The sequence below is a fragment of the Antennarius striatus genome, chromosome 12 (assembly GCF_040054535.1).
Source record: "Antennarius striatus isolate MH-2024 chromosome 12, ASM4005453v1, whole genome shotgun sequence".
NCBI classification, from domain to species: Eukaryota; Metazoa; Chordata; class Actinopteri; order Lophiiformes; family Antennariidae; genus Antennarius; species Antennarius striatus.
The window spans coordinates 8,739,016-9,315,731 of record NC_090787.1 but is presented as its reverse complement, the minus strand read 5'-3'; the positions used below and the strand labels follow the sequence as shown (position 1 = coordinate 9,315,731).

The 576,716-nt window shown below is 38.3% G+C and overlaps 15 protein-coding genes and 1 pseudogene across 23 annotated transcripts; 4 read left to right on the top strand and 12 right to left on the bottom strand.

The window, feature by feature from the left end:
- Positions 1 to 136,837: 136,837 nt before the first annotated feature.
- vwc2l (von Willebrand factor C domain containing 2 like) lies at positions 136,838 to 154,755 on the top strand. Of its 3 annotated transcripts, none has more exons than XM_068330089.1 (4): positions 136,838 to 137,298; positions 141,247 to 141,345; positions 146,661 to 146,790; positions 154,470 to 154,755. In XM_068330089.1, the coding sequence occupies exons 1-4, from the start codon at positions 136,885 to 136,887 to the stop codon at positions 154,619 to 154,621; spliced, it is 795 nt and encodes a 264-aa protein (XP_068186190.1). In that variant the 5' UTR covers positions 136,838 to 136,884; the 3' UTR covers positions 154,622 to 154,755. The 3 variants fall into 3 exon arrangements, with proteins under 3 accessions (XP_068186190.1, XP_068186189.1, XP_068186191.1); XM_068330088.1 differs by having other exon boundaries at positions 141,232 to 141,345; XM_068330090.1 differs by lacking the exon at positions 141,247 to 141,345.
- Positions 154,756 to 159,587: 4,832 nt separating this feature from the next.
- Positions 159,588 to 178,163, bottom strand: bard1 (BRCA1 associated RING domain 1). 3 transcript variants are annotated; one of them, XM_068329180.1, is made up of 11 exons: positions 177,987 to 178,163; positions 177,482 to 177,538; positions 176,639 to 176,787; positions 175,207 to 176,261; positions 174,342 to 174,422; positions 173,069 to 173,241; positions 167,851 to 167,995; positions 167,632 to 167,764; positions 165,437 to 165,529; positions 161,524 to 161,621; positions 159,588 to 160,049 (listed from the first exon to the last, which is right to left on the bottom strand). In XM_068329180.1, the coding sequence occupies exons 1-11, from the start codon at positions 178,073 to 178,075 to the stop codon at positions 159,714 to 159,716; spliced, it is 2,409 nt and encodes an 802-aa protein (XP_068185281.1). In that variant the 5' UTR covers positions 178,076 to 178,163; the 3' UTR covers positions 159,588 to 159,713. The 3 variants fall into 3 exon arrangements, with proteins under 3 accessions (XP_068185281.1, XP_068185282.1, XP_068185283.1); XM_068329181.1 differs by having other exon boundaries at positions 167,869 to 167,995; XM_068329182.1 differs by lacking the exon at positions 177,482 to 177,538.
- Positions 178,164 to 180,244: 2,081 nt separating this feature from the next.
- Positions 180,245 to 233,821, bottom strand: abca12 (ATP-binding cassette, sub-family A (ABC1), member 12). Its single transcript, XM_068329335.1, has 53 exons — positions 232,403 to 233,821; positions 231,970 to 232,076; positions 231,670 to 231,737; positions 231,199 to 231,236; positions 230,939 to 231,069; positions 230,529 to 230,671; positions 228,513 to 228,680; positions 228,127 to 228,344; positions 226,273 to 227,187; positions 225,979 to 226,085; positions 224,765 to 224,871; positions 223,862 to 224,061; positions 222,272 to 222,348; positions 219,209 to 219,339; positions 217,477 to 217,647; positions 216,096 to 216,257; positions 214,421 to 214,613; positions 213,463 to 213,602; positions 213,078 to 213,197; positions 212,826 to 212,916; positions 212,256 to 212,435; positions 210,272 to 210,590; positions 209,161 to 209,275; positions 208,576 to 208,905; positions 207,963 to 208,032; positions 207,731 to 207,865; positions 206,422 to 206,583; positions 206,144 to 206,327; positions 205,380 to 205,598; positions 203,986 to 204,182; positions 203,050 to 203,207; positions 201,373 to 201,606; positions 201,021 to 201,168; positions 200,295 to 200,541; positions 198,569 to 198,658; positions 197,541 to 197,628; positions 197,235 to 197,362; positions 196,669 to 196,756; positions 196,321 to 196,429; positions 194,435 to 194,489; positions 190,777 to 190,954; positions 190,470 to 190,585; positions 188,184 to 188,343; positions 187,683 to 187,936; positions 187,148 to 187,352; positions 186,702 to 186,811; positions 185,780 to 185,930; positions 183,861 to 183,995; positions 183,218 to 183,321; positions 182,809 to 182,901; positions 182,498 to 182,603; positions 181,500 to 181,637; positions 180,245 to 181,032 (listed from the first exon to the last, which is right to left on the bottom strand). The coding sequence occupies exons 1-53, from the start codon at positions 233,725 to 233,727 to the stop codon at positions 180,922 to 180,924; spliced, it is 9,729 nt and encodes a 3,242-aa protein (XP_068185436.1). The 5' UTR covers positions 233,728 to 233,821; the 3' UTR covers positions 180,245 to 180,921.
- A 45-nt stretch (positions 233,822 to 233,866) lies between these two features.
- Positions 233,867 to 247,037, bottom strand: LOC137604553 (uncharacterized). The gene is made up of 20 exons (XM_068328377.1): positions 246,916 to 247,037; positions 246,603 to 246,680; positions 246,222 to 246,315; positions 244,361 to 244,490; positions 241,837 to 241,934; positions 241,394 to 241,455; positions 240,814 to 240,984; positions 240,511 to 240,704; positions 240,191 to 240,309; positions 239,863 to 239,951; positions 239,625 to 239,780; positions 238,634 to 238,788; positions 238,246 to 238,379; positions 237,624 to 237,754; positions 236,951 to 237,112; positions 236,492 to 236,667; positions 235,700 to 235,833; positions 235,401 to 235,512; positions 234,140 to 234,952; positions 233,867 to 233,870 (listed from the first exon to the last, which is right to left on the bottom strand). Exons 2-20 carry the CDS (start codon positions 246,666 to 246,668, stop codon positions 233,867 to 233,869), a joined length of 3,000 nt encoding a protein of 999 aa, XP_068184478.1. The 5' UTR covers positions 246,669 to 246,680; positions 246,916 to 247,037.
- A 2,529-nt stretch (positions 247,038 to 249,566) lies between these two features.
- Positions 249,567 to 254,812, bottom strand: pofut2 (protein O-fucosyltransferase 2). The gene is made up of 9 exons (XM_068329053.1): positions 254,626 to 254,812; positions 253,233 to 253,486; positions 252,979 to 253,123; positions 252,694 to 252,804; positions 251,727 to 251,793; positions 251,465 to 251,590; positions 250,861 to 251,041; positions 250,558 to 250,681; positions 249,567 to 250,282 (listed from the first exon to the last, which is right to left on the bottom strand). Exons 1-9 carry the CDS (start codon positions 254,799 to 254,801, stop codon positions 250,129 to 250,131), a joined length of 1,338 nt encoding a protein of 445 aa, XP_068185154.1. The 5' UTR covers positions 254,802 to 254,812; the 3' UTR covers positions 249,567 to 250,128.
- Positions 254,813 to 262,600: 7,788 nt separating this feature from the next.
- LOC137604552 (olfactory receptor 4P4-like) lies at positions 262,601 to 263,542 on the top strand. Its single transcript, XM_068328376.1, has one exon. The coding sequence runs from the start codon at positions 262,601 to 262,603 to the stop codon at positions 263,540 to 263,542; it is 942 nt and encodes a 313-aa protein (XP_068184477.1).
- A 3,959-nt stretch (positions 263,543 to 267,501) lies between these two features.
- Positions 267,502 to 282,422, bottom strand: agpat3 (1-acylglycerol-3-phosphate O-acyltransferase 3). Of its 4 annotated transcripts, none has more exons than XM_068329848.1 (10): positions 282,210 to 282,422; positions 276,277 to 276,333; positions 275,862 to 276,092; positions 275,561 to 275,730; positions 275,246 to 275,407; positions 273,172 to 273,325; positions 272,911 to 273,013; positions 272,141 to 272,216; positions 271,543 to 271,741; positions 267,502 to 271,413 (listed from the first exon to the last, which is right to left on the bottom strand). In XM_068329848.1, exons 3-10 carry the CDS (start codon positions 276,037 to 276,039, stop codon positions 271,322 to 271,324), a joined length of 1,134 nt encoding a protein of 377 aa, XP_068185949.1. In that variant the 5' UTR covers positions 276,040 to 276,092; positions 276,277 to 276,333; positions 282,210 to 282,422; the 3' UTR covers positions 267,502 to 271,321. The 4 variants fall into 4 exon arrangements, with proteins under 4 accessions (XP_068185949.1, XP_068185953.1, XP_068185952.1 ...); XM_068329852.1 differs by lacking the exon at positions 282,210 to 282,422 and adding an exon at positions 282,122 to 282,146; XM_068329851.1 differs by lacking the exon at positions 282,210 to 282,422 and adding an exon at positions 281,359 to 281,460.
- Positions 282,423 to 286,048: 3,626 nt separating this feature from the next.
- LOC137604955 (pyridoxal kinase-like) lies at positions 286,049 to 294,525 on the bottom strand. Its single transcript, XM_068329227.1, has 11 exons — positions 294,315 to 294,525; positions 293,619 to 293,673; positions 292,190 to 292,294; positions 291,941 to 292,024; positions 291,542 to 291,576; positions 291,280 to 291,365; positions 291,052 to 291,097; positions 290,863 to 290,974; positions 290,582 to 290,718; positions 287,883 to 287,949; positions 286,049 to 287,437 (listed from the first exon to the last, which is right to left on the bottom strand). Exons 1-11 carry the CDS (start codon positions 294,393 to 294,395, stop codon positions 287,325 to 287,327), a joined length of 921 nt encoding a protein of 306 aa, XP_068185328.1. The 5' UTR covers positions 294,396 to 294,525; the 3' UTR covers positions 286,049 to 287,324.
- A 2,969-nt stretch (positions 294,526 to 297,494) lies between these two features.
- chpfa (chondroitin polymerizing factor a) lies at positions 297,495 to 306,188 on the top strand. Its single transcript, XM_068330011.1, has 4 exons — positions 297,495 to 298,273; positions 299,764 to 300,328; positions 302,329 to 302,511; positions 302,699 to 306,188. Exons 1-4 carry the CDS (start codon positions 297,990 to 297,992, stop codon positions 303,959 to 303,961), a joined length of 2,295 nt encoding a protein of 764 aa, XP_068186112.1. The 5' UTR covers positions 297,495 to 297,989; the 3' UTR covers positions 303,962 to 306,188.
- An 869-nt stretch (positions 306,189 to 307,057) lies between these two features.
- asic4a (acid-sensing (proton-gated) ion channel family member 4a) lies at positions 307,058 to 385,037 on the bottom strand. The gene is made up of 10 exons (XM_068330234.1): positions 384,153 to 385,037; positions 320,760 to 320,904; positions 320,342 to 320,469; positions 320,088 to 320,241; positions 316,948 to 317,001; positions 314,738 to 314,891; positions 313,650 to 313,741; positions 313,406 to 313,485; positions 312,710 to 312,817; positions 307,058 to 310,808 (listed from the first exon to the last, which is right to left on the bottom strand). Exons 1-10 carry the CDS (start codon positions 384,726 to 384,728, stop codon positions 310,671 to 310,673), a joined length of 1,629 nt encoding a protein of 542 aa, XP_068186335.1. The 5' UTR covers positions 384,729 to 385,037; the 3' UTR covers positions 307,058 to 310,670.
- A 24,357-nt stretch (positions 385,038 to 409,394) lies between these two features.
- LOC137605548 (U6 spliceosomal RNA) lies at positions 409,395 to 409,494 on the bottom strand (annotated as a pseudogene).
- A 72,633-nt stretch (positions 409,495 to 482,127) lies between these two features.
- On the bottom strand, positions 482,128 to 490,109 carry gmppaa (GDP-mannose pyrophosphorylase Aa). Of its 2 annotated transcripts, XM_068329119.1 has the most exons (13): positions 489,978 to 490,109; positions 489,377 to 489,474; positions 488,975 to 489,078; positions 488,539 to 488,731; positions 488,310 to 488,369; positions 488,087 to 488,217; positions 487,924 to 487,938; positions 485,917 to 486,051; positions 484,601 to 484,698; positions 484,475 to 484,521; positions 484,208 to 484,300; positions 483,856 to 484,024; positions 482,128 to 482,635 (listed from the first exon to the last, which is right to left on the bottom strand). In XM_068329119.1, the coding sequence occupies exons 1-13, from the start codon at positions 490,015 to 490,017 to the stop codon at positions 482,535 to 482,537; spliced, it is 1,284 nt and encodes a 427-aa protein (XP_068185220.1). In that variant the 5' UTR covers positions 490,018 to 490,109; the 3' UTR covers positions 482,128 to 482,534. The 2 variants fall into 2 exon arrangements, with proteins under 2 accessions (XP_068185220.1, XP_068185221.1); XM_068329120.1 differs by lacking the exon at positions 487,924 to 487,938.
- Positions 490,110 to 491,368: 1,259 nt separating this feature from the next.
- pnkd (PNKD metallo-beta-lactamase domain containing) lies at positions 491,369 to 497,304 on the bottom strand. The gene is made up of 9 exons (XM_068329318.1): positions 497,147 to 497,304; positions 496,648 to 496,763; positions 496,002 to 496,114; positions 495,691 to 495,749; positions 495,167 to 495,259; positions 494,436 to 494,599; positions 493,732 to 493,818; positions 493,514 to 493,629; positions 491,369 to 492,761 (listed from the first exon to the last, which is right to left on the bottom strand). Exons 1-9 carry the CDS (start codon positions 497,302 to 497,304, stop codon positions 492,588 to 492,590), a joined length of 1,080 nt encoding a protein of 359 aa, XP_068185419.1. The 3' UTR covers positions 491,369 to 492,587.
- Positions 497,305 to 500,239: 2,935 nt separating this feature from the next.
- On the top strand, positions 500,240 to 503,569 carry LOC137604928 (protein lifeguard 3-like). The gene is made up of 11 exons (XM_068329174.1): positions 500,240 to 501,039; positions 501,143 to 501,210; positions 501,378 to 501,442; positions 501,557 to 501,610; positions 501,760 to 501,810; positions 501,947 to 501,986; positions 502,121 to 502,158; positions 502,265 to 502,352; positions 502,664 to 502,759; positions 502,889 to 502,942; positions 503,239 to 503,569. The coding sequence occupies exons 1-11, from the start codon at positions 500,745 to 500,747 to the stop codon at positions 503,380 to 503,382; spliced, it is 993 nt and encodes a 330-aa protein (XP_068185275.1). The 5' UTR covers positions 500,240 to 500,744; the 3' UTR covers positions 503,383 to 503,569.
- A 137-nt stretch (positions 503,570 to 503,706) lies between these two features.
- On the bottom strand, positions 503,707 to 527,644 carry dars1 (aspartyl-tRNA synthetase 1). The gene is made up of 18 exons (XM_068329173.1): positions 527,504 to 527,644; positions 524,855 to 524,957; positions 523,145 to 523,174; positions 522,783 to 522,840; positions 521,294 to 521,386; positions 520,074 to 520,176; positions 516,341 to 516,443; positions 515,656 to 515,736; positions 513,462 to 513,521; positions 510,369 to 510,480; positions 508,943 to 509,077; positions 507,231 to 507,378; positions 506,032 to 506,178; positions 505,677 to 505,719; positions 505,224 to 505,304; positions 504,558 to 504,669; positions 504,316 to 504,387; positions 503,707 to 504,218 (listed from the first exon to the last, which is right to left on the bottom strand). The coding sequence occupies exons 1-18, from the start codon at positions 527,524 to 527,526 to the stop codon at positions 504,127 to 504,129; spliced, it is 1,596 nt and encodes a 531-aa protein (XP_068185274.1). The 5' UTR covers positions 527,527 to 527,644; the 3' UTR covers positions 503,707 to 504,126.
- Positions 527,645 to 531,009: 3,365 nt separating this feature from the next.
- LOC137604921 (C-X-C chemokine receptor type 4-like) lies at positions 531,010 to 532,941 on the bottom strand. The gene is made up of 2 exons (XM_068329165.1): positions 532,825 to 532,941; positions 531,010 to 532,620 (listed from the first exon to the last, which is right to left on the bottom strand). Exons 1-2 carry the CDS (start codon positions 532,828 to 532,830, stop codon positions 531,508 to 531,510), a joined length of 1,119 nt encoding a protein of 372 aa, XP_068185266.1. The 5' UTR covers positions 532,831 to 532,941; the 3' UTR covers positions 531,010 to 531,507.
- Between the last annotated feature and the right edge of the window lie 43,775 nt (positions 532,942 to 576,716).

Here is a 576,716-nt window from a genome sequence, read left to right as displayed (position 1 = left end):
TATTTAGATAATGTTTCTGTGAACTCCCTGTGATTACCATTGCTGGATAATTCACTTCTCACATCATGCCCCCTAAATAATAGCTCCTGCTGGACAAGCAAGAAAGTCACATCAAAAAAGTGGTTTAGGAAGGCATTATTCCATTATGTATTGCCACTTGAAAAAGGAGCACCTTAATTGATTGCATTCTAAGACATATCCCCAAAATCCAATTTGGAACAGACAACACATTTGTGTTCACCAAGAGACAACAGTACACTTTCTTTGCCACAGCAGTTCCAGTTTGGTTTATCACTGACATACATATTAAACAAGGCCGTCAGAGACTGCAACATCACGCAACACCCCTGAATTCAAAATTTTACCCCGACCTTCTTTCATAACGGTCACAGCAATGAATTCTATATTGTACTATCGAGTATGAAATTGACTTAGTTTTCCAAACGGGAAAGTTATCATCACATTTTAGTGCCTCTGGCTTCCTGAAAATGTTGCTTTTTGTTTTTTGATTATATCTCATCACGTTTCAGAGATTTGTACCTAAAAAAAAGGTATACAAGTGAAAATTCGACCTTGACCTAGTTTTTCAAGGTCAATGTCGTGATGTAGTTTTCATCCCCTTGCCTCCCTGTATATATCGCCATTTGTTTTGTCTTTCTATCTTAGCATGTTCTTGAGATATATGCAAAAAATGTACAAAAGTTTAAATTTCACCTTGACCTAGTTTTCTCAGGGTCAAGGTCATCATGTTATTTTCATCCTCTTTGTCACTCGAGTAATGTGCTTTTTCTTTCATCTCTCCATCTGCAACCGTCGTAAAGAAATTTGGTGGATGGACGGACAGACAAATACACAGTGACAATCACAATACATGCTTTGCGGGATGTAATGTGCATACATAAATGTGACACTAGTGAGTACAGATTCATTTCACACTATCGTACACAGCTTTCTTTTGAAAAGATGGACTTCATAAGTACTTTACCTTTCGTATGAAATTCTTACAGTAAATGCTCTAAATATTCCGTTATACCGTAGAACTAGCGGGAACCTGTGAAAATCCCACGATAAAACAATAATATCAGACTTCATACAAAACATATGAGAAGAACAAATAGCTACCTTGTTCTATGGAGCTAACGCTATACAGCTAACATGGGGAGCTTCAGCTAAACAATAGCCACCTGATGCTAGCCGAGCTTTTGCTGAAACATAACATGAGAAACTGTGATGTCATGTATGCTAGTGCATATTCCTTCTAGATTATTTTACTACCTGAACAGTGATTTCTATATTTTATAAAAGTTCTGATGATGTAGCTTTCCAGAGTTGGAAACATCCTGTTGCGAGCGTTGGACACCAGGAACCAAAACCAGTCGGACGTTCATTACAGTGCAGACGACATCCTGACCTCCGTTGAGTCTGTAATCTGGTGGAGAGACTTTCAAAGTCATCCGTACAGAATGAGATCACAGCAGGGATTCAACAGAGTCAATAGTAGAAACACAACTGGACGGTCTTGTTTCCTTGTTGCTTTGGCCATAGATTGGTTGTTGATTGAGTACATGAGCAAGGCTGGAAGGCAACAATTTTCTGATGACGGTACGACATCATTTAGAAAAGTTTTCACCCCATTCTGTTCGCAAACGGACGGACGTCGCAAATATAGGAGTTTCCTTTTTGGCCAAAGCAGTCATTGTGTGAACGGTCATACATTTTGTATACCCCACATTCATTGCCTCTGGCTAAGTAGCACTTCTCTTTTTGTGACACAACCTCTCTTTCATTCGAACTTTCAAGTGAGCTTATTCAAATATATAGGTGAAGAGAATGTCTGTGGAATCAACAGTGAAAAAGGGAAAACAATCATAATCAGGGCTGCAATAATGTCACACTACAACATCAATGATGCTCCAGATACATAAAAAATGACATAAAACTACATGCTCATCAATCACCTTCATCTCCTTTTTCAGTTGCTAGCTTGGTGCGTGTTTCATCTGATCAATAACAGCTCTATTTTCCATGATAGACAGATGTGCAATGCATATTCTCAGTACCTGTAGGTACCTCCGGGAGAGTAGCATGCCAAAAGGTGCCATGGAGCAGACAGCTGTCAGACTCAAGCAATGCATCCCTAGTAACCTCTCTGTCAAAGAGGAGGACATTGAAGAAGGCTGTGTTGACCTGTCAATACTGCTGTCTGATGTGCCAGAAATGAAAACAGTTCCCCTGTGCATTCATATACATCATGCAATCAGGATATGTAAATACTGTGTATTTCAACACTGATAACTCATTTTATCTATCGTAAAAGGGAATGCTATCCAACAGTTTAGAAAGATAAACAGTTTATATAGGCTTTGTTTCAATTACAAGTAATACACAAAAAAAAGTGTAAATAAAGGATTTTTCACCATTAATATTTATGGTTTTTAAGTTAGTAAATAAAATCAGGACAATTTTCATAGTAAATGAGTCCCATTAAAGACACTAGACTAGTAAGAGCAGGAGCAGAAAGGCTGCTAGGACTGTGTTAAAACAGCAGGTGCAGAGGGAAAATGATACAACAAACCTTTAGTGTGTAGGGCGGGTGTGTTCCCTTACATGTTTATCACAAAACATGATCTAATGAGTCTCCAAAGAGTCTTAGGTTGAATTCATTACTTTTTTCCCCTTTTTGTTTTCTTTTAATCATTGAAAAATGGTCCTATGGACATAAATATCAAAAGAATTAACATGATGTAATTTTCTTCACATTCAATTTTTTTTTTTTATCTAGGACGAAACATTTTATATTCCATGATGAAAGATGAGAAAACTATCAGGTCAAAGAATGCATAGTTAATCTATGGCTGATTTTTGTGCTGCTTTTCCAATAGAAGCTATATCATGCAGGCTGTAATATACAAGAAGTCAATACAAATCATTTGCACAACAGCTTAGTTTCTGAATAAATCAAAAGTCAGCAGTGAGGGAACCCACAGGCAGGCTTTATTGCTGCTGAAAATGCTTGAGGCAACACTGATGCTGATGGGCTAGAGATGAAAAAGAGGTTTCCACTCATCATCCCTTCATCACTATAGCACGAAAGGATGCAGAGAGAGGCAGAGAATTATGACGAGGGAGAGGCACAGTAAATCTTGAAAACTGGTTCTCTCTCATGCTTCCAGGCTTGACCAATAATTTAAATCACCCCAGGAGGGAGGAGTTTTTGCACATCTGTGTATACGCCACTAGGACTGGAATTACAGTGGCAATGTACTATTTAAAATGTTGAATGTGTTGTGATGATGAAGATGGATAAACAACCATTACATATTACAGGTTAATACATATATAGCAAACTGCACACTTTTCTATCATCTGACAAATCTGTTCAATATTAAATGGCTGGAAATACATTTTTTCAGGATTTGTCAGTTTTTGGCATGGCATACAACATCACTGCATCTCATTAGTGGTAGCAATGGTATTGAAGTAGATTCCTGAGTTGAAAGGTAAGAAATCACTCATGGTGTAGTTTGCTCTCTACAAGGAGGAGTGGTTGATGGATGATTTGGTCTTATGCTTATCATGTACCTCTCAAGAACATGCAAATAAAAGGGGTAACCATTTGTGATAGTTATTGATAATTTGGCAGTCATGGAGATATGTTTGTATGTGGATGTCTGCAACTCGTTGATTGATTGGCCCTATGGACTGTGACTATATAGTAATAGATTGAGGCAAAATACTATTTAAATCTTTTTTTTTTCATTTATAGTATAAGCAGAGGCAATATTGAAATGAACATATATCAACATCAGAGCTGGGTGGAGAACTGCAGATGATACATGCATGAAGAAAACAGACAACTTCCTGTGTTTTCCTCAGCATTACACTCTTGAATTTAATTGTCTAGCCCTTTCCTTTTTCCATTCTCTTGGCACCATTTGATAACAACTCAAATCCTTCAAAGATAAAGTGCATCTATTCGGCTTTATTTGACAAATACCCTTCATCATTCATCACTCTTTGAAATTCATGGGATATTATATTATGAAGACCAAACTCTTAAACTGGGAGGCTAGAACCTATCCCAGCTGACATCGGTTGAGGGGCGGCAGTGGCTCAGTTTGGTAGGGCGGGTCATCCAATGAACACAAGATGGGCAGTTCAATTCCCACTCCCACCCAGCCGCCTTGTAGTATGAGTTGACAGTGAGCAGTGTCAGCTCACCTCCCGAGCACTGCCGAGGCGCCTTTGAGCAAGGTGCCGTCCCCCTTTACAAGCTCATAAGGGCGCAACACGATGGAGCTGCCTGCCACTCTACACCCCCCCCCAATTTACTTTAATCAAAGTAAATTGGAGGCAATATACATCCTGTAAATAATAGAACGTTTAATTTGAAATTATGATTAGAAAAAGTATTAAGATTTTCACTTTTGAGAAATTGCTTGGAGATGCTGTAGCCAGCAGTCACCAAACCACATGAACGAAGGTCAAATGTGGGCCAAGAGAGTAGTTAGGAGGTATTGTTATCCAATGATATTCAATCAACCTTATCACCTATAGTAACACTGTCCACAAAAGGAAGTGTGTTGTAATATGCCTTACTAAGAGTCTGTTTTGTTTTTAGGTCTAGAAAAACATGTATCTATGGTAATGTGGATGAGGATAAATATAAATATCCAACATCAGTTTGACAATTTTAAATAGGGTTACTGTGGTTATCGTGTATATAATGCAAGTCAAACACTGCTTTTGTGTTTCAGTATTATTTGAATGTGCATCATTCCATGTAGAGGAAAATTCCTTTCACACATTCTGACTTTAGATAGATAGATAGATAGATAGATAGATAGATAGATAGATAGATAGATAGATAGATAGATAGATAGATAGATAGATAGATAGATATTTTATTAATCCCGGAGGAAATTGTATATATCCACTGCTCAGGCATTACATAACAAATAATACTGGATAAACACCAGGAGAAAAGGAAACATTGACATCACAGGACATACCACAAGACATACACTACACTAACAGACAGACACATGCAGCACTAACAGGACTTATATACTAAACTGTAACTAAAATATAAACAGTATAAAATTAAAATATAAACAGTATAAAATTTAAAAAATATTACAGTATTAAAATATAAACAGTATAAAATAAAATATAAACAGTATAAAATTGAATTAAAATTAAATTAAATTAAATCCATTCAACCCCGTGCTGACCTCGCCACCTCCCCCCCGCTCCTCCTGAGAGAGTCATTGTACCCCCTGATGGCACGGGGCACGAAGGAGGACCTCAGCCTCTCTGTGGAGGCGCTGTGTGACAGCGCATGTAAAAGTTGTCTATGTGGAATCTTTATGTATGTTTTGGAATCTAACCGTTGGGAAAACTGTCTTAGTTATCTTATAAGATAAGTAACTGTCTTAGTTGTCGTATAAGATGTCTTCATTCCATCTCCAGCTCAATCAACCACGACTACTGACTGTAGTCATCCCCTTTGGGCTGGTGAACATTGAACGGACAGTAACTGACAAAAAATTGCACAAATGTGTATATGTGTATTTGTCTGATGTCACATCTGATTTTGCATTATACAAGGAGCAAAACGAAAAAGTGTAAACAAAAGAGTAAATCGGACAATATTTACATCATTGAAAACACCTCTCAAATGACTGTCATCCATCCAGCCATTTTCTTATAGACATGACAATTACAATCATCTCATCTACAGCCACTTATTTGCTTTGCAGGTCACAGGTCTGCAGGAGCCTATCTTAGCTGACTATTGGCGAGAAGCGTCTGCACAAAGTCTGCGCAGAAAGGAGTCAAACCTTGTTGTGAGGCAACATTGCTACCCATTGTGCCACCACAATCCCAAGTCCAGTCACAGCATTTTTATGTGGACAGTTCAGTATTTTCTGCACTTCTTACTGCCCTGCCCCCATGAGATTTGCTGCCAAGAGGATTCAAAGTTTAGAGCGAGGTTATCAGTTGGCTGTTTCAAAGAAATTGCAGCTATGATACCAAACACAAAGCAAAGACAGTGAAAAAGGAAAAATGGATTTCTCAGTTCATATCCAAGTGTAGAATGCTGAATCTGATGAATGATCCACTTAAAACAAGTTCAAGAAATTCAGACACCAAAGCTAATGTGGAGTTCATCGGTGTAAAAAAAAAAAAAAAAAAAAAAAAAGCAAAAGTCAGACAAATATCAGTGGTTATATTTATAGATATTTCCCGAGTCTGAATGTCAGGCCACATAATTAATAGCGAAGTAATTGTGGCCAGGTTGTGTGGGAAGGGGGATATTGACGTTTAAAAAAGGTCCAAAAATACCGCTTCTGGAATTGCACCCCAAGAAATCCTGATTAAGGAAAACAAGGTCACACAGGTTGGTTTACGTTGCTAGGGAAAGACAGGTAATTGAAACAAAAGCAAAGTCCAAGGAAAGTAGTCACACCCCTATACATAAAAATAAGTATTTGGCATGACGTAGGGATGAGGATGGTGCTGTTGCTGTAGGAATCTCCCTCGTCTCGAGAAAACGCCTGTATTAAAAATCATCAGAAGAACTTACCTCAGAGTTCAAAAAGATGGTTTATAGTGGAGTGGTCAGAATTGAAGACAGAATACGAGAACTTGGGTTTCAGCTCCAGTCACACAAAGTCTTAACCACACAAAGTCTAAACCACACAAAGTCAAAACACAGCAGGAACCCCGAATAATAGTACAAACTAGTTTTCTAGTTCACTTTCTTTAATAACTACCCATCTGATTCCACATATGATGTCTTCCAAACTAACCAAGAATACAATTAGTTGCATAAATGTGTGCTATACGACTCATGTGAAAGTTAATAGGTGAATGCCCTCCCGGAATGCTAACGGTGGTGTGATGAACAACGCATCTGATTCCAATCGCCTGCAGCTACAACCATGCATAATAAGCTAAACATGCTGTAGCACGATTTGTACAATAAAAATCGGAACGGAGGTCCTCAAATAAATCTCCCACAGTGCACACAAATGCACTCCAAGACCACGGAAAAAGGTGATATTGAAAAAAAAAAAAAAAAAACACCAGGGGTTAAACAGCTGCTGTCAGCCCTCAGCATCTGACAAGATAGGGAGACAAGAATTATGTCAGGCGACAGGCAGGGACAACCCAACAGCATGATAGCAGAGGTGCAAGTCCAAATCCAAAGTTTTAATTGCAAAACTAGTCAAAAACTCGACAGTCACAAAATGCACCCTGACAGACACATCAGTCAGGGTGCAGGCAAACAGGCAGAATCCAAGACCTGGACAAAAATCAGAACACGGTAGGCATATGAACAGGAACGATGAAGAGTAGGACACATCACTAAACAATCTGGTAACAAACTAAGGGCTGAACAAAGTGTGTAGCGCAGTGGTTGATTGTTGAGCAGCAGGTGGCTGAGCAACACAGGTGACAGGAATGAGCCGATGGAACACAGGGGTGTGAAGAAGACTCTGGAAAAGACAGGATATGTTAATGAGAGAAAACACAAGGTGAGGATAGGATAAATGACTAAAAGCTTAGTCCTGGAACAATTTTTGACTGCCTGCAGCCAGCTGGGATAGGCTCCAGCATCACCTGTTAGCCACAAGGCAGAAAATTAGCTGAAGATGAGAAGATTACAGTTGTTTTGTGTTGAAGAAAAATCCAAAGTTAAAAAAAAAATCCAAATTTACTCCAGTGCATTGATTTATTATTGAATGCTCTCTCTTTATCACTCTATCTCGTGCTCTCTCTCTCTCTCAAAAAAATCCCTCTCTCTCTGTTTCTCTTTCTTTTAACCATATGTTTCTTTTTTAAGTGAGGATAGGAGACTATTCATCATTCATTCTAATTAATTCTAATTCTAACTAACACACCCTTATAGTGGGGTAGTGGCAGCTGGAAGGAAGACAGAAAGGAAAAGGAGATCAATTGCCATGGGAGGGATGGAAAATGGAAGCGTGGAACAGAGAAGGGGTGGAGAATGTCACAGTCACTGAGAGAAGACAGAGCAGATGTGAGAAAGCTGTTCTGGCCAAAAGTCAGCTCTCCTTCCAGATGGACTGAGGCCCCCTACCTAGATAATAAGATGGTGCCCCTCCTCAGGACACCTAACAGCCCCGTCTTAGCCCATTTCTTTAACAACATGTGGCCAGTTTTCCATTTCATTGGAGATTGATAGAAGTTGTATATCAGCAACTGCAGCTTCAGGCCATAACACAACACAAAATGCTGGAAACTGATTCAAACAAGATTTCTTGATTTCTTACTGGTTTTTGACATATAGGTTATTTTTTCTTTACATCACTTATACTACATATTGCTAATGTGCGTATGCCTTCATCACTTTTAGCTCACATGTCTGAATCACAAGTGAGCTCGGACATGTGTCTGGTTTGACAGGCCAATGGGAGTCACTATTTTCTGCAGTATAAATATCACTGTAAGTGTGTCTTGTCCTAAATGAGAAGGGGAGATGTAAGCTAATGCAAAAATTATATATATATATATATACATATATATATATATATATATATATATATATATATATATATATATATATATATGTATATATATATATATGTATATATATATATAATTATATTATTTTAAGGCGATGATCTTTAAATAGTAGCTATCTCTTTGCAAGGCTGCCATTTTAAAACATGTTCCTCTCTCTTTACCCTATATTGGAGATTGGAGGAGACAATCTTAAATTTGCTTGCCGCAACCAAGGTCTGACAAAAATCAATATTATAAATGTATTTTTGCATAATCATTCTCTAACAATCAACACTGCTGATTAGAAAATGATTATGATTATAAACTATAAGAAAAGACTCAAACAAGCATATAACATACCATAAACATCATGAATCACACTGCATACACAAATAGAGAATGTCTTTCAAAAAAAGAAGGAAAAAAGGTAGAAAAAAATCTTGCAAAAAACAAAAAAATCAGCAATATCAGGGAATGTTATTTCTTTTTGTGGTCTTGAGAATTGCACCCTCCACAACAGGAGGTGGCATTAAATGTCAGTATAAAGGAGTAGCGAGACAGGAAGCTGCTTCAACTTTCTGAATCTGTTACGTTATTTTTTGATGAAGTATATTAACACTTTGAATTGAAACCAACCATGTCATACCTTACCATATCATAAACTTTGTAATGAATTTATTTTTGTCATGTGTGTGTATATACAATTAGTGTTCTCATTTGCGTGCGTCCTTTTTTTGACAGGAATGCACAATCATCAGACAACGTGCATCCCTGTGACACAAGCTTTAAATACTTACAATTTTTAAAAAAATCAATGCTACCTTTTTCTGCGATATAAGATTGGAAAAAAATGCCCTTCCATTCAACAAAAATATTCACAATTTAATAATTTCTCCACTTAAATTTCGGACCCGGAAATCGCCATTGTTTTGATCTCGCGCGGGTTTCTTGTCACAAGACTCACTGGCACAACTCAGTCTTATTAAAATCAACCAAACGGCAGCATGACATCTGCTCGTTTTACACACTGCAGTGAGAGAGAGAGAGGAGGAGTTCCAATATTCCCTCATTACTCGCGGTGTGTTCCAGGGACACCCACAAGAAGTGAAAATCCATGATATACGACCAAATATTTATTTTAGCATTTACCTATACATAATTTAACATTTATGAACCCATACTAATAACTACTAACCCCATACTAATATTAAACCACTTTATATGTGTATTACCTTTTCCCACTCTTGTACACTGTTTAAAACAATGTTGTATACTTGCAGGAGGAATGCAGAGTCTGTCAAATAATAGCATGCTCGTACAGTCTCATTTGACTACAGCTCATAGGAGACACTTTCTCCTCAATTCTCGCTCTTTCCCTTGTTCTCCATGACACATCTCATCGAGGACAATATATAATTTATGTGTAACTTTAAAAATCCACAATGCAGTTAAGCCGACATCTTGAAGCGCGAATACGCGAGGGATTACTGTATTACACATCACCATGTCTGAAAAAGATTCAAAAGATGGAGATAAACATTTTTATAAAAATAATACGTAAGTTAAGTCCTTTTTTCTTATTATTTAAACAGTTATGATGTTGTTAGTAATTTAAATTAGCAGTTTAATTTTTATATTGTACTATTGGAAAACTCAATTCTTGCATACGGCTTCTACCGTATATTCTGTTATTACTTTTGGGTTGCATAAACATTATGTTGAGATGCACAAATGTTTGTTGCATCCCAGGGATGCACTAGTTTTAAGGTAAAATGAACTCTATACAGTATATACTGTATACTCTATACTATATATCCTCTGAGTGTGCTTTGAAACATTTTGGCCTCTTGACAAATGTTGTTCATCCAACTGTTGGCTGTTTTCAGACTTTTCAGCATATAGTCAAATGATTATTTAGTTTCAATATTACAAATACGACTTGTACATGTTCTGCATTGCTACAAATTAATGCAGGGTGACTGTAAAGCTTGAAAGCCAAAAGGAAAATATATATATTTTTTTTTTGCATAAATGCACATTCTGATCACTGTTGATTACATCCTTTTAGAGAAAATAAACCTTTTCTGACCTTTTCCCTAGATCTGGCATAATTACTCATTTTGTGGATTCAGCTTTGTTTAATTTGGTTAAATCCATTGCTCATGATAAGGACTATTAGATATTTCAACCTGAGCCACTGACCTTTATGGAACAACACAAATATCTAAACTATCAGTCTTTCCTGTAATGCATTAAAAATAAATTAGTTTATTTGACCAACAGGAGAAATTGTATGAATAAAATAATGAGCAGCAAAGAAATAACTTCCATTTCAGCAATAATTTAAACTATATTATAATGTGCAAATGTAATTATTGACATAAAAATGTGATAAAACCTCAGTTATAGCATTCACAATTGTTTTCTTTACCTCTAACTGAAAAGAGGCAGTAGTATCTAAGAAGTAAACCTCAATTTTATTTGAGTATAATTCTATGTCATTAATGGTTCCAAGGAATCTAATTTGTACATTTAAGATGGGTAATCACACTATAACTTGCTGAGCATGAGCAAAGCTTTTTTTTTTCTTTTCTTTTTTTTTTTAATGCAGGCTTGTAACATAATATCATGCATTTTATGTTATGAAAAGAGGTGTCACTGCAGGAACAACATCTTGTATTTCAAGCATTTTGAAGGACTATACTTTTATATCTATAAACTAGCGGAAACCGGTGGAAATTAAATGATAAAACAATAATATCAGACTTCATACCAAACACATGAAAACAAATGTATTGGTATTATAAACCAAGCTCGCCTATCACAAAGTTTTTCCAACCCCTGGATAGAAATGTTTTGGTTACAGCATCCACATGACAACGCAGACCCGGCGTTTTCTAAAAACTTCAATTTGGCCAGCATTTTTATCCTGGATATCTTCATTGTTGTGTGGACGAAAGGCATAACCGCAACAAAACACCTCGCTGGCCGACGCCTTGTTCACGTGATACCTTCTGGCAGATGCGTCGTGATTGGTTGGGCGGTAGTGGGTGGAGTTAAAACGTGACACCGTGAGGTTTTAAAGTGAGCTTATTCAAATATATAGGTGGGGAGATCTACTGATTCCCCAAATATACCCTCAAATGTGATCATATAGAAGATTAAGTAAATTATTATCTTTTAGTTGTATGATGACTCATAATCTTCAAATTGACATTCTCAAATGTTACACTAACGAAAAGGTAATCATGCCTGTAGCTGGACAAGTCACACAGTCAATTATTTTAATGAGTTCAACCTTTCCAGACACTACCTGTGGATTACCCTTACCACTGCTGTCATTCTCACTTGGTCGTTAAGGCTGAATGACCACCATCTAGCTACAGCTCAGACAGGATGATGAAGTGGTAGTCCAGTGATTGCCAGATATTGTCCCCGAGTGTCAGCTACCAACAGCGAAGAGGATTACTGTATCTCACCACCCAGCTCCATTAGATGAGTGCTGTTGGGACTCTGGCTGAACCACATGAAGCAGCTTTCACTTCACAGGACTCACTACTCAACTGAAACTGATGCATGAAATATAAACTGTTTCTTTGATGCTTTCTTCCTTTCTTTCTGCAAATGCTGAAAGAGCAAAATGGAATTTCTATAAGAAAGAACTGAATTTCAGAAAAATAAAGAGTTCCATCTCTGACAGGAGTGAGTCGAGTGTGAGTTTTCAAAAACAGCTCAGATTCTGTCTGTCTTGCGAGATGGACCCTACTTCTCCATTCATTGTTTTTATCTCCTGTAAATTTAGATTTTTTTTTCAGTTATTCCTCAGTCCAGTGGGGGTGGTGGCTAAGTGTTAAGGACAAAGGTTGTCATACACAGTGCAAATTGCAAATGCCACTGAGGAGCTGTCATTTGTGATCTTGTACTATACATATAACACTGACTGAACCAAAGGTTTGCAACATTGAAATGACCAGACACTCTCATACCTTTACTCAAATACTGCTAAGCAAGTTACATTCCTCTTCACTTCAGTACCCTCAGCTTTCAGCAAATAGCAGCCCATTCATCTCAGTTGTTCACTGGGTGCATATACTGAAAAGCTCTTCAGGTTTCCGCTGGCATCCTTTCCATATCCATGGATGAGGCACACTGAAGTATTCATTTTTGGCTGAGCTGATTTAGACATGTTAGAGACATTTTCTGGTTTAGTCATCTGACTGTTTATTTGCTCAATGCATATGTAAATTGCATCATTTCGGAAGCTGCACTTGCAAATGTTCCATATTTAATTGAAGAAAATCCTGATCACATGAAGAACAATTTATAACAAGTTATACAATCTCTTGTAAAATAATGTCAAAGTGGATAACTTTACAGTCAGAACAACCCTATCACAATGTATATGTCATTCCAGTGGTAATAGTAATGCAAGGCAATGAGCAGTACAAAATAAGCTGGTCCTGGAGTGATAAAAGAATGAGTGAAGAAGGAGAAATAGTGTTATGATTGAGATTTCTGCCTTCCAACCTCCTACAGAAGCATGTAACAAAATCAGTGTATTGATACTGTGAGGACAGTTGGTTGTCATGGCAGAGTGAAGCAACTTAAACAAGAGAAAAATAGTGTGACACCTGCCATAATTAACATGGCAATAGAGGCTTGAGTGCTTGAAAAGTAAGCATCACAGCTCCAAATGACTGAGTGCAATCACAACCTCATAATAAAAAGAAGCTCAATGCTCCATTGAGTGAATCAGTGAAGTCACTGTCTTGCAAGCTAGAGGGGATGCAAGTCAAAGTGGAAATGCCTGTAACAATCTGCAAACAACAAGGACACAGCAAAGTATGCTTGTATGTTTGTATGTAATTCACATCAAAATATTGTGTTAAACTAGAGCCTATAAAGTTAAGATACAGTTTTTGGTTGAGGTTGAATCATTACACTTGTAACGTGCTTCCTGAAAATAGAGCTTGGCATTTATCAGAGTGACTGACTGTGAAAATGACCTTTCTGTATTGACGTGCATTCATTTATTACCAGGCCATGGTGTAATTGTCTTGTGACTCTGAGACACCCTCTTAATACACGGATATATAATCTGCTTATATGGGGGAGTTGTGAAGCAGGGTGTGAAATTAATACTTCTCTCTACTCAGGGGTGCAATAAATAAAGCTTGTAGTTTATCAAAGGAGAGAACCTTCTTTCTTTGTTAGAGTTGAACCAACCCACAAAATTAAAATGTGCCATATGTTAGTGGGTATCAATCATCACTCTTAACTCCAAATTACAAAAAAAAAAAAAAAAAATCACTGCAATTTCTCTGTAGTTCATCAACAGTATACTGAAATGTTATAGTCTGTTTAGTTCACAAGACCATTACCATAAAATGTGAACTACTTAGGGGTAAAAATCAGTGAAAACAATGGTTGAAAAGAGACTGTTCGGTGCAACTCTGGGAAACAGCATCGAAAAAATCATACTTACCAGACATAGAAAATGTATAGATTTAGCTAATTCTGGCCATGCATAGAATCCGTTACTTAAAAAAAATAAGCATAGCTTAATGGAATTGTTGAATGTCTTGATTATTGGAAGGTCAGTGGTCCAAGCCCAAGTTCCTACAGTCTTCACACCAATGCATCCTTGACCACTTAATCCCTATTTGTTACAAGGCCAACACAAGAGCTGCCAACTGGTCATCAGAGATGGGTCACATGCGAAGAACACCTATCAAGACATTGTTTTTGATACGACTTCACTATGTATTACCGTATATGACAATACATTGTCTTCTACTTCTTCTATAAGGCTGCATTATCACTTCAAATTTAAAGTGATGCAACCACTATGAAACAGATAGTTGTATCAACTCCATAACAAGACAATAGCATAAGTAAAAGGCAAAGTTATAAACCACAATTTCTCACTCCTATCTCAGCGACAGTGTACTCATTGAGATTCAGCTTCTTTTAGTCCCATAATTTGTACATTGTGTGCCATATGTCTATATGCAATGTCAACACCATGACCACTGCTCAATTGATCAATTACTAAATAACCCCAACATCAGGTACATCTGTAACTCCATGTGTCTGACAGACAAATTCCTTAGGGACCAAATCCATTTCCTCACCAAGAAAGACTCCATCACGGTTGTATAAAATGTCAGGTAACCTAATGGTGATGAAGGCTGAGCAATGCAAAAGTAATGCTGAGCTGTGATTAAGCAGCAGTTGTTGGCAGGAGTCAAGAGGCTGCAGCTGCAATCGAGTGAGCAGGTGATAATCCATTTTATAAAAAAGAATTATGTTACCAAATGGTGGCCTATGATCACTCAAGATGTGTCACTCAACTATCAGACTAACGCTTTATTTATAGATCAGTTCAAAGTAATGAAAACAACAGAGTGAATTCACTTATTGTTCTCCCTTTACTTCAATAATGTGAGATGTATCGTATTGGCCCGAATATAAGACGACCCTGATTATAAGATGAACCCCTCTTTTTCAAGACTCAAGTTTGAAAAAAGACTTTTGAACACCAAATTTAATTTTTATACGGAGAATAATTGCAGTACATCTGAAACAAATGATAACAATATATTCGAGAGAAAAAGCATGCTATTTTGCCTCATTCAAATCATGCAAAAACTGTCTATCATATCTTAATATCTGAACATTTAAATATGTAAACTAAAGTGCAATCACATTTGTAAATGGCTTCTGGTTTACTGAAGCCATTTACTGTGATAAAACAAAAAAAATTGCAATAACTGCATTAACCATCAAAGTGAAGTCTAACTAACTAGTGTTGAAACAAATCTGAATAAGGAAAAATATTGCAATAAAATAATGCAAACTGGTTTAAACTTGAGAGTAGCTGAGATCTGTCATGTCAGAACATTACTCAGATTGTCGCTACGTTTCTTTACTTTCTTTCTCTTACCGCTATTTTTAATTTTTCTTCTTCGTGATACCGCTATTTTTATCTTCTTCTTTGTGACAGGGGTTCGCTTTGGCCTGGGGAGATCAGTTCAGCATTCGCTTTAAAGATGTCTGGCGCTATCTAATGTTGTGAATGGGTATACTGTCTAGACCCCGAATGCAAGACGACCCCCACTTTTTCAGTCTTATTTCAATGCAAAAAACACCGTCTTATATTCTGGCCAATACGGTAAATTGCCTGACAAATTGCAGTATTTCTGAACTGTAAGTGTCCTGAATAGCTGTATAATATTTAAACAGTTTCAACTTAGGTTTCTTTTTGCTTAAGGATCTAAATTTTATACGATCAGAAATGACTCCAGCAGGTGTGGTGTTTAAATCACACATGTGACAAAGGCTCAGACAGAAGACACGGTCCTCAAGGGAATCAAGATAAAGAATGAAAAAGAATAAAACACTCATTTATATATTTATATCATAGCTTTAAGTTTACATGTAGTTTGAAGTGAAGTCTATCTGCAGAGGACAACCAAAACTCTTTAACTAAGCAACATGCACAAAACACAAACACACACACACACACACACACACACACACACACACACACACACACACACACACACACACACACACACACACACACACACACACACAAAACACTTTAAAATGACCAAATTTTCCAAACAGTCAAGAGAATGAGACAAATGATTTAGATAACTAAGAAAAACTTCAGGCAATTTATGCAAACTGGTAGATAAGCTAAATGAGGTTATATTAACAAGATTGCACACCGCAACCCTTCCCTGTGGAAAGACCAGTGGGATAATACACTGAACTCTTCAAGACGCTATGATACTTAAAGGCCTCTCAGATAAAGAGAATGAACTTATGGGTCGCCATTATATTATATTGAAATTTATATGCCTGAAATAAATACATTTTATCTTGATATGTTGATATGTTGACATGACAGCTGAACTCCAGTGGTGCTCTGTAGTCACCCTGACAACGCCACGACGCCCCGTAATGTCACCAGAAACGCACAGAGATTTACTGCAATATCGTGCACTTGCAATAGACTCAATTCTAACACACTTTAATCTGGCACTCACATTGTATATAAGAATTGCTGTTCAGATACTGTATATATTTTACATATTCAATTTTTTTTTCGGATCTTATATTTATCCGACAGGCTAACTGGGACCTTCAGAGGGGTGTACCGTACTGTCTCATCTGAAAACGTGTGTCAGCATGACCAATAAAGATTCTGATTCTGATATACATGCACAGCCCGTTCACCTCAGAAGTCTTTAAAGCAGCCAGCCAACGTACCAAAAGCTTCCCATCTGGCCAACAAAATATAAATGAATTGAGAAAACGCATTTAGCAAGCACTGTTTAACATGGCAGTAAGTTACATCAGTTTGTTTTGTTTTTATTCCTCATATCAGCTATAAACGTTCAAGTCTCTTAAAATGTTTGTGAACTGAGAGAATAAACCTTGATTTGCCATCTCCTTGTGTGCCAACAATTCCATTCAATCTATCAAAATGCATTATACTTTTTTTTTTCTTTTTACATTTTGATTCAATGTCATGGAATTATAACCATCAATAACCTTCAGCCTGATTAGATAACGTACTTTGCCATTGCTGTGACAAAGTAAGCTACTATGATTTCACACATGAAGAATAGTTCAATAAAACTTTATCTGTGTAATTAATTACTTGCTTGTCCTTTGTCTTTGTCCAATCAAATAAAATTCAAGTCCATAGCCCTGCCAGCTTTTATTGTTCTGTGAGCTTCCTCACTGCCATGACATATACAGTAGTGTCCACTATATGTCATATTTGAGTTTGAGCAATAGCTGTGCTGAGATAAGCACATATTTCATTTCTTCTTCCCCTTCCCCATCCAATGTAAAGACTGAATGAAGGGGATTGAATGTTAGAAAGGGTTAGAATTGTAAACCCTGATATAAATCCTCCAGTAAGAGGTGAAATCCTGTAATAGTCAAATTAAATCAGTGCAGGGGATTGCTTTTTTGCTTGTGTTTGCTAGTTTGCCTGACCAAACAGGAATCACACCCTGAACAACCAGTATCATTTTTTGACACATTCTGTCTTTTCAGACAGAACCAAAATTTTAGGAGATATGCTCACTTGAAGAAAAATGTGTTGCATGACTGATACATTTTGTGGAGCCATATTACTGTGAGTGCAGTGCCCAAGACTTTACTGAATATTTTTTTGATTATTTTACATAAATATGCCCTTGAAAGATTTGTGTGTAAGGCCAAGTTCTGTCACTAATTTCTTTTTTTGGTGTTGCAGTCATTCTGTTCTTCATATGTGTATGATGGAATCACTAAGATTTATGACGTCTGTCACATATGGGAATGCTGCTCCATGGCCATAACAGCCCTGGCATAATATCACTGAGAATATTGCAAAGCAAGACCTGTGAATGTATCAGGTTTAATATGAACTCTGTCAATGTTCAGGAAGCTTTTTTATCATCAATGTTGGATGTAGATCATCCTCATGAGAAACTACACATCAAAGTTCATCCTGGAATTAATTCTAATCTGTTATTCCCTGGGTTATACAGTATCTACAGCCTCTTCTGTTTGTTGCATGCTGTCTCATCGGGATTCCCAGGAGAGCAGTTTATTCTACACAGTCCCCTGCCCTCCAAGATGACTCTGAGCCAACGGCAATCAGATTTTTTATTCCTTGGTGATAAAAGGAGGTGCTTCATTGTCTATAAACCAACCTCAACCTCAAAAATGCATACCCCCAGTTTCTGCCCTTTTCCCCTCATTGCTACCAAGCATATAACATCCACATTATGCACAAAATGTTGTCGAAAAAAGACCACAAGGTGCACCACATAATTTCTCCATCATTGACTGTCTCAAAGTAGGATTAAAAGCTTAGAAATATAATCAGATTGCAAGAGTCATCACAACAAAACCACACATTTACTACCTCTCCAAATGCAGTCCAAATTTAAAACCCCTGATTGAATACTTAGGGTTAGATATGGTTATCCATCAGCTTTTCTTCTTGGTTGTCATCTACTGCTATGTTTTGACATGAAAGTGTAAATTGTAAAAGCAAACCATCACATCATTGACATGAAAGTAAGACCAATGTCTTTTCTCACCCACCAGCTTTAGCTTCATCAAACTACACCTTTATTACATTTGATTTATAAATATTCTGGTTGTGCATGCTGTCCCACTCTCCAGACCCCCACTGCTTCTGTATGATTATCTGTATCCGTTTCTGTTCAACCATCTAAATTATCAGTATCCGTATCAGTACTCGGAGAGGGTAGGACTTCAACCGGAAGTGGGTGAGATTGACCGGAAATGGGTGGGGGTTCAATCTGTACATTATTTTAAGTCTGAAATTTATATGGATTGATGAGAAATTGCTGTATTTTAGAGCATGAGTGTGTGTGCGTTCTATGTTAACATATCTATACAGATATAAATTATTAACTTGAACTGAAGTGAGAAAGTGACAAACTAAGAGCAAGCAGGTAAAAAAAAAAAGACTGGACTGGAGGCAGTGACCGATACGACATGAGCTGTTTTCAGCTCTTTCTGGTCAAATGTACCGTGTAGGTGCAACAAAACATAACAAGAAACAAGTTCACAAAGTAATCTTAAAAAGACGGAAATAGAGGCAAGCTGAAGAAAACCTAAGGACAGCTATGTGAGATACAATGACGCCACGCACAGAGAGATCAGTCAATGTCTGTGTATGTGTGTGTGTGTGTGTGTGCGATAGCGGGGCAGCGACAGCTCTGCTCTGGCTGCAGTGACGTATGTCTGTAAAGAGGGGTTGGTGCTGCGTGTGTGACTGGCCAATCACAGAGTATTTATGAGGATTTTCCTTCAGCAGGAGCACGGGTGTTGATGAGTTTTACTCGTATTCTGCTTGTACTTGTCAAAAATGCTCTATTCATACCGGATACTTGTTTGAAACAAGTACCCGGCTCAACCCTAGTTTTCACATTTACTTGGGTTAAATTTGATTTTGACCAAAACACAGTTTGTGAATGTGGAAACTGTGGAAAAATGAGCAAAGGCATTTTCATTGTGTTTGATTTCCGTGTGGTCGGAATAAATCCAAAGATGCATGTTTGATGGCAGTAAAACATTGTCTTTTTTTTTCAGAGAACACAACTGGGAGCTAAATCTGTTTTAAACTACAACAACTGTGTCAGTTTCATTCACCTGCTCATCTTCTTCTTGTCTTCAGCCGCTTATCAGCATTGTAGGTCACAGATTACACCGGAGCCTATACCTGCTGACTACAGGCAAAAGGCGGATTTGCCCATGATGAGTCACCAGCAGATCACAGGGACAACTGTGTAAGATATTTTTTAAATGACTAGAGTAACAATTTTTTGCCACTGTCTTTATTCATTGTTACAATAAAAGTAAAGTAAAAGCAGCAAATTAAAACAAATTCCTAAATACAATAAAATGAGAAAGCTAGAAATGATTGAATGATGGCCCATCTTACTTTTAGAGTTGTTATAACCTGGTCAGAGCTGGCAGCCTGTTGTTGTTCAAGGGCGGAACTTGTAAAGGGTCAGTCTTATGCTCACAAAGTCTGTTTTTTACTTATACACGTGTACGCGTGCACACACACACACACACACACACACACACACACACACACACACACACACACACACACACACAAATACAAACACATACACACAAATACAAACACACACACACACACACACACACACACACACACTTTCACGTAGACACACACCCTATCTTTAGTACTAATGAATTACCTGTCACGATCTCTCAATTATTCAAAATGGCATTAGTTTCTTACACCCCAATCTAATTAAAGCTTAAGAAAATGCAATGAAATCCAATTCACCAATCTAGCTCTGAGTTCCCACACCATGTATAATGATCCATTGACTCTCCAATATGGGAAGGGAGCTGGAGGGAGGGTGAGCAAGACAATAGGCCCCATCACATCAACAGCTCTTCTATCCTCTGACGGCACACTCTTCCCAGGGCTATCAGATGAATCTCTTTTAATCAGACAAACTATTCTGTACAGAAGCAGGCGTGACACAAGCCCAACTCTTTGCCCGTCATCTGCTAATGTTTTTGATTCACTGCCTTGAGCAATCACGGAAATCATATCCCTCAATGAATTATGTGGAATCGACCCATTCTTTGCCATATTTGAAATTACGCAGGCATAATTTTGATGCAATATGGATTATCTCCAATCAGAGACCCTTTTGTCATCTTCAATAGGCATGAATCATCATAAAGTACAATTTGTGGAAAATGCAAATAGAATTGCAGTGTCAAGAACCAAATGCTTGCACACAATATCTCGAAAACATAATTTAAATATTATGGAATAAAAGACCACCAAGCAATGAAAATGCTTTTAGAATGTGGTTGCTGTTCTCTTTCCATTTTTGAGTGCTACAATCAACGTTTTATTAATATACACATTGTCAACTACTGCAGCCAGTGCTGTACTACATTCCATTTTATTGCAGCAAAGGCCTCTGATGTTTGTGTGTGTGTGTGTGTGTGTGTGTGTGTGTGTGTGTGTGTGTGTGTGTGTGTGTGTGTGTGTGTGTGTGTGTGTGTGTGTGTGTGTGTGTGTGTGTGTGTGTGTGTTTGTGTGTGTGTATGTGTGACCGATGTATGTCTTCTCTGCATTAATTACACTCTGGAACTCATGTGGTGGCAAAAGCTCAGGTGGGTGTTTATTCTGTCTCATGAAAACCCTCCGGCTACTATACTGTACGTATATGATTTAGTGATCGTAAAGTGATTTTTATACAGCCAGATGAACAAAGCAATTTCATATCCTCATTAAAAAAATAAAATACAAAATAAATGTAGCATATTTTTCCACCATTAACTGTTACCATTTTTTAAATATTGTTTTAGCTTATTAACCAAATCACATGAACTTGCAATAAAAAATACACATTAAAAACACACACACACACTTCTCAGGACTCGCCTTACTCTCTGGAGGTATTTGGTTGTGGATATAAATGGATATATACTATATACTACTATACTATATATATATATATATATATATATATATATATATATATATATATATATATATATATATATATATATATATATATATATATATATATATATATAAAGGAGAAACCACATATATCAAGACGAGAAAGCTCCTCACCATGCATCCAGTATCCTGAGGCTGTACACTAAGTGGAAAGAGGGAGGCCGAGGACTAGTGAGCATCAGGGCCACTGTCCAGGATGAGACATCAAAAATCCAAGAGTACATCAGGAAGATGGCCCCAACAGATGAACTGCTCAGTGAATGCCTTAGACAGCAGAAACCTGTCTAAGGCATTCACATTCATATATCTATATCTATATATCTATATATATTGTATATACTATATACTGTATATATACAGTATATATATATATATATACTGTATATATATATATACTGTATATATATATATATATATATATATATATATATATATATATATATATATATATATATATACTGTATATATATATATATATCCTCAAAATTTCGCTAAAGAAGTTGATGGAGCTTTAGATATCCAAGACAACAACATAACACCCTCCTAAAATGTTACCAAAGATGTTTCTTGAGCAAGGTGAGTTAATCTAATGGTCACGAATAAGGATGCATTAAGAAGATTTTCAAGTGATGTTCATGCCTGTTAAAGGGTCTCTATGATTTAAAAACATAAATTGTATACAGTAGTTTTGGTGAAAACTAGACACAGCCTCCATTTACAGTAATTATTAATAGATAAAATGATGCTGCTAGGTTAATCTAATGCTAGGCTGAGCTATCTTTTCATCAAAAACATCAGAGATAAAGGACAACTTTTTCTTGAGACATGGATACCAAAGGTGGCATACCTAAGAGAAACAAGACTGACATAGAACTGATCATGATCTCAAACTGTAAACAGAACACCGAGGTAGGGTGAAATCCCTATGTTTAGCTTGTCCCTGCTGATGGATGTGGAAACCGAGTGTGCTCTGTGACCATCGTAAGAGAATGGCTGCAATCCCATGTCACAGCAGTCTGCAGGTTCACGATAAACAAGTATTCATGCCGTCAGTCAGTGACAGCATGCCTTTTTTTTTGTGTTTTGCACTTTATTTGCCTCTCTGACTCACAAAATGTGAGTGAAAGGAGGAAAAAAGAAAAGAAGGCAGTCATAAGAACTACGAAGAAATACTACAAGCTGTAGGCATGACTCCACTTTCTAAATAATTAGAAATTAGAACCCCATCAGTCTAAATATTCTAAGAGCAGCAATTTGTATGAAAAAAAATGAAATGAAATAGGAAATAAAAATGCTGTAGTCTTAAACATTTTTTGGGTCAAAATTTTTCCCTCTCTCTCTCTCTTTTTTTTTTTTTAATTTTCTTCCTACCAGTAGGGGTTAGAAACCAGGAAGTATAATTTTCGATATTTAAAATGACAGCCAAAAAGTGGGAAAAAAGGAGGGTGACACAGTATTAATTAGTGGGTGAGTTGCAGATTATGGAGAAACTATCGTATTCACATTCAGCAGAGCAAATTACACATTAAATGCATAATTGATAAGGATGTGGGCTAGGAATATAGACACAGAATACAGGGAAACCAATTAATCTACTATTTTATTTTTCATTGTATTTATTTTTTATTTATTTATTTTATATTTGCTGTTTGAATATGATGAAATATGTAAATGACGGTGTAATGCATTTTCTGACTTCACCTAGGAAAATTAGATTTTAAAAGTTTTAGTTTTGTAAAATATCTAGAGTCTGGATCTTTCTGAAATTGCCAAATCATCCTCCCAATAGTTATAACTAAATCACATACATTCCGTGGACATTTATGGGCACTCCATCATCCATGAATTACAGAAATCAGCTCACTTCACCAAAGTTTGTCCACCTGCCATGTTGCAGGTTGTTTATTTTAATAGATGAAAATAGTTTGTTGTCTGTGTCTGAGTGCCTGCAGTTGTTTTTATGTGTGTGTGTGTGTGTGTGTGTGTGTGTGTGTGTGTGTGTGTGTGTGTGTGTGTGTGTGTGTGTGTGTGTGTGTGTGTGTGTGTGTGTGTGTGTGTGTGTGTGTGTGTGTGTGTGTGCGAGCGCATGTGGACAGAGAGATGGACAGACAGGATAGATAGATTGAGTCTCAATATACTGTTTGCATTCTATTTTTCTAGTTTCCTCAAATGCAGCAACATAGGAAGGATTGTGTATCTATAATGACTAGTGTGGTGCCTGTTCAAAACATGCCAGTTGGGAATAGCTTTCTTGGACTGTGTCATTACTGGCTGCAGCTTACTTTACGAACAACTTGCCCCCAGTAATACACCTGTCATAATATAGTTGCATTATCTAGTGACACAAGAGTCTACATGTCATGTTGGTGCAAAAGCTGACGTGAACATTTTATTGCCTCACATAATAAGTAACTATCACTTTCAGAAACAGAAAAGTAAAAAATGACCTTTGGTGTATTGCAGACTTTAAACCATGCTGACAAAGTCCTCTAGTGTTTTCACTTCAAGCACTCATGATGATCAGTTTTACTGCTGTGGAAGAACATGTTCAGTATGTACAAGTAATAGAGAACAACAACATTCTGGTTGCAATCTTTGCCTACATCTATGTTGTAGACACATTTATTTGAAATAAATGTCATTAGTCTATTACTAGCAACATGTGTTTGGTTTTGCATGATACATGTAAAATGTAAGGTTCTTAGAAAAACAAAACACTCCAAACACATATTGCAGTATGGATAGATTTGTCCTAAATACAAACATATTAGGTATACGTTTAATTCCAAAGGTTTATTTTGACTTCTATGCTGAACAATTACTCTTCAATATACTTTGAAACATAAAATAATTTTCACCGGATACATCGTCTGATTTATCGGTACAGCAGCAACCCCAGTGAGCTGCGTAAATGCTTTTATTTCATATGATTTTACAGCTTCCAGTCTAACATGCTGTGAATCATCTGAATCTAAAACATCTGAAGACATCGAAAGACATATTTTTCATGAACATCAGAGAGGAGAAATGAAAAGTGGATCATTTGAACCTATACCACCGCTGACAGCACAGTGGAATCCTGATGAGATATGAATCAAAGATGGGTGAGCAAAAATGCAGCCATGATGGTAGGATGGCCTGGGGAAGAGTCATCAAAAGATATGTATGAAGAAAAATACCAATCCAGTCCTTTTCTGATAAATTCAGGTAGGAATAAAGATCTCGAGAATTGTTATTAGTTTCTACTGGGTGGCACATCATGTGTCCAAAGTGAGATTCTGCATGCTTTGGATTAATGCTTTTTAAGAAGAGAATTTTGTCAAGATGTATATATAATACATGCAAGGCTTGTTAAATGCAACCTCTCCTTTTGATTTAACAAGACTTTGGTGGCTTTGTTGCACAGATTTTGAAGTATATCTATAAATTGAAAGCACACCCCTACATTTTGTGACCCAGTAATTTGAAAATATGCGCAAACCTAGAGATACATTCATTGGATATTAAGAAAGTGTCATCAAGCCGACATAGACAAATGATGTTATTAACAGCACAACACTTTCAGTTTGTTCTTTACAAAGTTAGTGCCTCACTGCTGATGATAGATGCAGAGTACAAACAACAATTCTAAAAGGATCCAGGTGCAAAAGCAAAGCAGGCAAGTTTCAAATAAATAAATAAATAAGGAAATCAACCCTAACTTTTCACTGAAACAACATGAACTAACAGGGAAAAAAATAAAGAGAACAGGCTGAAGAAATGTACGCACTGATGACAGAATACTGGCAAGAGGCAAGTGCACAGTAGTAAAATAAAATGAGCACATACAGATAACACAGTACATCCAGATTAAATAGCAGCAACAAAACGGAAAGCACAAGTATTAATTAAATAAGAAAAGCTACACAAACAAAGAACTAATATTAGAAGATCCAAAGTGGGAGTTAAACTATGATACATGAGGAAAAAAAGCTACAAAATAAAAGGATATGTTGCAGCACTTTATTTCTTGCATTCATGATGCTTTTAAGGAACAAAAGTGTAGCTGAAAAGAGACACACATTGTATTCACATATCTCACTACTGTTTGCAACTTTTTTCCTGATGAATTCCAGCACGATGTCATCACGTTGGGACCACTAACGCAACACTATTTACCACTGCTGTTGTCAACCTCCACTGTAAATACCAGTAGACCCACACAAATTTTAAATGCACCGTCACTGTTCCAGAGCAGTGGACAGCCACGAAAAATCTGTTTTAATAAAAAATCCAGCAAAAACACTTCAGTAGAATATCCATCATTTTTATGAAACTTGATCTGGTCATTTGCAACATTAAATATGAAGTTGCAATGCATACAATGTCATTTGTGTGTGTCAGTGACAAACATTAATAAAATCAAGTAAACCAAAAAAGAATGAATTGACTATAAATCACACAGATGTGCTGGCTATGTTTATGGTTTACATTTTTAAGAAAGGTGGCCATTATCCTCTAAACTAAACACACAAAAATATTTACATTTTGCAAAATTGCAAAACTCATTCCAGATAAGTTGCATTTTTGATATGTCACCATGACAGCCAGTGGACTTAAACAATAACAATAATAATAATAATAATAATAATAATAATAATAATAATAATAATACATTTTATTTATATTGCTATTTACATTACAAAAATCTCAAAGTGCTACAAAGACAAAGAAAGCATAAAACCTATGGTTTTGGAGTAGGCCTTTTGGTGTTCTCTGTAGGCCACCCTCTGCACGGTTAGTCCAGATGCCAGGAAGCGCCGCTCGAGGACAAGACCAGCCACCTTCATCTCCCTCAGCTCGCTGGTGAACCAGGGGGCAGAGAGCGAGAATGTGACTGTCCTGGTCTTCACATGGGACATCCAGGAGGCCACTCAGGGTTGTGTTGTAGAAACCTACTGAGTCACTAACTGTTGAGAGGGTCAGAGTGGTGAGATGTTGGAGGTCCCAGGCCAAGGCATCCTGGTTGATGTTCTTGATGTTCCTGAAACAGATCTGACGCTTAGGCTTAGAATGAGGGGAGGGGAATATTATCTCCATAGACACGGCCATGTGGGCCAACACGCCCAGATCGTACACCAGCAGCTTGGTAATGGGGGCAGCAGAGTCAGTAATGACTAGATCAAGGGTGTGCCCCCTGGAGTGTGTAGGTACATCCACATGCTGTGTTAGGTTGACACTGTCCAGCAGTTGTAGCAACTCAGATGCAGAGTGGCAGGAGGGAGTGTCCACGTGAATGTTCACGTCCCCAAGAATAACCGTGTTGGTGTATGTTGCGCAGATTGTGGTAAGGAGGTCATGCAACTCAGGGACAAAGGCTGGGTTTGGTTTGGGAGGTCAGTAAATGACCAGTATTGTCATGGAACGGGGGTTGGGGGGGGGTTGAACTTAGCGACAAGGCACTCAAATGAGGAGAATTTTTGCCGGGGGAGAGGGGTCAGTTCCAGTTCGACACGGTGTAAAATGGCCAGACAACCACCAAAGATGAGAATTACTGGCTTCGCAGAGTGCCAAAAATCTTTGAGTTCTCAGGATTTACTTTACTGATTTGTGGTCATATATCGACAAGCATATAATGAACCAAAAATATAATACTGGATATTGAAGTTAGTTTTTTATGTCAGACTGTTTGATCGTGTCTGTATTTCAAGGACTCCTGACATTATTTTGGTAAAATTGCTTTTTGAGCAAAGGATGAATTCTTTGCCGCATATCTAAAAAAAGTCCACGAGTGAAAGTTGGAATCTAGGCTGAAAGAGGCTAACAAATTCATTAATCCATCCATTAATTAATTGATTTTTTTCTTTCATTCATTCATTCATTCATTCATTCATTCATTCATTCATCTTCCTAAAGAAGCGATGATTGTAATAAGAGAAGTCCCCAGTGGAATCTAACCAAAGAACTTCGTGCTGTGACAACAATACTACCCACTGTGCCATCATGCTTCCACCAACAGATCTATGTCTAAATAATGTCTTAAAGTCAGACAATTTATTCCTTTCTTCCACACTGTTTTGCCTCCAACTGGCTATCCCTCTCTTTATATATCACTATTGCACCACAAAAGAGGATTAGTCCTCTGGTAAAATATGATTGTGAAAGTACATTCATTTATATTTCTTGACAGTACCTTCTGTAATATCCCCCAAATCACATAAATTTCATCATTCATCACAAGAGCTGACTTCTTTTAATTTAAGAGGTAGAGAGGAAATTCGATTCACTTTGACTTGTCATCTATCCATCAACAGCATACTCTGTAATCAAACTTTCATGCTAATATTTTGAGTCTATACTATGCACTGTTTAGTATTATTCTTCATTGGAAACTGTTCGTCTTTAAAGGCCAATGCAATAGAATTATTTTCAACTACAGGTGATTCATCACTTCGTGTTGCAACATGTTCATTGTGTTAAATTTCAAATAAAATCATTGTTTTTGTTCTGTAACATTGGATTTAAATAAAGAAAAGTGACACCCAACATTGAACCAGTAATATAACAAAAGCAAATGTCTGAAATGTTTCTTTTTGCGCTTTGTCGTACTCTGGTAATATTAGACTTACTTCGTTATATTTCTGTGTTTTGTTTTCATGCTGTGCCGTGGTTGGAGATGCTGTCATTGCTCTACTGAATCCATCATTATTCAGACGTTGAGAAAAAAACCATGTGTGTTTATATGTGATTAAATACTCCAGGGAAATTCATTGCTTGGAATATGTAATTCATTCTGAGGTTGCTTGATATGAAAAAAGTAAGTGATGCAAACATGTTACATGTAAACAAGGTGGTGGGAGGCAAGGTTGTGGTATTATGATGAATAAGTTATGCAACAATCGTCATATAAACTATGTGCATACGTGTATTTTAATATGAACACACGTATGTATTGCAAGTATTAACAGTTTTTGTTCTTTTTGTTAATTCCTGTTCATTACCAATATGCTAAGTGGTCAGTCACTAAACTACACTGCTGTCTAGAATTGACAGCAGTAGATGACAGATGAGAGTAGATGACAGTATATTTTCCCAGGCTGGGCCTTGCCTTTTCCTCAATGCACCAGAGGCTAGAATAGTTAGATGGCTGAATGTCTGAACTTTATGAAAATACTGTATATAATTGCTGAAGTTCATGTTTATTTGAAAATCCAAGGATATCGGTTCCATATTGGATTATCCGTTGAAAATTACTGTGGTAAAAAAAAAAAAAAAACTCTTGCAAGTGGTTTGACGCTGTAAAGTTGAATTTAATTTACATAGATATGGAACAGGAGAAAATCATAAAAAGCTTTTCACACTGTGAAGAGCACCGAGAGGCAGATCACAAACGGCAATCCCACAGGATATTCTGTCATTCTGAGCTGAGGTCACCCAGCCTTTTTGTTTTCACAACCACCCTGTTCCCTGAGTATTAATTCATTTTAATCAAATACAGACAGAAATACAGAGGTTTGGCTGCTGATGTTATGTATTTTGTCATTTAATGTAAATATAAGTAAAGTCCATAATGCCTTCAATCTATATATATATATATATATATATATATATATATATATATATATATATATATATATATATATATATATATATATAAAATATATATATATATATATAATTTACTCCTTTGAAGTTACATAATATGCATACGTATATATCACATTTTTAATGAGGTAACCAAAAATAATAACAGAATTCATAGAAAACTCTGAGAATTGCGCTTTCTCTCTTGCTGTGACTTGGAGGTATAATCATATCTAGCAAATATTTTTGCAAAAAAAAAGAAAAGCCTTTATCCAATGTAATATATTGCATTTAATTATATACATATTGCTCAGAGTCAGCATGTATATATGTAAACAAACAAAAAACAAAGATGAACTTGTAATATGAAGGTGTGAGCACAATTGGACCAGTAGAACAATGCTGCGGTTTGTTGTTGTATTGCCAAGAAAAACATAAATGTTTTACTAGGTAGCTAGGCATAACACCATGAACAGAATACATGGTTTAATCTTGTTTTACAAACTTTTTTTTTTCTCTGTACTTAGACCTGCCAACAGCTTACACTTTGAAGTTTATTGGCGCTGGAAGCCACACAGCAGAGAAAAAGATGTAAGGATATAGATCGATGAGCTTGGCGTTGCTGGCAGCATGACATGACAGACTACTATTTACACTGTCCAAGGACTTTGTGCCTTTAAGTCTACGATTTTAGCCAAATACACTGAAACCATTGGATGTTCAGGGACTGTGACAGAACCTCGAAAACAAGATCAAAATTACATTAGAGAAATATGTGCTATGTAATCCACTGTACATTGTTTTCTTTTCTAGGATTCATTATAATTTTATTCATTACACCCTATTCCTGTAGCATACATAGAACAATTTCAATTAAATATAGTACTCGTGTAAAGGATATTTAGTAAAGGATATCTTGATGATGCCTGTCTGACTGTTTCTCTAGTGTAATGATTGTTACCATGGTCATAGCAGTTGCCATGGTAATTATAACCACACAATGTTCATCTGAACCCTGTGGTCAGTCTATGGATGTGTTTCTAATAAATTCAGTTTTGCAGTATGCTGGTTACCACAAACATTACGTGTAAACTGTGAAACTGCTCTATACATAATGTGTGCAGGAATAACTCATTTTAAATGGCACATGTAACTGTTGGAGGTCATATACCTCTATGATAAGGTTATATACTGGCCAAAAGAGTTAAGCCACTACACAATTGTTTATGAATTATGTATTTCCTTCTTTCAAGAATGCTTTAGCATTGACAGCACGTGAACGTTGGATACTGAGATTATTGGATGATATTGGGTCATAGACATTGAAAATAACAATAATCAAATATGAATTTTAAGACGGGTGAAAAATGTGTCACCAACCCAGAAGCATGGCTCTTGTGAAATAAATGTTTTCAGATGACTCAGTTCATTTCATCCCTCCACTCAGTTGGCCCACTTCATGGTCCAGCAAGTTTATACAAATTCTATAGTGTGTATACTCATAGAGTTCATTTTAGGCTCTTCACCTACTGTGAATAAAACCAATGAAGCAGAAAGAGCAGCATAAATAGCCCTTCTAAAAATAAAATGAGTCAGAGGATGAAGGCACGGCAACTCGTGCTTACAGCCCCAAGATAAAAACAGTGATGTCCTGTTTCCTTTCTTTGTAAGCTGAGATAAATCTGTTCCTATCATGCTCAAGTGGCAATAACTCCCTGTTGCTGGTATTAAATATGAATGCAGCAAAGCCATGTCTATTATTTCTTCTACCTCTACTGTTATCAGTGCAGTGCATTGATTACTGTTGCATCTGAAATGATCTTTGTTGCCATCAAGTCAGCCACATGATATGACTTGTTGTGCAGTATGTTTGCCTGGCCATTACATGGCTTCATGAAATTACTGTATATCAGCGTTACAGGTTTGATGCTGCAATCGTGGTGCTGTTGTACCTTCCATTGTCACAGGTTCAGACAGAGAAGGTGATGGTGTGGAAAGGTTCCTGGCTGATGAACAAGCACACAGCTCTGATTACAGCAGTGCTGTTTCTATTGAAACCTTTGTGACACTCACAGACACAATTAGCCTTGACGAGCAAAGAGCTCTCCTGTGCCTGCCTTTTACCTGCTCCCATTCCTGTCCTCTAATTCAATTTATAAGCAGGAATTATGATTGCTGTGTGGATTCCAGACATAACTGATTCTACCTCTCCTTTGTTGTCTTCTTGTAATTGAGTCACAGATGAGTGAATTGCCTCCCCCCCTCACATGTAATGAAGATACACATGAGATGCTTGAGTGCTGTCAGCCAATCACAACACAACCACAAAATTGTGCGAGCAAAGGCTGTTGAGTTAATAATAGATGCTGATACTGCTCTATTTGAACAAGTGTACTGCGTAGATTTTCAGAGCACACATAAAAATGTATGCACATAGTGCCTGCATACTGTATACCAGAACCAGGTGCAATTACAACCTGCATCATTGACGTCATTGTTTGGTATTAATGTAAGCATGTTTGGTACCCTTTGTTGGAAAAGAATACGTAAATTAATATTTATTGATAGATTAATCACTGAAAGAGACAGACATACTACCAGGGCAACAATCTGGTTGATGCTAAACACACAAAATTGCAAGGCGGATCATGTTCCTCTGCTCCTCTCTTGTGTGGGGTCCCACAGGGCTCAGTTCTAGGCCCTCTTCTCTCTCTATCTGCTCCCGCTTGGCTCTATACTTAGGAAGCATGGGATTCATTACCACTGTTATGCGGATGACAGTGAAATTTATGTTCCGCTCAAAAAGAAGAATGAATATTCAATCACTGCATTACTTAAAGGGACAGTAAAGTTAATTTTAATTGACATACAGTATATGTTATTCATCGTTATGAAAAATAGAAGAAAAAATAAATTTTATATGTGTAGCATCATCCGTTTGGTCAAAAAGCTTAAAATCTGCTCCGCAGCAGCTTCCGCATTCAGTGGTCACGTGGGCGTCATACGTCACTGGGGCCACACATAGCTTAGCAGCCATAAGAAACAATGCAATTCTAGACGCGATTAACACCAAAAATATCATGGTTACCTTCGCGGTGAACGGTTATGTAAACAGAGAAGGCAAAAAGACGCGACTTTCAAATAAATTCACTGTGGAATTAATAACAACTAGAGTTGTTATTAATTCCACACAGTCCAATGGTAATAACTGGCGGCTAGCTCAATGCTAACATAAATTTGTTAGCATTTTTAGCGTGATACCTTCCCAGAAGGTATTCTAAAGAGCGACAGGTCCTTTTCTTTGCGTCTTTTTGCTGTTCTGTTGACACAACCGTTCACCGCGCAGGTAACCATGTATATAACGACTATATACTGTAGCACGCTACAGTAGATAATTAACTTTTTCACATGCATAAAATTACTGCAAAATGACTCGGTTTTTTTCAGATTTTGGGAGAGTTTAAAGTTTAATTTAATGTTGTAGCAGTGATAAAGCAGGGCTTACTGACACAGACAGAAGCAAATGAGTGGTTACTATTTGACATTAAAGTCAACATTGTGGTAAAATGCTAGTTTCTTACACAAAAGGTCTGAGACACTTTTCTAATTAAGGTCAGTTATGTAGAGTTAATAAACCATTATGCACAGCCTACAGGAAATTAAGGATTTTACTGTTATCAGTACTTTGGGGTAATTAGTCTGCTTTTGAGGACTCGGATTTCAAACCCTGCCTCTAATTCCATTCATCTCCCACAAAAAAAGAAAGAAGTTATTTCACATGAAGGTCATATTCCTTCACATGAAATTTTCTTCTTTTTTTTGTTTGGATTATTTTTTTTTAATTTCTTATTAGTCACAAGACTGCAGTATGTATTTTTTCGTTTTAAAAATTGCGGGAGAATTAATACATAAATGCATGTGGAATATTAACTCATACAACATATTCCCCTTGTGTTCGGAGCAAACTCATTACAAAGCTTTGACACCAAGCCAATGTCACCTCTCAAAAAACAGCAGGGACTCATGGATTTGCTAGCATGTCAAGCAAGATTTAGATTATTTTAAAATGCAATTACTGCAGGCTCGTGGAGCTCTATGCACACAATAAAATGACGCAACTTGATCAGGATTATGATGCCCTGCCCTAAATTTCCATAAATCTGCCATCACCACTGCAGGAGGCACGAATGACTGATTAAAATTGAAACAAATTTGACCCGATTAACAAATCTGCCAGGTCAAAGTGGCAATCAAAATCTAGTCACACCGCAGGCTCATTACTTCTAGTTTCCAACAACTTTAGATGTAGATGACATTATTGATGGCATTTTTTGTAGTTACTTTGCTAGCAGTAGGTGCACTTTATCATCTCTCTCCAAGGACTGTTCTAGTTCCAAAGTAGTGTCACACAATGGGGTGGAGAACATGATCAGTCATAATCAGGATGCCTGTGACACTGACAGGTAGTATTAACCTTGCATTGAACAAGGTGATGGTTGTTACAATGCAGCAGGAGTATGGGCTCTGCTGCTTCCATCCTTCCGGAGTACATGACATATTTTTTTTTATAAATGGATGAAAAGTTGGTCTCAAATGGAAACTTGACACTTGCAAAGATAGATCCAACCAGCAGCAGCACAGTTCTCCTGTGGAACTGAAGAATATGTATTCAGTGCGCCCTCGTGCATCAGCGCTCGGGACTTTACCTCATCGTAGATTTTTGGTAGGCAGTCACGTGATACCATACACACATTCTATTGGCTGACGGAATCCGGAGGTGCACCATGTTCCGTGAGTCTCAGACTTACGTGAGACACAAAAGTGCCTTTAACAGTCGATAAGAGTGGGGAAAAAGGTAATACAGATAGAATGTGGTTCAATATCAGTATGGGGAGGGTTTATAAACGTTTAAATTGTCGTAAATAATAAGATAAATTGTTTGTCGTTCTATTGCAGAATTTGTTAATCGCTTGTGCTTCCTGGAACACATTACTCACGAGGAACGAGGGCGCACTGTACACACAAACACTTTTTGTACACTGGTTACACGCAGTAATCCATTACACAGTGACTTAAGCCCTTTTTGCCACCATTTCCGTCCACAAAAATTCCACTTGATCAATATGGTATAGTTGCAATGCACTGGGGCAACTGACCCATGTGAGTTAAAGGTGGTCATCCATTTCATTGCCAAACCAAGTGCTCATATCCATCCATTTGTCAACACAAGAGCAATGTTTTCATTGGGTGGTGCCAGGGGAATTAAACATCACAATATATCAACATGAGATAGCTTCACAGTTGCTTGAATTCATTGGTGTCATACTGTATGTCTGCTCTGTTAAGAAAAGCTGTTCCAAGGCAGATCTTTTAAATCAAGTTTATAATCTTCTTAATTTGTATACACCTTTGAGATCCACCCAGATTAGCGGGAAAGGAATGTGTTGCATGATGATGTGTTTCTGACCTTGTCCGGAAATGCGAGTCAAATGTTTCTTGGTGCAACTTTAACTATCTGGCCTATTATCAAGTCAATTTTTGACACTTTACAAAATCAGTGTTGTGATGTGTTGCAATAATTTGTTGCAACATGATTTTAGTGTGAAGTCTGTGGCATTATTGTTTAGTCTTCCACAATAGTGAATTTTATTTAAGCAATATAAATTCCACCTTGTGGATAAACAAATCAGGAATATTCTTTAGATCCAGACTACAATTGATGTGTGGTAGCTCTTGTCTGAAGGTCACTGTGTTCTGACCAAGCCTAGTAGATATTGTTATGAAATTATAAGCAAACACCTTGAATATAGATCTGGATCACAACCACAGTCTAATGGGTGTTCTGTTGAATAATACTCCCCCTACAAAAATTCATTAAAATCCATTCAGAACTGTTTTATCTGCCCAACAAGCTTATGCCTGCAAATCCATGACCTCATTGGCAGACATAGGAAATGACAATGGATTGTGAAAAGAATTTAAATATAATATGGCACTGTTAGGTATTATTAGGACAGAGGACAAAATTTCTCCTTCAGTCTTTTAATAATAGATGGGGAAACAAACTGAAGATAACATGCAATAAATATTTGCTAATCGGGCAAGGATCATTTTGTGTGGTACTTGCATTTCTTATTTAGCAAGCAGCATTAAAGATGGACTTGTGACACATAGTTAGACTTGTGGATGTCTATCAGAATAATAAAAACTGTCCCGCAGTAAGAAGGAGAGGGGTGCATTAGTTTAATTTACTTACAGTACGAAATGCAAGTGGGCTGTCAATGCCAAAAGCTGTGTCACTCTACGGTTCCTGAGACAGTGGCAGAACAGCAGCAGAACAGAGCAGAAGCAGATTTGCTGTTGCAGACAGGATGTTGAATGTTTCGACTCAAAAAATTATACTGAATCATAATTTTACAGACAATGCGTCAATCACTCTCTGCCTAACACTAACATTCATGCATTCGTTCGTCTTCTATATCCGTTATTTTCTGCTGCTGCGTATCGCGGAGTGCTGAGCAGGCTGGGATTGTGGGAAAAAAATCACCTAGTTGAGTATCTGGGAAGTAAAGAAATTACCATGAAATACATTAATTCTTTTTTTTTTTTTTTTTGGGACCAACATTCCTAAAAATTATTGTCCTCTTATTGTAGAAAAATGAACAAAGTTGTTTGCATCAGAAATAAAACAAAAGATTGGATTGCGTTTAAAAAAAGTCAGCTGATATCACATACTGTATAGTCACTAGCGCATTATGAAAGGCACTGCCATATGTAGTATGTAGTATAAATGCCTTTGGCAAAAGATACAATGCCACATATTCATGCAAAGAAACAAAAAAGCACATACTTTTCACTGCCCTTCAGGACTCAATTTACCACATCACTATTATAAAAGGTATGTTTTTTGCTTTGGGCCTGCTTCTAACTGGTAAGAGAGCAGGGAAATCAACTCTGACATCCATGCATTCATTCAAAGTCCAATCACATCCTCCTTTGACAACCTTCAAGTATATTTGCAAAAAAATCACATAAAAACATTATGTACAGAAAATATTCTGATGAGCCCTAAAAATGTGTACTTCCAAGGAAGAACAGATAGTCCCTGTTCAGTTTTTTCATGTTTTTCATATCTGAGTATGAGCAAAGCTTTCATCATACCCAGGTGAAGATAGTGGCAAATGCAAGCTTATAGACATGTCATCCACACATCATCACAAGAAAACAAACTTTCATCCAAATGGAGAGGGATGAACAGAAATTTAAAGAGTGCACAATACCGTATAATTCTCAAAGACTGGAACCTCTGAGACATGATCTTTGCCTGTATTACATCATTAAACCCAAAATCCACAGATACTATACATGACAGTTCGGATGGATGGATGGATGGATGGATGGATGGATGGATGGATGAACCGATGGATAGAAGGATGGCTGGATGGAGAGATGGATGTTTGGAGGGCAAAAATTTGATTACTTATTTAATTACTTCTTCAACGCTACATGCCGCATCCTGCCATCCAGTTTCATATCAATACAAAAGTGTATGTGATCTACTAATCAGTGTTTCAATCCAAATGAGCATATGAATTTCAATTTCAACTACATCACAACAATAACAGCACATTTTCCCCTTTCCTCCAAGTGTTGGTTTAAACAGTACAGATGTAACTAACAGCAGACTTGGCTGTATAGCTTCTGTCTTAACCAGTCAGCAGAAAAGTTGACTTCAGTTTCACCTGCATAAAATATCTCTATTCTTACTGATGGTTTGTTGAGTTTTGCAGCCGTTAACCCTTCCACAGGGTTTTTACTGCTTTGTCAGCAGCTCCCCTTCCCAATTACTGCCACTACAGAAGCCCCAGCTTTGCACTCTGATTTGGCAATTAATGCCCTGTGCCAGTGCTCTGGACAGTGACCTACTCTCCTTCCCTGCCGCCTCTGCACTGCCTGCAGTCTTTTGGGTGAATCTGAGGGGGACTATGTTTGCCCTCTGAACTGGGTTGTGACAATAGCAAATGTTTTCCAGGGCAGGTTGCAATCTGGAGGGTTGTAATAATGCTCCTTCTGAACATTATACCCTCAGAAGAACACATAGTTAAAAGTTTTAAAATGGTTGCAAAGGATAAAGATCTAATTTTGTGGATTTTTTGCAGTTCAGGAATGTCGGTGCATTGTTCTTCGAACTTAAGTGCTGAAGTGTGAAACTATTGTTCAAACAGAGGTGATTGCAATGATCAAAGACCTACATATTTGCATGCAATGAGAAAGTGAACAAGAACTATTTACAGAAGGTGATATGTTGTTTATCCGACCTCTTCACACTCAGCTGAATTGGCAATGACCATGGACACTCTGTTTTATTCCAATTACTGCACAGAGGCAGCATTTAAAAATGCAGAGAACTATATTTACATCAGCATCTTCTCTGGGCATGTAGAAATTAATTTTTGATCCAAGAGCTGAATTTTTAAGTCTGCTCTCAGACAGACCTCTTTTAATACTTTGAAAAGCTTTCAAGAGAATCATCTTGTTTCATACATTTCAGGTTTTTTTTTAAGTCCCTATGTTATCCAATATTTAAAATCTCACTCCATGAAATTTAACTGTAAAAAGCCAGGTTTCATTTTGTGACCGCCTTGCTTGTGTAGGGCTTAATGACACCTACTGTGAAAAACAGAGTGGAAAATACTTGTGCAGCTCTGCAAAGATGCCTGTTGAGAACGCGGTTCACTTTATGCCATTCTACCATTTTATTTGTCAAGGTCCCCTGCAAGCACTTCCAGAGTAATTTAAAAATATAATGCTCACCAAACCCTTTGGTAACTATTGAACAAAAAATACAAAAATAAAACCCTTTTACACATACCCTATCACACCTCTCTCCCACTACTGCAGAGGGGTGTGATAGGGTGACAAGCCTAAATTCATTTTCTTTTTAAATCACAGAGATGGGTGTTCTCTAAACAAAGAGCCAAAACAGAGAGGTATACAGATACCCCATATTGCATGATCCAAGTGATGTTTTAGACAAGAACTTCAAACTATATTTTGAGTACTGCAGGGTCGCATACGAACTTCTTAATACTGTAGAAATGTGATATTGCAGATTTAAAATAGTTTAAATGATGTCTCTGATTTTCTCTTATGCTTTATGTGCTTCGTCCTATGTGAATATGTTGATTAATTTTCTTTTAAAAATGAACAATAGGCCTTGTGAATGCACATACAGCGAAGTCACTTGCAGCAGAGGAAAATGATAACAGAAATAGTTTTATTTGTTTAAGATTTTGCCTGGAAATCACATTATGAAGACGAAGGTCTAAACACAAAGCTCAATGGTTGTTTTTCTTTTCTAAAGAAGAAAATTCTTCTGTGTCAATAGAGATTTTTGTTTTCTTGTTTCTTATCAAAGCAATTGCTGCATTTGTGTGTGTGTGTGTGTGTGTGTGTGTGTGTGTGTGTGTGTGTGTGTGTGTGTGTGTGTGTGTGTGTGTGTGTGTGTGTGTGTGTGTGTGTGTGTGTGTGTGTGTGTGTGTGTGTGTGTGTTAAAAAATGTCCCTCACCCTTGTAGGGTGGTATCTGTGTGTCATCCTCAAGCTCGGGTCCTCTACCAGAGGCCTGGGAGTCTGAGGGTTCTGCGCAGTATCTTAGCTGTTCCTAGGACTGCACTCTTCTGGACTGAGGCTTCAGATGTTGTTCCAGGAATCTGCTGGAGCCACTCTTCCAGTTTGGGGGTCACTGCCCGGCCAAAAAGAAAGTCACCGTTTGGGTTTCAATAAGCAAATTGCAGTGTTATGATCAGGGGTTGCTTCGGTTGGTCAAGTCTAGGCTCAGCAATATTATTCAGCAAAAAGATTGTCAGCTGAGTATCTGAATGTACTGAATGACCAGGCAATCCCATAAATGGATTTTTTTCTCCCGGATGGCACGATCATATTCCAGGACAACAATGCCAAAATTTATCTGACTCTAATTGTGAAAGAGTGGTCCAGGGAGCGTGAGGAATCATTTTGACACATCAATTGGCCCCCACAGTCCTGAGCTTAACCCCATTCAAAGTCTATTGGATGTGCTGGAGAAGACCTTGCAGAGTGGTTTGACTCCTATCGTCAACACAAGACCTCAGCTAAAAATTAATGCAATTCTGGACAGAAATAAATGCTGTGACGTTGTACGATGTTTTTGAAACAATGTCGCGGCAAAATGTGCACCGCAATCAAAGCTACAGGCAGTCCCACGGAATATTAGAGTGTGTGACTTTTTTTTGGCCAAAAAGGTTTCTAGTTGCTTTTTTTGTGAACTGGAAAAAAAAAAAGAAACAAAAGAAATCCACAGGAAGCTTTTCTTCAGACTGTATATACATACAGCACAAGTTATATGTAACCTCAAAGTCTTGGTTTCATTAAGAAAATATATATGTCCTGTATATTTTCCAAATATATCACTGAACATGACAGGGTAGAAATTACACAGTTTTTTTGTTTGTTTGTTTTTCATTTACCAGTAACCATATTTTAGGCTTCAAGCAATCATCAAAAAAGAAGCTGACCTTGGTTGATAACCAAATACAGAATAGATTCTGGAATCAATAATTTATTCATGCTACTATTCTTAGCATGCACATCACATGCGTTAGTGTGGAAAAATACACAGTATGCACTGAGAGGATGGTGACAAGCAGGATGACTGCACTTCAAATACAGTGTGCTCTCATGGGAATGGAGCCTGGGGACTTGGCGTCCATCAGACCATAGATGAACTACTCTCATATATTCTTTAAACCATCTTGCAAACAGACCAGTACTAAATTCAATAAAGCTGTTGTGTGGAAAAGTATGTGTGAATTCAGAACATATGGGTGTCCTCAGTATGAATGAAAATCATGTGTAGGTGTGGAGTTTAGTAGCCCAACATGTGTCTCTTATGTGGTGCATGCCTGCATGTTTCTGTGTGCCGGTGTGTTCATGCAGTATACAGTGCATGCATGCCTCAGTACACTTTTGCTCATTTGATGGAAGGGGCTGTTAGAGATGCCATGTTGTTTGTCCTAACATTGATTTTCTGGATGAATCTGCCAGTCACTGTCATAGCTATAGGTAATCAAATTAATTTCTCATTCTGCAGCTTACTAATTCAGAAGGATAGTAAAAAGTTGATCACACGGTGTGTCCACCTCACATGGACATGAGGAAATAAAGGTTGTCAACCATCAGGTTGCATTGATGAGCGTAGAGCATCCTCTGATATCTATAGCCTTTGGTTCTGGAACTCAGTATTATGATGTAGCGCATGGAGTATAAACTGGTTTGTCTACATTTGTGCATGCATGGACAGATTGAGGAACATGCTAAGTATTTCACATTGAATATGCAAATCTTAATTGGATTATGAATAAAACCTTCCCTCCACAAATCTCCAGGCAGAATTCTTATGTTTTATCCAAATAACAAAAAAAAAACTTGTATTGATATAAAAAAAAGTGCACTCTCTTAATAAAGATGGTATGAACAAATATGTGCATATATATATATATATATATATATATATATATATATATATATATATATATATATATATGACTAGATAGCATTTGTTCCCACCAGGTTTCAAACCCACAACCTCCTGCAGTCAAGTCAGTTGACTTAACCACTGCACTATCAGTGTGCTACAAATGTGTGTGTGTGTGTGTGTGTGTGTGTGTGTGTGTGTGTGTGGGTGGGTGGATGGATGGATGGATGGACGGATTAATGGATGGATGGATGGATGGATGGATAGATGGATTGATAGATAGATAGATAGATAGATAGATAGATAGATAGATGGATGGATGGATGGATGGATGGATGGATGGATGGATGGATGGATGGATGGATGGATGGATGGATGGATGGATAGATAGATAGATAGATAGATAGATAGATAGATAGATAGATAGATAGATAGATAGATAGATAGATAGATAGATAGATAGATAGATATCTATCTATCTATCTATCTATCAATCTATTTATTTATTTATTTTAAGTTTAGCAATTTGTGACCTATGCCAGTGCACAGGGTCAAAGAAAAAATAAAAACATTCTTTTATATCCAGAAGAGGACACAATTTAACATTTGTTTTGGAAAGTCTGTCCTGCAGTTTTGGTAAATTTTGTTTGTCAAATAAAGATACAAAGCAACCACCAACGTTAAGTCATGACTTCCTGTTACAGGTTACAAAAGTATGAAATTATTTCACATGGGTATTATTATTTATAAGGGCAATGCTGAAAGCAGATTATTTTCTTTTTTCTTTTTTTTTAAGTTAAAAGACACATGCTGTTGTAAACTCATGTCTGCTCTTGTTGAGCACCTCGAATGACATGAATCGTACAACACATAAACAGCTGCTGATTGTTTACAGGCAGTCGGTGATCCCAGTAGGAAACATCTGTCAACACAACAGGACCCTCTGGAGGGGCACACACTAACAGTCGCGTTGGACTGTGCTCTAATCTAGAGCTATTTACCACAGGGAGGGAAGCTTAGTATACTTTTAAACTTTTAGAATTAAACAGCAGATTCATCTCACCTCTAGCTTATCATCCAGCCTGCAGTAACAAATGAAGGACACACCTCACTGTTGACTGTAGGTCAAATGTACTTGCTGTCATGAATGTATAGAGGGTGGGGGAGGAGGCAGGCAACAGGGTTCTGGGGTTTATCGAGATCAGGCTTTAAACACACACACAACAATATTTGTAAATATTTTACACTAGTGACTGGAAATTTCCATTTTCATATCTTATTTAACTGTCAGTTATGTTTCATATTTATTGAGTTAGACTTACCGTTTACTTCCAGTTCCAGAGTCAAAATCAAAGTGTTGGTCACACTTTCTTTTAGCATGACTAAGATATTATTTTATCTCAGAAAACTACTTTTCCAGTTTCTCAGAGGAATTCATGAGCATGAGCTTTCCCGGAGATTCATTCATTTTTTTTTCAACGACGCTGACTAGTCCTGGATGTATTGCGCCTAGAATGTACGAACAGAGAAAGGCAATGTCTGATTGTAACAGGATGGATACTTTTATCTATCATTGATTGGTGGAGAAGACCAATTACTGGTGAGAAATAAATCTGTCTTGTCCATGCAGCAACCATCAAATCATAATTTACAGCATGTTTAACAGGATGTGTGGAGTGTGGAAGGAGGCTTCGGTGTTTTATTTGATGGCTGTAGTTAATGACTGCAATCAAGTCACTTCTTATTCCAAAAGATCAGATGGGTTCGTGAAAAGTGACTTTAAAAAGATGGGGTAATAGCCTTCAAACCACAGGGGAATCTGCAATGATAGGCTGGAAAATTTGTTTTGAATTGTGGATTGTGAATGCTGTATATAGAGTATACATTTAGAATGTGGATGGATAATTATATGTTATATGACTACCACCCAGAATACAAATGTATGTACAACAAATTGAATGGAAAACATTCTAACAGGGATTTTTTGGAGTCCCTCCTTTTCCTGCTTTGCACCCCCTAGACGACATACTAGGAAGGTGGCCAACGTTAGTGTGATTGAAGATGTTATGTTTTAGAAAAAAAGAAAGCAGCTCATTTGGATATCTTTGATTCATGGCAGCACCTATCCCAGCTACTTCTAATTTGTTGTACAACTCAAGCTGTGATAGAAGTGCATCTCAACCAAACCACCACCAAGATGGAGTGGTGCTCATATCTCTGTGGGTCAACAACATTGAATCATCTCAATTATGTGGAACAGCAAGTTTTCACATGCCTCTAATTTTGTTGAGGATAAACAGAACAAAGAGTTTGTAACACTTTGTAAAATAGTGTGGCATAAATTTATCGCACCTTTTATTGGTTCACATTGGTGATTTTATGTTACTGTGGTAGAAATAAAGTTATGGTGTAAATCAGTGGTCCCCAACCCCCTGACCCCGGACCAGTGTCGGTCCATGGGTCATTTGGTAACAGGCTGCACAAAAAGAAAATATAATTTGCAGTACTTCTTCTTTTCCTTTCAGCTTTTCCCTTCAGTGGTCACCACAGTGAATCAGTTGCCTCCATCTAACCCTGTCTTCTGCATCCTCTTCTCTCACACCAGCTACCTTCATGTCCTCTTTCACTACATCCATAAACCTCCTCTTTGGTCTTCCTCTACTAACTATGGGTCTATAATCCTTATGCTCCTTATGAAAATATTGTCTTACATGAAACCGGTCTGTGCCACAAAAAATGTTGGGGACCGCTGGTGTAAATGATAAAGCATTAACAAGGATGTAAAACGTGCTATGAATAGACATTATTGTGTGACAGATACTGATGTACTGTAGTTCTGTGTATTGTAGAACAGCACGTATGTCATTTTATGCAAAGTAAAATACAAGCAGTATATCAATGGCTAGTGTTGTTTAGTGTTATCGTCATGTCTCTGTAATGTACCAGCATGTGGAGCTTCCTGCTCCGTTGCTTTCTGATATGTAAAAGATCCATAGATTTGTATGCACAGCCAATGCTGTAGACATGGCTATTGTGGGTTATGCAATTTAAGACAAGGGATACCATTAATTACAGATGGTAAGGACTGTGGATTTCTGTTCAATGTGTGATCTCACAAGTCAGGCACTGAGGATAAAGATTACATCAGTACAATTCATATTCAGTAGAGCAGAGTATATTTATCCCTTCTAAGCAAACGTACACTCATAGCCAAACAATAATCTTGTTCAATTTATCATTCTACGCTGGATACATTTCATGTATTACACAAGTTATTTTGAATCAAACACACACACACACACACACACACACACACACACACACACACACACACACACACACACACACACACACACACACACACACACACACACACACACACACACATACACAGCAAACATATCTAAACAATGTGTTTGTTAGTCCTGGCAAGGCCTTGGATTTTAGAATGTGTTTTTATGTGTAAAAAAGGAGTCATTAAAAACCTGGAATGCTACAGTGACAAAACAAATCCTTATAAAAAATATTTTGGTGCCAGAAAAGAACCTCCCAGCACTCACATTCCAACAGTATTGTTTGCATAAAGTTTTAACCACCAAATAGCCTCTTGTCAGGGACCAAGCAGTAACGAAATAGGACACAAGAGGTTTTTTGTCCAAAACCATGCTTTTTCTTTTAATGTCCCCAAAAATAAAGGCGATCCAACAGTGTTCACATGTTTCAGGTGTTCCTCCCAGGTAATGCTGAAAATGACAATATCATTCAAGTAGGCAGCAGCAAACTCAGAGCAATTGTACAGTACCTGGTCCAGTAATCGCTGGGAATTTGCTGGAGCCCAATGCAGCCCAAAGGGTAAGACGGTAAACTGTCCCCATGGGTTCCTGAATGCTGTGAAGTCCCTGGACCTCTCAGTGAGTGGGACCAGCCAACAACCCTTGCAAAGGTCTATTGTGGTCAAATTCTTGCTTTTTTCCCAGTCATTCAAGCACATCATCTATTCTAGGTGTTGGATACAATAGACTGTATTCAGGTAATTGAAATCAATGCAGAACCTAATACTTCCATCTTTCTTAGGTACCAAGAACACTGGGCTGCACCACTCACTTTTAGAGGCCTCAATGATCTCCAAGGACAGCACCAGGTTGATCTCAGTCTTCAGTGAAGACAGCTGACGTTCTGGGATCCTATAACTTGATCGCTTTGCAGAAGCTCCCTCCCGAACAAGAATGTCATGTTGAACAGTGCTTGTTCTCCCTGGATTTTTTTGGAACACTACAACGAACACTACTACATTTACAGAGTTCTCTCACCTGCTGCTGCTTATCATCTGGGAAGTGGCTGAGATCACAATCCAGAGAGCTGGCATGTGGTAGATATTGTTCATATATCTGGTTTTCTGGTTGCTGCACCCACTCCTTCAGGTGGCATCACTGGGAAGAAGCACAAGCACTTTTTGTCCTAGCTCGAAGGATCTCTGCCGGGCAGATTTATCATACCAAAACTTCTGGCACTGTTGGGCCTCCAAAATGTGTGACTGGGCCAACTCGCTCATCCTCTCCAATATCTCTCTCATCTGAATAACATGAGAAACAAAATTATGCAGTTCAGTCTACCCCTTGTCTCCCTCCCAAATTTCCTTCAGCAGGGAGAGAGGCCCACAAACTTCATGGCCATAAAAAAGTTCAAAATTAGAGAAGTCAGTGGAGGCTTGGGGTACCTCCCTGTATGTGAAAAGGAGATATGGCAATAACTAATCCCAGTCCGTACCATTGTGATTGACAAACTTCCTGAGCATCTGCTTCAGAGTCTGATGAAAGTGCTCCGTCAGTCCATCAGTTTGAGGATGGTATGGTGAAGTTCTCCAGATACTTTCATAGATTTTAAAGGGAACACTTCAGGGTATTCCGTGACATAATCCATTATAATAGGCATGTACATGTTTCCAGCTTTACTCCTCTCAACAGGTTCCACAATGTCCATGCAAAGGCGATAAAAAGGGGTACCAATGACAGGGAGTGGCTGCAGTGGAGCTCTAGAGGGGATTCTGGCAGATGTTATCTGGCACTGTGGGCAACTTTTACAGAATTGGGCCACATCCTTGTGTAGGCCTGGCCAATGAAAGTGGTGTTTAATGCAAGCTGTAGTCTTAAGCTTATCCAGATGGTCAGCCCAGGGAATTGAATGTCCCAAAATGAGGATATTTGGATGTCCGCAATGTAAGATGGAATATCAAACCCCAGAGGTAACACTGCCTCATTGTTACTCTGCCTTTCTACAGGTGACCGTTGGAATTTCTTCTGTCTTCTTAGTCTGCGAGTCTTCCGTGGCTTCGTTGCTGTTGTCTCTCGTTCCTCTTTAAAAAAAAAAAGGCAGGGTGCTCAGAGTCTCTTAGTGGTCACTGGTTTGTTTATCCTGTGCCCTGGTAACAGTAACATTACATGCATGGATTTGGTCAGACTTCAACAAATCAAACAGCACAGGAAGATCACACCCAAGCACAGCAGGATAAGGTAGACTGTCCACAATGCCAACATTCAAAAGATGTCTGATCCTGACCTTTAATATACATATCAGCTGTTGGATATCTTCTCTCCTCTCCATGAACACAGCAGATAGAGACAATGTCACTCATACGGATGATATTAGGTGTAACAAAATCGGTGTGCACAAGAGCCCAAGAACTCCCAGAATCAAGAAGGGCCTTGAGTTCAACTCCATTTACAGTATTTTCCACACTACAAGGTGCACTGGACTATAAGGCGCACCCTCAATAATTTATTTGTTTTATAATGTTTTTCATATATAAGGCGCACCGGATAATAAGGCGCACACAATAAAAAATAAATACAATTTATTTGATAAACTGCAGCGGCTGTAGTTGCGCAATCCGTCCACTAGATAGAGCCGCGCTGCCTTGACTTCCTGACTATACCTTTGAATGGGCCCTATTGTTATGTCAATAGGCCATTCTGAGCCTCATCAAGGAAACCTGATCACTTGATCACTTTGCCATCTTGGAAAGAAGTCAACACGCATATTAAAAACCTGACATTAAAAACTGGTTAAATTCATTACGAGTGCAGTCAGTGCGAACAGAGCGGATTATTTCCTGATCTGAAGTTTGAAGCAGATATTTAAGCTCCGACATTCGTCTTCGTTTATTAATCAAATATTATTTCGATCGATCGGTAGTCCAGTGACTGCTCTTGAAATTTCAGAAAAGGCTGGAAGTTCAGCTTTGAGGGTCTTTCATTCAGCTTCATGCCAGTTTGTCCATCACTAGATTCCAGATGACAGCACAATGGCATTTTTACGACCAATTAAGTTTAAAGTGGGTTATTTCTGACGCCAAATAGATAGGAAATACTGAGATCAGTCAGTCAGTCAAACTTTATTAATAGAATTGTTGAAAGTTCCTTATGTTTTGCTACATAGTCACCAGTGCTCCTACAGTCTGCTCTACCGTCTGAGAGCAGCTCAGTCAGAGCCGGGCAGTCGGTGACGCCCCTTGACTACCGTTGTTAGGGGGCGTGGGCCCGAGTGCCTTGTGAGGGGGCTCCTCTGGTGGCGGAGTGCGGCATGACTGGCGGCCACACTGCTGGCTTTTTTTCAGCGATCATGTTTTTAACCAATATTAATATGAATATTAATCCATATATAAGACGCACTGGATTATAAGGCGCCCTACAGGTTTATGAGAAAATTTTAGCCTTTTAGATGCGCCTTATAGTGCGGAAAATACGGTACTTCAATATGACTCATCTTAATAGAAGTATCTCGCTTCTATTCAGGTTCAACATTAACATGGGGCACAAAGCACATTTGTACCATATTTGCTGAAGCTTTGGGACACATGGGCTTTGTATGTCTAACTGATGGGTTATGCAGCATTGGAGTTTTACCAGCATTCCCGTCTGTCGGCTCAAATGTTAGTAAAAAGTGTTCAATGTCATCATCCTTAGTTAATTTTTCCAGCCTTGGTGCCATTTGTGGTGTAGGCGAAAATGTTAGTGGAATGGCTGGATTGGTAATAGTTTAACTTAGCTTGGGCCTAATGAGCAGAGGTGGAGGGGAGATTATCAGACTCCAATGGATCAGGGCTAGCAGTTGGAGTTTCCGGTCGTGATGTCTGGGCCTGAATCTATAACTTTAGAAGTTTAAACTGGTCCTGAAGGGCATTAAAACACTGTTGTCATACATTTAGTTCACCCTATTTTGCTTCTCAGGCTTCCTGTTGACCGATATGAGCATAGCCACCAGATCAGACATACTTGGCTCCTTATCCTCTCCTTCGGTGCTTTCCACCATTCCTGAGTCTCCATTTTCCTCCCTATCACCATTTTGTTGAGCAGGTCTATTTTTCCTTTCATCTTTGCCAACACGGTGCATTTTCTTTTGTCCAAAAATAATAATAATTCTGTGTCCAAAACTGGATGGACTCCACCGCTGCCACCAATTTTCAGAGACCAAGCAGTAAGGCAATATAGGACACAGGAGGTTTTTTGTACAAAATCATGCTTTTTCTTTTAATTTCCAAAAAAACAAACAGTTAAAAAAGGAGTTTAAACATAGTAAAAGAGGCCAACTAAATACAACTAAACTCCAACAGAACTCACAACTGAGGCAAATGAATGGACATAACAGAACAAAAACTGACCTGCCAAACAATCAAACAGAGGAACTTAATTACTAGTTAGGTCAAACTAAAAATTAATACAGAGGGGGACATGAAATGCCCGCTGTTACCTTAACTGGTCAAAAGTCAAATCTAAATCCCTAGAACCCCCCATGACACAGCATGCTGTGGTTCAGTCCAATAAGGCTGACAGCAGTCTACCTGAGCTGTCAACCACACCTTTTCTGCACCAGGAAATGAAACTCCAAGTAACTCAAAAGAAAAGAAACGAACGTTAATACAAACATAATTTGAGCTGTCAGTGTCCAGGGGTAATATTGAAAAATATGAAGACTGAAATATTGAGTGTATGAAATTATATGTTTAATATTGAGGTTTGTGACTGCAAAATAAAAATGTGGTGGTGAGGTGTGGATACTATCATGTGTGGCTGGCCACCACACTTCTTATGGTACATTCATTCTGTGGAACAGACAGAAATGAAATGGCATCAGTTTTTTTTTTTGTATAACCCTTAACAGCAACGAGCTGAGCAATAGCTCTAAGCTGCTTTCCATGGTGACTGACTCAGTCAGACTGTTCAGGACAGATGAACACTTATAAGGACATCAGTTTCTCAGGCTTAAGCTTCACACAATGATTTCCTTTAGCCACTTTTATCGCACTTCTCTTTGTCCGCTTAGAGACTTACAAGGGCTAAGCTATTTTCTGCCATGGTTGTGACATCTTAATCTTAAGAGCGTAGCAAATTCTGAGCACTCAAAGGTAGCATCTGTGCGTCACCTTGTGTTTATGTGATGCATTAAGATACACTGTCATGCTTAAGTGAACAGGTGTCACCCTAAAAATGTGACAACTACCCCCACAATGTTAATAAGTAGATGATGTCTCAACCACATTTTAAGATTTTAAGATTTTATATAATCACTAAAATACATTGTAAAAAAAAGAGTGATAATTGTTAACTATTGTATAATAATGACTTTATAAACAAGCATAAAGTCAAAACATCAGTCAAAACAACAAAATATCAACATCCCCAGGCATGTTGATGAAAGAATTGAAATACTTAAGATGTGTAAAACTAAAGTGTAAAACAAAATTTTAGCACAGCATAGAGCCAATAATGTTAACATAATTGTGTCTCACAGCAGTAGGTGATGCAGCAATGAGGGGCTGGATGTTCAGTCAATGAGCAAATGTTAATTCATTCATGCTGAACTAAACCAAGAGTCTTTTGTTTCCATGACTTTTAACAGTTTTGTGAGTCTCCAGACAAAAGTATGATAAAAAAAAGGCTATATGGAATCAACAATGAGAACTTCAGTGAATGACTCAATTTCATAGAGTAAGTGTTTAAACGTATTGAGCATTTTATGACACATCAGAAGATATTATTTCTTATTGTATCATTTCAAAAATCTATTTAAACCTATGTATTTCTGTGAACATGCATCATTGACACCAAACTTTGTGTGCCAGGAAACATTCTCCATTCATTAAACTAAAATCTAAAATCACCAGTGAATGAATTGTGTTAAATCTATGATGGCACCTATTGATATGGTTCATCATTTGGAATGGCTGAAGACACATCTTTAGATGTTACAGTTAAGATGCAGATCCCAGATGTTGCGACTGTGGCTCAGATATGAGTGACTGTTCAATATTTATGTTTAAATTTGAACATAGACAGGATATACTGTATGTACATGTCGGCCCAAACATACAAGAAATGTTCTAAAAGGATGACTTTATTGTAATCACAACTACAATACCCCCCCGCCATCTGACACTTCACGTACCCTTACAAACTCTATGTTATCCTCACATCAGCGGTGAGCCAGAATAAACTTTATGTCACAATTATTGTCATGAATTCTTCTTACTCTGTTTTGTCTGTATTCTGCTCCACTTATCTTTGCTTCTTATCATGCCTGATTAAAAAATTTGTGGCTGCTGAAGCCATCGTTCATGCCATTTCCCCAATAGTGTCTGTAGGAATTAACAATGGTCCACCTAACAATATATCAGGTGGATCAATTAAAAATCTGAAATAAAAAAAGGGCCTGATTTGGTGACTACAAGGAGAACTGGCTCAAATTAGATGTTGAATCTGGGGGACGGGAATTTCACAAGCTTATTGGCTTCTATCCGTCTGCCCTTTTTTTCGGATGTTGTTGTTGATGTTGTAAATATGATGAAGGTGTGAAGTCTACTATACATGTATCTAACACCAAAAAAAGAAAAGAATGTTCCAAGTGCAGACAGTATTTATACAATTAGTTTGATGGAATAAATTATGCAAGCAATAGGAAAATTAGCATGTCCATTTCATAGACAGAACGGACATGGGTAAGGTGCGGACTTACAATACCTTATCCGGTGTTGGATGAATTATAGATTTTTAAAAGGAATCTAGAAAATACTGTGATTGATGGGGAGGATAAAACTACAACAAGCAAAAAAAAAATCACATAAGGATTGTAGTGCAGGCTGTGAAAGAGGATTCTCTGAGGTGAGCCACACAATTACGCCCATTGCTCTCAACTACACACCAACAAGGTCTTAGCGCTAATGTTCAAGTCTTTGGTTGGGCCTCCATGTACCAGTGGGTTCCAGAAAAATGTGTGATGGAATTGGTGTGCTGACCAAATAACATGTCCACAATTCAAAGTCTTGCTCTATACAGTATGTCAACTGGTTTGACTTAACATACGTACATATAATTTTGGAAGTTTTATTTTTTGTTTATTAATTTCATTTTTATGAATCTATAGAAAAGATTCCAAAGTTGTATTGATTTACAGTATAATGTTTTATATTACTGATTGAAACACGATAACATCCCTGCAATTACACATCCAAACTCAGACTGTGAAATGAAAACAAATGTATACTGCTGTATAGATTGGTGTCATCATTAGACCATAACAATGAAAATTAGTTACCATTATGAACATTCCAAAATGCTGTGATGGCTGCCAGCCAGCTGGAGACACAACTGTTGTCATGTCAAGTTGTTTTACTTATGGCTCACAATCACTCACAGTCAACACAGTTAACCTACTCCACCAATTTATTCTTAGATATTTTTAATGGTAATCCAATTTATATACAAATAATGTTCGAGCAGTCAAAATGACTTCTATGGTCATTTTAGTAGTTGCAGAATTTTGGTGGACTGAGTGTTAAATCTAGTCAGTCAGTCATTTTCAGATTACCACCGCTGTATCCGCCGCAGCATAGGGCGTGAGGCAGGGGACACTCCGGGCATGAAGCCAGTGCACCGCGGAGCCAGACAAAAACATACAACCGTACAACTCATTCCTACGGGCAATTTGGGACTGGCCAATCAACCTGAAGTGCATGCTTTTGGAGGTGGGAGGAAGCCGGAGAACCCGGAGAGAACCCACGGAGACACGGGGAGAGCATGCAAACTCTGCACAGAGCGGGACTTGAACCCGCGTCCGCCGTGTTGTGAGGTGGCAGCGCCAACCACTGCACCACAGTGTCACCCTGTGTTAAATCTAGATTTATTTAATAATTCTGACATTTGGTTTCTCACAGGATTCAAACCACAGTCTCACAGGCCAAGGCAATGTATGTGAGCTACTACTGAATCCCATTTTCCACCTATTGGGACATTACGTTGGGTCAGAATTTTGCTGATTATCTCACACTGACATGAATAAGTTTTATTAAAAGCCTGCTGTGCCTCATAAGGTGGGTGCTGTCTCCATAAGTATGCGAAGCAGAGGAAAGCATTTTACACCCTTTATAATATGACAAATTGGCTTTAATAAATCTGCACAAATTTAAATGAACAATTACAAAAAGGATTTAAAAAGATACACGTGACTGATCAGATTAAATTATCCTTAGATTATCTATGACATAACACTGGACAGGCCCCTTTCATTTAATAAGAAAGTAACTTTAAACATGTATTTCTGATATTAGACATCATTGAAAAATATGTTAGGTGGCTATATTTTCAGATGTCTCATGAAGCACTAAGTACTGTTACTCACATTATTACATTGATCATTTTTCCATCCTGCTCAGTTTAATCTACGCAGTGCTCACAAGTACATTTAAAGTGAATGGGGCTCAGGCAGTATCCTTCACAAGACACTTAACTGCCACAGAATATGCATTATGAAGGCATGAAAACCAGGCAATAAATGGTGTCTGTTTTTGTCTATGACTTCCTTATGGCCACATTAAACTCTTTTCAAAGTGCACATCACAGCCCAAGCTCTTTGCCTGCTGTAATCAGCACACCACATAATGAAGGAGGAATGCCTACAAATCAAATGCAATCTGGCAGTTCTTCACCTCTCAGGGCATGCTGTAATTATAATTCAGTGTGCTCTCATTTTATCCTGTTAGAAATCAGTGAATTTCCTTTGTGACAAAATCATTTTTCTTCCTCAGTTCTCTTATCCTGACATGAAAATCAAGTCCTGTGCACAAATGATGGAAATGAAATGGCATTTATAGTACAGCTCTCACCTCAAATCAAGAGTGTGAAGGAAAATTTAATGTCAACCAAAAAGGGATCAAATCAGTCCGATATAGTCTTTCACACTGTTGAACTCCATTGCAAGCTAATTACGTCAATGAGTGGCTCTCAGAGAATCTTAACAATTGAATTATAGAAGAGAAAATAGGAGAAAAAAATAAAGAAAACAAGGGAGCCCTCCAATTGGCTTAGTTCTATGACATCAACCATAGAATCAGTTTGGTAGGTAAATACCTTTCATTTGGAGTTTATATTTGTCATTAACGTTACCTAACTTTCAATGTGTGGATAAGTATCTACTACTTTGGATTTGCTGAAATGCTGCTGGAACAAATGCTTTGCTCACCTCTTATACAATACAATCCTGTCTCCCTACCTATATATTTGAATAAGCTCAATTGAAAACCTCACACTGTTATGTTTTAACTCCACCCACTACTTGTCAATCAAGCACCCAACCAATCACTTCGCCCAACCAATCACAGTGCATCTACCAGAAAGAATCACGTGAATAATATAGTGTAAGGCGTCGGGCAGCGAGGCTTTTTGTTGCGGTTATGCCTTTCGTCCATACGACAACACAGATGTAAGAGACGAAAACACTGGCCAAAGTGAAGTTTTTTACGCGTTGTCGTAACCGAAATGTAACTGAAACGTTTTCTATCCATGTGGCGTCTCCCTGCGACGAACACCACTGTGATGTTAGTATGTGTGACCTGTGTCTACATGTACACACAGAATGGACGGAGTTAAAACCAGCTATTTTCTGATGTATAATAGCTCCACGTCGAAGATGCGTTCATAAACATGCTTGACAGTTGGATATTTGTTCGTCTGTTCCTTTCTTTATGAGTCAGAGAGTTTATATATTTATTTATTCATTCACATTCCTCACCAAAGACGCTTGGTATGAAGTTTGATATTATTGTTTTATTGTGGAATTTCCACGGGTTCCCACTAGTTGTATTGTATAAAACTGTTGACTTGACCTCATGACTTGTTGTATGGTATGCTCTAGCTCTAGAACTCATTTAGAAACACGGAGCAAGCCAGTGATCCATACAAGCTGTTAAGTGTTGCCTTGAATCCGGAACCTTTCAACAACCAAGCCTCTTGCACAGCATGCGTGGAAAGGTGATGGGTCAAAAAAGCAAGATTGTAAATCAAACTTCATCCATCCGATTGGTGTGACTCAGCAATTTATATTATACCCTATTATATATTCTGCATATTTATATGGCCCTGTCCCTATTGAATAATGTTCTTTTGCAGTTGACCAGAAGTTAAGTTCTAGTAGAAGAACTGATATAATATTCACATAGAGAAAGGTAAAAATGAGGAGGTCAGGATGGACCATTGCATGATGCTGCGCCTACACCAACATCATCTAAGTAACTTATTTGCATATCCCATTCCATGTTAAACATAAACCAAACAATTTGTTTTATTTACCTTAATAGTGACTTTTCCTAATATTTCGTCACCTAAGCAAATTTTAAAATTATTTGTCACCTGAAAGTGTTGAAATTATGTGCAAAGCAAAACTTCAATAATCAGTATTGAAGTCCATGGGCTTTATTATATCTTTTGAAAGAACTTTGAGCCTGAAGTACCATAAGTGCATAGTTGGGCAATTAAAATGAGTTGAAGAAGATTGTGATCAAACTATTAATATTTAAATACCAACTGTCAGTCTAAGACAGGAAATTAAACCAGTGCTAAAGCGAAACCAAGCCTTTGACTTCACAAGAAACAGTCGCTCAAAAATCCTCGTGCTTAATGCAAAATGGTTTCATACATTCACAGTAATGGAATTCATAGCTGAATACGTTTTTTTGTTCTATCACTTAAAATTTTGTCCAATCTTTGTCATTTATGGATATTCACAGGCATGCACATCATACTCAAAAATTCAGTGACCTTGGACAAAGAGGCTCCAACACTTCTGCCAATTTCAGGGCTAAGGAATTACCTGCTTTGGTCAAGTCATTCTGTAATAGGTTCAGGAATTCAGCATTTCATTTCTTAATATATTCAATTAAATAACTTGTCTTATGATCATACATTTCAGAACATAAATTTTAATTTTCAATTTTATTAGAAATAAGCCTACTGAGTTAGCTTTTTATCATCAATTATTGCATGTAGGGACGGTCTAGCACATACTGTATCTGTTCGTTACTGAGGACAACTTTGAGCAGTTTCGTGAACATACACACCAAGTGTTGGCCAAGCTACATTAAAGTGAGAGAATGAGACTGTAGCAGGCTTTATGATGATAAATGTGTGTGGATGCCTCACACCTTGAAACAGAATTGAACTACTGTAGCTGAAGTGATTTTTCTAACCTTTATAAAGCCTAAACCTACCCACTAGTGCCTGCAGCTTTACATTTGAACACAAAAGGGCTTGATCTCACATATTTGATTTCATTTTTACTAATAACCCACAATCATGTAGCAGCCTATAAATCATTATGACTGTTGTTATTTTATCGTTATTTCATTTGATACAGTGCACCGTCATTCCTCGCGGATAATGCTTTCCAGGAATCACACGCGATTAATGAATTCCGCGATAGACAACATTTATTTCATTATTTATGGTAATTTAAACGTTCATGAACCCTCCCCATACTGATATAAAACCATCTTTTATCTGTATTACTTTTTCCCACACTCCTATTGACTGTTTAAAGCACTTTTGTGTCTCATGCAAGTCCGAGACTCACGGAACGTAGTGCAGTTCCGGATGCCGTCTGCCAGTAGAATGCACGTAGGGTATCACATGACTGCCTACCAAAAATCCCCAATGAGGTGAAGTCATGAGCGTTGATGCACAAATGCGCGAGGGCACACTATTTCAAATGCCTTTTAAGTGTTATCTGGTGCTACTTTATTGAGTCTCCCCTTCTGTTCAGAGATCAAGTTTAATTGGCCTTCCTGACTGAGAGGCTTCTGAGGAGTCCCCCATGACTGATAGGCTGTGTAACAGGAAAAGGGCAAGAGGATAAGTTAAGTTGCCTTGGAATATAATAGAGGTTGTAAATGTAAAAGAACACTGTAATACATTTACTGTACTCCATAAAATTATGCTACTCATGGTGAAGTAGAAGCATCAGGTTTCAATAAGCAGTGTCTTAATCCAGCTGTCATATCAATGTGTCATTCATTCATTCATTGTCATATGACCACCGCTATATCCGCCGCAGCGGGTCACAGGGAGCTGGAGCCTATCCCAGTGGCATAGGGCGTGGGGCAGGGGACACTCCGGGCACTACGCCAGTGCACCGCGGAACCACACACAAAGACATACAACCAATCACACACACACTCACTCCTACGGGCAATTTGGGACCAGCCAATCAACCTGAAGCACATGCTTTTGGAGGTGGGAGGAAGCCGGAGAACCCGGAGAGAACCCACGCAGACACGGGGAGAGCGTGCGAACTCCGCACAGAGCAGGACTCGAATCCGGGTCCGCCGTGTTGTGAGGCGGCAGTGCTACCCACTGCGTCACCGTGCCACCCATATCAATGTGTATACAATTTAAATAAGCACTGAAATTACATCATAATAAATACTGAGACTTTGTCAGGCAAGGTAAAGTTCTCTAACCTTTAACGTAAACGAGCAGTCTTTCCTTCATTGTTAAACCTCTACTTAACGTATTTGCATGATTTAATAAACCAAGACAAGGTTGTGTAGTGGTAATGACAACAAACCTCTTTCAGTTACCAGTTGTTTATCATAATTAGAGTCAGTAGTCTGAACGTCTGTCTAACTATAATGAATGAGCTGTGCTAAGGGCAGGATGTTGGTCAGCAAATGAACATCCAACTTCCCTGTCCATAATGTCTGTCATTAATCATAGTCAGCATCCGCCTTAGTCAGCAGTGAAAGGTTCAATACTTTAAGGTGTTATTTCTGCAGACTCATCTCATTCTCATTCATGACTTTTTTATTATTATTATTATTATTATTATTATTATTATTATTATTGTTATTATTATTATTATTATTATTATTATTATTTTATTATTATTGTTATTATTATTATTATTATTATTTCAGAAGCTAAACAATGGAAAACATATGTAAATTATTACAGTGTGTGATAAAATTGAAATTATTCAATGCGGAAAACTGACTCATAAGAAAGATACATATGAAAGTGGCCCTTTTTAATCCATAGTGGATGCTTATGTTCCTGCACACCATCCCACCATCTGATCCCACCTGCTCTACCTAGGAATCTGATAACTTGTCAAGCATTTATGTTGATGAATTAGGAGCCATTCCTACCACTGATAAATTGTCTTACTACCTAGATGTACACACACACACACACACACACACACACACACACACACACACACACACACACACACACACACACACACACACACACACACACACACACACACATGCTCTAGTGTTGTGGCAGAAAATGAGGGATACATCCCACAGTTGTTTGTAAAGGGAGCCACGTGCAATCATGCTGCTGCCTCTCATTAGAGATCTGAGCTGTCTAATAGGTAGTCATTTGTCTTGAGATGCGTGACGGAACATTAGTGGGCACAGGATGTGAATTAATAAACAACACCCCAAGGTACACGTGCGGACAATTAATAGTTCTTAACAAGAAAGAAGAATAATGGCTGGGCAGCTGGTGATCGGCCTGAATTTAACAATTAATGTGTTTAGGGCAACTTCTCCATCCCCTGCTAAGAACAATTCATTACTTAATCAGTTTGAGGGATAAAGGAGAGACGGTTTTTAATTACGGAGAGCAGGTTTTAGGGGAGGGAGCTGATAGTAAAGTCCAAGACATTGCTTTTGCATTTATTTGCATTATGATACACAACTAAATCACTTCTTATAGTGTTGTGGTTGTCCATTGCTGCTGTTTGTTTCAGAGGTAATAGAGATCAAGAAGTGCACTAGGATTATGTGGAATTGTGTCTGTTTGATTAAAATCTAACCAATATACTTTTTGGTATGATACCGCAGCTTGCATAAAAGCTGAAAGTCTTGGTGTCTGTAGCACTGACATTTCCAACTGTATTTGAATGTCATTTGTTGCTGTGTAATGCTACAATATGACCTAAGTCTTTCAAATATCAGATCAACATCATTCCAAATCCCAATAATAATAGTGTAAATCAAGCATCTATTGCTCTCCCTCTGCGTGTGTTCAGTGTTTAGCAATTTTTATTACTTTTGTTTGCTCCAAGTGCAGTATTGAAGAAAAGTCTAAGGAGTTCTGGAGTGGAGAGGTCATTCATATTCATAGATGAAAGTGAAGCAGAAAAATTGAGCCTGTTCTGAGCTTGGTGATTCAGCATTGGGCCTGTCTTTATCAGATAAGTTGACAGACTTATATTGATGGGCCTTGTCTTTGCTCAAGCTGATACTGTACGGTGCACAGAGATGCATGGCAGAATCATTCCCCAGGGCTTCTTCCCTTGCCTTTGCAGCAGAATGACAGAAGACTATTTCAGGTGGATCTGTTAAGATGAAAAATAGAATTGATAATGAGAATCTGACCAAGTAATGTGGCCATTGCACCTGAAGCAATGAATAAGGAATACTTTTTTCCCCCCATTATTGACAAAGTACCCTTTACCCGATGAGGCCAAGGAGCCTTGCCGGAGCCTGTGATGTGTCATTGCTTGTTCTATTCAAAGCAAAATCCAATCAGACTGTGTCATTGATTTCTGAGCAGGTGCTTGCTGTTTACACAATTTATTACTTGCTTATTTAATAGGATTACAGAATTCCAAATCTTTGTGCAAATTCTGATTTTGTCTTTGTGAAAAATAAATAAATTTCTGACAGCAGAAATGTGTTTCTGCTCATCAGAAGTACGGATGTCCATTTGGTGCACTTACCAATTAAATATAGTGATAGATTTCACACGCCCAGGCTAAGTAAATTAGATAGACAGTAAAACAGGTAGAAGATACATGGATGGATGAATGAATGGATTTTGCATCATTCCTGAAAACATATTCTAAATTTGTCAATTATTAACCTATTACCATAACAAAGTGAATCTGAATTTTAAAAAAAATATTTTGATTTTGCAGCAAGTTTCATCAGCCGCTACTTTGAAGTCAATTGCTACAGGTATGTGTAACACAGAATCCATTTTATCTTCCAGTAAGTTCCACTGAAAGGTCATTAGCCCCACAATGCTCTTTCCCTTGAAACCCCTAATGAACTTCTATGTGGGACAGGTGCTTCACAAATTGCAGATTTAAAAGAGGGGCAATCCAACCACATGGAGCATGCATATTAGGAGGATGTATGCACAGATGAATGCAACAATGAGGTTTGAAGCAAATAATAAGTAGAGAAATACACTTTAATCATAAACCTGCTGTTTAATCAATATGCAAAGCATGCTGTCCCTTCATTTCAATTCACAGTTGAAGACTTGGAGAACACTTTCTTTTATACATTTCAGTTTCCTTCTGATGAACTAATTTGTGGAAGAGATAATTAAATTTGGTTACAATTATAGGGAACTGCCAGAAGGTGTGAGAGGTCAGTGTGCTGTGACTTAGGAAAACATTAGCAGAAAAAAAAAAATGCATGGGTGATAAAATCTTTGAGAGAACAAACCAAAAAAAGGCAATAATGAACTTTAAACACACAAAATAAAGTGAATTCAAAAGCTATCAATCAAATTCAATTATGTTCATTTCTTTAAGTGTGAAATCTTCCCATTCTGTATATTTCTGCATTGTAGCTACATTATGGATAGCGTTAGAGACAGATGGTTGTTGGCAAATACACTATGGGGTTTTTTTGTTGGCAAATACACTATGGTTAGGATTAGTTAGGGGGAAAAAATCATAATTCAATAAAAAGATGAAAATAATCTTTGGAGATAACTCACCACCATGAATGACAGCTTCATTGGCCTTCATTGACCTGTATTTGATCACTGTGTAACATAAAGCATTGTGAACCCAATCAGAAACTAGGCATTAGTTCTGAAATGCCTTTGTTCAGGTTTCTGTGACTGAAGGATATTACTTTAAAAAATGAATAAAATTGGAGCTGCATAGTGAAGAGGCTGGCATAAAAGTGAGCATCTCCAAAATCTGTCTGGGTTTGGGGCAAAGCTCTTAATTTAACCCTCAATCTTCAGTCTTACCTTGACATGTGTTATGAGGTCTGGTTAATGGCCAAAGGAATTCGAATACAAGTAGCTGAAAGCAAAGGAGTCTAAAGGATCCAGCTGAGGTGGTTTGGGCATCTGGTTACAATGCTTGCTAAAGACCTCTGTGAGGAGAGTTTAAATATGGGAATGTCCCCACCAGCCTGTTCAAACTCAAGAAGCCTCTTCATACCCTACACAGAAGAGCAGGTGCTTCAGCTACAGCTTTCACTGGTGCCTCCTGGGCACCTCACATTTTCCAGGCAGATGCAACTGGAGAGAGCCCAGGGTCGATGCCAAATTCAAGAGGGTTTTCATAGTTCATCTGGCCTGGGAACACCTCAGCATTCCCCAGGAATTCCTGTCGAAAAGAATGCCTGGAATTGCTTGCTTTGCCTGCTGCCACCACATCCCAGCCCCAGAGAACCAGAAATGACTGATGAAAAATATTTTGATGATTGATATTCTGATTAAATAAATTATGCAGACAAAGATTCTACTTGAAAAGAAATGGATATTTCAATTATTATTATTTTTTGTTTCTTTGTTGGTTTTAATTTATGACTCAGCAGTCCTTACGTATAGTATTCACCACAAAAGAAAGTGATAGCTAGGGCAGCATGTGCAGCTGACGTGTCACATGACAGATATTTTGTTTCAGGTAATTCAGGGGAGAATTATATTTTAATGTGTGTGTATTCAGTTCAAAGTGCAAGTCTGACAATGTGTGTTTAAGACCGTTTTCACATAAAAGAAATGTGTCTCCCTGCTCTGAAACAGAATGAGGGTAGCATTCCCCTTCAAGCTGATGACTTGCCTGTGTGTGTGTGTGTGTGTGTGTGTGTGTGTGTGTGTGTGTGTGTGTGTGTGTGTGTGTGTGTGTGTGTGTGTGTGTGTGTGTGTGTGTGTGTGTGTGTGTTACTCAGACACAGACACACCGCTAGGCAGCAATGATTAAAATTTGAAATTGGTAGGTTTTATTCTGCCAGAAGTGTTCACATCACAATGCGGCTCATTTTGAAAAAATATAGGTCTGAAAGTTGAAAATCCGGATGTGACTTTTTTGCTCCTTCTAGACACCTATATGCTTACAGTTCAGGACTGAAATTCTTTGCTGGCTAATTTACGTTTCAAAAAATAAAACAAATGATATTATCTCACGCTCCAAGACAGTTGGGATTGGCTTCAGCTCCCCGCACAAACGGATGAAGCAGTTAGTGAAAATGAATGAATGGATGAATGAATAATATTATCTCTGCACAATCTAGCAGTAATTACCTTGACCTTGTGTCATCCTGCTCACTCAGTTCTCAGCACAGGGCGAAGTAATGTCACCATTGGCCATGGTGGGATTTCAAATCACACGAAGAAAGCTGATGCATGGATTGGGTCACAGATTAAATGCTTATCTTGAACATCCAAGGGTAGCAATCAGAAATTTTAAAAAAAACAGTAAATCCTCCAATTTGTCTCAAGCCTGACCAGTAGATACCCACAATTTATGGTTATAAATTAGACATGGAGCAATGAAAGATGCAATTATGCTTGAGGGCATTCTTACCAAAGGTCAACACTCCTTATCTATTTGAATAGGGAGTAGCTGAGCTGCTGCTTTATGTTTTCTGTCACAGTTCTTTAATTTAATGATGGCATTGAAGACTCTTGGGGCATTATCTCTGCTTGATCTTGACTCTCAACACCCTTTAGGATTTAAAAACCTCTCTCACAGACCAGTCAACCATTGATTTCTCAGAAACAGCCTGATGAAATATTTGTCATTATTATTAATAAACCTTCTCATGAGGATTATTGTTATATTTGATTTACTAACTCACATTTTTTTTATGTTGACATGCATTCAATTTTGAAGAGATGACTGAATTATTCTTGTTTTTGTGTGTGTTTTTTTTCACTTTTTATGTTGGTCTACTTTGAAGGATTGGATGGAGTTAATTACACATCTCAGTGGTTCACATCTCCATCATATTGTTTCTTAATCCAAAGTGTGTGCACTATTAATTTATGAGGTAATTTGTTTATGGGACTTGATTAGTTTTATTAAAAATTCAATCTAACTAGAGGCTAATCAGCAAACCACATGTCCTGGCTGGACTGCTGTCCTCCTAATCATTTGGGATCTATTATGATTGATCAAATGTCTCTCATAAACGGGTTGGCACCACCTAAGGAAATTATCTGAGTCAAAAGTCTGCTAGTTTGACGTAAAATCAGTAGCCCATCTCTCCTACAGGTCAGTGGGCGATTAATCTGCCTTTAATAACCATAATGTCCATTGATGTTTCTGCTTCTTCTGGCAGTCAAATACTTTCACCTTCATGAACTGAGAATACTATGTGATATAATTGCCATCACAGCAGTAAGTATGCTGTTTATCCAGAGAAGTGGTCAAGATTTGTCAAAAACAGAGAAGTCAACCACTATCTAGAAATCCTTCAGAGAGCACATTTTGACAGCTAATACAGTTGCTATACAATTGTCTTTTGACATAGCATGCCTATTTTATGAGGTTTTAGAGACAACAGAGATGGAGGAGGCTTTCAAGTTCTGAGTGCTTTCAGTCCTCATTGCAATGGTGAAAAATAAGATACCCAGAATCTGGATCAGTGCTTAGATCCACTTCTTAGTAAATCAACTCTTACTTCACCAGGGCCCAACCTACATGAAGTTTTATCACAATTCAATATTTTTTTTTTAAGACAAGTGATGGACAAACATAAAAAACAAGCATGCATGGTTGATCACATAACTCTTGTTAGTCCGCATCGTAATCTTACTTTGAATAAGAGACTTACTTTGAATATTTTTTAACCAGTAACTCTTTTTGAGATTCAAATTGTTATAAACAAATCTTATTTCACTTCACATCTGTAAATATTGCCATGGCCACAGTGCTCCATAGGAAAATACTTTTTTTGCCATAAACTTGGTTTTCATTGAAAACACGACACTACACTCACACTGCCCAAGCTGGCACAGATCAGGTGCTGTTCTTAAAAATAAAATAAAAAAACCCACACCTATACCTTTGCATATGTCAATAATGACCACCAACCAATGCAGAATGTAATGATGACTGAGAAACTGTTCATTTGTAATGAATTGTTAAGACAAAGGGCACAGTTACTTTAAACAGTGCTGTTCTTATACTTGCATTAGATGTGAAGGAGAAGATAAGCCACTGGCATGTTGCAGATTGGGCAAGAATAGTGGGCACTTAAACAGTTTATAGGCTGGAGAAGCTTGACATCCATCCAGCATAGACAAAGGATCATTATAAACACACATGACAACAAAATGCAAATGTGCCTGCCAATATTACAATAACCCAGAGGACACACATACCCTTTGCCTCTTACTCCCTAAGCTACAGGTTTGAGTTGATATTATAATTTTCTGGCAGTATCTAAATATGTAGTTCAACCAACAAAACAAAACACAAAATCTGGCAGCCCTGCACATTTCCTTTGTGGCTCTACACTCCGCAGGCAACAGAAGCACCATAATGAACAGGAGAAGAATGAAATAGTAAAAAATGTAAGATAGTGACTTTTGTAGCTTTGTAAATGTTTTATAAGAATGGTTTAAGTATTTAAGATCTTTTTTGGACCACAAGGAAAAGCATAATGTGAGCATCAAATGTGTTTGTCTACAAAAAAAATCCACATGGTGCTGTTGATAATAGAAATGGAAAGAGAAACAACTTTTCCCCTGTTATTTAAAAATCTATTTTTAAATCATTTTCAAACTCTGAACATGTTTTTGCAGAGGCTTTAACTGACTGCACGTGGCAGTCTAATTCAAGTTTTGCAGAGGACTCAGGGATTATGAGCCTTTGAAGTAAAAAGTTGTGATTTTCTCACCTTTATATCCACAGTGAAAGCTAAACAGTCTTTAGTTAGGATTCAATATGCTTATCCCTCCCTAAGCACCTACAATCTGGTTCACTGTCATTTTAAACTCCTGATAGTACTTACTTAGTTGTTGGTGTTTTGTTCTTCATCTGTTTGATGTTTTATCTTTTTATGTTGTTAGATTGTTGTTTTTAAAGTATAGTATAAAACAGATGATGCATCTATACCTGGTAAAATAATACCAGTAAATTCGAAGTAGGGTAATGTAGACATATGGTCGCCTTCTGTGGCATTAAGGCCTGCTTGAATGCATTAAATAGCCCCTATTGATTTTGCAATAGAGTGGCTGGTTTATCTGAAGACAAATTGCTCCTATGGAGAGAGACAGAGAATGAGATGGGACCACAGTCTGTAGTAGCCCACAGATGTACCTGCAATGACTCCATTCATTTGTAAAGACAGGCAAACTAGTTTGAAAGAAAATAGTACCCACAGAGCTTAAATGATAATATTTCTCAGAAAGGTTTCCCATCATGTGAAACAAAAAAAAAAAAAAAAGTTCCTGACTTTTGCTATTTGAGGTGCCCTACTCTGAACCTGAAATCACAGATATACTGTATCAAACCTCCTTATGGGGTTTGAAATGTCACCCACAATAAATGATGATACTAAAGCAAGAGAGAGAGAAAGTTACCCTACTAAATTACAGTTGTGATAAATTCCAACGCTCTGGCTGAGAAGATGATTAGTATCTCTCATTTACTTTGCTCTTCACATTTGTGTTGAACAGTGAACTGGGTACAGATGGCAAGGGAGCAAAGTGTCAGGCTACAATTTCAGCCACTTATCATTCCTGCTTCTGAACTCAAGACTGTGGAGCCTCTGTGTATATTAAACTTAAATGTAGATAAACCATAGCGCAAACTATAAATGTCAATTATATACTTGTAGAGTGACAAATGTTGGTGTAAAACTTCTATACCTGACTGATGCTTGATTGGAAAAATTCACTGCATAATAATCAGCTGGAAAAGCCTAGGTTACAGAGCCTCAGACTATTACTTTGATTATTTCCTTTTTGCCATTTTATGTTTCCTTAAATTCTCAAAGGCTTACGTTTTAACGTTTTAAGGCACTATAAAACATTATTACAATTTCTTTAGGTTTGGGCCTTTTTGTTTTGGTTAGATTGAATGACTGCTGATTCACACAGGTTGTATTCATTAACTCATTAAAGTGAGTATCCATCCACATACTTGTGCTTGAGTCAGTGTCTCTGGTGATGGACCAGAAATAACAAACTTTAGAATTGGTGTCATCAGACGAGCCTTACAGACAGAAATAACTTCACTGCACGGCATCTCTGGAGAAATAGGATTTATTAGTCATATCAAACAACCAAGCAGCAGTAATGAATCAAACTAAATCAGATGAATCATTTAAATGTGAGTGGAGTTGTGGTGAACATCATCATATTTGACACAAGCTGGTTTAAGATGGTGGTGGAGTAGATAGCAGTAATAAAAGGTTCTGGGTTCAAAGCCATCTCTCACTTTTCTGGGGGTAGTTGGTATTTTTTTCTCTGCGTGAGAACGTCATCAATGTGAATGTCAGTGGTTTTTTTGTCTCTTTATGTGTCAGCCCTGTGATGAACTGGCAACTTGTTCGGTGTACCTTCCATTACAGAAATTCAATGGATAGAGGACTATTTTCATGGTCTTATGCTATTCAATACATTATGTCCTTTTTTGTTATCGCTGTAATGTGTGGCCCACCATTTGTGTTGTTTTTTTGTTTTGTTTTTTTGTTTTTAATGCATAAGAACACTCAACATGAGATAAACTATGTTCCTTTACTTGTCTTTCAAACCCAACTGTCAGGAGCTGTCATTATCTGCTGACAAATATGTCTTTTTTTTTGTCTGACTGATGGATTACTGCAAGCCAGTAGATGGAGTGAACTGGAGGTTGTGGGGAGAGTGATGACTTTTAAAGGATCATAAAAAACCTCTAGGGGCTGGTTCTGTAGGGGATTATACAAAGGCATTTTAATTTATTGGATAATTCTAGGGATAGGTTTCCCCTTATCAATGATATGGCTTCAGTCAGAATGTGAGTCCTCTGACATTTAATTTGGCTTTTATAGAGGTCCTGGTTTTAAATGACATGAGTCTAACATCACAACTCAGATAGATACAATATGAGCAATATCAAAATGTCCTCTGTGGAGACTGACATGCAAATTGCATAGCTAGCGCTGCACAAAGTTTAAAATGATACATCCATTTGCAAATATTCTAGCCAACCCTACATCACTGCACAACTATCCTGTTGATGTCAGTATTTAGATTATTTTTTAATCTCCTGTCACCTCCATTAAATAAAAAAAAAAATTAAAAAAAAGGTCCACACATTCTTTGGCAGCCTTTTCCTTCAGCCTGTAGATCAAATAGGTCTGTGTAACCATAAAATGGGATTATCAACTGTAATTAACAAGATGTGCTGATATATTTTGTTTTCTGCAGCTGTGAATTACAACAGACATAGGAAAATATATAATACACATCTGTTTCACAGGAGCTTCCCATTCAGCACCACCAAAATGCAGACCACAAATACAACACTGTCTTTTATTTTTCAAATGACAAAATAATAGCATTAAAATGATTTCCCCATAGCAGCCTCCATCCTTACATTGTGTTTTTTTTTCAGCTGGTGTGGGAGACAAGCTTTGATTTTGAAGGTAAAAACAGTGATTTTGAGGCTGTTGTAATGGTGATCCAGTTTTCCATGATGGAGAAGGAATGGATGTTGTATGTTTTGGTAAATTGTGTATCCAACTGATTGTCTTTCTGGCTGGCAGCACATGACAAATAAGTGCAAATCTCATTTCCCATTTGAATATGGCCAAGAGAGTGTGCATTTAAGTGTGAAATTAACAAAGACAAATGTCTACTCTTTGTACAACTTTTTACCAAATGCAAAAACTTGTGTTGGGAAGTCCACTATAAAATTGTCATGGTTCAGTAAGTACTTTCATCTCTTACCTTTTCTTCTTTATTCTACTTTTAAACACATATTAGGTTTATATTTAGAATGTTGCTCACGTTTCCCTTTCATGGCAGGGAAATGGTAGCACAAGTACAGAAAAGAGCTGTTGGTATTTTCTTGACTACACATTGTCTGGTTCTGACATATACATACAAAAATGGAACAAAATATGTGGTGATCAGATGTAAGACGAGTGAAGGTTAATTTTTGATGAGTATTATGTGTTTTGCATGTTAAGAGCATCCCATGCCCTTCCCCCAAATTCATGTGAGGCCATATTGCTCCTACCTTATCAATATTTTATATTCTACCTGTCAGTCGGGTGGAAAAAAGAAGCACTTTCCCTGTGATGTGTCTTTAATGTCATAAAGGCTCTCACAGTTGGTAGGCAGATGACCTTGCCAAGGCAGAGACAAGTGGAACGCCTGTCAGAATGAGAATGTCGATCACAGACCTGATGAGTAAAGGGCAGATGACAAATAAGAAAGAAGGTATTGGTGGATAAATGAACCCAGTACTTGATAGCATAGTTAGGATATAGAGTCAGGCATGAATCAACATCATTTCTGTATCTACAATGTTGCTGTCACAATTTCAGTGTGTTAAGAAACCAGGTATATAAGAATGAGATATGGTCGACGCAGACAAACCTTTGTTTGTGTCTCTATTTCTAGAACAGTTACATAACCTGTCACAAAAGTTTGAAAACAGTGCATAGCCTCCATGTACACTTGTCATAGGACTAAAGGTTTTTCAATAATATACAGTAAAGTAAGCACCAAAACATTCTTGGCTTTTTATGTGAACCTAAAGGGACTACAGCTTCGCTGTTTAGTATTTTATGATAATTAAATTTTATTTTGATTCTTGAATCTTGACCAGTTGGATTCTATACCTGTGAGCATTGTTTCATCATTATACACACCTCATCCCACCTAAAAAGGCTTGACATAGAATTCTAAATGGTTGTTAATGCTGTGCAATATTCTTCACTAAATAATCCTATAGGCTTTTTCTCCATCAGGCCTTCACTGCATTGTCTTTGTAAAGTTTCAACCCCCTAGAGCTCTCAGAGTAATGAGTGGAATCTCTCACTCCAAAGAAATCAGCATCTGCACCATAGGTAGGGACCGCCATGGGGCAGACAAGTAATACAAGCCCAAGAGTGTGTAGGATAAAAGAGCATTCTCTTTTTTAATAAGCAGGTAGCTGGCATACCAGCAAACCCTGAACTCAAACAAGGTCTATGTTTTACTTGTGCACCTCAACTCTTGCTGTTTACTAAAACAAGTCTGAGGGTAACTATGAAGGTCTACTAAGGTGAGTTGTTAACAGTCATATCCTGTAATTCAATTCAAAATCCCTCAATTAAAAGATGATAAAATGCTACTGGGCAAAAATGAAACCTATGATGTATGGTTTTTCATTATCCTAGTAAGTTGGTATGACATTTGTTCATTCTCTGATGCCAGTTCTATTGTCCTTTACATAGTGACACTGAATCTAAAAATCAAATAATGTTCAATTCCAGCCATGTGTCATCTTTCTTGGTAAATGACGAGGCTATAAATGACTGGAAACATAGACAGAAAAAAAAAATGAAGGGGGTTTGTAATTATGCTCGTGGATTCCAGAGCGCCTGAAGATAATTATGTGATTAATCCTCCATCGCTTTCAAATGAGCTTTGCTCACCTCTCTCAATCACTGTCGAATATACTTTTTGCATTCAGAAAGACATCAGCAGAGCATAAGAATGAAATGGGAACTTGTATTACTCTTCATGTACAGAGTGTCAGCTCAGATAAAGATGCAGAGACAAAGAAAAGTGTCCTAAAATAAAACAAATCCTTGCAGAACCTTTGCTGCAGTGCAAAAACATATACAGCAGCTACTGCATTGTCCAATTAATTAACTACTGCAATTGTCCACACACACACACACACACAGACACACACACACACACACGCGCGCGCCCACACACACACACACACACACACACACACACACACACACACAACTTTATAATGTTAATAGTATATTAGAAAGACAACAATTGTTTTCATTAAAATGTCAATTATACTACTGTAGTAAAACTGTTTCATATTTTTTCCTGTTTTGAGGAGTTTGATAAGCACTATCGTCTATCAGTGAATTAATCACTTACTTGCTAAAGCTATTAAGCAAGTACAGCAAGTTGAGAAGCTCCTCAGTGCAGTCTTTAGACGCTCGATACTCCATGGACGGAAATCCCAGTAACTACATGAAGTGGAGGATCATCGTCTCTGCATTGGTGGCCTTATTATACAAACATATTACCAAAACAACGATAGCAAACTGAGGTAATCCTGGAAGGCATCTTTTTTTACATGTCTACCAAAACAAAAGAGGCTAGAGACAGTTATCATAGTGTGACCCATAGGGCTGGGTTACTATACTGGTAACCCAAAAGCATGATACACAATACAAAAAGCTCTCCAAATTGGCAATATTTACTGAATTAGAAAAAAAAACATCAAATAAGCATCTTTGCAGTGGACCTGCCTTTGCAGGCCTTCAAATTACCTCCCACTCAAACTCCAGGAATGGCCTAAATGTTTTTTTATTATTATAATTTTTCCAATGGCTGAGCAAATTCAATATTTATCTTTCTCCACATATGATTGCGTGCAGGAAGGACAAGCCCATCTCTGCCCCTAGCTGCCAATGGCCTCTGTGACCCCATGTCAATTTAAGTGTTGTATACAACTCAACTCAATGCAACTCATATCATATAAAATACACATTTACACATGAACTTAGACCACCACCCGTCAAGAAGTTTCAGTCACAGTTTGGTTTTTGCTATGCTCAGGGCATATTGGCATGTGAGAGGAGAAGCAAACATTTGTTATCTTCCTGTCTGCATTTTGAACAAACAACTTCTGTAAGTAGATTTTCCAGCAGTGAGTTAGAAATCACAACAGCAGGTGGAGTTTTACTCACTCCAATGATAGTAATCACTGCTTGGAGCATTACAAACTACTTTAAAGTCTTACTGTTTGTAAAATCATAAGCATTTCATGGGAATTTCATTGGGCACTTGATTAGGAAAGAAGAGCAGGAAGAATAGCCTTGTAAAAGCAGTTAAGGTCATGATGTAAACAAATTCAATGTAAATACAACTAAAGTTTGAATAATATATTTCATAGATAAAATTACAAAATGTATTTTTACAGATTAACAAATAAGGTTTCTTTTTTAGACCTTTGAATATATAATTCCAGGTAGCTGTTGTTTTTATTCCAGGCAGAGTGGCGGTCCACTTATCAAAACTTGGGGTTGATCCCTTGTTCTTACACTTTGCATAATTGAAATGATTCAAATGTCCTTGATTAACATAGCGAATGCCAAATGCTCCCAGTGATTGTTCCTTTTGTTGGTTGGCTGTGTGTTATTACTCCTGATGAGCTGGTGGTCCCTTGCATGTTTTGACATTGTTCCATAAATGTGTAAATGGTTGGAGGCTGCAGGCTTTTAAAGATCAATCAAAATTTGAGAGTATATTTTTGCCTATTTTTCTTTTTGCTTTGAACCTCCTTTGAAATCCTGCCAGTGTCTTATTCTACTAATAATGGACATACAGTATTTTAATTATGATTTTTTTTTTCCAGTTGGATGGTTTTGCAGCAGGTAGCACTGATGACTCACCACAGATTATTCATCTTCAAGATAATGAATGGATGAATGAAATTTTTTATGAAAATTATTTTATAATTATTTTATTTTATTTTTTTATCTAGAAAAAGAAGGCTTTAGGTAATGAATTTCAAATGCCCTTTAAATTCAGATTAATAATTAATTAATTTTTGAAATCATTTATCCTAACAAAGTCATTTTGTTGTACATAAAACCTGCTATGATTTAAAAAAATAAATTTATAGCCACATAGCTTAATATTTTGACAGTGGTACACTGAATGTGGCTTTGTGCAATTGCGTCATCAAAAATCACGTGACACCCTGAGCCTAGATGTTCACTCTTAGACTGACACCAAAACACATGTACAGAAGGGAATGAAGAACAAAGATGGGAAGTGTTGTTCCAGGTCATGGGTGACTGTTAGAATGAAGAAGCCCATTAGCTGCATGTTACATTATTCATCTTTTCATGAAGAGTAAGGAAGTTACCTTCGGGTATGAGGTCTAAAAACCACTGATTAAAATTGTAGACATTTTGTGACCCAGTGCTACCTCCAGTTGGAAGACAGATTGTAATTGTTCGTATTATGAAACAACCTCTCTGTGACTCATATTTTTATTTCATTTTCAGGGTTTTTTCTGTTTTTATTTGTTTTAACCACTTCAGCCACATCTCTTCAACATTTATTGCTGCATTGGCTAGCAACAGTGTGAGTGCAGACCCGGTACAGCATGGTGCAACGTGATTTTGTGGAGAAGGAGCAAAAATAATCCATTATTCATAGGAAAGATACAATATCAGCAGGTGGAAACAGGGTGACTTCAATAATGTCAACTTAAATCATGCTGCTTTCATCCTACAGCAAACAGTTTAATGTGCTATGGAGAAAAGTCCATGCTGACCTCTGAAATGAAAAATAAAAGCAGATGGGTTGCAGTACAGAATTATAAGGTCCTGTATTAATACATAGCATCACACATACTGCATTTATTTACCGATAAGTAAATTAGTGAAATGAGTCACAAATTTCACAAAGTGCTGACTATGACGTAGGGTGTCTTGGTAGAAGGTAGACTGCACCACAGTATGTTAATAAACTAGAACACTAATGCTATCTGAGTCAAAGTAGTTCTAGAGTTTAGAATCAACCAACAGGTGCAATTCAATGCCAAAACCAGCACCACATTTGCACCACATCATCTGATTGCACAAGCTGTGTTGAACAGACATATACTGCACCAGATACACTATGCTACAATATACATTAATACAGCACAGGGGAATCTGTCTGTTATCCTCCTTAGAAATTTTCTACATTTATGAAGACCTGGCCTTGACCTTCATTAATTGCTAACATGGTTTGACTACAAGGGTCTAAAATGAGGCCCTTGATCTGCTGGTTCATATATCTGTTAATATTATATAATATCCACGAGCACATTGGTGCTTATCAGATGGAAAAGCAGCTCATATAATACGAATGAATGATTTATCATTAATCTGAATTATTAACATGAAAGTTAACACCAACAGACAAAAACTTCCCCTTACTGTACATTCAACAACAGCAGATCCTTTTCCAGGTGGCAATATTGTTAAGGGGAACCTTTATTTATTTTTATTTTCATGTGTCTTTCATCAAATAGTCATTGTGTTTAAGCCTGACTTCCAGTTGCTTGTTTTTGTTGCAATTTTCAAAAAAGAACAATATAAAAATGTGACTTGAAAAAAATAATTGGTTTTATCTTGAATGAAATTTCATTCCCTGAAAGGTTTTATTAGTTTTTTGTTTGTTTGTTTGTTTTGTTTTTGTAACAAAAGCTTGAGAGGAAAAGGAAAGGGAATAAAACAATGATAAATTACCCAATTTAAGTCCCAAATCCACAAATCAATAGAACCATTTTTTTTAAAAGTGTGTAATTATGTTGATGATAGGTTGCTTGTGCAAAATGGCCCAGGGATTATTTTGGTGTCCTTCACAATTCTCAAAGTTTTATTCACCCTTCATTGAAACTGATTGAGGGCCCAAATACAAACACAAAATTGAGGTGATTTTTCTTTTCATTTTGCACCCTTGAGATTGAAACGTAACAGAGAGTGTCTCAGTTTCTTTTACTCATTTCATACTATGATTGAAAAAACAATGCTTATTAAAAGATGGATGTTCATGAGGCCCTTGTTTTGTGCCTCATATTTATCTGACTCAAGGGAAATTATGATATATTATATAAAAACTAGCAGGAAACTGTGGAAATTCCACGATAAAACAAAAATATCAGACTTAATACCAAACATATGAACACAATGTATTGGTATTATAAACTAAGCTCATCCAACATAGTCAAAAATCAACGGGGTGATGTAACAATTTGTTGGAAAATCATGAATTGCGCTGGGCGGGCATTGTGAAGCCGTAGATGAATGTTAATAGGCTAGCCGCAGAAAGGAAGCAAACTAATAGTGAGATTGGGAAAGGAGCTAATGTTAAAGGAAAAGGCACCTGTCAAAAGAGCAAGTGGAAAATAAATTTTAGAGAAATGATAGTTCTGTTACATGAACAGAACTGTTTGTAGTTACTTAAAGAGTGTTTTTGTCAGATGTCCGAGGAGCATTTTGGATACTACATTGATTGTCCCATTCCAAACAGAAACCATAGCTGGACAGACTGTTCGTACTAGCCAGATAGTTTCACTCAGAATCCGTTGCCTTTTTCTGTGTCGTTCCTGCTGTTTGGACTCTGCGCTCAAAACATGGAAATTGTTGGAACAGTTCTGACACTCTAATATTATGTTGACTGGGAAGTCGATGTACAGTATTAGTGATGGGCTGATGAATCCCCATGAAGCATTGAAGCTTTTCATCCCAATCGGTTCACTGCGGTTCAAAGCTTCATGAGGCTTCATTTGCTCTAGTACGACATCTACTGGATGCTAAAATATCAGTTGGCATGAGTTTGAAGTGTGTGGAATTTTGCAGAAAGCCCGTGAATAACAATGTCAGTAAAATAAGGAAGTATGCAAAACATGTATATTTTAGTGATTGCAGCACATTGTGTGTACTGTGTGTGTGTGTGTGTGTGTGTGTGTGTGTGTGTGTGTGTGTGTGTGTGTGTGTGTGTGTGTGTGTGTGTGTGTGAGTGTGTGTAAAAAATCAAATAAATAATCTACTAATTTCGGTAGGGAAATTACTTTTAACTCCAAATGCTTGCACAGATATACAGTATACACACACACACACACACACACACACACACACACACACACACACACACACACACACACACACACACACACACACACACACACACACACACACACACACACACACACACACACACACAGTGGACAAAAACAACACTGTTTAAACTTTATGACCCATAAAGAAAGAAACAGATGAACAAATATCCAACTGTCAAGCATGTTTATCAACGCATCTTTGACGTGGAGCTGTTATATGTCAAAAAATAGCCGGTTTTAACTCCTTCCATTCCGTGTGTACATGTACACACGGGTCAACATACTAACGTCTCAACGGTTTTCGTAGCAGGGAGTTGCCCCCCGGATAGAAAATGTTTCAGTTACAGCGTCCACACAACAACGCAGATCAGGCGTTTTCAAAAAAGGTCACTTTGGCCAGTGTTTTCGTCCTGAATATCTGTTGTTGTGTGGATGAAAGGCGTAACTTAAACAAAAAGCCTCACTGCCTGATGCCTTACTCCATATTGTTCACGTGATTCCTTCTGGCAGATGCGCCGTGTTTGGTTGGACACTTGACTGGTTGGGCGCTTGATTGACAGGGTGCTGGAGGAGTTAAAGTGGGACAGTCGGAGGTTTTCAAGTGACCTTATTAAAATATATAGGTGGGGAGATAGGCGTCACAGTGCGGCAGTGGGTAGCGCTGTCGCTGTACAGCAAGGCGGTTCCCGGTTGGAGTCTCGCTCTATGCGGAGTTAGCATGTTCTTCCCGTGTCTGTGTGTGTTCTCTCTGTGTTCCACAGCTTTTTCCTAACTCCAAAACCATATGCCACTATGTATGTACAGGCCACTATGAAATTGTCCGTAGGTGTGAGTGTGTGAGTGTGTGTGTGTGTGTGTGTGTGTGTGTGTGTGTGTGTGTGTGTGTGTGTGTGTGTGTGTGTGTGTGTGTGTGTGTGTGTGTGTGTGTGTTTGTCTGTGTCTACGTGTGGCTCCACGGTGCACTGGCGTCATACCCAGAGTATCCCCTGCCTCACACCCCCAGTCGCAGAGATAGGCTGCACCAAACCGTGACCCATGACAGCGTACAAAAGTGGGTACAGAAAATGGATGGATGGACTGATGGATGGATGGATTATGTAAAGATAACATACATCATGACCCAACCACTATAAAATAAACTGGTTGCACATGTTTGTTTGTTTTTTTGACAATAATGAACACAGTGCATACTCTAGTTCTGCATTGCTTGCTAACTTCCAAGAATCATGTGGGCTTTACTTTATAGGTTTACATTGCATGTCAGCATGTCAGATTTCATGCATCCATGGGATTTTTGAGCTGTCGCAAAGGTCTGATGGCAATAGCCAGGGCGCGAACACACTGTTTACAATTTCACAGGTTTCTCAGATATAAATTACTTGACATTCCACACACTGACATGCTATGAAGGATTATCTGCTTTTTTTTTTAAACGAGTCGTATCCTCATTTTTTTCCTTTTGCATATCTCAAAAGGGTCTCATTCCTCACTCTGCAATGAGGGCAGTCCCTTAGCGACCACCTATTTGAGCACTTTGTGACATATCCCTAAAGGCTAGAGTCCAGCTTCATGTGAACATTTTAGAGCACATGGTAGAGTTGACTTCAACTAAAGCTGCTGACCTCAGCTCCCTAACCTTCCCTAATAGCAACCTAGATATTTCTTTGCATTTACCATGCAGGGGTAGCTTCAGGGCTGGTGCATAAATTTAGCAATGGTGGATGTTTGTTCTAATTAGATGTATGGATAGGAAATGTTTGAAGGAACGGGACAGCTCTGTTTTATTATTATACTTAGAATCAGGTCAGATGAACAGAGCAGCAATGAACTGTACTTTGATATTTTCGAGCTCTGAACAGTAACGAAGGTAGCTATCTTGCTGCAAAAAATGTGGTGTTCAATCCTTCTAAGGACAACTTTTTAAAAAAATCTAAAAAAAAACACCAAAATCAAAACATATTCATCTTATTAATGCCCAAAATATGTCACATTAAGTCCTGTGAGTCAAACTGAACTGTTTCCTCTCTCTCTCTCATATATATATATATATATATATATATATATATGTGTATAAAGTCTCCTGGAAATTATTCATTCATTCAGTTTCTCAACCCATTTCATTCGCTTGCGCAGGTCGAGGGAACTGGAGCCTATCCCAGCTTGTCTTAGGGCATGAGGTGGGGAAACTCTGGGCGTGACGCCAGCGCACCGCGGAGCTACACACAAACACAAAAACACGCACACACACACACACACTCATTCCTATGGTCGATTTGGGACAAGCCAATTAACCTTAAGCGCATGTTTTTGGATGTGGGAGGAAGCCAGAGAACCCGGAGAGTACCCACGCAGACACGGGAAGTACATCCAAACTCAGCACAGAGCGGGACTCGAACCCGAAGCCTTGCTGTGCTGCGACAGCGCTACCCACTACGGCACTGTGCCGCTCTTAATGTTTATCATTCTACAGTATTTATGCCTTTACTTATGTTGTTGGCAGTACGACAACTCTTTTTACACCATAAAAGTTTTCTATGAAATATGATATGAGCCTGTGACGGCGGATAAAGCAGAAGAAGATGAATGAATGAATGATCCGAGCTTCAAAAAATATTGGCATCTGTGACATTTTCTTATCTACTGCTCCTTTCATTCGGTAACAAGTTATTAGAGTGATCATACCTCCGGATAGGCTGTAAAAATAGTCTGTCATGCTCTGTTGCCGCTTGTGAGTCTGCAGTGAAAATAAAATAGCTATGGGAAAATGGCCAAAATGTAGTAACTTTTAGAAGCAATCCCACCCTGTCTTGTCTCTCACAATCTTATAAAGTCCTCTGCAATTACAATGAAGTTTAGAGTTAATTGCCCAAAATTTAATTCAGAATGAAGGAATGAAATGGAAGGGCATAATAGGCTCAAACGACACAATCTTATCATAACATTCATAATGAATCAATTCATGTGTTTATAGGCAGGACCACTGCAGCAATCAATCTTCACCCTGAGCCAAGCTTTACATCTAAAGAAAAGGAGATTTAGTGCACGCTACTGAATGCATGCAACTTGAATTATGCCTCCCATGGAAAGCTCATTAATGAATAATAACTACATCACAATGCAGCATTCACTTGTATATTTTTGGCTGTTGTAATAAAATAAAATAAAAAATTAAAAGACACTGTCACAAATAACAAACTATTTCAGAACTTCCAGTTCCTTAAAACATGATGAAACTTTGCTCTTGTGAAATGACTGAAATAGACTTAAAGTACCACCTGGTGAGACACAGAGGAGTAAGCTAATTTAAAAAAACACTACAGTTGAGAGTAAAAACGTGACCTCATGCAATCCTTGGCATATTAATTTACGTTCCATATGCTCTGAATTAAGGATGGGCACATTCTCATTTCTTCCCCTGCTGCTCAAAGCACAACAATCACTGTTGAACACAGTCACATAAGCATTACCAACTGCTTGCAGGAGATGAAAACAGCTGCTCTGGAATGGCAGGTGGAATCACATCATATTATGATGTTGTAGGTATCATTTAAGCTAGTAATAGTAGTCTGCCATTTTTATTTATCAGTTTTTTTGGAAACCAATGGACTATTCAATAAAGGCTCCATTTGGATAAAGCTATGAACACAGTTAAAACAACTCATAGTACCATCAAAAGAGCAAAAATCAGCCTATTCATTAGGTGTGAAATATTAGAAGTGTTAAAACCATGAAAACATCTCTTGATTTCACTAGAGATAATAACACTGATTACATTTGAGAGTAGAGTAAATATGCAGTTCTTCATCACGAGAAGGCCATTTTAAAACAAGCTACTGAAAAGGTGATTGTAACATTTATTTTCATCTGTAGATACAACTTCTTCTTTTTTTATGTTTGTTTGTTTCTTCAGTTAGCTACTTTATGTTACAATGTCTTTAAAATAACAAGGATCATGCCAGGCTTGGTCTAAATAGTAGCCCACTAAAAGGAAAATTTGCTGAAAGTCCATCCATCCATCTATTCATCCATCCATCTTCTGAACCGCTTTATCCACTGTATCGGATAATTTATTGTGAAAAAAGGACAGTCTTCATTTTTTACACAATAGTACAGTAGAAGGGTGTGGCATGGATCAAGGAAGAGCCAATTAAATGTTTGAGATAACGGACATACAAATTATTTTCACTTTTAATCAGTAGCCTTTAGTCTTGTACAGGATCCTCCACTTCAGCTTGAGAGAAAGCACAAGAGGGTATGATAGACAATAAATGAAGCAGAGGGGAAAATATCCTGCATTTGTGAAGGCTGTTATTCTAAAGCACAATTAAACATTCCCACTCCTCCACCCTCCAGGAAGGTGCCACATTGCCAGATTTTGTGTGAATTTAAACGAAGTGCACAACAAATACAAAAAGACCTACAGCTATTTATTTATCCAGGGATAGAGCAGAGGAGAGAGAGAGATGATTTAACCCAGTCACTGTGTTTTCTGTCTGACCTCACACCCTGTATTGCATATTAATGATCAGTGGGAGCAACAAGCCCGCAAACCAAACACTGTGCACAAAAATGCCGTCCACACAACAATTCTAGGACTCCTTGAAATAAATACACACATATTTTAGTTGTAATTGCAGATTTAAATACATTGAATTAAACACTGTTGGCCTTGGAGGGAATGTCATTCTATTCAGCAATAAAACAATAAATAATGAATGACCACAGCGTTGTATATAAAGACTTATGTTATTCCTGTATTATTTAATAGTTAACTGCTTGCATGCAAACCTGCCACCAATGAGGAGGTGATTGGATATATCACTGTTCTGCAACATCTTTTCTCTACAATTATGATCAAAGCAACTTAGGAAAATTTAACCTGGTGCATGGCAGGATTTTTTTTATAGTAGCGTTTGTATACCAGACTCTTTAAATATATCAAGGACTCTTGGGAAATCCCTGATGATAGCTAAAGTTTCACAAATGAAGCCATCATCTGACAACGACACTTTTAAATGCTGCGGGGAGAAATAAAGCGCAGACAGAAAATAGGCTGGACTTGTCATTTCAAGTTCCACGCTGTGGGTCAGAACCGTCAACCGCATTCACATCATTCCTCACACACACACACACACACACACACACACACACACACACACACACACACACACCTATCCTTGTCTGTATTACATCGTCATGCCACAAGAGCCGCCGGCCAATTGTGGGAACCGGCCTTTCCAGTGCACCTACAGCTCTGAAAAAAATCAGGAAACATCCTGAATGCTTCCTCAACAGAAATCTCACTTCAAATTATCAATTAGAGAAAGTAAAATTTCCAGACCTGACAAGGATCGTACCTGTGGGGACTTGTCAGGTTCTTAAACATATGTGGGGAAACATAAGCACAATATCTGGTATTTAGTCATATGTGGGGGTACGTAAGCACAGTATCCAGTTTATCTTCCTTACTGGGCACCACTTGACACACATTCAGGTTAAACTTACTCTGTTGAACCTAATATACTTACTGTGGAGGTAAGTAATGCAAAACCTTGATACATCTTGAAAAACACTGACAGAAGTCAAATAGACACAGAAGGCAAATATAGTTTTGCAATAGCATGCCATCTTGGAATGTTTCATCTAGATATTCCATAATTTATCTAAGTCAAATTACACTTTTACACCTTGTGATGTATTGTTTGCTAATGATTAGAGACTCAGGCTGTTTGGTTGAATTTTCTAGTTACAACTTTATTTTTTTGGTTTTTTTTTAATGCTTTGTAAGAACATTTAAACAAAATTTGTAACAAAACTAATAACTTAAAAGTTGCATTATACGACAAATTCTCAGAAAATACTTTAACATTAAATTAAAACTTAAAGTGCAACTAAAAATAAATAAAATTTCTGCAACTTTAGATTTCACACTTAAAAAAATATAAAAAACCTAATGGTCTCTGGAACTTCTATCAGCATACAGTGACCAAATTTAGACTTCCTTTTTCACAGCTATGATTCAGTTTTTGATGTAGAATTTTATGGCTAGCCAATTTCTGTGTTTGAGTGCTAAGTTTTCCATTTGAAGACACTTATCACAGTCATTTTTCCCTGGAGCCCGACAGGAAGTGATGAACATCATGTGCCTTTAAACTGCAAGTATCTCCTCTGTTTGCCACGGCCGTCTCTTGAAAGGATGCAGGCCTATTAAACAGTTAAACATACACACTTCTGTTACTTTAATGCCATCAGTATTCTACAATCGTAGGCTGAAAGTTGTGTGACAGAAATACTCTTAGAAACCTTACGTCCTTTCCTTTCTGGTGAGAGGCAACGGTAGCTTTGTGAAGGTGTTACAGTGTCCTGCTCCATTGCTGTATTATTATTATTGTCCTCCGCTGTTTTTGCAATATTATCGTTTACATCTGGCACTTTGGTCTCTGTCTCTCTTCTCTGGCTTGATCTGACAACTGGACATTCTGAAAACCAGACGAGATTATATTGCAAAGTAAAATTTTGATAAAGACAGAATCTGTAGGATGCTAACCTACACTAATGACACTAATGTGTCATCTTGATAAGATCTTCAGAAAAACAAAACAAAACTGAATTAGAATCTAAAATTGTCCTTAACAATGAATATTTGATGAACAATATGAATAAAGAAATATGTAGTACATGCACTATTGTTATGCTAAAGTTGTGTTCTTTACCTGTATGCTTTTTGTCCTTCTCAGCCTGGTTTTGATTGTAAAGGCAATGTTTGGAGAATGGATTCTTTGGATTTCCAGTCTGTATGGAAGTTCAAGCGAATGTTATGTAATTTTAATTCGAACCAGTGTAGCAAAAGACAAAAACAGCTTGGAAACATAAACATAGAATTATAATGCCTGAAAGCTTTGACTGACATCTTTACACCTAAGACACTACATAGTTCACAATAAAAGAATTCAATAAAAACATTTCCTATGTGGGCTGGGTGTCAGAGTCATCTGAAATCCTATAATAACAACAACAATACACTGAATGACGCATGACAAAAAAAAAAAGAATGTGGTAAATACGATCAAAATTGAATCACAAGGTAGGAAGTAAACTGATAACTGCACAACCTTACACACGCATAATGCGTGTGCTCATTAGTAAAATGAATGTATCTTGAATAGATTTTTACATCCATGTACATACTAGGCTAAACTAATGTCTTTCAACATGCAACATATTAACTGCCTCACGGAGTCCCCACAAATACCTTTTAACTGACACTTGAGTGTGCTTGGGAGTAAAATAGATGTATCCTGAATAGATTTCACCTTGATGTCAATACAATAAAAATATTAACCACTGCTATAACTTTTATTACATGAATATAGCTCACAGTTACACAGTAATGACTAATTATGGGTAACAACATGAAGTGGTCAAACATGGGCAAAGGAAACCAATCTGTATCTACAAGCTCATGTGAAAACCAGTTTTGATCTCTGGTCACCTTAACTGTCTCATGGCAAGCAAAAGATTCTTCCCACTTCACGGGCAAAAACAGTAAAACACTCTCATTAAATGTGCTTTATATCAACCACCTCACGGGGTCCCCACAAATGCCTCTCACCTGACATGTGACAGTGTGCTTGCTAGCAAATCAGCAAGAAACTGGCCCATCCCCCACCCATCAGGAACAGTTGCCACAGCCCCCTCAAATACCTCGGACCTGACATCTGAGAGTGTGCTTAACAACAACTTTAAGAATATAACTTACCTACTGCCCCTTTCATGCACAAACAGTTTGACTTTTAATAAACCAGGTAAGCCTTAAACTAACAAGTGGTACCTTGTTTGGTGAGGGTGGGCAGTCCAGTGCTTCCTCCTCAGTGTCGATGACAAGCTTAGCTTCAGAGGTTCCAGCCAAAGTTTCCTGTTCCAGTCTGAGGAAAAATTTCAACATTAACATCAGTACTTTAATCACCATAAAATTTATGTTAAGCTAAACAATTATGTGCAATATGAAAACAATATAGAATGCAAAAGGATTCTCTGAGTCCTTGGACAAAAAAGGCTAAATTAATGTCTACAACCATGCATCATATTAACTGCCTCACGGAGTCCCCACAAATACCTTTTAACTGACACTTGAGTGTGCTTGGGAGTAAAATAGATGTATCCTGAATAGATTTCACCTTGATGTCAATACAATACAAATACTAACCACTGCTATAACTTTTATTACATGAATATAGCTCACAGTTACACAGTAATGACTAATTATGGGTAACAACATGTAGTAGTCAAGCGTGGGCAAAGGAAACCAATCTGTATCTACAAGCTCATGCGAAAACCAGTTTTGATCTCTGGTCACATTAACTGTCTCATGGCAAGCAAAAGATTCTTCCCACTTCACGGGCAAAAACAGTAAAACACTCTCATTAAATGTGCTTTATATCAGCCACCTCACGGGGTCCCCACAAATACCTCTCACCTGACATGTGACAGTGTGCTTGCTAGCAAATCAGCAAGAAACTGGCCCATCCCCCACCCATCAGGAACAGTTGCCACAGCCCCCTCAAATACCTTGGACCTGACATCTGAGAGTGTGCTTAACAACAACTTTAAGAGTATAAATTACCTACTGCCCCTTTCATGCACAAACAGTTTGACTTTTAATAAACCAGGTAAGCCTTAAACTAACAAGTGGTACCTTGTTTGGTGAGGGTGGGCAGTCCAGTGCTTCCTCCTCAGTGTCGATGACAAGCTTAGCTTCAGAGGTTCCAGCCAAAGTTTCCTGTTCCAGTCTGAGGAAAAATTTCAACATTAACATCAGTACTTTAATCACCATAAAATTTATGTTAAGCTAAACAATTATGTGCAATATGAAAACAATATAGAATGCAAAAGGATTCTCTGAGTCCATGGACAAAAAAGGTTAAATTAATGTCTACAACCATGCATCATATTAACTGCCTCACGGAGTCCCCACAAATACCTTTTAACTGACACTTGAGTGTGCTTGGGAGTAAAATAGATGTATCCTGAATAGATTTCACCTTGATGTCAATACAATACAAATACTAACCACTGCTATAACTTTTATTACATGAATATAGCTCACAGTTACACAGTAATGACTAATTATGGGTAACAACATGTAGTGGTCAAGCGTGGGCAAAGGAAACCAATCTGTATCTACAAGCTCATGCGAAAACCAGTTTTGATCTCTGGTCACATTAACTGTCTCATGGCAAGCAAAAGATTCTTCCCACTTCACGGGCAAAAACAGTAAAACACTCTCATTAAATGTGCTTTATATCAGCCACCTCACGGGGTCCCCACAAATACCTCTCACCTGACATGTGACAGTGTGCTTGCTAGCAAATCAGCAAGAAACTGGCCCATCCCCCACCCATCAGGAACAGTTGCCACAGCCCCCTCAAATACCTTGGACCTGACATCTGAGAGTGTGCTTAACAACAACTTTAAGAGTATAAATTACCTACTGCCCCTTTCATGCACAAACAGTTTGACTTTTAATAAACCAGGTAAGCCTTAAACTAACAAGTGGTACCTTGTTTGGTGAGGGTGGGCAGTCCAGTGCTTCCTCCTCAGTGTCGATGACAAGCTTAGCTTCAGAGGTTCCAGCCAAAGTTTCCTGTTCCAGTCTGAGGAAAAATTTCAACATTAACATCAGTACTTTAATCACCATAAAATTTATGTTAAGCTAAACAATTATGTGCAATATGAAAACAATATAGAATGCAAAAGGATTCTCTGAGTCCATGGACAAAAAAGGTTAAATTAATGTCTACAACCATGCATCATATTAACTGCCTCACGGAGTCCCCACAAATACCTTTTAACTGACACTTGAGTGTGCTTGGGAGTAAAATAGATGTATCCTGAATAGATTTCACCTTGATGTCAATACAATACAAATACTAACCACTGCTATAACTTTTATTACATGAATATAGCTCACAGTTACACAGTAATGACTAATTATGGGTAACAACATGTAGTGGTCAAGCATGGGCAAAGGAAACCAATCTGTATCTACAAGCTCATGCGAAAACCAGTTTTGATCTCTGGTCACATTAACTGTCTCATGGCAAGCAAAAGATTCTTCCCACTTCACGGGCAAAAACAGTAAATCACTCTCATTAAATGTGCTTTATATCAACCACCTCACGGGGTCCCCACAAATACCTCTCACCTGACATGTGACAGTGTGCTTGCTAGCAAATCAGCAAGAAACTGGCCCATCCCCCACCCATCAGGAACAGTGCACACAGTCCCCTCAAATACCTCGAACCTGACATCTGAGAGTGTGCTTAACAGCAACTTTAAGAATATAACTAACCTACTGCCCTTTTCAAGCACAATTAGTTTGACATTTAATAAACCAGGTAAGCCTTAAACTAACAAGTGGTACCTTGTTTGGTGAGGGTGGGCAGTCCAGTGCTTCCTCCTCAGTGTCGATGACAAGCTTAGCTTCAGAGGTTCCAGCCAAAGTTTCCTGTTCCAGTCTGAGGAAAAATTTCAACATTAACATCAGTACTTTAATCACCATAATATTTATGTTAAGCTAAACAATTATGTGCAATATGAAAACAATATAGAATGCAAAAGGATTCTCTGAGTCCATGGACAAAAAAGGCTAAATTAATGTCTACAACCATGCATCATATTAACTGCCTCACGGAGTCCCCACAAATACCTTTTAACTGACACTTGAGTGTGCTTGGGAGTAAAATAGATGTATCCTGAATAGATTTCACCTTGATGTTAATACAATACAAATACTAACCACTGCTATAACTTTTATTACATGAATATAGCTCACAGTTACACAGTAATGACTAATTATGGGTAACAACATGTAGTGGTCAAGCATGGGCCAAGGAAACCAATCTGTATCTACAAGCTCATGTGAAAACCAGTTCTGATCTCTGGTCACATTAACTGTCTCATGGCAAGCAAAAGATTCTTCCCACTTCATGGGCAAAAACAGTAAATCACTCTCATTAAATGTGCTTTATATCAACCACCAAACGGGGTCCCCACAAATACCTCTCACCTGACATGTGACAGTGTGCTTGCTAGCAAATCAGCAAGAAACTGGCCCATCCCCCACCCATCAGGAACAGTTGCAAAGTCCCCTCAAATACCTCGGACCTGACATCTGAGAGTGTGCTTAACAGCAACTTTAAGAGTATAACTAACCTACTGCCCTTTTCAAGCACAATTAGTTTGACATTTAATAAACCAGGTAAGCCTTAAACTAACAAGTGGTACCTTGTTTGGTGAGGGTGGGCAGTCCAGTGCTTCCTCCTCAGTGTCGATGACAAGCTTAGCTTCAGAGGTTCCAGCCAAAGTTTCCTGTTCCAGTCTGAGGAAAAATTTCAACATTAACATCAGTACTTTAATCACCATAAAATTTATGTTAAGCTAAACAATTATGTGCAATATAAAAACAATATAGAATGCAAAAGGATTCTCTGAGTCCATGGACAAAAAAGGCTAAATTAATGTCTACAACCATGCATCATATTAACTGCCTCACGGAGTCCCCACAAGTACCTCTCACCTGACATGTGACAGTGTGTTTGCTAGCAAATCAGTAAATGTGCTTTATATCAACCACCTCACGGGGTCCCCACAAATACCTCTCACCTGACATGTGACAGTGTGCTTGCTATCAAATCAGCAAGAAACTGGCCCATCCCCCACCCATCAGGAACAGTTGCCACAGTCCCCTCAAATACCTCGAACCTGACATCTGAGTGTTTAAGCCTTAAACTAACAAGTGGTACCTTGTTTGGTGAGGGTGGGCAGTCCAGTGCTTCCTCCTCAGTGTCGATGACAAGCTTAACTTCAGAGGTTCCGGCCAAAGTTTCCTGTTCCATAGCCTGAGGAACCTTTACAAACCTTTACTTCCAACTCTCCAGTTTTGTAAAGCTCTTTCGCTGCATGTTCAATCGCATCTGTTTCAGGGGCCTTCCTACGGCTCATTGTTGCATGAACACTAGAGTGACATGACCATGTAGATGTTTCAAGACCCTTGAAAGAGGAGATGAAATGTCAAAATAGACATGTATAGCTTTGGTAATTTCATGGGATATATCACAAAAATAATAACATCACAACAGCAAGTCATTGTTGAAAAAAATCCATTCATTACAAGGTCTGATATATTTTTAACAGTTATAATGGGAGGTACTGAAGGGCGCTATTTGGCTCTGTTCAGACTGCAGGCAAATCAGATACCAATCAGATTTCTTTCCATACCTGATTTCTGGGCTGACTGTTTTTAGCAAGTGTCCAAATGCAATCTTGCTCTGTTCAGACTGGGCCACATTATTGGCCGATCTGACAGGTTGCTGTAGCAGCAAGTCGGGGCGGAGGCATTGTTCAGTGCGTGTAATGTGTGAGGTCATATAACTGCAACGACGGCAACAATGATGACAAGCATGGACGTTGTTTACCTTAGTGTATTGGCAGTGCCACTGTCTAGTAGAGATGGAGAAAATCTGTGACACAAGAGACATTGTCAACTTCTATATCCATTTTTTACTGCTCTGTAATGCGTCGCTCTTCCTTCTAGTGCGTTGCTCTTGCATCATGTACAGTGGCGTAATGGACTGCCATATCCGATCATTATGTTTGGAGCTCTTCAGATTGAGACGCATCTGTCCATGTCCAATACAAAACTACCTCCCGAATGCAGTTTCAATCTGTCCCGCAAAAATCAAATTTCATGTGGTATGGGACAGTTCAGACTACAAAAGAGACTTCCGATATCAATCTGGATGGGCTAAAAATCAGATATTGAGGACTGGTCTGTTGCAGATCACATGATGAACAATGCTTAAGATGTATATCGTTCAGTTCATCAAGTGTGTTTACATGTTACAGCAAAATCAGGCTTCACCACATTTCAAAGTCTTTCACAGAGAAGTTCACCATAGGGGAAAACAGTATTCATAGCTAGTGTTATTCAAGCATCAGTGATGTTTATGTCATCTTTGTATATATATGAGTTATTTGTCTAATTTACCACAAATGCTGTTCAAGCTGACAACTGAATAGTTTCCTGGTGTATTTTCTATACAAATGATTTAACAGCATCAGTTCACCATATCATTAAGAGTGTCCTTCTTAAGGAGACTATTGACTACATTATCAAACCCCTCACTCATATCCTCTCTCTGTCTCTCAAAACTGGAAATGTCCCCCAGGACTTAAAAATTGCAAAAGTTATACCCATTTTCAAGACAGGCAACTCCAAGGAATTCAGCAATTACAGGCCAATATCTATTCTACCATCCATATCCAAAATCTTGGAAAAACTAATCTATTCCAGATTATCAAATCACCTAGCAGTCAACAATATTCTACAGTATATCAACACCAATATGGTTTTCGCAAAAATCATTCCACTGAACACGCCCTTATACAACTCGTTAATTATATCTCATCAGCTCTTGATAATAAAACATTTGCCCTAGGAGTGTTCTTGGATCTGAGTAAGGCATTTGATACGGTAAGTCATGACATATTGATCGCAAAACTAAATAGATATGGAGTGGAGGATATTGCCCTGAAATGGTTCAGAAACTATCTCACAAATCGAGAACAATATGTCCATCTAGCTGGTTTTTCCTCCAAGAAATTATCAATATCGTATGGTGTTCCCCAAGAATCAATCCTGGGCCCTTTATTATTTTTAATTTATATTAACGATATGGCCATGACATGCACCAAACTCCTCCCAGTATTATTTGCAGATGATACCAACCTTGTAACTTCACACAAAGATTTCATTATTTTAATTCAAACCGTCAATCAAGAATTATCTTCTATCGCAAAATGGTTTCATTTGAACAAACTCACCCTCAATGTGAAAAAATGTAATTTCATGATCTTCTGTAATACAAACAAACATTATCCCATAGATTTAGCCAGAATAATTATTAATAATGCTGAAATAGAATTAGTTCACCGTACAAAATTTTTAGGAGTTATTATAGATAGCAGTCTCAAATGGTCTGATCATATTGACCTTGACTCAAGAAGGTCTGCAAAAATGCTCGGCATATTGAGAAAGGTCTGTCACTTAATTCACTCCACAGCTCACTTAACTTTATATTAGTTTTATGTTTCCATTCATCAATTACTGCAACATCGTCTGGGCAGCTACATATCCTACATACTTAAGAAAACTATGTGTCATACAAAAAAAATATCTTAGAATGATTCCTCACTCTAACAGATATGCACCCTCGGCACCCCTATTCAACAAATACCAGGTACTATCCATTGACAAAATAAATATTTATCAAACATGCTTATTCACACACAAATTTATATATAGGAATCAAGAACTTCCAGTCACCCTACAGAATGTATTCACCCCCACTACACATGTCCATACATATCAAACTACATATAGCAACAACAGTCTACTTTTACCATATACCGACCTTCAAAACACCAATTCAACATCACTTTTAGAGGTTCTAAGCTCTGGAGTGAATTAAGCCCAACACTGCGATCAATATCCTCCTTCTCTGTTTTTCAAAAATTGTCTAAAAAAATACTTCTGTCTTCCTGATCTTTGCATTTGTTCTTCTGACAGATGTGTTAATCCATTTTTTGTACTGATTGTGCGTGATTTGTCTTTGCTGCCTTCTTGTTTTTGGAATACGCAATTTTTTGTTGTTTTCTTCAGTTGATTGTTTGGCCTACATGTCTTAAATTTGATACAGGCAGGTGTGGAACTCTGTACAAGGCTCTGTATAAGGCTTCGTTCCCACCTTGCACAGTTTTTGTACTTGTACTGAACATGTGCTAAACAAATAAACTAAACTAAATTACAATCAATTTAGGGTAGTTCACATTTGTCCTTACTTAGCATTACCTAACAATTCATGTAAAGACGGGTACACCTTTCGGACAAAGATTAATTTACCATCTATGACACTGAGTAACTTAAACTGGTAACTTTTGCCCCATAACTCACAGACTAGGATAACGTCACTTGTGTGGCTTTACCGGCCTGAACAGAGCTCAGCACAGACGCACGTGGTAATGTTTTGATGCTCCTCATGTGGCGGACAGGCGGTACTTTACCGGTATGAATGCCGATGTACACACAGCACAGCGATGTAAAATTAAAATATATACTAACGTTCAATTTAAGGCTGCTGCTTAGCTGACAAACCCCAAATAAAACCTTGTCACACTCGAACATCCTCTCCATTCAGTTGTCGGACCATAAATACTAAGAGCGACCCCAAATATTACAGCTAAATTTACTTTATCAACTTTATTAACATGTCCTGTTAGCAGCTAACAGTTAACATTATACTAGCCAGTAGTCAAATCCGCGCACAACTTACCGCAATCACATCGATCCCAGCCGTAAACTCTTTAGTATTGGTAAAATTAAGAAACGTCATGACTCACTGCCAGAAAATATGGCTTTGTGTGTCTGGAGTTTGACTCCGTACACATTTAATCACACGTTGAACCCTTAACTGCTTCTGGGGCGCACAACAAATACATCACGAATATATGTAGTCTCTAAGGTGCTTGTCGTCACGTTATTAATAGTGCCGTAATAGTCATGTTACGTGCACAAAAGTAATCACATTCTTATATTTGTCCTTCACAATAACAAGGAAGCATGAGATCTTTACAATTGTAGCTTCATAACAAACCACAAATAAAACCGATTAAGACTCAAACATATTCTCTATTCAGATGTCGGACCATAAATACAAATATAATAATGCCAATACTATTGCCAGGGGTACTAAGCATCATGAGCACGTCCGGTTACCGGTGAACATAGGAAACATTATCCTAACCAACTCGAGTCAAACACAATCGCATCAATCTCAGCTGTAAGCCCGTTTCATCATAAAGCATCAGTAAAATATGAAACGTTATAATTCACCATTAGAAGATATGTCAGGCCTCTTGCATATAACTTTCCTGTGTTAGTGTGTTTGGGGTATAAATCCGTACACCTTTGTCTTCGCATTACTATCTCAGTCCATTCTTCGGTGCACAATAAATCGTTAATAAATACCGCCAGGCTCCAGGGTAGTGTTCCCAAACGATCTCCTTATTTACACGATTAAAATAAAAGCTGAATGATGACGCTCTCGCCTCGTGGACAGGCTTCCGGCCTACCTGTCACCGCGTCCATAATAGTCACGTTTTCGTGTCATAAAGTAATCCAACACTCAGAATCGTCTCTCAAAACAGTAAGGAAGGGTTCAATTCTTCTCGAGTGTAACAGTAGCAAGCTGCTTTAAAGTCCAACCGCTGAGCCTTCTCCTCTATTGTGGGGAACCTCACCTGAAATGCGTTCGAGTGCAGTCACGTAAATAAGAGACTTTTGCATGTAAAGCTAAAAGACGGTTAATTTCTGATCGATTTTCACTTATTATCATTTTTCACTATTATTTTCACCAAGGATAGGTATTTTCTCTTTCGTGACATAACATTTTCAGGAAAATAACTCAAATAAACACACAATTTAAATCAATATATACAACACTATAGTTCACAAAATGATGTAAATTGCACCACTTGGTTTACCGTCACCAGAGCCAAATATGTTTAAAACATTTCTTTTACTCTGTATAATGTACAGTACACAACCGTGCTTGGGCATGCTGTAGAAAGAGCAGAGGCCAGGCCTTCATGGGGTGGAGGTGGGGGTAGGTTATGGTTAGAGTTAGTCTGTTTAAGGTAGCTTAGTTTAGCTAAGGAATATGGAAAACCAATTACATAATTTTGTACAAATAAAAACCAGCACAACCAGGACAGGACTTGATAACATAAAACACATGCGTTTCCAGGCCAGTTGAGAGACATTGTCCCTCCAGCTAGTGTATTTAAGGTAGCTTAGCTGAGCTTAGCTAAAGAATATGGAGAAAATCAATTATATAATTTTGTACAAATAAATACAAGCACTACCAGGACAGGACTTGATAACATAAAACACATGCATTCCCAGGCAAGCCGTTAGACATAGTCCCTCCAGCAAATGTATTTAAGGTAGCTTAGCTTAGCTAAGGAATATGGAGAAAAACAATTATAGAATTTAACACAAATAAAAACCAGCACAACCAGGACAAGACTTGATAACATAAAACATATGCATTCCCAGGCAAGCCGAAAGATATTGTCCTTCCAACTAGTGTGTTTGAGGTAGCCTAGTTTAACGTAACTAAGGAACATGGAAAACCAATTATAGAATTTTGTACAAATAAAAACCAGCACATCAGGACAGGACTTGATAACATAAAACACAATTTTATGTTATTAATGTTTTCACAATACACAATTTTATCCAATTTGTATGTTATGTAATGACATATTTTCCTCCAGTATTAACAAAATATCTATTTGTCCATCCATCCGTCTATCTATCTATCTATCTATCTATCTATCTATCTATCTATCTATCTATCTATCTATCTATCTATCTATCTATCTATCTATCTATCTATCTATGTAACTAGCTATCTAACTAGCTATCTATCTTCAATATAGCTAACTGGCTAGCTACAGTATCTAGCTATCTCTCTAGCTATCTATCTATCTATCTATCTATCTATCTATCTATCTATCTATCTATCTATCTATCTATCTATCTATCTATCTATCTATCTATCTAGCTACTGTCTGTCTGTCTATCTGACTAGCTATCTAGCTATCTGTCTATCTAGCTATCTGTGTAACTAGCTATCTATCTTCAGTATAGCTAACTGGCTAGCTACAGTATCTAGCTATCTCTCTAGCTAGCTATCTAGCTATCTTTCTATCTACCTATCTAGCTACTGTCTGTCTGTCTGTGTGACTAGCTATCTAGCTATCTGTCTATCTAGCTATCTAGCTATCTCTCTAGCTAGTTATCTAGCTATCTTGCTATCTTTATATCTATTTATCTATCTATCTAGCTACTGTCTGTCTGTCTGTCTGACTAGCTATCTAGCTATCTGTCTATCTAGCTATCTGTCTAACTAGCTATTTTTGTTCTATATAGCTATCTCGCTAACTATCTAGCTATCTCTCTAGCTAGTTATCTAGCTATCTTGCTATCTTTATATCCTTTTATCTATCTATCTGGCTACTGTCTATCTATCCATCTAGCTATCCATCTGCCTGTCTGTCTATCTGACTAGCTATCTAGCTATCTGTCTATCTAGCTATCTGTGTAACTAGCTATCTATCTTCAGTATAGCTAACTGGCTAGGTACAGTATCTAGCTATCTGTCTATCTAGCTATCTAGCTATCTCTCTAGCTAGTTATCTAGCTATCTTGCTATCTTTATATCTATTTATCTATCTATCTAGCTACTGCCTGTCTGTCTGTCTGACTAGCTATTTATCTAGCTATCTGTCTAACTAGCTATCTATGTTCAATATAGCTATCTCGCTAACTATCTAGCTATCTCTCTAGCTAGTTATCTAGCTATCTTGCTATCTTTATATCTATTTATCTATCTATCTAGCTACTGTCTGTCTGTCTGTGTGACTAGCTATCTAGCTATCTGTCTATCTAGCTATCTGTCTAACTAGCTATCTATGTTCTATATAGCTATCTCGCTAACTATCTAGCTATCTCTCTAGCTAGTTATCTAGCTATCTTGCTATCTTTATATCTATTTATCTATCTATCTAGCTACTGTCTGTCTGTCTGTCTGTCTGACTAGCTATCTAGCTATCTGTCTATCTAGCTATCTGTCTAACTAGCTATTTTTGTTCTATATAGCTATCTCGCTAACTATCTAGCTATCTCTCTAGCTAGTTATCTAGCTATCTTGCTATCTTTATATCTATTTATCTATCTATCTGGCTACTGTCTATCTATCCATCTAGCTATCCATCTGCCTGTCTGTCTATCTGACTAGCTATCTAGCTATCTGTCTATCTAGCTATCTGTGTAACTAGCTATCTATCTTCAATATAGCTAACTGGCTAGCTACAGTATCTAGCTATCTCTCTAGCTAGCTATCTAGCTATCTTTCTATCTACCTATCTAGCTACTGTCTGTCTGTCTGTGTGACTAGCTATCTAGCTATCTGTCTATCTAGCTATCTAGCTATCTCTCTAGCTAGTTATCTAGCTATCTTGCTATCTTTATATCTATTTATCTATCTATCTAGCTACTGCCTGTCTGTCTGTCTGACTAGCTATTTATCTAGCTATCTGTCTAACTAGCTATCTATGTTCAATATAGCTATCTCACTAACTATCTAGCTATCTCTCTAGCTAGTTATCTAGCTATCTTGCTATCTTTATATCTATTTATCTATCTATCTAGCTACTGCCTGTCTGTCTGTCTGACTAGCTATTTATCTAGCTATCTGTCTAACTAGCTATCTATGTTCAATATAGCTATCTCACTAACTATCTAGCTATCTCTCTAGCTAGTTATCTAGCTATCTTGCTATCTTTATATCTATTTATCTATCTATCTAGCTACTGTCTGTCTGTCTGTCTGTCTGTCTGACTAGCTATCTAGCTATCTGTCTATCTAGCTATCTGTCTAACTAGCTATTTTTGTTCTATATAGCTATCTCGCTAACTATCTAGCTATCTCTCTAGCTAGTTATCTAGCTATCTTGCTATCTTTATATCTATTTATCTATCTATCTGGCTACTGTCTATCTATCCATCTAGCTAGTTACCTATCTAGCTCTCTACCTAGCTATCTAGCTAGCTAGCTATCTAGCTCTCTACCTAGCTATCTCTATCAAGCTAGCTAGCTAGCTAGCTAGCTATATAAAATTAATCACTCAGCAGACAAAGCACTTCAATCGACAAAGAAACCCAACAAGACACTCCTAAAACAAAAAAAATAAAATAAACTGAAAGCATGGCTTACCTCAAAGTTGGCAGGAGTTGCTCCTCCACTTAATTTATCCCAAACTCTTCTCCTTAGTGATTTAATCCATGCCATGCGGTCTGTTCATGTTGGTAGATGAAGGAGCATGTGTTTGTTACAGTCAGTAACAGTCGGTAAGGGCGGGTAATGGTGGAGAGACATCTCCACCCGCCTGAAATGTCCCTTTGTCCAATCTAACTAACCCATGCTGACGTCACATCCGGAAGTGTGCTTAAGTGTGTGTTGTGTGCAATTGTTGCTCCTGCCTACAGGGGGCGAACGAGAGTAGACCCGCTAAGCACACTTAAGCACAGAACCAGTGCTGTTGGTGAATTATGAGACTTTCTTTCAAACTTTGGCGGGTAAGTCTATATACCTATCTATAAGTGAATCTATGGTCAGAATGGTGAGGACCGGCATTTTGGTCCCCACAAAGATTTTGGTCCCCACGGCGTGATTGTGTTATCAGGTGGTGGTCCCCGCGACGTAATAATGACAAACACACACACACACACACACACACACACACACACACACACACACACACACAAACACACACACACTAATTTTGAACAGCCACTCATTTCATCATAAATGACAGAAAAGAGGTTGTTCTTTGACACATTGCTCTCTCCTTATCAGGGGTGTTTCCCTACTCCAAACCTCTCCAACACCTCCAACAGAAGTGTATGTGAATGGCTGCGAAAGACATACAAGATCTTTGCTAACTACACAGGTGTTACGCAGACACATGGTGGCATGCATGACAAACCCCGCAAGAGAATCCATCCGTCCATGCATCCATCTTCTGTTACCGCTTTATCCGCTGTCGTGGGTCACAGGGAGCTGGAGTCTATCCCAGATGGCTTAAGGAGTGAGGCGGGGGAAACTCTGGGCATGACATCAGTGTGCCAGTGAGCCACGCAGAAGAATCAACAATTCATTTTATAAAAATTTGAATTTGAATCTGAGAGTGAATGTTTGTTTGACTTTTTGTGCCCCTATGATCAGCTGGCAACTCATCCAGGGTGTCCCCTGCCTCTCGCCCATAGTCAGTGTGGTGAGAGTGTTTTGTCCAGCAAAATACCAAAATAAAAACCAAAGTACAACGAGGATGATGTTACAGCCAAAACGGGAATCATTTTTATTGATATGCAGATCATCAGTACAGATCAATCGGGAACAGCCACTGGATGCATGTCTCCTGACCCTTTTATAGTCACAGTCCTTCATTTGTGTGTACGTGAGCTTTGTACGTGTCCTATTCATGAGAAAACAGGAAACCAATTGTTCCCGGCAACTGTCCAAACCGGGTCAACCTGACAGGTTGACCCGCTTCCTGTCTTCCTGTTTTCTGGACAATCTGGTTATTCGCTGCCAAACTTGAAAATGTGTTTCCTCTGATTTTAAATGTGACCTATGCATGCATTATTTCGCTTCCACATCAGCTGAGTTAGGCTCCTGCACAAGCCACAACCGGTGTTTTAGGTAATTGACTGAAGATGAGATAATTACAATCCAATCGTCTTCAAGAAAATGAATGAGTAAATGAATGATTCTCTGTTTTGTATCTCTGGGGTCTGGCTGACAAGCTCTGTCTTAACATTACAAAACAGAGACAACCAGAATTGTTTACTTTGACATCTGGCTCGTGGGGTTCTGTGGGTTAAAAAGCATTTTTCACCATACGGCATTTAAAAAAAAAATTATATCAAAGCTCAGGTTGTTAAGTTATTTTCATCTGATCAACTGTTTATGTATTATGCAATTTGTTTATTTAGTTAGTTTTTTTCTTCCTTCCCAGAATTATTATCACAAGACTTCACCTTCATCACATTGCAACATCAACAACAACATCCAAGAAAGAAAAAAAAGGATTGATGGGTAGAGGGCCAGTTAGTTGGAAATTTGGTTATCAAATTCATACATTGAATTTCACATTCGTATTATTATACTGTATTTAGCTACATTGCTGTTTTGAACCGTCCATTCAGTCCCAATAGACCTGCGTGTTTGCACACGTCTTTATCAGTTCTTGGAGTAAATTCAGGTTTTATGGTCACAATGACATTTTCCACAGACATAGCACATTTTTGTTTACATAATAGGTGATCAAGACTTAGTCAGTATTCTTACAACTTTGTGTACATTACTATGATTGTAATAGCCATAATACATTTATTGAAATCAGTCATAATCACTCTTAATAAATTCAATGAAATTAGAAAAACACATTAAAAAAAAGAAATTAGCTAAAGAATTAAATGACCTTCTAAGTGTAACTGCAGTTGTATCTTAGATAATGTACAAAGTTTTTTCTTTACTTTAATTTGTTGCATTGAAGTAGCAATAGTTATCTATTAAATGAATAAGGATGGTATGGTGAATTACATAATAAGGCAAAGACTTTCTCATGGAAGTCGAAAGAACACATACATAATGTATACTCTTGTGGTGTATAATTAATATACTTGATTCTCTGAAATGCCACAGGGTCAGTAAGGTGAAAATGTTGGCAATAAAGTCAGCATGCTAAGAAATATTATATTCAAATTTGCTCTCAGACTGTAAGACTCAGAGGATAACATGGTCTAAAAATGACAGCTGCTGTTGTCAGATTCAGCCACAGCTATATCTGTTACAATATGCAAGGCTGCCTCAATAAAACATGTTATGCTTGTGGTTTGAAATGCAGCTACAGGCAACACCCTTGTAGCAACAGAGTCACGACCTTTTGAGTATCAGTCATTACACTGAGCACTCAGCAAGATACATCACATAGGCTATGCAGATGAACACTTTTGGAAAGACAGAAATATAACTGAATGCTAGCTAGTATCACTGTTGTGTTCCTGTAAGACAAAATGATTGGCCAGTTGTGATGTGCAGAGGCTAAAATCCTTGCCTAAATGTTCCTCTCTCCTCTTTTCTTTAAATGAACATTGATTTGAGAATGAAAACCAGCATCAATGAAAAAAGTATATGGCCTGTACTCTAACAGTGTCTCTCTCCTATGAACGACCACCTTATTGTGGTGGGGGAGTTTGCATGCCCGTATGATCAGCTATGTTGTTGGTGGCTTAATGCTCCAGGTAGGGTCTTAAATTGCAAACATGTCCTGAATGCTGGGTTACAATAAGAACATTTCAAAAACCTTGTTGTAAATAAAAATACAAACAAGAACCATAACTTTGCCCTTTATGGCACAACCAGAGCCCCACCCTGCAGGTCCAGGTGGGAGCTTATATGTGAGCATCTGGTGGTCGGACCTGCAAATCGGAGGACATCGGTCTTGTCCAGAAAAAGGTGATCTGCCCTCTCTGAGTAGGTGGGAAGTCATTGCCCCAAGTTGAAGAGTTGGGTATGGGTCTTGATCACGAATCAGGGAAGGATGGAGCATGAGATTGACAGATGGATCTGTGCAGTGGCTACAGTGAAAAGTGCCTTTCTAGTCTCTCTGACCAGTCAAAGCACTTTTCAAAACATGTACACATTCACAAAATATTGCCTACAAAGGCTCCCATACTAGCTGTTCAAGTGGAACAATAACCACTCACATAAAACTGAGGGCAATCTGATGCTTAATTTATTTCTCAAGGACACTTTAGCATGAAGACAGGTGGAATGGGATCCAGCAGCTGAACTTCCAATGAACATATGATTCCTCTACATCCTGATGTAGCCATGAGAAAAGACCCTGCATAAAAATATAAATCTGAAATAACGTGTCAAGAAAGATCCTGTGATGCGCTGGCGGTGCATCGGGGGGGTGTTGCGCGCCCCCTGTGCATTCACAGCCAGCTGAGATAGGCTCCAGCAGACCCCTGACACGCAAACCGAATAACTGCATTGAATATTGAAAATATTGAAGTGATAGTTTTGTTTCCAGGTCAATACATCCGTCAAAACAAACATCTCACTTTTCCACTTGAAAATTTGCTTCCGATATTTTTTCATTCTAAAAGTCAATGTAACTCTAGCTGTATAATGCACACATTTGATTTGACTTGACTTTTAGTTTTCAGAGGTTCAAGATGGATTTGAAAAGGGAGTAGGTAGATAGGTAGGCAGGTAAGACTTTTCTTAAAACCACATTTCTGTGCTGTGTTATAACAGAATAAATGTTTTGAATTGCTCAGTTGTCTTAACAAGCTAGTTTGGAACTTTTGGATCACATCACTGCAGATCCTTTCCCTGAAGCTGCGTGTTGCATAAACACCCCAGATACCTCGGCATGGAGGGAATGTTGCTCATAAAGTTGCTACACTTGCTGAATTTTACACACTGGAGATCTGCAGGTGCCAGAACTCATGGGCTTTGCAAGCAATTCATCTCACGCACTCTCAGCACTTCGTCTAGATCCATCCTGGTGCCCAAGTCATTTGAAGTCATGCATACAATTAAATCTAATCAGTGGGGAAACATAATTTGAAGGGACATCCATAGGGAAAAATACCCCACAGTTAATGAAATGCATTAATGTACATGATATACACACAGTATGTATGGTGTCAGATAGAGGACTTTTACAAACATGTAATGGTGATAATACTATCAGTTTGGCTTTCTTCTGTGCAGTCTGTGTCTGTTATTTTTGAAAGCTCTTTTCTATTGTTTGTATGTTTGCATTCTACCTGATGTAGGTAGCTTGCAATCTCTGCTTTGATAACAAGACTTGTTTAATGCTCCAAGACATCTCAGACCCATTCTCAAAATGAGTAGAATAAACCGTTGAATCAAATGACTGGTGCCTCTGTTGATCTTAAAGGCTGCTGCGGAAATGTCAGTGCAGTTTAAATTACGCATGATCTGATAAATGGAGCTGTGTCGTTGACATTTATAGCTTCTCTGAGTTTTGTCCACCCCCACCCCCCACCCCCCCAACAAAATGGCAAGCAGTTTTAGGTCTGGCACACACATAATAATGTTTTCAAGATAACACAGAGTTTCTTCTTCCACAAGCATATGTGAAAGCAGTCTAACAGGCCTTTATCGGCAGCCAGTTGGAATGCAACAATGATTGAATATATCTATTTCAAAATAATCCATTTCCTCTGGCACTATAGATGCATTCCTACAAAAAAATAAATAAAAATCAATAATGTCTTTTCACACTTGTCTATTGATATCATTATTCTTACATGGGGATAGATTTGATGAAGTAAAAAAGTTCAAGTATCAGGTGGGGTTTACAAAGCACTTTTGTCACTAAGCAGTGTGATGATTATCAATTATTTAAACATAAAGCTTATATCTCCAACAAAACTACAAAACAGATGATAAGTTAAAAAAGAGCACAAATCTGCTGCAAATTCTTAGTAGCATGATAACGTCAGTTTCTTTGATACCATACCACCATACTCTTGTAGGCGTTCCTTCACTACTGATATATTTTTGCAGTCACCTTTCCACGAAGTGCCAGACCTAAATCTACATATAATATGTACTACATTTCTTTTTTAGTCCATTAGTAACATTTAGCCACAAACATATCATGTAATTGCTGAAAACACTGTGACATGTGAAGACAGAACTCTTATACACGTGTTGTGTAGCATTTACCTGTGAAACATCCTCACAACCATCCACAATTTCCTATTTTATGTAATATGGAAAGAAAACATTTAAAACATTTAATTTAATGGAAAACAAAAATAGAGAAAGAAAGAAGAACCTCATCCCAGACACACATTATCACACTGCCAGTGGTGTAGAAAATATTCCATACACTGAAATCCATCCATATCAGACATTAGCAGTAACACTTCTGAATAGCCTTGAGTGTTGTCTATTTCTGTGCTTCTACAACAAGCTAGCCGTGTGGGTGAGGACAAATTGTTGTTTGCATTTAAAAATGTTGATCAGACCAGTCACACCAGCTGATGGTTGTCACTGTCATCGGTGCACTGCATTTGGTCCTAGACTTATGATATTTAGTATCAATAAAAAATACTGATAATTGTGAGCATGGTATTGACATTTGGATTTGAATGTAATTTCTAGTTATCCTAATATCAGTCAGAATGTGATTTCATAGTACTGTGCTAGAAAAAGGTGAGCAGTTTCCTGATTTACTTAGTTGCACAGACTGTCACACACCACTGTTCATTTGGACCACACAAGCATTGCACTTAATCTTTGCTATCAAAAGAACATACTGGAAATGCAAAACAGTGTTAAGTGCCAACATTTATAGTACACAAAAAGTGAATGGTGGTGTCCTGGGCTCGTGTTCTGCATGAGCAAACTCCCAGTCCATCTGAATGGATGCTCCTGGGCGGAGAATTGGTCCACAACTGCTCCCTCTGCGGCAGCGAAAACCTTGCAACTCCACACGTTGTCACCCCACTACCAACTTGATCCAAATTTAGGAACAAGCTCGGGGAAGCGTAAGCTAAACACCGCCACACTCTCAGTCATTAATCCGTACTCCTTGTTCTTAATTAATCACCAATGTCTCTCCGCGCGCTCTTCTCCTTTCCTCTCACATGTGCTTCCTGATCTTCCGGGCACCTAACCCTTTATTGTATTTATTAACTACTTATTACTATAAATTTATTAACAATTTGTGATGTTTGCCCTACTAAACACAGGGCTACATCAGTATGCTGGTAGAGCCCTTGAGCACAATTGAGATGACTTACCAGGTTTGACAACTAAATTTTGAGGGTTGATTATAAGAAAAACCCTGTTACTACTATAATTTTTACTCCTAACTATGAGTACAGTATTTCCCTCAGGACCTTAAAATGTGACATTGTTGAGTGTTTTGTCCTTTCTTGAGCGTAAAGCACCACAAAGACTGTAGTCTGTCAGCTTGTATCACGCTAATGACTTGAAGTCATTAAAGTAAACCTAAGAGGAAAACAACCTTTTGCATGGCCTTGGGTAAAACCCATAATTCTGCACTTTATGTGCAGTACCAAAGAAAGTCTAAATTTTAAAAAAAACTGAATCTGATCATTTGTTTCATTCAAAAAGAGCTCTGGTGTTTGCAGGTATGGGCACAGTTGACTTTTCCCATATCGCTACTACTATAAACTTTCAAATGACCTGAATTATTTGTTTATGACCTGTGTAATTGGCTTTTGGGGAAACAAAATATAGGGTTTCCAATATAGGGTTTCCTGCAACAAGCTGTCCACATAATATTGTCAGTATATCAGTAGTTGAAGGAAATAAACACAGTTGGCTATTGCTGTGTTGAGGAAAACACTGGTGTGACCTGGGTAGAATGTGTCCGTGAAATTAAATCCCTGCCAAAGAAGAATGGCACCATTTATGAAACTTACACTTTTGAGCACAGGCACACACATAAAAAGGGGTAATGGTTAGACTTTGCCCTCTTGTTACTCCAGAAACGGAGGCGCTAAAGACAGCGGGAGGTAACAGTTATTAATGTTAAACATCACCTCAACTCTATAAAAAGAGAATATAAATACTGAGTGCTGCATTACAGAAAATCTATTCCTGAATTTATTTGTAAATGGGTGATGATTAGGTTATTTATTAGGCTTTAACACTTCCTAAATCATCTTCTGAGTAAAGCCGTCCATTTTAATGACAACAGTCGATCTGAAGTTTATGTTTGTGTTAGAAGTTCCAAAACGCAAACTGAAAGAAAAGCTAAGACTGAACAAAGACAATGCCCCCCCCCCCCCCCTTGGGGGTTTTCTTCATCATCCCAATGGTAAATGTACATCTTCTAAATTTATATACCATAGCCATCATTCTTGGTGTCAACACGAACAGTATCCCTCATTAATCATTTAAGGTAGGCAATTTGCACAGCACCTGTCACACACAGGAGGCTATTAAGGTCTTCTCTGAAGGAGGAACCAGAAGTAAAGCTCGTTTACAAAATCTTGCTTTCTTCAGAGTACTAAATGAATGAAGTGTTTGCACACATTCAGTTGAGCCTTTGGATAATGTGTCCTCAAGAAATTAATATTTGATTAAAAAACAATGATGGATATTAATGTGTGTTTGGTTTTATTTTAAAATATATCTGGGAAAGGCCTGAAAAATCACAAAGTAATTGTATCAAGATCTGAAGTTGTCAGTGCTTTATTTACTATGTTAGATCTAGTCCTACAAGGGCCTATTCAGTATAGCGAACCTTCCAGGTACAAGGCTGAGAATTGTATCTGTATTTTCCCATCTATATTACTGCAGTCCCTCTCGTTAGCACTATGGTGTTCTGATGCCAAATCTCTGTAGACTGTAGACTGTGTTTTCAGCTGGCAAGGCTTTATACAACTCTGTCTGCAATACTGTACCACAGTGACACTCTGCATGTCCTTCACTATCTGGGGTTTAAACCTTTCAGCAGTGATAATAACAAGAGTTGTAGCAGTGCCCAAACATCCTTCAGATAACCTCTCTTGAGGATCTAGTGAGTAAATCATATAATAGGGCTCCAGTCCTGAGAGACCAAGCTCAGTCTGAAGCTTCTGCTTACTGTTAGGATGGTGGAACCCAAGCATCATTTAAAGAGTCCTGGAAGGCACACTGGAGAGCTTTGTCATTCCACGTTCCACATCCCTTTAGTAAAGTATGCAGGAGAAAAACAGTGTCTGCCACACAAAAAACAAAGTAGACGTCACACTGCATATTTGAATTGGACAGTTGAAGCAGCAACTTGAGATGGGCAAACAGCAATGTTGTTTGCTCTCATATTTATTATTCCGTTGAAAAAAGAACTTTGTCATGCTACCTTGGACATGCTAGTGAATCTTGACAAAGGAACCTGTCCTAAGACTGGGCCAGACGCAATCTCTTGATTTCATTTCTGCGTCCACCCGGTTCCTTTTTGGCCAGAACGCACTGTTAAAGCTGGGAACAAATACAAGAACAGACTATAGAGTTTGAGTAGAAGATCAATGAGGCAATTAAAAACCTTGCATGGATGACAGGAATTACTTTGCTAGGAGGCAGTGGAGTCTGGGCAGGGCATAGTGGAACCCAGATTGGAGCTTGGCCAGGTTCCAATTTAAGGGAGACAGGAGGAAGTCTGTCGAGGGAATGGAGTTTTAGAACGCAGCCAACCTGCACTCCTGATGAAGCAGGAAGGGGTCATGACAAAGGGACATCTAATTTGCCAAACATAAAGGAATGATGTCTGCTATAGTAGTTGAGTACATGGAATAATGAGCAAACTCACAAAATGTGCATTCGAGTGTTGAGGTTGAAGCCAAGAAAGGTGGGGGAGAGTTATTGCCTGCTAGGCAATGATGGAGGACCTATCAAAAACAATACCCATTATCTACTATTTATGTCGTAACTTGCATTACCCTCTTGGACACCTGCACTGATTCAGACTAGGAAAATATATCAATAATATCTTCATTTCAGTGTTTCACAAAAAGGAGATACAGATACTTAACCATTAAATGAAATAAGATTTGCATGGCCATGGCTTCCGTTTCAATTATCAAAAACTCATTATTACATGTACATATCACACAATCTGAAGGATACTGATGAAAGGCATTTGTTTTTTAATGAAGTATCAAAGACTGATGGTTTTATTGACTAAGGATTTGAAGAGAAAAGACGAGAGTGTTTTCAGAAGCAAGCCAGATGCAAGTTGTGAACGAAATTAACAGTTAAAACACAGTTCCAACTTCTGGTCTTGCCAGCCCCAAATCAAAAATTAGATATTCGTACATTACTGGGCCAAAAATATAAGTCTTCATATTTTGTGCAGTTATTCTATATTTTTATTGGACATAGAAATATATGACATAAGCAGGGAAGAGGGACGGCAGTGAAAAGAAATAAGACATCTGCATTAATCATGTTCAACTGCTGTAAGTTAATCAGGTTTTAAAATAAAACATTATTTGTTTGTTTGCTTGTTTGTTTGTTTAACGTTAGATCTATGTGCATGTACTGTGAACAAGACAAAAGTAGTTCAGGATTTCAAATTAATGAAGAAATCAAATTGTGGACTGACACTGGGCCCATGCCATGTGTTTCCATTGGTATATTCAGATGTATTACACCAGATTTGAGTCTATTTCCTTTCTTAGTGAATTTCAACAATGTGGCCTTGTCTCGGATCACATACTGCTGCAGAGTACTTACCATAAATTACAGCTGCAATAGTTGACAACAAATATCACATCACTATGAAGAAGGGGAAATGTTGACTTTTTTAATTTGACAAGCCTTAATAGTCTAATGTACTCCATGTATCAGCTGACATGTTTCTGTTGTGCTTGTAGATACGTATATGTAGCTTTTGTTTTCTGCCATTGTCATTCCTTCTTTGACAAGAATTTTCCAAACATCGAAAAATCATGGATTCACCTCCCCCTTCTTCTATATAAGGAGGGCAACCATTGAGGGTAAGGAGTGTCCATCGTCCCATGTCTTGTTTTTCGTCCAGGTAGGGTATACGAGTCAATACTCATAGTATTTTATTATACTTGGTAGTATAAACATACTCATAATAGCCATACTTGAGTATGACAATAGGTGTTTTGGGCACAGCAGACGTATGTCTTGACCCCTGATGACAAAACCTTATTCATCTCTGCTAGACACACTACGCCTGAAAAGTGGAGCAGTTGTGTTGTTTGACATACATTAAGATTTTGAATAAATCTGAGAAACAGAGGAATTGCAGTTTAATTCTGAAGGCTGCGTTGGCCATTGTTGGTGCTAAATGTCCATTTATGCAAAGCGATGCTAAAAATATTGCCTTCCAAGTCTGAACAAGTTGTGTATTGGAAAATAGAAAAACTAGGCCATTTAACCACAAAATCATGCACCAACACACATGGCAAAAATAATTTATTTTATTATGGTTTAAACAGCAATCTCTCTTAAAAAAATTTTGACCTGGTCAGTCACCAGATCTTAACCCTATGAAGGATAGCTCAAAGCCAAACTTGCAGGTGGGAAATGTGGGTGCACTGGCCACCTGTGGGGAGTAGTCATTGATGAATGAAATGGCATTGATGGAGCTCATTATAAAGGCTTTCAGACAGGTTGCCTAAACAGCTTGAAGCAAAGTCTTTTCAAAGTGTCTTTATTCTGTGGGTTCTTGTTATTGAGATAAAGTAGGAGACTTAGCCGATTGTCAGAAGTTTAAAAAGCTTATTCCTGACAACAAGTCTAATACAAATATCTGGGCTCTCCCACAGTCCCTGACTGCCGGTTCTACACTGGTCTTACATCATCAGCTGAAGAAGAGCAAATTATATCTTGGCCCGGTCAAATTTAAACAATTCAGATTAGGAATATGCATGAGGGGATGTGGTATCTTCTTGTCCAATCAGATCGTGACAGTTTTTCGGCCGCATCTTCTCGGCGTAGTTTCCGTTTCCAGTCTGTAAACAAACCTGCCTACATCCTGATCACCCCATAAGTGAGAACACTTCCATAAATGGAACTGTTACCTTGTGTGTGTGTGTGTGTGTGTGTGTGTGTGTGTGGGTGTGTGTGTGTGTGTGTGTGTGTGTGTGTGTGTGTGTGTGTGTGTGTGTGTGTGTGTGTGTGTGTGTGTGTGTGTGTGTGTGTGTGTGTGTGTGTGTGTGTGTGTGTGTGTGTGTGTGTGAGTGAGTGAGTGTGTGTGAGTGTGTGTGTGTGTGTGTGTGTGTGTCAAATTAGATGAGTTCTGGTGTGTGGAAATTTATTGAGAGAATGATAGAAAAGTTTATTGCATGATTAAAACTAAATACTTATGCAGCCGGCAAAATAATGAGTAGCATGTATTTAAATCTCTTCAAGCTGTATTCTCTCAGGAACAATAAGGAAAAAAATAATTAATTTCAAAAATATAAATACATGATATTGCATCATACATCAATTCATACTGACTTTTGCCTCTGTAAAACACCAAAAGACCTTCCTGCTACACAAACAATCTATAATAATCTATCAGTCTTCACAATAACAAAAGAGAACCAGAGTTTACAAAAGTGAGAAAGTCTAAAATTCTTCAAAGTGTCTTATTTTAGTATCTCACTTACTACAAACACGTTTTTTCCCCTTCTTTCTTAAACTTTTATACAGTCTCACAGAGCATTGTGGCCTGTCCTGTAATGGATTAATAGAGGAAGTTCTTGGTTTTGTGTAAATATTACTTGTTTTCATACCTCTTTCACACAAAATAATAATTCCAAAGTTGATCACCATGTCTAAATGCGGTTTGGTTGTACTTCATCACTTATGTTTTTAATGTACCTCTTGTACAATAGTGACTGCTTTAAGCTTGTTACATTGGAGACTTCAATCCACAATCTGTCTTTGCTATCCATTAGCAGTTAATGCAGAGATGGTGGCCTCACGATTTCTGAGATGTCCCTGTCTGCAGAGCCAGACCCATCATCTCTTTGGCAGACATAAGCTGGACAGACCCCACAGGAAGGAGAACACTAATTCACCGGTCAATTCACTGCCAAGTTGTTATTAATCCTCATGCAATGCCAGTGATTTGGTATTAAACATTTATTTCATTTGCATGCAAATCAGAATGTATAAACTAATATGAAATCCAAGACTGTGATTACAAATATTAATAATAAAAAATATAAATATCTTTAAATATCCTCATGGGGCTGGATAAAATGTTGGGAATGAGGTCAAAAGTAATTACACTGATATGCAAATTGTTTTCTTTCATAGCAATTGATTTCATAGAGTGCTGCAGATTTTACATGTTTCAGCCTTTCTCATATATAAATGTTATGTTGGTGGAAACCAAGACTCATTTAAAGTGTTCTGGAAGGTACCCTGGAGAGGTTTGTCATTCCAGCCTCTCTCAGCAGCCAGGTTCAAACACAATGCACAGTTGGCAAACTGAGGAAGCTCTGATGAAGACATGCTTGGCCACATCTTTACCGCAGACAGGTAGGACAAACACCTTCCACATCTTTTGGGTACAGTACTCTGGAGAAAAACAGTGTGTGCCACACAACAGACAAGGTACATCATGAATATATGAGTTAGACATTTGAAACAGCAACTTGATATGGAAAAGTACACTCAACAAAAATAGAAATGCAACACTTTTGTGTTTGCTCCCATTTTTCACGAGATGGACTTAAAGATCTATAATTCATTCCAGATATACAATATTACCATTTCTCTCAAACATTGTTCACAAATCTGTCTAAATGTGTGATAGTGAGCACTTCTGCTTTGCTGAGATAATCTATCCCACCTCACAGGTGTGCCACATCAAGATGCTGATCTGACATCATGAATAGTGCATATGTGTACCTTATACTGCCCACAATAAAAGGCCACCCTGAAATGTGCAGGGGTTTTTTTTGCTTTATTGGGGGTCTGGGGACTCAGAACCAGTCACTATCTGGTGTGACCACCATTTGCCTCATGCAGTGCAACACATCTTCTTTGCATAGAGTTTATCAGATTGTCAATTGTGGCCTGTGGAATGTTGGTCCACTCCTCTTCAATGGCTGTGTGAAGTTGCTGGATATTAATGGGAACTGGTACATGCTGTCGTATACACCGGTCAAGCACATCCCAAACATGCTCAATGGGTGACATGTCCGGTGAGTATGCTGGCCATGCAAAAACTGGGACATTTTCAGCTTCCAAGAATTGTGTACAGATCCTTGCAACATGGGGCTGTGCATTACCTTGCTGAAACATGAGGTGTTCATGGATGTATGGCACAACAATGGGCCTCAGGATCTCATCATGGTATCTCTATGCATTCAAAATGTCATCAATAAAATACACCCGTTGCCCACTCAAGTCTGTTACGAAGATGATCTGGAGTCAGGTTAAGACCTCGATGAGGATGACGAGCATGCAGCTGAGCTTCCCTGAGACAGTTTCTGACTGTTTGTGCAGAAATTGTTTGGTTATGCAAACCGATTGTTTCAGCAGCTGTCTGAGTGGCTGGTCTCAGACGATCTTGGAGGTGAACCTTCTGGATGTGGAGGTCCTGGCCTGGTGTGGTTACACGTGGTCTGTGGTTGTGAGGCTGGTTGGATGTACTGCCATATTCTCTAAAATGCCTTTGGAGACGGCTTATGGTAGATAAATGAACATCCAATGCATGAGCAACAGATCTGGGTGACATTCCTGCTGTCAGCATGCCAATTGCACACTCCCTCAATGCTTGTGGCATCTGTGGCATTTTGCTGTGAGACAAAACTGCATATTTCAGAGTGGCCTTTTATTGTGGGCAGTATAAGGTACACCTATGCACTAATCATGATGTCAGATCAGCATCTTGATGTGGCACACCTGTGAGGTGGGATGGATTATCTCAGCAAAGCAGAAGTGCTCACTATCACACATTTAGACAGATTTATGAACAAGTTTTGAGAGAAATGGTAATATTGTGTATCTGGAATGAATTATAGATCTTTAAGTCCATCTCATGGAAAATGGGAGCAAACACAAAAGTTTTGCATTTATATTTTTGTTGAATTGTTTGGTGTTCACCAAGGAAAAGAAGTTAAAAGAAAAAAATGGCCCAGAGAGTCTCTGATTCCAATTGTGTGTACACCAGGTTTTATTTTTTGTTGGCCAGAATGCACTGTTTAAGCTGGAAACAAACACAAGATACAGTTAGGTTCCACCCATTGCTTAGTATATGGTACCTTTTTTGCTATGCAATGGTTGAAGCAACTTATTTATAAATGCAGTGAGTTTAATTTCCCTGGGTTTGCATTCACCTGTCATGCAGCACTTCATTTTTCAACTCATGCAGATTATAACCTTGTCCCCTTTATTTTCATTTTAAACAACTAGGGGAATGATAAACAAATGACATCAACACCTCGGACAAGGTCAAGAGGTGGACTTTGGGTTCATGTTCCTGATGGGTCCCACAGGTCTCCAAAGTGTGTTCACAGCTCAGGCCATCTGAGGTCATCCCAAATGATTAGCCTGTGAACGGTTTCCTGGCTAAAGGAGATAACACTGACAAACATAGATGCTACTATGGGGGGAAATTGCATAAACAAAGAAGGGAAACATAGGGCAAATTACTTGAGGGAGCCTTATGAATTTGACACGTTGCTCTTCATAACATTACAAACCATGTTTTATGAATAGCTGAATAGGTCGATGGATTGAAAAAAAAATAGTCTCGCTTGTTGAATGTGCTTTTGGTAAAACCAACAGACTCCAGGCAAGATAAGATAATGAAATAAATACTTATATGAGACATGTATTGTATGTGACAGTTAAATAAAGACATTTCAGAGAATGTAACATAAAAAATAAGGTAAAATCTTGTATTGCTCATATTCAGCCTCTAGTGGTGAAAGAAAAAAAAAACTATTAGTGTGTATTGGTCTTTTGACTTATATTGACTGTACAGTCTCACACAAATACTGAAAACATAAATGCACTGTAATTTTTGAATAAAATTTACAAATATTTTTGATTTAGAGACTTCTAAACACAAACCCGTGTCTCAAAAGTCCAAGGCTTTAAACCTAAGCACAACACATTTGTCTCATTTAAACATATTTAACCAGGGACAATATAGAAATGTAAAAAAAACAAAATCTCTTCACCTCCATCCAAAGGGCAGCTTCCTCAGAGGAATCCTTTTGAAAGAAGACTGATTTAAAATAAAAAAAACTAATTTATTTTTAGAAAGGTCTCTTTCACATAAACAAACCCAAAAGAAGGTGAAAATAGGGTGAATACTGTTGGAGGCACTTTGCATTCATATCCTCCTTTGTATTGCGATTGCCCAGCCCATATGGCTGTTCTAAAGGATTTGCAAGGATTTTAGAATTAGGGAAAACAAAGTCCTATAGTGTCGACATAACACATGGCGAGATCATCAGCTGGCTTAGCAAGCTTTAATAGGTGAGGTGAAACTGAATACACAGGCAGAAGCCTGAATGGTACACAGCAGGCAGCACTAGGAAATCATTCATACTATACTGTGCTATACTACACTACATTATACTATACTATAATATTCTGTACTATACTATACTAGACTGTACTATACTTCTTACGGATTCCAAAGGAACCAGGCACAAGAGTCAAAGTGTCACTAAATCAGTCAGTCAGTCATCTTCAGACTACCACCGCTATATCCGCCGCAGTGGGTCACGGGGAGCCGGAGCCTATCTCAGCGGCATAGGGTGTGAGGCGGGGGACACTCCGGGCACGACGCCAGTGCACCTAGGGTGTCACTAAATCAAAAAACTTTCATCAGTTCGTAATCAAAACCAGGATAACACAGAGGTTACAGCACCAAGGACATATCCAAACTTGTAGTCAATTCCAGGCAGGGTTCAAAACCAGATGATCGGAAATAGGACAGTACAACAAGGTAGGAAAACCTTAATCTATCAGACAGGCCAAAGGTAATTAACAGGGCATCAAAAGACAAAAATCGTGGTCAAACAGGCAAAGGTCAGAATTAAAAAAACACAGACTAGGCAAGGCAAACTCGTGGTCGTACAGAAGCAGTCAAGGAGTAACAATAACGATTTGGCATATGCGATTCTCAGCTCAAACGAATACTGAACTAAACACAAAATGGCTAAAGACCAAACAAAACAATCAGGAGACACAAACCAGGTGCAGCGAATCAGGAACAGAAAACCAGAAAAGTACATGGCAGATGCAGATCATCACAAGACTATACTGTACTAGACCATACTATACTATATACTATACTGTGAAGTTATTTGTGAATAATACTCTTTTTTTTCATTAATCCATTTGTTTGTTTGTTTTACACAGAATGGACCACATTCATAGATAAAAATTCTGTCTGAGCTGAAGTAATGGCAAGTACAGTTGTTAATATCTACAGTATAATTTACACAGTTTATTTTCCTCAGTATTGATCACACATATATGATTGTTTTGCCATAATTAAACACACCTGGAATGTTTTCTGATCATATGTGCCTATTGAAAGGAAAACACCATCTGTCAATGCTTGGAACAGCTGTTGCAACCCGAATGGCTTTAGCACATATAGTACATGCCAGAGGCTAGGCAATACAGCACGTTCTACATACAGTGAACAGGACCTTCTCTGGATGTTTTTTTTCTTTAACGGTCCCATATTATACTATATTTAATTGATTTCATTAGTTAAATAATGATTAATTACAGCTGCCAGACATCTACCTACACTGCATGTGAAATGTTTTACCCCAAACTAATCCATGGCCCTGAATTGCATGGCGTAAAGCTGTTGAAATTAGCTCACCAGAGAGCAGGCTGTTTGTCTGGGCTGGCCATTAAGTGTTAGTGAGGTCCCTTTGTCAACGCCTGCTACACACCCCTGTTGATGTGGTGCACATGAGCCATTGTGCTCATGCATTTATGTATATGCTCATACTGCTGACTCTGGTGACTTTTACTTTTTTAACTTTCTCACTACTTATTTTTGTCTTATTTATCTCTTATTTTAACTGTTTGTTAATTTTTCCACGATAATCATTGAGGTACTTTCACGCTCAGTTAGCCGACCTTAACAACTGCTTGTGTACACATGAAATCAACTGATTGAACTGAAGCTGTCTGGCATTTTTTCAAGACTGACAGACATCTCAAAGTAATTGTAGAGAAATACACACCATGTTAAAGATAGGGGAAAAAAATCAGTGGAGGAGACAACAGATGAGCGATGTCTCCTGACAGTCACCATGGACACTGAGAGATTACTGGCCAACAAGATGGAGGAGCTAACAGGACTTGTCCAGAGTCAAAGAGAGTATCTGGAATGCAATATGATTTGCTTAGGTGAAACGTGGTTATGCATGGATATTCCTTATTTATTATGATGTCTTTTTAGCTCTTCACTCTTAAATTCTCCTTATTCCAAATTTTCCGAACAGACATTGTCTTTTTTGTTTCTCTGTTTTCTTTTGGAGCAGTACACCTATAACAAAAAGCAATCCCCCCCTACTGGATGAATAAAGTATGCTGATTCGGATTCTAATTGATGCATCAGCTGCTCCGTTCTACTTTTATGTAGAAGGGAGCACCTGTTGCACTAGTAGTAAAAAACTGTTTTTCATCAAAAGACCTGATTATCACAATATCACATAATGGTTTGTAGTACTATAGCCCTATTTGCAACTAAATACAGATGACTAAAAAAAGATGAATATGTAGTTTAGTTCAGCAGATCCACACTATTATCACACTATGTAAACTTTGTCACTATGCAGGATGTGATTATTCCTCTGTTAATGGAGTAATCACCTCCAGGCCAGGGTTTTTTTTCACCAAGTACATGCGTGCAAGAACACACACACACACACACACACACACACACACACACACACACACACACACACACACACACACACACCTAAGAGTGTGCTTGGCGGAGGGTGGGAGGGGGACAAAATGTTTTCTTCTTGATGGGGGGGCTTAACAGAAGACAATTGAGAAGCACTGCCTCAGCCTAAAAAAGAAGTAGGCCTGTTGATTGCTTATTTTTTCATGACTAATAAAAACATTCCCCCTTATGTGTCCTTTTTTTTTTTTTTTTTACAAATTGCACTATGACTCTATGATAGACTTTACTTCTTCTGTGTCACTTGGAGGTAAACAAACACCGTTTTGGGGCACTTACTGTCATAGGTAGGATGAGCTCTCCTAATGTACTGAAACATAGAGCCAAAAGAAAAAGAAAAAAAAAAGACACAATAAGTTATTGTCAAGGTTTTGACAAAAATGAAGACAGTGAGGGACATTAATGGACCCTTACTAAAGACTACATGTAGATAATAAATTGTCAGAGGTATTAACGAGGAACTTTAACTTTCACTAGATACAAATGATTTTCATTGCAGGTTCCAAATCATCTTGTTTTTTAAATTTTACTAAGTATATTACAATGCTAAATTATACTTGTGGCATTATTAAGCTACTACAGGCCAGTTCAAGCTTTTACACAAATATTTCCCTTAATGCATTTCAAGTAAAAATTATTCCAAAAAATGACTCAGCTGAGTCAGTTTTATTTACCAAGACATCCATATTATTCAGTCTGTCAATCTAGTCATTGTTTTCTTTAATCAATACATAATTTCAATTGCTTTCCATCTTCCATTATTCCATAATAGTATCTAAACTCTGGCCAAGAGCGATAAATATTATCTTCTGCCATCACATGCATCACACCTGTTCCCGCTGAGGTTGTGACTGGAGCATTCAATGTTGATTTTGTGCATCTACATGTGAATTCGTTTTAAATGCACAGCAGTAATCTTTACTGAACTTCTGTTTTGTGCATGTGTTTATCAAACATAATAAAATACTATATTTCATTTGTATTTTGTCAGTCACAAGAACGTTGCCCTGGAAACAGCAATAAAACACAGAAAGACCAAGAAGTGTGCTGCTTAGCTGGGTTAGCTGGACAAACACTGAGAGCAAGCAAATCATTTTAATGTGACTGCTGTATTACATTTGGGAGAGTACATTGTTTTCAAAACTGATTTTTCCACGTGACTCTGTCTGTATCATCATTAATGCTTTCAACGGGCAAAGCAGGCAGACATAAAGTGTTTTATTTCCTTTTACAGCAGTAGCAGCACATTTAATTGATCAGGTTTGTTTTTGAATTCCAATTTCTATCTGCTCAACACACTCTGTATGCTTTATAATAGAGTAAGTTGCAATACTTGCAACACAAAGGTCTTCAGTAGAAATCATGGTGGGATGACTCACTCCAACAAACAATAATGAGACTTCTAATTAGGGTTATATATCTATATGTATTTGAATAAGCTCACTTGAAAACCTCATGCTGTCACGCTTCCGACGTCTACCCGGAAATTCCGGCTGCTAGCTGAGTTAGCTCCGGTCTTCACATTTGTCCATGACCAGCTTCATTGCACACAGCGGTTTGGTTTCTTGTGACGACTAAGAAAAAAAAGAAAACAAACAAAGTCTGATATTATTTTTTTATCGTGGAATTTCCACGTTCCCGCTTGTGTGTGTGTGTGTGTGTGTGTGTGTCTGTGTGTGTGTGTGTGTGTGTGTGTGTATCACAACCATATATAGGCTGTATGGTTGTGAATGGTTTTGTTTCAATATATTTCAATGTATTCCAGCTTATTGAACCACTGGCTGCTACCTGACTTTTCGGTAGTGGAATAGCACGAGGCAGTCCTGCTGATTGAACTGTAGGAGTGCGATTGGCATCTGTTCATTTCCTCTGAACTAGGGACAAGTTAAATCAGACTCAATCACTGACCCTTTCAAACAGATACCAGGGTCTGAATGATGCAAATGATTAGCTGTCTCAGCCATTGCCTTGTTTACTTCCTGTATTTGAAAGCCAGAAAATGGTTGCTTAAAATTGCACTAAGTCATTAATCATAGCATACAAATTTCTGTCTTACTGTAACCCTTTCCCATGCACAGGCTTTCATTTCCTTTTCAATCTCTTGACAGAAATCCAATCAGCAGTGCATCATAATTTATTCACACTTGGAAAGAGAATCTACTTCAAAAATATGAAGACATTTCATTATACTAACACGCACACACGCGTGCACACACACACACACACACACACACACACACACACACACACACACACACACACACACGAAAAAAGCCCATGTTACTCTCATAGCAGAAGAAGAAAGACTGAATTTTCAATGTGATTGACAGAGAAAATGAAGAGTAGTGCTATGTAAATATAAATTACTTTTTTTTACCATTTAAAATGCATTGCTCTTTTTTCTTTGGCTTTCATTACGATATCAACATGCAGAAGCTTCATGACTGCCGGTCAATGGGGACAACAACTGCTCCTGAAATGAATACTGTCAAATGTCATTATATTTTTAATTGTAATTATGTAAAGCTTGCTGTGTAGAGTAATCTCTGGTTCTTTGTGTTCATTTTTTCCCAGCTTCAGCACACTTTGTAAAAACCAAACCAACATGCCATTGAATTTATATGTATAAGAGTGAAATATTCCACAGCATTAAGTATGTCAAAATATTTATTTTTTTATGTAACTGGTCCACAACAGGGTGGATAATAATAATTGGTAATATTAAATGAAACTTAATAGTAGGGTTAGGAACTGAACAATAAAAAGTACAATTGTGGGAAAAAACAATTTTGGTTTATTTTTGTTTTGCCTTCTGTCAGTGAAGGGGAAACCTGAACAAAAACTATTTAGCAATAGCAATAGCCTCAAGCAAACACTGAATGGATGGTCTGCCAGGTCTCCTGCCAGGCAATCAGTTGAAATAGATTGCCTCTTTAGCTATTGAACGATGCCAGCTGCATGATACAAAGCTGAATATTTCAGGGTCAGATGGTTGGTACATCCATTGTTATGTTTGTGATATTTTTCATGTCATAAAGACCCCATTTTATCCAAAAACTATTTGATATCTCCATTGATACAAACCATCATCATGACCAAAGAAACGGTTACTGTCATTATTCCTTACAGCAGATGAAATCATTCTTTTAACAAGGGTGTACCCTACTGAGCTACAAAAGCTTCTTGTTGTCAAGATGCAATGTGGTTGGCTGAGCAGCAAAAGTGGTGATTGTATACATGTAAAATGACATATTTTAGAAATACAAAGTCAACCAACCAACTATAATTTAACTTCCTCTTCCCAGTGATTATCAAGCTATGAAATGTGTAGTCATAATCACATCACTAACCCTCCATGGTTTGAGTTCCATACAAAATATAAAGATCAGAAGGTTTGACACATTCATTCACCAATAGAGTATAATGGTTTGCATCATGAACACATGCAGATTTGCTGTTATGCCGTATGGGATGGCACCATTATAACCTTCGTACAATGGGTTAAAAACTAAACCACCTGGATTGTATAATAACTGCATCATAATAGAAAATATAGTTTATTCATTCATCTTCAGCACCCGCTTCTTCTACTGCCACAGGTGGTGGGGTTGTTGGAGCCTATTCCAGTGGACTAGGGGCGTGAGGCAGGATACACTTTGAGCGTGACACCAGTGCACCACAAAGCCAAATGAAGGACAAACACGCACATATGCTCACACCTACAGATGATTTGAGACCAGCCAATTCACATAGAAGTGCATGTTTTTGGAGGTGGTAGGAAGCTGTAGAACCCGGAGATGACCCACGCAGACACGAGGAGAACATACAAACTTAAATCTACATCATAATTATTAAAGATATTATTAGTGTTTAGGGTTATGATGATAAAGAGAAATAAATGGAAATAATTGTAACAAGATCGACACATGCAGTTTTACTGTTGATATCATTTATTATGTTCTCGTTACATTCATGACTTTTAAAAATCACACCACATAAAAGTTTTCTAAAAGTTTTATCTTGCCAATTGAACCACAAAGGGGATGTGTCTCATTTCACTGCCAACAATATAAGTATATTGTGCAGTATGGGATTTATGGATTATTGTAAATCTAACATTGTCTCTCGTTGTACTGTCACGGGATTTTTAAATCAAGCTGACAGGCTTGTTATTAAGCTCCAGAAGAGAAGGTAGTGTAGCATGGAGGAGTGTACCATGCCTGATCCAGGAAGACGAAATATTACCCCACACTCCCTGGTGGTGAGAAGTTGTTGCACTGGAACTGCGTCCTCAAACAATTGCCGTGGCAGGCTCCATCAGTCATAGCAATGAAATAGCACTGGCCGAACAATAGAGAACTCTAGAGCTTCTCATGCTGTAGATCAGTCTTTCCAGCAGTATTGCTGTCTCAATTGACAGTTTGTTGTGCATGTGCAGAATTGCACCTGATTATAATTAATATGGCTCCAATTGATTCAATATAAATAGATGCAAACCATAACAGAAAAAAAAAAGTCAGTAGGTGTAACAATGGCTACCTTTCTAACTGACACAGAAAATATAAATGCGGAAAGATGTTTAGTGTGTTCTTTTTTTGCTCAATTACTTGTCACAACGTGGAAAGATATTGGTCAAAAAGACTAGTGAAGGATGAAAGAGAATAAATGTTTGCAGAGATTAATCCACTCACCATTTGTATTTTGCAGGCATAGAAAATATGAACATTCTCACATAACCTATCATATAACACTGATTCCATACATTGTAAGTGTTCTGAAGAAGAGCAGCCTAGGCTACATGCCTCATGAATAAAACTGTGGCCTTTAAAACGGCCTTCTCTCACAACTCTCTGTCCTTCCACTATGTTTTTTTATGAAGCACACTTAAAACTTCCATCACACTGAAGCAGAGGTAATATTCCTCAGCCTTTCATGCACCAAATCTACTTGACACACTATATCTCAGATTTGTCTCTGCCACCATGAAAAAGGAATATGTTTCTGTTTCGTGATCTGCCACTCAGTTTTATTAGAAGCACACAACACTCATCCACAATGTTTGATAATGATGTTTTTTTTTAATCTCCATTCTAATTTATGAAAACAGACCGAGATTAAACTGATTCAAATTGTTCAAGATTCTTTTTCTAAATCAGGAAATCCTGCTGATCAGATAAGGCAGCATAGACAGAACAACATTAAACAATGTGGACACAGTTGAAACCCCTTTTATTTTGCTCTGTCTCTTCTCAACTCTACAGATAGCATGCATGGTGACTTTCAGTTAATTCCTAAAATGTCTAATGGTTGCTACGATTTACTTTAAAATACAGAATTCTTATGGCTTGATGAGATAATATTTCTTTATTATTGCCAAGTGATATCAGGGCTCTGCTTTGACTAACTATTAGTGGATTAAAATTTACACCTGTTTATCTACAGAGGGTCAGTGTTTCATATCCTGCATGACAGGCTACAAATCTGTCAGGGAGAGATAAACAGGGTGTCTGTGTGGTTTCCTGTAAGTGGACAAACGGGCATACATATCAATCATTTGTCATGCTGATAATATCAATGAGGAGAGTCCGTCGTTTCATTTAATTGAAACATTTTAAGAGAATTTTATCCATGTTTTTGTTTAACTTGATGTATTGCAAATATTGTCTTGGTCATGTATTTCTTGTTGAATGATTGATATTACCTTCAAGCTTTTTGACTGTTCCCAAGATGTAATTTTTATAGCATTGTTGTCTTAGCATGCTATCATAACTTTAGAGATGAACTCAGTGTGTCTCAGCAACGGAATGGATTGCATGACATTTCTCACAGACATGCATAAACCCTACAGGATGAACTGAATTTGCCGTTCCCATGACCTTTCCTTTAGCGCCACCATAAGGCTGACATTTTTAGGCTTTTAGTGAAATGTCCTGAAAACCATTGGATGGCTGGCCATGGCATTTAGTGGAGACAGTTGTGTACCCTTCAGAATAGCGTTAGAGATAGCTTTAGTCATATAATTACAGCATGATTGTGTTGTCATTGCACACATATCAACACAGTGTGCAAAAGCACAGCCACATAGAGGTTCTGGTGTGGCTATTTGTCTTGACTTCCTTTACTGATACAGGTTAAGAAACACTTCACACTAATCACAATAATTCAGCATGGCATACATCTACTTAGTGCTATTTAAAAGAGCATAAATAAATACTATTATTGTGCCTATTTCAGATGAATGAATTCACAATCATTAAGAGACATTTTTTAGAAGTTAGACACTACAATATTTCACAGCTCCAATTTTAATGTGCTATTGCTCCTTCTGTAAGATTTTCACACGTGTGTTCTGCCATTCAGTACTCTGCCTTCCTGCCTTCTTGCACAAGAAATTATGTAAGAAATAGCTACCCAATTATTCAAAGGCCCTCCCTTGTGCATTAGCAATCACCCTGCCAATTTTCCCTGGGTCAGCGACATTGCTGGGGGTAGAACAGCTAAATGCTGATGGGAATAAAGCAGTGGTCGCAATCCCATTTGAGCAGTCACTGGTGCCTTGCCTTAAATGCTTTTCAATCTGCTGAAGATCACATTAGGTGACTACTTCTTATCGACTCATCTAAAGAGTTTATGTCTTCATCTAATTAAGGACAGTGCTTCCTTAATAGCTAAATGCTTAAGCTGAGTTATTTCATAAGAGTATATTTTGGCCAACAGTTCACTATGCGCTCCTCCACTATCAGTTTAAAATTATTTAAAACAACCTAGTAATACTCAGCAATAACTGTGCTTATTATCATAACAATGTGTTGCAGTAAGGAGATAATTATAATTGAATGGTAATTATAATCATTACATGCTATGACATGAGAGATTTCTTAAGAATTTGGTTTCTATTAATTGTATCCTTAGTTCTCCATTTTTAGACTCACAGTAGTGAATGCCACTCTCTTGATATATGGCATCTCCAACCTCCAACTTAGTGGATCTGACAGGATCACAGTTCAGGCAGATATGAGATGGGTCCAAGGTGTCCACTGTCAACGCCTGCCAACTCATGCTGCTCTGTGTGTTACCAGGGTGAGCCTCCCATCTAGACAGGGGAATGAAAGATGGACCTGAGATGTATTATGCATATGAGAGAGGCAGGCATCGGCACTAACAAGCCAAGTCACTTTCAAAGGGCAGCACACCTGCTTTTCCTCTCCCCTTACAAGTATAAACTCAACCATCGTGGGTAATTAAGTTCATGAATCTTCTTGATTTTAACCCTTTGTGAAAAATTGTATTATTATATTTAATGATCCAAGGAAGTTAACTTCTGAATGTTTCTGACAGCTTTTACCATCCATCCACCCATCCATCCATCTAGCTATCCATCTTCATCTGCTTGTCTGTAGTCGGGTCACGTGGGCAGCAGCTTCAACAGAGAACCCTAAACTTCAATTTCCCAGGACACATCAACCAGCTCTAACTCAGGGATCCCAAGGCGCTCCCAAGCCGATGTTGAAATATAATCCCTCCGCCTAGTCCTGGGTCTGCCTCTAGGTCTCCTCACAGCTGGACATGCCAGGAACACCTCCCTAGGGAGGTGCCTTGTTGGCATCCGTACCGGATGCCCAAATCTGCTCAACTGACTCCTTTCCACGCATAGGAACAGCAGCTCTACTCTGAGCCTCTCGCAAATAGCAAATAGGGAGACAACATTTACTCATCTTAGAAAACTTATTTTGGCCGCTTGTATCCACAATCTTGTTCTTTCGGTCATGACCCATCGCTAATGACCATAGGTGAGGGTAAGAACCAGGACTGAACGGTAGGTAGAGAGCTTTGCCTCTCGGCTTAGCTCCCTTTCTGTTGCAACAGTGCAGTAAAGCGACTGCAGTACTGCCCCAATTCTCCGGTCAATCCCACATTCCATTGTTCCCTCACTTGTGAACAAGATGGATGGATGGATGGATGGATGGATGGATGGATGGATGGATGGATGGATGGATGGATGGATGGATGGATGGATGGATGGATGGATGGATGGATGGATGGATGGATGGATGGATGGATGGATGGATGGATAGATAGATAGATAGATAGATACTTTAATGATCCCAAGGGAAATTCAGGTGACATCTGCTCGCAAGAGATACAATAAATACACATAACAATGACAGAAAGTAATAGCACAGCCAAAAGATGTTGTATAAGTTAAATTATTTACATGCTGTTTCATCATTATAACAACAGGAAACAGAAGAACCTAGAATAAAAGGAAGGAAGCATAGGGACATGAGAGAAGAAGAGAAGAAAGAGCATTGGGTGTAGATGATGTGTGATCAGTAACACGTGGATGAACCGAGCTGTAAACTGACTAAGGACCCCCACAAAGTGTCCCACAGTGCATCCACAGTGCGTCCCAGGCCCCCCCACGTCTATCCCTTCTCACCCGACCTTGATGACCCTGCGGCTTCAGACCCCCTCCTTCTGAGAGAGTGGTTGTGCCCTCTGATGGCACGAGGCACAAAGGAGACCCCAAGATACTTCAACTCCTTCACTTGGGCCGAGTGTGAAGCGGGGGGGATGAGGATCAGCACCTCAAAATCTGAGGCCAAGGTTCTTAGCAGGAAACTGGTGGACTGCCTTTTCCGAGTGGGGAGTGGGGAGTGGGGAATGACAGCTTTTACATAAAATGATGTATACAAATTTTTCATGTGAGCAAAATTCTAAAAAAAAAAAAAGTGAAATTTTAGGATAAATAAAATCAAATATCTGCTCAATTCACACCAACGACAGTAACACACCATGTATGCCTGTGCAACACAATCCACTTCTCCTTTGACACATACGCAGGAGGAGCCATGGATTGTATGATAATCAGTACGGCTTCCCAGCTGTATGACATCCCCTCATATACTGGTACCTGTTGTGTGTTTTTCTCTCCTCCTGCTAGTCTTTCTCTCTGCCACCCCTTTTTTCTCTACTGTTGCCAACAACATGATTAGTGGCCACCTGTGAAGTCTGGTCATGCTGCTCATTGGTTCTCTCTGATGGAGAGCTGGCCAAAGATCACTCTGGGCACTCAATGAAAGAAGCACAACATAGTGGTTCAGTCTTTTAGCTGCAGTGATCCTAGCCTGGCATAGCTGGTGTGTAAACAGACATGTTTTAAATACTAAAGAATATGGGTAGGAGGTCCACAAATCTAATTTCATGGATGAAATCAGTGCCAGAGGTTTTATCCATTGAAAACATGTGTCATTTACTAACTTGTCTGCACTAGCATCAAATTTTAACTTACAAACACTAATAGAATTTTTTGTTCTTGTTCTTGATTTTTAGCATTAGAAGCTCTGAAGCCACATCCTCCACAGTAAGTTAAGACAAAAAGAATAAAACTTTGCTCAGCCAGGCTAAACTTTATTTCTCATGCTATTTTGACATTAACAGCTTCCATGCATGCTCGGGCTTACTTTCCAAAATCACAGTCTGGAGACTTTTCTCTAGTCCTCCTGTGTTTGTCTGTTTTGTGAAGCCACCACCTCCCTATCATCAACCAGCCTTCTTCATTCATCAGCTTCACCAGGGCCTTGAACCACCACCACCAGTGTCTGAGGTTTATATGTTTTGATGACACTCCTTGATCTCAATCTCTGAAAAAGTCTAAGTGACAAAGCTAGCCCAGTTGGCACCAGGGTTATTCTGCTCACAGCACTGGGACCAGCAAATAGTTATGTGATGTCATACATGCTCTCAGCCGTCTGACTGGACTGGTGCAGTGTAACCAAGATTTATCTGTGAGAACAGCTGTTTCAGAATGGGCCAGACACCACTGAAGATGAGCATTTGCCCAATGAAGTTGGCTTTGGCAATGAACTATTGTCAGATTAGAGTTCAGAGTTTTTGTTGATATGTTTTGCCTATTTATACCAATTGTTAAATCAGCTGCTTGGGCAGTGGGTCTCAGATGATCATGGAGACACCAAAATGTGCCGGTCTTGGGAGTGTATGGTTATATAAGACCTGTGAGATTGGTTGTAATTCTTAGTAACACTAGAGACAGCTTATAGTTGAGAATTGAACATTCAGTCCATGGGCAGCAGCTCTGGTGGCCATCACTGCACTCAGCATGCCAACTGGATGCTCTCTTGAAACTTGTCACATTTCCAGTAAAACTGTGAAAAAAGTTTGTGGGATAATAATAATTTTACATTCATAAACAATGTTTTTTTTTTCACAATTCATATAAAAGTGTTGCATTTTTATTTTTGTTGTGCAAAAGTATATACATTTTCCTTCAAATGCCCTGCATGCACTTGCTGAGTGGCAGATGATGGTTCTTGACTAAAAACTGCTATAATGCATCTGATCTGTCAGAAAAGAAAGCAATCTTCTTCTGTTTGTCTGATGCATCCAGTCAATCTGTTCTGTGACTGAAGATAAGGTTCTGTCAATTGACACACTCATCTTGGTCAATTTAATTCATCTCAATTGTTGTGTTTCTTTCTTTTAATAGTTTCAATAGAAATATATGCTATGCCACAGACATTGCGTGGCATTATGGCTACAATATCTCGTCTTAAATCCTGATCTAGTATTCAGTACTGCAATCTTTCACCATATACACATGCAAAAAATATTTTTCAATGATTCAATTAGGGTATGTGTCATCAACCTTTTCCCCCATAATTTACTCATAAGACAGCTTACAATGTCTTTTGTAAAAAAAACAAAAAAAACAGACATTTTGCTTTTGCATTTTTACAAAAAGCAATATGAAAAGTATTAACCTTAAATCAATACCAAATGATTGGAAAATATGACAGATATTATGTAACATAGAAATGTAGTCTTTATCGCCATGTCATTTCATCCTCAGTTCATTTACTCTCCCAGGTGCACATAAATAAACAGATTTTTCAGATTTCATACTGCTTTACGCCAATGTAAATTTTGAGGACCTGCATATTCTTTTCACAGAAGTGGCACTTGTATTTATTATTACCTTTCCTGGTGTGTTTATTTCAGCTAAAACTCTGTGATCCAAGATCATTTTATTCCATTATAAATCCACAATAATACATAAACACCTAATATTTTATTAGATCTTTTTAGTCAACTTCAGCTGTTGCGTAATACGCACAGGGACAATTATATTACCAAACTAGAGTTTGAACCACACACTGTATGAATGCATCTATAATTTAGTCATGTAGCTTTTAAGTGCCATAGTGTCATTCCAGAGTTTCTCAGTTTTGACCTCTCATGAGCCTGTTACGTGACATACTGAGGTCTTACTTCATCTCTTAGTGCACATAGGTGGCACCACATTTCTTTTGCATCCTCCTTCTCAGATTGGTGTGGATGTTGCTGCTGTTGCTTGAATGAATATTACCAATGCTGCAGAGGATGGCGTTGGTGGTAGGTGTCAGAACCCTTCAAAGCTCTACCATTTTTTAACAAGTTTCTAAGACTGACACTTTTTGTGATTAAAATCCTCTTCACTGTCAGCCTGGCTTCTCTCCTCCTGATCAATATCATGGTCAATTTGAAGTCCAGATCTTCATTAGTAGTACATTTCTCGGTCAAATTTATCAAACAAATTTCAATGATTTCCATGTGTTATATGTTATAAATAAAGTTTTGGAACCTCATGACAAGCAATACAAATTTAATTTACTCTTTTTTGAGAAGAAACTTACAGAATTCAACAGGAGGGTCAGTAGCTCATTTATTCCATTGACTTATTGATGGATGCATCATATGCATTCTTCAATTTTTTCTTTTTACTGTTACTTGTTTATTACACACACACACACACACACACACACACACACACACACACACACACACACACACACACACACACACACACACACACACACACACACACACACACACACACACTCTCTCTCTGTCTCTCTCTCTCTCTGTCTCTCTCTCTCTCTCTCTCTCTCTTTCTTGTGGAATGATATTCAATTTATATTATTAATATTTTCTGAAGAGAGAAATTGATTCATTTATATTCTTACTACTTTATAGATGGAGCTCTGGGTGCTGTATTCCATTAGAGTGTTAAAGTTGTAAATAATTAAGCAGCCAGTCTGGCTCTACTGAACATGCAGGCTCATTTCAACCAGCTTCAAAATATTAGACTGGCCGTTTTCACAGACAGATTTCATATTAGAACACTGTGAATGGCTCTGAATCAAATTATTGGGAACAAATACAAGAGCTGTGGTTTGCCAAAGTATGAATTAAGAATTCATTTGCAGGAGAATTGTTATTCAAATTAAGCCAGCTGGTTACCCCAAAACTAAATCCACATTTTCTATTCATATGATGTCAGGGAAGGACTCCAAAAGCCAAAACAGATTCAGTTTACACCTAATATGGATACACCACATGTTCACTGAGACTTCATATGAGGATAATTTGGAATATCTGTGTGAGTTCTTTCAAAAGAACAGTTTCAGACTGTAAAATGTTTGTTGACTGTTACACAATCTCACAGATTTCTCTGAGCTTATTTTGAGGTAGACATTTCAATTAATATTCCTTATATGGGACAAAGTCTCCCCTCAGATGGTCTTAGTATTCATCTAATATGTGAAAGATACCGAGAGAGACAGTATTAGTAGGATTTGTACAGCCAAGTGAAAAAACTCTAGGCTATATTCACTCTATTATAAACAACATTAGGAAATGCTATCTGGTGGTAATCTAACTGGAACGCATATATTTTTATAAGTGTGTAAAGATGATTAAGAAAGGATGATGTTTAATGAAAAACAATTAGGACTCTGGAGGCAGATACCAATTTACGGTAATCCTGCGACTAAAAATCAACAAGTCACTAAACAAAAATATCAGGCTTCAGGAAGCTCCAGTGATAGATAGATAGATAGATAGATAGATAGATAGATAGATAGATAGATAGATAGATAGATAGATAGATAGATAGATAGATAGATAGATAGATAGATAGATAGATAGATAGATAGATAGATAGATAGATAGATAGATAGATAGATAGATAGATAGATAGATAGATACTTTATTAATCCCGGAGGAAATTGTATATGTATATGCTCATGTAATTTTTACATGATGCTCGTGTAAGTGGCAACAAAATACAGAGAATCTGGTTGAGTATCTTGACAATGTCCGCACGTCAAACAAAGAAACTATTACTCAGCCTTCATGCATATATGCATGCATCATGCCTGAAAATACAAATATTTCCTCTTTTATTTGCCATTTCTTGAGGCAAAGATTCATCAATGGCTGTCTTTTTAGTACAAAATAACTATTTAACCAATGGCGTCATTGATTAGAATTGATTCTCAAAAATAAAGGTGATTTGCAGATGGACAGGGCAGATGGAACCCTCCTCAGGGCTGGTTGATATTGTGCTGAATATGTGCCCGGACTATTTTTAGTTTCAAGTAAAGAAAGCAAAAAATAAAAAAATAAAAAAAAAAGAATAGCGTACAGAACTGGTTTTGAATTTCAGGTCCAGTATTTTAGTCCTCAGACAGCCAGTGAACTGGATAAATCCTCTTTAAGATAGCTGCTAAAGCAGATGTGGTACCAGTTAATTAACAAAGAAAATTACAGTACTGTTACATTCATCAATCTTAAAAAAATATATTAAGTGGGACTCACAATTTATGATCAGAGCCATGTAGAGAATGGCTGTGTTAACTGTGTTTTCCATGTTGCCTGTCATACTTAATCCCTGCTGATCAAGCAATCCATGCACATACTGTACATTTAATGTACAATCTACAAAATATGAGAGGAATTCAGAATATTTTTAGTCAGTGGTACAAAGTAGTACAATTTATTAAGTTCTTGTTGAATGGTATATCAGTGCTAACTGGAAGGCACATTTGGTCTACGTATTTGTCTCATTCATTCTTCTTTTGTACATGAAGAAAAATATCTCTAATGATTCTGACCAACTTTTCTCCATATGACTTGCAGATAAGGGGTTAATCTTGTGAAGAATTAAGTATATGAATCTACAGCAAACATCCCAATAAATAACTATAGTTCCCTGGAATCCTCCTAGACAGACAACATGTGCTATTCCACTATGTATGCAGCAGGTTTATTATATTATGTAATGGCATACAGCAGTTATGGCCAGTTCACAAATTAACTCAAGGCCTACTTGGATAATTAGAGATAAATCAGGAGACCTGTTGACCTTGTTCATTATGTAGGTAGAGTATGCTGCGCCAGGGGAAAATTCATTTGTTATAGTTTGCTCTCTGGTTCTCGTCATCGCTCTCCTTTGCTGAACAATTACTAAACAGGTTAGGAATCAGTGGGAGTGTATGTTTGGAAAGTACATTTATAAATGGGTAAGTGCATGAATATTAAAATCCTTCCAGATGCTGGGGCTTGTTGCACCACACACGCATTTAACAGTTAAATGGGCTTGCATTTCATTTGCAGGCCCATTTAAAATGCGGTGTCTCTTGTGGTGGAACACCTGGTCTTATTAGTATAGTGTACAAATCCACATTCTGCCATCTGTAGCATTGATGTCAGCACCTCAGTGGGTAACTATTCCCATGTCTACATCTCCTAGAATCAGTGTCGATAGATGGAAGAAAGAAAGCTGATGAAGAGACGGATGAGCAGAAGGAGAAATGGAGAAAAGGAAAATCCCTGCGGTGAGACGGGTTTCATTCTGCTGCTGGAAGCTGGCACTCCCTTGAGAAACAGTCTCTGAGTGTCAGAAATGGGGAGGATGGAGATAGGCCATGAGTAGTAACTCTGTTCTGTGCTTCTGGGTAATTATCAAACCAACAAGGGGACACCAGCTGTTCAAATCTACCACACAACATTAGAATAATATTATGCATTAGGATGAGAAATACTCACCCATCTAGGAGAAGAGAAGCATGCAACACCTGATGGGTAAATGACTGGATATGTCATGAAATTAGGCTTGGAGATATTATTTGATCCTAGTTTTCAAAGTGATAGTCATATAAGAGTTAGAACATTAAAATGTGTACTCACTAGCTAAATTATATTTCAAGGATATAAACTTTAATTGTACTTTTTGAGATTAGTATTTTACCAGCCTTATTATGACTGAGAATAGCAAGTGATTATTTTATCATCTCTAAATTGAATTTTTTAAATCTAAGTATTGAAAAACCATAATTTCCAGATTATCAAGTGCAAATGAAAATTTAAAAGAGAAAAAAACTTTGTATATATATATATATATATATATATATATATATATATATATATATATATATATATATATATATATATAGGTTGCACCTGTCTATAAGTCACAGGTGTTATAGTGTTATAACATTTTGAATACTTTAATAATCATCAAAGGGAAATTAGAAGCTCACTCTAGCACACAGTTAGTTAATCACACACATGCATATATAGTGTGAACAGGCCCTGTATCACACACACACAAGGGGCCTGTGGGCATGCATTGGGGGGGAGGTAGAGTGGCGGGCAGTTTCGTTGTGGTGCGTCCTTAAATGAGCAACTTGTACAGGGGACAGCACCTTGCTCAAGGGTGCCTCGGCAGTGCTCACTTTGGAGTCTGAGCTGACACCTCCCACTGTCAGCTCACACTCTGAAATGACTGGGCGGGAGCGGGAATCAAACCAGGAGTGGGAATCAAACCGATCTCTACCACTGAGCCACTGCCGCCTCGTAGAAAGAAGGTACAGAAAACTTGTTAAAATTTTTAATTACCACTTTTTTCCAAACAGTACCTGTAACTTCTCACCATCATTGATGCCAAGCTTATGTGCAGCAGCTCATTTTCCTCCTTTGACAGCCAGATCAATTCCCTTTAACTAAAAAAGTTGCATCGTATGACTTTCTCCATGTGGTTTCCACCTTAATGGGTGCGCATGATGTGCAAAATGTCTGTTCAAAACACAGTCAAACTACGCTAGCATCATCACATTACTTTTGCAACTTGTCTGCCTCACACTTGTTCTTCCGAGTAGAGCATCCCCTAGACTCTAGGGCCTAGAGGTCGTTAGCCTGTAAGAATCCATACTGCAGCGTTCAACGCGGCATGGTTCAATATGCATGAATAAAAAGTAGCGAACTATATGCCAGATTTTACGATACTTCAAATTCTCATTAGGCTTACAGGATATTAATCTTCATTTGCATTTGATTTGTAGTTCAGAATCTCTTAAGAACAACTTGCAAGTTACAGTTATGTTCACCAGTCCTATTAGGTGTTAATTAAGAAAAGGACATCTTCAAACATGCCATTAATGGAAGCACTTATCTAATTTCCTAACTACTCAACCTGTTGGGTCTTTATGTAGAACCAACGAGTTTTGTGGTCTATGTGACAGCAGCACATGCCTTTTTTAATTCAGCATTAACTGAATGAACTAAGTCCCATGCTTTTCAAATCAATGCACAAGCTTTAAACCTTAAACTGATGCATCATACTGAATTGATTTTGTATTTCCATTGCAAGAAAGCAGTCTATATATGGCTCTACAACCAACCAGCCACTAGCTGTTTGCGCTGTATTGTTCGTCTCACAGAAAAGCCTTGCTCTGTCATGTTATTAGAGGACTCACGTGGACTTACAAATTGATCGTGCATCACTTCACAGGAAGGTTGCTAAGTGTCCCATCTGGCCTGTGTTGCATTAAAGAAAACCAAAAACAAACTAGACAATGCTTCTCATCCTTCATTATTTGTATTATACATTTTTGATTAATTGCAACAATTGCAAAACTAAAGAAAAATTACGATAACACAAGACTTTCAGTGTGAGCATTAGGAAAAAAAGCACAACGTGACTAAAACACCTCATTTATTGAACTAGGTAGTTACTGTCAATATATGGTATGTTGATCAGTTTTGGTTTTTTCTATATTTTGAATGTTGCTGGCAGTAGCTTGGCATTTTCATCATGTCCTCTGGGTCAGCTTTAATGAGGGTCAGACACTTGGTGCGACATAACCATTATTATTTTTTTCCATTTCCTCTTTCTTACACAGACCTGTCCCTGTGAAGACTGTCTGTGAGCTAATGTGACAATAAGGGCAATGATGACAGAAGAAGCAGCCTCTGATCACCATCTAAGAGGATTATGGTTGTGTTCAGCATGTAAAACAAACTGTCACTTGCTAACTATCCATTATAGATGCACTGTCTTTCTTTCTTTCAGAACCCTCCTATATCACTGTATTTTTCTCAGTTTCAGAAATGTGTATATAACTTCTGCTGGATTTTCATGAATTTGTCATTACCATAGTTTCTAATCAGCTCACATCATCAGAGCCCAGTAGAATTTTCTTCCTTACCTGGAGAAACTATCACCATATGTAGTCCTATCTACTTAATTCTGGATTCATATGTACTTTCCATTCCCTGCTCCAATCTCCACAGCAACAGATTTTTCTCTATTACAATACTGACATGGGATTAGTGTGAGATTATCACTGCAACTGATTTACTGCTGCTTCTAGGCAGAGTTGTTTTAAGAAAATGCTCATGAGAAATACTTAAAATACTAAAAACTTCAGACTGAATGAAAGACTTTATAACAGTGGTGGCTAATAAAACATTGAAGTCCAATAAATTTTTTTAACTAAATATATCTTACATCATTGCTAAATTATGACATTTTTTATGATAACGACCATGATAATTCTGTCTGAGACAGCAAAGGCCACAATTTAGTGGTTCACATCCCCAGGGGTTTGTGTAATTACCATTGAATACATTACGCTCATGACTGACGCCCTTTGACAGCCATTGTGCGCAGTGACAATCAATCTAATTGGCTGCCAAATGTTGGGAAGCATTTTAACTCCCCAGTGCCTTATGGTGTGTTGTGAAATCCTGCAGCACACCATCACTGTGAAACCCACTCCAAGCACTTAATACTAGTGATCATTCTGACTTATCCCTTTGTAGTTGCGGTCAGGCTGTAAGGTAAGGAGCTATGCATGTCGCCTATGTAAATTAATATTAGTGATTGTCATGTGATTACAGTGACTCCGTGTAATTAACGTTAATATGAGTAACAGCAAAAAGTGAAACAAGGCAAAATGTGTCATTTAGTTATGTGTTACAGATAAATATTTTACATTACAGTTATTGAACAGAATGGAACTTCCTTTTTATTTTGGCAGTAAACCTAATAAATCAACGAAGACGTTGACTTTCAATAAATGTTTTGTTTTGTTATATAGGCAGATTATCCCAAATGCTTCCAACAATGCTTCAGAGAAATAGTTTTATTCATGATGATCTGGTCGCCTGTTGCAATATTGAGAGGTAGAGAGACAGAGACAGAGACAGAGAGAGAGGGAGGGAGAGAGAGAGAGAGAGAGAGAGAGAGAGAGAGAGAGAGAGAGAGAGAGAGAAAGAGAGAGAGAGAGAGAGAGAGAGAAAGAGAGGGAGAGAGAGAGAGAGAGAGAGAGAGAGAGAGAGAGAGAGAGAGAGAGAGAGATGGAAAATAAGAAACAAAGTCAGCAAATGTAAGGAATAAAATAATAGAAGACAACAACTCTCACAGTCCCACTGTACTTCATTCCAGTCTACATCTTTGGGTTTCTTTGTGTTGACTGAGAGACCCCCCCCCCCCCCCCCATTGCAGAAATTACATTGTCTGGTTTGAATTGTAATTTATGGTGCTAGCAAACATATAATAACGATAATGATTATTGTCATTGACTTTATGGCATTCCTGTACTTATGATTATGAAAAATAAGTACAAGTTACATAATATTGCTTTAAAGAAACAAATGGGTGGTTACAATCTTTTGCTGGACATGTATATCAATAGCAGTCTCAAACCTGAGTATCATATTTAAAGCTATACTTTTGTTAAGTGTTAATTATCCTAGCATGAGATATTCAAATATGATGGGCTGAATTTCCTATACACATGAACATTAGTGAGCTATAATGATGTTGGCTTTTTAAAAAAAATCTCTCCCAGTCATTATGCTAAGCTAAGGGTATTGATTTGGACTACTGTTCCAGCTGACAGAGCATTATTGATCCACTCAGTTAATGTTCAATAACTTTCAGAGAGTGCCTTCTTTTAGATTTTGTTCTAACATGACATGATAACAATAATGTAAAAAATGTGCAAGTTCTTAAAAAAAGTCAAAATCTTGATTGATTGATTGATTGATTGATTGATTGATTGATTGATTGATTGACTGATTGATTGATTGATTGATTGATTGATTGATTGATTGATTGATTGATTGGTTGATTGATTGATTGATCGATCGATCGATTCAGCCTGCATTCATTCATTCATTCATTCATTCATTCATTCATTCAATCCTCGCTTTAACTTTATCACCTACAGTATTACAGTGTAAAATCCAGTATACATAGCCTTTGGTTCATATGCAAAATTATCCCTCCAGGCGTTCTCTCTTCTTCAGTTCTATTTGCATGTCTAAAGCAGCAGAGTCATTAAGAAGCAACCAACCACAGCGACACAGTCTCTGTGTTCGGTGCCTCCCTAGAGCGGCTGAAGCATCGTCATCAGCCTTTGGAGAAGGCAAATCATAGAGCTCTACAGGTCCCCTATGGGAGGAGAACAGAGTTCTTATTCTAACTCAGTGGAAAATACCAGCACCCACAGGGGTACTGTTACACAGCTGGGATAATGAGTATTACAGGGAGACCCACGATCAACCGGCAAACTGATACAGGGCATGGATTCCTTCTCCTTTCACCATCAATGCCAAGCTGAGTGATCCCAAAAAGTCAATGAATCAGTGTCCCTCTGCTCAGGGCGATCTGAATGTTTGAATCAATGCACCATATAATACAGGAAGTGGTTTACAGGACCACAAGGAGAATGGATTGGTGGAAACACTGCAGGGCTATGAGAAGCACTCTCCGCAAGACAGACATACAGACTTATTCCACACAGACTACAAAAAGCTTCCAGTTAGAATTTATTGAACTGTTTTGCACGTTTCTTAACCCCATTAGACACAGTCTTGCTTAACACAGCTGCATGGTCATTAAACTTGATCTTATTCCTCTTTCTTTACAGCTGCTGTATTAACCCTATTGAAAAATAATCAAACCTGTGTTTTTATGTCTGGTGCATCATTTAAATCTCTCAGCAATGTTTTTAGCCTCTAAATGTGATTACAAATTTATGATTTTTCTCTATGCCGCCACAGTATGTCTACACCACACTTTGTGTACCATGTAGAATGTGGGATGTATTTGTAAAACAAACAGGATTTAATTGCCACTGCATTTGTAACAATAAGATGACAAAATTACTTCAGCAAGTCCAATAAGAATCTACAAGACATTTAAACGACCATGTGGGTCAGTGAAAGAGAAATGAATTTTGATTGTTCTTTTCACATCAGCAGAGCATTTCAGGCTCTCAAGCCAAAGATTAAATTTGCCACAGTAAAACTATACTATTTTTGTAAATTTAATGGTACAAACAGAATACTTTTCAATTGAGGGGCATAGATGTATTCTTAACTGTCAATTCCCCTGCTGGAGATGTTAGCAAAGAGCCATGGCTTTATTAACAGTAACCCATTTCCATGGAAGAAAAGAAATGTATGCTTCACTAACACAAAAGTCTGGATTTGCCTCAGGCAGACCTCATCTTCCACTATCTGTTTCTACTCTTCCTCCAGCTCTGCTTCTCTTTCACCAGTATTCAGGTTAATATGTTAGCGTGGATAGCTGAGGCTGACTATAAAACCTGTGACTTGCTAGCAGGCTTTAACCGTAGCCCTAATGTCTGAACCATTATAACATTCGGCACAGCCTCTGCAGTGGTGGATGTGGTGCTCCAGGAAAACCGAGGCGGAGGAAGGCATGAGGCTGGGTAATGAAGAGTTCCTTCTCCATTAGCTGATTGAATTGGAAGCTGGTCCTTTGGGCTAACATCAAATACAACTGACATGTAAACACATCTGTTAGTACGGTCAGGGAAAAGTGGAGAGAAAGTGTCACCTCCCACCAGTAGGACTACCTCACCATCCAACAGTGAGACAGAGACAACCTGGTAATACATACACTCTGTATAGTACATTTTTCAGGACCAGTGTTGTATTGTATCATCCACCCAATGTTTTTCATGAGCCAGAGTGAAGGCCTAATGGACCATGCCATGCTGGAGTAGACAGCACATCTCACATTTGGACTCAAGTGCAATGTCAGATTTAATAAATGATATATATACTTGCTCTGGCACCACTGCGGAGAGCAGTGTGAGAAATGGTAGGCAGATGAGAGGCTTTACAGCCTGTAAGTGTTCCTTGTCTTTGTAACCAGGTCAACCACCATGTATCTGTACAGAGAGTAGGGGAGAGGGTAGTGTTGTGGTGCATTATTAAACTCTACAGCTTCAAAAATGCATATTTTTTATCACGGACAAACACGCTTGACTTGGACAGACTGTGAAAGGCACACATTGGAGGAATGACAGGCCCTGAGGATTGTTTGGTTTCATTAACAGTTTCTTAATCTGTGACAAAATACATCTGTTTGTGGAGGAGGCATGGTTTGAAGGGAAAACAAAATCAGATGGAGAAACCAAGTCTTGTGGCATCGTGGAAAATGCAGCCCACACGCTAAACTTGATGAAGTTGAAAGCATAATTTAAATTATGAGAGCAGCAGTTGCTCTTGGATGACATAAAGAGGAATGCCAGCTAATGATATAAAAATACACTTTCCTGGTTTCTGCATTACGTCGACAGAAAAATATTAAAATGTAACCTCAATTTGCCCTCGTGTGTATGCCTGCTAAATATTTCACCTGACATAGTAATCATGCATTTTGCGTGTGTTACCTGGAGTTTGACAATCCCCTGCGTACCACGGGTTTTGTTGTGATTGTATCTTTGCCGGCATCTGCATTTCAAACACCTGCCACCTTTCAGAGACAACTAACCCCCACAAGATTCTGGCGGTGGCCCTGGCTATGCTGCCTCTCATCCTGCATCAATGCCTGAGTGTTCTGATGCTTTTTACTTACTCTAATGAGAGACATCATATAAAAATTACAATTCAAATGGTAAAAGCATTAGTTTATACATGATTAGAATAATAATCGGATGAGTGCAGCTGAAATAGTTGTGGAGTGCATTGCATTATAAAGTATGGTGTAAGTTGCCAAGGTTGAAAATCATCGTCTGAGCCTGATAGTAAATTCACTTGAAAACACAGAGCAGGAGAGCTATTCACAGCCCTGAATCATACTCAGAGGAGAAGAGGCCTGTGTCTGTGCATTAATGAGCATATACATATTATACATATTTAGGACATCTTTATGATGTTGAACTAAAGACCCCTCTTCAAAATCCATAAATTAGCCATCTTAGAGATTTAACATATCCTTAATGTGTTTGGCTTCAGTCTGTCTCCTCCTATGTCATTATATTTATTGGAATATTGGAAAAGAGGAATTACCATGAAATGATGGATCTAAGTACCACTTTCTATTTTTGCCCTACACATCTGTTGAATACATAGAGATGTATAGAGTCTGTATTACTCTCTAATTACATAAAAAATATAAATTGTCCTAGCCTGTAAATGCATTTTACTCATGAGCCTGTTCAGTTTGACTTGTGTGTGCAATTTATCTTGATTTCTCTACATGTGATTTCCAACCCTTTGGGGTCTGATGAATGTTTCAAGCCTATATAAACCTAAGGTTGCAGTTGATTGAATGCATCCCATTCCACATGGGGATAACCTGTTAAGTGAATATCTGTGGACTGAATGAATGTAGCCAGTCAGTGGCCCCTGGGGGCTACCACCTCTCAAACAAAGCTTCTGCTTCTCTGCAAAGCAGTGCTGTAGTTTTCTATTGTTAGGGCTCAGACTCCCTTTATGTGCTGCATTGTAGAATACAAATGAGTGCTTCACATAATTAGTGACTCGTAGAATCATGGCGCTGGTCATGTCTCGTGTGTGAGGACAATCGTACACTGTTACCAAGACGCATATGCACAAGAACGCTCTCACCCATGTGTGACACATCAAACCCACCTCCTCAGTTTGGTCTTGCTCTACCAGTCAGCTCTGACTCTTGATCGCTTATTTTTGCCATTTGACCTGACTTCATTCTTCGAGTCTTGCCGGACCAGTTGACGGAATGAAGTCGGATATGTGAGCGTTGTTGTGTCTGTGGGTGGCAGCAGGGGGGACGAGGGGGTGGGAGGGGGGAAGGGGGCGCTCTGCTCTGCTCTGCTCGGTTCTGCTCAGTGCAGGACGCGGGAGACAGTCGCTCTCCAAGGTGCTGAAAGTCGGAGCGCTCCGTCTTCATCCTGTCGCCCGTTTGGAGATGAATCCGACCTCTGCTGCAACGCGGAAATCAGACCATGATAGCCCGTAATCACGTTTGGTTTGATTTTTTTTTTTTTGTACTGCAACTTCTTCACTTCTGGATTTTTAAAAAAAATATTTTTCATCACAACTGCTGGATGTATACATGCGTAGGTGCAACAAGACCGATCGCTCCATTCTAATGTTCATCTGATTCACTGGGAAATATTGAATTGATTCCGGATTGCTCAGGAAACGCTACAGAGGATTCTTTCCCCCCCCCCCTCCCTTGGTTAGTCTCTCTCACCGTTTCGCATGCCTACGGACGTGAACTGGGATGTTGCCTCAAAAAGGTGAGTCCCGATGAGGATGATCACGAAGCAGACCTACTTTTATGTGGATATCATTTTCTTTGTACCGGGGGGGGGGGGCATTTCTCCTAAAGGCTTGCGTTTTAACTGCTTTGAAAAACCATCATTAACACCGAAAGGGAGGAATGTAATATCTTGTGGAGTGTACTGAATTTTCCCCAGCGGATGAAGTGAAGTTTCCAATAGACTAGTGGTCTATCTTCAATCTGCTTTAGCCCTCTATGTGCTGGGGGGGCTCTCTGGCTTCGTACTAGGTGGATATCAAGCTTTTTTTTTTTTTTTAATGCGGTGAGTTTACCCTTTATCGTTTAATATGCGTCACTGGTGTTTCAATCAATCTGTCCAGACACGCAGCACGAACAAACCAAGGGGAAACATGTATTTGCACAGAGCCTTTCTATTAATTTATGTGTATTCTGCTCTGCGGTTTTCCTTTTTCGGATCGAGTGATGCTTTTTTTTTTTTCTTCTTCTTCTTGGTTAATTTAGTGCACATAAATTCGGGACATTTGCATTTTACAAGACCGATATGGGCTAGTGAGTAATTGGAGCAATATTTTGTAGGACCTTCTGGCTTCGAAGGAATGTGCTACCTGTTGACTTTGAAAATGTGCAAATAGCCATGTTAATGTGGGATGTTAGTGAACGTGAAGAAGAATACTGTGATGAACCCACTCCACCCACTTCAGATAGGCTAATGGATCTTTTTAACCCTTTCGTTCACCTATTGCTGACATTCTGCACGAATAGAATAACATGAATCCGAATGCCTCCGCGCCACGCGAGCGCGCACAGAATAGATTCCAGGCTTTTTTTTGAGCAACAATCGTTTTTCGTTTTCTTTCAGGAATAATGGCTTTAGCCTGTTGAGTACTGCAGTAAGGACTTTAGTCTCTCTCTCTCTCTCTCTCTCTCTCTCTCTCTCTCTTGGGAATTAGATAAACTTGAGTTTAAACACAACTGATTGGGGCAATAGAACATTGTGTCTGTTCGTGTTTATGTATATATTTTAATGGAAAATGATCTGTGAGTATTTATTCATCATGTCATGCCTTACATTTTCCCATCGCAGCACACTTCTTCAAGTGATGATTATAATGACAATGACGCGCAGGATGGATCCAGAGAGGAGCCAAGGGAAGGCCGCCACACTATCTTGTTGAATGTGGATGTTGATGCCACAGCGAAGGATGGACCCTCTCCACTCGGCCGCCTTCGTCCTCGTCCTGGCCCTGAGCGCCGTGTCTCTGGCCTCGGTGGGTAACCCCGAGGATTATGGCGCGGACGAGGCGGAGCGCAGCGCCAGCGACAACATCATTTTCGATGACTACCGGGGGAAGGGCTGCGTGGACGACAGTGGCTTCGTCTACAAACTCGGGGAGCGCTTTTACCCGGGACACTCGAACTGTCCGTGCGTGTGCACTGAAGACGGGCCTGTGTGCGACCAGCCCGAGTGCCCCAGACTGCACCCGAAGTGCACCAAAGTGGAGCACAATGGATGCTGCCCTGAGTGCAAAGAGGTTAAAAACTTTTGCGAATATCGGGGGAAAACGTATAAAATACTGGAAGAATTCAAGGTAAGATTACAGCACCAACCTGAATAGTCCTTCTTATTTTAAGTTTTCATTTCCCTTTATAAGTCAATATATCACTGATAAACAGGTGGTTCAGGCACAAAAAAGAATGGTAAAATCCAAGCACCCAGCAAAGTATTCCAACAGCCTTTTTGATATGAGGTCTTTTAAGAATGATTGGGGTTTCCCCAAAAAAAGGCTTGCATTGATTTAATAACTTTGTTTTTCAGAATAATGATAAAAGTACTACAAATTGCTCTTTGGTAATGGGATTGCCCAGCTAATGCCAGGCGGATTGAGTCAGTCACTGACAGGATGTAGAGATGCCATTCAAGTAGCCATCTCCTAAGTTAGGGTTATTGTTATATCCAATAAGTCTTTACTGAACGTATTGAGTTGACCCTTGAACAATAAAGTATATTGGTGGGAAAGCAATGTTTTATGGGAAGAGAGGTCCGTCCTCATGGTCTTGAGGAATAATACATCCAACAGGCTTGTTTTGTCACTGCAACTTGTTGACAAAAGCCACCTGATATTTATTGTTTAATAGACTGCAAAAAAACAACTCAACAGTAGCGCTTTTGTTGTGGCAGCAGTGGGGGAGGTGTTGGGGTTTGGGTTAGAGAGGCTTTTGTTAGTGTGAGTATAAATTGGTTCTTGGCATGCTATAAAAGTGTCATGAAAATGTGTTTATTGTCCAAGGGCACAAAGATGGCTGCCTCCCAATTGAATATTCACCCGGCACTACTGAAGTGGCAGATGCTATGACTGTATTTTAATGCTTTGATTTGTGGACTCTGAGTCATTGCTGGCAGATTCAGTTTCCCTCTGTCTCCTGTAATGGAAGCAGTGTCTTTACCCATCAGACCAGAGTCTCGACGGCTGTTATAGAGCATGACAGTGCTGTCTGACTTAAAATGACACTATGAGAATGACAACTACAGTCTGTGTTTAAACTGCTGCTGTCCAAAAGGAGAGATCCAAATTCAGATTTGTCAGAAGTGGATTGAGGCTGTAAGTGATTGGGATATAAAATGACACAATGAAACTCAACTATAGCAACAATGCAGCTCTATTGTTAATTGTGTCATTTTTGTCTAGTGTCTGCATATATATCAGTGACCAGTTAAGATCACTGTATCTGCTGCAGCTGTGTCAAATGCTACACACCTCCAATGGAAAAACTGGATAATGTCTGAATATATGTGGTTATTTGAATGGAGTCAAGTGGAAAATCAGACCCGTTTTCCTACCTTTAATTTTTTTATTATTATTATACAAGGGAAGTCACTCTTTTCTGGCTTTATCATTCACGGCTTATTGGTTTATTTTAAAGTCAACAGATACACATCATCAAACTAGTATTACGACATCACCTATCCTCTATTTATTTTACAACTCTATTATTTCCTACAGAAGTATTTTTTCATATCTATGTATGGAATTCCTTTTCACCAAACAGCCATTAAAATATGGGAATGACAACCAAAGAACTTCTCTGTAATCAGTTCATCAGTCATCTCAGTAGTTTGTCTCCTATTAATCCTCTTTTCTGCAGTCAATTTGGAATGACGAGCAGTCAAGAACTACGTGATTCCATAATTCAAAAACGATTGTCAAGTATGAGCATTTCTGATGGCAGATCAGCAGATTGTTTGTCAGTATTAGCAACCTCTAGAGACAATCAAGCAATGAGTAAATCCACTTAAGTAAACAATAAAACAGACACACACTGATTGTTTGGTAAGAGAATATATAATACATGAGTACCAAAAATATTTTTAGAGCATTGGTAAAATCATCAGATTTTTATGGAAAGTTTATGCAAAAGTGAGAATAAATAATATAAAAATGTAAATAAAAAATGTCAACAATTCTTCAATGAATTTATTTCTGCAAGTTATTTCATATCAGTTTCCTGCGGTATTACAACACTGACATTTGATGCTTCCAGGTATATAAAGTTACAAAAGACAAAAAAATTTTGAACTATTTTGTGCTAAAATGCTTTAGAGACACAATTATGTTCAAAATTATCTTCATCATATCAGTTGCAATGTTCAAGAAGCTTACATCTTCAAAACTTTCAATGTCAAAAAAAAAAAAATAGACTGCTATAATATTCTGTACATGGAGCTCATTATGGTATAGTTTAGTCCACTGAATTAAATCATGGAGGCAATTGCTTTGGGGTTTTTTGTCCACTTGGGGGCAGTGCAACAAGGTGTGAAGACAGTATGTAATTATCAAGTGAAATCATCATGGTAATTGCATTAGACTAAAGCTGCTTTTTTACACATCCATCAGGTGTAACATCGGCATTCATTTGAACATGTGGGTGAACCTGTCTGATGAATACAAGTCACATATTCACTCTCTTTTAGCTCCATGTTGGTTTCTCTGCCAACCTCTAATTGATTATTCAGAATCCATATGAAGGTTGGGGCTACCTGTGTCTCTTTCTTGTTGGTTTGGCAGTCATATACAGTTAGTTCAGTTGAGCTTTAGAGCTAAATTGATGTCTGATGCAGCTAGGCTGAAGTTGAAAAGCAGCAGTTAAGTGAAATATTAGCATTGCAGCCTATAATTAGCTGAAAGATGCTAAAATGTTCTACAGAGCTGAAATAGATTACAAGCATGTGATATTTCTCTGCGGTTGAATCACTTTGAGCTACCCTTTCTCTTTACAGTTATTAGGTTGTTCAGCCAAAAATATATTGAAAATTAGCAAATAACGCAGGGTCAAAGTTTTGAAAACTAAACTCTGAGTTCTGCTCGTGAGTTTCACGTAAAAATGAGAAAGTTACTAAATTTATCATCAGTGCAAAGAAAAATTAATTTTTATTATATGCTTTTCTTTACCTGTCATAAAAGGCAAGTGCTTCTTTGTTGTTGTTGTTGTTGTTGTTGTTGTTGTTGTTGTCTTTATAATTGCGTCAGTCGACAAAAGTAATTAGGGACTGTTGCCAAATGATTTTGGAAAAGATCGAATCACAAATTATCAAATAAAGAACATATTCTACATTGTGAACATTGTGATGAAAATAACAATCTTGTGGTAAACAATGCCAGGGTTACATCAACCTTCTTTAAAGCCAATGTTCTTAATCTGTACTGATTGGTGTGTTTGCACGTCGGACAGCATCAGGCTCAGTCCTGCATTTGGATGCAAGACCACAGATTTTGCAAAGACTGCTGTGAGTGCATGAGAGCTCATGGTTTGATGTGAGACCAAGTTCATCAGTAGTGCAACTCACTCTCCTGCTAACCTTGGCCAAAGGGCCCAGAGAAGGAAGGACATTTCTCCGTACATGAGAACAAAAAAAATATGGATTCGTTCGTATTGATCATCTCAGTGAAATTGACACGACAGAAGAAAGGACACTGCTTAGTCTCAGACCACACATGCACCTCGAATGTTTCACTCCACATCCCATAGGAGGCTTAAATCTCTCCACTGAGGACATGAAAGCTTCGGTAACCCACAGAGTTCAAGGAAATCAAAGGTCTTTAGCGTTTGTAATACAGACCCCTGTGTAGAGATGCCGACTGGATAACCTGTGTTGTGGGCTTCATCGGCATTTCCTTTGCTGTGGTGGTGGTGGTGATGTGAGCATTCACATTTTTATTCATTAGCAATTGATGGTGAAGAAAGGCAAACAGGGCAGTTCAGCATGACTACAGGAGGGATGTAGTCATGTTAGAGCTCTTGAGATCCTTGGATGTGTAAATTGAAACAATGAATTGATCAAAGCTATTGTTTGCTGGTTGGTACCAACCAACACTTGGTTCATTATCGAGTTATCATTTCCATAAAAAACCCAACATGCAGTAAATCAGTCAAATGAGTTGCAATGCAAAGGCAGCATGTCATTTGTTAAATGCAGTTATTACTACAATGTACTGTGAGAGAGTCATGCCACTCAACCTTAGTAGGTGTTTCACCTACAGGGTTCCCCGTCAGATGAGGAAGAGACCAGCCCGCCCAGCATGGCTGCCGGCGTGCTTCTGGCCTCAGCACAGCTGCAATCAAGAACCAGGAGCTATAGGGTGAGTTCAGATCCCAGATCAACAGGCAAGGGCTGGGATGTGAACTCAAATGTGACCAATCCCATCCATTCTTCCTGCATTCCCCATTTTGAGGGAAATGCAGAGTTCAAAGAAATTAATAATCCGTCCATGATGAAAGTAATTTATTGCTAAACATGCAAACATCATATCAAGTTCTACTCTATTATATTATTCTTCTCATATTTCACTTTCACAAAGAAGGCATTCACTAATTCTGAGCATTGCAATTAACTTTGGATATGATTTAAACACATTTGCACCTATAAAATATACAAATAATGGGAATTTTGTTTCCATTTTCCTCTTTAAAAATAATTGTTAGTGTTTTCTCTTAATACAGTACAGTACATTGCATAATTTAAGCACCATAAATGTAGAGATACTGTATATGCATATTTCAGAATTTAAAAAAACATTCACGCAGAAGCAAGGAGTTACCTGCACATCACTCACACAACAGTAATTAGAGACTCTACTTTTCAGTTCTGACACCTATGAGACGAAACAGCCATAAAAGCTGTAAAAGTGATCCCTCAAATTGATTTTCCTGTACAGTTTGCCAGAGGCAATAAGGGACCTGATTAGAAGAAATTATTAGCACAAACAATTATGCCACAAAGAATTTGCAAAAAACTACTTCCTGTTTGAATGTCATAGCAATCAGAATAACCTTGTACAGTTTGGCGGACATTTTTTATAACTCATTGCCTCTCATATTTGCCATGCCACCTGTCTCCTGCTTGTATTCCCTGACCACCAGCACTGTATTGTTTCGATTTGGATTGCAGCAGTTTGTCACTCTTGTGCAACAAGAACACAAAGAACTGGACCTTGACACTTGAGTCAAGAACAGAAAAGCAGTTCAATAACAGCAAAAATCAAAAGGCAGAAACGATGGAAAGAAGTGACGCTCAATCTGGAAAAGCAGTCTGAAACAGGCAATATCTACTGGGAGCAGGACAAAAATAATAGTCTTGAACCAGGAAAACACGAGGCAGAAAGGACACGCATAATGACAGAGGGGAGCACACACGGACTAAACACACAAGAGAATGACAGCTGATAAGGGATAGGCAAAACAAATCAACAACAAAAGCAGCAAAATTACAAAGGAAGTAGGTGCAGAGCAAAACATGACACGCTAGGAAATTGCATTTCAAATTATAACAGGAAACAACTAACTAAATCCAAATGCACGACACAGCATTCATTTACACTGTCACCCCAATTCAGTCACTCTTACTATATTAACAGCATAGGGGAGGTTCCTGGGACCTTGTTGTGCCACCACAAAGTGTTTCACATTACCGCATGAACCCTGCTAGAGGTTATTTGACTATGCATCACTTCCTTGCCCCATCTACATTTCAAAATAAAGAGTGGGACCGAAAAGCATGACAGCCGATTCACTCTGACACCCAGCTAAAAAGGAGGCTACAAAAGGAGACTTTTCTTCACCGAAACATCTGTCAGTGTGTTTAAATTTGATGCCGTTGATGCATGTTCTTTTGTGAGGCAGGGCCAAAGCATGACTGATCCTCTTCGTGGTAGAGCTCACACAAAAGGATGTACTGAAGGCACCGGATGTCACTGACTGCATTGAAGGACTTCAGCTATATGTCATAAGGAAATTGAATCGCTGTCTTTTTCAAATGACATTTTTAAAATATGTGTGTGCCTACGAGGCAACTGCAATTGCAGGCTTCCGTCTGAGCTACAGTACATTTTGGCCATTTTTGCACAGAATAACTCCAAATACAAAATTGAACTCAAGTAATTCTAGTCATCCAACATAAAACCATACATAGCTAGATAGTTGCACTGGACAGTACAGCTACAAAATAGATGGAAATAGAGTAGTGCTATACGACCTTCACATTTTACAACTAAGAAGTAAATGTTTTGTAAATGTTTTGCATAACTGGTTCATCTCTACAAGTAATCTTCTACAAACATTTTAAAACATCCAGGTTCATTTTATCTAAGAAAGACATCTGATCATGTTGTGTGTAGTTACAAGATTTCCACATGCATGAGGCAGAGAGTAATTCCTTTGTGGGATTCAAGAATGGGAAGGGAGGTGAAGGACATCCTGAGTTGGATCATGACCTTCCTCTGGCCCTTATCTTAACCTGGCACAGCACATGTTTTTCACAGAGATCATCGATGAGTAAAAATATGTTCAATTAAGGCCCAATGACAATTTTTATGTCAAATTCATTGTATACAGGAAAATGTCATAGATTGTCATTTCCTATAGCCCATGACAACATGTTTTGAGTTTTTCTCAGTAATTTAGGGCTGAATGTCACCATTCTTTTTTGTCAATAGAGTATTAAGAGTGTAAACATGCCAAATTGGAATTTAATGAGTCCAGGTGGTTTTTGATGTTGAGGGAGAAAGCAGTTCTTGAAATCTGAATGTATTTTGTGCTACAGCAATGAGAACACACTGTGTGTTGTATGTTCCAAGTATTACAGCCTGGTGATGAAACTCCTTTGTATGGACTGTGTCCAGATGCCGGCTTCTTTTCACTTTGATAATAATGAAAATGAATGTGAGCCCTAAAAAACAAACATGTCGTCCTGGCCCATATTCATTTTTAGAAATTTTGATTGCATCACCTCTAACCATATTGGCAATATATTGGTAATATATACATGTTAATTTTAATTCCAATTTATTTCTACAATTCACAACCAGCTAATATTTGAGGCATGCTTTTACAAAGAAAAATAAATGAAAAGTTTAGTGGACTCAGCCCTGCATCACTGGTGTGTGCTTTGAAGAATATAATGTCTACTAATCTCCCTTTTCACCCTCATAGAGAGTCATATGTTATGTGAGTCAAAAATGGAAACCATTTCTCTGCCGTGCGGAGACCCCGGTGGGACTGCATCTGATTATTCTTGTTGTCTTGCTGTAGAGGAATGTCCTCACTCTATTTTTGGCAGCTCACCAAATATTCTCACCATCCACTTAACTAATTGTCCTGCTTTGTTGGAAAATTCATGTTTCTGCAGTGCTTTTAACAATAATTATATACTTCAAACTATCATGTAATTGACCGTCTACTCCTAAAGAAATCTCTTTTATGGAGAGGGATGTTATTTTAATTTAATCGTTAAAAAAATGAAGTAAAAATTATTGAATGGGTGTGACCCTGGTTTTGTTATAATCATTAGACGAATGGATGAATGCAGATTGATTCAATGATGAATGTTTACATCCGAGCCATTTATCATATTCAGGACATCAAATTTGCATCCAGCATTGGGAATTTGGTTTCTCAAATGATTTATTGTTTATTCTTTCAACAATATCCTGGTTTCTGATTTCTGCATCAGTGCAGCACTGTCTGACTCCCCCATATCCAGCCTCTTATTTCTGTTCCAACTGAGCTTTTTCTTTTCTTTTTTTTTTGTATTTGCAAACGAACCCATTTTTGTTTCTCTCTGCCAGGGCTCTACAGAATTCTCCTTTTAGTTTCTCAATTTTACCTGCAGTAATAAAAGATGAGTGCACCAATACAGTTTCTGATTTTAGAGTTCATTACTTGCTTTTAAGTCTCTTCAGAACTCAGTTCAGATAGCCTACAGTGAAAATGTGACCATCAGACAGGCTCAATGTTTGGCCCTGGATAATTTTTTGAGATTTATTTTCGCATTCTTCACAACATATAAATAAAATAAAGTTTGTTCAGCACCAATCAGCATTCCATGGGAGCAAAACAGGAAGGTTTACAGAATAATGAGTCATCTTCTACATTGTCAGACTTTATGAAAATACTTTAAGGTTTATTGAGTTCTTTTTTTTTAATTGTCTTTGATCCTCAAATTGAGTTCAATGCTTGACTCCACAATTTTCTTTAAGATCTCATTCTGCATACAGATTGCTTAGCTTCAGGAAGCATGGCCACAATCAGAGAATGGATTATGCATTTGTTTTCCTTAGTGACCCCAACCCCTCCCTATTTTACTGTTGATCCTATTCGATTGCTGCTGCAGTGCACCCAGACAGCTATAAATTTCCATGAAAAACAAAAAACATTTTTGCTTGATATGCATTTAGGATCTGTGATTGCACCATAAGAAAAATAATAATAATTCCAGAGCATAATGGCTTTATAATGACTAGGTTGACATTTGGGGAATAGCCAGATCATCTTCAGAGAAAGATAAAATGAGAGGAGTGACTTAGAAAAGCTTATTGACTATTGAAATGGACCAGGCTAACTCTTTTCTTTCATTGTATTATTTATACTTTGCTAACCTAACTAGTTGAAGCAAATGTCTGCTTCAACTGCATATAGTTTGCAGTGAAATCCATCTCCTCAATCATCTGTAAGTTAAAATATTCCTTTCAAGAAACATACAGTCAAGAGCCATATTATATATGGAAAATTGAAGTATATAATTTTTGGACAAGTGACTATATTTTCTCAATAATTAGGTGGTTTGGACTATAAAATATTAAGCATCCAAAAAAATGTATTGCTGCAATTTAGAAAAATTATAATAATTCTCCCACTTTATTAGGACTCATCTGAACCATTGTATTTGACTGCTGTTACTGCGTTTCAAAGATTGTTCTACTTACCTAGAAAAATCTGTATTTTATCAAATGTAAACTGGAAGACGGATATCAAATCTGAAACATGAGTTCCCACTTAGAACAGTGCAGAGTATAGAGTCACTGACAGAGCAGATCTAATGCAAGGCCCTCGAAAACTGTTTACTATGATGAGCATAAAGTAAATCTAATATGATGCACAATTGACCTTTTGCGATCTGGAAACAGTTTGTATTTTTCCACTCCATGTAATGCATTACAGTTCATTTTCTGGTCAAGAGACTTTGTGAAGATAGAGTCAACTAAGAGGCAGCAGCACAGAGAGCTGCAGAACACTAATTTACATGTTGCAGAGGTGGTAAAATAAGCCTCTGGACTGTTTCCTGAGGTAGACTGCAGAATGCACCAAAATACTAAATATGGTGCACTCTGGACTCTCATATTAGTTATTTCTTTCTACCAGCTTTGTTTGTTAAGAGACAAGCAGCCTAATAAAGCTGGGTTTGTGAATAATTAATTATACTGCTTGTTTATGAAGACAGCATGAGATGGATAGAATAAGAACATTTTAATTGGGAGAGAACAAAAAATCAAAAGAACAAAAATACCAGAGCAGGTTGGGTTCTTCAAATGACCAGCAGTAATCACGTAGAGCAGCAGAGTTGAAACCTACTAAATCATCTAATTTCAATCCTCCTTTTCTCTTTTCTCTCAATCCACAGCCGTCGCCCTGTGAATGGTGCCGCTGCGAACCAAATAATGAGGTGCACTGTGTGGTGTCTGACTGTGCCGTCCCAGAGTGTGTCAACCCTGTGTACGAGCCGGAGCAGTGCTGCCCCATCTGTAAAAACGGTAAACACTCATCTCCTCTGGAACTCTTTAGAAGACATTAAATTTTCATTAAACCAATGATGGTGAGTTTATCTGCAGTATCACTATTTGATGGCAGTGCCTTTAGAGGATAAGGATGTAATTGATGTTCTATGATTTAAAATTATTACCTTGGGCCCATTGGACACTAATGAGCAGTACTAGTTTTAATTATAAATGACACACTATGCAGGGTAAACATTAGGCCATTGATTTAAGGCATGGTGGGACGGACTAATGGTTCCTCAGAGAGCTTTTTATTTCCCAGTGCTCTGGTGCCCTTGTCACACAGACCCAATCCTTAAATTAGAATTATAGGATTTCAGTGTTTCATTGGTAATTTACAAAGCAAGGTAGGAGAGTTCCCTTTGCCAGGAACAATTCTGGGGACAGATGGAGTTCCATGACTAAAGCACAGTAAAGAGAGCGTTATCCAGACTGGGATGACTGACAGCATCATGCCCAAAGGTAACATGAAATGCAGTCATGATGGATTTTGTAACGTTTCAGTACTGAGATTGGAACAGAAGATAATATGAGAGCTCAAAGTGCTAGCAAAGAAAGTTTTTGTGATCTCAAAGGAGAACTTGATGAACAATAAAGATGTGTTCTCATGATTACATGCCTTGTTATTGCATTGCGGTCTTCTCATTATGTTGATTGTCACACCAAAAATAGAAAAAACTGTTTACTTATCGTCCCTGTATTTGAAAAGAAAATATCTTGAAATATTTCCCCCCTTTTTTTTTCAAGCAGCAGTTGACCTATAAATGTGAAGAAAGGGATTTAGTTTGAGGCGGATGCTAAATGGCTATTTCACCAAAGCTACCCACAATTCCTTTAATGCTGTCTCTCCTCCTCCTTATCCTCTTGCGTTCTTTCTTTCATTCCAGTACACACACACACACACACACACACACACACACACACACACACACACACACACACACACACACACACACACACACACACACACACACACACACACACACACACACACACACACACACACATACTAACAAGGCTGCAGAAGCTGCTAGGAGAGAGCTAATCCAGGCTGACAGGACACAGTGACACCCTTAGCATTTCAGGGTAGGCTTGTCGTTTCTAGGCTCCCCAAGGGTGCCTGGTCAGGCAAACAGATAGGTCTCTACGGGAATGAATGACTAAGAGCTGTGGTGAGAGGAAAATGAAGAATGCTATTTAGCCTTCAATTTTAGCCGAAGGGTAGGGGATTGTGAACGGAAGACATCCATTTATGTGCTCCACTCAGTCATGCAATTAGTGGAAGATAGTCAGGAATCTGTCATTTTCTTCACCTGCTGCAAGCGCTTCAAATCACAATGACCCTTTTAAAATATTAATGTTTTATGTGCACCAGCCTGTCATGACCAGGAATAGAAGACACATACATCAATGGCAGTTTTTTGGTGCAGTGAATTTTCCGTGCCAAATTACTTTACTGCTTATTTTTAATGAAAACATCATTTAACTATCCTCAGCAATGCTTGCTTTCTGAGCCAAATGTGAATATTGGACTAACATGCTCAGGATGATAATTCTCAGAGTGAATTATAATAATTTATAATTCTAGAGAGGGGGATATATAAAGTTTTACAGCTGCACATGACAAAATAAAGAAACATATAAAATAGGCATACAGAGTGTAAACCTGCTAAGGCTGCATCAAAAAAACACAAAACTGCAGGCTTTATGATATACATTGGTATCTGTATACTCATTAGCTTGCCTCATAACCCAAATAAAAATGGGTTATGGGTACACTCTGGTGGCGCAGCAAGAATGTACCCAAGTTTCTTGCTCCAAAGCCTGCTGAGATTGGCTTACAGCAACTCCTGTGACCGGCAAAGCATAAGAAGCAGTAGAAAATGAATTATAATATTTAGCTAAGTAACAAATGCACAATCAGACAGTTTGACATTGTCGAACTTCTAATTTTAAAAACAACACGAATGCTAACATGACATTTACCCAAGTATGCAGAGAGTCTTTCATAAATTCCAAAATATGGCTGCACTTTAAAAAAAAAAAAAGAAAGCTTTGATTGCAATGTATAGATTTTTATTATTGCTCATATTATAACTTCTTTGTTGCATCGTTACCAACTGCAATAGAAAAAGGATGCAATTATGATAACAATCCAAATAAATCATATCCTGACAAAAAAATTTGATGTGACCATCCAAAAAGATGTATTATATCTTCTGATTTTCTTACAGTAAACATAATGCCGTGGCTCATTAAAATGTTGCATCTGCTAACAAACTCTGCTGTGAAGAAAGTATATTTTTTCCATTTTTTTCTTTTCTTCCAGCGTAGGTCAAACACTCATTTTAAGATACAAAAAGCTTTTGAGTTCTTAAATTGTCCAAAAATTTAGAAAAATCAAGGGCCTACAAAATTGTAATGGATAATTTCTTATTGAGGTTTGCATGCTGATAATTACCTCCCATTATTCATACTTTCAGTTACTTTGTAATTAAAGTACCATTTTGTCTTCAGTTACAATTACACTAAATGAGGTTAATAGCTGAACATTTGAGAGTTCAATCTCTAAAAAACTTTTAAATTCATGATTTCTGGTATTAACCTTGATTGATACCTTTGTAGATAGAAATCACCAAATCAATACATCTTGTTACCAAGGTTTTGTTAAAGACTCCCATTATTAAAATGTTTCAGGTTGTGTCTTTCACCATGAGAGCAGCAACAGAGAGCAGAAGGCGGCACAATAGAATACTCATCCACTGGGAGGGCTTATCTCTGTGCTCCACATTCACTGAGTCTGGCTGATTCAGCTCTAATCTTCATCAGGAATATACTCTTTAAATTCATCAGGGAATACTAGTAATTATATAAATGAAGTGGGGTAAAAATGCTCAAGAGGTAGTCTGAAAATGGTCAGCGTTATGTCAGCAAGACAGGATTAAAACATATGCCGTATCTTTTCTGCCTGAAGGGTGACGTGGGTTTTTAACAGACGTATCACAGAGTAGTAGTGACATAGACATAGACAGTGATATAGCTGGCTACACAACTGTAGGTAACATATTCAGACTGACATGCTCCAAAGACAAGTTACAGTTCTTCAGCGAATACAAAGTTTTTTGGTAAGTCAGTTTTTATGGGAGCAGTCCTTACCTATTGGCAAGAACCACAATAATATATTGTAATGATTTCTAATATGGATTTACTCCTGCTGTACTCAACAAAGCATGATGGGTTGGGTCAGTTTTGACCCAGGACAATCATGTTGACTACACCCTTACTTCACTATACACTGGCCTCATGGGTGACAGTGTGTCCTTCGAACGTTGACAAGTACCCAAAACTGTGTCCTTGTGGCTCCAAATCTATCTTGCTATAAACAATCACTCTTGGCAGCAGCACCAGTCAAATGCCTCCCTCATCAACCTCTGCTGAGTTTGTCCTGTAACCTGTGCCAGCTGTCCAGAGGCAAATCAATGAAAGTTAAGACTTGGCAAGCAATGTGAATGTCTCCTCTAAGCTAAGATCAAAGAGGTTTTATCAGGTCCAAATAGACCATGGGGCTCATCCATGCAGAGGTATGGGGATAACAGGTAGCCAATAGCACTCTTTCTCAGTGCTATGAGGACTTTTATGGCCTCCTGCATGTTATTTTCACTCATTAAGACCACAAGTAATTGATCTTAGTCCCTCAGACACCTGGAGTATGTTTATGAATTATTGGGAGTTACTGGCCAATCCGATTTCCCTATCTTTAGGCTATTAAACACTTGGATAATGTTTGGAAAAAATCATGATTGTGGACAAATGAAGTTCAGCATAAGATCAACCGGAAAGATCTTCTTATTCTCATTCAGAACTTTCTCTTCCTCTGCTTCTTCTTAATTAACTGAATGGGTGTTTATTTGGTGAGCTTTTACGACAGTTTCCATCAGCCCATCATTTTGTGTTGTGAAACTTGAAATCTATTCCCCTCTCTGCTTCTGTCAGCTCTCTTTCACGCCACTCTCTGACACATTAGTCTTCAATCATCATTGTGTATCCCATCACTAAACAAACAGCATCTTCATAAAAAAAATATGATATCACAACAGGACTTAATCTCCAAAGACCCAAATTTGTATTTTTATGAACTTCACACAAAAGAGTATTTCCTGACTGAAATAATGTATTGACATTTGAATAGCTGTGACTTTTGCAATATTCAGCCAAGAAAGAATCTATTTTTAAACCTATACTCAAGGGCTTTGAGTTGTTTTACTACTTACTACTTTAAAAACACTCAAAGGCCTTTTACACTGCTAATATTCATGTTTGTCACAGCAGGAAAAGCAGAGGCAATTATGAATGACTTTGGTCTATTAAAGTGTCCCATTTACTTAGCTGGCATTTATAATAGTAGGTCTATGAAGCAGATGAAGTAAATTAAGCAATGAGTAAATTGATTATTTGTGATAATGCATCATTATTTAGTCCCATGTTTTTTCTAGCTATGTATGTCAGAATTTTTGCTATGCAAGAAAGGAAAGTTTGTGTTTTCCACAAAAATCAGCTTGTTTCTTAATGAGACAGCAGAAATTGTTGCTGTGGGTGGTGCTTTTGATAAAGCTCTGTTCTTTATGCAAATTTGCAACGATGACTGGGGTCAGCTGTGAAAACAAAGAAAATGCACAGGGCTTATTTATATACCTCTGGAAAGGCAGTTAAGATTTTAGTTAGGCTTGTTTGTCTGTTTGTGTGGAGGTTTCACGGGAAACCTACTTGCTCCATTAATATGAAACTTGGTGAAAGGGTGTAGAATAGGCAAAGGAATTGACCCATTAATTAAATTGTGGAGTGGACCCAAATGAAAATACATCTCTCTAGAAAGAATCACTGATCGAGCTAGGTAGAAAATAGAAAAATACAACATCATAACTTCAGCACTGTATCAAATAAAAATGATTGTCTAATTAGCTGGGGGCAAAAAAAACAGGTTGGTGTGCAAAAATACATTTAATGACCTACTCATGGGTTGTGAGGGAGATTTTTTTCTGGAGTTCCTCAAAGCAGACCATTCTGCAGACCTAACTTGATTCAAACACAAGCAAGGCATCTGCAGTTACCGCTCTAAATCTCTAGGGCAGTGGTTCTTAACCTGGGTTCGATCGAAACCTAGGGGTTTGGTGAGTCGGTCTCAGGGGTTCGGCGGAGACGGAGAAGTGCAGATGTTTTGTCTTAACATAATGTGTCAAAACATCTGACACGATGTGTACGTTTGACACATCGTGTCAATTCATGACACGCCCCCCTTTGCCTGCAGGTGATCACGTGACGCTACATCGATTAGCCTACCTGTGCTACATGGGATTTTGCACACTCAGTAGTCGATGTATGCCTGTCATGATGGTACGACATCTGATTGCTTTCTTAATATTTTAGTTCATAGTAACTATGTTGACCAAAAAAAGAAAATGGTCGAAGCAATATGTGCAACGTGAATTTACATGTACTGTATAACGGAACATGATGGGAGTCAGCATTCTGCATGATTTGCAATGTCAAGTTGAGCAACTCTGGTCTCGCACTGGCAAAAATAAAGGAACACTACCTTAAGCTGTATGGAAAACAAAAGAAACAGACTTTGCTGTGAAAATGGCATAAGAGTAGCACTTGCCAAGGTGAAGCCACGCATATCTGAACTGGTCTGTCAGTAACAACAGCAGAAGTCACACTGATTTGCAGGTAGGTCAATTCATGTGAGTTCATGCACTGTCTTGGTTTTGTTCTTTGAAAACGGTGCAGCACAATTCATTAAATACACCAGTAAAACATATACAGTATTTTCCACACCTAAAAGCCTTTAATTTTCTCAATTTCTTATAATCCAATGTGCCTTATAATGAAAAAAAGTTTTAAAATAGACCATTCATTGAAGATGAGTTCTCATATGCGTTTCATAATCCAGTGCGCTTTATAATCCAGTGTACCTTATGTATGATTTTTTTTTTTTAAATAGGCCATTCATTTAAGGTGCACCTTATAATCCAGTGTGCCTTATTGTATGGAAAATACTGTACTTATGTCTTAAATTTTATTTTATTTTATTATTTTTTTACTAAAGAAAGGTTCGGTGAGTGAGTCTATGAAACCGGTAGGGTTCGGTACCTCCAACAAGGTTAAGAACCAATGCTCTAGGGGATCGTAAATAATGACTGAGCAGAGATGCTGATGCTTCAGCTGTGCATATTTTGACATAACTGGAATATTTCTGGGATATGGCTTACATGAAAAAAAGCTGTGCCCAAATAGAGTAAATATGCAGCTGTCTCACAACAAATTTACCCAGTAAATGCAGGGTCCAAAAATTGACTGCATTTAGTTTCACTTTTGTGTTGTTAGGTTTTTTTTAGCCTGTTTTCAATGAAATTTGCTGGAGCCCCTAATAATTATTTATTTATTTTTTAACTGTGTTAATTCCTGATGGGAAATTAAGACTCCACTCCACACAAAGGGTAGTAGTTACAATGAGCAACTTGTAAAGGGGACGGTGCCTCGTTCGAGGGCACCTCGGCAGTGCTCCGGAGGTGAGCTGCCGCCTCCCACTGTTAGCTCACACTGCGGGTGTTTTTGGGCGGGAGTGGGAATCGAACTGCTGAACTGGGAACATTGGACGACCCGCTCTAACCCCCGTTCTAACACTGAACCACTGCCGCCCCAAATCTCATCCATTAAAACTATTGTGATTTTTAAAAGTAATGAGACATGAGTTTTTTAAGACAGATCATAGATAATCCTTGAATATAGCAAGTTTTCCAGTGCTGAAAACAATCTATAGAGTTTCTGTCACATCCACTTAAACTAGTGCAAATTTGTGACATAATCTGCCTCCCCCAGAGAAAGACGTCACCTAGACTTAGATATATTTACTTCATGTGGTACTAAATTCATTTACTGCGTTACCACAAAAGTACCTGTTTTTTTTGTTGTTGTTTTTTCAGTTCCTCCAGCAGAAATCATATTCCGGCTAATCTGTCTCTATCTGCTGAGGCAATTGAATACATAGAAATTAGATTTTCTATTTGGTACTACATCCAACATATTTTAGAAGGAACAAGTAGATCCTACAGTAGTTTAAGGATAAATCAGGAGTTAAAATGAATCACAGTTCTTTTACCGATTTAAACATCAGTATGGTGTCTATGTGTGTGCATGCGGGTTGGAGGAAACCATGTAAGGAATTACTAAGGAGTTCAATGGCCTTTTCATAGAGACCAAAGTGATTAACACCATCCTCCCTGCTGCCCCTCAAATCAGTTTTCTTTCTCTGTTCCTCCGTCTCTCTCTGTACTCCAGCCTCTCTGTACTGCCAAGCCAGAGCCTGGCACTTTTCTGCTTGCGGCGCATTAGGATGCAAAGCACTCCATGTCGAGGGAGAAGGGGAGACTAACAAAAGCGCTTTAGCGTTGCAAAAACAAGCCCATCGGTGCATGCCCGTGAAAAGATCTGTGCGTCTGCTCTGACTCTCCTAACTCCCCAAAGCTCTCTGCATCAGTCCACCACCCCTCCAAGAAAGAGAAGCTCTCGGGAGAGGCACATCCATTTCTTGTCGTTCTCATTCTTTCTCCACTGTCTTACCCCCCCCCCATTTCCTTCTCTTCCCATTGCGGCAGGTCCAAATTGCTTCGCTGGAACAACGATCATCCCAGCTGGAATTGAAGTGAAGGTGGACGACTGCACCATCTGCCGCTGCCACAACGGAGACTGGTGGAAGCCGGCACAGTGCTTGCGGCGGGAGTGTCTCAACGGCCAGTCGTTGTCATAGAGAGACTCCACGGAGGATGGTGGAAAAGCTCAGGCAAGGCCCTGCCTACTACACCATTTTGTATGATTGACAGGGCAGGAGCACAATTCCTAAACAACCTGAGACAGCGTTGTATCGACTCATGCTCTCACAAGCTTCACACAAAATACAAATTTAGCCACTGGGAAGAAGATGGACTTTGTCTCATGGCTGTTTCCATCCTACAGTTTTAATCATCTTATTTTCCAAAGTTGACTTGCTTGACTTGCTGCTCTCAAACGAAAAGTTTCTACGCTCCTTGACTCTTTTCCTAACCATTTGCAGTGTTGACTTGCTCATGTTGATTTCTGTGTACGCCGTTGGCTTGTTGCACTCATCCGCTGCACTCGCGCAGGTATTGTAAAATTCCGACAACAGGAAAAACAAACCGTAAGCACACTTAACAGCACTTTTTCTTTTCCATCACAAAGATTGACAAGAGAGAAAGCACTGCAGTGGTGTGCTTGAATTTTACAACTTCACACTGGGCTTGTTTACAAGATACACATCATGCATAAATGTCTGTGTCTTCATAAGACTTCATACTTTTTAGTCTCCGTGAAAAGAATTCACCTCTAACACTCAGACAATGCTACTGTCATTTTTTATAACCTGCTATGATTCCCCAAAACCGTGAATTTACTCATGAACATACTGTGGATTTTCATCAAGTTTCTCTGTAGTATCAGCACAAGCAGGCCAAGCTGGTGCTGTAGAATTGGATGAAAGACATTGAAGATAGTTTCCAGCAGCTACAAGGATAGATGAAAAATCCATCAATGCTGCATTAAAACAACAAATTTGGGCAGTCCTTTTCCAGCTTGTTTCTCTTTGTTTTCTCTTAGACGTTCATGTCCTCCAAAAATATCTTTTCTCCAGTATATTGAACTTCTTGTCAAAGCAATTAGTGAGCCAAGAGCAGCCTGCTTTAATTTCCCTTTATCGAGGAATATTCTCTGATAAAACATCCAGATGGATGATTGGCTCTGGTATAGCCTGCATGGTGGGAACACAAAAATATGTTTAAAAGCTTTTAAGCAGAATTCACACTTCACGTGCACATCGTCCATGAAAACATTCACAAGCTCACCATTTACCCCATAGTCTCATAAAATCACCTAAGCTCTTAAAAAAGTGTGAGGCTTGTTATGGTGAAAACCTGTTGTAGATTATGTAATACATTTAATAGCTTTTGCAGTATGATGTGGCTATAGCTAAGGCTGTAACACAGACAGGTTAATGTATCACCTTGATATTTTCCTCCGTGGTCCTCAAGTGGATCAGTTTGAACATAAAAAAAAGAACCCAACCAGGGCCCAAAATCTGATATTTTTGAAATGATAAATACTAGTCATTAATTCAAAGGTGAATTCCGTTAAGCTGATGCCATTCATCACTAGATTTTTTCTTTCCATTTCCATTAAAACCTTTTCCTGTTAACCTTTAGGACCCCATTCCTGAGCAGTGATGGATGGGCTGTTTAATAGCAGCTGCTAACATTCTGTAATGAGACAGAAATGAACATAGGATAAAGACCAATGGCTAAGGAGGACACATTTGAAGGCATTAAATGTGATGTTTGGAAGAATCTGCATGTTGTGTGGGCCTTCACTGCATCATGTGGATGCTGGAGGAATCACAAAATTGAAAGTGTGTGGGTGTCATGCGATATAAGGTGCAACAATGGAGTTCAAGTCATTTTCATCATTAAGCTGCAGTGATGTAGTGTCTTGGAGTGTGAAAAGACAGACCTCATCCATCTGGTTTGAGGTCTTCACAGTTATAAAACAAAACTGACATCAATAGTTCATCAACTGCAGGCTGACTGCTTCAAACATTTTAGGATTAATAAATGCAGCTTGATTCATTTAAATTACTTAAAAAGCAAAATATTACTCAGCCAACACTTGGATCCAAAAATACATTCAAATTTTTTCACAGGGTAGCAACAGAGAAAAAGTATGTCAGCTAATTCAAAGGCATTGCTGCCACTACTGATGCCTTATTGATACTATTCCAGATATGATTCACAAAGCATGGCCTTTGACTTCACAACCAAGTCTGCTTTATGTGTAGCTTGGGTCAATATTTTACTTTAATGGTATACCCCAAACCAGTTGTTTCACACTCCCATATTTCAGCAGGATGAATTAGAGGAAGCACAAGGACAAAGATGGTAGCTCCTAATAGAGTGTTGTATCTGACCAATGGAAATGCTTCGAGGACAAAAAGTCACACAGAACTATTGGGCAATTTGATCTTGACAGCATTCTGACATTGAAAATGAAGTGTTTAATTGCTTTCTAAGAGGTTCCTTCCCATCTTCTTAAATTTGTTAAATTAAATTGGCTTATCCACGGCTGGCAGGTACAAGTGAAGGGAGTGGTTAATGGAGAGTAAAACCTTCCACACCAAGCCCACGAGACCTGAATCATGATTTGAGCTGCTGGTGGGGAAACAAAAAAAGAAAAAAAGAAAAAAGAGACAAAGAAAAGCCAATATGCAAGTAATATATTCAGAAGAGGTTGTACAGTTAAAGAAAGCTGAGGAAGACATTTTTTTCATCCTGCAAAATGAGATGCAGGCACACAGTGAGGACCGTACTGGTGGATACACTGCTCTGCACCAGAAGTGGGCTGACTCCTTAAAAAGGGTGGTATGAATGCTACTTTTATCTTAACAGGCTGAACTGGGATCTGTGTGGATTAGCATAAAACACATTCCTGTGTGTTGTTAGAAAGAATAGGCGGCATTACAAATACTTAATGAAAACCGTATGCATGTCACACACCCACTAAACTCATCTAAGAGAGCCTCCATCCATACATTCATATTCCCTGCAGTTTCAAGGACATGTCATCTGAAACTGGAGTCTTTATATCTGTCCTGTTATGCCTATTTAAATTACCCCGTCTTTCTTTCCACCGTTCAAACCGCAGGCTTGTACTTTGGCATTTTGTAAAGTTATAACATTCATTCTTCCATGAGACACTGACTAACTGTAGCTGGAAACTACAAACTATTGTTTTGTTTACTATCCCTTTTCAGCGACAAAACTGTTACTTACGTGTGCCTGAAAACCAACAGAGTGCAAGCGAGGATACGAAGAGAAAACACTGTTATTGAATAATCAATTGTATTGGTGTTTGGGGCACCAAGGGTCTGTTCATGGTGGACTCATGTGGGATAATTTCTTCAGAATATGAAGTTCTGTTTAAAATCTTGAGCATCTTTGATTGTATATTACAAGCTCACACAGGTTCACTCTGTATATGTTTATTAAAATGTTAAAAAACCCTTGGTGCTCCCCACAATGTTCATATGTAAATACCTTCAATCGTAAAATGTTTATTCTGAAATCTGAGGTGGAGTAAAACAACAAAAAAGATATAAGATGTGTATCATTCATCAAGACAAAACCTATTTTGTTAAATAGACTTGAAGTGTTATTCTGAATGAGTGTGGATTTCTTTTTTGTTCACCTGGAAGATTTTGAAATGATAGAGGACACCAGATGACCATGAAAACAATTCAATTAACAACTATTTAAAAGTTTAAATGTTCTGTCTTTACATGGACACAGATCTTGCTGACTGCTGAATCCTTTAGGACAATTAAGCCACAATTTCTTTTATTTAAAAAATACATAATAAAAAATAGAGTGTGATCCTCAAAACTGCAGCTGACTCAGGGTGCACAAAAATTCCATTCAACCTTTCTATGAGCAAAACATTTGAGAATAAATAAAGTACGGCATTTTCCTGAACTGAGGTTTTGTGAGGGAGAAAACAAGGAGATACCAGCGCATAATGGTTTTGTCGTGCTCAGGGAGTTCAAGGGCATTACTCACAGGTTCATTCCTCCACTCCATTTCATTACAAGTCAGCTTGGGCTTCTATCTCGTCTGCACTACTAATTGCCTTCTCCCACCTCCCACCGTGGACAAGCAAAGGGAAGCAATTTTATGCAGCAAATAGCAATCAATAGCAATTAGTTGCATTCCTGACTAATCCCGTTGAAAATGGGATCTTGGGTGATGGCCAGCAGAAGACCTCTAAAAACACACACACCTGCAACCCAGTGTTGTTGGTGAATGTACACACACACACACACACACACACACACACACACACACACACACACAGTGTGGACACAGCAAGTGGCATTGTTTCAATTGAGTAAGTAATTGCTTTGTTTTTCCTTTTCTGCACTAAGAATCTCTATTGATTTCTTTATTTGGGGGGGACCCACCTCCTCAATTTATTTCAGAAAAATTTTCAATTAGATAATTATCTCCTTCTGGGTAAAACCATGCAGATTATGGAATACAATTCTACTCTAAGAGATTCTGCACCAGATAAGAGATCAAATCTGGTTCCAAAACAATTTAGACCAATAAAAGGCTAAAGGAAATAGATGTACATTCTGTATGTGCAGCACAGACAAAGATTTGTCCATCAAGAGGCTGGTGACGGGTCAGTAATGAAGCAGGGTTTGTAATGAACTATCCATCAGTGAATGCTGGGATTTTAAATCCTCCTCATGCTGTCCACCAATATACATGAAATATGATGGCTGTTTACATTGCTGTCACACCAGATACATACCTGAATTACAATCAATATGAGCAGATTGCATGCAATTGTCTGTAAAACATCTGGTCACATAAACCCACCATAATAAACTCATCCTTGGTACACAGCAGCGCAGACCTTCTGGGTTGACTTTTTCACCTGACTCATGAAGACAGCCAGTGGAGCATTGGTACACAGTTCAAAAAATGACTATGATAGCTTAGCCTAATTCTTATTTCCAAATGTCTCATTTGAATATTAAGAGATCAGAATAAAGTGAAACTATACATTTTCCAAAAAACATTTAGTAGTAGAAACAATATCAGCCCTGAGCCTCAAAAGGAAAAATGCAACAACAAATCTGACAGAAAAACTCTTTAATTGAAATATCACATTATTGTTTTATATGTTGTGAGAAATTAAACAAAGAATATGCAGTATGAGCATGCCCACAATACATGATAGTACAGAAATATGGGGGACTTTGTATAGACTAATATTTATGGCTCTGGCACTGGGAGGAGGTAAAAAGCAGTGATGCAGTTAATGAGCCAGGAGGAAGAAGCTGACCACACCTTACCCCGCCTCACCACTGCTGGCTTGTGATGGCCCTGGGGGTCATAGATGATGTACTGGGTGCAGAGGGACTGGTCGGAACCAGGCAGCGCATGGTAGGCAGCGGCATTCAGGGTCTGTGTCACGTCGCTTTCGGGCTTGGGCTGCCTCTTCAGAATTTGACCCCCTCCTTCATGGATGAGCTTGGCAAGTTTATCTTTGGAGGGTGTCTTAAATGGGCCAAGTAAGAAGAAGAAACATCCATCGAAGAGAGGAGGGAGCTAGAAAAGAACACAGTTTAATTTAACTTTTAAAAGGAGGGTCATGAAGACATCTGTTATCCTCTGCAGTAACATGTCACCCAGTGGGAGCATCGGCAAATATCCTCCTTGTGAGAACAGAAACAAATTTTGCCCTTCCTGTTTGGAAGCTAAGCACTGAATAATTTCAAGTTTAAATTTTTTCAAATAACTTTGATTTTACGAGTGTCCCATACGCATGATTGGTCTCTTTGTTTCAAAAACAGGAGACATTTTTCGTTAGCAATGTTCTTCAGCTGCTGCTTTAAACAACAACGCTAAGTCGTTCAGTAAGTTACGTCACTGGAGACTGTTCTGTTCACACCATTAGTTAACTCAACTCTAGGGTGTAAAATGGATCTCTGACAGTGGGATATGTCAGCTCACCTCTGGAGCACTGCCGAGGCGCCCTTGAGCAAGGTGCCGTCCCCTTTACAAGTTGTTCATTTGGGCGCTTCACAAAGGGGCTGCCTGTCACTCTACCTCCCGTTGCATGGTTACAGGCCCCCTTGTGTGTGGTTGTGTGTATTACAGGGGAATGCACATACAGTACTGATATCCATGCTTGTGATTGATTCATGACTAAGATACTAGAGTGCATTCTTAGTTTCCCTTCGGGAATCACAACAGAATGTAAAATTACATTTTTAAAAAAAAGGATTTTAAAAAAAAAAAGTCAAATTATGATGCATCATAAAAAATTAAAAAAAAACTTTGTAGAAATCAGATCAAATAAGGAAGATTTTGGCAATAATGTATTTGCAGAGTTTTGCTGCCAGTATTTAGTAGGACATAAAGCCCTGAATGTGTGTAGTCTCTAGATAATATATGTAACGTTTAATGTCTCCCTCTCCTTTTTCAGTTTAGTTAAATTTCAAGGGCATTGGAGCGATGTCCAGGCCCAGCCACATATTCTAGTTTAAACAGAGGCTGTGGGCCAGTTGTAGTTTTGAAGCTAGTTCTCTGTGGCTGTGGTTTTGTTTGGAGTTGTTGTGACTCCTGGAAAAATAATCCTTTCAGAAATCACAGTTCTGTCTTAGACTGCAGGATTTAACAGAGTATGACTGCACTGATTTTGCCCATTACCCTCTCAAATCTAGCAGGACCTGCAGAAACAATATACAAAATCAGCATGATCCGGGCTTTGAGGAGGCGGCGGTGTGTTTTTGGTGATGTGTCATGGTGGATAACACATAACAGTCCAAACAAAAAAAAACCTGCCTTCATTAATTGGTACTTTCCTGTTTAAAAACAGTTGGTAGCAAAATCAGATATACAAAATGTGCGGTAAAAACCTTAAAAAGAGCCCAAGCAAGTACTTTTTTTAAGGCAGTCTGTGCTGCTGAACAATAATCATGCTTTACTGCCTGGAAAAACACATTTCTCCCAAGGACAGAGGGTCTAGACAATCTATACTCCTGTATTTCATGTGCTTGTTTGTATGCTTCTCACTTACCAAGCTACATCTGTTGATTCGACTGCGTCGGGGAGCTTCTCCTGCTTCGTGCTCGTTTTCAGGCACCCGTTTGCCTGCCTGCAGACATGCCTCGACCCCTGGCATCAAAGGTGTAGAGAAATAAATTAAATGCTACAGCTAATTACGATGACTTGAGAGGCTTTGACAAGTCAAAAGCAATGGGGGGGGGGGGCAAAGCTTATGTCTGCTTCATCACAGTGTGCCCGAAGATTTCAAATATTGGCAAAGATGTCATTGCTGACGGAGAAAGATGCCCAAAGTGTAATGGCGCTAATGATGCAGCCCTCATTTCAGAAATCTGTTTAAGCAGAGGATTTGAGCATTGTCTCTTTTTCTCTCCATCCATCCCTTCAGGTTTTGCAGAGTCAAATTGTTAGTCTGACAGTCAGCATTCCGGTCTGGTAGAGGGAGTTAGAAAGGAATGTTTTTGTTCTACATCTTAAGGAAAAGCATCTCAAAAGACAAAAGTTTTGGAAGAAAGTATTGGCACACAGAGACGGGGAAAAACAATGTTATAATGACCCTTCACCCACTGAGACGAATCCCTCTGAAAATGATACAGATCACAGTATTGCTGTTCTTTTCAGTATCTTTTGGTGGTATATTAAAAAGAGAAAAAATCTACCTAGATACACTGAACCCACATTAGGCTGAAAACACTGACGCCAGTTGTAAAAAAAAAACAAAACAAAAAAAAACTAAATGGATGTCAGATGGATCTGAGTGAAAGCTTTACCCTGAATAACTGACTGGGATCATACAGAGGCTTTTCAGTTCAACACACCACATACATATTGACAGCAGACGCATCTCACTGCACCCACACTACACCAACTCACAGTTTGACGTTCCACAGTTACATGTCCCTGAGCAGCACACTCAACCACAAGTCGCTCTAAGGGTGTCTTAAGTGTTGCCCAATGGGATGCATGGATGAAAAAAAAAATTGTTTTAAGTGTGTAAGTATAAACACTCACACTCCTGCCTGTGGTCTCCAGAGCATGGGGTGGAATGTAATTATATTTCTTCAATCCCTCTAATTACAGCTATCCTTTACATGGACCCTGCTAGGACAGAGGAGACATGAGGTACTGGGGATAATCGGTCCGGACGATGGAGCTCATTGCTGATGACTCATTATCATATTCCCTAATTATGTTCACAGTGGCTGAATACAGAAAACATCTCAAACCCCTTTCCTTCCTGTGACTGAATGAGTGAACAGCCGGATGGACTCATTTATTTGATTAACAAAGAGGCCAACTGCAATCTCAATATGGTGAAGGAGAAGATGTACAATAACACCCAAACCAACCACATTCATTAAAATGGACAATGAATACAACAAGTACACAGGTGCACATATGTGGCACATATGCCATATATGCACCTACAACTGGTATCTATGGTAACAGCAGGACTTGTATGTCTAATGGAGGCAGCTGCTCAATAGCTGCACATTCTCCTTAACTGGGCTGGCAGTGGGAGGAGCGGTGACACAAGAAAGAGTCATTACAAAGTGTTAAATAAAAGGAAGTGAGATAGAAAAATAACATAAAGCAGTGTTAAATTTAAAGAAATGTGCTTGCTGGACTGAGTGAATCGATGTCTACAGGGAAATGACTCAAATTAATAACTTATATCCATTTGTTTCAGCAATATATGTAAAAAATGTAAAAATGTTACCAATTATGTGCAGCATCTCCAGCTGTGTCGGGGTTCCAGATGAAAATAGCAGGCAAGACAGTTTTTAAAACTTGATAATTTTATGGAAACCTGACAAACACTCTACATATTTACAAACATTTAGGCAAATATGTTGCAACAAGATAATAATAAGGACTTAATGTGATTCCATTTGATTCCAGCATTGAATATTTTTGATGTTTATGGTAAGCATGATTTAATTTATTCTGAGAACAATATTCATATTTTGAAAAATTCTAAAAAAAAAATAGTTGATGATGTTGTAATAAGTAAGAAATAAGAAGCACACTCAGTCTTGACTTTGCTGACAGTGAAGGCACACAAAAGGAGATGACAGAAAACTACTTGTATGCACACATACACAGAAAAGCAAGGACGGAAGCGCAGAAGATTTCACACCAACTGTCATGAAGGAGACGAGGTGTATCAGTTGCTCAGAATGCGTGGAGAAAAGAGGAGAGACTGAATGAAATGTGGCCCAAAGTCACACAAACTTTTGCATTGCAACAAAGGCACACACAAACTCAAACTTAAAAACTGGAAAGAGATACCTGCACATTGTTAAATTCTACAGGCACACATTCTCATAGTGCACAGCCATTACTGATGGATACACCTGCCAAACTAAAGTGCAAGGAATCTCTTTAAGATCAAGTTTCGTAATTACTTCCTGAAGCAGACTTCCTCTGAATATCACCTTATTGACTTGGTTCAAGGTGCCAGGAAGACAAACAGACACAGTTTTGCCGAGTATATACCTTGGCATAAATCAAGCAAGCAAGAGGTAGTTATGACGATAAAGCCTTGAGATGTGCCGATTCCTTCCCTGAGTTGTACACCCACACAGCAGCAGGTAAAATACAGGACATAAATACTATACTCATTCTACGTTTTATTAATTTCTGCTTATTTCACCTCACCTATCTTAAAATGTTACAGAGGAGAGGAAGCACAAGATTCAGATTGCTTTGGTACTGAAGAGGAAATGGAATAGGAGCCTCAGTCGGACCTTCCAGTTAGACAGGAGCCAAAAGATATGCTTACCCAACAATACAGACATGTCCTAAAGTATATTTGTCAAAGTGACAACTACGCATCTCCATTATAGCCTTTTTGAGAAGGTGAGAGACACGCTGCCTTAAACTTAACTTGTAATATGGATAAAAATACTATACACACCTGAAAGACTGAGCTAAACATAAATGTCACATTGTGGTTAGTACATAAATGTAATAATAAAACAATAATAGAAACTTCAGATCAATGCCTGGGGAGTGCACCACAACCAAGTAAAATAGTAGATGATTATTCAGATTGTGTTTTTTCTACAGACTAGCGAACGATAAACTGTCCTGAAGAAGTTTAATACTGTATTTGGAAGTTGGCTATGAAAGTGGGAATGGAGGTCTCTGTAAGATAGCAAATCTCTTTTTTGGTGTGTTTCACCTCATTTATAAACAAGCACTTCAAAACATTCAAAACCATTTCTGCTGTTACAAATTGAACACCACACAAGGTCTCACAATAGGCTAAAAAAGGTTAACGTGGGTGAAATTACACTTCCATCTTATCAACAGTCAAGTCACTGAGTCTGTTGATATATTATTCACAAATATGCCTTGTAGGCTACAATGATGTAAAAGAACACTTAAGTTTTATAGACTGAATTTATGACAGTCAGGATTGGAGCTGGTAATAATAAATACCCAAATATTATTTCATTTGACATTATAACAAATTCTAATCCATCTGTTAGAAGCATGACATAACAGTGACAATGAGGTAGATATAGTTGAGTTTTGGATCTAGATTAAATCATGTAAATTTGAAATGCAGGGTGTGTCTGTGTGTGTTATTATTATTATTGTTTTTTACAGCCTCAGCTGCCACTTGAATGGAGGCTATAACTGAAAACTGTAACCTGCAGTGATTGAGTGGCCATTTAATCTACCTCCCAATCTTTGATTGATAGAAGGGTCGGTGCAGCTTATAATAATAGAATGTACAAAGAAAGAAAGAAAGAAAAGATGAATTTAGGTCACAAATGCATTTAAAATTCAGAAACATTGGATGATCTCTGCTTCAGTACTGTGGTAGAGTTCCACAATTCCAACAGTGCGACTGTTTACCATGAATATCCTAGAATAGCATCTACAGACAAGATGATGGCTTACGCCCTACTCACAGCTGAATCTGACAATCCAGCAACCAGCCAGAAGACCCAGGAGAGTGGAGAAGGTAGTCGGCATCTGTCCTTCTGGCAGCACAACGTGGCTCACTGAAGGAAGAAAACAAACACACAAGATACAACCGAAAAGGCTACAAATGACTCGTGCAAAACACAAATAACGGCTATCTGCTCTCCTCCTCGTGGATCTGATTACCTCATTACTGTATAGTCAGGCAGCATGTCTCCCATGTATTCTACAGATGAAAAGTCAGATAGCAAAATTCCTTTCTTTTCCCATTCTAATTTTCATGTTCAGGCCTCATGAAAAACAGCAGATTGTGATCACACATGCAGGCCACAGATTTTATGTAAATGGTTCAAAACTGCATCTAGACTCAAAGAGGCTGAGGTGACGAAATGTCTGATGCAAAATGCATGACAGATACTATTTTTGTAAATCCAGCGCCTTCTAAATGTAGAGGCTTTAATTTTCTGATTAGTTGTGAAACTTGTGAAAGCTGAGAATGATCAAATTATGAGATATGAGAAAATTTTAGGCTATTTGGTCAGAACAAATATAATCTAATTCCATCTGACTTGAATGAACAGCGAAGATCTACCGTTATATAATAGCTATTTGAATAGTGAATCATGCTAAATTCAACAGACTAGAGACTATTTGGAAAATATATAAATCATAACAGCACATAATTCTACTAAATGCAGACATTGAATGATTTCATTAAACTTAGTATTTCTTGCCAGGTTACTAATTTGCTGATGTCACTGATGTTGCATCAGTGAAGACAAACATCCGTAAACCTGTCAAACAATTTGTGGCCACTCTCGATTCAACATGTGAATTTGTTACAAAAGTGAGTATGGGCAACACAGTGGTCCATTGGGTAGCACTGTTGCCTCATTTGAATCAATTACACCCGGGGCCTTTCTGTGCAGTTTATATGTTCTTCCTGTGTCTGTTTAGATTCTCTCCGAGTCCTCTCACCTCCAAAACCTTGGTTGAATTGGACACACTAAAATAGTCTGTAGGTGTGAGTGTGATCATGAGTGGGTGACTATCTTTCTGTGTGGACCTTTGATCAACTAGTGATTTTACGGTCTTGCACATAGTCAGCTACGTTAGACTCCTGCATAGCCCATGATCCAGATTTTTGATAAGTGGCTGAAGACAAGAAGATTATATCGTCTCATTTTCAAGAAAATGAATGAGAAAAAAAAATGTATTGCCTGGGGAAGATGATCTTATGCTTTACATTGACCTTGGATTTGTGTACATGGTATTACATGTAATTAAAAAATCAACAACATCTAAACATATTATTTTCTGGTTAAAAAAAAACAGAGTTGCGAGAAATATTTCTCTTTTTCATAAATGAATTAATCACCTCCAAACACTTTATGAAAAATGATTTTGATTACTTGTACTGTTTTTCTCCCAGCCATTACTATGCAACAGTGAAGGAGCTGCTGTATCACAATGATGTACAGTATACAACTCTAATAGCATTTGTTGCTGCATTTCGACCTTTGTGACTGATCGGGTCAGAGTGCTACTTTTGGCTTTTCCCTACGCAAAAGGGTCTGTGGAAGGTGGTTAAAAACTGTAAATCCTGGCTCTTGGGGAAAGGGATCATGCAGATAAAAATCCAATCTTCATGGTGGTGAAGGTTCTGTAATCTTCATAACAACAGAGCTGGAAATTCCCTTTTGTGTTCACACGCTGCTGGATTCAAAATCAGCCACTCGCATTTGTAAAACAGCCACGCTTTTGTTTAAATTGGAAAATGTGTGTGACTGAGTGTCAAAAATAATACTCAAGCATATAGATTTAGTGGATTAATATGTAAGCGCTAAAGGACAATACATACAGCTTTCCTCTCTCATACACATTGTGCACACGTGAACGCGCAAAAAGCCATGAAATGATGAAGAAGATGATACAACTGAGTGGGCAACCCTAAACACTAGGCTCATCTTCTCCAACTGGGTGGTATTCAGATGGTTTAATGCATTCATAGCTTCATGGATGAATGTACAATTTACCCATCTCTTCCATCCTTCAGCTGAACGGCTCACCTAAACAATGACTGATTAGCTATCAGAAGGTTTGACAGAGAGCAAACACAACAGCTACGCCTCGAAGCTTAACCCCCATTGAGGATTTGGTTTCTGCTCAAAACAAATGGTACCTCTGCCAGAAAAGGTGCTGGCCACCCTCCCTCCCAGCAGCTCTCCCAGTTTGGCCAGTTGATCCTCCTCTGGCTGTGACAGCTTGCTTGCAAGAAACACCACCATTTCATCCCCTCTCACACAGTCAGCCAGCTAAAAAACAACATGAGGGACATCTAATATTAGCAGTCTCTGAGGTTAACATTCCAGGGGAAATAAGAAATAAAAAGGTTATTCACATCCGCATGTAGACATACCACAGGGAGGCCGACTGTGGGGCTGAGAGATTTATTAGCATATCGGGTTCCCTCTGAGTCCTCCTGAAAAAACTTCTGCATCTCCAGACTGACTGCATAATCTGCAGGCCGCTTTCCATACAGATTACTGTGAAGAGGGAAAAAAAAGTGTGTTTTTCTCAGTATGCACATATTTGTGACAATGCACAGCATTTGTTGATACAAGAGTCATTTAGACCAATGAAAACTTATGAACTTGGCAGCCTGCTGACAAAAATATTTAAATTAGTATTTCCTTAAAAATATCAAAACAAGTTGAGTGCAACACAAAATGTGGAGCAGGAGTTGTTTAGTCGTATATGTTAATTTTCCACTCACATCTCTCAAATCAGATAAGTCGTTTTAGGTGTCAACATTTATGACTACAAATGCTAAAGCGAGTGTTCCGCTACTATGTCTCCCTACCAGCAGATCTGCCTACCATTGGGCACTCTGCCCATTTCTTCATTGTGCATGATTTTCACAAGCCTGGACGGACATATTGTGAGAGCGATAAACAAACTCGTCATGCAAAAATAGGAAAAAGATTGAAGCTGTAATGCAATTTCTCAATACTAATACATCAGATAAATGTAACAACAACAGCTGTGCTCACTGTGAATGTAGTGCTTGCTTATGTTCATTTCAATACTGTTTTTTTTTTCATACATGAGAATGAGCCATGCAGTTTTTGGATATAGTAAGTGTCTGCAAATGCGCTGCAATGTCAGGTTATAATGTGGTTCTCAGAGCAGCAGCATCAGTAAGCATGTTTACGACTGACCCAGTGACAAAAAGCACACATCCACAGTAGTGACCAGTGGCAGCTGGGCCAGGAAGACTTTTTATACTATGTTGGATTTGTGGCATGTAATGGTGGTTATGGTACTATGCTCAGTCCATCATCTCATATACTAATATTCACATATTTCATATACTTATTGAGTATAGCTTTTTAAACTCAAAATAGGACACAGCTTGTGTGAAAATCTCAAAAGCAAAATGTTTCAACGAACCTCAGAAAACTGAAACTTCTGCAGCTTCTATTGTATTCTAGGGTGCAGTATATGTACTGAAAAAAAATATTTCAAGCATGTATCTTAACTTTGAAGGAGATGCAAGAAACTCAGCAGGGGTCACCTTGGAAAGAGAGGAAAAAAAATAATGGAGCAAAAGAAAGAATTATCAGAAGGAGAAGGGCAGGAGGGCCAAGCCCAGCAGGTTGTCTCAAAAAGATTATGCGTCAGCAAAGATAACACCTGCGGGACAATTAATAGGTCCACTGGGCCATAAAATAATTCATTTGGATTCATACCTCCAACTACACGCCCTCACAAATAAAAACAAACAGAGACTGTCCATGACACCTATATATATATGCACACACAAGCTGTTTTTCAGCCACGCATGAGAGGAATATCTGGGGGAAAATAATTAAGCGTGGAAAATTCTGCAGGAGGTAAGGAAAAAAAGCTCTGCAGCCGAGTCAAACATGGTTCCTCAAGCCTTTACTTTACCTAAAAACACAAGTGGGAGGACAGTGATGGTGATTCTTCAGAATAACCACTGTAACCCTGTAACCATTATGCATTGACAAATGTTTTTTTATACCAATACGACACATACTTATGAACCACCAACTGGGGCATTTTTGCCTCCAGCTGTATTGCAATGGATATGACTGTTAAAATAAACCCCCTGCACTTCTCACTTCACAGATTTTTCTTAGTTCACTAATCATCCAGTAAATCATGGGTGGTGTGGGACAAGAATAAAAAAATAAAAATTAAAAGATCATTTAAACTTCAAACTGCTAAGGGACCATATTATCTCGTAAAAGAAACTGCAGCATAAAAATAAGATTCGTAAGCAATGTTTAGATGTCTTAGGCATGACGACAAACACAAAAGAGCGCCAGGTTTATTATTAGTAAATTGGTAATTACAAGTGCATATTACTATCAAGTTAATATTTTTTACTTTTGCTCCTGCTCTGCTATATCACTGGTCTTCATAATATGTATAATGTGTTAAGTATTTCAACATCAAGGCCGCATCTTTTAAATTGAATTGTAACTTCATATCTAATTTTTAAATTGCTTTTCACATTTTGTTATTACATTATGATCTATTATAATGAAAATATAAAAAGCTTGACTTGTGAGTTAATAAATATACGAAAATAATAATGGTCTAATGATGTATTGGAACAGCAGTTGTGTTTAGTAACATGAGGTAATAGGGTTAGCTTAGGTAATATTCCACTGCACATTTCGAAGGAAGTAATGTACTAATTAGTTCACTAAAATGATTTTCCATCTTAAGGTACTTATCTTGAAAAATCATACTATGAACATAAAACAAAATATTGTAAAAAATATTTTATTCCAAACCATATATACTTTATCACTAACCAAACAAAAAGCACATAAACTGATTGGAGAAATGCTGCTTGACAAAGTAGCCTCAATCCACAGTAACCATGAATCTACTACTATAAGTAAGGAGGACATATAAACCTTAATCAATGCTGAAAAAAAGTAGGGAATTTAACCCTAACACAACACAGACTTTTTACTCCAACATCATCCACACTTCACAACTGATAATACCATCTTCCTATTGTATAATTATTTTAAAAAGAAAATCTGCAAAAAAACATTTTCATTTATACTTCATGCATTTAGTTTTGGAAAAGAAAATCTATCTCAAATAGTTTTAAATTCAGAGGTCAATTAAAAGACTCAACCCACAGCTAAGAGGTTTCAAACACTGCCAGCACAGCAGTATCTTCTAAAATTAAGTTTAATGATAGAAACACATGGCAAGCAACTGATGAGGCAGAGGGCAAGGCCTGAATGCATTTTTAATCACAAGGTTCATTAGCTCCATTTCCTTCTTAAATAATCCACTATATTTCTCATGGTGGTTCATTCAACATCAGATGAAACAGAAAATGACCCACAAAAGGTGTGCATTTAATCTGTGGACCTACAGTGTTGTCCTTCAGATCACCCTCCCTGGCACCAAACAACATAAATCAGTGTGATTGAGGCTCCTAACAACAAATTTTTCTTAAATTATAACAACCAGAACTTCTACTGCACAGACTAATGTCTACATACTCAAACCTAGTTGTAATCTACATCCCAACTATCATCATGAAGTGAATGATACAATTATTATGAGCGTGAGAGTAGCCAGTTAATGTTTCCTTGAGTACTTACTGTGTCTTATCATTCATTCATTCATTCATGTTCTTGAAGACGAGACAATGGTGATCACTCACTGGCAATTTGGAGTGATCAATACACTTAAATCACATGTCCTTGGAAGAACTTGGGGAGAACCCACACAGACATGGAGAGAACACACAAACTCTGCAGGGTCAATGTATTATTACTTGAAAATCACCCATTTTCACTCAAACATTTGGTGGTTAACCATAATTAAATTTATATTCATGGAAGAAAAAAGAGAAAAGGTTGTTATTGTTGGCATATACTATATGCTGTTTGTATTAATTAATTCTGAAAACCTATAGTATTAGAAGGACAACCCTTAGCAGTAATTGTAAAGTGTGCACAATGTTTAAAATATACAAAATAATAACATATGCTTCCACCTTGCAGACACAATGGTTGTCCAAATGTGCTGCACTGGTAGATATTTATGCTTACAGGACTGAGACTCCACAGTGGCACAGGACCCCTCTTGTGCCGCTGTGGAGTTTCTCAGAAAATGCTTAAACCTGTTGTTTTTGAGATAAGACAGAATGGTCATTAAGATTACCAAACATTAGTATGCACTTCACAATTTCTGTCTTATGGGCTCCCTCAATTTTTCTAATAACCCACGTAAGTCAAGTATTTGAACTGGAGAGTAACTTGGACTCAAACAATGGAGGACATAATATAGTCCAATGGTTCAAACTTAACATGCACAGAGGAACAATGAAAATCTGGAAAAACTGAATTTCTGCACCCTGAGCTGTGTGCCAATTGTTCCATTAAGAATTGAATTGGCAGATGTCTTGGTCTGCCTTGAGAGAGAGAGAGAGAGAGAGAGAGAAAGAGAGAGAGAAAGGAAGAGAGAGAGTGTGTGTATGTGTGTGTGTGCAATGGGAAGTGGGGAAGGTTGGGGCAAGAATTGCATTCATCTTACAGTGTCATGATAGACAGTCCCAAAAACTTTTTTTTTTTGCATTGAAGACGAGTAACAAAGAGGAGAAAATGTAAGACCCAGCAATCGGGACCATTCAAAGCCATAAAAAAAATAAATAAAGACATGAAAACGGGAGATGGCAGATTATTGGTACAAAATTAGTTCAGTAAGAGGGCTAAGTAACTGACCCTGATCAATTCCTTTGATCTCAGTGATTACCTAGTATTCCGTTCTTCATTACGGACAACAATCAGAAATGCTGATACACCCTAGTAAGTGGGGGGTGTATGAGATTTAAAAAAAAAAAAAAAAAAAAGGAGGCAGGGGCTTATCGTCTGTTACAATGATGAGATAGGCACTCAAAGATTTATTAAAGGAGAATAAGTACCCTGCTGGTCCACCGTAGCAGAATCTCGATGATGTAATGCAATGAAATAGTCATCCATTAAATGTTAACTTGGACAAAATGTTCACTTGCTACTTCAGTTCTCAATTTTGACTGAAAAGTTGTATTTTGTCCATCTTAGATTCAAAGTAATATTCAAGAGCCATTTAACATACTTGTTTTGGATAAATAAGATGATGAAGCACCTTCAAAGTCATCTTGAAGTAATGCTTCAATGGAAAAAAGTAAGAAAAAAAAGGTTGCAGAAACTATGTATTGTTGGAAATGCTTATGTAAAAATTCAACAAAAAAAGTAGCATTACATAGGCACCAGACAAGATCACCTGCACCATTCTTCTCACTTTCAATTTATAGTTTCCGTGGAAAACACATAAAAACACATTTGAAGAAAACTCTAAGTAAAAACTACTTATGTGTATACAGTATGTATATAGTATGTGCTACATTTGGTGAAACTAGTATGAATAGCTCGCATAAACAGTTTGGCAGAAAAGCTGCTGAAGAAAAATGATTATGGACAGATGGATGGACATACTGATGACTATACAGTTACCTCCATCCTTTTTTAAAAAAGGTGTACATTTTTACTCCATGTATGAATCTTGTAACTCACAGCACATTCTGGGAGGCTCCAAGCTCCAGCAACAGTTTAACGATGGCTGTGTGTCCGTTCCTCACAGCATCGTGAAGTGGAGAGTCATTTTCATAACCCGGTGTATTCAACAGGGCTCCCCTTGAGACCAAAACCTCCACAACTGCCAGGTGGCCCAGGTTACAGGCTTCATGCTGGAAAAAAATAATCAGATTTCATTCTGCTCTACTTCAACCTGGTATTCCCTTTTATTCTCACAACAGACTCAACAATTTCATCCATTTTTAAACACTTAAATATGAATTACTTTAAAATGATATTTCAGTGGCAGCAAGCTCTTCAAAAATGTACTGTGTATCTGAAAAATTTCAATTTTTCACATAAACAGTTTTTTAAAAATTAATGGGATGATTCTAAACTAAGTATTTAGTTCTTTTTGTGTGGCATTCTGAAAAAAAAATCAACCCAGAAAATGCCAGTCGCTGTCAACAGTCACAACATTATCATTCTGAGCTACATTTCTATTTTTTTGACAGAAAAAAAAAATTTGAGGATATAGATGGGAATGAGGATGTGGCTCAAAGATAGTACAGTATTTCCTAATGTGGTGTTTACAAGATGAATATGAAGTTAATTAGATAAAATACAAGTCCACTGAAGGATTTCTTTGAGGAATGAAACTAAAATTAATTCAACTGCACTATAATTAAATACAGTTGGGATACTTTAAATATGCCACATGAGATTTTAATTTACAGAGTTTCATTTCTCTAAGCATCGCACATCATGGTTGTAAGGTGTCTTGTGTGATATACTACATATTTACTGGGAGGCAGAGTGACGGGCAGCTCCATTTTGGTGCAGCTCCATTTTGGTGCACCCCAAATGAGCAGTTAATAGGGAGGGCGGTGCCTTGCTTAAGGGCACCTCAGCAGTTTTCACAAGGTGAGCTGACATCTCCCAGTACCAGCTTACACTCCAAATATTTTGGCCCAACCGGGTCTCAAACCGGTGACCCCGGGTCCCCAGTACAAGACTTACTGGACTCAGCTACTGCTGCCCCGGTTTACTGTTTTAAAACGTTTCGGTTGTAGTTCCAGAGACCAAGAAACAATATGATATACATGGCAGAACTAAACAGCCATTCAGAAAAAAAATATTCAAAACACTGTCCTTGTTTAGTGGAGATGGTTACATATAAAATAGTAAAAGGCCAGATAAAGACTGGGTCACTCTTAAGAGTTGGCCAAAGAAGAGTGACCAAGAGGAAAAGGTTTTGTCAACCAAGCCTTACCAGAGGTGTCCACCCAGCATGATCCTTCAGGTTGGGGTCAGCCCCCTTTTCCAGCAGCTCCTTGACAGCCTCTACATCTCCCTGCAGAATCCAGGAAGAGCAACAAACCTCAGGTCAGGTCTGAGACCAGTGAATGCAATCCTTCAAACAAAGGAAGTCATCCCAGTGTGCCAACACCCTGCTGTTTATCAGTCACACCCCACAATGAGCCATTGATTACCTTGTCTGGGATCCAGACAGGGATTACGGCTATGTTTACAAGGATTACTGGAAGACAGTGTATTCTCAAAAGATGGGAGCGTAACAGTTTGATCATTGGAAAACTAATGTGCTCATCTGAAAAGGAGGAGGATGGGGAAGGGCAGAAGAAAGGGAACCCTAACCATATCAAGAGATTTATGTTGTACTTTTATGAAGACAATAAATTGTAATGCTATTGTTGTGGATATAATTTCAAAAGTGTTGTAATTATATCATCATACAGTTGTGGTTCACTGAACTATCAGCTTGTGGAGGTATTTGTAGAGTCTGGAATTTTCTCTATTTAGGTCAAAATATAGGCTAAAAACCAAGTGCCCTGTTAAGAATGCTGACTACCTCACTCCTCCGTTCCATTGGTGTCTCAGATGTACTAAGAGTTGCAGGTGTGTGCGTTTGTTATAATATATGTGCGACCTGATTTGGACCCTCTCAAAAATTTGTTCAAAGGTTCTCCCTTTTATGTCCATAATTTAAATACTTAACTTACTTACAGTGTCATGCAAGAGGGAGCAATGACTTCAGAATCTGTGGAAAACTTAATTTGCAGGCTTCAACAGAAAAATGAGAGAAGAAAATAAGGTGAATTATTCAGAATACTCTGAACCTTTATGGCAGCTACGTGGAGATGAGTCTCTCCTTTGTGATTCCTCTTCATGACTGCAGGGCTTCCTGATGTATGCCGTCCAACAGATGCAACAGACGCACTATAATTGCAAGGAGATTTTTGGCCAACAGGGGTGGAGGGGGTGTCTCCTTGCTCCTGTGCTGAGCTTTTCATACGGTTATCACCCCCTGGGCTGGATGAAGATGCAAAGTTAAAAGCAGCAGGGGACATCTGTGATTTTCTCCTCCGGCACGGAGAAGCCCTGGGCCTTTTCGGGGTGGTTTCCAATGTTGCAACCATCTCTTCCATGATAACTCTTTTGGAGGAATGACGGAGAGAAACATTATCCTGTTTTTGTGGCTTGTCAGTTGAGATGGGATCCCTAGTTGACAATCTGTCATGCTGCAAAACACTTTCTGACAGAAAAGGCTGGATTTGGTCTTTCAGTACAGTGCTGTCTCTGAAACGACACTCGCTTATCGTGCTCCTGCCAGGACTGAGTTCATTAGTGCTTTCCTGAGGCCCTTCAGCCTGATGGTCGTTAGATGCGCTAGCAGGACTGACAAAGGAAACCCTCTTACTGGACCTCCTTGGTCTTTCAGGACAAGACTGCTCCTTTTCATTTGAGGCTTCTTCGGAGAGTCCCCATTGTTGGTTAATGGCCTGCAGCCTATTCTTCTTCATCATCGGCTTGGTCTTTTTTTGTGTGGACCTGGAAGCTTGTTTCATACACACCTTTCTGCTGGCAGTATTTTTCCGAGTTGACCTCTTTGTCACATTTTCATTTTTGCATCTCCGAGTGGAAGAAGAGCTCGAGTCTTGGGAGGATGAGGTGAAACTGAATACTGACAGGTCCTGACGTTGAGCAGCACTGTTGTCTGGCAACTTTACAGCTGTTCCTCCAGAAGCTGTGGTCTCTAGCACGGTGTCTGGTGTCGATTTCTCCACCATGCAACGTACCTTGCGGCTGCGGGGGCTGAACCATATCTTGAGGTTCTTCTTGCATTTCAAGACAGAGCTCTCAGGTTGTGTTTTAATTTGAGCTTCCACGGAGTCTGCAATAATGTGTAAAAAAAAAGAAAAAAGTTGTCCAATGACAAAGAAGAAATAATCACTCAATAAATATTTTACCCAATTAGTTGTTCTCTTTGACACCACAACAATCTGAATTTTAATTCTAGGGTTTTGAAATATTCCATCTCTTGTTACAGCTGAGGTCAGCTTGCAAATCAGACACAACCGTAACTGTATTCTTGTCAGTGGTGATGGTTAAAAAGATCCACATGTACAACCATTTCATGTCAAACATTAGCTACCTGGTTAAATACATGAGATGTGGACGATCAAACTTAAGAATGAGACTCAAATTCGAAGATAACTTGATTGTTATCCTTAAGATATTAGGTAATACAGTATAATAGTTACAATTTACCTGGTTGTTCTATTGAACTGAAAAGAGACTCCAAACCAGAGAAGAGCTGGATGATGCTGTTGAGCTGCCTGTTAATTTGAATGTCCTTTACCCATGCAGGACTGTGACACACAATACAGCCATCTCCTGCCTGCGTGCCAGCACATAACCTGATTAAGAGATCCATCTTGGATTAGGCATTGAGGTTCACTTCACAGGACAGTCAGAGAAAATAAAGAAAACAGCATCATATATCTTCTATGACCACTTAGACATGAAGTGAAAAATTACATTAATACTGTAGTTAACACTGACAAATGTGAATAGATTTTCCAATGAATGTCATATGTAAGGTCACATAGGAATTCAAAGTGAATCTCATCATTCCTCTGCCAGGTTGTCAAGGTCGAAGGTTATAGTCCAGAGAGCTTGCATCTCTTATGTTTCCACAGATAGATTGTGTCCTCTATATTTAACAAAGCTATGTTTTCCATTATCAAGTATATTTATATTTTAAACTTTGGTACTTGGTAAATAAAAGGGGAAAAAAGCTCAAGGCACACAACATCAGTTAAGTCATTTTATATTAAGAACCTGCCCCAAGCCCTAGTATTAAAAAAACCACCGAACCATATATATACTGTATATATACTGTGTGTGTGTATATATATATATATATATATATATATATATATATATATATATATATATATATATATACACACACACGCACACACTGTAAATATATTTACTTAATATTATTTTTTCACATGTGTTTGAAAAACAATATTGTTACCAAAAATGACAAGTCCATTGTTAGTGACAAGCATGTCAGAGTAAAACATTGAGCCTCTGGTGTATTACCTGCATAGCATATGCTCACACATTCCAAGACACACAGGCTCCTTCATTAAATCTGAGCTGGAAGAAGAAAGGTTTGGAATCAGTGCAGTCCGACAGACAACGGAACATGTGTTACACTGACCACTGCACCCCAGGTTTGAGTACTCAGTCACGTTGTTTCAGACGTGGAAAATGTCAGGTTAAGAGTGAAGTGTTTGGAGGGAAATTGTGATTTAAATCTGTGAATTAAGGCTCTGTCAGACATACGCAAAATAACCTACGTATACCCCTCTACTGCTCAGTTCAGTTCTTGGAATCAGGTATTGTTTATTGATTACTAGTGACATTCAATCGTTTAATACAAAATATTACAGGGACCGTATTGTATTACTTCGAAATAACCTAATTGTCTTTAAATAAGCAATCGTGTGAATACTAATACTAGTAACTTGACGTGGTTAGCATTAACGTTACCAAACAGCGGGCGGCGGAATGGCAACACCAACTCACTTCCAAATCAACTTACCACTTGGAGCAAAGTAGCAATTGTCTAAATTTCGCAACCGCCCTCTTAGTATTTTTCCAATCGTTTGTCTGCACTAAATTATTATCCATTATTTTGGAATTTTGTTTTATGTCCCCGTTCTTTTGGTACAACGTAGAATCTTGTGAACCACAGCAGCGGAAAAAAGCTTCCGGAATACTTGCATCTCCCGCCAGTATTTACGGAAGTAACCTCGGAGGATTGCCAACGTGATGACGTAGAAGACGTAAGTGGCTCATTCCCAAACACGATGGGAGGGGTTTGAGTTTTCTTTAAAACATTTTTCAATTCCGTGAACTCGTTTAATGTATTTGAAATAATACAATACTAATACAAAAGTATATGATACATGATCCTTTCAGCTCTGGAAACGGATGCAATTTATTTTAAACCCAATGATCGTGGTCATGCCTTATATGAATGCATTAAGTACTGCATCATAAACACAGACATGTACTGTATCTGCAAAAATCAATTAAAGAAACAAAAAGTGTTAGTTCGCTGTTATAATATACCTTCCCCTGTAAAAAAAAAAAAATAAATAGAAAAATCCAAGATCAATTTAAAGGTCACATATTGTGTTTTTTTGACTGAATGTAATTAAGCTACCAGATGTAGCTGAATGACAAATGCTTTGACCTAAAGTGATCTGTGGTCCTAAATATCAGCTTTTCAAAATCGCTCATCTGAGCTACTCACACAACGCTTTGTTTCAGGCCTCCGGCTGAAACGTAGGGACGTTGAATGTTGGAACTATGACAGGAAAAGGTAGAGAGTTGGTTGACATGATGCGGAGGAGGAAGGTAGACATACTGTGTGTACAGGAGATCAGGTGGAAAGGTGGCAAGGCTAGAAGTATAGGAGCAGGGTTCAAGTTGTTCTATCATGGTGTAGATAGGAGGTCTGCTGGTCCACGCCTCCTTCACCTGGGTCACGCCCCTCTGAAGGAGAGCGTTAGGCTAACAGGACGATGACTGGCATTACATTTGTTATCACTATGGCGTTTTTTGAGGTCCAACGTAGCCGCAAGAGGACACAAGCCAGTGTCTTATTGTACCGGTCCCAAGCCCAGATAAATACACAGGGTTGCGTGAGGAAGGGCATCCGGTGTAAAACTTTTGCCAAATCAAACATGCAAATCAAACCTATGACTTCCATACCAGATCGGTCGAGGCCCGGTTAGTAAGTGTGAACGTTACTTAGTTGGTTTTGTGTAGCTACCGGACAATGCTCCGGTCACAAGACCGGAGCATTATCTGGTAGCTACTTTTTTTCTACTCCCGCCCCTTATCGCACATTAATAATTTCATATCTGTCTTATTATGTATTTTGCATGTTGTATATGTATGGACGTGTTGACTGCTAAAATGTTGCTTCTATAAGTGACAGTAAAGTATGATGGTGGTTCTGATAGTTATTACCATGTAGCCAATGCTAGCTTCTGCTCAAGGCAAAGTTCCTCTATTTTTCATATTGAATTGAATTTAACCCGTTACTAAGTAGCAAAATATTTGAGGCAGTCCTCTGTGAGAACATACACAGAGCTAACACTTGCCACCACTACACCAAGTTAATCGTGAATTGATGTAGCCGTATTGCACAGTGATCCTTTTATCTACTCTATTTTGAGATGTCTTCACCTTCTCTTTATTGTGCAGGTGCTCCTGTGGACACTGAACCGATGTCCACAGAAGCAGAAAATATCTGCTGTTTGGAGATACCACGGGTAGCAAGCTCAAAGCTAAAGTTATGTCTCAATAATAAATAATACATTGATAATACATTGGAAACATTTGGGCACCTAATGTATAGTATTGTTTGTTGTGATTCGGTAGTAGTTCATGAACATTTTATGTGTAGCAAACCCTTTATCTTTCTTCACATTATACATTCCTTGATTTATCCTTCTGTGTCCTCTTCACCAAGAGACTGGCTTTAAGACAATAGCAGCAAGCAGGAACAATCAAAAATAAGAGATCAACTAAAATGATTATGTTTAGATTCTCAATCACCCAAGCCTAAGTAAATTAGGAACAGCAAAAAACAATCAACTGGACTGGTGTAACTGGTCGCTTAACCAACCCTAAACAAGTCGAGTTGATTCTTTTTTGCTCTGCCTCATTCGACTAGAATGTGGTGGCCTTGGTGGAACATTGAAATATAACTAACAAATTCCTGTGTAGTGTTATAGAGTGTTCAGTACAACAAAGCATAGATAAAACACAAACAGTGGATGCATTTGGAAAAAAAAGTTTATTTTTTAAAAAAATAGATGGAACCAGTTCAAAAGTATGAAAGGGTGTATCAAATAGGGCTGCAGGCGTCTACAAGAACATGGAGGGATAGAATAGTACCAATAATAATTACTCTTGTGACATTTCATCAAGTAACCACAATTACAAGCATTTTCAATTAGAAAATAATTTAGTTATATATCTAATGCATGAAAATAAAATAAAATAATCAAACATAAAACACTGATAATGAGTAAGGTATGTCATTCTAAATAATTTCAATCAAATTACTGCAGAGATAAATCAGTTGACTATTTGATCATTTATTTTTTCATAAATCTTAATGTGTGGTTAATTAAAGACATTTTGTCCAATCAAGCAAGGTAAAATTACATTACAGTACATTTTACCTGTTCATCTATTCATATTACTAAATATACATGTGCTTTTGTGCTGCCAGTTTGGTATGGTAAGGATAGATACAAATTAGTTATCCCTCTTATGATCAGAACACAGTAAATGTAAATTCAATATATAATCCATATTTCTATATTTCTATTTTAAGATATCAATGGCTTCAATTCCTATTTTTGAACCATGCTGAGCAGATTAAAGGCAGATCTTCTACATACACACCATGTGTTTCTCTTTATATCGGACACAGACGTAGTACCAAACATCAGTTAACTCATTGCTTCAGCTTCCTTAATGGAGCCCCATCCATCTGGTTCTTCTTCACTCTGCATTGATTTGTTGTCCATGTCAAAATTGTCCCTGACAAAGTTGATGAAGACCTGTGAAATTTCAGTAACAATTTCAGTATTATCCCAAAATGAAAGACATATATTTTACTTTGAACTCAATAATCTGCGGTCAGTTTCCATACCTCCCCTGCCCCTCTCTCTAGCCTTCTTATGGTATCTTCCAAGCCCAGAGCTCCACTTGGGCAACCCGGTTCAAGAGTATTAGTACTGGCTGGACCATGTATAAAGCACATGGGCTCTCTCCTTAACTCATATTCCATTTATTTCCCCTCAGGCATACCCTCTGTCAGATTCCCTCTGCTTCTTTTAAACTTTTTTTTTTCCCAGTCACTCTTTCACTCCCACACAGCTTTCTTCTGTCCCTGCTTCCCCTTCCACTGTCTTTCATCTTCTGTTCCCATTTTTTCTGTCTCTTGTTGCCATCTTATCACCCCTACAAAACTACACAGTAGTCCCCCTCCCGAACCATCTGTTTATGCGTTGCCTCTTTTTCTCACCTCATCCAGTGTGGTCTGGCTCACAGAGAAGTGTTTGATGTGCAGCGCATTCTTGTTGGACTCCAGCTGGTTGAAGATGTCAGCCACACCTCCAGGTGCAACTGGTACATGATATTCTAACATAGCAGAGTGTTGGTCCTGTGTATTGGAAAGAAATGCACAAATGGTAAATGTTCTAAAATATAATATCCATGTGACCAAATGGTATGAAATCCACTGGACTGTAAAAATCAGTTTAGACCACAGACAGACCCACTATCAAGCTACACTCCAAAATCAGTGGGTAGAGGATTTAACATCAACATCTCATATTTCATTTTATGTGACCTCTTAAAAGCTCATAAATAAACATTAAACATGGATCCCATGAACATGGACATTATTAAAGGAGTCAATTACAGAGACAAATGCACAGACCATTTCCATCTGACTCTGCAGTTAACCCCAGTTCTGCACATTTTTTTTATTTTATTGCATGTTGTTCCTCATTACTTTGGTTTTACAGCCCACAACCGTGTTTCTTTGGTTTGCTTTGGCTGCCCTCAACAACCTTGCTTCTAGCTGCAGTAGGCAGCTATTTCCTGAAGAAGCAAAAAATTCTGCTAAACCAACTGAATGCAACACTGCTGACGCAAAATCACCATTAAACAAAAAATATTGACTAGCTTGTAAGTTTAGTGGAGAAATATCTGCTGAAGAGACAGCTATTTCCTCCAGGTGTTGGTAAAGATAAACACAGTTAGAGGAGGACTGAATATTGAACTTCTATTTGTCAGGTGAACAGAAACATTGCCAAAATTGACTAATGTTTGTTAATGAAGTGTGACAGCTTTGGCACTAAATTCATCTTAATGCAGTAAGCCGATGATTTCAAGCTGCTGGCAAAAAAATCAGTCTAATGTTGCTTAACAACAATTGTGCTATGAGTAGTAAGTAACTAACTAGTAACTAACTAACCTTTCTTTCTTCTCTATAAGCATTCTCTGAGCGAAGCTCACCTTGAGATAAGTGCTGGGGAATCTGCACTGCATGAACCCAGTGATCGTTTCTGTGTTGCCTGAGGTGTCAGTCAAGTACATCTTCACAGTGAAACCAATGCCAAACCTAAAAAAGCAGATTTTACAAACCAAGCAAAGTTATTGCAAATCTTATGAGTCCTTTGAGGCAGGAGTATATCAGTTTCACAGGAAAAAAAAGTGATTTTATTGTATTAAAGCCCATATGGAGTAACAACCCAAGGCTGTGGAAAGGCATGTGGCTTGGGGGAGGCTGTAATGGCTGGCTTCAAGGATGAGCAGCGGTCACTAACCTGTTCTTTATATGCTGCAGGGAACCCAGGCATCTAAACTGGCCTTTCACCATGATGGCAAGTCGGCCGCAAAGAGCCTCACATTCCTCCATACTGAGATCCATAGACAAAGGCAAAAAGATAAAAGGTCATCTCGGGACCATTTGAGGACATCATAATTTATAGTTCTTGTTTCATAAAAAATAAAATAAATATATTTACTACTTATACTACCCACAACAGGTTGGTGTTAAGAGAAAATCATATATATAATTTATGATATAAAGTCCTAAGACTAAATACAAAATTTAATACACACACACACACACTACACACACACACACATACACACACACACAAACACACACACAATTTTCCTTCATAAAATCCAAATTGGGTCTGTGGCAGTAGTGGGTAATCCTTTTCTGACCTGTGTGAAGTGAGAACCACAGCACATTTTCCTTTCACTTCTTCAGAGATGATTTTCCACAGGTGACGCTTGGTGTGAGGGTCCATGCCAGAGCTTGGCTCATCCTGTTGAGACAAGATTAATGACAAAAGGATAGAGGGATGTGTAATACACAAAGGGTGTGTTTGAAAACAAGACAGAACAAGCAAGAAAAACTGGGAGTTAGTCAAGGAAGGTAGTGTTTTAGAAACAGTGCGCAGTGCATACAGAAGAAGGGAAAAGTAGAGGCAGGGCATGGGAGACCCGATGTTGCAAAAAAAAGCAACAAAAAAAAACAATAGGGAGAGAGGCAGAGGGAGAGACAAGAATAAATGAATATAAAACAAGAAAAAAAATACAGAGGTTGGAAATTATGAAGCAACAGAAACATCATTGAGACATAGGGTAAAAACAAAGTTGCAAAAAAAATCGGTAGGAAGACTACCTTTAGTTAAACTCAAGAAAGCAGACTAATTAATTGACTTTATAAAAGCTGCCATGGAACCGGTATTTACTTCAATGACCCCTTCAGAAAGAACAGTAGAGTGTAGTTAGTATAATATTTGCTGTCTTGTGGCCATATGGGCATTAAAATGGGCAGATGCTCATGCAGGTGTTTCCTCACCAGGAGCAGGATTTGTGGATGCCCAATGAGAGCCAGCGCAGTGGAGAGCTTCCTGCGGGTGCCGCAACTGTAGCCGTCAGTAATGATGTTTTTATGACTGTTTAGCTCCAACCTCATCAGCAGGTACCTCACCACCTTTAAAATAAACAACACATTTGATGAAAACCACAAATTAACAACAAATCAAGATTATGGATCACAGTTTAAATGCAGTAATTAGGAGACTACACAGTTGAGCCATATTCAATCAAAATACCGATTTAGCACTACATGTTCGACCGTTTTCTTTGACAGAACTGTAACTACATTTATATGTCAAAGCAGTTCATGAATTAATGTGTTAATCTTTTCCATCACCAAGAACTCAAGTTTATCAATAACACAAGAGTGATTAACCTTCACAATATAAACACATGAAAACCAGTTGTATACAAAGCTAACTTGCAAACACATAATCTGGAGTAAGATGATCAAAATGTACATAACATAGGCTGAACCCATGGCCACAGGAAAATCATTGTAAATGACATGTGGTGGTTTTGCAGTTATAACACGGGAATCAGTAAATTTATTATTGCTGTATATAGAGGTATATGACAATTTCCTCATCATTCTGGACAATCCCAAGCCTATAGGCTGCAACTGGAAATGGCAAGAGTTTATTTTTGGTGCATATCAATCTATCTTGTGTACTAAGCCACAGTGCAAGCAAAATTAAACTTTTAAATAGCTTATAGCCATTTCAGTACAAAAAATGTCAATCATATGAAATTGTATGCTGTGAAGTTTTCCTGTTGGTGCACCTCAGACCCATGCGATGGAAGGTGTGGAAATCAGATCACACGAAGATATGGGTGATATGTGAATACATACTTTTCTATGGTATGATGTGTTTTTTCTCTGAAAGAGCTGGTTTTTACAGTTGTGAGTTCACTGATCAAAGTTAGGATATGTAAGTGCTTAGCACTGTCAACATAGCATATTTCTGAAAAAACCCCCACATTTTTTTCTTTTTCATTTTCTCACATAAAAGCCCCTTTCTATCACCTTTCATGTAACAACTCATTTTGTCTGACAAAGCCACATATATGTGAAATGACCCCATTAGGACTTATCATTATCCAAAGCTTGAGTACTGTGGGCGCCAACATATGAGAACTCTATAGGCAACCTCAAGTTTGAATTACTATGCCATTGATGCTGTGGCCATTTTGCCATTGTTGTCAGAGGAACTGTAGCAGCGATGACAATTACAGCCAAATAGATTCATTTCTGTGCTTCGCTTTTATATGTGTGTGATTGCTTCTCTCTATAATACAACCAAGATTGTCAGAAACAATCAATGATTTGTGCTTCTACATCTTGCAAAATGCTGTAAATGTAGAGAGAAATAAGTCCCTGTATATACAGATGTGACATTTCTGTTCTGGTTCTTTTGACAAAAAAAATTAAGCACTGATAAATCACATCATCCTGTTGACTGGTTGCGCTGCACATTTCTCTCATGTCAGCAGTGATGGCAGAAAAAGCAGGCTCACTTCGTAATCACCACAGAAGCAAGACTGATTAGTTATCCAAAAGATAAATGGGAAGAATGGGGCTTAAGTGACATGTCAAATGAGATCCTCTCATCATCAAAATGTCGTTTGAATGTAGATTCCTCTGCTGGGAAGCATAAGGCATCATCTTAATTCTCAAGTTTGGATTGTACAAAATGACAGCAAAAGCCTTTCCATTTTGAAACAGATAGATGCAGCTTTTAGTATACATCACTTACCATTTTAAATGCCATGATTCAGTTTGCATTGAAGCACCAATGTTAACTAGTCCTAGAATGGGAGCTCGTATGTGTATATCAGACATTATGCACTATCACAGACCAGACTTGAAAAGCTGCACAAACTCTGTTTCATTCTTACCCAATCCAGCTCCCTCTTTGAGATGCCTCGAATGCGACCGTAGAAGTACAAGTGCTCTTCTCCAGTGAGCAAATTGTCCAGTGCATCCTCTTGGGGACAGTAGCCAATGTTGATTCCCTTGCTACGGCACTCCATTATGTCTACCAACTGTCTGTGGGGGGACATAAAAAATATATTATACTAAATGTCATAAACCAGACGGACATATGTAGTGTGCTGCTACCATGGCTGTCTATACTGTGCTGCTGCTGGGCTGGGAATACCCACTGAAAAGCTTTGACAACACAGCTATTTTTAAATTTGAACACTGCCGCATGAGTGCAGTGGTGTTGGTTAATACCTAATATGAGAGTCTATAGAGAGAGGGATAGCTGCTACTTGCTAAATCCCAAACCATTTGCATTCAAATTTTGGTTGATGCAAGGTAATAACATCCTTCATTTGCAGATATTTGTATTATGCAAATGAGGTGTAGTTCAAATTCATTAGCCAGTGCAGCTTGGGTACCTGTGAAAATTAATTTGAAGCTTTGTCTTGTGATGGGTTTGCTTCTGTCATGTGCTCCATACTTATGCTCATAAATCATCTTCTGTTTGAAGGAGTATATTTTAACTATACTATTGCTCACCTGATTAATGGGGGAAGGTGTGTGTAGCATTAACAAAGTAGTGTTTTACAGTGTGACATGCATACAGAAAAAGGGAAAAGTAGGGGCAGGGCATAAAAGAACAGGCAAAAACAAAGGAGTGACTGCAAAATAGGAATGGTAATGGGAGGGAAAAAACACAAAAAAGAAAGACAGGAAGAGAGAGAGGAATAAATGAATATAAAATAAGGAAAAACAAGCATAAGCAAAAGAAGTAAAAAGTATGGTATGTATGTTATGCATTTGATGATGAAGAATTTTTTCTTAACATCTTACCCATTCCGGTCCCTAATCTGTGCTGTGCCACCAGTAGGGCTAACATCTCCAGTCAGCATCTTGAAGGTTGTAGTTTTTCCTGCTCCATTCTCTCCCAGCAGACCAAAGCACTGCATGTAAACATTCTCATTTACAATAGTGTAAAACTACAGTAGTCTCCCAAAGATTATATAGATATAAAGAACAATTTACAGCCACAGACGTTTTTTTTTTATTTAAAAATATTCACATCTTGATTTTGTAGTTGCAGCCAATTGGGCTTCTAAATCTTCAGTATTTCTATTGTCCTGTTTACTGCTCTGTAAAATGATCAATATATATAACTCAGTGGGAAGGTGAGCAACTTTGGAATTATTTGGATATTTACAGTCAGGCTCTTTGATTATCTTCAGTATCCTACTGACTTTGCAGTAGTGTTTTATGTCCTAACTATGGTAAATGCTTACCTCTCCTGCTGGGATACCCACAGACAGCATCTTGACAACACAGGTCTTCCTCTTGAGGTGTTGATAGACCTTGGTGAGCTGTTTGACCTGCAAGATGTCTGAGCTGGCTGCTCCACTGGACACCCTTATGTGTTCGCTTGCCACATCCTCATCCACGTCCTCCAAAGACACATGCTGAACTGTCTTTTTGCCACAAATAAGATTCCTGAAAGGAGGGGGGGTGGGGGGTAAGTTACAGTGAGACAAAGAGAAAATACGCTGTCACATTTTTTGATTGACAGATTGATGGATAGGCTTTCAGTTTGATAAGAAAAAAATCATGAGTTAATTTATATCTTTCATCAACATCTGTACTTATGTGGTTGTTTTCTTGGTAGAACACATACTATTTATCTCTCGAGTGATGATAAATAGAAAAATTGGATTTTGCGTAGCATTTTCTTACACGTCTTCTCAATTGCGAAGTAGGATACATGTACCACAAGAGCTCATGATCTTTCATGACTTCATCACAGAATGTCATTTTTTTCCTCACCTGACTTTGCGTAAGAGTGACTTGTTGAGCAGGAGGCGTAGGGTAAAAAAGAACAGGCCTTGGACAAAGGAAATAATAAGCATCCAGCCCAGGACATCTAGAGAGAATGGGTTCTGATAGACATCAATGTTATAGCCTTTGAGGATCTGAACCTCTATGCTCTGCCTGGCCAGTGTCATCAACCCATTCCCAAAATTAAATTGGGGAAAAATTAAGAAGGCCCGGCTCAGCTCCAGGAAGACTTTCTTGATGAACTGCAGGACAGAAGGACAGGATAGAGGATAGTGAAAAAGCAGATAGAGGGAGGTAAAATACTGAAGCTATGAAGGCAAGTCCAAGGTGACATAACACCAAAGACCACATGTCTACTTCCGATGAACTCATATAAACATCTACAATATATCACTACACCAACATGGTCTGACTGAGCATTATGCAAGAAGGTATGAAAAAACATGCATCCAAAATTACTGCATCAATAATCAAGCCATTTATACTGACCTCAGGGTGAATTGCAATTTGACTCGTGAAGAATAAAATGGAGGTGGACAAGATGGTGTTGACACTAATGAAGAGGTTGATGCACATATAGCTGATGAAGGCCATTTCTGGATCCTTGAAGACACCTGATAGTAGGTACATCCAAGGGAAAGTCGCAAACCTGATAAATGGGAAGACACTTTACAGACAGCCTCAAGTAAAAATAACCCAGCACATACTATAACTTAAATGAGACTTTCTTCAGTTCCAAAAACAGCAGACTCAAAAAGGCACTTTGCAATTCCTAAATGAAGTGGTCCAGGCCTGTAGCAGAATAAGCAGAGGAGCTGTATGCCTGACAAAAATGGATACCAAAGAATACTGAAAAGGTAAGAAGGAAAATACCACACCAATGAGGCCAAACATTCAATCATGATGCCAAATCATAGTAAGATAAATGACTTCTTCCCATATTACCCTGGTGGCAAAACATCCTTTTTTCTCCCTTTTCCTTCACACAATCTGGCTATTCATTTGCTTAAGGTGTCCTGAAGACAGAGGGGAAGAGAACAAGGAGACTGACACACACAGACATTGACAAAGCATTTGAATGCCATGCCCAAAAAAAAGGTGCTGGATAGGCAGATAGCTAGTGCCAAGCCATGGCAAAAGAACAGAAGCAATAAGGCTACAGACTAGACCACGTGGGTACAATATGACAGATGGAGGACTGATTATTCATTTCTTGAGAAGGAAACATCTTTCTGATAAATGACAGGCAAAATGTTGCTTTGGCCTCCTGAGATCTGGGGCTCAGGATGAGTCCTGTGAAAGCAACAGGAAACATATGAGACTAAGCTTCAACTACAGCGAGAGAAAGATGTCAGTAATCTCATTAATCCAAATGTGGGAACTATGACATGTCACCGGCTTAACATAATTCCAAAAACCTAGCTCTTGTTGTCAGAATGTATCTTAAAACTGTGGCATCTCAAGACAATAAGTAGCTAGACAGAGCATTGTTTTTTTAAGCCCTGTTGCAGTGTTCTCGTTTGTGTGCATCCTTGCATCTCTGGCGCACATTTTTTGACGCATGATCGTAAGACAGAGTTCGTGCACTTCCATTCAACAAAAATATTCATAATTTTTCCATTTCTCCGCTTAAATTTAGAACACGGAAAATCGTTTTGGTTTTTTTTGATCTTCCAAGAGAAACTCACCTGAGTTTCACGCCACGAGACTCACCTGCGTGACTCTGTCTTATTAAAATCATTTTACACGCTGCAGTGAGAGAGCGGCACAGATTTTTAAGCTTTTTTGACCAAACGGATGATGCTACACATATAAAATTTATTTTTTATTTTATTTTTCATAATGATAAATAACATATATGTCACTTAAAATTAACTTTACTGTCCCTTTTAAGCATTATATAAATAAAGGTTGATTGATTGAGTGATTGATTGATTATCACCATGGCTCCGAAAAAGATGCAAAAGTTGGAGATAAAGCTAATCACAATGAGTGCTTTCTTGCATAAAAAAAAACAATCAAAAGTTAATGGAAAGAAGGTTCTGTATACTGTATATGAATTAAAAGCAAGAAAATATTGAGTGAAAAGCAAAAGTGAAAGAAACAACTGTATTACATCTTTATTTCTAAAGCTGTTTTTTTTTAAGTGAAAAGGCTTTAACATAATTTTACTCCTTTTTCTTTTCAATTAAACAGTTATGTTATTAATAAAAACATTAAAATTAACAGTTTGTTTAGTTTTTATATTTTCCTATTGGCAAAACTCAATCCTTGTGTATGCTTCTACCATATATTCTATTCTTACATCCCCCTTCGAAGCGATGATGTATTGTAATTGTCAGTGTCTTGTGTTTGTCCGTTCGTCCGCTTGTTCATCTGTTAATTTGTCCACCAAATATCTTAGCAACCGTTGCAGATAGGAAGATAAAACAAAAGCTCATTACTCGGGCAGCAAAGGGGATGGAAATGAGATGATGACCTAGAGAAAACTAGGTCAAGGTCAAATTTCAACTTTTGTACACTCAGTGTGAGTAAGACCATAGATCAAAGCTAGTGCTGTGATCTACATATGCACTAGCTTTGATCTATGGTCAAATATTACAACAATTGCTCAGATGTTTCATACGCAACATCACATATAAAATTGTGTCCAATGGGGCATTAAGGTCAGGTGATTGATTGATTGATTGATTGGTTGGTTGGTTGGTTGGTTGGTTGATTGATTGATTGATTGATTGATTGATTGATTGATTGATTGATTGATTGAGTACTCACCCAAACAGCACCAGAAGCAGAGTGATGGCACCCAAATTTTGCCTATCTGTGAATGCTGGAATCTTGAAGACTGCGATGACCGCAACAGTCAAGAACACAGGGATGAGATACATGACCTGTGGAAAAAGGAAAAATAAAATGCAGCATCATTAAATTATTACTTTATGTGCATTAAGCCTGGATATATTTTTAAAAAAATAAAGCTATGTAGATTTGTTGCCTTTTAATTCACACAGAAAGGTTTGACTACATTTCCCCAGGTAAATGAGATGATGTTTGGATCTCCTGATAGGCAATAAGGATTTACCATGTCATAAAAGAAGTTCACAACCCAGTAGAGGGGCTCGCTGACGCCAGCAATGTGTTGAAGCATCTTGGAGCCACTGTGGTGTTCACTGACTTCATACATGGCGAAGCTGGCTGTTGTGATTGAATAACCCGTCAGCACACACAAGGACACTAGGATATGAAGGACTCCCTGCGTACTGTAAGGAACAAAATAACATTATTCAAATGTGTTTGACATTAATTATCACTATTGTCCATAATGAATTATCATCAGCTCATAATGATGCCCATTATATTCCTGGATGTTGTGCAGCCCTTTAATTTTAACTTATTCCTCTACAGAGTATTTGTCACAGCTTTAGATGAAAAGAAACCAACATGGAGAAATGAATCAAAAGTCTCTGGTGAGCTGAATCACTTTGGATGATGCTTTTTCCAAAAACAATGGCCCATTTAAAAGCCAAATTTTGTACCCTGCAGGAACCTGACTCACATGAATTATTGGAGAAGCTCACAATAATAAGACTTGCATTAATAGCAAACAGGCTTGTTAGAGGACATGGTTTTGTCCATCCCCTGACAATATTATGACCGCAAAAGAAACACATGGCTTCATGTGGAGAACAACTTCACACTTCTGTTGCTGTACAGTAGGTAAAGCAGTGGGACTGCTGTGAGGCTGCAGAGCCGATTATGCAGACTAAACCTTGGACAACTGCTGAGGCTTTGATTACTCGATTACTCTTCAACCCAGCATATTCTTTTAAATCTATTAAGGCCACTGCCTGCTTATCTTCCACGCTCTCTTGTCTGTTTTGCATGTCAGATGACTAGTTTTACTTCTCTCCTCTGACCATGGTAGAACACCACCAACTAAACAGAATAAGCCAAGGCAGAAAAAGTTCAGGATGACGAAGCTGGCAGAGTGACCAAGTGGGAAGGAGAGATTCACAAATGGTGACATGTGGTGGGCGTAGAAGGGCAGCAGTAAATACAGAGAATAGCCAACAGCTACAAAGCAGGCTTGTTATCAGCATGGACAAATAGCCAAAGAACTTTTCCCAAAGGCTAAAACTTCTACACTGTGAGAATTAAGACATCTGGAGTAATACGTCTACTGTATCGTAAACTGAGGAAGCAGAATATCAGAATGGAAGGAGAGCTAACTGTGCAATCACAGTCAATACAGTACCTTAGCAGCCTAACATCTATGAAAACACAATACATATAAAGATATATGGAGTAAATGGAGAAACTGAAGGTCAGTAAATACAGAAAAAGGGTCGACTCTAATAAGGCTCCGGAGGGAACAGGCCTAAAAGATGTGACTGTTTCAGCTCAACCCACTCTTAGAATGATTTATTTGATTTGATACTCTGGACTGCACACACACACATGCGCGCATACACACACACACACACGCGCGCGCGCGTACACACACACACACACACACACACAACCTCAATCCACAGTCTGAGGCTCTAAAGCAAAATGTGGAGTATTTTAAAATGAACTCATTTTGGGAAGTGGTGTGGAATCAATCCACCTCTGTGCCACCTTCAGGGTAAACACTCATTATATTGGAACTCTGATCAATAGTGCAAGCTCAGGGATATCCATCTAGAAAATCAAATATGGGTAAATACTGCTGTCATGTACCTCCCTGCCCCGAGTCCACCCAGATGTTCTGAATTCATAAAAGGAAGGCTTCCAGAATTTAGTGTTGGCTCAACTAAAAAGTAATTGCAATCTTTTCACCAATTACAATGCTAAGTGGATTCCCCTTTTTTACAAGTGCAGTTCATTTATTTTTTGAATGCCACTCTTAAACAGAAAAAAGAATGCTCAGGTTACCAAATCAACAAATCTTCTCAAAAGTTGAGGGCAATTTAATGTTTTCAATTATCTGTTGGTTTGGTCATTTTAGTGTTCCTGACAGGAATAGGCTGGGAAACATTTTTAAAAGGAGGATGATTGGTGGCCCTGACCTGAATGATCTTGGCCACGTTTTCAAAGTAAGGGCCACTCAGAAGGCAAAGGTCATCCTACAAGACCCTTAGCATCTTCTGCATGCAGAGTTCAGATGTATGCCAATGTGGGCCTTGAGGATCCAGAGGGGAGGGTCATCAGCTGGTTCTAACATCACACCTTGATAAAGAACCGATGCTGCAGGTTCTATTAGCGTGAAAGCCTGTGGAAATGTGGCGGATTCCGGTGCTGCTTACACCCATGTGGGCCAGGCCGACTCCAACACCTCCCAAGATCAGGATGATATGTTTGAATTGTTGGATCCTCAGGGATGAAGCAGCTGATACCTACTTCCGATCCAATCCCCTTGCAGTTCCAAGAGAAAACTGTTGAACTGCCTCTGTTAATATCACATCAAACTCTGGTGAATCTTCTTAGAAGAGATGCAATGATTTTTTGTACTCCAGCGGGAGTAATTGTTGATGCAAGAAAACTCGAAATGAATTTGAAATGCGATGAGGAAATGGTGTATTGGCTTGGAGGCCTGATTGGCTCTTTTATGAATCCAGCCAATGAGTGGATGAAATTTATCAAAGCTAGCGTGCCTGATGCAAAGCCACAAACTTGCTATCATTGTACTCTTCAATTTTTTAAAGATGGATCTAAAGCCAATCCAAACATCTGGGTCAATGAACAACCTGAAAGGGTGGAAATTCAGTCGGGGTACATTATATTAGGAAAACAGGGAGCTGCAATGGAGGTACATGAAAGTACATATTTGTCCAGTGAGTTTCAAATAAAAAATAGCTTTCCGCATGTAACACTGTTGGTAAATCCAGGTAGTTGTAGATCAGTACCTCCTTTGATAAAAATTGTTGTGTTTTATTACATTTCCCAGTTTGAGTCTATGGCTTAAAAGCCACGGAAGAGGGGAATGTGGTGGTTTATGTTTAATAAATGTTTAATAATGTTTAATAAAATAATCATGTGATAAAATAATAAAATAATCACGTGAAAAAATGACATAATTAAATAATAGTTATGTGGAAGGCCTAACACTCCCTTTGAGGGAGTGGCCAGTAATTTGATCTGTCTTAACGTGTAAAAAGATGGCCTTTTAAGGGATAAAGATTTGGTTTACACTGGCCGGTCAATAACCGCCCATTGACTCACAGCAGAGTATCTTGACTTATAAACCAATGAGGGAGACTTGGGGAGTGAGTGTGAGTTCAGCGTTCAGTTCAACATGTGAACCATGTAATATTAGTTAAGTATGTGTTGAAATTGTTTGCTTTTATCATCGATGATAATGTTGGATTTCTTCTCAGCCTGAATTGACAAATAAATATTTTATACTTATATACTTTTTCCAGTCTTAAGGAAACCCTGAATTCTACTTCACCATCAGGAAGGCTTATTCATGCCAGGAGGGCAAGTCAACAAATATCATTTGTCATTTGTTGCCCCAACTGCTGTGTTTATAAATTTCAATATAATAAATTATAAACATTTACATTTTTCACTATATCTAAGGATACTGTATACACACACACACACACGCACGCACGCACGCACTCACACACACACACACACACACACACACACACACACACACACACACACACACACATATATGTATGTATAAAATTCTGTTGGATACAAGTTTTCTTGGTCCTAATCCTAATCCTGAATTTAAAGTGAATCCTTACATCACATCGTCTTCTTCCAAGTGACCATAATAGGGATGACTGAAAACTGAAATGCCTGTAATAGAAAGAAAGAGAGGATAGTGTCAATGGCAGAAAAACAACAGAATGCAGTCTATTTTTCAGCTGGGATACCAAAGGAGCAATCATATTGCCTTAGCCTAGGAAACAGTTAATTGAAAAATATAGTGCAAGATGATTTCATTTGCCAGTGCACACAAAGAAAATTGAATTTTCTTTATCATTTTTCAGGGTCTTACTGATTCTCACAGACACAAACTGCTCCCTTACATGTCCCTGATTACACTCACAAGATAGGGGAAATCAACCAAAGCACAGCAGCACTGGAGCAGGATGGAGGCTCAATGCCATGCTCAAGGGCACTTCAATCATGGGTTCCACTGAAAATCCAAACCTCTTATCATGGTGAAAATTTAGATATTACCAGAAACAATCTGTATATTTTCTGATGAGAAACAACTCCATTTCCATTTGTACCTAATATTTATACTCATAAAAGACTACACAAAACACTGTCATGGGTTTTCATAGCCAAAATTCCAAATTGTTCCTAATCCAAAACCCAGAGATATAAATATGTTTTCTTAGAGAGCTGAGACAAATATTTAAAACATTTGGATTTCTATTTAAAACTGAAAAATCATAAAATACAATAAAAAAATTAGATGATATTTAAGTTTCAGGGGATGTTTTTGTTGTCAATCAATGAATATTGCACTTAACGAACTGAAGAACTGGTATATCCCATCCTCATCCACCCAAAAAATGCATCCTGATGCACTCATTCAGTTTATCTGTCACTCAGATGTGACTGACAGTGAGATGATGTGTTTCAAAAACCAATAAGCTGCTGCCATGGAGATCCAAAACAAATCAAATTGTGAAAAGCTCTCAAAACCATCATATTTGTTTAAGATATGTGAGGTAATTTTGAAGCAACCCTCCAGATATTCACTTCTCACTGAAAAAAGCCAAACTTGAATATCCCTTTCACTCCCTCAAAACAAGAAAAGTAACCATATTAAATAAATACCAAAAGGCACCATTCCTGGATATGTGGTCCATGTCTAATGTGGTAATTATGCTTCAGATAGAATGTTTGACAGACAGGTAGACAGAGTTGCATATGTGCCAGAAGGCTGGAAATATTCACAATGTCAGCCCATATTGTGTCATGCTGCACAATTACAGTTAAGTTACTGGAGGCTTTTTTTCTCTATAATGGAGCAAAAAGGGTCTCGAACCACAGTTTGCGTGTCACACAACAATGTGAGGATTAGGGCTCCGCATTTGACAGATAAATTATCACCTTGAAAAGTAATCTCTATTAATGTCCACCTTTGACTCCCTCTGCCACCGCTGTGAGTTCACAGGTAACGTTTAAATTATTTCACTACCCTTGAGCACTTTTATCATCCTGTGGGAAAGCAGGGTGCATGCACATGTACTTCTCTGTGTTACCAAATGTGTATGTTTGTTTAGTCCTGCTGGCAGGCAGATGGTCAGGGTGAAACTCAAAGCTGAAACAGTGCTGAGAAGGCGGGCCAGCCTCCTTCTCTTTAACACAACCCCCTGGTGAGCTTCACTCATCAGTATTCAACATGCATAGCAGTGTAAGTCTAAGGACACACAGCACCCCCTGGCTTCAATCCAGTGGAATGAACCATGAGCGAACACACTTTATGGTGATCCCCAATTTAAATACACATTAAATTTTGTCTAAAATTTTCTGTTTTGGTTTAGTATTTTTGCAGGTACAGAGCACTTGATTATTTAAACTTTCCTCAGACTGTGGTCTTTGGCTAATGAACTTAAATCAACATTTTACTTGTATTTTGTTTTTTTTACCAGGACACATTTCAGCTTACCATAGTCATGTGGATCCTTGTCTGCTGGAAGATTGGTGCGTAGAATGAAGTTGTTGAGGCTGTTTAAGTATGCTGGCATTGTGTGATGACCCTCAGGGTTGAACCAGACCTGAACCCATACATGCACAAAAGATGACACACATAGAAACCATCAGTCACTCTGTGACAGAGTAACTGATGGTTAATGCAAGTCTGCTACATGAGGAAATTTACACACTTGCTGCAGTAAAGCACATAAATGATAACAGCAATGTATAAATAACGTAGCACACTGATCTTGTAGCCAAAAAACTTGAATATCACGTTAAAGGAAACAGGCAGCAAAGTCGGAGAGAAATGTTACCATACCTTAGCCAGAGTACGATCTGCAGGTACAGCTGATATGTCCGTTTGCAAGTCCTTGGGTAGAGGCATACCAAAAGAAAAGCCACCATATCTGAAAGAGGTAAATATATATATATACCGATCATAACAACAGCTCCAGTTACTTCTGACGTATTTGTTGAAACAAAGTGAATTTTTTTGGTGTTTCTTTCTTTTCATCAAACAAAAATCAGACTGCAGATGAGCAGCATTCCTGGTTTGTGTCCTGGCAAATGGTTTCTGAAGTTAAGAAGTATGATGATAATGAACATGAAGGCCTAATCAATGTCTTAGGCTTAAAATAAATTATTTGTAATCAGATTTTAGAAAATTACTGCCATTCATGGAGACAAAAACTTGTTTTTCCTTTGCCAGTACTAATGATTCAAAACCTGATGTAACATTATGAAATATAATCTTTCATAGTTAAAAAAAGAGTTCATCAAATTTGAGTATTGACTAAAACAAATACTATACAAGTTATCAATGGAGCGTGGGATGAATACTTAGTGTGGCTTCATTAACTGATATTGTATACTGCTTTCATTCACCTGTTTCTGATAAAGTCGTTTGCTGTGGCTGCCAGGTAGTTCTCCACGTTGATACCACTTAGGTTGTATACGATTTGAGATGAAGGGATCCTCTTATGTGGGGGCTGGAAGTTGTCCTCTGCACAAGTCTACAATACATCAAAGACAAACTTTTGACATGTGCCCATTTTGAAACCTTCATGCACATGAGCACACACACACACACACGCGCGCGCATGCACGCACGCACACACACACACACACACACACACACACACACACACACACACACACACACACACACACTTCTCAAAAGTCCGGTCTCACCTGTTCCTTAGGTGTACATTTACAGGTAGTAAATGGTTTGAAGCTGTTCCCACTGGAATTCCACTTGTTTGTGTTTGTTGTGCAACCCCTTTAAAGAAACAGTCACGAAATTACATGGAAATGGAAATCATCAAAGTTAAAACCTACAGAGTGGCAAAAAAAGTAAAAGCACTAATACCGTAACTTTGAGTATGTATTTTTATTGAGAGTTTGAGACCCAAGAACTTTATCTAATATCCAAAAGTTTTCAAAGCTGTTAAACATGTGCTATTATGTTGCATAGTGTTCAATCTCCTTTTTTGTGTATTTTGTGCTCTGTTGACACAATGAATTTTTGGTGTTTTTTTCTTTTCATCAAACAAAAATGATCAACTCCTCCAAAGTGTTTCTGCCAAATGCTTTGAAGAACCCATTGTTCAGAACACAAAACATTTCGGAGCATTACATATGGCTTTGTAAATCGCATAGACACCTGTTACTTCAAATAAATCAACACCATTGATCATAGTCAAAGTGGCCCATCAGATTGTCTATCTTTGTCATGTAATTAAATACAATCATCAGTGAGGCATGTGCATTTTGGTCCATATTTTTTTCTCCTTTCACTCTATTTTTTTTCTTGCGGAGTATTTTAAATGCATCTGAGGTCTGTTCCACGAGTGCCAACATTGATTTGAGTGCCTCTTAGGGCAAAATCTCCCCTATAAACACAAAGTGTTTATGGAATACAAATGATCCTCTCACATCACAGTCCTGCTGCAGGCTTTCAGCTGCATGTGATGAACTGAGGGAGGGACATTGAAGAGATAAGTGAAAGAGAGGCAGAGGGAGAGGGAGAGCTGAAATTAAAAGAGACAAGGTAGTAAAATAAAATATGTTCGATGAGCTAGCATGAGAAGAAGAGTGAGTGAAATATTAAAATTTTCACTCTCTGAATAAGAGAAGAACAAAGGATCAAATCCATACAGAGTATCGGACAAAATGCAGCATTTTGGGTGGAGGTAGGCACATAAGGAGTTATAACATACATGTCATCAGACTTGTCGAGGCACGAGTTATCAAGCCCAGGGAATGATAGCATGATGTCTTCCAATTCACTTGAGTTGGGATTTTGGTTACTGTGGAGTCAGAAAACCAAAAGTCAGGTTCAAGACAATGATGATAATAATAACTTTTATGAGTCCCGAATATAGCAACAGCAGTCGGACAGGTTATATCTGAATTATTTATAATTCTCGGTGACTGGGGTTATACAAAGAGTTATGACTTAAGGTCGACCCTAACCAAGGTTTTGTTGATAGAAAAGTTAGTCAATAAAATAACCATTGGGCCTCTGTCAGAGATTCTAGTGTAACATACTACAATGTGTGATTTGAGATTTATGATTCAGATTATTTTTAGTACCCCCCACGTTGAAATGCAAACAAGGATGCCCATCTAAATGAAATAGTGATAAAACTCCTAACACGTGGAAATCTGCAATCTCCAGATGTTACAATGAAGCATTATAGATGACGGTCAGCATCAGACTAGGTCTGAGCTGATGGTTCTCTCCCAGCAAACTTGCCAATTGGCTGCAATGAAGGAGTTTTGGTAATCTTTTTCACAAGTGGATGGAAGGTTGCACAAGAGATTAGTAGCAATAGCAACACTGAAGTGTTGCACTGAATTACTACAATGAAGAGGGAGCTGAGCTGGCTGGAAAATATTTGGGTGATTCGGTGAATTTGGATTGAAACCCTAACTTCTGGTTTTGGGTAGTAACTAACGGAATTAAATGATGGTGGCAGAAAGCTTTGTCCATGTTGGAGACAGAGTGACATCTGCGGATGGATGGATGGATGGATGGATGGATGGATGGATGGATTATGGATGGATGGATGATAGATGTGTGGATATACAGACTAAAATAGATCTTTGAACATTAACTGCCAATAACTAACTGTAGTGCCTACCTAACCCTAACACTGATGTAATGAAAAATAAATGAGGGCATGTCATTTCTCACTCTGGCTTGTATATCAAGCTTAAGAGGATGGAGGACAGCGTCTTTACAGCCTTTGATAGAGATTGGCACCTCAGGATTTTCTCCCTTGTGAGACATCCCTTTGATCATACAATAGCACCTCTCATGAATGAAAGTATTCATCGCAACCTCCTGACACCTTTAATTCATCTCACTTTGATCTCGCATCACAACCACCTTCATCACAGTCTTCATCACAATCAACTTGTCCTTTGCTAAAGGTTTGTCTGTCCTTTAAAACACTAAAGCTCATGATTTATTGTAGAATATCATCTTATATGTAAGACACAATAACCCTGCAAACTTGCAGGAGCCCAGTCAAGAAACAGGTATGTGAACCCTTCACCAAGACTGCAAGGTTGTTTCACTAAACAGCTCACTGTTGATAAAGTTTTTTTTGTTTTGTTTTCATTGGAGGTCAAGCTGTTGGATTTTTGTAAATGCTAAAATATTTGTCATCTTTTGAGCTTCACCACAGGACAAGTCAGTTGCATGGAAACAATACCTGACACAACTTGAATTACTTTTTTCAGAAGCCCTGATGTTGTGAGTTGTTGTCTCTTGGGACTCACTTTTGGGTTGACTTTCTCAGTGAGTTAACATGAAACATCAATGGTCTGAACTACTCCAAACATGCTCGATATAAAAACACGCCAATTATCCCTGCTGACTAATGGGTAATCCCCTGAGTACTCCTTGGTACTTTTCTTTTTGCCATGTTGACTGACCTGAAGAATGAGTAGCTCGGTGACATGTTGTAAAGAGCAGGGCTAAGCTCCAGCTCTGGATAGTGCCATACGTCAGTCTTGAGGGAGCCAAGACCCATAGCAAAAAAGACAAACACAACAGGGAGCAGGATCTCAGAGATTAGGCCTTTCCAGTCTCGACGGCTGTGGTGGAACCTCTTGATCAAAATAGCTGTCGTTTGCTGCCAAGCCAGGGCCAAGCCAGATGTCGTGCTCAAACTATTAAATTCTACAGGAAAAAAGTTGGAGACAGGATTTGATCATTTTTTTAAGTTATAACTTTGTAATATCTTTGTCTGTACAGCTGAAGGAAATCTTAGAATTGTAGGCCGTGGAATTCATCAAGATGAGTATTTACTTGTAGATGTTATCAAACAGGGATTGTGGGGTGATTTTCAAATATGTTAGGTATTTATGTTAGGTATTAAATTCTAATTAAAGTATTAAATTGAGTATGGGGGAAAAAAACATCACAATGAGCACTACCATTGATCACATCTATAAAGTGACTGTATAAATAGGAGAGGGTTCATATGAAAGATGTCCTTTAGGCATTATTTTACTTAATATATTCAAAGTCAACTGTCCACTCCCTAGATTTTATTTGATTAATGTAAATGTTTGCAGATGACGGAGATGAGCAAAAGAGGCATGTGGATACGTAGCCTGGGGGTCAGGCTTTATGAAACAAAAACCATGGGAACTCACTCTGCTTGTCATCAAATTCAGAGGTGCTTTCACTCAAGTCTGATTGGAAGCTGTCAATGGATTCGGTGTCAAAGACTTTCTTTGAGACAGTTGGCAGGACATCATCACCCTCTGCTTCTGAGTTGTCTTGAATCAACTGGAGGAATACCTGCAGAGACAAAGGAAAGCATTAGCATCCGTGTATAACAATGAACATGTCAGTCTGTTTTTATTAGTTATTCATGGATTATGAATACACTTACAATGTGAACAAAATCATGAGTGCTAGCATGTCTAGATCTACATTGTTTTACTTGACAAATATTTACAAGTAGCTCAGCCTGCCCACTCCTGTGGGTACATATGAGCTTACCTCCTCTAGGGTAGTGTCAGAGATGCCATAGCCTCCAAGCTGCAGGGCATCCAGGTTAGAGTCCAGTGCAGTCAGAAGTGATCGGTATGAGGAGGCACTGGAAGAGCTGAAGGGTGGCAGTGAGTAGACTAGGTCACCTCCCTGGGTCTCTTTAAGTCGAGCTTCAGGCACATGAGCTTGGATGAAAGATTTCAGTTCAGCAGTGTCAATCTGATCAGATTCTGCTATTTGAGTCTGTAGAGAGAAGCAGGAATAAGTTAGGATATACATCGTTTGCACAAAAATACATCAGCAGACTGCAGTGTGCTTACAGTCATTTTAAAAAAGTAACTTTTGCTTTTGGATGTACATGCTCTTCCATTGCTTTTGTCATTCAGTTGTGATATGCTGAGTAACAGATAAGCAGTCACGTTAATGATCATTGAACCATGTTGAAAAAGCTCACAAAGCAAAAACTGCATGTTGTGTTAAAGTACACTACTAAGGATTAGTGTCAAACCCCACAGACTGCACATGACAGGAGAAAACACTTTAAGATTCAGGTTGCTTTTATAATGCATGGATCTGTGCTGGCAGCAAATTTTAAAATGGAGAATCAGCTGTTGACTCAGACTAAAAACATACAAATGAGCTGCGTGCTGTGTAGATGTGCTTAAGCATTGTTCACGTGCATTCCAAGTCATTCCACCAAACTTTTCATATATAACTCGTTATACTGGCTATAACAGTGGCTAGGCACAACATGGAGAAGGCATTTCATACAGATATAAGAAACAGTGAAAATATGCAGTTGACATACAGGATACTATATGTTAGCTGCATACCGTCTGTTCTATAAGACACTATGAGATCATTATCTATGCATTTTTTTTGTGAACGGAAAAAAAACATTGAGAGCAGGCTGTTTTTGTCAAGGCTGCTAGATTATAATATTTGCACATGGAAATAGAAAAATATAGAAATGCATTAAATACAAAAATACATGCAGTATGTAGTCCAACAAGACATCAATAACGAAAGGAAATACCGTACATCAGCATTCCCCCAAGTCAGGCAAAAGGATCCTCAATAGTACAAGAAGTAACAGCCTTTTCACTGATTCAAATTGTTCCACTCTTTGGTAATGTAATATTTAAAAGACAATTTCCTAATCTCACTATTGATAAATTGATCAAGGACAGTTAGTCTGGAGACCTACTACAGTGTGAAATTAATTTATACTTTATATAATTTCATATGTAAGATAATCAGGACATTTGGCAAAAAAATTGCAGTAAAAAATATATACAGTTCTGTTCTTATTTTACCATCGTCAACAACTGTCCAACTTTCTCATGTGATAAAGAACAATGTGATCTTAAAGAAATGATAAATCTAAGGACAGGGCTGTCAAGCAGGTTCTAGAATCGAGGGGGTAGAATCCATATAAATTATGCAGCCCAAAGTGAATACAGAGTATTCATTTATTCATTCATTCATTCATGAAAATAGCTTTACTGTGTTTGGTTTTTTTTGGGTTTTTTATCAGATAAAGTGACAGTACTGCAATTGGTATTGTGAACCAATTTGGTGTCCCATGACGTGAAATAAACCCTAAGATTTATTTACAAACCAACAGGCCTGCCTCTCAATAATAATGTCATGAGAAAGTCACTTAATTTGCATCAGGATAATTACCTTCTTGGTGAGAGTGAGTTTGTAGCCCTGGCATAGCTTGTCTTTAAGGTAGAACGGAGATCCACAGCACTTCAGGCTTCCCTTTTCCAATAGGGCGATGCGGTCACTCAAAACTTCAGCTTCGTCCAGATGGTGGGTGGACATGATAATGGTACAGTCTGAGAGCACACACACACACACACACACACACACACACACACACACACACACACACACACACACACACACACACACACACACACACACACACACACACACACACACACACACACACACACACACACACACACACAGAATTACAGTAGTTAAGATTTAAGAATTTTTTTGTCATTTTGGTAATTTCCTATCCTCAAGGTTACATTTACAACATATATCTAAATAAGCAAGCAAAAATGTTACAAAGACAAGGCTACATGCTGTGTCATGCCGGTGCACAAAGAACAAGTAAAGCAGAAAGTTTATTTTGAAAGACAACCACCTGGTACCAAAACCTAAATGGAATCTGGATTAGGGCCAATTAGTCTGGATGTTTTCCTCATCCACAAATCCTGATTTTTGTTAGTCTCCGACTTGTTAAAACAGCTATGAGCAATGACAAATAAAAAATCTTTTAGATTTGCTTCATGCTAAATTTGAAGTGAGCAGGGTATACCACAGGTTCACTGCTCTTCTTTCTTCGAGAAAATAAAGACATGTTTTTTTGAAAAATACTGGCATATACATCCACGTGACAGCTTGGCATATAGTCATATAAAATATTGATATGATTGGTGACAGTGATATGGTGGGGACACTGCTAGATATTTATTTATTAATCAAGTGCTAAGTCACAAGTTTGTGATTATACATTAATACATTTGCAATATTTACTGTCTTTTGTATGCAGACGTTAAATTAACTATTAATTAACCACGTATGTATTTTAGAGAGACTCACTTTTCTTATGCTGGATAATAATGTCCCAGATGTTGCGCCTGGAGCAGGGATCAACTCCTGTAGTGGGCTCATCCAGAACCACCAAGCGAGAGCCCCCAATGAAGGCAATGGATATTGACAGCTTGCGCTTCATGCCGCCCGAAAGGGTGCCCACTTGCTTGTGTCTGTGAGGGTACATGCCTGTCTCCAATAAGATCCTGGCAGGGAAGTCATTGAAGATGTTTATGCATGGCGTTCATGTTAAGACATTACTTTAAGCATTACAACCCAGAGTTACAACTCCATCAATTACCCAGCAGGTGTTTCTGAACAACAGGTACCAGAGAACACTTACAGCTACTTGCCTTTCGGTCCAGGTTTACTACAGCTTCTCTTATCATGCAGAAACTCTCGACAACTAGTCTAATGATGCAAATTGAAATCTCACTTCATGATATCAAAGAATGAAAAATCCCTGCTCCCATAAGCTCATTCAAGAAATAGAAAGAAAGAAAATATAAAAATATAGATTCTTTTGCACGGCGGCACGGTGGCGCAGTGGGTAGCATTGTTGCTGCACAGCAAGGCGGTACCGCGTTCAAGTTCAGCTCTGTGCGGCATTTGCATGTTCTCCCCGTGGCTGCTTGGGTTCTCTTCGGGTTCTCCGGCTTCCTCCCACCTCTAAAAACATACCCTTCAGGTGCCCATTGTAATTTGCCTCAGTGTGTGAGTGTGAGCGTTTGTGGTTGTTTGTCTCTGTGTGGCTCCGCGGTGCACTGGCGTCGTGCCTGGAGGTTCCCCCACCTCACTCCCTAAGCCAGCTGGGATAGGCTCCAGCTCCCCATGACCCGTGACAGCGGATAAAGCGGTGACACAAAATGGGTAGATGGAAATTCTTTTACAAAACACAGGCATGAAACAAGGAAAGCACTATTTTATATTTGTGTTACAACTGCATTCTCACCCATTCTCATCACTGACTATGGAAGTATCTGATATATTTCACAGCATTGGAGAATTGATTTATTCATGCAGCATTTTTTTGGTACTTAACATTGATAAAATCTCACAGCGAGGCCGGGAGTTGCATGTAAATTATGGCAGATATAGTCATAATCTAACTTGCTCATAATATTATAGTTTATACGTAAATTTATTTTGTGTAACCAGTCACTGGTGCTAAGAACTGTTTTATATTCATTGTTAAGCTCTCACAACCTCCCTCATATTTCCTTTTTATTGGTGAAACATGCCATCAAATGAGATAAAGATAGTCTTTTATTATGCCTCAGAACAAAACCAGGTGTAAAATATAGCACTGCTACATCATCCAGAACCCCTTACATCATCTGCAAGACACAACATATTATTCTTTAATGCACAACGGTCCCTGCAGTGGATGATCGGTCACTTACGTTCGGACGTGCTCTCGCAGTTCCGTGTGAGACCATTGTGGGGCTTTGAGCTGGCCATACAGCAGCAAGTGTTCCATGGTGGTCATATGATCAAACAGGACATCATACTGCATACACACCCCTAGATCTCTGCGAATGTCACCAATGTTACTCTGCATATCTCTCCCATAAATCTCAATGGAGCCAAATGATGGGCTGAAAAGTCCAGTTAGGAGAGACCTGGGTGGGGCACAACAGCATTTCTTGCATGAGTTACAACAGAATTGATAGATTTGTAAAGTTTTAATGAAAATTTAATGTGATGATTAAAGTTTCACAGAACAAATTGGCAATTGTTTGCTTTGTGTACATTTGTAACTCATGGTATAAAATGTTGAAAATGGCCTTTGTTTTCATTCTATTTAACTGTTCTAATGGAGAGAAGGACATGAAATCTTATTTTGGTTTTGGTTCTTTTTAATTTCTGTTAAATCTGTTTCTGCTCCTGCATTCATCGTGTGTTTCCCCAGATAGCAGCATCAGCAAAATTAGTCATGTTGATGAAGACCCGTTAGGGTAATCTCTACCATGCTGCATTTGCTGTGCCAGATTTGAACAAAACAATCTCTCTGTCAGCAGCAGCCCATTGAGATGATTAAAGGGATGCACAAATCAAATTAAAAGACTCTGTGTAGAGTATATATTGCCAAAATGCACTTGTATTCATTTGAGGACATGCTGATACAGTGAAAATGGAAGCATGGAAGCAACTGTGCCGCACATACATAGTGGTGGTCTTGCCGGCTCCATTGTGGCCAAGCAGTGATGTTATATGACCCTCGTAGAAGGAAACATTAAGGTTTTGAATAGCCACTCTGTCACCATAGATCTTGCCTAGACTGTGGAGAGAAACACCCACTCGGAGCTCTGATAGGTCCTCAGCAGTCTGTGAGGAAAATTTGCTTTGACCTGACAGGAACATGGATACAGAAGCAACCTGGTGGTTAGGCCTAGAAATGAGGGGCTAACTCAATTATAAAACGCGTGTCTTTTTTTTCTATACCTTTTCCCTCACTGTCCATGAAGACAGGGTGGTTGCTTTGCATGATGTTGTTGAAGAGGAGTCCTTTATACATCTTGGTGCTGGACTTGGAGCAACAGCACAGGTTAGCCCAGAATGAGACCTTGAAAGGGAAGAACCATGGGGCAGGGATGCCATATTTTCCTGAAGGATACAAAAGAGTTCAAAGATAAGATTACTAGCGGGAAGCCGTGGAAATTCCACGGTAAAACAATAATATCAGATGTCGTTTATTTTCTTTTTTTTCTTCGCCGTCACAAGAAAACAAACCGCTGTGTACAACAAAGCTGTAAAGGCTCCGTGTGTGTGGGACGGACGAATGCGAAGACGAAGTTTGCTTCGGCGTTACGATCCGGCCATCCGGGTAGACGCCGGCTTCGTGAGTTCAGTCCTGGTGAGTAAAGCATCAGGGTTCCCCAAACGACAACGTGAGGTACGTCACAATCAAAGAATATAAAACGCTATGTTTGACGAAGCCAAAACAGCTTTGTAAGTAAGAGACATTGACAAATGTGACTACTGGAGCTAATTCAATTAGTGGCCCGATCTTCTGGGTAGACGCCGGAAGCGTGACAGCCTGAGGTTTTCAAGTGAGCTTATTAAAATATATAAGTGGGGATAAAGCTATCATTAGCTGCTGCATTTGGTTCATACTATCCCAGCTGACTTATGGGCGAAAGACAGGGGAAACTCCAAATGCAACGCAAGTGCACTTTGGATCTGCATGAAAAAGACAAACAACCACTCACACCTACAGGTGATTTGGAATGATCAATTCACCTAAGCTGCATGTTTTTGGAGGTGGGTGGAAGCTGGATAACCTGGAGGGAACCCCACGCAGCCACGTAGAGAACATTCAAACACCCCAAAGAAAGTAAATGAACCAGGAACTTTCTAGCTATGAAGTGACAGGGCTACCGACTGCGCCACCATGCTGCCCTGACACCATAATATAAAATATAAAAAAACATCACTGAAGTTTTCTCTCAATAAGAAAAAAAACTCGAATTTTAGACTTATTAAAGATTTACTACTATTTTTGACAAATCTAACTTCACTGCACAAATTAAGTTTCTTTCTTAGCAATGTTAATATCATCACAATACTAACATTGTCATGCTAATGCAAATACTGCTATGAAGCTTCAACTGCGGCGGATCCAACAAAGATAAAGAGATGAAAATGACAAAGACAAAGCAAAAAAAGTAGATTTTTTGTAAATATCACGTCTAGTTGAATAAAAGTTATAAAACAAAAATTATTAAAATTATAAAATGATTTTACAGCTTACCTGGAAAGACCATGCGGATGTAAGCACCCATTAAGAAGTAGAGGATAGAGTCGATGAACAACAACCAGCAAAGCCAACCAAAAGAAGCTGTGTCTCCACTAATGGGTGAGCTGTAAGAGTTGCTCCACTGAATGCCTGAAGATGGTAAATGATTCAGGGTTTTATTGGTTTGTCATTTACTAAAGTAGATTTAATTGTAAAGGTCTTCTTTGGCACAAATACAAATACAAACCTTCTCCTAGGTTTTCATAGCGAGACACATATTGACTGGCATAACTGAAGCAGGTGGGGGAAAACAAACTCTGTGGGAAGGTGAAAGACAAATTAGACAAAGATACACTGGATGTAGATGCACAAGTGATGCTAGAATACACTAAGATCGATAGAAAAACTCTTCACTAAATAGATGTCATAAAAAAAATGTTTTCTTTAAAATAATGAGTTCTGTACCTTTTTGTATTTCCCTTAACATCACATTCAATTTTCAGTATATTCTAAAGAATTTACTACTATATACTATATTGTTTCTTAATGTAGCCACAAGAGGGCACAAGCCAGTGTCTTATTGTGCCGGTCCCAAGCCCAGATAAATACAGAGGGTTGTGTCAGGAAGGGCATCCGACCTAAAACTTTTGCCAAATCAAAAACGTATCGGTCAAGGCCCGGGTTAACAATGACCGCCATCGGTGCTGTTTTCCAACAGGGTGCCGGTGGAAATTGGACTACTATTGGTCGAAGAAGGAGAAGAAAAGTGTGTCCATAGGACACACTGATTTAATGCACATATCGCAGTCCTATCACTACATTCCTAAACATTAAAAAAAATCAAAGAGATGGTTTCTTACCAGGGCATTCTTCTGAGAAAAGGTAAGACTGGTCTCAATGGCCATGACCATGATGAAGGGGAAGAAGCAGAGAATGTAGATGAGGCTGCCACTGAGGCCAGCGATGTAGGTCTTGTCAAAGAAGGAGGCGATCAGATAACTAAAGGCCACAATGCTCAAACCATAATCGCAGAGGTATAAGAAAACGAGGAAGCTGTCACTCTTGGGCAAGATGCTTCCATACTTGAGCACCAGTGTGAGGAGCAAGATGGTCACCACAAGAAAAGCAACACACTCTAGGAACCAGGCAAAGAAGTGGCTCAGTGGGTTGACGCCCATCATTTTCATGTACTGTGGGAAAAACAAATGCAAAATTTCAGTAAAATAAATGTCTATACATTTCAGTAAAATACGGAGAATCTTTTAGTTTGCCAGTTTACAATATAAAAGAAACATAAAAAAGCTAAACAGCTACTGCTACAGAGATGCTAACTGTACTTCCAACTTTGAGTCAGAAAGGAGATACTCATCATTGCATTTTGAATATTAAAAATCCAGCGTGTAGCAGTAGGTTTTTATCATTTTTCAACTGAAAGAAAACAGTACCTCATGCAGCCTCAGCTCTCTCTCATGAACCAATTTCTTCACAAAATCAGCCACAAACAGCATCCAGGCCATCATGAGCACGAGTGGAAAGACAATAGAGATTCCAAGCAGGTACCTAGGTTATACAAGGGTGGAAACCATCATTTTTTAAGAAAACCCGATGTCAAGTCACTAGTAAACATTGGGGGGAAAAGCCAGTCATTTAGTTGATGTCATGTAAGAGACGCATTGCAGTTAAGTGATAATCATGAGTGTTGGAGGATTTTTGAGTCATGTCATGATCCTCATTTTATTTACACAAATAAATCCGTGTCTGTTTCATTTTTTTCAATTTCTGACCAAATAATATCCAGAACCTGACTCATAGGAATTTAGTGCTTGTTGTTTTTCATGCCACACAGATATGTCTTAGCTATCATGTCAAATGTAGCACTGTTGTATAATATATTGACTGAATGATGGAAATTTATCTTGAAAATAATTAATTATGTCTATTTATTGTCTGACTGTCTGCCTGTCTGTCTATCTATATATCTATTTATGCATCCATCCATCAATTCATCCATCCATCTATCTCAGAATAATAGAGATGAGAGGGTCATTAAAGCTTTCAGTTAGCCAAGCCACAGAAAGTTGCCCACTTGTACTTCCTACATGAGATTTCAGTACTGTCTTACAATGTGCTCCAGGACAAGAACAAACATAGTCAGTACATGCAAGCGTGACCTATTGAACAAAGTGTACTGCATTAACGCACAATTTAAATCCAAACCAATTTTGGAATGCATGTTTGATACAGTGTGTGGTGTTCTTTATAGCTATTAAAAGTTGCAGTGTACATTTTTAAATATGTATACTATCATACAACAACAATAATATCCACACACATTACAGCCAATTATAAAATGAACAGCTCCTGCAAATGAATATTCACTTTCGATCCCACCTGGCAAACACATGAGGAGAGAACGTATGTTGTTCAAGATTCATAAACGTGCATTTCCTACAAGAAGGCTTGCATGCCTTTCCATGTTTCTCCCTGCATCCATTGAAGGGAACCTATTAATACCGTGTGTGTATTCTTGCGCATTTGTGTATTCAGATTACTCACTCGTCAAGGATGTGGCAAGGGTAAGGGAAGGGTTGCAACTGGACAGCTGGCTCACTGACTCGATGTCCAGTCTGAGTCTCAATGATGGCCCTGTCAATGCTCTCCTGCAGGTAAATGAATCCTCGGTTGTAGCGTAATGTAACACCTGCTGAAATATGTGAGCCCCTTACAAACTGCTTGGCTCGGACTTTGTCAGTACGCATCACATTATCCATGTGCATGCGTATAGTATAGCTGACTTTTGGTGGCAAAGACGAGGAGTAGGTAGATGTCTTTGATGAAGGCAAATCTTTGTCTTTGGGAAGCTTGAAGATGACACCTTAAGAAAAGATGATACCATGTCACAATATGAAATTCTACTCATGATGAAGATCTCTATGCTTTTCATCATGAAACTTCTGACACCTTACCTAAAAGCAGAGAGCACAAATAAATTAGCATAATGAAAGGAAAAGCTGGTTGCAAAATTTAGTTAAAGCCAACTCTTACATGGAAAATTAAAGCAAATTTGAAAGACATACATGATTCAATGCTCAAGAATTGGAAAAATGACTAAAGTCAATCTCCAGTCTGGAAACAACTTGTCATGACCTGTTTGGTTTCCCTTTCGGTTACTTGATCCTGTCTCTTTCCCTCCTCAACAGGGATACAAGACCCACCTGTGGCCAATAAACTACAGCCGGCTTCCTAAGCCAGACTCAACTCTTGTCGCTAGATGATTACTTTACTTCTCACCCACAGGTTGCTCTTCAAACTCTCCTGTCTTAATTTATGAATTTCTTGAGTAGTGGTGTGTGTTGTTGTTGTTGTTGTTGTTGTTGTTTTTTTATATATCAGTTAGAGTTTAACTCCTGGGTTTTTCAGTTGACACTTTTGTGAGTATTCTCCTTTGAGGTGGTCTTCTGTTTGCAGTGGCGGGCTGTGCATTTCACACCTAGGCCTTCAGTGATGTTCTCCTTAGTCAAATGTGAATAAAATACAACCCATAATACTATCAACTGCTCCCACCACTACCACCTATGTAGTGTTCAGGACTGAGGTGTTTATAACTTCTCTCAAATGGGACAAAAATTGACATCAGCCCCAATCCTCTTATTGTCATTCCCACAGAAGAACCCCGCATGTCACAACAAAACCGACTGAAATGACCATAATTTATAACACCAAAGCTAGAGAAAAGAAATACAGACATACACTGACACACTACTATATGTTGCATCACCTCTATCAGTATAAAACGGGCTATTTTCCAGCAGGGAAACAAGTCTCTTTGTGTATTTCCACTACAATCACAAAGCTGCGCATACTCAGAGTGAGTATCCAATCAGAGGACACATACATGTCAGGTGAACATGAGGCCAGTTAGAAGGCCTTAGCGTCGCCAACTCGTGATCTGATTGGCTATCGCATCTGTCTATTAACTATATGTTCCCTTTCACTCACAGTGCAGGGAGACCTGCATTCTAGAGTCTGAAGGTCCTGGGCAGATTTCATTCAACCTGGCAATACAAGCTAGCTGAATTGTGATTGAATAAAACCTCACTTACCTACAAATACAACACTTACCCAATGTTGACCTACGTGTGTTGACCTACGTCAATGCACAATTATATATTTATAAACATATTTGAATATATTTATTTAAAGAAAATGCATTAAAATGTAATGAACTTTTATTATAAATATCATGATTTCTGGTTATGTTAGACCATCAGAGAAGGCCTTGCTGTCCCTGACCGCCCACCACTGTATGTTTGTTACTTTGCCCTTTGAGGAGATTTCTCTGTTGTTACTTTATGCATTGTCATGTTTAAACCGAAAGGTAACTCGTATTAGTTGTACTTTTTATTTGTTTTCTTTTCCGTATCTCAGTCCTGGCTTTTGTGTGACCATTGTGTAACGAAACTCCAGATATGTCAATGCATCTTGCACTGTCTAATGAATGTAGATGACAATGAGTGCATCAATCACAACATTTGCTCACTTGCGTAGAGATCACGGTTAGCAGCAAAGACTTGTGCAGCTTTATTAAGCTCGTCGGTGGAGTTGTAACCACGGTAGCGATCAAACTTGACACAGGAAGACAACTGGACCATCATTTGGGACAAAGTGGTGATCTGTTTCATTATATGTTTGTTTTCTTCCAGCATGACTGTCATGTTAGCTTTGAAGAAAAGAAAATATGAAAGTTACTGGGGGTTAAGCAAGTCAAAGTGAAATTTAGCCACTGACTGAAGCAAATCCATAGGAATTATTATTTTTTGTGTCAGCTTAATGTCAAGCCAAGAAATATAATATGCTATCTAAGAAAGAAACGTATTTTAGCGATATAAGTTCATTCAATTTAAAAACCTTCATGTAACAGTCAGACATGCATAATGCCATCAAAGAGCAATAAATATTCATGTTGAAATAAATGCAATGCTGTCTGTAAACCTGTGGCACCAACTCATTTTCTGAAAGCATGTTTCACTGGCAACAAGACAGGGAGGAAAAGAAAGGTAAGACTGCTGTCTGCAGCTCAAAAATGTAAGACCTTCAAATGCTCACTCACAGAAGTTGCTGAGCGTCTCCCTCATTTTGCCAACATCAATGTCTGTCTGCATCTCAATGAAGTTTTTCACAAAGGCATTGCCGAGGGAATTCTAAGAAAAAGGGGAGGGAGAGTGGAAAAGACAAAGCACAACAGCAAGATTCAGCTGTTGAAACTCACTGAGGACAATGACAAACTTTATCACCAAACTTTCAGACAGAGGCCAGCTAGAATAATCAGACATACAGATGAGATAGTTCTGACTTCTTTTACCTGAAGGACTGGCAGAGTTTGCTGGAGTGTTTCAACAGAGTCTAGGGTGTATTTGGAGGATTTGATCCATTCCTCGGAGTTCTTCCTGAGATTTGCAAACTCTTGCAAGGTTGCATTGGCCTGTTCAAGGATGGGACAAGGGTGAGATGACAAGCTGTATAACATCAAACCATTTTCTTGTAGATAAGACAATCACAACTGCCTCATCTATAGTGGTTTATCCACTCTGAAAGTCATGGGTCTGCTGGAGCCTGTCACAGCTTCGATACATCCAAGCTGAGATGTATCCACACACACACACACACACACACACACACACACACACACACACACACACACACACACACACACACACACACACACACACACACACACACACACACACCTTCTCCATTATGTCTCTGGTCACAGGAGTATCAGGCGTGTACAGAATGTGTCCCATCAGCATTGGTTTGAGGAAAGCCCAAGCGATTGCTCCTCCTGTAGTGTTCACCATATCCAGGTACATGTTCATGCAGAAGGGAGCTACACGAAACAGAGCAATTTGACATGTCAAAAAAGATTCACATTCATCTTGTTAACCAAATATGTGGATTAAGGGTAATTTTATGACATATCTTCAGTGGATGCCTATCTAAATAGAGAAATAAAACTGTCATTTCCAAAGTATTGCTTTTCTTTAACATTTTACACAGTAAAGTGATATCAATGTGATTCAGAATTCTAGGGTTAGGCTTCATGGTATATGTGTCATATTATGAGGATTATTGCTTTTAGGTGCAAGGAAATGGAGGCAAAATTGAGGTTCCTTGGTGGAGGTTTGAGCTATCCAAGGACTGTGATGATAACTAAAATATTTGTTTGAGTATTATTATGGGATTCACTGAAATTCAAAAAGTATAATATCACTAGCCTCATCCTTTAATCTGTATCTCTATGAAGTCTGACTAAATTAAATATCTTCATAGAGAAGCAGTGATGAAACTGTTAATGTTCAATTAGCTCCTGATTTAATTACAACAGTTGGTTCTATTGTGTGTTTCACTTTTGAGTTATGATTTTCAGTTGTCTCTGTCAGAGCCCACACTCATCGGAAATGAGGTGTGTTCATTTCCAGGAAACTTGTTTTGGAAATGAGGGATGGGCCAGAACAGGATCTACTGTATTTTGTTCCTGATCAAGGATTTAAATCAAAATATATCATAGTAACTTAATAAAACACACATTAATTTGATATTTTGCATCAAAGGTTACTGACTCTACCACCAATCCTTTTGGGAGCTAAGGAATAACATGCTACAGTAACTGTACCGATAATATAAAAAGCTGTCCGGTGAACCTACTGGCATCTTGTGGAATCTTGAACTTCTCTATCATCTCCTGTCTCCTCTGGCTGTCATGGAATTGGGGGCTTGACTCTGGAGTTAAATCCATTTCAGAGATTCCAAACAGGGCCAGCATTCCATTACTGCACAAAGCTTGAGAAAGAGTGACGAATGAAGCATGGCCAGAGTCGGTGCTCCTCTTTTTTCTTGCCTATTGGAAAACCGGGTTGGAATTTTCAATACTTGACATCTCCATGGATTTTTTCATGATTATCTACCATACTAATGAGGTCATTGTGAGAAAAAAAGTGCTTCTAAAAAAAAGTTGTCATTTTTGCCAGCTTGGGGTGTGTGAAAAGTTTCAGCTCGTCTATTTTAGCTATACTTAGGGATCAATCACCACTCAAGAGACTAGTTAATAATACAGCAAATAAAAATCAAACAATCATTCAAAATTCAAAAGCTGATAGATCTAAATAAAATCAACCAGGCTTTTCCTTCCCTTCTCAGTCATTTTCAAACAGACCACATAATATTCTCCTGTTCAGTGTGTCTTGTGCTTCCGACGTAATCAATGTCAAAACTACACGTAGATTATAACTACTTAACAACTCACTCAGAACACTGCATTGTTACACAGAATTGTGAGCTAAATCTCCCTACTAATTGACGTACCTGGAAGGCCGAACTAGGCTGATTGTTCTCATAAAAAACAGATTATCTACCATATGTAAATTCGTAATTGATTCATTCATCTTCTTGAAGAAAACAAGCTTGTAATCTTGTCATTGTCAGTTGCTCTAAAATATGTGTCATGGGTTATGCTAGAACCTAGCCAAGCTGGGTATGGGAGAGGCAGGGTAGACCCTGGACAGGTCACAGGGTCATGCATAGACAGATAAACCTGCATGCTCACACCCAGACCTATGGACAATTTAGCATGTTTAATTCAGTTAAGTTTTTGGAAGTCGAAGAACCCAAAGACAACCCATGCAAAGTCTACACGGAAAGGCTCCAGGCAGAATAAAACCTAGGACCTTCTTGCTGTGAGGCAACAGTGCTCCCCACTCCATCACTGGTCTGCCCATTCAGAATTCATTCATTCATTCATTTTCATGTACCGCCGCTGTATCCGCCGTAGTGGGTCACTGGGAGCTGGAGCCTATCCCAGCTGGCATAGAGCGTGAGGAGGGGGACACTCCGGGCACGACGCTAGTGCACCGCGTAGCCACAAGCAAAGACATACACACACGCACAAACACACTCACTCACCCCTACGGGCAATTTAGGACCAGCCAAGCAACCTGAAGCGCATGCTTGTGGAGGTGGGAAGAAGCCGGAGAACCCGGAGAGAACCCACACGGACACGGGGAGAGCATGCGAACTCCGCACAGAGCAGGACTTGAACCCGGACCCGCCTGTTGTGAGGCGACAGCACTAACCACCGCGCCACCTTGCCGCCCCCCAGTCAGAATTGTTTGAAGAAAACTAAAAATATGCCAGCTCTGACATCTTACTGTCCTTCCCATTTGTGTCTTGCAAATTTGTGTGAGACTTGAGCAAGTTTCACTAAAAAATGTGACTAGCAATGAGACATTTGCATTCCTGAGGTGTATATAGATTACACAGACATAGATATAAAGAAACATGGTAAGTATAAAGTTCTGGTAAGTAACTTGTAAAGACTACGCACGTTGTCATGGATGTTGTTCACCAGCTCAAATTCTTTGATGGAGTCTATGAAGACTTGCAGCTCATTGAGGACAGGAATAAAATTGTCTATCATTGTGGTTGTAATCTCAGCCACCTGGAGTACAACTTGAACCAAAGTCTGCACCTCTTCAGACAACACCATCTGAAATAAAGAGACGAACATTCTAAGATGGAAGTTGTCATTTTTTCATAAACCTCATTGTGACTTTACGTTATTCAATATTTGCATGTGACTTTTTTCATGGTTTCAAAGACTTTTTGTCATATATTGCTTTTTAAAGCTGGATGGGTTTTCACAGGAGACAGCACCAAAGTAATTAAGTTCACTAAGACCAGTGTGTGTGTGTGTGTGTTTGCAACATAATATGTTATTTCATAATATCATTTATATATCAAATTGTATAGTAATGAAGCATGTCAAAGAAATGTAAAAGAAAAGCAAACGCGAGAAAGAAAGAAAGAAAGAAAGAAAGAAAGAAAAAAAACACTGACGTAATCAGATTAGCCTAAGGTATGAGTTACCGTCGTCTTTACGGTACCATAACTCGTACCATATGCAATGGAATACAAATTAAGTGAAAAATAATTGAATACAGTAAACTAAAATAAAAAGCATATTACCATGAAGTTTTCTCTTGACTTTTTTCTCCTTTTCTCTTGATTGGCGGCGACACAAAGGCATTTGTTTCGCGTTTGAATTCCAAATTTTGTTCAACTTCTAAGACAAAAAAATTCCGAATTTTTTGGTCGAATTCTGATTTGTTCGATGTCTAAAGCTTTCAAAAACCAAGGTTTGCTTGTATATATATATATATATATATATATATATATATATATATATATATATATATATATATACACACAGTATATAAGACACACACATCTGGGCATATAATATACAGTGTATAAATATTTATTTCTGTCAACCTGAATGCAAATGCAATATTTACTTTACTGTTAGCTGTTATGCTGCCATTGCCAACTCCTAATGGGAAATAGCAGCCTCCTGGGCAGCTAAGTAAAAGATAGTAATGTTGTTGAGCAGGTAATGAATAGCAGCCTGAGATTTTTTTTCCTTTTTTTTTTTTTTTGTGCTGAAAACCACCCATATCTAAACTATGCAGAGAACAATCTGCCGGTTTATAGAAGAAACATTTTCTTCTATATAGGAACATTTATCTCACATTGCTTGAATACATCAATCTTGTTTTCCAGCAACATAACAGAAGGTAATTATTCTTATATTGAAGCAATACAGAATGTGCAAACTCTCACATTCCCTGGTGTTATTACATAATGAAGGAAAGAGGAGCATAGAAATAGAAAATTGGAGAAAAGACCTGGTCTCTCTTCAACCTTACCCTGTAGATAACTTTCTCAATGTTTAAATGACGCGTCACCAGGACTGAGAACATGTACCACTGTTCCTGAGATAAGGAACAGAAGCTCTTTAACAGAGCCACTTCTTGTACATTCATGTCCAAGAACTCTGAGGAGTTGCAACGATGCAAGTTGAGCAACCAGGACAGGATCTGTCTCAGAAAGATACAGAAAAGTCATATTTCCACATATCATTTTGGAATATTTCACTTTACTTTACTTTCCATTCAATGAACACAGTATGTGTTATGTTAATGAAATTGTCAATGCTTGTCAGCTATGCATTTTTCCAATTCAAGTGATTTGTGTGACTCATAAGTATCTGCTGTCTAGAGTCAGTTTTACTTGAAAAATTACAGCAAATTCCTTTTAAATGGTTTTCTGCACATTTTTTGCAACTTAAACTTAAATGTACTAGCTACACTAGCAAGCTGAGAAAAAACTATTTTCCCCAACTACGCATGTGTGCTTTAATTACTATGTGAAACTGTTTATGATTTCCATTTCAATGTACATGATACCAGAACTTTTCCACCTGCTTTGCTATGGTATTGCATGAAAGAAGTAGGATATACAAATAAAACTTCCCTTTCTTTAGCTGAAGACTACAGTCAGCCTTTAGCAAAATGGAAGCTACATTTGTATGTTGCAATGTGCAGCACCATGCCTAAGGCAAAATACAAGAAGAAAGTTCAAATAACATGTAACATCAAAATAAAAGGAATAGTCAATGGTGGAATACGATTAACAATATTTAATCAATTAACAAATACTCTTACTATACTCTGCATTCTTTGAGATTTAATTCTTTACATTTAACGGTCCTGTGAATATATTTGTGAACGTGTGTGTCCTCCTCAGTCAGTATGCAGGAACCTGCTGTTCTCACCATTAAAGACTAAAGGGACTGAATATTTGTTGTCCAGCTGTGGAGAGTCCTTCGTGAGGAACTCAAGCTTGCTAAATCAAGATCTACTTATTCTTCTTTCTGGGTTACGCTGTACTTTATTTTTGATGCTACGCTTGTCTTTCTGGAGCGTTATTCTGAAAGACTCATTTTTTTGAAACACCGTATCATCTTTTTCTGTTTATGGTTTTATAAATATCAGGGATTTTAAGTTTTACTTTGGTTTAATTACATATGCCAACTTTTTTTTAACTGGTATTTGTGTTCATTTTGATTTATAGCTCTGTTCAACTATAGTTTGCCATATTTTATAATATTTGACTATTTTATTTAGCATATTCAGAATAATGACAAAACATAAAAATCACTTTTAATTAATGATATTTTGAATATTGAATGAGATATAAAATGTAGTCTTTTCCCGAAAAATAAGTTCTATATGGACTACAATTGGCAAAAATGTTCATGTTTCAATGTTTCAATACCCAATAGAAGTGTGTAGTAGTGTGTACTGTTTCTGTTTCTGCTGTGTCTTTACAGATACAAAGACTCTTTGCACTTTTTTTTCCAGTTATTTCCTTTTGTGGTATTAGTGGTTATGGAGGAACAAGTTGGTTGTTGAGCTTCATTCCTAGGTTAAGTAAAACCACTGAGAAATAGTTAAAATATCAACTACAGTAGGCCTCCCTCCATCTCCGAAAACGACCTTTGAATGCCTGACCAAGACTGTGTATGGAATATGATTAAATGCTCATTTCCATACCGTATCCTGCATGTGGGAACATACTGGCACTGTCCCTGCTCACCTCTAAATTACGGTTTGGTAGTTTGATCCCCAACAGGAGATGAAGAGTAGCTGCATCAAAATCCATATGTCGCTGTACATCCAAAATGAAAGCTGTTTTGTTCTTCAGCATCTCACCAACTGCTATATCTCCTAGGAAATAAAGTGATAAAAGTGAAATGATTATTTGTATTTATGATATTGATTGCATTTTTTTTAAAATGCAGCCTCAGTAGTTCTAGTTCAGGGGTGTCAAAGTCAAATATATATAGGGCCAAAAAAAACAAATTTGCTACAAGCCGAGGGCCGGACTGGTTAGGTGTTTATTAAAACATATTGAAATGAACATATCCTGTTGAACCAAGAGCTATCACACGGTGTGTATTATTTTAAGGTTTAAGTAAACATCCTTCAAAAACAAAATATGTTTCTTAATATCAAGATAAATGCATAAATGAAATTGCATGTATTATAAACTGAAAGTACATTATTATGCATGCATTATTGCATAAACAATAATAATATTGTGCATACACAATAATAATGCATTATTGTGCAAAATTTTTTTAAAATTGTGCTGCTCTATGATCCTACCAACCACTGCTTTCTAATAGTAAAATTTAAAAAAAATCTGCAATTTTCCCTGGGCCCATTCAACTGAAATAAATATGAATAAATAAAATTTAATTAAAAAAAAAACTATGGCACAAAACAATACTTCCTTCAAAGAGACATCATGTCTTGTAGAAACAAATATAAAAATTTAACTGAAATTCAAACTAAAAATACATTACTACTGTGTGATGTTCACTTGTCTGAGGCTGAGCCTGATATTTGATGGTGTCTCATCTTGCCTATAAGTTCATGAATGTTTGGGGTCAGGCTCTGAGCTGAGGAAATCCTCAGGATGGAGTGAAGGTGTTTATCAGTCAGACAGCTCCTGTGTGACGTTTTGTTCAGCTTCATCAGAAAAAACAATTGTTCACATAGGTCTGTGCTACAAAACAGGGAGCGTCCGAGCAGCATGGATGCAAAGCTGGGGCATTGTGTCGGGGATGAAACATGCAAACTTAACAGAAGACACACAGGTTTACCTTTTACCTCTCTGAAAATACACTCTGACTCCCACCTGGCTTGAAACCCCCTGCTCTCACCGTCCACCTTCCTTTTAGCCATTTTTGAGGAGGGGAGTGGCTAAATTTAACCTCCTCTTTGACTGCTGATAAACATCCATCCATTTTCATGACCGCTTAATCCGCTGTCGCAGGTCACGGGAAGCTGGAGCCTCTCCCAGCTGGCTTAGGGCGTGAGGCGGGGGAAACTCCGGGCCAGTGCACCGCGGAGCCACACAGAGACACAGACAACCACACACACTCATACCTCCAGTCAATTTGGGACCAGTCAATTAACTTGAAGCGCATGTTTTTGGAGGTGGGAGGAAGCCGGAGGACCGGGAAAGAACCCACGCAGACAACGGGGAGAACATGCAAACCCCGCACGGAGCGGGACATGAACCCGGACCCGCCTGTTGTGAGGCGACAGCACTAACCACCTCGCCACCTTGCCGTCCCCCATCCAGAATTGTTTGAAGAAAACTAACTAACTACTATACCGTCCTGCTGATAAACATTGAAACCAAAAGCACTGCAGAGACTTCCACTACCTTTGCAATGTGAGGAATGTAGTTTTGGTGCGTGCAAAACACCAGCGGGCCGATGTGGCCAGCCGGCTGTTCTATTAGTAGTTAAAAATCATCCGGCGGGCCATAAATAATTCGCCATGGGCCAGATTTCGCCTGCAGGCCTTGACTTTGACATATCTGCTCTGGTTTAACCTCTCTCATGATGGAAACTCTGTAGAAAAATGTCTTATCTTTCATACTTTCACTTCCATACAGTAAAAATGTTTATACTTCATCAATGTTAGCATTGGTCATAAAAGTGCCACAAGCCATGACACAACTGTAATGTTTTACAAAAGTCATCAATTAAATGAAAAATGCTGAAATTAGCTATATGTTGTGATAAGATATTTCCTTATGATCAGAATTTGTTTCTACAGCACATAACATAGTGTTGTTTAAATGACAGTGTCACCACAGCATGGTTCAAACTTAATTCAAACAAACTACATACTGTATATATAAACTTTTTTCTCCACTGAATACTGCACATAGACAATTTTCCATATACAGTACATATAATCTGTTCTTTAATTTGTCCCCCTCCATTTACATTTCTAAGTTTAACAAACTAAGAAATATGAAACACATCAACTAATTGCTGTGAAAAACAAACAAACAATCTTTGGAGCAGAAAAAAAATGATGTAGGAATGTATGCTATCAAACTGTAACATACAGCAACACTTTACTGAGCCAAAAGAAGCATGGGGAAATCACATTTTCAGCTTCTAGAAATAGCAATATGGAATGAATCCCAAAAATATATGAAGAAGGGTCATTGATAGAATTTTGACTGCAAATTTACAGCCAGCTGCTAATCCTGCTGATGATAAGCAGCTCTCAGTCACCAGAAAAAAAAATCTGTCCTTTACCTTCTGGAATAGAACCCATATCACTGTCTGATTTTATGGGCATACTGAGCAATGGCAAATTTATATGTCGAAGAGAGGACACTAGTTTTAAGACACGGGGGAACAAGGGACTGTGAGACTCCATTGTTTGCCATTGTTTGGATGATTTTACGGCTAAGAGTGATAAACTGATAGAGTCTGGTGTCTTAGAGTGGTACAAAATCAGAGAGCAACAGCTATAAGATTCATGGTAAAAATCAATATATTATGAATGATCATGACACAAGTTGCTATGGAAAAATTAATACGGTACTAGAAGATTCTGAAAACTCTGTGACAATGTCATAGATTTTGAAGGGAATAGAAGGGAAACTCATAGAAGGGAAACTTCAAACCTTTTGTTTCATTACTATGGTTTTATTCATTTGCTGTTAAACTGAAGGCATACCATGTCTACTGCCATTGTTATTTATTCCATATCCTTTTCTTGAATTCAGAAACCCAAATTAAATTGTTGTTAATAAAATCCGACAATATGGAGAAGGTCTCACCTGGGGAGGTGATGTTCACTTTGAGAGACACCAGGCTTTCGATAGTTAAGCCCATATCTTTAGTCAATGTGGAGGTCCTGTAATTACACAGATCGATAAATGCACAAATACATCAGTAAAAGACAATATATTTTCATAAAAATAGAATTTCCCATCTAGGGTTGAGCCAGGTACTAGTTTCAGATGAGTACTCGGTAGGGATAACGCATTTTTGACGAGTGTGAGCACGATACGAGTAAAACTCGCCAATACTCATGCTCGTTTATTCATTCATTCGTTCATTTTCCTGACTGCTTCATCCGCTGGTGTGGGTCACGGGGAGCTGGAGCCTACCTCAGCTGGCATAACTGAAGGAAAGTCCTCAGAACTGACTGTCTTCACATTCTGTGATTGGCACACACACACAGCGCCCGTCCCTTCATGTAAACACACATCAGACATCACCGCAGCCAGAGCTGTTGCTGGCCCACTCTCACACACAAACAGACATTGACTGATGTCTCTGTGCAGGGCTTCGCTGTAGCTCACATTGATCTTCTTAGGTTTATTCAGCTTGGCTCTATTTCAGTCTCTTTAAGGTTACTTGGTGAACTTGTTTCTTGTTTTGTTTTGTTGCACGTAAGACAGCCGAAAACTGCTCATGTCGCTGCCTCCACTCCAATCTTTTTTTTTTTTTTTTTTTTTAATTTTACCCGCTTGCTCTTAGTTTGACACTTTCTCACTTCAGTTCAAATCCATAATTTATATACTGTATAGATATTATAACTGTTACATAGTGCGGGTATGCACTCACACATCCACTTGCTCTCTTTATCACTCTCCCTTTCTATCTCTCCCTCTCACACAGTCACTCAATCACATACACATGCACAAACAGACACACACACACACACACACACACACACACACACACACACACACACACACACACACACACACACACACACACACACCTTAATCAACATTGTTTAAAAAATGGCAAGAACATTAGTTGGTTAAAATAAATAATTTAAAAAAAAACTGATCATAAAAATTAAAAAGAAAATATAAAAAAATAGAAAGTTGTGTTGAGTATATCAATTCTTGTTCATGCATACTTTGTAGTTCATCATGTCCTATTGCATGCGTTGTATTCATTAATGCGCATCATGTTCTAATCTGCATTAATGAATATAAAAAACTTGTTCTGTAAATAGTTCCTTTAATATTGTGTTCAAAAGCATTGAATCTCAAGTGTGAGGCTGTTTGGTTAGTATTCATTCATACACTTACACTTACTTTTGTGATCAAAAACATTGAGCCCCGCCCATTCCGAGTATAGATACGGACACAGATAATTTACATGTTTGAACAGATAGTGGTGTACTCGCTCATCCCTATTCCCGTTCTTTAATGAAATAAGGAAATAAAATGCTGTAAACTCTACAGGCTGATTTTGTGTAGTGCACTTCAATGTCAACAAATGCTTTGAGAAATTAATTAGCATATTGTACAAAAGGGATATGTGAGATTATGATGATGAAATGATAAGGATTCTTTGTCCAAAGATGAAAAAAAAAACTTTACAGAAGGATGAAGAAAATACTGTACCAGTTTGATGGGACATTGTAAGAATTTGGGTTTCCGAAGATAGCCTGGAAGACAGCCTCCGTCAGACTAATACTGCTCATATTCAGAGTATCAGTCAAGATCTCCAGGCTTGTTAGATAAGTCCGACACAGTTCGCCAGGCTCTATTTGTAAGATCTTCAAAGTCACATGCACAGACTGCAATTTCTCCAATGCACACACCTATGATGAATGAATAATGTAAACATCAAAATGAGTGTCTGACTAAACCACAGAATCAAACAAAGATGTTTTGTCAGCCATACTGTACCATCAAACATGATACAAGGGTATTTCCATTAACTATTTTGAAAAAGAAAAACTACAATCAACAATTTTGATCAAGATAGAATTTTTGAAAAAGTTACATTACGAATTATTCCGTGTTTCATTTTGAGCAATGGCTTGCAGGCTTTTCAGAGTGTGCTTATGACTTATGATTTGCAGTTATTTCAATACTTTCTTTTGTACAAATAACAGCCAGTGGTGTTTAATCAAAAAACACATCATGGACTTTGTCATTCTATGAAAACCCAGTGTACTCAAAAATGTAACCAAACTTTTATCAGCAGGTTTTGGTTTTCTTTTCTTTTCTTTTCATGCTTTTGTTACAACTACACTGTGCATCTGTGGCTGACAGAGTACTTAAAAGGCACTGGGTCAACTTCTTTATTCAACACAGGGTCATATTAATAACACTGCAGGCACAATAATCAAAGAGCACACACTGTCTGCCATACAGCTGTGATTGGAGCTGTGCACTAACAGCATTTGTGTCATGATATATAAATGTTACCTCCATTTAAATATGCTTATCTAAACACTTAATGAAGTGTTTCCAATTATGCAAGATGGGCATATGAAGAATGCATGAGTGTGCAGAGACCTGTGATGTCAGGAGTTCAAGATTTTCTTTGAATTGGTCATCTGTCAGTTTGATATGGAGGAGCCCAAAAGCTGTTTGGATGGTGTGATCTATTAAGATCAGGTTTTCTGTGAAGGGAGGAAAGGAGTGCAGGAGCAGGGAAAATGAGGGTAATAGACAGGAAGATGGGATGGGTAGAAAAGAAGAAGGCAATAAGGTCTGTGAGGTGACAGACTAACATGACATCCCATTGGGCCTCATTACGACTCGCACTATTACTGGGTAGCGTCATCGGGCGGTGAGCAGCAAATGATGTCCTTAAAGAGAAAGCCTGTGTGGGACTGATGGGGCCAGAGGGGCCAGCACTACTAGCTGCTGCCGTGCATTAAAACACATCTGACAAGCCCTAAGAAAGGCAGCACCTCAGGCAACAAGAAGCGATGTCAGAATATTTAATTGGGCCAAAAGTGGACAATGGTGAATTTTAATCTCAAGATGCTCAAGACCTAAGGGCTTTCGCAATTACAGTTCACTCTGGGCGTGTATTTCTGTGTCTGCATATGTGTGTGTGTCAAGAATACATGTGGGGCTTCACTGAAGTGAAGCTGCTGCTTATAAAAGAATTTTCATGCACTAAAAACATAAGCACATAAGCACAGATGCCAATTAAAAGGAGGTCATAGATGTCCACTTGTGTGGGAGGATGGGGAGGTGTTTAGTAAGGGTGGACGGGATAAATGATTGAATTCTACTTTGCTAATGAGATTTAAAAAGGTGCTGAGTGGTTTTAACTGGAGAGGGGCCATATGGCCTGGGACTCTTTGAGAGCTCAAGTTGAGGTGATGCAAGGTCTTTTTTTTCTCATTGCCAGAGTGAATTATGCCATGCACTAATCATGTATACAACAGCATAAAAAAAGTTTTTTTTTTGTCCTGCAATTGCAATAAAAATTAGACAAAAGTAAAGAATTACTGGCATAAAGCTGACATACATACTATCACAACAGCTATCTACACACTAGATATAGACTGGAGAGTGTGTAGTGTACAGTACAGTACCAATTTGACTAATTATGAAATTTAATTGGAAAAAACTAAAATGATAACAGGATTCATTTGGAATTTCCCCAAGTAACCAATGAGTTAAATGTAGTTAATTCCTCATTATGAGGTTGCCCTGAGTCCAATTAGCTTGTAAGTGCTCAGACAGGAGGTAGATCCAAACTCTTAAGTTACCTTCAGATTCACTGGCAAGTGCGCTGGTGATATTCTTTAGCTCCGAGGAGAATGGAAATTCATCAGGTATATTGTTCACAAAATCTGCCAAGAGTTGAACTGATGATCTGCGGAAGATTATTGGAGGCCAATTTATGAAATTGCAGTCAAGACAACACATAGATTGAATGCAAAAAATAAAATAAAATAATAATACAATGACCAAAGATTTTTTAGTTTAAAATTTATATCTGAAGTTTAAAAATACTCCATAGCAATATTTTTTCTTGCAAAAACAAAAAAAAAAAGACTCACATCAGAGTTTTATGAGGGAGCGTTATGAATGAGGCCACCCCCAGGGCTGCATCAAGTGTGTTTTCATGAAAGGCATTCAAGCTCCACTGCAAATCATGTGCAACGCCCCTCACCACAACATTCAGGTCAGGATTGGCAAAGAACATGTGGGCGGTCTCCAAAATTTCTTCTGTTTTAGGGGAGTAAGAAAGGGCTGTGCTCATGGCTTGATAGTCAAGGTAAGAGAGGTCTAGGAAGTCATCCATAGTTTCTCTTGGTGAAAACTGCAGTGACTCGCGTCTGTATCGGCCCATCACTGACTTATTGTGTGGTTTTTCGTAATGATGCATGTTTAATCCATAGGTCTCCATTGGGGCCAGAAGAACACCTGTGCTTGATAACTGTGTCAGCAGTCCCCCAATGTTTTCAGTTAAGTCCTCAAACACCTCAAAAAACCCTGGAATGTCCGCAAACATCTGGACCAAAATGGACAAGGGAGGTTTGAGGGTGTTGTATAGTCTGGGTAGAAGCTGAGTCAGTAGGTTAAACCCCGTTGCATTAGTGTAGGTCAAAAAAGCACACAACTTATCAAACCTCTCCAAAAACAAGCTTGTGCTGTTTGAGGCCAAAAAATTCTCCAATGCTTTATAAACCATTGGTGCATCACCAAATATCTCCATCTTTATCAACTCTTGGACAACAACTCTCACTATTCCAGGGATAAAATGTTCGTTGAATCCAGAAGATGAAGGGAAGGAATGAGCTAGGAAGATCTCTATGGCCTCTTTGAATACATCCATAGAAGAGTTGGGGTCTTGCATATAGTCAGAGTTGTTCAGGATGTGTTCCAGGGCTTTCGTCACAGCATTAATGTAAGCCCGGAGGGTTGGCGGCAAGTCATGCAGATTATCCGTGAGGAGTTTGAAGGAAGTCAAGCTGTGAGAGGGGGGAATTAAATGAATATCATGCTATGTTCATTATGAGGAAATATCATAAATTATTTAAAAAAAAAAAAAGATCATTGGAAGACGTGCAGGGAAAACATGTTTTCTGTTTGCTATCTTAAAAAAATAATTCTGTAGAATTCTAATCCTGTTCATCAGATGTAGTATTTCTTGATTTTGATATAAACTCTGCATTGATTTAAGCATTGTTCCCCCACCGTCATCAGTAATCGATGACTCATGTATTTAATCTAATTTTAATTTAATTTTTAATTAAATTTGAAAAAATACATGTCTTTGGACCTCAGCGATTTCCTGCAGTATCTAAAATGTAATCTTTACCCCAATGGCCGGCCAATTGCTGAAGCAGGAGTCTAAAGAGAAATGATCTCAACCAAGTGGATTCTGGTAGAGCCACTATCTGAGCAGCACAGCCTGTTTACAGGCAAGGCTGAATCCAAAAAATTGTTCCAAATCCACATGTGACTACTGTGTATGTAAATTAAACTGGTCTGAGTTGCAAAATTTAAGTTATGTGTCGTGTACGTATAAAACTGTCCCAACAAAAAGTTAAATATGATCAGATAGTAACTTTCAGTGGGTTCCATGTTATGAGTGGCCTTGCCACATATTTATTTAACTGCGCTACACTGTTGCCCTATCCTTAATTTCAGATTCCAGGGAGGTCGGGTCGTTTTGGACTATCTTTGGTGCTGCTGGTGAAAAGTAAAATTCAGACCCAAAAGTATGCTGTGTCACATTTATTCTCAAGCAACCTTTCAAGGCTTTATTCATACAGTACTGCGGTTTCAGTCTATAATGTTAAATTGAGGCAATATGTCATCAATAATCTGTATAAATCCATGAAAATGACAAATTTATGATAGAGTCTCATTCTAATAATAAAATATTTGCATTTGTAAACAGTTACCTGTTTTGAAGCATGATGTGCCAGATCATGTTGGAAAAGTGCAGCTGTGCCTCAGGACTCAGAGGCCAGCCTGTCAACACATTGACCTCATTTGAGAAGTTCATGACAAGCTGCTGTGTCACAAGTACACTGCTAATTGTGATTTGGTAGACAGTCTGCACAATGTTGACAACCCTGGCAACAGTGGCATTCACGGTCATTGGTCCCCCATGTGTTTGCTGTACACACCACAGAAAAGAGGTAGACTGTTCGTGAGCATCAGGCTATGCATGTAAACACTGCCATCATGTGGTCAAACATGTTCACACATATTCTAAGATCACGGTGTAGTTTCAGAATCAAATTCAGAGTCTTCTTTTTTTTTTTTTTTTATTGTTTCTACTCACACTGATGTTCAGGTGGGAATAGCCCCTTATGCTCTCACGGTAGGCTTCCAAAAGAGGTTGCACATGGATGCTGCACCACATAGACATGGCACTGGCATTTAGTCCCGCTGCCTGTCTTACTGGCTCCCATATAATGAGAACATCTGTACAATTCAGTGTTCCATTAGCCTGAGGGTGAACGTGAAGAAAAGACAAGTATGTGTGTTATTGTGTTTCACAAGCACTGTTGAGAGAAAACAAGTTCTTTTATCCAAACAAAGTGGTCAGAAGACAGATGACAGCAAAGCAAAGAAAGAACAGTAAAGCTCACAAAGGCATCATAGTTGCCCACAGGCTGAAATATCAGGGACACACCCACATATGCCATATTGTACTGAATGTATGTCTAATGTTTAATAACAGGGAGTTATGGATTAAGTGTTCGCTAAACCAGATATGTTTGATTGACTGCTACAAAATTGGCACTAAGAGACATACAAGAGGCAAAGATTAGTCTAATATAGTATTTGATTGTGGTCTGCTGATAGTATATGACTGCATATTTATTATGAATTAAATATGATAACATATTTTATATATGGATTGTGACATCAATAGCTTTATAGCGTTGTATTAAAATGCACAAATAGCTTTAAAATTTTCTTGGAAGTGAAAATTAAATGAAATTCGACCATGTTACTCCCAGCAGTTTAGATCTGGTTTTACAGCAGATTAAGTTCATTTTAAAATATTGTTTTTACACTTTAGCCTCTGGACGAGCTAAAAATGAAATACTTCTTAATTTCTCAGTTTCTGATAGTCAGATGTTTACCTTTAGATAGAATCAGGCTAGACATTTCCCCAGTTTCTTTTCTCTACTGTCAGCAAGAAAGTGGATTGTCTTCATATAAAACTCCACCTTTATATAACGCATACTAAAGTTACCAATTTACCAAGTAGCGGCACAATCACAGACAATCTAATAAGTACCTGCAGTCAGTCAGCAATATGACAGTAAAGTATATTTACTGACATTGTTGAAGGTAAAATGTTTATTCTAGGTATTATTTTTCTTCAAATGATGATTAGTGATATAAACACATTATTTATTAATACATATACTTGCACTGACAAGTGTTCAAAATACCTTGTCATCATGTTTACTAGGTGTGGAAAAATACTGGAAACACTTGAGTGTACTACAGTTCAGGCTGTACTTTGGCAGTAAAGGAAAGAAGGAAGTAAAAATCAAGACTTGGTAAAGCCCCTATTATTCATGCTACATTCCTTTGGATGGGGCATGACAAATTTAAGAAATGAATACCCGCCACCATCCAACTGACAGGCCCCTCTTCATAATACCAAGCCTTTGTGACCTGGTGTGAGAATGGTGTGGGTCAACAGCAAGTGCTGATGGCTCAACAAAGATACAAATACCAATGCAGGCAGGTGGAACAGGCACATGACAAACACACAAAAGAAATGGATCAGTGACACATTCCTTCAAAAACAAAAGATTATAGATATAGAGAACTTGTCATGCTTATTTTGAATAATGCATTGAGTGACCAGGATGGATAGGATCAGAAATGCATACATCAGAGGGACAGCAAATGTTAGAGATTTTGGGGATAAAGTCAGAGAGGCCAGACTGAGATAGTTTGGACATGTCCAGAGGAGAGATAGTGAATATATTGTGAGAAGGATGCTGAGTTTTGAACTGCCAGGCAGGAGGCCTAGAGGAAGACCAAAGAGGAGGTTTATGGATGTAGTGAAAGAGGACATGAAGGTAGTTGGTGTGAGAGAAAAGGATGCAGAAGACAGGGTTAGATGGAGGCAATTGATTCACTGTGGCGACCCCTGAAGGGAAAAGCTGAAAGGGGAAGAAGAAGATTAAAAAGTAATGAAAAAGTGTTCCACTTTACAGCTTAGCGTCACACGTGCATGCAAACATATCCATAACAAAGTGACAAGTGACTATGAAGAAACAATGATACAGTCAATGAATGACATCAGACGGAAAACACTGTGTCTAACCTGTCTAACTGCATGCACAGTGTTCTTGACGCCTAGCTGCATTCTTTTTGTGATGTCAGATACGTTGAAATGACTGCTGTTTACAGACCAAGCGATTTCTCTCATCAGGGTCACCACTGGCACTTGAAGGTTTTGAATAAACGCTGGAAAGAAGAAAAGTCAATGTTTGAGCAAATTTAAAGCTTTGCAAAAAATAAATAAATATAAAAAATAATAATGATAATAATTTAATGGTGTTCTTTGACAGAAAAATCATAACATCAGTCATGTGATTTTAGACATCTGGGGTTCACTGAAAATTGTAGAGTTCTTTCTTTAGCTTTTGACTGTTGTTCCTTCTTGCTTTGTAGCAGCGATGATTCTTAAAGTACACTTTTTTTAAAACAATAGAAGTTCAGTGGTGCCCTCACCATTCTCTTCTTGCTTTATTTTCCCCATAATTTTAATGATTTTTTCAAACAATGTAACAGCAGATTGGATGCCGTCCCAGAGCTCTGTTCCTCGGAAAGATGACAGCAGGGGTCTAAGCAACTCCCGAAGTCTGTGATAAAACAAATGGCATTTGGTTGATGGCAACAGCAACTTTTGCACTACCATAATAATACACTTTTTAGCAGACATTAAACAAATTTATTGGCTTGTTTTCATTACAACTGCTAATTAAACATACTTCTCCCAGGTGCCTTGGTCTGCGTGCCCCAGTATCAGCTGTCCAAGAGACACAGGGACAAAAATGTAAGCTTTTGCAGATTTCATGAAATTCTAATTTAATTTAATTTAATTTAATTTTATTTTATTTTATTTATTTTATTTTATTTTATTTTATTTTATTTTATTTTATTTTATTTTATTTTATTTTATTTTATTTTATTGTTGTTCTACATCTGTGATGATTAGATATTCAGAAATAAAATACACAGACAACTAGACTATATGACCACAGGTGTAATTTGGAGTGGATCACTGTCCAATATTCCTAGTGGCAACAGAAACGATGATTTATTTTACTTTGAATTCATGTTTAATGTACACGTACTGGAGGTTTCTTCATTGAAGTCAAACTAAATGTTATTGTATGAATGTAAAATGAACAAAATTTTGAACTTGTCATACATGCAGATCAAAGTGTGGTATGCTTTACCTGGGAGGAGATTAAGGACAATTTGTCCAGTGTTTCATTTCCAAAACTTCCCCAGATAGTCATGTTGCCTAAAATCACAAGAAATGTGAATTGGATAATCCAGTTTCACTGTTATGCATTCAAACATCATACAACCACAATTTTGTATTTGAAACAGAGTGACACATCGAGAGATCCCTAAGATATTGTGAGATGTTGATCCAACTCACTCAAGTAATTTGATGTGGCTACTTAAAATACAGTACACAACGTGGTCTTCAATCGACGAGTTCAACAAAAATTAATGTGAAGCCTACTTGCCTTGATCAAGGATGAATTGAGTGATTCTGGCGGCGATCGAAAAGTAGGTCTGAGCTGTGGTGTTTGGAGGCAGGAGGTTCTGGATTGTATTCAGCTGATAAAAAATTCTAAAGAAACATAAGACTTCACTATTACACAACTGAATAGGCCTCCTCAAAAGCACTACAAGAATACTATATATGTAATCTATCACCATATTTATCATCATATTAAATGCATGGATTTGACTCAGCAATGGTATCTTAGGTCAACCCCTTCTATAGATCTTTGAGGTCATTTTAAAATATTAATAAAATATTCACTCTGAATATTTAGCCATGGTAGTGTACCACATACTGACTTCAAAGTTATTTCTAGGCAGTTTCTACAGCATAACATACAATGGTCATGTAGTCATCTACTCTACTGAAGTAAAAGAAAAGAGTGGACTCACAACTGATTCAACCAATCTTGTCCATTGGCTCTTGAGATGGTTTCAAAATATGACGTTGCAACTTTGAATACAGGAAGCAGGTATTTGGCAACCATTTTAGGTGCTATCATTTGGATGACTCTCTCAGCTCTCTGAAGGATGATGATGGTGATGTTGCGTGATGAGGCAAAATTCATAGTTGGTTGGAGAATGAGTTTAAGTGAGTAATGCACAATGTCCATGATATCCTGCTGTAAAGGGAGCTGCGTGGGTGCCGTGGATTCTATCAGAGCCTGCGTTGAGACCTGGACAGCTTCAACAATGGCAACTATAAATTGGTCACTCTGTAGACCTCCTTGTTGTTCTGCCGTCATCAAGGCTTTCCTCAGGGACTCAGTGACATTACCAATGATGTAGAGGTTAGCGAGCTCATCATCACGGAGAAAAGGCACAATTGTCCCCAGTAGATGCTGTGTGTCGGTCAAAATACTGGAGATATTTATGGAGGCATTTCCCCATTGGAGAAGGACCGATGGAATGCTGAGTTGTTTCATCCACATCTCTGTGGCATTGAGGTACAGCTTTACTTGAAACTCAACAGCAGTCAGAACAGTTGCGTTTAATATTGGCATAAAACCTGGAATGTTATTCTGAGACCTTAAGTTGAAAAATATTAATTCAGATAGCTGCCGTGAAATCTCAACTGCACTCAGGCCAATTTTCCTAAGCCCTGCACTGTCTAATGGGTACTGTAGGTTATTCATCAGAAACTCGATCTGGTTACTCACAAATAGAGAGAAATTTGTCTGTGCCAGCTGTAATGACACTTGCATTTGTGTCACAAGGAAAAAGGGTTCGAGCAGCTCTGAGAAAGTGCTATTGCTGGTGATATTTATCACCCTTCTCAAGTACCAGTCTATTAATTTCAAATATACCATCTGAGCCTCTGTGGGGTTTATCATAGTGGTGTTAAAAGTGTTGTTGACTTGTAGTGAACCAATGACTAGTTTTATCAGATTTACCAGCACTTGTAATTCTTTCTTAATCTCAGGAGTCATCAAGTGGCTCTGCTGGAGGCTCATTGTGACATTCGCCAAGGTGCTGTTCAATGGCAAGTTAAGTTGGAAAGCGTTAAAGATGACATTTCTGAAAACTTGTGCAACAAAGGAAATGATGGCTGTCTCGTTACGGAGAGCGGGTACATTCATCAAGAAACCGCTTACCCCCTTTATCAATTCCAAAACACACAGACTTGGGTCAGGTCTTGGCTCAAAACACTGCCTAGCATTAATTATCTCTATTACGTTCACCAGGAGGGCAGTAATGTTAGAATTTCCAGCTAGCATAGCAATGTTGTTCAGTTCTGCAATGGTTAGATTTGACTGTCTCAGAGCATTCTGGACATCAGACACAGTAATGTTTGGTTTAGATATGATATATCTGATGAAATTAAGAGTGCGTCTGAATGTTTCAACAGAGTTAGAATCATCTGAGGATAAGAGGAGTGAGAAGAACAAGGATGCAATTTCCTCATGTCCACGCCCTTCCAAAAAAGTGTTGTTTACAGCTATTTGGATGGTGCCATTGACCGAAAGCACTACATCTAATATCTGATCTATAATTACAAATATTTCTGAGACGCCAGCCAAACAGTTGTCGCCTGCTCCACATTGAGCTACTTGTAACTGCAGAGCTTCAACATCCTGAAGAAACTTTTGCACTTTTTGTTGGACCTTGGGTGGTAACAACGCCACAAACCTTTGTATGACGATGTTCTGAGCAACATCTGGCCCAACCTGAGTCAGCATTCGAAGGCTTTCAGGTGAGAGGAGGTCAAGAATATTATTTGACATCATACTGAGATCAGTGACCTGTACTACACTCAGTTCACCATTGGGTAAAATGACGTGTTGTATTTTTCGTAGTCCACTCAGAGACTTCACAAATCCTTGAAGTTGTTGTATGTACGCAAGAATTATTTGAGTCGGGTTACCATTTGAAGAGTCTATCACTGTTTCCAGCTGCTCCATGGCATTGATGATGGCCTCTACATAAGGTGCTGAGGTCTGGTTTTTGAAAGGCTGAAGGCCTTTTTTGAGCCTTCCCACCTCATCAGATTTGAAATATAAAGAATAAGTAAGTAGAGTGTGTCCTACAATGTGGGAGACTGATAGTGTAAGGTTCTCAAGAGAGCACAACTGCCTTGTCAAAAGTTCTAGTTCAGCCATTGATGGGTCTGTCACATTAAAAGTCAAAACCTGCTGGTTGAGTCTACCAATCGTAGAGGCAACATCTAGCAATGTGGAGAAATTGAGGGGATGGTTACTGAAGATGAAAGGCAGTAGTGGTGACAGACCCGTGACATGAAATAGACGACCAACGAGGGGAGCCATGATGTTAGAATTGGTGATTTGTTGGTCAGTAAATTTGGAAATGTTGTGGATGAAGCTGTCCAGGGTAAGAACCAGGTTTGTCAGATAGGCAGATTGTATATCATCACCAAGTTGCACACGCAATCTATAGAGGTCACCATACAGATGCTGCAAGAGAGTCACAGATCCTTTGAGGCAACTAAAGACAAAAGAGAATATTGACAAAGAACAGGGCTTTTAGAAATGGCATTAGTATGTCAAATACTAAGAACAAGTTCTTCTGTTATTTTAATCCATCAGTCTGTACACTTAAGTTCCACATTTATGCAAAGATGCTGCTTGTTCTAGCATGTCAAGTCAATGTACTGTAATTAACTTGAGCTCATTGAATTTCACTGAAAGCTGTGTTATTGTTCTTCTTTCAGCAAGTTCAAATTGGTTCAGATAGGTGAAAGCTAATGGCAAAGCATCAAATACATTCTCTCTCTCTCCCACACATACATACACACACACACACACAGGCGCGCTCACACATACACACACACACACACACACACACACACACACACACACACACACACACACACACACACACACACACACACTTAAGGAATTATTCATTCAAACAAACATAGTTTTTAACTTACTTTGACAAAACATCTTGGTTTGGTGACATTAAGGCCTGAACCATTTCATGGACAAACTGTGGCCATTTGAAACCAGTATTGCAGAGGATGTTTTCCACTGATATGAGGGTACCTACAGGGGACAACATTTGTACTTAGATGTCATGTTTACCTTACAATCTTTATTTAGTCTAGGTTTGGATAAGAGAAGAGAAGAGAAGAGAAGAGAAGAGAAGAGAAGAGAAGAGAAGAGAAGAGAAGAGAAGAGAAGAGAAGAGAAGAGAAGAGAAGAGAAGAGAAGAGAAGAGAAGAGAACTCACAGTTTGGTGGTTGAGTTGTAACACCAGCCCTGTAGTTCAAAATCCAGAAGGCCATGTGGAAGTAATTCTCCAACATAGGCCACAGTTGAGTTTTCTCAAGCATTTCTCCAAAGTTTACCAAACTTGTGAAAAAACTGCAAGCAAAACAAACCAAAACACTATTGAGACTAAAATGTAAGTGACCGCAAATAACGAGACATTGCACCCGACGTAAAAAAAAAAAAAAACATCCATCCATCCATCCATCCAATTTCTTTGTGATCATGTTGTCTACACCCGCATATCTGTCTTGCTGATAGCGAGGTTGCTGGAGCCTATCCCAAAAAAATCTTGGTTGATGTTGTGTTTAATAAATAAAAAATATTAATAAAAATGTTAAACTGGAGCAGAATTATGTTGTGGACATAGATTTTAATTTTGGGCATCGGCAGCGGATAACGCATTTTACTTTATGTGGGGAGTTGCCACACATGTGAACATGTATTGATAATTAGCACACAAGGGGTCTCAGTCATGTTCGCTAGATTTTCAACACCAATTCACACTGTTCCAGCCACACCAACCTAGAAACCCACATGTCACACTAACACCATCAATACATCACATAAACACTTGAGCAACATTTAACATTTATCTGGTTCTAGTTGGTGTAGAAGCATAATACTGGTAACATGGGAAAAGTCTTGTGCTTGGAGGTAAAATCTATTTTTGTGTATGTACAAACATACACAGTGTATGAACAAACATGGTGTATGGAGTTTAGCAGAAAAAAAATCAGCATTTGAATAAAACCTTTTTTGAAGAGTTTCAGGAATGTCATGAGTTCTGTCTGAAATCCAGTTCATCGCATGCAGCTTTGCTGTCACTCTTTCCAAAAATGCTCCAAACCGAAGAGTTTTATTGTATAACTTATGCAATTCAGCAACAAAGATGGAAAGTGTTATATTGCCCTCAGGAGTAGGTAAAGGCTGTGGAAACATGATATATTAACAGGTTTCAAGTATAGTATGTACTTGATGATACTGATAAACCTATTATAGATATATAAACATATTTTGATGCTGACTTTCATTTGGACCAAAGTAGTAAATTCTTCAAATCTTTACAACATAAAACAATTCAAAGCTTATATTGTGAAGTTTATTCCCCCCAAAAAACTCAACACAAATCATTAACATAGTCATAAGATAAATAAATTGTAGGCAACAAATAAAATACACTGAGACCATTTAATGGAGTACAACAACATACCTCTGTAAAGAATTGCAGAATGTTCATCTGGATTATAGAAAGTGCAGATCTGTTCTGGCAAATCAGTGTGTTCCAAAGTTTAATGTCTGTGCTGCTTGTGTTTAGAAGCCATTCGAAGGAGCTCAAGATATCCCCACAGGTTGAATTCTCAGACACAATGCTCTGGAGGAAACAAAAAGCATGCTGCCTTTAATGTCTGTTCATTCTATTTTCAAAAACCTCAAAACATCACCTGAGGTCAAGGAATTTTATGACCTTCAGCTGTTGGACGTCTGACCATTAGGTACGAGTAAAATGTAAAAATCATACAAATCTGAGTCTTTCTGTCTGCCCATGGCATATCTCACAAACCCTTCATTTTATTGGTCAGGTTTAATCCAGTGTCTAGTGTGTATGGACCCCAAATCTTTGAATGATCTTTATTGATTGATTGATTGATTGATTGATTGATTGATTGATTGATTGATTGATTGATTGATTGATTGATTGATTGATTGATTGATTGATTGATTGATTGGTTGGTTGGTTGGTTGGTTGGTTGGTTGGTTTTTGATATTTCATATAATAAGTGATGAATGAAGATTTAATTAGAGATAAGAGCAAGCATTTCAAAAAAACATACAACATTTGAGGGACAAAGCCAAAAGCTTCGACACATTTTACCACACTGTACCTTCAGAATTGCTTCAAATGCACTGTCGAAAACACGGGAAATCCACATTTCTGCCACAGACTGATTTGTCATCAACATTAGATATGTTTGTCGTAGATTTCCAATATCGTTCAAGGCATTCCCTAAAAATGCTGGAGAGTGCATAAAACATGTATTTAATAAAGATAATTCCCGTTCAGTGAAAACAGTACATGTTGAAACCACTTTTTTTTTTAAAAACACACTTTTGTTGAGTAAGCCACCTAACCTTCATTTCAAGGGTTTTGCATGATAAAGGTTTTTTTTTATCCTTTTGTTTGAGTGTGTGATTATGTGTGTGTATCTATTTCATGCATGGTAACTTCTTAACTCCTCTTGTTCTACTTTGCTTCTGTATTTTCAACTCTCCTGAGAAAGGGTGTGGACTTTCATGACTTTCTAGGTCATACAAAACATGTAAATCAGGAAAAATAGTCACTATGGCACTGGAAAAAAAACAAATCTAAATGATTTCCTCTTAACAGGTAAAAATGTACACCATTATGTGAAAGGCCATGTTTAATAGTATTAAAAATATCACATGATTCCATTCCGCATGAGAGACCTGACAATGAGCAGGATGTTATGCGTTATGCGTACTTACTCTCAACAAAATCAAGGGCTTGTGCAGCTGTCTTCATGTACTCAAAGCCAAAGCCGAGGATATAACTGCCAAATAATTCTTCATAAGGCCCACCTTTTACGATCTCCATCACCACATGACCAACATCCAAAACCCTTCCAAAAGATAAAGATAAACATCAATAACAACTTGTTCATGTTACAGTGAGAGTGTATGAAATGCTTGTAACATCCAGTTTTGGGTTATTTCAGAGGAGTATAAAGCAGAGGGCAAAAAAAGACAGATATAGGAAAGAAACTCAAAGTGGTTTGTTATTTGTAACGTAAAGTGAAATACATGGGGTAAAAATTACATTAAATTAAAAATAGTTCAATTATGCCTCAGGATAATTCTTCGATTGTGTACTTACAGATCAATGTATTGATCTTGTGCACCTACGCTACGCCGGGCCCTCCTTCCCATGTTACTGACGTCATGTCCGCCATATCCCATCATGCTTTGCAGTTGTGATTTAGCAAAGGAAATATCAGCAGCAGCAACCTGCTGACTCCATGCCGTGAAAATCTGGAGATGAAATATTTGAAAGGGAGATGAGAATCAAATTATAAATATGTCTTTAAATCTATATTTTTCTCTAAATCTGCAAAGAAAGAGAACTTTCAGATATTTCCAATTTTCTTTTATTGTCTCTCTCTGTGGTGTCACCTTGTCTTCATAACAGAAATAAGAGAAATAAATAATCAACATAAAAATATACAATTCAAACACAATTTTACAAAATTTAACAGAAACTGTTGCTGAAGCTGAATTCAGATAAGTCAGTACATGAGAGGTTGTTACATGCATCATAGTGCTGGTTGTTGGACAAATATGACACATGCATCATTGCTATATGTCAGGTAATTGCTAATTAAAGTGTATCTGATTGTGATAAAACTGTTAGATAATATGATCTGATTATTATCTCAACAAAACACATCTGACACAATGGGATCTGCTAATTGGATCTCTTTGCGGTTTCTCTTCTCCAGGTGTGACCTGGGAGTTGCAGTTGCTTGTTGCTATGGCCATCAGCTTTCTTGCAGCTGTAGACCAATTATTTGGTGTGCTCTGCATCTAATTATTTGTGAAGTTGGCACTTGAGAATTAGAATCAAGGGTGAAGACAGAATATCACAGTCAAGCATTAGGGAGAATGAGAGTGAGATGGTGAAGAGGAAAAGGGCAGAAACAATAGAGAGAAAAAAATTAAGCATCTTACTGAGACACTTTAGTGTGCATGAGACTTGGTTTTGTTAATGATTGTATCATTATGTCTTCTTCTTTTTTCTTCTTCTTGTGTTAAAACCTTCCGATAAGTGTGTCATGCTGACGACACCCATTCATACTCTTCCCATTTACCTGTTTGATCAGCTGGCTTGGGGAAACCCTTTCCAAAGCATGCCTCAAAACTCCTTCTGCACATAGTTGGTCAGTAGAGTTAAACGCTGTTGATTTCTTGTAGACACTGCACAAGCAGTCATATGCAGTTTGCTTGTCCAACACAAGGACAATGGCCTAGAGAAAAAATACAAAAGTCTCTTATGGAACAATTATTATCAGAAAGAGCCTTGTTTTTCTGAATTTGGTTAACACATACCAAGTCCAGAGATAACTGGAAATTCTTTAGGGTATCAAAGTTTACACCATCATCCTCAATTAAAACATCTCCAAGGGAAATTTTCACACCTAAGAATAAGACCACATTTGAGCATAACAAATACACAAAAAAAGACAATAGTAATAAAACATTTCTCTGTTCTGACATGGAACTGACCCAGAATTTTTAGAAATTATAATGCAATGTAAGTATATCAACAAACATGTAGTTAGTTTATCATACATTTCATAAAAAAACAAAAATCTAAAGTATTCAACTCAAAACACCTTCAAACTTAAATTATTTGAGGATAAACAGCACAAATTACCTTTGCCAGGCCAAGATTGAGCGTAGCGGATCAGGGGAAGACTTAAATCAATCAGTGAACTCACTCCTGAAAATGATTCACCAGCTTCAGGAAAATGTTTTTTGATGACTCTTACAGACCTCGAAAACACAAAGGGAAAACCGTGTACGTCAGCAAGTTTGAGCCTCACTGAGAGCCAGCTCAGTAGCCACAACAAATGCATTATTTCAAAACACTTTTCTATCAGGTATACACAATAAAGTACAGACTCAACATTCCACCCTGAGCAAACAGATGAATAGATTTGAGTTTGAATTGATCTATCACTAAAAGCATATTACTTGTAGATGTTGGTGAGTAGGACGTCTGTACTGGCCAGCGCTTCATAAATTGAGCCAGAGGAGAAGACCCGGGGAAAAGCTAGCAAGGTTTCCCACAGTGAAGTCTCATTTTGTAGTCGATCAAACACCAACAATGCTGCCCCTGCCAGCTTTGCCATCTCCTCTGGATTTGTCTCCATCAGCTTTGCCAGTATCTAACAATGGGAGGCAATTTCGTAATAAAAGAAACAACAACACAAAACAACAACAAAAACACAACAATCCATGCACTGTGTATTCAAGCAAATAAATTAACACACAAACCATGTTGAGTGTGCCAAGTGACGCTTCAAACGGGGTACTGTTCGACTTGCAGAAAGAGTGCAAAGCGTAGGAAAGTGGTTTGGGTAGGGTTCTGTTCATCATGGGGTGAAGCAAAGTGCAGATGACCTTTTTTATAACCTTCATTGACCCCAGATTTTTTTTCAAGGTCTCCTGCATGAATAAGATTCACAAGAGCTCAGTGATGTACATACAGTGTTACATGACGTTCTAATGGACTTGCAAATCACAACGACAACAGCTCACCTCATCTACTATGGTAACTAATCATTGTTCTCATGTTATTTATGTTCATATGGAAATGATTGGGAAATGCAGTGAATGAATCACAGCATTTATAATTATACTAATGGTAACTCATACCCACCCTTTATTTTGAATCGTAAAAACATTTGAAATACTGAACCATTGAAATTCTGTTGTCTATGTTTTGTTTTTTTTAATTGTCAAAGAATAACAGATCATTTGTTGTTTTTAATGACTCATGCATAAGAGGATAAACAATATATTAACAGTGTGACATGTATTCTATGCGGTTTCTCTCCTTGTATTATGTACCCACCTTATCTCCTACAGACGTGGTATTGGTGACATTCACGTAAAAGCCTCCTTGCTCAGATGTACCTTTAACACAATAATGCATTTAGTTAAAGAACTATTTGTTATGATAAATGATATGCACCTTATAATAACAAATACCATAATAAACTCAAAATAAATTTAAAAAAAACACTTTTGAATGAAATGGTTCAAAACTGACAAATAACTTTCCATGTTTTGATATGTATTTGCAAGTTTTTAACAGACTTCAAGAGATTGCAACTCTTTCTGTTGAAAACCAGGGTTGATTTCTTTATTTTGCAGGAGGTAGGTAAACTTTTTTTCTCTGTTTTAACTGATTTTTTATGAGAGGACAAATACCATCTTTTTTCTTTTTGTTGCTTGTTTGTTTGTTTGTTTGTTTGTTTGTTAGCCATTAGATAAATGTGCATCAGAGTAACATACCTAACATGTTGTTCAAGACGGCTAGTAGTTTTGCAGGATCCTCATTTTGGGTAAAATTTAGTGGTACATTTTTCAGGTTTGGTAGAAAAGGACTGTTCCTGTCACACAGAATCAAAGGAATAACATGAGACAATATACTTAAACTTTATATTTGACATACATACATACATACATTTTCATTCAATCAACATATCCATTGCAATAATGCGCATTTTTTAAAAAAAAAAAATTTGTATTCTTATGTACTCAATGCAGTGCAATCATATATCTCTGTATTATCAAGCTTTATCAATTATGTAACAAAAATGATTAAAAAATGAAAAAAATGAAAGCTACACGCATGGACAAAAATGTTGGTCCCAGTCTATTATTGGAAGAAAAACCCACATGGTCACTGAAATAACTTGAAACTCACAAAATGCAAAATTAAAAAATACTGAAAATTAAACTATGAAAATCACACATTTTGTTTGAATTGTTTCAACGGAATTATTTTAAAAAACACACTATTGAAACTTGCCTGGACAGACAGGATGGCATCTTTAACTTAAAATTTTGTTGCACTAACCTTTGAGGCAATCTTTGCAATCAAATGATTGCTGTATCTGAGACTTCCACATGTCTCAACAGGTATTTTGGCCCAATCCTCATGAACAAACTGCTCTAGTCGTCTCAGGTTTGAAGGGCGCCTTCTTCAGATGGAATATTTTAATTTCTTCCACAAATGTTCAGTTGGATTTAGATGTGGGCTCATAAAAGGCCACTTCATTGTCCAGTGTTTTGCTCAAAACCATTGTTGTGTGTTTTTATATATGTTTTGGGTCATTATCCTATTGACAGACCCATGACCTTCGACTAAGAACAAGCTTTCTGACTCCAGGCAGCACATTTCTCTCCAGAATGCCTTGATAGTCATTGGACATTCTCTCAGGAACATAAAGCTGCTTGGAGGTTGTGTTATAGCCTTTACCTTTAACATGGTTTTCTGTGTTTCTTTCTAATCTCCCGAGACAAAGCCATTCTTCGCTATCTCTGGTCCATGTTTAGTTTGGTAAAGTTCATGTCACCAAACTGCACAGTGATTGCTTATAACCCTATAAATAGGCAAACTGACTGATTACAGGTTTATAGACACCAGTGATGCATTAGAGGACCTGCCTTTACTGGTCCTGGTCACATTATTTCCTGTCCTTGTTAAGGGTACCATCATTTTGATCCAGGCCTGATTCATGATTTTATTTTTTTTGAATGATTCTGCTCAACCATGGTTCAAAAGCAATTCAAATTCAAAAAACTTTATTCGTCCCCAAGGGTGCTATTGAAATGGCTGATTTCCACTGGTTCATTTTCATTGAATTTTTATTTACATCATCTCACAAGCTAAAGGTAAAATTAATATTGTGCTTCCAACTTTCTGGTGAATAACGCATTGGATCGACACACTGTATTATTATCGTTATATTTAAATGATTTCTGTGACCATTGTGGTTTTTTCTTTCATCAACTAAAGGGTACAAACAATGTTTTCCATGTGTGTAAGTGGAAATGTAGCGCAGTGCCAGTCTGTTCCACACATTTACGCCAAGGTCTTATTAGAAAGTCAGTAGAAAACATTTCATTCTGTCTTCAATAAACCTTCTGACTGAATTTATGTGACATGGTCGTGTGTCAAATTTGATTCAAAATAGTAATTTATGGTTGATGCCGGTTCAACGTGGTAAAAAATATAACCAAATGTAATCATCTGCCGATAGAATAACATAGCAGTGACCTGCGAGTGCTGATAATTTACTGAAGTAGTTAAACATGGTGTCCCAAACTCGCAAAAGGAGTAGATTTTTGTTTAACATTTACTGTCAACCGGATCACTATCTATCATAAATCAACAAACACGTGGTGGATTCCAGTTCTGGGTGGACAGCTAGACGAAGATATTTATTCAATGACAATTGTCTTTACTTCATTTTAAATGTCGAGTTTTTGCTACAAAAGGAGAGTAAATAATTTTGACGTATGTCATTTAACACTGAAGACAAGTTCCAAATGACAAAGGGAGAGTGTTTCTTACAAATTATGTAATTGTTGACAGAATGATTAATCAGTCATTGACTCCTCAATGAAACACATGAAAACATGTAGATAATAAAGCAAAACTGTACTTTAAAAAACAAAATCAAATACTGTTAAAATATTCATTTCCTATCAGTATGAAACTAAGAAGTGATTTGACTTAGTAAAACTGTGGTTGCTTTGACAAGTCAAGTGGGACTCCCTGTCCCCACAGGAGGCTTTGTATTGTTGTTACATCTCCACAGTTATACTTATTGTCTCATGCAATGCTGATATGCTGGGGTTTGTGTCATCTCTTTTTCTTTTCTGCACTGACGTGTTTAGAACCAGTTGATGTATGTTTGGAATGTGTAATTTAAATACAGCAGAACAATAAGTAAATAAATATATCATGTAGTGTTCCTGCGGTGTGGACCACATAATAAATAATAGTCTGTAGTGATGGCAGGGGTACCTTGCTTTTGTTGAAGCACTTTTTTCCACCAATTGTGAAGTGGCTTCACAGGTACTGTCTGTGTTGCACATCAGCGTTTGGAGGAAAGGGAGAACTCCTGTGCTGGGGAGGTTTCGTGGTTTCACGTAACCTGGAGGTACCATGTCAAAGACAATACAGTGATGAGCGTGACAAAAGAACTACATTTGTGACTAAACATTTTATCCAGATCATCTACTTATCTAAATACATTTTACAAATGAAAGATTCCACCAGCACTACTTGAAGTATTCATAGATTAAAACTAGGGCTGTCAGTTTCACGCGTTAATTTGATTAATTCATTACGCAGCAAATTAATGCGCTATAAATATTAACTCAATTAATCGTGAGTGGCAAGTCAATGCGCAAGCAATTTAAATTTGGCCCATTGAGGGACTCGTGGGCTGCAGTGAGGTCACCTCCTTACTGCGCCACTAGTCAAAAGCAGGGTGACTGACAACAGAGATGGACGCGACACAGGAGAGCGAGGCAAGCCCACTCGGACCTTTGGGCGGAAAGTTTATTTATAAAAAGAACAAAGACGGGACTATCAACAAAAAAGCAGTGATTTGTACCTTTTGTAAAAGAGAATTTTCATACCACCGAAGCAGCTCCAGCCTAACGTATCATTTTAATGCAAAACATGTCAAGGACACAGAGTTGTCTGTTGTCAGTTCCTGTAACGTTAGTGTACCCTTTTATTAATTTCTGTTGTTTCCATTAAATATATCAGATTGAGACTTATCTATGTTAAGGTAGGTCATAACCGAGCGACTATGACTGCGCTGACTTTTCTGTTTTTAATACCAGTTATTCCTTAACCTGATAGAGAACATTCCACTAAAAGAACATAAGGGCCCTGCAAAGAACACCTGACAAACACCTGACAAAGATCATGCAAAACATTCAGCGTATACACTGTTGAGTTATATGTGACCTTAAAGTTAACAAACATACCCACCTAACTAATCACATAGGATGTGTACACAGAGTAAAATACTGGAGAGAAAATAGTGAAATTTCAAACAAAGACTTAGTGTTCAAACACAACAAAAAGACAAGTCTTAAATGGACCTACAAGCCATGACAAGTTGGCATATACCTAAAAATAACAGGAACAAGGAGAACAATCAGTATTGGTCATTCTCATAAAAGATTAAAGGGACTATCTGAAATCAGTTTGGAATCTGTTCACTAAGTAAATCACATCACCATACTACCTGATTCAGTGAAGTCAGACTGAGGAATAGTATGCATACGGCACTCATGGGAAAAGAAGGGAAATAAGGTTGTTGGCTGTACTAAACTGATTCTTTCTAATGTCAAGGTGTGGCTTTGAAAGGAGGATACAATGTAAGGTGATCAAATTCCAAAAATAAAGGACTGCAAACATTACATCAACAGTGCAGGGATGGGCTCCCATATGAATGGTCTCAGTTTACTTGATTGTGAAATTTTGTTCTTGAGTGTTTACCTGCCTTTCTTTATGGTGCAAAACATTAAAAAAAAGAAAAAAAACATGAAAAATAATTATTGTGTTAAAACAAACTTTTGCAGTTTCCTTTTGGTACCATTATTCAGAGATGTTGCCTTTCTTTTTACCATTAATGTATAATTGCTTCACTTGGCTAATTTAATTTAATGACCTGGAAAGTGAAAATAACCTCTGTTGCAATTTACATTCTAGATCAAGTATATCCATTATGGAAACCTTCATTTGTATAGGGGTTCATTTCTTGTATAACCGGTATTAGGACATCTTATTGGAAAAGTAGGATAATTTGTTTACTCATGAATTCCATCAAGGACCTAGATAAAGTGCTGTGCAGTTTTAAACTTACATGCTTCTTTTATTACTGGAGGGAACTGGTGGCGTGTCACAGCGATGATCACAAAAATGATCACAGGCCAGGCGACCAGAGTCACAGACCAAATCTATAAAAAACAATGTTACTAAACATTAACATTAAAGTTCTCTCTAATCACTGTATTTGTCTCTATCTCTCTTTTTTTGTCTGTCTGTGTGTCTTTCAGTTTCTCTCTCTCTCTCTCTCTCTCTCTCTCTCTCTCTCTCTCTCTCTCTCTCTCTCTCTCTCTCTCTCTCTCTCTCTCTCTCTCTCTCTCTCTCTCTCTCTCTCTCTCTCTCTCTCTCTCTCTCTCTCTCTCTCTCTCTCTCTCTCTCTCCCACTCTCTCTCCCACTCTCTCCCCAGTTTCCACTCACAGGCTGTCTGATGACCGTCAGCCAATTTTTCCAGAGAAGAAGTTTGAGCTGCTGGAAGAATGCCATGAATAACAGAGGCTGAAAAGACACAATATAATAAAGTTATCTATCTTTTGTCAAACCTGATGAGAATGAGTAGTTATCCAGTGGTCAAAGATGAATTAACGAGTTTCTTATACAAAACTATTATTGGTATTCATTGTAGTTATAGAAAAGTTCCATCCATGTGAAGGAAGCAAGATATGCTGAAGACATTCTGAGTAGTTATTCCAGGTGCTGTCTTATGTCGCATTAAAAGAACCGACTTTCCTACCTGAATGCTTCTGTGTTTTCAGTGGGTCCAATTATTACTGATCATGGCACTGTGTGGCCCCAGCAGAAGGCTCTTTGCAGAAGTGAATTATTAATAAACAAAGAAAAAAATCCCGTCAAAACTCGAACAGAGCAACAGTCTTGAAATCATGAGACAAATGTGTAAAAAGAAGCAATGTAACTGCTCCAATCCTTGCCTCCTGCCACCGTAGCAGCTGCACCTGTGTGTTAGCAGGCTCCTGTGGAGGAGGGCGTAGACTCTGGAGTCAACCAACCCACAGCAAAACAAAAGCACGGCCCCCAAGGAACAGGTGAAGTGAAAGCACCTTTCAATTTTTTTACTTTGTATGCTATAGGAGAGCACATTATGGAATTCAGACTGTTTCAATACTGAAACCCACAGCCTTACTATATGATTAGAGCCTGTTTACTCCCTAGCAATGACATTTTACTGACCCTTGCAATTAATCTACAGATTCTGAATGAATCTAAATTAAGCCATTATTTTCACCTACCTCTATGCAATTTTTAAAAAAATCTTTACTTCTGTTTGTGAAAATACAATATTGATTATTGTTTGAAAGAAAGGTGAAAACATACTAATGTGTTTTATTAGGTTTTATTTTGCCCATAAAGAATATTAGTCTTAACTGCTATATTTACGCACAACTAAGTGTCAGAGTTGAGCATAAGACAAACAACTTGTTTTTTTTCTTTAATGACCAAACACTTTATTATGTCAAACATTTATGCAATTCCTACTTCCTTCCTGTCAGTGTTCACAAATACCGTTCTTGCTACAAAGGCACTGAATAAAATGTCATCATTTTCATGTTTTTATTAATGTAATTTACAAGCATATAAATTCCTGTTGAATATATCATCTTAACATGATGTATGAATATGTCATAATTTTTACATGACTCAAAATTTAAAAAGAAAGAAAAGCAATTTTTTCCATGACTGGATGCATGACAAGAAAAGAGAAGGGTTTGGCAGGGAGATGGCAAGGATGGTATGTGAAACCTTTGTATAATGAAACACAAAAGACATGCCTTGTTTCAAAACAAGGCAGTTCTACCGGTTTTCTTTCTTGATCACTACATGTGGGCTGACGTTCATATTAACCCAAAAAAGAGCTGTCCCAGACCAAAGGACAAGCACAGATTTGTTTAGACAAAGCAACATTAATTAAGTTGACTACAGTACTCTAAGCACCTTTCCAACTGCTACCTCACCACATAAACACACAAAGGCATACAGTGTATATGTATTTGTGTGTGCGTGTGCACGCGCGCATGTGTGTGAGTGTGTGTGTGCGTAAATAGAAATATGATATACAGTAGTCTTCTGCTCTTCTTCCAAAGAGCTGTATTTTATCGCCAAAGGCTGAGGTCCTAATTAATTATAATTTATGAGGCCCAAAAAAAGGTTGTAATTTCATCAAGCACAACCAATTGCTAAGAATTAGCCAAATAGGACAACTTGTGACAAAATAATATTTGTGTGACACATACACTGTCTTAATTCCTGCGAATGATCCCAATATGAAATCCAATGAACACTGTGTTTGGGGAAAACTTCTCAACAATTTGTAACAAGAGAGCAAGAACCATCTGAGAAGGTTATATAATATTTTACACTTTATTTCAAGCATACCATTGACTAATGTAGTCATTAGGTTCAGTTATTTCATGACAAAGTGACATTTAAGTCAACGCTTTTATGCAAAACAGGCTGTTTTGCCTGGTGTATTTTGTATTGTACTAGCTAAAATGGTAGTACATTTTAAAATACTAGTACATCAGATTAAAATGATGGACATTAGAATGAGTCATGACAATACATATAATGTACACAATGTAATCAGTATTTTACCATTTTTAAGGACTGGAAAAATGTTGTCTCATGCAAAATAGCAGCTTGATTACTGGCTAGGTCTGACAAGACTTAAAGGCCTTCTTCATTTGGCATGGAATTTAAACTTTCAATAATAGGATCATAGAAATAATACAAAATTAGAGTACGGACTACTTTTTAAAACTCACAGAAAAGCACAAGGAGACATGTGTATGTGCACAATATAGACATTTTCTAATTATAAAACAGCTTTACTGACATGAAATCAATATTTAGGTAAAATGTTTTTCTGTTGCCAAGCGTAATACTGATTTTTATTTGCTTTAGTAAAATAATGAAAATGAAAGAGCTTTTATTCCTCATGTCTGTATAGGTTCTCAGTCATCCAGGTCATGGTTATCTAAAAGCTGTTTAAGTCAATCCACTGGATGTTAAGAAAGTTCTTGAAGACGTTTCGTCTCTTATCCAAGAGACTTCAGTTCAGAGGGTGGCTGATCATGTCCCAGGCTATAAACCCTGTGGGGTGTGGGTCAATCTGCTGAGACAATCTTTTTGGGAGTTTTGAAAGGACATGATTGATTATTCCTCAATTTTGAAATTATTAGAGCAAGGTCAGTCATCTTCAGATTACCACCGCTATATCCGCTGCAGCGTCCACGTTAAATTAAGAAGAAAAAAAAGATTTAAAAAAAGGGTTTTGATGAAGACTCATATTAATGCTAATTAAAAAAAACCTGTTGTGACCCAACCCAAAGCATGAACAAAAACAAAAACAAAAACGAGCAGAAAGTAAAAATTTTAAAAAGTTTATGAGTGAGGAAATTAATTGACCATTACAGCATGTGCTTAGACAGAAGTCAACCCACAATGCTTTTGACAAGCATTCACAATGAATTCACAAACTTCACAAGGCATCATGTACATTAAAGAAGACACTATCTTCATATTGTATTTGTGATTCCTGAATACTTTTCTGGCATCATTTTAAAAAATGTAACAGTAAAAGTTAAAGTTTAGATGGTCAACATCTCTGAATCTCTGAAAATATTGAACTGTACTTCTATGCAGCACTGTCTGTGGCAGTAGACCTGGTGTTCAGTGAGAAACACACTGGATTTTATTAATAAAACCAAGCTGCCATCAGGAGTCCACCATTAACACACACACTACAAAGTGTTTGAAAGTATTTAAACTCTACAATAATGTGCAAAAGGATTGATCATAGTGGTCACAACAGACCTGATTGCACAAATTTGAAACCATAAACACTCTGAAAATACTTTGAGATTGTATACAAGTCAGTGTCACTTTTGCAACTGTTTTTGGCACTTGTGTGTGACAGAAACAGGTCTCATCAATAAACAATTTTCCAGTGCGTGGGCTGTTCACACTCCTTCTCTGTGTCCCCACAAAAACGATTATATGTAGTTTTGGGGTTGAAACCCAGGATCTCCCTCTCTTCATGGATCCGGAAAGAGAAGGTTGACACTGATGTTCCGATGAAGTATCTAAGACAGATAAATGATTACGATTTTATCATAGTACAAAGTCTGTGACACAAAATGAGTACAAAACGAGCAGCTGCCTGAACCAGATTTTCAAGTTAAAATATTTTCTATGGAATGGAAAAGTACTGCATGTTTGGTAAAAATTTTCACATGGTCACACGGAAACTTTGGGTCACCATTTAACAAAAGACATCAGCCCATAAGTATCACCAAATCAAGATGCAACATGTTATGAAAATCTTTCAGAAAAAGAAAAGACCCATTTATTTATTTACCTCGCATGGGCGCATATCCACTGATCGATGATAGCCACCCCTCCATCTTTGAGGAGATCTAGGTCCTCTGCTGATGGCTCAAACCGCACCATTTGGGGTAAAATCTCTTTCAGCTCCCTCACCTCTAGGTTATGTAAATTATACAAATTTCTCATTAGAAATTTGCTCTTTTAACAAAATACATCAACCTTTTTGAATAGAAATATTTGAGTCTTAAATTTAAAATGAGTTCATCAACTGAAAGATGGAGCACAACTCCAACTTCTCGCTGTAACAGCTGTGAACGTGGTGTTCTGCCATCACCTTCTGAATATGCATCCGTCGCCACAAACACATAGTCCAGTTTGTGCTTTTTCATCAAGCTGCGTATTTTTTTGACTGCCCCCTTCAGGGTGGGTACATCTTCTCGGTGGCCCCAGATAAAGTCCTTCCGGCGCAAATGGACACCCAGATATGGACCTCCTTTAGCTGAGCCCAGTTTGGCCTCAGGAACAAAGAAAGGAATAGATCTTTGTTAAATCATCGTGTGAACTTTGAATACAGACCCCTTCAAAGGTGTGAAATCAACAGTCGTTTTAGAATCAAAACGATCACATGGACAAAATTAATAAATCGCAAACTCAAATAGCACCTAGATGATTTAATGACAAATTAAACTATAAGATTATTCAGCTGGTGAAAATTTGGCTGCTGCTTGACTCAAAGCTTACTTGGTTACAGAAAAATTATGAATGAACTAAAAACATAAACTAGAAGACACACTAGATATTGTAAGGCTACCAACAAAATGAATTTATAATCAAAATAATTTTATCACATAATAGAAACAACAATGACAGATGATGGCAAACAAGTACAGTAATGAGCAGCAAAATGTGATTAATATGATATTTGAAAACTGTCTAACTTTCATACGAGTCCAGTCTTCACTGTAAACCGTGTGGTCTTCTTCATCCGTCGAGTTCAGGTAGTTTGCTCTGAAGTCGTCTCCTATGACTCGCAGGTGCTTGGCAAAAACCATGCTGCGGCGAGTCTAACGTAATCACAGACAGTTTAAAGACAATACAGCACACCTTAATGTCAGGGCAAAAAAGAATAGATTACAGAGATGTAACAGGTATACATACTGTACATCTAACACTCAGCAACATTACTCTCAGTTCACTTACGTCCCAATAATCCTTTCCAGCGTAGTGATCATGTAGGAGAGTCTCTGCTCGGTCTAGCATGACTGATCTGAAAAACATTGGTATTCAAACCTATTTCTTACAGCGTTGTCAATATCAACAACTGTTTTTTTTTCCTGTAAGTAACACCACAGTAATGTCAGAACATCCTTAAGCTTTTTGCAACTACCCTTAGAGAAGCAAGGACTAATGTCTGAAGATGAATACTGTACTTATCTCTTTGATTGTACACCTATCATCTAGTCAGATAGCTTCACCTGGCATTACATCAACACAATGGGATTAGAAATGGATACTAGTTCCATATTATACCTGACTACAGTAGACTTGCAAGAATGGTGCTGTAGAAGGCTATATAATTCAATGAAAGAGTCAGCAGACGTCATGTGCGTTTGGATGCACATACTTTTACTCTCAGCTGTCCACGCAAAACTCACATCACTCTGGGCTCCATCTAGCGGGCACATGTGGACATCAGTTGACATCAACACTGAACATCAGTACAGGTGCCAATTGCGAAGACTTTAGAATAACAATAATCTCATTCTGTAAAATAAGCTTCTCTCTCAGAATATAGAATATACGTGTGTTGGGAGTGCTCACTCTAGACAGATCACCGTGGCATGCTATCATCAGTTAAAACGTTAGTAACTGTTCATTACCTTTGTCTCCACAGTATTACAAAATTTAAACTTAGACATATAAATATGGTTGTTTTCATAACTCACTTCATGACTTATCCCAACGGCTATTAAATGTAATGGTTTTGTCATTGAAAATTAATTTTCAAACAGTCCTTGGGCAGAATTGCCACAATATATATATATATATACTGTATAAGTATGACTACACATTATACATTCTAATGGTTCTTGAAGGATGTCAATGAGCTGTGTGCATGTAAACAGTCAGTAATTTCTTTTACTAACATATTAGCCAGCAGACTCACGTCACTGTGATATTTTTCTGAAGAACTGGAGCCATGATGGAGGCATGGCCTTGTGCTGATATGCATTTCACAGTTTGAGCTCTTGTGTCCTCGTAACCCCAGAACCAGCCCCTAGAAAGCAAACACAGATCAGATAAATAAGGGTTAGGGTTAGGGTGAATGTAAATCTATCGCTGTCTGACAAGATTCACTGAGTTATTCAATGACTTAAACATGCAATAATTACATCAGACTTATAAGAGAAACAGCATTTACATCTGTAGACTGTGTATTATGTGGCTTTACCTGTAATAGCCCTGTTTATCTTTAGAGTACATTAACTTTTCAATGCATGGCCGCTCATCAACTTTTTCCTCCCATTTCCCATCAGTCCATCCTTCAGCATAATTCTGCAGTACAAGAACTTGGTCTATGAATGGGCCTCCATTCTCTAAACCCAAGGAAGGGAAAAATACACTCAATGCGTGTTTGACTGCACTTAAAATGAGCAATTTGTTTTTGCTCAGTTAAAAAAAAAACAAACAAACAAAAAAGCTCACCAGCAATGAACTCCTCATACTCAATGATGGGCACGTTAGCATGTAGGCTAGTGAGGCTGAAGAACTCTCCCCATGGGATGCGGATCTGATAGATATTGGGGCTCTGCCAGTGGTAGAGTCGACCCCACGGGGGAAGAACCAAAACCCAGTCATCCCCATCCTTCCTCAAAGTCTTCACCAGGGAGGCCATGCGGATGTAGACATCTCTGCGCAAGTTAAAACCTTCTGGGGGGTTCACATCATACAAAAGATACCTGCGCACACAACATGAGGTCGTCATCAGCAGGTTCACTGTAAAGTAACATCATGACATCATGTCTGCTCTCTGACAGTTGGTAACTAGAAGAGGCTTCTGACAGAGCAGACCTCCTCAATACTGCATTTTCCACTGAACTATAAGACCTTTACTACCATCTAGTGGATTGAAAGATGTAAGACATTAAATCCATCAAGATCAAAAGCTGACAAATCTGAAAAATCCATTCCTGCCATCCAAATTATCAAACATCACATGAAGACAAAATCAGTGATCTTTTTTGTCAACATGCAGCTGTTGAGATCCAAATTCTGTTGAGGACCAACAGATATACATAATTTAAAGCCCAACTGTATGTGTTATCTTCAAACACAAGTAAATATATGTGGTTAACATAATCTAACATGTACTAAACAGGCCTTTCATGCCCTTTGACAACATTTGGGATGTAACTTGCTGAAACTGCATAATGGCCTCTGTCTGATCTGCAATTCTGCGCAACCATGAAAAAAAAAAATTATGATATGACATACAGAGGAGCAAGTCGTTCTTTAACACAGTATTAATTGTTTCATAGTGTTTTTATATTTGGTCTTAATTTAATTTTAGGTGAAGTTAACTGTCATTCTTTTAATTTATAGCAAGGACACAATAATGTTACAAGATCATATTCCTTCATTGTTATGATGACTATATATACAGTGTGAACAAATGATGAGAACACTTGGAACACTGCTGGATCACCATGCAGCAAAGAAAACTTCCAACATGTAATTCACAACAACTTCAATTCACAACCTTTAAAAACCTTAGCCTCACAACAGTCGGGCTATATTATATTTCACAGACTAATATTATCTAGATTTAAACATGGATGTCCCTTAACATTCCACAGATAAGGTTACACTAAATGTTTTCTCATGAAGCATCAATATGAGCCATCAATACGCCAAACTCCACAACACAATCTATTTTTGCAACCTGTAACAGGTCGATACAGAATAGGCGATCATTTTACACACTAAAAATAAATAAATAACGCATATGCACGTATACATTTATCGTTAAAAGTGAGTAATTTGTCGTAAACTACTCGTCTAACGTTAGCATGGAGTAGCTAGCTGTTCGTCAACTCACCTCAGATTCCTCGCTGCAGCGGTGGATACAGAAGCCGTGCGGCTAGCGCTGAAAACATTGTCACTGCTCACTATTTTAAATGTTGCGAACATGACGGAAATGGACGAATATGATGAAATAATATAAAATAGTGAAGCAGCAAATAACACTGGCATATACACCAGTCTGTTCGCCATATTTCCTCAAAGCCACGCACTTCCGGAAATCTAATAAAGCGTCTGCAGTTACTTAGCAACCAGTGACGCGCTGAATCCATGTGCCGACAGGATCGCGCACGTAAATCGCGGGAGCGCGCACCGTCAACGTGAAATCCAGGTTTGTACAGACGTATACGGTTAAGGAACTATAGAATTGGCCTCGGAGATGTTCATCAGTGAAGAGAGATAATTTGTGTATATAGTTAGTGATAATCAAGCGTGACTTTAGATGCAAGATCTCATTTTAATGAAGAGATACAATTTTCTGAAGTTTTCTGAAGAGATTATTTGGCAGATGTAGCAATGGCTGATAATAGTAGGCCAGTCATTTTATTTAAGCTGGGATCATTTAAACTGTCCATCCAAAAAATACTTAATTAAATAGGTTCTGATCTTTTTCTTTCAAATTTAACGAATCTGTTATTGTGTTGAGGATTATGATTATGGTTATGCCTGTGATGGTTAGTATTATTAGTTTATTACTGTTTTTGTTGTTGTTGTTTTTGTTGTTGTTTGTATTGTAAGTGCTTACTACCAGGAATCATGGAATATCTGATGTATATAGCTATAAATACACTTGAGCGGTTATCTGTCTACCGGCCCAGTGTTAAAGTATGTCGATTAAAAATTGTTAACCATTCTGTCACATTTACATTGCAATATTTTTCGATCCTTTCTCAAAAAGACACAATTCTGAGATATGCTTACTAACTAAATTTTGCAAAAGAGCAAATGTCCAAAAAGTTTTCTGGCTTTATCAAAGAATGCAGGTTACTAATTCTAGAAGACAAATGTTAAGCTTGTTCAGGTTTAAGATATGATCTTTTATTTGAAGTGTTATGGTTGCTTTATAGAAGTGATTGTACCATGGTTCGATTAATAATATTTTATCTTTCAGAAGCACAATGTCATTTATTTTTTCGTTTTTTTAAACTCTCCATGTCGTCATGGATGACCATCTCATATCAGTCCATCTCAGTCCATCTCATAGCAACAGCCAACCAAAACAAGCAACCATAACACTTCAAATAAAAGAAGAAGAAGAAATATACTTTATACTTCAAATAACACTCCAAATAAAAGAAGAAGAAGTATACTTTATACTTCAAATAACACTTCAAATAAAAGAAGAAGAAGTATACTTTATACTTCAAATAACACTCCAAATAAAAGAAGAAGAAGTATACTTTTATACGTCTTCTTCTTTTATTTCTCCACTGCTCAGGAAAAAAACAAAACAGAACATACCACAAGACATACACTACACTAACAGACACATGTAGCATCAACAGTACATATACTAAAAAAAATAAAATTAAAATATGAACAGTATAAAATTAAGATATAAACAGTATAAAATAAAATAAAATCCATTTAACCGCCTGCTGACCTCAAGCTAGAGAAGTGTGCTCAGGGTTGATACTGACCTCTCGTGGTCAGTTTTAGAAATTACTTCAAGGTTGTACATGGCAGTTTGAGTTGTGGGTTTACATAGAGTGTAAATCCACTGACTTTATCGTCTATATTTCGCCTGTTCTCACTGCTTTAATACAACAACTACTACTACTACTATTACTACTACTACTACTACAACCATTATATTATTATTATTATTATTATTATTGTTGTTGTTGTTGTTGTTGTTGTTGTTGTTGTTGTTGTTATGATGATGATGATGATGATGATGATGATGATGATGATGATGATGATGATGATGATGATGATGATGATGATGATGATGATGATGATGATATGATGATAATGATGATGGTGATGATTATTAATACAGTCAGGAGAATACTTGGGGTGTCTTCTGGTAGGAATCAGGAGAAAGAGACTTGGTGGTGGACCCCTATTATACAAGAAAGAGGCTAGCGAAGAAGTGGTGGGACACTAAGATGACTGATGAGAGGAGAGGAGAAATTGAGATGCAATGTAGATAAAAAGATCTCTACAGGTTGGCCAGACAGAGGGATTGAGATGAGAAGGACATGCAGCAAGTTAGGCTGATTAAAGACAGAGATGGAAATGTGTTTACTGGTTCCAGTAGTGTACTGGGTAGATGGAAGGAATACTTTGAGGAGTTGATGAATGAGGAAAATGAGAGCGATGGTAGACGATGCAAGTGTGGTGGACCAGGAAGTAGTAGTGATTAGCAAAGGTGAAGTTTGTAAGGCACTAAAAATGATGAAGTACGGGAAGACATTTGGTCCAGAAGACATTCTTATGGAGTCTAGGAAAGGTGGCTGTGGAGTTTTTCACCAGGCTGTTCAACAAAATTCTAGGATAAGATTGACGAGTCACACAATGGATTTGTAGGAACAAGTAGTAGAGGCAAGACCCAGGACAGAAGTGAATATTTGCAAGCAACAATAAGATAACAGATAGGATTCGTCCCACAGTGGGTGAATTTCCAATATGGTTTCAAATGTATTTTCATGACCAAGAAGACTGCCACAAATGCAGTATTTGCCTTTAGGATGTTGATGGAGAAGTACAGGGAAGGTCAGAAGGAGCTACATTGTGTCTTTGTAGATCTAGAGAAAGCCTATAACAGGGTACCTAGAGAGGAACTGGGGTATTGCATGAGGAAGTCTGGAGTGGCAGAGAAGTATGTTAGAATAATACAGAAGATGTACGAGGGCAACTGAACAGCAGTGAGGTATGCTGCAGGTATGATGGGGGAGTTCAAGGCAGCGGTGGGACTGTATCAGGGATCACCTCCAAGTCCCTTTCCTGTGTGCAAGGGTGATGGATAGGCTGACAGATAAAGTAAGACCTTAACCTCCATGGAACATGATGTTTGCAGATGACATTGTGATCTGCAGTGAAAACAGGGACCAGGTGGAGGAACATCTAGAGAGGTGGTGGCATGGAGAGGAGAGGAATGAAGATTAACAGGGGTAAAAACAGAATATTTGAGCATAAATGAGAGGAGTGGAGTAGGAAGAGTTAGGCTATAGAGAGAAGAAATAGCAAAGCTGGAGGGCTTTAAAAACTTGGACCAACAGTCCAGAGCGACTGTGAGTGTGATAAGGAGGTGAAGAAACAGATCCAAGCAGGCTGGAATGGATGGAGGAAAAGTGGCAGGTGTCTCATGTGACAGAAGGGTCTCTGCTAGAATTAAGAGAAAAGTTTATGAGACAGTGGTGAGGACAGCCATGTTGTATGGATTAGAGACAGTACTGCTGACAATAGGACAGGAAGCCAAACTGGAAGTGACGGAAATGAAGGTGTTGAGGTTTGCTCTAGGAGTGACCAAGGTGGATAGTATCAGAAATTAGTTCATCAGAGGAACAGCCAAAGAGTATTTTGTTGAAAGGGTGATGAAGAAGAAGCTACCAGGCAAGAGGGCAGGAGGACACCAAAGAGAAAATGGATGGATGTAGTGAGGGAAGACATGAGGGCAGTCAGTGTTAGAGAGGAGAATGCAGAGGATAGCCACATAGAAAAGGATGACATGTTGTGGTGACCCCCTAACAAGACAAGACGAAAGAAAAAGGTTGTTGTTATTATTATTATTATTATTATTATTATTATTATTATTATTATTATTATTATTATTATTATTATTATTATTATTACTATTAAGAAATTAAAGATCTGCTGCTGGAAACTGAAATCAGTTGTCATGTAATGTCACAAACAGACATAAATACAATTACAATACATCACCGCTTTGAAGCGGGATGTAAAAATACAGAGTAAACAGGGTCATTAGTCCAGTATTGCATTATTCCCAAGAAATCAATTTGTGGTTGATGCTGTGCTCTGGGAATACAGTGGCAACAGCCATCATGCTCTGTGGAAATTCCCTTCCTACAATAACAGAAAGTCAGATAGTAACTGCAGATAGTTTACAAGGCTCTAACAAAGAAACTTCTTCTTTCTTAGTAAAATTCAAACTTTATATTATATATATTATATATTATATTTATATTATATTTATATGACCTTTAACATTCAAACTGGGATTTATGGACAGTTGGACATGATGAGGCTTTTAAAGAAGGGTTTGGTCATGGTTGTCAAGTATAGATGGAGGAGGTCAGTACAATCAAACCTACATCTTCCATACCGGATCGGTCGAGGCCCGGGTTAACAACGACCGCCATCGGTGCTGTTGACCTACAGGGTGCCGATGGAAATTGGACTACTGTTGGCTGAAGGAGAGGAGGAACGTGTGCCTGTAGGAAGAGAGAGAAGAGGAATGCCAAGAGTACAGGACTGAGAGTAGGGACGTTGAATGTTGGGACTATGACAGGAAAAGGTAGAGAGTTGGTTGACATGATGCAGAGGAGGAAGGTAGACATACTGTGTGTCCAGGAGACCAGGTGGAAAGGTAACAAGGCTAGAAGTTTGGGAGCAGGGTTCAATGTGTTCTATCATGGTGTAGATAGGAAGAGAAATGGAGTAGGAGTTATCTTGAAGGAGGAGTTTGTTAGGAATGTCCTGGAGGTAAAAAGAGTGTCAGATAGTGATGAGTCTGAAGCTAGAAATTGTGAGAAGGATGCTGAGTTTTGAACTGCCAGGCAGGAGGCCTAGAAGAAGACCAAAGAGAAGGTGTATGGATGTAGTGACAAAGGACATGAAGGTAGTTGGTGTGAGAGAAGAGGATGCAGAAGACAGCGTTAGATGGAGGCAATTGATTCGCTGTGGCGACCCCTGAAGGGAAAAGCCGAAAGGAAAATAATAATAATAATTTTTTTAATTCTTTTTCTTGGAGTAGAATTTCTTGGAGTGACCTAGGGTCACTGTGTCCATTGAAGTGTGAGCTGAGGGCAGCAGAGACTGCACTGGGAAGTCTGCAAAGAAAGTCACATTAACTTTGTCATCCCTAGTTGCTCACTATTCCGTAGAAATGTCATAGTAGCCATGGACTATAGCTTAGTAGATGATATAAAGAATGAGACATTTAAAGGGGTGAATAGGGTAATAGCACAAAACACGGAACGGGTAAGGGAAAGAAAGGAACAGAAAATACAGATGATTGGGGAATAAATATGTTAAAGTGAATCAAAAGAAAAGAAAAGAGAAGAAAAGATGGGAGATGTGACCTAATTGACCACCGCATGAAGAAATGCTTGCATTAAAAGTGTGACAGAAAGAAGAAAAAATTTAATCGTCATCTCAGACCTTAGATCAAATCAGTAAATGGTGGAAACTGAAGAAAAAACTGCTTGGTTTGGGGTTACACACGTTACATGACTCTTTTGTTCTAGTTCAATAGTCTAACTCATTCATCCTAAAACATCTTTTTCCATCCATCAATCTATAGTATCTACTCAGATGGATTGGATGGATGGATGGATGGATTGTAGGCTAACATCCATATCCTTACTATCATAGATGAAAGACTGAAGCTATAGAGATTTGTACTGGAACCTCCCTGATTGGTCTCACTAAAAATTGATAAGGAATAAGTAATATAGATCAATCTAGACTGGCTACATGCTTTGTGCAATTAGAGGAAGGATAATCAAAATATACAAAATATCACATTAATAATTTGAGACTGTTGTAATCTTCGTTTAATGCTGCCTGTTGACATTGAAGCCGTCCAAGAGTTTCACTTTATTAATGAGTACCTCAGAGGGAAAGCTGTTTTTGTTTTTAAGGTGCTACATACAGAGGAGTCAACAGGTCAACAGGTCATTAGCTGCACTCTCCACTGAGAGCAATTAATAAGTCAACACCACTCTGGTAAGACCTCATCTCTGATTCACACCAACAGGCTGTCAAGTCTGTATACCTTCAGTCTTATTTTCACACCAAAACCAAATTAATACTATATTTAACATTGATAAAGTTCATTGCCATTTATCAGCAACATGTTTATGTTTTATTAGCACTTAGTCACACATCATAAGCTATGCATGGTTTTTCATTCTAATGCAATGATTGAGTTGCGAGAAGATGTCATTAGTAGATGGTGCACAAACAAAACTATCCTGACCTTTGTCCATAGGTTATGATGCTTTGACAACTTTGTCACAGCGCTTTCATGTCTGAGTCCAGTATCAGATGTCATCCATTAATTACAACTAATATAACAACAGACAGTCAACAATAGACATAAAGCTTCAAGGAAATGTCTAGATAAGATATGATCGGACAAGTTAGTGACATATTGGCATAAAGGTGACAGGAATTAATGTGTGCTGTAAGTTCCAGGCAGACATCTTCTGTGCTGTGCTGTTTGGCCTGTCTTAGACAAAATGAAGGAATTTAAAGAGAAAGGTAATGCAGTGTTGTTGTTGCTGTTTTTTTCAGCCTTTATTCTAAGGCATTCAGATCAACAGATGGTATTTCATCCGTGATCCCATGGCAGACAAGGCTGTAGATTACATGATTGTGATCGTCCTGTCTACAAGACAATGCATGGATGACTATACAGATTGTATTTCAAAAGCAAAAATGGCTAGCAGGACACATTTACATGAAAATATTTATGTGGTGTAAATACCTGCTGCTGTTTAAAACTCAGTAGCTACTTTTCAGATCATAAAGTAATGGAAGGCTATTGGCTGTTCTTGGTGTTGCTACTGCCTATTAACAATAAAGTTAGAGTTAAACTAAGAATTTTGAGAGTGATGAGTATAATAGACCAACAGATATTCCTGATCTAATCACTCAATGAGTAGGTGGCACCTAGTGCAGTATCCATGGTATTCTCTCTCTTCATATTATGTATTACCAAAATGCTATACATTTTGAATTTCAGGCTGAAATTGTGACAAATAAATGAGTCTGCACTATCTGTGTAGGTTTTCAGTTATCTAGGTTATGATGATCCAAAGCTGTTTAAATCAATCCACTGGACTTGAAAAACGTTTCTTGAAGTCGTTTCATCTCTCATCCAGGAGGCTTCTTCAGCTTCTTCAGAACTGAAGAGGCCTCTTGGACTTGGGTTGTGAGGCAGGGTACACTCAGGACACGATACAGTGACAGTACTGTACTGTACATCGGTTATTTCCTACATTTATTGATAAAGATAGTACAGAGGTGTTCATTCCTGTCATGCTATTTAAGTCAAATGTTTATTTATAGCATTTGTTCATCTTCTTAACTGCTGATTCCACTTTTTCGGGTCATGAAGTTGCTGGAGCCTACCCCAGTGGGCTTACGAGCAAGAGACGGGGGACACTCCAGGTGCGAAGCCAGTGCACCGTGGAGCCAGCTAAAAGAAAAACAATCACACACACACTCACATCTATGGACAATTTGGAACTGACCAATTCACCTGAAGTGCATGTTTTTGAAGGTGGCAGGAAGCAGGAGAACCCTGAGAAACCCCACGCAGACATGGGGAGAACGTGCAAACTCTGCACAGAACAGGACTCAAACACAGAACCATCTTGCTGTGAGGTGACAGCTCTACCTAGATAAGAGGATTTTTTTCTTTGTTTTGTGACACAAAATACTCATTTGGATATGACTAACAGCCAGAAGAATGGACTGCTGTCATATTGACATACCTGATAGTCTCTTTTGCTGTATCTTGGTCTATCCCACAGTGTTATAATAATATCTGAAGTTACCTAGTAATAAGTATTATACATATAATTATTTTCTTACTACTCATCTATGAAAGCAGGATCAGTCATCAGTAGGAAGTCTCATGTGCATTACGTCATTGGCTGTCACTGCCACGAGACAACATAAACACGTTACCACACCGGGTCAGGTGTAGGTAGGCACAAGATAGTGTGCTTGACATCTGATTGTGTAAATGCATCTATGTGGTGTTAAGATGACATAAACTGTAAAGTCTTGTAATGGATAATGCCTCAGTAGTTACCATGTTTACTCTTTCAGGATTGAATGACATATCTAACTACAGACTTACTGTCTTCTCTCTCACTTTACTGTGTTACAGTATGATTTGGCTGGTGAATCTGACCATTATTTTGACAATTCTTTTTGATAAAAACCTTCATGAACCCATGTATATTTTTCTCTGTAACCTGTGCATCAATGCATTGTATGGGACGTCTGGTTTTTATCCCAAATTCCTCATTGATCTTCTGTCTGCCACTCATGTCATTTCTCACGCTGGATGCTTCCTTCAAGCTTTTGTGTTGCACTCCTCAGCCTGCGCTGATTTGTCTATTTTAGTGCTAATGTCATATGACAGGTATGTGGCTATATGTCGACCTCTGGTGTACCGCTTGGTGATGACAAAACAAAGGATTTCGGTGTTAATGTTAATTACTTGGCTCATACCACTTTCTCTTTTGTTCAGCAGCACAATGTCAACATTAACTTTGAAGTTATGTGGCTCACACATACCAAAAATCTACTGTGTTAATTTTTTTATCAATAATCTCGCTTGTTCAAAATCTATCACAAATAAAATCATTCCAGCATTTAATTACAGCTTCTATTTTTGCCATTTCCTTTTCGTCATCTGTTCTTACATGAAACTCATCAGAATGTGCCGAGCATCCAAAGAGAACAGGAGAAAATTTTCGCAAACATGCCTGCCGCATTTATTGTGTTTAATGATGTTTATTATATGTGCGCTTTTTGATTTGATGTACATGAGGTTCGGCTCAAAAAACTTATCACAACATTTAGAGAATTTTATGGCGGTGGAGTATGTCCTCATCCCTCCACTATTCAATCCTGTGATCTACGGTTTAAACCTGACAAAAATAAGAATTCGAATTCAAAGTGTTTTATGTGGAAAACATGCATTTTTTAGAAAAATCTCATGAGGTCATCATCATAATTAAAGAAAATTTCCATTTTTATGTGTATGCATTTACAGGTTGTGCAATGTATGCATGTCAATGTCCTGTTTACTTGATAACTGCAAAACTCTTTGATGGATATTGCAGCAAGTAACTGTAGTTACACTTACAGGTTGACTGAAAGTCAACTTATTTTTCTCATCACTACTTGTTCTGCTCAGTTTCATCAGACTATGTACATGTTCCTGTGTAATCTATGGACTGTATGCAACTGCAGGCTTTTTCAACAAAGTACAAATGGAATTCCCTGACATATCACCTCAGTTCAAATTATTTTCTTAATCATAGTTTATCTGTGACTGTTGTTTATACAATGCTCAGAATTTAAATGGACATTCAAACATGCATCGGATGAAATCCTGAAACAATGTTTTTTTTACTAATAGATAAGGTTGTGATGTTTTTCTTTACTGGTTGTTTCAAAGTTATTTATTTGGTTTACACTTATCTGTTTTTCTGTCATTATGTACAGTATAATGTAAATGGAAATATTATTAAATTACTCTGTGTCAAACTATTTTCTTCTTAAATCTTTAACTGTGTGATTGGTTTGTCTTTCAATCTTCTTGTAAAGGGAACATCACACATACTTTCTCTAAAGCCCAGTCAGTGATTTCACAACTGCTTTCACAGGTTAAATTTGCTGTCAATTAAACCATAAACAGATTTTGTTAAAACAGGTACACATGCTCCTTTGAAAGTCTATTAGAGAGATCTGATTGATATATGTTTGACATTACTTTTGTTCTCCAGACTGTCCATCACCAGGAATGATTTTGACATTGACTTTTAATGGCAGAGACTCACTCGGTCTTGGTATTTGATGTCATTTTCCTCTGCCGAGAGTTAGCACCTTTGACTAGTGCACTCACCAGCAATGCCCCAGCTGCAGCCCCAACACCTGTCAGTCAATTGATCATCTCATGTTTGATTGATGAACATGTCTCCATAATGCTGCTTGTGATGTACAGAGAAAGCTAAGTGATTTATTGATATGGTGCAGAATGAATGAATGAATGAATGAATGAATGAATGATAACGCAGTGTCACTAAAATATATCAAGCTAAGATGAATTTATTTTTTGCTTTTGAAATACCTGTAATTCAAAAAGCATTGCAAGATTACATTAATGCACCCCTTGCTAAATTTTTAACCAATATTAAATTCATTCATTTGGTCTTGTTTATTCTTTTACAAGAACATGTAGCTACTCTTACACCTTCTCAGACAGCATGATGTTGTTGTCCAACACTACTAATTCATTCTAATTTAGTATATGTATTACCAAAGTAATACTGTTCTGCCTCTGCAACTTCAACACAGTTGTCATATTTATAGTACATGTGAGGGCAGTGGCTTCTCACTCTCCTGTTTGATGTTTACCTGTGGTGTTTTTAGTTTTATTGCTTACAAGTTTATTAGACCTATGTTAGGCTACTTTACATTACAGTCACCAGGACTTGTTAGAACTCGTTATTATTATTATTATTATTATTATTATTATTATTATTATTATTATTATTATTATTATTTATTATGTTATTATTTCAGTTTTTTATAATTTTGAACTGCATTCCTAATTTCATTTAATTTGATATATTATATTTAATAAAATTACTTTAAAGGTTATTCTATTATTCTTTCTCTTATATTACTCATTATTAAAGATAGCAGTAAGTTATCATTTGAACTACCAGACTACCAGGATCTGTGCTGCTGATCAGGTTATATTCAGTGGGTTTCCTGGTGTCTCCATGGTGGCCTATTGGTGGTGATGTGACTGCTGTTTTTTTGTTGTTTTTTTTAATTTTGTTGTTCGGCTAAGCTCCTCCAATGAATAAAGGTTTGTCATTGTGTTCTGGTTGTAGTCGATTTTCTTAAAATTTCTAGTTTCTTGGCATTTTCTTTATCTATTGTTTATTTTTCCTAACAGTGCCTGTGGCATATCTTTTTGTCTTTGGATGACCTGCTCCTTGTATGTTCATTACCTATTTTAATTTAATTTTTTATTTTCATTACTATTTTATGAGTGCAATAACTGTAAAGTGGATCTAGTAATTTTCTGAAAACATTGATTGCTGATACTGGGATAGATACTATCCATTATCATTATCCAGTGTACTTCTGGTCATCTGTATATTGACCGGAGGATTGCTGTCTCTTCAATAGCTTTGTTGTCTCTTTTAGTTAGTCGGGAGACCTTTTCATTTGTTGTCCGGCCCCTTTTGTCTTTATGATCGATTGCAAAATCATTGCATCAACCTATGACCTGTGATTTGTCATCTTCTCCCCACATGCTAGCACCATATCTAAACTGTGGTATTTATAGCCACACCTTCCCCAAGCCTCTTTGAGAAATAAACGTCCTGCAATGTAAGCCTCTAAAGGCAACCCTCTCAATGCTCACATGTGGTGAACAAGACTATTGTGTTTCTCAACACTGTCTCATTGAGCAGCTCAAGTGGCGCCTCTACTGTTAATCTCTGCTCTGGTAAGACCTGACAGGTATGACCATGAAGAAGGCGTGAGGCCCTGGAGAATAATGACCCTGCATGTTGTAGGTTTGGGTCATGGGCTGAGTATCAGATCTACCTTTTAGGAATGTCGATGACAATAACTATGGCCATCATCAAAAAATGCCCTTTCTCCTGACACACATCTTCACATCTCTGCTGATATCAAACATCCGTTGACCGAAGAAAGTGTTTCCTGCCAAGTTGTATCCCAGAGAATGATCCTTGTTTCCTGAACACAATGTGTGTACCCCGTAACAGGTATGAATATTCAGCAACAATGCCAATGCGCCATCCTACTATAATACTGACATTATAACATATTCTTTCTGAGAATTTTCTTCTGAATATTGCACACTTAAAACAGATCTTGCTGCATTCATATGAATGTATTAATGTACTGATAATAAAAATATAAACTCATTTAAGCATCAAGAGACAGACAACTTTTCGACTCAGAAGTGTTCGAGCTTCAAAGAGGAATGCAATTCCAGAGCATACATTTCAGTGCACTACATCCCTTTAAAAACATTTATTTTGTCTTGTTTTCAGTTAAAAAAAAGAGAATTACTTTCAAACTGCACTTAGCAGCATTACATTTGAAATCAGCATTTCACAAAAATGCAGAGTTAACACACCATTTTTTCCTTTCTAGCAAGCAAAGTCCAGTCAAATTTACCTGTCATATAAATATTTCCTCTGAAATAGAGTGTCAAATGTAATTATCACACACATGGAACCAGCCTTCAAAGATATAATTATAAAAAACAACCACCATGTATTTAATGCCAGCATCTGAGTTCAGTGAAGCTTTTTAAAGGTGCAGGTGTGTCCAGAATCCTTCATTTCGTAAAAAAGTCAGATTGTGACAGAAGGCGAGAGATCAGTTTGGTATTACAAGCAGTTTTTTGTTCCTTATGTAGGCTGGATGACTGCTGAGTGTGTTGTAGCTGTCACACTTATGTCACTTTTAAGGGCAAAAACAAAAGGCACACACCAGGAATAGGGAGGATGTAGCCTCCCCTGTGGAGGTTCATGAATAAACAAACACACACACACACACACACACACACACACACACACACACACACACACACACACACACACACAAACACATCCAGTCATGCTGAAGCTACTTATGTCTTTGCGTTTTAGATAAACACACGTTCAAAAATTGTGGATATCTTTAAAATTCTCATTTTTGTTCAATGTACTTTTGACCTAGATGTAATGAACATTACACTAGAATATGAATTGAAAACAAATAACCCAGTAACAAAATATGTATTTGAATTGATGTATATTAACTAATATTAAGAGCACACACCGAAGACTTTTCCATCCAGTTGGATGTAGTTTAATTATTTTTACCAAGGAGGTCATGTTCTTGGTCTCGAGTTTGATGTCTGCAGGATAGATTTTTTTACCCTTGTGCTCTTATTACTTGGTGATGTCATGGGTTCACCGACAGCATTGGACACCAACTTCAAAATGTAATAAAGTGGGGTGCATGTTCAACTTGCCTAAATTCTAAATGTTTATTGCACTTCTGTACTTTAACAATTTAAACTTATGTAAGAATCACACTTTCACCTTCCTCAAAAAGTTTCTTTATTAAGGTTGAACTCCATAGTTAACATTACAGCTGTCCATTGCCAGTCTGTAAAAGACACTGACTCAGAATGAACTTATATCATTTACTGTGTACGTAAGCACATCATGCAGAATTAATCAAATGTAACAAAACTTCATTAATTAGTTACAAAGCTGGAAAATGCTTTGCAAGCATAACGTGGCTTCAATTAAAATAGGTACAACACCGAAGGTATTAACCTTTGCATGGCACCCCACAGGAGTATCTCTATGACTTAAGCTCATCATTTACATCATGTACATATATATTTATAGTCTTACAACATCCATTCACATGTGCTGTGACTATATATTCAAAAAGTCCCCAGGACATTTGATTCAGTATTTAACATTCAAAAGGCTCGAAAAGAACAGCTCAGTTCAGCTCTAGGATTTCTTAGTGTGGTGATGACATTCAACTTTTACATACTGTCACTCACAAGTTATTCTGCACTTTATCTTAGTGGGAAATGTTATATATTGAATGAAAAGTGAGTGACGATGTTCCTCTGCAAACATAGTTCTGTTGATGGAGTGGCTAGAAGGAGCAAACAAGTTTGATGTGGATTTATCTGTAGCCTTGGTGACACATTGAGCTTTATTTCTGTAATCTGCTTTGCAGAACATCCAAAGAAACAAACATATCCAAATAAATCCAAGTCGGAAGAGTTGATTTGTGATTACATCCTTTAATATTTTCAAGTGTTTTCTTTGAAAGCATCAAAATACTCTTAGAAAACAGAACAAAAGCTGATGCGTGTTGTAACTAAGTCAATAAACTGAGATTTGTTTTCAGAAAAATCAAGTAAATTTGGAAAGTTCTTTGATTCATTGGAAAAATCAGGAGAAAAAATAAATCACAGGTTACTTTTTTTTTTTAAACTCAATGAAAGCATCCAGCGTAAAATCTAGTTTTAGTTTCTTAGCAATCTGGCTGCTTCTGCAATGAGATTTAGGATTATTTTACTGAATTAGATCATTAGATAAAACAGAACACTTGAGGAAAAAAGTAACAAACTGGAGGAGCTCACAAATATTTGAGGGAAATCAACATATCTCGTTAAAAAAAAAGTGAATTAATACCAACAGAGCTCCATCTATTCTCGTTTCTTTTTAGATACTGATGTTTAAACTTCAAGATAAGTCACTGGGTAACTAATCCTAGAAATCTGCTTGCCATACCCGAGGGTATGTTTCAATTTAAACCATTCACTACCACTGAGGCTCAATTAGTGTCAACACTCACATAAAAATTAAGCAGCACTGTCTATTAAGGCTTGCATGAAATCTGTCTGGGATGAGTGAACTCTAAAGAAAGAAATGTATGACATACTGCTGCAGAGTGATGACTCCCCAAAACATTAAATCGACATCTCAAAATATTTTTCACACTAAAGGGAAATTATAAAAACAAAAAACAAAACAGAATGTCTTAATGTCTAGCTACAATTGGTTGCAGAGGCCAAACTTCAATTTGTTGCAGCTATCAACTCTGGGACGGTCGATTCTGAAATGATGAACTATGCTTACATTACCTTTGCTGCATATGGTCTTTAATGGCAATTAGCACTTAACAAATTATAGCTTTCTATCCTTGCGCTTAAAACATAAGAAACTGATATTTTATTCACTCAGCTCATTCATCTGTAATCAACCCAAATGAATGTTGTACTATCCATGATGTAATGTCATGGTAGGAGGATGGATACGACATAATGTTGAGGTAAAAGGTGGGTCCTGTTGTTAAAGGGGTAGCGAATAAGCAATCCCTTGCCTGAGCAAGCTTGATTTAAGGCAAAGGTTAAAACATCACTACTACAGTCTATTTTTGAATAGCAAAATAATATGCTGACTCCGTTGGTGTCAACAGCTGATGCAGAATGGTTACATTGAGCTGAACAGTGTGGACTGCATTTCCGCAGTTAGGACTGGCATCACAGGAAGGAGAGGTGGTCTAACTGAACTGTTACAGTGCTAGACTATAAATGCCACTTGAGCTAATGTCACATTTAACAGGTTTGATTCCATATATTCTTTAAATAACTAAGTTAGCAAGTTCACAAAATCCACCTCAGGAGTAAAAAGAAAACTGAAAGAGACATTTAAAAAAAAAAAAAAAATGAAAAAATGAACCTGTGGGTGTGCTGTGGGCTACAAATGAGACTTGAAACATGATTGGTGTCGTTGATGAGGACAGGTTGAAGCCCTTGCTGCAGTTTACCAGACACCAGCCAGTGTCAGTTAAACAAAATCATGACACAATAAAAAAAAAAATTTTTTTCCACTTAAATCTTGAGTTATCTTGCCCTGAAGATGAAAGAGGGATTATATTTTGACAAAACTGCCCTGAGACTTCTGCTGCTGAGCCAATGGACGCAAATTAATTCCATTGGTGGTGCTAAAATGTGAACAACTGTCAAGTGGACTTTCAGATAATCATATAGTCATCCTTCATAATATTTATTATTTACAAATATTTTGTTGTGACTGTAAAAATACAAACATGATGCCAAACAGTTTGAGATTTTGTGTAAAACATGAACATAAATGGAAGGTGACAATTTGTTTTTTGTATTGAAGCTATTCACAAGGAAAGTTTGGGTAAGGTTTACCGCTTTGTGAAACAATTATGCAACGAATATTCCTACATGGACTCAATAACACTTATAAAAACAGTTATCATTAAGCACTGTTTAATTGCAAATGACTTAATTCTGTTTTTGAATTTGTTGTATAAAACATCTACAATTTTGGAATGAGTATTTTACCTAGTGTAGCAGAGGCATTATTTCAATAACCAGGTCTACTGTTGAGGTTATCAAATGTGCTTTGAGAGTGTTTTGAGCACCATGGACAACAATTAATTCACCTATATTGGGGTGACAGCAGAAGTGACAGTGTGAAGTTGAACCAGATCGTGGCCAGGTAAAACCCCAAACTATCTGCCTGGACAGATAACCAAAAGCTAAACAATCAATGTTGTGTCATTTGGATGAAGACTAAATAAACCAGGCGGGGCCTCAGGACAGCGATTCCAATTAAATGTCCCACTGAGGGGAAAAAAGGGAGTGCGATGTCCCGCAAGATTGCTGCTGCAGACACACACCTCCCCTGGAATTAAAGATTAACAAGATAAGGATAATCTTGTGTTCTGCAAGCAAAAAGAATGAGTGTGTCAACACAACCTGACTGATCAATGACAGGCTGACAGGAAATAGACAAAGGTCGCTCAGAGCAGAAAACGGATCCATGAAACCTCAGACCGTTTAGGAGCTTAACCTTAGGTGTTTCAGACACTTAATGAGACTTTGACTGGGGACAGAGGGTTGTTAGCTGGATTGAGAAAGATGCTAGACGCAGTACTGCATCTCCCCTTCTTGACAGTCTTTGTTACACAGCAGAGCATGAATCCCAGACCTTTCATGCTCTTGCTCTCACTCTAGTGCCACTTCTAACACTGGTCTGTATTTTTCTTTTCACAGCTGGGTCACCTCTTTGAACTGGCGAAATGACTCAACAGTAGAAGAAGAAAGGATTTGGGAGTCGGTGCGACATTGTGGGGCGACCATAGAGACATGGCACGTGGGGGGTGACACATCAATTTTGTTTCTTGGCCTCCTGGTTGCCGTAACTGGACCCTGTTTTCTTCACCTCGGTGACCCCGATGAGGCGGCGAATAGCTACAGAGGCTGTGGTGAGAAAGGAAGACAAAAGGAAGAGAGAGTGAGAACAGTTCAGATGTTTGACAACAAGTGATAGCATCACATGGTTGTATCATATTTCAATCGGCCATGGCCACAGCAGCTTGGTTTACCTACCTATGATCAGGAAAATGATAAAGCCAATAATGAGGAGGGGGGACCCACTCACAGCAACTCCACATGCAAAGTTGATGAGGGGTGAAAGCAGCAAGGTGGCCCAAAATAAGAAATTCAACAACGTCCATGGCCTGCGGCATGGAATTATCGTGGGTCCAGGGAACTTGCCCTCCTTGTTGTACATTTCCTGCAAGGCATCCTAGGTACAAGAAGAAGAAACGTGTAGAGTGTAGAGTTTCTTCTTTGATGGTACAGTATAAAACACATCAACCATTCAACAAGTTACTTTTGGTATCAGATTGTAAATGTTCCGTTAATGTAACGTAGCTATGCTTTGAAATGTGATTTAATAAGTTTAAATGACAGAACTGGCCTGAAGTTAAAACATCTGAAGATTGCCTGCTATGGTGTCAGATTAAAGAGCACAAATTAAGTCAAGTTTGATTATTTGCAGAAATAAATTATTTTTGTCTAAAAACATACATTGTTACATGACATGAAAATTTTATGTAATGTAAAATATCAAATCTTTTTGTTTTTGTTGCATGTCACGCTTATATTTGTATGATAGGTTGAATGATAGCTTTCCTCACTTTACCTTCTCTTGGTAGAGCTTGTGCAGCCAGTTGGCACACTCTCGCTCATCATCTGGTATATCAGACACAGAGAACCGCCTGGACAGGAGGCAGAAAAAAATTATTAATGATTAGAAGAATAACCTAAAATGAATTCATAATAATTTAAATGCACATTTAAACAATAATACTTAAAACTATAATAACATTTACTTCTACTGTCAGATACAGTCACCAGGGAACACCAGAGAGCTATGGTATTAGCCGTTCCACAATTAACATTTGAAACCACTACTAAGAAAAGAGCACAAATTAAATAATTGAGAAAATCCAAAAGCCAACAAGAAAGAAAGGCTTGAGAATGAATTCAGAGAAGCGCAATCAAAGCACAAATAGTTACTAATCTATATTTAATTAACCTATCTTTCTTGCAAACTTTGCAGAAAAGGCAAAAGAAACGCACCCTTATAAAAATGATTACAAAAATAAAGACACATTTCTTTAAAGGAATGACAAGAACTGAAATTCCTGAAAACAAGTACTAATAAAATAATAATTTGCAAAGGATTAAAGGTTTCTTCACAGCATCTGAAATTTCATGCAATTTTATCCAGACGTTTTTGAGGAGATTGCAGACAGATTATTCCCTGCTAGGCACAGATGTTTGTCCTTACTGAACCCTTTGAAAAACTGTGGTAATATACAGTGTTATGGTAATGGGGTTATTGTAACAGTCCTGATTACAGTAAAAGAATTTACCAAAGCATAAATGGCAGGTATGATAGGCCCTCACCTTACGCTCATGTCTGCTTTGTATTTCTTGCCATTGACGATGCCCAGCAGAGTCGGAGTTTGGTTGTCTTTGAAGTTAAGAGTCACATCATACACAGCAGACACTGTAAGGAAAACATAAGGAAAACATAATATGTTTCCTTCCTTCCTTAAATGCTTTTTAAACGCTTGTTATATTCTTAATATATATTATAAGCGTTTAAAAAGCGTTTTGTTTAAAGAAAAAAAAAGATGTTGTTGGTCAGATGTGTGAGAAAACTACCTGTGCCCTTAAGATACTGCAGTGTGGTGGTGAATCCTTTGGTTCGGGGTAGCAGGTGGTATTTGAGCTTAGGCAGGCCTTTACTCTCTGCCACCTGCATACTGATTTGGTGCTTCATCTCTGTAAAGCGGGTGCCTTCGCAATACAGTAGAAACTGTGGAGGGAGGAGAACTGTGTTAACACACAAAAGCCCAATACAAAAGAATCACTGCCGTGAGATAATCTCTTTTCTCTTGTCCTGTCCACTACCCCACTTCTGCGTAGGTTGCATTAAAGTTCATGTGTAAATGTAATCTAGAATAAAGCTAGTGTCTTACCTCAGTTAGAAAGTGGGTGACAACTTTGAACTGTGTTTAATTTGTTTGACTAAATAAACATGTTCTTAGTGGTGGCCTAGGTGCTTGACTTAAGGTTAATTAGATCAACTGCAGATTTCTCTAATCTCAGCAGGTAAAGCTGGAGCAGAGTATGCTTCACACCTTCAGTAAGTATTAGCATGCAACACGACCAGCAGAATAAAACAGAATCTTATTCCTTCATAGAAAAATAGGGTTTTGAGTTCCAGAAAGAAAGTTTTCCAAAACTCATGCAGGTGAATGAATCTTTCATTCTGAATGATTCATTCGCCTGCATGGTGCACTCCAGCGACGTGCGGTGAGATTCACGGCGGTGAGACACAGACGTTAAAGTCAGTTCTGTGAGTACAACAGAGCGTCGCTTTTGCCAGTAAATTAGCAACCCGACATTAAAAACTGGTTAAAAAAATGTTTTGGACACGCAGTGCAGCGGCAAATAGCTGCACCTCAACTCCGACTGGACTACCGATCGATCAAAACACTATTTAATTAATAAACGAAGACAAACGTCGGAGATTAAATATCTGCTTCGAACTTCAGATCTGGAAATAATCCTCCCTGTTCGAACAGAGTGGTCCACTAGTAATGATTTTAACCATGTCCGTTTTTTTAATTTGGCGTATGATTTTAACCATGTCCGTTTTATCAGTTGTAGGGGCCACACAAAGTGGCGTATTTGCCACTCTGTCTGGCAAAATACGCCACTTTGTGTGGCCCCTACAACTGACTTTTCCCTCGGTGCCTCACCTCCGTGAACCTCACCAATCGTCGCTGGTGCACTCATTGGTTGATCAAAGAGTGCACCATGTTGAATGAAATGTAATAGCACTGAAGAGTGCCTCAAGACAAACTTAATGTTACAGACAAGCAATAAAAATTTCCTTCTACCGTCACACTATACATACACATACCATATTTCTTGGTATTCAGCCTGATTTATAATATTAGAGCTTCTTTGAGACCATTTCTTTCAGTCCCAACACAGATGCTTAGATCTGAGTGAAGATACTTAAAAAATTTGCCGATGTAATTATGCTGGCATTGAGAAGTCTCTGAGATCACCAGCAGGGTTATCTTACAGTTCAGGATTAAATTCAGAGTTTGTTAAACCTGCTTTCTGAGACAGGCCAGAAACTGTGTGAATATAAGCCACTTCCATATTGAAAAGGCAAGGGGGGGGGGGGTTTGTTCTGCTTTGTGAAACAGTTCATCTAATGGAAATTCCATTTCACATGGAGATCGCCACAGAGAGCAATAATCTTTTTAAAAAAAACATGTCAAAGGGCAGCACCTGGAGTCCCTCATATTTTTTTTCTCGCTCAAAGATAAATAAATAAATAAAACAACAAATAAAACAACAAATAAAACAACTCAAATCACCACACCATGGACCTTATTTTTTGTACTCTTGACCATTATTTCAACAGAAAAATGTTATGCGTTCAATAAATTATTAGGTAATCTCTGTAGTAAACTTTAAACAATCTCTTAGGTTAGTTAAATGTAAAAGGAATCAAGAGTCAAAGTCATTTTGCAAAACCATGACCTAAAATAGGCTTTGCTGGCCAGGTGTCTAATTGACCTTTGTCCAACTGTACTTGGCATATTTATTGAAGTAATTATTGGTCATAAAAATGACATGTAAGCTATAAAAATTCATCCTTACTGAAAATCCTACCAGAGGAGGGACAAACACAGACAGTCTTACGAGTACCTACCCACATACATTCAGGATAGTCTTTGAGCCTGTTTAATCCTTTGAAAACAGTCTTTCGATCCTCTTCCCACTTCCTTTTGCAGAAGACTATTTCTAGAAAATACCAGGTCCAGCCAATCAGAGGGACCTTCAGTAACTCATGTTTGGCTAGCACTTTTGAACTCTGGAAAAAAAGAGTAAAACTGTGTTAACAGTGATAAATTTTACTTAATGGATCCAATGTCTTCATCATTTCATCAGGATGTATCAACAATTATGTAAAAGTATATTGTCTTTTGAGTCACAAGAACTAGTTTACTTTTGCAGCATTACTCACCCCCAGCACGCCAAATCTCTCACACATCGTCCAGCCACATAAAAAGTCAATCTCAAAGTTGTGGTTGAGGATGACGATGACATGCTCTTTGCCAAACTTGTCCACCGTAGCTTGGTCGGTGTATAGGGTGCATTCTGTGCCCGACCACCACTCCAGCAGCATCACTAGCTCTGCACAGAGGAAACAAAACATCATGTGCATTGGGATTATAACATTTAATGTCAGAACTATAGTATAATCCCACATTTTCCACATTACATATATCTTACTTCATTCTTCAAATATTTTAATATCTACTCACGACTCCAGAGGGAGTAGGAGAGTCTGCAGTTGATTCTGCGGTAGAGTTGCTTGTTGATCGGCCAAAGGATGCAGGTGCAGAGCTGAATAAAGTTTATGATGAGGCCGCTCACCACAAACACAAATCCCATCAACAACTGTAGGATGAACAGGCTCTTCAGGTAGCCCAGCAGACCCATGGCCGAGAAGCCTGGAGAGCTGAATAGGCTCCTCTCTATACACTCTGACCAACCTGAGAAGAGTACATAATGGGAACAATTTTAATGAAAGATGTGGAACTGAAAAGACTCAAGAGAACATTATTATAGGGCAGCATGGTAAATAGTTAAAGACCTGTACCGCATCGTAGGCAAAAAGCTGGGGTTTATTTATAAAAATATTAGTACAGAAATTCAAAGATAGTATAAGTATCTTACCACGGTGGATACTTTTACAAGCCGCGTTTACACGGTCCTTCAGCCAATACTACAGACCTGGGGAAGACAGCATTTTTCAACATTTAATGTAAATGTGGAGCTTTGCGTTAAATGACAGAACAAACAATAAATGATGAAATTAACTTTTAAATTAAGTAATGATGATAATAATCATTATTAAAAATGTGTCACCGAATACAATGAACGGTGTCACCGAGTATGTCACTATGTCATCGAGTAGAATGAATGGCTGGGCCCGCCCAACCTTGAATGAACTGTTTCCACATCTGCACCAAAGCCCATTAAAGTATAGGTCAAGCCATCTTAAAGCCGTTCTGAGAACCAATCTAATCAGAGTTGTTCATTTGCAGATCTGTCTGCCATACCACTGACACCACCGCCATTTCATGTGTCAGCTGGGCCTAAACCTGCCTTAACAATCCAACTTTTTCTCTTTTGCTTGAGAGAATAACCAAAATCCATAGAGTTACCTGCCATTAAGGCCTTTGACTTCGAGCTAAATCTTTTGACATACATGGCAGATCCAAATTTCATTGAGTCAAATGTTTGAAATAATGCTTTTGAATACTACATACTACATATCAATACTAAGTTCAACTCACTGTAGAAGGTATAACTTGGCTATTGTGATCCCATTGATTATATGATTTCATATAATAAGTGGGACCAACAGAATGCACAGCTTTCTAAACAATCGAAAAAGCTGTGTCTGGCTGTTTATTTTCAAAATAAAAAATTTCAGTGAGTACATGTCAATAACAGCATTACAATAGGGTGTTCTATCATTCATAAGCGGGATTTATAAAAGCCTTCACATATCTTACATTTGTAATCATTGAACTTTAGCTCCATATCATAAAATGTGTCTTAAGATCTGCAGTTTGAGCAGAAATGTTGTCATGTATCAACTAATGGATCATATGAAGCATCTAGTTGTCCTGATTGGGATGGGTAGAGTTACACTAGAACAAAGTTCAATTATGGGTCCTGTAAAAAAAGAATCTCAGGAAAAAGCTATATGTGACATTACTACAGTTCTTGCAAAATAACAAACTGACATCTTATCAAGATTTATTTCCAATAACATTGCTAATCAATAAATATGCCTAACCAGTATGATCTACTGGTTAGGCATATTTATAACCAGTATGATCTACTGGTTAGGCATAAAACTACCAAAGAAATGTAAATTCAAAGAGTTGAAAAGGAAGTTGACAGTAGAAATTCTAGCATCCAGCATGTTTGTGGTTTGATACTGTAAGATCTTAAACTCTAATTTTTAATTGGTTTAGCTGTATGATGTCATGTTATTCATTTTTAAAATCAATCCATTGTCACTTCGTTTTTATTTGTAAAATGTATTAATTTACTGGAAAACTATTACAAAGACATAGAAGAATAAAATGTTTCAAGAAAAATGATTAGTGTTTCCGATTGTGTCAAATTGTATCAGTGCATTAATGAAATCAAGCTGTGGAGACTTAAAATCTGCTAGAAAAGCAATAACTTTACCATTTCTGTCTTGTTTAGCAACAAGATGACAATACAGATGAAACCTGGCCACATTCTACGTGCAACTTTGTGTGATCACTCTAACACACCGAGTTGCATGCATGCTGTGCTAACTTTCTTCCAGTTTTTATCAATATTCACTTCTTTTTGCTCCAGTTTTAAAGACATTCATGGGGTCCACAGAGTGAATAATATTTTTTCTTAATTGTAATAAAATCTCTGTGGTTGTCATCATATGGTGTCTTGGGCAACTGAACCTGGAGGTGCCCATCCCTCTCCAGGCTGGATGCATTTGCTGTGTTGACTGGATCACGATACAAAGCAGCTTTTTCAGTATAGTTAGATATCAAGAGTTGGCATGAATAACTATATCTCAAAAGTGTCATGAGAGGAAAGATATTTAAAAAATGTCAAGAAAATTAACTTCTCCATTATGCACGTTTTCCTGCTTCTTCTTTTTTAGGACTATTTGTTTTACATAATTGCTTCATCTGGCTTGCACAACAAAGATAGAACCAAATACATTCCAATTATGTTAGACTGTGTTTGACTTTGAGCACAGCCAGGACAGATCAACCTCGCTTTCGGTGCAAGGCCCACCTGCAACCCCCTCTCAGCCTGGAGGATAGATTAGAGATGCTGACTGGTTTAAAGCAGCTTAAGGCTGGACAGCTGCTTGTGCTCTGCACTCATTCAAACAGCCTCAGCGCAAACAAACAGCCAGTGCTTGACCGGAACCTTTCATGTGAGAAACGAGTGCTGACACACTATATGAGGGTGTCAACTTTATTGGCTAACCCTAGCCACAGGCCATATACTCACCATACAATTTTTTTTTTTTTCAAATTAATTCTAAACTTTTAAATTGCCTTAATTTGCCTGCACAGTTAAGCCCTAAACTGCTTAACTGAGTCTCTCTCTCCCTTTGAAAAGTTCTCATAAATCTGCTATGGTCCATCTGGTAGCCTATTCACACCACCTCTCTAGTTTTTAACTTACCAGTAGACATAGTACGCCATTGCCATGACCACCAACGCCCCACAGATCCCAGTGAAGATCATCACCGCACTCTGGTTCAGCATTTTGGCTCTTAGTATCTCACTAAATCAAAACCAGAATAAAATCTGCAAAGAATAGCCCTGTGGAGCGCAGTGGTCAGTCACAGGCTGTTCTGTTTCACAGCCATGATAATCTCACCAAATGAAAGGGAGATTATGATGATGATGACAGCAAAAAGACAGACGGATATGTCTGTGAGTTAAATAACAACCAAAGAGCTTCCTATCACCAGAAAAATTACCAAAAAGAATGGAAAAACAAGACAAACAAAATTCCAAAGGCCGCTGAAAATTCTTACTAGTCCACCCAGGAATGGTCGGTATACTAAGGGATGGATCACTTCTTGGAGGGACACACACTTGTACTGTAAGCAGTGTCTTACATGCACCCTATAATCCAGTGAATCAGATTATGGTCGATTAGCAGGCTATGGGCACCCTGGATATGTCATGTTTCATTATCAGTAAACAAGCAGGAACTCTGTGAAGGTAGAGTTAGCTAAATGGCATCTGTTACACGCAAGGAACCAATGATTATTTAAAATTTCTTGTGTCACTTTGTTATTGGCCATTTATAAGATAGCTAATCAATTTGCCATGTGATCTACCAAGACATGCCTTGCTTCTCTTTAACAAAACGAAATTAAGGAATGAATGAACCCATTCTGCAATTTACTGGTATTAAACATCCATCGTGTCCTGCTTTTTTTAATTATTTTTTTTAAGAGTATTTTGGATAATGAATATATTTAATACATTTACTACTCTTACTCAAAACCCCCAGCCCAAAAAAGGACGACTGCCAATATGTGTATTTAAAGCAGGTACAGAGGGTGAGGATGTTTTTCCTTGATGTGGTCTACGGAAACACCTACAATAGGTATAACAAATAGGTATAAAAAATTTAGCTCTTCATTTTGAATTTTGTTTTCCCATTGTTACAGGAGTTATGGGTGGACTACAGCTAGATTAACATAACACTCAATTATTTCTGCATTTGATGATGTTCCACTGTCTAGGAAAATTGGGAGTCTTACCGGAACGCTTTGATTCCTCAAGTGGAAATTGCTTAATGTTAAGTGTATTTCTTGTACTAGTTTCAAAATCCAGTAACAAAACTTTTGAAACTGGTTTTGCTAAGAGTTAAAGTTACCATGACTTCCGACTGTGAGCAAACACAATCATGTTTGTGGTTCAGTGTTGTAACAAAGTTAGCGGTTACTGCAGCCGTTGATGCATACTATTTATGAAGACAAGCAGACGGAAGCTTTTAATCAATGCTCAGTGTTACTGATAACTCACAGATATACATACATTTCGGGGTTTTTTTTTTAAAAGACAAACATTGGTAAATTATGTACCACTGTGTTGTAAGTATGCACTTGTTCTGCTATTTCCATTCTTCAAGCATGGAGCTCACCTTTAACTAACATGTTTATATATTAAAACTAAATTAAATGTAGGAAAAAGGTTACTTCCTCTGTAGTCTTACAGTTTTTTGACTTAATGAGAACATTTACTGGGTTGACAGACAGCTGCTAAACTGAGAGGCTCTGAGTGAGCAGCACATAATGGAAACAGGTGCTTTTTATTATTATATTGTAGTACAGAGCAGTGATGGTGGTCAACATGTCTAGTCAAAGAAATAAAAATAATAATTTTCTAAGTAAGATGAAAACAATTCTGGCCATACAAAGGTCACAATATTTGGGCTTAAAAACTGCACCGACTGTTTTCCAGACTAATCAATCAGTTGTGAAAAAATGGAAGATTAATGAATAATGAAAACAGCTATAATCAACACTAATGCTTAGATTTTTATTTTTATTTTTAAAAACAACAAGTTCAAGATGACACTACTAAGATAAAGACTTATCTTCAACAGTTGATGTGTTCAAAAACATGATTTTACAATACTAATTGGACTTTAAACCCGCAATTGATTCAAGTGTGACCTATGTAAAATACATAACCTGAGAAGTTTTGAGGACAATTTAACTATCATTCAACACATGTATGTGTTACAGTTGATCTTAGCACTGACCTGTTTTAACTTTCTCAATTATAAAATAAACAAGCAGCTTAGTATCGCAATACCTAGTTATTTGTCAGTTTTATCAGATAAAATAAAGACACACTAAAGACTTTAGTGTAAATTAATAACTTAAACCTTTAGCAATAACTAGTACCGTAATACCAAGGAGTCGAAGTCTCCCTGTGAAAGAAGGCTGAAAGTAGTGACATCTTCAAAGTGGTATTGAAATATTAGAGCGGAAGTAATCGATACATAATGTATATCCCTCAACTTTCTGATAAAGCCACGGCACATTAAAACAACGCTTTGTCAGCGGACGACTGATGACTCTAAATACAACATTAAACGTGGACAATCGTATCTACGTCTTTCTAAAGCAAATGTAAGCAGTTGCCAGAAATAAGAGTTGTCTGTTTGGAGAAAAGGCTCAAGAATAATCTCAGGGGTATGACTTGCCTGTTACGTTGTGTTCACGTTATTGGTACAAATCTAGTTCCGAACCCAAATCTCTGGCTCAGAACAACCGCAGTCTTCAATGGCGTGCCCGGCAGTAACCCCACTGATGTGTGGTACGACATCGTACGACAATTTGGAACCACTTGACGTAACGTTATAGTGTGGCGCTGACACCTTGCAGTGTTTTTTTTTTCTTCTCGAATTAATGAATGTAGATATACATTATCTACTTCGTTTTTTTCATGTTGTATGATACTTTAACTTACTACCCGACTTAGCCCATGAATACAAATGCAACAAAACTACACTTACAAGTGCGTTGTGGCTATCTTAAAGAAGCTAACCAACTACCCAGCATGCACCTTGTGTCCAACCAGTGACTGACCTTATCGGTTAAATACATGTCCAACAGCGATAATTAAGATAATTATACTGTGCTGTTCCGCAAATTGACACATAGGGGCCGTACTAAATATATGTCATGCATGAGAGAATTACGCCTAATGTGTGTGTAATACACATCTTAGAAATTAACGGCAGATGACGGAAGCCTCAACCTGACGCTGTTCAACTCAAATGAGCCGGACAAGGACAGTGGCGCTAACGGTCCACGCTAGCATGCTAAAATTATTTTTGTGGAAAGCCGTGTAAAGTTGGGTCAATAAACGTATTTGAGAAAAAAATCATGTAATGTGGCATTACAGTCGTCTATGTGCTAATGTGTGACGACTTTCCAACACACGCATGGAAACGGTGAACTGACCTGTAACACACATTTACGGCGTGCTATGCTAGCCTGCCAGCTAAAGCTAGCAGTTACACAGTAACAGTTAACGGTAATCCGGGGTTACCTGGAAATTATTCACTTGGAGAGTCGGTAGATGTTCTGCTTTTTCCTTGGTTACCAGCCTTCTGAAGCGTGAAATAACTATTCTAAACAACCCCTTTATACTTTGGCAGTTGATTAAAACGCAGTAAAATTGAACATAGCATTTGCTTTGCGTGTCCGCTATTGTTAGTCGGTTAAAGCCCCACATTTACTCAAAGCACATCTGAAGGTAGCCTGTCCCACATCCGGTCTGATCTCATTTATACTAAGAGAATTCGGTCAATGCAATACAATAGCTCTCAAATGGCCTGCACAGCTCCACACGTCTCAACAAATGTACACGTTAAAGTAGAAGAATATTTATTTAAATGACTTTAATTTTACCATATAATTCTGATTCCCTATGACCCGTATCGGTTCATAAAGCAGGTTGAACGATTGGGTAGAGAAAAAAAAAATGCCATCAGGAATATTATATCTCCAGTATTTAAATCAGGTAAAATGCAAATTACTTTTTTACAATGTTGAAATCATTTTTATAGCATGAATTGGATAACCCCTAATTTTCAGTCGTCAACTACGGCTGTTATGTTGTATTACAGCGTTGAAAATCAAATTAGTATGAATCATTTACACTTGTAATTGCACTGTTTAATAAACACAATATTTTGAATAAAATGTCTTGGTCTTTAGCAGCGATGACGTACAAGTGATGGTTTTATTTTTACTTTGCATTTCATTCTTTTAAATTTCAATTTTCCACAGCCAGTGTCGTTGTTAACATTGGTTGTACAGTACTGTATATTTTTTTAAACCTATGTCTTCTTTAGCCCTCTGCTGGTGTTTTTGTACAACTGCAGCCTGAATTGGAACAGGTGTATGATCTCGTGTGTCAAATCTCCACACCTACTGTATACGTATACCTATATTTGAGTAAGCTCACTTGAAAACCTCACGCTTTTTGACTCCACCCACTACCTGTCAATCGCGACGCCCAACCAATCACAGCGCATCTGCCAAAAGGGATCACATGAACAACATGGTGTAAGGCAACAACGTAGATATATACGCTGGCGAAAGTGATTTTTTTTTTTTTTAAATGCCAGGTATGCGTTGTCATGTGGACGTTGTAATCGAAACTTTTTCTACCGGGGGGAGTCTCCCTGCGACGAAAACCACTGTGACGTTCAATCAATCAACTTTAAATTAAATAGCGCTTAATCACATCTGAAGACATTTCAAAGCGATTTACAGATAGAAAACCAACAAAGCCCTCCAGAACCCGGAGTTTCTTCCTCAATGAGGGAGTTTTTCCCCACGTTAGTGTGTGACCCATGTCTACATGTACACACAGAATGGACAGAGTTAAAACTGGCTATTTTCTGACATATAACAGCTCCACGTCAAGGATGCATTGATAAACACGCTTAAAAGTTGGGTATTTGTTTGTCTGTTTTTTTCTTTATGAGTCATAAAGTGAACGGCATAAATTTCCACATGTCCTAGTCCCATATTTCGAGTTGCTTATAAACGTCTTGATCAATGCACTTATGCGGCTACGTCGGGCCTGATTCAGGTACTGGTTCGGTTTGCACTGCAAATTTTGACTCTGATATAAGGAGGGAAATATTGTCCAAAAAAATATCACCTAAGACCTGCCATTGTGGACAAAAAAGTTTTTAAATAAAAACCAATGATATGACCCAAACATATTCACTTGCTAGGCCTCAACGTTGAGGTGGTTGGGGTAGGGGTTGTCCATACCCCAACCACCCTTCCCTCACTGTACATGTTTACTGTATTTTCATTTTCGTCATATCCAAATGTTCATTTTTCATACTGCCAGTGTGTGTGTGTGTGTGTGTGTGTGTGTGTGTGTGTGTGTGTGTGTGTGTGTGGCCTAACTGCCACTCTCTCTCTCTCTTTTGCTTGCCCTGTCTCTGTCCCCAGTATATTTCCTTTTCCCACTCAACTAGTCAAGGCGAATGACCGCTCTCCAGAGTTTGGGTCCTGCCCAGAGTTTTTTCCTCAATGAGGGAGTTTTCCCCCGCTGCTGTTGCTTATGCTTGCTTTGGAGGGTTCTGTTGGGTTTCACTGCGACAAACCTATTTGGGATAGGATAGGATGGTGGCACATGCCCACATAGCGGCTCCTCTCTCTCCCGCTAGAGCAGGTCTTTCGTGTTTTTACTGCCTGTGGGTCTGAGAGGACTGTAATTTTATCTGTGCTGTATGTCATGCATATGTGGTACATTTGACAATAAACTTTACTATGACTATACTGTATAACTGTGCAACCATTTGGAGTTAATCCAAAGTAATTTCTCTAAGGAAATTATTAATGGATTTGATTTTTGATTTTTTATACACGCGCACACACGCACATGCACACACACACACACACACACACACACACACACACACACACACACACACACACACACACACAATCCCTAAAATATACATGTTTTGCATACTTCCTTATTTTGCTGACATTGTTATTCACGGGCTTTCTGCAAAATGCCACACATTTCAAACTCATGCCAACTGATATTTTAGCATCCAGTAGATGTTGTACTAGAGCAAATGAAGACTCATGAAGCTTTGAACCACAGTGAACCGATTGGGATGAAAAGCTTCAATGCGTCATGGGCTGCCCATCACTAACTATACTTGGACTTCCCAGTCAACATAATTTTAGTGTCATAACTGTTCCAACAATTTTCATGCTTTGAGCAGAGAGTCCAAACAGCAGGAACGACACAGAAAACGGCAATGATTTCTGAGTGAAACTAGCTGGCTAGTACGAACAGACTGTCCTGCTGCAGTTTACATTTGGAATGGAACAATCGATGTAGTATCCAAAATGCTCCTCGGGCATCTGACAAAAATGGTCTTTCAGCAACTACATACGGTTCTTTTCATGTAGTCAGCTAACAGAACTATCACTTCTCTAAAATTTCTTTTCCACTTGCTCTTTTGACCGGTGCCTTTTCCTTTAACGTTAGCTCCTTTCCCAATCTCACTATTAGTTAGCTTTCTTTCTCCAATTAGTTGGCTAACATTCATCTACGGCTTCACAATGCCCGCCAAGCGCAATCCATAATTTGCTAACACAAAGCCGTTACGTCAACACGTTGATTTTTGACTATGTTGGGCTCTCTTAGTTTATAATACCAATACATTTATTTTCATGTTTGGTATGAAGTCTGGTATTATTGTTTTATCGTGGAATTTTCACGGGTTCCTGCTAGTCTTTATATCTGTAGATAACATCTAACTTCAAGGAGAAATAACGACCATTAAAAATTTCAGATGCATTTTTTTTCTTTCAACAAAATAAAATGTATTCCTAATTTTGTGACCCTATTCAGGTTACACTTAGGCAGATATCTTTGTCTACCTGGTTATCTGGGGTAATGCTGGCTATTCATACTGTGGATTAGTGTTGAAGGACCAGCACTGTCACCTGGCCTTAATCCACCATGTAGAACACACTTCATAGTGACCATATCTACCCTCTATTCTTTATTTCATACCTTATTTTTAACGTTTTGTTTCAAAACAAATTCAACTCCTGTTTCTCAGTCTGTATTGTAAAGATCTAGGTTTTATATTTATTTTTGTATTTAGTATAAATACCTGCTGCCAGGTGATATCCAAAAAGCAGATAAGTGGCTGTAGACCAGAGGATCGCAAAAAATAAAAGAATGAATGTTCCACATTCAAAGTTTGAGACAAAAGAAAAAAGAAGCCATATTTGAGCTGTGCAGACAAATATGTATAGCAATTTGATCAAATCTAAATACCATCTTCTCCAAATTCTGTGAAATCAGTAAAAATAAATATTACACCCTCATAGTTGCAGTAAAATACTTAGAATTTATTAGTTCAGTTCTTACATTGCTCTATAATAGAGCAGCAGCTTGAGGTTTGGCACTATTACCCTATGTGTAACAATCAACTATTACTGTAGATTAGTCAAGAAAAACAATCCATGATGTTCCTCCTAACCCTGTTAAGGCTATTACACCATGGTCTCTCATACTGACTCTTCAGATATGACAAGAGTATGACAACATGATCATTAGTAAATATTTTAAAGATAATCTGTGCAAGTACCTCAATTTGAGATGTTAAAAACAGGGATCTAACATGTTATATGTTTCTGCTAGGTCAAGAAAGCAATGCATGATTTTCTTAAAAAGTAGAAAGAAATGTAAGAATTGATTAAAAGAACAGTTCACATCAGGATTAGCAATTGACATAAAATAAATTTTAAGCAAATCTAAGAGAACAATCTGGGTAAGTGACTATACAGGCTACATACATAAGGCATTTGTCATTTTGTGGTATTAAAAATACCCACTTCAGTACTTACATCCAATATGCATGCAAGTTAAGGTGCACAATGAAATAGCACATTATAAGCACACTGCATTCATTCATACTTTAAGTATAGATATTTTCAGTACTGTATACTGAAAAAAAAGAAGCCCGCCAGTAAACTGAAATACCTACAACACAGGTTGTCAATTTGACAGCTTAGAGAAATTCACACACACACACACACACACATATATATATATATATATATATATGAATTTACCTTAACTGTTAGATTGACAATCTCTTATTATAGTCCGTTAGTGTAGTTATATACTTATAATGTGCTGTGAGTAACACACTTTACTTGTTTGCTACACTTCACAATACTTGTGACTAATCCTTACTTTACAAACAAAATTTCAAAAGTAAAAGGACTGATCATGCATGTATTATTGACTTGTGTTGTCAATATAGGGGGGTACTGAAATAAGCCTTTTATATGAATAGTTCATTTTAACTGTGATAAGTAGGATTCAAGTACACTTAATATGTCTTCTAACATGAACATCATCGGCTAAAATCCTTTTTCTGTTGAGGGACAGATGATGTCTACTCAGGCCATAGTACAAACATACAATATATGGCAGTGATTTTGGTCAGGGAGTAGAATCTATATGAAACAAATTCTGCTGACTCCTCTGTGAGTCAGAGACAGTCACATGAAATTTCAATGTGTGTGCATGGTTGTATGTTTTTATCAGCATTGTGTCAATGTTCCCAAAATGTTACTGTCTTCATTGTGAAAAATTCTATAAAACATTTGCTTCAACCACAATGGCAGGATTCTCTATGTCAGCTTTGCTCTGAACCATCCTCAGCTCCAGTTGTGCAGGGTTTGGCCTTTTGCCTGGGCCAGACATTTCTGACAGAGAGAAAAACAGTGATGAAGACAAAACTCAGGTCATTAAGTGTATCATTAAGACACATTTTTAACTATTAATTTATACACTAAATAGCTTGCAATCTCAAAGCTTCACTATTTTTTAGTTGTTGGGTCAATTACATGTCAAAAGTGCCACATGATGTCAGGTTTCTATTTCAAATAGATGTAAACAGTTTCTTAATTGCCAAAGTGACAACACTTTTGTATTAATTTTAAGATGTGTCTTCACTGTTCAGTATTTCAAAGCAATGCCTGTGGCTTTCACACAATAGTCATTAAATATTAGCATTTATATAGATATAATCAGAATCCTTTATAATTTATTAATATAGAATCAATTGCAGCTCAAACTGATGAATGTCCAACGCTTCAAGAGAAAGTTTAGAGTACTTTACAAACAGAGGTCAATAAACACAAACCATACCATTGGCGTAAGTAAAGGTCCTTTTAATGACATGGTGCATGACAGAAAGAGTCTTTTCACAGGCAGTCTGTGGGAAAACAAAAAGAGGTTTACTTGGTAAATGGAGCCAGGCTGCTTAGGATTTGTCTAGAAACTAGACTAGTTCATGTCAGATCATGTCTCTGATCACATAATTTTGAGAGTCAACCGGGAGTGATCCAAGACCTCATGCCTGGATGGAATTGTCTGCCACTCTGAGCATTGTGACGCAATACAATCCTCAGCCCACCAAACTGTAAACCCTCCTCACCATGACTACACCTCAATATCGTGTCCATGATAATCACGAACATAATTGGCGACATGGTGCAACCCTGGCAAAGGCCAACAGCCACCCTGAACAAGCCCGACTCAGCTCTCACTTTGGGAATACAGGGATTGGATGGCCCTGAGGAGAGGCCCCCTCACATCATACTCCCAGGATTGCATCACAGCAGGATTGCATTGCTTCTTTTTGCAGATGATGTTGTCCTGTTTGCATCATTGGCCTGTGACCTGCAACACTCACTGGTCCGGTTTGCAGTGTGAAGCAGTGGGGATGAGGATAAGTACCTCCAAATCTGTGGCAATGGTCAACCGGTGGACTGCTTTCTCCGAGTGGGGAATGAGGTCCTTCCACAAGTGAAGGAGTTTAAGTATGTTGGGGTCCTGGTCACGAGTGAGGGAACAATGGAACTTGAGATTGGACGAAGAATTGGAGCAGCAGGAGCAGTATCTTTGTTCCTACCCTCACCTATGGTCATGAGCAATGGATCATGACCGAAAGAACAAGATCGGGGATACAAGCGGCAGAAATGGGCTTTCTCAGGTGGATAGCTGGTGTCTCCCTTAGAGATAAGGTGAGAAACACTGCTATTCATGAGGGGCTCAGAGTAGAGTTGCTGCTCCTTCGCATTGAAAGGAGTCAGCTGAGTTGGTTTGGGATGCCTCCAGGGTGCCTCCATAGGGAGGTGTTTCTGGCACGTCCAGCTGGGATGACACCTCCGGGCAGACCCAGGACCAAGTGGAGGGATTATATCTCAACACTGGCCTGGGAACACCTTGGGATACCCCAGTCAGAGCTGGTGGATGTGGCCAGGGAAAGGGAAGTTGGGGCTCCCTGTTGAAGCTGCTCCCCCTGTGACCCGACTATGGATAATCAGTAGATGGATGGATTTCAACATTGTTGTTTACCAAATAAAGTAAAGCAAAGCCATGATTAAAATCTGAAAAGCTCTGATTTGGTCTGAGATAGAATTTCTACCCTGGTTATGGTATCAAAGTGTCTCTTCCCCCAAAGAACCCAATCGGTATTACTAAAGGAATATGATGTGGTATTATATGATATTTCTGTATTGATGACCACTGTGTGAATTAGTCAGTGCAAAGATGGTTAAATGTGATCTCATACATTTACAATGTTGTTTTGAGCTTGCCAAGTATTTGCTAGAAGGCTATTCTGTAGCATTCAATTGCTCTGGTAAGACCACTAAACAAGAGGAAAATTGAGTGTTAGAACAGTAAGTCTGAGGTACCGTTGGTAAGATAATTACAAGGACATTACATGATAGTCTTGTGATCTCTACATAAATTGCAAACAGTGCAGAACAAGGAAACATGAGAGTCAAACAAGAAAAAGAAAAGGGTATAAATAAGGAAATTAAAGTTTTGGTGGACTAACGCCAACAAGTGTGAGTGAGCTGATGATGTCAAGAAAAAGGGTTGACTCCCACTCATGATACAGTGAATGCTGATCAATATTTTGGTGCAAAATTGCACGTGGATAAAAGACCACAGATACAATGTAACATTAACTAATTATGATGTTGCATTAAAAGAGAAAAAAGGCAGAAGGTCTGGTGGGATTAACACAGCTACAACACAATATACAACTCCAGGAGAATGCCAAGTGCCATGCGTAGAACTACAAGAACGCCCACAATTCAGTGCCCAACCCAATGACGATACCTTTGACTTAGGCTTTCGGGCTGTTAGATGAGGAGATTCCACACTGATGAGTGTGCTGTGTTACAAATCATAATCAATGGCCTCAGAATGAACAGACACTAGCACATTTTAGTCCAGAAAGGACTAACCATGAAACCTATTAACCACGTCTTAAATATCAGACCTTCTAGGAATATACCACACCAGAGGATAGTCTTTGGTTATGGCAACCTCTGAGTTAAAGTCTCTAATGCCTATAATGCCACAGCTATGTCGGAATAGTCAACCTGGAAGATACCCCTTTACTGAGATCCAAAGGATACGTTTCACGGTACCACAACAAGGCTATCAGCATCATCTGAGGGCGTTTTGTTGGGCTTTAATTTACTGACGAACAACTTGGATGTGCGCCAACAACTTAATTCCAAATAGATAGAACTTGTTGCCTTTAATTTATGAAAAAACAGCCCAAGATGAGAAAAGAAATGGGGCAACAAGGGGGGAAGACATGTGGCAAACAACCAGTCAGAATGTAGCCCCACTGGTTGCTGGAGGACTGTTGTTTTGATATGTTGGATGCACATGTACACATGACACAAAATTCAAACTTTTGAAAATGGGTTCAATCTGAGGAAAAAAAAAAAATTCAAATGCAGCACTTCTTTAAAACACAAATAAGATTGTAACATTATAACCGATTCTAAGCTTTGTGGTTGAAAATGTGTGACCCTGACCTTCAGGTCTTTAGGGTGATTGTGAGTCCAGGCGAGCAGCATAGCAGCAAACAGATCTCCTGTTCCTACAAATACAGCATCCACTTTGGGGATGTCCATGCAGATTTTCTGACTGATGATGGTCCCATCTGGTTGCACTACAGTGAGGATGAACAGGAAACTTGTATGAAAACCACCAAAGAACACTTGGTAAATGAGAAGCAGACTCACAGAGAAATAAGAGTTAAATCAAAAACTTCAAGGACATATTCTGTCTGTGAAAATTATGTCTAATACTTTACTTATTTTTTGACTCCCAAGGGCCACCAGAAAGTCATCCCCATGTTCTGAAGGCAGTTCTGTACTAGTGAGGACCACGGTGTCTGGACCCATATCATGAAGCAAGTCCATCACCTGAAGAAATAAGAGTGGCCAAATTTCTTCAAGCTTTCTTGCGATTGGATACAGGTCCATGGGAAATGCATACTCACCTTGATTGCATCCTCCTTTGTTTTGATTTTCTTCCCTGTTAACACCCTGTGCGAAAACAAGCAGGTGTGACATTTGCTTGAATGAGGACAATTTAAACACTTTCCTTCCCTCACCCCATCAATGCAGTTATTAAATCAGACTTTTGTAATGAGTCACATTCATACGTTTGGTTTAGCCTTTAGACTTTCAAAGCTCTATTATGTTGTACAATGATCTGGTACACTCACTCTGCTTCAAACTGGTTTGGGGTGAGAATGTGGGCCAAAGGCACTACTTTCTCCCTGTAGACGGGCACCAGGTCCTCTGGAACATACTGGAATAAGAAACAAAAAAAATCTTTTTTTTTTAAACTCTGATTTCCTTTTAGGTGTAGACCTAAAAAATGTATATCTCACAAAAATAAAATAAATGAAAAATAAGATTATTTTGCTGAAGATAGTTAAATAGATGTTAATATGCTGTAAAAGTTAACTTTTTGAATATGTTTACCATAGCACCTTGGTCTCCCATCACAGGATCACAGACTGGAAAAAGAGAATATAAATTAATCTTTGAGGTCACATTCAAGCAAAATGTTTCACTCACTTAAGGCAGCGACCAAAAACTACAGCAAAGCTGGTTTTCGTTCTGGATAAACATTATTATATTTCTGGGAGCTAGTCTATTGTGTCTGAAACATGTGACAAGTGCCCATAATTATTAATTTAAGTCTATGGTGATATCAGTTTTTTACTCCAACAGTTGAAACCTGAAATATGTGTAGTTAACTTAATATTTAGAAAAGCAGCAAAGAAGTCAGGAATCTTTGGCAATTTTGCTTGGCTAATGGTTGCCAACTTCAAATAATACTGAGTAATCCAATTTGAAATATCAACAAAGGACACTCACCATACACCAGACTGGGATTAGTCTTCTTCAGTTCCTGAATGATATCAACTACCATTTCTAGGAAGGACCTGTCCCTGCTGTAGCCTTGGGAAGGTAAGTGTAAAGAAAATAAATACAAGAGCAGTACATTTTATTTATTTTTATTTCGCTGTTTCTCCAAGTTCCCATGAAACTGTACAAGGTCGGTGCAGCCATTTTTCGGTCCACATTTCTTTAATCTGGAAAGATGTGCTGTTTAAATGAACTTACCTGTGAGGATATAGTCATAGTGGGTCACATTATTGAGTTTAATGCCTTCATATAGAACATTCAGCTCCTCTGCTGTCAGGACTTGGCCTTTCCAGTGGGCATAGCCTAGGATTCATTTGTGAGAGCAGAGATTCAAAATGACTTGACATTTTTATTTCATGGACTCTGGACTTGGAGTTTGTAAGGATGTGGGTTAACATCTTAAACCAACTAAAAAATCCACTGTATTATTTTAATCTGCTGTGAATCAATCCAAAGGAGAGACATGGAGGTGTTTTTCTCTACCATACTTCATTTTCCTCCTCCCTAAACATTCTCTGGTGTGGTTCCCCTCATATTTGGTGCCAACAGCCAAATAGGGCCTCCACATACTGAATGGGAGCCCTGTAACCTTCTGGCCCCTTTCTTTGCATTCCTTCAACCTTGAAAAAACCCTCAAAAGCTGTTCTGACTACAAATGTTTTGAAAAAACACATACTTTGATAATTTGAACACTGAAGCCAAGGTCACAAAGAGCTGAAATCTGACTCAAAACTAGCAAGTGTGCCTGCCCTAGGGAAGACTTAACAGACAGTTTCAAGCATGAGATGTGTTAGAGGGAAAAGTGAGTGTTAATTTTAAGAATTGCATGAATATGAATGCTATATTCACAAAAACTATTTGGAACAGTATGTAGAATTACTTTTACTTACAGTTGAATCTCACAGAAGAGCAGATGTCTATATATTTGAGTGGGCTGTGTGCAAATGTCTCCAACCCCCACAGTGAAAGCACATGCTTTACATAATCTGGCACTCCAGACCCTGCTTTTTTAATCCAATCCTCTCTACGGGTGTTTCAGAGCATAAGTTTCATGTAGAGAAGCTCTTGTTTTTCCTTTAATGAAGCATGTCAGTGGGATAGCACAGGATTGTTAATATTTCAAAAGAGTTTTTTTTTTAATTTGAAGATTACAGAGTGGGGAAGTGAGAGATAGTTGACACTGTTTTTAGAAATCAGTTTAGGGTGTTATTTAAAAGTACCCCAGTCTTGTCTTCTAAACCTGACTCCTTCCCCTCAGTAACGGTGAGCCAGCAAAAGATAGCAGGGTATGGTGAAAGACTTGATGACAAAGTACTAGACCTTTGGATTGTAATCAAAAAGTGAAACAATGGAGAGAGTGGCTTTTGTTCAACCTCTGTCAGACAAATTGCATTCTTATCAAATATGCTGAAAACATATAATACCCCAAAGCTAATGTTTAAACAAAACCTGCTTTTTCTTTGTGAAATATAGTCAGCGATTTCAAGTGTCCTTTTTATGTACACCGGTACAGCAAATGATGGAAATAAAACAGCAGTTCATGAGTCAATCCACTCTGAGAAAAGAAATAATAATTTTTAAAAAAAAAGCTTAAGATTTTAATCTAACTGGAAAGCATCCAGCTAACCTGTGTGATTAGAGAACTGCACCGAGTTGATGGAGTCCACTTCAAAACCAAGTACCTGAGAAAAGAGTAGAAACAGACGGCAATGACATCTGTTGTAAAGCTGCATGGGAGATACCTATAAAAAAACTTTGCAATGTGAATATTTTTAATACTTCTTCGCCCATGCTGTATGCTTTCTATTTGCCTAAAGGATACACATCTCTTATTTACAACCTTGACATTATTGTACAGCATCTCCTCTAGAAAATGGAAATCATTCAACTTCTTGCAGCTAATTACTTACCTATATAAATACAACTACTGCCATGCAGAGCATTTTTTTTCAAGCTGCTACCTGTGGCTGCAGCATGCTTCCTAATGAATGAAAATAAATGGCAAGCATAGGCTAAACCTCTAAAGTTTAGTTTTTAAAAGTATTGTCAGAAAATATTTTGAGAGAGTATCATTATTCAAGCATTGATGTTTTAACCCATGTTCTTTGAAGCTGTGGATAATGTATACACGACGAGTCGGTCAACGATTTTTCGAAAAGGCAGGAAGCTATATTTCTACTAAGACTCCTACAAGAAATTAAGAAGTGACGCTCTACACTAAATCCACTTTCATATACGTTCTTTGTGTGTTTTAGCTTTGTCGTTTGTTTCGCTAAAACTACGACGTTTACAGAATATACTTGCAAGAAAAGACAGTCCGTACCTGCAGAGGGAATATTGCCGACTTATTCCCAACGTAACCTCTGACAACATGACTCTGAACAGATAACACTCGACAATCCATTCTTACAATTACTAGAACTTGTTGGAAAGCGCTGCGCAGACACAATGGACTGTTAACTCCTAGAGATGCATTAAAGATGTGTGAAGAGTATGATCCTTAGCATGTGAAAATTACTGAAGGGCAGAAGAGGCGGCGCTGACAAGAGTGACATTTACGGTTTTTCTTCAGGCGGCTTTTAGGACACCTATACTGGTGCGTTCACAAACCGGAGACGAATGTGGGACACATTCGTCCTCAAGCCAGACAAAAATGTTAATATTGTATACAATTAAAGCACTTCCGTTTTCTGTTCAAAGAAAAGACGGATGGTTTTATGAGCCACTGATTTCTTATTCTGTAATTTTCCGTTGTGCTCATACAGGAAGGTAAATCAATTATCTGAAATAATACTGATCACGATGAGCACATGAAAGAAGAAGTTAAGGGTTACCAACTGAGATTCTTCTGGGCTCTGATTGACTAATACTAGCGCAAAATAGTGAAAAACAATTCCCGCCTCCCTATTGAAAGAAATTAAATTACTTTTTGACAGTAGTATGCAAATGGTCTCGATTTGAATATTTTTGTGAGACTTCAATGCCCTTACAGATATCAGGGCACTTTACTCCTCTTATTTCATTTTTGATTCATTCATATAAACTTTGGAGCACGTTTTTAACTTATTTTATAGAAAATATATTCATGAAAGCTGATGGACATTTTTTTATAGAAAAAAAAAAGACTGATTGACAGAAATTACTTTAAAGACACCAGGTCATGTTGGAACACACCGACCACTGACCGTAGTACAGGTAACAGCACCATGACTCAAATTCAGGAAAATAATAAAGTAGGACTTTTTGTTACCACTAGATGGCACACGAAAACATGCGTCTGACAAACATGAAATGAAAAAGATCACTGCTTGCAATTTGGCTTATAAAGATAAGCATCACTGCCTTTATGGGGAAATAGGGGCTAATAATTTTTTTAAAGGTGAAAAAGCTTAATGAATTAAGCTATGGAAAGCACAATTAAATGTTCAGAGACAGGAAACAATTTAGTTAACATACCAGAGAGGGAGATAAATGTTGAAATGTTGTACTGAAGAGAATTTAAAAAAAAGTCAGACAAGTGAGGCACGTCAGACTAACTTTAAGTGGATGAGAGGACTTGTTTTGTTATGTCTATCAATATGCTTTATGTGCATATCTGATGACACATCAAACCGAGAGCAAACAAGGAAAAATACATCAGTCTCTCTTCCAGTATTTAGAATTATACAGCATTGTACTAACCCAGACTTTCAATAGTAGATAGATAAATAGATAGATAGATAGATAGATAGATAGATAGATAGATAGATAGATAGATAGATAGATAGATAGATAGATAGATAGATAGATAGATAGATAGATAGATAGATAGATAGATAGATAGATAGATAGATAGATAGATAGATGGATAGAGAGGCATTACATAACAAATAATAATACTGGATAAACACCAGGAGAAAAAGAAACACTGACATCACAGGACATACCACAAGACATACACTACACTAAACAGTATAAACCTAAAATACAAACAGTATAAAATTAAATAAAATCCATTCAACCCCGTGCTGACCTCGCCACCTCCCCCCTCTCCTCCTGAGAGAGTCATTGTACCCCCTGATGGCACGGGGCACGAAGGAGGACCTCAGCCTCTCTGTGGAGGCGCTGTGTGACAGCAGTCTGCCGCTGAAGGTGCTTCTCTGCTGGGAGAAGGTGGTGTGTAGGGGGTGGCTGGTGTTCTTCATGATAGCCTTAACTTTAGACATGGTCCTGCTCTCCAGAACTGTCTCCACAGAGTCCAGGCTCAGACCGACCACTGAGCCCGCTCTGCGGATGAGTCTGTTCAGACGGTTCATCCCAACACACAATGGTGTATCACAGCAAAGTGTTATCACCACAAACATTTTGTTCACTCAACCAGATACTAAAATTGTTCAGCTGAAGGATCAACTGTGCAGACCACAAAGAAAACCTCCCCTGACATCTGTTTGCCGAAAAAAAAAAGCCATGAGAACAGCGAGGGTCAGGATGATGAGCTGAAAGTACACCTAATAACCACTAATATGCACATGGAGCTTCAGCAGCGAGAACAGCATTTTTGAGGATAGATAATAATCGTATGATGAACGTCACTACACTTTTTTAAACTAAATTTAAAACCCTTGGTAACTAATGAAAAAGACTGACCACAATATGTATGTGAACTACAAATCAATAAACACAAACACTATAATTAAGGCCAGAACACAATTGCTTCTTTCAGAGAGATAGATGACCTTTATTATTATCCAAATGAAATTCCAGTGTGATGCTATAAAAGGTTTAAAGCAATACCAAACAGAATCTAACTGAATTCAAACCCAAATGCAAATTATAACAACCGCATGTGCAATAACATATAGTATAAAAAGAAATGATAAAACACAAGAATTTTTTAAGGAAGCAAAATAAATGATTCAACTCATTCATCTATTCATAAATTTTCTTCCACTGTATCCGCCGCAGTAGGTCACAGGGAACTGTAGCCTCTCCCAGCTGGCATAGGGCGTGAGGCGGGGGCGCGACGCCAGTGCGCCACGGAGCCACACACAAAGACATACAACCATGCAGACACACACTCGTTCCTACGGGCAATTTGGAACGGCCGATCAACCTGGAGGTGGGATAGAGCCGGAGTACCCGGAGAGAACCCACGCAGACACGTGTACTCCGCACAGAGCTGGACTCGACCCCTGACCCGGCGTGTTGTGAGGCGCTAACCACTGCGCCACCGTGCCGCCCACCCCGCGAACATTTAATTTCAAATAGAAATAATGTCTTACGGTTGTTAGTGAGCCAGAACAAACTTAAGAACTTTAATAATAATAATAATAATAATAATAATAATAATAATAATAATAATAATAATAATAATATAATAATAATAATAATAATAATAATAATAATAATAATAATAATAATAATAATAATAATAATAATAATAACTTTAATTATATAGCACCTTTAAAATCAAAAAGTTTACAAAGTGCTTTGACAAACAAGGCAAAAGCAGGATACATATGACAACAAAGAGCCAAAACTGTGAGGACAAACATAAGCAGAACAAAATAAAGCTAAAATTAAAACTTCTTAATGAATGGGCAGTAAACAGTTTGTTTACACTAATTATGAAAAGATGTTGATCTTTTATACCTTACATAGAATATTGTAGTTTAAGTGGCTGAAGTCTGGTTTTGTTTCTAGCCGTTTTGCCCTAGTTAGTACTCCTGGCGGATATCCCTCCGCGCTGTGCGACCCAAGTCCCAACGGAGAAGCGCAGTCTGAAAGTAGGCCGGCCTCTCACGCTGGCTTCTGTTCGGGGCGGAGCCAGGTCCCAACAATGCTGACACGTAGAGTCCTGCGTAAATTTGAAGGTAGAGGTTACATCTATTCCTAAAGTTAGATGCCGATGTCGTTGCGTCGGTCCAGACTCGATGAGTAGGTGACCGCGGACTAGAGGCCTGTTCGGACCGCTTTTTGAAGCGACGCGGGACTGAAATCACACAAGACGGCACACAAGATGAGATTTTCAGCGTTTATTTCTGTCCTGCGGTCGTTCGGCCCGGTTATAATCGGTGTTTCTTTGGGTTTCACGTTGAGTTTATTGAGTCTGAGCTGGACAGAAGAAGCGTGTCACCTGGACAGCAGTGAGGTTGTGACTTTCGGTCAGGATGGACAACTCAAAGGAGCCCGAAAGCCCAACTCTATTTCTACCATCAACGATGTGGAGTCCGAAGAGAACTTCGAGCCAAGAATAGTCCCATATATGCAAGTCCAGCAGAATCCACCTAAGAAAGTTTTCAGGTGAGCCTTTAATGAGCAATTCTTTGACTCATCTCTTTACTCCCATTGCAGTGCAGCAGGTTTTGATGCAACTTTATGTCTTCATGATAACATGTCTGTATGGTGTCACTTGTTGCCAAGTGGGATTTTATACTGACGCGTTAATGACAATTAAATCCTTATGAAGAGACAACCACGACTAAGTATCATTTAGTTTCCTCTAAAGGACTTTATTCTTCATCAGAATTTGGTAAAGGTCCCTGCGGCTATCTTTCCCTGCTGGGCGTCTCTTCTAACATTAATTACATATTTTCCAAGCTGATGGAAAAGCTGCCCCAGCATTTTCTTTGTAAACATGCAGACATTTCCAAATTTTCATGGATAGAGACCTTGTTTCAGTGTTAGCCCTCACACCCGCAGTTGGTTGCATTGCATCACACTTCTGAGAAAGAGGCTTTTCTCCCGTGAAGAAGTTCTCCTGAGGTCAAAGCTGTAAGCAAGTCAGGGATCCAGCAAAAGACTGACCATGTTCAGTCTGGATGAATACCTGCTGATTAACTTTTTTTTTGTTTAATCCATGTTCATGATAGAGAAAAGTATCAGTCATTTTATTTAGTTTTAAGAAGATTTTCTGATGAAACCTGGTAATTTTTTCCACCGTGTTTAATCTACAAGTGATTGCCTCTTCAATGATAAGGATAAATTACAACCTCTTGTCCAAACACAATTGAGACACTCTGTAAAATGTAAAAAGAAAAAGACTATGATTTATGAAGCCACAAAAGACAACATTTAAAAATGCTTAGTGTGACAAGCCTTTCTTTTGTCTGTTGCGTAACAGACAAATCTTTTAATTATTTTTCTGTTACACTCGGCTTCTCTTGGATGTTTTTTTTGGGGGACAATCCCAAATCATGTTACTAACTTGTTGCCAGCTGTCTTCATTAATTTCCAGATGTCCCACCAGATGTTTTCTTTTAGCCTTTCACAGCCTTTACAGTCTTTTGTTGCCACTGTCTCAACCGAAATGTATTGCTGTCATTAATTTCTAAATACTGCAATCAATTTCAAAAGCTATTAAATCCTTGTTCTAATGTCAATTTAAATGGAAGTGTTCCCAAGCCTGTGTACACTGTTTATGTAGACAGTGTAGAAGTGGGCTAGTACAAGGAATAAGGAAATGAAAGAGGAGGATTGGTTTATGAGTGTGCTAACAACTTTCAAGTACCTGCATGCTTAATCAAAGAGCTTGTGGTTTTTCTTGTTTGCTTACATTCTTGATGTTGAAGATATAAAATGAATGTACATAATTTGTAGCAAGACTCACAGTCTTGACAACATTTTCCTGCCTATTGGGTTTCAAGTCTTTAGTATTTCCTTAATTTTCCAGGTAAATCAGGATTTTATCATTTTCGATTGTTTTTTTATTTTTCCATCGTTGTAAAGTTTACTTGTTGCATCAATATCCAAAGTAATATATACTCAGTAACTGCTTACTGTCTTTCTCCTAGGTCTAAATACGTGAGCTCAGAATTGGGGATGCGAGAGCGTCTGGTTGTTGGAGTCCTAACATCGAAAAACACCATAAACACCCTGGGCGTAGCTGTCAATCGCACCATTAGCCATCATCTGGATAATGTGATTTTCTTCACTGGCCTACGTAACCGCAAAGTCCCGCATGGCATGTTTGTTGTTTCTCATGGAGATGAGAGACTGATATGGAACATGTTCCAGAATATCAAGTACATTTTAGACCACTACATCAACGACTATGACTGGTTTTATCTTGTCCAAGATGACACCTACATAGAAGCGGACAGGATCAGATCCCTGGTAGATCATCTTAGTATGGATCGAGAGCTTTACATGGGAAGCTCTGAGCAGTTCATAGGTGGAGAGACGGAGGGGAGGTATTGCTCTGGAGGGTTCGGATACCTCTTGTCAAGGTCATTGCTCCTCCGTCTTGAGCCATTCATGGAAAACTGTAGGAACGACATTGTGAGCGCGAGGCCAGACGAATGGCTGGGAAGATGTCTCATTGATTATACAAACACCAGCTGTGTCAGTGAATATGAGGTAGGTTAAGTCATTCTTGAAAAAGCATGTTCTCACAGAACACCACACCTCTTTTCTATAACAATATGTCAACCTTTTTTTCACCTTTTAAATGCCGGTTTAAATGTGCAGGATGAGTGAGTAAGCAAAGAAATTACATGAAGGGACTGCCATTCAATGCTGATATGGAAGGTTAAAAAGAATGACTTTTCCTTCTTGACAGGAAAACTAAACTGTCACAGCAGACATTACACTCTTGCCTCTGGGACAGCACTTAAAACTGAGAGACAGCTCTATAAAACTGTAATTACCATGCCAGCACCAAGGTGGTATTTATACTACAGACTGTTTTACTAATACCCTTTAGCCTTTCTTTTTTTTTTCCACAGCTCCAGCAAACAAGTAAACACAGCTTGAAGAATTCAAGCTTGCTTGGGTTCAATGTTGTGAAAATCCCATGTGGGTCAACATGCTCTGCTCCTGTAATGTCATTAGAATTTAAGGTCAAGCACGCTTGGTGGAGCCTTGATCTGTCCCAGTGCCCTCTCTCTTGATTATTTGTTGTCCTCAGCACAGTTGGCAAAGTCAGGGCCAAAGTTGTGGTTTTTGTTGACACATTAAAATGCATGCTACAAGGATATTAATGGAAACCTACCTAATTCCTTTTACTATATAAATGTGAAACACATGAATAACATCTTGCCACACAGTTGAGAGCAAGTTGCATTGCTTACTAAAGTCCTTGAGCCAGAAAAGCTAGAGCAGAGGTCCAACAGATGAGAGAAGAAGAGCAAAGGGGGAGGATAAACACAGAGCCAGACATCAGTGCATAAAGAGAGAGCATTTGGTGACAATTAGGCAGGACATTGCTTCAGTAAGTGCTCCACTACACCCTGGAAACTGTTGTCTGAGTGTCTTCGCTGCTCAGTTAGGCAGTGTCTCCTGTCGTTGGAGTTTTAAGAGCTTTATCAGATTGGATTCACTTTCTTAATCACACAAGCTCCTTAGGTGGTTACTCTGTTTTCGGCTTAAATGACTGTGACTTAAAGTGAGGTCAAGGTAACCGGTACAACATATTTTATCTGTAATTTCACAACTGTTTCTCTTAAATCATGTCACATTAATCCTAATTTATTTTATAAGATGTAATAAAAAAAATTAAGATAACAGGAAATGGAGAAAAAAAAGTCTTTAAATTTTAACATGGATGCTGCACCTCCTCACTTTCTCCAGAATAAGTATAGTAACAGGAAATGGCAAAACTTTAATAGAGACTTTAACAGAGATGCTGCACCTTTTTACTTTTCCATAATGCAGATTTGACCTTAAATTCTATTTGCCTTTACACATTTACTCTTTCACTTGCTGTGCATATATCAGCATTGCCTCTAAAAATGGTTGTTCATATAAAGGGTTTAATTACAAATAGACCTTCTGAAGGCTTCGGATCAGAGGTCCTGCTGTTGTTCATCGCTCCACATTTCCATCTATTTATATGCAACATGCTTGCTTGAGATTTCAGAAAGCTTATTTAATACAGGGTCAACTGACTTAGAATAAAAGTATCTTGTTCTGGTGACCTTTCACCTGTGGCACAAAGAAGAGAAAAGCCAAGACCTTGCCAGGACAGAAGAAGATTAAGTTTTTCTGTTGCCACAAAGTAGATGAAGAGGTCACTGAAAGATGAGCACCATTGATGAATTGATTGAGCAAGAACACAAGTACAAATAAAAACTCTACACCCTGAATAGTTTCAGAGCACTCCATTTTCACTTCCTTCACTCCCTTATTTAATATTTCAATTTAAAAATTCCTGGAATCGTTTTCTATTTGCAAATGTGGCCGAAGCCAGCCTGTGGAGTGTGGAGAATAGTGAGAGTGAAGATGCGGCCTGAATTGCATGTGATGTGTTTAAATGGGCAAACACAGCGTAATAACTAAGCTAGGGATTAGCATTTGGCATGTTCCTGTCATGTGGGATCAAAAACACCTCATGAAAAGACCTCTATGTTTCTTCTCAGGGGCTTCAGTACCACCATTATAACTTGAAAAAAAATTCTGATCCCAGTAAAGAACGGAACGAACAGTTCAACAAAGCTCTGACTGTCCATCCAGTATCTGACCCTGAGCAGATGTACCAGCTGCACAGATACTTCACTGAGCTAGAGCTCCAAAAGACCTATGATGAGATTGCTAAGTTGCAGGTAAGTTGTTTTTTTTTTTTTTCAAAGTTGTATTAATCACCCATGGGCGAGAAAAAAATAAATACGTAACTCCTCTTCGCTTACCTGTTTATTCTTCGTTCAGTCTTATCTGTATGGTAGATTCAGCTTTATTTCTGTAAGAGATGGGTCTACAGCTGATGATATCAGAATACTTGTGTTTCCACAGGCTGAAATAAAGAATGTGAGCCTAGTTGCTTTTGAAGGAAACCGAAGCGCCCAGTGGCCCATTGGCATAGCTCCACCTTTTGAGGCAAAATCTCGGTTTGAAGTTCTAAAGTGGGAATATTTTACGGAGGAGGAAATTTATTCATGTGCCGATGGCTCTCCAAAGTGTGAGCTGATTGGCGTTGATCGTTTGGACGTGGCTGATGTCATTGAAGTAGCCGTCAGAGAGCTGAACAAGAAGTACAAGCCTGTCCTCCAGCTGAGAAAGCAGCAGCTGATTAATGGCTACAGGCGTTTTGACCCCACCAGGGGAATGGAGTACACTTTGGACCTTAAACTTGAGGTAGTTAACCAAAAAGGTTACAGCCATTCCATCACCAAACGGGTTCATCTGGTGCGACCTTTAAGTCGGATTGAAATCATTCCAATGCCCTACGTCACTGAAGCTACAAGGGTTCACATTATTATTCCTCTTACTCATCAGGACCGCAGCTATGTCAACCATTTTCTGGAAGTCTTTGCGTCACACGCATTTGAGACCAATGATAATGTAGTCCTAACATTCTTGTTTATTTATGACCCAGTGGAAGCACAGCAAGTTAACCAAAATGATATATTTGCCAGTGTGAAGATGCATATAAATGCTTATGAACACAAATACCCTAAAGTAAAAATCCCATGGATAAGCGTCAAGACAGAAGCACCATCCCAGATCAAGTTCATGGACATAATCTCTAAAAAGCACCCTGTTGACACACTATTCTTTTTGGCCAATGTCAACACAAACACCAATACAGAATTTCTGAACCGCTGTCGGATGAATTCCATCAACAACTGGCAGGTATTCTTTCCCATCCATTTCCAGGACTACAAACCCGATGTTGCTTACCACAACCAGCAGCTTCCAGTCACAGTAGATCTAATAAAGGACGCAGGCCATTTTGACCGCAGAGCATATGAAGAAGCATGTTTTTACAACTCAGACTACATGACAACACGCACACGAATGGTGGCAGATGTCCAAGAGAATGAAGATCTTCTGGAGACCCTGGACATCTTTGAAATGTTTGTTAAATATTCAGATCTGCATGTGTTCCGCGCAGTGGAGCCAGCTCTGCACCAGAAGTACATCTACCAAACCTGCAATCCGCGTCTCAGTGAAGACATCTACCATAGATGTGTCCAGAGTAATTTGGAAGGTCTTGGTTCTCGCTCCCAGCTCGCCATGCTACTGTTTGAGCAGGAACAAGGAAACAGGACTTGATAATAAAGTGAACTTTGGTTCCAGCATTAATTGAAATGGACTTTGAAAGCTGCCTGGTTTTCGCGAGCTAGAATTTGGGATCAATGGGAGCAACACATGCACAGCTCTGATTACATGTATGACCCTACAGTCTTTCAGATAGTTTACCCCAAATCTAGCCCCACATATTTTTTTGTTCTTAGATTATACATTACATTTCAGAGGATGGAAATATGTTGCCTCACGTCTCGGCTCAGTGTTTGCTCTTGTGTCGCTTTTGCTGCTTTGCGTGCGTCTTCTTTTTTTAGTGGCTGAATTTATCTTGATCATGCGGTGACTGAACATTTAGGGTTTTTTTTAAGGACATTTCACCAGGAAACAAATTGGGGGAAAGAATCAGTCGGATTAACCAGATTTGATTGCCCAGCCACACCTCTTGAATATATTTGTCTCTTCAAACAAGGGGATTGAAACATTGAATTTTGGAATGTATTTGCATATTTACATAAGCCATCTTTGTTTATGTGCCTTACACTGACTGTAGAGATGAGTACTGTTTCCAAATGTTAAGGCTTTTGCAGTTCATCCCTTCAGGTAATGCATACCTGATGTTTTCATTAGAATGCTGGCATTGTAATAACATGAATGACAGTTTTTAGAGAGGTGGAAAATTTTATCCCTCGCTCTGGATAATTTTTTACAGGGCTGTGACGGTTAAAAGGGGTTGGTAGTTAACCATACATTTTATAAAGAATATATCATCATCCTCAGCATCCACAGGCTGTATTGATGCCTCTGTACCTTCTGTTGGGCAATTGTTTTAATCAGTGAAATGAATTTGCCTGCTAGAGGTAGAGGACAAATATTCCTGATGCATGAATGAATCAGCTTGTTAAATGTCTGAATTGAGTGCATGAGTGTGTCATTTTCATCCACATGGAAATAAATGGTGCTTTAAAATGAGAAATTAGTCATTAAAATTAAGAATGTATGGTATTTTTTTTATATCATCGAATATAGCAGTTTTGTTTCACTAAAGTAAGATTTGTAACTGTTACAAAATATTTTGGACTGTAGAGTTACATATTTTTGATAACTTATTGACTCCTTAATGGCACTGTGTTCTCTTAGAAATAGCTGCCTTTTCTCCCAGTTGCAGTGCAGTCTGATGGGAGGCCTTTTCCATGTTACTGAGTGGTGTTGGAGGTTGAGGTATTGGACACTAGAGGGTTATTTAGTACGATGTGCAATATTACAGATAACACAGCTGTATACATGGCCACCAAGAAGTTTTTTATTTGCAACTACCGCTGTGTGTTATGTTGCTGTTCAAGATATTACATAGAGTTAGGACTCGTGCTGTGTTCATTGTTGGGTAAATACACTGTAATTTGTTTTAGACAAGTCACTAGACACTTTTCACCATAAAATTTACTTTTGTAATACATAAAATTAAGACATTTTATTTAACTTTAATAGGTTTTTATGTATATGTTGGGAGAAACCCATTCAGAGTGGTGCTCCTCAGTGTTTTTCCTTGTTTTCTGCCACATGAACACAGACTATGGAGGTCAGTTATAGCTGAATATTTTTCACATTTAGTTTTTAACGCATCTCTTTACGAGAGCAGCAACAGTCCTCCAGCTGATGTAATATGAATGTTCTCCTTGCTTGACACTAATAATGTGCAAAATTGGTAAACGAAACTTCCAAAAACCACTGTGAAAAAAGGAGGGCTGAGATTATGTTATGAAGTTATTGTGGTAATATGCGTCATGTTTGCCTTCTGAAGATGTAAGAAGCTTGAAATTGAATTATGCAAAAAACTTCTGCGCTAACAGAGGCTTTCTTGACATTCTCTGTACATGTATAAATATTTTATAGACTCTATTGTAAGCCTTTTTCAGTCTGATTTATACAATAATTTTATTTTTGATGACCAAATCAAACATATACTGTATTTCACTGGGTATGTCTGTTTTTATAGTAATTTGAAAATTAAATATTAGCATTCCAGTTTGACTTGAACAGTTAATTTGGGGGAAAAAAGAGATTCTCATTTTTAAAATTGAATTTGATGTTTGGATATATATGTTCACTTGGCTTTTTTTATGTATTCAGGTACTAATGTAACCAAAGCAAAGAACTTTTTTTTAACTGTTCCTCACATTTTAATGTCTGATTACAATTTCCAATGAACTGTGAATTATAATTTTTAAATAAAGAGTATTTGAATATAAACATTTAACTTTCCTCTTGTCTTTATATTTGATGAAGATAATATTTGAATTGAAGAAAGATATTTGTATGTCCGTCATATTCTGCTTACAGATTTCTGTTTGTCCTTTAGGTGTCAGCAGAAGATCATGTTTACTTTCTTCAACTCAGGTCCTAGACTTCTTACTGCTTAAAACTTATCTGACTGCTGTTGATGAACATTTAAAAATCATATTTCTAATATAAAATGGATTTCTTATTCCTTTTTAGTATGGGATTGCAGTTAAAATTCCTGTTCCTGACCTGAGGTATTCTGTGTCTGGGTTGGGTAAAAAGAGGGAAAATGTCAGAACCTTAATTATAGTTTTAGTTATTTCAAGGGTCCATGTGCACTACCCAGAGGCATGCTGTAAAACCACAAAACTATAGAGTAGCTGAAAGTTAATTGTAAGTCATTATTTTGTACTTCGGTTTACGTTCAATCTCAGGACTTTCTCCACCCACATGGTGACAGTTGTTCCAAGTCCACCCAGAGACTGGCACTACTTTTATTTTTCACGGCAATGCGAGTCCACCTGGAAGACATTTTAAGAGGCAGAATTACACAATTTGCAAGACATTATGAAGAATGGCTTCAAAGTCACTTACTCTTAAAAGATAATTTTTTAAAGACCCTCTGAATCATCAGACAGTTCCTAAAACTTACCTTCAAATTTTTGCAGTCTCCATGTAACCCTTCTTAGCCTTTGTCATGGACAGGGTCAGTTTTAAACCATCACAGAAATAAACCACAGAATTTCAAAGTGAATTAGACTGGATTTAGGAGGCACTTGTTTTAACAATCTAGACTTTAATAGTTAATGTATTTAACATATTTAACACTTATAAAATGTGTTCTAACAGAAGAAATCACAAGATCACACTTTTGTACAAAATGTAAGCTTTCTATGTTACTGAAGTGATGGCTCCGTCAGACATGGTATGAGTGTAATGCTTGTGATTGATTGATCACTCCTTTTCAGTCATAATTTGCCCCTCTGAGATACCTCTCCTAGGCCTAAATTGAAAATGAGGAGCTGGAGATAACAGCATATACTCAAATCTAAACAGTAGCTTGTTGGATTAAATGTTGTCATGTAATAAATCCATACAGGTTGAATGTCATGGAACTGTAAAAGGTTGGCTCAATGAGCTGTGCAGGTGAGGAGCTCGGAGTGGAGGCTTGAGGAATCCCAGGAATGTGAGCTACATGTTGTGAACCCTGGATGTTGTCCCATCTGCTACGGTACAGACCTGCTGCTCGCGTTAGCCCTGTGGCACCTTGCACAAACTACATACTTTTGTAAGATCAACTGTTTGTAATTGACTCTCCCATCTTTAAATGCTCTTGTATGCAGAAATAATCAGGCTGTGTTTTACAGTGCAGCTAAACGCAACATCTGGAGGATAAAAAGCTTTTCTGCATTGACTCCAGGCTCCAGTGTTCAAATAGAAATGCAGCCTTGTATTCATCTCAACACACCAGGCCCTGTGTGGCTTGTCTGAGCATAGCTACAATTATTGATGACAGTGGAGATGATTGTTATGCATAGCATGTACAGGATGCCATCACAGACTGTGATTGGGAACCTTTTGAAAATGTCAAAGTGACACATGATTATGAATATTTAACAGCCATGTACAGCCTATGATTACTTGACAGGAGGAGGGGATCTGACAGATGGAGGGCTGTGGAATATCATTGTAAACTAGAATGATATATAGTGATATTGAAGCCACCTATCAAATTAACAGAGGGACTGCATTCCATTTGCAAACACGGGTTCCAGTCATTTAAAATATTTTGTAAATTTCCCAGACAAATATGAATTATATACAGAGCGGATTGTCAAAGGCCTGGTAAAACTTCAATTTTGTGCAAGTTAGAGTTAGACCGTAAAATTTTGTGCTATTTGTTCTCAGTTATCAATAAAATCAGGATCTTACATTTTAGAACATGATGAACTCAGTCCAATATGGGAAAGCAAGGGATGTACTGTAGGATCAGCACCTTCGCCAAAATAAAAACATTAATCTTGCACATGCAGTTGCAGCCTGGAATGTTCTTCTCCCAAAGGAATTTGTTGAACATTTTCCAGGTCAGAGTTAATTAACAGAGGACACACTTCATGCATTACCTGATTTCCGTGGTTCATTGGAGATAATGCGTAAGAAAGATAAGGTTCACAAGAAGCAAAACTGACATTGTTTTCTTGTGTTGCTCAGTTATCTAACTTGTCCATGTTGACACTAGAATGTACATGTCCTTTTTTTGACCTCTAACTGTTTTCCACTACACTGGTAGTCTAATTGTGACTCGAAATGTAAGTCCCATGTACATTCAGCGTTTACTCATTGTGAAAAACCACGCAAATGTTATTGTTTTTGTTGTTACTTCACAACAAATAAATAATTTTACTGTTACCAGACAACCGATATTTTAAAAAAATTAAAAACCGTGGGAAAATGTATACAAGAACTGGTAAAATAAAAGGTAAACAAACATAAAAACAAATAGTATACACTATTTCTCAGCATCAGTCAACACAAAGGAAAACAGTGCAGGTGATAAAAATATATTTTTGGGGGAGCACAGTCCTGATATAAACACAAAAGAATCTACAGTATATTGTATTTCAATAAGTGTGTGATAGCCTGTCCTGACATAAACATCATGTAGTAATAGTAAAACATTATTATGTTTTAAAGCACATTATATTGTACTTGGTATCTCTGTCATCTTAGATCAGGCCAGATGTCCTAAGTTATTCATTTCACACAAGGAAAAGTGAGGAAAATTGATCTTTCAAGATACTGAGCAACAAAATTGTGAATTAATTCATTTTAAACTTCTGTTAGCTATCTTGTGCTTCGAAAAGTATGTCTTTGTCCTGGCCGCTGGGGATGAATCTAACCAATAAGACTATCAAAGCTTTCATGGCACTGCTTAAGTTAGAGTTTATGGGTGCTACGTAGTGTAAAAGCTGCTCTAATTCTACATTTCAAAGATAAAACCTTACTACAAGAAAACTCACTACTTCCCTGCTACTGTTTTTATTTTCAAACTTTCCATTTTTCATGTACCAGCTCAGGCGAGCCACATCAGCTTAATGTGCTCAGTGATGTGTGCACAGTGTTAAAGTGCACATGCAAACACACACACACACACACACACACACACACACACACACACACACACACACACACACACACACACACACGAACTGATGCCAGGTCAGAACTGTAAATAGCTGTTACACTTTTACAGTAATACCGGCCCACAAGCTGAAGGAGATGACTTGGCAAAAAATAAATAAAATTGAGTTTCATATTGCTTATGCCAGCTTAAAGTTGTGACCACAGTTAAGAGTGAATGGTGGGCAGAAATGAACTGAATAAGAGGAATGATGAAAGTACAACCATGTCATAACTGCAAACATCATTCTGGTAGAGGGCTTGTCTGCTGTCTTCAAAAAAGCAGAACAGAAAAGAAGTAATTATGCAGATAATAATCACAATCCATATAGTTCATTTTAGTTACCTGGACAAATGTATTGATGTTTTTTTTTCTCAGTCTAACATATCAGCAGATTGTAAGTGTACAGTAAAATGCTACAATTGTGATCAATATTGTTTTATAAAAGTATTGGCTCAAATATATAAATTACTAAAATTAATGTTACATTAGTTATATATTAACTGAATATAAACAACAACAATTGAAAGAGAAGATTCTCATTTTAAAGTTGGACATTATGTACAAGTACAATGCTACTCTCTAACACCTTAACCACAAACCAGACAAAGTGTTTCATGTGGAAAGATGCTGATAGGTCCTCTAAGCCAGGGTCACAGAGTTCATCACAAACAACTGCCCTCATTGAATCGATGTAACAGCTTTGTTTACAGATCTATTCTCATCTTGTATACAATATAGAACATTGATAATACTATGTTCTTAAATAATTATATAATTTATAATATGAGTTGGCTTGATATGGTACAAGGTGTTTTCCATGAAGTAGGAGACATATTTTGCTGGGAGATAAATGTAGGGATACAGACAGAAAGAAATGAAAGATATTCTCTGAATAAATAAATTAATAATACATTTTGGAGTATAGACTGAATCAAGGTGACATACAGTCTTCCTCTTGTTGCCTCATGATGATGATCATGTAGCAAAAGTTGGTCCTTAAATAAAAAAAAAAAAAAGTGCCTTACTGCTCTTGTGCAGCTGGACAAAGTGGAGAAGGGTCCCATCCTGGGAGAAAAACAAAAGAGTAAAAGTGGTGTCTGATTTGTGCCTATATACTGTACGTACAGGTGCTTTGTTAGCAGCACAAGTTTGGTATTCGACTTTGGCTGTAGCTTTTCACTCGTGACTGAAAGAATCAACGGAAACACCGAGGGTCTGTTATTGATCTCAACACAGAAAGCTTTTATCTCCTGGTGTCATGACAACCGGTCAGCTCTAGCAGGCGAAGTCTTCAAATACGCCATGGCGCCCAGCGTGATGGTGGTGAGGATGAGGGTGAGGGTGGTGGTGGTTGGGGAGAATTGTGTTGGAGTACGCCCCCTCTGGGTGACTCCTTGTTGTGTCGTTGGGCTCCTGTTGAAGGATTCACAACAAAACAACTTAATTTATTTTATTTTACCTTTGCTGGGTAAAATCAATTGAGAACAACTAATTTACAGTGATGAATATCCAATGTAAAACTGATGATGACACAGAAGGAAAAGAATCAGAATAATGTCTTGACAGGGTCATTTAACGTTACATGATTGTGTTTTAGTTGGTTATTTACTTCCCATAACTTGAATACTTTGGAGATACACTTTCACTTTTATTTCTGTGTTTGTGACCCTGTGCCAAAGAAAAAGCTGCATTTAAGAAGGATCAGGATCAGGAAAATCTTTAGGTGTTGGTTTATTTGGACTTAAAGACTGGAAGTGAGGGGGAAAAAAAGCTAGCCTGGCTGTGCCCCCCCCCCCAAAAAAAACCATGTCTCTAAAGATTTTTAATCTATATGTAAATTGAAGATTTGTCTCTGTCTATGGCACAGCTTGCTAGATGTGGTCAGTGAGTACAGTTTGGTATTGATTTCTCCACAAGCACAATGGTGCCAAGCAACCGCGCTGTGATGGCTGCACCTGGATGTTTGTTAACAGTAACAGCATGTAATTTCCATCGAAACTATTGAGCAAGAGAAGCAAATACAAAGTCATTAGCAAATTTAACACGTACACATCCAAGGTTGTCAGGTGCTATTGTTTCATCACACACAGAATCCCATCCAGATGGACTGTGTACCATTTAGCAAGTATGTGACATGCATTTCCTTCCTGCCATAAAGCCTTTATATCATGTGGCTAACATTAAATTCCTCTTAGTTAAAATTAAAGCCTGCTCAATTCTAAAGTTTGTTAACTTTTTGTATGTCTGAATGGATCAAATATCAAGTGCCTTATAAAGAGGACTGCAAGACCAAGAACAAAATATACTGACGTGAAAACAATTATAAACCTAAAACTGTAAAATCCTTTAATAAAGTAAAATTTTGAAAGGTTGTTTTAAATATTGTTTTTTATCTGCAACACATTTTGCAACATGGCGACGAAATTGGAGTTACTTGATGTTGCTCTTGGCTTAATGAGATACTTCTTAGATATTGATCTTCTCATCTGACTCTCTAAAGTGTATTTACTAGTTTCCCTTTTTTATATTGAACTGAACATTTTCTGTCAAAATGTAGCCAGTGAAGGAATTCTGTGTGTTTTATGGCATTTTCTCAGATGTAGCTGTTGTAAACTCAGGGTGATGGGCAGATTACAAATGAAACTCTTGTCAGCAGAGGACTGTGTAAACAGATGCTACATCACATTTTTGTTCAGGGTTTCTGAGAGAAAGAAACGGCGGGTAAACACTAGCTGGATGTCAATTATTTAAAGTGCGGTAGATATACACCGTATATTAAGTAAATAGAAAGCTGAACTCCAGATTGGTTTGACTGAATTTTCTGTGAATTGTTATCGGATTTTTGTATATACTGTGGTTTTCTGCATGAATTGTAAACTAATTTGGTGTCTACATCAGAACTGGAATGTAGAATTAGATTTTAGCCAATCACGTCAGCCAAACCCATTCACAGCTGCAAATATTGAGCAGTGAAGAAATCAATCTTTTCAATTTCTCTTGCTGGCTTGTTTTAAATGAAAAAAAAAACTGTTCTAGATTTAGTATGTGGTGTGGAGAAATGTTTAGTCGGAGCTCAGCAATTTCAGATGAGAGTTGAGCCACGCCGAATCTAAGGAGGAAGACACATTTCAAAGAGTGGTTAAAACTAATTAGGGACAATATAGTATTCATGATTTTAGTAGGAAAATGTAGGAAAAATGAATTTGCTTCTCCTTATATTATTCTTTAGTAGTTTCCCAGCAGCATTCAAATGCTGCAGGGAAACTTGTATATTCTGCATGAAAGCAACACAGCTGTTCCAGTTTGGTCTGTACCTTTGTTTTCATTTCTTCTAGACCGACTGTTGCGACGGCGCTGGTCTGCGGCTTGTTCTTCTTCTCTTTCTGTGGCCTCAGCATACGCTGTAGCCGACGCTTTATCACCTGGTTTAACCCAAAGTAGCAGCAGCAGGGGCAGGTGAAAGAGCAGAAATGAGCAGAGGAGACAAGAAATGCAGCAAAGTGAAGAGTTCATCCTCTGTGATGATTGCATTACAGTTGCTCCCTCTGATTTTACTTTAGTCACACATGTTTGGCAGTCAGCAGGTAGCTAGCAAGAGAGATTAAAGAGGATGCAGCTGAGACAGGATTTCATTTCATGATCAACGTTAGAAGCATGTCCTCTGCACAGACCTGAGTGATTATTAGTTTCTCCAAATAAATAAAATAAAATGCCTTTCACGCATGCTAAACAAATACACTGTCTGTGCCTAGATTTTGTGATGATCGCAAAATGAGAAGAGCATGGATATGTATCAACATGCACAACATGAAAAAAAAAAAAAGTATAGTATTGAGTGACAGTAAACTAGACAATAAAGGCACCAAGATGTTTTTAAAAAAAAAAATATTGTTAATATTAGCAGATATTCTGTTTAAATCTCAGTGTTAATTTTCAGTAATTATGACATAAATCATTGTGATGTCACACCGTGACCATATGACCTATGTATGTGTGTGCAGAGACCATACCTCATAGATATAATCCAGTATTTCTAAGACTGTCAGGATACTAGCACCGATGAATAAACCCATCTGTCCACCGATGTCACCTGAAAAGGAAGAATTATTCAAGAACAGCAAAACAGTGCTAGATCACCTTCTGGAGTTTATTCTAATGAGGAGTATATTCTGCTAATACAACACATCTCACTGTGTACAAACAAGTCTATTTAAATATTCAAAAAAAGAGTGGAAAGAGTGACATAAATCTCACCCAGTAAACCTGCAACATCGTAGGCTTTCTTCTGCTCAATTGTTTCATAGTTCAGAGCCTCAAAGAAAATATCTAAGACCAGGAAGTTGTCTCTGTAGATAAACAAGTAGAGCATGAATGTGACAATAAACTGAAAAATATACTATTTTTATAACACACAAAATTTAAATAATACGTAAAAAAACAGTCAGATTTATTCTCATTGTGAATTATCATGTCAGACTTGTCTGACGACTCATTACACACATCAAAGACATTTTTGAGATAATGAGGTGCTTCAGGTCTGACTGAGGTGAACAGAACAAGCGCTGACATGGCAGTAGCTGTTCAGGTGCTGTCACAGAAGGCATGTTTCACGTTAAAAGGACAAGTGATAAAATACTGACAGTCTGTTTAAGTCAAGCACAAGACGCACTTTCTGGAACTCATAAGCCCATTGTGTTTGTTATTTCTTGATTGCATGGTGTGCAAACAAATTCTACCAAGTGAAATGAAAATCCATTGAGCGGAACAGATTCATAGAACAAATAATTAGTCAGAGGCAAAGAGCTAAAACATCAAAATACAGAAGTAAAATAATTATCTGAGTGAAGATGATTCAAAAAGTCAGACAACAGTGTGTTTTTGAATTAATTATCAAAAATAACATCAGTTTTCCAATAAAACAAAAAAATCCAATCCAATATTTGAACTGTTTACATTCTGTGTGGAGCATGAAATTCAAACCAAGATTGAATTCAGTTGGAGGCATCTTGTCATCAATTGGTTGTTGAGAGTAGAACTGACTTCATGATAGTGCCAGGTCAGAAAGTAATCAAAACTGCATTTTATAATTCTCTGGATTACATCAATTTAAAAAAGGAGCATTTTTGTCAGACTATCTGACAGGCTGACCGCATGATCAACAGAAGAAGTATCAGAATCTCATGATACAGTATAATAAGGCTATCAAATGTTCAGATAAAAAATGATTAATAGATTAGGCCTTCGTATTCATAATGACCTCATGGTACATTGATCCCTTGTTACTCGCGGTTAATGAGCACACTAGCTGCTCATATGTGTCCTGCTGAAGGTTCCTGTCATACCTGATGTAGTCTTCTGACCTGTCGTATTTTCTGGACAGATACCGAGCAGAGCCTTTACTGGGGATTTTGACCATGGAGAGCTCTTTACCGTATCGAGTAAGATTACAAGGCGTCTCACATGGACAGGTATCCCCACTGTTCTTCTGTTGCTGTGCTGCAACACAATAAAAACAGCAGTTCAGCAGATGTAGACGGGGATGGTTTCAAAACTGATTCAGTAGGTCTAGCATAAAAACTTTCGGGATACTGCACAGGATCTGGAGACTAAAGCTACAACAAAAGAAATCCAAGTAATATTTCCTAGAATTTTTTTTGACTATTTTTATGGTAGAACAAGCTGTAAGAACATTTATCTGTCTATTTCCTCATAGACAAGACGATCATAATCTTCTTGTAGGTAAGACGATCACAATCATTTCACCTACAGCCGCTTATCTAATTTGTGGGTCACAGGTCTGCTGGAGACTATCCCAGCTTAACACAAAAGGTGGGCTGCATCCCAGACAAAATGCCAGCTCATCACAGGACCACACGATAGACCGCTGATACTCGTACCTATAAACAATTTGATGTGATGTGACCAATTCACCTAAGCTGCGTCTTTTGAGAGGAGGAAGGAAGGTGGAGAACCTGCAGAGAACCTGTGCAGACATGAGGAAAACATAAATCTGCGCAGAAAGGAACTGAACCCAGAACCTTCTTGTGGTAAGGTGACAGCACCACCCACCACTGTGCCACCCACTGTAAAGACAACACTGACTTGGCTTGGATAACTAGTTAAGAAACTTCTCAATAAAAACTAGCATATATGAACCAGTTTTAGCATTAATTTTGAGTTAGATTTACTAATAAATGTTCATAAGCACGTCTGACTGTGTGTGACTGCTGACAGTGATGTCTGGCGGGTAGTCTGCAGTGAATTTATCAATATTTTTTCAGAGTAAACAGCTGCAAAAGTTGATGAAATCAGTGAAAATGAACCAAAACAGCAAAGCCAAACAAGTAGTTAAGACTGCTCTGTGATGCTGAGAGGAACTGCAGTGATTATTGTCTTTGTCATTATTTGACTAACCCATTCCACATTCCACATAATCATTTCATCTTTAGTTACAATACCATTACTGATTGGTGCAGATATGAATATACTCTATAACCCCCCCCCCCCCCCAAACAAACCCCAAAACAAAACGGATCTGGCGTTTACTTGATATCTAATCAACTCTTCCTCTCCTGAAGGCCCATCCCTCTATGTTGTACAGAGACAGATGACAGAAATGGGTGAGCACATAAGATAATGAGGTTTTAATCTAATCACCCGATTTAATAAACTATAACTTTAGCAATAGTGATTAAAATAATTATAGAAAACATTATCAAATTTATTTTGGGAATAAATAATCCAGTCAAGTAAGTGCTACTATAGCCTATGAAAAACATGCTTAGATTTTTACCCAGGTAACTTTGTGTGTTCTCTTGTCAGAGAGGAAAGCAACACTAATCATTCTGACATAATTTTTGTCTTTTATTACCAGGAAGGACATTTTTCATGCAGTGGCAGTTTTGCACATATTTTCTGTCAAAATTGGAACAAAACACCTTTGAGTCTATCTATTAGTGTATAATATATACATATTTTCTTCTTATTCATACATTAATTTATTAGCCTACGGAGGTCAAATTCATTCAATTTTTTTTCATTCAGGGATATGACATGAATTGTGCTTATTATTGCAAGAGATAACTAAGATTTCATTCATTTTCATTTTCAATAGTGTTTGAATTAAGAGCAATATAATTACATTTTTGACTTATTTGCCAGAGAAATGATGACTATTCCATGACTATAAAACATTACCTTTTTTTTTTCTGAAAACCTTTGAAATCAAGGCACCTTTGTTCAGTTGTAATGTCTGGTTGTGGAGAATGAGAGCTGAGTAAAAGTTAAGGTTGGGGGGTTTCATGTGTAGATATGCAGGACTGGCACGCTGGTTTAATATCACAGTTCAACAATGGAGACGGCACAGCCATCAAGCTCTAAAGAGACTAAATCACGATGAGGAAAAGTCATTTCAAAATATCAAAGTCTACCTCCAGGTATTTGTATTGTGGAGAAAAAAAAATCCTTATCATATTTACTGATTGTGTTTCCATTTCCCTTTGGGGGGAACCTATTGTAATGAGAAAAGAAATGAAGGACAATTGTTTCTTACCGAGTGCTTTGTCAACACAGTTGATTTTACTGGGAGGACAGATATCTGCAGTTCCTGAAATGGAGAACAGAAAATGAGTCTGATCTATCAGAAACAAAATGATCAGTGACCCGTGTCTGCTGCAAACAACACTTCACAGCTTATTATTCATCTCCAAATTAAGGCAGGCACACAGAGGATGACTTCTCTCCATAGCGTCTGGGCCATCTTGGACGTTTATCCTTGATTGCACTGAGAAATGGAATGTAGCAGCTTCAGCAGTGAGACACATTTAGAGAGTCTTAATAAACAATCAATACACTACTTCCTGGTAAAAAAAAACACATATTGCAGACTTTAATCAGCAGTGCAATTACATGGCAAACATGTACAAATATAAAAAAGCTAACAACAAAAATAAATGAACAAATTGACAACACATATGAAGCAAGAAAATGTTGGCATGTGAGAAGTCCACCCTGGTGAAGTTTTGTGTTTTCTGAGTGATGGCCAAGATTTGGTAAGGCAAAAGAAATCCCATTAAAATGTCCCCTGGAAAACAGCTTTTCATTGTTCATTGTCTTCTACACATGTCTTTAATAAGTCTTGGTTGTTTTTTTTGTGTTTGACAGTGGGAGAGGACTGATGAGGTATCTTTATTGTGAAGAAAAACTTAAAATCATTGTGAGTAAAATTGTGTGGTATCAGTACTGTCAGTATATACCATACCAAAATAAAGGCATTCATTCTGTGGAATGACTCAGTGTTTTAGTGGGACCTACTTTAGGATCAATATCACTGCTACATTAATGTTTCATTTGAAAGGTCTGCAGATGTTTAAGGCTGAGCTCATTTTAACTGCTTTATGTATTGTTCCAATGTAAGCAATTTACCTATATTCTACAAAAAAGTAAACTCATTATGGGACAAAAAAACAAACAAACAAACATACATTTGTAGATTTGTGTGTTTGGCTAATCAGTGTATTTTGTATGTAATGCAATGCAGAGTTTTGTAAAATTTCATGAAAAGAGAATCAAGTTTGAAGAAGTCCAATTTTTAATTCAAATGCATTTTTTGGGCTGGTAAACTGTAAAAAATAAAAATACAGTCTCAATTTTTTTGACTATTTGATATGAATGTTTCACACATTGATTATGGCAGTGGTTCTGAATAAAAGGAATATTTATTATTGATTGAAAAAAACCCTCATTTTGAATAAATCACATAAGTTTACTTTTATAAATGTTGACGTTAGAGACAAAAGCACATTTTCTTTTGTGTGCTGTATTAAGAACACGAACAGCGTAAAAGCTTTATTTTTGTGGTCAACCAAAATAAAAATAGACCAGAACGCTAAAAAATGCATCTCAAACCAAGCATTTCTAGAAAACACACTTTTGCTTCTAGGCCTCAAAGGTCACGAGTCATGAGAAAAAATATAAAATGCTCTATAAATAGTCACCTCGAACATGAGTAATGGACCCTGTGAGGCCTCTACTTAGGATCCCTCTGATAACCAGACTGACAAAGACACCACCAAAATTTACTCAGTGTAGGTTAATACAAGAAAACTGTATAATATACATTAATCTGGTGCATTCAATTATGTGAAAAAATATACAAACAATACACATTAACTTGCAAGATATTGAAGCTCCCAAAGCAAGAGACTTTAAACAAAGGTGGCATTGTGCAACACATGCTGAAGACATTTTCCTGGCATGGTAGATGGACAGTAAACAGCTGCACAATGGCTGCAAACACATGTGCTGTTCTCTCCCAAAACTGTGGTTACAGATGGCAGCTGGAATACAATAAATACACTGTAAATTGTATGATGTGTGCTCATGTACTTATTTGTTACTAAATTATTAAGTGTAATGTTTGCATTGTTATTATTAAACTACTTATGCAACAATGATTTTTATTCGTTACCGATAAGTGCAAAGATACTATATGAGCTCCCTATAACCAAGAAGCACTTTTGTAAAGTCAGACTGGGTAACAGGCCTGGGAAAAGTTCCACATTCATTTTATCTGATATAATAAATATCATATCATATGTGATACATCATTGCAAAGAGCAAGTGTCTCTGCTGTTCTCTTTACACCTCTGGCCTGTAAACAGCACTCACTATCTACTGTATTTACTAAAAGGTTCTAACACTCATTGCTCATTGCTCCTCCTACTTACTGTATGTGTCTCCTTCATCGAAAAATTGTTGTGGCAAACTTTTTGTTTCTGCAGTAACCACTTTGATAAGTAAGCAACCATCATGAATAGTTTCCCAACTTTATGAGCTCATACATTATTGTAACGCAGAAAACTACGCTCTGATGCAGGTACTGCCACCCTACAGATCACACAAACTGATTAGAGATAAGCAACCAAATTATTTTTATATATAAGGCAGGATGGAATTATTAATCATAATTACCGGGTCTGATTAGAAAATAAGAGAGAAATAAGAGAATATAAATAAAAGTATATGATTCATGAATCACACATGAAACGCGTGTACAACCGATACAAATCAGTACATAAATTATTATAAAAAGCCATTCTTACAGCTGTCATCAGCAAGCATAAGAACGAGAACCAGTAATGGTATTGATCACTATCATTACAAAGGCCCCAGGAGCACCAGGTAATACTTCTCATAAAGCTCAAATAAATTCACAAATGGTTCCAAACTTCATTCATTTACGCAAGAGTCACTGACCAGAGAGCTAATGGCACTTTTGACAAGCACCTCACATCTGATTTCAAGTATCGGGGTCAAGCACGTGGGGGCTCAAAATTAAATCTATGCTTGAATTATTGAAGTGGGTAGAAAATGACAGCCCACAGTATTCAAATAGGTTCGTGTGTTTTGTGATCGTGCTGGACAAACATTTAAAAAGATGAGGAATAGCTTAGTTCTAATTCTTTTGGAAAATTGTATATATATTTTTCATAGCTTTGATGACTTTGAAGTTGTCACAATACACAAAACACCCTGTATTTGGTCTTATTTAGTGAACATTTTCTTCAACCTGTGCTCCCCCAGTAACTCAATGTCAGTCTGAAAGCTTAAATGACCAATGTGTGCGCCTGCAGTTTAACTTTAATGATATCTGCTTCATACTATGTAAATGTTACAGAAGGCTAATCTTACCAGGCATGTGCACCATTCTGCAGTTACAGACTCGCAGGACCTCATTGGTCTCGCAGAGCAAGCGACAGGCACTGATGCTGTATTTGTCGTATCCAGGAAACTTCTCTTTGCTGGTGGAGCGGCAGTTCCCCCAGGGCTGGGGTAGGTAGGTCAGCTAAGTATACAGAGATTTATTAGAGCCCTGTCTGAACCATCTGGGGAAGGTGGTCGGTGGGAAGAACAGTGATCTGGTAACTGTGATGAAGAAGACCTACCCTCTGCTCCTGACATGAAACAAAGGTCTGGAAGCCCGGAGAGACGCCGAATCCCAGCTGGTGGATATAGGGAGGTTCGTCTTGACTGTGGATCTGAACTCGGATGCCGGCCTCCAGGGACGTTTCATCTTTAGGATGAAACAGGGCACAAGCACAAAGCATTGTTAAACGGGATATCACATGGACTCATGCTTTGAAAAATAAACTAGCGAGTAAGTATAATTCTGAACACAAATCAGATTTTTCAGGAATTTTGGCTTTACCAGACATGGAAACACAATCACAAAATGCAATATTTCCTGTACATGACCCAGAGTTATTGTTGCAGGTTGTTTTTATAAAGTACAGAGCCCAACAAAGGTATCACATACCATAGCGTGGAATGGGATTTCATTGGACCAATAGTTTTGAAGCTTACTTGTCTCTCTCCAGATGGGTAGATACTCATCCTGCTGGATATCCAACATGATCTCTAGCCCATTTCCCATGCCACCTTGTTTGGTTTTCCTGGATGTGGTCTTGTTACCATTAAAGGTGTAGCATTTCCCATATCTGGTGTAAACCTGGAGGAGAATAGATTCTTATCAAGGACATCATCATAAACATGACAGTCCACATACTGGCTGTGGAACTGTAGCAGTGCATCGAAGTGGCAAGCAGAGATATAGAGCAAAAAAAATAAATAAAAAATAACAGTGTCTGTTTTGGAAAGTAAGTGAATATTTCCCAGAAACCTCTGAATGCAGTCTGCTGGTTTGGACCCTCGTGGACTTTGATAAACTGTATTTGAATGAATTCCCAACACTCACCACACAAATCCAGTACATTGCAGCTCAATACTACTACCATCCTGCTGAAATATCAAATGGCATAAAAGATTCTTTTATCTTCCTTCAAAAGAAAACAAGAAACAATGAGAGCGAGTCTACTTTGAATGAACTGTCACGCCACCACCTATCAGAGGAGCTGTCTCTGTGGGGGACACATCACCTCTTTGTTTATGCTTCTCATATAAACTGGTGCACTGCAGAAAATATCCGTCATCTCATGTGAGTTGTAAGGGGAGAATCCGTGACTGACATGTAAACCGAAGAATACCACAGGCCCGCTGCCAGAATCAAAGACCAAAGATGGAAACTTGATAGCTCACACAGATTGGCTGACAAATGCTCTGACAAACAGATTTAAAACCTCAACATTATTTTTGGATTACGTTTTAAAATGTTAATTTTGTGGTGGAATAAATGGTAATAATACCAAAACAAAAGCAAAATATGTGATCCACCTAGTGATGAAAAAGAGTAAGGCTAGAATTTAAGTAATATACTGTTCTTTCAGATTAAATCAGTTAGAAATTGTCGACTGTTTTCTTTACACTTCACTTTCCTATTTGGGATTTCGCCAGAACTCTCTATTCACATCACTTTGGACTCACAGTTCAGGTCAAGATTGATAGGAATTGACTGAGAATCCTATTCTGATTGGTCAGCATGAATCCTATTTAAAAGGATATCTACTGCTATGGCTAAAATGGAAAGATTACTCTCCTACTTCCATTGACTGATTTGATGGTTCTTCAAACTCATTTACATCTAAGTCCCATTTCACAAGATTTTACGATCTGAACCCACCTTCTGTTTATGAGGTGACAGATGTAAACACAATACCATAATGACACCCTGAAAAGCTTAATTACAGGTGAAAATCCAATAAAAGACTAAACTATTGTTTTGTTTAGATTTGATTAACACATGCTTTTGAGAATAAAATAGTAATGACCAACTAGAAGCAGTGTTATATGAGATTCTACATGCCGATTCCTTGGATAACTACTTGTATAAGTGCATTTCATTCCTCTAAATGACAGCCATTTATAATTCAATATTACACATCTGTTCACAGTGAAGAAAAGAGTAATCAATTGGACTCACTTTGACCAAATATCAAATGAAAGGGGGCATTGATGGAGGCATTAAAGGCAAAGAAATCATACAGGAGTCCATCGGCAACTTGTCGGAGAAACAGCAAGAGAAACAAACATTGGCGCCGCATACTGTAGATACAGACATCATTATAGAGACATTGTGACAGTTCAAGCATTCTCCGGAACATTGATGTCTCTCTTCTTTCTTTGATATCAGTTTGATTCTCTTAATGAGTGCTATGATGTCTAAATAAAGGTACTGGTCGAACAAAATAAGCCCTCATTTACAGACCACAGGGTGTATTCACATTTGAGATGGCTGAACAGCAAATCAAAGACTGTGTTTGGGTTTGGTGTAGTTATTCCTGGAACAGTTGGCAATTTTGCAATATCCACAACAGTGATTAGACTGAGAAATGAGTGCTACCGACTAAAACCTCATGTTTGGAAAGACACCTATACTTCATGCAATAATAGACCATGAGGCTTTTGATCTATGTGTTTGTTTATGCGTGTTTGAACTAAATGTGAGAGTGTGTTTCAATTCGTACAAGTACAAAACCAATGTGAGAATTAGTCAAGGATCCAGGGGAAAGGCTGATTACAGTACATGTTGTAATTTAAATGGAGCATCATGTTAAAATATGTACTTTTGTAGCACTACTTGTCACTTTGTTAAATTACAGCACCTTTCAACCCAAGGAAAAATGATGGTGGTGCCCCATTGACGAGGCCTCATGTATTCATGTGTGACTTTTGACTGACGTGCTATTAGGTTGAAACGATTTAATCTCTTTTTTGCTGGTGCGGAGCAGTTGCACTTATCGTTGTTCCTCCCCACCGTTCATTGACACACTTCAGCATCAGCAGGCAGACCTTATCTGACAAAGCAAGCCACAGAGGCAAAAGAGGATTTCACTTTCATGAAGCTCAAAACACCCCACTTTCGTTTCCAGTTCCATTTTCAAACTTTGTGTTCTTGAGGATGCTGATGTGCTCAAATGATGTCCCTGGAGAGTATGGCAAAGTTTTTCCATCATCTCACCCAAGAAATGGTCGTTGGCAGAGCTTCCACCTGTTTATTTCTGTTCCTCTGAACCTTCAATGTCTTTTTGCATCTTCAGTTTGATTGATGGAGCATTTTTCTCTTGTTTCATGTTGCACCAAATTTAGCAGAGTTAACAGGGCTGACTTGGATAATTCCCAAGAGGGGACTTGGCACTGTTGTTGACAAGTAGAAAAAGAGCAGCAGCATGGTGGTTATAATCCAAATGAAAAGAGCTTTTGTACTGCTCTGAGGAGCTCAGTTGTTTGCAAGAGCTAAGTCTTACAGTACTGTACTTAATGTTGCACTGTTCAGTTTATTTTCATTTAGAGGTCTAAAGCAATTAGACAGATTTTAGCAATTTCATTGTGGCATTGGCCCAAATCATGTATGAGGGTTTCCCAATTGGTATTTTTGGCTGCATCTGGTCTAACCATGCTGTGACTCCTATTCCCCTTGCCAAATACAGGTGCTTCTTGAAGATTCAACTCATGACTATTCAGGATAGCACACAGAAAGTGACTTTAAATCTCTCTGTGAGTTTAACTCTAATTATCTTTGTAGATTTATGGACTATATTCACACTGCGGAAAAAAGTGGCCCACGTCATTGTTGTTGTTTTTTTCCTGCTTAATTCTCTTGATGTACTTTTTTAAAAAAAAAAGCATAAATCACAAAGAATGTGATCATTTTAACTCTGACTTGAGCCACATTCACTCCTTAATCAGACGAGTATCTGATGTGACAGAAGCAACAGCCAAATTAATTTTCATGTGGCCTTTCTCCAAATGCACATGTCAAATTTCTGACATAAACAATGGACAAAGTCAAAAGGGAGGATTGTGGCAATGACAAAAGGGAGACATCAGGCGGTAAATTTAATAGATAAATGAGAAAACACTTCAAACCAATCCTATTTTTGCTATTTTGTCCGCAGTTTAAAAAGACTGCCTACTGTCACCACTGAATCTTACCAGTTAGTTTAGCTCATGTGCTTTAGTTTGTGCCCTCAGATATCTTCTTTTTACGGTGTTCTTGTGTTCCCTGGAGTTGTGTTTAGTTACAGCTGTAAAATTGAACATTTGCTGATTTGTTGTTTCACACAAAACCCCTTGAGTAATAAATTTTGTTAAATTTTACTTTGAAATATTTATAGGAATCTGTTTAACACCAAATTAGAAGAGCATTGTCAGTAAGTATTTTTTAGCTGTCTGGGAAGGAAGAGCAAAGTACAAGCAGCAGTTTGATGTTATCTGTCAGAAGAGGATTTGCAGAGTGGTTCAATTAGTGCATCTCTGTAAGCTGCTCTCGCCTCCAACAGGTTAACAACTACCTTTCCCTTCTGTGCTGTGTTATGGAGAAAACACTAACAGGGTAAATTAAATGTGTGTCCACTGTTTCGTAGACATGCTTGTGAATAGTAGTCACAGACTAACACAGCCTGCTGCTTTTAGATGTAATTGATTCACGACAAGCACATCATCACTTGAAGTCACAACAGGTCCCCTTACAACAGGGGAGGCCCTGTTGTAAGGGGAAAGCAACCCCCACTGAACTGGACTGACATGCTGATTACAGCCTGGGGACATTTAAACAACAACGATTTTAACTGTAAAACAGTAAACTTTTGATGTGGCGGGGCCGTTCGTTTACACAACAATGACCTTTGGGGCCCTGAAAAGAAACTCTTTAAAACACTTGTTACAGCGTGTTATCATCTGGAAACACCATTATTATATTAGTCGTGTAAATTGGCAAAATGCAACTACTCTGAAAATAATAATGACACATCCCAACTTTGTGCATGATTATTAGTAAAAAAAAAAAAATCATACACAAATTCAATAACAAAAGCATCCAAAGTTTAAGTAGACATGTTAGCATGTTATTATTATTAATAACATACTAATAATAATAATAATAATAATAATAATAATAATAACAATAATAATAATAATAATAATAATAATAATACATTATTATTATTATTTTTGTACCATGCATATACCTAAATAAAAACTCACAAAACATATCTAGAGGAGAACAGAGTTTCACAATGAGAAGTGAGGGTTTTACCTGGGCCTGTAGGAAAAATATAATGAAGCTGCTGGGTACATTCAGCCGTGTGCACTGCAAATGATGCCCACTTAATGGAATACACACAGAGTACAATGACAGTGGGAAGAATGAGGGGTTGCATTTCACCCCATGGCAGTTACCCTTGTTAATCAGAGATGACTGCTGCTACTTCACTCTATACATCAAAAGTATAGTACGGCTGTACAAACAGGGAGAAACACTGTTTCTTTTGGAGCACTTTCTCTCACTTTGTACATGTTGGGGGGTTTTGTGTTTTCAAATTGATGGCTCAGCATTCATCCTGTAAATCTGTGATTTAACAAAGTTGAGATAGCTTGAAAGTACAAATATATTTGTACATACAAAATCTTATCAATTATGATACAGCAGTCTTCAAACCTATTTAAAAGTCTTCAGTATGTACATGTTATGTTTTTTTTAAATTCCAAAGCCCCTCTCCATACTCAATGCATTAGCTTATTACCATGTAATTCCAAGCCCTAGTGTGATAAATCCTTGAACACCCTCTATATGACTGCAATCTGACGATCACATGGCACTTTTTCTTTTAAATAACCAGCAGAATCACTTCAATTTTTCTCTAGAGGACCTCCGTTTCCCAAAAGGCTGTGTGGCGTTGGTGAAAGCTCTGCGTATAAGGCAGGAGGATTTGAATTCATTTACGAGAGGTGGAAGAATATCCCAGAGCAGTGATTGGCAGATGAAAACTATTAAGGCTGGCTCATGCAGGGTAAAGGTTGGGAGAGAACGATCCTTGATTTAATGTGTTCATTACAACCTCCGAGCAGAAGCCAGAGAATCACAGTGGGACATGGACTGAATATTTACATGATACAAGCAAATGCATTCTGAGGACCAGCTGTGTTTGTATCATGCCTGTCAAACACCGACTGTAAGAACCTCTCAGATTGATCTATTGGTTGATCGAACCATTCATTGTAAAACAAAAAAAGTTCCAATATTTCTGGAATTCTTTCTGTTGTTTCAAGATTTCCTTTTTAAACTTATTTCCATGGGTATGTATGCTGTCTTCCTCTAAGCAAGAGGAAAGACACGGGGAAGAAAATGTCAAACTGTAATCTGTACACAAGCTATTTTCAGAAGGGATGTGAATGACACAAAAAGTTTATTTTAAAGGCAACTCTAAAGTCTAAACATTTGACTACATCCTAATCAGGAATCAAAAAAGTGTTTATGCAGTGACTCATCACTTCAGTCAAAACACTGAGGTGGCAGGAGATTGATAAAAAATAAATGTCATGATTTATTCAAAGGTGTCCGCCTAAACAGTGGAAATGAAAGGATGTTATAAACTCCACATTTACAGATTAATCATAGTCATTATATGCTGGGAAAAAAGGCAGAATTCGCTCCTCGCCTTGTGTCTTGAACTCAGTCACACTAACTGGAGAAAAGCAAGAAGAATAGCTTGGCAAGGCAATATTAATACACTCAGGAAATGGCAATTTTTTGTTGTTACAAGTTTTTATGGATACAGATCGGTTTTATTGAGAACAAAGGAGTTGAGGTGAACAAAAGCAAACACATTAGCAGTAATCACTTGGATTCCCTCACTGGATTTCTACCTTACATGTTGTCACAAAAATAAACATAAAATTATCATGGAAGTCACAAAAAGAAAACCTGCTCACTCTCATTTGGGGTTGGTCAAAACATTAACAACACCTTTCATTACAGTACAAAACTATGTGAGCCATGTTTGAACACAGACTAGAATTAAATGGAGTGATAAAAAATAATTGGCAAGGTTCATTAAAAAGCACTATTTAATTTATGTAATGAACCACACTCAACCGCACAACTTGATCTTTCACTGTGTGCCTCTGGAACCAATCACTGGACTGAACATCCCTCTTCAAAACCTTCAAAAACCACAAGGCATGGCAAAAAGGCTGCAAAAATTCTTACAAATCTCAATCTCAAGATTAGGAGAAATGCTTGTAATGTGGTAACTCAGCACACGTCTGCAAAACTGTCAAGAGACAATAAGAACTCTCGGCCAAATCCGCTGTCTTCTCATGCACACAGTTAAGCTGCATAATTCATGCCTAATCCTCAATCAAATGTCAGACAGATTGCCTTTCATCGTGGGTCAGTGCTTTGAGATCTTTATATACATAAATAGAGGGGTAAATACCAATCTAGCAAAGATCATAACTTCCCTGTCTGATATACTCAGAGCATAACAACTTTGAACAGAGAAAGAAGCTCATCCGTGAAGCCTAAACAGCACAGACTGGAATGCGAAGCAAACTGGTTTTACACCATTAACCTCCATCTCAATGTCGGCCTCTAAACATGGAACCAGGGACACATGGTTCTTTAATTCAGTACATTACAGTTATTGTACATCAGTTCCAGCCTTCATTAGATAAGTGAGTGCTGACTTATAGATAACAATTTAATGAAGACATTCCTGAGAAATAAATAGGGCGTATCCCAATGACAGAATAATGTTTAATAAGTGCTATTATTTCCAAATATGATACATGCACACAGGTTATAATGAGTCTTCCTTTCTGATAAATAAGAAAAAAGCATCCCTAATATTCATAATTATAAAAAAAATAAGAAGATAGACATAAGCTAGAAAGTGGTGAACTCATTCTAGCATTTTAAGCAATATGTCTACATTTTGCTCATCCAATGCCATTTCTTATTATGATGAACTATCACATGAATCTCCATGGTTTGTTCAATTCTTTATTGGAGGAGTTCTGACTCATCCTTTCGCCCCTTTTACAGCCTTCTCTCTGGTTTCTTCTAACAAAGCATCACAAATAAGTGGAGCACCGGAGTCAGAGCAGTGCACTCAGCAAACCTCTCTTCAAATGTTAGTATTCCCATTTTTTTCCCCCATCCTCACCCCCCTCTTCCATTCTCACCCCTACCCCATTGCTGTTATTTTCCACATATCCCAGCATACTCAGCTAATGGAGCTTTGAGAAATGCTTTTGAAAAAGAGGTCTGAAAATGGACTGGCTCTCCAGCCCGCTATGGCAACTCACAAATAGAGCAGTCCGCTACATTCAGTGCTCTCAGAGATATAAAAGCTTCCTTTGAGCATAGCATGTGCTAAAATTAGGGCCATGGGCTCATGAAACTGCTGTTTCAAAAATGTGATGAGAAATACTGTCATAAAGGGGGTAATTCATTTGGATGACCACAGTGAGACAGGTCCCTGATCAGCCTTTATGGGTAATTGTGATGAATTATTTCTCGCAGCAAGACTTTGTGCTTTCATCCAACCAAACTGGGAAGTAACTCCTGACCTTTAAAGCTGAAAGGAGCAGAACATATTAATTGCTCTCCATATGGAACAACAGTTGTCATTAACCATTTATATCTGCTGAAATGAATCGATCTGGGTGGTGATTTGTGTGTCAAAGTATCCAACCCTACAGGAAATTTACCAGCTCTGACAACATAAAAATGTATAATCCTCGGTATGTTGAGGGGCCCTGTCACACTCTGGATCATCTGAGTCATTCAGGATCCTCTCCGTCAAACCTGAACGGTGCTTCTGGGAAAGTGATGCTTTTTTTGTCCTATGGTGGTTCAGGAGCAATTTCAGGCTATTTATTCCACTTCTGAGCTTGAGGTCATGTCTCACTAGTGAGAGGTAAAGTATAGTCATGCTGAATGCATGAGTTAAGGGGGCTCACAAGATAGCAAAGAAACATATTGCCACGATACATGAGCCAAGTATGCTTCATTTTTCTATTTCACCTCATTTTGCCCGCAGCTCTAATCAGGAATTCTGTGCAGTGGACACACATACCACAAAAGAGAAGTTTGCTCTGGGTGCCGTACTGGCAAACAATCCCACCATACGCATTTGTCTAACTGTCCACTTTGTCTTTCTGTAGTCATTTAGATATTTCAGGTTTAATTAAAGTCTCTCTATCATTAGCACAGGATTTCATTTCCTAAGCTCTCAATCTTGCACCGCTCTCTGTTTCCTGTCAGACTCTGGCGGGCACCCACTCCAAATCACAAGCACTCCCACGCAACTGCCACGGAAGAAATGGCGTCACAGTTCTGTGGCCACACTTTTATTTAGTATTCATCATCACCAAGGTACCTGCCTGGTTGTTTTCCTTAAAGCTCTGGGGAAATGATATCTGCTGGATTGGAAGCCCTTGATGGGGTTGATGAAACTACCTTAAATGAGAAACAGCATCTTCTATCTCTTGACATTAATCATCTATATAATATATGGTGTCCCTTCAGGGATATGAGAGCGATAGAGATGCAAATAAATATCAGCTGCTGACACATGCCATTTAGTGACGAGTTATTCATGACTGGATTTATCAATGTATTCAAATACTTTAGATTGAGAGGATTTTATGAAAAAGTGACTGGTGAACGAGATAATAAATAAATGTTTTTTTTTTTCCTTTCCTGTGTTATGTGACATATGTGCTGAGTCTCTTAATGACATGCAACACTTGATTTATTCACAAGATGGTGCAATAAGTGCATTTACTGACCCGCTTGCTGACCTTCCTCCCCTCTGGTGAGTGCAATACCGAGTAACATTGATGAGGAAGGTGATTGGGGGTTTTGCTCTATGTAAATCATCCAAATAAACAGGTATGATTATTGGTTTTGCTCACTTGAAATAGCTCACTCTGAGTGAGAAGCAGATCTTACAGTCCATTACACTAAACTCGATCCAAAACCAGGGCCAAAGGAAGTCTGTTAGACACAGAGGTTTAAATTACACACTTAAACACACCCATTTAAATGTGGCTTCTAATCACACTGCTTAAATTGTGCGAGTTAAAGAAGGAAATAATGTAGAAATGGAAGAAAGAACTAGCTCATTGTGAAGGAACAGCAAGCCTCAGATCTTTCATAATGTCCTTGACCGAGTCATCTGAGTCACAGTAAGAACATTTAGACAAAGTGACCACACATCCACAGGAGACTGGTGGACTTAAAGATTAATTTCTCTGATTCCATTCCAGGTGCTGACATTCATGGGATTAAAAACTCTGTGCTGCTATTTCTATTCTAGGAGAAAATCCTCCACAACCTCTTGCACACACACACCCACACCCACACCCACACCCACACACACACACACACACACACACACACACACACACACACACACACACACACACATCATTAGAATTTTGTAGTACAAATGACTGATCAGCGCCAGATAGTCTTTCTAAAATTTAGCTTATAGTGTATCATCTTTTCACTAGTTTGAGTTCAGATGTCTGTCTGTGTCCCCGTGGCTCATCTTCCATAATGTTTGCAATTCCTACTGTTCATCAGCAGAGGCCAATAAAGATTGAATTTGACTTGAAGCTCCTACAGTTCCAGGTTATTGAGTTTGAGAGCAGAGGACCACAGTAATCCCTGTTTGCACTTCAAAGACGAGCCAGATATCTGGCCTGCTATTAGCTGAGTGGCTGGGTGCCACCTGCCCAGATGTTTGGCATGCGGACCCCTTTTCTGCCAAATGAGGATCATGTGATTGAAGGAAGCACTCCAGGAAGCATCTGAAGCTCTCACACTTCAAGGACATACAAGCTTAAAAAAAAGTGACACATTTTCTACAATAATCCATAAATTCTTTAATATTTGCAATTCATGTCTGACGTTCAATGTCCATTTAGAGGTTTTATTAAGCATTTTTTTCAAATGGAAGTTTTTATTACATTCAATCCAGGAACCTTTAGAAGTTAATGACTCAGCTAGCTTTTTAATTTACTGTGAACATAACAAACACACTGATATTCTGCATCACAGGCAACACAGCTCTATGTGAATTAGAGAGAGCTGACACTGGGCTCTGTACATCCCACAGCACTGGCAACACTATTTCTACTGCCTGGGCTATGTGTGTCATTTAAAGAACCTGCTTGTGATTGTGCCTCAAAATATGGGAAGACATTGTGTGGTTACAGCCCCTGCCGTCAAGGTGTGTTTGATCTGCTTGGACTTTTAACTGAAAAATGTTCTTGTTATTTACAACTAAAAGCCTTGGAGCCTGATAATCATTACCATCAGGTTCCCTATTACTGAAGCACATCACTCCCTGCCATGACAAAAATTTATAATATAATCTGTACCAATACAATGCAATCCAAACTACAAATGCTGCTATGATTTTCAAGCTAAAATTTCACTCTCCACAAAAATATCTATTGTTTGGTCTGCTGGCGGACTACTTTGATGCAGACTACATCACTAATGTTGTTCAGGAGGTGCATTGCTTTAACAAACATGAACCCCTGACATTCAAGTAGGAGGCAACAGCTAACATATTTTCAGCCACCACGTGATCAGATATCAGCACAAGTCAAAATTGACTCCCTCTTTATGCGACACCTTGTGTCAAACCCTTTCTAAAGAGGTTTGACTCTTAATCATTTACCACCTCACATGATGATATAAAATTTCTTCAGTTGCTCAGCATGACCTGCTTCTTCTGCACATCTATTCAGGCTCTCACACTAAAAATATAATCCTTAATTTCCACATTTAACAGTTTATAGTTTATTTAATCCACACCACTGACTGCAGGTAGTTGTTATTAATTATAAAAGAAAATGTGGTATTATTTTATTAACGCATTATTAAATTGATTTGGTTAGCCCGTCATTTTTTAAGCATGTTCTTAATCAAGAAAAATCTAGCAAAAGAAAAACCACCTAGAGGTATTTCAACAGTAAATCAGATACTTTGAAGTTAATAATAATGCATTTAAAAATGAAATCTTTTAAGGCTGAGAAACATCAGTTTCCCTACAAAATATAATTTACTCAGTCAAAGAAAAGAAAAACCAGACCACTTTCGGATTGTATGAAAACTCAGACTCAACAGTTATAGATTTTTCACATGCACATTTCTCTCAGAATAAATAATCCCATCCGTCATCTTTAATGCAGAAGGAGGTATTTAGGCTGTAGTTCTGTCTACAAGATAAGGCATCTGTACATTTATTTCTCCCCTGTGGATCACAGGTGAATAGCTTCAACATTTATGATATGAAAATATCAGGTGAGATGAATTTTTAACACACAGATGAATCTGTGTCAAATCAATTTCAATAGGCGTAGCCTTGACTTTGACCTTGTCCTTAGCTGCTGGGATTGTGGCTGAGTTCCATTAAAATGTCTCAGAGCAATTTTGTCGCATTTAACAGACACAAAGCCACCCCAGATATTTGGCAGGGTAGAATAATATAATGCATCGGCTTTACATATCAATCACAAGCACAAATCAGTACGTTGCAAATAATTATCATGCAGCAATTGAAAAATCAAGATTTTAGGCTTACGTGTAAAGAATTATTTTTTTTCGTTTACATTAGATCCTGGGGTATGCATGACTATTTCTCTTGCCACAAGGTCATATGAGCCCTTCTGACACACACACACGCACACGCGCACACGCACACGCACACACGCACACACGCACACACACACACACACACACACACACAAACACACACACACAAACAACTCCATCACCTGAAGGTGGGAAGCAGCTGCAGTGTGTTTCTCATTGTGGCGTTGCCTCTGGAGAATGTGTTGTATCAGTCAGATTCCAATCAGACACTAAAATGCATGACTTATTATAACAAACAACACAGCTGTAAACCAAGAAGATGGAGTGTGACTTCTGCAACTCTTTTGCAGACCTGTAATCCACTTTGACAGATGTCAGGAATGGAAAATGTTTTTTTCAGCCCTGCTGTGACAACAGGCTGCACAATATACCTCTGAAGACATCAAAAACCTTAACACACTGCAGCCAGTGATTTCCATGCTGTGCATGGCTTTGCTATTATAGAGCCATGAAACAACTGAGATGACTAAGTAATGACTGTAAAGCTCCATGCACCAGACACTGATACTGTGACACAAAATGGAAGTTATGATATCTAGTATGAACTCTGTTAACATTACAGTAATGTAATGATGAACGGTCATGTTAAGAGGCTTTCTGGAAAGAAATTAAAACATTAAAACTGCAAGTATTGCAAGGAAATGAAAAGGCCTTGACACCACTGCTTAGTCTGATAAAATTACGCTCTTTGCATCTCTGCTCTACCAAACAGCGTCAAACATAATGTCTTTAACTGATCGGCGCAGCAGTCGATACATCAGCGTGTGCATTGGGATGAAGAAATCAATGTCGGTACATTTCTATACCTCCTCCATCTCTGCCAGCAAACCCTCATAGAGGCATGGAAAACCATCAACTGAACCTACCCAAAGGGAATAACACACACCCGATATTGATATTTGAGGGGTTGCCTTGGTTCCAAAAAAAGGACCTTGTAAAAGCCGTGGTAAAGGATTACCCAAGGAAGCATGTCCTCCGTCACTGCAGCCGCGAACACTACATTCACCCTTGGCACCATTTTGAAGGGTCATTTTTAAACACAGCATGGAATGAAACAAACAATAAGAGAAGCTAGGAGGGACCATCCATCACTCCTACTTGACTTTAGCCTGCTGTGACTCGAGTCAGAGATAAAGTTGGCTGTATCTTTGATTAAGATTGATAAAACTTGGAAGGAGACCATCCTGTAATCTTAAGACAAAAAAATGCAAAAGGCTCAATGGGGGATAGAGGGATACTTCAGCAGACTGACTGATAAATTGTGATTTAATTATGTTGCGATGATAGGTACGATGATGCATTTGTCTGCTGCACCATATCGTTATACTGATGAGATATGTACTTAAATCTGTAAGGCTGTGGAACTACAAGTATTTAGTATCAGTATTAGCTGTTATGTCTGGAGTGTGGTTCGACACATGGATCACAATATTTTGATCTAAATCTTATGCCTTAATGACAAAAATAAAATGGTGATCATAGCAACAAGAATAAGACTAAGATTAAGAATAAGAATAAAATAGAGTAATCTTTATGAATCTCCAAGAAACTTTATGGGAAAAAATCCCACACAAGAGTCAAACCCACCATAGCAACCCAAAAGGTTATTAAAAAGAATTGTTAAAAAAATAAGAAAACAATTAAAAAAGAATAAATTTTTTGAATTTGATTTCACTAAAGACAGCTGGGATATTTTGTAAACTTCTGATATTACAGGAGTATGGATAATTCATATTAGACCAAGACTGTCATGGTTCCAGGTCTAGTTTTCCCACCTGTCCTCAGTGTCCTGAGTTCACTCCCACTCGGTCCACTCATTACTGTCACCTGTTTTGCTGCAGCAACTTACTTCCAATCTCCAATCAGGCTCCACCCTACTTATGCTCTTCTAAAACATGAGTTGGCTGCCAGATTGTCATTTACTAATCCTAATCTTCAGTTTTCTTTGACTTCCATGTGGTTTTGCTTTTTGTCTGGATTTTGCCTGTTTGTCCATTCCTTGCCTGATCCTCTGACAACTTGATATATCTCTGCTCTGCCAAACAGAAAGTGTAATTAAAAAAAACACACACAAAGTCATTCAACCATGACCCACATCATAAAGTAACGTATACAAGTGTAACCACATCTATCTTCTCAGGCTGCTCTGTTGAGACATCCTGGGACTATGTATCTATTTTATCATTTAAAACCAAAAATCTCCAAACCTTAACATACACGACACTTGTGATTGGTGATCATGTCATTTAGTTGTTTAGCAGTTTTACTAATTTAAAGAAAAGTCAAGGGAATGACAAAAAAAAAAGTCAAGGGAATTTTGAATCAGTTGGAATTTTTTTTCTTTGCACTTTCATGCAGTGATTCAGAAAATCTACACAGCACAATAAAACCCACGGGTTAACACTGTTCTACTTTGCGAAAACATGGTAACACAGGAAATTACTGATTGGGATCACTACTTGTAATTGTAATGAAAAACAATGCTCAGATCAAATCCTTCTGCCTGAAACACCGCCAGCAAATGCTTTTCATCCAGGAAATTACAAACAGGCCCAACATGAAACACACACACAAATGAGGAGTCTTATCTTTTGCATTTCTTTTACTTTTTTTTTTGTCATTTACTATAGCTGTCATGAGAAATGTTGTTTCAGTAAACATAATATGTGATAACACATATGTGAGCATCACATGAATGGTTTATGCAGTACATACATACAAAAACATTCTGTAGTCAGTTGGCTGCCACAACATGCCAGCATTGACTGTGAAGTAATCCTAAGGGACAATTTTTCAAAGTTACATCCTCTAAAAGGGCTTTTCTTCCCCAACATACAAGCTGAGATTGTTTCTCAGATAGGCAGAGCGGGAGGTGCGTTACGTGTAACAGGAAACCCAAACTTCATTCAAGTAGAAGTCTTTCTCCGAAATCCTGCATGAGATGATGTCATGAGTAGGCACTGGAAGTGAGTCAGAGACAGTAGTTTGGGAATCATGTAGAAAAACTGCTAGCATGAATTGATTTTCACAGTTATTTGAAATTATTTAGCTGAATTCAGATACTTGTAAAGTCTTCAATTTGGCCCATGTCAAAACTTCAATCATGTACATGGATTAAAAATAAATTCATACCAGTGCGACATTTTTGTTAATTTACTGGTGCTTTTAGTTTTGTGAAACACAGGTAGCAGTGGGTGATAATTTCATGGTCGATTTAATGACAGACCCACACTGGTGCAGGTTATTTTACTGAGTAAGAAAAGCTTGATAAAACCATCATAATGTTGAATATTTTCACCATTCAAAGGCCCCTCAATGACATTTGGAAGAAGAGAAATAACAAAAGTAAACTTTGATTGAACTCCTCTGCACTGCAACATTATTACCTTATGATTTTAATTTATAGTAACTCATATATCATCTCTATATCGTACTCAGAACATTCACATGTTTGTTTTACCCATGAGCTGTGACCTCAATACACCAAGCAGCCCTTCCAAAGAACCAAACCCTGGGTATAAACAGATAAATACAAGAAGTTGACCCTACTGTAATCCCCAGTTTAATTAATGCCAGGTCCCCTCTCTATAATTTGCAGTCTCTTTTATTAGAAATTTTTAAAGTGTTGTCCCCTGGGACGCTTTGAGTCACAGGGAAATTGTGGCACAATATGTTTTTAATTTCCCAGGAGGTCCTTGCACAGCAACTATTTAACAATGGAGCAGCTTTGCTGGATGAAACTAAAAGGTATGCTTGTTTTTTTTTGTCATCAGGACTGGCTCTATGAAATATTCTTCCTCTTTACATAGCCCTCTTACATTCAAAGCTGTGTACTACTTATTTGCTCTCCATCGGGACATGCACTGTACCTTAGCCTCAACTGAATTGAATAACATATCTGGAGGTTGAGTTTGTGTAATTTCAGATTTATAGATTTCAGGTTTATAACTTCTTCTTTTTTTAGCTCTTTGCCATTTGTCTCTCTATAATTACGTTTTGTAATTTAAAACAAAGGAACTGTATTTCACCAAGCTTAAATGACTTTCATCACAACAGAAAAAATATTAAACTAAAATAAAAGTTTGTTGGAGCAGATAATCTATCATAACTGTCCGGAAATATTCTAACTCTTCTGACGTTATGACATTGCTGAAGCATTGGTACTTGGTTTCTGGTACCTATATCAGGAAATGCATATAGAACCTGACAACTGCAAGGAATGCTCCCCCTTGGAGGGCCATCTTTAATGCTCAGGGGTAATGGGCACTCACATGCATTTATATTATCCTTAGAGGTTCGTCAATTACCTTGACTCTGATCGTTTATATTGCCAGGCTCAAGTGACTTGATTCAGATTCTTATTTGTAAAATGACATAAATCAGATTTTTAAAGTCCAAATCGACAAAAAAGTAAACTTTTCAAATCAGATTTCTGTTACTTTGACATGTTGCCAATCAGGTACATACCAGATTCATAACCAGGCAAATTGAATGAGAAAAGTCACATTGGAATGTATGTGGCTTTTGTCATATTGGCATGCTCTGAGGGCTTTAGCATGACAAAACATACTTTGCAGAGGAGAAATGACAGCAATGATAAAGACCGTCAGCTATTAAGAATTTGTTAAAGGAGTGCTTGTTGTCTGCCTGAGCAAAATGCCATGCATACATTCGCTATAGGGTCACACATTTCAGATTGAATACCATAGGTTGTCTCAAAAATATGTTGTTGTTGTTGTTGGTGGTGAATGTGGTGACTCAGATGACTTGTGTTAAATTGGATCGATGTTTGTCTGCCATTCCCAAGACACATTCACATTAAGGTCAGACACAGGTCAATATATATCAATATATATCAATATATATCAATATATATCAATATATATCAATATATATCAATATATATCAATATATATATATATATATATATATATATATATATATATATATATATATATATATATATATATATATATATTGTATATACAATGTGGGATTGAACAATGAGGCTTGTAATGCAAGTGCAGCCTTCCTATTATTCTTTTACATGCCTCTCCTTCTTTCCTTCTTGCTGATCAGCCTGATCGGATCAGGCTGATCCTTCTGCCTCCTTCCCAACAGGTGTGGCTGCTCAGCCATCAGTAAGGAGGGGGAAGAGATGATGGTCTCTGTCTCCTCTCATTCCGACCTGCAGCAGCAGAGACCTTGGTGCTGATATTGTGGAACCTCATGTGTTTTTGTTTTCCTCCTCTTTTGTATTTCTGATGTGTCCGATCATCCTTGCTTTATTTCTGTTGTTTGGGGTTTAGTTGGCCTCTGTTAGGATAGAGGGGAGACCCCAGTACTGCTGGACAGTGTTCTGGACAGAGGTGGCTCCCACATTTTTTCATTTTAGCTGTCCCACCAGAATTAATTCAGTTCAGGAGGAAGTATGTCTTAGATCGATTTTCTTAATCTCTTTAAGTTTTAGATTGACTCATGTTTTGACTCAGTAAAGGAATATGTTCTTTTTGCAATTTGTGGTTTGCCTTGATTGTGTACAAGCTGAGTTAAGGGATGATTAAAATTTCCAAACCTTTAAACTGTCAACTGCGGTGTATTCAGAGCAACTCAAAGAACTGGCATGTACATTTTACATACAGGTTAAAGCAATGGGTGAATGAGATTTAGGTAATTCAAAGGCCATTTCCTTAACAGCATAGTTACTTTGGAATCCACAAGATGTAATGTCCAAGCGTACTAACCATTTGTGCATTTACAACAAGAATGTAGTTTCATTCTAAACTACTATCTAAAGAGAGGTAAACAAACAACATAAAGATTGATCTTACTATATTCCAAGAACATATTTCATCTCTGGGCATTGTTGACAGTGTTGATTGTATATGTCTCATCTTTAGCCTAAAGTCTAAGGGCACATCCATCAACTGCTTCCGCAATCTAAAAAGCCTGCTGCTGCTGCTGCTCTTAGTCCAACTGACAGGATTTATCACCTGGTCAGGTTAACAGATGTCCTGTCAATATCAATCAAATTTGAGCTCTACCCGTAGAGACACACGTCTGAACCATTGTCTTTATATGAGTCTGAATCCCCAGGCAGAAAGCAAGAAGAGTTCACATTTCCATTCTGACATCTACTCTCCCGCAGACTGAGCTTGTACATGAAACTATTAACCTTGCACAGATTCTGTTTCTTTACCTCGTAAAAGTCAAGGATGTTTACTCTGGATGATTCAGGTGCTCATTTAAAGCATCACATACATCCAGCATGAGTATAAAAAAACTTTTAGGCAGAAACTAGGCAGAAACTGGATGGAACAGATTAGCAGCCATTTTGAAAAACTGGTCTGTGATTCACAGCCTTGAACTGACATCTTTTCATTGAACAGTTCACAATGCGGTGTCATGATAAAGGTGAATGATACTGTGAGTCCTTTCTACATTTTCTAGAAATGCCACAGAAGGCTGGGCACATTTCTCATATGCTGCAGTGCAGTCAGTATGTGTATGGCTGCATGATTTTAATTCGAGATAGGTGGTCAGCCTTTTGAAACACATTGTAATGTTTGGAAGGCTTTTGTAATATCAAAAAAAAAAAAAAAAGCATACTAATAAAATGTAACAATATTCCAACAATATATCATTCATGTAATACATACTGAACTATATAACAGGCAATAATAAATACAAAAGATAATAAGAAAATGTGTGTGTATTTGTGTGTTTTTTTTAAAAAAAGAACATAAATAATGTTATCTACTTGTATTTTCTGTTTATTAACATGCAGTGCACAATCTGCGAGTATTTGCTGTGCTGTGATCTTGCCCATTTAAACCTTTCAAGCCAAAGAAAACGCTGGGTTAGGGATATAAATTATTTAGCTTTGCTGGACATTGACTGTGCTATGCTTGGCTATTTTTCCTCCAGTTCAGTATCTGTGCAGGTGTGACATACAACAGTGTCAACACATTGCACAGTCAACACACTGTCAGGCCTTGCGGTTTTTGCTCCCCAGTGGGAGGCATTAAGCAGACAAAGTACTGAAGACTGCTCCAAGTGGCTCACTGGTCAATGAGATGTTGGTTTCTTTATCTCACATGCTGTCTTCAAAGTCCTTTTGCGATCTTGAGCTTTACCGAAGACCTTAGCACTAGCTAGAAGAAACAGAAGGTTTTTTTTCTTTTCTTTTCCCTATTTGCTTCAGCTTTGATGTTGGAACACTAATGAGAATATGTGAGTACCTGTTGGGGGTAAAAAAATAAAAAAATAAATAAAAACTCACTCAGCAAATCAGTAAGCTGCGAAGGAACTGTTTGCCCTTGCCAGTTTCGTTGCCTCACATTTTAATGTGGACAGATACAGTGTTCTAATGTGCTTGTAATATACTGCATCTTCCTTGTGATGACATGAATCAATAGATAGACTAATCCTTGTGTATCCAGTGGGGCATTCTCTTATCCTGCTGGATTTTCACTCACCAACTTAAAAATCCGTTGAGTGGTCTTTGGGGCAAATTTCTCATTCCTGTCAGTAGCATGAGGGATTATGCACGATACTTAAAGCTTCACCCACTTAGAGTTTAACTTTTTGCCACATAAGGTAAAAAGGGAGCCATAAGAAAGAAAAAAGAACAGTTTTAGAAATTGTTAGATGTGATGAACAAATCATAAAAAAAAGAGATCCTGCAAAGATTGCACCATCGAACTGGGGGAAAAAACTCTGCCCCTTTTTTTTTTAGCTGTTGACAATTTTCAAACTAAGCACTGAAGAAGGAAGCCTTTCAACATGAAACTGAATGTAAAACAGTCTGTGGGCTGAGTGGATTGGTGTTGAATGGAGAGTAGGGCAATTTGTGTAGCTGCAACCATACAGCTGCACATAATTTGTTCTACGAATGGGTCAGACTGTCATTTCCAGTGCTAATAGTGGCGGACTGCTGTGCACTGTTGGAAAAAGTATGTTTCAAATGTTCAATATCCGGAAGTCTCTTTTGGGCAGAGTACACTGCAGCCAATTGCTGAGCTTAAATCATTTTTAAAGACTGTATCTGCTGCTAGTTAAATTACAGAGACAACAGTAATGTGTCAATCAGTGAATGGGTGAGTTCTTCAAATGATGGATGTTCCTGTCTGTGGCATCATGAGTAACAATGTTCTAGACTATTTTGGACTTTAATCAACAGCTGTGTTTGCTTCAGTGATCCTCTTACCACAACTTATTAGACTTTAAGGATGTTTAGAGAACAACTTCCTGCCTGATCCCTCCTTCTATCAATCTACAACTCCAACACTGTTGTTTGTTGCTATTTTTAGAGCATCCAAAGAGGATAAAATAAGGCATCTGACTTATGGTAGATTATTCCCTCAGTCCTTGAACTGTGCACCAAAGTTTAGATTTATGACTCACATCCAAGACAGCCTGATATCCGACATTGTCCCCGAGTAAAGACTCGGCATGTAATTGAATTGAAAAGCACAAAGCTGGGGGTGGATCACACCGGAAATCCAAAGCCTGAAAATTTGAAACCAAGTCACGACCCTTGTGCCCATAAGTGCAATCTAAGTCAAATCCCAGTTGCTTGAATGTGTCTCTGGGTGTCGAGTGAAATCCAAACTCCCCCATCAATCGAGGCGCTGGTCAACACGATCCCTGACAACTTTTCACATCAGTCTAGGGATTAGAGGCATAAGGTTTAAGCTGGCCTTGCGAGAATCCAGGATAACATTTTTTGATTCAGCAATTTAAACTAATTTCAAGGCTGGCTCTGCAGCAATTTTCTGGATCAATGAAACGTCATAGCTCACTTGGTCACCAGTCGTATTATCACAGGTACCTAACACAGGGGGATACTATGCTAATTGGCTGGTTTGGAGAGTCGAGGATCTTCCTGTATCGTAACATGGAGTCACACGATCAAACTCAAACATTTGACTTTGCGTGTTCAGTTTTTCTTTTCCTATCAGTGAACAGTCAGGACTTGCTAGTAGATGATCTAGGATGTCTGATCTGTCAAAAATAAATACTTGACATACAGATTAGAAAATGTTTCAGTAAAATATAAATCAACTGTGTTTATCTTGAGAAAACTGGGATAAGCTGTGGGGAAATAATACTGAAATAAATGTCAGGATGGACACTGAGACAGGAGGTGTGGTTCAGTTTATGTAATATATGCACAGGCATTTTTCATTGCATCTTAGCAGACTGATTATCAAACATGACTTTGATAGCCACGAAATAAGCATTGGTATGGAGAACTGGATGGACATTGTTGCAAGGGCGGTTCATACATGAATAAACTGAAGTACACAATAATAAATTCTGCAAATCATTTCCGCAGTAGGTTTTCAAAGGGGCACAGCTGAGAACATTATCTGTTGGAATGTTTATTGGAGTCTGTGGCTCCCTTTGTTCTACGGAACATGAATAACTCAAACATTGCAACTGAATCCTGTAGTTATCAAATCTGGCAAGCACAGTAAAAAGTTGAAAAAACTGGCAAATTCACCAAAATTGCTGTAATCTGTCACATATTAATAAGTTTTTCCTTTTCTCTTTCTTTTTTGCAGACACACCCTTTCAAGTATAATCTGACCTGGGATGAGACCAGAAAGTATTTTAAAGAAGCTGTATTTTTTCACCAGACTGGGTCTGCTCCATTTTCCTATATTTCAATTGCCTGGGACAGAGTTAAGCCTCATAGGGTTAAAAGCAATTTCCCACATCATGACAACTGTACAAATATATGGTGGCAAATGTTGGAGGAAAAAAGAGGAAGGAGGGGGTAGATAAGGGGTGAAAGACACGATGGTGGCAGTGCTGGAGTAGAGAGGTTAATCCTGCTCTTTAATCTGTGGAGGTATGGGGGGCCTTATCTCTGCCGCCTGCTGCCGTTGTACTCTCCTTCAGCATCCAACATCCCCAACTGTCTGACATCAGTCAGTGCTGGGTGATGGTAGCACTGGCAGTGGGGGCATTGGCTGGGGTGAAGGGGGAAAGGAAAGGCAAGCTAGCTGCTGGGATACTGTGTGCCAATGCTACCACGGAAACATACAACACAAGTAACCTGTCGTGGCTTTGTGTCGGCCACAGAGAGTCGGCGGACTCTGTTCAACATCCAGTGGGTTTGAAAACCGCCACACTTCATTTGCATATTTGCTTTTGGTGAAACTGTGATGAGTGAAGAAACCAGCCATGCAATGCTGGAGCTCACTGGCCCGCTATTAGACAAGACTACTGGGAAAACAGACAGCTGCCAACGACACCCTCAGGCAGCAGAGTCACAGAAAAAATCCACATGGGCTCACTGTTTAGAAAGCATGCTCATTTGGAAAAACAGAAACATGGATATTCATATGCATAGCTCATGGATTTTATTAGTAGATGACAGTGTAATAAGCACAAGGGCAGTCGACATTGTTGACTGGCAGTGGGTTCAACTTAACACTTATTAACAGCACACAACAACTGATCCCCTCCAGGAAGAATGGAAAGAACACACATCTCGAAATATTTTTGATGCTGACTTCCACTTGACCTTACAATCACCATTAAGGTTTCAGCCTTGGATCCGACAAGCTATTCCTGAGGGCTCTTTGTAACAACAGGGGCCTTGATGACTGCACAGGGAGAGAGGCATTACTGTAATCACCAATTCAGAGAGGCAGTAATCATAAAAATCAGCAAAATAAGGGAGTGGGTGTCTCATTAATTCAATTTGACTCTTGTTCCCATACATCTTTCTCCTAGAAATAATAAAAGTACTCTATGAAATAACCTGTGATTTTTTTCCTCTACTTCATCATTGTACAAGCTCTTCAATTATTACATCACTTTTGGTTATCTTTCAAATTCCTTGTTATAAAGCTTTAAAGACTTCGATAAATACCATAATACTACATGTAAAGGGTTCATACGTTCGTATTAAATTAAGATGTAAATAAAACTTATAAAATAACACTGCAACAGGTTTTTTGAACACGGTATCTTGTAGACTAATACCCTTGATAAATTGAAAGACATTAGATGGGCACATTCAAACCCTATTGCAGACATTTCTGATACAATAGCAGAAAGACCTACAAACATCAGCAAGGAAGGCTTCCTGCTGTGAAGTTTTCGACTAAAAATTACCTGACAAGACTGGCATACACATTTCAGACCCAACAAAACAAATCTGCATTCGGAGCCTCAGGCTGCAAAAACCATTACAAGAAAATCAATTTATACATATACTGTTTCCTATTCTTCTAATAACTATTAATGATAGAATCTCTTGTTTCACACTCTGTTGCTTTTTTTATTTTATTTATGTTAGTCCGGAATGAGACAAAACATTTTGGCAGAACATAGCACATATGTGATAAAAGCAGAAGTTAGAATTACGAATGAAGCAGATTTGTAATGAGTCAGTCAAACTTTAACCAAATACCAGAGTCACAAAAACAGACAGATGGCAGATGACAGCATTCTTCAAAACATTGTGCATCCTTCCATGGAAAACTTGAAAAATAGGATTTGCAGGAAAATGAGAAAATGAAAAGACACAACTTCCTATCATGTTTAGTAATAATAATAGAATGATAGAGATAGAATGTAAGATGTGTTTCAAATTGGATGACAATCTTTCAGAGTAACCTTGAAAAGAATTCAATGGAAAAACATAAAATCGTAATAAAATTCCAAATATAAAAAGGCACAACATCCAATCATTGTTCACACAGTATATGTATGAAGTTTTAATATGTATAGTTTTCAAGATACTCTTTTTATGTGGTAGGGATTGATTGAATCTCTTTCTCAATGTGATTTACTAGTAATGTGATAGTGTCCTATGAGATCTGTGCTTATTAAAATAATTTCCAGTCCTCTATAGTACTGTCATTGTCAACAAATAACCCCCCGGAACAAATATAGGGACTTTGGTGAAATAGTTTTGGTTTCAATTATATCCAGGCAAACATGGTGTGACAGTGACAAAGTGATCAACATGTTCTTTGAATTGGATATAAAAAGAGAGAATGGGAGATTAAGTATAGTATGATGACATTGTCTGCAGTGATGAAGCACGGGATGTTTGTCTAATTCTTCTTTCTTGTAGCCACAAACATGACCTTTCTTCGATCTTCACAAGCACCACAGTGCCATCTTTACCATTAATTTGAAGCTAGGTTTAATTGTAAAAGGTAGGAATCATTATTTTTTTTTGCATTCTGAAAGACAATCCTTAATTTATATTTTAAACATCACTGGTCCTGATGCTGATCCTGAAAACAAACATTGGTGAAATCTGATTACAGTGTCAAGTTTGTGTGTTATAAATATTTTCCTTTAATGATTTTTCCAACTTTTTGAACTTTGACAACAAAATGTTTAATGTTTAACAAACTTAATGGTGACTTTGTGTCTCTTTATTTCTTGTCAAACTTTCCGTAATTGAGCACAAAAATGTTGGCAAATTGTCCGATGACATTTTAGTGTTTCTAAACGAGTCAATATTACATTTCTTCTCTGTGGTAAGCCTAAGCTCACAGTCTTAATGCACTCTTGATGGCTAATGGCAGGTGCATTGAGTGATTATGGGATTTTAATGGCAAATTATCCTTGGCTGTAAAATGTATTCTACAGAAAACTGCTGGGAGCAGCTATGGCAGCTGTTTGTCTGCTAAATGGGCAGCTCTCTGCTCATTGCCTCATCGTTTCTACCAAGTCTCTTCTGATTTTATTGTTTTCTTCCAACTGAACAAAATGCTCATTTACAACTACAGAACATTAGTGCCACTGTCCATGAGGGCCCATTTTTATCACAAATGTGCCGTTATTTTTTTCAAGTATTCTGGACATCTTCTGATCAGTTGTGTTCTGAATAAGACCTTGTATCCTACTTCTTCTTCTCCTTTCGGTTTTTCCCTTCAGGGGTTGCCACAGTGAATCAGTTGCCTCCATCTAACTCTGTGCTCTGCATCCCCCTCTCTCACACCGACTACCATAATGTCCTCTTTCACTACATCCATAAACCTCCTCTTTGGTCTTCCTCTAGGCCTCCTGCCTGGCAGTTCAAAACTCAGTATCCTTCTACCAATATATTCACTATCTCTCCTCTGGACATGTCCAAACCATCTCAGTCTGGCCTCTCTGACCTAATCTCCAAAACCTCTAACATGTGCTGTCCCTCTGATGTACTCATTCCTGATCCTATCCTTCCTGGTCATCATGTCTGCATCATGTCAACCAACTCTCTACCTTTTTATTTAATAGTTTCAACATTCAACGCCCCTACTCTCAGTTCTATACTCTTGGCGTTCCTCTTCTCTATTCCTATGAACACACTTTCCTCCTCTCCTTCTTTGACCAACAGTAGTCAAATTTCCATCGACACCCTGTAAGTGAACTGCACCAATAGCTGTCGTTGTTAACCCAGGCCTCGACTGATCTGGTATGTAAGTCATAAATTTAATTTGAATGTTTGATTTGTCACAAGTTTTAGGTTGGATGCCCTTCCTGACACAAGCCTCTGTATTTATCTGGGCTTTGGACCGGCACAATATGACACTGGGTTGTGCCCTCTTGTGGCTACATTACCTTGTATCCTACCAATAGTAGTATTAGTTCAAACATTGTAAGAAAAATTAAGTATTTGCATTTTTAAATATATATGTAGATTATTCCTTTAAAACCTATATGTGGGCCATTACCTCTATATTAGACAAACAAACAACAGGCAGGCAAAAATGACAAAATGCTATATTTTTCTATTTTGAAAGGGGCAAGATTGCTATTTGTTCAAAAACAGTGAGATGAGCAGGCTGGAAGCTCACGTTTTAACTGCAACGAAGAGAGGTAAGAAGTGTTCTATCTTCTCCTTTCCTTTGGCAACGAACATTTCTCATTGCAACTCTCATGGGGAACCCTTCTAAAACACATACAACTCCCACGTAGCTTCGACTTAAGATTCGCACCTTAGCTGGCAATATCACAGACTAATATTTCACAGTATCCTGTTCCCATACCTTGTCTTCTGCTACCAGGTTGGAGTGATTACCTTTGCGGCATCAGTCCTCCATAGTGTAGTTTACACTCTTGGCTGGAATCCTCTCACAGCACATGTTATTGTGAAGTCCTTCTAATGTAATTGTGGTGGGACAATGCTAAGCTACAGGTTATTCAGTTCATGATCAGCTCATCTGCTTTATCTGAGAAACATTAAACATCACCAGCAAATTCAGCCTGCATCAATTTGCTCTTTGGATCAATCTGTTCCCTTTTCTCTTGGCAAATTCAAACATCTCATCAAGCCACATTACAATGCCATTGGTTTCATTGATTTCCAATAGCACAGTTCACATCTCTGGAGAGACTGCAATCATGTTGGTCAGGAAATCTGAGCGTTCAAATTGCTTAACACCCTTCAATGCCTTTAGATATCGGTGACCGCCGTTGTCTGACAATGCAATTCACTGTTCATTTTGTCAATGGAGCAGTGGTCTAAAGTATGTAGATCTAATTCCATGAAGTAATAAAATTACTCTTTTTTTTTTTACCCCTCAGTGACATTCAATAAAATATCTACCCACTAAACTACTGGTACCTAAGGAGTAGCTCAACGGTGGTGCTGTTGCTGCCTCAATACAGAACCTAAGGTCCATTTGCAAAACAAGAGCTGATTGTCTTATTCCCTGAAGCATAGAATAGGGAACCAGACAACTGGGCCTCCTCACACAGCACTAAGAGGCCTTTGGTGGTCCAGGGGAGACACTTGCATGTCATGTTAAATCACATCACACTTGCTGGGAATAAGGTCAACATCGGAGAGCATAGAATACGTCAATGGCTAAAAGGATGAAGCTGGGTAAAGTTGGAGAGTGTTATGGGACAGCCACAGCTGCCTCTGAAGGATATATGTATAGTTGCACTTAAAAAGAAAATCCTGGTTTTCTTCCTTTGGGGTGAATAGGGTCACAGCCACAACCAAAAAGACTTCGGATATCTCGTAATTACCATTGGCGGTCAGGCCTACAGTCAAATTTCTCACTTGTTGAAGATCATGGATCATGCACAGTTTTAACAATTACATCACTGTAGTCAATGGATGAAGACGGTTTTCATTTCAAGGGCAAAAAGATCAGTATTAAATAATAATGTAGCTGGATTAATTAAAAAAGAAAGAAAATATGAAGAGGCAGAAAACACTTATATGTGAGTCTTTTGACAATCTCTTCTTGCTTGGTGAATATTCTTATATCACAGAGTGACGTACTTGCAACTTGCAACTGAAAGAAAAGAAGTGAGCAAGAATGTCATGACACTTCATTTGCCAACTTACTCATTTTTTGTACTCATTGTAATGAAAAATGCCACTAAACTATTTACATAACACCTGACTGTCATTGTGCAATGTTGATCAAAATGGAATATTTCCATCTCGATAATAAGATTTAGACAATACAATACATCATGTGATGTGATGATGCTAAATAAACCAACCAGTTTAATATATAAAGCAAATTATATAAATAGTAATAAGAATTGTTCATTTCAATTGTCAGGCAGAGCTTTAATCATTTCTGAAGTGGGCAACACTGATGCTCACTTATTGCCTCGGAACATATAACATTCAGTTTGATTTGTATTGTGCAGTGTTTTTGCTTAGCTTTAACACAAATCTAAATATAAAACAATCAAGACTCTGTGCAGCTTTGCCCATCCTGCCAAGACCATTAAAGTCCTCCATAAAATTATAAAATCAACATAAAAACCCAGTTTCACTTTCTACTGGTTTTCTATTTCAGAAGCCACAGAGCTACATGTGCCTCTCTGAGCAAGGGCATCAGGAATGTGTTTGCTTGTGTACGCCTTCACTTCAATGCAGTATGATCTCCTTGGCCTCAAGCTGTATCATTCAGTAGATGTAAGCAACATTTTGTCTGGGAGAAAGTCAATGAAGTGATGATGAAAATGAGCCTCCCTGCTGCAGCTGATTGATTTTTTCAGTGAAAAATAGCAGGTGTGTACAAAGCACTTGTTGGCACTACACAAATTGTAGACAAAAGGAACAGGCAACCGTTTTGCACTACTAGAATTATTCTGTGTGTTAAGAGAGAAAGGGCATTACCTTTTAAGTCGAAGTACTTTGACCTTGACTGAAAAACATAAATGAGTCATATATTAAAAGACTCAGAAGACTGGTTCATTTTTTCAGGTATTATCCTTGCCTGCCATTACAACAAGAACATAAGGAAGTCATTTTTGATCTTTTACAGATCAGAGGCGTCCTTATCAGCTAAAACAATCACGAGAAAAAGGAATTCCTCAGCTGACAGCATCAGTGCCAAGCAAATATTTAAACACATAATGGATATTTATACTACAACATGCCTTAAGGTTGACAGAAGGCTGAGTAAATGCAGTGCCACCTTGGTGCTGAGATGACGCATGCTTTATGATATCAGGATGTAAAGCTTAGCATTGTCCAGAAATTAACAGCTGAATCCCTTGCTTCTCAGATTAAGGACAATGTTCAGTGATTTTCAGCCTTTACTGGTATGAAAATACTGGCATTTAACTACTCCTATGTCTTTTTTACAGGCAAAAACCACACTGGATTGCAAGCATTTACTGGCTGTTTGAATTGTAACATTCTGTAGTTCTCCAGCAACATCTACAAATATAGTTGTTGTGCAGTGGCTCATCTTTTCTGAAAAATAGCCAAATAGTCTACCTTCAGTCCATAATTACATGTCAAGACACAAAATAGCTAACACTGAACTACTTTCATGTCAAAATTTTTGTACCAAGTAAACATAACTTGATTTGTGAAATCAATGCAAAGAATGATGGTGTGTCCAGGCATTGACAATATGGGCAATGGGTATTCAAGTGCCCTGATACTTGGAAAGGTAGTGTATCCTGTTTTGTGATGAGCTGCAGGTGCTAAAATATTATTATTATTATTATTATTATTATTATTATTATTATTATTATTATTATTATTATTATTATTATTGTTGTTATTAATAATAATAATAATAATAATAATAATAATAATAATAATAATAATAATAATAATAATAATAATAATAATAATAATAATAATAATAATAACTACTTTCCATTATGACAAGAAATTTTGCATTACAGTACTCAGTCATGATGTAATGGCTACCAACATTCTCCATTACTTGAAATTTGATTCCTTTCCATCAAATACCCATAAGTGAATTATGCCCTATGTGTCTTCAAGTGCAAAAATTTCTTAAGACCATAATGGCTGGTGTTTTATTCAGAATATTTTCTTTACATTCATAAAGATACAAGCAACAAGAAAGGATGTGGGAGGACGACAGAAAAATATCAGCTGAAGGTAAAGAAACTGGTAGCAAGACATTAACGTGTACAAACTTAAAGAAAAAGTGATGTATCTTAGAAAAGAAGAGACTGTATTCTCTTTAATAACTTTGACCTTGACTCCGACTTTCAGGTGTGAAAAGCTGCTAAATGTAGAATGAACATCTCCAATGACGGCATCCATGTCCGTTTCCTGCTATTTCTTTTTCGTTAGAGTGGAATATGGTGATGAGGAGGAGGAGGTGGGGGTGGTGGAACTGTTGGCCTTTTGCTGTGTTTTACAGGACTGCAGCCTTACCCAGGATTGTTCTGCTTCCCACAAGACAGCAGTCAGCTGCTGGAGGGTAATGTTAATTAGTGCCTGTCAGCTGAGCAGCCTTTAAAAAAGGGTCAGAGAAAAGGTCAGTGTGCTATATTCTAATTATTTTACATGGTGAGACCAGAACCAATGACTCTCTTTCAGAAATCTGACACCAAAATGATCTAATGATCTTTATTCCATGACGGTCGTCTGTCTACATTACAAAAAAAAGAAGCTTAACTCACAATTAATGTTGATAAATCTGTTATCCATTGTCTAAATCCGAGGTGCAGTTAAACCACTGTTAATTTACCACTGCCTCAATCATCACCGTTACATTAACTGATAATTATGGAAATGACACCAATTATTTATTACAAGACCATCTTGTAACTAAGCCCAATGCATTGATTGTGTTTAATACAAATATCATTCCTTCATTCATTCATCCATTCATCTTCTAAATCCGCTTCATTTTGTATTTTCTATTTTCTATGTTAAAGTCAGTTGTATAACATCATAGTCATGCAGACAAGAAGGAATTCTTGTTTCAAAGATGACTCTGTCATAGGCTGAGTAGACAACATCATCCGGAGGCTGTTATCCCACAGTACATCAGGTGACACCTGTCTCTCCTGTGCTGACCTTCTCATTTTGCTCTCAGCCTGCTCCTCTGCATCCACCCTGCAGCAACGTAAAGTAGAAATCTCCCAGGGCCAAACTGTGCCATGTCCATTCACTGTTTCCACCCTGTTAACCAGCAAACATTTTCAAATTGGATTGCCAAACCCATCCCCCAACCCTCCGGGCTAAATAGCCACCCACTCAACAAACAGGTGGAGACAGGTAGGCATGCGTGTCTGTCTGTTGAACACTCATCAAGCCTTTGTCATTTGTATCCACTGAAATAAAATACAGAGTTGATTTCCCTCCGTCATCACAATGACATTCTTTATACATTGACAAATCCATAACATGTTTCTCTGTCACGCCTTTAATCTGGTCAAACAAGTCAAAGGCCATTATGTGTTTGGAGGGTGAAGAAACATTACTCACACCAAAGCACATGAGGAGACAAAATGGTCATGTCTCGTGTTTCTCTCTCCTGTTTGTGTGTGTGTGTGTGTGTGTGTGTGTGTGTGTGTGTGTGTGTGTGTGTGTGTGTGTGTGTGTGTGTGTGTGTGTGTGTGTGTGTGTGTGTGTGTGTGTCCACACTTGAATATCACTCTTGCAGGTGTTTTCTCTGTGACGGATAGATTTTCCTTAAAATTCCAGCACATTCTCAAAGTCAATATGTATATCATAGCAACATGTGATGTTTGATGTTCTAATGTACACATGTATCTGAGAAAGTGCTCTTAACATATTAATATTATTATTTACTATATAATTTGTGTCATATGTGTCATAACAGTTAATTTTAAACAGTCCATTATCTTTGTGGGGTAAAAACAAAAGGTTGTTTACACGTCAAGTTTAATATGTAAAATAGATATGAAATTTTCAGTTAAGCATTCAAACAAGAAAAATTTAACTGGGTGAAAAAACAACAACAGATTCTGCTAAAAGAATCAGGAAAATAGTCTTGAACACATTGCTCCCATCCTTGCCTCTAAAGTCTGTTGCCACTGAACATTTGTCTTTTATGACAATTGACTTGTTTGTTGATAACAGGCATCATAACAAGCTGTGATGCATGTGGACTATTATCTTGTATTATTAGGCCTACATTTGGTCTTCTGCCAGCTGTTTTTTGTGATGCAAAGATTTTCTCAAGTCTGAAGTCAATTTTAAGATTATCTACAAAACCAATCAGTCATTGTGAGGCATTAAACTGTTAGTTTATTTTAAATGGCTCTTACAGATCCAATATGTCAGACGGTGGAGCAATGTATATGTATCAGTCATTTTGCATTGACATTGTAGAGCAATGTTTATGTATCAATCACTTTGTATTGCCAATGTGTGATCATACTATTTGTATATTGCAGAAAGAGATGAGTTTTAATGCAGACACCAAACACAGCGGTGTGGTTTCATTTTATAATTTGGATGGGATTAAACAGTCGTTGTGACTACATGCTATATCTGTGGGCTTTGAATGTTGCACAAGCAGTTAGCGTGTTAATGGGCTGAGTCAAAACAAGTCATTTGATCGTAGTAAAGATTAAAAACAAAATATTACATTATGATACAGTCAGTCAGTCATTTTCTAACCCGCTTAATCCGCTAACGCAGGTCACGGGGGAGCCGATGCCTATCCCGGCAGTCTCAGGGTGTGAGGCGGGGGACACTCCGGGCACGACGCCAGTGTACCGCGGAGCCACATAGAGACAAACAATCATTCACACACACACTCCTACGGTCAATTTGGGACCGGCCAATCAACCTGAAGCGCATGCTTTTGGAGGTGGGAGGAAGCCGGAGAACCCGGAGAGAACCCACGCAGACACGGGGAGAGCATGCGTACTCCGCACAGAGCGGGACTCAAACCCGGGTCCGCCGTGTTGTGAGGCGACAGCGCTACCCACTGCGTCACCGTGCCGCCCCATTATGATACAATTATTTTTTATTCTCATAAGTGAATTATTTCCCCTCATGACATTGTTATCTAACACATGCAATAGGTCCATTGCTTTTGTGAAGTGGTATTTTACCCAGGACAAACAGGCTGAATCATCATCAACGGTTTTAGTAATGAAATATTAGTGGGTAGGAATAAAATATATCAGTAACACACTCAAAAAAAACTGACTTTCTCAGGATGTGACGTTCATGAACATATCTGTCTACAGCAGTGTGAAACATCAAATGTACGATAATTATCTTAAAAATGGAGTCTGCTCAGTCTGAGTTATTTGTAATATATCTGCAAACCTGGTTTATTGCATAAGAATAAAATATATTTTGCAGGTTTTGCTCACTATCACAGATGAAAATCAGGTCTAGTTTACTTCTGACACCATCTAATTTATCCTACTGGTAACTCTGTCCAGGAAATTGACCGGTTTGCCACTGGTGAACTACTTCATCAGAAGAATTGATAAAGCAATGATGCAAAATCTAAATCAGCACTATCCTGCTAACTTCAGCTTGCTTGTTGGACATCACAGATACGATGTTCTAAATCTCATCAAAACTTAATTTTCATAATTCAGTGTTCATTTAAATATTTACTGTTGGTGTGTCATGTCTGATTCCCAAGATACAGAGTGTGATTGTGAGCATGATTATGAGAGGGTGATGATTGCAGCTCACTTGACACCGCCAGTGTGATTAATAACAAGCATAATTTGTTTATCCTATGTAGTATTCATTTGTCACATTTGGCAATGTTGCTGTGTTTTCATAGACACACTCTGTTCATATTAGACTAGATGTACTGCACAACATGTTGTTCTCATCAGCACAGGGAATAAGAGGTTAAAAGAATCATAAAATCACTCACACACGACAGTATGAAAGCCTCCGGCTCTGCCAGATAAACATAGGGTCTGCTGAGATTTACAATTCATACAAGTTGGCATATATACCCAAAAGCACACCACAATTTTTCACTGACCTGAGATTGAGAGTGCCTCTCCCATTGAGCAGTGTGGTATGATGAGAACATCAATCAGAACACGGTTATCTAAGGCTGTCACTTTGTACAGAGTAAATAACAAGCTCACCCTACATGTTCCCCCATTTAAAGCCCTGCATTTCAACACAAACCTGATCCTACCTCATACTGAACATAGAGCAAAGCAAAAACATATATGGTGTTAGTAACTTGGTCCTCCACTTTGAGACAGCAAAAATATCTTTGCAAATACAGTGATACCTCTACTTATGAATGTCTCTACTTATGAAATTTTCTACTAACAAAATTTCTCAGCAGGAAAATATTACCTCTACTTACGAAAGAAATATCAACTTACGTAATGTAAAAACACAGTATCGGCTGATACTCGAATAAAAACACAGTATCGGCTGATACTCAAATCTTCCACAGGTCCCTGAACGCAACATTCTCATAGCTGCTCTGCCATTGGCTATTACCTATTACGTATCTTCCTGGCATCCCATTGGCTAAGAGGGATGCCACTCCACCTCTGTGTGGCGTTAGAACGGTGCTTAAGGAGCGTCTCGGCATTCGGCACTCGACCTGTGAGGTGTCCTGACAGTTTTGCGCAAATATAATAACTTTTTCAGTACGTATTCGTTATGGATCCCAAGAAAGTGACGGAGAAAAGAGGAAAAGAAAAGACGAAGAAAAGAGTTTTTTGTCTATACAAACAAAGCAAGAGATCATAGAAAGGCATGAGAAAGGGAGTTGATCTTTAGTTGATCTCGCCAAACAATATGGCCAAAAATCTACAATCGACACGTTATTAAAACAAAAGTAAGTTTAAGGAGTTTAAAAACAATGGGGACAGCAGTTAAAAGGTAAATGACCGTCATTATTATTCTTTACTCTATTCTTTGTTTTTAATGTTATGCACAACTCTCATTTATTGTGTAATAATCTAATCGTAACATGTATTTGTTACATGTTTTGATGAATTTTTATGCTTTATAAAACATTTATGTTGGAATTTTTGTGGGCAGATTAGGGCATTTGTTTGGAAAATGCGTCTGTACTTACATAATTTTCTACTTACGTAATTTCTTCCAGAACCAATTAATTACGTAAGTAGAAGTACCACTGTATGTAACAGAGTTTAACCTGATTCATACCATTTGTATGGATTTCATTCTGATCCCGAAGACTGCATTAAGTCACTGAAATACATTGTACATTCTGACCTGCACCTCTAGCACAAGATTTTAATACCATATATTGTATGGTAAACATGTCACAAAATATAACAATAATAATAATAATAATAATAATAATAATAATAATATAAAATATTTAATTTTAAGTGTGTAACTTCTAGAAATGTTGAAAATGTTTAAATGAACTTTTTTTTAATTTTCATTTGAAAAGGTTTGATCTTGGCCTCCAGCTGTGTTGCAGCTTCCTAGAAAATGGTTCATCAAAAGTACCTCACATTCTATTACCAAATCATTATCATTAAAACTTGAATTAGTTGATTGCTCATTATAAGAGCGATAATTAACCCAACTCCTTACATGACTGGGGGCACCATGTAATGTACAGCTCCATAATGATTATATATATGTACAGGTATCTATCCCTCCATCCGTGTGTATATATATATATATATATATATATATATATATATATATATATATATATATATACATATACATATAGATAGATAGATAGATAGATAGATAGATAGATAGATAGATAGATAGATAGATAGATAGATAGATAGATAGATAGATAGATAGATAGATAGATAGATAGAGTATATATATACAGTATATCCCCTGAATTGCATGTTTTTGAAGGGGGGAACAAGCCATAGAACCTGGAGAGAATCCATGCTGACACGGAGAGAACATGCAAACTCCGCACAGAGCGGGACTCGAACCAGGAACCAGCGGTTTTCACTGTGTCGCTGAGCCACCCATTGGTTTATATGTGTGTGTGTGTGTGTGTGTGTGTGTGTGTGTGTGTGTGTGTGTGTGTGTGTGTGTGTCTGTGCGTGTGACTATTAACATTCTAAACACAGTTTGTTATCATTAATTTATTTGCACCAAAAATGAACATTTTTTTTAACAGGCATTAATCAAATCATTGCCTAATTACCACACTGCTGTGTTGTGATATTAATAAAAACAGCTGCAGGCAACATATTTGCAAGTGCTAGTCATTATAGTAAAAAACTGTAAAGTAACAAACAGTGAGAATTTCAGCTCATCTGGATTAATGCTATTCCTCACCATAACATTTGGAAAATTCTGCTAGAATTATGAATGACTGATTAAAATTCAAACATTAAAACAGCACAAAGGTAATTTAAATTTCTGGGAAGGATATGATGATTTGATTAATTTAAATGTACATATTTACATTAAGCTGGAAAAAAAGAACAGAAGTGAAAAGTATATGGGAACTTAATCACTTGATGTGACATATTAACCTTAGAGCATGAACATCAAGCCAGAGCATGACAGTTTTATGCTTTGTTAGTAAAGGTCAGGCCGGCACATTGATGATGTGCCTATTATCCGTCTCAGCGGCAATCTGTTTCAAATTACCTAATTATGTTGATGACCAAATCAAGTGCACCCCTGGGTCCCATGCGCTCCATCTTAAATACTGCTTATGCCAAGTCACGCACTTCAGTGCCGTCATGTTAGACCTGATGAGAGCTGTGGGGCATCTAATACTACATATATGTCAGCCAAGCCATGACATTATTAATTAACTTCAAGTCGTTCTTGTCAGGCGGACTGACCTCCTTACTAGGATTAAAAACAGGTAAGGCTTCCTTTGATGACTCTGGCTATGATGAGTGTGCAATAATCTAATACCTTTTTGAAGTACATTTCCTGCATGCATACACTGAAAGCAAACTTAAAAGGATGATGAATAAGAATGCAACATCAAGCAGCACTAAATAGAATTGCAGTTCTAGCAGGAATTTTAATTTAACAGTTAAAACATCCAAAACAGATGATAAAACTACATCTAAATTCATCAACTTGCGTTCAATGTTTCTCAAAAAAGAGAAAAATAGTTCAGTGGGATTTTACATAGAATTTAGTTAGAATTGTTGTGATGTTTTTGTTTTCAAAAATACACTGGATCTTTGTCATTTAGGTGTGTGATTTTAGTTCAGGCAGGCAAGTAATATTTATATGTATTAGTAATTTTAAAAAAAAAATTGAAATGTCTGGCAATACGTTTTTCAGCACCCTGCAGAGAGAAAATGGAAAGAGTTTTTACCTACAGTGCACCTCCCCACCATTTATAAATGTACTCAATTTATTTGATGCTTTTTTGTGAGGAAATATACTTGCGTTTCATGCAGAACACCTAAGTGGCCCCCCAAAGGTTTATTGATCAGGCTACAGAACAGTGAAATTGAGGAAGAAAAACATTCAAACTATGGCATGTACCCTATTGTGATCTCCACAAATAAACAACCCTGTGTGATACTGTTACTATGCTCTTTGTCAAATATAGAACATGTCAGTGGATTATGCAGTATCAGTGGAATGGTTTTGTATATGCAGATAAAAAACAAGAGATCTAGAAGGTGGGCAAAATCAAGTGCAAACGCTATAATCACATAGTTAGTGCATTAAATGCAGGTTTTTGAAGTGTGCTGAGAACATCGAGATAATTCTGACCATCATTAACCTCTAAGTGACCCTAATTCAGTTTTACAATCCCCTGGATTCTTAGGATTAATGTGACATTTAAATAATTAGGGTCAGCAGTAGACAAACACCACATATATAAAACCCGAGCTGACACTGCCACCAATGAATTTTAGACTGTGTCACTGTAATGAGATGTCATCCCATATGGAACTGGTGGATAAAAATGTGGCTGAAAATAACATGTTGATTTGTCTTTTTTATGCAGCAAGCTGTTCTGTTTTACTTGGCTCCGTGTGTACTAAATGCCATTCATTTGCATGTCAAAAAGACAAGGACTAATACTCAATGGTTCCTGCGAATTGTGGAAGTAATTCTCCATGTCGTAGTTATCATTTATTAGACAGACTTTGAGAAGCAAAGGTGAAGTCTTTGTAGCTGGTGATATATTGTGCAAGATAAGGATGGATGATGTGACAGTATACCACATGACATTAGAAATGTGGCCATTGGTAAAGATTTGGCAAGACTGCTCCCATCTCAGTAGACATCCCATAGTTCCAAGTTATGGAGCAAATCAGAGCTGCATTATAATATGATCTCATCATTCTAGTATGACTTCGTCACAAGGTCACTTGATTTAGTCAGCAGCATAGAGGACAAGGTTATCTTATGTGTGCTTAAAGGCCACAAATACTCATGATAGCAGTGAATGGAGTAAGACTATATTTACCGTATTATTACGTTCTTTGGTGTGTGTGTGTGTGTGTGTGTGTGTGTGTGTGTGTGTGTGTGTGTGTGTGTGTGTGTGTGTGTGTGTGTGCTCGGCAAAAAACCTCACAAAATCGCTCCACCCTAATAGAAGAGTAAGAACTGCGTGTGTTTGGTTAATCACAGTTAACATTGGCACATTTCATGTACAGTAGATATTAAAATGCTACTGCTACCTACTGTAGTAGATGTGCAATTACACTTTATTCTGTTTAGTCAATGAAAAGCAAATTGTAGTTATTTCTTCTCACAACTTTCAAATAAAAAATCAAAACTAGACTTCTAGACATCAGATTGGCCAACTCTAACTCCTTAAATGACTGACAATGACCGACGTGTCTCCAGTGTATGCCTGACAGCACGCAGTTAGAGCTGAATATAAACTAACCATATAATCAGACAAGGCGTTATGTCTGCCCTCATCAATCCAGTAACGCTGAATCTCATTTAACAATGTGCTGTTGATGTTTTGGATCAGCATCATGTACAAAATCAAATGACATTTAAATCTAATGTGATTTACTGTTAAACTACATTCGATGGTGTCCAATGTGTGTTTTTTGGGCTAAAACATGCTTCCGGATTATGTAAATTTAGTGTAAAATGCCTCTTTATAAGACTGATCATCCAGGTCCCAAGAAAGCATAGGTGCCTTTTTTAACTTCAAGGTAATAATTGCTACAGCAGCCTTACCTGCTAATTAATCCACACACGGAAAAATACACTATGGAAGTCACACAAAAATACTTATTCGGAATATTGATCCAGTTTCATAATGTTTTAAAAAAGTAACCCCCTCTTTTACCATGTAACTATCCAACCAACCCCTTTGCCACTATTTGAGGTTAAAATCAATGTTGCTTATGTCTCTAATGGCCAAATGAGTGACAGGTCAGTGACAGGAGACAAATGTGATCCTTCATCATGCTGGACATCCATATAACACCCAGAAATCCTGTGTCCATGGTCTGAATTACGGATTTATTTTGTCTGAAGATGGCAGGAAATGTATTTTAAGATGGGGGAAACCTAATAGTGTATCCCAGTTTCTATTTCCACAGTCATCAATTCAGTGTGTTTTCACTTTCACTTTTTCACTCCCCATCGCTCCAGGAAAGAATGGATAATTTTCTGTTTTCAACAATATTGATCAGTCTTTGAGTTGCGAGGACTGGGCATATTAGAGGGAAAATAATCAGCTGAGACTGAAGAAATGGTTTGCTGCTGGGGGGTTTGATTGACTTCCCTTTAGGGAAGATCTAGTTCGGGTGATAAACTAGTACAGTGTAAAGGACGGCAAGTACTGTATGTATAACAGGAGAAGTGAAGACAGGAGAATGTTTTGGGCAAAGCACTGGCGCGTTCATACGTTTTCATGTGGTGCGATTACATAATGATAAAAGAATAATTCTGCAGTTGATGTGAACAACACAAAAAGGTGGGAAGAAGCAAAATTAGCATTATTAGTGGCTTAGAAGAAAATTGAACGATGCTGTATCAGGAAAGATTTCTCCAGATGTCACCCATTCAGACACCGGTATGAGGGTTTTTTTTCCACAACAAATAAAAGGTAGCAGTTGTTTCCTTCTCATCATATTTGATTACAGAAGGAAATGGTGAAAATCTGCTCTGTTGTTATTGTTCATCTTTGATTTGTTTTCATTGTTTCCAGGTCATCAAAATGGGCAGTTTGAGTCATGAGGGAGACTCATGTTGACTCGAACAATCTTGTTGTGCCATGTACTGTGAACATTTTGTTCTCCTTTGTTTTATAGCCCAGTGTTTTGTTTTTTTAAGGTCCATTTTTTGTGTAAATTGTTGTATATGTGTGTCTTCTTTTTATGTGTTACTCTGTGTGCTGCCACTTGTCTTTGCCAGGGCGCACTTGGAAAAATATTTTTTAACCTTAAAGACTTTCCTCATAAAATAAAAGTTAAGTAAACAAACCAATAAGTTGTAGTTTGATCTACTGACTTTGAATCCTCTTTAATACAGTCAGCAGCAGTAATTGCATCAGTGACTGTGACAAGAGGCTCATGGAGGCAAGGAATTCTAATCATGTTAAGACTGACTGCAGCAATTAACATCAAAACTTTAGACTCCTTCATATCTCCACAAAACTTTAAGTGAAATCCTAACAACTGACATGATAGACAGAAAGTTGTCTTCAGAACTGACGTAATTCAGTGACTAGTTTTCTGCACACCCATGGATACATTTCAAATGAGAACTGCTAATAGTTAGTATGTCATAGTATTCATTTGGGTTGGAGGGCTGTCTCCATTTGTCTAAGAGGTCCACAGTGACTGATTTTGAAAGCCCTTGTTATAATGCAAAGTGGTCTTGGTCCTTTGCGTGTGAAATTAAAGGCTCTTAACATAATCACTGCATCACCATTGAAATCAGTTAGCATAAGGAGAGAAAAAAGGTCTACTTAATATGATAATCTGCTACTGTATTGTCAAAAAAAAAAAAACTACTCTCTTTTTCTCTTCCATCTTTCACAATAAAATAAAATGTATATCACAGAACAGGCCTGCTTCCACTCATCTACAACAGGAATGTGTTTATTTTTAAAGATAACCATTATCATATGCTACCTTGATGTTTGTATATTTGTAGCTTTTTAAATGTTTATGCATTTAAAATTCTTAATTACAATCCTCAATATGATTCAGATAAATCTCTGCCTAGTCAAAGCAGCACACACACACACACACACACACACACACACACACACACACACACACACACACACACACACACACACACACACCACTTACACAAGTGTGACAAATAGTAACATAACATCTACAGTGGAAAAATAATTTCCCCTACGGAAAATCAATAAAGTTGATTCGTCTTCTTAATTAGCTTCTGCATACTGGCCTCAGCACTTGATGAGTAAACCCTGGGAAATGCATAGGAAAAACCCAGGGCACCATGAGCTCACAGTGCAACAACACTTTTGATATTGAATTAATATTTATAACAGTTGACTCTATACGTAGTTCCTTACATTTACAGAAAGTAAGTGTAGGACAGGTGAAGGGAATGAGGACAGCAAATGATATATTTATTTATCAAGTTTACCAAGCATGCCTCTGTATTTGCTTTCAAAGATGCTGTTTAGTACAGAGAAATTTTTGATGTACTCAGGCAAGCAATGTCCATAGGTTGCCTATGCCTCAAGACTACCAGTGTTTTGTTGTACTTCCTAACATTTATTCAAGAATGTGTGATACTTCAAAGCATTCAAATTCCCTTGTAATGTGCATGAACACATGAAGTTCTAACATCAAAAACGTGTCTAGACATCTTAATTTTCTTGGTTGTTATTTTGGGTAAATACGGATCAACAGAGGTTTTATTAAAATAAATATGATGCTTCTAACATGTATCATCACTAAACAAGACATTTCATATATACCTGGATGTTTTTTCTTTCAAAGAAAACAAAAACCATATATCTTCATTGGAAACAATCAAAATAAATCTCCTTCTACAAACTGTAGCATCTTAAAGTTTATTACCTTCTTGAAAAAACTATTGCTAGCTAAATTGATCAGACTCTAACATATTTCCAGTTCCAGGAAAACAAGCACGAAGTGATTGTATGTCCTAACCTGGACTGTCTATCACAGAATATACCAAGATTCAACTTAAAATGTAAAAAAAAATGTTAAAATGATAGAAGTATCTAGGAAAATGTCTACAGAAAGTTTAATTGGATGATATAACACTGTTTATGAGTCACAATGAAAAAGATAGATGTAGAGATACTTGTTTAACTATGTTTGTAACTTCTCAAAGTTACATGAAAATATGTGACGATTCATGGCTTCTGCAACTCTAATAAGGATACAATGGTACAACAAGCTGCCTGCTAGTGTTTTACTGATGGGATTTGTTGACCACTGATGGATCAAAAGTGAACTAACATGACACAAGCTTCCTCAACCAACCTCAACACTACAATCACACATTTGAATTGACCTGGCTCGTGTTGCGAACGGCTGAAGTGTGGACGCAAAACCTCCGAGATGTTTTGTGATGTTGGGCACTGAGGCACAGCGGCAGTTGCCTGGGGTCCTATGGGTTGTGTGGCATTGTTACTGTTCTGCAACAACATTTGAATGGACTGAGTATGTCGGGGTGCAGTCTTTGGATGGCAACTCCCAACAGATCATGACACTAAGAAGAGATGATCAATGCTTTTCAGTTCAGTCAGCAGATTTAATGACCTTGCTGATCTACAAATGGTTTTGCATAATCTCTCAACATACTGACAAAAATAAATATTCAACACAACAAGATCCAAACCACAAACAATTAATGTCAGCAAATCAGTCTGTAACCATTCTCGCTCTGCTATTCTAGACTAATGGCAAGAGATCCCTTGTGATGCAGCATCTTTTTTCATCTCACTGCCAATTGCTGAGGACATCTTTTACCTTCTGTCTCTTCTTTGACATTGTCATGTTTAGGTTGTCAAACCAAGTAATTAATAGACAATTAGTTGATGCATCTTCGAGGTAATAGCTGACAAATCAAGCAACATCATGACGAAGGTGGAAAGTAGGGTGGTGACCCGAATTTGAATCAGTAGAGAAAATGCAGCTACCTAAAAATTTAATATGTCATTTCAACAGATTCCAGAGGGCATTTTGAGTATATTCGTGTATCTGCTGGCATCGATGTGAAGGGAAGCAAACAGAATGCAAAATAATCAAACATCCACCCCCTCTCACTCTAATCTCCATGACTTTCTGCACTATGCCTGATAAAGTCCATTAGAGTGAAGTTAATATATTGAGACTTGACACATTTGGCCTCTAAAGTTAAAGAAACGCATGTCACCTCACACACCATCGTCAAGTTGACGGCAAGAATAATGTGTGGTGCAGTCAAGTACACGAAACAGTAAACAGGCTTAATGTATGATTCTGAACAGGAAACATCTAAGACAGCTGGAGCCTGAGTCTCCTGTGAATAACTGAAATATGTTGTAGTTATTTTACCAATTTTACAGCATCAACCGGATGTGGACACAACTACTCTGCTCTGTGAAACATGCAGAAGACAATAATCTTTCATGAAGGCTCAACTAAAAGCATCAGAAGACAGCACCTTGCATCCAGAGAAGCACTGCTTAAAATTCAAATCAGGATCTTCTTGACTAGTTTTAAAAAAGAAATGTCAGGTCATTATAGATCGCAATTTTCGCCGACCTAAAACGAATACATGAAAACTTTATTACCCACAAGGCAGAGCAGCAACAGAAGATAGACACCTTCAGAATAATTCCTTTCTTCTCCTGGTTTACTGGTCAGATCAAGACGCTTTCACCCACCAACCCCCTCCCCTGAGCTTCTTTTACAAGTTCCTGGGCCAGTCATGTCAGGGTCACTGACTAATCACATTAGGGCTTGATCAAAGTTGTGAGAGCAATAGGGAGAGCAGGAGAACCCTATTTCTCACAGTGTGGGGATTAAACTTCCCAACAACATCTCATCTCGGGATCACTGGCACCAAGCTACATCCCACAGGCCCTGCAAAAGGCTTCAGTTGAGTCGTGGGCGGTAGACAGGCTGCTGGAGCCTGTCTATAAGACAGGCTCCAGCAGCCTGTTTAATCTCCAAGACGGAATACAGAGAGCAAATCCTGGCCCTATGCGCTGGGGCCAGGATAGATGATCAGCTGGATAAAATACTAAATAAAATACAGGGAGTAAATCATTGCTGCAGGTGCCTGTGAGGTGGGTGAGCAAATGATCTTTCATTTCCAGCATGGGACTGTTGGAGTAGATGCACTGACTGGTTTATCACAGGGGTAGTCATCACCTTTGAGATTAGTTGAATAGCGCTTTACACTGTGTGAAATCCACATTTTCCAATGATGCACATGTGCGAAATACATGCATATGCATATTGAAAATAGAAGAAATGCAGTGTAAAATGTAAAAGGTGAGAAAGCTGTGTAGGATGCTTTCAGGGAACTACAAGGTGTTGTAATGTTATTTTTACTTGCATTTAGGTACGTACTGTTTTATAAACTGTATTTACTAAATGTGTTGTTAATATCTATCCTGATTTATGACAGAGAAGCACAAGTTAATTCAATTTAAAAAGTAAAAATGTGAGTAGTACCATTTATTTTATTGTAACAAGTTTCCCACTTACAGGAAACTTAAAAAAATAAGATAGTTTGACCCTCAGGCACTACCTGACCTGGAAAACCTACCCTTAGAATTTGAAATCACATTGGTATCTTCATTAACTCAAGAATTAGTCGAGACGAACAGTGTTTCACCAACGGTGGGAGTCTTCAAGATATGGCTTTCAAGAACTTTGAAGCTACTACAAGTTTGAAACCTAAATGAAACAGCACACTTCCAGCTGTAATTATGTTTACTCTGTGTCTGCATCTATATGCATCTCACTTGTAGTGAATCGTAACCATTAATTAAGTAATTATAAAATTACATTGTGCAACATTATAACTGCCAAATCCCAAAATAAAAAGAAAAGATTTAAGTTTGAATACAAATTTGGATTCAAAGCGAAATTGTGTCCTTGTTCCTTGGGTCATATCAAACCTCTCAAAATGATTCATAATTTTCTAATCCTGCCAACAGATCAACAAACAAATCAGACAACTTTGCTTCTGTGGTTTAATTTATTTTTCCTTTATGTATTTATTTCTTTATTTTTCAGACATGTTAATATAACAGACTTCACACCTTAATAACATTTACAACATCCACAACAACATCCAAAAAATAAAGGGCTGACGGGTGGAAGCCCATAGGCTTGTGAAATCCCTGTCCTCCAGAACCAATCAATATCTCTCTCATTACAAGATGTTGTCAACCAACTCAGACATTAAATATTTTCAACCAGTTCAAACATTGAATGTTGATAGACATTCACACCCTGATCCACTTCCACTGAGCAGTGATGTCAGCACCGTGCTCAGTTCCTTCTCCTCTGCCCACAGCATGTGCGTAATTCCTCAGTTTGATTTTGATGTCGATGATGATCACATCATTTGCACAAATGCTCTTTTCCACTTCATCCATTCTTTGTTGTACTTGTTCTAGGACAACCATTCTTTATTCTTATTCATCTGTGTCTTTCTACATTTCCTTCATGTCGTCCTTCATTTTTTCAATGCAGTCTAATACCGATTTTAGCTTTTCTTCCAACTTCTTATCAAAGTCACTCCTGAACTTATTAAAGTCGCTCTTTAACTCATCCACAGAAGAGACCACCCGGACGAGAACTTCTTTCATATTTGGTCAGAGATAGCACGAGATAGCGACAACGAGAGACAGAAGAAAGACGTCTGCTCTCGTTGAAAGCCAGAAGCAACATTCATGATTTATGTGCATAAATTGATCAGTTTTGGTTTGCAGAGGTGGAAAAACTATCTGTAATATTCAAGATCTGTTCCTTGAGTATTGTCATTTCATTTAAATTTAATCAAAATCTGCAACATAACTGAATGTACATAGAGACTGCAACGTGGTAGAAGTAGCAGTAAAATAAAAATGATTGGTGGTTGATAAAAATATGTCATTTCCAAAATGTAAAAGAAAGAGGCAGGAGTGGCTGATTATGGCCCTGGAAATTTTGACTAAATTCCATATGTCTGGTAGTAAAAATTTTAATACTGTCCCACACTCCTTTCCTACTGGTGTTCATAAACATTGTAACAATGGCTTTCAGCAGCTTTTAAAAATTTACTCTGCATTACACTTCCGTTTTTTCACTGGATAGCGGTGCTGAGCAACTGTAGCGTTTTCGTCTCAGTTCTGCTGTGTTTGATCATGTCGCTTTGTGTCTGTGAATCAAAAAGAGAAATTACACAACTGACCTCATGAGAGACGGATACAGCCTCTCACTACTTTTCCATCATACGGTCATGCCCTTGTTCCTTCGTTTGAAATTTGAACGATGATATATTTCTCTGTTAACATGTTCTTTACTATGATGCACATAGCATTAACCAACAAGGACTAAATTAATTTTTTCCAAAACTCTAATGACAATTTTCCCCTCTTAATTGTCGTCACCCAGTTTGACACATGAGTACACCTGTTGCCTTATGAGAGTCCCACTACTAATGCAAAAAAAAAATCCAGTCTGATTCTGGTGACCAAAATAAGATTTCACAAATATTATCACATTCATCAAGTGTCAAAAGGCTTAATCAGAATTCTATTAACTAATTTTGGGAGGGCTTGTATGTAACACACATTCATAATATATAAAAATCTGGCCATGCATGTTTGATTAAAAAACAAAAAACTTCTACAATCAGAACCATCAAAAACATTCTTATATATGATGTAAAAAAAAATGCCATTACAACTGCACCTGATTCCATGATCCTGGAGAATTGCTTCTAGAATTCAGAATTCTGTTCATTATGAGTATATTAAGAATTATCAACAAAAATTTTCCAAAGTCTTCTTCTCCTTTGGGCTTTTCCCCTCAGGGGTCGCCACAGCGAATCAGTTGCCTCCATCTAACCCTGTCTTCTGCATACTCTTCTCTCACACCAACAAACTTCATGTCCTCTTTCACTACATCCATAAACCTCCTCTTTGGTCTTCCTCTAGGCCTCCTGCCTGGCAGTTCAAAACTCAGCATCCTTCCACCAATATATTAACTATCTCTCCAATATATTCACTATTCACTATGTCCAAATCATCTCAGTCTGGCCTCTCTGACTTTCTCCAAAAACTTCCGGTATGGAAGTCATAGATTTAATTTGCATTTTTTAATTGGGAAAAGTTTTACGTCGGATGCCCTTCCTGACACAACCCTCTGTATTTATCCGGGCTTGGGACTGGCTCAATATGACACTGGCGTGTGCCCTCTTGCAGTTACATTAAAAATTGTCCACAATGATATACAGATTTTTCTTCAATGTCTTACATTTGACAGATTCATTGAATAAACTTCAAGACTGTATTATGATCTGTACCAAAATATATATTTCAATTCAGCAGATCGGCATCCATACACAAATTTGTCATATAATTTAGGCAACACTCCCATGACCGATTTAGACAACACTCCCATGACCGATTTAGACAACACTCCCATGACCGATAAACAGACAGATGTCAGTGATCATGTAACTTCCAACTGTAATTGGTGGAAGTAATAATTCCCTAAACTTTAAAGGATTGGTTTTTACAGCACATTTTTAAAACTACATGACACATTATGTTTTCTCTGAAAAACTTTAAAGATGTTTTTGCACAACAGTCAGTATTCAGTTTAAAAATGGAATTAAAAATGGAGTTAAAGCACTGACTGAAACACTGACTCAAAACACACAGATAAACTAGTCATTATACCTAGTTGTAGTCCAATGATAGTTTCACCTTCATAATATGAACTTCAGTTAGAGACAATAATGTCCATAAATTTGTTAATAAGAGTTTATTAAAATTTATTATGTTTTTACTGAGATAATCACCCGAATACTGGTTTCCGTCTCCAGGCAATATAAGGTTACCTATAATGTAAATTCACTGTGATGCTATATAAGGTGAATAACTCTACACTACACCTGTATCACAAACATCTATCATTCAACCAAGTAAAGCCTGCTCTGATCTTCTCCTGCAGCTTCATGAAGGGTCAATGACAGCAAAACCCTCCCATTAGTGAACCATCTACAAGTCTGTGTAATCTCACGGCCCTCAAGTTCAGTTGGTTCCTAATAAGACACAGTGACCCAGAAATGCACAAAACCTAAAGCATAAACATGTTTTTTTCTTGTACTAGACTGAAGGAAACTGACAAGTGTGACTCACAACTGACATTTGAGTATTTAATGAGGTGTTCATGCTGTCTTAGCAACAGGTGCACCTGCCTTCCATTCATTCGTTCATTCATTTTCTACCTGCTTATTCTGCTGGAGCCTAACCCAGGTGGCTTTCGGGGTGAGAGGTGTACTGTCACCTTGTATGATGCCAGTACACCACGGTGCCACATAAACGACTAACAACCACGTTGGGGGAATGAAAAAATATGTCTGTGTGTGTGTGTGTGTGTGTGTGTGTGTGTGTGTGTGTGTGTGTGTGCATGTTTTGCTTGCAACTATGTAACAGCGGCTGGTATCAGCATCAAAACGTCTCATGGACTTGGTCGCTATGTGATAGGAAAAAAAAAATCTTCCCTATCAACAAGAACAGGCGTTCAAGGAAAGAAGTGCATATGTGAGTATTGTATAGTACAGTTTAAAAAGGACTGAAATAAGTGGTGTGACATATTTCTAGGAATTATTTTAGATGATGAGATAGATATATTTGGCAGGTAATTCTTTATTTTACAATCCTTGGCATTGAGCTAAAAGTTAATTTCAGACACTGTCTACTAAGCAGTTTAACTTAAAACAGAATTCACATGTTTTCTCACCTGCGGCATGAAGATCCTGAAGATAAGTTGCAGACTAACGAGGAACAGTCCTTACAGCTGGAAAGAGATTATGGTGCTAAAAGCCATTTCAATCAAAAGCAGCACTCCAGCCTCCGTTTAGAGCATATGCTAGGCATATCATTTCACCTAAGATATGGAAATTTCCTGTGTATTTCATGATTCAGTTCAAAAAGAAAGAGAAAAATCTGTCTATTTTGGCTTATTGCACACATTTGAATTCCACTGACAGACTAATAAGTTATAGCCTTTCTTGTAAACTGTTTATCCATGTGTGACACCAGCTTTGACATACACAGTACACCGAATGATTTTTTTGTATCAGCACTTGATTTTCCAAAATGCTTCACATATTACCAAACAGTAGAAGCACCTCACATAGACTTTTCAGCTGAGCACCTTTATCCTGAAATCCTGACATGGTCATTATGGTCTGTCACATGCTATGGTGTCCAAGTTGTCTGCTCTGTAAACTGTTGCATATCATCTCCCCACCTAGATATTTGAGTAAGCTAACTTGAAAAAAGTTCACGCTGTCACCAACTCCACCTACTACCTGTCAATCAAGCGTCCAACCAATCACGGTGCCCAACCAATCACGGCACATCTGCCAGAAGGAATCACGTGAACAATATGGCGTGAGGCATCTGCTATGCTAGGAGAAGAAATAAATATACATGGACTTCCCAGTTAACATAACAGTTCCAACAACTTTCCTGTTTTTGAAAAGAGAGTTCAAACAGCAGGAACGAGACAGAAAACGGCAATTCTGAATACTGAGTGAAACTCCGACTGAAAGAGAGGAAAGGATTGCTTCACAAAAATAGAAGTACTACTTATCCAGAGCCAATGAATGCCAAGCACAAAAGGAAAATCGTCAAGAAAAAGAAAGGTGGGGTATCCAAAAAGTATGCTATACATTCAGTGGGTTAAAGCCTATCAACCAATAAGCATTTTACCTTTTTTATTCACTATCTTGCTCCATAGAACAAGGTAGCTATTTATTCTTTTCATGCTTGGTATGATAAGATAAGATAAAATGAGCCTTTATTGTCCCACAGTGGGAAAATTTGTGAAATCTGAAATGAAATCTGATATTGTTTTATCGTTGAATTTCCACGGGTTCCCACTAGTATTATACTGTATATTGTCATGGTTCGGTGTTGCTGCTCTGCTGTGCTGGGGTGTGGCAGGAGGAGAAGCTGAACTTGTGGGCGGAGTCTCATCGCCACACCTGTTCCTCGACTCAGCCTGGACATCAGGCTTATTGGCGAGGCTTTTTAAGCATGGTTCTCTTCTGTTTCTGTGTCCGATTGTTTTTCTACCCTTACCTGCGCGTCTAGTTTGCTGGACTGAGAGATTTTCCTTGTGTGTCCTTGATTTTTGCTTTTGTTAATTAAAAATGAATGAAAGCTCTCCAAAACTGTTCTGCATTTGTGTCCTAACTCTGCTCACCTTGACAATATATGTTCACGAATAGTATAAAACCATGCTGATCTTTTTTTCTCTCTCACTTGTGGTAATACATGTATTTCATTTAATAAAAATAACAATGTTATTTTTTTTCAGTCTTTATTTTTATAAATCTTAAATGGTGTTTTTTCCATCATACCATGCAAGTCTGAAAAATGAACGTTGGCATCCTAGGCAGTCAAGTGCTGTTGGTGTGGCTTCCTTGACGTGATGATGTAGTATTCAGGCATTTCATACATTTCAAATCTGTCAGTTGTACTACATCCCCAAGAAACATTTCAGAAATTATTTTGCATTGAGATTTATTTTGCTTCGTATTTTGAGGTTATGCACTAAAGACATATTGATGCACAAGTTCTATCTTAATAATCTCATATTCTAAAATGAGACCACATGATTACTGTGTGCTGACAATCTGAGCATCTGAAATATTTAGAATATCTGTGGATTTTGGATTTGAACATGTCTCTTCAAACAGATTAGTACTACTGTGTTTGGGGCTCTTGTCTTTTGTAGTTCACGACTCTGCTGAATGTGTTTACTTATCCGTGGGGAGTACAATCAAGGGGAAATTGCATGTTCATAGCACAGATTACACAGACTGGCCACCAGCAGGAGACACTTTCACTGAGGCCAATTTATCTCAGAAGCAAACTGTCACCAAGTTTTCTAGAGCAAAGCTCTGTCTAATTTACGCCGTCTCCCTCAGCGCACAGATTTAAGCACTGATCTCTTGCTCTGAACAATAAAAAATGCCTGACTTTTGTATACATGCGTGAGTGTATCACAGATCAACATCTTTGCAACACCACAGTATTGTGCAGTGATGCAGCTGGTAATAGAGCAAGTGATTATGCCTCACAAGAAGTTTACAGTACGCATAAAAATAGGATTTTGTTTTCATTTAAAATAAGTTTACACTAACTATACTTGTGAAATAGACTCCACACAGAAAGTCAGAGCCAGAATCTCTTCCAGATGCAAGAAATGGACCCCAAACAATCTCTCTTTTGTTAGATTTCTAGCTTCTTTGTCCTCAAACCACCAGCGCAAGTATCATCTAATGAGATGCTAATCCTGGCATCTTACACTGTGTGTTTGAAGGGGAGAGGGTTTTATTTATTCAGTGGCATCTACTCTGTATACAGGCGATGTCTGGAGAGATCAGGCCAAAACTCTGCATAACCTGCATCTGAAAGCAGCCCTGTTAAAGGTGACATCATCTGGGTATTATTATAAGCTATGAAAGGATCAGGCCTGATTTACTTTTCACATCTTAACAGAATTATTTGCCTGGTAAGTTCAATTATTTACTGGAGCAGAAACAAAAGTTGGCATTGTTGGGATCATGTTTGAAAAGATATTTGCTGAGTATAATTGGTGTTGGAACAAGTTGTGCTACAGGGGAGAGCAGCTGACTTGCTTGCAAGCTGAGTCAGTCAGAAAGGAAATGAAGCAAATAATGGCTTGCTTTGGAACACTTGAGCAGCTTAGTGCAGGTGGAAACAAGGGGGGAGGCTCTAATTCTGCTCTCAAGCCAGCTGGTCCTTGAGCAGAGGCTGCAGCCAATCTCACTGACTGCTCTGTTTCCCACTGAGCTTTTTCAGATGAAGGAATGATGCCAAGAGGTGTGGCAGCTCTCTTCAAATCACCTTTCTCAGGGCTTTACAACACTCTCTCTCTGGTGTATAATCATAACATAATCATGCCCACTACATCTATTGATCTGTTCATATTGCACTTCCACTAGAGCAGCCAAATGGTGTCCTTAGGCAAAGCTATTGCCAAGATAGATACCATGACACCAATTACATTACACTGATATCGTAAATAAACAGTGGAATTACAATATATCGACCAGATTCTTATAAGTATTTTGCTTACAATACTTGGTCATTTATCCAGTTGTCACACTGTCCCACAAGTGCTTCACTGTCAAGCTAATTAAATTATTGTTGCTTAAGTGCAATAATTAATTGTCAGTTTAAGAGCATGTTATTGTTGAAAAGATTAATTTCATCTCTGGGGATAGCTCTCATCATTCTATACGTACCGATTATTAATAGTCTACTAATTCTTTTGTAGAGTTTACATACTGAAGGTCAGAGGAGAAGAAAAATACACAGAGATTTGTGAGTGAAGCTCACTGACATTCATCCCTTCCTGTGGACTTTAAAGATCTGTTTAGAGGGATGCCTTTACCCCCCCCCCTTTATTCTCAAAGTGAATGTCAAGGTTGCACGTAAACAGCAACGCCATACCTCATTACTGATCATATTTATTCTAAGGAGATGCCCTTATCACCGTGTTTATAATTAAACGGATGAGACCGCAGTTTTGAAGAAATCTGTCATTTTCTCCCCCCAACTTCCTCGGGGGGTTGTTTAATGGATGAGTTATTTGTCAGCTCTGGCCATGATGCATGTTATAAGCTATTCATCGTATTTAAGATCAAACCATCACGTCTTGAGTGGGTATAATTATAGCAGCCTCCCATGAGTTGGCATTAAACGACTGCAACATGCAAACATCTGTTATTGAAATTATTGACATACTTAGAGAAGGTCTGTGGCATTTTACAGATGTTCTTGTGCACTATTTAAAAAGTGTCACAACATCCATTAGCTAGTTCTGGGATGACATCCAACATGTAAGAAGCTGTAACTAAGAGTTTAGACCTCCTAGAATTAAATGCTAACTCTGGTGTTAAGACCACTTCAAAAACATTCAAGATAATTTGGAACAAATATAAATGTCAATGCTTCTCTCTTCCAACTTGTTAGCTGTGTTTAGGGTAAATGTCATAAAAAACAGCAAAATAAATGTCAGAAATGCACTCTGGATGTGCTGAAACTTGTTTTAAATTGGTAATTTTCACTCTTGCATTGAAACACTACTTCCTAAAGGTCTGTTCAAGGTTAAGGCCTATTTACTCACCGCCGTAATTCTGTATGTCCTTTACGTTAACATTGATACATCCACAGGAGGGCAGTGACGTGTCATTAAGTCCACTGACAACAAACCTGGCGACAGACTGAGGAACTTGTGATAATGTACTGTACATGGTAAAGACAAAGTTGCAAAAACAGAGGCATCAGTCTACTCTGCAGTGATCTGAAGCCATTTGGTAGGAAGATTTCCTTTACTCTTTTACTTCACTTTTTTTTTTTCTTTGTTGTATATCCTATTGTCGATCCTTGCCAGAATTAGAGCTACACTGCCCCTAAACATGTTTGTTAGTATTGTTTTGCTTTAGCCATCTCCTCCATGTTCATTTGCCCTCTGAAATTGCACCCAAAAAAGTAAGATATGAATGCATACCTGCCCTAACCCAAACCCGACAATATCTGTCTTTTGCATATTGTCGGAATTAGACAAAAAAACAAACTTGGTTTTCTTGTGAAATATGTAATTTATTTCTTTAATTTTTGCTTTAAGCATTTCACTTCAAGGAGGATGTCAATTGTATTTCTCTCAAAACGTATTAACTTTTGCAAGTAATGTGGGTTGGAAGTGTGCCAGTTAGTACAGTACTGTTGTCTCAGACCCAGGCAGTTCATATCCAGACTTGGGGCCTCTGGACCATGTTAATTTGTCATATCTGTCAGTGACTCTTTGTCCATAGGTGTGATAGGAAGTGATTATTATGCTCAATATTATTTGGAATACATCTGAATTCTGCCTCCTCCCTTCAAAGAATAATCTGATGGATCAATGGACAGTCATAATATATGTATGTTTAACACTAGCATAACTGTGACAGTGATTCAATACAATCAAAATTGTATTGGTTAAAGGAGATATTTTCAGTGTCACAAATTCCAAACGTACATTCACACTACAGTCATCTTCACAACAGTTTCGTTAGCTGTTGGATTTGCAAGAACATTATGACTATAACTATATTTCTCACCATGAATTCACAGTTCTTACCGCAACAATGGCTACTGCTGAATAATAAGTGAATGGGAGATTATTATGAGGAATAGAAATGCACTATGATCATCAACACAACTCTCAGATGAGAAGGTTTAGCATTATTCAATGACCATGCTTTTCTTCTTGTCTATCCCGTAAATAAAAGTATTTTATATGTTCCAGGTGAAATCTAGGACAGTGGGCTATTAATGGCTAAGGGACTCCTCTCCTGGGGCAAATGTGTTAATCGGAGCAATAGGTCTCCTTCCTGCTGGATCAATGTCAGCACAAATTTCAGATTGCTTTCCTGATGTGAGCCAAGTTATCTGTGATTCAACTTTAATAGGTTATTGAACGGAGACAGCATTTAGGGAGCAGGGCCGTATTTCATGTTATTGACAATCAAATGCACACAACTTTCTCATTAGCATGCATTAGGAAAACACAGAATTAATCATGACAACACCATTGGGAACATGACTACATTTACACGGTTGTTTAAACAAACATGGCTCGCAGTGGCTCCGTGTCGTGGGATGAGTGGACATGAAGGACGTTGGTAAACACAGGTTGACAGATGTTATGCTGGACACACGGGGAAAAGAAGTAGAGCCCATATTTTACTAAATATGAAACTTACATTGCATTATGCATAATTAGAAGAAATCTGACATCATTGTTTCATCAAGGTTGTATGTACAAAACTTACACCAATGCACACACACACACACACACACACACACACACACACACACACACACACAGCCATGCGTGCAGCAGAATCTCTGCAGATAATAGACCTCTTGTGATGGTTTGCGATTCTCCTGTTTTAAGCAAGGTCATCATGCCATTAGCATATACAGTTCCTAAATAAAATGCCGTGCACCGATACCAAATGAGTGGCAGCAGTCCAGAGTGACTGGATCCTAAATCACATGACATTTCCCTGGGCCTGAAGGTCGAGCATTTTGTCAACATGGACAGAGTCTGACAACCAAGCTGCCACCATGAAGTGAAAAATTTACAAACCACATGATGCCCAATAAAGACATGGAAATAATGTACCTGAAAGATGAATAGGAGGGAGTAGACTACATTTACAATGTGTGTGTATTAACGTCTGCATGTCGTGATGCATCATCCATATTCCTGGAAAGTAAGAGAATATTTAAAACACACAAAAACATTCATTATCAAGAGGATACATGGTAAGAACATTTTTTTAAAAAGTAATTTTTATATTAGTTTACTTAATTTTACTCTTTTTTTTGTGTAATTATGTGTACATTCAGGCATATGACCACCTTGCCCTAGACTTCTATGAGTAAGCAAAATAAAAACATTTTAACTTTTGGCTATGGTGTATAAACACTCCTTTAATGTCAAGTTCTTCTGTAGTAACACTCAATGGGTTTCCAGAACACTTTTGAATTAATCTGAGCAACTTCTTTCTTTTTGCTGCACAAGAAAAATGTAGGTATGAACAGCAACACCTGCAAGGTTATGTAAGACTTAAAATTACAACAGACAGCTAGTCACAATGTTACATTTTGACTTTTAAAAATGTGACAATGTTACTTTAAAAGACCTGTGGGATTTACATGCGATGGTAGGGAGAAGCTAACAGAGTTAGATCAAATGACTACAGCACAAAGCTCAGTCACTCTGGCAGTTGTGACTTACCAGCTGTTTGTAACCTGCAGATCGTAATATTATGTGAATGACTTTGTATATTCGATTCATTTTCAGAATGTGATATTATGAAAAAATATGTTTTTAAGTAACAGTTTTCTAAAGAATTAGTTCTTTTTTTTTTTTAATATGAGGCAGACCCCATAGACAAATCTGCTTTCAAAGAAATTTGAATTTTAAATCAGTTTTTTTAATCACCATTCCATCTAAAAAAAAAATCATCCAGTTCTTATAAATACTGAATTCTGCTGAATAAGAAAAAAAGGAGAGGACAAAGTGTTCTTATTCTTTGAATTGTTGTTATAAAATAAATGGTCTACACAATTCACAAACAACAATAGTAAAACCCACTTAATAATTTAAGTGTCATTGAGTCATGAACAGGGTAGCTCCACAGCAAATTGACTAATAAAACTAGTCAGAGGTACAAAAATTGGGAAGACATTAGCTTGAATTATTTAACTTTGTTCCACACGCTTGGTGTACATAATTAAGTAATAGACAATCTTTGGAATTTCCAGTCGGTGTGAACATTACAAGGGGGGTAATAACTGCAATTGGTGGACTTGCTGCTGGCCAGTCGTAGAAGCCATTTGACAAACCAGTGCCTGCAACCCCCAAGAGGACACCATGAGGTAGGCTATACCAAATGACATCATACAGAAATGCATGTTGAGGTAGTTTACACTACAATAAGTCATATAGACTCGGAAAAAATATCACACCTGTCAAGACAGCTTAGTGCTTATGGACTATAGTACAAACCTTGTTTGCATAATTGCGGCCAACAGTAATGTACTCAGATTTGGAAAAATAGGCTATGGAGAGTAGGGTAGTTGTAAGGCGTGTTTGCTGGGTTAGTGTTATGTGAATTGTGTGTAATAAACTCGAAAAAGCAGCAAGGGTCACAGACAAGTGTGTGACATTATCCATAATTCAGAATAAGGGCCAAACGTCTAGCCAAGTGGACAGATGAGGCCCTCATGTTCAGAGTTTGCCAGAGGTAAATTCACTGTGACATTTGAGCTGGACCCTATTTCCATCAGCTAAATCACAGTCGACTGACATTTTCATATAAGTCACACTGGACATGGTTGCTATGTTTCAAACTTATTTAAAACATCAAATGCACAGGCTGTAGCCACAGTGAGTGTGAACACAGTACAATAGCTCGCACGGCGTTCGAGATACAACAACGGTTGCAGAAATGCCCTCAGAGGTTAATTAACAGACTCACACTCAGAGTTGGAGTTTTGTTTTCTGAGCTGCAGAACATACTGAAGTTCACAATATATTTTAATTTTAGTTTAAGGACTGTTGGTGTAGAAAGGGGTTGTTTAGCTGGTTTGGAAATAAACAACAATGAGCTCACACCACTGGGCATTACAAACTCAAGCTCAAGCATGGCTCAGTACTTTGAAGTCAAGTGTGTCACATAATCTGGTAGACTTCCCTGATCCCTCACTCTCATTTTGGAGAGTGAGAAAAAGTTCTCCACACTGTTGGCGAGTCACTTTTTCTCTCATTCATTCCAGCTCTTATACTGTCAGGTATCATTTTAGCTTTTCATGGCTAAAAACATTTCAAGACAAGCATACTGTCGCTGCTATGGTTTGGAGATGCTTCGGGTTTCCACTTTTACTTCACGTTGTACCAGAAGATATTGAGTTTGACACGCTCTGGTGTGTAACTAAAATGATCCCACACACTGCTGTCTCACTTTGTTGCAACTTCTATTTGGATGGCTCAAGTCCATCATCTCAAGTGTGCACTCCTTCTGTGAGTCTATGGTCAAAGCAAAATGCTAAATGTGGGATATAGATTGGGCATTTCTTCCAGTCAAATGGAGCAGAAAAAATTCCAAGTAAGTAGACATTTTGTTGCTAGGTAATAAATGAGTCCATTTATTACCTAGCAATTGAGCTTTCAACAAAATATTGGGGAAAAAAAAAACTGAACTACTGTTTATATTTGGATGTTTAATAACATAAGTTTGGGTTTCGTTTACTAAAATAAAGCCATTGCGCAAACCAAATTAAATTGTAAGGTGTCTATTTTTTGTCCACTGCCTGCCTGCGCTATCTCTCGAAAAGTAATTAAACTGTACGAGACGGGGAAATGAAGAAGCACAAACCCATTATGTGGCGGTGGCCCAAATGCAAGCTTGGTTAATTTTTCAGAGGAATTTTCACTAATGTATTCAGAGACTCTGAGACATGACAAAATAAAAAGCTCACAGCGTCAGCTGAGAAGAAAAGTGTGCATTTAAAGAGCGCTTGGTCAAAGGCTTTCATAATCATAATCATCTGCAGTGAATACTTTTCATCATCACTGTAAAATGCAAAAAAATAAAAGCCTTATTATGACAGATGTGCAGGAGTGGTGGAGTAGTCCATTAGACAAAATCGAGTTTAAACTCACATCATTTCTGCTGTTTTTCTCAGTCTCAACCATGAAAACAAATATGGCGTAATGAGCTGCTGTAGATTGGGATCATGGGAGTTGGTGTCTTCTTAATTAAACACTCACAATTACAGATGAAAACCTATCTGTTGTGACTTGTGAGGAGTAGGCTTATAACTGCCAAAAAGGTTGTGTTGGCTGGTTTATTTGATTGTCAGCAGGATTACAAAAAGTCTAGTGGGAAAACCTTGCAGAAGAAATGAGCGCATATGAGAAAAACTTATAAAGATTTTTTTGGGTACAAATTATGGAAACACTTCTGAACTAATTTCCATAAAAGTTTGTGGAAATGTGACTCAGGTAAGACAAGTATTTGTATCAAATTTGTGAAACTCCTTATGATGGGAGGGTTCGGCATGTGACACAGATGTCTCCACCAATTCTGAATCATGGAACTTTTTCAATATTGCAAATCTGGGCTTTACTTCTATTTATTACAAAAAGAGTACCTTAGGAATTTTGATGACGCTCAATGGTGACGCATGTTTCAAAAGGAACTTGATTGTTTTTGAAGTGGATCCAGAAAAATGGGTACACCAAGGGTTTATTTTCTACTTTTTTTTTAATTTTGTGAATTCTGCATAAACTTTTTTTTTGCTTTGTTTGTTTTCACTTTCTTTAACCCTTTGGATGACCATTTTGATGGCTCATATATCCTAGTGGAATTCAAATTAGGGTTTAATTTAATTAAAGAGGATTTTTGTCCATTTGATTTGAGAACATCCGCATTGTAGCAATTAAGAAGAATTAAAGTATGCCATTACTTTCCACAATATGTAGACACATGCTATTAATTTGGAAAAACTAATTCAGAATTAGTAATCTTCGAACTAAAGTTCTGATTAATTGTGCCCAAGGGTGAAATCTCCATTGATATTCTCTCTTGCCCTTTATTAGGTGGATGCTAATTCAGGCGGAGTAGCTTTTTCAATCAATTACTTCGATTTGTACTTTTGGATTTGACTTTAAATTCTATTTCACTTTATCAAGACACTCGTTCCTACTCATCCTGTGTAGTTCATGCTTGATCATCTCAGCAGCCTTTGGGAAAAAGATGGACCTTGTATATTGATTGATTTGGACTGGACATACGCTAAAACAAACAGATATCCTGTTCTAAAGATCAAATTCTTCCCCAACTCTTTAACAAATACAGCAGAGACTGGGCCCAAAACACAGGCACAGGATAATTAGTCACACCAGGCTTGGAGTAGGCAGGGCAGGGAAGCAATCTGACTGAAGGATGTATTGATCCTCAAGAGAGGGAGGGGCACCCAGTAAGGAGTCATGATCAATCTTGCAAGGCAACTCTCTCAATCTGAGATGAAACCAGTGTGTGTTTGTGTGAGGAAGTGTTCTATCTTTACACTCTAAACACACATGTATGTGTGTGTGCGGTCACATTACCACTGCCAAAGGCTTGCTGTATGACTTGTCAGAAAGAGACTAATGTCTGTGAGAGTAAAAGACTCCCAAGGGTTAGAGAAGGGGGGTTTAGCGGCACCACAACATCGAGAGCCTTTATCGGTGAGTTAAAAGCCGTCCCTGAGCCGCGGATTCTCCTGATCAAACCGAGCGCTCCTAACCGTGGCACGGCGAGAGGTTTTAAAAATGGCTCAGGGAGTGATAGAAAAAGTAAATCTTCTCAAATATAAACTGTTTGCATATTGGTGTTATCCACTGGCTGGTCACAGGTGGGCTCATCTGATTAGACAGTGGTGATGCATATCAGGAGGAGCAGCCAACCAATTGCAGTGTAATTCATCTTGCTCTCATATGCTTGAGAAAGAGAAGGAGGAGGATGAGAAAGTGGGGAAGGAGTGCAATGGGACAAAAGTGACTTGCACAACAAGCAATTTTCCCTTTATCCATTGAAGATTTGGGAATAGTGTTATTTATTTTTCAGAAAAAAGAAAAAAGAACAAATTTTAGTTTTATTTCTTTAGGTTTTTTGTTTAGGAGTTGGTAGAAATGTACAGCGCCGGCCTCAGGGGTGAGGTGTGTGTGTGGATCAGATATCACACAGCATGCTATGCTGCAGGGACACCCAAAGCAGTAGAACTGTAGACGGCTAATTGACAGGCTGTTGGAGACGAAAGCCAGTCCAGATAGCCAGTCACTTTCACGCTCCCACACTCCTCGCTCTCCACCAGGGGGAAGGTAGGTGTCTCGGTGAGATGGGTTTGTGGGTGGGTATGCTGTTAAAGGGTTGCAGACATCACAGGCACTTGGGAAGTAGATGTCACTCACACAGTTATCTGCACATGGAGACAGTACATCTTCACATACAAAAACATATATGGGAAATAATAATGAATTAAAAAGTGTGTGTGTGTGTGTGTGTGTGCGTGCGTGCGTGCGTGTGTGTGTGTGTGTGCTTGTGTATTTTTTTAACAGGGTTCACAAATACCAAGCAAACAATTTGTGTCTTTCTACAGATGTCTCAACTATAAAAGTGCATCTTACACATCATATCAGGCCAGAGTGAAGCAATCTTGCATCTGAAAATTATTAAATCTATGCATGGCTTTAATACCAGAAAAACATAAAACTTTGTGTCACTAAAGCAGCAAAGTCGCTGTAAGTGTTGTATTGATGCCTCACACCTCTATAATGGGTGTAACACAGACACACACACACACGCACGCACGCACACACACACGTTAAGAATCTAAACACATTATCTTCTCTCACAATACTTGTTTTTCCTGGTGCTATATGCATTTTTGAGCTTAGTTTACCAAAACCCAAGCATTCGTTTACCTTACAATGGTTTTCCTCATGCTATTAAGGAGAGGGTGAGGGTGGGAAGGTTATCATTATATGTGGATTACACCATTAAACATTCAATTATCTATAAAGCACACAACAGGAGCATAAGTCACAGAGATGACAGATTGCAGGTGGAGAGCTTTTGAGTGTCGTCCCCCTTAAACCAGGTTTTTATAGATCACCTCCCATGCCACCCTATAGCTGTTTAGTTATCCCCATGAATATATGCAGAAGGGATCTGTCCTTGCTGAGAGCAAAATCTGATAATGCAGCAGCAAACACAGCTGAGAGTCAGAGCGAACCAACTCAGAGCTCTGTTTAAAAAAAGCCAAAGGGCTCACTGCACATCTCTGCGACGACAGTAACACACAATAGATGTACAATTATTCAGACTCAGACTGGAGGAAAAATAATCTATTTATTCATGGCTTGTTGAATCAGCTTTATCTTCAGCGATTAATCCGGGTCAATAATGTAATCTTTAATTATAAAGAATGGCCTTATTACCTACGTCAAATAATCATGCCAGTGCACAATGCTGGGTAGAGGAAAACAAATTTCTCTGCTACATGATTATGTATTTTCCTGCTATGATTCAGAGTGTACAGCTATTTTACTTATTAAACTAGTATAACTGACTGGAGACCAAATTAATGATTTTTTTCTCAAGACTGCCTTTCATCAGAAAGAAAAAAATTATTTGCATCCCTGATTTTTGTGTAATTCCACCTTATAAAGCAAAACAGAAATAAATGTTTTAAAAAAACTCTGAAATGCATTAATAAACCTAATCAATGCATTAACAAAAATAATCAATACTGTTATTCTACTCTAACTACAGTTTGTTGCAGAGTGCATCATCTGTTTACAATACAACCAAAGCATCTGAAAATATTGCAATTATATGTCATCAGGCATTTTTTCCAGGAGCTCCACATCCATGCAGCTACTACAAAATAAAACATCTGGAGCTCCCAGAGTGATCAATCGAAAGAAAATACATTACAAGAAACCAAACCTGAAGGAGGGCCCCAGGAGGGGAAGAATAATAGCTGTTGTGTGCAGATGTATTATGTGTGTACGCATGTGGGTTTGCACATGCTTATACGTATGTGATTAATCGCAAATCACCTGAGCGTTGTGGTTACAAAACACTTTTGCATTCAGGGACAGAGGAGTACATGCATGTTTCATTTGCACAATGTTACTTTTATTCTGCTCCTGCCTGCATGGTCCCACAACTCCCACTCATTCCTCCTTATGCACTCTCAGTTTTGTTCCCCACCAGGACTTGGAGTAAGAGATTTGTCATGCGTGGAGGCAGCAAGTAGCCTGTAACAAATCTAACTGACAGCCCAGGAAAATGCAGATCTCATAGCTGACAGAGAGGAAACAGCAGCTAAGGGAACTTCCAACAGGATCGTAATCTGCAATGAAGTCGCCAAATCTATGGGACTGACAAGAGACGGCACTTTTATGATGTCAGAATTGTCTGCTCATTAATGTAGGAGAGAACGGATAAATTGTCAACGTGTCAATGGACAAGGCAATGAAACATACTAGATTCATGATAATGTTCTCGCCTTAGGCTGAGAATTCATCAAAACTTTTCAGTGCCTCTGAGATGCACGACACTGACATTTGCCTGTTGTTTCTTTTCTCAGACTCCATGTGATAACCTCTTAACAAACAACAAATTAATTTTGAAAAAATACCTAAATATACTGTTAGAAAAAACAAAGACGGGCACTGAAATGTCATCATTTCTTTGATGTAATTTGGCGTATCACAGGTAATGTAGAGCCATCAGTGTGATAAGACAGAATCTTTAGGTCTCACGAAGGTGAGCATATCAATGTTCAACATACCCTATTTAAGACTTGACACCTGCACTTTATCATCACTAAAGCAATTGCATATTCTTACTCCTGCAAGCGAGATGAAGAAATCCATCTCCTGCAAGGACAGTCCCTTTAATAAATAGTGCACAGAACACAGGCTCAAAGTCTCCCTATTTCACCTGTTCCACATCCCTCTCTCTCTCTCTCTCTCTCTCTCTCTCTTTCTCTCTCTTCTCTCTCTCTCTCTCTCTCTCTCTCTCTTTCTCTCTCTCTCTCTCTCATGCATGCACTATCCCTCTCATTGAAATTGTTTCATTCCTTCATTCCTTTTAGTCAATCTGGCTAATGCAAAAATCATGTATATCTGTCTTTAAATATTTAATCTTAACAGCAGCAAGACTGAAATACAACGATGAAGAAGGATTACTTCTACCCCTCCTGAAAGGTACAAAAGCTGAGAGAGAGAGGGAGAGGTGGAGAGAGGGGAGAGAGAGGGGGCAGCTGCTGTGCACTTCCAGAAAGAGATGGGGAGCGACAGGGAGAGTTGGGAAAAGAGAGGAAGAAGAAACTCAGCTATTTCTGATGACACTTGTGTTTTGCCATGCACTTTCAGCTACTGGAGTTTGAAGCAGTATAAAAGCACAGTTTGCCTTCGCACAAATCTTCAGCCGCACAGGACAGATGTCTGTTTTCCTTCTTTGGAAACAGCATTTGTTCTTTGGCATAATAGATTCTGGTAGAGGCTGGAGAGAAACACTGTTGTTCCTCTGAACTTGGTGGTGAGAGATAAAGCTTGATAACTGAGCCAAAGCCACATGAATCTTCCATGCAGAGATTCACCGTGGGAACCACCTGCGCCCCGGAGATGCACACCAGCACAGAGGATTTAAACTCCTCTTATGTTAAAATGCTTTCATGCTTATTGATGGGTTTGTATGACTAAGGCAAGTGCTGGAGTATTATGAGATTCTTCACTGTGGAGTGAAAGTTTTTCTAAACTTGCTTTGTGCACAAGTTTTTCTAAAGCCAATAAATCATAATGAAGTGATGTAATTTTATTGCAACAGGCTGAGAAACTTTTCAACTCACCACAGAGAAGTCTTCAGCCGAACAGTTCTGTCCACTGAAATTGCAGCTTTTAAGCATCTCTTCTAACTGATGTCCCGTCCTGTTGAAGATGTCTTGCATGTCAGGGGCGGGATACATTAAATCAGTGGGTTTGTGCCCATCCTTGTTTTTGGGGGGCAAACCTGTCAAGTTTGCCAGGTGATAGATGTCTGCATCTGTTAGAGCGGAGAATCGAAAGCGGTTGATGTTACAGATGGTCACAGCAGGGAAAACCATCTCTGGGGTCGCCTCCTCGTTCAGAGCAGTGACATGAGGGTGTTCCAGGTAAGAGATGGCACATTTTGCCGCCTGGTACAGAAAGAGCGCCAGTGATGTCAAAAAGGCAAGACCCCAGAGAGTCTGACGGATGCCGAGGCGACCGGAGACAAAGATGTGGTTAATCCCATGAAGCGAGCAGGAGTTCGCAAAACCGGCAAAGTCCTTAGCCGGAGGTGCGCAGCTTTCCTCAATCAGGCTCTCCTTGTCCCCATCCTGCTTGCTTTTCTGCTTCTCATCCTCCTCTGCAAATTTAATTTTGCAAACAAATTCGATAGGCATGGAGGCAGCCAGGTCTGCGTTTTTGTTTCTGTTTCTGATGGCAGCTATCAGAGCCCTGGATCACTTCTCTCCCACTTCTCCTAGGCTGCGGTTCTCTCAGCGGGAAACAACTCCAAAAAAAAAAAAAAAGAAGAGAGGGAAGAGGGGAGGGAAAAAAAAGAGACAGGAGAGAGTTTGCTGCTGCTGCGGCTGACGCTGCCTGTGCTGTGACTGATGGTGCTGCTGCTCTTGCTGCTTCTGCCACCGCGGCTCCTGGCGACTGGAGCGCTGCTGCTGCTGTGATGTTTCTGCTCGGAGCGCTCGTCTCAGTGCTTGATCAGCTCTCACAGCCTCACTTATCAGCGGTCTAAAGAAAAGCCCAACCTCACACACTGCCCCACACCTCACTGATTTTATAATAATGCAGCATTTTTTTTTTTTTTTTTTTATTTGGAATCGGACTAAAATAGGCACGGATTACTTAATAATTCATGAGAAGGTAACATGGTGATTATTTCCTCCTCACTGGTGCGCGGGAGTCGCAGCTTTCAGGAGGTCACTGCGTTCTCATCCCGCATGTTTTAATCCACTTGTTTGAACTGCGCTTCCACTTCTTGACCTGAATAAAGTTAACGCGCACATACACACACACACACACACACACACAAATGCACACAAACATCCGGTTTACAAAGAGGGGAAGGGGAGAACTGGCTTTTAATACTATACCCCCCCCCCCCCCACGACGAGGATGCTTAATTAAAACAATAATGAGAAGTGAAAAAGAGCGAAATTGAGCATGAGCAACTCCTGATAATCAATCTTGTCTTAGCAACAAAAAGTAACAGAGTATTGATTGCGCAAACGTGGCTGCCAGAGATTAAGAGAAGCGGTGCAACAGTGTTTTCTTATCAGGAAGTAATGGTAGAATCGCCAGAGTCCCGCACGAATTTGAATTAGTTGAATGCCTCCAGATCTGCAATCCGATGTTGCTAAAGATGTTGAAATGAAGTATCGATCCGCCTCCGCCCCCCCCCACTTTACAGTGCGTGTCTTCGAGCTGTTAATGGCCCTTTTCCAAGCTGACAAACAAAATTAGGCAAATGCTGCGCAGAAAAGTGTGAGCCCTTATGCGTGTTATTCCGCTTTAAATGCAATTAGTCATGCGGGTCACATCACAAGGGGCTGAGACCACCGGAGAAAAGACATGTTTAAAAGTGGATTCAGCCGCTTCCAAACCCAGACGCCAAACTAAATATGTGGGGGCATTAGATTAGTCAAAACTTTATAAGGTGCAGCTATAAAAAAAAAAAAAAGAAAATCCGTTATACCCTCCCATTCCTCTTTCTTCATGGTTGTAATTTAGGTGAAAGTATGTGTACCATTTAACATATATAATTGTCAGATTCCTTTTAGGAAGAAACGGGAGACAAAACTCCCATCTCAGTCACATAGAAAGAATGGCTTCAAAGTTGTTTTTGTTGCAATTTATTCATTTATTTTTTTCTAGTAAGACTGTCTTTTGATGGTGTTTTCTTCTGCTAGATGAGAGAGAGAGACGGAGCTCACCCGACAGAAGTGAGGTGTCCGTGCTTCAGTGATGCCTGGCAGGCACCGGTGTCTGCTAACCAGAGTGTTTTATGTAGTCCTCTGTCACACGATCCTGGGCTTATTTACAGCCTCATAGAGGAAATGAAAGCTCACAGTCCACGCCACGACTAAACACCAAATGTGAGGGGAAAACACGCAGACACATCTGGCACATGAAACCCGGTAGTGAAGTGGAATTACGTTTGTTGTCTGAGCCAATGACGCTCCAAAGGCGACCGGATTTGTGTTTGATGCCCTTAAAACGGCAATAATTTAGCGGTGGCTGACCTTCTAAAAAAAGTGTCATTTTGTAGGAACATTTAAATACATTTCCAGAGGCTATTCTGCGGCCTTTGTCTATTTTAATACGAATAAATAGCATAAATTAAATCTTAATACGGTTTGCCAATGCAATGAGCTGAGTGCTTTTTCTCCTTTTTAAATGCAAGGCTCAGCTGTGAATGGAAACAGGAGAAGTTTTTTATTTTTTCATTTTTTTTTTTTCAAAATCGGTCCGTTTGTTCTGTCTAACAGCAAAACTGCGAGTGGAACTAGAACTGGAGACTGCATGTTAACCTCCCAGAGAGAACAGGCTTGTTTGATCATTTCAATGAAAAGCTCCATCTATTGAGCATCTTTGTTGATCTGTTATGTAAACTGTTTAATTAAGATTAAGATCCGAAGGCAAAAAAAAATCTGATTTTGATGATCAAAAGCAATGAAATATCAATATTTGTTAGTCCCACCTTATTGTTTGCTGCTCCATCAAGTTGTTGGATCATGCATGGATTGTACCCTGTCACAAGTGGATCCCTATGAGGTCAAATATTTCCTATGTTTGGAAACAGCAACAAATATAAAAATGTTATTTTGAGGAGAATATATATATATATATATATATATATATATATTGTATATAAAAATGACTATGTAGCGGGAACATTAAAAAGCCCCGACATGACTGGGAGATTGTTTCAAAAATTTAATGATGCTATTTTTTCCAAACCTGGCAAAAGAAAAGTCTGTTTTGGTTACAACGAATCTGTAATTTGTGAAGTTCTTGACTTCCTGTTCTCTTGCTACTCTCCCAACATTTTTTCACCTCTCTGGGGAACTCATTCACTGATCAAACCAGGTTTAGTGATTGTTGGAAGATGGCGGGAAAGTAAAGGAGGATTTGATGAGATTATATATGTTTTAACAGTAAAATCACTGTTCAGTCTGAGTTTGTCAATTTTGAAAGAACAACGTGACAGTTTGCTTGTAGGTAAACAATAACAAGATTTTCTAATGATTTTTTTTTTTTAATGTGGTTTGGTCGTTAAAGTTGCTGACAGGGATTTCATTGCAGTGTCGCAAAACTTAACCTTTTTGAAACCATGATTCATTTACATGACACTCCAGAATTCCCCTTTAAGGACTACAGTGTTCCTTAATGCAGGATAGATTTTGCCATTAAATATCCCCATAATTAAAAGAAAAAAGAAAAAAATACTGAATACCAATTACACTTGCTTCAGGCACAACAGCCTCACCATTTACTGTCCAAAAAACCCCCCCAAACATCTGAGAATGAAGATCTAGCAGCTGCTCAAGAATCTACAGAGCACAGTCACATTGCTGTGAGACTGACCGATGCTTTCATTTACTAGCCCGTTTTGTGAGTCAACAAAGGCTGAATCCATTTTTTTTGTTGTTGTTCTTAGATGTTGTTGGATACAAAATTAAACACAGTTTAGACACAGAAAACCCTCACAGACATCTTAAACAGAGGTTAAATCTTTTTTTGAGAAAAATGTTTACTGAGTAAACACCACAGAATGCAGCAGGGAAAAGATGAAGAGATTTTCAGACAATAAACAGCTACTGAGTCATCCTCTGATAGTGGTATTTGAAAGTACTTCCCTGAGACATCTTTTTGTCCAGGAAGTACGGAAAAGAAACTCAATTCAGAGCCTGGGTTCTCCTGACGGAAGGCAGTTAATGATCCTGAGTTCCGGTAAATGATGCCATCACCTTAATGTTTGGTACTGGCAAATATGTTTTTGTTTTGAATGTGGATATGCAATGCATGTCGATGTATTATTCAAATCAATACAGCATTTTTCCTCTGGTGAGCAAAAGTAATTTTTAGTAGTCAACTAGAAAATGAAACAGAAATCATGTGTTATTGGTTCATTTTAGTGTACTGTATATACTGAAAGCTAAAAATCTAGATTCAACCAGTTTATAGTTTCCCAATGAGGCGTAGTGTTCTCATCTTTGTCAACCATCAGGTATTATATATCTGTGGCAAAAAAGTTATATGAGCTGGAAAATCACTTTAAGATTTCTACACTGTGAGTCACAGTAGAGGAAAATCTACAAGATGCACATGAAATATCAGGCCTTCATTTTCAATGACAATAAATGACAGCCTGACAATGCTCTATACATCAATTTAAAGTCAAAGTTTCCCACAAGTTAGATTTTTAAAGTTCAAGAGAAAGGATGATTTGTGCAACAGTGTGTTTGTGTTTATGTAAACTGAGAGTGTTAGTATTGTTGTAGGCATTTAAAAAACCGCAGATTCTCAACCATCAAGCAAACCAATTCCAGTCAAAGAGTAATTTTTCTTCAACTAAAGGCTAAGCCCTCCCCAGAAGCGCCTGGAGGCTACACTGTTCATTAAAATCATGCATAGCTTGTTACTAAAGCAAAGGTTTCTTTGAAATGAAATGGGTTTATGCCCTTGAATGAAAAGATGTCAGTAATCTCGGACACATTGCAACATTCTTCTTGTACACATATAAAAAAAACATTACCGGTAACAGTCAAGAAATAAAGTCGCTGCTGCATGAGTTCAAGTTCTTCATTGTTGAAGTACTTCCATTTACAGTGAAGTATTCTTTGGCAGTGGCATCCTTAGATCTCAGGTGTCCTCAAATAAAAGGCTTAAGGGTCTCTTTTCATACTTGGGCCTGCTGTTTGCTGTTGTTGTTGAGGGTTTTTTTCTGAACAAATTATTGAATAATGGACCAAAATATACTGTGTCTTAGTTGTACAGGTTCATTGTCTGTTTTATATGACTTATTGTGAGGAAACATATTGTAAATGTTGAATTTCAAAAACAGGAAAATGACTTGTCAGCCTACTTTTATAGCGCATTATGCTGAATCTGTCAAAGTATTAGATGTAGCTGAACACTCTGAGAAGAGCATGCCATGGATCCTCTATACCTAAATCAATCCTGAATTGATTTGACAGTTCAATTGATTAGATCTTTGTCCAACACGCTTCATTAACAAATATAGATTAATCATTAGAAACTATAAACACAAATTTAGACGTAAATTAAACTGAATATGAACAGGCTAGATGAAAAAGTGCAGCTCTAAAGTCAATGATATTGATGGCTGCACATTCTCCCTAAGGGTGGTTTGTATATGAAGGAATACAAGACATATATTAGGAATGTTTAATTAATTTAACAAATTATTTAATGATGGTTCTACTGGTTGTGTGTGTGTGTGTGCTCATGTTACTGCATTGTGGTAAACTCTGCTGTCCTTCAAAAAGCTACTTGTCATCAATTAATCACAGACTTGACTTTTAATATTCAGTGAAACAATCGGCATTAATCCGGAGTACATGATTAATTTCGTCAATTATTATCAGTTCATAAGGAATGAGCAGAGGAAAATGTATAGCTGACATTTTGTACAAAGGTGCAATATTAAAATACATTAGTATTGTTGTTTTGAATATTACAACAGTGTGTATCTTTGCTTCTATCTTTCTTCAGTAAAATTGAATATAAAATTCCAGCTATGCACAGCAGGTGCAGCCGCAAGATAGGCCTGTACTATGATAGATTTGACGTACAGCACACTAACTGTAGATTTGATACACAAGAAGCTCAACTTTTTGACTTTATTGCTTGTTGATAACAAACAATAAAGGGTCAATGCAACAGAGGCTGCTGCTGCCTCAGCACCAACACAGGCAGGTATCTATGGTCAACAGAGAACCTGGCTCTGAGGTACCAGCAGAGGAAATGTCATATTTGCATAAAAGCCACAAAATATTGGATTTCTTGTTTTTCTTGATTTTTTTCATTATTTGAAGGTGTGTAGTTGCAGAGGTGGAAGACAATATGTTGATATTTGCTCTTTCTTCCTTAAACCAAAGCCCAGAGAGCTTACATTTAGACTGAACCGTTATAATCTAAGGAGGAAATGTGCAGACAGTTACTTGATGTCTCTGGATTTTTCATTTTATTGTCTGAATATTTAACTGACATCTTATGAACAGCTTTAAAGAGTTTAAAAACCCATTTAAACAGAGACATCTCCTTAATGCCACATTTTTCATCCCTAACCTTTAAATCAACAACAGTTATTTTTGTTTGGATTTACCTGCTTAGTCTATATCCTGAGTATCAACCTTGTACATTGAGGTCAAGGGAAATTTCTTTGGTCTTGGGCTAAATTGGAACGAAAGTCTCCTGCATCTCATGCATTTCATGCTTGCCCAGATGTGCATAAATGATCTGTGACAAAGAGAGTTGCTCATGCAAAAGATCCATCTTCATCACCTTGTAAACTAAGCAAATTCAGCAAAGATGGGTTCCTTCCTCCTTCACATTCATTTATGGTATTAGACTTCTCTGACCTACAATAAGCCTTCCTAAAAAACCTAGTGCCATTGCATTTTAAAGGTCACATTTTACCCATGTAAGATTATAATAACACCCATCCTGTCATTGACAGGCTCACAGGTCATGCTCATCTTCTCTCCTGATTTCCCAAGGCTTAAACAGTTCTCCTGTATGCTGCCCATCTAATGCAAAAAGCAGGGATACAACCAGACTGTCTCACCTCAATGTTTGTTCATGTTCCATCTATCCTTCCCTCCCTCCTTCCCTCCATCCATCATCCATCCATCCATCCATCCATCCATCCATCCATCCATCCATCCATCCATCCATCCATCCATCCATCCATCCATCCATCCATCCATCCATCCATCCATCCATCCATCCATCCATCCATCCATCTTCTTGTAGAAAAGACAACAGTAGTTGTCTCATCTTCAGCTTCTTTTTCTGCTTTACGGGTCATGTGACTGCTGTAGCCTATCCCAGCTGACTATAGGGGGTGGGTTACACACTGGATGCATTGCCAGCGCATTGCAGGACACATTTGTTCCTTTCAGATAAAAATACAACACAGTCAAGGCGCAGAGGAATTCACATGATTTAGTATTACCCTTTAACAATAACTGTACACGACAATAAATTAACATGCTACATGTTATAGTGTGTCTTAGTAAGGTTTAGTGTTAATGTGGCCACCAGCAGTCATGTGATGTTGTTAAAAAATGATGAATGGTGCTTTACTGTCTTAATTGTTTACACTCTGATAAAACTTACACAATTGGAGCAGAACTAGTGCATAAATGAAATATTAATCAAAACATTCTTTGTAAAAGATAACATTTATACTAATTTATTTAGTCTGACTTCTGTTTTCATGTTTTCATGTCTTGTATGCACCATTCAGCCATAACACTATAGCCAGAAACAATTGAGGATTAAACCAGGATTTGTCTTTTTAACACTAAGGAGCAAGGGAACATTTTGTCATGGGTGAGCATAAGAGTGTGAATGAATTTGACGGGAGACAATTGTGATAGGACCTCCAAAACTGCAGTTCATGTTGGGTGTTCACATCTGTGGTGGTTAGTGCCTGCCAAAAGTGGTGTCAAAAAGGTCAACAAGTGAACCGGCCATTGCGGCACAGGCACCCGTTGGTAACGGAAGGTTAGACCGTGCTAACTCTTTCCGAAGAAGAACCACACATGCAGAGATTGCTCAAAAATAAACACTGGTCCTGATAAAGGAGTCAGAACATCTATTTTTATATTGGTAGCCAGCTATCAAAACAGTACCAATACAGACCCTTGTATATCAGAATCTATCACAACTAAACCACAGAGCAATGTGTGGAACAAACAAATGTGCTACCTTTGCCTCAAAATTGCATAGATCCCAATCCAACTGAGCATCAGTGGGATGTGCTGCACACACAAATTGAACAACTTGTAGGACTTAAAGAATCTGCTGTTGATGTTATTGTGTCAGATATCAGTGGTCTGGCGGAATCTATGCCTCGATGGGTCAGAGCTCCTTTGACTGTAAAAGACCTACAGAGTATCAGGCCAGACTGAGATGGTTTGGACATGTCCAGAGGAGAGATAGTGAATATATTGGTAGAAGGATGCTGAGTTTTGAACTGCCAGACAGGAGGACTAGATGAAGACCAAAGAGGAGGTTCATGGATGTAGTGAAAGAGGACATGAAGGTAGTTGGTGTGAGAGAAAAGGATGCAGAAGACAGGGTTAGATGGAGGCAATTGATTTGCTGTGGTGACTCCTGAAGGGAAAAGCCGAAAGGAAAATAAGAAGAGAGTATCAGGCATCATGGCTGATCAGCATATACTCCAATGAGTCTGGGTTTTAGAATTCTGCTTTTTTTGTTTATATTATTTGCTTCAAATCAAGTTTGTAACACCAGGGACAGTATTATGAGAAGCTTTATTTTTCATCCTGCGAATTAAGCAATAGTGATACTTCAGTTGGCACTAGTTTGCTACCGTTGACAATGTATTCGGTAGTGCGTAAAGCACCAAAGGTCACCAGTAAAAGTTGAGTCAAATAAGTAAGTAGAATAAAAATACTAAGCAATTCCTAAGCTAACACAAAGTGCAAAAGGAAAGCTCGAAATTGTGTTTGCATGCAATGAGTAGGGCCGATAAGCAGCAAGACTATAGAGGAGACAGAATGATCAAAGTAATTTATAGCTGGGCTCATTTGAACTCACAGTCTTAATATCTGTTCATTTGTGACTTTGGCTTAGCCTGCCTTTGCTGTGAAACTGCAGTGGGGTAATTTGGAGGCATTCACTCACCACTTCATTACAAATTCAGAACACTTGAGTTTTACTGTAGCTTTCATCACTATGAAAATTCTAAACTGAGTGGGGCAGCTAGCGAGGTAACATATCAGCTCACATTAATGCTTAGATTGGACATGGCGTGGTTCAGTAGCTCAGTTCAGCCTTTTCACGCACAAATTCTGCTATGATGTTATAACAGAAGATGAAAGTCAGAGGTTCTGCCGCCCAATGAGAGCTCTCATCATTAAGGTTGCATTATCTTCTGAGGGACCATATGGATACTCTTTTTTTTTTGTATGTGTAAGAACAAACTGCTCAAAAGAAAGATGAAAATATGGGAGCTTGTGCAGCGGACTGAGGAATTGCTGTGCTTTGCACATGGCAAAGAGCAGGGTTCAGTGATTTTTTTTTTATAGCCCTGAGGATCATTTCTCTTCAAGTCCACACAGAGTACTCTGATGTCTAAAATGCTGGATGTTACTCATGCACAGCCTCAATATTCATATGCAAAACAGAGAAAAAAGGTAAACACTGAACATGACACTGTCATTTGCTGGAGGTAAAATAATTGTGCCGATATCTTTGGAATATTTTTCTGAGAAGTTAGATAAATCCTTCTTCTAACCTGACAAATGCAGTGATTTCTTCAAAACGACCAGCAACTACACTCAAACCAAATCAAAAGAAATGGAAACAAATGTGAAAATATTGATCTAAATGCTGGATTGGAAAACAAAGGCTGTTGACAAAGGACAGCCAATAATCAATTTGCAAAATAGCAGGACTCTGCCTTTGTAGCTGAAGGTCGCAGTAGCAAAACAGGTGGCAGAGCAGAACATTTGTTTCCTCCCTCTAAAGTGCATGTTTTAGTCTTCCAAGCTGACCCCAGCATGGGAAGAAAAAATGACCCTTTCTGGTAAATTAGTGCAACAAAAGCCAAATGTCACCTGTTGAATCTTAAATACACACACAAAAAAGCATTCATGTGTACCCCAGCAAACAGATATGAGCTAACTTTTTAGTCTTGTTGCAAGAAAGGTGTCTTTAATAGTCACCAATCACCTGACTGTTTTGTTTTCTGTTTTGGAGAAACTGAGATTAATTACATTTTTTAGTAAATATAACATTTTAGTGGGCCAATTTCCAATTGCCTGTAGGTTTGAATGTGTGCGTGTGATTGTCTGTCTACATGTAGCTCCGTGTTGCACTAGCGTCGCACTTGGAGTGTCCCCTGCCTCACGCCCGCAGTCAGCTGGGATAGGCTCCAGCACCCAGCGACCCATGACATCGGATGCAGCGGTACCGAAAATTTATGAAGGAATGAATGAATGGCTGAATGAAAATTTTTGTGAGCTGTTATTTCCTTGAGTGTGAGGAGACTGATATTGATTCACATCTGCGATGGCAAAAAGCCTCTTAAATTTATTAATGGATGTTCTATCTAGGGTTTACTGACTAGGATTTAACGACTTCAAAATTGTGTGTTGTAAACATCCTGACATCATACATGATGTGTAATCACAGTGAGGTTACTGGGTTTGGTTATGATGTGCTTGTCCACACTGATCACTGTCTATATTTTTGCTAAGCTAGGCTAACCAATGCTTTATCAAGCCCTGGTATGCTGCTTCATTTGTCAGACTGCAGTTTCTGAAGAACCTTCATCTTGTATTTGGTGAAGTGAAAAAAATCGAATTCAGACAGAAGGATAAGGTTAAAAGATAAAGACAGGGGCTCAGCTTACATACCATGGGGAATAAATGATCCACCGCATCACCTGGCTATCAAGACAGAAGGCAATGGAATAAAAGAAAATACTGACTTTGTTTTTCTTCTCAGCAATCTCCAACACTAGTTTGGTTGAAATAAATCCTTAATTCACTGTGATAAGTCAAACCATTTTGGTAGAACCGATTGATTTTCACTGCTGGTTGTCTGATTTATGACTTCCCTCTCACTCAGCTTCTGATATTCTCAAACATACCCCCGGGAATTTCCACCATGCCAGTCATAGTACAAAGTAATACAAAGACAAGCCCAAAGTTTTGTTTTTACAAGATGTATTTCATTTAAGTTGGGTTTTGATGATTATAATACTCTGTGTGTGTCCAACTTAATCAAATTATAGGTTTTAATTAGTTTGGTTGAATCGGTTGGAGCAAAAAAAAAAAAGGATTTTATTCTCCAAGAACAAAAACTCAACTTTTCTTGCGAATTACATAAATATTAATTTTTCCACTGAACATTTTTGACATTGTGTACAGTGTATACAGATCTGCCTCTACTTTCTTGATATTATTAAAAAATGAAAAATAGCAGCTTATCCATGCCTTGTTTGTGGCTTTCAAGGAACTTAATGCAGAACTTCATAGTAGTTATTGGTAATTTATCATCCTGTTATCGTCATTTACCTCTTCACATTTGATGCCGAGCGGGGATCTCCTAACTGGACAGATGCTTAGACTTATCATTCCGCTCATAGCTCAGTCAATCAGTGTGGGACAGATGGGATGGGGAGAGAGGATGGGAAGCCTGGGAGGTGCCACTGACCACCCTCCCCTCCTCATCAGCTAGACTAACAACATGGACCCATCATGGGGCTGAACCATCCTCAGCTCTGACAGGAGCGACTGTAACTTGCCCTCGAGCCCCCCAAAACAACCAGGTGCACTCCTCGGCCAGCTGTGTCGAACAGCCTGCAACACTGGCCTGCTGAGGGTTGAACAAATTCTTCACTAGCCAAAGGGGGAATTAGTGTTCATTAGGCATTTGACATTTTATAAACAGCAACACAAATAACTGTTGCTGGGGGGAGGGGATGCTTAGAATGATGTAAAAATTTGAGCATCAAAGATGTAAAAAAATGAGAAATATTGTAAGTAAATTGAAAAAAATGTGTCTGTCTTTTTATTCTGTTTAAATGCCTCAATTTGTTCAATTTAATTCTGGAACTGCTCATTTAGGAAAATAAGATAATGCTGAGCGATCACTGCAAAAACCCAAAATAAAACAGATTTAAAAATTGAATAAATTGTTTTCAACATTTCAGATTCAAAAATATTGTGCTGCTGTCTGTTCCTGTAGCCTTTTATTTGTTTGTTTCTTTTTTTATGTAAGAAAAATATCATGTGAAACTACTTTGTACCTCTATATTTTGACAGTAACCATCATACTGATTGGATAAAATAAATAAACATTTACTGTAGTTTTAAATTTCCAATAAGCTTTCACTACATTATACAGATAATTTAAAAGAAGTCTGAAAAAAGTCTATGTTTTTCTTTTTTTTTTACTAAAGGTAAAAATGTCCCACACTGAAAAAACCAGTGTTAAATCCTGAGTTTTTCAGTCCTCTAGCATGTGAAAAACCACCAAAGCATACATTTTCCAGGATTTATCAATTCACTTTTCTTATAATACATCTAATTCTTGGAAAAGTAAACTGTCAAATTGTAGTTCACTACAATGAACTGTAGGTCACTTGAATAGAAAAGAACCATGAATCCTATTAGTTACTCCTGTGTTCTCACTACCTTTGAATAGCTAAACATCTGCTGTGGAAATGGTTTATGACAGTTTTTTTTTATTTCTTGCTGAACTTGATTGTAGGGCCTATGTTTAACTTTAAATGTGGAACGATTTACTGCACAGATTAGCCTGCTTCACTGCCAAGCTGAAGTCTGACCAAATGTTTTGCTTTCAACTGGGATGCAGATAGATTTCTTCTGTGATTGGAAAACAGGCATATGCAGAACATTACTTGGTATGTATAACACATTATATTATTTATTTCAATGGATGAATACTAAAGTTTTATTCTGAATGGATATGTCTGACATGAAGAATGGATAAATGTAGTTACTGTTACATTGTTTATTTACTGTTAAAATATTTCATTGCTCAATTGCTAATCATGTAGCTGTTTAATAGAGTGATACTGAGAAAAAACAAAAGTTGACAACATAATACATAAAAAGTGCCAATTTACATAACTGTGCTATGATTTGATTAGTTAGTCTCACAACTAAGAGGAGACTGTCACCGTCAATTGTTTTTAGAGAAACTTAAATTGTAATCTGTGAGGAGAGGCCGACTCACTGCTGGATGATGAAAGTACACAGAGCTTAGACAACCAAGTCCCAGAGGGCAGTCCTGACACAAGATAATAAACCCTGCTGCATCATTCTTGCCCATATTGATCTCACCTGATCAATATATCAGTTGCCAGGCATGATATCTGAGGCACACTAGAGCTGGCACCAGGTCATTAGCATCAGGTGAATGATTGACTGACAAGAAGTTGGGTGAGGGAGAGGGCGATCATAGTGGGGCAAGATGCAGGGTGAGAGGCATTAATAATCCAAAATAGTCATTCGGTGATGGAATTCTTGAAATACAAACAGAGAAATCAATTTCACAGTGTTTGATAAGCTTTGACATCAGCCATCTGCACTGTGCAAATATTGAAGATTGGTGCTGCTTTATTATTTCTTCTACTCTGGGTCAGTTCATAACAAAAGCTTGGTATTCAAAGCATCATGCTCTGCAATCTGACATGATTACATCCCGTTTCAAAGCGGTGATGTATTGTTATTGTCAGCGTTCGTCCCTTTGTCGGTTAGTCCATTCGTCCGTCTGCCTGTCCGTTTGCCCGTCCATCCATCCATCCGTTAGTCCACCAAATATCTTCGCAGCCGTTGCAGATAGAGGGATGAAACAAAAAGCACATTACTCGGCCGGCAAAGGGGATTAAAATGAAATGACGACCTTGCCTTTGAGCAAACTACTGTAGGTCAAGGTTAAATTTTATCTTTTGTTCTCTCAGGAACTGGTTAAGATAAAAAGACGAGGGAGAAGGCCAATATCAGTAAGACCATTGATCAAAGCTAGTGTTTTGATCAAATCACTGGTTGCTTACTAATTCATGTTGCAATTACAGCAGGAAAAAAAACCTCACTCTAAAATCTGACAGGAGATTGTTTCCTTTATTTACACACTTCAATATGCATTAAATTATAGTCTTTTTTGTCTTTATAACATACATCACCTCTGTAGTTCTGCTGTCTACCACAACCCATGCCGAGCAGCATAACTTTATAACACCCCAAGATTAAGATTCCACGTCATGTCAACATAACTTAGCAACTACAAACCTAAGTGAAGAGTTTGCTCTGATGTCAGACATCATGTGGCCTTTATGGCTTTCTTGTTGGCGCAACTTCTGCAGCCTTTCATCCTTTCAACCACATCTCCACGAACTTCTGAGAAATGAATGAACGTACAATGTATTTATGTGCAGGGGGACGTTTGTGAACATCGAGACTGCCGGCAAGTCTGTTCAGGTTGAAAGTTAAAGCCAGCAGCGTAGACTATAGGCTTCCCTTAAGAAAACTGTCACAACCTGCCTGTTATTCCACTTTTTTTTTTTTTAAATTATTGACGGAGTTGTCCCCCTGTAGGAGCTAAATGATGCAGGAGCCAATGCTGGCTGGGTTCGTTTTCTGCCTGGAAGAATTAAGCGCTGAATGCTGAATGTTATTTGATTGTTAATTTGATGTTAATTATTAGTTGAGTTAACTAAGAAATTTAATGGAAACAGAGTAATCAAACAAAATGACTTGGATTTTTGATAATCAGGAAGTGCATCAGTGCGTCATTCACATAAAAGCGGTGGAATACATCATTGGATTAAAGCTCGGTTTAACGTCTACGCCCCAAAGATAAAATTAATTCAGCAGGGATAGAGATGTAAAAGTTACATTACGGTACTACCGTATTTTATTTCATTTATGTGTTGTGTTTATGTCCTGTAATAGTTTCTGTAAGTTTCATGGAATAGTACTGTCATATTTAGAGTAATTATGGCATTTAATTTACCTCAAATCGTAATTATAAATTGAAATTAAATAAATACCAATTTGAGAACTTGGAAACAACCTCTCAGAAGCAACTGCGTTTGTAGCTTGAGGTATGTATGTATGATTGACAGGTAGGGGGTGGAGTTGGTGACAGCGTGAGACTTTTTCAAGTGAGCTTATTCAAATATATAGGTGGGGAGATTTTTGAGTCTTCCTATGTATGCATCACATACAGTATAAAGTCAGTGCTGAGTTTTAATTTTACAACTCTGATGTGAGTTGGAGAAAAATGACAGAAAAAGGTAATCCTGGGTCATCATGACTATATGTGGCACAAAGGTAAACAGTGAAGTGCCAACATTTCTACAAAATATATTGATGAAAGATGAGGTTTTGAAACAGTAGTTGTAAAAGGGGGTCAAAGTAATGGCAACGGTATACTTAGTGACTGTCGATGAATCGACAACTAAAAGATTTTTACTTTATCTCTTCATCATTTCCTTTTTTGTTGTGTCCGTAGGTATTTGTCATATCTTACATGAACTGAGGCGACACTGGCCCTGATGATGCCCAGTGATACTGCTCCATTTTGTTTGTACTAATGCTTACAAGACAGAATGTGAAAGAATGTGGAAGCCTGTTGGACACTAAACATATTCACTGCTCAGTTTGACAAATTGACCTGTAACATCTGAAAATGGCGAGTATTTATTTTTTTTACTGGAACTTGTTTCATATGCATTGAATGTAAATAGAATAATACATGAATCCAAATTAGTATTTATATGTTATTTTCAGCAATATTTTGCACAACTTCGAACATTTTGTTACTTATGTGGTACAGGTTCATGTTTATCCAACATTAATCTGAGTTACTGAGATGAGCACCATTGGAAAAATATGACAGTCTAACTATAAACAGTCATTCTAGCATGAAAACCAAGAAAAATAAACCACTGCAGGCTTTAAAATGAAGCCATATGCAATGGTAACTTGAGAAGATTTGTAATCCTGTATTCCTGTATTCATAATGTATTCATTTTTGTTCTTCACTCTTAAATTATAGAGGAGGAAGAATATTAGCCAGTACATCAAGGAAGCTATGGAAAACAGCACTTGATTTAAATGACAGTGATTTTTGTTGCTGTTGCCTGAACAAGGCTTAGGGTAACCAAACTATATTTATCTCCTCATGTAGATAAATTTATTTCTGTGAAGTGAAATTGGAAACTTGCAAAGTGTTGCTTTCAGAGTAGCTTTCCCAATGCTATTCATTGATGTGACAAATGGAATTTACTTGTACAATCACAGGCAATATTATTAAAAAAAATACTTCCAGTGACTTCCTCATTGATAAATTCATGTTCAATGATATCCTGTATTTTTATTACAGAAATCACATCTGCTTTAGACACATGCTTGTGTATAATAGTGCTATGCTATGCTATGCTATGCTATGCTATGCTATGCTATGCTATGCTATGCTATGCTATGCTATGCTATCTCACTGGACTCTTCTGGACCTACTAAAATAAGGCCAGTCTGATGGGACAGGCTTAATAATGAGGGGTCAGGCTCTGAGGATTCTCTTATCAAATTCTGATTGTCATCTTTTATACAGAGTTGATTTTCATGTTCTATACAAATAGTAAAAATAGGAGTACACATTATTGATGAGCTTCCAAACCCCTCACTATGTAAACACAATGTCTCTAGTCACTCTTTACCAGATCATACAGAGACCAGCACTCTGTGTGCTGATCATCAATATATATCTACCACAGTGTAAAAAAACAAAAATTGTAAGGGCTGTTCCTCCAATGAACAGGTCAGAAATTTCACACACACGAAACATGATTGATTTAAATCAAATAATGGGGAATATTTTTAAAGTAGGAAGTGTTTTGTCTGTGAATTAATGGTAGGTCTTTTGACAGCCTCTGGCACTAATAAGATCAGCAAAATCCATAATGGCATATGACATTTTATCATGTTTTTGGCTTCACCTTCAGATTGGAACATTTAGCTGTCACTGTGGCCAATTTTCTCAGATACCTCCTGTTGTGCAGGATAATAACACTTAATTAGCCAGAGAATGAATGAATGAATGGTTTCCCCTTTTTTCCAGTCATTTCTCTCCATTTCCCTTTCCTTTCATCTCATTGTCTTTATGTTTTGGAATGTGGCTGTCTGACAGGGTTAACAGTGAGTGAATCATGTCTTCTGCTCCCTGAACATTCACCTGCACAGTGAGGGGTCAGAACACTGCGCAGCCTGGTCTGGCCATAATCAGAGTCTTCACAAGTATCAAGCTTTCAAGAGACATGGAGGTCAGAGCAGCAGCTGGGAGGTGGGAGGACGAGGGCCCATCTGTCTCCAGCCCGATGCTACTCTTGTCACCATTGTTCAGCATGGCTGTAATGTCTGCCATTAGCCTCTAAGATACTTTATAGTTTGTGTCTACAAACCAAGTCAATTAGATCAAAGTCTTCAGTGCGGATCAAATTAAAGGCAAGTAATGGAAGTCGGAATAAAGACAAACTAATCGCTCTGTTAGCCTACAGCACTCTAGCTAAATGCTTGTCAAAATGTTTGCATTCTAAACAAAAGACAATGTTCTGATACAAAACACAAAATGTGTATCATTTAATGTATTCATGTTTGTAAAGATAATGTTTCTTTAATACACGGAATTGCACTGCATTCCGTGAGTCTTGGAACGTAGGGCACACACGGATGCTCTCAGCCAATAGTACGCGTATACAGTAACACGTGACTACCAACTAAACATCTCTCTCTCTCTCTCTCTCTCTCTCTCTCTCTCTCTTAGACTCTCTCTCTCTCTCTCTTAGACTTCACAACACAATAAACACACTTCCTGCTCTCTGATACCTCAGTGTCAGCACAGTACAGCCATTGTGCTGCTTTGAACAGTCATGTGGTATACTATTATAGCATAATAGACAACTAGCTTCAGAAGACCACCTTTCACTTAGTGGCATAAACATGAACACTTAAATAATCATTGAAATAATCACTCACATACAATGTAAGCAAATGTAAGTTAGCAAAAAAACAAATCTGCTATACTGCACTTATTGTGAGAAGTTCAATTCAAGTAGATATAACATACTAGCATAAATTCCCACCATTCAACCAAAGATATATTTTTATCAATGTTAAGGGTTATGAAGACTAACAGTCTCCCCTAAATATTAGGGAAATCCCAGACCTCGACACAAAATTTGATCTTCTAAAGCCCTCAGGTTTAAATGGTCATTACTGTTCTCTGCATCTCACAGCCTAGCTTAGCTTTGAATCATGTATTGTAGGTTGACTCTAAATAAATAAAGATATTTGATTTTTTTTTTCTTATGGGCAAAAAAGGCCTAGGCTGTTAACCTTATTGATCTGGGTGTAAACAAAGAACTGATGGAGACATGATCTTTTTGTTACAGTAACTCTTTTGCATACTCATCTTGACTTTATAGCTAGAAAACGAGAAAAAGGTGCTCTTGTGAGAATTTTATAAAATAAGGCTGGCACTACTTCTGATTGTCAAAGGAATCCTTTCATCACAAATGTTTTTCACTAATGTCATTACCGTCAATGTGTGTTCTATTATAGGGTTGAGCCAGCTACTCATTTCAGACGAGTATCCGGTACGGATAACGTATTTTTGATGAGTACGAGCATGATACGAGTAAAACTTGCCAATACTCGTGCTGGTTCATTCATTCATTTTCCTGACCGCTTCATCCACATTGCGCGGGTCAGGGGGAGTCTATTCCAGCTGGCATAGCTGAAGGAAAATCCTCAGAACTGACTGTCTTCACGCTCTGTGATTGGCCAGTCACACACAGCGCCCGTCCCTCCCTACAGACACACAACACCAAAGCCAGAGTGTCACTGGCCCACTCTCGCACACACACACTCAGACATTGACTGATCTCTCTGTGCGTGACTTCACTGTAGCACACATTGTTCTTCTTACATTTTCTTCAGCTTGCCTCTATTTCGGTCTATTTAAGGAAACCCCAAATTCTACTTCATGGGTCAGAGCTGGATCCTCTTGCAGCGCCGGAGACCAGACAACCCAAATGTGTTTTGAGGGTTTGTTGGGAATATCTGGTGGAACCCTCTGTCAACAAGGTCTTTTAACTCACACTTTTGAGTCAGAGTGGACAATGTTCTCCACCTCCAATTGTCAAAGCAGCTATTTTGAGATGTGGTCACAAGGTTTCTGGTGCCTGTCATGGTGGCAACCCCCGAACCTGGTTGTGGAAGTACGTGATGTTGTCAAGATGAAGAAATCATATCGACTCTTGTTGAATCATGGGACTCTGGAGGCAACTGACAGCTAAAAGTAGGCCAGGTGTGCCGTGGCACAAGTGGTTTTGGAGACAAAAATTCAGGTCTGGGAGGAGTTCGGGAGGCCATGGAAGAGAACTATCAGTCAGTCTCAAAGAAATTTTGGCAGACCTTCCGGTGCTTCAGATGGTGCACCACCAACACTGTTGACAGTGGAGGCGGGTAGCTGCTGACCTTGACAGAGAATATTGTTGGGCGGCGGAGGGAACAATTTGAGGATCTCCTCAATCCCACTACCATGTCTTCCATGGCCTCAGTGATGCATTTGTTTTATAATTTTGTTGTGGTAAAGAAGGAGCTCAGTTGAAAGATGAAGCTCTGGATTTTTCACTCAATCTACAGGTATATTCCTACTTTAACCTATGGTCATGAGCTTTGGGTCATGACCGAAAGGACAAGATCCAAGATACAAGTGATTGAAATGAGCTTTCTCCGTAGAGTGGCTAAGCACACCCCTAGAGATAAGTTGAGGAGCTCGGTCACCTCCTCAAGTTGAGCTCAGTCACCAGAGAGGAACTCGGAGTGTAGCCACTGCTCCTCCATATCTTGCGGAGCCTTCATACATGTTAAACATTGCAAGGTGATAAAATGTAATTTTTAATTATTTTTGCTAGACCTCTGTTACTGAAATTTTGCTGAAATTACTTTCAGCCTTCTAATTTGTAAATTAGAAAAATGTAATGTCAAATGTAATTCTAATTTAGCCATTAACTCCATGAAGCAGTTTTTACTGATCTGATAAAACTGCAGTGCAGACCTTTTTATTTTTGTAATACAAACAAAAAACAACATCCTGCCACAATAAATGTATTAGGTAAAAAGGCCACCAGAATCAAGTCCATCAATTACACTTTAAAGGTCATACAAACCCATGCATAGCCTAAGCACCCACATGTTTTGCTCCACTTTTATTTGTGTCTTTAATGATTTAACCCAGTAGAGAAAAAATCAAGATTGATCACTTCTTTTCAGCAAACCATGGGTTAGAAATAGGGCAGAGATTCCATAAATTGCTAAATGAGACATATCGTATCCCTTTTGATTTGCCCACAGTGGAAGTCATAGCAATAGCAAACTAACTGATGTCTGTAGTCTTGATCAAACAGTATGAAACTGCTAGACAGCAGGACTGAGATGAGAACAATGATGCAGATGGTCAGTAAATGACTTCAGTCAGTCATCAATTACCCCAAAGACTGTGGGAAGTACAAAAACCACCTAATTACATTTAATTTCGACTCTAGATGTTGAACAGGAGGTTAACATAATATCACTTAACCATCGTCATGGTTCAGTGAAGCCAAATGACTAGGCTAATGAAAGCCAGTCTGCCTCCCTAACACCCTCTGACTGGTCATTTTTTGTGAGACAAGTCGCTCTTGAAAATCCAATTTTCTGTGCGTTTGGTTTTTTTTATGTCTATTCACTTGTCATGTCTTACGTCAAAGAGATTATTTTTTGCCGTTTTCCTGCCTCTCTCTAAATCAATCATTTACAGCAGGTACAATGCCTGCGTAGGGCAAATCCTTTCTGCATGAGCTCTCCACCTGTAGCAAAGACTTGTGAATAGAACTGTTGAACAGAAGGAATGAGTTCAGGGATTTTGAATGTGACATTGGTGGTATAAACTCACTTGTAAGACTGCACTACAGTTGAAGACATGGACATTGACAATTTAAGGTATCCGGAGTACAAGCAGGGAACTCTTCAAAGTGCTCTTGTTGAAGGAACACACTTCAAATCATGTGGAAGTATAAGGTTACACCCAGAACTTGGACGTTGTACAAGTGTCTCATCAGTCGCCACATCACAATCATAGATCATAAGGAGTTATTGAAGTCACAGCTTGTAATGGGTCTGTAGAAGTAATGGCAGAATGGCGCTAACTTTGACAGACAAATAGCCAATTTCCTCTGCAACCTCATAGCTCTCATTTTAAATGGCATATTTCTAAAAGGGAGAGCACGAAAAAAAGATCTATAAGAAAAAATATAGACATCAATGCAGGCTTTGTGATTGAGGAAAATAATAAGATTTTGTAAAATGAATGTCAAATTCAGGGGGTACAATGACTCTCTCAAGAGGAGCGGGGGGGAGGTGGCGAGGTCAGCACGGGGTTGAAAATGGATTTAATTTAATTTAAATTTAATTTTATACTGTTGTATATATATATATATAAAATTTATTTATTTATTTTTTATACTGTTTTTATATTTTAATTCAATTTTATACTGTTTAGATTTTATTTTATACTGTTTATATTTTAATACTGTAATATTTTTAAATTTTATACTGTTTATATTTTTAGTTATAGTTTAGTATATAAGTCCTGTTAGTGCTGCATGTGTCTGTCTGTTAGTGTAATGTATGTCTTGTGGTATGTCCTGTGATGTCAGTGTTTCCTTTTCTCCTGGTGTTTATCCAGTATTATTTGTTAAGTAATGCCTGAGCAGTGGATATATGCAATTTCCTCCGGGATTAATAAAGTATCTATCTATCTATCTATCTAAATTCTGTGGTGAGCCTCATATTTGGACAGTTTCAACAATTCGGACCTTTGTAGATCCCACAATAACCCATGGACATTCAAAACTGAACTGTGGAACAAAAAAAAAAAACACATGCCACCTACTGTAAACATGCTTGTGAATAAATTACTTCCTCCAGTGCTTACATTGACAGATATCTGTGCTCAGATCAGAATAAATCTCAATTAGGTTTTCATAGCAGTATAAAGCTTGTTTTGACAGATTCAAGCACACCACTGTGTAATTAAAAACAGCACTGCCATCATCAGCAATCACATGACATCATAACCCCCTTATTTGTCTGTTATCTTGAACATCTTAAAGTGGTTTGTGTGTGAAAGGGTAGGCTTTGTTGCTCTAAATACTGATTGACAGCTACTACAAATCAGTTCTAAAGGAAAAATTTGGTGAATGATCTCTCTTTGAAATGAGAAAATTTTAAACTCTCTTGGGTCTTTTTGTCAGCTTGGTTCACATTAAGCATTTCATAACTCTTTGTCGCTGTTGTGCACAAAATCAATTTTTTTTTAGTTGACATGGTGTTATATCATTAATTATTCTATTTTTCCTCATAAGATGTGTAATAAACAGTCACACCATGGCTTCATATTTGTGAAGCTCTCCTTTTCTTGAATAAATGGGAAGTACGACACTCCTTTTTCTGCTCTAGAACAGTACATTCTGGTACTAGTAATCCTACCACTACAGAAGAAAGATACACTAACATGCTAAATAGACATCCAGTGTCAATACAGGTTTTTGCAAGAAATGTACTACATGAATCTGAGTATTGTTAAAGGGGTTTACACTTATGCTTGAAAAAAGGGCTTCTCTTGCCACTGTATATTTTCTTTCAAAGAGTAATTCCCATCAGTCAAAGTATCTTATTTGTATGTGCATATTCAGCTGTGATCATACCCTAATGGATAAAGGCATTGCTTAGTTTTCACCTTGATGACGGGGGCAAATGCTCCACCATCAGCATCTTTTAAATCACCTCTGTCTCTTAAAGAGCATGCTACAGAGTTGTGGTACAAAATGTAAAATCATTTGTGAACACTGTTTGCCACTAAATAAAATCTACCGTTAGTATGGACCTAGCTAGATTTATTAATCATTATAATGGAAAACAGTGTCTGTTAGACAGAGAGAAAATATCAGCGGCCTGTAATCTAGAACATATTATATGTTTACCATTTCCTCTCTCCCTCAACATTAGTTGTGCCACATTATCGACTGACAATAAAAGATTAATGTGTTCTTTGGCCATACTTTCAGCATAACTATCTCCCCTAATCCATTGTCCATTGCTTACAGGCTGGTATACATAGTGATCAGAATACTGATATCACTCCAAGGACCGCTTGGCTTTGAAGAGAGATGAGGACCTGAGAAACATGCAAAAGACTTTATTATTGATGAATGTGATGCAAATATTTTTTATTGTAAAAATAAATTAGCACTTCTTTTCATAATGCATGCAAAATTTAACACGCGCTTTACACTTACACTGTCCATCACTATGAAGAAACCACCTAGGACTACTCAATGAATCAATTTTCTGTTCCCCTTATAAAAGGCAATAAATGTAACTGCTTTGAAGACTTTGTACATGACTGTGTGGAGTTTGCATGTTCTCCCCATGTCAGCATGGGTTCCCTTTGGGTTGTCCGGCTTCCTCCCACTTCTAAAAACATGTGCTTCAGGTTAATTGGCCATTCCAAATTGCCCGTAGGAGTAAGTGTGTGCGTACGTGGTTGTCTGTCTCTGTGTGGCTCCGCGGCACCTTAGCGTCATGCCCAGAGTTTGCCCCACCTCACGCCCTAAGACAGCTGGGATAGGCTCCAGCTCGCCGCGACCCCTGCAAGCGGATGAAGCGGTTGGGAAAATGAATGAGTGTATGGCTCCAATTCGAACAAACATCTCAACCATGCTTTCAAAATGTAGGCCACAAAATCAAGCATCAAAACATGAAAAAAAAAAAAAAATTGACTTTTTCATAGTCACTGCCTTGCACCTTCACCGATATTAAAACCCATTGTCCTGCTTGACTTGCACTGACCTTTGATCTTTAGGAATCATTCTCTTATTACCTCTCGCTGTAGTTTTATATTAGCTGCTCCTTAGATGAGATGGTGGCCTGTCACATGGAACTGTGATATCAAGAGCTTGCCACCTTCAATGATAATAGCCAGGGGCTACGTTGGCAGAGGGCTGTCTTAGGCTTTTATGATGCGTTCCAGTGTCACTGGTTTAAATAACTACAATTCCATGTCACATAAAAGGCGGCGGGGTGAACAACACGCTGCAGGATGTTTGAAATAAAATATTTGTTCTGCCAGTGACAAATAATAGATCATACAGATGTAGCTATTTTCTGGCATTCTATATCTGCTCCTGTGTTTTCACTGATGTCTTCACAGTTCAACCTGCAAACAGAGACAGAATTCACAAATGTGTGTTTGGGGCTGAGTTTCTTGATTAGAGGAAAGTAATTCTGGAGGTAGGGAGAGCATTAATCACTGTCACCTTTCTGATAATTTGTTTTCACTCAAACTAGGTTTGAGTAAAAAAAAAACAACCTAAACCCATCTCCTACAAAACATTTTTGTATGAATTTCATCTGAAGGCCACATTATCACATTTGCTTATGTTTAATGGTACATTTGTCAAATGGTTCTGTTTTTACGCTAACTTTATTAAATATGTTTTCAAAAAGAAAGACTTTGATTAGTCCAGAGTGATTGATGGTGCTTGATGAGATTGCTTTAGGATAAATTGATTTTGGTTCAATGTTAATAGAATGAACCCTTTGCAACTTGTTGCATTTTGTGCAACAAGGACACGCATAATTAAGATTAAAGATTAAATCCACTTTATTGATCGAACTTCTCTTTAAACTCATCATGTTCATGCATATATATACTGTATATATACTGTATGTATATATATATATATATATATATATATATATATATATATATATATATATACTGTATATATATATATATATATATATATACTGTATATATATATATATATATATGTGTGTGTGTGTGTGTGTGTGTGTGTGTGTGTGTGTGTGTGTGTGTGTGTGTGTGTGTGTTAATCACAGCACACAACGTTGTGTACAGGCCCATGAAACAAACACAACACACTTAGGGGCCTGTAGGCATGCAATTAGTAACAGCACTACAGGTGAGGCAGAGTGCCTTTGGGATGCGACCCAAATGAGCTGGTAAGGGGGATGGTGCCTTGCTCAAGGCGCCTTGGCAGTGACTGAGAGGTTAGCTGAAACCTCCCACAGTCACACTCCAAGGATGGCTGGCGGGAGTGGGAATTGAACTGTCGATGTCTGGTCATAAGGCATCCTCTCTACCAATGAGCCACTGCTGCCCCCGGCAAAAAAGTGGAACGCTTCATGAATTTGCGTGTCATCCTTGCGCAAAGGGTATGCGAATCTTCTCCGAAGTAATACATATACAGTATTATTTCGGTATTACTGTATTACTATTATCTTTACATATCCGATAAAGACAATAATTCCTTTTTAATTAAAACACAGCTCGAATTTTCAAGCTGTGGTGGAATCACTGTCTTGTTTGTTTAAAAGTTCCCTCGTGCTTTAGTTTTCTTTTAGCTTTCTTTTCTCCAGTCACAAAGTAGTGGTCTGACTGAGAAAGCACTATGCTGTTTACCTGAACCTTTTCTTTAACCTTGTGCCGTTGCCCTGATTTTCAGCATGTTTGCTTTGCAATCACCTGACCTCAGAAAATGGTTGAAAACAAAAAAGTACTTATCCATTGCCCTATTCTTCCTTCTTCTGTGCTTTAAAGCTTTACATTAGTGGAGTAACATAGGAATGACACAAAAATCTGTCTGCATTCGCATTAGCACACAAAAGGCATCCAGTAAAAGGTTGACCTTCACACCATGATTTTGAGGGAACCTGCAGTTTTAAAGTCAAAATCTTTATGCCAGATAAGCAGTAGTGCATTTTAATCCCCTCTCTGCTGAGTGGGGCGTCTAGTTAAATTACAGCCTTTTCACCTCTTCTCTTTGTAGTCAGACTGTGCTTCCCTCCACAGAAACCTGAAGACCTCAGATCCAACCATTGTATGGACATATTGTGTCAAGTCTACGCTCCCACTCCAAATAGTCTCCACAAGCTAAAGCAGAATATTCCTCTCCATTGCGTGAACCGACCCTTATTCCAATTCCCCAGAAACTGCTGTTGGTCAGTTATGGTTGACTCGAAGCCATGTAGTATTTTCTTTCTCTCCTTCGTCCAATATTTTCTTTTCCACCAGTTCTTCTAATTCCATGTTTCCAAGGCAACAAGCTGAAGATGTGTCAAGTTTGCCATTTCAGCTCTAGCGTTTGAGCCAGGTTAATTACTTATTAAAGATTTAGAAAGTGTGCACATTCATGGTCAAGACATGTAGTGGGTGGATCCTTGTAATGAACCTCATTATTCTTACATTGACCTCTGTGCCCTGATACACAGCGAGCGAGGATGCAACTGTTTCGAAAGCTCTGAATGCTTCAATGTAGTGACTGGTCAGCAATACTTATAATCAAAGCTGCGTCTATACAGGAAAGATCACAGGATTTAGTGACAATTTCTGTTGGTGATTTCGATGATGCTGTGGGGATCTCCCTCAGGCAAGAAATCTTCACTTAGTTCATTCAGAGTGGAGTTATGCTGCTGCTGCTGATGATGATGCAGACTAAGTGGCAGAAAAACAACTACCCTCATCAGCAACCAACTCCCTGAACATTCATCTGCTGCTACTGCTCTACTCTACTCTTCTCCACAGGCATCATCAGCTTCAGGCTTCTATGAATGTTTTTGTCGTGACTCTCCTCTTTTTCCCACGGCTGTAAGCTAAAATCTATAATCATCACAGAAAATAAATAATGATTTTTTTTTTTTGTTGCACGTACGCGTGCATTTAACCACCGCCTCCACTCGTCTTTTTTTTTTGTACCTGTTTGTTCTAAACTCTGTTCAAATGAATAATTCTATACTTTATAAATATTTTAACTGAGACATGCGGTGCATACACACACACACACACACACACACACACACACACACACACACACACACACACACACACACACACACACAAACACACTCAACGCAATCAAAATTGTTTAACTTTATGTAAAAAAAAATGGCAAGAACATTAGATGCTAAAAATAAATAATTGGAAAAAACCCCAGTTTGATTATAAAAAAAATTAAACTGAAAAAGAAGAAAAATTTAACGTTTTGTTAAGTATGACAATTCTTGTTCATGCATACTTTGTAGTTGATAATTTCCTATTGCATGCACTTCATTAATGCATTTTGTGTTTACTCGTTCTATATGTAGTTCCTTTGCTATTGTGATCAAAAGTGTTGAATCTCAAGTCTGAGGCTCTTCGGTAAATACAGTATTTTCCGCACTATAAGGCGCACTGGACTATAAGGCACACCCTCAATAACTTGTTTGTTTTATCATTTATTTCATATATAAGGCGCACCAGATTATAAGGCGCACACAATAAAAAATAAATAAAATGTATTTGATAAATCTGCAGCAGCTGTAGCGTCCACTAGATAGAGCCGCGCTGCTCAGGCAGTCATGATTGCATTCATGACTTCCTGACTACCTTTGAATGGCCCCTATTGTTATGTCAATAAGCCATTCTGAGCCTCATCAAGGAAACCTGATCACTTGATCACTTTGCCATCTTAGAAAGAGGTCAACACGCATATTAAAAAACCTGACATTAAAAACTGGTTAAATTCATTACGAGTGCAGTCAGTGAGAACAGAGCGGATTATTTCCTGATCTGAAGTTTGAAGCACATATTTAAGCTCCGATGTTCGTCTTCGTTTATTAATTAAGTATTGTTTCGATCGATCGGTAGTCCAGTCGGAGGTGAGGTGCAGATATTTGCTGCTGTGTCCTAAACGATTTTTTAACTAGTTTTTAATGTCAGGCTGCTAATTTACTTGGAAATATGACGCTGTTTTACTCCTAGAACTGACTTTAACGTTGGTGTCTCACCGTCGTGAATCTCACCGCACGTCGCTGCAGACAGAATACACAAGCCTGAATGCGCCCCTCCGCCGGGGCCAGAGCTATCAACTATACTTGTAAATCAATTGCAGCACACCCGTTGGCACCTTTGTCTAGCAGTGACTCTGCTCTTGAAATTTCAGAAAAGCCTGGAAGTTCAGCTTTGAGGGTCTTTCATTCACCTTTATACCAGTTTCTCCGTGTGTTTCCACAGACTAATAGAATGGACCGTCACTAGATTCCAGATGACAGCACAATGGTATTTTTAAGACCAATTAAATTTAAAGTGGGTTATTTCCGACGCCTAATAGTTAGGAAATACTGAGATCAGTCAGTCAGTCAAACTTTAGAATTTTTGAAAGTTCCTTAAGTTTTGCTATGCAATCATAGTGCTCCTACAGTCTGCTCTACCGTCTGAGAGCAGCTCAGTCAGAGCCGGGACTTCGGTGACGCCCCTTGACTACCATTGTTAGGGGGCGTGGGCCCGAGTGCCTTGTGAGGGGGCTCCTCTGGTGGCGGCGTGCGGCATGACTGGCGGCCAGACTGCCAGCTTTTTTTCATCGATCATGTTTTTAACCAATATTAATATGAATATTAATCCATATATAAGACTCACCGGATTATAAGGCGCACTACGGGTTTATAAGAAAATTTTAGGCTTTTAGGTGCGCCTTACAGTGCGGAAAATACGGTAGTCATTCATAGACTTAAGAATATTCATGTTCTGACTCAGTTCCATAAAAAAACTTGTTCTGTAAATAGTTCTCTTACTTTTATGATTAAAAACATTGTTTTGAATCTCAATTTCGAGGCTGTTCTGTAAATAGTTTTAAAATAAACAATAAATATAGCAACTTGTGATCAATCCATATCAATTTTGGACTTAAAATAATGTAGCAATTTAAGCTCCACCCATTTCCGATCAAACCACACCAACTTCCGGTTTAAGCCCCGCCCATTTCGTTTACATATACGGATACAGATAATCTAGTTGGTTGAACAGATAGATAGTGGGTACTCGCTCATCCCCAATAGAATAGAATATAGAAGAGTAGAATCCATCTTTGCTCTTTATTTGACAGCAGAAGTAGTAAAAGAGGTGACTTTTACATATGTGTAAAAGTCAAGATGTGACACTTTGACCATGCATTACGTGTGTGTGGTCAAGCAGCTACAGAGTATATGAGATAAAGAGAATGAATTAGTTTGTATGTAAAACAGTTGACTAAAAATACTAAAATATGAAGAATCAATACATCTTAAAAGACAACAGGAAGCGTTTCACCATTATTCAAGCATCACATATTGTATCTGAATGGAAATTTAGTATCTGACCTCCTAATGCATTACAAAAGTTATATTACTATCAGTAATGCCGACTTACTGCATCTTATCATTGTGTGGTCAGACAATTATATTGTTGTTGAACAAAGTCAATGCAGTATATCCCATGAAAACACAATAGCGAGTTTCAGTGTCAACTAACAACATACTTCAAATTCTCCTCACTCAGGCTTACTCAATCATAGCATAAAAGACAGATTTTGCTGGAAAATAGGTGTTCTAGAAGGTTCTTCTTTAAAAGAAAAATCTAAAGTCCAAGGTCTTCATTCCAACAGCCCATTTCTTTTAGGCCTATTCCTCTTCCTTATGCCATTTAAACAGGATACACTCTGGGTACACAGGACAGTTCTAGGTTCAATGGCATTGTCCTGAGTCCCTTAATTTTTCATAGGTGTGTTTTGGGCATAAAATTAACTTCAGCAGTCAGAAGTTTATCTCCTACTTTCTTAAAAACTTAGTTCTTTAATGAGGGACATGTGTGGATCATAACCATTGGACTGTCTGCCTCCAGTGTCTCAATATCTGATGTCCCATTAAAAAAAAAAAAAAACCTGAGGAAGAGAAGGAGTGCTGATGCCATCCAGTGTGTTGGAGATGATGTACAGCAGTTCAAGTTTAAACCTCTACACACACCAACAGAATCCATCAGGATCAAATGTTAATTACAGTTCAGCGTTATTACACCCTTCCAAAAGGTCACAGAGATGGTCAAATTTTTTTGTAGTAAAGCAGATGCCCTACTCATAAATCCTGAGGAACAGGGAGAGGTCAAGTGAAATACTTAAGCAGGCATAAGTCTCTATATTTCAGAAAATAGTTCATTCGGATGGGTGACTGGTGGATAGAAACTGCAAATGATGTCAGATCTCATCATTACATCACTAGTGTGTAACAGGCAGATATGCATGGCTCATGCAGACACATCCGGCCATCTGGGTTGGCCATTCAAATAGAAAAAAATACTGCACTCTTGAGTTTTGGCCAGATTTTCTTCATCTAGGGGTAAAATTGCAAAATTGCGCACATTGATGTCTTTATGACCAGTAGAGTAAGGAGTACGAAACACCTAACCATTGATACTTAAAGTAGCTGAGGCATATGCAACCTGTATCATCATTACTTTTTGACAAATTTACAAAATTGTTGACTCCGTTGACTTGATCTAGCAGCGAAGGCCAAATTGAGTTGGTAGTTCCAACAGTAATCTCTTAATACCCAGCAGCAAACGTAACTGCTCATTTATTCTCCACATTTTAGAGTTTTATTAATATAAAAAAACAGATGTGTTCATATCAAATTCAAAAGAGGTGATTAGGCTCCTAATACACACACGTAGAGTATATACTGTCACGGTTCGGCGTGGCAGTTCTGGTGTGTGGCAGGGAGATGGGCCAGGCTTGTGGGTGGAGCCACGGCTCCATACCTGACACTCATCCACACACCAGTAACTGAGTATCACACCTGAACATTGTTGGTGTTGTCATGATGAGGCTTTTTAAGCCAGGTGGGATGAGCACTAGTTGCTGGTTCGTTTCTCTTGTTTAGTTTCTTGAAGTCTGTTATGTTTCTTGCCTGTCTGGAGAATTCTTTGAGTTTTGAATAAATCATGGAAGAAAGATTTGACTTTGGTGTCCTGCCTTTGGGTCCATATCCCGCCATACGTGACAGAACGAACCAGCCACAACTAGACCCAGCGGATACTGACCCTGTTGCTGTCCTGACCAGCAGCAAATCCTGGAATCCGGAACAGGCTGCGGAGTGGATACAGCGAGGGAGAGATACCTGGGCATGGCTGGCAGCTTATGCTGGAATTCCAGCTCCACCTTTTTTGCCTGACCTCGAGCCTGTTCCACTGCCTGCTCCGGTCCCCATGCTCGGATGCCAGCCTGCTTCTGTCCCTGCGTCCTGAACCCAGCCTGTTCCGGTCTCCACGTCCAGACCCCAGCTTACCCCCGTCCCCAAGGCCAGACGCCAGCTTGCTCCCGTCCTGGCACCTGAGCCCGAGTCTGATCTTGCACCCCCGCCCGAGTCTGCTCCGGATCCTGCACCTGTTCCTTAAACGGTCCCAGGGAGGGTGCCTTGAGGGGGGGGGGGGGGGTACTATCACGGTTCGGCGTAGCAGTGCTGGTGTGTGGCAGGGAGATGGGCCAGGCTTGTGGGTGGAGCCATGGCTTCACGCCCTATGCCAGCTGGGATAGGCTCCAGCTCAGTTAAGTAAAGCTAAGTAAAACCTAAAGTAGCTTCAAGTTATTTATTATATTATTCATGGTGTTATGAGTACTTTGTGTAATGAATTATAGTTTAACTGCATATGTTTGTACTTACATTTGTGTGTAATATAATCAAATATTATGCATGATAAGCTACAAACGAGGTATATACTACATTTGCATGCTTGAATTTGTCAACACTTACCTCAATTAAGTGGAGTAAAAACTTGATTCAGATAATTTTTTTACCTACTGAGTAAATCCTATTTTACTTCATCGAGCATAAGATGCAGTAAATGAAAGAAGTAAAGCTCTGTGGATCTCTAAAACCATTCCGACAATAAATGTAAAAACTTGCAGCAGTGCTCATGGCACATCATTTTGAAACAGTGTAATGAGAAAGTGTGAAAAATGGCAATTAACATTTAAAAGAAGAACCTTCCTCATTGGTAATGGCCATGATGTCCTGGCTCGCTATGACTTGGCACAGTGCAAGAATTTATCAAGGTCCATATTGAAATAGATGGATGTAAAAAATATGATTTTATGTCTGGAAGGCAATAACTCCTTGTTTGTTGTTTATATACCTTGATATACAAAAAAATATTAAGATGCATGATGTTGCACTGCAGAATATGAATTCCTTCCAGGAATTTGTAGAAAATAAAATAATTAATAGTCGAATGATCGTGCTGGCAATAAAAAAAAAATAAAAACACAGATCAATAAATGACTGTAAGAACCAGAATTATATATGTTTCTAAATTAAATAGAGAATTTTATCAATAAAATAAGAAAATAGCCAGATAGAAATTTGCATCCCCATTTCTTGTTCACATGTAAATACTTGCCATGCTTGCCATTGCCAAATGCAAGGCCACAGAGTGTATTTCCAGAAATACACTCTGTGGCATTGCATTTTGGCAGTTTTTGAATCAGCATGAAAAAAGACCTATGTCAAAAGCAGAAGGCACAACTTTATTTATCTTAACCAGTGGAATCCATCTCGTTTGACAGAAGCATTTCCAGCAGAGCTCATTCCCACGTCAGCTGTGGTTCTTTTATGTCAAAGCTGAGGATTGGTTTAGCAAAATACAGTTCTTGTAGGAGTGAGAGCTTCCTAAGTCTGATGTCCTTACCTGCCCATTGTAAAGGACATTTCCCTCTTTCTGACTGCCCAATCAATCAGCCTCCTGCAGGGAGAGGGCGCTTCCTTGTCCCTGTCACAAGTGATTGCATTGGCTGTGATACTTGCAAAACGTCAAGCTCTTGGCTGAGTGTTTATCTGACTGAACTTTCACGGCAGATGCAAGTGCAGCATAAATGAAAAAGACGCTGTGTATTATTACCACACATTTGTCTAGATTTTATGAGTTCATTTGTGTGATTTGCCATATTTTAAGTAGCCTGTTTGTCACTAAAACAACTGACATATGGTATCTAAATACTTTACATTATACAGAGCATATACACACGTAGGTACATTCATTTTTACACATAATGATATTGTGCTGGGGCTGCACGGTAGCGCAGTGGTTAACGCTGTCGCCTCACAACACGGTGGGTCCGGGTTCGAGTCCCGCTCTGTGCGGAGTTCGCATGCTCTCCCCGGGTCTGCATGGGTTCTCTCTGGGTTCTCCGGCTTCCTCCCACCTCCAAAAGCATGCTCTTCAGGTTGATTGGCCGGTCCCAAATTGCCCGTAGGAGTGAGTGTGTGTGTAAGTGTTTGTGTGTCTTCGTATGTGGCTCCGCTGCCCGGAGTGTCCCCCGTCTCACGCCCTATGCCAGCTGGGATAGGCTCCAGCTCCCCGTGACCCACTAAGGCGGATACAGCGGTGGTACATGACAATGAATGAATGATATGGTGCTGTCTCAGGTGTCAGTGAATATGACTGGTGCACAGGATGTCAAATAACACATGAGAAGAGACAAAGTGTACATAGGAAGGAGATAGAGAATGTGGATGTATCAGATAGGATTATTATTATTATTATTATTATGAACAGTGGTCCAATGCATGGCAATGAGGTCCTTCGTTCATATCCATCTGAGGACCAGGGACTATTTCACAAATAACTGTGTTTGTTATTGTAACTAAACCAAAAGTATTTGACAGCATCAGTCACATAGATTGCTATTATACCTATTATGACCAAACTACGATTGTTTCACAATGTTAGACGGGAATTTATTTGGCTAAGCCATTTGCTGTTTCTCTCCAGCAGTCATATGTATTGAATATTGTCTTTCTGGCTTCTACAAGCTTTTCACTGTGGCAAAGTTTTCTATGATCATTGGCGTGCTGTTGGCTAGAATTAACAGTAGAATCCTTGTTTTCATTTTCGAAAGTTTTGCAGTGGATCTTATATCTGGAGGTCCTGACTTTCACTGTGGCTTATTTCATATTTTAATTGAAAAATGACTCAAACTTCTGTCTATTTCAGTCAAAGCTTTCTTTATGTCCATGTTTTAATTTAAAAAGACCAATGTGAAAAATGAACGCCAATACCTAAAATTTAAAAATGTAAAACACACCTGTGCCCTGTGTGTGGGTGCATAATTACAGACAAACTCCAAATTAGTGGGTAGCATACAAGACGGTTCCGGGTTCGAGTCTCGCTCTGTGCAGAGTTCGGACGTTGTCCTCGGACGTTCTCCAGACACTGATTCTTGCCAACCTTAATCTTTTAGATATGTAGAAAAAAAAACCCAATAGTAATTCCAGAGATGTCTCTCAGACAAATATATCTACATGGATTTTTCTCTAGTGTCTTCCCCTCTCCAAAAATTTGCGGTCCCAAATTGTTCATATTTGTGATGCATGAGTGAGAGGTTTTTCATCTTTTCTGTGGTTCCACAATGCGCTGGCACCATGTCCAGAGCATATGCCCATAAATCCGCAATTTGAAATGTATGTATTTGTGTTACTTAATGGCCATGGTCACGTAACTGTTTTAGAACAAATATATTTTTGATATTTTCCATTATCTTCTGCTTGCTCATTTTTGTTTTGTTTTTATCAATCAATCAGTAACTAAACAATGAAATAATTAATAATAATAATAATAAATACATAAATAATGAAAAAAATGGTGTCTGCCTTGAGCAAATATAAATGAAACAACATTGTCATCACTGCTGACATTTAATGTTGGAACACAATATAAAAAAAGAAAGCATGTCCATATCTGCTACTTTTATAGTCAGTGGTGTCAGTGGACTTGAATGCCAAATATGTATTGTGGTGTGAAAAAGTGTTCTATATTATGTTGAAAATGAGTTTCTGGTTGTAAAAAAAAATTCATTTCATAACATTTCTTTTAGTTCATGTTCAAAATGGGTCTTACACATGAATCCTTTTTTGTTCACTGTTAAAATGACCTCTGGCTGAATTGTAATGGGGAGTAGCCTTTTGGAAATGAGGCATAGGGTATTTGGGCTGCCAGGAAGATAGCCTAATGTGAGAGCCACAAAGCAATGGTTACAAAGTGAGAATGGTTGCTTTTAGAACTATTTCTGTCCTTTTTGAATCCAGGTGAGTGATGTGAAGCTGTTGCTTGCCTGTTCTAGTCACCCTCAGGCACCATTTTCTCCTTTCTCTTTTGATACGTGGAATTGTAAAATGAGGCCTGATGTCAGAGGCGAAAGCTTTTTCTTGAGAAACGGCATCTTTTTTTTCTAAATATATGAGTGAAAAGCCACATTGATGTGTTGCAAAACATACAACCAGTTTGTAGAGTGAAAAATTATCCTATTAGTTGTGTTTTCTTTATTTATTCTGTTCCACTCACACCTTGGTAGATCTATAAAAGTACTCTGATATGAGAGGCCAATAATCTGAAGGTTTCTGCTGGCCTACCATTAGCATTTTCTCCTGCTAATGCTCTTCTATACAGTACTACAAGAGTGCCCTAAAGGTTTCTTGGAATCACCAAGAGATTTGGGTTTCATTTCAGACCTAAAGGAAGTTGTGTTGTGCTCACTGAAAAGAGAATTACGATCACATAAGTGTGTGGTGTGTTTGTGGTGGTAATAATGAATAGCAAAGCTGAAATGAGTTTTGGGGGAGTGTTGAGGAAAATGTTTTACTGTTTTTACTTGGCAATGCATGTTATACAGAGGCATGACTGCGATCCAGATAACCTTTACTGCATATCAGACAGAAAATCCTCTTTCATCATGGGTGCAGCAATGGAGGGTGCATGTCCCCATAGATTCCTCCATATCCCTATAATGATAGGTGGACAGAGAGATCAGGGATAAAACAAGCCAGCTGGAGAAATAATATTTCCTCTGAGGCGGTAATATAATGGCTTGGATCTTAGCTGTGATAAATTTTGCTTTGACACTGTGTAAAGAAAATTTCCACACTATCCTGTTTCCATCTGTAAGCGCAAACAACACTGCAATGGGCTGACGGCTAGTTTATTTGTTTCACGTTTGTTCTCTGCTCCCTCTGGGTAATGGTTTGCAGAGAGGTGTCATTGAATAAAATAGACAAACATTTAAGCTGAGGGCTGCCCTGACTGTAAAACAGTCTCTGAAAACAGCTGTATCGATTTCTTGTCCAGGGCACACAAACACAGGGGCAGGGCAGAGTACCATCTTTATCTCGACTTTCCATCTCTCTCTTGACTGATAGGAAAGACCCTGTGCTAAGAGGTCTGTCCTCTACATGGACAGTCCAGAGCAGGTAAAGATTGTCCTCCACAAATCCTGTCAGCCTTCTCAGCCAATAGTTACAATGTTTGACAAATGGACTGATGCTATCTTGCTCAACAATACCTTCACTTTAACAAAAAGCAATTCACTGGGACATTTTGGTATTTATAAATGTCAAGTTAAGTAAAATCTAAGGTCTTGCGCTGCAAATGTTTTGTAATTAAAGGTCAGCATTCATGATAAAGCTGGGTTTTTTTTTACTTTTTATTTTTCCATTTTCTTTTCTCGCACTGAGGGAGAGGACAAAACAATCTAAGATTAAACAGAAAAGATCTGCTTTCCAGCAACACTCGAGCATGCACATGTGGAAGTTCAACAGATGCTAGTTTTAGGATTGGACATATGCAATGTTCTTCAGGAATAGAACATAGCAGAACACACTCATAATAATGGTAATAGCGCTAAAAAAACTAAAAAAATTATAAGGTGTATTATATATATTTGAAAATAGAAAGCCACATGCAGCAATAGTATTCCTTCAACATTTTAAATATCAATGGTAAAAACTTGGATGCAAACTATTTGAACAGTGAACTGGTGGCTGGAATGGACTAATTCTATTTTCAATACGCACATCTATCCATCACCCATCAAGTTTTTCCCTCATCTTCCGAGGAGCTGTCAGCTGCCTGGCAGAGAGTGGCGGGAGAAGGAACGGCTCAATTTGGGAAAACCATGTGTAGAATTGAAGCAATAAATAAATAAATAAATAAAGGAGAAAATGTCAGTAAAGGCCCAGTGAACATAAAATGAGATATCTATTTCAACGCCAGGAATATGGTGACAGATAAAGAGGGATGGCCTCCTTCTGCAGGTGGCAGCATCGTGACGGGAACAGTGATGGGTTCGCTCCGAGAGAGATACACCCAGATGATTAGGCACAACTGGTTTCACAGGTTGCAACAAAGAATACGATTATTTTATGTGAGATTCTTATATGCAGATTAAAAGTACCTCACTGCTTCTGATTTCCAGCTTTAATTAACTGGGAGATGATCTGACCATTTCGTGCATTAACACATCAATGCACAAAATATTCCAGGGTTGAGCTGCTGTACTTGATATAATTCAGCTCCCTGAGGCAAAGCATGAAGTGACTCTATCTTCAGCAGACTAATTAAAACGTGACGTTATCAAATGTTTAGCGCACATTAGTTTATTTACCAAATGATGTCATATTTGATTTAAATTTATTTACAGGTCACATGAACCTGCATAATCAACCCTAGTCTCAGCAAATTCTGAATTCCCAGCGCATCCATGTGGATGTAGGTTTTCAAACAATCATGTATTGTTGGTACATTGGTAGTGAGTTATTGGGCCATTTATCAATAAAACATCTCACCTGGCTTTTGCATTAATTTTGATATTAGTATATTAGATATACCTGTAGGTTTCTCATGTGTACGTTAACGACTGGCAACTGATGGCATCGGGCATCATCTGTATCCACAAGTTCATTAAACCATAACCCTCCTGCAGTATTCAAATTCTCCAATCTAGAGATTCACTCCAGCATGGACATTTCAATATCTCTATTGATGCCTGACAATTAATCATAGTTACTTTCCCCCATACACTGATTCTTGTGAACCTTAATCTGTTAGATATGTAGAAAAAACCCAATACTAATTCTAAAGATTTCTTTCAGACAAAAATACCACACAGAACTGATACTTGCTCATAGTTTCTGCTCCTGGAGGATCTCTTCAGGTAATGTAATTAATATTTCTCCTCTTTAATGTTCTGATACTCTAGCCCACCCGAATCCCATCCACTATCGATGATTTTTTTCGTCAGACGGTTGCATCTGTAGGCCTGTTACACGGCCATCAGTCAAATGTTAATTCATTTTCTCACATGTACCAGTCTGGGGATTGGGAGATGATGGAGGTGGAGGGTCCTCCATATTACTGTTCCTTAGTGAAATGAGTAGTGCTGTTTAAATATTAATGTGCAAGGTGCTGGTTCACATGACTTCGAAAGAGAATGTCCCATAAAACATGGACTGACTTGGTTTCTATCAGTCATTAAAGAGACTAACTAAAAAACTAAATAAAATAAATGTGCATTTTTGAGCTTTAGTCTTCAACAAGTTTATAGAGCATTAAATATGATTATACCAAGAGCTTTACACAATTTGTTCCAGGCCCTTTTTTGGATGTGCTCCACATTTCATATTTGAAGTGCTCCTGATTTAACTCGAAATAAATTGACTTAAATCTATGATTTTTTAAATTAGCATGAGCTCATAGTTGGTTGATTTGACATTAAGTTTGAAGCTATTCTCTTTTTGATGAAGCTTGAAGAGCTGATAAATCTCTTCATTTGCCTTGTTTCATTAAACATCATTTTTTGCCAGCAGCAACTGATACAGTTTGTGGTTTTGTTTTGAGTAAGAAGTGTCATTAGGGAGTGTTGGGTGGGCGGATGGGTAAAAAAAAAAAAGAAGAATGGGTGTGTGTTGAGGAGAGCAGCACAAACAGTCCCTCAAAAGCTAAAACCTTGAACCTGTGTGCTGCACACAACAAACCTGGGTTTGTTTTTCTATTCAAGCCAAAAGACTGATTAATCACAATATTTATGAGGCTCCAGCGACAGAGTGGGAGTGACCTTGACTTCTTGTTCAGTGTGCTTACGCCAGCCCCAGAGTCAAAGAATATCAAAGGGGACAGAGTCCTGCATATCTAGGGCAGAAACATCGCCCACATCCGTCACAGACCTTCAAGCTAAACCTAACACGCTGAACCCCATTCTGGGTAAAATTTAGGACTTAAGACAGCTTCCTGACTTAAGGCACTGGTCAGATCGTTTGAGGCTATACAGCAAGAAATGCCAGCAGAGTAACATGGATATAATTATAGCTGAACAATAAAAATAACTGTTAAGCCCTTAAAATGTCACAATGACAATTCCCTGATAACAAGAGCTGTAATTAATCACAATCTTCTAATTAATGTTGTTAGGGTGTGTAGATTTTACAATTCAGCCAATCTAGATGAAGCACATCGAGATGTTGTTTTTTCAGTGCATGCAACCAGGCTGTGGTTTGCTTTGTACGTTGTTACAGTTGCGTGTAAAAATAGAAGCCATCAACTGGCGAAGAAGATAGGAGAAGGAACAATACATCAGCGGTATAGCAGCAAGTACAAAAGAGCAGCAGATCTCTAAACATCAGAACGTTATTATTGAAAAAATATGCACCTCTGTATAGAATGGAAGATACTGTTTGTGCGACAATGTCCATTTTCAGATAGACATGCACAAGACAGAAGGCAATTTTGTGTTCTACCTTTTCATTCAACTCATTGTCATCATCTGCATGAAATTAGTATCTGATTAAGTAAGGCAGCAGGTAATTCTGTAATCAGAGACTGTCAGTTTGTCTGCTGAGTTCGTGAGTGAAGGTTTCACAGACATATTCAGGTGGATAAAAACTTTAAAGCATTTTGAAATAGTAGTGAAGATGTGTAGTTGTAATCCTTTTGTTTATACACCATGATATATAATTGTAGTGTATTTATATAATATATACAACAATTAAACGTGATTTGAGGTTTTTATTGGCTTTTATTGGCTATTGGCCTCTAACTTTTGTTTATGAAAAAAGTAAGCAATCAATAATGTTCAAGTTGCATCTTTTTTCAGTGGACACAAAGAAATTGAATGAGACCATACAAAAGATCTTTACAAAAATTATTTGTAAATTCACAAACTTTCATAAAATAATTTTCAACACGTGTTGTAAAAATGGGGTGTTACATTTGTTTTACTGTGAATGATGCATCAAAGAAACTGCTTCTGTTTTTTTGTCATGTGTTGGCAGTCCGAGTTATTCAGTACTAACATCATCGACCGTGGAAGCATCGGTAAATGTAACGATCAATAATTGATTACTTGTTTTTCAATACACCTGAACTGGAAAAAAAGTATAAATGAAACTGTCACTGTACATGTTTTGTGATGAGCACATTTTGTCTCCAAATTAAGCATCTCGGTGTCCTTTTCAAAATATTATTAATGGAGAGTGTAACTCTGAAGATTTTTTTTTTCTGCACTGTCTCCCATTTTAGTCAATTTAAAGCACTCAGAGGGAGGCACCTGATGACCAGACAAACCAGCTCAGCCTTTCCTGAGGTTCACATTCTGCAGAGCCAGCATTGGCTGTCAGGGACGTTTAGCACAAAATTTGCATTATTTATGAGGCTACCTTTGAAATGCTTTCCCTAATTATGTTCCACATTTGCATACAGAACTGATGCAGTCCGCTTAAAATGTCTGAAAACATATGCCTGACATGGCATTCGCAGAAACAGAGCTCAGTGCCTAAACAAATTGAGTTCTGACACCACCGCTGATTGATCATGTTTATCTCACCCAGCTCGCAACTCACATTACGGATAAATGAGTTTTAAACAATTTACAACACTTAAAGCAGTATGGTTTCCTTGGTTACTTTTTCATCCAATCAGAAAGCTCAACACCCGTCCTCAACCCCCACCTCTCAGCCTATAAATGGCAGATTAAGTTAGGAGACTTGGATAGATCTATTCTAAATAGCCTTGGGTTACACTAAAACAAGCAAAATAAGGCGGGAACTAAATTACCTTTGTTTGGTTCTGTGAGTGATATCAGTCAAAGTCACTTTTATAGAAGGTATGGGGTGAGGGGGCCTCCTGATTGTTAGAGGGAGGGCTTATTGAAGTAAAATCCAGTTTATTGTCATGTAGTTTACAATGCATTATGTCTTTATTTGGGTTGCGGATCAAAACAACAAAGATTTATTCTCTAGCTTTTGAGCTCTCCATCATCAATCTGTCACAGTAATTGGGAATTGGATTCACATTATTTGAAGACTTGTGATGCCTAACATATACCTTATCACAGCAATAGAACCACTATCCAGGCATAAACCTGGGGTTTCCGTTTCTTTAGACGAAGTCTGAAGCCAAAGAGAAATTTCTCACATGGACTGACGAAAAAACTGTATTACGATCTTTATGTTTTGGCTGATAGCATGGCTGTTTCAATGTGACATTTACGATTTAAGTGACACTTAATTTCTCTGAAGCCCTTTCACGCAGGACGACTGGAACCTCTTTTCCAAGATGGCTTTTGCACATTTTCAAACGTATTCACGAATGACAGGATCTCGGTGGCGCGGCTTATGAAATCAGAGGAGAGACAAGCAAATCAATTCGGAGTGGGTGGTGTGACTGACTGATGCGCAGAGAGAATGTGGAGAAGATACAAGGTAGAGAAGAAACCAGCAATAAAATGCACACAAAGGGAAAGAGAAAGAGAGATTTGAGAGATCTAAAATAATAGTGACATTGTCTCTAGACAGCACTCATTATTTCTCTATTCATTGAGCTCAGTGCTGAGGGGACATGGCTGAAATACAACTTCAAAATACATCTGACAGCAGGAGCAGAAATGAGAAGGTGGATTTACGCTGCCATAGAGTATCAGCATAATATAAACCCCTGTCACCACAAATCACCACGCACGGCACACTTGATAAATCCTGCACCTTATTTGCAGAGAAGAGATATTTTTGCTGTTTGTGTGATTGTTTAAAGAGCAAGGATTGAAAAATAAAGGGTGATTGATTTAAAAGCGCAGCTCAGATTTTGCGCACTGTCAGTTTGCTTCAAGAGTATTTTGACCAATGATCCGTGAGAACCATTAACATGCTTATCCCACACACCAAACCAAACAGTGGGCAGAAATACCATTCATATGAAGAATCTTCGTAGATAGTATTTTATGCACCTATTTTTTTTTTTTCAATTAACCACTTTGTAAAATTCACAAAAACAGAAGATTTTTTTTTTTAATTGCAGTGATATTAAAGCTAAATCAGACATCTCTCAAACAATTTCTGTTGTCAGCTATCTATAAATTAATTAATTCAACTAACTATGGTAATTTAACCTTTTTGACTGATATTAAACCGCCTTCTGTCTGTATTACCTTTTCCCACACTCTTATCGACTGCTTAAAGCACTTCTGTGCATTACCTAAGTCCGAGACTCACAGAACTGAGCACACTCCCGGATGCTGTCAGCCGATAGAATGCGTGTACGGTATCACGTGACTGCCTACCAAAAATCCACGATGAGATGAAGTTGTGAGCGTTGATGCGCCAATGCGCAAGGGCGCGCAGTAGTTACCTAATTGTATCACCAGCAAGTATAAATGTAACATCCTTTACCCTATATTATACACCCATCTAATGTGGATTATTGCAAATTCTTATATCAAAATATATGTACTGTCGATATCCCTTAAACTGTGAAACCTGTGACATAAAGTCACTCTTGTCTTTCATTTTGCCTTTTTCTTATGAAGTACTAAGATTTCATTTATATGGTGTCACTTTGTGACAAAATTAATGTCACAGCCTGGGCAATAATCACAACTGAACTGCAGCGTGACAGCGTCCTGTTTTGTTGAACAACTCCTGATGACTACAGAGGCAAGTTGCTGATAGGAATAAAAGCTAGAATAAGACAGAGGAGAGCTGTATTCTTTTTAGATATGAATAAGTAAAACAAATCTGTCTGCTCCAAACGAGTGTCCCATATTAATCACCTAAATGAGTGTGTATGAGTTGCCCATTAAAATCCCAGCTGTCCCTGGGGAAGTGCTGGCTGTTAATATTTAATTCATACATGTGTAGTGTCACAAATCAATCTGTCATACAAATTAGTTAGAATTAATTCAATTGGTGGTCAAAAAGTCATCTGATTAACATGAAGCGCTAACATCGGGACCAGGGAGATTTATAGTGTGGTTGATCTTGTCACCATGACTTCTTGTGGATAACATGATGGCATTTTCATTTTTCTGCTCGAATTGCACACAGTGTCAAACTGTTATTCAGATATTTTGTGTCACCTAAGATGTAACTGATAGTGGAAAGCCATCCCGAGGTTTAGTAAGGTTAATGCGGTACAGGCACTGTTAGTGCTAAAAGGTTGTTATGTTCCGCCTCTGCTTTAGTAAGCATCCGCCTGGGCTCAGTGTTAAACAGATATTTCTAGCCGGCGTCAAGGTGGCAGTGCATCATAAATATGTATGTACCCAAGGCGCTCATGGAAAGCAATAAGACATCATCATCAAAGCCATCACCCTCCTGTCACTCCCCTCTGCAGGGCCCATTAATAAACACTGACAATCGGAGCCCTTGACCTGCCCCTGCCACCATGTAGAGGTAAGGAAGCAGACTATCCTTTCTCCCTCTGTGTCCGCATTTCTTTTATGGTTTGAGTTTGTAGCTCATTTACATGGCGATTAAAAAACTAAATGACAATTCCTCTTACATTGATAACCAATTCCCATAATGTACAGTACGTATATAAATACTGATTATTTATTAAAACTTTTACTCAAGGCAGTTACTTAACACTATTGTGAGCAATGATTGACACGCCTATGTAAAAGGTTAAAAATGCAATTCACTTCAATTAGATATCACAGAAGAGCCTGTCAGATTAGAACACTATGTGCTCAATGGGCCTCAAAGAAAAAACAACTGCTCATTTAAACTGCGCTCTAAAAACACACTAGACCAAATATTATCAATACTGATCAAATATTAATAAAGATTTTGTTTCTGCTTAGCCGGTTTCTCATTTAACATGTTTTCAGATGCAGTCATACCAGCTGCCAAAGCAACATCATTCTCTCACACCACGTTTCTATAAAAACTTCCTTTTTCGTTAGGGAAAGTGTGTCATCCTTTTTTCCATTTTATACGGACGCTCATATTTATTTGGCAAAACTTTTTATGCCTGATGGCCTTTCTGCCTCAATCCTCTACATTTATCCAGGCTTGGGACTAGGCTGTCATTTTTTGTTTCTCTCTGCTGCAGCTATTCGCATGCCTAGGAAACTAGGGAAGTCTCAGATGTCCCAGGAATGGATGCACCATGATCCCAGTCTCAGTATTTTTTTGCAGAAATTTTTCATTCTCAAATTTCAAATCTTTCAGTAATTTTGAATTTTTTAGGGTCCTCTCCGACACTTCTCTTTCATGTTGTTAGACATGTCAGAATTGAAAATAAAAGAAAAACACTCTAATTTGTCGTGTGCTGTCATATTTTTATATATTTTGATGACGAGTACATTTTGTTGGGTAAATTATATTGCCTAAAAATCACCCTGCGTTTGTGATGGTGTTGCTATTTTAATCATTAAGTTAAATAAATGTGTTTTGCGCTGTTGAACCCCTCAACTAGCATATGTTGTGCAAAATGTCATATATTTCACCTCTAAGGTCTTTCTCATAACAAGATATTTATGCTAAAGATTGCGAAAAAAATTACAAGGTCTCATTAGATTGTAGATCACAGAAGGAGATCAATTATGAGTCATAACACAGGACCGGCCATAGTTTCATAGGTGTAGTTATTGCTTGATTAATTTCCTTCATGTCCATTAAACTGTGTTTTGTTTAACCACCAAAATCCAGATGGGAGACACTAGTTAATCAAAATGTTAAACTGCTCATCTGAGTCACCTTCAGTAATTATTATACACTCACAGGATTCAAGCTTTACACGGATGTCGGATGTTCCCTCTCAGACAAAACACAAGCTGTCCCGCTTTTTCAAGGAGGTTGGCTGTATGCAGCTGGTGATGAACACTGCAGACATTACTGAAGGTTAAAAAAAAACAACAACAAACGAACGTCATCATCAATCAAAAGCAATCCAATAAAAGAGTATTCTCCACAGTAAAGATAGAAAACAAGTATTAATTCTTTAGTTTAAAGGTTGTTGTTGTTGTTTTGTTGTTAGCATTAAAAACTCACCAGAGCTCTTTAAATTTATTATTTATTGTGTTATACTTCAATGACCTATGTAAGCAATTTTATTATACTAACATTAAACATTACCTGTAATTTTAATACTTGTTAAATGTTATGCATTTAATTGTCTTTGCAAAAACCCCTCCTGATTCTCTTGGTGCTCACGACTAAAACTACATGCAACTCTTTGAGATGTTATTATTCATATTTTATCAGTATTTTGTTTATTCAGAGTAGGTACAAATGGTTTAATATGAAGCCAAGGGACAAGTGCAACCAAAGCCATTCATTTAACTTTTAAAATTCTGCAAAAAAATTACCATCAGTGGCATCCAAGGTATTGCATGTAACTGACGGATAAATGTAGACAGATGAAGCGTAGAACTTTCCAGATTCCATTAGAGGGTACAGCAATCCTTCGTGGTGGCAGCAGGGTATTCAGGTGTCAGTGTGACAATACAAACAATGTATAAGGTATTTAGTTTTCAATTTAAAGTGCTTTATGAAACATAGGTAACTTAGCAACAAGAATTAAAACGACAAAGATGAAGAAAATATCTGAAATGTAGAGCAAAAGGCCATGTTTTATTTTCAAACACAGTGTCAACCTATGTTTAGGTAAAGAGCCTTTAAAGACAGGCAGGGAGGACTCTGCCTCCAGGTACTAGAGGCATCGGTGACTGAACGGGAGCCCTGTCACGCCAGAGCTCCTCTCTGACTGTCTGGGAGGATTAACCTTTGTTTATTCCTGCTCTAACTCACAGAGTTTCTATAGGGAGCAGGTCCTGGGAGTACTGGGAGCATCCACTCCTCCTTAGACCTCCACCTTCCTCACAGCTTAGTAAAGAATCATTTGAGACGTTATTCATTAATACTGTTAGAAGTACATAATTAATGTGCAAATTATGATTACATTGTGGATTTTATAGATGTCACGAAGTGTAACTGTGCAACGAAATCATTTAATTTGCTGACAAATTGTCTAGATTGTAGTGAAAGTCTCTAGATCAGGTCGTTATAAGATGGTATAATGACCAGCACTGCATCATAGACTGCTGATGATTCAATCATCTTTGCACTGATCAGTTTGAGGAGGTGCTGGGTACCTGCAGCAATGGGAAGTAAATGATTTGTTTAATTGTCAGAACAAGCCAAAATATTTTATGGATTTCAAGGAAATCTTCTGGACTGGTGGGTCATGGTAGTCACACAATTTACTATGAATCATATTCTAACAATAAAATGACCCGCCCCTGTTTTTTGTGATTGGTCACTGATGCTTTGTCATTAAGGGGCTCGCCTTTGTCATGCTAATACGATTATAGACGGCATATGGCAGAACATGGTTACCTTACAGTAGGGTTTGTATATTCTCACTGCAGTGGCGTCCTTTCTGAGTTTACATTCATTTTTTCATTATTGTGACATTAATACAAATTTGTGCAATGTCTTGCTTGTCATGGAAGCTACAAGTCAATTGCACAATAGTGGTGTCTGATATTATGAAGAGCTGATCTATTAATAATACATACGATCATCGCATGATATTATCGCATGATATTATTATGTGTTATTATGGGGGAGACCCAGGACAAGATGGAGAGACTTCGTCGGTTGTCTGGTTTGGGAACACCTCGGTTTCCTCCCAGAAGAGCCGGTAGAAGTGGCTGGGCAGAGGCTGTCTGTGCTTCTTTGCTAAGACTGGACACAGGCAAGCAGATGAAGACGAGGAGAGATGGAGAAACACAGCAATCACATTTTCATCAGTGCTTGTATATATATTTTTATTACATTTCTTACCACTGTATTTCCCTTGTGTCCAGCTATGAGCTAGCATCTTACCTGGGGTGTACTTCACTTTTCACCCATATCCAGCTGGGATAGACTCCAGCAGGCCTGTAAGGGGAATAAGTAGCTATAGATGAGGCAAAAAAATTAGAAAGATGTATTTCCTTTGCAATGCAGGTATTGACTGTGAGAAGTACTATGAACACAAACGATGTCAAAACAGCTGTCCGCAAAACACTTGTGTTGCCTCTCAATTTCTATTTGTTTCAGCAAAGATATGGTATTTCATAGTTCTATCATATCATTTTATTTTTCAATAATGTTATAACCCATAAAACATTAAAAAATGCAACAAGGCAGTCAGAGGCGGCAACAGCCCGCGACACCCCTGAATTCAAAATGTTACCCTTTTTGCACCCTAAAAGACACAAAACTGGCTTCCCCTAGTTTTCCAAAGGTGAAGGTCATCATCACATTTTTGTGCCTCTGGTTTCCTGCAAATGTTGCTTTTTATATTGTGATTATATGTCATCAGGTTTCAGAGATGTGTACCTAAAAAGGTATAAAAGTGAAAATTTGACCTTGACCTAGTTTTTCAAGGTCAAGGTTGCCATTTAATTTTCATCCCCTTGCTTCACTGAAAAAACACCTTTTGTTTCGTCTTTCTTTGTTATCCAGTTCCTGAGATATGTGCAAAAAAATGTACAAAAGTTAAAATTTGACCTTGACCTAGTTTTCTCAAGGTGAAGGTCATCATCTCATTTTCATACCCTTTGCCCTTCATACCCATTCATCTTTTTTTATCTGCAACGGTTGTGAAGATATTTGTTAGACAGACGGATGGACGGACAAACACACAAACACTGGTAATTACATAAATACTCCACAGAGCTGAGCACGCAGCTGGGCAATACTGCTATAAAGCCATAAATCATTACAGTGATTCCACGGCATATTAGCTCAATTAATATCAGAGTATGCATAAGCTGGGTGGGCCCTTATTGAAACGCTTTGTGAGCTAGTGTGCAGATCACCACATCAAACCACATCAGTTCAGTCAGTTAGTTTGGTGTGCAGTGAGTTTGAAATTATCTGAAGGACTATTTCTTGCCTCACAAATATATAAACCCACAATTTCATATTTCACACTGCGCAGCCAATTAAACCTTTTGAAAAGCTACTGTCAAACAGTGGGAAAAAAATGGCAGCATGTCTAAGATCATTTTAATAAATTAACTGGCAATAGACATGAGGATACAATTCCACTGAGGTAGCACATGTCTTTTAGCTTCACTGTGCATCTCCCCTATTAGACTCTGATTTATGGCTTCATAACCATAATTGCTGAAGGGCAGCTGCTCCATTGCAGCTTTCAAGTGAGTTTCCAGGGTGTCGACTGCATCACCTGCTGTTCTGCTAGAAACTAGACATCACAGGTAGCAGCCTTCTGATAAATCACACCCTGAGCATACCAGCTGAACTAAATAAAGTCACAGCAAGAAATTACTTGAACTGAAGGCAAAAATCATCAACCATCTCCCTTTTTTAATGTAATTCATCATATATGAATGCCAGATTCCCTGTGTAATACTTCTGATTAACACAAATAATGAATGACACTTTCCAAACTGCTGGTACCCCAAAAGCCCCCCTTCCTTATAATACAGTACTTTACTTATTTTGCATTTCAAATGCAATCATGGATAATTCAGCTGCAATTTGTCTGAGTGACAGCATGACGATAGCTGTGAAATAGCAGCTCATCATTTCCATAGTTGATATACAATCCAGAAATTCTGAATTTAGAAAACTAAATTTGTCTATAACTTTGTAACCAATGACTTTGATGTGGGAGATTTAGATTCAATCAAGGCATCACATCCAGTGTGAGTTCTCATGCAGGAGCCTTAATGCTAACAACCTAGCTCAGGCAGAGGCGCACCATTTTGTTACATCAACTTCCCTTTTAATAACAAAATGTTTGACAAGAGAGGACACTGATTGCTGGTATTAAATAGAAAACCTGTTCCATCCTTTTAACTTCAGTTGCTCAAAAGTCAGAAGTCATGTCTTCTGTGTTTGGCTCACATGGAATGTGTATACGAATTCCTTCATTCCAACTACTACAAAAGTATTAAACCAATTTAGGGCTCATTACTGGCTGATATGGATGCTATAAATGTAACTTAATTGTGTATGTGCTTTCTGGCTATATTTTGGCATTTTTAGAACCACAGCCAATTTCCCCCTGGGGGATTAATAAAAGATTCTGATTCTGATTCCATTTGTTTCCCTATTATTTACAGTATGTAATTATGTGAAACCAAAAGACAAATTTCCACATTGTGGACAATAAATCTAATTAAGTAAGTAGATACAGTGAGGTAGATACAGTGATGACGCAAAATGTTTCTGAGCCCATCTATTAAAATTTATCCAAAGAATAATGGCGCGTTTTAATGCTGTGCTGTCGAATGGGTCAAAGGTCTTGGCCATTCAACATAGGTTTTTGTCCTTGCCTTTTATGTGGTGATATTACTTCATATTTCTTGACTCTTTTGATATTATGGAATGTAAAAAATGACATTCTCAAAGCTTTTATTTACTGTAAGTTTTTCAATTTTTACATAGCTCTCAATGCACTTCACAGAGACATGGAAAACATTTAAAAGACTGATATTGATTATGCGGAGATTTCAGAAATGTACCTATGTTTTTGTCAGCTCTGATATATTGAAACTTTGATTTTAACTGAAAACACAAACATAAAAGATAAAATGCATTTGGTCAGCAGCTGTGGACATCTCAGAATACAATGCATTGTCAAATTTTCTTCCTGTAGTAAGTCTAAATTTGATTTCTGAAGTCCAAATTTAATTGGCTTATGACAGTAATACAATGGCGGTGACTCCAACTGGGTCACAAATGACAAAGAGCTCCATATTATTTTGCTGTCCAGCACAACATAAATTAAAATGAGTGTCAGGGCTCTAAAGAGCATCTGCAGTGTAATACATTCATTTATTGACTCCTGGACATCAGAGCCTTGTGTTCAAAGATTAATTGATTTGTTTCCTCACTGTTTCTGGAATCATTGATTTGAACACAGCAGCTGGTTTTGCATGGTCCTAATCATTTTGGGTTGGGGAGGGGGGTTTCAAATGTCATGAATGAAAAAATAGAAAAGGACAAGCTCATGTCATGATTGTCTGAAAATCTTCATTTGAATTTGTCACACTGTCCAAAACAGTTAATTAAATAAATTAACAATATATACAGTAATAATAAAATGATTTGCAGTGGAATGTCTTGAAGAAAACTATCCGACTGGAGCCAAGAAACCTCAAAGGCAGGACACAAGGTCTTTACTTCAGAACAAGATTTGGTACATAGAAAACAAACCAAAAACACAAGCAATGGTATCCTAATGAGTAAACAAACCAGGGTTAAAACATACAAAAAAAATTGAGGTCTAAATCCATGAGGAAAACTAGTAACATGCATACGCTGAAAAACTGACAAATTACGAAGGGCAGCACAGGAACTAAAAACACAAGGGATGAACGATAATGAGTGATAGGTAACACTGATCAGGGCTGGGCAGGTAATTGCATAAGAGAGAAATACAAGGGGCAGGAAGTACAGTGTCTGAAACGAGAGACAAGGGTGAGTGCCAAAAGAATTCAGGAAACACTGACAAGTACTGATAACAAACATGACCATAATGAGGTTTCAGAATGTACTAGAAAATATAAATGTCCCACGAATAAAGAAAATGTAAATTCTCCACAAATAAAGTTTATTTTCCTGATCCATACACTGGAATTTTTGCCCTGCAAGGAATCTCAACATTATACAAATTACAAAGATCTTTCACAGACAGCACAATTTGCTGAACATGCACATATTTATGTAGCCAAGGCATCAAATCCTCATCATGTTTAGACCTAATATTTCAGTGCTACTTATATAGTATGGACAAAGTAGAATTTTGTTTTGTAAAGGTGCATTATCATTTCACCTTAAAATAATGGATTTTTTTCCATCCAGGAATGGTGCAATGGACTGTGTTAGCAAAGGGTTATTGACTAATTTGCAATACAAAGATAACAATAATAATAATAATAATAAAAACAAACAAACATAAAATTGCTACAGTCCACCAAGTCAACATTGCCTTGGTGGAGCTCAAATCTATGTATCATGAACACTTGAGAAGAGGTCACTCTTCCCCAGTCATAAGATCTTAGAACCCTGGTAAGAAGAAAACATCCATGTCAAGGCTATCCAACCATATATATATATATATATATATATATATATATATATATATATATATATATATATATATATATATATATATATATATATATATATATATATATATATGGTTGGATAGACTGAAAGCTTACTTTTGATTGACTGAATGGTTCATCATTTGATTGTCATATTGGTTCAGTCTGGCCACCTGTTAGAGGTCCACACTGTGTCTCCACAGATTGTTCTCCAGCCACCATGTCCTTTGATTCACTGATGTCCATGAGCTCCTATGATGATGATAATGGTTATGATGATGATGATGACGATGATGATGATGATGATGATGATGATGATGATGATGATGATGATGATGATGATGATGATGATGATGATGATGATGATGACAGTGTTGACATCTTACTATGGAGGACTGATTGACTGAACTGCAATTGAGTACCTTTAATAAATAAATCCAATAACCCCCCAAAAAGCCATGGTTACTGTTCACTGGTCACCCTCAGAGTGTAAGTTTATAAAATGAATTGAGTCCACATTTTGCTACAGCTGTGCAGGACTGGTTTAATTTTTTTAAAGTCATATCTTTTCATAAATTTGTATGTTTCATACATCCGTTGTATGCAAATGTTCTTCATTCAAAATATTGTTATATCATTTTAGATCAATCGGGAAATCTTGAACAAACTCTTGAACACTAATAGGTCAAATTACGAGATTTATTTTTGGAATTAATAATCTGACACATGACCAAACAGTGGAGCTTAATCTTTATTATTTGGTGCTATCCTTGCAAATTACTTCTTATTATACTGTGTATGTACAAACATAACACGAGATTTAATTACATCTGAATAATTTTACTGACACTATAATGTACATATAGGAGCCCCTAATTGTTCTCTTGCTGACTTTACCTGGAAGATAATTTCCATTCATGATGTGTTTGCACTAAACACTTGACTTAAGAATCTGACCGTTGTCAACCTCCACCGTGTTTGTTTTTTCTTACTGGTTTGATATGAACACATTTCCACACTAGAGTATAGGATCATCCTCATCTGTCTTGTGTCTGCTGAAGAATTTTGCATTACTGTGGATGTCGAGTGGCTGCAGAGTAAACACAGATTTCACCATGTGTATCCACAGACATTAACAAATGGAACTTTGACATACTTGAGAGTGAGGGTGCCATTTGAGACTCACTTTTGCAATTATAAAATTTGAAATTCGAGGACAGTCTTTCCTTACCTGAAAATAAATATTTATATTAGACATTTTCCTGTCATGCACTTAAGAGGAGCTTTTCTGCCCTTCCTAATGTTGAACTCTAACATAACAGCATCGCAGTGAAAAAAGAAATATATTGTTTCCACTCTTATCCTCCTGTATCCTTCCAGTCTCACATGCAGGTAGGTGCATTACTTAAACTGAAAGCATTGAATGAATGCTGATTTTTTTTTTTAATATCGAGAAACTGAAGAAGTCACAATAATAATAATAATAATAATAATAATAATAATAATAATAATAATAATAATAATAATAATAATAATAATAATAATAATAATAATAATAATAGTAATAATAATAATAATAATAATAATAAATAAGATGAAGATAAACACATTTTAAGTACAATGGAACAAAAAAACAGTGATTGGTGCTAATGGCAATAATCAAGAGGGCTGTGTGAGCAGTGACACTCCCTTAGCACATCCATTCACTTCATAACTTTATGATTATTCTTTCTCTTTTTATCTTATTTCAAAACAGGAGTTTTGCCATCAGTTGATCCTTTTCAGAATAAATGTCTTTTGCATTCTTTCCCATCATTGCCGCTCAGGGGAACATGAAGAGACTGTGAATATTAAATCTTTTTTGGACTAAATGGGATTATAGAAATACAATAAAAGTATGCCCACTGTTGTATTGGAGAATTATACTGTGCTGGGTGAATATCCTGGCTGTCCAATAGTTCCTGATAATGGATACCGACTAAGAAGTTCCAGTGAAAATGTTTGCTCACAACTCTGAATTAACATACTAGCTGAAAAATCCTTAACATTAGAAATAAATTAGATGAAGGCAAAAACTAAACATTATCTCTGACTGTGGTCCTTCAGTGCACCATTCTTGCAACAGGATGGTACGGTACTAACCTAATAGTTTGACTAATAGCTGGAAACCATAGTTGTAGCATTTGTTTACAAATTGCGTGAGACTAACTTCTTTTTTTTGTTTTGTTTGCAGACCATGGCATAATAATACAATCCTTTGAGCTGTCCGAATTAAAAAATGAATTCCTGACAATGAACATCTTATCCTAACGGAGAGTTTGGCTGAAGGCTTAAGTTTTAATCATGACAGAAAATGAAATGTGCTGTGATATATGTATTATCTGGGTTTAAATCTCCATTTTCTACAGGATGGTGTGTATTATTTGAATAAGTATCACTGATTTTTAGAATTGTATTTTTACCTTTATTTCACCAAAACATCATATGGAGATTTTAAAAAGTCTCCTTTATGTAATCAAGCAGTGCCTTACTGTTGTTACTAATTCATCAATCATAATCCAACAAAAAGGTTGGGCACCTTGAGTTGACAAAGATTCTGCAATTCAGAGAGGTTGTCAAGTCCCCCACAAGAAGACATTATCTGATCAAATATGTTCAAAATAGGATGTGAGTTTACTCCATGCTTTTAAATATCAACATGTTTACCTTGTGTTCTCTTTTATGAACTCTCCGCTTTACAACATGGTTTATGGTCTATGGTAAAAGCCTTTTTTTTGTGTTATTCACATGGACACATTTTTAAAGTAGCAGTAATGCATTCAGATTCAAGGAATTACATATAATTGAGTGCTGATGTATAAATATGCATTTGGCCTTCCATCAGAAAAGCATTTCCATCCAAATGTATTCCAACGTCTGTACAATTATATTACAGAAGTTTAAACTGGGCCACAAGAACACTTTAAAGTGGACCCTGGCTACACTGTAATCATGTTTCTTTTTAAAAATAAGAAAAACAATGTAATTAATGTTCAGTGGCACCAGGAGACGCAAATAGTACAGGAGGAATGAATTGGATGCATTGAGCGCTAACAATCACATTTGGGCATAAAAAGGAAAGAATGGTACAAAATCCAACTGTATGGGAAGTTTTAACAACATCAAGAAAATGAGGCCAGATAAAGCTTTGAATGGTAAATTAGCCAATTTAAAAAATACCTGCACAACATATGTAAATGATGTATTAATTACAAAGTGATGATGAAATTGTTCCTCATCCATAGGTGTAGCAGTACTCATGTAGTTTAAAGGTTTGAACCCCATTCCAAATCAGGAGCAGAGTCACCAGTTCAGTATCTGATGACACATGGTCACTGTTGGCCCTTCTAATGGCCAGAAAAGTGTTTTCAAGGAATTTTAGGATGTCACAGTGAATATGTCCTTTAACGATTTGGATTTAGAAGGTTGTCACATTAACATTTTATCCTGTTGAGATTTGTATGAAAGCTTTATTTTTATAAATTATTAAGGTATAGCCAAAAATATTTTTTGTGAGACCACAGTGGCTGTTGATTAACAATTTCAGGTATTCCTGGCTATTCCTGGCTATATATATATATATATATATATATATATATATATATATATATATATATATATATATATATATATATATATATAAAAGAAGGTACTAACTGATCGTGTCTTGACCCCTGTGAGTTAGTGGAAGAGTGGCAAAGCTCCAGTTTAGTTGTATTACTTTTATTGATCCTCTTATTTCTAATTATACTGAAGATACAATCAGGCAAACTGTTGTTGGTTGGAGAGAAGGGATTAAAATTACTCTGCACTGAATCACGGCCGGGTACATGGGTTTCTGCAGCCTCATCCGACCATCCATTTTCTTCCGCTTTATCCGCTGCAGCGGGTCACGGAGAGCTGGAGTCTATCCCAGCTGGCATAGGGCGTGAGGCGGGGGACACTCCGGGCACGACGCCAGTGCACCGCGGAGCCACACACAAAGACAGACAACCACACACACACACACACACACACACTCTCAACCCTACGGGCAATTTGGGACCGGCCAATTAATCTGAAGTGTATGTTTTTGGAGGTGGGAGGAAGCCGGAGAACCTGGACAGAACCCACACAGACACGGAGAGAACATGCAAACACCGCACAGAGCGGGAGTCGAACCCGGAACCGCCTTGCTGAGCGGCGACAGCGCTACCCACTGCCCCACCGTGCCGCCCTTCTGCAGCCTTATTTCAAATAAAATGTTCACACTACAGCTATGATCATGAAATTAATTATTATAATCATTTACAATCCATTCTAGCATAAACAAGTCATATATGAAAGACAAGAATATGTAGTTGGACCAAATTACTCTGTTCTGTAAGAGAACACATTATAACTACAACTATAACTACGGTGAGATGGAGCAGGTGACAGATTTAAACTCAGACAAGTCCAATAAGAATTGACAGTTGGACAAATCTGAGCTTGGACCTTCTGACAGTTTAATAGTTCCCTTTTATTCATGTTTTAGAATAAACCTACTGTATACAAGTCATTATTTTCTTCTAATGCCTAAGGCCTATTTGTATGTGACATAACTGACCACTTACCTGTTTTTACTTTGTATAATGGTAATTTCAAGAAAACTAAAGACACTATGGCAAAAATCTCCAAAGAAATATTAACTGATGAAACGATCCAAGCCCTAAACAATAGTTTGGTGCTCCAGGATTGGACTTCAGTGTGCAGGGAACCTAATGTGGACAGTGCTTATTGTACTTTTTTAGACATCTTCACTTCCATGTATAATAATCACTGCCCTATGAAAGAATATGTTGTGAAGGAAAAACATCACAAAAGCCCTTGGATTACCAAAGGAATAATGAATGCCTGTAAAAAGAAAAACAATCTCTACAAATCTTTTCTCAAAATAAAAACAAAAGAAGTGGAACAAAGATATAAGAAGTACAAAAATAAATTAACAGATATCATAAGAACAAGCAAACGATTATACTATCAAAAAAAGTTGCATGAAAGTAAGAACAACATAAAAGGAACTTGGAATGACTTGAATAGCCTAAGTAAACAAAAATCCTCAAAGTTGACATACCCTGATTACTTTATTGATGAAAATGGTTCATCAGTTCATTCATCAGATGTACTTGGCATTGCTTCTGGTGTCCCCCAGGGGTCAGTGTTAGGGCCCAAACTGTTTAATCTGTACATAAATGATATATTTAACACAACCAAAGTCCTGAAACTCTTTGAAACTATTTGTAGATGACACAAATATATTTTATAGTAGTGATGATTATTTTGAGCTTGTAAACACAGTAAACAGGGAACTAAACACAATAAAAGAATGGATGGACACAATTGAATTATCTTTGAATATAAATAAAACCAAGGTAATGATGTTTGGAAATCGCAACATAATGTCTGAACAAAAAATAAGCCTTGATGGCAGTAAAATTAAATTTGTAAGTGAAAATAAATTTTTAGGAGTTATAATTGATAGTAAATTGTCATGGAAACCCCATGTCAGACACATAAAAACAAAAATCTCCAAAACCCTCTCAATTATAAATAAAGCAAAACCATACCTTGATGGAAATGCACTCCGTACTTTATACTGCACCTTGGTCCTCCCATACTTTACATATTGTGTTGAAGTTTGGGGAAATACTTACCAGAACACAATTAATCCTTTGATCATACTACAGAAAAGAGCAGTGCGGCTCATTCACAAGGTTGGTTTTCTTGAACATACTCATAACCTGTTTACGCAGTTAAAGTTGCTAAAATTTCATGATCTTGTACAATATAACATATCAATAGTTTTATATAAAGCATTCAACAAATTATTACCACCAAACCTCCAACCATTTTTTACAACTTCAGTCAGGGCTCATAACTTGAGAGGTTTTGGATATTTTTCATTGCAGAGAGCTCAAACCACGTGTAAACGTTTTTGTGTGTCTGTGTGCGGAGTGAAACTATGGAACAATCTGGACTCACAACACAAGAAATGCAAAAGTACTAATCAGTTCAAACTGTTATATAAACACCAACTCTGGTCAAAATATAAAGATGAGGGTCGTTAACTCAAACTGTTGTTCTGTTTGTTAACATGTGCTCAGTGTTTCTTGATCATCGTTGGTATTTGTTAATTACTGTTGTTGGCATTTGTCCATTACCATTGTTGGTATATTGTACATTACCATTGTTGGTATATCGTGCCTTCCTTGCATTGTGTGGAATTTCAATTGCAATGTAATAATTTCATTGTTGCCCATGGTGACGCAATCATGACACAATTATTGTGTGGTTATCCTTGAATCTTCGAAGTAGCAGTGTAGCCCAGTGTGTTGACCTCTGAATCAGGAACTGGGGTGGGATTACATAGATTTTCTTCTTCCCACTCCCTTTCAGGCAAAATTATGTTGAGTTATGATCATTATTTATTATTTGCTTATTTAATTATTTTGTTGTTGTTGTTGTCCTTTTTTCCTTGCCTTGCCTGAAATAAATTAATAACTAACTAACTAATGTCTCCTAATGTCTCTCTTCAGATTAGAATAGATTAGATTTCATTACATTTTTTATTAATCCCAAAATGGGAAACTCACATGTTGCAACAGAGGGATAAACATGGATGTATATACAGACATACACTGTATGTGTGTGTGTGTGTGTGTGTGTGTGTGTGTGTGTGTGTGTGTGTGTATATATATATATATATATATATATATATATATATATATATATATATATATATATATATATATATATATACAGTATATACAATACACAGACAATACACAGACAATACACAGACAATACACAGACAATACACAGACAATACACAGACAAATTTGAAACAGTGATTTATAAAAAAATAAAGCTTTCATACAAAATCTCAACAGGATAAAATGTTAATGTGACAGTAAAACCTTGTGTAATAGAAGAGCTGGACAGATCTCCGCTGTCCGCCCATCAGGTCCCGGAGAGGATGGTCAAGATTACGAATGATGAACAGAAGTTTGTCTAAGGGCCTCCTCTCCACCACCTTCTCAAAGGGGAAACAGTCATCCCCTTCCTATACACAGCTGATCCTCCAGTTCAGTCTGTTGTTGAGATGAACTCCCTGTTATGTCCTCCACCACTGCAAAATTCTCTCCCAAAATACACACTGGTTTCATGGTTGTCCTGTTCCCCCCTAAAGTCAGTCATTGTCTGTCCAGTCTGATTCTTCAGTCTCAGACACATTCAACAACATATTGTTTTTCCAGACCATTCGACAAAATTACCAACCACTGCTTTTTGCTCTTCCTCAAACCCATCTCTTAAGGTCAACTACCCCAAGGAAGCTACACATTGCATTAACACATTGTGTTAACACTGCATTGTTAACACATAGAACTCAGCCTTATGAAACATGGCCTTACTCATAGCATCTACAGTAAAAGGCTAGATTAGATTGAATTTGACCCCTTGAATCGTGACCTGAATTTAAATACTTGCTTCTTGCCAATACACAGCTTTAGTGGATTGGACATACAAAATGCAAAGAGCATCGTACCCTTGCGGTCAATCAGGTCCCAAATGCATTTTTCCCACATTTCGACAAACTCCTCATTGTATACATAATACAGTAAAATCTATGCAAATAAAAGTCAACATCAGCATTAATGAAGTTACCTTCCTAAATTTTACAACTCTGTTGGCCTACCTGATCTATCATAACTTGAGAAGTTGCAGCCAGAATTAAACTAAATAACCACCGGGTATCTCCTGCACAAATTCCAGTAACGTGAATTACAGTAATTAGCTGTGAATATACAAACCTTTAAATTTTAAACACTGACATTTTGCTCGGTCATAGCACAGAAATACTTTGGCTTGGTCCCTGTAAAGTAAGTCTATGACAGTTCTGCATCAAAACCAACATGGCTGTCACTTTGCCACAGAAAAAAACAAAACAAAACTTGGTGCTATGAGTTACCTAGCATGTTAGATAATTCAATTTTTACATTTTTATAGTACTGTATTTTCACAGTAGGTTGACACGGTGCCACATTAATATAATCATAAAAGAACAAGTACATCAAAATTCTAAGTACAACACTTGAGTTAAGGTATTTATTTTTCACGAGTCTTGTGAATTTATATAATAGACAAAATATGCGGGACACACCATATTAAGTTATAAAGAGTGAGCATATGTTTGCACATACATTGCTGCTCATGATGTAATCATTGAAATTAAACGTGGAGTCGATAGACATGATCAAATTATCTCAGATCTGACAGGTTCATTCATCATTCGGTGACATATCTCTTCCCGTCAGTGCCAGCCTCTCAACCGGAGCTGTGCTGATTGAAATATGAGAGTGTTTTTAAACCTTTGTACAAACACAGTATATGACTGTATTTGTTCTTGTTTTATGACCAAAAAAAAATTGGACAATGTTCCATAATGAATATATATTCCTTTATATGTTGAAGTGAATTATCTGTGTATTTCTATGCTCTGCTGCCTTGAATTGCCCCTTGAGGAATTTGTAAGATATTTAAATTGAATTGAAGCACAGTCTGTTATTAACTATGACTACAGAAGGACTGACAGGGGAACAATACGGAGTTCATGCACAATGCTGCTCATTTGACTGATATTATTGATTGTCTGCACCCATTTGTTTGGTAAGATTAAGTACAGACTATTCTGTCATCTTATTATTTCCTAGTTTATGAACTTTACAATCTTTAAGATTAAAACATGTACTCATAAATATAATTTTAAAGAGCTTGAAAATGGCAGTCGCACTCATCATTTTCTCACTACTCACAGAAAATTAGGTTTTCTGCCATCATGCATGTGCTGTGGAGATTAATTTCTCACTCAGTCTAGGTGAGACACAGCTCTAAATAAACAATAGTTATCAAATGATTTACTTACACCCCTCATATACTAATTAGGCATGTTTACTTTGGCAATAATCATTTTCAATTTCACGCCATTTTAACTCGAAGTTAATTAAAACAATGTTGTTCATTAGTATGGTTCCAGACCCTTCCCACCTGCACCACAATGTAATGCAAATAGGTAGCAGAGGGAAACTGAAGTGCTTTCGCATTTGCTTCAACTGAGTCGTCAGTGAAAATGCCAGGATGGAATGAGAGAAAACAAACAATTATAGCAGATGGTAAAAACCTAATTTAAAATGAGCATGTTATCGTGTGAAAAAAACTATGAAATTAGAACATATGTGGGCACTAAGTAAATTTGTTTTTTGAAGAAACATGTCAATTCCATAAATGCTAATGAAGATGTTTCCAAAACTGTAACCCACAACTGCCCCTCGTTATAACGTCATGCATATGATCAGCATTTTAAATGAAATACTCTCCACAGATTTGTGTGGCCAATGAAAAATAATCCAATTAAAAGATGTTTGACAAATGACTTTTCTGAGGGTAAAAATAATACATAGAACAGTGCCAGGTAAAGAGCTGTGTTGAGAAAAACAAAACAGTTTTATGACTTGAGGCAGTGTTCTTGTTATTCGTACAAGGCTATGAGAGAAGCAAATTCTAAGTTTCGTGGCTGCATTTGTTTCTTGTTAAAGTCAGTAAAGAACACAGATGCGGAAACACAAATCATTTCTCTCGTTTTGGATTTAGTTTCACACAAGCTTTGTTCATGAATCATGTAACACTTCAAAATCATGCTAGATTTGTCAGTATGAAGCCTTTATGTAAGAATAACAGTGATGCAACAGAGGCTATTACTTTCATCATTTCATCAAAATTCAAAAGCAGAAAAATGTTCTCACAGCTCACCTTAGAAAACTGATACTATCTCAGGACTGTGAAGAGTCTTATTCTGTTGTAATGAAGTAGTTGTTACAGTCATTTTAGACATTGTCTTCCATTTATTGTTGATAAAGTTTCATGCATCAGAGCCTGAATTATATCTTCCAAGTTTACCACAAAACATGCTGCTTCTCACGTTTATTGTTTCACAAAATAACTCAAGTATGTAAACTTAATCTGAAATTTATTTATTTTTAAATACTGTGGCGGAGTCAAGTTTATTTATTGTAATGCAATCCCAGTTTAAACAGGCCTAATGAGTTGTTTCCCCTCCAACAATTGAGTCTAAATGTGTTTTAGGGCAGCGACACAGAACTTTGCCTCAGTATGAAGATTAATTTAAAAGCAAATTATTTTAGCATTAGTGCTCACTTTCACATTGTTGTTTTTGTTGATTGTGGTTGCATGAGGCCAACTTTGTGCAGCTGCTTATTGTGGTTCTGGTAAGCTATCAAAGTTTACATGATGACAGCACTGCAATATGTTTCATATGCATGCAGCCATCATACATGGATTCAGTGTCTTCATTAACTGAGTGGAGGAACTCTACTTCCCTCAGAGGCAAGTCTTGTTCAGAGCCGTGATGACTGGGGGTGGGGGACCTCTGGTGTTTCACAACCCGTGGCTTCACAGCCCGTGCTCACTGATTGATGTTTTTATAAGTCAGACCTTGTACTGCAGTCCCATGGGCCATGCCTTTGCTTTCTGGTATCAATCACATATCATTTCCCAGCCTGAAATGTGGCATGACAAAAATACTGTAAAGGTGATCTGATGTGCTTGTGTGTGTGTGTGTGTGTGTGTGTGTGTGTGTGTGTGTGTGTGTGTGTGTGTGTGTGTGTGTGTGTGTGTGTGTGTGTGTGTGTGTGTGTGTGTGTGTGTGTGTGTGTGTGTGTGTTAAGTAATTATTAAGTGTCACATCATACAAAACACCCTTTCTTCTAATATTTCGCCCCACGTCTGTACATTTTCTCTCTTGTCCAAAATAGCACCAAAGTGTTAATTATTGTTTGGCCCATTTCACTTTCTGTACAGTATCTTCAGTTTGCAGAGGACTCAAAATTGCGGTGCAACAGACTGAGAGAGGACATGCTGGACTGACATGTTGGATGGCCTTGGACTGCCGTGGACTTAATGAGATGCCTTCCATCAGTCAGAGGCTGTAAATAAGGTTGTAGGAGCTGTGAGGTGGGGGTTTCTTGGCTCTCTCTCACATTTGACTAGCAAACATATGTGAAAGAGTTCACACAGGTCTAGGATTCAAGCAAAACTGGTACTGATGTTGTCCTCACAGCAGGTCATCCAACCAAGACAGATATGGTACAAATCTGGTGAGGGATTAGAGAGATGAAGTCACATAGTGAGCTGGAATGATCATCTGACAGTAGTTTATATTAAATCTGGGTGACTTATTATTGGTCACCCAGATTGTGTGAACATGGTATGATCCAAGATCAAAGTGTGTGTTTTAATTCTTTTTTAATTTGAATTTGTATACTTTACTAATCTCCGAAGGGAAATTAAGAGCACACTCTAGTTTTTGAAGAAACACATGCATATCTGTTAGTATGTACAGGCCCCTGTAACACACACAAACACACACAAGGGGACCTGTACGCATTCAGAGGGAGGTAGAGCAGTGGGCAGCTCGTTCTTGGTGTGCCCCAAATGAGCAACTTGTAAAGGGGGACGGCGTCTTGCTCAAGGGCGCCTCGACAGTGCTTGGGAGGTGAGCTGACACCTCCCACTGTCAGCTCACACTCCAGGCGGCTAGGTGGGACCAGGAATCGCACCAACGATCTTGGAACATTGGACGACCTGCTCTACTGCCCTGCCGCTTTTACCGCTGAGCCACTGCCGTCCCCTAATTGTGAGACAAATACTGGTTTCTATTGACCATGAAAAACCAGATGAGTAACTAATGGAGCTTGGTAAGCCTGCTCTATACTGACATGCTAATTATTTAAAAGCAAATGAATTATTTGACATAATTACAGTATTTTAAAATATTTTTATCTTGTTATTTTGCTTGTTTTTTTATTAGTGCAGTTGTGGTAGTTGGTACCACAACCAACTAACGTACCATTTTGTTTTTCTAATAGAGTTTCCTTGTTTTGAAAGATTTATAACACAAGTCATGACCCAGTGGTGTCACTTTACTCTTATGCTGTTAAATGTTAAATGCTTTTGCAAGTGCGTTTTATCGTTCTCCTTTCCTTCCATTCTTTCCTTAAACATTGCACAATGGAAAGCACAGACCAGCTTTCTGCATAAAAATAAATTCCCTGTGTATTGAGCAAGGAGAATCATACTGTGTCTGAATGGATCCAGCAGATTTAGACATAACAGCAGCTGTAGCCTCTGTTTTGCCCCAACTGACCTTGTTTCCCGAAGCAGACACCACATTTTACCCACAGCACCTTTGTCAACAGAAGTTGCACTTAATGATAACGCATAAGTTTGTCTTTTTGATAAATTGTTTTGAATAATCATTAAAGTGGAATCTGAAGGTAAGTACCCATAGAGAAGAGTCCACATAGTGCTCTGATTGTGTTTCCAGACTCGCTGTTGACCTGCATGTAGCAGAGGGAGTCCCTGTGCTCCAGATGGCCACCCAAAACTTGCTGTCAGAGCATTAACTGTTTTTTTGTTTTGTTTTTTTACTTGCTTTGATCGTAGTTAATGAGTGACAAATCACCCTCTCCATCCTTGATAGTTTGTTGATGGATTGTGATCTTGTGTTAGAAAATCAAAGATACACCTGTTTTGCAGTGTCTGTAGCTACGGAGATGCTCAGTAGTTCAAAACCGACTACTGTATAAATACCGTAAGGCCAGCTATGAATTTACAGAGGACAAAACAAAAAAAAGGAGCAGGATTGCTACTATAATGTATTGCATGGTTTGACAACTGATGCGCAAGTCAATTCAGTCGGTTCAAGTTGATTTGTGATGTTTTACGACATGCTATGTGAAGCTTGCCATGTGAAAGTTACCCATTTACTTCAGGAGGATGTGTTTGTGAGCTTGTTTGTGACAGTATATCTGCCCGACACCATAGGTGGGCTTTGCCTTACCTGCAGTCACACAATAGGAAGCCACAAAATTGGAGAAACCAATCGCAGTCTTGAAGTTTTTCTTCTAGCAGGTATTCTGTGCCAGTGATGTATCATTGGTGGTTAATATTAATGTTACTTAAAACAGAAAGCATTTTAAAAAAGCACATTAAAAATATTATGAATTAAATACATTTCCTCCTAGGTAGACTTCCTCTGACTTCCCAATGGTGGTGTGACTTAGTGAAAAAATTACCCTTTAGGCTGTTTCCATAAAAGCTTAGAAATCTAAATGAGGTGAAAAGGTCTGAAGCTTAGTAACATGCATTAGCATGTATATAAAGCGATCACTGCACACATAACCCGGAGGGTGCAGAAGGCCCCTGATTTCCAGACTGACTTTGTAAGCATGGGATTTCTCATGCAAATTAGCTAGAAAATCGCTTCTTTTTATTTTATGCACTACAATTAAAAAAGCTAAAAAAAAAAAAAATGAGCAGGTTGAATAGCACTTCAGATGAAGTCTCTCCCTCCTTTCATTGTAGAGGTATGCTGGCATGCAAATAAACTGATATCTTGACTCTAGGCATTGACATTTCAAATCCTTTACACTATAAGTTACACTATTTTTTGACAATAAAGTCCATGGTTTACAGGTTTTTTTTAAATTTCACACATACCAAAGCAAAACATTTTCAAAGAAAATAACTTTAAAAAGTGTTTGTATGGATGTGGGAGAAGACTAGAAGAGCTTATACAAAAAAGCAAGTAACCACAAGTATACTGTATAAAGTTTTTTTTTTTTTAAACTATTTTAATTAACCAACATGCTTTGATGTATTTGTTATATACAGATAATATTAGATGAAAATAATGAAACCGTAGAGACTCTGTACGACAAAAAATGGTATTTTCCCTATTACTGAGTCCAAGGAAACATTGTGACAGCAGAATGTTTTTTTGGTCTCTTCTTCAAAATGGATAATGACACAGAGGTGGATTTTCATTCCTCAAGGTAACACCCTAATATCTGATCGAAAACAGCAAAGGATGTTCCGTATGACAGAGGATGAAGATTCCAAGCCTGCCTGGGAGAGAAATTATGAATTGTTGATAAAAAGATATTTGAGAATAGAAGATATGTTTCTATTATTTATAATGTTGAAGACAAAAGGAGTAGGTGGTGTATTACATATGGAATAAGTTGCCAATATAAAAACAAAGCTTGCCATTAATTTTCATAGAAACTCAGATGAAATTTTGATTTCTTCTTTGATACAAATACAAAGTTTACCTCGTGCACTGTTACTTTGTTTATTTACAATCATACAGAGTAACTGGAAAGACCTTATCTGAATCTTTTGGTCAGACAAGAAGGTTAGCAACATCTACAAAGATTTGGAGGAGCTTCCCCTATTGGACGTTCTTGGAGCACGAAGCTGTAAATAAAAAAAATAAAATAAAATAAAACCCTCAGATAAGATATATCAACTTTGAGTCTGGTTTAATTATTGTGGTATCATATGAAGGTCTACAGTCAACTGATCATCTCTCATACAAGACAGTTAAGAAAATCTCTGCAGCTCCTAAATCATATGTTTGGATTAGATTAAGGTATGGTGCACTTAGACACTCCTCTGGATCCCACAGATGATTTAGAGTGATGGTTTTGTTATTTTGGTCTACAACCTTTTCCAGAAATTTCAACTAAACAACTTAAACATTTAGTATAAAAGCCACTGTGGAGGCCTGTCTCTCCAGAGAGTAAGTGCCATCAGTCATGATCTAATGCAGAAAAACCATCTGCAGTCTATTATTTCTCTTGCTTACTGCCTCAAATACTAAAACCATACTTTCTACCCTCACTCACCTGAGAGGGCCTGAGCACCAAAGCAAGGATATAAATCTACCACTGAGCTGTCAAAGACGAGGTGAACGAAGTGGTACGAATAACACAGAGGGCTGAGACAACAGGTAATGGTGGATGGTTTTCCAACAATTGAGCTTCTTACCTTCCATTTTTGAGAAAATACCATCCCCATGTGAAATTACTCAATACTCAAAGTGTTTTCAGTGTTTATTTAAAATAATGATAATTTAAATTTGTTTACAATTATGTTCCAGTGATAATGCATAGACATAGTAACCAGAAAAAAGTTATTGATTTTATTGATTTTTTAAAAAAATCAATTAAAACACATTCAGGTTTTTTATCTTTTTTTCCTTCAAGATCTATCAAAAATGTATACTTTTCAGAAATGACCTGTGCACAGTTTAAGATATTTTGTTTCACATTTTTTTGTCGAATATTGCAGTGAATTTCTTAGGGAATACTCAATAATGTACTATTTACCTTTGACAAATACAAAACATGTTGAATAGTAATTTTTTTCCCACCACTTTTTCAGTATTTTTCAGTATCTTTTTTTACTATTAGGTGTTGTTGCATTTAAATAATAGAGTATACTGTAAATCAAGAATTCAAATATTCAAAAATTTCCACAGGCTTTCATTTCATCCTTTTATGTGGTTGGTACATGTTGACAGGTTGGGGCTTCAAACCACATGGCAGGCAGTAGTATTTGTTTTTTCCCAGAGACTACAAGGTAATAGTTCAGTCTTGTCTCAGCAAGACCCCACTCATGTAGCTGTGACTCTAGTGCTGCATGAAGCATGTGATACCAGTGTGTGCCTTTTCTACATGAAATCCCCAGCTGAGAAGGCTTTGGCCTGCTCCTGCTTACCGTCACTGCCTCCACAACCTTTCATCTTCATCAGCATTAAAACGATAAACACACTGCTTGTGCCCCAATCTGCATCCTCACACTCCATGCACTTCTTGAAGAAAAAAATGAAAAAGCATTGACTCTTAAAGCTGTCATCTGATGCAGAATGATTTAGCAGCCCCCATTGCCCCTCCCTTGGTATGGGGTCCACGTATGAGTCTGTCCAAAGCAGGGCAGGGCAGAATTACTCAGACTCACTGATGGATTTGGATGAGACCTTGTCCGCCCTCCTGTCTCCATAGCAGCAGTAATGATGGCAGCAGAGCCAGTTTTAGTGCACGCCATGCAGAGGGCCATCCATAAAGATAAGAGGAACAAATCACAGCCAGTGTCTTTCAGGGTAAATTAGCATCCAACCCCTTAAATTACTGAACCAACTTGGGCCTTATTTGCCATTATCAACACACCACGAATGCAAAGACTGTTTACAGTAAAGCAAAAATACATTTAACTTATTATCTGACTATAGGATGGCGATTTGATTCCGAGTTACGAACCCTTCTTAGATTACCTTGCTAAGTACTGGAGTGGTCATGAGGCAGTTCAAAAGTAACAACATCTTCATGTATACTTCACAATAATTAATGATTGTGGGTCTGTGTCATGATTTATGTTCATGTATTTTTATACAAATATAATGCTGTGAATATAGCACATTTTTATATTGTTCAGTGCCTTTAAAACTAACAATATGTATTATGTTTGCTCACAAAAATATCAAGAGGCTTCAGGAAATACTGTGACAAACAAGTGCTTCAAAAATAAATAACTTTAATCTATAGACCATCAGAAATTATACAATTTCTTCATATACTGAGACGTGATACTGATACTGAGATGAGTGAGAACCAACTCAGACATGTCATATGATGTTCTAAAAGGGAATTTGCATGGAATAAAGCATCATAGTTGCTCTGTATGGTCAGGCCGTTAGAACTTTAGCTGTTCACCATTGTTTAATGGCAGCATTATATTGGTGTATTGTGATTTTACAGTTTAAACACCAGGGAAGAGAGGGGAAGCCTTATAAGCAGGTTAACATTCTGGGCATGCAGCCGCACAGAGATGAGAGAAGGAGGCTCAGAAGGTTTAGTTTGGGTTGAAAAATGAAACATGAAACAGCTTATACATACTGTGTGTGTGTGTGTGTGTGTGTGTGTGTGTGTGTGTGTGTGTGTGTGTGTGTGTGTGTGTGTGTGTGTGTGTGTGTGTGTGTGTGTGTGTGTGTGTGTGTGTGTGTGTGTGTGTGTGCCTGTAATTGGCGGGTATGTTGAGGTTTATCCATAATACTTAGAGCAATGAGTTTCAATAGGTTTGATAATATTTGCGAAATCAATGTATAATTCTAAATGAAGCTGCACAAGTGCAAACTCAATTAGGTTGTCTTTTTGTGAAAGTGCATCAGCACAAGTTATTACATTTAACTACAGTATAATACAGATATTCATTTCATTTCATTTCATTTCACTGTGGAAACTAAATTTTTACAGGGACCTCTCTACTTTGACTGTGTCATAGACCAAACCTGTTGGAATATAAACTGTTTCCAGACCATGAGAGATGGTAATAGATGTATTCATCAGAATTAAAATGAGCCTCCACAGCTGTACCATTTATAACAACTTCTGATTAGTGCTTGACATATTAATGGCAGCTCCGACCAAATGCTTTGCATCATCATGACAACTGACATTATGGTAATTAAGATTTCTTGACAGTTGTTGATCACTTAGAAGGCAGATACTGAAATTTGGAATTTACTGATTTAAACTGAATTTGAAGAAACAAAATATTTGATAACCCAAAAAGACTGAACAGTACCCAAAGAACAACTGTTTTTGTTCAAAGTATGATTTTGAATGAGAAAAAAAAAACTTGAAATATGCATTTGAGAACTACTGATTTACCCAGGAAGAGTGTCCAGAAGCGCCATGTGCATATCCAAGTTTAGAGACCTCCAGGCTGCTTTCTCCTGGGCCATGTGTGGGCGGGCCATCTCTCATCTTGGTTCGTAAGTGCCTCACTCAAATCATGTCTTTCCTAGTTGAAACACATCAGGAGCTCTTATCCTGTCAGTGATTTTAGAATGACTGGGGTCCTCTCAGACCATTACTCATCTCAAATCTCTGAATCAGGGCTAAGGGGCTGAAAGCATCATGTGTTCTGCCAGGTCTGCACTGCACGTCTCTCTCCATTTGTTGTGTCACCCTTTCTCTCTCCGATCACAGCTACACACAAAAACATAGATGCACGCACACGCCCCCTCCAGTGAATCACATACACACAGTTGGAGGATGCAGATGGGCAGTGTCAGCCTTGTTCTGCAAAGAAGGTCAGGAGGATGATATCATGCCAAAACAGCTCATTAAACGCTATTAGCCTGTCATTTCATCTAAGTGAATCCTTTCTCAATTCTTCTGCTCAGCAAACAGCTTTGGGGTCACAGCTAAAGATGGGAAGAAAAAGACAGGCAAATGAAGCAGGCCCACTCACCCTAATGGTGCTTGTGGGACTGACAGAGGATAATGTGTCGCCAATGATCAGAGAACAAGATTGGAATCTAATTACACATAGAGGAGCAGTGGATACTAGATGGTGTGTTTGGAGCTTTTATAGAAAATGCAACGCATAAAAACCCCAAATTGCTAAATTAGAACATCCAATGAGCTGTGTAATGCAAAAAAATTTATGCTAATCAATTAAAAGACACGGTTACAAGCCAATTGTAAAGTTTCTGTCCAGGAACTGATTGGTCAATCTCACCAAAGCTTTCAAAAACGTATTTAATTATGATTTAAAACCTTGACCTATGCTCATTTTTTCCAGGTTGAAGTGACTTAGTTGTAATTTTTCTCTTTGTGTGACAAAATGAGAGCTTTTTCATGGCTGTGTGAACATAACATTCTGACCTTTTCAAAGTAGATTTGAGTCACGGATTTTCAGTCACTATGTGATCCAAGATAAAATACACATGTGATTGCAACAAAAATTAACTGACCCAAACCACCACTATTTGAAATTTTTAAACCTTTGTATAACTGACAAAACACAGAAAACCCTTTTATGGCAAAGCATTTTGTAATTTTCTATTTTTCCTGAAGTAGATGATGAAAGGCTGAGTTCAGTCTAGTTCAAAAGCTGTTTTCTGCAGCTTTCCTACAGCCAACTTTCATACATCAATATGACTCCACTAAGTCTAAATACAGCCAGAACGGAGACTAAATGGATGATTAATACAACTGAGGTTTTAAAAAGGTCAACTCGGTAAAAGTATGCACCGGTGTGAAACAATTACTACCGGTGACCTGGCCCCAACCGGAACAATTAGAGTTGCTATGGATACTTTATGAGCAAGAAATGGTGATGCTCACTATACATAACAATGTGCTAAATGTATTCATTACTACTGTTTGCTTACCTATTGGTAAAGTTGGAGTGAAAGTGAAAGACACTAAAAATACCAGTTAAATAGAGGGTGCTTGTCAAGAGTTCAATGTCCAACCACTTCTGCATTTTTTCAATAAATCGACAATTGTCCATTTACAGCGACAAAGAGGTCAGAGATAAAACTGTTCCAGTACAACAGTCTGTCAGCTCTGAAGTGTTCACCCTTTTTGCATTACTCAGCAAATACCGTTGCATTCAGTATATAATGCCAAATATGTAGTAGTTATTATAATTATTTCCCCCTTGAACTGACATGTTATTGTGGTGGAGAGTTTGTGTACCTGGATGATCCTTGGAGTAAGTAACTCAAGGACCTGGCTGGGCCCACGTTGGCTCCATGTGTCTAGCCTCCGGTGGACTCACCACCATCTCAGTATGGACTGGAAGTAGCTCACCTTCACCAACAGCTTAGGCTCTGAAACCCAACCTCTTTGAGAGAGACTGGACTCTCATTTTTCTAGTGTTGCCCAGGGTGAGAGGCGGAAGGTTGGTGTGGGCTTCCATATGTTGGCTAAGCTGTGCGGTGAATGAGAGGGTTGTGTCTCTGTGCCTTCAGGTCAAGGACAGGTTTTTCACTGTTATTTCAGCATATGAGATGAACGGCAGTGCAGAACACATGGCCTCCTTGGAGTCCCTGGGATGGGTATTGAATAGTGCTCTGACCAGGGACTCCATTGCTCTCCTTGGAGAATTCAACGCTCTTGTGCACATTGACAGTAAGACCTGGAAAGGGTTGATTGGGAAGAACAACTTCCCCAATCTGAACACGAGTGGTGTTCTGTTATTGGACTTCTGTGCTAGTCACAGTTTGTTCTTAACGACCAACTTGTTCTAACACAGGGATGGCCATAAGTACACATGGCACCAGGACACCCTAGGCCGAAGATCATTGATCAACTTAATTGTCATATCATCAGACCTCCGACCATGTGTCTTGACACTTGGGTCAAGAGTGGGGCAGAGCTGTCAACCGATCACCACCTGGTGGTGAGCTGGATCCGCTTGCAAGGCTGGAGCCCAAACAGACTTGGCAGGCCTAATATGTCTTGAGGGTTAGTTGGGTAAGTCTGGAGAAACGTTTTCAACTCTTATCTCCAGGAAAGCTTCACCCACATCCCACATCTGAAAAATAATATTTAAGACAGTAACATTTAGGGTTAATCCTGAATGCCGCATTCCCTATGTTTTTTGTCATTTTCTGATAAGAATGCACTGAAAATCTCAACAGTTTAATGCACAAGTTCATGCATTATTTATATGATTACTTTGATGAATAAAATGGTAATTTAAATTAATAACCCGGAGATCAATTACTCTCTCATGGCCCACAAGGTCAAACAAATAACTCTCACATTTATTTGGAGAATTCAAAATGTCGAGCTGCATGCTACATTTAGCCTGAGGGCAACAGATAAGTGAGGGTTCAAGAGAAAACCAATCATTTCAAGTTTTCCATCTTGTATTTGGAAGCTTAGTCAGACACCTCAACTTATCGATGTGTTGACCATCTACTGCTGGCATTGGCTTAGAAAAATCCACATTACTATTTTATATTCTGAAAAGTATGTCCAAAAGTCACTTTGTTTTCAAGCAGGACTTAAGCCTTTTCTCACTTACTGCTTGTGACGTTTTTCAGAGAGTAATATTTATGAGATATGGCTGTCAGTGATGTGATTTGCCAACATTTTAATTCAGAAGATATTAACCACAGGTCGGGACAAACAAGATAATAAAATCTGACATTATTTGTTGAAGATATCTCAGTGTCGTGACAGTACAATCTGAGTGAGTAGAGTTTTAATTAAACCCCCAAACACAACAGCTATCGATAAAGTCTCAACTTAATGCCTTGTGAGTTGCTGCCATGGACATGAAGAGATTGGTGGAGTTATTTACACCATAGGGGCAGAGTTAATCTGCCTTGATGCTCTTAGATCTCTGATCAAATAGAAAGAGATTGTAAATGCTGCAGAATAATCCACCTGACTCTTGTGGCAGGGTGTGGTGACCCCCAGAGTTTACACAGAGATTGTTTGAGTTCATTTTTTGACCAAAGTAGGACAAGTTTCACAAACAATGTGATAAGTCAGTACTGTGATACTATTACTGTCTGTTCTTTTGGAGTATTAAACTATTAAAGCAATACACAAAATGTAGATTCATCCAAGGACTATATGAACAAAACAATCAACAAAACAATTCATTAAAACATTATTAAATATGTAAAGGTATGTATTAAATCAGAATTCAATTTTAAAATGATACTGCAAATTAAGACTTAAGACTTGATTAAATAACTCTCGTTAGCACCTTACTTACAGCCCATTTGAGGTGGCACTGGGGGTTTATTATCAAGCCTAACTATCTGCCATAAAAGTTACCAGATGCAGCAAAGGAATTTTTATATATACATACAGTATATAGACACACATCAGTGGATCCATGTCACATGGATGTATCACAACTTTTTCCATTTCACTTTGGTACTTTTTGCTTTAACCAAGTACAATTAAGTTCCACCACACCTAACTCTTTTGTCATATTCTGATTTCTTTCCTCACATTTGTGAGGTGTTTCTCTACAATATTTTATGCACAATTTGACATTTCAGGTGAATGCGGATGCATGGAAACGCTTCTGCTATCTTTGTATATCAATATGTCATCACTCACACTGATGCTTTCAGTGTAAAACTCACAAGACATAAATAAATTCATACTAAATTTTGGTGCTAGTTTTTGTGCTGTTTCTGAGTAATGCTTCCATCATCTTCTTCAGTAACCAAAAAGCATTTACAGTGAGTCATCACTCATACAAGTGGTGATGACGTCAAGGTCTTTACTGACGCTGATGGACCAGCTCTGCTGCTGCCTCACTGTCTCAAGCAGTAACGTTTACTGCAGTTCTATGCAATTCGGTGGCTACCCTGTACGTGTTCTTGTTTGCTTCATTCACAATGTTTTCTAATGTAAGGAAAAATGTATCCACCAAATATGGGTAGAAAAAATGGATTAACATGGATGACGCTGTCACTTAACTGGTTAAAACCTGGTCAACCATAATAAATTACGTGGTATTTACACACACAAAATACACATTTATCATGTAATCTTAAGTGAACAATGTTGAAAATGGAGATTTTTTAGGAACAGAAAAACATGCCAGCAATTATATGTGAGATGTGCTACAGAGGATGGGTGTAGGTCAAGGGTCTTTTTCTTAAAAAACGTTGTGTGCATCTGCAAGCAAAGATTGTATGACAACTGTAATTTTTCCGTATAGACTAATTTACAATAAATCTGAGTTTGAACACAAAAATAATCCCTGGATTAAAGTAAAATTGCACAAAAAATGCATGAGAGGCTGCTAATCAGGTGTGGAACATGTTACATACATACAATAAATGAATGCAGAAACACTGCAGTAAGATGCAGACATCAAACAGATGCTCTCTATATGGGTAAAATAGTTCCCACTGTTCAAAATGAGGCAATGTGCCCTTCCAATATATTGGAAGAAAAAAATACATATAGCTCAATGGTCCATCTATGAAACCAATCATACTCTGAGTCCAGGTAAGAAAAAAATCAGAAGTGGGGAAGCCTTTGATTCTTAAATAACTGGTTTATATGCATATTTCTTGGTTTAATCATATCTCCCATACAACTGTGAGAGCCTCAAGGCCAAAACGTCGGCTGAAAGGATGAAGTTCAAAGGCAAGCGAGGAAATTACTCACAGATTCAAAACCGTCAGCCGTGCAGTAGACCCTCCTTTACGTGACAAGTCCTCACAATGTCCCACAGGCGGTGTGCTGAACCATTGTGCAGTTCTTTCCAGTCTAACTGGCCATGGCATGGTGGCTTTGATTTGGCACTGAGGTATTTGAAACTTTCCACATTCACCTCACACTTAGGATCACACATTGTGATGTTTTCTGGATGCTCCCCAGGTGGTGCTGAATTTCCCTCAGATGTTTCATCTCACAGGCAATGAGTGCACACTTTCTGAGAGGATTCTTATGGCAGAAATGGTAGTGTAGACTTTCTCTGACGCCACATTTCCTTTGAGAGTTGTAACACGAGGTGACTGAAAGTGGCGAACAGTCTGGAACTAGAAGGAAGCTTTGTTAAAGATGTACAACAGGACATGTTACAACCTGAGTGTTGCGTAAAGAGACAGTTGTTAGTGTGTGAATGGTTGCAGCTAAGGGGTGACAGTGGTTTAATTTTACACAAAGCTCTGAAATAGAGTGAGCAATTTTGGGCAGCCCATAATCATCTAACAAATCCTTTTAATAGAAAACATTTAGGGAGGAGCAGGAAATAAAGAAATAAATTATATCTACCATAACATTCTTTTTCATCAACTATCCATCTCACGTAAACAAGAAGCTGAGTTCAAATCTATGGCGCTATTACAGAAAAATAAAAGAAAGTTCATGCAAAATGGAAGATAACAAAAGTTCCCATTAAAGCTTTCTTTTGTTAGAGTGAGAGTGAGAATTTCTGCTAAAACTCCTCTCCACTGTTTCTGATAAAGGGGAATGATAAAACCTCACTGATCGACAATTATGTTTCATTTCTCAGCCACAGCAGCAGTAAATTTAAAAGGATTCAAAATGTATTTTTACCTTGAAAGCAACAAAAAAAGCACAAAAACAAATGTATCGTAACCTTTCTCTCTAAAAATAATGATAATCTAACTCTGACTTAATGATACAGACTTTAACAAATGCACCAATGGAAAACTAATGTCTGCATACATTTTTGTGTATATTTGTTTGTTACAGCACTTTCTGTGGGAAAGATGAGCTTCAAATAAGACAAGGTTTTATTCTCCAGATGAGGTCACTTTATTTTTCACTGCAGTTGCATAGATAAACAAATTCTTATGTACATTAAGAGGATAAACAAAACTGTATTCTATTGTGAATACAAAACTGTACTGTATTTCCCCCCCTGTCTGTGGAGGGAAAATTCACAATACAGTACAATTATTTTGAAATGAAATGCAAATTTAATTAGAGGATAAGGTATCATTCAGATTTTGAGAAGTGGGTTTGCGATCCATAATCAGTATAAAGTCTGTATTAACTTAACTCATATTAAAGGAGGAAGACAGACTAGCAACAAAGTTGAAGCAAAGCAATATTGTTGAGCAGAGGGGCAGCAGCGTAATATATTTTAGCCACTAAAAAATTAATGCCAGTTTTAGCATTTTTTCAAAGCTTTAGCTTGCTGTCAGAGAGTCCTTTCCTTTGGCGCATTATCTCAACCATAACTTCCATATTCCTATGCATAAGCACAACTCTGTTGTGAACTTTAATTACATTAGCTTCACATACCGCATATTGACCCGCTGAGCGAAGTTTAAATCATTCTCACAATTTAATTTACAGATCTCTGTCGCTCAGCAATGATTTCATCTTTGCAGCGTGAGCACAGACCAAAAATGTTGGGCATTTCAATAGAATATCTGCTAAAGCTGGGACAGTCTGTAAAGGGAGGAGGTGACATTTTATTGCTCTGCATAATGGATGTGTTTCAGCTAAAATTCTTATAACAGGAAAGTAAGTGAACCTTTTCTCTCATTTTTTTCCCCACAGTTCCACAAGGCCTCTGTTAATGACCTTTCACAGTGACCTTAGAAGCAAGGATCATTAAAATTGAAAACAAACTTCTGTAGACATAATGTACATCCACAATATGACATCTACAATATGTATGGATTTGTGAAAATGAGCTTTTTTGCAACACTCATTTCAGAGTTGTTAATTAAGTTAAAGAACAAAATCAGTCTGTTTCTAATTGTTCCTGATAAAACTGCAGGCTATCTCTCAGTGTCATCACAGATTAAGGATTTAACTGTCTTGTCTGCAAATACCAAGTGAGCAGTCCACTAACATCGAGATGACATGACAATTCTGTTTAAGGAATGGAATATATTTTAGACCAAACCCATGCGTTTCACAATATAAGTGATGTATGATAAATAATTTGACTTAAATTTATTTATCATTATTTCTTAATTTTATTTCTATATTGCTTACTGCTGTATTTCTTTCCATTATTTATATCAGCTCATTCCCCAACATTATTACTGTTTCGTGATATTGGAATAACCAACACAGCAAATCTTTGCATAGACATGATGTGCATCTCAAGTTTTTACATTTCAGTGTATAATTTATTCAATAAAGTCAAGCTATCAGCAGTCATGAGCATGCACTATAACATGGTCTGTTAGACGAGGCAGGAAAATGGAGGGAAATAATAATCCGTAATCTTCTTAGTGTTTGTTTATTACTGTTGCAATGTATAAATATTAAAAACCGAGGATGACAATAGATGTTCATTAAACAGTGATAATGATTTTTTAATCTCACTCGATTTGAGTTTTTTTCCACATTGCTCCAAAATAACCCTGAACTGAAGCAGAAGCAGACAGGGTTTTACCTCATAATCATAACGGCATGTTATTTATATATGATTAGTTACGAAAAATTATAACACCCGGCTAATTAATATTTTCTGTCCGAAGTACTACAATAATGAATATGATGAATTGCATTGGTCCCTGCGAGATAAATATGCTGCTGTGAGAAAGTACTCAGGTTTCTTCAATTTTCGTGTGTATCCCATAAACTGTCACATCCTCAAATTAAATCTAATAAAAACAACCTGAGAAAACATAAATGAGTTTATTTAATAAGGCAAAGGGTTATACAATACTTAAATCACCTGTGTGAAAGGCTACCCAAAAAACCCAGACTATATATTAATAACTGGCTGCTGATGGACCAGACAACCACAGGCCTGTTTACTGCCACAGACATTTAATCAAGACATTGCTTAAGACTACAATCTGGAGCATGAAGTTGTCTCACAGGTCTCACCAACAGAATAAAACAAAATATCGAGACGTTCCACAGGAGATGAGGAAGATGACCATTTAAATACAAGACATCTCTTTGAAAAGGGTTACAAAACTATTTCTAAGGTCCTGAGACCACTTAGGTACATTGTAAAACAAATTAACTACAACTGGATAAGGGCTGGAGAAAGAATGAACCTTCCCAGGTGTAGGTTACCTTCCAAAATTCATTCAGGGTACAGCGACAGTTCACCTTCACATGTAAACGACTCTCAAAGTTTTCCGAACATGAAATGAGTCAAACCTTGAATGTGTTTGGAAGATGGGGGTCCATTATTGCCTCTGGCACAAAACCAAACACAGTTCACATGAATGTTATACATCTTTCATGTTGTGGGGATGCTGTGCTTCTATCCAGGACAAGCTGCCATTATTTAAAAAAGAGATAAATTCCTTCCTTAAAATCCTGGAGGTGAATGTCAGGTCAGCTGGGTCATTTAGACAATGATCCCAAGCCTAAAAGAAAATCTAAGTCACATGTCGTGAAATGTATCTTTAGTAGTGGGCTTGCAGAAGACTGGCCCTCAAACCCATTGCAGTGGAGAGACCAGAAACGAGCAGTTCATGTTCACAAACCCACCAACATGATTATATTAAACCAGTTCTGACAAGAAGAGTGGGCTAAAGGAGGGTCAGGATTCTTCCAAGTTCAGTTAGGGTAAATAACTTTACACACTGATGATTGAAGTATTGATGAAACCTTTTGCATTATTTATCATACATACCCTTTGTGATTTTGTGCATGCTCAGGTTGGCTCTTTTTCGTGTTCAGTTTTATTTGAAGATTTGAGTTAGTTGAGAAAAAAAACACTCAAAAACAGAACAACTGGGATCAGGTCCAGTTTTTTTTTCACAGCACTGAATTTGCAAACGTGATGCAACAGAAAATGAATTCATGAATATTGTAGGAAAGAGACTATGGAAACTCTGGAAATACTGATTTAGTACTGGTAGTCCTCAAGATATGAACATCTTATTCCCAAACATTTGTACATACGAACATGTTTGACAGTTCCCCTTTCTGCCACAAGCCACACCGAGCAGCGTATTGTTCTTCGTTTATTCACATCTCTGTGGAATTCTGAGATGGAATAAATGCACAATGTATTAATGTGTATGGGGATATTCGCAAATATCGAGACTACGATTATCAAATTTAATGGGATCATAAAGCAAATAATCTAGCATAAAGTGGTGAGTCAGGCTTTACTTTAAGCTTAGTTTAGCCTCTAAATCCCCAAGGATAAAATTAATTCAGCAGAGGTAGAGATGTAAAAATGATTTTACGGTACAACAGTATTTTATTCATTTATATGTTGTTTTTATGGCCTTTAATTACTTCTGTGAAGTCTTAAGGAATAGTACTGTCATGTCAATGTAGTAATGGCATTTAAATGACCTCAAATGGCGATTATAGATTGAAATTCAATAAATAACAACTTACGAACAATTCAGTTTACAAACAAGTTAATATTCAAGATTTGGTTAAAGTGTACCGTTGATGTTTGCCGTTCTTACAGATTAAAGCAATAAATCAACATTACTTGGAGTTAAACCTGAACTGCATTTGTGCAGAAAGGTTATATTTTGGGGGGGGAAATGTCCCTACTGTTGGATGAATAAAGGTATATCATATTTTATTTTCAGGTTTGTTTTGTTTTTTATTTTGACATCCTTAAATCTGTACTGTCATGTAATATGTCATCAATATTATGCTGATAGTAATGTTTCCAGTAATAATTTGTATAATAAATGTGTGATAATGAATCCGACACTGGATATCTGTGTACCTATTTATCTACTCATATGATTCTTAGCCAACACTTTGCACCGCTTTGTCCTTCACACTGCCTTGTCCTGACTGTAATTAACTACAGACAAGTACAGTATTTGATTGATTTGAAAGAGATGGACAGTTGGATTTCCTTATTTGTACACTGTGAGAATGTGCCTGCCTGTCTCCAAGGCAATTACATAAAGTTTGCAAGTCACATAAACTATTTTCTGCCTGCATGCAAAGACTTATTCTTACAACAACACAAGGTGCAAGTGATACCAAACATAGAAAGAGAAGCAAACTGTGCCAATTTTCAGGCTATTTAAAATAATTGCTGTGATTACTAAGGGAAAAAGGTATAATCACCACCAAGTCAGAGGAGAGAAGAGCTTTAAAAGGGATTCAAGTGGAAGGTCTGCCAACCGCAGAACAGTTCATCATAAAATTGCTATTTACTTGAGTGTTAGACGCTAGTTTTGTGTATCTGAAACTGAAGCAGTTATTTAAAAAACTAAAAAAAGTCTGTCATTTTTCTGACCAAACCATATAGCATTGTTGTATTTTGTCCAGTTTTAAAAGTATTGAGAAAAATGCAACAAAATAAGAAAATTGTCTAGAAGTAGGAATATAGATAAATTTCTATATTTTTGGTAAAGTTTATGTATAGCATTTTGTAGTAGCATTTTGTTAACCATATTTCTATGTTATAAAAAATATTCCACTCTTAGAAAGATATACCGCGGCATAGGATGCTGTCAAACAATGCTCTCTTAAGGCATTCATTTATCCTATGTCCCATAATGTCACCAATTAGTATTAAACAAAGATACCTCACAAAGACTCAATCTGTTTCTCAAGCTAATGGTTAGAAAAGAAACAGTCACTCAGTCCATATTTTTTTCATTCACTTCTCAATCCCACAGGACCATACTGACCCTGATTGCCTGGCCCTGTTATTGTGAAGGCTTTTTTTAGAGTCTCAGACAGAGAAAGGAAAACAACTAACAAGAATCTAAATTTTCTCTAGTGAGTCATCTTATTGGACACTGATGTTGATCACATCCTGAATGTCATAAGGGTTGGTGTGGTCCTACTTGCTCCGAGGAGATCTTTATTCTATTCTATGCAGAGCTCACAGACCTATGTTGGTGCCACGCTTCCAGTTTGGGTATCATATACCTTCTACCTTCACCACTGGGACCGCTTTGCCTTTCACCATCAACATCTGTTCCTACAGGTCCTTCAGCACTTGGTATTTCTTGATCTTTCCGTGCAAATGTCTTGTTTAAGAAAGGAGTAGCTGCTGACTGATTCCTTTAACAGCTGTTCTGGATTTGTGTTTTCTTAAGACTATGTTTACCTTATTTGTTTGTACTTCTCAGTTGACAGCGTGTTGAGATCTCTTTCCTCCATAGTAAATCTTTAGTTTAACATTTTACAAGCCTTTTATATTTTGGACAGTTCAATAACCGGCAGTGGCTCAGCAGTAAAGTGGGTCGTCCAATGTTCCCAAGATTGGCAGTTCGATTCCCGCTCCCATCCAGACACCTGGAGTGTGGACTAGCAGTGGGAGGTGCCAGCTCACCTCCCAGGCACTGTCATGGTGCCCTTGAGCAAGGTGCCGTCCCCCTTTACAAGTTGCTCCTTTGGGGCACACCAGGAAGGAGCTTCCCGCCACTCTCCCTCCCACTGCATGCTTACAAGCCCGCTTGTGTGTGTGCGTGTGCTACAGGGGCAAGTACGTGCTTGCACATACTGTATATACAGTATATACAGTATATACAGTATATATATATATATATATATACATACACATACATATATACACAGTATATATATACAGTATATACAGTATGTGTGTGTGTGTGTGTGTGTGTGTGTGTGTATATATATATATATATATATATATATATATATATATATATATCTTTACGTTGTAGCATAGGTGAGAGCTATGATTTGCCTGTTGCCATTTGAACCTGACACAACATTGATGATATAATGTTTTCCACCATGTAATCAAAGCGGATAATAATTTCCAGAACTACATTAATACAGTTGACAAACAACTGGGACTATGAAAATGTGGAAAACTGTTATAAAAGATTGTGAAGTTATTTACAATCTTCACATTTTCAAATACATATTTAATAGATCTGTTCAGGAAAGCATAAATCAGAAATCAGTTCATGGATAATCTCAAGGGTCTATTCGATTAAAAAAAAATCCAACATATAATTTAAAATATGCTGAGAAAATATTTTAAATATATGTGAGGATGAATGGGCAGGAATATTGAGATATCAGTCGAAATTTGCCAGTTCACAAGAATGAAGAGAGTTTAGTTGGGAATGACAAAAATATGATCCCATATTTTATGACACCTTCTCAGTGATGGTAATCGTCCTCTTTATTGGAGAAACCAAATGCAAACCATTACCATATGTCTTGAGGTTCTCTGCTATCAGATACTGGTCAGACATACATAATTCCCCTGTAAAAAATGTAACTGTGAAAATTTCCCTGGACACTAAAATTTTATGTTTCATGTTTATAACTCAACAGTGGATGAGAGGAAAGAAACATTCAATGAATATTTGTGATGAATAGTACCCTGATGGTACAAAGGATGGATCTATGATTCTCAGGAAACATTTAATATTTACTCAAATAAAATCAACAAGACCCCTTTCTTACCTACCTCTGAAGCTTTAATCATGTTTTTAGAAAATCTATTTTTGTATCAAGCATTTCATCCGACTCAAATCCCTTCCTCTTGTCTGTTTATCTGATATTGTATGAGATTATGCTTAACACTTCTCCCCCCAGGAAAAATGTAAAAGCAGATGATAACTAGCCTACTATCATGTGAGTGTTGCAAGACACGTGGTTTAAAGAGCTTCTGGCTTGAATATGCATCTTATTTTGATGTCACTTTAAAACCATTATTCATTCATTCATTCATTCATTCATTCATCTTCTTACCGCTTCATCCACTGTCGTGGGTCGTGGAGAGCTGGAGCCTATCCCAGCTGACTGAGGGTGAGAGGTGGGGGAAACTCCGAGCGCGACGCCAGCGCACTGCGGAGCCACACAGAGACACAGACAAGGATGCATTCACACACTCACTCCTCTAGGAAATTTCCGTCAGTCGGTCAGTAGGGCTCTTGCGAGGGAGGGGGGTTTCCTGTCCCTGTACGTTGAGCCAACCAGATGAGACAGTTTTTTTGAGCACTGGCGGTCTTGTGCCAGCTGCGCTGCGTCCTCCACAACAGCTCCCTGTTTTCGGAGGTCGCCAGCAACGACATCAAGCCATCGGGTGCCAGGCTTGCCTCGAAGTTGTTTCCAGCCTGCGCCCTTAGGACAGAATGGCTCTTGTTGGGTGATCAGGAGGAAGGTGGAGGACATGACTAACACAGCAGGTGTGACATTGTACAGCCTAGCAAGATGCTGGCTCGTGCAGGCTCTAAGCACTTTGTTGGAAACCCGCTGGGGACAACTGATGTTTTCGATGTTTCTGAGAGCCCTGCTATCACAGCCATCTATACTGGCATCCAGGATCTTGTTTAAGGGCCAAGTTTCCAAGCTGTAGAGCAGGATAGTCTGATGCTGCCACTCTGGTGGCATCAGACTATCTCACGAAGCTTCATCTTGCGTGAGATGGTCTGATGCCGCCAGAGTGGTTTCCAGAGAAACGACAGAGCCAATGCTGCCAGAGCTCTTCCGCGAAGAATCTCTGGATTAAGGTCCCCATTGTCTGTCACTATGGACCCCAGATACACAAAGCTCTTGACAGGCTCCACAGTGTCATCACAGAACTGCAGGGGAGGTGGATCCGGTCCGTCACCGACATGCATGAACTTGGTTTTTATCCAGCTCACTTGTAGGCCAGATTTCTCTGCCTCTTCTCTTTATATATCAGGGCGTTTCTCAGCTGGCTGGTGGTGTTGTCAGCATACTCCAGGTCAGTCAGGTGGTAGTTGCCGAGGGACACCCAGGGGACTTGTTTACAGACTCCAGACATCAGATGGTCAATGATGCAATTAAAAAGGTCAGGAGCGGCCACGCAACCCTGGCGAACGCCAGTGGAGATGGAAAACCACTCAGAGTCTCTGCCGTTGATATGGACACAGCTCTGTGCGTTGCTGTAGAGCAGCTTGATCTGAGCAACAATCTCGGGTGGTGCTCCAAGGGTCTGTAGGATACTCCACAATGAGGTATGGCAGACGGTGTCAAAGGCAGCTTTCAAATTGATGAACCTAATGTATAGATGGCGAGAGAGACAGTGGAGATGCGATCTGTAGCGGAGCGGTCAGACCTAAAGCCAGCCTGCTGGACTGGCTTTAGGTGACTTCTGATTGCTGGGAGACCCCGGGTGAGCAAGATCTTGGTGAAGAGCTTGCTGGGGATGGAGAGAAGTGTAATGCCTCTGTGGTTGCTGTAGACTAGCCTGTCACCCTTGTCCAGAAGGGTAGGATGACTCCAGTCTGGTCCAGTCGCTGGGAAGTCTGTCTGTCTCCCACACATGGTTGAAGGTGTGGGTGAGCCACTCAACAAGATTGTCACCACCAGATTTTAGCATCTCAGCTGTTACTGCCCAGATGCTGGGACCATCTGAAGTTTTTCAGAGCGGCTCGGACTTCCTCGGTTGTGATGGGATCTGTACTGCAGGTGTCGCTAGGGACTGTGGTGTTTGCAGATGCGAGGATGGTGGGCTCAGCCGAGGTGGAGCTGTACTGCAAAAGGAGGCTGAAGTGATCTTTCCAGCACAAGAGGCAGTTTGCTTCAGTTGTTATGAAGTTGCCATCATAGTCTTTCACCAGGGCTGTCTTGATGGTTGGGCCATTGCGGGCATGGCGCATCAGAGTGAGAACACAGATCATGTTCCTGGTACAGGCCGCAGACTCTAGGCGTTCAGCTTCTGCTTGCCAGAGCTTCTCTCTGTCCTCAGCCATGGCCTCCTTGCACTGGTGGTTCAGTTGCGGGTACTCGGTTGGGTTGCCTTAGAGCCTGGCCTGTCATTGCTGGTCAATGATTTTGAGTGTGCTCTCCAATATCGAAGGCTTTTTGGGGGAGGATCGGGTGCGTCCAATGACATTACGAGCTGACTGGATGACACTATCATTGAGGGTCTGCCAGTTTGTCACTTTGTCAGGGGCCAGGGCATCAAAGGTTCAGCAGAGCAACTGACCTCAGTGGTGATGTTTGGATCACTGAATAGGGAGGAATCCAGGTGAGGTTGAGTTGGTGTGCTGGCTGGCTCGCAGCTTTTAACTTAAGCTGTGCCACCAGCAGGTGGTGGTCAGTGTAACCAAGCTCTGCTCCTCTGTACACACAGGGCAGTTGGTGACACGTGTCGGGAGATGTGGATTTGGTCCAATGCTTTTCTGGGCTGTACCATGTCCAGAGATGGATCAGTTTCTGGGGAAACCAGGTGTCAGCAATGCAGAGGTTGTTGTGATGGCAGAGAAGGAGAAGGCTGTGACTGTTGTTATTTGTAACTCTGTCAGCAAAGGCTGTGCCGACAGGTGAGCCTGTGGATTGACCACTGCTGGAAAGAGTGGCATTGGCGTCAGTGAGAATAATGGTGATGTCGTGTGGTGAGGCTTGGTCAACAGCCTGATGGAGTTGGTCACAGAAGGCATCCTTTGCATCCTTATCAGCAACATCGGTGGCAGCATAGGCAACAATGACTGTCATCTTGCTGTGTTGGTGGAGAAAGCGGGCCAACAACAATCTGTCGCTCAAAGGAGTCCAGCTGATGAGGCACTTACAGAGAGCCTTTGGGAAAGCAAGTGCCACACCATAGAGGCCTGCCAGTCTGTCGGGGCCGCTACAGATGTAGCAGTGGTTGCTTCTTGTTGCTTCGCCATTGCCATGCCATCATACTTCAAAGACCTATGCCAGGGTGATTTTATAGCGTCTGGGCTCTCGGGAGAACAGAGTGGCAGCTCCGGGTCAAAGGAGTGTTTGGACGTTCCATGTAGCAACACAGGTCCTACGACGAAGGTTGATCCATATTCGTTGGTCGGGGGCAGGCTTGGGTCCGTTATCGTATTGGTCAGCCCACCTTCTTTTTCTCGACAGTTTCGTAACAAAAGGGTTTCTCCTGGGCAGGTTGTCAGCCCTTTGCAGGATAGTCGGCTCGTGGGGCTGCCACTTCACAGCGTGCCAACACGCTGGGGTCTTTGTTTGTCTGGAACCTACCCTGGAGACCGGCCCGCCAAGGGTGACCCTATCAGGAGCAAGCAATCGATGGTATCACTTTTTTTTTTTAATCCCGTCTGGCTGCTGCTCCTGGGCTCTTAGCACTGCACGAGCAAACTCCCAGTCCGTCAGAATGGATGCTCCTCGGCGAAAAATTGGTCCATACCTGCTCCCTCTGTGGCAGCGAAAACTGGCGACTCCACACGAGTGACAACGAGCTTGCTCCTTAGGACCAAGCTCATGGAAACGTGCACTAAACACCGCCACACTTTGTCATTAATCCTTATGGTTTTCTCTTAATCTCCGCCGTCTCTTCGGGCACTTCTCTCCTCCCCCTCTCTCGCATGTCCTTTTCGATCATCCGGACACCTGACTCTTTCTCTGCACCCATTGGTTCATGAAACCCACAGCACCTTTGCAGGTTAGTCTCTATGTGTGTGTGTCCTTTTTTTCATATGTCCGACGAGTAAAACAAATTCCCTCATAGTATCCCCAGCAATGCAGAGAATACAACATACATTTCATCAAACAATAATTCAACATAATAAATAATGAATTTCCTCCAACCTGATTTAAACATTTTAATAATAGAGTAACTAGCTTATTTTATCTGTGAACTGATATTTATATTTTTCATTTTATTTATCAACTATTTATTAACTTTTTATTAACTACTTATTTATTAACGATCTGTTAATAATAATCTTAACCCTACTAAACGAAGGGCTACATATAGATTCAAAATATTGAGATAACTGATGAAACCTTTAGTTTCAAAATAAATTATAAAATGTTTAAAGGTTTACAAACCATCATTCATTAAAGTTTTCTTTATGTCACCAGTGGATCACTGTGGTTATTATATAGTAATATCAACATTACATACAGTATTATAGTGGGAAACTAAACTTTTAACCAGTCTATGCTTATTTCTTTCAACTCCAAACTTTACTTTGAATGAGTTACGTTATAGACATCTAGTTTGTATCATGTGGGTTGATCTCACCTCACAGTTGATCATCTGTAAGCTTTACAAGAATCTTCAAGTACACACTGGCATCTTACCTGTTACTTTTGCACACTGTGTGCTTGCTGTTGATTTATAACTCACCTAATTAATTATTCAAGGGTATTATTTTCTACACTGAATCTATTTCCTGCATCAGTGATGCCAGTAATGGCTCCCAGAGGATTCTGGAGTGCCTTGCTTTCACATCGTCTGCTTATAACTGACTGCCTTCACAATGGTACCGCAAACAGGTTTAACATGTACACACACACACACACACACACACACACACACACACACACACACACACACACACACACACACACACACACACACACACACACACACACAAATCAATGTTTCAACAGCTTGCAGCATTTAGCTCAGCACTTCATGAATTCATGTTTTTGGCAAGCCATTCTATCGCAAACTGAAGATGTTTTAACAAGCTGAAACTGATAAACGGAGTGTTGTTGAATGATGTAGTTGAAATTTTCAAAAGCCATTGAACTTTATGAGAGTCCTCATGTTTTGATTCCTCATTGACTATAACGCCTTAGAGGACATCCCATGATATTTGTCAGATTTGTTGCTAGCAATCTCTGTCTACTGCTATCAAGAAATGTGCAAGGTTTCAAAAAACATTGTGATACTTTTTTTTTTACCATCAAGATTAGTGTCAGAAAGATATTGCACGCAAGGGGCAGCGTGTTCGCTAGCCCTGTTGCCTCAGAGCACAAACGTTCCTGTTTGATTCCGTTCTGTAGGCAGCTTGTGTGTGTGTTGTCCTCATGTCTGTGTGGGTCCTCTCCGGCAGCTTCCTCCCACATCCAGAAACATGCAGGTTAGATGAACTGATCACACCAAATTGTTCGTAGGTGTGAGTGTGATAATGCATGGCTGTTTGTCTTTCATGTGACCCCATGATGAGCTGGCATCTCATCCAGGATATACCCTGCCTCTCCCCTGTAGCCAACTGAGATAGGCTCCAGCAGACCCACAAGGCAGATAAGCGACCGAGTCGAGATGATCGTCTTGTCTACCAGAATATGGATGATAGATATATTTGGCCCCAACATCTGGTCTGCAAATCCATATACAAGCCATAAAATGATCCCTAACGCTAGACCCACCCAAAATTAGATCTTTTTTTTTTTCAGTTCCACAAATATGGAGTGTTTTAGCAACAAAACCACATTTTATTTTTTCAGCTGTCATAATTTAAACAGTGCAAAACACTTGAGGGGCAAAGATTTTTCAGTTTTCACCATAGCTTCATTGCTTATGCGCACACTGAGAGAAGTTTTAGTGTATTTATAAAGGCATAAACAACCTTTGAATTTGCACCAATCCATTGATTGTGTGCAAAACATTTTCAGAAGTTTGTACTTGTCATGCCCTTTTATTTATTTATTTTTGCTGATTACTGTGGTCATTCATCTGCCAAAGTTCAAAGCACTGCAGCCATAGATTAAAGTGGAATTCCTGCCATCGTGAGTGAGTGCTTTTTACTCAAAGCCATTAGGACACTTGATGTTTGAGCCTAAGTGGTGAGAATGAGCCTGACCAACTGAGTCACACTGGCCAGCTGCATGTGGTGCATTGCATCTTTGGCTGTTTTTAAATTTAGAGGGAGTAAGTGTAATTGAAAAACTGTAGCCTACCCAAATTACACCAAACAAGTAAAAGGAAAATGTGGCCAAAACACACCAGAGGCGTTCATACATACACATATATTCTATTCTTGCTTCATCCACTGTCGTGGGGCGCTGGAGCCTATGCAAGCCGATTGAGGGTGTGAGGCAGGGGACACTCTGGGCACGAAGCCAGTGCGCTGCAGAGCCACACATACACACAGACAAACACACACACATACTCACACCCACGTTCAGTTTGGGACCGGTCAATTAACCTGAAGAGCATGTTTTTGGAGGTGGGAGGAAGCCAGAGAACCCGGAGAGCACCCATGCAGACACGGGGAGAACATGCAGAGTTCGCACAGAGCAGGACTAGAAACTGGAGCCCACAAACCGCCTTGCTGTGCGGCGATCGCGCTGCACCCTATGCCACCGTGCCGCCCACACCAGAGGCAATATTGGTCAGTTTGGTTTTAAATCTTTGTGCTTTGTTGTGTGTAATGGGAATGCAGTTTGGGAACATATTTTTGTTGTAAGTAGTGGATTTACATTTCCTTCACTAGTACTTTTTCCAGTACAAGTTAAGGAAATGTGCTTTAAATTGACACAACTAACAAACTCACTAACCCACAAACTTTTAACAGTTTGGCTATATTCATTCACTGCGACAGCAGTGTCACGGTATGTTTGTTGTTTTCTCCTGTTTTTTCTTGAGGTGTGTCTACACTCTTTTTTTAACACTTAAAGCTAGAGCTAAAATATTAAAAATAAAAAACTACATAAATTATATGTGTTTCACGGATACAGTTGAGTGTTTAGTCATTGTGGTGAAAAAAGAAAGCCAATTTAACATTTAGAATAATTTTTAAAAAAAATAAAGAAATAGAGTGGCTAATTTAAGGCTTTAAGCAAGACAGCTGCATCTCTAAGGATGCGTTTTACGACTGGATCTGCAGCTGAATGGGTCAGGGGGCAAATCCTGGTTGCTTTAGCTCTGCACTGTTTGAGAATGCTGACAATCTTGTCATGTTTATGGTTCATTGCAAGCACATTGTGCTTCAAGTCATCCGTAAACCTAAATACCCCTTCTGCTACTACTGGACTTGTGGAGGAGCAATCAAGAACGATGGGGAGAGAAATGCATCTCCAACAAACCTCAGCAAAACCAGGTGAGCAAGAGAATGTGTCAGGCGATCATTGCTGTATTTATTGTGGGGAACCAGCCTTTAATTAGCACACAGATTCAACAGATATTATATCTTATGTTCAATGAAGCTTACAAGTGTGACAATGGATATCTCAACTGTCCATCACCAGTAAAAGAAAACAGTGTGACACCAGTATCATCCATTACCTAGCAAGTATTTTTGTTCCTATTAATGTTGCATAATTTAAAGTGTATTGAAGTGGAAGTCGATGAAGAAACGTTTGTTTGAAGTGAATCAATCTGAAAATAAAAGGGAGGATATTTTGCATCTGCTTCCTAACATATGAAAAACATTCTACACAGTTAACATGTCATTTACAAACCTTGAATGTTAGGCTACCTTGATTTAAAAGTCATTAATGGTTGATGTGAGTAAGTAAGAAAATGGCTGGCATGTTGATTATCTGGCAACTTGTTTCCAGTCAGTCTCATACTGATGCAGATTTTAAAGCCCTTGCAATTATTTCACTAACAGGTAAATCCTCACATATTTTGCAACGACTGTGTTGTCTGTGGCCACATTCCCACCATAATGTGAGTTACATCAACAAGCAATCATTCTGCATGAATGCCATCATTACAATAATCTTATTTTTAATGAATAAGACTCTGTGATAGCTTTTTTGTTTTTTGTTTATTTGTTGTTGTTGTTTTGCAAGGAGAAAAACAAGTATTTTCATAATCATGGATTTTATACATCAATAGGTGGGACAGTAATAATACAAAAAACAAATGTGCATGGGTGTGCGTGTGTGTGTGTGCGTGCGTGCGTGCGTGCGTGTATGCGAGCATGTGCATGTGGGTTCGTGCACAATAGAAGAGCGAGGACTGAGTAAAACAGAGAAAAGAAGAAAGATAAATCAGAAATTATACTACACAAAGGATCCATTAATATAACTCTGCCCATTTCTCATTCAGACAGAGATGATGAAAGTGGTAGTGGAGTGGAGTGGAGACTCACCTACAAGATTTCAAATAAGTCTTATGCTCTGATGTATCAATTCTCATTTGCATCACAGTAGGTTGAGTTACGTTATTCACTGAAACATCTTATAAATAAAAAATGTTCAGACAAATTTATGGGCATTTGGTCCACTTGCATGTCAAAACTCTGCAGACCATCAGAATAAGCAGCAGTGTGAATCGTGAGTTATTTGAATTCACATTTCAGTTTCCTTGTGGATGTGTCAAAGAGTAAACAAACAGTCTTTTAGGCTTAGACTTGGGCATGTATCTGCATCAAGAGATGGAATTCTAACAGTCGAATCAGGAGGTAAGTTTGTCTGATCAACAATATGCTGCTTTTTCATTGTCTGAGTTTTGCTCTTTTTTTAAGGAAAAGGGGGTTAAAACTTCTAATGCCACCCCGTAGCTTATTTACTTACTGCCACAAAGTCAACCAACTACAACAGCATTCCTCAAACAGTGTAATCATTTTTGGGGGGGGGGGGGGCGTTGCAGGGTGTGGGAGGGTCATGCACAGATTCAAGACATTATGCTCTGTGCCTTAATAAATACCCACAGTGCCCTCTACTGGTTACAGGCAAAAAAAATCTACAAACTATCATTAGAGGAAATTTGTTTTCTACACCTAATTACACCTGTGTAGTCCAAAACCAGCAGTGTGGAACTTACTTACTTACTTACTTCTCAGAAGAGACAACATATCAATACATGCACTGCAAATATTTTATCATAAGGGAATACTAATGTGATATTGTTTTAGTATCAGTAAAACTAGGTTTGTGCAGTCATGTTATCATCAAAGCAGATACTTGGTCATACATTAATGTCATGTTGCAGAAAAGAAGTGTTAAACGTAATGCACACTGCTGTTCATCACTGGCACAGAGCATATAATTCTGTTTATGCAGTGTGTGGTTCATGCCAGTACTTAAGTCACCAGCCCACTCAGAAAAGAGGAAGCTGAAGTGTGAGTGAATGTAACTATAATTTGATAAGACATCAATATACATATAAAGTCTATTTTAATACAGTAACTGTCAGACAGCTGCAGCGCAGCAGAGATGAACACTCACCGCCGCCACCGCCACCACCCCGGAGTGCAGGATGTTTCCCAGAGACTTTAATCTTAGATGACCAGAAAGTGCAAAATTATGATCTTATGGAACTAATGCAAATAATTACAGTCAATCTCCATTACGTGCATGTGAGAGCTCTGCATTATGCAATGCAATGTGCAGTGCTCTGTATGCTCACCACTATTGCATTTAGAATGCAGAGTGATGGTGTGCATGTCTAATAAATATTGCAGGAGGATACATTTGGACCATCAACCACACTGCATGAATCAAGAAGCTCTCCAGCCTCACATTAAGGCTTCACTTGGCTGCACGGCTGCTTTGCCCTGCTGTTCTCCAACTACCCATGGTTACTCTGTGAGCATTTACCTGTAACTTCATAGAAGTATGATTGAGATCCTACACCACGCTAAAGTGTAACTTTCTTCATTTTATTGAAAGTAAATAAGAATTCATGTGTAGAATAGTTATAGACATCTGGAGATCCTCTTCTCTGGAAATGTTTTGCATGGAATTCCTCAAAAATTATGCTCAATATCGCCTAATGAAAAAACATTAATAAACATTTATCACACACACACACACACACACACACACACACACACACACACACACACACACACACACACACACACACACACATGGGGGGGGGGCATACCGCAGGAATAAAAAGTAAATATTTTATAAGCTACCGTCTAAGCTATAAGTCTTTACATCTTGGCATGTTCCATATAAGCCTTGTCATATTTCACTTTTATCACTTTGCACCAAATACATTTTTTTAGTTACAGCACAGTAATCTGGCTAAAAGCATAAAGACTTAACAACACACACATGTCCTATATGTGTTGCATCTACACACCAGGCCAGCACATAAGGATGAATATACCTCAGGTTTATAGTTATTTTTATGATAGTAAGAGTTGCAGCTGCAACAGCTGAATAAACCAGTGGGATTAAAGGAAATGATCCTTCTGCAAAGAAGCAAGAGAAATGCAATATGAAATTACAACAATGACAACGGTGAAATGAAATGTTCTTAGACAAACTGTTTCAAGCATGTTCAGAAGCAGGAGAAGATAGGACATCTTTCACATGAATGCATCTGTGAAGAAGCAAGATCCAAACCTGTCACCTCAAGCATACATGAGATCATTGATCTTTTGACCTCACTGATGAAACCAATTTTTACAAGGTGAAATTGAACCTAAAGTAAAGAAAACATTGATTCTATGCACCAGCTAACCAGCCAGCTAAGTAACAACAGTTAAACACACCCCAATGTTACATTATGAGCAGATGATGCTGTGCTCTGACAGGATATTAAATTCTGAAATGGTTATAAGTTCAGAGAGAACTTTTATGTGTTACACCCTTTACAAGTGTGGATGGGGTAAAATTTGAAATGTAAATAGTCAAACAAAAGAATCTGAATGGAGCAGATTGACGACCCGATGATGGACAAGCCTCCCATGACTGTTTCTTGTGTGTCTCTGAATCTCCTGCATCAGTTAACTGAAGAGATTTACATAGCTCCAGCTCTGGTTATTAACATGTACTTCAGAACTGATGCAGCATGCCACTCAAGGTAAGGTTGACAGAAAAGCTAGAAACCTGTAGTTTTCTGCCTGTGGTCTTTCCTCTCAAATTGCCTTTCTGCAGGGATTTGATTTTTCATTAAAAGAACAGAAGCTTACAAAGTAACACTAAAAGTTGTCTTTTTATCCCTGGGGTAAGATGCTTTTTCAGCTGCCATCTTCTTATGTCAATTTATCACTCTTGCTCGGCGCCGCCGCCTGATGTTTGCTACTCTTTACTTGAATGCTTGCATCACTCAAGTTCTAGTTGGGCATTGGAGTATTTCTGACCTGAGGGCAGGCTCAAACTTCAGCATCCTGCTGGTTTTCTACCAATTGCAGATGCAGCTGTTGTGTCATTTCTGGTCCATGACTGCGGGCACATTGAGGGCCTGATCAGAGGACAGGCTCTACTTGCTAATTTAGACCACAGGGGAACTGATGTCAATCTGCACAAGAGCATTAAACTGTAATGGATAATTATTCTGTAAAAAAAAACCCAAAAAACCCAACAACTTCCAAGTCCTTTGTGATTAATTACTGAAAATTGCATTCTTTTTTCCTAATGTCAGCTAAAGCAAAGGATGAAATCATATTCTGAAAAATATGTTCGTATCAGACTAAAAATATAATAGGCTTTTCTTTTTTTTTATAATGAAAGAGCTTAAGTTCCTCTGGATGATTGGCTTTAGTGATCTTCCCCATAAGGACTCAAATATATCTGCTGGTACATACATGGTCAGACAATAAGTACTATTGCTGCATCCCTGGTCTACAGTGTGACAAAATGTGTGTCTGGGCTTTATTGGCCCACAACAAAAAATCCAATTAGATGGATAGTGAAAAAGAACGGGACAATTGTAAAACAGCAAATCCACTGGCTCCACCTGCCAAAACGGATGAGAAATGTTGTCTAGGAAAAGACTTGAAAACCAGGAATAACTTCTTAAAGTTATATAGTGTTTTTCTTTTTTTTGTAATTTACACCATAGGCTCGATTTGAATTGATATTCAATGCACAGCATCAGCTTTATAATATTGATTTATCATATGCCTTTCAACTGACTTAATTAAAAAAAAAACCCAGACAGCACCAGAATCATAAATTAGTTTCTTATATATGTAACAATAAATTGCTATATTGTGATCACAGCTCCTCCTTTGATTAGTAGTAATCGGCTGTTGCTACAATATTCTTACCAATGGTTATCCATCCGTTCTAAAGACATTTCAAAGATGCTTGATTCTCACAAGGAATGTGCTGATCCCCCCAGTAGCATCAGATATAATAGTAACACACAGATACTTTTAATCAAAATTCAAATGTTATTTTTCAGGTTCCAAATGTTGTTTTTTTCATTATTATAGTATTGATTCTTTGTTGAAATAAAGCATCCAAAAAATTAAGTACGTTTATGAATTAATAATCACTCTAAAATTCTTTTGGCATGGGGAGTATCAATAATTCCCTGAGAAATTTGTTCCTTTTTAAATCCCTGAGCCTAACGACAGATAAACTGCAGTACTGTGTGTCTTAAACAATGCCGGTTTATCCCTGCATTGTGCATTACAATTAGTTAACACAATTTCAGGCAGCTGCACTGCTCCACATTTATTTAATGCACAGAGTTTGGAACTTACTTTGTGTTAAATCCTGTGCTTAGAGGCATTTGACCAGAGAGAGCAGTAGAGTTTATATGAGTTCAATCTGCTGAGAAGTGGAACTAAGACTGTTTTCAATGTGGGGATTCTGGCTGGGCTTAGCTCTTCTGTATTAAACTCACCAACACATACAGTGAAAGGCACAAAAACACAAAGGGAGGTTTAAAATGAGGGGCTTCAGCAAACTGAACAGCACCTTCATCATTTTATGTTTCCAGAGCTTTAATTTTTGCTGCTCTCATCATGTTACAGTCTAATCACAGGAACATCACTCGTACTTTATGATGAAGACTTTAAGGAATGATATCATCTTGAGATATGAGACAACATGAGATGCTTAAAAAATTCAGGCTTTCTCTGTTTATTGGAGTGCTATTTGTTAAATCAATAGCAAGGGTTTTTTTTATTTTATTATAAATTGGTTCAATTTCTTCTCTTGGCAAATTATCTGACCATATTTTTTCTATGTGATTTGATTATGTTTATTCCTAAAATGCTAAAAGAGGGGAAACAAAATCAGTAAAGATTAGATAATAGAAACATAATATATTCATAGATCCAACCCTTATAAATAACTTGAAATATATAATTATAATTGATCCAATCTTTTCACGTATAAGGGATATTGCATCAAATACATGAAGTTCTAAAATCGAACTTTAGATTCCCCGGACACCAAACATCTGTTGGTTGAGGAACACTAACGACATCTTAACACCTCTGAGGTGATCAGGGAGCTGGGGCTTTTCAGTGTTATAAAGCAAAAATAAAACATTTGTATTCACCAGTGATGCATGACAGCCAAATTTTCCCTCGTGGTATGCATTTGAGCTGTGTGAGATGTCAATTTCTATTTGACAGCTCATTTGTCAGTCCTCAGGCTCCCTGGTAAGCATCATCCTTTCACTGCTCAGACATGCAAACACTCCAACTGCTCTCTCAGGTGGAAATATCCCTGGACCTTTGCCCACAGTCAGACTGGCCTGCAATGCCAGACTACGCACACACACACACACACACACACACACACACACACACACACACACACACACACACACACACACACACACACACACACACACACACACACACACACACACACACACACACACACACACACACACACACACACACTAAGGAATCCCTTGAAATTTGATTTTCCAGCATGATCCCCTACTATACTTACACATTTGTCCATTGTTTGGGGGCCGTACTGATCCTTTCACCATCTTGAACCCACAGAAAGTGGTCGTGATATCCAGGCCTGTGGACTTCAAAGTCCCATTGCCACTCAAGTGTTGAAGTAGCGGGTGTTGGAAAAGTCTTTAGAATTTCTAAAACTGAGTCTGATTTCCTTGTAGCTGTTGCGTCAGATCAGCAGAGGAGTCCCTATAATAATGTGACCCAATTTCCAGGAAACAGAAGCCAGTACCTTTCATGCAGACCAGACCATTACTTTTTCCTAGCAAACCAAAATAATGACTATTTCCTCAGACAGTAAGTTTAAATAATCCAAAAAGAGCTCATTTCACATTATGTGTGTGTGTGCGTGCGAGCGTGTGTGTGTGTGTTTCAGCTTCATTCATGCAGATCTAAATATTTCTCCAGCACTGTGGGACTTCACTTACTAAATTGGTACTGATGTGAAAATCATCTTTGCCCTTGTAGTTGCATTCCCAACCCATACACCATCACATTTCACTGAACTGATGCTCAATTCATAACTTTACATTCTACAATTAGAGAATTTCCAATGCTAATTTTGACATTTTTTACTTTCTCTGTACTTCATTTCCAGAAGATCTGTTATAGCCTTGAGAAAAAAGAAAATGGGTCCATAAAATGAAAAGCTTGAGAATAAGACACCTGCAACATACAGTCACACTCAGCTTTTCTCTCTTTTGTTGAAGCTTTTTCAGAAATAAATTGAGCATCTCTGTGTGTAATTCTGGCTTCTGAAGAATCCAGTGTCAAATATACCAGACTACTCCATCATGTTTTTGCCCTAAGGCAGCAAACACAACAACAATGGTTGGATGGGGAAAATAGGCCTCATTGCATGTTTTTAGTTCTTTCCATTTTTACCCCTGAGAGTATAAGAAGCTCAGATCACCTCAGTTCAAAATCAAATCTGTTGGTGGAGCTTGTTTTGTTGTACAGATATCACCACATTAGACACAATTTTGGAAATGAGCTGAACCGCAACAGTTTTCTGAGTTAATTGTGTCACGATGTAAATGCTGTCATTCACAGAAAAAGACCTTGTGGTGTTTTTTTCTGTGTAGAAGTTCAACGATCAACTTCACGCACAAAATCAAAAAGTAGCGTAGAATTGAGGAAATCAAATTAAAAGCAGCTTTCATTTTGTGATTCGCTTTGGATTTATACGCTTATGCAACACCTTAAGCTCTTTTGAGAACTTTCTGATAAAAAAACTTTTGAAAAAATGTGATAAAAAAATAATTTCCAAATATCACCATCTGCTTAAGTCAAGAGAACGTACTAAATTATAATACTGTAACGTACTAGAGAAAGGTATGAAATGTTTTCCTTTGGTGTTGACTACATCTTCATTACAAGAAACGTTTCATACTAAGGGATTTGGAATTAACTTGTGTCGTGTGGTTCATCTTATATGAGCCTGAATAAATATCTTGATGTACTGTGATATGAGGCCGAGTGGAACTAAGACCAAGCAGGGTTTTTTTTTAAATTATATAAATGATAATGGTAACAGCAATCCTCTAAATGCTGTCAGAAACCTACAATTACGAAAATGATGATGGCTCATCAGGCTAAAATGCTTTTCTTGCAGACGAGACGGAAGGGTTTTGAGGTCAGCTTTTGTCATGTGTTCCCTTGACTGTTCAAGGCAATCATTATGAAACATGAAAAAAGATGGACACACTCAGCAGTGAGTGATGTGTTCAGTAAATATAAGGATTCAAACAAGCTCTGCTGTGAGACCTTCTCTGCATAAAAATGAAAGTTTCACTGTTATCAGAATGAAAAACCTTTTGGATCTAATTAATTTTAGGATTGCCTTTTATGGACTAGCATAAAGGTTTTAGCCCATTTGATTAACATCACGCCAAGAGGGTAAAAGCAATGTAATGAAGGGCCCTTGACTGGCATGAGCCATTTTATGAAGCAATAAGGCACCTGAATGAACAATGAAAAAGCACCTTTGAAAGCACATATGAAAAACGCAGATCAACTTTTTTTTTTCCATTGCATTGGAGGGTAGTTTGAGAAAAGACTTGATTAAAATAAATTATCCCGCAGTTCTAGTATCACAGTTTACATCGCTCCTTAATAGACGCTCTCTTTGCAATAATTGAAGTAAAGTGCTGGAGCGATGATGAGTGCTCAGGGACTTAATAAGTAAATGTTAATGTGCGGTATCCATAAATTTGAACAGCTCCTCCTGTGATTGTGAACGCACATTTTAAAGACCTGCTGTAGATACTTATAGGGTCTGAAGGTCCCCTGCTAAGTCCACAATTTAAAAAAAGCAACATTACTTGATTGCAATGTAAATCTCACACCCATTGATTCATTTCAGGAGTCAGTTTGAGATCAACAGTGAAGAAGCTAAGAGGCTTCAGTCAGATATCTGCACAAGTAATCACTTCTACAAATTAAACAGTATCCAGTGATTTTTATTTTCCAATAATTCTTCCACTTGCACAAAATCACAAACGTCATGTTTGTCAAGGATGCCGTTGAAACATGGGTTGTCTGCTTTTTTGTTTTTACATGATTTATCCAATTGATGTACATGTATTTTTTAATTTAAAAAGCAAAAGAAAACAAAAAGACAAAAAACCTTTTTCAAAGTTGAACATCCTCGATTAGCCTCTTCATTCAATTCCGCCAAGTTCCAAAGACGTACAGTATAAGCTCCAGGACAAAAATGAAAAAATATACATTTCAAAAGTTTTTAATAAATTTCCTACACCCTCATTTTCACATCTTATAAGCAGTAACTCTGGGGAAGTGCCACCAGGCAACTGGCCACACCCTTTATCGATGAACCGTGAGGAAGATTAACTAGAGAATAATTTGGTTTTTGAAGCTGCGGTTGAGATCTTTGTGTGGGAGGACGATGGAGTTGAGTATAATCACCTCACAGGGGATGGTCACGTTACAGCCTGGGGAGATTAAGAAAATTTGTATTCAGTTATGAAGTAGTAATATCTCATATGAGGTCACAAAGGATTCATAATATTCCAGTTATAACTCATCATCATATATATATATACATTTATATAAATACATATATACTAGCGGGAACCCGTGGAAATTCCATGATAAAATAATAATATCAGACTTCATATCAAACATATGAAAACAAATGTATTGGTATTATAAACCAAGGGCAGCCAACGTAGTCAAAAATCAGTGTGGCGACATAACAACTTTGTGTTGGCAAATCATGGATTGTGCTAGGCGGGCATTGTGAAGCCGTAGATGAATGTTAGCCAGCTAACTGGAGAAAGAAAACTAATAGTGAGATTGCGAAAGGAGCTAACGTTAAAGGAAAAGGCACCGATCAAAAGAGCAAGTGGAAAAGAAATTTTAGGGAAGTGATAGTTCTGTTAGCTGACTACATGAACAGAACTGTTTGTAGTTACTTAAAGACTGTTTTTGTCAGATGCCCGAAGAGCATTTTGGAAACTACATTGATTGTCCCATTCCAAACAGAAACCATAGCTGGACAGACTGTTCGTGCTAGCCAGCTAGTTTCACTCAGAAATCGTTGTTTTTTCTGTGTCGTTCCTGCTGTTTGGATTCTCTGCTCAAAAACATGAAAATTGTTGGAACAGTTATGACACTCTAAAATTATGTTAAGGGGGACTTCCATGTATAGTTATTTCTTCTCCTAACATAGCAGATGCCTTACGTCATATTGTTCATGTGATTCCTTCTGGCAGATGCGCCGTGATTGGTTGGACATTTGATTGACAGGTAGTGGGTGCAGTTGGTGACAGCGTGAGACTTTTCAAGTGAACTTATTCAAATACATAGGTGGGGATACATACACACACATATACATATATACACACACACACATACACACACACACACACACACACACATACACACACAAACAAAATACACAAAATATCAAAACAAATAAATGCACAAATATGTCAAACTACAATTCAAAGGCAAGCTGCAGTAAATTGTGGACGGAAAGACCCTGTTGCTCTATCCTCATGGCCTACAGAGCAATCAGAATGTATAAAAACAGAAACCTTTTCAAAAAGGTTGCTCATGAGAAAAGACACATTTTGACATTTAATATAAAATTTTTTTTAATAATCCATTCGAGAGATGTAAGGTCCACTCAATGTCAGAGCGTGCTCACCCAGAATGGTAATGGATGGTGTGAGTTTCCCCTCTCTGAAGAGGGTCTCGCTGTCAATCTTTGCGTAGGGATCATTGGGGTTTGGGTCACTTGGGGTTCCTTCTACCCTCGACCACTTCCCAATGGTGCTGCCCCATCCCACAATGCTGTTCAAAACACAGCAATGGTCCTGCAGGAGCAGTAACATGGCAAAAGGTTTTCTGTTATTGAAGTTGACATGTTAACTTTTCAGACAGGTCACCCACAAATCCATTGGTGACATGGGATTAAACGACAGACTCCAAATCAGTAAAAAAAAAAAAGAAAAAAAAAAGGTTTTACTCAGGGCAGGAAAATGTTAATAAAAGCTCACCTGTAATGTGGCACCATGGAGGATAATGGACTCTCGAACTCTCACACCAGCACCAATGGTCACTCCAGGGCCAACAGAGACATTGGGTCCCAGCTGGATCGAGAAATGAAAAAAATACATTAAAAAAAACTGTTATTTATTGAACTTTTGCCCAAATGGCATCCGACTTTTTGTTTTCACCGTGAAAAGACTTTCTTTAAACAGTACAGTACGTCATAAATTGTATGAAATTAATTTAGAAATTGTACAACAGGGGTGGATTCTTACCACAGCAGTGGGGTCAATGTTAGCTGTAGGATGAATGTAGACGTTACCTGTGGAATGGAGGGAAGAGTAAATGGATTGGTCTCCAAAATACAGCATGAAAGGAACAAGAAGAATAATGAATCTTGCCCTTTATTTTGGCTCCTCCCTCCGTACTTGCGGCCAGTCTTTCGGGATGAGTCGTGTGATACTGGTTGAGGTACAATCGACTAGCATAAATTGTAGACCTGGAAAAAGAAAACTAAAAAATAACAATTTTGTTCATTCAAATATTGACAAAATAAAATGTTTCATTGAAATTAGAGCAGTAACATACACTGCCTGGCCAAAAAAAAAGTCACACACTCTAATATTTCGTAGGACTGCATGTGGCTTTGATTGCGGTGCGCATTTGCCGCGGCATTGTTTCGACAACCTCGTACAACGTCACAGCATTTATTTCTGTCCAGAATTGCATTAATTTTTGGCCGAGTCCTTGTATCGACGATAGGAGTCAAACCACTCTGAAAGGTCTTCTCCAGCACATCCCGAAGACTTTGAATGGGGTTAAGCTCAGGACTGTGGGGGCCAATTGATGTGTCAAAATGATTCCTCACGCTCCCTGAACCACTCTTTCACAATTAGAGTCCGATAAATTTTGGCATTGTTGTCCTGGAATATGATCGTGCCATCCAGGAGAAAAAATCCATTTATGGGATTGCCTGGTCATTCAGTACATTCAGATACTCAGCTGACTTAATTTTTTTGCTGACTAATATTGCTGAGCCTAGACTTGACCAACCAAAGCAACCCCTGATCATAACACTGCAATTTGCTTATTGAAACCCAAACGGTGACTTTTTTTTTTGGCTGAACAGTGTACTTTCTACATACTTTACAGCATAACGTTCTCAATATTTCAATGTTTATTTAGGTTTGCTTGGATGTGTTGTTTACTTTAACTACGGTAGGTTTAAAACCCACATGTATGACCATTTTCACTGGCTGCTGGGTTGTCTTCGCCTGGCATTGTCAGATAAATTCAGATAAATATGGGGCACCTCTTCCCACAAGTAAAAAGCAGCCTAGTGACAAACCTTCTCAAAATATAAGAGTAATCTAAACTAAAATGTACTTCTGTAAACATTTTAAGTGAGAAATCAACAACGCAGCAACAGACTGATAAATCACATTTGACCAGCACCGCTGATCAAATGTGATCAGCGGTGTTTTATAAGGTCCTGTAAGGTCCTGCTCACTGAAATGTGACTCCGGTCAGTCGATGTATTAACCCTGTCCCGTATCACATGGAGGGTTCTGAATGGGGTGGAGGGGGTTACTTAACATGTTGGTCAGAGCAAATAAAACATGAACTTGTAGATTTGTCAGATTCCATATCTAGGGTTGCCCATGCCGCAAAAACTAATTTATGTTCTGTTGAATGAGAATTTAAGACATGCACTCACCCTGCAGATTTAATCTGGCTCCAGAAGCTGAGGGTTTTATATACATAGAGTTTGCCTTGTCCTGCTAAGGTGGTGAAAATGTCCTGCTCCAACCTGATGGTCTCTGCTCGGTGCCAGCCATTGGTTGGCTCATCTCTGCAAGAGACAGATAATCAGTTTATAATAGTGAGCTACAAATCAGTACCAAGATCCATCACTCTGGAAAATACATTTAAAACATACTCATTTAAAAGCTATTTGTAACCATTTGTAATTTTCATGTAATGAAAATTAAAATATACAGTGTAAAATAATTTTTGCAGAAGGCACTGCGTCAATAAAGACATGGATTCATATTACTTTCTCTTTACAACATTTGTGAGCTTTTACACATTTCTAAACTCCACAGATAAAATCCACTTTCTAAAAATTATGTCTTTCTTAAAGCCTTTCTTAAAAAGATAAATTTAGCATCCTACGATACACCCCCAAGAATAAAATTAGGGCAGTTAGTTAAAATTCATCACTGTTGCCAACTTTGATGGTGTCAGAGCTGGGCTGAAACCAAAGCTGATTAGCTAGCAGTGATCCAAAACTTAAGTAGGAAGGTCTATGTGTTCCATATTAATCAGGTTCTCTGGCATAGTGCATTGAAAGAGTCCCAAGATGAAACAGTGTTAAATATTGATGAAAAGAATATTTTAAGGGATAGCACCCATAATCGAACTTTTACCATAAAGGAGGGGTGTGCTTGGAGGCAAACTACTTCCCGAGAGATTTTGCCGGATAAGCTTTCTGATTGTTATAAAGTATCTCAGACAAGCTCAACAATTTTGCTGATTCAGCCCCCTGTTTGATTTAAGTACTATTGATTTTCGGAGGTAAATTATGCAAAACATGGTTTGACCTCTCGTAATATATTTCAGATGTCAACGGAGTGCAAATGTTAGATCTAACACACCACGGGGAACACGTTAAAAAGAGTGTCAGATTTCCAAGAATGTTAAAGAATGAATGCATTTATTGATCCTTGCTGAAATTATAGCTTCTGTGGGCAACCAGCGTGCAGCAAGTCTATATTCATATATATCAAGAAGATGAATAGACCTTTGCAAAATGCAGGATGCAGTGTTTGACACTTTGGAGGGCAAGCTGTAAAAAGGGTTGATTTCTCTGGACAAAATCCAGGTCTACAACTAGACTAAGGTGAAGAGAGGGAAAGATTTTTCTCCTACAAATATGCATATCTCAAATTACTTCTGTATGCTCCCAAAAAAAAAAAAAAAAACATGAAAAAAGTTTAACATTTTAGGAAATTTGTCAGTCAAAGCAAGATGAGAAGACAAATTCCACTCCTATATCTTTCCATTGATATCATCACCAGATGCCAGTGAGTTTAAATAAGCACAAGGAAACAGGGAGACAACCTAGCTCTGTTCAAAGGTAAGAAGTGTTCGAAGTGTAGAAACAACAATAGGTTATGATTATTTCCTTAGTCTGACAAGTTACAAAACAACCAATATTGTTTGCTTAAAATTGCAGTGCAAAAGTAAAGTTCAAGTACAGGTTATAAACTTTGTATAAAATAAACACTTTAATGTTAATCAATGAACTACAGAGGTCCTAGTGAGTGGAAATGGTAAATTCTACAGATGGAAGCTATGCATTCCCTTCTCTTTGCACTCTTTGTTCTAAATTGCGCTAAAATAAACCAGCTTTCTACTGGCTGGAAACTTCATGTCAACCCATAAATTGTAGGTGACATTGACATTCTTGTGTAAATCCATGAAAAAATTTAAACAACAATATTTTACATTTATATATTACCAAAAGACACACCGATAAAAAGAAAAAAATCATCAAGCATTTGCAAAAAGAGGTGCAAAAATTGGCAGGAAAAGGTTACAGGCAACATTCACCAAGCACCTGATGCAATTCTTATCCTAATCAGGGGTTACCTGTTCACACTTCACACCAAACACTATGTGCTCTCTAACTACACCGTGCAGCCCAGATGTACCAACTTACCCATCGTATGGATATCTGATGATTGGGCAAGCAAACAGAAATCATGGAAGGAAGGATAGGGGAAGGGGGAAAAGACAAATGAAGAGAACCAAAAGAAATGCTATAAATGGTTTTCACATGTCTTCTCACAAACAGACGCCCATTAATGAGCATTCCTACTCACAGCAACATGTCCTGTTGATTTTTCTGAAAGACGGTCCCAATGTGCTGAAAGATGTGTGCGTTAAACAGGTATATGCCACAGTTTATGATGTCGCTCACGAACGTGCTTGGCTTTTCCACATAATGCAAAACCTGAAAAAAAAATAGAGCATCAGTTCTGATTTCAAGGTAAATAGTGATTGATGAGTGACTATTTGGGGAAATAAGGCAGGAGGTTTAAATACCTCATTTGTTTTCTCGTTTTCGACAATACAGCCATAATTCATGGATTGTTGTCTGTTGGACTGAAGATAAAGATAACAGGAAAATTTAGGACACAGCAAATTATGGCATCATTTTCTTTGCTGAAAGCTAAAGACAAATAAAAGGGCACATGCAAACTTCTTTTGGAATTTTTTTTGCTACATCAATTTTTCTGAAAGGTGGTACAAAGTGTCAATAATGAAATTTCACCGTTGTTCCAAGTATAACAAAGCTGCTTGGTTCTCCATGTTCCTTCTGGAAGCTGAGCATCTCTGTGAGAGGAAAAGCTGCGCAGACATCAGCATTCATTACAAAAAAAGCTTCTGGATTGCCAGAGACAATCTGATCTCTGAAGTGATAGATGCCCCCTCCGGTGCCCAGAGCTGCGTACTCCTGGAGGTACCTGCAGTGGAGAGGCAAGAAAAATAGCATGCATACAGTCACTCACCAGCGGTAATGCACCACGGCAGGAAACATGCTACCATTAAGGATACATGTAATTCTCCATTTTTTCTAAATTACATTCTAACCCTTCTAATATTTTTCACATTAGGTGAGGTGTATTAACTGCATGTGACAAGATCAACATGTTCATCAAGTAACTATATGCACTCCCTTTGTCCAGCTCAGACCTCTGATTTTTTACCTGACTGAAATCTTGAACTCATGCTGTGCATTGAACATGAATCTGGTCAGTTCTTCATTTGGCTGATAAAAGCCGATGAGCAAAATCTCCTTCAAATTTGGCACCTTGCAAGACAAAACATTGTCATTATTGGACTAATTTATCCCAAAGCAAAGCAGATGGAAGGAAGTGATATGCACATGATTGGAACTGGAAGGACAGGATCGCCTTCAAGTTGAGGATTCACAAGATGCTACGCAGGGCCGGAATTGATAACACCATTATTTAATAAATTAAAATGAACTCTAATAACAACCAAAGTCCAAAGTAATTGTACACTAACTATATTTTCCCCTGTGTTTTTAATTATCGATGCTGAGACAACATGATGGGCAGAACGACTAGTTCTGTGGTCACAGGTACCTTAGCACATGCTTCAATGTGATGCTGCAGCATTGGAACGCCAGCTATTGGGAACAAAGGTTTGGGAACTTCAAACGACAGTGGCCTAAACCTTGTGCCTGTAAAAGGAAAATACATCATTATTTGCAAATAACATTACAATACAGATATATTTTCTCCATGTTTCTTGGTGAATCAAGGCATGACAGTGTACAACAACGCATTTGGGGTTGGGAAATTAATTACATATGTAAGACACCATAATAAGCCTAAAATCGCCTATACCGAACTTATTTCTGTCGTGAATATGTCAGAAACATTTTTAGCATTTACCCAAAGGCTGAGTGTTGTCACATGAAGGTTAGACTAAGCATAGCATTGTTGTGACGTGTGAAGTAATGTGATCAAACAGGTTTTGTTTGTTTCATTTGTTTTTACATGTTGTTATATTGTGTTTCCTTCAAAAATGCATATGTATACAGCCATTCGTTTGAATGATATTGTCCTCTTACGCCACGTCAGTGTTATCCACAAAGCTCAGCAGGTATGTTAGCGTTCGCGATTTAGCTTAGCTTTATCTGACTGACTTGGAAAACCCGACGAGGATGGGATTCATTCCTACCTTTCTGTGCGCCCCCAATTAAAATAACCGCTTTCAACATCTTGACGAAGAAGCCGTAATACTGTAAGTAAATACTCGTGAAAGTACAGTACCCCGTTGTCGGTTGAAGTTCCTAATCTTACTATGGTGACGCCATGACCCATCCTACCGTGCTTCTGATTGGTTATGCATCGGCTTTGTCATACACACAACCAATAAAATATCCCTACGTAATTAAACTAACACGTGACCTTGCATAAACAAGCCAATCATAGGAAGCGAAGGGTGGGCCATGTCGTCAGGGTAGTAGAATGTAAATGTTGCCATCGCTCAACAATACTTCGGTATTGACGTCCCACTGGTGACGTTTACGTCATTGAAAAAGAAGCAGCGTGGAGCCAGCAAACAGTACAGCAGAGGTGGTTAAAGATGTTATACACAAGACATCCATCCTTCGGTCTTGTGTAATTCATACAGCCCTATGCAGTGACACTGGGTTATATGAAAATTTATTCTGTGTATTTATATCAAATATTAAAGGAATTTGATTTTATCATAATAATTGATTTCATTTAAGATTACAAAAAAACATTTAACAATTCCTTGGTACTGAAATGATCACAAGAAGTTTAAGGATATCATCAAATGCTTTGTTAACCATTACATGATTTGATTTACAAAAGATTTGCATCATATAAATAAAACATTTCAGACAATGTGATAAAATGGGAACACTAATATTCATTGTTTTAGACTACAATAATTGTACTTGAATTTTGTTCACATTAATTGTGGCAGCAGTTTTTGGTCATAGTTATAAACATTAATACTGTACATTTTTGGAATTATTCAGTCTGTGTAAACCTGGTGCATTACTGATTTCAGAGATATCAATCTTCATAGAAGAAAGATCAAACAGTGCTGATGTGTTTCCTTTATCTCTAATTATCCCTGCAATTAAATTATGAAGACATAACCTGCACTTACAAAGTTGAAATAGAAGAAAATTCAGTTAATCTGTTTGTTTCTGTTAGTGTATAAAGTACATATGCATAAAGTAGGTTATACTTGTATTTGAGCTGCGCGAAGCCATGGCACTAGTAAAAAACAACTGTCAATTTTGAGCACTCATAAAGACAACAAATGACATACAGCTCAGTTCAAAATCTCATTAAATCATAACCTGGAGTAAAACAGTTTGTTATGTGGAGCTGTTCAGAATTCATATGCAAATACAGTGCGATTTTGCATTGCACAACAGAATAACACTTTAGTCAACAATCACCAAGGGACAAGCTGCTTTAGTACGAGTCTTCCTGCAGGAACAAAAGAGGAATCCAGTCAGCGTTCAAGTCTCTTAAGTTTAAAAGGTTTGAACACATAAAAAAAAGCAAGAGAAACGTGTATAGGAAGAAAACAGCTTTTATTACACCAAGATAACCTTCCTTCATTGCCAGGTCAAAGTACAGTACAACAATTTCCCCAGTATATTAGAAAATGTGTGCAATTTGCATTTGAAAAAAAATTGTCTATTTGGCTACATAAACATTGTTTATGATTTTTTAAATTATCATTAATAAAACAGTAGATATTTCATCACAATCTTACTCTTAAATATTACACACTTGAAGTGAAAACGAGTGAAAACGAACTGAACATGATGCGTGGCTAGATTGCTTGAATATCACACATTTATTTTAAATAATCATTTGGAGATATGAGTAATTCTACAGGATGTTCCAGAACAATTCAGTCATGTCTCACACATTAAAAAGCTTCAAATCCTTCACTAACGTTCACATACTGTAACATCAAATGCAGAACAAGGGATTCAGATTTTTTTTTAAATTCTTAAAAGCACAAATAAGGGTGTTCTGACTCTTTACAGTGAGCCCTAGTCAGATAAGTTCTTGTTCTTTGTTCAGTTATTGATCAGATAAAGTTGTTGAACATAAAAAGTAGAATAATTGGCTCATATTATTCTAGTCTAGCAGTGTTGTGTGTTCTCCAGATTGTGCTGATTTTAACCAAGTACCATCATTGCTGAAGATAATAAACAATGAACAAACATTTGCAATCAAAAACTCAAGACAAAATATATTACATGGACAGGTTAATTACTCTTAGTCAGCACTGTAAAAGTCAAACTAGCATACTCAATACAAGTATCAAACATTTAAAACAATTCAGTACTCGCTTTGAAAACAAACTAAAAAGAAAAGAAAAACACATCAAGGTAAATCAACCCCTTTACAGTGCAAACATGTCCCACTTTATATTTTAACATTTAAAACACCTAATTGTACCTACTTGTAAAATAACAGAAACCTACTTGTTGAACCCACACTCATCTTTTTAAAGGGACAGTAAATGAATACTGCCTTGTTTGTCAACAAATAGCAACCACAATACACCATATGTGGAGAAGAAATTGGCTTATTCATTTGTATAAATAACTATATTGTGATTATGCTCCGACTGTTCTCAAATGTAGGCCGATCATTATCAAAACTTAAATAATGCAACTTGTTTTCTGTAGAGGATCCCAGAGCTCCCATGAACATACATAACTAGTGCACAGTCCTCTGTTCACCAGTGTTCAGCTCACGTCTCCTCTTCCTGCACCTCCTACTATCGCCTGTTGAAGAGGTCTTTACGTTTTCTGAGCTCTTCTAGAACCCGGGCTCTGAACTGTGTCCAGTCTTCATCCTGGTACTGCTGGATGCCCAGGGACTGATGGAGCTCCGTGGAGTGACTTCGAAGGAAAGGGTTGTACTGCCTCTCTTCCCCAATAGTGGAGGGACTCTGACAAAGACACATATTCAAAAGAATGCATTCACAAAAAATGTGCACACATTTCTATCTAGTGAACACAATGACTTACTTATTGTGTTTTAGTTTAATTTAATTTAGTTTAAAAGAGGTGTGTGGGACACAGGCCGGTTTGCCAGTTTATAGTCGTGATTATACCAACAAGAATACAGTCTGAAAATTCATCATCTGATGATCTTTGAAAGAAAAGTATATTAAAGACAGGTTTTAGTATTTAATTTACTTTTTAAAAATCAGTGTTTGACAACAGCAAGATTGTCTCTTTTTAAATTTTTACAGTAACTTATTATTCTAGTTGTCCAACAAATAACTTTCTACCTTTAAGGCAAATGTTTATTGTTTAGGCAGTGCTGCTGAAAATGAAACTATATGTATACATATTTGTTCATTACTGTATCTGTATCTGCCAAACAGAACAAATGATCAACCTCATAAAGTTTTTTCCGAGATTGACCGCATCGTGTGCACTCTTTAACATTTTGTAAACCATGTTGACAGAGGTGTGAAATTGCCTCTTGTATTATGCAGAAATATAAAAACAAAACCGAAACAGGCTATTCAGTGTGCATCTGCCTTTCTGCAGCTTGTATCAGAGATGGCACTGAAATTGGATAATGTGAAAGGAGAGCAAGCATCCTTTCAATGATGATGCACATACTGTAGACATAAGTATGAATTCCTTCTGGGATGGAGTTCTTAATAACAATGTGATATATCATTCCTACCGTACACAGCTTCTGGCCTCGTTGCTGCAGCACCCACTGATACTTGTCCCCCCTAGTAGTATTTCGTGGCTCAACCTGAGCAGCAAACAGCAGGTTGTCCTCTGCATATTCATGACCTGAGGGACAGCCAGTTAACACAAAAATAAAATACCATGTCCATATACATATACACAATTAAAAGCTGTACAGTTCTCTGGCAACTGGGAAGGGTTTCTTACCTGGCCATAATAAAGTGTCATCACTTAAGGAGGCGACCATGTCGAGAGATGACAGCATGGTTGTGGCACTGCCTTCAAACATCCTTCCTGGAGAAAAAGACAAACTGATTTCCTAATTCAAATAATTAAAAACATTTCATGGGTTACCTTGTCTGCATTTAAAGGCATTGCTTTTAATTGCTTCTGTGAATTGCATTAAAAATTGGCAATTGAAATGTGAAACTGCAGGAAATTCTTTATAAAATAATCCTAATGAATTCATTGGGTGCTTTTTATTATGCTAACTAACTCTTCTGTGCGTCTCATCTTCTCCTGTGACCCAGAACACATTTCCTTTTAACTATAATGGAGGATATGGAACAACGAGAAAGGGCTTTGGGGGGAGAAAAATTCATTTCACTCACTCATGTCTTCTCCTTGCATCTTTTACATCCTCATTGGAAGGAGCTATGATGCAAAGAAGAGACATGAGTACCTGAAATAAAGACACACGTTTGCATAATGGAAAGCCTCTGAAAGCTCCTTGCTATTTTCAGTGATTAATTTGTGGGTACAATAGCCTGCATTAGGTTTTATAATGATTCCACATCAGACACACCAAAGATATCTCTGGCGTCCTGTATGTCCTGTGCCTCATTAACGACAATGAGAAATACAAAGCTGTTTGTGATTATTCCTATGAATTATGTTGCACTGTATCTCACCACATCCTGAAAGGAACACCAGGTCACCAGAAAAGAGGCTGGAGGGCCCGCCGATCGAAGGACCATCCAGGAGGTAGATCATATGGCCCACTGTGTGTCCAGGAGTGAAGAGGGCCTTAAAATGAATCCGCCCAAATGTTACCGAGTCCATGTGGGAAAGAGGGCTGGAACACGGAAAAGAAAGCTGGAATCATCGCAAAACACAGTTGTTCCCCTCTGTGCAGCAGTCAAATTGTAGCTTTCATTCTTGGCTATCCAGAGTCATAGAATATAAGTAGGACAGATTTTTTCAAAGTGACCTAAATCTGATTTTCTTTTGACAATATGTGACAAGTTAGTGAAAAACTGGAAAGGAGTATACCAAGTAAATTTCAGAAGTTTAACCATTTATATGATTCAAAGTAAAAATAGATGAAATTAAACTCTCATATACTGTAAACACAATATCTCTATAACATAAAAATGATACTTTTCTGAAATAATTTAATTTGTCTATCTGGCTATCCATTTATCTTTAGCTATCTCTCTGCCTCTCAATCTATCTCTCTATCTTTCCCTATCGAGACCTCCATTCTCAACCTCCCAGACAAGACAGAACACTTTTCCAAAACATGATAATCTCCTGAAGTTTGGTTGCTTTGAGAGCTGGCAAAGGGAACTTGTCAGGACTCAGTGCACTCGGATTGATAGTGTGGTAGAAGTTATGTTATGCTGCATGGGTTGGGACTTACTGTGTGAGGCCAGGAATGTTATCAACTGCACTTCCATAAACTCTGCATGAGCTGTGAAACCTTCTCAGCTCTTTGTTCCCGCCGCTGTGATCCCTGCAAAGAGAAGAGATTTGTAGCATTGACAAAATTCAGAAAAATGTGTACTTGCTTCAGCCTTCAAACAATGCTAACTAGCTATCGTCTATGGCATGCTCTTTACATTTGAGCACCTCACCACTGTCTTAGTCCTCATAGTGGTGAGGTGATCTAATATAAAGAGCATGTCATAGAAAATAACTAGTTAGCATTGTTTGAAGGCTGAAGCAAGTATACATTTTTCTTTATATAAGATCAAGTCTGCATGGGGAAATTTTAAAACGAGTGAATAACGTTAAAGAGAATGAGAGTGTTTCAGTAAGATCTGATATACTACTAATCTAATTTTAATCCATATATTTAGCCCTGTACGTTTCTGTTTTAAAGCATAAGGGGAGAAAAACACAGTAATGATTAAACATTCAGTATGTGAAATCTATGTAACTCACCAGTGCTTGTGTGTACAGAGGATCGCTTCTAATGTGACTCCCTCTTCCCTCAAAACAGCCTAAACAATAAGGTAATTAAAACCTTCAATATAAAACAGTATGTCCGCAGCACCTTATTGTAAAGATCATTGAGCTGCAAAATGCATCAAATTGTTTGACACCAGGAAATTCATTTTGTGTTTAAAGTTAAAATCAATGATGAACAGGAAAGATCATTTTCTGCATGACAACAGATCTGACAGTTGCTTAAAATCATACAATGCTTTTAAGTAATATACATATATTATATAACTGAAATTATAGGTTGTCACCTGCACTTTTTCCGGATCTGCAGGGTCTACAACAACTGCAATGCTGGAGGCCGTGTCAATTATAAGATAGCTGTAGTTGTCAGATAGCACTGAGATGGGAATTATTTTGATACCTGTGGGCAGAAAACGAGTTAAAATGACAATAATATGTTAAATATGTTTTTACTGAACTTTTTCTTTTAGAATGATAGAAATACACACAGTAAAAATGTGGTTGCATCATTGTTTGAATAGTGCCACATTTCTTTTCCCCAGCATTAAAGATATTGTACTTTACAAACAACACTGGTAAATGTGAGACACAAAGCCTTTCCTTAATTTTAGGTTTTAGGAGAAAACCATTGGGACAATCCCACTAAAACAAATCTGTGAAGGCCGGCACAGTCTTTTCCCATCTGAAAGAGACTATGCTCTTATGAGGGGTAATATTCATGGGAATTAATCATTTAGAGACTGTATTTGCAAATCAAGGTAGCGCTTCTTGTTCAAAATGAAATTTGACACAAAAAAGTAGATATATATACTCTAGGATTGAAGAATGTTTCTTTCAACTCTATATTTTCCATTATTTAGCACCAAGAAATAAAACCATCCAAAAGAGTATTTGTGTTGGATGGTCACACCATAACTGAAAAGTGCTGTTTACCATTAACCTCCATTGGCTGAGATGTAGAATGCCCAGCAGGAAAACGTTCCCGTGCTTTTCTCATCTGCCTCTTGTAGTAAATGTACCCAAGACTGGTCCTTGTGTACAGTGTGTACCTATGAAATAAATAAACAAATAAATAAGAAGGGCTTTATGCTTCGACCGCCATGTTATCGTAATTTCTCAAATGACATGTGGATCATGACTGTTAAAGCCAAATTTGAGCATTGCCAAACTCCAAAACAAGACACGCTAACATTCCAATACACTCATTTAAATCTACATTTCTTCTTGCTCCAACAGCGTGCTGAATAAAAATCTAATTTTACCGCAAGATTTCTAGATCTTTTTTCGACTTCCAAATAAAAGGGCGTTAAAACACAGTCCGTAGAGATGGTGTCTTCCTGGGAATGTCCAGATGTCAGTATGCTACGCTAACTACAATCACCGCGGTATCAACCAAATCTTGTTCTATGAACGAAGGTCATATTTCACTCACGCAATTCGGAACAACGGCTTCTCCGTCCGGGCCATTAGTCTGCTAAGCAAGCGCTTCCAAAATACTTTCCCTCTGCGCCTATATTGAACGTAGAAACATAAGAAACACAAGAAAGATGCGACTAAAACTAGGGTTACAGTCCACTCAGGAAGCCCCATAGCGTCCGAGCTGAACGTCATGACGTAACACTGACGCACAGACTCCGGAAGAGACAACGTACAGGATACGTACAGTATAATACAGCGGTACAGCATGTAGAATGATATATTATATGAAATGTCTTAGACTATCCAGATGTTTTGTTTCGTTTTTTTTTTTTTTTTGTAATTTATGACCTGAGCAATACCAAATTCCAAATAAATTTGGACACTAGAATATAAATCTAAAGTGTTCCTCTATAATACTCTTTAACGCCTGCTCAGTTGTAAACAGTACAAACAAAATATTCTAATTCTTATTTAATATTTTGCAACCCTGTCTCGTACAAATGGTTGCATATTTATGATTTTTTTTTTTTGCCAGACCAGCAACAAGTTCAAACATGTATCTGAGGGATGAATGTAAGAAAGGGAGAGTTATGGTATGTTCAAATGCAGGTGATGCCATTATGATTGATTGGGGATGGAAAGGTAATTTTCAAATGAGGATGAATTCAAATGTCATTCATAAGCAAGGATGGGGGGGGGGATCTTCACCAGCACACAGCTGAATAGCATTTGAGTTCTCCATTATGGACAGCACTTTCCTCAGAATCTATAAAACAAGTGAATGCCCATGAAATCTGATTTCAACTTTTGAAAGTTGCTGCAGTTACTCAAACACACATTTGAAGTAAGTCTATCGCTGAAGTTGATTGCTGACCCAAGTTATTTACCCATTAATCCTAGCATAGGAGGTTGTCGGTGAGTACAGTCAAGACAGATTTCCACTTCCAGCTCAACTCTGCATTTCACTTCAACTCCCAGTGACTGTCAAGAGGACCACTGCAAAGATGCTTTTGGTAACAACTAGAGGAGGTCACCGATTTTAATTAACTGATTTTCAAAATATTTTTTTATATTAAGCTTGTTCAAGTTTAGAGCTACTCTTTTGGTTTGAGGTCAACAAAGATACTATAGTAAGTTCAATATGTAAAAATAAATGTTATAATAGTAATCTGTCCTTTTTCTTAAATGTTCTCGGGGGAAATGACTTCCACTGATTGTTGCAGGCAGAATGGAGGTGGGATTCAGTCCAACTTACATCCAAGTGTTTGTTTCTTATATGACACATTGATTGCCTTTTTCCAATTCTTTACAACACCATTGACAAATTCCTCCTGAGATTTCTACCAAACACTCTGTAAGTAAACAGAAAACAGCATTTGTTCTTGGTGGGTACTTTAGCCATCTAAGACTCCGGAACCATTTTGTCTGGAAGGCTTTTTGTGTGAACCAAACTCATCTTTAGATACTGAGAAGCTATAACTTTAAAATCTCTGTCTTTCCTTCCTAAATCAAAATAAGTATCTCCAGATCCCACTGCTCTGGCTTGGTGGCCTGAACGCTGATCTCCCTGTGTCTCTTCTTCACCTGACTTAATGGTATGCTCTCTCATCACTCAGGGACTGTTCTCTCTCTTTGTATTGTGGAAATAAACACACAGCACTTCTTGTTTTAATGAGATCATGTGAGATCATGTATTTTAAACAAATTGCATATAGTGTTTTAATAAGTGAAATGACTGAAGGTGCTGTTACCCCATTCCAGCTTAGTTCTATCATGTTTGTCATGATGAACAACATCAAACAGGTCTATATCCATCCACAGTCACAACCCCAAAATCAGATTACCCAAAAACAAGATGAATCCCAGACATGTCTGCTTCTTGAAAATGAAGCAATTAAATTCTCCTAAATGCATTATAAATATTAATAGTAAAATCTGTGAACTTCACCTTTTATTCATGCTGTTAGGGTTTGTTTGAGTCTAGACCCCAAGGAGTAGAGACTGATAAAAGTGTAAAAAAAAAATCAACAGTTTATTGTTCAGGCTGAAAATACAAGTGAGCAAAGGGAACAAAAGCAGCAGAGCAAAAAACATGACAAAAATCCACAAACTAGAAAGAAGGAAAAGCAGCAGAGAGACCACTAGGAACACTAACATCACATAAACATGACAGAATAATCTGGCACCATCTTAGGGGAAGACCAGGCCTTTTGAGTAGAGGGTGAGGAGCAGAGTGGGAACTGGTGTGCCTTGTCGGCTGGAGCCAGCCACACCCTCTGCCACAGCCTGACCTGTCAGGACACAATGAGCTAAACACAAAAACACTTGCCAAGCATACAAAAAGAACAGAACCATGACACATGCATTATTTAAAGATTTTGTGAAAAGTTCTTAACACTAAACAAAAGGCTTTGAATAAAAAACATAACAAGGAGAGTTTTTTTTTTGATGGGGTAGGGGGGGTTACCAAGCAAGAACAGAGCCAGTGCCTCAAGCGTCCAAACTATGAATTATGAATAAGTTGAGCTGCAGCCACTGAGAAATCCAGTGGTGAACCTGTCTCTCCACTTCAACCTGTATTATCCTTGTTCAGGTTGAATATTTGCAATCAGCTTTCACCTCTTCACTTTTGAACACCTTAGCTAAGCTATGAGCTATGTTTACCTCCAGAAGACCTTGGACCCTGACGCTGAAGGAACAGCTCTGCTGCTGAATCTGCATAAGAAAAAAAAAATCAAATGCTTTTACTCTTATTGTCATGGGTTGTAACTATAAATTTTAGGAGTTCTAATTTCCAGGCTTTCTCTTGCTGTATATGCAATTATTACTATATGATTTACATTAATACCACCTTAATTTTAGAGATAAGGATGTCAATATAGAAATTACTTTGGTTTCAGTCTACTTTTAATTAACTTACCAGCTCCTAACATTTTGAATGAGGCTACTTTACATTATAATAATTAAAAATGAGACAGAGTAGGTTTTGGTATTTAATATTGGGGATAACAAAAATAAAGGAAAAAGATTTTCAATAACTGATAATAAAGGGAACAAAAAAAGAAAAGTCATGTTTGTGTGTAGCATTCATATTCCTTACCAGCAATAGAATCTGTGGTTTCTTTCATTATTTTGAACAGGAGCTGGAGCAACAGGAGCTTCTACCTTTTCTGAGTCTGGGACAGTGTGAGTTTCAGTGAACGTGTCCTATTACAAAGACGACATCCTTCTTTGTAGCACGTCTGCAAAGCACCAAGGAGACAAGGGACTGAAGTGCACAGTGCTACCATCTGAGGCTAAAGCCCCAAGGTAAGTCAAATATATTTCCTTCTAATGTTTGTGTCCTGTTTATTTTTCTATTTAAATTATTCAATCAGATTATCCTTTGTGCCTTTGTCTCCTAGACCTTTCCATTGAGTTTTTCATATTATGTATTGACATGATATATACTGTATGTATGCCAGACAATACACAAACCATGTTTTCTTTGTTACGAGGCAGTTTTGTGTTGTAAATTGTATACATTAATGTGACAAAAAAGGTGTAAGTACATTTCAATTAATTGCATGCATTTCATGAAATGCTGACATAAACAGCTGTTGATTACATACATGTTTACTCTCTGCAAGAAGATGACTTCCAAAACCGAAAATCCACCCCCCTATGAGGATGCGCTGCACCACCCTAAATATGTAAACAGCGCCCACCACTTTCAAAATGGATCCCCGCTGCCACCACCTCCTTCTTACACTCCCAGTCCTGCCACGGGTCCCGGCCAGCCTGGTTACTGGGGTCAGGAGGGTGTCTACCCACAAACTGGGATGTGGGCAGCTCCTGGCTTGTCTGCAGCTGGGGTTCCCACCACTGTTCCCACTCTGTCTGCTGGAGTTCCTACGTCCAGTCCAGGTTTTGATGAAGTGATTCTTCATATACTGTAAACATATTCTGACCTGCATTTAAATCACCGGTAGTTATGGACTGTGATTGCTTTCTACTCTCAAATCTGCAGGGGACACGGATGATTTTATGAACACCCAGTGGGAAAACACATCTGTTCGGCACGCCTTCATCAGAAAGGCAAGGATGTTTTCTATTCATTCTGTCATGCAGAGACATTTTATGCTTTGAAGTTTCATGCTGTTCACAGTTCCAGTGATCATCCTGTTGTTGTCAACTATATAACCACAGAAAGGTTTTCCCCTTCCTTGTGACTTTAACGGCTTTGTTTTGTGTCTGTTACACAGGTTTACTTAATTTTAGCAGCACAACTTGCTGTCACCTTTTCAGTTGTTGCCGTCTTTACATTTGTGTAAGTTCTCCTGTCTATCCCACCATGATATGGTCTCACTGCCTCATTGTTTAATGCAGTTGATGATGAGGGTGAGGAACAGTTTTGTGATGTGTCATGTCTGTGCTTTCCTAGTGACCCAGTAAGGCTGTTTGTCATCAAATACCCTGGTACCTACTGGGCGTCCTTGTAAGTTCCACCTCAGAAAGATTAAATGAATAAATGGAACATTTAAGAGAAGCACCCATCAATCAGTTATGGTATCACATCTGCTATTTTCAAGTCATAAGAATGATAGCTATGTTAAATACAGTAATGAGTCATTCATCTCTCCATAGTGGGGTTTATTTTGTCGTTTACTGCATTCTCGTTTGCTGCAAAGAGCTGAGGTAAGCAAGATCTGAGCCTGCTTTACTAAGTCATGGAATAGTTTACAAGTCATTAATATTCTACATTTCTCTAATATCAATAACAAATTATGAGAATTCTGTTTGAAATGAAATATTAATTTTATATTTGTTTTAGGAGGCGTTTCCCATGCAATCTTGTGCTTCTTGGAGTATTTGTAAGTCTTGGTTCGGTAAAAAGTCTATCAATTACGGTTCACCACCAGATCAATACGGAAAAATAAGAACACGTTATAAGTGACATTTAAAAAAAACTTTTATGTCACACTGACCTTGTGTTTTTTTCTTGCAGACACTTGCCTTGTCTTACATGTGCGGGGCAGTTTCAAGGTTTGGTTTTGACTTACAAAGTAAAGCAATTGCAGAATACAGTGTATGATACCGATGAATTGCACCCTCTCCATTATTATGTTATATCAATATGTATCTCTTACAGCTACTATGAAACAAAGGCAATATTTATTGCCATGGGAATAACAGCAGTTGTTTGTATAGCTGTCACAATCTTCTGCTTCCAAACCAAGGTAGTGTGTGAAGATGTAAAGTGTCTCTTTAGCTCTGAGGATGTCTTTGTTGCCAGTGTAAAAGAACGCCTTTGTTTCACATTACGACAGGGCACTAAGATTGTTTAAATATTCATGATGACTAGTGATAAGATGTGAATCCTGGTTTTTCTGTCTGATGCAACAAAACATGTTTTCTTACAAGCTGAAACAGCTCCTTGTACAGTATATTCCCCTCCCTTTCTGCTTAACTGATCTTATGCATTCTTTCTGGTGGTTTGGAGCATATCAACTTTGTTTTCACCCTATTAATAAGTTGCTTCTCCACACAGGTGGACTTCACCTCCTGCGGGGGGTTTTTCAGCATCGCTGCTGTTCTGCTCATGATCATTGGAATCGTTACAGCTGTTGTCCTTTCCTACAGATATGTGAGGACTCTTGCTCTAAGTCTTTAATTCCCTCTCCTCCTATTTATCAATGCAACAAGAAGCAGCACAGCAGGGTGTATCTGTGCGACTGATTTCACATTCAGATGTCTTTCCTGTGTCACTCCACAGGTCCCTTGGCTGCACATGCTCTACGCTGCAATTGGAGCCTTCATTTACACTTTGGTGAGTTAAATCTCCAGTTGAAGAGAGAATTTGAGTTGAGCAAAGCGTAGTCTTCACTTATTCCATTATGTATCACAACGTCCAGTTGATTGAAAGTTATGCAACATTTAACGATGTGCCTCGATATTAAATTCAAACATTTTACAACAAATTATTCAAAAGGCTATACCTATAAATTATACATCTGCTAACATTCCCATCTACTATGCTCGAGTTATAGATCTGAAAATGTTTTGTTGTGTTCTCTAACATTTGAGGAATGACAGCAGACTAATTTGCTATATCTTTGGTTTTAGTTTTTAGTGTACAACACCCAGCTCCTGATCGGAAAGGGGGAGCTCGCAATCAGCCCAGAAGAGTATATCTATGGAGCGCTCTCTCTCTACAGTGATGTTATTCACATCTTCTTATTCATCCTTGAAGTCAGTGGTGCTGACTAAGTCCACACCTTTCTTTTTATGTCATGAAACATAATGCTTTGTGCACAAGTATTATTTATAGGCATTTTAGCAGTGATCACTGGTGATGAAACATCCAAGCAATGCAAATGACTACACACAGGTTTATTTTTCTCATCTGCAATACTAGGGCACTATGATTTTTTTTTTTGCACTGAATGAAACAGAACAAATTTTAAACATACTGTCTGTAAACAGCGGAATGTCAACTTTTCCGTATAGTTATTTAATAATTGCCATTGTTTCATCAATGGTATTTGAAATCAAAAGCACTGCACAAACAAAATAAATCATTCAAAAAAAAGATCAAATTAATGGTGGTTTTATTTGGTACAAAATCTGTGGAGTTACAGTTACAAACTATGATCATTATTCCTTAGTGCTGGTATTAGGAGGGACACAGAATGTACTTTTATAACCTGTCCATATAAAAAAACTCAGGCAATAAAACCCAGATTAGGAGTACACAGGACATTCTTTAAATCGCTGGCCAACTCCTTTTATTTTGTGCATCTGCTATTTGCTGTTGTTCAGATGACCAATTATACCAATCAATAAAGTCCACCTTACCGCTCCCTTCTCTCTTATTGGTTACTTATAGTGGCAATTTTAGCGTGATTAAGTGGCACTACATGATTTACCTGCTTCCATTCTTAATTACTATTGTTCCCCATCACCAAAAACAGTCTTGACATTCCACTGATGACTGTCCATGTAGTTGTGGGTTCAAGGTGTCAAGCGCTTCGGGTCACGTGGGAACATGGAGGTCTGACGCACGTTGTGGAGTCCAAGGTAGAGCATGCAGACTCGCTCCAGGCCTGGGAGGGATCACATTTAAAGTTACTCTGCATTTTCTCATGAAAAAATCTACAGGATATTTGAGGTGCCACCCCAAAAAAAGAGATGAGTCCTTACCAATGCCTCCACCACCATGAGGGGGAGCTCCGTACCTGAAAGAGTCGATGTACGCCTTGATCTTCTCCAGGTCTGTAGCCATAATATGTATTAGTTTAAAATGTTAAGGACTACTTTCCCAAAAATTAACATACCATTCATCAATCCAGTTCCCTGTGCTGTAGTCCAAGTAGAACACCAACAGAGGGAGACAGAAAGGCAGATCACTTCCCTTTAACAGAGCTGTTTGGCTGTGCTCTTACCAATCTGGTGATGGATGGCTCGTTCGGTCAGGAGTTCAGCATCGTGGACCCTCTGAGCTCCAGAAAGGATCTCCTCTCCCCTCATGAACATGTCATAAGAGTTGGAGTATTTCTAGACGAAAGTAAAGATAAAAGTGTCTTATAATGACAGCCCAAACCAGCAGACAAAACTGTAAAGACATACGAATAAATGATTGAGAAAGTTTAGATCAACATGTGACTGAAGTCTGAAGATACAGCAGAATATGTGATTCGTGTTTTATTGGTTGAGGAGAACATGTCAATCTAAACCAAGTTTTATACATTTATATTCCAAAAAGACAACATATGGACAACGAATACAGTAAATAGAAGTGCAATGGTTATGCAGTGATCCTGCAAAAATTTCACTATTCAAAAAATATCACATAATGAATAATTCAAATGCTGAGAGCTCTGCACATTTGACAAAATCCACTGTAGTGTTTATCAGCCGATGAAACAAAGAGAAGGCTGATGACTATGTGGCTCATATGAAGCTGCTCTCTAGCCAAATGCAAGATTTTCAGTAGATTGACCAAAAACCTCATTTGCAATTCAAGTATTTACATAGCTTTTATCCCTGCACATTTCTTACCATGCAGCTGATCACTACATATATTGTAAGTGTGTATGAGTAAGACTTACAGGGTTGTTTGGATCAGGCATCGTATAGAAGGGTCTCACAGCCAGCGGATACTTATCCAGCACGTAGAAGTCAGTGTCATACTGAGAAAATGAAGAGTCATTAGTTTTCTTTAAAATGATTCTCTGGCACTCATTGATGAATCCTTTCTTCATATTAATCAATAAAAGGATTTCATAATGAGGCACTTCACAACATAAATTCAATGCTTTCCTCAAGTTCTACCAAAGTTTAAACTGTTCTCCTTATCATTGTAACTCTCCTGGCAGTGAGAATCAGAAACGCTCACTAATTCTAACGCTCATAACTAATTCAACCTTGTATTTTGAAGGACTAACGAAAGTTTAAAACTAATTTAACACTGCAGTCCATATACATACTGGATTTTTTTTATACTACACACACATTTTCTAATTTGTTAACACATTTTTCTGCATATCTATATTTCAACATACCTTTTCCTTGACAAGACGACCAAGCAGCTTTTCATTGGGTGTACTAAGGAAAAACCAGACGTTATCTTTTATATTAAGAACTGCACCATACTGTCACATTGTTTACTTGCAACTTTCTAAAAGTCACTATTTGGAAACTAGCTTCTCATCTTGGAGGTTTCATGCCAACTAATAACAAAGACTGGTTCTGTGCAGATCTAGAATGTGCTATGAGAACTAGAAAAATATTGATCACACAAATCACTTGAATCTTACCACAATACTTTAAAGGGTCTAATGTTTCACATCCTCTCTTTACTTAAATTTATTTCTATAATATAACAAATAGGAAACAGGGTGTGCAAAGTCTTCTGACCTGAGATCCTCTTCATCGCCCATTTCCACGCCGGCCTCGCGCAGCATTGCCACACCCTCAGTGTACTCCAGCCTCAGAGTGGGCTCCAGGAATTTAAAAGGCTCGCTAGGAAACTGCTTGTTAACCGTTTGGATTTCTGTCTGGAAGCTAAAAGACATGCAGTCATAAGAATTTTAGAGCAATATAGAAAAACTAACTCCATAAAAGTAAAAGTACTTTGCCTGAAGGGTTGGACCATTACATTTTTACATAAATGGAGCAAATTCTATTAAGTCATGAGAAGAAAAGCCGAACGCTCCAACTGCCCATAGAAAGAGCAGTGGTCATAAGTGGAAATTACCAATAGAGACATTTAAAATTTAAAAAGGGACTTCAAACTGCAGCTAGTTTGGTATGAAATCTAATGTGACCCAAGTCTATATGAGTTCCTCCCAAAGACATTTAGATAATTACATTTTCTCCTATGTGAAACTATCAGCCCAAAGTAAAGTCTTCTATTTTCCTAGCAATCTTACATCCCATTAGCCTATCAGCCAAATCTCCATAAATTTACATTTTCCATTCATATCAAGTGCTTACAGGACAAAAATCCATTGATACAAGTTCAGGCTACAGAATGAGCACTGTGTGAGCAAGAGAAAAAAAAAGTCTTTGGTGAAATTATTTAAGTGTTGTGTAAAATAAGGAGCCCATTCCTGTTCATTTATACCGTATGCAGTACAGTAGTATACTGTATAAGTTAAGACTACAGTACTGCACATCTAATGCCTTTGACTCACCTCTATACTGCTTCTTATAAGAAATTGAGATTTGCTGGCTTCATGGGTTTTTTTTTCAGGGCTGGTTTTCAGCTCTCTGGACATACTGTACTGATTCACACCACTAGGAGGCAATAAAGCCATATGACAACAATTTCTTGGAAATAACTGACTCAGCAGCCAATGGCAGACAAGACTCACTATGAAAACTTCACATAGAAATGCAATATTCTAACCTTCTTTCTTTTTACCTCTACTAAATTCCCATTCTATAAACCATTCCTGTCAAAGTCAGTTCTTTTGTGATGCAGAAAAACAAATTTTAAGCTTCTATGGCATGCGATTTGGGTCCATTTTTGGAGCAATCTTTATTTAACTCACAGGAAGTCTGAGTTCAACCACCATAAAAAACCACCAGTCACAATAATAATTTCAGCTCACTTGTCTCTCAGGCCCTTGAAGATCTGAACCATGGTGTTAGTGATGGAGTCAATCACTTCATGGTAATGGTAGTTGAAGGCCATCTCAATATCTAGACCCACAAACTCAGTCAAGTGACGATGAGTGTTGGAATCTTCCGCTCTAAAAACTGAAAAGCAGATTCAATGTGAATATTAGAATATACTGTAAGAATTGAAAAGTCCACGAAATTCATCTTTGTCTCACGAAAGTTCAAGGTATTATATTATTATACTTGATATCGAATTAATAAAGTATGTATTTATTTTTGACTGTAAATCATTTTGTAATCCACAATTCCACTGACAATGGTAGCAAAGATGGTTTGCAGGTGCTTTTATAAAAACTTAATGACATAATGAGACCTATATAAGATTAGCCAAAGGCATGCAGTGTGGTTGAATAGAAGAATTGGTCCTCTAGGCCTACTAATGAGACATCTTCGTGGTTTGGTCTCCAGACAGATGGTGTTTATACAGGAAACAGGCATGCTTAGTTGATTAAATGTTACTTCTTTCACTAGTCAGTAAAAGTAATATTATTCAGTTACAATAATTATTCCTACTGTCTTCATTATTCTCCTTCTCGCCCTTCTTCCGATCACATTTACTAAATCAATGTAAACATTGCTTTACAGCTGAATTATAAATGTTGCTGATAAATCCACTTAAAAGTGGCTCCTACTTAATATGCCATGTTATTTGGGCAAAGATTAATTTACAGATTAAATTGTGCTAACTTTAACATTTCTATTCATATTTTCATACTTCTGCAATGGACAAATAGTTTCAACTGTTTTTTGAAAATTATGGAAACCTTTTTTTTTTTTTTTTGGATGTTGTTGTTGATGTTCCAAAACTGATGAAAGTGAAGTCTGCTGTAATAACATGTCTGGAAAAAAATAAACTGATTAAAAAAACAACAACAACAGTCATTAGGGATATACTTCTTTTCTTCCTAAGTGTAAGTCTGGAAAATACAGTCTTGTGCAGCTGGTGCACACACAAATAAAAACTGACGTGTATTTGTCTGAGCTTAACATTGGCCTGGAGTATGTGGCCATTCCAAGTGGACCTCTTAAGCAGGTTTCAGATGATGACCATAGCTTTAGAAGCTAAACAATGTGCTTCCGGCCCCTGACACTGCAAGGACAGCTGATTCTGCTTACTTGTTGGATTGGCACGTCTGTACGAGCAGTGGAAACACTGCTGCTAAAGTGATGACCTTAAGCTCGTGGGTTCCTCCACTGAAGCAAAAACAAAGTCCTCAGTCTGCCCACTGGAACAATCAATGTCCATGCTTCTCCAAAATGTTTCAGTTTACATCAGTGGAAAACATGCAATGCCTTGACATTTTTATACGAGCTCAAAAGGATGTTTTGTATTTCTGTTCTTCTGTAGCATACTGCATGCTTTCAATCAGATGGTGGCAGTGTTTGCTTTCCTAAAGAGCAGCAAGTTATGTAAAACTCAGTCACGCCATACATTTTTTAACAAGTCCAATTATGTCACTTACTAAGCTCTGCAGCCCCACGAAAACAATAGGAGGCGGTCTGTTGAAGTTTGCATTTAGAAGCATTTTAAAGTTTTCATTTAACATAATAGTGTCTATAGTTTCCATGACACTCTTACCACATGTTTTATTTACCATGTATGAATGAAATATGTGGTGGGACAGACTGGAGGTATTTTTACCTGGACCCACACAGAAGACCTTCTCAAAGTCAGCACAAATACACATCTGCTTGTAGAGCTGGGGAGACTGGGCCAGGTAGGCACTGGTTTTAAAGTAAGACACCGTGAAGACATTTGCCCCACCTTCACTGGCAGCTAGAAGTGGACAAAGACAATGTTGGATACAAAATTAGACTTTCTATCACCAGCAATTATAAAGTTTACTTTACCCTTTTGCGTGAAAGTCTTAAGCAGACATTTTTTTTCAAACATGAATACTTTTTTTAAATTTTTTTAACCAGCACTCAATGTTTTATTTATAAAAAACAAACATGCAGTTTTTTTTCCACTGAAAACAAAAAAAGACTTAAAACATTGACGTACACACAGGTGTGGCTGTGATACACACATCTGCAGTTCTCTTTTTGACACGTATTTTGACACGTACGTCACATGGCATCATCTGATAGTTTCAGGTCTTCTATGATAGGGTGGAGATTCACACAGAACAAACTGTTAAATGTGCTATGGGTGTTGGCAGACAAGAAAATGTGGTTTTGGTTTAAAAAAAAAAAGCACAAAGTGCTGATTTACAGTTGCCGCAAAAATAAGAGCGGGAGTTTTGAATTTGCTATGTGCCAGTCTGAGTTGATATCATTGGCTATTCACGTAAAAGGGAAGCCGAGCATCAAAGGTTTCGCCACAGTTTATACGGTGGAGGCGTGTGGGAGGCTGAGGACTGAAGCTCTCTGTTGTAAGAAAAACAATGTTCAAACATGGTTGTGAATAAAAATGATTAGAAATGGATGCTTTCGGATCCAATCCAGTTGTTACTGAGCATTTTCTCATTTCACCTCAGGGTTTTCACAAGTTAACCTGTATATTGGTGAAAATTCAGAAAATCAAATAACTTTTCACATCTAATGTTAAGATATGACCTCGCTGTAAAAGACACTTTATATAACACCATGCTCTGAATATTCCTGAGAGGATTTCTGTTCCATTTTCAGTAACACGGTATGAGGTCTTTCGGGAGCAAGCTTAAGAGACATCTCTGCTGTCGCATTAGATGTCCTATGTGTAAATAGAGGAGCTGATGTGAGGGTAAGTCAATCATAAGTCCCAACAGGGTAGGATAAAATCCTTCTAAGTCTTTTGTTAAATCATAGATGTGTGTGACCTTATCAGAAACACACTACAACACAGACTATGTGAACATCAACTGAATTCTCATTCTTGATTTGAGTTGCCGTCTCAGAAAGTCCTGGACTGCACATACAGGGTGTAAACTGTACAACTGTCACATCTTGACTTACTGGAGTGGGTGGTGACATGGAAACTAGGATGGCTCTCTGGAAACTGAAACATCTAATCAAAAATGTTTTAAAGCCTGCCAGTCCCAGGTTTCCCTTGGGCAAGGTCATTGCGACCGAGAATGTGTCTGTACCTGATATGATTTTTGGGGTCTGGATCTCCACAAAGCCCTTTTTAGTGAGGGTGTCCCTGAAGAGCTGGCACACACCGGACTGCAGGCGAAAGATGGCCTGGCTGGTGGTCGTCTTTGACACACAAACAAACACACAGCCACATGCAGAGGCATTACAACACTTGGCGTGGCTAACGGCTCATGGTTACACAATTTTACTGTTCATGCAACTGTTCTCAACATGAAGGGAGAAACAACTATTTGCTGGCAAGTGTAAGGTGTTCATTCAGATTCACCTACAGCCCCAGGAACATTAAACCTGTCATTATGAATGTAAATGCTGACGCTAAGGCAAAGAGAAAAACTGTTTAGTTTAGAAAAACTAAACCTGTGGATTATTGTAAAGTCCCCAAACCCCTAAAAGTCCTACAGTCAGTTTTAGGGAGTGTTCTCTTAGGCGTCGAAGCACTCAGCTCAGGAGACCACAAAATCTCTATAGTTGAGCTTGGTTGCTTTTTAACTAGTTATTACACATCCCCATGAACCGCAGACCTTACAATACAGTACACTGAGGTTTGCGGTAATTAAAAGGTATTGTTTCTCTTTTTTTCAGTCTCTAGTACTTGTTCAGTCCTGATTAAACCTGGTCTAACAGCTGGCAGAATGGAAAGGTGATAAAGTCTAAATAAGGGTAACTCATTAATCTGCAGACATTGCTTCAGGTATGTCTGGCTGAAACTTTTCCAACATTACCAATCTCAATACTTTACAAAAACAGGTAGGAGAACAACAAAGGTTCTAATTTCAAAACACTTGAAGGAAAAAAATTCTTTAAAGTGCAATGAATAAAATTAATCAAACTAGCAGAATTTATGACTCATCTGTTTCGAGACTCATGTGTGTTTATTAAACTTACAAATCAACCAGTGTAAGTGAGTCAAATATAATGAAGCACTGATTGTTTACAGCATGTCTGCAGTGAGTAGTTATGATTAACTTTTGACACATTCTTGATGGTGTACCTGCAGTCAGGGGAGATTTGTAGTTCAGATCTATCACGATACAGATCTGAACGTCATTTTTCATTTACATTTTTCAGAGCTGAGGCGTGACACCAGACTGTGGTGGATCTTCACCGCAGACTTGTTTCGAAGTGCAAAATAAAGGTGTGTGTGTGTGTGTGAGGGAGGGAGGGGGGAGTGTGTGTGTGTGGGGGGGGGTGACCAACCAGAAGCCTGTGGGCCAAATCTAGACCCTGAGAGGTTTCCACCCAGACACCTATTATTAATTTTTGTCACTTTCCTGAGTGAAACAGGTCTGCATGACTTGCAGGCATAATGTAAAGCATTATTTTAGTTTTTTATTATTAAGGGTTTGGTCTATAAGCCTCACACGTCAGGTATCCCACCTCTTACAATACTTCTGTTCTACAGCTCAACTTCATTGAGCCTTTTGGTAAATAAAACAACAGGATTTTCTCTGAACAATGGTTGTACTACGTATGAAAATTTCAATACAGAAATCTTAGCATGTCAAGCTCGTCTAGTTATCAAATGTACTCTGTGATGTGATTAAGAAAATACTGTAAAAAAAATGGGGCGGCACGGTGGCGCAGTGGTTAGCGCTGCTGCCTCACAACACGGCGGACCCGGGTTCGAGTCCCGCTCTGTGCGGAGTTCGCATGCTCTCCCCGTGTCTGCGTGGGTTCTCTCCGGGTTCTCCGGCTTCCTCCCACCTCCAAAAGCATGCGCTTCAGGTTAATTGGCCGGTCCCAAATTGACCATAGGAGTGAGTGTGTGTGTGAATGTATGTTTGTTTGTATGTGGCTCCGCGGTACACTGGCGTCGTGCCCGGAGTGTCCCCCGCCTCACGCCCTGAGACTGCCAGGATAGGCACTGGCTACCCTGCGACCTGCATTAGCGGATTAAGCGGGTTGGAAAATGAATGAATGAATGAATGTAAAAAAAATGCTAAAATAATCAATTGATACTATGGTAAAACACTACTACTTACTGTCTTATATTTCTGTAACACTCATATCTTCAGATTCTGGGGTTGGAAAAAAAGAATAACCTCGAGTTTGACAATTTTTTTAGCAACTAGATTACAATTTATTAATCTGGTTTTGCTTATCTTTAGTGAACATATGGTGAACCCAACACTGGAGTTCCTCAAACATCTATAAGTTTTGATAAAGACCACAAAACCGTGTTCTTTTGTTAAGAATAGGTATCAGTGTTGCCATAGAAACACAAAAAATATAATTTATAAAGGTTTTTCAATTTCAAAAGGCACAAGTCCACCATATGGTTGGAGCTTTAGCTAAGTTTTCTGGGAAATGCTCAATGATTTTAAAGTTTTAGAGTCAAAAAAAAAAAAAAAAGAGACAGACGTTGATTACACATCCCTTTTTTATGCCGATAATGAATACAAGACAACTTTCCTGCTGTATTGTGAAGCAACGTATGTTGGGGATTTTCAAGTTACATGGGGAAAATAATTTATTGTTAGTGCTGGTTTATGCTTCCCTTTTGGATCATTTGTCTTTCACTGTGGGAACCACGTTATAGCTTCACTGGGTTCTCAAGAGCAGAACTGATGACAGACCGTGGTTCTCAAAGTCCACCATGTTACAGGAACAGGTGTTATTGTGAAGCTTGTGAGCTATGTGTCTTTGCGTGGTGTTGGTGCCTTCCTGCCTAGTGCATCATACACGTGGGAGACACAGATCAAAACAATGAGACACTTTGTGGTTTGGCTTCTATTGATGTTCCTGTACGTTCAGCGCACCTACTGCACTTCACACTAAATCACCTAGTGTGTTTTTAACTTTCCAGGTCCAGTGGTTTACACTGCAATTCAAAGGCAGCTGTTTAGAAATTTCTACATTACCATGTTACTGTAGCTATGTTACATTCAAAACTGATTTATAACAAATGAGATCAAACACTATCAGATAAAAGACTAAGCTTTTCATACCAGCATTTCATAATTCCAGACAATAGCACAAGCATCAAAAGGGGACAATGACCTTACTAGATGAGTACTACTATACAGTACAATGACTACAGCATTTTTTAAAACCGTTTTTCCTCAGCTCTGGCAGCAACTTACCCTGAGATCAATCACTCGGTTGTCCAGTTTGGTGTCCTGGTTGACAGTGGCTCTGCCTTCCTGAGGGCAAACACAGATATTATCACAGCACCAAAATACACCCACTAAATATTCAACAATGTATCCTGTTGTGTTCTTTTCACAGGAGTGTTTCTGACCAGTAATGTGGAAATGTTTTTTCATGGGCTTTTGAAAATAACAAGGAAGAAAATATAAAGTCACAAGAAAGGCTATTTTTGTGTCTAAAAGTCACAGTTCAATCATGGCAGCTCAAAGGGTAAAGATAGGAGTAGCACCTTCAAAAAAACTTGAACTCGGCGCACAACTACCACCCTTATTAACATTGAACAAGAAACTGTAAAAACATTACAAACAAATAAAAACACTGATGTTTGTTAGGGAAAATAATGCAATCTTCGATCAAAGACTTGCAATCATTCACGACATAGAATAATGGTGCATAGGAAAATTAAAAATCAAACAATAGCGAAAAACAAATGAAAAAATAAATGTTTCATCGCTGGAAGAACGACTGCCTCCAGGGTCATGGATGTCAGGCTTCCTCAGAGGACTCACTGGGGTTTGAGCTAATAGCCTGCATCGCCACATCCTGCTCCAAACAGCCCCACATTGAGGTACAAAAGGTTAGACGGGCAGACAGTCAGATGGATGGTGCTGTTAAGGCCTACGTCTCCTGGGAGAGCAGGTGCTGCTACAAGTGTGTGACTGACATGCTAAACCCTTACAGAAAAACACCTGGGGTGTTTCTGATGCAGCTGCACAGATTGGCTTACTGGATAAACAGGGACGGGCTCTCAGCTGTCACCAGAATGCTGAAACCCATGTACCGGTACTACTTTCCGGTTGGTAGTAGTACAAACATGTTATTTAATATGACATTTGATATTGGATGTGTGTGGATAATGTAGAAGTTTGGATTTTCATTCTGTGCATCAGTTTTAACATGTTGAGAGACAGGCTTTTAAATATTATTGATAAAAATATGACTGGGAAACACATTGAAGTAACAAAATTGAGAAAGAATTCAGGTTTTTCACGTAAAGCAGTTCACTAACTCTGTCATCAGGGCTGTTTCTTCTCACATAGTTTAATCAACAAATTGAGAGTGTGTAAAAGACTTCAGCATTTCACAAATGAGCAAGACAGCTAAACAGAGCAAAAACATGTTTTCAGTATTCGTACAAATGGTAATCCTAGCAAAAAGCTCACCTTCCTTTGTTGAGCTTTTTGGTTCACAAAGGAAGGTGTACTGCATGGTGTAATGTCTGAAGTTAATTCATAAAACTGCGTCAAGTTCAGCAGATACACAACTAAAACTGTCAAATCAGCCTTTTCAGTGACAACCTTGGAAGCTGCAGCATCACCTTCAAACATGTAAATGCTTTAATGTTGATGACTCATTTGGCAAAACACTTCAAAAAGGATGTGTTTCTCAATGCAGAAATACTCCATATTAACACAACAGAAGAAAACTAAACTAAAATACTGAAATCAGTTTTGCTGTTCAGCAAAAGATTCGCACTTCAACACATGAGCTCCAAAGTTCAATAAACATCACTAATCACCTTAGAGGGTGGGAAAAATATTGACTTCTTGGATGAATGCAATTCATTCCGATGATTCGCCATCAACGCCCAAATTTCCTTAATTGCAATACAGAGGGCTCTGAAGAAACCCTCTCCTGCCAGCTCTTAAAAACACTTTGTGATTAAATCACAGTTTGCAAGGAGAGGGTCAAACAAGGTGATGTTGCTCACTGAATGGGGTATTAATTAGTTTGTTTTCTGCTCTTCAGCATGTTTAATTCTTCTTGGTTTAATTACCCAACCACTGAATTTTCTAGAAACAGAAATTTATTTTTATTTTCTCCTTCCTTACCACATCTTAGGATAGGCAAAACTTAATGTTGTTGTTTTTAATGTAAAGTCCAGATGTGTTTTCTCTTTTTCAGCTGAAAGCCAACAATGGATCCTTAAACTGTGTATTAAATGTCTGCCTGATGCTACCTAGATATACTTAAGTGAATGTGTACATGAATTCATTGCTTTATTAGGTCTGAATATGTCCATCTCTGATTGCCAGCCGATGCTTTGGCATTAGAATGTCAGATGTAAGACTCTTGAGTGAATTACTCTGCTTGCGACCTCTCGTGCATCCTAGAATTTATCCTCACCTCTTCCCCTTCTCCATCAGGCCTGACAGCATCATCCAACTGCAGGGGGAGACGGGCCTCAGCCTGGCTCACGACGAAAATCTGACAAGGGAACAAAGCAGAACAGTGCAATTCAGAACAATTCCGTTCGCTGTTCAGACAATGGAGAGCACTCACAGCCCACATGCAGACTTGAGCAATCAAAGTGGAAAATGGTTCAAACCCAATCTATGTGCAAGTGCTAGACCACCTGTTAAAACAAGTGGCTTGCTGTGTTGGTTGCAATCATGTACAGTTGGTGGGTGTGAAAAGAAATCTATTACATTTATGTTCCGTTGATTTTATGTGAGACAGTTTGAGAGAGCTTCTGTTGTTGGAATTACATGCACGTCACTGTGGTGCGTGCCAAGTATTTTTACTGCCCACCATTGAAAAAATGTCATTTACTACTTACATTTAATGCAACTAGTACAGAAACTTAACTGCACATGAATATTAAGGAGTATGAATTGCTCACGTGCTGTGTTGAGAGTAGACTAAAAATTAACACTTACATGCCAAGAGCATTACTGCATGTGGGTGTTTACATACTTGCAAGCCATGCTTCAATGATATCGTGGGGCTATGTGCGTGTATGTTTTTACATTCTTGTGCATTAAGATCTGCGTGTGCGAGTGTGTTTGATGGCAGTGGAAAGTGCTCCCACCCTCTCGATGTGGAGCTCCACGTCCTGCTGAGTGCAGCTCTCGATCTTCTGCTCCACTTTTCTGACAGATGCCTCCACGTCTACGATGCTTTCCTTGGTGATGCTGGAGGAGACAATAGGGAAGGTGGAGTGTAATCAGCTTGTGCATACACAACTAACCTATGTGTGATAGGTTAACTGCGTGAGAACAATCTGTTAAACTGTGACTAGTGCATACGGATGAAAATAGGATATGGATCCATGATTGTGACTTTGGCGATGGAGGGACAAAAAGAATGTTTCGTTTTTTATACTTTATATTATAACATTATAAAGATACAACTGTTATCATATTGGTTAAATGGAGGGAGGGGGGCAGGTACAGAAACCAAGTGCTTGTGGCTTAGAGAAAAAACCACTACTCCATTTTCCTACTTTACAAACAGGTGTTTGTTTTCATTAAACTTAATACACACGTTTGAGCAGGACAAAAAAAGTTGACATCTTAATTTTGACAAATTCAGTTGTTTGTTATGAAGTGCCAAAAAACCACAACCGTTACATAACAATTAAACTCATTTCCCCACATTATCTTTCAAGGAACCTATTTTTCCTTGTGTTTTTTCAAAAGATGTCTGCATCTGATGGCACCATATTATTTCTAGAAGTATAAAGACTCGACTTGACTTGCCTGTCCATCAAATGGAATGCGTGGTATTAAATCAATACTGGCTAAGTGTAAAGAAGATGAAGAAATGTATTACTGTTATGTCCTTAATAGCATAGTTAGGGTTCCTTTATTAACTTAATATGTCAAAAAGAAAAAGTAATGCAGGTTATTTCAGGAGGGATGACTGTTTAGACATGAAATGTGGCTTACATTGCCATGTGTGCCTGCAGGAAGTAGCCTAACTGTTACTGACAGTGGGGGTAACAATTTCCCTATTATAAACAAAAAAGAAAGCAAATTAAAGCATGTGATAACCAGGATAACCAATTTCAAACTTTGACAGACAGGGTTTTTTAAAACAACACACCAGTTTTCTACACTGGCCCTCCACAATCAGAGATATGAAGAACAACAGTGACTGTCATGCAGCACACGGCCAGATGGGCAACCTGCTGTAATCTTTCACTCTTCCTCATTAAAAAGAAGTAATGAGGGACTGAACACTGGGGTGCTGTCGTCCCTTCAGCCCCACGACAGCTGCTGCAGTAGACCTTCCCTTGTAGTCAGGGATCAGTTAGACAAATAAATCCCTGCGTTAATAAACCGTACTGCACGGCCTGAGGCTGGTGGCAATGAAGACAGGACACACTGAGGGAAAGAGACGGCTTAACTCAACAATGAGTTCATAATATCACATGGAGATGTCAACTGACTTGAGAAAGAAAAAAATCTGTGTGTGTGGGGGGGGGGTGATTTAGTGTTTAAGCATAATTCGCTCCTAGCCTTCATGAAATCAAGCGTTTATTACTTGAGTTCACTAACAGAATATTTTTACTTTACATATGGGCTAGAATAAAAATAACAGATTATTCATTTTCATAAATGAACGTTGCATCAACTTTGAAAGATCGCCATTTACCTTTGCTGCTAAAAAAAATAATGGAATGGTTCTCAAGTGTTTAATGGTACACCCCTTCGAATCTAAAAGATACTCCTACTGCCACCTAACAATCTTCAGCTATCATTATGAAATATTAAAAAAAAATCCACATAAACAAACCTTCACAAATACAAGCAAGAGAGAATCAACGGAATCAACTGAGGGTCATACATGTCACAGGACCTGCTGTGATTATTTCAAACAACAAAGCAACATGAATTAAATCTATAGTTTTCAAAGTACACAACATTCAGTCATTGCAAATACAGTTTTAGAGGCTTTACATAATCTACACATATTTTGCATATCCCTCACCCTTTGCCCTTGCCATAAATGATCATACATGAGTGAAGTAAAAGCTTTTAAGTCCTGAAAATCACCTCCTTAAACTCTGTAACTGAGTGGAGGATGACTTGGACATACAATGTGTGATTTTTTTCTCAGCAATGTTATTACTGGCCTCTGTGTGACTGTGAGGGGATTTACTCAAGGTTTGCTCAGCTCGTCAATCATCACACAAGAAGTTTGTATAACTAGACGAGGACCAGGAAGCCACAGGAGGTAGAAATGCAACCTGTTGTTAAAGATTTAAATAAAAAAGTACCTAACATTCTGGTCCAAGAAATGCTCAGAAACAGACTTGCTAAATCACTTTATTGCAGCCAGACTGTTATTTTCGAGTTTTGATGTAGAATTGTTCCCTTAGCAACCATGTCATCACTTTCACTTACACTGCTGATAGGTGGCAATGTCTTGCACAACAACTTAACTGCCTGACCACAATGTTACAGCACCATCTGACAGTTACAAACTTACAATGAAACCTGGGTGAAACACAATATTCTGTGATCCAGCGAACTCTTCTATAGTATTAGCCAGCTTGAGATCACTGGCAGTGACCTCACCCTTATGTAAAAAATATTACTCGTTAGTTCCTTTGAACTTTCCAACAATGACCTAAACCCACCAAGACACTCAGAAAGTGTCATGTATGAAACAAGAGAAAAACACGTGTGTGAAATACTCCTTTATGCACATTAGGGCATTATTAGAATTTTATAGCTACAATGAATTTACATAAAACTCAGGGAGGTGTTACATAATTCCACCATACACTGTAAATTTGCATTTTATGATTTGATATGAATCCTACCATTTATGTCTGCCTTTTCTCACACTAAGACATGAAGCAAAGTATTTACTTTGTTGTTTGCTGCTCATGATTTGTCACAAACCTGGTATCTCAAAGTTTGGATTACAGACTGATACTGATACGACTGTGGTGTCGAGTTCTACATGATCAGGGGGCACGAGTAGCTCGTCAACTGACAGTGATCTTGGCTTTTGGCATGAAAAATAATGGAGCCTGACATTCTAGTGAAGTTAGACACTGTTTTTTTGAGCTGATTCTTTTCAACTTTTTGTAAGATGAAACATCCTACAATACTCCACCTATCTATCTGTGGTGACCACAGCATGCTGTAAGAGGAATGATAGTTGCTGTTTGATGGGAGGCTTGGTCAAAAAAAAAAAAATCGCAATCCCTGTACTGCTTCAGTTCTATATTATACAACCTCAGAACTGTCTTAGTTTAGGAGGTAGCAGAATTTACCCTTTGCCTTTAGCAATAGAGTGCAAAGCCTTTAGCATTTATAAATGTGCTGAAATATTCAAACATATGATTACTGCAATTTATGTTTTAGCACATTCCATGAAAATGTAGAAAATGTTCGTGGGCTTTGAATCCAAATTTAGAATTGTTTAAAAAAACAAGCCCTCCCATGGCTGCTCAAAGTGACTGTTATCAGCCCTCTCCCTTTATCTGCCGATAATTGTGTTCATTCATAGTCAACCTCAATTAAGCTGCTAATGTAAGTAATGATGGCTGGCTCTTTAGCATTTCTTCGTCCTCTGACTTGACCTGCTGTATCTTCCATCTTAACAGGAACAGCTCCATTAAAACACCGCTGTAGTCCACCCATTAATAGCCGGCTTTTGTCGTCAAGTGAAAAATGATCGATTCCGCCACCATCCACCCCCCCTCCTCAGAATGTGTGAAAATGGATCGGTAGACTGTGAGAGCCCAAGATTTTCCCACCATTGTTTGTGTATTCTTTGACAGGAAAAGCAGTCTCTGCACTCACTTTGCGGCAAACTTGACCATCTGCTTGCTGGCACGGTCTCCCACTGCGACCAGCGCCTGCACGTTGAACTGCTGTTGACGCAGGACCAAGAAGCACTGCTTCCCTAAAATCAAAGCAGCAACAATAGATAGCAGCTCGCAGTTAAGACATTAAGACCTATTAGATAGATAGATAGATAGATAGATACTTTATTAATCCCGGAGGAAATTGCATATGTTAAAATGTCTGGCATTCTCTTAAGTGTTCTTGGGTTTGTTCAAACGGAGAAGTGCGATCTTTGTTGTGAGGATCTTATTGTCAACTGCAGGTGTCAAACATTTGTAAAGATAAAATTGTCTTTGAACAGCATTGTGTGGAAAACAGGTGATCACTACCTTCCTAACAACTCTTTTCTGAGGTGTGTGATTGGTTAACAAGTTAGGCAATAAGAACCGAAGACAGAAGGCAGTCGGACCACCCAGGTACTTTGATGCTTGTTGACAGTGGGAAGCGGGGAGGGAGGAAGGTGAGGACAATATCAAAATCCCACCAACAGATGCACCTCATCTGTTGGTGGGAGCAAATCAGGATGTTATTCTGCTCACATGGACATCCTTAAATTGAGCAGTGGGACTGGGGACATGAGTGGAGGGGAAACAACTCTTGACTCTGGAAGTCCGCAATGAAATAACCTTACAAAGCTCAATAGGTCCATTGTATTCAAATACAGCAACTTTATGTCTGCCACTGGCTGGAACCTGACGAATATTGCAGAAGTTACTTGAGATGGCAGTTGGCACTGATATGCTTGTCTGACACTGATACCGAAAAACCCCCTGGGTTGTCAAACCGTTTAACATGGAAGCGGTTGGGAAGAAATGAACACTCTTTAAATGTCTGTGAAACCCAACAAAGAAACAAGGGAAGATTGCTTTAGCAATAAATGCTGCCTGTTTCTTTTAGAGTTTGTAAATCACAGTGTTGATCAGCCTGAGGAGAGTGATATCAGTCGACTAGGTCACAGGCAATGTAAAAGCTACTCAAAAGCAAACAGCAAACAGCAAATGCTTTGGTTTGATCTTGACGGCTCCAAGGCAGAGGTTTCAGACATTTCACTAGGCAACAGAGAGGATTAGCACACGAGTATCCTAATCGCTGCCATTTGTGCTACTCATACAAAGAAAGCTTCATTATGATTAAAAAAAGGTGAACAAAGATGTAAATGGTGTTGGTGATCTCACCTTTGGCTCTGCTAGTGTGGACTCGAGCACGCAGCCAGATCAGCTGGTCAGCTTTCTCAGGAGTCAGGTCTTGGACCCGCACCAATGTCCTGTCTGGCTCACACAATCACGCGCACACACACACACACACACACACACACAATGTGACTTCAAAGGACCTCTCTTTCCCCACCTCTCCCCCTTACATACTCCCAAGGGCAGAAAGAAATGTGAATAAGCATGCATGTGCGTGTGAAGACATACACACAATAAATACTCGTATTACAGATGTGCCTAATAAATAAGACACCCTAGGAGACTTGCTGAAATGCTGTCTAACTCATCCATTCTCTCTGGGCTATATGACAAATTGACTTTAGTTTCACCTATGTCACTCTGCGACATGCTTTCTCCTTATTATCAGTGAACACAAGCTGCAGACACCAAGGCTACACCAGAGAAAATGGAGCCATCCTTTTGGCTGAGAGCGCCGAGTCAACCCACATAAAAGCCCTCACCCTTTAATCCCCCATCCCATCCAAATAGCTGAATTCGGCATGCAGGTGAGGGAGGCCCCACTTTGTTCAGTGCCACTGAAGCTGAAAGAGCATCCAGACAGACAGACGACCTCGACAGGTCTGCCATCACATTCATCTTGGATTCATCACATGCCATTAGTTACCGCAATTATCGGTCCATGTACATGGATGTGACAAGCACTTTCTATGATCTTTACGATTTGCATTGTTATATGTACTTTTTGATGTCCAGGGTCAGGTAATGGGAGTCATTGGATGTCTCTAAGGGTGTCAATTTGCATCAACGCATTCTCCATTTTCAGGAGGACGTTGTTTTTTTAATCGTGTAAAAATTCCTTCATGGTGACAGTGGACGTTTAGGTGAGACACTTAAACTCCCTACAGGTATGACCCATGTGAATATCGATGGATCAAGGTTTTTGCAATTCATTGCACAAGAGGAAGCAAGGAGTACATGTAAGCCAAGCAAGCCTGACCTTGACTTAAAATTTATCTTAAATACACAAATAATTCACATCATTTTCTATGAAAACATTCCTTCTGTTCTGCACTTCTTTGAAAAACAAAACAAAAAAAACACATGTATTTGGGAAAAAATATTACAACATAGCATTTGTTCAAACCAGCAGACACTCCACTATATAGATACCTTTTTTTTTTTTACTTTCATAATTTGAGACAAGGAACAGATAATATTTCCAAGGAGCAAATCTTGCTTAAGATATACACCGAACCATTTAACTAGTCATTTGTAGTTTGTCATAATGTGAAATCTACCACATTAATGTACATATACTCAGCAAAAACACAAAATATCATAACCTATCATAGTGACTTAAGTCTGTGGTCTTTATGCTCAAGGCAAATAAAGGCAAACACTTATTTTAATTAATTCCATTATAAATCCTTATTATTCTTTTATTCTTCTGTTGGTTTCACTGATAACTGAGGGAGACATTTGTCATACTAACCCAGTTTCTGCTGGGACTGGACCATAGCTGATACACCATATCGCTCCTTAGCAAAGTCCTGGAAGAATAAAAGCAGAACACAATCCAGGTTAATCATTTCAACAAACAGCTAAATACACAACATTCCAATAATCATGGGTACCACGACCCTTATATGCGCCGATTTTTCATTTCACAAACACCAGCCTGTCTACCACATCTGAGATAACAGACAGAGCAGATAATGATGCTTATCACAATGTTTAGCATACAGGCATTTGCCTACTAACTGTTGCAAAGGTGTGAAAGCAAAGGCAGCACCAGACAGAGAAAAAGAGAGGACAGTGGAGGATGAATGCTGTGATCTGCAGGGATCTACTTACATCTTCTTCTGTGCTTTGCTGTTCAGCAGCCTGAAACAGAGAGACAGCGGGGTTTGAAGGGCATTGCAAATAGCAAGCAAATAAAAGGACAACGTGGAAAATTCAAATCTGAACTATCTGAAAACATTAAACTTCAAATTACACAATTTCAAAGGTTTTACAATAACAGTCACGTAAGTTGTATTTCTATCGTTCTTTCAAATAAAACTAAAAAAATCATAGATCTGTCCTGAAGTCAGGCCACAGAACCCTTGAATGTACAGTAGTCAAACTCATTTCTCTAACACGTCATGAATAACAGCAGCAGGAGATATTGCTTTGGAATAGAAACAGTGTAAGTGGACAGATTCTTTATGTCTGCACAGACGGTTAGGTAAATGACTTCCAGAGTGTGATGAGATCCAGTCTTGGCAAAGACACAATTCCATTTTCTATGCAAATTGATATTGGTGTATGGAAATAGCAGAGTGAATTGCCCATACTCGATATGATAATCCAGTCACATGATGGATGATATTGCGGTTCATGATCAACTGATGACAGACTTGCTATCGTCATAAGGCAACAGACCCATATCAAAGCCACTAAAGTGAATCTCAACCCCAAAATTATAAGATGGCAAATTACATTGCAAACATTCAGCCAATAGACATTTAACTGCGCTTTCAGGTCTCCCCTAAGGCAATGCCTATCTGCCACACTGATATAGGCTGCAATATTCAGTGCAATAAACAGCGACACACCTGCTTCTTCCATTAAAAGCATGCTGTATGAATTCAAGTGCTAGACAGACAACTTTGTTGCTTTTATTTTGACCTACTTGCATTACAATATACCAACACGCTAGAAGTCTGATACAAAAATAGTAACAGATACAGTAAAATGTTAAACACAATTAAAGTGAAAAATAATCAGATGTTTTACACTTGATGACTTTACACTTACAGCCCTAGTTCCTTTTCCCAAGGATGATCCAATGACATCTATGCCAAGAGGAAGTACTATATAGGTTTTGATGTCTGGGATAAAGAAATAACTGGAATCTGGTTTGTAGTTGGAAATATACTACATTTCTGGTTGTTGTTATGGACATCTGGAGAGAAAAAAAGGAAGGGATGGATGGATGAATGGATGGATGAATGAATGGATAGATGGACTGATAGAAGATGAGTTAACTGACCTGTACAATGTCTTTTTGTTTATTGATTGTGCTGTGACCTTGAGTTTTTATTTGTTTTTGACAACTTTGATTATGGTATCTTTCAGATGAGGTCAGGAAAGATATTTTGAGAATTTTACTGTGATTGAAAAAAATCCTGCACAATGTTGATCACTGGTTCCATCTTTTTATAAACAATGAAAACCTGTTAAAAGAATCGAAAACTTAAGGTTTTGTCCGTAAGACTTGTGTGAAATGAGATAATGTATAAAATGTCTAACATTCACTTCATGTAACTGCGTAACATACTCCAAACTGGATAAAGAAGGGACTGTAAGTGTAAAGAATAGCACTTAATTTGGGTGGACATAAACAAAGTCAAAATGACAGGAATACCAAAACAATGGCTATGTTTGTACCCCTCCCACAGCTAAACAACCTTGCTGGACCCACAATGGCCACCAGAACTGTACGTCACAGCCTTAACAGCTGCAACAGGACTGATGGATGTGAAACAACAAACAAAAAAGAAAAAAACAACAACTTCTCACCAGCTTGGCCTGTTTCTCAGCCTTCTTTGCAGCTTTCTCTGCTTCCTTTTGCTGTTTCTTCAGACCTTTCTTTGACTGAGCCTGCTGCTCCTCCTCTGTCGCCCTGAAACAGGAAGAGGCACCCAACGTAAACATTTAAGTCCACTTCCATCTTTTTTTTCTGCTACATCCCAAAAGGAAGTTGTTGTGTGCCTTGGGAAAATTAATTTTAAGTCATTGTCACCTCCAGCTCCAGTCTACAACTAGCTTTAATGCCATTGTTATAAATAAACCAGCGATTGACTGTGTGAATGAAGAGATGGAATTTTGGAGGGCAGCCAATGGCAGAAATAACAGAAACCAATATTTACCAACACAATCTTATGAAGACAGCAGTAGTAGCACAAGCAAACAGAGTGACCAATTAGACTGAAGTTTGTTTTTTTTTAACAGTAAAGATGTCTTAATGTACTTAATATTAATGTTAGCTCTTGCACATCACAAAATCAATGCCGATAAACATATATTTAATTATAAAGTAAATTCTGTTTTGGAATAACAACAGAGCAGTTCACTGAATGTACTTTTATCTTGATTAGGTCTCAATAACAGCAAAACTGAAAAATAGCTACCTTAAAACAAACCTTAGATAACACACTAATGATCTCAAAACAGTCTGACTCTATTGGATATGCATATATTTTGTAATTCATGCCACAACTTAGAAAGACTGAAAAATAAAAATAAAACTGAAACAGAATGTGATTAGTGCTGGCTAGCTGTGACATTTTTGAAACATTACCTAAATATATGTGGGGTCACTGAGAAAGTAGATAATTTTAGGTCAAAGATTAGAGGGCAGTAAATAATAAAGCTGCAATTAACCAGACCTGCATTCACTACCATAAACGTTTGCTGAAATTGCAGGTGAATGAGTGACTGTTGTTTGTCTCTCTGAATAACCAGGTGTCTAGACCTGAAGGAAGCCCATGAGCAACAATGGAGCTGCTCCTATTTAGTCACAGGAAGTAACAGGAACTAAAGGTCAACTTGAAATCGCACTAAAGCCTATAAAGAAGCTATAATGACAGCAGATGATGTCTTCAGACAACATTTCTGAACTTCCTTTTCTGCAGATTTATTGCCAATGACTTCCAGTGACAAAGCTTTAGTCTTCTCTTTGACTTTTCTGAAATTTTGACAAAGTCAAATTAGACATTTGTGGAAAAAAGTCACAAATCTTTAGTCCCACCCCCAAAAAAGAAAACATTGCATATTCCTCAAAAACACTTTGGCTGCACATTTTAGTCATTGTAATATAAGCACTATGTTCCCTGTTCTGGACTTAAGTTCTATCAAGATAAAGGGAAGTAGATAAATAATTATTCATGCCAGATTAATGTTGCACCAACAAGTTGAATTTGTTGAACCGGCTCAACAACAGTTATTTTATTATCAGGCAGATACGGTCGGTTTCACTGACTGGTGCCACAGTGCCACAGACTCCAAAAAATTTATGTAAAAATCACTCCACAACTAGGCCGTGGGTTTCTATTGTTTACGACGCAAATGTAATTATTCTATGACAATTTGTTTTACCTGCATTTACAGGTAGAGAGTGATCATGAAACATGTCAAACAGGAAGTCGGGAATGGGCCATAAACAGGGATAGGCTCAATCATCCAAAGTACACCAGAATAAGTGGTAGCTTTTTAATGTATTGTAACAGCTCTGCAAACATGTGAAGCAAAATGTCTTTTAAAAAAGGACTTCAATTCACTCAGAATTATTATAGACCCTCTTTGTGAGGTTGCAGTATTGGTTAATATTATAAATTATTTTTAAAATGTTGTTTCTCTCTCTCTTGGTAAATGTGGTGGACAAAGTATTAGAAGCACCATTTGCTATAAGGTTATAACTAAACTGAGATAAAAAACTAAAAACAAAAGAAGATTTCCAGAAAGAAACTATGCAATTAAGTAACGCAGGTTTCACTGATAGAATCATATCATGTGTCATGTTGCAAAGTAAGTTAAACTTATTTAATTGTACATATTCCTAATTTTCTATAATTTTTATTGTAAAACCGCCACTATAAACAGGTGTCAAGTTACAAAACAGCACTGGAATGTGCAGGAACATGACTGACTGGTGAGTAACATTGTGTTGTATGTAGATGCACCGGGGGTGGGTCTACATACAACACAATGTGTCAGTCTGAATTAATTATCTATCTATAAACAGTTTTCAAAATTATTTGATTTTCATTCAACTTCTAATCCGCCCCCCCCAAAAAAAAACAACAACAACAGAAAATTAGAAAGTTGACAACAATTTACATGTCAAAATAAGTAAAACCCCTTCATAAAAGTTACTCTTCTTTCATGTTACTTAGTGATATCATCCTAACCTACTGCACAAACACGAGGCAGCTCATATTCCGACATTCTGCTTAATTCCGCTTGTATTAGAACAATTTTGTTACGAAGTGTGTAAAACTGTATGATGTTTTACTTGCACTATCAGATGATGCAATATATTGCATGCTTGGGCAATGCTAGCTAATTGCTGTTCTGCACTACTGCTAGCACATGCTAGTTAATGCGTTGAGTGCTGGCGATCGTGAGAAACGTGACTTAAGATATTCACAACTCGCATGCCATTCTTACCCCTGAGCTTCCTCTTTAGTCATGTCGAGATAGATTTGTGGACAGTTAAGACAAAATGTTTAACGGCTGTTTGACAGAGAGACGCCCCACATCAGCTGTTCGCTGCATGAACGTGTACAGGAAGGAAGAACCTGTTTTGACGGAGCACACGATACCGGATGCTTTGGGTTCCGGCTAGAAATAATAGCTGACATGAAGTTCCGACCAATTATTTTTTCCGGCATATGGGGTTATGTGACGCAAAAAAAATCCTACATACAACATGAAAAAGGCTTTGATTTGTCATAGTTGATCAGATATTTATATAATGCTTTCATATTAAAGCTATTATTTTTACTGGAGATCATTTCTAAAATTTATACAAGGCTACTTTACCCTATTTTAAATAGTTGTTGAAGCCAAGTGATTTCCCCCTCCACTTTAATTTCGATTGAGTAGTTGAAAAATAATCTATGTAAAAGTTGTACCCTATCCACTGATTTTTGTGAATAATTGCTTATTGAGACCACAATAACGAGAATACAAGTAGTGAAATGCTTTTAAAATACCCGATCGAACCATTCCATGCAAAAACATGTTTTTTGTGTTGGTAATGCTTGATGAAGCATATAAAAGGGCCTTTTGCACACAAGGTTGGGAGTGATCACCACTTCCTGAAAACCTTTGAGGGCAGTCAAACAGTAACATGCTTTGTTGATGAGCAATTGAGATAAATTTGAAGATTTCATCATCTTCATCATGAATTTTTTTTTTTTAATCCAGAGAAATTTTTTCTCCAACAACACAATATGGAAATTACAAATTAATTTGAAAATCTTGGAGACATTTCCTTTGGATTATAAATAATTGTCCAGATTGCTACCAGCTAAAAAAAAAAAAAGAGGTTCAGTCTGTGCTAAGCATTCAGATGGCATCATTTTCAGGGACATCCCTGCGGCTTCCAGTGAAGCAATGAAACCACATTCTGCTGCTTTTCAAAGCAGCAGAATGGACTGTTTTACTCTGAAAGCACAGAGTAATTGATGCCATTTATCATACATCAATGGGACATTGTTTAACCTCAAATTTTACAATTAGTTTTCTCGTTAGATTAAATTTGGAAATCATTGCTTTTTCCTTTCCCAACTTTTTGGGATTTGTGGATGGAATTAATGCTTGAAAATACAGAATTACAATGCAAACCGTCAATGATTATTTATTCCTGAAGTAGTGTAAAACTAGGTGCCTAAATTATTAACAGTCAATGTCAAACAACATGCTTTTACCACTACCACATAATAATCACCATGTGTGTGCTTTTTTAACACATCCTAAGAACGCAAAAAGTGACAATCCGTGAAATTAGTTTCACACTTTGGTTTGAGTTCACCAAATGCATCCAGGTATCCACTGACCTTTGCAGCAATGACCACGCACAGTGAGTGGTGTTGGGTTGCATATGGTGTGTGTGTGTGGGGGCAATCAGAGCTTTCTCAGGTTGTTGACCACAGAAGCTCCTGATGCAGGAAACATTCTTCCTGCCTCTTTAAACCAAAACAATTTAATAATTGATGGAGCAGATCACTGCTCCAAAGCAACTTGTGTTTTCTTAATCTCATTCATTTATTCATTCATCTTCCTATCCGCTTCATCCGCTTGCGTGGGTCGCGGGGAGCTGGAGCCTATCCCAGTTGGTATAAGGCGGGGAAAACTCCGGATGTGATGGCAGTGCACCGAGGTTCTTAATTTCATGTCTATAATATTTATTTAAAGAAAATATCGACACTATTTGCCCCTGACACCATCACTCATAAGTTGAATTTATCTCAGTTGCTAGTAATTTTCAAAATCTGAGTGAACAATGCCTATGAATCACCACTAGAATATTTCCTGTTCATTTCAACAAGTTTGGCCTTCAACCCATAAAGCAAACAAGTAGCAGGAAGACAATATTGATGTTAAGCAAGAACTGGCGGCAACAATAGAACAAAATTATTGTTGTATCAGAGAAGCTTCCTTGAGCCTTCCTGTTACTGAAATTACAGAATACTTAGATTTTGCTCAGTACTGAAGCACAAACTATTTAATTATTAATTTTAAGAGCACCATCTAGAATCTACAGGTTAAATCCCAACGGGGAAATAAAGACTTTTTGTGCACTCAACTGGTAAATTCAGATGACAGCATAGTCTGTTTTTCTATAATGGTACTAAAGTATTTATGATATGGGATAACATGCACCTGTGGGTCCAAAATATTTTGGAAAATTTGTGAGACAAATAATATGAAAATGTAATAAAATCTGATCAAGTGTCATGTTGAATTTCAAGCATGTTCATTGACTATTGTTTCCACCTTCTGTTGAATCATGTTAGGGTTCAATCAGTTGATTTTAAAAGTACTTGGTGAATTGAAAGTCCCAACAGCACTAATTTTGTGAGTGTTCTTAGCACTGCGTTTTTTTAAAGACATCTTTTATCAAAAACAATGTTATTTTTATATCTGACATGACAAAGACTAAAATTAGTTGTCTAAAATATGCAATTGTAATTCTGTATATTTGATCTATCTGAACTCAGTGAAGTGTTAATCACATATCTATCCCTGCACAACAAAGATCTTGTGCTAATTCTGAATTATCTGGGAACATTTCCAGCTGCGAAAAGCACCTCTTCATTTATCCAGTTTGACTGACCAGAGACCCAAAATAACTACTAAACTTGGGTGTTGGTGAGGGCACTTCACACCTTTTCTTTTTGTTACATGTAAAGAAATGGAAATTTGGCTCCATTGGAGATGCTGAATGGATGCCAGTTCTACATTGCACAATGACCATCTAATGACTCCATTGTCTTTGACATCTATTGTTGCAAAGATTCTCGGGTTTACAACTTGAACATCACTTTTTGACCCATCCATCTAGGTTAAATCCATTATGCGTGTTTCAGATGGAAGAATCCAGAGACAGATTGATGTGCATGTCTCTGTTGATGTCTTATCTTGTGTATTTGTGATTCCAGAAGTTATCACCCTTAGTGCATAGCATGAGTGCCAAACAAAGACTGTCCCAGGTTGAATCCTAACAATACACAACCAGTGTTCTGAATAAGCTTATTTTTTGTTCTGTGAGTTGACCCATTGACCGAGTTTATGAGGTGAATGAGGATAACACTTGTTTTAAAGTCAAACAATTGAGGCTATATATTTGGAAAACTGAAAAGTGAAAAGAGAGCTAACATGCTATTTTCTTTTTGAAAGCTCCACATGGGTGCTAATTTTAACCAAAGATTTAAGCTTTTGTGTCATGATTGCTTTAGATGTAAAAGTGCACAGATGTTCCTCCAATTACAGACCAGTCTGCTCAGTCCTTCTGCTTCTTAGACAGATCAGTTGGAGACATTTGTGGTCAGAGACAACTCACCCACACCCACACTCATACATCATCCCCCAAACCCTGGGGAGAAAGCTAGGGTGGGGGGATGGGGGCGGTGTGACTTAAAAACAGAACAAACACAGTCATTAGGAGAAGATTCAGGTTTTTATTTTTACATTGAAACAAAATGATAAGAAAAAAAAGCAGCATGCAGTTTCATTACTTTACAAAAATCTTCCAGTGTGGATGACAACAATAAATAACAGCTTTCCAATTATCACACAATTTAAGTGCAAATACACAAATGCTACAAACTATGTACAGGTTTCAAGACCGGCCACCAGCGGCATTGTATGCCTGAGCTTTGATACAGCAACATGAATTGTAAAGAAAAAGAGAAAGTGGATCTTGATCATTAAGCTTAATGAATGAAAATTAGGCACTGCCTGAGGACACGATCTGCTTGGAGGAGTAAAAAAAAACTTAAAGCAATAAAAACCCACACAGTGCAGGCAATTGCCGTAAACAAGGCAAACAAATGGAAATGTAAAAAATATTTGTTTTACATCTGTACAAAAATGTTGTAAGTTCTTTCAAAGCTTAGTTTCCCACTCTCTTGAGAAAAACACAAGGTCTAAGGTTGCCTTGTTTGTTAACTCGACAAAACACTTGACGAATCACATTCTGTGGACACGGATGAAATTGGCCCTCGCTTTTTTGTCATAAGAGTCACTTTCTGACTTGACCTGCTAGTGACTGCTAGAGCACTCCGAGCTGATTCCTTAAATTTAACTCCCAGGAAAGCATAAAGGATGGGGTTCAGACAGCAGTGAAAATAGGCCAGAGCTTCAGTGATAGAAATCCACTTGTCCACTGCTTGTTGCAGTTCGCAAGAGGAGGAAACCACATTCAGCCTAATGAGGTTGTCCAAAAAGATGCCGATGCAGTATGGTAGCCAGCAAGTGAAAAAGCACAGAATGAGGATGACTGTGGTCTTCAATGCTTTTTTCTTCAGTGCCTGGCCTTTGACACCTTTAGACAGCTTGACAATGATGACGCAATAGCAAATGAGAATGACCAAACCAGGCAGTACAAATCCCACCAGTATATGTTGGAAGTGGAAAGCGACTGTCCATATGACACTGTTTTCCTGTGGATAGATGTGCTGGCAGATAATCTTGGAGTCATCTGTGTCCATGCTTTCGTCTATGAAAAGGAAGTTTGAAGATGATATGCTTTGCTGTCTTGCAAACACCAGGTCTGGGACAGTCAACACAGCGGCAGGCAGCCACACACCCAAATAGATCACTCTGCTTGCAAGAAACTTTCTTGTTGCTTGGCTATTGGTCGCTCGCACAACTGCCAAATATCTGTCTAGACTGATGAAGGCCAGGATCAAGACGCTGCTGTACAGGTTGATTGTATAGATCATGTGCACAGACACGCAGAGGAAACCTCCAAAGTACCAGCTGCTCGCTGCATCCACAGCCCAGAAGGGCAGGGTGAGGACCAGCAGGAGGTCAGCCACGGAGAGATGGAGCCGGTACTTGTCTGTCATCGTTTTGACCTTTTTCTGGTAGCCCATGACAACAATTACAAATCCATTGCCAATGATTCCCAGAAAAAATATTGTTCCATAAACAGTAGGTAAGAATATCTTCTTAAAGTCATCGCTGAATGCTGCACCACATGGCTCCTGGAAGTCCAGGTCGAAGTCTCCAGACTCGTCTGACGTGTTGTCAGTGATGTTGTCAAAGAATTCGAACTGAAATGGGAGACAATCACAGTATTATGAGATGAAAAAAAACGATGTTATCTAGTTATTCATATGAGTTAAAAAAAATTAAAAATCGTATGTAAAAGTTCATCTGAAAAACATTCATGTTTCAAGACTATTTAAAATGATTTTTTTTTACCCCCCATTGAATGTACTGAATTAAAAAACAGACAAGATTTCATTGTGACTTACACGCATAACGCTGGTGGTGAACTGTTAAATGATCCAAAGCCGCTCGTTGGAGGTGTGAAGTCTGCACCAGCGTGTGTGTCTGTGACCGAGTCGATCACGTGTACCACTCTGTGAGCAAATAAATACCCCTGTGGTCGTGGCCTCGGCCCCCGGGGGGCGGAATAATGGCAGGATGCTCTCCTCCCCCAAAAAGGTAGATATGTGGTCGACGCACACGGGTATCTAAAAAATACGCCGTGAATAAAGTCAACATGACTTTAAAAGCTTGATAGTTTTTATCAGCGGATGTCCGAATCCGTTCTCACCCTCATCCCTCCCTGTCACTTCTCTAGTATTGTTATGTCTGCACAGATAAATGACCTGCAACAGATTTGAAAAGCACCGCGCACCCTATAATGTGTGATTTCTATCAAACGGCTCTCCACACTCATTCTCAGAGCTTTACCATCTCTGGTTTCACTTAAGGTAGTGAGTGATGGCGGTGGGGGCCACACAACTCCCCACCCTACTCTGTCGGATGGAGCTGGCAGTTGAATATGACTCAACACCCTCCAAGTACCGCGGGAACGATCTGCGCTTCAAGCAAAGCGGAGAGTCACGCATTAAAAAAAAAATCTATTGCGCCTTTACACCGAGTGGTAAGGTAATGGGCGTGACAGGGTTCAGAACGCGTTTAAAACACTTAATAAATACGTTTAAAAATGTTTTCAGAAAATTAAAACATTGTATTGTTTGCCGTGATTCAAAACGCTTCTGTGATGAATGACAAGTTGTGTCACTGGAACGTTTCCGAATCATTATAAACTCAATAATAACCAAATACTGTTTCATGTCTTTGGCCCCGTTCAGACTGCAGGCATATCCGATTTCCTTCCATATCTGATTTTTAGGGCTGACTGTTCACACTGTTTTTAGCAAGTGTCCAAATGCGATCTGGCTCTGTTCAGACTGGGCCACATTATTGGCCGATCTGACAGATTCCCGTAGCAACAACGTCGGGGCGGAGTCGTGGTTCAGTGCGTGCAATTGCAAAAGCAGCAACAACAAGAACGACAATGAACGTGAAGTTTTGTTACCTTAGGGATATCACTGTCTAGTAGAGATGGAGAAAACACAAAACACCAGACATCGTCAATTTTTTCTTCCATGTTTTACTGCTCCGTAATGCGTGACGCTCTTCTTTCGGGCACCTTGCTCTCATGTCACGAATATGACATTGCGGTCCGCCATATCCGATTGGAGTGTTTGGAGCTACAGAGCCCTCTGTCCCGATACAGAATTATCTCCAGAATGTGGTTTCAATCCATCCCGCAAAAATCCGATTGGGACTGTTCATACTACACACGAGCTATGCGGCATTAATCTGGATGGGCTAAAAATCAGTCAGCGACTAATCGAACAAGGACTTTGTTACGTGAGAGAGGAGATCAATTCACCCAACCAGTCAGCATCACTTATTTGCCTCCACTTGGGGTTAAAAGAGACTTTAATAAAGCTACACAGCATTTTGAAAGTATCATGAAATCTCAACTCTTTTCAATGCGGGAGCCTGATCTTCTCTACATTAATGCTTGAATAAATTATCAACTGGCTGAGGTTGGTTAAGGTAGGGTTGAGGTTTAGCAACCGTGACTACTACAGTAAGCTTAATATGTTTCAGAAGCTCATGACTTAACTCACCACAGTGGAGTTTCCAAATGTTAGTAGTGCATGAAGTGATGAAACACTATAGCATGCATAGCGCTTATCTAAAAATGAGGAAGTTCTGTGACCGCTTACAGTCGTTTCTACACATTTTCATTAGGTCATCATTGTAAACTTCTCATTTACAATGATGACCTGGCAAGAGACTCCAACCGAAGAAAAAAATATAAATAAATAAGCAATTAACTAACGAAATAAATAAATACAGACATGACCATGAAATAAAATTAACAAAAAAAATATAAAGAAACTGTCCACATGAATCCAAAACACGCAACCACTGCAGAAGAGGAAAGAATAAACACAGTATAGTATGTATGGAAAGAGCAGAAGGGAGGTCAACACTTACAACAGTCAACCAAGGAATGTTGTATTTTCTTTTTGATACATGGAGTGATGGGAGAGCTGAAAGTTTAAGGGAGTTTTGAAGGAAGTTCTAGTCATTTGCTGCAACAAAACAAAAAGTGTTCTTGCTGAGGACAGTGTGGACTTTAGGAACAGATATAGTAATGAAATCACTGTGGTAGCTATTATGGGATTGATGCAAAAAGTCAGAGGGGTATTGAGGCATTTTCCCTAATAGAGTCTTAGAGATTAATAGAAACCACTAATGAAGTCCCCTGGCATAGAGGGAGGGCCAGCCTATCCTGACACAGTCATGGCAGAATCTTCAAGATACCCAACTATTACAAAGACCACTGTCATTTGTGTACTTCCAGAATATAACTGATTAGCATTATTTTCATCAAGAATGTAATATGTACTGCATGGTTTGTTTTATAATTAGGAGCTAAGTGATGAAACTAAATTATTTATGTAAAACAGTGTAATAAGGAGCACTCAAAAACACACGTATTTATGAAAGTGGATTGAAAGAAGCTTATAAAAGATGATCAAAGTGCTTGTGGACTAATCCTGCAGTCAGACTCCTGAGGAGGGAAACATGGCATATCAGCAGCGCAGAGAAAGCCCACTGTATTGATTCGACGCTCTTATCAACATCATTCAGACACAGACACATTCCCTTTTATCTGTCTGCAGGCACAACTCCTGTTTCATCTACATGTTGGATGACATGCAGCATTTCATTTTCTACATTCCCCCTATAAGTTTCCCAACAGAGGGGAGTTGGACTGACTCAATTTTGACTCAGATTGTTTTGGTTTTTCACTTTTAGTGCCTGTTCTGTAAAGTTCAGATATAGCCTCCGACGGGTGATTTTTACATTTACTGTTTTGTGTTTTAAAATATGAAGACTTTTTGAAGTTATGGGCTTGAACTTCTTTGCAGTCCTTGAATGATTTATTTTTATTTTTGAGCAAAATGCTTCAGACAAATATCATTAATTCATTTTATTTTTATAAATAATGATGTGGGAACTTCAGTATTGGATGGTTTTTGGCATATACTCACATGATACAGTGTTGTTTAAGAGGAATTTAAGTAATTTAAAAAAAGATAAATCATAATATTCTACATCAGGGTCAACTTGATTTGTTTTGGGTTTTCTTGGGGGGTGGGGGGAGTGCGGGTGGCAGAAATGAATACATTCTCATTCCTTTGCTACTCAAGTTGAAGTTTATTTCAGTTTTTTTTAATAATTTAAAATCAATCAGTTCATGCAAGATTTCCATAAGTTGCGATCACTTGGTTTTTGCAGTTAACCTTTCATCATTTGAGGGGTTTGTCTTTCCTCGGGGGTTTAAGGTTTTGCCAGGTTTCAACAAAAGTGGAGTCACTTCACATTATAAATAAGTTCTTTCTTTTTTCGTTGTTCAGCAGGATATCTGCAGCCTCGACTGTCAGCGTGAGGATCCAGATTGTTATCGGCCCAGAATACAAAAGATCTCTTAGTCACTTAGAATACAAATCACAACAAGTGTGAACTGCTGAGAAGAGACTCTTCAATAAAGAATGGCTATTGAAATGAGGCAGAAGAATGCCAGAGAGATAAAGAGAAGAATGAGCAACACCAGCACTCCAGCCCCAACTCATCTCAGCAGCCTCAGCAAGTCTGCATGGGATAAGTTTTCATAATGATATCCATGTAAAATACAACCTTTACTTAAAAACAAGCCAAAACAAAAAACAACAGAAATTACCTCACTTCGACTTTTGCTGTTGAAGTAAAATTTGGGTGAAGTTTTTGAGAAAATCAAATACCTTTAATCTCATGTCTGAGCTCTTAAAAATACTTTGTATGCTACAGCTTCATACAAGCAAATAAAAAATGTTTGCTAATGTGTGTCGGCTTAGATATTTGTATTGTCACACCTCATGTTGAACCCAAGCATCATCAACACTGTAATAAGCACAAAAAATATGTAGTTTCTGTATTTCAGTATATGTATAGTGTGCTTTTTGCATACAAATGCAAAGTTTTGACCTCTATAATGTTCAGAACAGTAATGAAGACATGGGGAGAAATGTGGATTCTTTTGTTTTAGATGACACAAGATGATCTGAATGCCTGCTATGCATGTTTATGTGTGAGTTATTTTCATTATTCAGACTGGAATGTTTAAATTCTTTATCTGTCTCCCAGTCAAGGCTCCATCAGGTGCTTGTGTTTTCCATCTCTCCATGGTTGGTGTGCAAAGCACACTATGTTCAGGGTGGTGGTGTTGTGGGGGTGTTGTTGTTATTGTGGGATCATCATTCCTCAGCCACAGGATTCATCTTTCATTCTCAATGATTCTGATTCTTTGTTTGGGTTTTGTCTTCTGTCAAGGTGAGCTGTGTGAAACATGACACTGCAGGAATAATGCTCTCACACCCAACTATCACAGGATTTTAATTCTAAATGCAGGCATTGTGACCATAATTTCTTTAAATGTGCAGGATTTGAGAAATCCTGTCTGCAAAAAAAAAAAGAGTAGAATAAGAAAACAGGTTACATACAACTTGCAAGCACAGACACATTTATGAGTGAAACATTACCGCTGCCTGGATTATATTCAGACAGTTTTTTTCACTGAATGAAACACTGCAGATTGTGACATCAGAGGGTTTGAGCCCAGACTCCAGTACGTGGGCTGATTTAGACAAAAAAAAAAAGTATATGGTTAAGAAAACATTTTATCCAAGGAAAATATATGAAATGTATTAAAGTTATCAGTCAATACTATTGTTTGTAATGTACAAACAATAGTAATGGTATTTTCTTGTTATGTTAACAAGTGCTTGTTCAGATTACGATTCCATGATTAACTTATTTCATGATGCATTATACTGCAAGGACAAACATTAATGATTTTATCATTACCAAATAGATTTCTTTTTGTACAAACATCATTCTTGCTTGCTCGCTTAAATATTTGTGTCTGAAGTAAGATTTTAAATGTGAGCAGCAGACCCACTTTAAAGACAAAGCCTGGCCCTTATCTTCAAAAAAGCACCGTTTTTAACTTCCTACTTGTTGCTTGGAGCTACGTCTGTTGCTGGCTTTTGAAAAAGTACTTTCCTTGACATAAATCTAGGTTGCATTACCCGACAGACAAAAGCAGCCTATGTGCCTTTATAATAGTACATAAATATCACTAACACTTGACTATGATTCAGCTTTTCAGCATTTTATTTTTATGCATTAAAGATTGGGACTTGAAATACAAAGCTTGCTGTGCTGTGAAATATAACACTTGGAATAAATCTGTATGAGAATGCATAGTCAAAAGTCTAAAATATCCCGGTCACCAAAAGCTAGGGAAGCAAAGATAATTTATTTTCTTTCCTTCTGGAACATGAGCAAGACTCCTCTTCAGCTATTTGTCTGACAACGTTGGTGGGCAACAACTGAAATGAGTAGATTTTTTTTACCCCTGAACATTTTCGCACTGATTAGCTGATAGAATCCTGCTTCTGCCTGTCCTGGCATGGAGTCCCTACAGAATTATACTACAGGGATGAACCAATAAAAATTGAAACGGATGACACTGCCCTCGGGCTCTCTGGGTGGGGAAAAAACAGACATAAAACCTCTGTAAATGGCACAGATCCAAAGTGAGCCACCAGGCTGGTTGAGAAATGCCACTTGTTGTTGAATAGGAAGGGTGTTTTCTCTGAGTCCAAGATAAATGCAATCGGGGTTCCCTTTCCTTTTTCACTAACGCCTTCATTGTGGTTTTGCCTTGCAACGGTATTTGTAACAAAAAAACCTCACAGAAAGCAGTGTATAATGCTTCATATTCATATCATGTATTAAGCAAAAAATATCATCATTCATCTGTATGAGAGTTGTTGATATTCATTGAAGACCCTCTTATTTTCCATTTTTCTGAAAAAGACAGGGTCATTTAACATTCACTACCTCAGCAGTTCAGAGGGCTATAGTAACAGGATCTGTTTGAAGATTTTCAAGAAGATTCTCCAGTTACTTTGTTTCTCTCCACACACTGGGAGAGCTCTCTGCTGCGTTCGTGTACGACAGAAGATCCCAGCGAGAGGTCTTTGAGGCTCCCTGCAGGTGGAGGTCCTCCATCTGGTCTGTGTGGATGGTGGAGGATGACAGAGGATCAACTCAGCCCTGATCGCCTCAGATAACAGGGACAATAGGCCAGATGACAGTAGATAAGCTTTCTAGAGTCAAGTAACCAGGGAAGGGAGAAGTAGTAGACCTGATGCCACAACAGACTGCATTAATACTTTTTGTCTTGAAGGGGAATATTTTTAAATTATACATCAGCAGGAGTTTTATTCTTCAGCTTCATTAAAAAAGGCACAGGTCTCGGGTATATATATCAATCTGATATATAATCAGTTCAGCTAACTACAGTAGGTGTCTGATTAATATTTTTTCTTTATATTTTATTTAAATTCGATTTTATTGTCTTCATCAGAGATCAGGCTAAAGAATCTTCTATTATTTATTATCTAATTGTGAGGAAGACCAGAGCGAATATAAAGGCACTTAAACATTACCTCTTGGTGTCAGATTATTTAAGCAAACCTGACATTTTAACCTTTCCAGAGCAGCGCTGCTCATAAAAAGCCATCGCCTTGACCATTTAGCTTTTAGCGCTGATTTATAGCACCACTCAGCACGCGAGGAGAGGCGTCATTCATTATTAAAGCACTAAAAAAACCCAATTTGCCGCATTTATGTGTGTGAACATCATCATTGTTGGACAATGCTTCCTGTGCCAAGTGACATGAGGCCCTGATCTGGAGTGAGACTGGCGAGTGTCCAGCACCAGGCTGAAACAAATCACCAGTAGAGGAACATCTATCAGGCCTTGCCAGAGGGATGCTTCACTGCTCCTGTGGTGCCTCCTTGTCTGAAAGATGACACCGTCTACAATGAGTGCCTGAAGCAAACAAAAAAACAGCTTCCAACAGGAAAGGGCCCGTTGTAAGGAACCATCGCCACTGTCTTATGACACATACAAAAAAATAATAAAAAAATTGTTTTTCTCACTCTTTAGATGATGATTCACAGGAGTTAATCATCATCTGCTTGCCAGACCGGAGCCGACAGGAGAGTAACTCTAATGATGTGCCAATGTTCTATCACAGCTGAGGTAAATGCAGGTAAACTCAATGTTTTGCTGGGTGCTTTGTCTACCGCCTGTGATGTTGGTACTTTTCAGCTAATACCGAGAAAGTGGAAACCGAGGAAACTCTCCGAAAACCATGGGAAGTCTCAAATGTGCATTATTTCAAAAAGAAGAATAACATAATGCCAATGAAAGGAGTGTCAGATTGTTGTTCCGCCTGTTTGTATGGAGGTACATGGCGCCACTTGTGAATTGAAAAATAGCAGATTTATTGCTAAACAAACCAACGCTCTGTGGTCCCTCAGCTGTATGATGGAGCCTCCTTCTCGAGCCAACTCTTCGGTCAAATCCTGAAGGCATTCGCTCGGGACCCGCAGCCCTTTGTACTCGACTGCCTTTGGGTTTATTTTCTTGGCACAATTGAATTCTTTTCTTTTTCTAAAGACTGTAGATCTCTCCACTGATACAGACTGTTGCCTTTCCTACTACACCCACCACCTCTCACACACACGCACGCACGCACGCATGCACGCACACACACACACACGCACACACAAATCCGTGAGGATTATTGTGTTTTTGTGCAAACAAAGATGTGGAGTAAATAATACATCTGGATTTACTGTGCCTGGACCGACATCCGGTCTTCAAGCGTTTTGATTATTGAGCAGGCCCCTGCTTTACTGTTTATGACAGGAAACAGTACAGTAGCTGTTCAACCTGTCAGCAGACCACTTGTGTTGCATTCCCACAGGAAAACTATTGATCAGGATATGACAGGTGCTCTTTCTTTTGGTGTTTGTTTTTGAGTCTTAATTCAGATGGAAAAATTCTCCAACGTCTCATTGCGCTTTTGTTAACAATATGGCACTTTCTACTCTACCTCCACAGACCTGTCAAAACACATTCTCACAAGACAAACATTTAGTCAGACAATATCCATTAATAAATTATTAACGGCAAGTGCACATCACTTATCACCTCAGTGAATTTGACACACAGGATGTGATAAAGTTAGCTTTTCTGAGGGCACACATGTTTTTTTCAGTCCTCAGGTGGGAGCAGTCTCCTATGAACTCATAGTGTTTAGTCTGATTATTATCTGTCAAGCAGCGAGACACTTGGATATTTGCTTTGAGCTGTGGTGACCAGAGAAGACAGGCCTGAGGCATCTGGCTGAACGCGTCATTATCAGGAGTGTCAACAAAGCTTCTGGGTTATCATCAATAACATCTGTATGACAGCGAGAACAGTGTTTGCATTTCAGTTAGCTCCATGCTCTGCTGTGATTTACTGTTTACTTTTGTCTCCTCCCCAGATAAACCTTCTGTGTTTTCAAGTGTTTATTGCATCCCAACTGTTAACCTACATCCATTCGTCATCTGCTGCTTCTCCCTTGTTTTTATTTTATTTTTGTTGCTACATTGACTTAAATGCAGTGTTTATTCTCTATTCAGCAAAGCATCTGTCAATCAGTCTGTCCAGACAGTAGTTCAGTGTTCTTGTTTCGTTTTAATGTTCGGTTCCTGTTATATTTTATTTATTTTATTTTTTATACTATTCTGATCCTTGAAGGGAAATTAAGATATAGTAGTTTATTTGTAGCAAATCGCTGGTGCCAAAGGGATCACTTCCTTTGAATTACATCAGGAAATCCCCAGTGATATCAATGGTAAAATGTAAATGCTTTTGTGAACAGGTTGTATGTTTAGTCACTGTAGTAGAGAAAAACAAGAAAGTGGTTCATTTATGGAGAAAAACATAACAGAACACCTGGTCCCATCAGTAAATTGAGCCAAATTACTAATCTATAATATCTAATTTAAATATCAATAAACTGTAAAAGGCCAGGGGAAGGATGGAAGTAAATATAGTTACTATTAGAGTTTTTGAATGACAGGAATGTTTTCATTTTACGACTAGTTACTTCATTTACTGTTATTGTGCTGCTATGCGATATGCAGCATTTTAAAAGACTAAACAGCCAAGCTGTATGTAACACAACTAAATTTAACCATGATCGACTGAAACACTGAAATGATTGTTAAATTGTGATGTGTTATTAAAATATCACAGTGACGGGGATCATTCTGCATTGTGAGAGAATTAATAGTTTTGACAACAATGGATTCTTTTATGGCTTATATATTTGAAACTTTTCACGTCATTATTTCAAAGGTACACATCATACTATTGTGTTAACTTTTTTGTCAACCTCTTATCAGAAAGAGAACGGGATCCAGCGGTGTGATAGCACTGCCAAGCAACTCTTCAAGTCCATTTTTTCCAGCCGTGATTGTGACAATTCATACTTTTAATGAGACAGCAGGGCAATTTCCAGTAGCAAAAACTTGATCTTACACTTTTCTAAACAGATTTCTAGACACACATAATAACTAAACACAGAGAAATGTAAAATTTTAGCATCAGGAAATGTAGTTTCATCATTGAACCTACACATACAGTAGTCTAGTATTTAATAGTGTAGTATTGGTACTTCCCTTCAATTATTGATCAGGATTCTTCTACCATTGCCTACGGCAGGTCAACAACTCCTCTTAGTGTGGGGGATACTTTTTTTTTCCAAATTCAAACAGATCACTTTTGTTTGGTCCTTTATGATTTTATGCTGTAGGTTGGGAAAATTTCAAATAACTCAGGATGTTATTATTGCTATGGAGAATTTCCGGTATAGGTCCCTCTCCCTTTACATATGTAAATTCTAGAATACAATAATTAATTTTTAATGACTGTTATATATAAAGAATATGTGTGTCTGTGTAAATAAATATTTTACCAGTGTCTATTTTTGTCTCTAAGAAGTTTCTGTGAAATAGCTGGCAGTTGGGACACCCTTTTTTCTCCCTGCTCTGTGAATCAACAATTCATTTCCAGACAATTTGTACAAAAGGTGATTGTTAGCAGCAGGTCCGGCTGGTCCACTTACAGTTTCCTGAGTGAACCCTCCAGACAGCCATTGCTCAATCATGCTTCACCGCTCTGGCAGAGGGCACGGACGGAAGCTTTCACATTCACTTCAAATCAAATCAATGTCTGATCCATCACGGGCCCCTTGCCTTCAGGCCATCTTGGAATCTATAACAACAGCTCTCTGTGGTGTCCTTTAGCTGCTTACATCTTCAACCAGTGTCTGTTTGTGTGCACATAATACCAGCAATAAAGAGAGCCCCTGACCCCTTGGGATCCCTCCATCTGGTTTTATATGTTGTCTGACAAAATTAGAAGACAGTGACACATTTTAGCAGATGTTGTTTGGGAGAACAGGCTGCTTTGAATATCCTGAGTACGTCAAGGGAACTAAATGTCCAGAGAGTCTAATGATGAAATAAAGGAGATATCTTAGATGAACATTAAAGATGACGAGTAAGTCCTGTGACTATCACGAATGTTTTTGGAAAAAAGTGTAGACACAGCACGAACTCACACCCAATGTTTAGACCAATCTTAGTTCCTCTTTCCATTCAGAACCACTTTTCCCTGTCCTCTGCTGAGATGTCAAGCGAAAAAAGTGATATAAGACATAAAGAACATTTGTTTTATACATATTTGTGTAGTTTCTCAGTCATTCAGGTAGAGGTCAATCAATAAGAGCAAAGGCAGTCAAATGGACGTTACCATTATGAATGGCAATGACTCCTAACGACACTCATTGTCTTGGTAACTCCTGTCCTTTGTTTTCTGCTCCACATGAGTAAAAGTATTTGAACTCTACAAAGCAAATCCAGTTGATTTTTGTTTTTGCTCTTCTTGATCTGTTTCATAAACTATTTTTTTTCCAACAAAAAAAATGAAGGCATGCAATAAGTTCAACAACACATCGTGAAATACAAATATGCTGTCATATAAATTATCTATATAGCCCAACAGAACCATAAACAAATGTATTTGTGGAAAATACAAAAAAAGTAACATAATACTGCTCGTATTTACAAGAAGGAATAAGATGTGGTTCTGTTTTTCCATCAGTGCAGGTGTCCCTGACCGATCAACTGACGCATTTAAATTTAGTTTCTAAACAGGAGAGTTTCATATATCCTTGACTAAATGAGAAACCTTGAATATCCTTTTCTTTTACATGTCTAGATTTGTTCAGCTGTTATCTCAAGTCACTCAGTTGGAGCATCTCTAAATGTTCAAAAGGGACATGTTTAATGTTTTTATAACGACACTGTGTGGGCAGTGAGAAAATCACCAGAAACTGCTGCTCCCTTTGGCCTCATGAAGCTTTTGGAGATGATTTTTTAGGTGTCTGTCCCACCAAATTACGGATTCAACTCAGATTCACATTTCCAATACAGTGGAATTGTAGGTTTGAATTAGAGAGCAAATGTTTTAAGCTGTGAATCTTTAAATATCCCTTTACACCTCCTGCTCTCGCAATAAAAAAAACAAACAAAAAACATTATGATTCTACCTGGTAAAGAAGCAGTGATGGATTGTAGCAGCTTAGGTAATGGGTTCTGGTTTCAGTCAGATACAAAGCCTAAAACCTTCTATGTACTGTACATTAACTAGGTGACCACAAATATTTTATTTTTATAATAAAAATAAAAATATATATTATAAATGTATAATTTATAATTTTATAATGCTACCATTGTTGGATCACGTGAACTACAATTGACACAATGGTCAGGTTTAGACATAAAGAAAACTGAGTAAGGCATGGGGAAAAAGATAATGACCAATGAATGGGGCAGCATGGTGGCGCAGTGGGTAGTGCTGTCGCCTCACAGCCAGAAGGTTCTGGGTTTGAGTCCTTTCTATGTCGAGATTGTATGTTCTCCCCATCTGCATGAGTTCTCTCCAAAAATACAAAATTTAAGTGAATTGATCGGTTCTAAGTTGACCATGTACATGAGTGTTTGTTTGTCCCTCATATGACCCCGTGATGCATGGGTGACGTGTTCAGAGCGTACCTCACCTCTCACCTGTAGTCAGCTGGGATAGACTCCAGTAAAAGTCGTGACCCACAATGGAGAAAAAAATGGCTGAAGATGAGACAATTATGGATGTCTCATCTACAAGAAAATGGATGGAGGGATGGATGAGTGGATGGATGGATGGATGGATGGGTGACCAATGAAAATTTGTTTGGCCCAGACTGTTCAGTTTTTTTCCCCTAAAATCAGAATTGTTTTCATCTAATAAGCATAAAATTCATTTTAATCACAGACTGCAGTTTTTTTTTACTTCCATGAAAGAATTGATGCCATCACCCATGTCCATAGGTTGATTAGTTGGTTTGTTTGTCAGTGGAATTACACATATTTATTGGAGGGAAGCTAAGAAGATGTGTAGGACTGATAGCGAGCCTTGGCTCTTTTGAGTTCCATTCTAGTTGTGTCTGGGCCTGCTTAAGCAGACACCGACTGAAACAAAAATCGTACTTTATAATCAACAGTGTGATGATAAAGTATGCATGCATGTTGTAATATGAATCAAAGTTGTCAAGGTAAACATGAGATGATAGGCTTTCTCCCCAACCTATAACCTGATCTCAGAAGCACTTTTGTTTTTTAGACCTGTTATTAGTTACTTACTCACCCACTATTGAGCACAGTCAGAGTTCCTATAATGATGACTCACATAACACCCACTGCGTTTTACGTTTTTCCCTTCCCAATATGATGCGCAGCTATTTTTCCTTATGGGCTCTGCTTTGTTTTTATTTTTTTATCCCTCATGATTCATTAGATTTACTGTGTATGAATGCCCAGCGGCGGGTTGCCATCATAATAGGTTGAGAAAAATAGTCTCTTCCTCCATCAAGTTTCTAAATCATCTGCAGGCTTTTCTATTTCACCTACATAATGATAGTACACTGGCTTTGTAACACTGAGGTAGCGAGACGCCATAAATCAAGATTTTATAATGCATATCACCGACAAGTGCTTCGACGCTTCTCCAAGCCATCTCCACTTTATCCTTTAATAACGGATTCACAAAAAGTCTTTTCATTCTAAACTCCCGAACATCTCTGAACCTAACGCAAACTTTCACACAACACAAAGATTGATTCAATCTATGTTTTGAGAAACTGTCAGTATTGCTGTTTATCAATTTATTTGATTTTCCATTTCAGATCATATTTTTAACATCAGGTAAATACGTGGACAGCTACAGCCTGGAATTGCATATGAAGCCAGGTCTTGGCTGCATCTTCTAAGAATGTGAAGCATCTAGGTTTTTTGGCACAAGCAAGCCCCCCTCCCCCCCTTTCTTTGGCTCCTATACATCTTGTGTGCAGATCAACACAATCAAAACTCTCACACGACCCATGTTCAGAGAGTTAGAGAGTCTACAAGGAAGAAGGAAAGAAGAAGTAAAACAATAATAAAACGAACATGCTGCACTGGAAGAGAATTGGGTGAACCTTTAGTGAACCTGTTGTTCTTTTCTGACTGATTCTTCACATGCTCACACATAAAACCTCACTTTTCTGGCCTGACTTCCCCTCTTTGATGACTGACAACCCTCCTGATAGATACCACAGATGTTCACAGTGAGATCAATAACCTTAAACACCCCCACCCACACTGCCACAGATCACAAGATGCTACAGCAAGCCATTGTTAGCCCTGGTTGAACTTCCCTCATCTTGGATTGCGTGAGAAGTTTGAAAAAATGAACCATCTACTGCTGAAGAGAAGATTGTTTTTCTCTTAGTATGCCGCTGTGATGATGTCAGACAATTTTGAAACGACTGTTTAGTCATGAAGTGTTACACAATGACTTCAAGTCATAGCCAGCAGAGGTTTGACCTTTGGGTCATGAGTTGCTTAAATAACTCACAGGTGATTAAGGCGTCAGCATTGCAGGAGTAGTGCCAATGCTTACAGAAGACAAACAGAGCAGCCTACTCACATGGACCTGTGATAATGTGTGATGTGGCTGCAAAGACTGTTTGACAGCAAGAGACAGCAAATGAATTTTTAACAGCAGAAGAGCCTCATTAGTGGATTCCTCTGATCAGGTCATTGTGCTGCTGCTGTGGGCAGATGGCTGCCCCCTCCCTCAGTAATGAGGGAGTGTGTGTGTGTGCGTGTGTGTGTGTGTTGGATTTCTATCTCTCTTGGTATGTTACATCTTTAAATGTTGTGTGCATCTATCCAAAGCTGGTTAAATCAATCTACTGGACTTTAAGAAAGTTTCTTGAAAACATTTCGCCTCTCATCCAAGAGGCTTCTTCAGTTCTGAAGGTGGCTGGTCTTGTCAGAGCTTATTAACCCTGTGGGGTGTGGTCAGTGCTATCCACATTTCAACGAACGTAGTTGAAAACCATCTGGCTCCTCAACGATGGTTGATGGGGGTGCCAGGGGGTGTCAAAGGGGGGGTTATTGAAATTTTTTTTTCCTCTGAAATGCGAGTGTCACTGAGTCTTTGTATACTAATGACGGTCATTAGCATGAGACACATCACCTGGCTTAATCTGTTGAGACGTTCTTTTTGGGAGTTTTGAAAGGACCTGATTGTAAATGGCCGAAAGCTGATGTTGCAGACCATTTCCCCGTTTAGAAGTGGCTTTTCCACTTTGACATGGATGGCTTCTTTCACTCCTCTCTCAAACCATCCGTCTTCCTTGTCCAAGATCTGAACATCGGTATCCTGAAATGAGTGTCCCTCTTCCTTGAGGTGAAGAAAGACTGCTGAGTCCTGACCTGATGAGTATGCTCTTCTGTGTTGGGCCATGCGCCTGTGTAGTGGTTGCATCTGAGTGCACATACCAGATTGCTCCTCTGACTGTGTGGTGTAGGTTCTTTTGGGTGGACCACTCTTTGTATGAAAGAGCTTAAAATAAACAGTAACCCAGTGTTGAAGATCCTTTTCAGTTTTTTAGACACTCCATTCACGTATGGAATCACTATACCATTACGCTTGCTCTCCTTGTCTCCCGTCCCCACTGGGTTATTCTTCTCTCTGGATCTTGTGTGAGCCTTCACCAAGGTCCAGTCAGGATATCCACAACTTTTCAGTGCTTCTTTCAGCTTTTACGTGATCTTGGTTCCTGGTTGGTAGCTTGTCAGTCGTGTTTTTCAGGGTCCTGATGATGCCAAGCTTGTGCTCCAGTGGATGGTGAGAGTCAAAAAGCAGGTACTGGTCTGCGTGTGTTGGTTTGTGTTGTCACGACTGGAGGGGTTTGGACCCAAATACAGAACACCGACGACACCACTTTTGTCCATAGCTTTAATCAAAAACTAAAGCTACGTGGGCAGGTGTGAAAGTCAGCCACTGGTGCGTGGATGAGTCTCAGGTGTGGAGAGGACCCACAGGCGTGGAGCCGTGGCTCCACCCACAAGCCCGGCCCCTCTCCCTGCCACACACCAGCACTGTCACGCCGAACCATGACATGTGAATCTGCCAGTTTATTCTCATTATTAACTGGTAGTTTAATTCTCAAATCTATCTATCTATCTATCTATCTATCTATCTATCTATCTATCTATCTATCTATCTATCTATCTATCTATCTATCTATCTATCTATCTATCTATCTATCTATCTATCTATCTATCTATCTATCTATCTATCTATCTATCTCTCTCTCTCTCTCTCTCTCTCTCTCTCTCTCTCTATCTATCTATCTATCTATCTATCTATCTATCTATCTATCTATCTATCTATCTATCTATCTATCTATCTATCTATCTATCTATCTATCTATCTATCTATCTATGTGTCTGTCTGTCTGTCTGTCTGTCTGTCTGTCTGTCTGTCTGTCTGTCTATCATATTGTAGTCAGTTCATGTGACGGTATGAATAATCAACTTTCACAAATATTTTGTCCAATTGTCAAATACTAAGATGCAGTTTTTCCATTAAATTAGTTGAAAATCATTCTGAATGATTTGTGCACTTAAATACAAATCTACCTATAAGTATTTTTTGTACCAAATATTTCATATTCTATGAAGAACCTCACACTTATTTGTACAAAATTTCTGAAAAGAGGGAAACAACAGCAAGAGGCTGGGTAATTATGTCACCCCACAGACAGATGTTTCAGTTCCAAGACATACTGGATGCTGAGACACTGAATATGAGAATAAATAGCAGTTTTGTAGTGCACAGAGTAGGTGGGTAAGAGTGAGCCAGAGAAGCGTTAATGGTGGAGTATCTCATTCCGAATGTGAATACACTGCGAGTACCCAGTCTGGTGTGTGTGCGCTTTGTTGCTGCTGACAATACAACGCTGACAGCACATCTGGCATCATAGAAGGGCCACAGTGTTTTTCTCCCCCGGCGGGATATGCTCACTGCATCATTAGCTGCTCACAAGGCAGGAAAATACCAGCAACAGTGCTGTCCTACTGCCAGTCAATCACGATGCACCACTTAACACACTCAGCCAACATCCACCATTGGATCATCATCGTTAAAATGAGGAATCTGCACAATATAAATCTTCTACTGGCCACCTGAAAAACAGGCAAAAAATATAAAAATCAGTCCACATGACTGTCATACCACAACATAAAGCCTGTAGACTCTTTCCAGAAGAAGTTTCATTTCAAGGTTGAAATTGCTCGGCTCTTCTGTGAGGCTTTTCTTTATATTCCTTTTTTTTTTTTTTTTAAAGTTTTTTCATAAAGGCAAACAGCAGACAAGAAAAGCAAAATAAGGAAAGTAAAATTTCCTACTCAGTGAATGTTGTTTCAAGAACAAAGACAAGAGTTTTCAGCAAAATGGCACAACAGCCTATTTTACCCACCTTAAAGAACAAGTGAATGGTCTGGGCATCAACAGTTTTATTTCAATTATTCATTCTAACGATCACAAAAATAGCTTCAAACAGCATCTTGCTTTTCTTCGCTAATCGCTCTGTGACTCAATTTATTTAACGTAACAAAGGTGCGATGGTTTGGAGGTAATTGGTTCACATTTCAAGACCTTCCCGTTAACTGAGGTTCCTAATCCAGAATTAAAATAGCATTTCTTTGTCAAATTGTTAAGAGGCTCTTCAAGCAAGCAAACACAACCCACCTTGCAGTGAGAGAGTGAAAGGAGAGCTGCATGACCTATTCCATGACTTTGTTTGTTCAGGGAATTTCTAGTCAATAAAAGCCTAACAAGCAAAGAGCCATGAAAGTCTTGATAGTAAGTAGTTAAAGTGACCCACAACTAATGACTAAAAGGTCGAGACATTTGTACAATGACTTTGTTTGCTTCTGAACCTTTTCACAATCAGTGCAACAAAGCTATGCTGAATTGTTGCATGGATTACAGCTGAAGTCAGATGATTGGAATTTGGCAGACACACCGATTACTTCCGGATATTTCAGTGTAATTTTGAGGCAATGTATAAGACCTCACATTAAAACCTCACACTGAACAAAAAAGCAATTTGAACAGGTGAAATTGACACTTTGCAGCTAATAAGAATTTCTAAGGTTTGTATCACACATTGTTACTGAAATTGCCATGGAAAATAAAACCATATTAAAAACATCATGAATTACATCTATATGGAAGCAAGGGCTGCACCTTTGCAACATCTTTTCTCTTCTGGCGCATAAACCCTAACATTGTGCTGTCACCAAGCGGCACAAACAACTGAATTTACTGCCTAGTAAATTTAGTTTTATATCTCTCCCAAGAAGCTTCCAGGTTTCGACATGTAACATTAGAATGAATCAGAGCTAGTGTGACCCCTATCAGTCTCTTACGCTCCTTCTTGGTTAAATAATACAGATCAGAGACAGTCATAGACATTTGGACAGTTGATGATGGAATTATAGTCCTTTAAAGGTTACTGCATTACTTTTTCTCCATGGAATCAAGCAAGCAAATGCACAGGTGCAAATTCATGGACAAACAATTTCTCCAGCTGGAAAAAATGTTCAGTGTTTTAGAGGGTTTTTTTGGCTTGCTGTCCATCCATGTAGTTCTATTTCTATAAATAGAGCACAAACAGCCCTGAAGATGTAAAGCTGACAGGCTGCATTGGGTGACATTTTATTGCCAAGCGTCATGCTGTAACGGGCAATCCTGTGTGAGCAGTTAGTGACCTTCCTGTACTGACTTGCCAGTGTTGCAGCAGAGCCTGATTATAAGTAGAAAGCTCCATGACCTGTCGGATTTCCACTCATTGGTAAGCATCTGTGCAGTTATGCAGTTAGGCTGTAAAAATAAAACCCGCCAGGTGATGCTCATTATTTTCCTGTTTCAATTGTTTTCTTTTTTTATATCTTCCATTAATTTCAAGACAAGAATTGGTCTCACTTTGCAACCCACCTCCATTCACGAAAGTTCACACTTGGAATAATGATTTCAGTGAATGACAGCGTTCTTGTTTATGGCGCTAAGTTTCTGTCTGCTTTACTAACTTATTGATGGATGCCTGCCTTTCATCTGAGTGGAGCTTTCTTGTCCACTCGAGTGTCCAGCCGTTCCCATGTCTAAGGTTTCTCGCTGGCCTTTCTCCTTTTTGATCATCCCTTGGCCTTTTTCAGTCTATTTCAAGTTGAGCAGTCCCACATACCAACTCCCTGTTGCAATGCCCCTTTGAATCCTCCATGAGAATAAATGTGCTGAAAAGAAAAGAACTTGACAGGGTTGTGTTACCGGAGAGTGATTTACATAGGAACATAAAAGCTATAGTGAAAGGAGAGGAGGTATGTCCCATGCTAAGAGGTCAGTGTGTGGAGACAGAAAGGTAAACTGACCCAGCGTGGCTGAAGGCCGGACAGCCCACATACACAACCTACACACCCTTTCATTCACGCCCTGCCCTATGGCTAATGACTTTTAGGCTTTGGACTGAACACCCCCAAACTAACTATTGTCCCTCTTTCACTTACTGAGCTGTCTACTGTTTCCTTCAGAAGAATATCTGAGCTTCAGCAGGATTTTATTATCGTCCCTGGACCATAAATCACCAAGAGAAATGAGACCAGCTCGACCAGTGTGCCTCAGCTACTGCCTTGAAGCCACGTCAAGGCTGAGCAGTCCTCTGACACCCAGTATCCCCATGTGGGCCAGTGCGGATGGATCCCAGGGTACCATGCTGCCTGGAAGGAACAAAAGAAACCTTGTAATAATGCGAATGAGAGCCCCATAGCCTGATTGTGTGTGTGTGTGCGCATGTGTGTGTGTGTTTGTGTGTGTGTGCATGCGTGTGTGCGTGTGTGTGTGTGTGTGTTTGTGTGTGTGTGTGTGTAGGAGGAATCTGTACAGATCTGAGATGTTTATGAGAGGCCTAGGGAGGGAAATCCATCATTGAAAAGAGAGAGCAATTTATGTCCAACATGAACCAGTGATTGACATCTCCTATCCTACACAAAAAAGACTTTCCTGGTTTTCATTCACTGAATTTGTTATCTATCAGCCGTCATGCACGTCGTTCATTCTGACAGACAATTGCAGTTGGTTATTTTGCTTGTGAGCAAATGATTACATGTTGTTTAGTGAAATGATTTTGCTATGTGGATTCAAATGAAGGATCGCGTGTGATGCACTCTGGTGAGCAAATCCACTTCCTCAAAATGGGGAGAACACATTGTGCTGTCTTTAACTCTGTTGTTGTTTTTCAGAGAGGAGGGCTATTTCACGTTGACTGCGATGTTTTCCTTTGCGTGGCATGACAAAACATCCTTATTTGTAGGTGGTAAAATGGTCACGCTATTTTGTCAAGTGAAACCACAATTATTCATGTTAAAAAAAGATGAAAGTAAAAACTATGATTTAAGTTTTTTTTTTAATTTTCGTCTGTCATAGACAGCAAAAACACCTTTTGCTTTAAACTACATGCTTAAAGCGCATCTGAACAACTGTGTGCAAAATTAACAGAACCACTCTTATTATTTCAATTTAAGAATTGAACAACTTCATTTCACCTTCTCCAGTATGAATGGCCATTAAGTAAAGCACAAGCAGGGTAAAAGGATATGCATAGATTATTACTCTCATCACACCTTTTTTTTTGGTTTAGTTTCTTGGGCTTGTTTGTTGTGTTTCACCTTGTTTGTCTGCACCCATGGATACACCAAAAGAACATCTTCTTTATTTATAAGTCTCCAGTTAGATAGAAATCAGACGTGAGATAAAGAAAGGGGGCAGTCGTTCAGTCCACAAGGATTTGGCTTGAGGACCAGGGAGTGGTTGGTGACTGAGTTTGAGTTGGCAGCTGGAGAAGTATCAGTTCACCTCCTGAGCACTGCCGAGGTGCCCTTAAGCAAGGAACGGAACCCCACAAGCTGCTCCTGGGGCGCTGCTACGTGACTGTCCTTCACTACGCCGTTTCTCTCCATTAATTGCATGTTGTACAGGCCGGTGAGTGTGTGTGTGTGCGTGTGTGTGTGTGTGTGTGCGTGCGTGCGTGCGTGCGTGTGTGTGTGCAAGTGCTCCAGCCTGTACGTGTGTGAAATATATCGAGTGTGAAAAAGAATTTCACCATTTGAGGGATCAATAAAGGAAGTTTCTGTCTAAAGCACACAATGCTGCAGAATATTGACCTACTAAATTAATGAGCTGTTTTAAAAGTATGAGGAATATAAGAATTGGGAATAATAAATAAAATTATATGTAGTACAAGTAAAGTACAGTAACAGTGCAGTAACAATGTATTTGTTACTGTACTCTATTGTATGTCATTTCTTCCCTCCTTTCACAAATGAAAATTGTTTTATTTAATGAGAAATAACATCAGTACAATCTACATGTTATTGTTTTCATCAACAAACCTTCGGTGTGTAATTTGTCATTGTCTAGTTTAGACTATTTTGCTTGTTAAGTTCTGAAGTCATAAATCATTTGTTGCTGTTAATAAAAATAAAAAATAAAGTGATAATAAACCGTAGGTCTTGAAGATGTAGCACAGCTGGGTTCAAGGGCCATCTAGTGGGAATATGCCTCATTGCACAGATAAATACTGTACACTACATATAGGACAGCTCAATGTTGATGGATGCATTCTTACTTTATATTAAATTAAGCACATCTGGTAATTGTGGAACACACACCACTCAGATTGAAACTAAATAAGGCTTTTTGAGTTACTAATTATTCAAAAAAATTAGAGTTTGGATTTTAAAAAGATGTTTTGGATTGTAGATTGTTTTTTGTTTGACAGCCAAACATTTAGTTGATTAAGAAAAAATAAGGAATGGAAAATAAAACAAAAGTGAGTTTTAAGGAAAGAGGTCTATTAAGTAATTTTACAGTAAAAAAGTTTGTCAGATAAGCTGGTGTCTTATTTGGGGTGTACCCCACCTTTCTCTCTTAGTCGGCAGAGACAGGCCTCAGCAGATTTGTGACAAGCAAGTTGGATAAGTGACTGTAGATGAGTCAGTCAGAGACTGCAACATTCCGCGACAACCCTGAATTCAATATTTTACCATGACCTACACATTTTTAGGGCGCTGGCCTCCTGAAAATGCTGCTTTTTGTTCCTTGATTACATCTCATCAGGTTTCAGAGATGTGTACCTAAAAAGGTATACAGTGTGCCGTCGTTCCTTGCGGTGAATGTGTTCCACGAACCACACGCGATTAACAAATTCCGCGATACTGTAGTAATTTAAACATTATTTACAGTAATTTAAACATTTATGAACCCTCCCAACACAGATATTAAACCACCTTCTATCTGTGTTACCTTCTCCCACACTCTTAGCGATTGTTTAAAGCACTTTTCGGTCTCATGGAAGTCCGAGACTCACAGAACATAGCGCACTTTCAGATGCCGTCAACCAAAAGACTCCGCATACGGTATCATGTGTTTGCCATCAAAAAATCTGCAATGAGTACAAAAGTTTAAATTTTACCTTGACCTAGTTTTCTTAAGGTCAAGGTCATAATCTCATTTTCATTCCCTTTGCGACCCGAGTAATGTGCTTTTTGTTTCATCTTTCTATCTGCAGCGGTTGTGAAGATATTTGGTGGACAGACGGATGGACGGACGGATGGACGGACGAACACACAAACACTGACAATACATCACCGCTTAGCAGGATGTAAAAATGGATGGATGGATGGATGGATGGATGGATGGATGGATGGATGGATTGATGGATGGATGGATAGTTCTTTGCATGAGTGAGTGGTGGTCGTGTGTTGGGTGTGGACTAATAGACTTATTTGAAGCAAATTTGCTAAACCCAAATTAAGTAATAATTTTGAAAAATGTGTATTTTTTGCCATATTTTGTCTTCTTCTTCTTTTCCTTTCGGCTTTTCCCTTCAGGGGTCGCCACAGCGAATCAATTTCCTCCATCTAGCCCTGTCCTTTGAATCCTCTTCTCTCACACCAACTACCTCCATGTCCTCTTTCACTACATCCATAAACCTCCTCTTTGGTCTTCCTCTAGGCCTCCTGCCTGGCAGTTCAAAACTCAACATCCGTCTACCAATATGTTCACTATCTCTCCTCTGGACATGTCCAAACCATCTCAGTCTGGCCTCTCTGACTTTATCTCCAAAACCTCTAACATGTGCTGTCCCTCTGATGTACTCATTCCTGATCCTATCCTTCCTGGTCACTCCCAGAGAGAACCTCAGCATCTTCATCTCTGCTACCTCCAGCTCTGTCTCATGTCTTTTCTTCAGTGACACTGTCTCTAGACCAAACAACATCGCTGGTCTCACCACAGTTTTGTAGACCTTTCCTTTCATTTTAGCTGAAACTCTTCTATCACACATCACACCTGACACTTGACTCGTCTGTCAGCCTGTCCATCACCATAGCGAACAAGAAGGGGCTCAGAGCTGATCCCTGATGCAGTCCCACCTCCACCTTGAACTCCTCTGTCTCACCTACACCACACCTCACCACTGTCTTACAGTCCTCATACATGTCCTGCACCGTTCTAACATACTTCTCTGCCACTCCGGACTTCCTCATACAATACCACAGTTCCTCTCTGGGCACCCTGTCATAAGCTTTCTCCAGATCTACAAAAACACAATGCAGCTCCCTTTGGCCTTCTCTGTACTTCTCTATCAACATCCTCAACGCAAATACTGCATCTGTAGTACTCTTTTTTGGCATGAAACCATACTGCTGCTCACAAATGTTCACTTCTGCCCTTAGTCTAGCTTCCACTACTCTCTCCCATAACTTCATTGTATGGCTCATCAGCTTTATTCCTCTGTAGTTGCCACAACTCTGCACATCTCCCTTGTTCTTAAAAATGGGCACCAGCACACTTCTCCTCCATTCCTCAGGCATCTTCTCACTATCTAAGATCCTGTTGAACAACCCAGTCAGAATCTCTACTGCCACCTCTCCTAGACACTTCCAAACCTCTACAGGTATATCATCAGGACCGACTGCCTTTCCACTGTTCATCATCTTCAATGCCCTCCTCACTTCATCCTGACTAATCTTTGCTACATCCTGGTCCACAACAGTCACCTCTTGTTCTCTCTCATTCTAGTCTTTGTTCTCTCTCATATTTGCCATATTTTGTCTAAGAGGTGTTTAAACGTGCCCAAGTAAGAACACTCAGCACTAACAGCATTAGAACTATATGGTATGTATTGGGCTAGGTGGAGAGACTGCCTTCGAATAACACAAAGGTGTTCATTTATTGAATCACATTTCCAGTGAATATATGAGCATTAATCCTCTATAAATGATGCTGTATTTTTTTTTGAGTATTGCTGGCTGTTAGTGGCATGGTGGCACAGTGGGTAGCAGTGTGTCAATTCTCTCTAAAATCTGCAGCTTCCCTCTACCTCCAAAAATATGCAATTTGGGTGAATCAATCATCCCAAATTGTCCGTAGGTGTGAGTGTGTGAGTGAATGGTTGTTTGTCTGTCTGTCATTTGTCACCGTTTGGATCTTGGAGCCAGGTATCTTACAGCTCTTTAGATAGCATTTAATTTAGATCTGCTCAACACAAGTAAAAATAAATACACATCTACACACTGAACATTTAGTTTCCCTCTTCGTTTAACCTGAGTACTGCAAAGACAACAAAGATTGGTGGACATTTATGCAGAAACTACAGTAGCGTTTCTCGGAATCCATCATAACAACTGCAAACACATTACAGTAACAAAATTAAAAAATAAACAAGGCTTTAAATGTGCAATATTGTCAATTTTTTAAACCAGATCAGTGTGTCTGTAGGTCCTCTAAACTCTCATACTCTCACTGAAAATGTTTGACTTGTTTTTTTTTTTCCTTATGTGTCATACTTGTCATAAATCCCAAATCGAATGTCAAAGTGAACAACATACCAAGTGCTCTCTGTCGGTGTCTGCCTCATATTCCCTCCCAACTCTGATCTCTCTGCGTATTTGGATCTTTCCATCAGTTTTTGTACATCTTAGGCTGACTGGGATAAACACGAACTTAACAGCATTCTCTTACCATCGCCACCTACACAGCATTGAGACACAAGACCATTTGAAAATAAAAATGCAAGAGAAGAATTTCATTTGTATTTGACTTTCGGCAGGACAAATAAACAGCCAACCGGAAGCAATAATGTAAATGGTGTTGAATTAGATTATTGACACCAGGGTGAAATAAAAACAAGAAAATGTGAAAGTAATTTGATTCATTTTACCCTTTTCATCAAAGGATCATGCGGTTATGATAATCAACTGAAATCCCAAACTATGCTGCTGTCAGGATTGTGTTACAGAGCTCAAGAAAATTTGATTTCACTTGAATCAAATCTACTGTAATATTTGCAGTTGTTTGTCAAGCAGCCATAGTTTGAATAATAGTGTTTTTTTAACAAGAAAAAAATTTAAATACTTATCTGCGTTTGAAATAATAAATTTGAAACAATAATTCCAAAACAGAAAAGAGAAATGGCTTGTGTGGTAAATTATTCCTCAACTCTATTTAATTATAATTAAAATAATAAATATCAATCAAAATACAAGTGACTATTGTTGGCTGTTGATGCACATGAAATGTCTTCATTCAATGACATATCTTCCTTGTTACCTGAAACAGTTTGTGTTTAAAAGCCACAATTGAGATAAATATCTCTCATGTTACTCAGTACCTAAGACTTAAGTCCCCAAGTATGTAATGGCACCTGTATCCATGATTATTTTCTGCCTTTTCTCCCACAGAGGACAAGAGAATGACTTGGATTAACTCATTAATCTCATGCTAAAGGCAGATTGTCCATTAAATGGGTTTACACAAATCAAGGTAAATGCAGATTGTTTCTCTTTTTGTCAGCAAAGCAATTTGGTGACTGGTAGCCTCACCAAACTATTTTGTCAAAGGTTACACAACGCTTTAAATTACATTGTCTGCATTTATATCAGGTGCTGGTGAAATGGCTCTCATTTTTCCTCCTCTAAACTCTGTCTGGGTCCTGCCTCCAATTGCTAAATGGCCATAAAGTCTCCAAAAGGAGAGTGAAGTGATGAAGACGAGGTGTTGTAGGAGCATTTATCCAAATGAAAGGGAAAGTCGCCTGACAGGTGTATGCCAAAGTCACTGTGCAGGAAAGCAAGTATTACGGTTGGCTGCATAATAAAGTCACCCCCTGCCATCTAATAAATGACTCACTGGGCATCACTGATCCAGGATATCAAGAATTTAATTTTTATATGCCAATAATTAAACTTGTTTTGACAAGACTGTGCTTCAACAGCTTCACCCCTTACTGCATGGATTGAGATACTTTTAATAGAGTTGAGGATTGAAGTGGGCAGGCCAGGGAGCACTGAGAGTCAGGATATTGGGAACAAATTGACAAGGCCGTCCATTCTGTCTCAGTCTTCATTTAGATCAGAATGATCCAGACCAGCTGGCTGGCAGCCAATTTATCTTGGAGAAGATGAGAATGTGAGGGGGTTCCTGTTGAGGACATCCTGAAATGTGATGAGGTTCACTGGGGGAAAACTACACTTTTCTCTTTCAGGGTTTACTGCTTTCACTGAAGAGCTACAGGGCTATTCTTTAGTGAGAACCTCTTTGTTCTAAACATCACACTTTAATTCACCTGCTTGCATTGTGATGGAAATACAATGCTGTTTTATCATGAAAATGGTTTCTGCCTCTTAATTGATAGGACTGCAAAAGATAGTGATGTTATCAAGAACTCATCTTCATTATGTAATATTAAGAACCTGATGTTGATTTTGTGTTCAAAAAAGAAAAAACCCCCACATAATTATGGCATGGGGCAAATGGTGAAGATAAAACTAACAATGTAGGGAGGATATGTAAACCTGGAAATTCAAAAATACATGGAACCCTCCAGCATTCAGGGCCACCTATAGACAAGTAATGAATGACATGCCCAGAGGGGAAATAGAACAGCTCAAAAGTAGAGCGCTTAGTGGAGAAAAGTTTGTCTCACTAACAGCATTTTTCAGATTGATTTAGCCTACAGTGAATCATTCTTGCAGTGCTTACACTTCCACTATTGGCAGTGTGCGCTTAGGTAATTTGCAGAAGTCATTTGTCTCAGCAGTGAGGCTACATTGAGAGTGCTAAGTTGTGTAGGTGGGAGGAAGGCAACTTGCTAGGTAGAGCTGCTGTCAGACTAGGAGTAGGTGTTCCATCAATGTATAACAATGCACAGCGATAGATGATTAAAAAAACCTCTCTTTTTTGGTGCATCTGAAACTGAAGGACTCCATGTGTTTTCCTTTTTTAACTGCATCTAAAATGTATGTAGGTTCACTCTCTCCTCAAGTGTTCAGCGTTACAATGAAGTTAAATGAACTCAAATGCAGTTTGCCTCACTACTTTTCCCGAATGGCACTACCTACGCTCATACTTGCTAAGTGAAACTAATGCAGTGCTCCTCCCAATAGGTTAACTAATACGGTGCATTGGAGAGGGAGATGGAGATCAACAGCATCCTGTTTTTTTGTGCCCGTTAAAGTATTACTAATTCAAAATGTGCTGAAGATATCAGCATGAAACTTCATCTGCTTAGCTGGGACTTCTGATGACACTCAGTTCCTGAATAAGTTTAGCAAATGTCATTAATTTGCCTTTCAGTTTTTCAGAGGTCAACAGTAGAACATGTGGCCCAAGGGTGGAAGTTGAGGAAAAGTGCGTAGGCCACCATAATCATTCAAAATTACCCTGTGCTGACTGCATGAACATTTTAACAATGCTCCAAAGTGGTACTTATTGTGTTTATTTGGCTATTGGACAATTAAATAACTGGACCTGCTGGCTGACCAAAATTAGCATCATCTTTTTCTCAGAGGGTGGTTTTTATAAGGTCATTATAACCTGTTTTCCCACTTTAGTTCTAAAATCTTACAGATATGTGTCCTGTCTGCATGATAAAACATTAATATACGTAGCAGTATAATAGCACTTCTCACAATACTTTCATCGCAAACTTTTTTCGTAACCATTTTAATCTCACCGTGTTGGATTACTTTTTAATTACTTTGTAATAGATTCTCATTACTCCTAAAACCCTTAAACTGTTTTCATTGAAAATTTTCTTGTGGATAAGGTGGAGCATTCTACATTCTTATTCATTGAGGCCATAATAAACCCAATTTGTCTTTTCTTTAAAATCTGAAAACGTTACTCCTCTCATTCAAGAGGCTTCATCAGAACTGATGAATTGATGCATAAAGGTTGATGACACGAGAATGCAGCCTTTGTTTGTGTAACCCAGAAAATGGAGGATATGAGAAATTGATGAATATTTAATCAATTCATTTGCACTATAAGATCGCAAGCTGAATATACCGTGATATTTCTATATCTCCACACATACATATACTGTATATGATTAGCCACAGTAAACACATAATACAGTATCTTCCTTTCTAGTTTGTTAAACATGTTATCATTATCAAAATTAATCTTAAATCTATTCCCCTTTGCTTACACAGTTAAATCGTTGGCCCCTAGTGGTTTCCGTCTCATTGTTTTTTTTTTTGCCCTGTTGAGTAGAGAGACTCTTTACACAGGCGTTGTTTGTTTTGTGAATGTTAACAATGACCTGCCAGTCATCACTGTTGATCAGAGTAGTGAATGAGCTTTGCCTTCCTGTCTGTACCCTGAAGTCTGATTTCCAGCTCCCCAGACAATTATAGTTCATTTGGCTGCTTGCGAGGCAAACTACACTGCCCTACTTCTCAGGCTCTTCAGCTCTGTTGAAGGTTGAAGACAAACTGTATTTTAAAAGAGTCTATTATTTTCCTTTCCATTATATTCCCCATCTAAGCAGCCTTCTCCGGTCCAATTTTCTATGCCAAATCAAAGCCAGAGTAAAATGTGTTTCAGCAGAAAAGAGATGCCCAAAATACCTGCCTTTGTGTCATTGCAGACAGTGTTGTGAGTTGCACTTCAGCAGCACGTAGTGTGAAAATGCCACATCCAAAGATTAAGGAGTCGATGTACAGAGAAAAGAATTCAAGTGAAGCACAGCAGGTTACACACTCGTCATGGAGTCAGTGGTAAAAGACACAAAGAGTAAAACAGTTTCTGTTAAATAACAAAGAGTTTATGCACTGCCGTTGTCCCAGTGGCTGTGGTTTGTTCCTATATGTCTTTGTCAACACTTTCTTTCAGTCGCTTCCCAATGTAGGGTTCTATGTTGTGCCGTTGGTCCTTATAATGCATGGGAAATCAATGACACTGTTCAGAATCTATCTTAGTTTATCTCCGGGCCATGATCTATATTAGCAACACTCTTGCCCCTGCACCTTTATTGTAATTATCTGTCATTTTAAGAAACTGCAGCCATTTGTAACAGCTGTGCCAGATTAATCAATGTTGTTTACAAATGCACCAGTTAGGCTGCAAAATTATCTCTGATGAATCTTGCAGCCCTTCTGCGCCCATAAGTCCCCTGATAGATATCCACTTGTGATGGCATCCCCATCAGATGAGGGGAGACGATAAGCCGGCAATTGGAGTCAGCTCTCTGTATTCCCATATGTGTTCTAATTAAACTGGACAGCTTCCAACAATGGGGGAGGCCCACTCTGGTTCATCCCTCATCCCGAGAGACTGAACCTTACCCAAACTGTCACTTCTCAACACGATTCTGTGCAAACACAGTCACACTTTCTAACCTCACCCATGACAGCATGGCTCACTTCCATATTCCCTGAATGCTGAGTTTTGTGGCAAGCAGAATGCAACAAGATCTTCAGTGACAAGTGTAAAAATACACAAATGCCTTTTTCATTCTGGCAAAAAGCTGCGTGGAAGTTTTAAATGAAATAACACGCCAGGAGACTTTTTCTGTTGATGTTAATTTTCTTTAGAAGAAAGGGATACCTCCTGTAGAGAACAGCAGCATATCCCCCTCATTCATGAATGGTTGTTATCAGTACCCCAGCTCAGACTTTGACTGACTTTTTGGGGGCTATGTCACATACATGAATTGTCAAAGCCTCCGTACTCCACACCAGAAGTACCTCGGGTTCATGTTGCTTGGCAACCAAGAGTCTCTGAAAAGATTCAAACGCAGCTCAGACGTGGCTAAATGAAAAGCTGCTTGAGGTAAATATCTGCCTTAGTTGCATCGTCTCTGTGATTTTCCCTAATTATAAAGCGCCTGGCTGCTGACTATGGACTATGCTGCCTGCATCAAACAAGAAAAAAATGGCTAATCTCTCCACTCCACTTGAGCTGCTGTGATGAAGTAACCTTGTATTTCACAGATGCTGGAGTTAAGGCACTTATGTTTAGGAAGCTTAATTAGCGTTGTTTAATTACCTTCATTACAGTAGATGTGAAACTCCGCTCACACTAACAAATTTGGCACACTTATATTACAGTTTGTCTCAATCAAATACATGTTTTTATTGAAATGCAATGCATAAGGAACTCGTTAGTTTGCTTGGAAGTACAAAACTAGTATTTCCAACATTTCACACTGTATTTAGGTTCTGATAGTCGGCGTTTGGCCAACTGCCTGTGAGGAGAGCTTTTTCTAGTGAGTGAATCAATACTTTAGGACACCTCACTACTCTGAAAACTATGGAATCCAAAGCTGTTCAAATCAATCCACTGGACTTAGAAAGTTTCTTGAAAACGTTTCACCTCTCATCCAAGAGGCTTCTTCAGTTCTGGAGGTGCCTGGTCTTGTCCCAGTTTATTAACACTGTGTGGTGTGGTCAATGCTATTCACATTTCAACAAATGTAGTTGAAGCCCATCTGGCTCCTCAACAATGGTTGATGGGGGTGCCAGGGGGTGTCAAAGGGGGGTCGTTGAAATGCGAGTTTCACCGAGCCTTTGTATACTAATGAGGGATAACCTGAGAACCTACACAGACAAAATGAAGGAAGTACATAAGACACCAGTTTTTTTTTTACTTTGACAAATTTTTAAAAATCACTTATTAGCTTATAAGCATCAGGAAAGTAAGAAAGTAAAAAAAAAAGAAGAAGAAGAAGAAGAAATAACAGAATCATTCTGGGTGACGAAATGCAGAGAAAACCATCTTCACACACATTCTGATCCGCCCCCACGTTTTTATTCCCACATTCTCAGGCGCACTGACAAATCACCTATGGCTGCATGCAGAGACCCCCCCCCCCCGTGAACCACCCACAGCTTTATTACAGTCAAGGAATCTCTCAAACGATCCACTCTGCTAAGCGGGACGGTGCGCCCTCACACCCCTGCCCCGCAGTCACGCGTGGCCACTTCGAGTCACGCACAATCCTCCACTCGATGCCCATTGATGCAATTAGGAATTAATTATCATCAAATATGCCTGCTGCCCAGGGACAAAACACACAAAGCAGAAAGTTTGGTCTCCACTCTAGTGCCGGAGCGACTTGAATTCAGACATTGAAATGGAAAAGAGTTGGCACGCAGACTGGCCATCTCCGATTATTCTTCATTGTTCTGTGAAAGGAAAAGGAGCGCAAATGTGAATAGACTCCCCGCTGGCAGTTATATTTGACTCTACCAATTTGGCAGCCGTACAAAGCAAATAGTGTGCTGACGAACGCTACCTAGAGTTCTCTTTACTGATGCCAGGGTCATTTATTATTATAAGGCATAATTATCTCTCTTTCCTCTTACTTTGTGGGTGAGGACCGGTGCTGCTGCTCGGTCAGCAGAAGGTGTTAGACAACATCTTAAGGCTCTTGGTCTACATCTGCTAGTCACTTATTAAATCCTATCTCTAATTTGTACAGGTGATCTTATCTACATTTCCATTAGCCTCCGGCTTTGGCTTTTTCGTGTTTGCTAATTGGATGTAGTGACCAGGCATGGGCTGCTATCTATTTCTGCGACCCAGGTCTGTCTGCTGTTTCCCATTAGTGTCTCACGGGATGAAATCCACTGCGGATATGTAGAAGGGAGGAAGGATCAGGTAGAAAGTGCACACCATTATAGCTCTCTTGCTCTTCTATGTATCTGCCGGAGCTTTACTTGTGGCTCTTATGTTTCTGCAGTCCTGCAATTCAGCAAGCTCTATTCCATTAAGTAATAGCGAATATATCCGACTACAGCGGTGGCATGAGATGTAATTTTACTCTCTGTACCAGGCCAGTATTGATCACATGAATTGCCTCTGCAACCCTTGACTGCAGGCGTTTTTATGTCTCCGGCCCACTTTCTACTTCAGTATAAAATTTTGTGTGTTTTTGTTCGCAATGCAGACAAAAGAGTGGATTTGATTGCTTTATGCAGCCCTTTGAACACAATCATCCTTTTGTGCTCTGTAGTGAACAAAGCACAAAACCTGGAGGTCTGCAGACGGCGTTACATCAAGGGAGTACGTTGTTGTGTATTTCTTTGTGATAAATGAAGTAATTTCTTTGAAACCTATTAATTTTATTTTCCTCCAGCTTGGCACAGACAGGAAGGTGCACATAAATACTAAAAGAAAAGAAATTTAATTTCAGAAACCTGATAAGCAGAACATACTCTGATTAAGCTCTGTGTTCTTTTCCTCGGATGCTGCCTCATTACACCAGTCAGCTGTATCGTTTAGTATTGTTTGGAGAGATGGATTTGTCTCATAGTAATGGCTGGTAAATAAATGCAAAGCTTGGATGCTCACAGCTGTTAATGTGCTGAAAACATCCTAATTGTTTTGTACTCCAGCCCCCCACTAGATGGCACAGTGTCTTCTCATTATGCAGCAGCAGCTAAAAGGAGGGGCTGCTCTCAATTCAATGACAAGAGCCTATACCCACAAGAGACACTGCAATCCAATTTTAAACCTTTTGTGTACAGCTAACTCAGTTCCTCCAATCTTACTTTTTGGATGAAAAATCATTCTGTCACCATGCAGTGTCTATAACCAGATCCCACTTTAAAAAAGATGAATCTTTGTAGCTTTTATTGCAGGGGACAACTGATGACTCTGACTGACTGACTTTTTTTCCATAGCAGTCACAAATGATGCTGTTCTCTACTACTGCCAAAGAGCGTATGAGTGTAGCGGGCAATCGGAGAATTTATCTCAGCAGACTGTCACTGAGGCCAGAGAGGACAATGTTAGTGTAATACAGGTGCTTTTCCTGTTCACTCTTTTCTCCATCGGCATGAGGGTGCATGCACACAAACATCTGGAGCAAGCTGCCACTGCACTGCTTTTTGAATTGCAACTCCCACAATTTCTATAATCCTCGACACAGGGTTGGGCAGTTCCAAAAGCATGAAGCTGGATCGACTGTATGAATTTGCTGGAGGAAAGGGGAAAGTTTTAATTCTACTTTGCAATGTTCAGCTGGAAAACAAAACAGCCTTTCTCTGTTAGCAATGCAGCATGACATCTAGTAAAGCTGTAATAGTACAACATGCCCTGTGGCTATTTTTGTGTCACGTGTCAGCATTTTGCTGCAGGGCAGATGTTTGTTGGTCAAGACTGCAACACTTGAATCTGGGAGAGTATTCTGCTGAGGAAGAAGAAAGCAAAATGACAACAAAACAGTTACAAACTGGAGTGGCCAAATTAACTTATTATATCCATCACTACCTACCTTTTGTGCTGTGGCTTTTGCATCTCACTTGCTCATCTAAAAAGCGCCCGGCGTTATGTGCTGTAATCCTTTGGTTCATGCGCAGCATTTTACAGGCTCGGCTCTGGAATCTGGGGAGACATACTTGAGTCTGCAGGTGTTTTCCTGCTCCAGCTCACTAAGCCTGCGCTCTATCTCATGTAATTAGGAGATAATGAGCCCCCACCCTTCGCAACTCTGCCGCATCATCTGCCAATGCTTAACTGTCAAATCTACGGCTCCGTTAGACCTCACGAGCTGCTTTACTCAGCTCAGACTTCAAACAAGTCAAAATGCTCTTTCTCAGCATGGGTCTAAAGAAAAAAAATAGCTACATGGATCCATTTTATCATTAAAAATTATACTGAAATATAAGCAAACAACCAGAATATAGAGACAATGGCATATTCCTATTATGCCAGAATTTAATTAATACATTGCAGAATTATTACATTTAGACATGACTTTTACAAAGCTACTCACATTTTCTCATTTGGTTCCATGTCTGTGGAGTAGGGATGCCAGGCTGTGGGTTGAAATGAAAGATTCAGGAAATAGTGAAACTTGCGTCAAGTACAACATTTGTCACAGAATCTATCTGTCGAGCTTGACAGTGCTGGACCAATTTGCTCCACTTACCATCTACCAAAACAGCCATCAGCCCATCTTCCACGAGCACAGTGACAATAAATACGATATATGTATAGCAGCAATGGTTACCAGTAATTGCTGTGCATGGAAAGAAGGGGAATATGGGACGCATTTGTTTTTATATTTCATACAGAGAGACTCCTGCAAGATGATATATTTTTACTTGAAACTGCTCTTGAAAGCATAAAACTCCACTGTTACTTTGTTTATTTTGGAGATAATTTAAATACACTTTGAAGTTTTTTCACACGCAGATACTTTGAACTATTTCATATTGTTTCTTCTGAAAACTTCATTTCATGCTTTGCCATAGTGTGTGTGTGTGTTTGTGTGTGTGTGTGTGTGTGTGTGTGTGTGTGTGTGTGTGCATATATCTATATATATCTATATATATCTATATCTATATCTGTATATCTATATCTCTCTCTCTCTCTCTCTCTCTCTCTCTATATATATATATATATATATATATGTAATATATATATATATATATATATATATATATATATATGTAATATATATATATATATATATATATATATATATATATATATATATATATATATATATATATATATATATATATATATATTACATCCGTATTGCAAATTGTTGAAGATAGAATGACTTCTTATAGACACATTATTTGAAGGTGCAGCAAGTGATTGTCACACTGGACAACCAAATGCATCCTTTACCTAAAATATTGTGGAAACTGTCAGGATGACAGGCTCATTTCTCTGTGATACCTCTGGCCATCGCTCCGATGAACATGTAGTCTTTCATATAATATCAGTAATCCCATTGATAGTACTATACTGGCTCTGTGATAAATTTTGCATAGTGTAAATAATGCACATATTTACACAGATTACAACTATCTATATTCTGCAGATAAACATCAAGTGTGCAAAAAAGTCCTGTGTAGTTTTCACTTTATTTAACTTAATGTCCAGCACCTTGAGTGCAATGCTGAAATTGGAGTCCAACTCCTTGTAGGTGTACACATACTTGGACAATAAAGCTGAAAAATGATCATCTGCTAAAATGGGCTCACAGAATGTGCTCAGAAATCCATTTGGTGCACTGAATATTCTAACATGCTCCAAATACATAGCGGTAAAGCACTTTTGCTTTGGCTTTTCATATTCCTCTGAAAAAGCGATGCAGCTTTCCTTTACTGCTGAAAACAGAGCATATGGTAGTTTGATAGAGATGAAGCACATTTGGTTTTTCTTCAAGGACTAACATAGACACATTTATGATTTGAAAGGGGGTGCCTGCAACAAAATGAATGGTCCAACCATTGGGTAAACCTACACATAGATTTACTGGTAATTGACTGCTGGTGGAATATACTGCCTTTACAGAACCAGTCAGTGTCAGAGCTTTGCTTTGCATAGGTCTATTTGCTAACCTAAATCTGAGATCCCAAAGCAGCTTTTGTGCTACTTTTGTTCAGTCAGAGGTTTGTCTTCTTTGTTTCCCCAGTTTCTCTAGAGGCCACAGTGAGGCAGCTCCTAAGACTCTGCCGGAACTTGTTCCAACTGTTAAGGTTTAATTTTTAACTTGATGCAATCTTTATCATAAGCTTTTAATTGCAACTCTCTCTATAAGAACTACCCTGTGCTGTGTGTAAGATAAGTAACTGTCATCTTTCTATGGTAATATACAGTCATATTCTTTCATACAGAAAACTTTATTACTGTTTGAAAATGAAATAGAATATAAATACTTCAGATAACTCTGTGTGTGTGTGTGTGTGTGTGTGTGCGTGTGTGTGTGTGTGTGTATATATACACACATACAGTATATATACAGTATATATACATATTTCTTATATATGTATATATGTGTATACACACACACACACATATACATATACATATACATATATATATATATATATATATATATATATATATATATATATATATATATATATATATATATATATATATATATATATATATATATTATCACATGCACTTAGTAGTCTTCACAATTAAATTTGTTTTAAGTTCAGGTCTTTAGAACAAAGGAATCCAGGCATGTGCATTCATCAGGAACAATAAATTTCCTTTAGATTGCATGGGAAACTAAACAGAGTTGAAGCTGAAACACCTGGAATACAAATTTCCCCTTCCTATGTAACTATAGGGATCTGTTCCCCTGTCTCCCACATAAAACACTCACCCGTACAAATTATAATTACTTATTTTTCTCATCCAATCTTTGGGTATTCAGTAAATAAATGCATCCGTTTAAAGAGAATCCACCATTTAAAGGTTGTGGTAAAGGGCAATAGCCAAAGGGGTGGGCAGGGCCCCAGCTGATATTGACAGCATCTTTAAGCGATGTCTCCAGATTCTTCATACATTATTCAAACATCAACTGGGCAGCTGGCTCTCCCCAGCCAGACTTCCCTTAGACGTTTAACACCATCCTATATTTTTGCCAGTTTTGTTTTGGCTGAAAGGCATACCTTGAGGAAGGGTAAGCTATATTCATCTTCTACACTTTTTTTTTTAATTAGTATTTCAAATAATCCCAATGTCTTCCACTGTCCTGGGAACAAAACTGTATATAATCTATAAAAACTATATGACTTTTGAATAACAATTTTGGGGTCATGTTCTTTGATGCCATATAACATTAGAAACCCAATTCTTTATAGGTCACTCTGAGTTAATTAATATTGAAAGCAAGTGACTAATCTTTTCCTACTGCTATCATCTGATAATTATTTGTAATGCTGCAGAATTGCATTGTGTTAACATGCTAATTAAAGGCTTAGCATTCATGGCTGTGCCTCAGAGACTGACTTTGTTAGAGCCATTTCTTCAGATCAATGTTAGTCTTTCATCAATTGATGATCTTTTAGCTGGGACACTATTGTTCATTTATCTCAACAAGGGTGATGGATTCAATTGACCTTCTCCGCCTAATAAAATGGCATTTGTACTGCCAAGCTGTGCACAATTCATCTTGTTGCTCTCAGAACTGTGGTTGTTTGCTGCTGTAATTTTACCCTTTTTCAGTTGTGCCATCACAGCTTGAATGGAACTAATGGATAGTTTTACAGTAAGTGACACGCAGACAAGATGTGGTAGATCTAGCTGCAGGTCTTCTAATTGCAGTTCACCGTTACACATTCACAGATTATGATTGTCATTGCTATATACAATATCATCTACATTTTGGTTTGGGCTAGCTTTTTGTAATTCTAATAAGCTGATTTGATGGTAGATAAATTGAAAGAAAATATCATTTGGTGTTTGTATCATGTAGGAAATTGTTTGGCATTTGGTTCATCATACCTTTACTTTTTGTAATGGGTTAAAATTAGTTTGCATCTTCTGTCTGTGCCTAGAGGATTTCTTCTTTTTACTCCATTTTGATCCCATTGACTGGCAACTGTAAATTGTCTGTAGGTGTGATGAATGCTGGTCTGTCTCCATGTGAAAGCCCTGTGATAGCCTAATAACCTGTCCGGAGTGGAAACAGAATCTTGCAAATCATAACACGGGTTTGTCTCCAGCACTCTTGCACTCTGTACAGAGAAAGTAGGTGAAGAAAAGTGATAGACTGAAGTCAAAACAGGTGTCAGAAAAAAGATTTTCTTCATAGGACAACAAATATAGATGGTTTGGTTTGGTAAATGATTGTTAGCGTTCATAGTGTACACCAAAAACCAATCAACAATTACCTGCTGCACTTCTAATTGTTGAAATTACATATATCATGCTTCAAAGTGATTTTCAATCCTCCATCTGTGTTTTTCTCCTGCAGATATAATAACACCAAGTGAGCTGTGTGCTGTTGAGTTGCTAATTAGAAGGCATTGCGTTAATTAGAAGGAATTGCATGATGCAGTCTCTTCACAATAATGCCTTTAATCTGGTGAGGAGTGAAAACTGATATTCTATGGAAAGAAAATGGGAGTTGATACCTTTGCGTCCTTTGAAATTGCTGACAATCCAGGCAGCACAAAAGCTGTCGTCTTGTCATATGTTGTGAATTTTGAGGTGAGCATAGGCCTATTCTTATATTAAATCACTTAAACAACAGGTGATAAATTTGTGTCCTGTTTCCTATGGGGAAAAATTATTCATAATGCTCTCTTTTCATTCGCTTACAGTTCAACTCTTTGAGTGGCTATGCAGAAAGTATGAAGTTAATAACTTTTTTGGCTACATTTGAAAATGTAAAGTCTGCATTGTCTTAGAATGGAAAACATCAGCTGGTTTGCAGTAATCCACTACTTCAGCCTCAAGGGCTTATCAGTCAAGGAAGACCTCAAAGACATGGTGGCAACTTCATGAGAAGGATAGATAGATAGATAGATAGATAGATAGATAGATAGATAGATAGATAGATAGATAGATAGATAGATAGATAGATAGATAGATAGATAGATAGATAGATAGATAGATAGATAGATAGATAGATAGATAGATAGATAGATAGATAGATAGATAGATACTTTATTAATCCCGGAGGAAATTGTACACATCCACTGCTCAGGCATTACATAACGAATAAATACTGGATAAACATCAGGAGAAAAAGAAACACTGACATCACAGGACATACCACATACACTACACTAACAGACACATGCAGTACTAACAGGACTTATATACTAAACTATAACTAAAATATAAACAGTCAGTCATCTTCAGATTACCACCGCTGTATTCGCCGCAACAGGTCACGGGGAGCCGGAGCCTATCTCGGCGGCATAGGGCGTGAGGCGGGGGACACTCCGGGCACGACGCCAGTGCCTGGAGCCACACACAAAGACATACACCATGCACACACGCACTTATTCCTATGGGCAATTTGGAATGCCCAATCAACCTGAGGCGCATGCTTTTGGAGGTGGGAGGAAGCTGGACAACCCGGAGAGAACCCACGCAGACACGGGGAGAGCAGGCAAATTCCACTGCACCACCGTGCCGCTCTAATACAATTTCCTCCGGGATTAATAAAGTATCTATCTATCTATCTAATATAAACAGTATAAAATTAAATTAAATCGAATCAACCGTGTGCTGACCTTGCCACCTCCCCCCTCTCCTCCTGAGAGAGTCATTGTACCCCCTGATGGCACGGGGCACGAAGGAGGACCTCAGCCTCTCTGTGGAGGCGCTGTGTGACAGCAGTCTGCCGCTGAAGGTGCTTCTCTGCTGGGAGAAGGTGGTGTGCAGGGGGTGGCTGGTGTTCTTCATGATAGCCTTAACTTTAGAAATGGTCCTGCTCTCCAGAAGCGTATCCACAGAGTCCAGGCTCAGCCTGACCACTTAGCCCGCTCTGCGGATGAGTCTGTTCAGACGGTCCATATCTCTTTTCCTGGCCCCCCCACCCCAACACACAATGGCATATGACAGCACAGTGGAGACCACGGACTGATAGAACATGAGAAAGAGCTTAGGACAGATGTTGAAGGAGGCTAGCCTCCTCAGGAGGTACATCCTGCTCTGCCCCTTCTTGTACACACAGTCCGAGTTGAGTGACCAGTCCAGTCTGCTGTCTAGCTGCAGTCCCAGGTACTTATAGTTTCGTACCACCTCCACCTCACTGCCCTCAATGATCACTGGCTGTGGAGAGGGAGGTGCCCGCCGGAAATCCAGCACCATCTCCTTGGTCTTGCAGATGTTGAGCTGGAGCTGGTTCTGTTGGCACCACTCCACGAAGTCAGCTACCAATGCCCTGTACCCCCCCTCATCACCCTCCCGGATACATGCCATGTTTGCAGCGTCATCGGAGTACCTCTGTATGTGGCATGTATCCGAGTTGTGCTTGAAGTCCGATGTGTAGAGGGTGAAGAGAAAGGGGGAGAGAAGGGTCCCCTGTGGCGCCCCCGTGCTGCTGGTCACCATAGAAGACAAACAGTCCCCCATACGGACGTACTGGGGTCTGTCCGTTAGGTAGTCCGTAATCCAGCTCACGAGGTAGGGGTCCACAGCCATGGAGGTCAGTTTGTCCTGCAGGAGCCGGGGCTGGATGGTGCAGGTTTCCCCCTCTTCCAGCACTGTGAAGAGAAGAGATTCAAAATATAAATGCTGCAGAGAGAACACAAATGATTATTTACATCCTGAAATGCTGGTCACTGTTACCACACAGGAGATCATGATCATTGACATAATCCTGACAGATTGATGAATATCCGAAGTGCACATTGTCACGGAGGTTAAAAAATGTGTCCATATATATAACAAACTCAAAATGACCAATGTGTCGGCTTCCTGTGTCTATAAATTTGTTGTGATAACCATGTAACCATGTAACAAGGACATTTTTGCACATCTTTCCAGAAAGCTGTATGGATGAGAACTGGATCTTCCATTTCAGATCAGAAAAGCAAACAAGCGAAACACCCACAATTTGCAGCCTCTAATAAAACCAGATCAGCGAGGCCTGCAGGCAAGGTGATGGCTCCTATTTCTTGGAGTGTAATGGGCCACACTATCACGGATTTCTGCCACAGAGTTTAAAAAGGGACTTTTTCTACTTTTTGATCGATCATCTCATAATGTACTGTATATTTCCATTCCAGAAATATGGTTGATTCTACCAAAGCCTTTGTCAACCATTTATGAATGTAAAAATAAATGAAAAAATACCATTCACCTTCAGGTGTATCACATGTAGCCATGTGTCACATATATGTTACAAATATCTACTTCACAAAATACGTCGATATGTATGTCCATATATGTTGATAGATTATTTGTTGGACCATGCACTTATAAAACAGGTTTAAATGTCATACTGTATATTGATCATGGGATTACTATATAACTATTTACATTGATGCTGATAGTTTTCAGCATCAATGTAAATAGCAATGTTTGTGCTTTTTTAAAAAAAAAGCAATGATTGTACTTATTTATTCAATATTTATTCTATTCATCCTCTTGTTCGAAATATAAGGGCAACTAATCATTATAGACCCACTTCCTATGCTAATCACAATAATGTTTTACTTTGCAACATAGATTTTCTTTTTATATTCATCAAAATGTTTCTCCATTTCTTCTTTGTTTCTTTCATATGTTGAAAAAATGTACGATATGCTAGTATGTATGAGTCTATGCTAGAAGAAATGGTGTCAAATTTGAACATATGAGGCAATGCTCCAAATACTTTCCCAGGTTTAGCAGGCTTATCCTATAATGAAGGTATTTTCATTCCTCAATGCACCAACCCATCAAGGCTAATTTACGTTAATTTCAGACAGATGTCACTTATGCTTCATTCATACGGCACACTTCTTAACATCTTGCGCAAACGAATATGTATGGTAAACAAAATGTTACCAACATGGTGTGTGGCTTTGTAAGGCTTACACCTGCTCTGTGGAAACATTGGCACGTTAATTAAACCAGGGAAGTCAAATTCTCCAATTTTGTTCTGAATGCAAAGTTGTCATGAATCCTCTTTGAATCCTGCAGATTTTTACAGAAATATCACATTGAATAGACTGTTTCAGCTTCAGTGTATCTTCAGCTGTCTTTTCTTTCTACTTGGCTAAGTGAACAGTCCAGTATAATGGTGGATATCATTTGTTTGCCAGTGATGGGTGCCGGGCTGACATTAAACTACCCCTTTTCTATCCTGGGGGAGCCGCTGGTGTTTCTGTGCATCAGATTTTCATTCAAATCTGTTTCTTCCTTCATCTCTCTGGACCTACACTTATCTGTGGCGGTGATGGACAGAAAGGGTCTGAGAGAGAATGGGGCCCTTGCTGCACAGAAGGTTGGGAACAAAAGATCTGCCATCATTGGAGGCCCCTTGCTAAATGGCTCTTTTGGTTGCTAAAGACTGTTATCTCCCATTCCCTATTTTATTCTCCCTTTCTGCAGCTCTAGAGGACATTATCAGATCCATATTCAGCTGTTTTCATTTCCCTTTCAAAACCTAGAGGGTAGTTAGTGCTGAAATGCTTACCAGGCACAATCACAAACGGCTGGTAATGGTGAGAACTGCCGTGGAGGTTGCTGAGAAATTGAGGGAAAGTGCTTTGTATCTACAGTACATCATTTGAAAAGACAAGTCATGTCAACACGAAAGTAACTGAAGTGGGGTTTTTTTGCAGATGGAAGTATTGTTATTAACAGTTGGACGTCTGGACTTCTATTTAACCCAGTTGTCAATTTAGAGAAGACCCCCAGACCCCAAACTACTGTAAATCTGAATACAGTACAACCATTAAGCAAGAATGATTTTGGCACATACGTTTTTATAGACTGTCTGTAACTTTTTACGCAATTGAAGAAGGAAAATACAAATGAACAAGACACTTAATTTATGTTCAATAGAGACAAGATCATAGTCACTGAATATTCAAAATATTCACTGCAATGCTTCAGCATTCCTTGTTTAATGAAGAGAAGGAGAAATGCTTTGTTTCACTCCTGTCACTGCATGTCTTTTAACATTTTGTGAAATCCTGTCACCAATAACTTTTTAAAATCTAACAGATTCTTTTTTTTGGGGGGGGTGGGGGCAGTTTCAAACTGAGCAGTGCTTTTTATGATGAAATAGAGTGAAATGACAATACCTTAATGGCCTCTCTGAATCTACATTAGCCAGCTTGCAATTCCTCAAGTCTGATGAGTCATTAAAAGAACGTCTTAACTTAAATTGCGTCATCTTTAACCTTCAGTAGACTGTAATTTATGGGAATTACACTCTTCCCAGTGACTTGGTAATGAATTATGAATAGGTGGACAAGTTTTGAACTCCCACAGTGGGAGAGGGCCTATGATTGTGCTGCATTCATTGACCTATGTCATACACCATCTGTCTCTTGTCACTGAGAAGCATGGTACCCAGCTACAGACGACTCATCACGCCAAATAGTGCAGGAGATGATTGTGTCATACTGTACAGTTAGTTTCTAATCCGCCTTCACTCAAGTTCCAATACAAACTTTTCAGTTTACTGGTGATAAAGAAGTTGTGATCGTTTTGATCATATTAATTCCCCTTTAAACCTAATGCTTCAGAATTTTAATTACTTGTGTTGGTCACAATTGTACAACCATGCATTATAAATTACAGCAAGTATTTCTCTTTCATCATTAACTCTGCAAGAGCTTATGATCAGTATCAATGTACATTACCTCTCTCATTAAATGGCATGATAAAGCTGAACCAAATGTGATTCCCTCATAAAAACACCCCCCCATCTAAAAAGCTTTATTCACTGAGCTGGCAACAGACGATGGTGCATCCCATGATGAGATGGGTAAAATCCACCTTAATTAGCCAATCTAAATTCCAGTTTAAAACCCTCACCCAAATCTGTCGCCTATAAACTACCAGCAAAGAAAGCTTCACTTGGCAATCTTAACTGTCTTATCTCTGTGGTGCGTTTGGTTGTCTCTGAGAATCACAGATAAGCTCAGCTGGCCAGCATTAACAGGCTCTAGTATGCACAGTTTGATTTTAGACTAGACTTTTAAAAAGTTCCACATTCCAACCATTCAGTGCATTGTGGCTAATTTGACACAAGGCATTTATGAATGAATCCAGTCTTTGCTTTGAGTCTCTGATGTACTATTGGAGGGATATTCAGTTCTTTCACTATTGGTGACCCTCTGATTGTTAATCCACTCCAAGATTAGTTCATGGTTCAGAAATTCACGTCCCAATTGTGGAAAGAATCACTCCAGTATCTCAAGTCTTGTTTTAACTGTGCATTGGTGTGACATTGCTGCCTCAGAACATTAACAATATTTACTACCACCATTTTCCATAGGAAATTGCCTCTGCAGGGTAAAGAAGGTCTATGAGGGCATTTGCTTAATTTAAATCCCTCGAGAATTTATAAATAGGTTGTCCAGAACTGGGTGTCACATTTGTAATTGTCGCATCGCTATGGTCACCATTTGTAGCTGTGTATGAGACTCTTACTTTGTGATCGGTAAATTCTAATAATGAATGATGTCAGAGGTAAAACGGGGTGTTTCAGACACATGCTGTAATAAGCCATCTGTCAGTGAGAATAGGGAGACAGGGATACATGACATTTGCTAATTTCATGTTACATCACAGGACACCGCATGATAATGAGCTTCAGCGTGTGTATGTGTGTGTGTGTGTGTGTGTGTGTGTGTGTGTGTGTGTGTGTGTGTG

What these genes read in the sequence shown, in the direction of transcription:
- vwc2l (XM_068330088.1), top strand. Translation starts at nt 136,885, where the DNA reads ATGTGGATGTTGATGCCACAGCGAAGGATGGACCCTCTCCACTCGGCC. An exon ending in CAAGAACCAGGAGCTATAGG is followed by an intron (nt 141,346 to 146,660) that starts GTGAGTTCAGAT and finishes CTCAATCCACAG; the next exon opens with CCGTCGCCCTGTGAATGGTG. An exon ending in CTGCCCCATCTGTAAAAACG is followed by an intron (nt 146,791 to 154,469) that starts GTAAACACTCAT and finishes CCATTGCGGCAG; the next exon opens with GTCCAAATTGCTTCGCTGGA.
- bard1 (XM_068329180.1), bottom strand. Translation starts at nt 178,075, where the DNA reads ATGGATAATAATTTAGTGCAGACAAACGATTGGAAAAATACTAAGAGG. An exon ending in ATGCTGGGTGGACACCTCTG is followed by an intron (nt 173,242 to 174,341) that starts GTAAGGCTTGGT and finishes ATTTTTTTCCAG; the next exon opens with CATGAAGCCTGTAACCTGGG. An exon ending in CAGCACCTTTTCTGGCAGAG is followed by an intron (nt 165,530 to 167,631) that starts GTACCATTTGTT and finishes TTCTTCCTTCAG; the next exon opens with TGAGCCACGTTGTGCTGCCA.
- abca12 (XM_068329335.1), bottom strand. Translation starts at nt 233,727, where the DNA reads ATGCTAGCTGGAAATTCTAACATTACTGCCCTCCTGGTGAACGTAATA. An exon ending in ATCCACAAATCCTGCTCCTG is followed by an intron (nt 183,322 to 183,860) that starts GTGAGGAAACAC and finishes TTGTCTCAACAG; the next exon opens with GATGAGCCAAGCTCTGGCAT. An exon ending in CTGCAGCATATAAAGAACAG is followed by an intron (nt 182,604 to 182,808) that starts GTTAGTGACCGC and finishes CTGCTTTTTTAG; the next exon opens with GTTTGGCATTGGTTTCACTG.
- LOC137604553 (XM_068328377.1), bottom strand. Translation starts at nt 246,668, where the DNA reads ATGGCATTCTTCCAGCAGCTCAAACTTCTTCTCTGGAAAAATTGGCTG. An exon ending in CAAGCCAGCTGATCAAACAG is followed by an intron (nt 238,789 to 239,624) that starts GTAAATGGGAAG and finishes TTTCATCTCCAG; the next exon opens with ATTTTCACGGCATGGAGTCA. An exon ending in CCTGAAACTCTTCAAAAAAG is followed by an intron (nt 235,834 to 236,491) that starts GTTTTATTCAAA and finishes TTTTGCTTGCAG; the next exon opens with TTTTTTCACAAGTTTGGTAA.
- pofut2 (XM_068329053.1), bottom strand. Translation starts at nt 254,801, where the DNA reads ATGGCGAACAGACTGGTGTATATGCCAGTGTTATTTGCTGCTTCACTA. An exon ending in AAGACTGGACTCGTATGAAA is followed by an intron (nt 251,042 to 251,464) that starts GTTAGACAGTTT and finishes TTTGTTCCTGAG; the next exon opens with GCCAAACTGGGCTCAGCTAA. An exon ending in GACGGATGCATATTCAGAAG is followed by an intron (nt 250,682 to 250,860) that starts GTGATGGCAGAA and finishes TACATAACCTAG; the next exon opens with AGGTGAGGGAGCTGAAAGAG.
- LOC137604552 (XM_068328376.1), top strand. Translation starts at nt 262,601, where the DNA reads ATGGATAATGCCTCAGTAGTTACCATGTTTACTCTTTCAGGATTGAAT.
- agpat3 (XM_068329848.1), bottom strand. Translation starts at nt 276,039, where the DNA reads ATGGGTCTGCTGGGCTACCTGAAGAGCCTGTTCATCCTACAGTTGTTG. An exon ending in ACTATCCTGAATGTATGTGG is followed by an intron (nt 273,326 to 275,245) that starts GTAGGTACTCGT and finishes CTCCCTCCACAG; the next exon opens with TTTCTACTGTATTGCGAAGG. An exon ending in TATCATTTTCCTGATCATAG is followed by an intron (nt 271,414 to 271,542) that starts GTAGGTAAACCA and finishes TTCTCACCACAG; the next exon opens with CCTCTGTAGCTATTCGCCGC.
- LOC137604955 (XM_068329227.1), bottom strand. Translation starts at nt 294,395, where the DNA reads ATGGATTGTCGAGTGTTATCTGTTCAGAGTCATGTTGTCAGAGGTTAC. An exon ending in TAATCCCAGTCTGGTGTATG is followed by an intron (nt 291,577 to 291,940) that starts GTGAGTGTCCTT and finishes CTCTTTTTCCAG; the next exon opens with TCTGTGATCCTGTGATGGGA. An exon ending in CCTTGGGAGTCAAAAAATAA is followed by an intron (nt 290,719 to 290,862) that starts GTAAAGTATTAG and finishes TCCTCACTGTAG; the next exon opens with TGCAACCAGATGGGACCATC.
- chpfa (XM_068330011.1), top strand. Translation starts at nt 297,990, where the DNA reads ATGAGATTTTCAGCGTTTATTTCTGTCCTGCGGTCGTTCGGCCCGGTT. An exon ending in CCACCTAAGAAAGTTTTCAG is followed by an intron (nt 298,274 to 299,763) that starts GTGAGCCTTTAA and finishes TCTTTCTCCTAG; the next exon opens with GTCTAAATACGTGAGCTCAG. An exon ending in GCTGTGTCAGTGAATATGAG is followed by an intron (nt 300,329 to 302,328) that starts GTAGGTTAAGTC and finishes GTTTCTTCTCAG; the next exon opens with GGGCTTCAGTACCACCATTA.
- asic4a (XM_068330234.1), bottom strand. Translation starts at nt 384,728, where the DNA reads ATGCCTATCGAATTTGTTTGCAAAATTAAATTTGCAGAGGAGGATGAG. An exon ending in AGGTCAGAAGACTACATCAG is followed by an intron (nt 313,742 to 314,737) that starts GTATGACAGGAA and finishes GTTTATCTACAG; the next exon opens with AGACAACTTCCTGGTCTTAG. An exon ending in TAGAAGAAATGAAAACAAAG is followed by an intron (nt 310,809 to 312,709) that starts GTACAGACCAAA and finishes ATCCTTCAACAG; the next exon opens with GAGCCCAACGACACAACAAG.
- gmppaa (XM_068329119.1), bottom strand. Translation starts at nt 490,017, where the DNA reads ATGTTGAAAGCGGTTATTTTAATTGGGGGCGCACAGAAAG. An exon ending in AATTGGGGGCGCACAGAAAG is followed by an intron (nt 489,475 to 489,977) that starts GTAGGAATGAAT and finishes TTCCTTTTACAG; the next exon opens with GCACAAGGTTTAGGCCACTG. An exon ending in AAAACGAGAAAACAAATGAG is followed by an intron (nt 488,218 to 488,309) that starts GTATTTAAACCT and finishes TTTTTTTTTCAG; the next exon opens with GTTTTGCATTATGTGGAAAA.
- pnkd (XM_068329318.1), bottom strand. Translation starts at nt 497,304, where the DNA reads ATGGGGCTTCCTGAGTGGACTGTAACCCTAGTTTTAGTCGCATCTTTC. An exon ending in TCAGCCAATGGAGGTTAATG is followed by an intron (nt 496,115 to 496,647) that starts GTAAACAGCACT and finishes TTCTGCCCACAG; the next exon opens with GTATCAAAATAATTCCCATC. An exon ending in CTCTGTACACACAAGCACTG is followed by an intron (nt 495,260 to 495,690) that starts GTGAGTTACATA and finishes TTCTCTTTGCAG; the next exon opens with GGATCACAGCGGCGGGAACA.
- LOC137604928 (XM_068329174.1), top strand. Translation starts at nt 500,745, where the DNA reads ATGTTTACTCTCTGCAAGAAGATGACTTCCAAAACCGAAAATCCACCC. An exon ending in AGTTCCTACGTCCAGTCCAG is followed by an intron (nt 501,040 to 501,142) that starts GTTTTGATGAAG and finishes TCAAATCTGCAG; the next exon opens with GGGACACGGATGATTTTATG. An exon ending in GGTACCTACTGGGCGTCCTT is followed by an intron (nt 501,611 to 501,759) that starts GTAAGTTCCACC and finishes ATCTCTCCATAG; the next exon opens with TGGGGTTTATTTTGTCGTTT.
- dars1 (XM_068329173.1), bottom strand. Translation starts at nt 527,526, where the DNA reads ATGACTAAAGAGGAAGCTCAGGG. An exon ending in ACTAAAGAGGAAGCTCAGGG is followed by an intron (nt 524,958 to 527,503) that starts GTAAGAATGGCA and finishes TTCCTGTTTCAG; the next exon opens with GGCGACAGAGGAGGAGCAGC. An exon ending in TGCCTGATCCAAACAACCCT is followed by an intron (nt 504,670 to 505,223) that starts GTAAGTCTTACT and finishes ACTTTCGTCTAG; the next exon opens with AAATACTCCAACTCTTATGA.